Source organism: Heptranchias perlo, chromosome 24 (genome assembly GCF_035084215.1).
Source record: "Heptranchias perlo isolate sHepPer1 chromosome 24, sHepPer1.hap1, whole genome shotgun sequence".
NCBI classification, from domain to species: domain Eukaryota; kingdom Metazoa; phylum Chordata; class Chondrichthyes; order Hexanchiformes; family Hexanchidae; genus Heptranchias; species Heptranchias perlo.
In genome coordinates, this window is record NC_090348.1 from 40,797,910 (window position 1) to 41,244,829 (window position 446,920).

Sequence of the window (446,920 nt, forward strand, 5' to 3'; positions counted from 1 at the left end):
TCAACAATATGCCTCTTGAGAAGTTTAGAAATAAAAATGCTGGACTTTCCCAACATCTGGCGTGCATATGAATCCAAAACATCTGATGACTAATATTTGTTCCGAATAAAATTTTTGATTACTTTCATTCAGATCTTTCCATACAAAGTTTTATCATCTCAGCACTATGCATTATTGAGACCTCAAATAGAGGGTTCAGTAACATAGTGGTTATGTTACTGAACTAGTAATCCAGAGGCCTGGACTAATAATTTGAGAGTCATGAGTTCAAATCCCGCCACGGCAGCTGGGGAATTTAAATTCAATTAATTAAATAAAATCTGGAATTAAAATACTAGTATCAATAATGGTGGCCGTGAAACTACCGGATTGTTGTAAAAACCCATCTGGTTCACTAATGCCCTTTAGGGAAGGAAACCTGCTGTCCTTACCTGGTCTGGCCTATATGTGACTCCAGACCCACAGCAATGTGGTTGATTCTGAAATGGCCTAGCAAGCCACTCAGTTGTAAAATCTCACTAAAAAAAGTCACAATAAGAATAAAACCGGTCAGACCACTAGGCACCGGACATGACAAAGGCAAACCAAGCCCAGTCGACCCTGCAAAGTCCTCCTCACTAACATCTGGGGACTTGTGCCAAAATTGGGAGAGCTGTCCCACAGACTGGTAAAGCAACAGCCTGACATAGCCATACTCACAGAATCATACCTTTCAGCCAACGTCCCAGACTCTTCCATCACCATCCCTGGGTATGTCCTGTCCCACCGGCAGGACAGACCCACCAGAGGTGGCAGTACAGTGATATACAGTCAGGAGGGAGTGGCCCTGGGAGTCCTCAACATTGACTCTGGACCCCATGAAATCTCATGGCATCAGGTCAAACATGGGCAAGGAAACCTCCTGCTGATTACCACCTACCGCCCTCCCTCAGCTGATGAATCAATCCTCCTCCATGTTGAACACCACTTGGAGGAAGCACTGAGGGTAGCAAGGGCACAGAATGTACTCTGGGTGGGGGACTTCAATATCCATCACCAAGAGTGGCTCGGCAGCATCACTGCTGACCGAGCTGGCCGAGTCCTGAAGAACATGGCTGCCAGACTGGGCCTGCGGCAGGTGGTAAGCGAACCAACACGAGGGAAAAACTTACTTGACCTCGTCCTCACCAATCAACCTGTCGCAAATGCATCTGTCCATGACAGTATTGGTAGGAGTGACCACCGCACAGTCCTCGTGGAGACGAAGTCCCGTCTTCACACTGAGGACACCATCCAACGTGTCGTGTGGCACTACCACCGTGCTAAATGGGATAGATTCAGAACAGATCTAGCAGCTCAAAATTGGGCATCCATGAGGTGCTGTGGGCCATCAGCAGCAGCAGAATTGTATTCCAGCACAATCTGTAACCTCATGGCCCAGCATATTCCTCACTCTACCATTACCAACAAGCCAGGGGATCAACCTTGGTTCATATGAGGAGTGGAGAAGAGCATGCCAGGAGCACCACCAGGCGTACCTAAAAATGAGGTGCCAACCTGGTGAAGCTACAACTCAGGACTACATGCATGTTAAACAGCGGAAGCAACATGCTATAGACAGAGCTAAGCGATTCCACAACCAATGGATCAGATCAAAGCTCTGCAGTCCTGCCACATCCAGTCGTGAATGGTGGTGGACAATTAAACAACTAATAGGAGCAGGAGGCTCTGTAAACATCCCCATCCTCAACAATGGCAGAGTCCAGCATGTGAGTGCAAAAGACAAGGCTGAAGCGTTTGCAACCATCTTCAGCCAGAAGTGCTGAGTGGATGATCCAGCTCGGCCTCCTCCCGATATCCCCACCATTACAGAAGCCAGTCTTCAGCCAATTCGATTCACTCCACGTGATATCAAGAAATGGCTGAGTGCAGTGGATACAGCAAAGGCTATGGGCCCCAACAATATCCCGGCTGTAGTGCTGAAGACTTGTGCTCCAGAATTAGCTGCGCCTCTAGCCAAGCTGTTCCAGTACAGCTACAACACTAGCATCTACCCGACAATGTGGAAAATTGCCCAGGTATGTCCTGTCCACAAAAAGCGGGACAAATCCAATCCTGCCAATTCCCGCCCCATCAGTCTACTCTCAATCATTAGCAAAGTGATGGAAGGTGTCGTCGACAGTGCTATCAAGCGGCACTTACTCACCAATAACCTGCTCACCTATGCTCAGTTTGGGTTCCGCCAGGACCACTCGGCTCCAGACCTCATTACAGCCTTGGTCCAAACATGGACAAAAAAGCTGAATTCCAGAGGTGAGGTGAGAGTGACTGCCCTTGACATCAAGGCAGCATTTGACCGAATGTGGCACCAAGGAGCCCTAGTAAAATTGAAGTCAATGGGAATCAGGGGGAAAACTCTCCAGTGGCTGGAGTCATTCCTAGCACAAAGGAAGATGGTCGTGGTTGTTGGAGGCCAATCATCTCAGCCCCAGGGCATTGCTGCAGGAGTTCCTCAGGACAGTGTCCTAGGCCCAACCATCTTCAGCTGCTTCATCAATGACCTTCCCTCCATCATAAGGTCAGAAATGGGGATATTCGCAGATGATTGCACAGTGTTCAGTTCCATTCACAACCCCTCAGATAACGAAGCAGTCCGAGCCCGCATGCAGCAAAACCTGGACAACATCCAGGCTTGGGCTGATAAATGGCAAGTAACATTCACGCCAGACAAGTGCCAGGCAATGACCATCTCCAACAAGACAGAGTCTAACCACCTCCCCTTGACATTCAACGGCATTACCATCGCCGAATCCCCCACCATCAACATCCTGGAGGTCACCATTGACCAGAAACTTAACTGGACCAGCCATATAAATACTGTGACTACAAGAGCAGGTCAGAGGCTGGGTATTCTGCGGCGAGTGACTCACCTCCTGACTCCCCAAAGCCTTTCCACCATCTACAAGGCACAAGTCAGGAGTGTGATGGAATACTCTCCACTTGCCTGGATGAGTGCAGCTCCAACAACACTCAAGAAGCTCGACACCATCCAGGACAAAGCAGCCTGCTTGATTGGCACCCCATCCACCACCCTAAACATTCACTCCCTTCACCACTGGCGCACAGTGGCTGCAGTGTGTACCATCCACAGGATGCACTGCAGCAACTCACCAAGGCTTCTTCGACAGCACCTCCCAAACCCGTGCCCTCTACCACCTAGAAGGACAAGAGCAGCAGGTACATGGGAACAACACCACCTGCACGTTCCCCTCCAAGTCACACACCATCCCGACTTGGAAATATATCGCCGTTCCTTCATCGTTGCTGGGTCAAAATCCTGCACTGTGGGAGAACCTTCACCACACGGACTGCAGCGGTTCAAGAAGGCGGCTCACCACCACCTTCTCAAGGGCAATTAGGGATGGGCAATAAATGCTGGCCTTGCCAGCGACGCCCACATCCAATGAACGAATAAAAAAAAACTTCTGGAATTCATGCAAATCTTCTAATCAATTTTCTTTCAATTTTTTCATCTCCTCTCTTGAAGATGCTGACTTGTGTTGGGGTGCAGTACCCTAACCCTAATGCTGGCAACCTTCTGGTACTTTGCTCCAGTTTCTAACTCTTCATGTATGAGCCTAGTTTGTGCATGCTAGCTATTGCACTATGGATGGCATCACAGTCAAGACCATTCCTGCCCTCATCCAATGAATATGCACTTTCCAGCAGGGCTTACTTTATACTAGGGGCGCTGAAGCCATTTGTCCCACCTTCCTCCATCCTAGCTAAGATCTGGTGACTCAGCACAGAGCAGGGATCAAATTAAAAACCTTCCTGGCCTGTATGGCTCAGTTCAACTTAAGATAATGCAGCAGCCTGTGCCAGCCTACAGCAGAACTTGGGTTTGGCCTGACATGTGGCAAGTAACCTGTGCCAGGCAATGACCACCTCGAAGAAAAGAAAGCTCTGCCATCATCCCCTGACCTTTAGTGGCACCACCATTGCCAAGACACCCACCATCAACATTCTGGAAGTCACCATTGACCAGAAGCTTAACTGGACCGGCCATATCTACACCTTGGGTACAAGGGCCGAGGCTGGGTACTTTGCAATGACTGGATCACCTCTCAAAGCCTCGCCAGCATTTACAAAGCTCAAGTCAGGCATGTGATGGAATACTCACCACTTGCCCAGATGGGTGCAGCTGCGACAAGACTCAAGAAGTTCGACACCATCCAGGGCAGAGCAGTTTGCTTGATCGGTGCCGCTGCCACTGGACTCAATATCCACCCCTGCTCCACCACTGGTGCACTGTGGCAGGCAGTATGTACAATCTACAGAATGCACTGCAGCAAATCACCAAGCTTGCTTCAACAGCACCTCCCTCGCTGTGACCCCTATTACCGAGAAGGACAAGGGTGGGAACGCCATAATTTCCAAGTTCCCCTCCAAGTTGCACACCATCCTGACATGGACACATATTGCTGTTCCTTCATTGTTACTGGACCAAAAGCCTGGAGTTCTCTACATGACACCGTTATGGGAGCACCATCACCACAAGGACTGCAGCGGTTCAAGGAGAAGGCCCACCACAACTTCTGCAGGGCAACCAGGGATGGACAATAAATGTGGCCTTGCCAGTGACGCCCATATCCAGAGAACAAATTTTAAAAAAATTTACCAACCAACCCAGTGGGGGAGTTGGACATCTGTTGTTTCTTATAGTTTACTAGAGGATCTCCTGTGGTGTTGCTCATGTTGAGTTGGATGTAACATTCTGGTAGTGGAGGAGGTGGCTGGGTGTATCTGAGTGGCAGAATGTGGGATAGATAAAGTTTTGAAATGTTTTAATTCATTTATTGTTATACAGCATGACAGAACAGTGTGACACACATAAAAGCCAATTCCCTAACATGTAGAGTGTTCCTAGCTAAACAAGGAACGGAAAGCTTACTAGCGCTGCCTGGTTTTAGCTTGTTTAAATTCCAGCAGTAACACTACACACATTTGGAAGCCCCGAAGCCATGGCTCTTGTCAACCTGTGTCTAAGCACTTCACATTTAGCTAATCTCCTATGAGAAATGAAAGAGAGTGCACTCACATATACATCAAATGGAACCAATTGAGATAGACTTCTCAAGCATTTGTTTTGGGGACTCTTAAGCGTGGTAGCTTCAGCACAGCTTCAACAGCAACTGCTTGGCCTCTTGCCACCTAATCAAGAGACGGGCTGTCTCTCACCCTTACGTGGTGAGTGACAGGTCTATCTAAGGCCCAGCCGACCCTCCCTCTCTCCAATATTTGCCCTGAATCCAGCTCATAGCTTGGTCCTGGACCTCTATTAATTCTGGAAATTTTCATCAGCTGAACGAAGCCCTTCCATTTCAGAGCCCAGTAGCTCTGAACCATAAAGGAGAATTATTTGAAAGTACATATTATATGTCACAAATTTAACTTACATTGGCACCAAGCTCTCATTGATGATGAGAAAGAGCAGAATGCACTTTGCCTCTCCTCTGCATGGTCCTGAAGAACCTTTAAATGAATATTTAATCACCATTAAAATACAACTGGACACAAAGTAGTCTGAATTGGGCCGAATTTAAGTGCACATAAATAAACATGAAACCCAGTTTGAGAATTATCTCGAATGACACATCTCTTAATTTTTGATTAACACCTATTCCTTATTTTGTATTTCCAATGTGAACATGCTCGATCACTTAGAATACTATTATGGAACTTGAAAGCAGTTAAGAACAACTAATATCTTTCCAACTATAGCAGCAGGTTTCCTAGAAATGGGGAACTTACTATGTCTCCTTCAGGTTATTTTTGGATCATGTGCTGATTATGTCACTTACAGGCAGGAAATGTAACTTTTCTTTCTGGTAAATGTACAACTGCAAATTTTTTGAATTATCACACTTCATTAAATGAAGAAAATAAACTTTCTCTCTTTCACTTTCTTTGCATCTCCCTGATCCGAACCTCACTCCCTCCTATCCTGATGTCCCAATCGCTCTCCCTTCCCTGCTCGCCCCCCACCCGATCGCTCTTCCTTCCCTGCTCGCACCCCCACCCGATCGCTCACCCTTCCCTGCTCGCCCCCCACCCGATCGCTCGCCCTTCCCTGCTCGCACCCCCACCCGATCGCTCACCCTTCCCTGCTCGCCCCTCCACCCGATCGCTCTCCCCCGCTTGCCCCCCTCCCAATTGCTCTTCCTTCGCCGCTCACCTCCCTCCTGATCGCCCTCCCTTTGTGAATTGCCCCCTCCCGATCTCTCGCCCTTTCCTGCTCGCCCCCTCCCGATCGCCCTCCCTTTGTGAATTGCCCTCCTCCCGATCTCTCGACCTTCCCTGCTCGCCCCCCCTCCTAATCCCCCTCCCTTTCCTGCTCACCCCCCTCCTGATCACCCTCCCTTTCCTGCTCGCTCCCTCTCCTGATCGCCCTCCCTTTCCTGCTCGCTCCCCCTCCTGATCGCCCTCCCTTTCCTGCTTGCCCCCCCCTCCTGATCGCCCTCCCTTTCCTGCTCACCCCCCTCCTAATCCCCCTCCCTTTCACAATCACCCCCCTCCTAATCCCCCTCCCTTTCCTGATCGCCCTCCCCTCCTGATCGCTCTCCCTTTCACAATCACCCCCCTCCTGATCGCCCTCCCTTTCACAATCACCCCCCTCCTGATCGCCCTCCCTTTCCTGCTCGCCCTGTCGAAAACTTAATTACCTATTATACACAATGCATTAACTCCAAACACTTATTTTCAGACAAGTAAGAATTTTAATTCAAAGAAACTTGAGCTCAAGGGAAGAACTGCTCTGACAATGGTCAGAACTACCATTTCTCTGGACAAAGGACACAGTTCACATTTATGCAGTTCAATCAGCAATATCTGTCTATCATAGAATATGGGCGTACATGTACATTCCCCATTAGTTCAAGTGGTTAGTCAATCAAACAGGGAGCCTGCCTCCTCTGGACATCCATAGCTCATTCCTGTTTTGGCACGTAGGCCTCACAGGCCCGAGACCACCACCTCCCTAAATTCCAAAGCTGGTTAATCAGTAGGGCTGAAGTCAGAATCAAGGCCACATGGCCTCTCAAGAAACTGTATTCTCATTATATTATAAGCCAGCAATACCCTTATCTGCACGGGGGGAGGGGCGGGAGGCCAGACAGTACCAAGCACCTGGACAGCCAAAACTTAATCATCAACGTACCAAGGACAATTGTGTCTTTCTGTGTGAGTGTGTGAAATTGTAACTACCCTATGTATGGGAGTCAAGGAGTTAACATTGGTCAAATACCCATCATGCTTTTCTCTTTTCATGGTCAAGTAACTGTTCTCGTATTTCTACATTAATGTGGTCTTTATGGTTTTCCACAGCCCCCCCTCCTGATCGCCCTCACTTTCCCAATCACTCCCCTCCTGATCGCCCTCCCTTTCCTGCTCGCCCCCCCTCCTGATCGCCCTCACTTTCCCAATCACCCCCCTCCTGATCGCCCTCACTTTCCCAATTCCCCCCCTCCTGATCGTCCTCCCTTTCCTGCTCGCCCCCCCTCCTGATCGCCCTCCCTTTCCCATTCGCCCCCTCCTGATCACCCTCCCTTTCCCAATTCCCCCCTCCTGATCGTCCTCCCTTTCCTGCTCGCCCCACCTCCTGATCGCCCTCCCTTTCCCATTCGCCCCCTCCTGATCGCCCTCCTTTTCCCAATTCCCCCCTCCTGATCGCCCTCCCTTTCCTGCTCACACCCCCCTCCTGATCGCCCTCACTTTCCTGCTCGCCCCCCCTCCTGATCGCCCTCACTTTCCCAATCACCCCCCTCCTGATCGCCCTCACTTTCCCAATCACTCCCCTCCTGATCGCCCTCCCTTTCCTGCTCGCCCCCCCTCCTGATCGCCCTCACTTTCCCAATCACCCCCCTCCTGATCGCCCTCACTTTCCCAATTCCCCCCCTCCTGATCGTCCTCCCTTTCCTGCTCGCCCCCCCTCCTGATCGCCCTCCCTTTCCCATTCGCCCCCTCCTGATCACCCTCCCTTTCCCAATTCCCCCCTCCTGATCGTCCTCCCTTTCCTGCTCGCCCCACCTCCTGATCGCCCTCCCTTTCCCATTCGCCCCCTCCTGATCGCCCTCCCTTTCCCAATTCCCCCCTCCTGATCGCCCTCCCTTTCCTGCTCACACCCCCCTCCTGATCGCCCTCACTTTCCTGCTCGCCCCCCCTCCTGATCGCCCTCATTTTCCCAATCACCCCCCTCCTGATCGCCCTCACTTTCCCAATCACCCTCCTCCTGATCGCCCTCCCTTTCCCATTCGGCCCTCCTGATCGTCCTCCCTTTCCCAATTCCCCCCCTCCTGATCGCCCTCCCTTTCCCATTCGCCCCCTCCTGATCGTCCTCCCTTTCCCAATTCCCCCCCTCCTGATCGCCCTCCCTTTCCCAATTCCCTCCCTCCTGATCGCCCTCCCTTTCCTGCTCGCCCCCCCTCCTGATTGCCCTCCCTTTCCCAATTCCCCCACTCCTGATCGCCCTCCCTTTCCTGCTCGCCCCTCCTCCTGATCGCCCTCCCTTTCCCATTCGCCCCCTCCTGATCGCCCTCCCTTTCCCAATTCCCCCCCTCCTGATCACTCTCCCTTTCCTGCTCGCCCCCCCTCCTGATCGCCCTCACTTTCACAATCACCCCCCTCCCAATCGCCCTCCCTTTCCTGCTCGCCCCCCCTCCTGATCGCCCTCACTTTCACAATCACCCCCCTCCCGATCGCCCTCCCTTTCCCATTCACCCCCTCCCGTTCGCCCCCCCCTCCCAATCATTTTCTATTTAATAACGAACCTGAGGGTCACTGATGGCGAAGCAACAGCGGAAATTCAAAGCCTCTTCACCGACGAGCTGCCTCGGGAAGCCCAGCATGTGTCCGCATTTAAACGAGGCCCGAGGCCCAATATTGGGTGCATCTCAGGCCTACCCGTTCACACACAGGGATCAATCTCTGCGCCCAGTTCATGCTGGCAGGCCCTTAAGATGTTTCTTTTTCAAATATTTATCCATTTCCCTTTTAAAAGCTATTATAGATTCTGCTTCCACCACTGTTTCTGGTATGACGTTCTGTGCCTTAACAACCCTTCGGATCAAAAAAAAATTGCTCCTAATTTCCTTTTCTGACGATCTTAAATTTATGCCCTCTAGTTCTTGACTCGCTAACCAGTGGGAATAGTTTTTCCCTATTTGCCTTACCTAAACCATTCATAATTTTGAACACCTCCAGCAGGTCTCTTCAAAACCTTCTGTGTTCTAATGAAAAAAATGCACATATTCACTGGTCTCTTCTCAAAACTAAAGCCTCCCATCCCTGATTTATGTTAGTGAATCGTTTCTGCTCCCACTCCGTGGCGCGACATCCTTCTTATACTACGGTGTCCAAAATTGGACACAATATTCTAACTGCTATCTTTGTATAGGTTTAGTATTACCCCTTTGCTTTTGACTCAGTGCCCACATTTATAAAACCTGGGATCCTATATTCTCTTTTTACAGATTTAACATGTTGTTCTTACTTTTTTTGCAGATATGTAAACACAGAGTTATTCATTTGCCAAATTAAGATTGCTGGAACACGTTAGACGATGGGAACTGTGCTCACTTCCTCAGTACAGATTCTCCAAGGGTCTAACCTTCTCGACAGCAACAACAACTTGCATTTATATAGCGCCTTTAACGTAGTAAAACGTCCCAAGGCGCTTCACAGGAGCAATTATCAGACAAAATTTGACACCGAGCCACATAAGGAGATATCAGGACAGATGACCAAAAGCTTGGTCAAAGAGGTAGGTTTGAAGTGCGTTGGTAGTCCATTAAATGAGAGTTAATTTATTCTCCTTTTTCTTAGCATGCCAACAGGAACACATAATTACTCATTGTGCATTTTTAGAGCTTAGATCATTGAAAATGAATGCACAATTGAGCAGGTAATCAGAAAAAAATCTGCAATATTCATGTTGAACTATCAGTTAACCCCCTTAGCAGACACTTAACTTCTCGAATAAAGTTAAGTGCATAAATCCAGCTCTGGAGTGTGCAAATTGGGAGTGTTGATGGAATGAATAAGGCGTCAACTGATGAAGCCCTACAATTTATTGTGGAAAAGGTTAAATGTCCTCCCAACGAACTCCCAACTCTAAGGTCCAGTAGGCATTGAAGGCAATAATGTAGCGTCTCAACAGCTCCCTTCAAAGCATATGCAGAAGAAGCTGTCTGATCTGATTTGAAGTACCCGGGTAAGTACATTGTCAGTGATGTTATACTTCTATATATGGATTTGACTGTCAATTTTTGACATTGCTATATGTGGGTATGAGTGTCAGTTATCTTACAATGGTAAAAAGGCTAATCTAAAGAGGTTGCAGGCGGCAACCATGTTCACCTGAATTCAGTAGAGAAAAAGTACTTGAGAAACTGTTGGGACTAAAAGCCAATAATTCCCCTGGGCCTGATGGCCTACATCCTAAAATTCAAAAAGAGGTGGCTGCAGAGATAGTGGATGCATTGGTTGTGATCTTCCAAAATTCCCTAGATTCTAGAACGGTCCCAGCAGATTGGAAGGAAGCAAATGTAACACCGCTATTCAAGGAAGGGAGAGAGAAAACAAGCAAGTTAGCCTGACATCAGTCGTCAGGAAAATGCTGGAATCCATTATTAAGGAAGTGGTAACAGGGCACTTAGAAAATCATAATATGATTAGGCAGCGTCAAATTGGTTTTATGAAAGGGAAATCGTGTTTGACAAATTTATTGGAGTTTTTTGAGGCTGTAACTAGCAGGGTAGATAAAGGGAAACCAGTTGATGTAGTATATTTGGATTTTCAAAAGGCATTCGATAAGCTGCCACATAAAAGGTTGTTACACAAGGGCTCATGGTGTTGGGGATAACATATTAGCATGGATAGAGGATTGTTAACGGACAGAAAACTGAGAGTAGGAATAAATGGGTCATCTTCAGGCTGGCAGGCTGTAACTATTGGGGTACCGCAAGGATCGGTGCTTGGGCCTCAGCTATTTACAATCTATATTAATGACTTGGATGAAGGGGCTGAGTGTAATGTATCCAAGTTTGCTGACGATACAAAGCTAGGTGGGAAAGTAAGCTGTGAGGAGGACACAAAGAGTCTGCAAAGGGGTATAGACAGGTTAAGTGAGTGGGCAAGAAGGTGGCAGATGGAGTATGATGTGGGGAAATGAGGTCAATCTCTTCGGTAGGAAAAACAGAAAAACAGAATATTTTTTAAATGGTGAGAAACTATTAAATGTTGGTGTCCCGAGAGATTTGGGCGTCCAGATTTTCCCAGCTGTCAGCATTGATATTGCAGACCTTGAGGCTACGCTTGAGTATGTGCTGTGTTCCTTCCACTTCCCAGGATGTTTCCACCTGCCCTGTTCCAGATCTGCTCCGGCTCCAGGCGTTTGGCGCTCTGCTTGGAGCCTTTCATATGGCTGATGTGTCCTTACCAACACAGCTGATGTGTCCTTACCTCAATGACAGCAGTCCTGGCACACTCCAGAATCTCACAGATGGTAATTTTTTCCTGAAACTTGACGTACATGACTGACCATCAGATGCTGGAGGAGAAACTAGTCAAGCTGCCGAATATAATACAAAAACAGAAAATGCTGGAAACGCTCAGCAGGTCAGGCAGCATCAGTAGAGAGAGAAACAGAGTTAACATTTCAGGTCAATGACCTTTCATCAGGTCTAGAAGAAGTTAGAGATTTAACAGTTTATAAGCAGGTACAGAGCGAGGGAAAGGCGGGGGGGTGGGGGGAGAAGGGAAGGAAAGAACAAAAGGGGAGGTCTGTGATCGGATGGAGGGCAGGAGTGATTAAATGACAAAGGGTATGATGGTGCAAGGCAAAAAGGCAAGGGGTGGTAATGGAACATGTAAAGAAACAAAAGATGGGTCCAGAGGAGGGGTAAATGGTAACAGCAGAACCATAACCAGCCGAATATGATGATAGTAACACATTCAGGACACACCTTCTGATAGAAAGGTTGTGTTGACAACACTGTTGTACACTTTCAGCTTTGCTGTGAGCTTAATCTCATGCTGATTCTACACACTCTTTTGCAGTATTAGCAATGTAAAGCTAACTTTTCCAATATGACACAAAGCTTGGAAGGGTAGTGAACAGTGAGGAGGATAGTGATAGACTTCAAGAGGATATAGACAGGCTGGTTAAATGGGTGGACACGTGGCAGATGAAATTTAACACAGAAAAATACGAGGTGATACATTTCGGTAGGAAGAATGAGGAGAGACAATATGAACTAGAGGGCACAATTCTAAAAGGGATACAGGAACAGAGAGATCTGCGGGTATATGTGCACAAATCGTTGAAGATGGCAGGGCAGGTTGAGAAAGCGGTTAAGAAAGCATATGGAATCCTGGGCTTTATAAATAGAGGCATAGAGTTCAAAAGTAAGGAAATCATGATGAACCTTTATAAAACACTGGTTCGACCACAGCTGATGTATTGTGTTCAGTTCTGGGCACTGCGCTTTAGGAAAGATGTGAAGGCCTTAGAGAGGGTGCTAAAGAGATTTAGTAGAATGATTCCAAGGATGAGGGACTTTAGTTACATGAATAGACTGGAGAAGCTGGGGTTGTTCTCCTTGGAACAGAGAAGATTGAGAGGAGATTTGATAGAGGTATTTAAAATCATGAAGGGTCTAGACAGAATAGATAGAGAGAAACTGTTCCCATTGGTGGAATGGTTAAGAACCGGAGGAGATAGATTTAAGGTGATTGACAAAAGAACCAAAGGTGACATGAGGAAAAACTTTCTTACACAGCGAGTGGTTAGGATCTGGAATGCGCTGCCTGAGGGGGTGGTGGAGGCAGATTCAACTGTGGCTTTCAAAAGGGAACTGGATAAGTACTTGAAAGGAAAACATTTGTAGGGCTACAGGGATAGGGCAGGGGATTGGGACTAGCTGGATTGCTCTTGCATAGAGCCGGCACGGACTCGATGGGCCGAATAGCCTCCTTCCGTGCTGTAACCTTTCTATGATTCTATAGAGACTTCATCTTTTATCAATGCATCTTTTGACCACAGGTTACTTAGATATGTGAATTGATTTCCAAAATTAAGTTCAGAATCGACAATGGTGATGGTTGGTTTGGTGCCGTGCTTTCGTGACACATGATTTCTGTTTTCTTCAAGCTTATGATAAATTTATAATTGTTTTATGACAAACTGATCGGTAATGAGCCAGATCCTCCTGAATGGGCACGTTGAGAGTGCAGTTATCTTCAAACAAAAGCTCATGTGCGACCTCCTCCAAGATATTAGTCAAGTGTCATACTAAGGTTGAAGAGCTCCTCAAGGGAACTCCCATCTTATTACGTAATCGAGCATAGTTGTGAAGAAGAGTTCAAAAGGATAGGTGCAAACACACATCCATACCTAAGTCCATGTAAAAGGCTCAGACAGCACTCTTTCAGCACTCTCTCTACCAAGCATTCCATTGTGGAGCTGATTTATAATCTGGGCAACCTGATTTGGGCAGAAATTTCTACAAACCCAGTAAGCTGACTAATGGAAGAGCCTTGGTCAAGTCAACAAAAGGCCCTTACACTGCTCCGCACAGTGCTCCTGAATCTGCCAGGTGATGTGATTTACTCTGATGGCCAAATTGTGCCCTCAGAGGGCTGGGTCAATGACGTTTTCCATCAGACCATTGAGAAGCCCTCTCATTAGTGTTTTGCCGGCTATTGAAAGAAACAAAATTCCACAATGGTTGCCACTGGGTCTTTTGTGGGAGGGTGCCATCTCCCTGGGTGGTTTTGAAGATTCCGTGTAGCTGCACCTGTAAATCTCTCCTGGGATCCCATCTGGTCCTGGAACTTTACTGGCCTCCGTTGCCTGATACCTTCACTCACCTCAGCAATCTCATCGAAGTTGTTTTGTTGTGGCCACTCCGTCGAGTGCTTTGTTTTGTCCGTATTGAGTAATTGATCAAAGTACTTGTACCATCCCTGAACGATCTGTCTTAGCAGCGATAAAGGTGGCACTAGTCGCAGCTTTCAGAGGTCCAATCTTGGTATGCTCAGGGCCGTACACCTCCTTTAGTGCTTCATTGAGTAATGCTAATTATTCAAATGAGCTGACTCTGCAAAAGAACACAGTCAACTCTGCAAACTATGGGCTGGCTTGGGTCATGCTTGGCAGCCAGCCATTCCTGCCACAGAATTTGATGTCTTGTGAAATCAAGGGCTCACATAATGTTAACAGCTGTTTGATTTGCACATTCGATTGATCCCATTGCTGCCATCAATTGTTATATTTCAAGCTTTATTCAATACATGTTTCTGTGCAAACAGCCTGACAACTGGTCCATGAGCAAATCATTATCTTTGTGTCTTTCACTCCCAATTGTTCCAAACTACCAGAGCCCAGGTCTAACAAGTAACTCTGATCATAGTAGATTGCTTACCCAAATTCACTTGGAATTCCCTTTCTGTCTCCATTCAATCCAGAAAGTAGAAAATGTCATATACCATACCCACTTTCTTCAGGCTAACATTACTAATTGGATTTATTTTACAATTAAATGATGTACTGAAGGAAACGTATGCACAATACTCCACAGCACCAATGATAATTTAGAATACATACAACTGGGATGACTGTTTAGAAGATTTTATTATTTTCCCAGCTTCTAGCACATCTTGAAATGATACTCCCTATAAACAAATTGTTGGCTGTGACAGGATGCAAAATCTCACGCTGTTTATCATGACAGTTCTCTAATTATACTAATTTAGCCAGTTTGTTCAGTGCTGCTGGTGGGACAAGCACATATCTGTGACAGCAGGTTATTTAACTTGGACTGAAAGTGCAGAACCAGGGAATGCAATAAAAGCAGAGATTTATTTGCACAAAGCAATGGACATATAGAATAGCAGGAGGGATGATTATCAGGCCCACAGGTTCTTTCCGCAGCTGCATAAAGACATTTATGTGATCACATGTCTTTTGTGTGCAGTTCACATGTTGAAGGGACTATAGATGGAATGATATTTTTCAGATGCTCTTCATCATGCCTCATCAATTAAACTTGGGTGAGTTTTACCTGCAGGACATTCCTGACTTCCTCATGCTTTCATCTTCATCATTCCTGCCTCCATCCTCTGAGCCGGAATTTTGTCTCACGGATTGTGAGCTGAACAAACAGAAGTGAAATAATTTGGCATCCAAACATCTAGACTTGTCTTGTGGTTTTTGAATGTACAACACATGATGTATCCCACTGGTACACTTCAGTGTGTTCCTGCCCAGTTCCCTATTATGTATAGTCCTCAGCTGCACTACTGACCTGTGCCTTTGGGATTCACTTCAAACCCTACTGGCTCTTAGATTTTTCTTGACCTCAGACTCTGGACAGAGTGCGTTTAAAAGCACAAGCAGATGGAAACGTTTTATGGTAGGGTTTGTGAAACTGGTTCTCTGCCCCTGGTGTATCCTAATCTTGCATATATATTTATATTGCGATTATTTGTCTGGATTAAAACTTAAATCTAAAAGGACAATTTTGTAAGAGACTGTAGTGTTTTGTTTTGTTGTTGCATGCTGTAGGATGCTGGATATACATAGTGATTTTTTTTTGTCTTGTTATATTATTTGTATAGACATGAACCATTATTGAAGATTGCAGCTACAATTAAATAACTAAATTGGACCTGCTTATTCATGAAGGAGCCAGCATGCAATTTTCACTATTTCTGCAACATGTTGATGCCTATTGAGTATATTAGATTCCAGCTTTAGAGCAGACAAGGAATCTGAGGAAGACCAATGAATTGGTTAGTTGGAAGTTTTATTTAGAAAGGAGAGAATTTTTTTAAAAAGTTACTCTCATCTGGTGACCGACTTACCTAGCCAGGAATGTCCCATGTTTGATCTCCAGTCTGCAGTGGGTTTCTAATCTTAACTAAAACAGCGCTGGGTGGGAGTACTACATTGGAATTAATAGGGGAGATTTTGGTCTAGGTCCGTTTTCGTGACCAGCGTGCGCCTGAACTAAGAAGCCCGAAGATTGATGGAAATTGATCCTCAGGCACAGTCGGCACTGGTCATGCCTCCACAGGCAGTGCGCCAAGCGAACACATCAATGTCAGGATGTTAAACCAAGGTCTATCAAGTAACTGATATCAGAGGCTGAAGTACGACAATGTATCTCTCCAGCTCGATTTAACATCCAACCTCCGACAGTGCACAAATCCCTTAGTACTAGACTGAAGTGTCAGCCTAGATTATGCGCTCAAAACACCATCCAGGACAAAGCAGCCCGCTTGATTGGCACCCCATCCACCACTCGAAACATTCACTCCCTTCACCACCGGCGCACTGTGACTGCAGTGTGTACCATCCACAGGATGCACTGCAGCAACTCACCAAGGCTTCTTCGACAGCACCTCCCAAACCCGTGACCTCTACCACAAGAGCAGCAGGCACATGGGAACAACACCATCTGCACGTTCCCCTCCAAGTCACACACCATCCCGACTTGGAAATATATCGCCATTCCTTCATCATCACTGGGTCAAAATCCTGGAACTCCCTACCTAACAGCACTGTGGAGAACCTTCACCAGACGGACTGCAGTGGTTCAAGAAGGCGGCTCACCACCACCTTCTCAAGGGCAATTAGGGATGGGCAATAAATGCTAGCCTTGCCAGCAACGCCCACAACCCATGAACGAATTTTAAAAAAGACTCTGGAGTGAGACTTGAACCCACAACCGTCGGACTCCGAGGCGAGAGTGCTACCACTGAGCCAAGGCTTACAACCTAATTGGACTAAAGTAAACCACAATTCTTTGTTTTGAATACTCCAAAAATGAAAATGGATTAGTCATTTGGGGCCTGGGGTGTCTACAACGTGACAGTTAAGAGTGAAACAATGAAAGGGAAATACAAAGGAGGTGGACTGTGGTGGAGAGCTGTTCTGGGAGGATGTAATGGACAGAGGAGGTTGTGGAGGATGAGGCACAGCAACCTGAGTTCGCAATCACACAGGATCTCGTTGACTTTGACTAGCAGAGCTTTGATGCTGTGGAATGGACAGAAGCATGATTGAAGAGCTTTGAATAGGGAGTTGTGGAAGCATATTCGCAAGACAGCAATATCTTCCAGGACTTTAGAAAGAAAGGGGAAGTTTGCAGAAGGGGAGAGAATGCATGAGTTTAAGAATAGGTTTTTTGAGGAGAGGTCGATGAGAGCAGTTTTATACATTCCATACCAGAGGAGGTACAGGTTGATGATGTTAGCAAGCAGGCTCAGAAAGGGAAGTTGCATGGTCAGGAGCTGGGACAGTAGGGATTCAAGGGAGCAGATGGTGGGTTTCATGGACAAGATATGTTTAATGATGGTAGTGAGAGGAGATGGAAGAGAAACAAGAGAAGAAGTAGGGGTGGGGGTTCAAATAGGAGAGTGGAAATAGTCAGATAAAGTGGAGCCAGTGGGAACGATGTCCTCAATTCTGGACAAGAAGTCCATAAATTCCTTACATTTGTCTCAGGTGAGACTAAGGCACGTTTTGAGGGTCAAAGGATATGGGGAAAGGGCAGGAAAGTGGAGTTGAGGTAAAAATCAGATCAGCCATGATCTCATTAAATGGCGGAGCAGGCTCGAGGGGCTGAATGGCCCACTCCTGCTCCTATCTCTTATGGTCTTATGAGGGGTGGTCAGAGGAGATGGTTAGTAGTGGACAAGGGGACTTTGGAATTGTTGCTGCTCTCCAGGATGATTTTAGAGAGGTATAAGGGCTTGATCATGGAATGGAAGTGATTGTAGAACTTAGGGTGGGAGAGCTATATTTGATGCTGGGTAGTGAGGCTGGCTGTTTGTCAAATATGTTAAAGGTTATCGTCAGCAGATTTAAGGCCACTCAGGCAGCCATTGTACCAGGGAGTGGTGGAATTGTACATTGCCCAGGATGTAATGGGAATGAAGGCATCAAAAGAGGAGGAGAGGCAGCTGTGAAAGAGATCACCAGAGGTGTCAAAGCCATTCTGGGTACTGGATCAGAGTTGGTGGACGATGGACTGTAACAGGGCATGTGTGAGAAAGCTGAAGGGTAGTTTTCTTCAGGGGCAGATAGTGGAGGAGTTTGGAGCAGAAATGGAGTTACATAGAAAGGATATAAATAAAAGTAACCAGAGAGAGTCTCGTTGGTGATGGACTCCTAGAAGTCAAGAGGTCACATGTGATGACAAGGTCTTGGCCATGTATGAGGGTAGAGGAATCATTGCGGAGGGCAAAGTTGAGGAAGACAAGAAAGGCAAGAAAGTTAGCTGCGATAGAAAGGCTAAGTTAAGATGCAAGTTGAAATCACGAACGATAAGGACTCTCTCAATGTAGAGACAGGAGGAAGGAAGGCAATTAGGGACCTGGTAGGGTTTTACATGGGGGAGGATCTTGAAGGAGTAGTGAAAGAGGGCGAGATGTTCAAATGTGGGGGAATAGCTGAAGAGACCAAATGAGATTTGGAGTTGAGTGTTACGCTTACACCATGGCGGTTGTGGATGGGGAACTGGTGGATCATGAACCTGGGGTGGGGACTCAATGAGGGGAAAGGAGTTGCCAGATATCAGTCAAACCCAAGACATCAACAGACTCCCCAGGAATGTGTGGACATTTTTCAGTATAGTGTGGAAAGAAAGTTATCAAAGGACAATTGAGATCCCAAAAGGATACAAGTGGATTGAAATTAAGGATGAATTAAAATAGTTAACATAATAAATAATTATTTTTAAAAAGGTAACATTTTCTGACCTTGTCCAGGATCCATTAATTGGCAGGAGTCTGGGTTCTCAAAAACAAATCTAAAAGCAACAACGAAACAGAAAGTACTAAAGTCATTTATTTGTCTTAAACACATCAGATCTGAAGTGGCCATCAACACGTTTCCTGATTATTGACGCATTCCTCTGAATTTTCTAAGATGGGAATTTCCTCTCCTTTTTCTAGGCATTAGTGCTGTGTGCTGCCAAACTTCTGTTTTGCAAAATTTTTTCTTAATTTTTAATGTTGAGAAAAATACAGAAGAATTAATGGGCCCTGAAATTACACTGTGGGACATCAGCAGAGGCACTGAGCAGTTTATTTGAAATGAACTAAGGCCTCTGTTACAATAATGGAGAGAGGAATTTCAGATCAATGTGCTAATTGTTTGATTCCTCGGATCCCACGGCATAATTTCTGGGCCATTGTGTTTCATTGCCTTTCTTTAAATACAACGTACTGTATACATTTTCCAGTCACTGTGGTAGAGGGCACAGGAGTGAGATATAGTAGGGGTGAAAGTCAGGCCAGATTGACATCACTTTTGTGTTCCGTCTGTTTAGAGCAGGACCTCTGTGCTCCATTCACTTATTTGGACAGGGCTTTTAAGGAAAGTTCCATTTGTGATAGAGCTCTTAAAGCGGAAGAGGTTTTTTTTAGCCATCTATTTTTATTTTCCAGTTTTACAGTATTGAGCTACATTTGGTATTTTTTTGCCATAACGGCATGTAACGTTTATATGGAACTCAAATAGCTGAATATTGCTTGCTAATTTACTGGAAAGCAAACCATAATTGAAGAATTTACAAGATTTCAGCAGTACAGGAATTGGTGGAAAGGGCAAGTAGCCTGTTCAGATTAGCAGAAGAGGCAAGTAGCCTATTCAAATTAGTGGGAGGGGCAAGTAGCCTATTCAAATTAGTGGGCGGGGCAAGTAGCCTATTCAAATTAGCGGGAGGGACTCCTGCCACAAACTTCAGTGCCGCTCACCTCTTGAGCATCCAGCACAGGCGAGCCTGCACCAGGAGAAAGTCAACCCCATTCCTGCAAAATCAGGACTATACTGTAAAGAGCCGATTTTAGAAGATGATAGAGGTGATTCCGCAATCTGCTTCTGCCGGTGGGGTACAGTGCTCACAGGAAGTGTCATTCCTCTAGAAGCTCTAGATCATGAATCCACTCTGCTGTATACAGAATGTTTACATCCCAAGAGTGAACTCAAAGATGCATTTTTAAAATTTTAAAACACTGATTTTCCCCTTTGTGTTCTTTGATCTTTCTTTACCATTTTCACATCTTTATTCATTATTCTTCACATTTATTTCATTTTTTAACCTTTGCTCGTTCAATCATTTCCTTTATTTATCTGACCTTAAAAATGCTGAGGTAACAATTCCTTTTTCTTTTTGAAAGTCCTATGATTTTCCTGGAAATCCTGGCAGGGGAATTTTCACAAACAAATTACAATAGTGACTATACTTAGTGACCAGAGGGGGTTTTTTTTACTCATAGTGATAATGTAGGTTTTTCATTTCCAACGCGTGATTTACATGATCTTAATTGTTTACATAGAAAATGTTGGGAAATTTTGCCGGGAAACCCACAACTGCTGTTTCAACATCCTGGGAAGATAGGAGGAAGGTAGTTTCTTTTACTCTGAGGAATTTACTCTCTATGCTGGCTGCTCAGCTTTACAGTAAATTAGGATTCAGAATGACCCAGTTACAGATTTTATTTTCACATTCACTTTTAGGCCAATTTACCCCACTGGCAATTCATGAGTTTTCTCTCCTGTTGAGCAGAAAACTCATGAATATAAAAACAGAAACGCACACTAGGTTAATATTTTGGGTGTGGGCCCTTTGACAGAATCTTTAACCCATATTTCTCTTTCAGATTTTGAAATTGGTATATATCCAGGAATATTTTTCTTTTAAAAACTCATAAACATTGCCTGTTTATTGCAGTGTGCTTGAAACATATTTATCCTTTTTGTCCTGTGAACTCCAACATTGACGACCAAAGAAGGGACTGGATAAACATGGGTTATATTCCCCTGGGGAAGTTAAGGGGCCAATCTGATTGAGCTGCTTAAAATAATGAAAGGGACTCACAGGAAGTACGGGGAACAATTCTTCCCTCTATTAGAATTTGAACCAAAGTGGTTAAATGTAAAACCAGAAAAAAAAAAGCGTTTTCTCAAAACGGAAAGGGTTGGAACATAATACCAAGAGTGGGCCATTCAGGCCATTCAGCCCCTCGAGCCTGTTCCGCCATTCAATTCGATCATGGCTGATCTGTATCTTAACTCCATCTGCCCGCCTTGGTTCCATAACACTGCGGAAAAAGTAGAATGCACTGCTCAGAAGGCATTAGACGGAGAGTCAATTGAGGTGTTTAAAAGGGAGGCAGATACTTACTTAGATAATAAGGGTATTACGGGATATGGAGAAAGGGTGGGGATTTGAAATTAAAAAGATAAAGAGCTGCTAACAAAATGACAGAACAGGCATAGTGGCCTACTCTGGTTAAAATATTTTGTTAAATTCCAGGGGTGCTGAGGTCATAGAATCATAGGGCTCGATTTTAGGGTCGGGTTACCTGCGGGTTTCCAGCGGGGTGGCCCCGAAAATCCCGATCTCCGGTCACGTGACCGGATCGCGACGAAATCCCGGCCACTTCCGGGTACCGCGCTGACGTGCGGGGCTGCGCGCGCAAGCCCCGCTGGTGGGAATCCCGCAGGCAATTAAAGCCAGCGGGGTTCCACTTGAGAGCACTTAACTTGCTCGTTGTGGTCAGTTAATGAGCTGAAGCAGCTGTCAAAAGAGGAAGTGTGGGATTTTAGGTTCAAGGCAGTCAGTTTCCCACACTGGGGGAAACAGTACCTTTTAAACCAGGCGTGTTGCAGCCAGCAGCCTGTGGCAGGTGCCAAGGTGAGCTCCACGGGGTAGAGCCCTCACCCACGCAGGAGGCCACCGCGTCACATAGGGCAACCCCTGCCCCCCACCACCCCCCGGCCAAGCCAGAGGACAGACCGACACGAAACCGCAGCCCCAGTCCGAGGACCCACACACCTACCCTGCACAACCCCTCAGACCAACACCTGCCAGTGGGTGGTGTGTGGACACCCTCGGAGGACGAAGAGCATGACCAGCACCAGCAGCCTCGCAGTCCACGCCGTCCGCCGCAGAGACATGGATCCCCCCAACACGGTGTGGTTGCACGCCCACCTGCACAGCAGGAGGGAGGGCTACCGCAGAGAGAGACGCATCGCAGAGGGCACTACCCTCGCCACAGGGTCCACAGACCGAGGCGCAGCTCCCCGGACCTCTCCGAGCAGCAGTGCACAGGGAGGCGCAGATTCGCTCGACATGTAGTCGTGGAGATCTGCAGCCTCTTTCATGCCGAGCTGCTCCTGGCTGGCCCCAGCACCAACTGCTTACCTGTCGCTGGCAAAGTCACCACTGTCCTCCACACCTTCTCCTCCGCATCCTTCCAGGGTGCAGCCGGCTACACCGCCGATGTCTCTCAGTCGTCTGCGCGGACGAGCCCTGCAAATACACCTGCACCTACTCTGCAGTAACACGATGGGTGGCATCAGTGGTGGGTCCTCATAGTGATACCCAGGAGCGGGCATTATTGGACACAACGGACAGGATTCGCGGAGACATGGCAGTGGTGGTGTCAATATAATGTGTGCTGTTTGTGGCTCTGAAATTCAATATGGGTAACACCCATGACAAACCCTCAGACACCCTTGTGCACCCCCTTCATGCTGACGAGACGTTTGCCTTACCCTGCCTACTGCACATATGTGATGCATGCCCTGTGGCTGCAGCACAGGTGGTGGCAGGTTGAGTGAGGCTGGCCGTGAGGGAGATGCACGAGAGGGTGAGTATGGGATGGAGCCATGAGATTGTATGAGGATTGGGTCGCGTGTTAGTGGCAGGATGAGTACTGGCGAGGTGAGTAGGTGGAGGTAAGATGAGGATGGGGTGTGAGTGGGCATGAAGGGTGATGTGACAGAATAGTGTTGGCGGTGCCGAAGGAGATTTGGGGTGGGGGCAGTGTTGTGGCAGACGGAGTGTAGGGGAAAGACTTCGTGTTCTCACTGTGGCGGACCTACTGCGGTCATTGCAGCGCCTCCTGCACTGTATGCAGGTGGGCCATATGTTGGTGGCGCAGGTGACCCCCTCTGCCACCTCGAGCCAGGCCTTCTTGGTGGCAGAGGCAGGCCGCTTCCTCCCGCCCGCCGGGGGGAAGATCTGTGTCCTCCCCGTCCTCCTCACCCCATCTGATGATACCTGGGGTGAGGCATCATTAAACTGGGAGCAGCCTTCCCCCTGGGCTGCTCCATGCTGCAATTTGTCCCATTGGTTGCAGCATCTGTCAGTGGAGGACTGCCCCTTTAACTAGAGAGCCTCCAGCTGACAGATCGTACTGCGCATGCGCAGCCCGACCGACGCGCAGGCCAGCGCCGTGGACCCCGGAGGAGCAGGTAATTGATTCCTATTAGTGGGTTGCCTGCTACGATCGCGTGGGCAACCCACTAATTTCGCCGTTCGCGTTTTCGACGCTCCCGGAGGACCACCCGCTGGGAACCCGCAGGCCTGCTAAATTCGAGCCCATAGAATCTTACAGCACAGAAGGAGGCCATTCAGCCCATCATGCCTGTGCCGGCTCTTTGAAAGAGCTATCCAATTTAGTCCCACACCCCAGCTTTTTCCCCATAACCCTGCAAATTAGTCGTAAGAAACATAAGAAATAGGAGCAAGAGTAGGCCATTCGGCCCCTCGAACCTGCTCCGCCATTCAATAAGATCATGGCTGATCTTTGGCCTCAACTCCACTTTCCCGCCCGATCCCCATATTCCTTGCTTCACCTAGAGTCCAAAAATCTATCTATCTCAGCCTTGAATATACTCAATGACTCAGCACCCACACACCTCTGGGGTAGATAATTCCAAAGATTCACAACCCTCTGAGTGAAGAAATTCCTCATCTCAGTCTTAAATGGCCGACCCCTTATCCTGAATCTATACCTCCTGGTTCTAGACTCTCCAGCCAGGGGAAACAACCTCTCAGCATCTACCCTGTCAAGCCCCCTCAGAATCTCATATGTTTCAATAAGATCACTTCTCATTCTTCTAGACTCCAGAGATTATAGGCCATTCTACTTAATCTCTCCTCATAGGGCAACCCTCTCATCCCAGGAATCAATCTAATGAACCTTTGTTGCACCACCTCCAAGGCAAGTATATCCTTCCTTGGATAAGGGGACCAAAACTATACGCAGTACTCCAGGTTAAATTAAAAAGATAAAGAGCTGCTAACAAAATGACAGAACAGGCACAAAGGCCTACTCTGGTTAAAATGTTTCGTTAAAATCCAGGGGTGTTGAGGTCATAGAATCATAGAATCTTACAGCACAGAAGGAAGCCATTCAGCCCGTTATGCCTGTGCCGGCTCTTTGAAAGAGCTGTCCAATTTAGTCACACGCCCTAGCTTTGGTCTCATCAAAGCCCTGTACAATTGTAGCAAGACTCCCTTCACTCTTGTACTCCAACCCCCTTGCAATAAAGGCCGACATGCCGTTTGCCTTCCTAATTGCCTGCTGTACCTATATGCTAACTTTCTGTGTTTCTTGTATGAGGACACCCAGATCTCTCTCAATACCAACATTTAATAGTTTCACACTATTTAAAAAATATTCGGTTTCTCTATTCTTCCTACCAAAGCGAATAACCTCATTTCCCCTCATTATACTCCATCTGCCACCCTCTTGACCACTCACTTAACCTGTCGATATCCCTTTGCAGACTCTTTGTGTCCTCCTCACAGCTTACTTTCCCGCCTAGCTTTGCATCATCAGAAAACTTGGATACATCACACTTGGTCCCCTCATCTAAGTCATTAATATAGATTGTAAATAGCTGAGGCCCAAGCACTGATCCTTGCAGCACCCCACCAGCTACAGCCTGCCAACCTGAGAATGACCCGTTTATCCCTACTCTCTGTTTTCTGTCCGCTAACCGAACCTCTATCCATGCTAATATATTACCCCCAACCCCATGATCCCTTATCTTGTGTGGCAACCTTTTATGTGGCATCTTATCGAATGCCTTTTGGAAATCCAAATATACTACATCCACCAGTTCCCCTTTATTTATCCTGCTAGTTACATCCTCAAAGAACACTAATAAATTTGTTAAACACAATTTCCCTTTCATAAAACTGTATTGACTCTGCCTAATCATATTATGATTTTCTAAGTGCCTTGTTACCACTTCCTTAATAACGGATTCCAGCATTTTCCCGACAACCGATGTCAGGCTAACTGGTCTGTAGTTTCCTGTTGTCTCTCTCCTTCCTTTCTTGAATAGCGCTGTTACATTTGCTACCTTCCAATCTGCTGGGACTGTTCGAGAACGTAGGAAATTTTGGAAGATCACAACCAATGCATCCACTATCTCTGCAGCCACCTCTTTTAGAACCCTAGAATGTAGGCCATCAGGTCCAGGAGATTTGTCAGCTTTTAGTCCCATTAATTTGTCCAGTACTTCTTCTCTACTGATTTTGTTTTAAGTTCCTCACTCTCATTTGCCCCTTGTTTCCCCACTACTTCTGGTATGCTTTTTGTGTCTTCTGCAGTGAAGACAGGTACAAAATATTTGTTTAACAACTTCGCCATTTCCTTTTCCCCCATTATAATTTCTCCTGTCTCAGCCTCTAAGGGACCAACGTTTACTTTTTCTACTCTCTTTCTTTTTATATACTTGTAGAAGCTCTTACAATTTGTTTTTATATTTCTTGCTAGTTTATTCTCATATTCTATTTTCCCCCTCTTTATCAATTTTTTGGTCATCCTTTGCTGGTTTCTAAAACTCTTCCAATCGTCAGGTTTACTGCTATTCTTCGCAACATTATAAGCCTCTTCTTTTAATTTAATACTATCCTTAACTTCTTTAGTTAGCCGGATGGATCACTTTTCCCAGGGAGTTTCTATTTCTCAATGAAATGCATATTCATTGAGAATTCTTAAGTATTTCTTTAAGTGTCTGACACTAATTATCTACTGACATACCTTTTAATCTAATTTCCCAATCAACTTTAGCCAACTCGCCCCTCATACCTATGTAATTCGCTTTATTTAAGTTTAAGTCTCTAGTTTCCGACTTAAGTACGTCACTCTCAAACTCAATGTGAAATTCTATCATGTTAGGATCCTTTAGAATCATAGAAATTTACGGCACAGAAGGAGGCCATTCAGCCCATCGTGTCTATCCAGCCAAATCCCACTTTCCAGCTCTTGGTCTGTAGCCTTGTAGGTTACAGCACCTCAAGTGCGCATCCAAGTACTCTTTAAATGAGGGTTTCTGTCTCTGCCACCCTTTCAGGCAGTGAGTTCCAGACCCCCACGACCCTCTGGGTGAAAAAATTTCTCCTCAACTCCCCTCTAATCCTTCTACCAATCACTTTAAATCTATGCCCCTGCTTGTTGACCTCTCTGCTAAGGGAAATAGGTCCTTCCTATCCACTCTATCTAGGCCCTTCATAATTTTATACCCCTCAATTAAATCTCCCCTCAGCCTCCTCTGTTCCAAAGAAAACAACCCCAGCCTATCCAATCTTTCCTCATAGCTAAAATTCTCCAGTCCTGGCAACATCCTTGTAAACCTTTAATATGAGATTACTAATTAACCCTGTCTCATTTCACAATACAAGATCTAAAATATCCTGTTCCCTGGTTGGTTCCATGACATATTGTTCTTGGAAACTTTCTCGAATGCATTCCAGGAACTCATCCTCCAGACTACCTTTGCCAATTTGATTTGTCCATTCTATATGAAGATTAAAGTCCCCACGATTATTGCATTATCTTTGTTACAAGCTCCTATTATTTCTTGATTCTTACCCTGTCCAATGGTATAGCTACTGTTAGGGGGTCTATAAACTACTCCCACCAGTGTTTTCTGTCCCTTGTTATTTCTTATCTCTACCCATACTGATTCTACTTCCTGATCTTCCAAGCCAAGATCCTTTCTCACTACTGTCTTTATGTCATCCTTTATTATCAGGGCTAGCCCACCTCCTTTTCTATTCTGCCTCTCTTACCGAAAGGTCAAATACACTGGAATATTTAGTTCCCAACCTTGGTCACCTTGCAACCACATCTCTTTAATGGCTGTTAGATCAAACCTATTTATCTCTATTTGTGGCACTATTTCATTTATCTTGTTACGAATGCTTCGTGCATTCAGATAAAGAGCCTTTAATTTTAACTTTTTACCAAGTCCTCTTCAAGTACACGTCCAATTGCCTTTTGAAAGTTCCTATGGAATCTGCTTCCACCACCCTTTCATGTAATGCTTTCCAGATCTCAACCCTCTGTGTGAAAAAATTTCTCCTCATTTCCCTCTAGTTCTTTTGCCAATTATTTTAAATCTGTGACCTCTGGTTACCGTCTCATTTGCCAGAGGAAGCAGTTTCTCCCTACTTGCTCTATCAAAACCCCTCATAATTTTGAATATCTCTATTAGGAACCCCCCTTAACCTTCTCTGCTCTAAGAAGAACAATCCCAGCTTCTCCAATCTCTCCATGTAACTGAAGTCCCTCATCCCTGGTATCTTCCTGATAAACCTCCGCTGTATCCTCTCCAAGGCTTTGACATCCTTCCTAAATTGTGGTGCCCAGAATTGTGCACAATACTCCAGCTGAAGCCTAATCAGTGATTTGAAAAGGTTCAACTTGACTTAGTTGGCAGCGCACTTATTTCTAGGTCACAAGGTTATGAGCCCAAGCCCCATTACAGACTTGAGCATATAATCTGGGATGGCAGTACCAAGGGAGTGCTGGGCTGTCAGAAGTGCTGCCTTCTGGAAGAGACATTAAATCAAGGCCCCTTCTGCCTGTTTGAGTGGATGAAATAGATCCCATGGTACTATTCAAACTGGAGCATGGAGTTGTCCCCAGAGTCCTGGTTAAAATTTCTCCTGCAAAAACAAGTTATCTGGTTGTATTTTCATTTGTTGTTTGTGGAATATTGCTGTATGCAATTTTGGCTATCGTATTTGCTTCAGTAACAATAGTGACTGCAATTCAAACATAATTAACTGGTTGTAAATCATTTTGGAGGCTCAAAGTATATGAAAAGGTGCTATATCAATGCTTCCTTCCTTTACACAAGAGGTATTTTCTATACTTTTGTGGACAGCATAAACTACCTTAAGGGGGGAGTGATTTCCTCTCTACTGCATGAACACTGAATTCTTTATTGCTTATGGGTTTACGATTTGTGCACTATAGAAATGCAATTTTTTTTTTCTTTCCTTATGCACCAAGGGCACAGAGGAAATTCCCCCTCACCCACAGTTAAAAAATTAAAACAAACAGGGAGGGATTTGTAGGTGTCTCAAATGCTGGTTTTTGATACCTTGAAGTCACCAAATGCAGTTAAACAAGTAGAACTGGAACTCATGCTAATGTGATGATGCTCTATCCTAGCATTTCTGTGTTCATGTGGTGAATCACATCACTGGCTGCAGCGCAGATACTATGTTTCCAATCTTACACCAACAGTTTGGTTTTCCCTCATTGACCTAGTGGGTAAATGCACTGCATAAGGAGGTACAGAGCCATACAAAGCACACACCTGGTTCAAATCCATGTCCATATTGAGGTAGCGGATCAGAGTAGGGACAGCAGTTAAAGAAAGACTTGCATTTATATAACACCTTTTCAATACCTCAGGACACCCCAAAGCACTTTACAGCCAATTAAGTACTTTTGAAGCACAGTCACTGTTGTAATGTAGGGAAATGCAGCAGCCAATTTGTGCACAGCAAGATCCCACAAGCAGCAACGTGATAATGACCAGATGTTGGTTGAGGGATGAATATTGACCAGGACACCAGGGAGAACTCCCCAGCTCTCCTTTGACATAGTGCTATGGGATCTTTTACATCCACCCGAGAAGGCAGACAGGGCCTCAGTTTAACATCTCATCTGAAGGATGGCACCATCCGACCCGACAGTGCAGCACTCCCTCAATACTGCGCTGGTGTCAGTCTCTGGAGTGGGGCTTTAACCCACGACCTTCTGACTCGGAGGCAAGCGTGCTACCACTAAGCCACAGCTGACATTTAGATAGATGCTACAATTAGCCACAGTGCCCTAGAGGTAGGGAGGAGAAACGATTAGCGACTGTTCTGACTCTGATCACCATCCAGTGACCACCGCCCCCCCCCGCCCCCCCCACCCTCCTGCTGGAAAGTGGGCATGTGTAGACACTGGATCAGCACAGGATTAAACCAATCTGTGTTTCCCTCCATAGTTGAACAGCCTACCGACACTCACAACCTGCGCTCCTCAGACTTGAAGAATGGGTGCTCGGGTGAGGTACTGGAGAGCTGCTGGTATTTGGGAACTTGACCCCCAGCAGCAGTCAATACTTTCAGGACAAGAGAAAAGTGGCAATAAATATAATATTTAAAATCTGCTTTATTTACCCGGATTCTCAGGCTGGCTTTAATTTCTTCAATTTAAAAGTTTGTCCGTCTGGACTACATGTGGTTGACCTTCAGGCTCAGAGATGTGACCCACTTCCATTGGTAAACCTTTCGTTTGTAGACTAATTTTGACCTTTCCTTCAAATCATAATATTGCACCAGACATTGATGTTCTTGGATCAGATGCTTGCACATTTGGGGATTGACTGGGGTTATGATGAGGATCACCACTTTGACTTTACCTGGACTTCCTTCCCCCAATGGTCTTCTCCACTTGCTTTTTCAAAGTTGAGCTCAAAAGAATGTTTGCGATGCTGTTGGGGCCCTCCAACCTCTCGGGTTTCCGCATGTCCTGCAGCAACCGATTGCTTCAGCTGTCTTCAGACTGGGTCAATGCATCGGAGCTAAGCATTAAAAAAAAATGAGATTTTCAAGCAGCCCAGCTGCCTTTGCTAAGTTTGACAACTTCTCGATGAACCAGACAGAAACAACCGAAAAGGCTGCAAACGGTCCCTTTATTTCCTCCTTGACAAAGTGTACATTACAACCTATGCAGTGATGATCCACGGCACGCATCCAAACCGTCACTGATGGAAATCACGACGGTATCTGCTAGATTGCATTCCTTGGATTTCCCTGTAATCAAATAACGAAAGAGGCACAATTGAGAATTTTGTACAGATAGTAACAGTTTATCAGATTAACTGAAAAGAATTAGTTTTCACTTTTTTTTTCCATCAACTGATTCAAATAACAATTGAGTGCAGATAGAAGTGGAGAACTAGAACATTGGTCTTACACACATTTCACCCTGATGATTCTTGGCAGTACAGGAAGGTGTGGAGAAACTGTACAGGGTGCGAAAGGGCAAGTTAGAGACTTTCCTTAGAACCTAATGCACATTAGAGGAGCTCCGGTTTGCCTAAGTGATTTCAAATAAAGTTCAAAGCATTTTGAGACATTTTAATGTGAAAGGCACTAGAAAAATTCATGCGTTATATTTTGGTTTTTAGTTGATCAAGTTACGGTTGTGAGGTATTTTTAATTTGTGCACAGAGAGGACAGAATTGCAGATAATGGCACTTTCTGCAGAGAGTTCTTGCCAAATTTGCTACCCCCTCCTCCATCCTACAGGAAGAAATGTGGCAGATATGGTCCAGAGATCATTCAAAATATCTCTGCACGGCATTTTAAAAAAATAGATTATGATCAGAGTGGCACTCTGAACTGAAAATCTGTATTGGTGAATTCATTGCTACAATTAGTAAATGCTACTTTTTGCAAATACTCTCTCCCAGCTTACCATGTGTACTTATGTCACACCTTGCACCCTGAGTAAGAGGGACAGTAGAGCTTTTGAAAATGCCACCCTTCATTTGGCCACTAGGAGGTGCACAAGAGTGGGATGGTCACACTTATAAATCTAGAACCAAAGAAAAGCACAGCAGACAGAGCAGATTTCACCATCCATCTTTATTCCCTGTATTTTCTTTCTCTGAATAATATTCTTTGTCTTTGAAAGGATATGGTATACGAACATTTAGTGCATTCATATGGAATTCCTTCATCTGCTACTTTAGCATACTTGCTTTAAACAGGTTCATTTCAGGATCTTTATATGTTTCTGATTTTCTTTACTTCTCTTCTTTTTCTGTTCATACAGCAATGTTTCTGATTTTTCTTTTTGCCCACCTTAGCTGAAGGCACTGGCTCACCCAGGAGTACTGTACCACACAGGCTGGCAGTCATCCCTATCCATTTGGGAGGGAAGGTAGATTGGTTCAATTTAGTAATGCACTCAATTTAATTTGTAATTACTGTCATAAATAGGTGTTAGGAATGTCAGAGGTTTACATTATAAGGTATGAGGAGGTGGTTCAGGGAATCTTGGGCTTCTCTTGCATTGACTAAAGTCATTGTGAAAATGGGACATCAGAGACACAGAAATTCTTCTCCATTAGACAGATGATTTTTTTTTTCCCCCTTTCACAACAACTTCAGAAAGCTCTAGTGCGCACACTTCAGAACAGTAGAGATGTAAAGAAAAAACTGAATACTGGAAATCTGAAATCAAAATGGAAAATACTGGAAATACACTGTAACTCAGCCAATACCTGCAAACGGAGGTGACCGGTTAATGTTTTGGATCCAAACTGATACAGGAAGGTTGATCAAAATGTATGTATATCCATGTATTAAGGGTAAAGCATGGACATGGATTAGTAACTGGCTTTGCTGAAACTCTGTTGCCCGTTTCCTAATTCACACCAAGTCCTGTTCACCCATCACCCCTGTGCTCGTTGACCTACATTGGCTCCTGGTCCGTCCCTCTCTCTGTAATCTTCTCCAGCCCTACAACCCTCCGTGATCTCTGCGCTCCTCCAATTCTGGCCTCTTGCGCATTCCCTGATTTTCATCGCACCACTATTGGCGGCCGTGCATTCAGCTGCCTAGGCCCTAAGCTCTGGAATTCCCCCCCCCCCCCACCTCTCTGCCTCTGCCTCTCCACCTCTCTCTCCTCCTTAAGACGCTCCTTACAACCTACCTCTTTGACCAAGCTTTTGGTCACCTGTCCTAATATCACCTTATGTGGCTCGGTGTCAAATTTTGTTTGATAATCGCTCCTGTGAAGCGCCTTGGGACGTTTTACTATGCTAAAGGCGCTATATAAATGCAAGTTGTTGTTGTTGTAAAGGAAAGGATGCAGAGGGTTGTCAAAGGGAGCAGAATGATAGTAGGAAGGAATCATTGAGTGGGCTGCCCCAGAGATCTGTGCTGGACCCTTTCAGCATACTTTATACATTAATGACCTGGAATTGCAGTTTCAGACCAAACTAGTTAAATGAATAGAACGCACCCAGCTAGAGGGGACCATGAATTCAAAACGGGCAGCCAAGATCTTGTGAAAGGTTGGCAGGATTTTTCCCCTGGGCTGTTTAGTGGCAAATGAAGATACAGGCAAAAGCAAGGTACTGCATATTGAAAGTAAAAATACCAAGCATGTGTACTCCATAGGTGAGACAGGACACGTCAAGGGGGAAATTGAAAGAAACCAAGGGGTTTGAGTTGACTTGTCACATACTATGTGAGGTTAGAAATAAGCAGCGCCAATATGGCGATGGGTTACACTGCCAGATAAATGAATTCCAATTTGTCGTGGTGAAACTGTACAGTGGCCCTTCCCTGGAGCACCGTGTACAGCTCTGGTTGCTGAGGGGTGAAGGAGCCCATCCAGACCATTGAGTCTGTTCAGCGGAGAGCAACAAGGCCGATCCCTGGTGTCCGAGGGGAAAGTTATGATAGACAACTTGAACAAGAGGTCTTGAGCCTTGAAAGGAAATGCCTCAGAGAGGGGGGCTTTATAAAATACTTAACAGGATAAAAGGAAGTAAACTGACACTAGTATTTCCAGATAAGCCAGGGAAGCAGGACAAGAGGGTACAGGTTCATGGTTGTTGCGGAGGTCAAATTTAGGCGCAGTGTCAGGAAGTATGTCTTTACACAGAGGACCAACAGCTGGAACTGGTTGATAAGAGGAGCGGATGAGACCACAAGACGGGACTAATTTAAGAAGCAACAAAATAATATGATAGAGTTGGTGTTTTAGATGAGATCAAATGGACTGAAGAGCCACCTTCATTCAAACCTATACTGTGTGCAAGTATAAGAATGCTAACTGCTTCTACAAAGAGGCAGCCAATGCTTTTACTCACTTTGTAAACAGTTGTTCTAACAGTTAATGGGTTGTTGAACCCATCAGCTATCGCTTTGTAACAGGGTTTATTACTGTATATTTGCCCTTTACTTGTTCTCATCCTAGTTTTCAAATCCCTTCATGATCTTATCCCTCCCTATCTCTGTGACCTCCTCCAGCTCTACCACCCTCCGAGATCTCTGCGCTCCTTCAATTCTTGCCTCTTGCGCATCCCCGATTTTAATCACTCCACTAATGGTGGCCGTGCCTTCAGCTGCCTAGGCCCTAAACTCTGAAATTCCCTACCTAAACCTCTCCGCCTCTATATCCCTCTCTCCTCCTTTAAGACACTTCTTAAAACCTACCTCTTTGACCAAGTTTTTGGTCACCTGTCTTAGTATCTTCTTATGTTGCTCAGTGTCAAATTTTGTTTGAAAATCGCTCCTGTGAAGGACCTTGGGATGTTTTACTACATTAAAGGCGCTATATAAATGCAAATTATTGTTGTTGTTGTTCTCCCCTGCCTTCTTTGTTTCGGTCAGTCCTATATAAGGACGCTCCTGCCGTCCTTTTTTCAGCTTTCATTAAGGGCCACCATACAAGATACCATCCTATTGTTTTTTTTTTATCTTTACAAGGTCTACAATGTGTTTCCAGAATTTTCTACTTTTATTTCAGGACTCCCCAAGATAATGTATGTACAATCACTGGGAACAATTACCCAAACAATACTATAAGCTAGCTGTTGATAAAATTACTCATTACTATAGAGTACATGTTAATATTTGGCCTCAAAGCATAACTAGTTCAGTTTAATAGGCAACAAAATTCCACAGTCAGACAATAGAAATATTTAGATAATTAACATTCATTTCTTTGGTACTTTAAAAAAAAATACTATTCCATACAAAAGTTACAAACACTCCAATGTACATGAGAAATATGGTACATAAACATAAATTGGCACATATACATATAATTGCACATATACATATAATTGCACATATACATAAAATGATTGTGTTAGTGTGTGTTACATGAGAAGAACACATCAATCTTTAGACGTGGTTTTGATTGAACCATGAACGGTTCATCATAATCATATAAATCACATGTTTACTACCTTGAAACACACTCCTATCCTGTGTAATTCTTTACAATATACACTTGTTAAGTCAATGTAATAATTTCTTTCCTTTTTGTGAAATTTGTGCTCGCCAAAGTGATGGACGCTAGTGTTGGGGAATTGAATGTTTTGCTATTTCAAGCACCCACTGTCGGCATCCAACACTCCCAGGTCAGGTGTAAGTAGCACTATTAGTTGGAGAGCGAAGCTCCCTCTGCTTCACCTCAAACACGTGCCTTTTACACCACCCTCAGAAGAGCAGCACCCAGTGCCCCAATGGGATATTTCCATTTCTCACAATGGTCATCCTTGTTGCACTTTTTGAGTGAAATTGCCCGATTTGGTGCCAATTGGTATTAATTAGGGGCGGCTTTGTGATGTGGACCAACCAGGAACTGGGTTGAGACTGCCAAAACTTCTTTCACGTGGGACTCTTACACCCAGCAGAGGTGAAGGGGCATTCCATCAATCTAGACCGGAGTCAGATCGTAGAGGTGACAGACAGTATGTTAACTGATCAAAGCCACCCAGGCCTCAATTTCTTACCATTTCAAATGCGATATGCCTGCAGCAGAAGTTAGTCCATAAATGTCCAGATCAAAATAATGTTTCAAATGGACAGAATAGACTCGTGATTGAATCACACTGACAGCATGTCATGGGGAAGTATATTAATCAACATTTCTATCCCTCCTCTGATTTACAGGTTAATATCAGACTGATCACAGCTGACACGTCACTGAGAGGTCTGACCGTGTTTAAAATTCCTCTTGCCTGAAGCGGTGTATTCACATTTTTTGAAATCGCACCCTAGCAGAGGCTCCCACAACATGGCTTGGAAATCTGTGTCTCTCTCTGATAATTCAGAAGACCAGGGTTTCAAAGCTGAAATAGAATGAAATAAGAATCAGGATGAGAGATATACACACACACCGATATATTTTATAAACATGCACACATGTGAGCACACACACCACAATCATTGATCAGTCATCCGTAATACAGCAACATGTAAATTATTCAAACTAATAGGACATTAACCTTTCTAGTGCTGCTGGCTCCAGGAAAGCCTGGGCTCTGAATCGACCATTTTTTAAAAAAAAACTTCAGCTCACAAATACCATGATGCTGAAGAATCTCCAAATATTACAGAATACTACTGCAATCTCGGAAGTAACTTCACTACTCCAATCTTAATAAAATTACTCTTAAAAACAATCCTAAAATAAGTTTTAAAAAATTTCTTCTGCTCTGTCTGTCTTCTCTATTTGTTTCCAATTCTCCCTTCCTCCATGTTGCCTGTTTTAACTTCAATTTTACTTTTTTATCTACACTTTTCATTTTTCAGACTTATTTTGTGTTAAAAGATTCAACTTACCTATTCTCCTGTCTTCCTGTGACTCACTAGCCGCTTGGGAGCTGGGACCCAAGTCAGTAAAACTCTGGTCCAGAAGGAAAGTTTTCCAGCCAATTCAGGGAACACTGGGTTGCGACCTGGCTGATTGGTAGAGTGACTTCTCACATTTTATTCGGAATGACGCCTTGGAGCTCTAAACTCCTGGTTCAACAACTTGCCAACTGCCCGGGCAGCTAGACTGATCATTGTCAGAGGTCATTCAAAGGTTAAAGGTAAGTACCGGAATTTAAAAGTCTTAAATTGTTTCAAAGAGGTTATTTTCCAGATCACGGGCAGGTTTGGCTTTGAAAAAAATTCTGCCTGCAATTCTCTGCTGAACTGTTGTAGGAAACATTGAAGACTGGTGAAGGAGATGGGCCATCCAATCAGAGTTCAGCTGTAGCCATTGCCAATTACTGCCTTAACTATTGCTTTAACTTAACTTCGGTACAACCAGGAAATGGATGAAATGGCATCCACCTTAAAACCAAATTTCTCCGCTCTGGCTTTACATGTGCTGGGAAAACTATTTGCAAAATTACCAAGTCTATCCCGAAATGACTACTATTGAGAATCATCGGTGCAGTTGGGGTCATTACTGTCATAAAAATCCAAAATGTTTCCAAAATAGATTGAACACTAGATGTACATGACAAATAATCGCTTAACAATAAAATAAGTCACAAGGCAAAAGTCTGATATAGTGAAAGACGAAATACTAATAGGCAGCAATATTCCACCTCATGGAACATGGAACTCAGCACCTCCTCTGATCAGTGAATTCCAATGAATGTTGATTTGGTTCATCCAAAATGTGTTCTGTAATCTCATCTGATATATTCTGATAACATTTGTATGCAAGATATTCAAAACATATGTTAATGTGATTAGTCCATCAATAGTAGCTTTTGGATAACTTCAACACCATCATCTACCCGAAGCTCAAAGTTCTTCCAAAGTCTTATTTGAGGCTGAGTCTTTCATTTTACGCTTTGTCCAGTTTCGGCAGAGTAAACTTCTTGTCCTCAGATCTCTACAGGAAATTCTTTCACATCCACATTCTTAGAGCACAACAAAGGAGGCGGAGAAGGAGTCAGCTGAACACACAGAATATGATGTGGCCGAGGAAGACATGAAGATCAAAGAGATGCAACAAAGCCCACCATGTCTAGGGAAGATTGTGGCATATACAAAAGATGGAGTACACGAGGGAGTATATTGAGGGATCCTAGGGATCAATCATAGGACCAATAGATGGAAAGAGGAACAGCGTGCATGTGCTCTGTTGCTTCATTGCACCCCCTAACTGTAGTCCCAGAACACACAGGAAGTAAACCTTAGTCCCATGTGTAGGAAGCTAAAGAGTTGGGGAGATTGTGCAAAGTGGATCCAACCATTTTCGTAAGGACATACAGACTATAATGTTTTGAAATACAGTGGGACCCATTAGTTGCAGAATTTTGTCTCACAGCCAATGTAATGTGCACGCCCACGAGACTTCGCCTCAGTTCCTCCTTAATAAGCCAGCATACTGCTCTTCAAACTTCCATAGAGTCTGCGAAGGTCACATCGATTGCCGTGCCAGGGCATCATTCAGGAGCATTAAGGTGGATGGGCCATTCCATCCCGAGTGACCTTCCCTGTGAATTCCTTGCAAAGCTCCTCACACAGGTGATGTGTGACATCTGTGAACATAAAATGTTATTGCAGTCCAATTTTCACAATTTATTTACCTCACAATTAATAATTAAAGTGACACATTTGCAACTTTTTTGTTGCACAGATTCACGTACCAGTAGTAATTTAAGAAAATGTGACAGTATTCGAGTATTTCTAGAGGGCATGCATACATGTTATAAGTTTAAAAACTATCTCCCTGATGATTCAAACAAGTTTATCCTGTTGGTAACTGAGCCATTCATACCAGGAAGCTGCCACGTTCAATTCCCAGCCTGTGTTGAGTTAGCTGATTGAGCCGGGAGGGTGTTCGGGATGGTGTTACGTACACTATAGTTGGCCTCAATAACCTGGGCTGGGAGGGGAAAATCAGACAGGTTCCTAATAACCATCCAGCGACCCTTGATGCAAACGCAAGTATGTTGACGTCAGATGAGAACAGGATTGAACTTAGCTCTGTTCCTCCTCCTTCCATGGAGGAACAGCTTGCCAACATTCACTGTTACGGCTCACACATGAATTATAGCTGCTTCAGTGAGATATTGGTAGGCACCTGATGCTTGTGGAAACATACCTTAGCCTGTGGGGGATGGAGACATTTTATGAGTGATAAAAAAAAGCTATATATTGAATACATTAACTTGAGCAATAATTTTTTTTTTACACTTACCATAAACATTTTCTATAGTTGTTTCAAGTAAGAGTTTTGTATCGATCACATCTATGTCTGGCTTTCTTGGCCATGGCAGTTTTTCTTCAGTTTTCTAAGCCGTTTGATTAAAGTGAGTGTAACTGGGCAGAAAAACAGGCAGAGATCCGTTACACCAGATTTCCGCCCGTTTAGCAACCATTTTGTACTGGCCCTGGGAGTGCCTGCCAGTTTACAGTTAATTCATTAATGGTGCATTTGAACATCTGCACAATTTCATGGCATTTACACGGCATAGTGTTCCGTTATCTGCCTGCCCGTGTAAAACAGGTTTCCAGGGCTGATAAGGTACGCGGTTTCTGTTAAGTACATTGAAAGATCCCGATAATAAGATTTGTAGCAGCATTTTCAAACTATTTCTGAACTTATTGCCTGGGGTTTTTTTTTGTTTCTTTCTTTGTTGGTAATGCAGCCAAGTGTTCTGGCACTGCCATTTGTTTCTTGTGTGCCCACAAAATTAGGACAGTGAGTTTCCCCAGTAAGAATCCCCTTTTGGCTTATGTTTTTTGGAAGAGGAGGAGGAGGAATGCCAGGCAGCTCAGGCTGCAACCAGCCTGCTGGTATCTTCCCACCCACATTTATGGGCGGAGGTATAACTACCTAGCAACAACTGTGCAGAACCGCAGACAGCCAGATGCAGGGCTGTAGCATCCACTGCAGGATTACCTGCAGCTTACATACACCAATGGCAGTAACCACCTCAAATCCCCTACTTCTATCCTCTTCTAGGCATGCTGCATGCTGTCCTATGGGGAGTGTGTCCGAGAGTAGCAATCAGGGTCGCACTGTTTACTACCACATCATTCTGCACCACCTCCACTTTGCCAGCTATCAAACAGGGGTTTGGCATTGTGCTGTCCCGTCACTTGTTCACACATTCAGTATCCCACCTCTGTATTTATCGTACCAGCCTGCCTTGTACAGTAAGGTCTTCTGCGAATGTTGAAATATGCATTAAAAATACCATCAGATTTTGGAAAACCCACCAACATTTTCATCCCCATGTGCAGTGGCAACTCTTTAAATTTACTCTTTTAGCCAGTAATGGGCTGCTTACACACAATTCCCTGCCCCCAGACCCTCTGGTGAACTCCCAACGTGAGGCCCAGTATGGACAGGAAACTCACCCACACTATGTAAATGAAACTGGGCTTGCAAAATCAGGCTGGGTCAGTACACCAATGATTAGGTGGGGTCAGTACACTAGTGATTAGGTGGGGTCAGTACATGAGTGAACAGGTGGGGTCAGTACATGAGTGAACAGGTGGGGTCAGTACACTATTGATCATGTGGCATCAGCACACTAATGATCAGGTGGGGTCAGTACACTAGTGATCAGGCGGGGTCAGTACACTAGTGATCAGGCGGGGTCAGTACACTAATGATCGGGTGGGGTCAATACACTAATGATCATGTGGCATCAGCACACTGGTGATCAGGTGGGGTTAGTACACTAGTGATCAGGTGGAGTCAGTACACTAGTGATCAGGTGGGGTCAGTACATGAGTGAACAGGTGAGGTCAGTACACTAATGATCAGGTGAGGTCAATACACTAGTAATCAGGAAGGGTCAGCACACTAGTGATCAGTTGGGGTTAGTACACTAGTGATCAGGAGGGGTCAGCACACTAGTGATCAGTTGGGGGTTAGTACACTACTGATCAGTAAGGGTCTGTACACTAGTGATCAGGAGGGGTCAGTACACTAGTGATCAGGTGGGGTCGGTACACTAGTGATCAGGAGGGGTCGGTACACTAGTGATCAGGAGGGGTCAGTACACTAGTGATCAGGTGGGGTCGGTACCCTAGTGATCAGGAGGGGTCAGTACACTAGTGATCAGGTGGAAGCTAATGAAGTACTGATCAAAAAACGTTCAATTGGAAAATCTAACTCATTTTGTCAAAAAAGCAATCTTGTACCCAGTTCAGTTCTGATTCTGTTACCTCACTTTTGTTAAACCACCCCAGTCTATATTGGTCTGAATAATCCCCCATTAATACAATACTGTCTTCACATACCCTTTGTATTTTAGCATTTTATCCTCAAGATGCTCGGGGGTCGATACCATGTCCCTGTTGTTAATCCTATCCCATGCCAGCTTGTTAAATTGAGCCAAACAATTTCATCTGAGGGCTAATTCAGCACGTCTGCACTGTAAGGGAGCGTGGGTTGGAGGATTGGTACTACAGAGTTGTAGCCCTATCTCCGACTCATGACCCCTTCGAGCACATCTCCCCACAGGCAGCGCAGAATTGATGAATTCACCCTCCTCTGGGATGGCAATTCATTTTCTTTGTGGATTGGGTTTTATCATTTCACATATCTGTGCAGAGAGGGTTAGAGCTTGAGAACATGACACCACATGTATGTGCAGTGAATGATATTATTCTCATTTGGAATTAGTTTTCAATACAACTGAAATAATTTGTTCTTGTGATTTGTTACAGCACTGTCAACACTCATTAACGATATAATGATTTTTCACTATGGTGTTAGCGTTCAGAGTTCACGGGAATGAAAAGGGAGAAAATCTCAAAACACATGAATCTCAAATATTATCGCAATCAAAATCATTGATGAAATCCTGAGTGTTGGCAGCACTGAAATTAGGCAATGAATATACTCATTCCCGTTTAATGTTATAAATTAGCATTACTTTCTATACGAATACTTTAAAATAGTTTTTGGCTGTTCTGCCATTACTTGATTTAATCGGTGCTTTGGGGCTCTGTGAATAAGTTGGCTTTGGAATTTTCTTCCACTCCTTCTTTTTAGCCAATTTGGTAGTTGATTCTTTCCTCACAGCCTTATTCGTCGAGACTCTGAAATTTAATAAGAAATTGTATGATCCATCTATCTCAATAGGCTGGCAAAAATACAGCAGCTTTCTAGTTAAAGGAAGATTGCTGTTATGAACAATTTCAGTTACAGATACCTTGAACGGTCTCTAACTGTGCTACAGCCACAACTCTGAAGTACCAGCAGGTATGAAAAATAATTTAAAAACAACCTTATATGCTTTTGCATACAGTAAATATGTTAAAAAATCAAAATACAATGTGACCTCAACTATCTGCTCTCCCATTGTAGATTTACCCCATTACCTACTCTCCCATTATAGATTTACCCCATTACCTACTCTCCCATTATAGGTTTACCCCATTATGTCTCTCCCAGTATAGGTTTACCCCATTACCTGTTCTTCTATTATAGGTTTACCCCATTATCCATAGAACTATAGAAAAGATACAGCACAGAAGGGGGCCATTCAGCCCATTGTGTCCGCGCCGGCCCGAAGAACAACCAGGTGCCCATTCTAATCCCACCTCCCAGCACCCGGTCCGTAGCCCTGCAGCTTACAGCACTTTAGCTGCAGGTCCAGGTACTTTTTAAAAGAGTTGAGGGTCCCTGCCTCTACCACCAATTCAGGCAGCGAATCCCATACAGCCACCACCCTCTGGATAAAAAAAACTTTTCTTCATGTCCCCTCTAATCCTTCCGTCAATCAGCTTAAATCTACGTCCTCTAGTTCTTGAACTCTCCACTAGGGGAAACAGGTACTTCCTGTCTACTCTATCTGGGCCCCTCATAATTTTGTACACCTCAATCAAGTCTCCCCTCAGCCTCCTCTGCTCCAAGGAAAATAACCCCAGCCTATCCAATCTCTCCTCGTAGCTGCAATTTTCAAGCCCTGGCAACATTCTTGTAAATCTTCTCTGCACTCTCTCCAGAGCAATTACGTCCTTCCTGTAATGTGGTGACCAGAACTGCGCACAATACTCCAGCTGTGGCCTTACCAGCGTTTTGTACAGTTCCATCATTACATCCCTGCTTTTGTATTCTATACCTCGGCTAATAACGGAGAGCATTCCGTATGCCTTCTTCACAACCTTATCTACCTGTACTGCCACCTTCAGGGACCTGTGCACATGCACTCCAAGGTCTCTCACTTCCTCTACCCCTCTCAATATATTCCCGTTTACTGCGTATTCCCTTTTACTGTTTGCCCTCCCTAAGTGCAGTACCTCACACTTCTCTGGGTTGAACTCCATTTGCCACTTTTCCGCCCACTCCACCAACCCGTTGATATCTTCTTGGAGTCTATAGCTATCCTCTTCACTATCAACTGCACGGCCAATTTTTGTGTCGTCTGCAAATTTGCCAATCATGCCCCCTACATTCAAGTCCAAATCATTAATATATACCACAAACAGCAAGGGACCTAACACTGAGCCCTGGAAACGGATTTCCATTTGCAAAGACATCCATCGACTTTTACCCTTTGTTTCCTGTTACTGAGCCAATTTTGGATCCAATTCACCACATTTCCCCGTATCCCATGGGCTTTAACCTTTCTGACCAGTCTGCTATGTGGGACCTTGTCAAATGCCTTACTAAAATCCATGTAGACAACATCCACTGCACTACTCTCATCAATCCTCCTTGTCACTTCCTCAAAGAATTCAATCAGATTTGTAAGGCATGACCTTCCCTGAACAATTCCATGCTGACTATCCCTGATTAAACCATGCCTTTCCAAGTGACAGTTTATCCTATCTCTCAGTATTGATTCTTATAGTTTGCCCACCACCGAGGTAAGACTGACCGGCCTATAATTGTTCGGCCTTTCCCTTGTACCCTTTTTAAACAATGGTACTACGTTTGCAGTTTTCCAGTCCTCCGGTACCTGCGCTGTATCTAGTGAGGATTGGAAAATGATCCTCAGAGCATCCGCTATTTCCTCCCTGGCTTCCTTCAATAGCCTAGGAAACAATCCATCCGGCCCTGGTGACTTATCAACTTTCAAGGATTCCAGTCCCTCTAGTACTTCCTCTCTCGTTATGTTTACCTTATCCAATATTTCACACCTCTCCTCTTTACAACGTCCGGATCATCCCTTTCCTTTGTGGATACAGAGACAAAATATTCATTTAAAACCCCAACCACATCCCCTGCTTCTACACACAAGTTACCCTTATCATCTCTGATAGGTCCCACCTTTTCCTTAGCTATCCTTTTGTTCTTAATGTATTGACAAAACATCTTTGGGTTTTCTTTAATCTTACTAGCTAATATTTTTTCATGCCCTCTCTTTGCTTTCCTTATTTCCTTTTTTACGTCATCCCTGTACTTTCTATACTCCTCTAGGCTTTCTGCAGTATTTAGTTTTCTGTGATAGTCATAAGCTTTCTTTTTCTGCTTTATCTTGCCCCGTAGACTTCCAGACAACCAGAGGGATCTAAATTTGGCAGTGCCACCCTTTTTCTTTGAGGTGACGTGTCTGCATTGTACCCATAGAATTTCACTTTTTAGTGCCTCCCATTGGCTTGACACTGATTTCTCCTCAAATAGTTATGTCCAGTCCACTTCTGCCAAATCACCTCTTAGTTCTGTAAAATTTGCCTTCCCCAATTTAAAATGTTTACTCCTGATTTAACTCTGTCCTTTTCCATAATAATGCTAAAACTAACTGAATTGTGGTCATTATCCCCAATATGGTCACCCACTGTCACTTCACCCACTTGCCCATCTTCACTTCCCAGGACTAAATCTAGAATTGCATCCCCTCTTGTTGGGCTTGTCACGCTCATCTGCTCTCCCATTTTAGGTTTACCCCATTATCTACTCTCCCATTATAGATTTACCCCATTTCCACTCTTCCATTATAGGTTTACCCCATTATCTACTCTCCCATTATAGATTTACCCCATTTCCACTCTTCCATTATAGGTTTACTCCATTATCCACTCTTCCATTATAGGTTTACCCCATTATCTGCTCTCCCATTATAGGTTTACCCCATTATCCACTCTCCCATTATAGGTTTACCCCATTATCCACTCTTCCATTATAGGTTTACTCCATTATCCACTCTTCCATTATAGGTTTACCCCATTGTCCGCTCTCCCATTATAGGTTTACCCCATTGTCCGCTCTCCCATTATAGGTTTACCCCATTATCTGCTCTCCCATTATAGGTTTACCCCATTATCCGCTCTCCCATTATAGGTTTACCCGATTATCCACTCTCCCATTATAGGTTTACCCCATTATCCACTCTCCCATTACCGGTTTACCCCATTGTCCGCTCTCCCATTATTGGTTTACCCCATTATCCGCTCTACCATTATTGGTTTACCCCATCATATACTCTCCTATTATAGATTTACCCCATTATCTACTCTTCCATTATAGATTTACCCCATTGTCCGCTCTCCCATTATAGGTTTACCCCATTATCCGCTCTCCCATTATAGGTTTACCCCATCATATACTCTCCCTTTATAGATTTACCCCATTATCCACTCTCCCATTATAGATTTACCCCATCATCCACTCTTCCATCATAGGTTTACCCCATTATCCACTCTCCCATTATAGATTTACCCCATTATCCACTCCTCCATTATAGGTTTACCCCATTATCCGCTCTCCCATTATTGGTTTACCCCATCATATACTCTCCCTTTATAGATTTACCCCATTATCCACTCTCCCATTATAGATTTACCCCATTATCCACTCCTCCATTATAGGTTTACCCCATTATCCACTCTCCCATTATAGGTTTACCCCATTATCCACTCCTCCATTATAGGTTTACCCCATTATCCGCTCTCCCATTATTGGTTTACCCCATCATATACTCTCCCTTTATAGATTTACCCCATTATCTACTCTCCCATTATAGGTTTACCCCATTATCCACTCTTCCATCATAGGTTTACCCCATTATCCGCTCTCCCATTATAGGTTTACTCCATTATCCACTCTCCCATTATAGGTTTACCCCATTATCCACTCTCCCATTATAGGTTTACCCCATTATCCACTCTCCCATTATAGGTTTACCCCATTATCCACTCTCCCATTATAGGTTTACCCCATTATCCACTCTCCCATTATAGGTTTACCCCATTATCCACTCCTCCATTATAGGTTTACCCCATTATCCGCTCTCCCATTATTGGTTTACCCCATCATATACTCTCCCTTTATAGATTTACCCCATTTTCTACTCTCCCATTATAGGTTTACCCCATTATCCACTCTTCCATCATAGGTTTACCCCATTATCCGCTCTCCCATTATAGGTTTACCCCATTATCCACTCTCCCATTATAGGTTTACTCCATTATCCACTCTCCCATTATAGGTTTACCCCATTATCCACTCTTCCATTATAGGTTTACCCCATTATCCACTCTCCCATTATAGGTTTACCCCATTATCCACTCTCCCATGATAGGTTTACTCCATTATCCACTTTTCCATTATAGGTTTACCCCATTAACCGCTCTCCCATTATAGCTTTACCACATTATCCGCTCTCCCATTATTGGTTTACCCCATTATCCACTCTCCCATTATTGGTTTACCCCATTATCCGCTCTCCCATTACAGGTTTACGCCATCATATACTCTCCTATTATAGGTTTACCCCATTATCCACTCTCCCATTATAGGTTTACTCCATTATCCACTTTTCCATTATAGGTTTACCCCATTAACCACTCTCCCATTATAGCTTTACCCCATTATCCGCTCTCCCATTATTGGTTTACCCCATTATCCACTCTCCCATTATTGGTTTACCCCATTATCCGCTCTCCCATTATAGGTTTACCCCATCATATACTCTCCTATTATAGGTTTACCCCATTATCCACTCTCCCATTATAGGTTTACCCCATTATCCGCTTTCCCATTATTGGTTTACCCCATTATCCGCTTTCCAATTATTGGTTTACCCCATTATCCGCTCTCCCATTATTGGTTTACCCCATTATCTGCTCTTCCATTATTGCTTTACCCCATTATCCGCTCTCCCATTATTGCTTTACCCCATTATCTGCTCTTCCAATATTGCTTTACCCCATCATATACTCTCCCATTATAGGTTTACCCCATTATCTGCTCTTCCATTATTGCTTTACCCCATTATCTGCTCTTCCATTATTGCTTTATCCCATTATCTGCTCTGTATATTGGGAAACCATTTTTTAGGAAGATCTGAAGGCAGTTCCAGGTGACTTCATTTCATCTCCCCTCGCCTCACCGCTCTTTTATCTATGAACAGCTGCTTTTAGTTATTCCAACTGGTGATTCGTCAAATGACACATTCACGTTGCTGAGAGCTGGGTACACATTTCTGTGTTGCTCAGCTGCCTTTATGTTGCGGTCCCCATAATGGGAAAGGCGAATGTGACAATGAGTCTAATGTTAACGGTTGGTGTAACCTTTATAGTGTGATTTCTAATAAATGGTTTTAACATCAGTGGCTAGCTCGCTCTACTATCCTTAACCTTATAGTATTATCCACTGATTTCATTAAATTAGCAAGCAAAGTGAATGCAGACTAGTGGGTTACTGCTTCCTCAAACAACTACCTCAGAAACGTTGGATATTTCATTCAATCCAGGCAACTTGGGTGGAGGTGGAATTTTCAAAATAGAAGCACGTAATTAATTCTGCATCTAAAACTTTCCAGATTTTAACAGTTTGGCTTCCACCTTATGAGTTCCAACCACCTCAATTTGCCTTAAGTTAACGACAGGAAAAAGCCATCAGGTACAAAAAAATAATTAAAAAGGCCAATGGAATGTTGGCCTTCATCTCAAGAGGGCTGGAATACAAAGGGCTGGATGTAATGTTGCCCCATGAGACCCCATCTGGAGTTCTACATTCAGTTCTGGGCACAGCACCTGAGGAAGGATATATTGGCCTTGGAGGGGGTGCAGTGCAGATTCACCAGAATGATACTGGGGCTAAAAGGGTTAAATTATGAGGCCAGGTTACATTGATTAGGCTTGTATTCCCTTGAATATAGAAGATTAAGGGTGATCTAATTGAGGTGTTTTAGATGATTAAAGGATTTCATAGGGTGGTTAGAGAGAAACTATTTCCTCTGGTGGGGGGAGTCCAGAACAAGGGGGCATAACCTTAAAATCAGAGCTAGGCCGTTCAGGGGTGATGTCAGAAAGAACTTCTTTACATAGAGGGTAGTGGAAATCTGGAACACTCTCCCCCAAAAAGCTGCTGAGGCTGGGGGGCAATTGAAAATTTCAAAACTGAGATTGATAGATTTTTGTTGGGTAAGGATATTAAGGGTTATGGAACCAAGGTGGGATAGATGGAGTTAAGGTACAGATCAGCCATGTTCTAATTGAATGGCAGAACAGGCTTGAGGAGCTAAATGGCTTACTCCTGTTCTTATGTTCCTAACAAACCATTTCACCTTCCTGTCTTCGTTTCATGCCTTTCAATCCTCTCTCTCCAGAAACACATTGGCTGTTAAACCCCAGTCATGCAGTCTACGTTGCTGGCCATCTGAGGCAACTTTTCCCCAAAGTCATTATCCTTTGGGTGAAAACGATTTGCCCAATTTCCTATCTTACTCCCAACTTCTTAATTTTTAACAAAAGCAAAATACTGCAGATGCTGGAAAACTGAAATAAAAATCAGAAAATGCTGGAAACAGGCAGCCTCTGTGGCGAGAGAAACAAAGTTGATCTTTCAAGCCAATGACCTTTCACCAGAGCTGGAAGATGTTGGAGATGAAAAACTTTTAAGCACGAATGGAGCCAGGGAAAATGGGTCCAAGAAAAGTACTAAATGGAGAGATCTGTGATCGGATGGAGGCCAGGAGTGATTAAAAGACAAAACCTGACCTGGTATACACTGGGTGCTTCAGATGGAAAGGTTCCTTTAAACATCTTTCAGCTTGACTAGCACAACATTTTTTAAAAAGTCATACTTAGATAAAGAGTGAAAAAAGAGAGGAACAATAATATATACTTTCTGATGGATTGGTTCCAATGCTGCTTCATTCAAGGCCAGTGTGTAATGGATTATGCTACATGGGTTTAGAAAGCTTATGATTTTAACATGAATTATCCGGAGAAACCGTTCCAGTAATCAAAAAATATGATCTTATCTCTGCAAAGTATGAAAATGAATTACTTCATCCGATATGGTATAAATATTCTCCTGACATACCAGATGTTATGCAGTGATTTATAAAAGGAAACTCATACCACAAAAGACAAAATATGTGAGAGATCACAAGTACCATATTCGCCTTCTGCATGCTTTGGTTGTGTTGTCAAGTGAATACCTTCCCAAAGGACAGCATCTGTTAACTGCACTGACAGCCTCTGGATCAAGTCTTTAAATGTCGGATCTTGTAATGGTTTCTCGAGGTTATTGTCTGCAAAGGTCTTTTTTGTTGACTTTGGCAATTTCTCTAATTACCGGCAAATTTCAAAGAAATTTTGGCACAGGAGGTGGCCAAATGGGTCTCCCACTGAACCTATCTAATCCCATTTCCCTGCTCTTTCCCCATACCTTTGGATATTTTTCTTCATATAAGTGTTTATCCAATTCTATCTTAAATGCCGTGATTGATTTGGTTGCAATTGGCCCTTTCATTGCTCTTCACTGAGAATCAATAATCTCAGTGCATCTTATGCACATTTGGGCCAGTGCACAATATGGTAAGGGGCCATTGATTCTCAGTGGACACAGTTTGTTCCCATCTGTTTTATCATGAAATAAGGATAGAAATGGATCAGGAATCCTATTCAGCCCATCTTCAGGAAAGAAGATCAGGAGGGGAGAAGTAATCGAAAAAAAGCGATGTAATGCTTTATTTTAAAGTAGGTTTTATGATGAAAAACTGGATTTTTCTTCCTTTTCTCAGGATCCGAAAGTGGTTGCTAATCTACAGAGGAACAGTCACTCTTGGAAACCACTCTTGTTTTAAATATCACTTCATGGCTGTACAAGAATGCGTGTACCTCAACTTTTCACGGGAGGTTCCCTGCTCCTCCTGCAGGGAGCTCGAAGATTCAGTTGATTGCCGTCTGTGATGTTTCAGGGGAGGTAAGATTTGTCGATTCTTCAGAGGACATTTTTGCTGTGGAGAAAAAGGACGTCCTGCTTCAATAATTGGTGCTAACGTACAACCTCACCTTTACACCGCGTAAACACTTTGGCGGGAATTTTAACCCCCCAGGATGGGCGGGAGAGGGCCAGGGGGAGGAGGGGGGTTAAATTGTTAAAAATGGGAAAACTGACCCCAACCCACTGCGAACGCACCTACTTCCGGTTTAACAGGGGCGGGTTGGGGGTCGGGTGAGTAACCCGCTCTCGACATAAAGAGATAGGGAATGAGTTTTGGGTTTCCTTCCCTTCTTTCTATTGCAAGTTCCTATATACAAGATGGGAAGATCCTTGTTACAGGTTGGAATCCATTTGTTAAGACTTCTGTAGCCGTTGACAGTCAAGTAAGTGAAAACGTGTTAACGACTGATTGCTAGTGCTGGCACTTGACAATACCTGCGTCACTCATCAAATCACACAACAGCAGTGTGATGTGGACTTTGCCAATATAAGCAAAGAAAATTAGTCTCAACGAACTCGATATGCCCAAGATCCTGGATTTTGTGAGATTGGCAAAACTGGGGGGTTGCGCTCACTGACGGAACATGCATGGCCATGCCTGCACTAGGAAGAGCTGGCAGAATCGAAGGAGGTGAGGCCTTTTAATATGTTCCATGTGAATGTAAAGTGCGCGCAGGGAGGCAGGCCTGGGAAGTCCGATGGGCTGGCAGCTCTTAAAAGGCTGCTGCTTCCCATTAGCACCTTGCATGAGCGTTTGTGAGGGGGCTGATAATATAATACATAGAAAATTATCTTCAGGGGCCCAAGCTGCTTCCCTGGGCTGAACCCTCAACCCCACCCTCCCCAGTGAGGCTAACTTGCAACCTTCAGGAGGCACTAAGCTTCATCTCACTTGGTGCACCAGCCTCCAAACATACATCAGGTACCTTCGAGGCCGAGGAAGTGGGAACTCCTAGCTTAGGCAGTCCACACCCTCAGCCCCAACCCCCCTTCATGTGAGTGGCCTTGTTTAGGACAGGCAGAGGCTTCCCCCCGTAAAAGGCCACTGGAAACTCCATCATTAGTCTGGGACCCGTCTTTTCCAGGTCTTGGAGGAGTTTGCAGCTGTCCCGCTGGAGTTACAGCAGGAGTCTGCCAGATGGCCACGCAATTTCTGGGCCCACATGGGACCCGTGCACCATGTTTGAAATTTTCCAAACACCACTTGCTCATTGGGACTAATATTTGGAGAGATTACAAGGCGTAGACCTGAGGTGCGCTCTGCCTGCGAGGAAACAAGTGTCTGCATTTCTCCTCCCTTAGCCCATTTGCAAGTCCCAGGGGAACTCCAGACACAGGCCTGCCTCCCCGTGGCTGGGCCTCGCACCCTGGAGTGCAGCTGCGGAGTTGAGAGGCCTGCGGTTGTGCTCCTGGCCACCGACATAGATTGACCGTGTGCAGCGGGACACCTTAGTGAAGAACTAAACTTGCCTCCTACATTTTTAGCTGTCCCCCAGGCCTCCCACATGGCTTCCGGTCCCCGGGGCCCAGGTGACTGGTGACTTCACCAAATTAAAATAACTCCTGGAAATTGTGCGTTACCAACTCATTATAAAATCAACTACTGTGGGTGGAGTGGAAATTGATAAAAATGCATTTTAAAGGTGCCCGTAGATGCGACATGGTGACTCCTCGCCCCTCAAAAAGGGGGAAAGGGCAGAAAATATTTTGAAAGATGAAGATGAGAAAAATATGCGAACTTAAATCATTTGAAATTAGCCTTAAAATTAGTATGAAATAAGCAGAAACAAGATAATCCGTAACATTTTCAGTAGCTTTCTGATGAAATATAGCAATTTAAAAAAAAAAATACTGCTTCTGACTTTGCATAAAGTTGCTCAAAAATTCAGAGCGTACCTTGGATAGGGTCTTGCTCAGGAAGCGCATTGGGGTGTCCTTTCCATCCTGGTCATTGAGGTCAGGAATAGGGTTGTTGGCAATAATAACGGAGGCTCTGTCCTGGTTGGTCTCGGAGGCCCGGTTCATTAGGCCCAAGCTGTTTCTCATGTGATTGACGCATTTCTGAAACTGGGTTCTATGAAGGTTCTGAAAATCTTGCTCCTGTTGAAATGAAGAGAAGGACATTCATTCAGCATCAATCTGTTGGGATCTTTGCTCCCAGGAGTTGGCACCAGGTGTAAGTCAGTAGGAACATAGGAGTAGGCCATTCAGCCCCTCAAGCCTGTTCCGCCATTCAATTAGATCATGGCTGTGTTAAGGTTAGGGTTCGGGTTGTACCTCAACTCCATTTACCCACCTTGGTTCCATATCCTTATCTAACATAGATCTATCAATCTTAATTTTGACATTTTCAATTGACCCCCAGCCTCAACAGCTTTTTGGGGGAGAGAGTTCCAGATTTCCACTACCCTTTGTACGAAGAAGTGCTTCCTGACATCACCCCTGAACGGCCTAGCTCTAATTTTAAGGTTATGCCCCCTTGTTCTGGAGGAAATAGTTTCTATCTATGCTATCAAATCCTTTAATCATCTTAAACACCTCAAGTAGATCACTGCTTAATCTTCTGTACTTGTGGGAATACAAGCCTAGTCTATGCAACCAGTCCTCATAATTTAACACTTTTAGCCCCAGTATAATTCTGGTGAATCGACGGTGCACGCCCTCCAAGGCCAACAGTATGCACAGTCAGCTGCCCTCAGTCAGTGAAGCACTACAACAAGCAGGAAGCAGTATCCTCAGACTAAGATCTAAGGGCTCCTGCCCACCTCCATTCGTTGATCTCCTCAGTGGATTGCTGGGTGACTCAGTGCAGTGATGATGACCTTAGCGGCTGAATAGTTTCTTGACGCTCACTGTGCAGCCTCATGTGAAGAGTGACCGCTTGGCTGAGGCATCTGAGGCCTGTTGCTGGCTCACCCACCGCTCGTGGGCAAAGCCCACACAACGAGCGCAACCATATCCCATTCAGGAGAAAAGAGGAGAAAAAAAATCACTCCAAGAATTGGGCATTTTATCTGAGGTGCTTATTTTTTATTTTTGCTGCCAGTTGTTTCAAAACCTGTACCAGATTGACACTGTTTTTATTTTGTACGACTTTCATCGGTCCGTCGAGAAAAGGGCCCTGCAGTGCCGCAAGTGCCACCATCACCTCATTCCATCAGTACTTCGGATCAATAACGTATTGAGGTGGCTGAGGTGCCATGATGTTATATCCTTCACCCTTGTGATGGGTTTAATAGAGCTTCTTTTGGAAGCCTGGGCCTGCACTGTGTCTGACTCATCTGCAGTCACTTGAGAGGAGCAGCTGGGTGATACACAAGCCTTTGCCCTGAGAGATGTCCGCATCGTCCGTGCCAGCTCCTGACACTGCCCTGCTGCTCGGCACTCGCTCAGCATGGCCAGAGATCTGAGTAGGAGCAGACCAGCGAGCAGCACTCAGGCCCTGTGTTATGGCTGTCCCAATTTGATTCCCCAAACATGGTGCAGCCTAAAGCCTAATGAGCTCCAGATAGGGCATTTGTTATAGAAGGAAAGAAAGACTTGCATTTATGTAGCGCCTTTCACAGCCTCAGGACGTCCCAAAGCGCTTTACAGCAAGTGAAGTACTTTTGAAGTGTAGTCACTGTTCTAATGTGCGAAACCCAACAGCCAATTTGCATGCAGCAAGGTCCCACAAATAGCAATGTGATAATGACCAGATAATTTGTTTTAGTGATTAGCTAGAGGGATAATTATTGGCCAGGATACTGGGGAAAACTCCCTTGCTCTTCTTCAAAATAGTGCCATGTGATCTTTTATGTCCACCTGAGAAGGCAGACGGGGCCTTGGTTTAACGTCACAGCTGAAAGACAGCACCTCCAACAATGCAGATCTCCCTCAGTACTGCACTGGAGTCCCAGCTTAGATTTTATGCTCGAGTCTCTGGAGTGGGACTTGAACCCACGACCTAGAAGCTATGCTTGAGCCTAGACCCTGATCAAGGGAGAGGGGGAGTCCGTTGCAGAGTGCCTACGCTCCCCATGGTGGGCTACAGCTCGCAGAGACAGTCATCAGCATTGCACAGATGTTGGCTGTGGGCTCCTCCATAGACATGCCCAAACTGTATCGGCTGTTTGGCATACTGTCAAATGATTGCACAAACTGTTCGTTAATGCTGAGCTGTGAAACTACTTGTAAGCAAGCACTGAGAGATCTGAATCCCTGAGGCTCAGCAACTGACGGAGCACCTCGAGCTCGCTCTAAGGCTAATAACTTGTGGCTCCTCCAATTCCACCTCCACTTACTCTTCCTCACTCCTGAGGTGTATTCTTGCTTTCTGTGATCACCAAGGGCTCGCTCCTGCAACTTATTAACTGACTGTCCTGGAGTGGATGTATCTGGGCTGGTGCTTGCCACCACAGTAGTGGATAATACTTTGTGCTATGACGTGCTTGGTCGAGTCCGCGCTCTGGGTTTGCCACCTCCTGCTCTTGGGCATTTTACAGGAGCACGTGAACATACTTTAGAACGCTGGTAGTAAGACATCCCTTGAAATACAGCTTACAAGGCATTGTTGTGAGTGCATACATTTGCGTAAGAGAGAGGGGGGATGAATAAGTAAGGAGATAAAGAATGAAATACAAAGAATGATAAAAGCCAAAAGATAGCATTGACGCTTTCAGCCACTTTCATCCACACAGCTCTGGCACTGGACTTCTGTGGAGTGTTTCCCTCGGCTGATCCTTTTCAGCATCATCTCCCGCAGGAGAACGTACAAAACTGTTGCTGCAGCTATTTTTCACCATAAATAGCATTAACCTTTAAGGGCAACCAACAGCCATATTAATACCATGGTATTTCCATAGTTTTACCATTTTATTGTGACATGCCCTGCACAGGGTATTATGTGCTGTGCGCTGGGAGCACCAAAAAAATAGGGTAATGAGTTGACCTCGCAATATAGGGCGAGGTGAACTCTCTGTGCTGTAGGTACCATAGTTTCTAAAAGTCCCACACATAGCAGTTGGTACACCTATAGTATTCTAAACATATTGGGTCGGGTTTGTATTGTTAGAGGAGTCACGGTGCTGGTATAAGTGCCCCAACAATCCGGGAAGGAGCAGAGGCAGTCGTGACTTGGGCTCAATTCCCTCCTCCCCATGAGTTAAACTGCAGGCATTAGTTTAACCAGCATGACAATGATGCTGCACAGAGCTAAACTTTTAAAAGTGGGCTCTGTGTTATAAAGCAGGTCTACCAACTCTCCCACCTCTATCGGGAGTCTCCCGCGGGAGATTGTCATCTCCTGGCGCTCCTGCCGCAGGATCACGTACGCACCGAGAGAAAGCAGAAGCGTGCTTAGGAAGGGAGGCTGTGCCAGCGTCCAAAGCAATAGCGAATATTTCTGGGATGAGCGAATGCAGTCAACTCACGAATGAAAATCTCAGGCCAGAGATGCAATTACAATAAAGGGGTACAGCTGAAAAGGTGTATGGCTCTCTTGCTGTCAACTGCATTTCCAATGGTATCGTAGACACATAAGATTATAACTCGGTCATCAGATTCTGCTGCCTGTTCCAGCAAGTACGGGGACTCACTTCCATGAATATAAATGTTGAGCGCTGTAAGGGAGCAGGTGACTTCCTCCGTAACTCAAACCAGCCTGCAGCAAATAACTCCAATACCTGTGACAGGCTCTATCCAGGAAACCAACTATTTCTGTGCAGTTTCTGGCACAAAGTTCACTTGGTTGCTGACACATCTCAACTGCACAACAAGCTCCAGCGGTCAGAATAAAACCTAGGGTAACAGCGCTATGATAATGTCTGCTACATCCATGAGGCAGCTACAATGTGCAGTTTACTCTCCTATCAGATTTATTGGTAATAAACTTTTAATTGAACGCTAGAGCTCCAAGTAGTCGTGCAACAACCTTGATAGTCTAGATGCTGACATTGATAAAAGAAAGAACTTGCATTTCTCTGGCGCCTTTCACAACCTCAGGATGTTCCACAGCACTTTACAGCCCATTAAGTACTTTTGAAGTGTAGTCACTGTTGTAATGTAGGGAAACGCGGCAGCCAATTTGCGCACAGCAAGATCCCACAAACAGCAATGTGATAATGACCAGATAATCTGTTTTTTTTTTTTAAAGTGATGTTAGTTGAGGGATAAATGTTGGCCAGGACACCGGGGAGAACTCCCCTGTTCTACTTTGAAATAGTGGCGTGGGATTTTTTATGACCACCTGAGAGAGCAGACGGGGCCTCGGTTTAACATCTCATCTGAAAGAGCGCACCTCTGATAATGCAGCTCTCCCTCAGTACTGCATTGTAGTATTAGTGCAGTTATTGCAAAGTATTTCGGAACCCTAGTCTCTACAGACGTATTTATGATTGAAAAAGCAATCTAATCCGATGTCCAATAAAAAAACAATGCATTTCTCCTTAGAGACCTTTCTCCCCTCTTATTTTTTAAAAATGTTTTGCTATGCATCTCTTTCGGTTCCACATAGTGTGCTCTATTTCAGACAAAGATTAGAAAGCTGATCTCACCAAGAATTTTGTCAATATTGGCCTGTATTCATCGTGAAAGTAAAATAGGTCAAGTCACTCTTTGATTTGCCATTCCTGGAAGGTAACTTTGCCTATGAGCTTCCAAAAAAATGATCAGATATTAAATTGCTGGCCTTACGGAATGTTTCGTGCATCCTTATTCTATAGAATGAGCAAATCTGTAGACACTTCATGGTCCTTGTGCCTAGCCACACTTATTCCAGCACAGCCAAATATATTTAATGCAATAGTAAGATAAAAATCTGCTGTGGTATTCTCTATCACCTTCTGTCGGGCCCACTAGGTAAATATTTTTTCAGACGAGGGTATAATTATGCTTGTGTTCACTGGAGCTGTACAAGGTCCAAACTTGTAAACTCTGAAACCCATATCTTAAAATGTAAAATTATGTGTGAGTCAGTGAACTTTTATAATCAATGATTCAGCCTGAAGATTAATTGTCCTAATCACAGAAGCCTGTTGTATAAGCAGCTTGTTTGCTAGGCAGTGAGATTGCCAAGAAATTGAATAAAATACCATAGTTGTGGAATCAGCAGTGAATGTGTCAGTTTGGCAGTTTGGTTAAGTTGGTGGCACTCTCACTGATACTGTCCAAAGCACTCTACATTCAAGGCATGTTTGTGCTCACCTGCAGAGTGCATTCTATGGTTGATGTGAATCCTGAACTCAAGATTTGTCTTCCACATTTACATTTGCCACCATTGTTGTCTTCAAGCAGGGACAGAATTTAACCGGTCTGACTGAGATGCAGTGAAATAGAGAGATGTGTTAGATGGAGAGCCGTAGCTCAGTGGGTAGCACTCTCACCTCTGAGTCAAAATGTTGTGGGTTCAAGTCCCATTCCAGAGATTTGAGCACACAATCTAGGCTTACACTCCCAGTGCTGGGGGAGTGCTGCACTGTCGGAGGTGCCGTCTTTAGGATGCGACGTTAAACCGAGGCCCCGTCTGCCCTCTCAGGTGGATGGAAAATATTATTCAAAGACGAGCAGGGGAGTTCTCTCTGGTGTCCTGGCCAATATTTATCCCGCAACCCATATCACTAAAACATCTGGTCATTGTCTCATTGCTGTTTGTGGGAGCTTGCTGCATGCAAATTGGCTGCCGTGTTTCCTACATTACAACAGTGACTACACTTCATTGGCTGTAAAGCGCTTTGGGATGTCCTGAAGTCGTGAAAGGCGCTATATAAATGCAAGTCTTTCCTTCTTTTAGATAGTCCTTGATATTCAGGAATAATGACACCCTCTGAGATTCTTTTATTCTCTTGGCTGACAAGTGATTTACAAGTGGAGGAAATGGGATCGATTAAAACAAAATAGCTGGAAAGAGAACAAAAAATGTTGGCACCTATTGAGTTCTAATTTAAGGAGACTGGCTGCAAGGGTGAAAACTTAATGGAAGAAAAATACAGAAGGGATTTAACTGATAAGGTGGGCCTCTGAGTTAAATGCAATGCATCACACAAATACTTAGATTTAATTCCCTTCCGTTACCTGGATTTTCAATTTCCAGCGGAGCTGAGAATCTGGGAGAAGAATAAGGGCTGCCAGTGGGGCAAGTAAGTTCCTATTTTTGACCTTAAATCTCAGTTATACCCAATCACACTGTTTATTACCGAACGCCTTGGTGACGGCTCTCTGTTGCAATCAATGAATTGTAACTGTACTGAATCAAAAGCAAAATACTGAGGATGCTAGAAATCTGAAATATAAACAGAAGATGCCGGAGAAGCTCAGCAAGTCAGGCAGCATCTGTGGAGAAAGAAACAGAGTTAACAGTTTCAGGCCAATGACCCTTCGTCAGAACTGGACGAAGTTCTGACAAAAAGTCATCGATCTGAAACGTTAACTCTCTTTCTTTCTCCACAGATGCTGCCAGGCTTGCTGAGTATTTCCAGCATAATATCTGTTTTTATTTGTAACGGTACTGAAATTCATTTGGTGTAATAAGTTCCCAGGGCAACCTGGCAGTGGCTGCTGGGTGACACCAGGCAACCAACAGTAACAAATAATAATAAGTGACATCAGTCGCTCAGTGTCGCACAAAGACTGGAGCTTGGTGCCTGGAGTGGATGGGTTGGGTTGGTGACAACAGACACTGGCTATAACCTCCTAGCAGCACAGAATTAGCCACTAAGGAAAACTAAGTAAAATTAAAATCAGCTAGAAGCACAATTTAAAAAAAATGTTTAAATGGATTTTAAATATAATCAAACTTCGACTGGGGGGGTGGGGGGGGGAAGATTGGTGGTAGGACTGCTGCCACATTTACTAATCTCTGTATACTTCAAAATGCTGGACGATTACACCAAAAAAATTGCAAAAATCAAAATTTCCTGGGAGGGGCCGTGCCCCCAGCCCTCTTAGAAAATAAATTTTGCACCACTGAGCTAATTTTCCCCTTCAGAAATTTCTAAATGTACCACTGGTAAACTTACAAGCTTGTGTACTATAGACCCCACCTCCCACACCCCACCGCTATATAATACAATTGATGGAACATTGGGTGTGGCTGGAGCTTAAGCCAAGTTCATGTCCCACTGCAACTGCTTCTTTTCACATATCATAAGTGAGGCCATTGTTTTTTTTTTAAAAACAGAAGAAGAAAAGGGAACTGCACAATGCGGTCCCAAAACACTAACAAAAACAAAAAGTTATTCCATTGCTTTGAAGCAGTGGCCTAGGTCGTAGGCCTTTATTCAGCTGCACTTATATTTTTCCAGTTGTCAGCTTTTTTGTTCATTAGCTTTTCCAACTTTTGTAGGTTGGCATGGACGTTGTTCGCCTGAGGCAGGAATAAACAAACGGCAATGTAGAAGCACCTTGGGACTTGCACACCATTGGCAGCTCTGTAAAAACATGCCGCTCAAGGCGAACTCAAGAAAAACCCTGCCTTTCTTAATTATGATTCTTCTTCAGAACTTCCATAGAATACATGTTGCCCATGTGTGTATGGTTTCTGGGCTGTCTGCCAGAACAACTGATTAACTTCCCAGTCTTTAGACACTATGGGATGTTACTGTTTACACACAGCTTTGTCCCATTTATATTTCTGCTTGCCCTAAATGAGTGAACCGTTCCTCCAATTCACAAGTCTGTACACACTCATGAAGCAGACAGCCTTGTTCTATGGGCATTTATGAGGCTGGCAATGTCATCTTCCTTTCTATTAAAAATGATTGCCTGTTTAATTATTCTCTTGTGGGATGCTTTCTACTTTGGGCATGCTTTATATGACAAGGTTTTAGAGGCTGTCAGTTAATAGGGTGATCAAAGGACCTCTTTCTGTACTTGTCAAGCTGCAGGCCATTATATTAGGAAAGCAAGAGATCTGTATTCTTCCTTTTCCTCAATACATCCCGAGAGTGGTAGCTGCATGAGGAATTTTGCCTTTTTTTCTTTCATATCTTCAATGTAAGACTATTTTTCAACTATCAGCTTCACTGGACTCCTACAGGCTTCCTTTTTCAAAAAAAAGAAAAACAAAATTTTCTTCCCTTCTGTTCACTCCTGTACGTGGTGAGGTACCCTGGATACGGTTCAACTGGCTGGAACAATCCTCCTGGACCTTGCCCAAATGGCCATCCTTTGTGAGTGGGAGCAGACAACAACAACAACTTGCATTTATACACCACCTTTAACGTAGTAAGACATCCTAAGACGCTTCACAGGAGCGTTTATCAAACAAAATTTGACACCGAGCCACATAAGGAGACATTAGGCCAGGTGAATAAAAGCTTGGTCAAACAGGTAGGTTTTAAGGAGCATCTTAAAAGGAGGAGAGAAAGAGGTGGAGAGGCAGAGAGGTTTAGGGAGGGAATTCCAGAGCTTAGGTCTTAGGCAGCTGAAGGCACGGCCGCCAATGATGGAACAGTGAAAAATGGGGATGCGCAAGAGGCCAGAATTGGAGGAGCACCGAGATCTTTGAAGATTGCAGGGTTGGAGGAGGTTACAGATGACCTGACCTGGAAGTAACTGAGGGCATTGTAGATCCATAAAACTATGCATCCACAGAACGCCACTCAGCATGCAATCTAATTGCAGCGAAATGGTCCCAAGTAACTGCACTCATGTGTCATTGTGACTCTTTATAACATCACAAAGCTCAGCCAGCCTATGGAGGCTGGCACTCAATGACAAACCTATATTAGGAAAGGTGGTGCAAGGAGGCCATTCTCCCAAGAGTGGAACAAAATGAAACAATTTTTGTCTACTGTGCAAGAGGATACAAAGAGTCTGCAAAGGGATATAGACAGGTTAAGTGAGTGGGCAAGAAGGTGGCAGGTGGTGTAAAATGTAGGGAAATGTGAGGTTATTCACTTTGGTGACAGAACAGAAAAACAGAATATTTTTTAAATGAGAAGAAACTATTAAATGTTGGTGTTCAGAGAGATTTGGGTGTCCTCGTACAAGAAACACAAAAAGTTAGCATGCAGGTACAGCAAGCAATTAGGAAGGCAAATGGCATGTTGGCCTTTATTGCAAGGGGGTTGGAGTACAAAAGTAAGGAAGTCTTACAACAGGACTTTGGTGAGACCTCACCTGGAGTACTGTGTACAGTTTTGGTCTCCTTATCTATGGAAGGATATACTTGCCTTGGAGACGGAGGAACAAAGGTTCAATAGATTGATTCCTGGGATGAGAGGGTTGTCCTATGAGGAGAGTTTGAGTAGAATGGGCCTATACTCTTTGGAGTTTAGAAGAATGAGAGGTGATCTCATTGAAACATATAAGATTCTGAGAAGGCTTGACAGGGTAGCAGCTGAGAGGTTGTTTCCCCCGGCAGGAGAGTCTAGAACTAGGGGGCATAGTCTCAGGATAAGGGGTCGGCCATTTTAAGACTAAGATGAGGAGGAATTTCTTCACTCAGAGGGTTGTGAATCTTTGGAATTCTCCATCCCTGAGGCTGTGGATGCTGAGTTGATGAGTAAATTCAGGGCTGAGATCGATAGATTTTTGGACTCTAGGGAAATCAAAGGATATGGGGATCGGGCGGGAAAGTGGAGTTGAGGTTGAAGATCAGCCATGATCTTATTGAATGGTGGAGCAGGCTCGAGGGATCGTATGGCCTACTCCTGCTCCTATTTCCTATGTTCTTAAGTTACTGACAGATCTTATGAAAATTGAGCGTTTTCTATGGCCAAACTTACTGACAGATGTATGATTAATTATTACTGCTTATTTGTAAGAACAAAGCTTTATATACTTCTAATTCTCAGGAAAAATGTCTGATTCAATGGGATGCAATTTGGTTTATATCATGTGTGGCCCAAGGTGCAGTGGGCTATTGCCGTCCATATGTAACCTGGAAGTAATGTTGGTTGTCAAGTCACACCAGATCATAAACCATCGTTAGCAATACCATTGCCAAGGCATGAGCCTTCACCTAGGTTTTTTCAATTTGTAAAAATGAGCACTTTTACCCCAATGGCTTTCGCTGACTGAATTATAGTTTTGAGCTTGTCTTAAGGAAATCTAGTAGGTCTGAGCCGCCATCTGTTTTACAATGCCTAACTCTGTCAAAACAATATGAAGTTTCCATGAAGAGTCACCTGGTTTGTTGTTCCTTTCTTAGTACCATTTTCAGATAGGGTTGCACATTTTTGCATGAAACCATTTTCTATTCAGAGCAGCTGATGGAATATCAGTGTCCAATTTTCCAAGGTGGTCAACAGTGCTTCTGCCTCTATAGAGGTTGCCATATGCAGCAAGAATCCCAACCTTCGTTTGGATGCAGGAAGCAATCTGCCTGGTTGTTGTTTCCATGAGCTTTCCAAGAAATCACAAAAAAAACCCAAAATGGCCACCAAAGTTCTCAGAAAAATAAAATTAATCACCCATGGCCCAATTCCTTAACCGAACTTCAATGAGCATATCTACTGCCCACGCATTATTTTTTCCCACATTTCCCACAACAACTCTCGTTGCACAAACCAATTTAGTGCCAATTTGTGTTGCACTCTGAGAAGTTTTGTGTCAAGGATTCATACTCACCAGGAACTAGTTAAGAATGAACATTTGTGTTCACAAAGGACTCCTAGAGCTGACAGAATAGAGACTCCATCCCTTTTGGCCTGGATTTGATCCCAGCTGCCAAAAGAGAAAAAAAAAGTCCCCTAGCCCATGTTGTCACTCAGACCTATCATTTCCTAAACTATAGAATTGTATATATAAGCTATTAATGTACCAGACAGATAGTATATATACTATATAGAAATACTGACCACACTATGTTCCTAGATCATGGATTTTTTATTTTCGGAATTAATTTGATTTTCTCCTCTCTTCTCTTTCATGAAATCTTTCTGCACTAACGACCTTCCCTGATCCAGAGAGTCGGCTAGACACGTGCTCTTAGGCTACTACCAATGTTACTCTAGACCACCAACAGATAGTGCAGGAGAACAGCACTCTCATGAGTAACTGGCCTCTCTGATATCCTCTCTCACCCTGTAAAGAAATACCTGGCCTCTATAGATGCCTCCACTTCTGCCTCGCCAATAAAGGGTAGGTACAAAACCCCGTGGGCTACCAATCCATGGTGCAACACATCACACCTCCTCTGTGCCACACTCTTAATCTGTTGGGTCATCCAAGATTTGGTGAAGCAACAACATCACAACTGTATACAATACTGAGGTTCATGTAATGAGAAGGCTATAACCTCCTAGCGAGTCAAATACAAGGAGGCTGTTGGTCATTTGTTCTATGCTTTCAAGTTTTTTTCCTGGTCTTTTTCTGTCCATTGACTCATGCCGAGATAGGGCTTCATAGGTGCTGGCATCCCTATACATGAGTCTTTAGAATGACTGTTGGAAGGCTATTGGAGGAGCAGATTAGCTGAGCCTGAATCTGTCTTCACCCACAGATGTGCACTTTCTGACATAAATTACTGGATTGTGGTCAGAAGTAGAAAGACTATCTAGCCCATGGGCACTGTGGCCAATTGTAGCACCCGTACTGTCACCCATTGAAAAGAGCTCATTCAATGCAGAAGATCAATTAACCCTCGGACCTTACTGGTTTGTATGGTTCAGTATCACTGAATGCGTATTTATCCAGTGAGTCATGAAGGGAGCTCATGTCTGAGAGAGGGGGAAAAGGGATGTGAAGGCCTATCTGAATTTCCACAATCTTACCATTAGGAAATTGTGAGGGAGACATCCTGAAGCTTCCTCATGGCAACCAGGTCATCTGCACAGAGCAATGATTCATGAGAGAGACAATGCAAATTAATGAAGGATTTTAATTACTAACCCAATCATCACTTAAGCAGTTGAGATGTGGATGTAGGTTCTGTTTCCTCCGAAGGTCTCTTGTGTAGATACTGAAAACAGACTAGTAAATAAATAAGTGTGTTAATAACATCAATACAAATATATTGCTGAGAATCTTCTGTAAACTACTGGTTGACTATATTACCATATCACTGTTATACTTTATTATACAATTGAGTTGTTTATCTTTTCCTTTTTCAAAAAAAATCTTTCCTTTTTTCCTCAACAAGATGAGAGATGTTAGTGCAGAGAAATGAAACACTTGGCCAATTTTGTCACCAATCCCAGCTCAGGTACCGTGAGGGTCAGATGCAAAGTAAAGCTCCTTCTACATGGCCCCAAAATGATGCCTCAAATCCAATATCAAAATAGAAGGCCTTCCTGTACCAGTGTGACATTTCCATTTTTCCTACCATCCATTCTTATGACTATTGGGACTGGTAAGCTTCCATAGCGAAAGAACTGCATTTTGTCTACTAAACCTATTCCAACAGAAAGAGTAGATGTTTATCCCCATTGCCTGTGCAGGATTTGAACTGAAATCTCTCAGGTGAAATGACAATTCACTTTATCACCCAGTCCCCACAGTCTATAGCTTTATATCCAATTGGTTAGGTGATGCATTCATAAAACATAAGTGTGCCAACAACTCCATTCCTGCTTATTTTAATCGGACACTTCAGTCTTCCCACGTGTACGTGCTCATGTTTTCAGGACTGCAGTTTTAGGCTACAGTGGATTCTGGAAAATATAGCCTCTGTTTATTCCAACCCCTTTTGTAATAAATGGGAAATAAATTCTTGGAAGATGCAGTGCGCTGAAGGCACTCTGGTAATACTTTGCCTCAGTCACATACAAGCAGCCACATGAACTGTTGGGACAAGCTGGTTCCTACCAGTTAAGTTATGAGCTACTTTCCGATAAGTGGACCTTATACTTAAGTGTTTTTGCAATCCAATAACAGCAACATATAAACTGTTTCACAATGTCGTACACTAAACAAACCGGCACAAAGTATCCCTGAATCCTTGTGCCTTAGGTCAAATAATTTCATACAGTGTTGCACATTTCTGTTTTAAATATCCTTGCAGGGAGGTTTTGCTAGTGCTGTTGGGGAGGGTTTAAACTAGCTTGGCAGGGGGATGGGAACCTGAGTGTCAATTCAGATGGGACAGAATCAGAACTGGAAATGGAAGGCAGAAAATTAGTAAGTGAGTTTGGAAGGCAGAGGAAACAAAAGTTAGATAATGAACAACAAAGGAGTTTGGCAGTGCTTAATGGTATATACCTCGATGCAAGGAATATAGTGAATAAGGCAAATGAGCTGAGGGCACAGATAGACATGTGGCAGTATGATATCTTAGCAATTACAGAAACATGGCTTAAAGAGGGGCAGGAATGGCAGCTCAACATTCCTGGTTACAGGGTTTTCAGGCAAGATAAAGAGGGGGATAAAAAAGGAGGGGAGGTGTTAAAGAAACAAGCTGTGAGGAGGGATGATATGTTAGAAGGATCATCAAATGAGGCCATATGGGTTGAGCTAAGGATCAAAAAAGGGGCAGTCACACTACTGAGAGTGTACTATAGACCCCCAGTCAGAGGGAGATTGCAGAGCAAATATGTTAGGCAAATTTCTGAGAAGTGCAAAAACAATGGATTTGTTAAAGGAAGGTCGTGTCTGACTAACTTGATTGAATTTTTTGAGGAGGTAACAAGGAGGTTCGATGAGGGCAGTGCATTTGATGTAGTTTTGCTTGTGACAAAGTCCCACATGGCAGACTGGTCAAAAAAGTACAAGCCCTTGGGATCCAAGGGAAAGTGGCAAGTTGGATCCAAAATTGACTCAATGGCAGGAAGCAAAGGGTAATGGTCGATGGGTGTTTTTGTGACTGGATGGCTGTTTCCAGTGGGGTTCTACAGGGCTCGGTACTAGGTCCCTTGCTTTTTGTGGTATATATTAATGATTTGGACTTAAATGTAGAGGGCATGATTAAGAAGTTTGCAGATGATACAAATATTGGCTGTGTGGGTGATAGTGAGGAGGAAAGTTGTAGACTGCAGGAAGATATCAATGGACTGGTCAGGTGGGCAGAAAAGTGGCAAATGGAATTCAATCCGGAGAAGTGTGAGGTTGAATTTGGGGAGGGCAAACAAGGCAAGGGAATACACAATAAATGGGAGGATACTGAGAGGTGTAGAGGAAGCAAGGGACCCTGGAGTGCATGTCCACAGATCCCTGAAGGTAGCAGGACAGGTAGATAAGGTGGTTAAGAAGGCATATGGAATTATTTCCTTTATTAGCTGAAGCATAGAATATAAGAGCAGGGAGGTTATGCGAGAACTGTATAAAATACTAGTTAGGCCACAGCTTGAGTAATGCGTACAGTTCTGGTCACCACATTACAGGAGGGACATAATTGCACTAGAGAGGGTACAGAGGAGATTTACGAGGATGTTGCCAGGACTGGAGAATTTTAGCTATGAGGAAAGAATGGACTGGCTGGGGTTGTTTTCTTTGGAACAAAGGAGGCTGAGGGGTGATTTAATTGAATTGTACAAAATTATGAGGGGCCTAGATAGAGTGGATAGGAAGGGCCTATTTCCCTTAGCAGAGAGGTCAATAACCAAGTGGCATAGATTTAAAGTAATTGGTAGAAGGATTAGAGTGGAGCTGAGAAAAAATGTTTTTCACCCCGAGGGTGGTAGGGGTCTGGAACTCACTGCCTGAATAGGTGGTAGAGGCAGAAACCCTCAACTCATTTAAAAAGTACCTGGATATGCATATGAACTGCCATAACCTACAAGGCTACAGATCAAATGCTGGAAAGTGGGATTAGGCTGGTTGGCTCATTTTCAGCCAGCATGGACACGATGGGCTGAATGGCCTCCTTCTGTGCCGTAAATTTTCTATAATTCTAAACAATTTCCTACTCATAATAAAAGAAAGAAAGACTTGGATTTATATAGTGCCTTTCACGATTTCAGGATGTCCCAACGCGCTTTACAGCTAATGAAGTAACTTTCTGAAGTGTAGTCATTGTTGTAATGTAGGAAACGTGGCAGCCAATTTGTATGCAGCAAGGTCCCATGAACAGCAATATGATAATGACCATGTAATCTGTTTTAGTGATGTTGGTTGAGGGATAAATATTGGCCAGGACACTGGGGAGAACTTCCCTGCACTTCTTCAAAATAGTGCCATGGCGGTCTTTTACGTCCACCTGAGAGGCCAGACGGGGCCTCAGTTTAACGTCTCAAAGAATATCAGCGTCCGATTCTCCAAGTTAGTCATCGATGCTTCCACCTCTGGGAATACGATAGAAAACCTGATCTTTGCATGGGTACATCAGTGATAATTTTAGCAACTTTTCAGGGATCAATAAAATGGCCCTTGAGATTCTCGAAGAAAATATGATTAAACTATGTACTGTTTTTCTTGTGTTTGCTTAGAGAAAAAAATATGGAAGTACAAGAAAAAAGCTGTGATGTACAGGAAAAATCTAATCATGTTATGGGAGCACTGGATCATAGCTGGAGTTCGAGCAGTCTCAAGATAATTTCTCCTCAGATTCTTCACCGCCATTAACATGATTGCAGCTTTACATTGATATTACGTGTGGACTTGTCACTGGTTGTAGAACGTAGGAGGCCTTGCCAGGTTGCAACTCAAGATTTCCCCACAAAGTGAGCTCCCAATCTCAGCTCTGTCATCTCTGGGAGACACATGAGGTAAATCTCAAGGGAACAGATCGAAAATTAGAGGTAAGATCATCCTAGGCCACTCTTACACAACTCCTAGTGATCAATTACACAGTATTATTGACAAAAAAATAGTTTGGTTAGGAATGGTGTGTGATTCAAGCGACTTTAGGCATGGTGGAAAAAAGTTTAAATAGTTGGCTATTTGCCTCCCATTGACCCAGATCTATGCATTATTGGAGGGCAGTCAGTGGGTCAACAGTATTCTCTTATATGTTGTAAATTAAGTATTTATGCTTGACATTCAACTTGAATTCCTTTCTGATTGATTCAATGAACCACAGAAGTAAACCAGAGAGGATACGGTACAGCCCTACAATTTGTTGTACCTTCACTTCCAAAAAGCATCTGACAAGGTCCCGCATGAAAGGCTAAATTCAAATCAACGGAGATTCAGGATAAATATTGGGGATGGACAAGAAATGTTCTTGAATGATAGAAACCAGTGGGTATTAGTTAGAGGAGTTATGTCAGGGGGGATTGCTGAGTGGGATACCCAGATATCAGTGTTGGGATTCTTACTGTTTGTAATTCACATCAACAACTTGGATTCAGAAGCTCAGTGCAAATGGTTTGCAGATGATACTAAACTTGGATGGTTAATTGAATCTTAGATGGTAGCTCGGGAACTACAAAATTAGTTGGACAAAGCAAGTAAGTGGGCAGAAAATGTAATATGGACAAGTGCAAAGTACTGCAAATAGGAAGGGAAAAAGTGGGTCCCGTGAGTACTTTGTGGATGGTCTAATTAGCAAAGGATGAAGTTGAAAGAGATCTAGGGGTCTCAATAAACTTGGTGTTTGACACATCTGATCATTGAGGAACAGCAATTCAATGAATAGAATACTGAATAATATAGCTGAAACAGTACAAGTCAGAGGAATGATGCTTAAACTCTGCTCTCTATGTGTCCAGTTCTGGCCACTGGGATAATCAGGCCCTGGAGGGAGTTCAGAGAACAGCCAAGTAGCTGATCTCCAGCATCAGAGGACCGAGATATAAGGAAAGACTGGGCAAACTCAGTCATTCTTGAAAGGAGTCAACTGAGAGATGATCTCACAACAGTACATTAGACAGTAAATGGTAGGGAAAAGGAGATCTGGAAAATTCAAAACTAAACCCCGAGGACAAGGGTACACAGGTTCAAACTAGTGAAAGAGCTGATGTCACGAGGTTCTTGTTACTATACCGAGTGATCAATACATGGCATGTGTAAGGTTTTCAGGTTTCAGTAATCTACACAGAGAAACTTGTTGCATATGGCATTAACATCTAAAACTTTACTTACAAGGAAAACTAATTGATCAATAGACAAGTAGCACTAATAGATTACAGCTTCATTTGGAAGAAAAGATCCACTGCAGAATGGACTTCCATGTGTAGTAGTGGTGAAAAAAAAAGCTGCAAATTAGGACCCTGGAAAACAACTGGACATCACAATAAAAGGACTGTTGGGTCTTTCTGGTTAGAGAAGCTAAGATGGGCCAAATGGCCTTTCGGATTCATATTCATCTTGTGATTCTGCTGACTTGCTTACGACTTTCACAATGGATGGTACTATAACCACAAGTGCAGGTAATTATTTAACTTGTACATGAGATGGCTCTGTTCTAGGGATCCATATCTAAGCTCATTCCTAACTGCCTCAGCTTAGCAATTCCTCTTGCTATTGTTTCATTAACACTTGCCGGGATTACCATATTTGAGAGAGTTTTGAGACCATAACTTTCCAGTACATTTTAAGCATGTTTCAGCCTTTTAGGAACATAAGAAGAACATAGAAACAGGAGTAGGCCATTCAGCCCCTTGAGCCTGTTCCGACATTCAATTAGATCATGGCTGATCTGTATCTTAACTCTACCTACTCGCCTTGGTTCTGTAACCCTTAATACCCTTGCCAAACAAAAATTTATCGATCTCAATTTTGAAATTTTAAATTGACCCGCCAGCCTCCACAGCTTTTTGGGGGAGAGAGTTCCAGATTTCCACTGCCCTTTGTGTGAAGAAGTGCATCCTGACATCACCCCTGAACGGCCTAGCTCTGATTTTAAGGTTACGAGGTAATGTTGATGCTGCACAATCTCATACTTTCTTTGATCTGACCCATTAAAGCAATGAACTGTGAATCTGTTGATTTTTGGCACTGTGGCCAAACGTAGGCGGCTTCCGAGGCCTCAGCGCTGGGTCAGCACTCTGTGAATCGCTGCTGACCACTTCAAACAGTTCTTGGCCTATTTGGTTCCCACATTGGCCAAGCTGCAACACCACGACCGACAAGATCTTTTAATTCATATATTTTTAAATCCTGAGTCCCACTAGTGATACATTTGCGCCCCTGCAAATATCAAATCAACAGCATTCAACATGCAAAGATACCCTACGTTAGGAACAAATCTCCTCAAGAAATGGACTAAAGATGCAACTTGAAATGACTACTGTGAATATACATACTTTGAACGTCTTGGACATTTGTGTATCCATCAGTGCGAGCTTGGCTTCAGAATTTTCCCTGAGAAGACTCCACAATTCTGCTGACCCAGGGTGACCTGGTGGGGAACAACCCAATGGATTAAATGGTGAATAAAAAGAGGCAGATGTCTGGGATCACATACAATTATGGCAATAAATCAGTTAATGATTTGTGAATGTAGCAGAAGCTCAATAAACCCACCCTCGGACATTGGTTTATCAGCACCATTTTGCGTTACACGTACTGCCCATTCTGTAAATGTGATCCTAGTGTGATGGGGCTTCCGCGTTGCATTCTTGGCCTCAGTTTGAACAAACATGTCAACCGAAAAAATCAGCAGAACCAGACCAGCAGCTTCAAAATATCTGACAACTCAGAATTAGCCCTAATTATAATCCTGTGACACGTAGTAAGGGCAGGGTACAAATTTGTAAAGTGGAAGGATGTGGCAAAATTGGGGACATTAGGAACAGGAGTAGGCCATTCAGCCCCTCAGACCTGCACCGCCATTCAATTAGATCATGGGTGATCTACACCTCAACTCTATCTTCTCACTTTTGTTCCATATTATAGAATCATACAGCACAGAAGGAAGCCATTCGGCCCATCATGTCTGTGCTGGCTCTTTGAAAGAGCTATCCAATTAGTCCCACTCCCCTGATCTCTCCCCATAGCCCTGCAAATTTCTCCTTTGAAAGTTACTATTGAATCTGCTTCCACCACCCTTTCAGGTAGTGTATTCCCTGAATACCCTTTACCTAACAAAAATCTATCTCAGTCTTGAAAGCTCCAATTTTCCCAGTATCCACAGCCTTTTAAGGAAGAGGCTTTCAAATTTCTACTATCCTTTGTATGAAAAATTGCTTCCTGATTTCGCCCCTAAATGACCTAGCTTTAATTTTAAGATTATGTCCCCTTGTTCTTGACTCCCCCACCAGAGGAAATAGTTTCTCCGTATATACCCTATCAAATCCTTTTAACATTTTAAACACCTCGACCAGGTCACCCATCAATCTCCTATACTCAAGCCAAGTTTATACAACCTGCCCGCATAATTTAACCCTCTAAACCCTGGTATAACTCTGGTGAATCTGCACTGCATCCCCTCCAAGGTCAATATATCCTTCCTGAGGTGCGGTGCCCAAACTGAATGCAGTACTCCAGATGGGGGCTGACCAAGGATCGATATAACTGCAGCCACACTTCCTCCCCTTTGTATTCCAGCCCCCTTGTGCTGAAGACCAACATTCCATTAGCCTTTCTGATTGCTTTTTGTACCTGTCCACTCGCTTTTAATGATTTGTGTACTTGGAATCCCAAATCTCTTTGCTCCTCTACAGTCCCTAGTTTCTCACCATTTAGAAAATACTCCAATTTATCTTTCGTGGGTCCAAAGAGGATGACCTCACACTTGCCCACATTGAACCCCAGGACATTGCTGCAGGTGTTCCTCAGGGCAGTGTCCTAGGCCCAACCATCTTCAGCTGCTTCATCAATGACCTTCCCTCCATCATAAGATCAGAAATGGGGATGTTCGCTGATGATTGCACAGTGTTCAGTTCCATTCGCAACCCCTCAGATAATGAAGCAGTCCGAGCCCGCATGCAGCAAGACCTGGACAACATCCAGGCTTGGGTTGATAAGTGGCAAGTAACATTCGCGCCAGATAAGTGCCAGGCAATGACCATCTCCAACAAGAGAGAGTCTAACCACCTCCCCTTGACATTCAACGGCATTACCATTGCCGAATCCCCCCCCATCAACATCCTGGGGGTCACCATTGACCAGAAACTTAACTGAACCAGCCATATAAATACTGTGGCTACAAGAGCAGGTCAGAGGCTGGGTATTCTGCGGCGAGTGACTGACTCTCACCTCCTGACTCCCCAAAATCTTTCCACCATCGACAAGGCACAAGTCAGGAGTGTGATGGAATACTCTCCACTTGCCTGGATGAGTGCAGTTCCAACAACACTCAAGAAGCTCGACACCATCCAGGACAAAGTTGCCCACTTGATTGGCACCCCATCCACCACCCTAAACATTCACTCCCTTCACCACTGGTGCACAGTGGCTGCAGTGTGTACCATCCACAGGATGCACTGCAGCAACTCGCCAAGGCTTCTTCGACACCACCTCCCAAACCCGTGAACTCTACCACCTAGAAGGACAAGAGCAGCAGGCACATGGGAACAACAACACCTGCACGTTCCCCTCCAAGTCACACACCATCCCGACTTGGAAATATATCGCCGTTCCTTCATTTTCACTGGGTCAGAATCCTGGAACTCCCTTCCTAAAAACACTGTGAGAGAACCTTCACCACACGGACTGCAGCGGTTCAAGAAGGCGGCTCACCACCACCTTCTCAAGGGCAATTAGGGATGGGCAATAAATGCCGGCCTCGCCAGCCACGCTCACAAACGACGAACGAAAAAAAAAATTTCCAAAGTTTTGCCCAGTCACTTAATCTGTCTATGTCCTTTTGCATCTTCCTGCTCCCAACTGTACCACGTCCTGTTCCTCCTAACTTAGTGTCATTTGCAAACTTGGATATACAACTCTCTATTCCTTCGTCCAAGTCGTTAATAAATATAGTGAAAAGTTGAGGCCCCAAAACAGATCCCTGGGGAAGACCACTTGCACATTCCGCCAATCAGAGTACGTACCCTTTATCCCCACTCTGCCTTCCAATCAATTTCCAAACCAAGTCAAAAGGCTACCTCCAATTCTGTGCGGAATTATGAATGTAGTACTCACTGTTGCTAAAGCTGGTTGTTCATGGTTTTAAAATTGTTCGAACAGTTGTCATGGAGACAGGGCAGTGATCTCCTCACCCAGTTCACAGAGGCTCTTGTTTCCCCAGTTCATGATGGCATTCTTCATGCCTCACCCACAGTTTGTGTTTGTACTCCTCCTGCCCCCTGCCAGTTCGCATTGGCATCTTCTCCCTCTTTCCTTTCAATTCAAGCTGGCAGATGAGCACATCCCACCCCCCACTTCACAATGCCACATTGTTCCCCCTTCCCAGTTCATGCTACTGCCCTTCTCCCTTCAAGCTATGCTGGCTCAGTCCTTCTCCCTCTCCACCCCCGCCCCCCCAGTTCCTGCCCCAACACTCCTCACCTTCTCTTCTCAGTTCATACTGGCACTCTCCCCACCTCCCCCTCCCCCCCCCCCTCCATCACTCCCCTTCCTCACTAGCATCGCTCTCATAGTCACAGAAGAATGGTGCAGATTGACTAGCTTGCTTATTTTTATCCACCTCCATTCATACACCCTTATCTCTGCACTGCGAAGAACTCAACTTCTCCCAGCTTCTACTGGATACTGTTACTCCTCCGAGGGAGGAAATTCTGCAGTGGGCAAAACTATTGCAAGAAATCTTGTCCATCCCCTGGAATAGTAACAGTTTCAGGTGGAAGCTGGGAGCAGCGCTGAGGGGAGGATCCAGGAGTAGTGCTGAGGGGCGGATCCAGGAGTGGTGCTGAGGGGAAGATCCAGGAGTGGCGCTGAGGGGCGGATCCAGGAGTGGCGCTGAGGGGCGGATCCAGGAGTGGTGCCGAGGGGAGGATCCAGGAGTGGTGCCGAGGGGAGGATCCAGGAGTGGTGCCGAGGGGAGGATCCAGGAGTGGTGCCGAGGGGAGGATCCAGGAGTGGTACCGAGGGACGGATCCAGGAGTGGTGCCGAGGGACGGATCCAGGAGTGGTGCCGAGGGGAGGATCCAGGAGTGGTGCTGAGGGACAGATCCTGGAGTGGTGCTAAATTTCATCTACCAACATAGACAGAATGTCATTGACATCAAAATGAAGACTGTGTGTATGATACCTGGATGACTAGCACCAACCATATGGTCTCTGACCCAATTTAGTGTCAATTTGTACTGACTTGTGCTGCATTGTGTGCCGGGGCTCGCACTCACTGGAAAGTACATTTAAAAATGCTTAAACAAACTTCACATGGGCGTTTAGAACTGGCATAGTTCAGCTTCTTTAAATCTTCTGTTTATATGATGAGTTAAAGCATTTCTCACTAGTCTGGTAAGATTTTCATGTTTAAGGCTCCATAAGGGGATTAACATACTCAGTGGCTCAGTTTGGTTTCAGTAAAAAGGACGCAAATCGATCAAACTCAATGCCAGAAGGTGCCTGTCCCTCTCCCTATTCCAGCTTTCTTCTAACATTCCAGTATAATTATAATACACCCGGTACAATTAGAACATCTTCACATCATTGTGTATTCCAGTTCACGTCATTGTGTATTCTAGTCAGTTTAACGCACTGGTATCAAGTTCCTCTCTCTACCCTTTTGATGTAGGTTTTAGATTGTATAGACAGGAGCTTGATACGAACAGGAAGGCTACAGACCTTATGATCCTATAGTGTTTCTTCTATTCTCTCGCACTTGTTCTTTGAATACAACACATGACGCTTATACCGCGCAGAATACAAATTGCAGTGTTCATAGCGCAGATAATAAGTGTGCCTTACAAAACTGGCTTGTGGGTGGACTTGGAACCAGAATCTGGGCTCTGGTAGCAGTGTTGGGGTGCACTGCTACGCTCGACTGCTGGGTCAATGTCTGGAACACTCCCTGCATTAGCACTAGCACAATATGAGGGGGAAATAGTTAATTAACCCCACCACAACATTCCTTAACACGACCCCCTTTCTTACCGTTGTAGCTTATAGATCAGTAATGTCCCCTCATCAATGTTCCATGGTCAGTTTGCTCAGCTTCTATGAAAGTCCAGGCCTTGGACAGATGCTCCTGGTGACTCGAGGCTCTCTGGGCACAGTGATTCAGAATTCCCTTGACTCTTGCTCTGGGCTTTTACAATCTGACACTTCAGGATCCTCCTATGATTGCTCTACGCCTCCTGTGACTGGTGACCTCCCACGTTGACACTCCGAGCTCCCCGTGACCATTGCTCCAGAGCTCCCTGGTGGACAGGAGTTTGAAACAGAATCTGCACTCTGCAAGTGACCAACAGCTCTGCTGCTGACTTTTTTGTTTTTGCTAATTAGCTTAAGTTCTGTAAACAGCAGCTGTGTTACATAGCCAAATTACCTCATTATGTATGCGACATTATGATTTAAGTGTGGTTGTCATCTGATGCATCATTATTGTATAAACCCTGGATGCTTGCATGGGATACAAGTTACAAGTGTGTTAGTTGCATGACGCACCTCTGCTGTTTGGGAGTCGGATCCTCTTGTGCAACGCGCATGAAACCAAGGCCATCAATTTGTTTTGACCAACACCTTTCAGAACAAGCCTAGTTTCTGTCATGTCTATAAAGCCAACTTGTGTGTTACGGTCACGAGCACAGGCCAACGTACAAGAACCAATTCATAGGCCAGCTGATCTTTGAATTTTCGGTTTTCCTTGAGTAGTTGCATAAAGGCTCATTTTGAGTCCCTTCCCATATTTTACTGTGCCACTGACCTCTGTTTTGAATGGTGTCTTCCCAGGAGCCAGAGAGAACATCCCACACCTTTAGACATGATTTAAGGCTGCCCGGGTACCTCTTACTGCTGGCACTATAGCACCTCATTTGGCAGCCACTCAACAGCCATCCTAATATATCCTATCCATCTGAGCAGTGCTTTCCTGACCGTGGCTTCTATGAAAGACTTGAAAAAGAAAGAATTGCATTTATATAGCGCCTTTCACGACTTCAGGACATCCCAAAGAGCTTCTCAGTCAATGAAGTACTTTTGAAGTGTAGTCACTGTTGTAATGTAGGAAACGCAGCAGCCAATTTGCACACAGCAAGGTCCCACAAACAGTAATGAAGTAAATGACCAGATAATCTGTTTTTTAGTGATGTTGGTTGAAGGATAAACATTGGCCAGGACACCAAGGAGAACTCCTCTGCTCTTCTTCGAAATAGTTCCATGGGATCTTTCACGTCCACCTGAGGGGGCAGACGGGGCATCAGCTGAACATCTCATCCAAATGATGGGACATCCGACAGTGCAGCACTCCCTGCACTGAAGTGTCAGCCTAGATTTTGTGCTCAAGTCTCTGGAATGGGACTTGAACCCACAACTTTCTGACTCAGAGATAAGACTGCTACCACTGAGCCCAGGCCGACAGGTGTGACACACTTTTTAAGTCTGATTGTTGCATTATGCATCTCTGCTGTGTAAGGTAAGGGTCCATCTCAGATGACATACATTATGATGCAACTGTGATTACCAGGTGATGTGCCTGTATTGTGTATAGTACAAGTCCTCCCATGTGACATCTACTGTGATACAAGAGTGTGCACGATGCACCTCTGGCACTAAAGATTTATACCATGGCAATTCCAGTTTAAAGATTACATATGTTACAACCACTGGCACACTTTGGAATGTTATGGTTTGTGTTACTTTTCTCAATCTGTTTCTCTGCCATTTTTCTCAATCTGTTTCTCTGCCATTTTTTCTCCTCTTCCCCTTCTCCTGAGGACTTTGATTCCTGGGCTATGGTTCCATCCACACCAGTCACCCTCTAATAACTTCCCAAAGCAGCCATTCTTCATGTGCAAGCCGAGGCGGTGAGTGTCAATGGGTGATTTGAGTACTGAAGGCACCACAGTTGAGCCTGACCCTGTCCTCACCTTAATCCTAGAGTTGGGTGGGGGGATCTCTAGGTAGCAATCAGGAGTAGGAACTTTGGCCAATCTTTCTATCCCTAGTCCAGGGATGTTTAGGCCAATTGTAGCTCCCTGGCTGAGATCAGCACAGACATGCGATTGTACCCAGTATCATCATGTTCTGTATGGCACAGTCACTCACAGTCGTAGCCAGCTGAACTATCGGGGGAAGTTGGAATGGGTTTTAAAACCCTTTTTACCACTTTCCGTTCACCTCGCCATTGGCAGCCGTGACTTCAGCAGCCTGTGACCCCACGCTCTGGAATTCCCTCCCTAAACCCCTTCCACCTCCCTCTCGTCCTTCGACCCTCCTTAAAACCCACCGCTTTGACCAAGATTCCGGTCACCCCACCTAATATCTCCTGGCTCGCCATCCATTTCTGTCTGATTATGCCTAAGTGAAGTGCCTTGGGACATTTCTCTCTGTTAAAAGCTCTATGTAAATGCAAGTTGTTATCGTAGTAGTCATAATGCTGCTGCTAAAATGATTCCCATAATGGTTAATATATTGTTGAATTTGAAGACTGCGTTATTCATACCTCACTGAAATAAACTAGCTTTAAATAACTCAGCTTAATGACTGCTTTGGAAACCTGATTTCCATTGAATTTAACTATTTTTTTTCCTCCTTTTAGTCTGAATTATTGTGGCTCATCACGTATCCGTAGTGCAGAGAGGAATGCTTCTGGTTCTGGGCCTTAGCGACCAACACAGACGGTGTCAAGGATAGCTACACTCAATCCCACCGCTTCTAGGATTTCAGTGGAGTGTAATGGCGGTCGGATAAAATTTGCACACAGTAACACTGCAGCTACTCCCCCCTCACCTACCCCCCCGCCCAACTAGGATTTTAGTAACTGGTCATACTATGAACTCTGAAATACAATGATAGATATTAGCCTGGAATTTCCATTCGGTAGCCGCACTACTGGAAGTGTGGCCCCAGGGTGGGACTTCCAGCGGTCAGTCTGCTCCAGTGCTATTCCTGTCTCAAATCCTACGGGCGGGGTCGTTTGCATGAGGTGGCAGGCATTGCCCTGCGTGGGCACTGGAATTTCAGGGCGTCTCCTTGCCAGTCCAGCCAAAGTGGCTGTGGGTTCAAATTTCACTTCAGAGTATCCCCTTCGTCAATTTGCTGCTTTCCTAACGGCAATTGATTGGTGTTAGGAAATGTTACTGTGGGCCCCACTTACAGCACTTGTACGGCATCTTGCAGGTGTACTTTGTGTTGGTCATGTGTTGGGCGGAATTGATGGGAGTCTGTCATCCTGGCAGTCCTCCGGTGGCCTCCCTCCCCTTTATAAATTTGGACAATGGCCAGAAAAGGAGGGAAACCGGTTCCGCATCAAATTCCGCAGAATTTCTAGGCTTTAGTTTTCCCAAACTTGGGTTGTGCCTGGAGAAGGCATTTTGACCTGCTTAGCACTAGAGCAAAATCGTGCTGGTTTCAGGTCTTGGTTGGAGGAGCTGTTGACTGACTAAGCATATCACACAAGTTGTGAAGTGGGCGATATGAAAGCCCACTGGCTTAAGTGGGATTTACCCTATAGCATATCAGGGTAAATGTGCTGGCTGACGTGTGCCGTTAATCCACGGCACACGTCAGCTGTAAAGGCTTCCAGTCAATCAATAGAGGGGTGATGGTTTGTGATGTACAATGAACCACTGCTCTGTTTTCCATGCGTTACTTGGCAGCTGAGAAAAAAAACAGATGGAAGCTTTTCATCCTTGTCACTGAAGAGTGTATTTCTCTGGCCTGAGGAATGCTGTGATTGCAGGACTGAGGCTGTGGGCAGTGTTTTAAAAAACTACTTTTGAAATAATGGGGCGGAGATAAAAGAATCTGTCTACTCCAGCCCATGTTCTGCCCAACACTGGCAGGGCCAGCTGGAGGGCACACACTCCCATGTAGAGATTTCAGCCCATTGTCGCAAAGGGAAAATTATAGTTTTGAGCAGTGAGTGTTTCTAGAACCAAAACCATTGATAATTCAATTACTTCTCAAACAAGGGAGAATCCCACCAAGTATAACTTAATATGTATATACAGTCACAATGAATTGTGGCCGCGGGAAAAATATAAAAGGATTTCTCATTTACCTCATCGAGGTCTTCTATTTTGAAGACAACGGGGTGAGGGCTTGTAAGATGATTTATTATTTATGAATTTGAGGTGTGCTACACTGAATATATTCTTAAGTTTTATTTAAAACTAAAGATGTTTCCCCGATGAATCTGTCTAGGTGCATAGGTAAAAGCATTGCAGTGAAGGAGGGCGGCGTTACGGAATATGTATCTTTCTCCTCCCTCTTCAATTCTCCTGGTATGCCCTCTATTTACATGTGGTTGCGTCTTTGCCTGTGGGCGCTGTGTATCATATCTTCTCTTACTTTTTTGATTCCTATTTCATTCTGCTGGGATGATGTCAACGGTGTGTTGCCGTGACTGTTGTACTCTCAGTAGAAATGAGAAATGTTTAGGGGAGTTCCTTATTTATACAGGAAGACAGTAACATCTTACAAAATGTGATCAGTGTTTTCAAGGAAACCCATCACCTAACAGAATAAAACCAACACCGGAGGCCAAACAAGGTGCCACTGGCAGGGTCATCGGATAAGTTGCACCCATCACTCAGGGTTTGGATTGATAATATTAATCCCTGGTTACAATGACAGCAGCAAAGCTCTGATAGCTTTCAGAGTAAAGAGGACATCAGTGACACAGATATACTTCATTTATCAAGGCTGTCACTGAGTGAATCCCAGTGGCTTTTTATTGACCTCCTTCTTGGGTACATGACAATGATGGATAATTCAATGTCTTTCTTTTAACTTGAACACAAAGTTCTTGCACATTCAAAATGCAGTTGGATACTAGTTGGTGGGTCAACCGTTGTGCGGTCAGCACAATTAATCCTGATCCGTGGACAGGCTTCCTCAAAATACTGAATCAAACTTCTATGTCCTTCCACGTGATGCAATTCCATAAGAAGCCTTAGCTCGCAAAGCAAGGTGAAACCTTGACATCCTGGATCCACAGCAACAAACAAACCCTGCCTTCCAGCCTGTTATATACCAAGCACTATCAATACCATATACTTCACCAACTTCCTCTCATTGGCCTCCTCAGTCCGACTCCCAAAGGGCATGTCAGCTCAACAGTATTCATTGCTTACTCACCAGGAGCCATATTACCAAATCCAGAGGTAGAACTCCCAATCGGTGAAGTTCACATATCACCACTTAATGCACTAATTGCTGTGCATGATATTTTTACGCAGGTATTAATCCGTTTATTAGAAATGTGCTGTTCGCAGTTTCTACCCCTGGTTGCTGATTAGTCAGTATCGTTTCCACCAGGAGGGTCGGCTGATCGCCGAGATCAGATCCGGCAACGCCTCGATTTTGAAATTCTCATTCTTGTTTTCAAATCTCTCCACGGCCTCACCCCTGTAACCTCCTCCAGCCCTACAACCCTCCGAGATCTCTGCGCTCCTCCAATTCTGGTCTCTTGCACATCCCTGCTTTTCATCGCTCCACTGTTGGCGGCTGTGCCTTCAGCTGCTTCAGCCCGAAGCTCTGCAATTCCCTCCCTAAACCTCTCTGCCTCTCCCTCCTCCTTTAAGATGCTCCTTAAAACTGTCACCTGTCTTAATCTCTCCTTAGTGATAACACTCCTGTGAAACGCCTGTTTTACTATGTTAAAGGCGCTATATAAATGCAAGTTGTTGTTGTTGCTGTTATTGTTTTTTAAAAAATTTGAACAGTTGGTGGGTTCCTTTTAGAAACTTATTGTTCCAAATCCTGAGAGATCATTTCATTTCCATTTCAAAAATAATGTTGCTCCCTTTTTTTGAACAGGATGTATCTTTTTTTTTATTCGTTCATGCGATGTGGGCGTCGCTGGTGAGGCCGGCATTTATTGCCCATCCCTAATTGCCCTCGAGAAGGTGGTGGTGCCCTCCAGTGTACAGGTGTACAGATGATACAGGAAAGTGGGAGGTGTAATTGAATACCAGTCACCCAGCATTCTGCCCGGGATTTGATCCAGTCAGTGGCAGTCAGGCTGGAGGTTGGCAGCACAGCCTTCAAGCTCTGCTTAATAATGCTGAGCTAGTTACCAATGTATAGTGGCGCTGCAGGCATAGCCCCTCGGAGTTCAAACAACGCACTGCGCAAACACTCCCTACAGTTCAAACAACCCACAGTGCTAATACTCCCTACAGATCGGACAACCCACAGTGCGAACACTCCCTACAGATCGGACAACGCACAGTGCTAATACTCCCTACAGATCGGACAACGCACAGTGCGAACACTCCCTACAGATCGGACAACGCACAGTGCGAACACTCCCTACAGATCGGACAACCCACAGTGCGAACACTCCCTACAGATCGGACAACCCACAGTGCGAACACTCCCCACAGATCGGACAACACACAGTGCAAACACTCCCTACAGATCGGCAAAACACCAAGCCCAGTCGACCCTGCAAGGTCCTCCTTACTAACATCTGGGGACTTGTGCCAAAATTGGGAGAGCTGTCCCACAGACTAGTCAAGCAACAGCCTGACATAGCCATACTTACAGAATCATATCTTTCAGCCAACGTCCCAGACTCTTCCATCACCATCCCTGGGTATGTCCTGTCCCACCGGCAGGACAGACCCACCAGAGGTGGCGGTACAGTGATATACAGTCAGGAGGGAGTGGCCCTGGGAGTCCTCAACATTGACTCTGGACCCCATGAAATCTCATGGCATCAGGTCAAACATGGGCAAGGAAACCTCCTGCTGATTACCACCTACCGTCCTCCCTCAGCTGATGAATCAGTCCTCCTCCATGTTGAGCACCACTTGGAGGAAGCACTGAGGGTAGCAAGGGCACAAAATGTACTCTGGGTGGGGGACTTCAATGTCCATCACCAAGAGTGGCTCGGTAGCACCACGACTGACCGAGCTGGCCGAGTCCTGAAGGACATAGCTGCGAAACTGGGCCTGCGGCAGGTGGTGAGCGAACCAACACGAGGGAAAAACTTACTTGACCTTGTCCTCACCAATCTCCCTGTCGCAAATGCATCTGTCCATGACAGTATTGGTAGGAGTGACCACCGCACAGTCCTCGTGGAGATGAAGTCCCGTCTTCGCACTGAGGACACCATCCAACGTGTTGTGTGGCACTACCACCGTGCTAAATGGGATAGATTCAGAACGGATCGAGCAGCTCAAAATTGGGCATCCATGAGGCGCTGTGGGCCATCAGCAGCAGCAGAATTGTATTCCACCACAATCTGTAACCTCATGGCCCGGCATATTCCTCACTCTACCATTACCAACAAGCCAGGGGATCAACCCTGGTTCAATGAGGAGTGTAGAAGAGCATGCCAGGAGCAGCACCAGGCGTACCTAAAAATGAGGTACCAACCTGGTGAAGCTACAACTCAGGACTACATGCATGCTAAACAGCGGAAGCAACATGCTATAGACAGAGCTAAGCGATTCCACAACCAACGGATCAGATCAAAGCTCTGCAGTCCTGCCACATCCGGTCGTGAATGGTGGTGGACAATGAAACAACTAACGGGAGGAGGAGGCTCTGCAAACATCCCCATTCTCAATGATGGCGGAGTCCAGCACGTGAGTGCAAAAGACAAGTCTGAAGTGTTTGCAACCATCTTCAGCCAGAAGTGCCGAGTGGATGATCCATCTCAGTCTCCTCCCGATATCCCCACCATCACGGAAGCCAGTCTTCGGCCAATTCGATTCACTCCACGTGATATCAAGAAACGGCTGAGTGCACTGGATACAGCAAAGGCTATGGGCCCCGACAACATCCCAGCTGTAGTGCTGAAGACTTGTGCTCCAGAACTAGCTGCGCCTCCAGCCAAGCTGTTCCAGTACAGCTACAACACTGGCATCTACCCGACAATGTGGAAAATTGCCCAGGTATGTCCTGTCCACAAAAAGCAGGACAAATCCAATCCGGCCAATTACCGCCCCATCAGTCTACTCTCAATCATCAGCAAAGTGATGGAAGGTGTCGTCGACAGTGCTATCAAGCGGCACTTACTCACCAATAACCTGCTCACCGATGCTCAGTTTGGGTTCCGCCAGGACCACTCGGCTCCAGACATCATTACAGCCTTGGTCCAAACATGGACAAAAGAGCTGAATTCCAGAGGTGAGGTGAGAGTGACTGCCCTTGACATCAAGGCAGCATTTGACCGAGTGTGGCACCAAGGAGCCCTAGTAAAATTGAAGTCCATGGGAATCAGGGGGAAAACTCTCCAGTGGCTGGAGTCATACCTAGCACAAAGGAAGATGGTAGTGGTTGTTGGAGGCCAATCATCTCAGCCCCAGGGCATTGCTGCAGGAGTTCCTCAGGACAGTGTCCTAGGCCCAACCATCTTCAGCTGCTTCATCAATGACCTTCCCTCCATCATAAGGTCAGAAATGGGGATGTTCGCTGATGACTGCACAGTGTTCAGTTCCATTCGCAACCCCTCAGATAATGAAGCAGTCCGAGCCCGCATGCAGCAAGACCTGGACAACATCCAGGCTTGGGCTCATAAGTGGCAAGTAACATTCGCGCCAGATAAGTGCCAGGCAATGACCATCTCCAACAAGAGAAAGTCGAACCACCTCCCCTTGACATTCAACGGCATTACCATCGCCGAATCCCCCACCATCAACATCCTGGGGGTCACCATTGACCAGAAACTGAACTGGACCAGCCATATAAATACTGTGGCTACGAGAGCAGGTCAGAGGCTGGGTGTTCTGCGGCGAGTGACTCACCTCCTGACTCCCCAAAGCCTTTCCACCATCTACAAGGCACAAGTCAGGAGTGTGATGGAATACTCTCCACTTGCCTGGATGAGTGCAGCTCCAACAACACTCAAGAAGCTCGACACCATCCAAGATAAAGCAGCCCGCTTGATTGGCACCCCATCCATCATCCTAAACATTCACTCCCTTCAGCACCGGCGCACTGTGGCTGCAGTGTGTACCATCCACAGGATGCACTGCAGCAACTCGCCAAGGCTTCTTCGACAGCACCTCCCAAACCAGCAACCTCTACCACCTAGAAGGACAAGAGCAGCAGGCACGTGGAACAACACCACCTGCACGTTCCCCTCCAAGTCACACACCATCCCGACTTGGAAATATATCGCCGTTCCTTCATCGTGGCTGGGTCAAAATCCTGGAACTCCCTTCCTAACAGCACTGTGGGAGAACCGTCACCACACGGACTGCAGCGGTTCAAGAAGGCGGCTCACCACCATCTTCTCGAGGGCAATTAGGGATGGGCAATAAATGCTGGCCTCGCCAGCGACGCCCACATCCCGTGAACGAATAAAAAAAAAAGGACAACGCACAGTGCAAAAACTCCCTACAGATCGGACAACCCACAGTGCTAATACTCCCTACAGATCGGACAACGCACAGTGCTAATACTCCCTACAGATCGGACAACCCACAGTGCTAATACTCCCTACAGATCGGACAACGCACAGTGCTAATACTCCCTACAGATCGGACAACGCACAGCGCTAATACTCCCTACAGATCGGACAACGCACAGTGCAAACACTCCCTACAGGTCGGACAACGCACAGTGCAAACACTCCCTACAGATCGGACAACGCACAGTGCAAACACTCCCTACTGATTGGACAACCCACAGTGCTAATACTCCCTACAGATCGGAAAACGCACAGTGCTAATACTCCCTACAGATCGGACAACCCACAGTGCGAACACTCCCTACAGATCGGACAACCCACAGTGCGAACACTCCCTACAGATCGGACAACACACAGTGCAAACACTCCCTACAGATCGGACAACCCACAGTGCGAACACTCCCTACAGATCGGACAATACACAGTGCAAACACTCCCTACAGATCGGACAACACACAGTGCGAACACTCCCTACAGATCGGACAACGCACAGTGCGAACACTCCCTACAGATCGGACAACGCACAGTGCGAACACTCCCTACAGATCGGACAACGCACAGTGCGAACACTCCCTACAGATCGGACAACGCACAGTGCAAACACTCCCTACAGGTCGGACAACGCACAGTGCAAACACTCCCTACAGATCGGACAACCCACAGTGCGAACACTCCCTACAGATCGGACAACACACAGTGCAAACACTCCCTACAGATCGGCAAAACACCAAGCCCAGTCGACCCTGCAAGGTCCTCCTTACTAACATCTGGGGACTTGTGCCAAAATTGGGAGAGCTGTCCCACAGACAAGTCAAGCAACAGCCTGACATAGCCATACTTACAGAATCATATCTTTCAGCCAACGTCCCAGACTCTTCCATCACCATCCCTGGGTATGTCCTGTCCCACCGGCAGGACAGACCCACCAGAGGTGGCGGTACAGTGATATACAGTCAGGAGGGAGTGGCCCTGGGAGTCCTCAACATTGACTCTGGACCCCATGAAATCTCATGGCATCAGGTCAAACATGGGCAAGGAAACCTCCTGCTGATTACCACCTACCGTCCTCCCTCAGCTGATGAATCAGTCCTCCTCCATGTTGAGCACCACTTGGAGGAAGCACTGAGGGTAGCAAGGGCACAAAATGTACTCTGGGTGGGGGACTTCAATGTCCATCACCAAGAGTGGCTCGGTAGCACCACGACTGACCGAGCTGGCCGAGTCCTGAAGGACATAGCTGCGAAACTGGGCCTGCGGCAGGTGGTGAGCGAACCAACACGAGGGAAAAACTTACTTGACCTTGTCCTCACCAATCTCCCTGTCGCAAATGCATCTGTCCATGACAGTATTGGTAGGAGTGACCACCGCACAGTCCTCGTGGAGATGAAGTCCCGTCTTCGCACTGAGGACACCATCCAACGTGTTGTGTGGCACTACCACCGTGCTAAATGGGATAGATTCAGAACGGATCTAGCAGCTCAAAATTGGGCATCCATGAGGCGCTGTGGGCCATCAGCAGCAGCAGAATTGTATTCCACCACAATCTGTAACCTCATGGCCCGGCATATTCCTCACTCTACCATTACCAACAAGCCAGGGGATCAACCCTGGTTCAATGAGGAGTGTAGAAGAGCATGCCAGGAGCAGCACCAGGCGTACCTAAAAATGAGGTACCAACCTGGTGAAGCTACAACTCAGGACTACATGCATGCTAAACAGTGGAAGCAACATGCTATGGACAGAGCTAAGCGATTCCACAACCAATGGATCAGATCAAAGCTCTGCAGTCCTGCCACATCCGGTCGTGAATGGTGGTGGACAATTAAACAACTAACGGGAGGAGGAGGCTCTGCAAACATCCCCATTCTCAATGATGGCGGAGTCCAGCACGTGAGTGCAAAAGACAAGGCTGAAGTGTTTGCAACCATCTTCAGCCAGAAGTGCCGAGTGGATGATCCATCTCCGCCTCTTCCCGATATCCCCACCATCACAGAAGCCAGTCTTCGGCCAATTCGATTCACTCCACGTGATATCAAGAAACGGCTGAGTGCACTGGATACAGCAAAGGCTATGGGCCCCGACAACATCCCAGCTGTAGTGCTGAAGAATTGTGCTCCAGAACTAGCTGCGCCTCTAGCCAAGCTGTTCCAGTACAGCTACAACACTGGCATCTACCCGACAATGTGGAAAATTGCCCAGGTATGTCCTGTCCACAAAAAGCAGGACAAATCCAATCCGGCCAATTACCGCCCCATCAGTCTACTCTCAATCATCAGCAAAGTGATGGAAGGTGTCGTCGACAGTGCTATCAAGCGGCACTTACTCACCAATAACCTGCTCACCGATGCTCAGTTTGGGTTCCGCCAGGACCACTCGGCTCCAGACATCATTACAGCCTTGGTCCAAACATGGACAAAAGAGCTGAATTCCAGAGGTGAGGTGAGAGTGACTGCCCTTGACATCAAGGCAGCATTTGACCGAGTGTGGCACCAAGGAGCCCTAGTAAAATTGAAGTCCATGGGAATCAGGGGGAAAACTCTCCAGTGGCTGGAGTCATACCTAGCACAAAGGAAGATGGTAGTGGTTGTTGGAGGCCAATCATCTCAGCCCCAGGGCATTGCTGCAGGAGTTCCTCAGGGCAGTGTCCTAGGCCCAACCATCTTCAGCTGCTTCATCAATGACCTTCCCTCCATCATAAGGTCAGAAATGGGGATGTTCGATGATGACTGCTCAGTGTTCAGTTCCATTCGCAACCCCTCAGATAATGAAGCAGTCCGAGCCCGCATGCAGCAAGACCTGGACAACATCCAGGCTTGGGCTCATAAGTGGCAAGTAACATTCGCGCCAGATAAGTGCCAGGCAATGACCATCTCCAACAAGAGAAAGTCGAACCACCTCCCCTTGACATTCAACGGCATTACCATCGCCGAATCCCCCACCATCAACATCCTGGGGGTCACCATTGACCAGAAACTGAACTGGACCAGCCATATAAATACTGTGGCTACGAGAGCAGGTCAGAGGCTGGGTGTTCTGCGGCGAGTGACTCACCTCCTGACTCCCCAAAGCCTTTCCACCATCTACAAGGCACAAGTCAGGAGTGTGATGGAATACTCTCCACTTGCCTGGATGAGTGCAGCTCCAACAACACTCAAGAAGCTCGACACCATCCAAGATAAAGCAGCCCGCTTGATTGGCACCCCATCCATCATCCTAAACATTCACTCCCTTCAGCACCGGCGCACTGTGGCTGCAGTGTGTACCATCCACAGGATGCACTGCAGCAACTCGCCAAGGCTTCTTCGACAGCACCTCCCAAACCAGCGACCTCTACCACCTAGAAGGACAAGAGCAGCAGGCACATGGGAACAACACCACCTGCACGTTCCCCTCCAAGTCACATTCCATCCCGACTTGGAAATATATCGCCGTTCCTTCATCGTCGCTGGGTCAAAATCCTGGAACTCCCTTCCTAACAGCACTGTGGGAGAACGGTCACCACACGGACTGCAGCGGTTCAAGAAGGCGGCTCACCACCACCTTCTCGAGGGCAATTTGGGATGGGCAATAAATGCTGGCCTCGCCAGCGACGCCCACATCCCGTGAACGAATAAAAAAAAAAGGACAACGCACAGTGCAAAAACTCCCTACAGATCGGACAACGCACAGTGCAAAAACTCCCTACAGATCGGACAACGCACAGTGCAAAAACTCCCTACAGATCGGACAACGCACAGTGCTAATACTCCCTACAGATCGGACAACCCACAGTGCTAATACTCCCTACAGATCGGACAACGCACAGTGCTAATACTCTCTACAGATCGGACAACGCACAGTGCGAACACTCCCTACAGATCGTACAACGCACAGTGCAAACACTCCCTACAGGTCGGACAACGCACAGTGCAAACACTCCCTACAGATCGGACAACGCACAGTGCTAATACTCCCTACAGATCGGACAACGCACAGTGCAAACACTCCCTACAGATCGGACAACGCACAGTGCTAATACTCCTTACAGATCGGACAACACACAGTGCGAACACTCCCTACACATCAGACAAAACACAGTGCGAACACTCCCTACAGATCGGACAACCCACAGTGCGAACACTCCCTACAGTTCAGACAACCCACAGTGCGAAAGACAACCCACAGTGCGAACACTCCCTACAGTTCAGACAACCCACAGTGCGAAAGACAACCCATAGTGCGAACACTCCCTACAGATCGGACAACACACAGTGCTAATACTCTCTACAGATTGGACAACACACAGTGCGAACACTCCCTACACATCGGACAACCCACAGTGCGAACACTCCCTACAGATCGGACAACGTACAGTGCGAACACTCCCTACAGATCGGACAACCCACAGTGCGAACACTCCTTACAGATCGGACAACCCACAGTGCGAACACTCCCTACAGATCGGACAACGTACAGTGCTAATACTCCCAACAGATCGGACAGCGCACAGTGCGAACACTCCCTACAGATCGGACAACGCACAGTGCGAACACTCCCTTCAGATCGGACAACCCACAGTGCGAACACTCCCTACAGATCGGACAACCCACAGTGCGAAAGACAACCCACAGTGCAAACACTCCCTGCAGATCGGACAACCCACAGTGCGAAAGACAACCCACAGTGCAAACTCTCCCTACAGTTCAGACAACCCACAGTGCAAACACTCCCTACAGATCGGGCAACCCACAGTGCGAACACTCCCTACAGTTCAGACAACCCACAGTGCAAACTCTCCCTACAGTTCAGACAACCCACAGTGCAAACTCTCCCTACAGTTCAGACAACCCACAGTGCAAACTCTCCCTACAGTTCAGACAACCCACAGTGCAAACTCTCCCTACAGTTCAGACAACCCACAGTGCGAACACTCCCTACAGATTGGACAACACATAGTACGAACACTCCCTACAGATCGGACAACGCACAGTGCTAATACTCCCCACAGATCGGACAACGCACAGTGCGAACACTCCCTACAGATCGGACAACGCACAGTGCTAATACTCCCCACAGATCGGACAACGCACAGTGCGAACACTCCCTACAGATCGGACAGCGCACAGTGCTAATACTCCCCACAGATCGGACAACGCACAGTGCGAACACTCCCTACAGATCGGACAACGCACAGTGCTAATACTCCCTACAGATCGGACAACGCACAGTGCAAAAACTCCCTACAGATTGGACAACCCACAGTGCTAATACTCCCTACAGATCGGACAACCCACAGTGCAAAAACTCCCTACAGATCGGACAACGCACAGTGCAAAAACTCCCTACAGATTGGACAACACACAGTGCGAACACTCCCTACAGATCGGACAACCCACAGTGCGAACACTCCCTACAGATCGGACAACACACAGGGCGAACACTCCCTACAGATCGGACAACCCACAGTGCGAACACTCCCTACAGATCGGACAACACACAGTGCGAACACTCCCTACAGATCGGACAACAGACAGTGCAAACACTCCCTACAGATCGGACAACACACAGTGCGAACACTCCCTACAGATCGGACAACACACAGTGCGAACACTCCCTACAGATCGGACAACGCACAGTGCGAACACTCCCTACAGATCGGACAACGCACAGTGCAAATACTCCCTACAGATTGGACAACGCACAGTGCAAACACTCCCTACAGGTCGGACAACGCACAGTGCAAACACTCCCTACAGATCGGACAACCCACAGTGCTAATACTCCCTGCAGATCGGACAACGCACAGTGCAAACACTCCCTACAGATCGGACAACGCACAGTGCTAATACTCCTTACAGATCGGACAACACACAGTGCGAACACTCCCTACACATCAGACAAAACACAGTGCGAACACTCCCTACAGATCGGACAACCCACAGTGCTAATACTCCCTACAGATCGGACAACCCACAGTGCGAACACTCCCTACAGATCGGACAACCCACAGTGCGAACACTCCCTACAGTTCAGACAACCCACAGTGCGAAAGACAACCCACAGTGCGAACACTCCCTACAGTTCAGACAACCCACAGTGCGAAAGACAACCCATAGTGCGAACACTCCCTACAGATCGGACAACACACAGTGCTAATACTCTCTACAGATTGGACAACACACAGTGCGAACACTCCCTACACATCGGACAACCCACAGTGCGAACACTCCCTACAGATCGGACAACGTACAGTGCGAACACTCCCTACAGATCGGACAACCCACAGTGCGAACACTCCTTACAGATCGGACAACCCACAGTGCGAACACTCCCTACAGATCGGACAACGTACAGTGCTAATACTCCCAACAGATCGGACAGCGCACAGTGCGAACACTCCCTACAGATCGGACAACGCACAGTGCGAACACTCCCTTCAGATCGGACAACCCACAGTGCGAACACTCCCTACAGATCGGACAACCCACAGTGCGAAAGACAACCCACAGTGCAAACACTCCCTGCAGATCGGACAACCCACAGTGCGAAAGACAACCCACAGTGCAAACTCTCCCTACAGTTCAGACAACCCACAGTGCAAACACTCCCTACAGATTGGGCAACCCACAGTGCGAACACTCCCTACAGTTCAGACAACCCACAGTGCAAACTCTCCCTACAGTTCAGACAACCCACAGTGCAAACTCTCCCTACAGTTCAGACAACCCACAGTGCAAACTCTCCCTACAGTTCAGACAACCCACAGTGCAAACTCTCCCTACAGTTCAGACAACCCACAGTGCGAACACTCCCTACAGATTGGACAACACATAGTACGAACACTCCCTACAGATCGGACAACGCACAGTGCTAATACTCCCCACAGATCGGACAACGCACAGTGCGAACACTCCCTACAGATCGGACAACGCACAGTGCTAATACTCCCCACAGATCGGACAACGCACAGTGCGAACACTCCCTACAGATCGGACAGCGCACAGTGCTAATACTCCCCACAGATCGGACAACGCACAGTGCGAACACTCCCTACAGATCGGACAACGCACAGTGCTAATACTCCCTACAGATCGGACAACACACAGTGCAAACACTCCCCACAGATCGGACAACACACAGTGCCAACACTCCCTACAGATCGGACAACGCACAGTGCGAACACTCCCTACAGATCGGACAACGCACAGTGCGAACACTCCCTACAGATCGGACAACGCACAGTGCGAACACTCCCTACAGATCGGACAACGCACAGTGCAAACACTCCCAACAGATCGGACAACGCACAGTGCAAACACTCCCTACAGGTCGGACAATGCACAGTGCAAACACTCCCTACAGATCGGACAATGCACAGTGCAAACACTCCCTACAGATCGGACAACGCACAGTGCTAATACTCCCTACAGGTCGGACAACGTACAGTGCAAACACTCCCTGCAGGTCGGACAACGCACAGTGCGAACACTCCCTACAGATCGGACAACGCACAGTGCAAACACTCCCTACAGGTCGGACAACGCACAGTGCAAACACTCCCTCCAGATCGGACAACGCACAGTGCTAATACTCCCTACAGATCGGACAACGTACAGTGCAAACACTCCCTACAGATCGGACCACGCACAGTGCAAACACTCCCTACAGGTCGGACAACCCACAGTGCGAACACTCCCTACAGATCGGACAATGCACAGTGCTAATACTCCCTACAGTTCAGACAACACACAGTGCGAAAGACAACACACAGTGCGAACACTCCCTACAGTTCAGACAACCCACAGTGCCAACACTCCCTACAGATCGGACAACGCACAGTGTAAATACTCCCTACAGATCGGACAACGCACAGTGCAAACACTCCCTACAGATCGGACAACGCACAGTGCTAATACTCCCTACAGTTCAGACACCGCACAGTGCAAATACTCCCTACAGATAGGACAACGCACAGTGCGAACACTCCCTACAGATCAAACAACCCACAGTGCTAATACTCCCTACAGTTCAGACAACACACAGTGCGAACACTCCGTACAGTTCACACAACACACAGTGCGAACACTCCCTACAGTTCACACAACACACAGTGCGAACTCTCCTTCATGGCCTTCACTCTTGGATCACCATTATACCAGGGAACTAAGCTTGGTGCAATGCACAGTGTGGAAGCGAGGCACCATGGGAGCAGCAGCAGCCGTACCTTTGAATGGGTTATGAACTTGGTGAAGCTACCATACAGGGCTGCCTGCACGCTAAACGCCAAAAGGCAGCAGTCTCTTAGCAAAGCCAAGCTGTCCCACAACCAACGAATCAGAGAAAACCTCTATGGCCCTGCCCCATCCTTGTTGAGAAAAACCGTAGACAACCTGGCAACTGACAAGAGTAGGAGGTTCCATGAAGACTACGGTTAAAGTGCGTGCAAGCGTCTTCAGCCAGCGGTGTTGAGTGCATGATGCTGCTCCCAAGGGTCCCCATCATCACAGGTACCTGTGTGCAGCCAATTCAGTTCATTCCACATGACATTGGGAAGCGGCTCGATGACAATATCCCAGCTGCGGTTGAAAAGGACCCACCCATGCTTTGGAGCTCGCTGCTCCCCTAGCCAAGCTGCTCCAGTGCATCCATGACAATGACAGGGAAACAGGATAAGTAACCCGGCCACGTACTGCCCCTGTCAGCCTCCTCCCAATCATCAGTAGAGTGATGGTAGGAATCAGTATGGTAGCTCCTTGGTCCTTAGGACTTAGTGCCACACCACATGATGCATTCAGCCACTGAGCCATCAGGGCATCTTTATCCTTTATTCCTTAAATGTTTTTGCTTCTTCCTATCACAGCTACGGCAATAGATGGTCATCAACTCCTTACCATCACACTTCTTCAGGACAAATCTGGCACATTTAGCAGCTGGGTTGCTTACGTCATCCTTGGAGATTATCGCTGACCCCTGACCTCTGCAGAAAAACACATTTTAATTCATTGAAAGCCATTTCTGAACGATGCAAGAGGTTTTCTTCTTAAATTACAACTGCTGCCAAGGAATTTCACGTATAACTGAAAGAAGATATCACTCTTGCCTGTTTAACAGGCTCGAGGGGCTGAATGGCCTCCTCCTTTTCCTATGTTTCTAATACGGGCATTACTGCCAATCACGGCACAGTTAAGCCGACTACAAACGCAACAATTTAAATAATCCATTGTACTGGTTTTGGAGACCGTGAACATTAATGGCTTTCACTGGGTTTTAATGGAAGAGTTGCCTCTGCAAGGAGTGCAAAGTTCAAGGTAGGTTCAGATGAAGAAAGCCCTTTGGGCAATTTGATCTCCTTCTCCCAAAATACAGACTCTGCCATCCTCCTGTTACAGCATCTAGCTGCTTCATAAACAAGTCCAGTGTCCTGTTGTTAACCACCCTCCTGGTAAGCGGTTCCATCTGTTGATCACTCTCTGTACATCAAAGATGAGCGTGGGACCTTGCTGACCTGTATGGTTCAGCTATGCCCTGACTTAAACATGATGTGGAGATGCCGGTGATGGACTGGGGTGGACAAATGTAAGGAATCTTACAACACCAGGTTATAGTCCAACAAATTTATTTTAAAATCACAAGCTTTCGGAGATTATCCCCTTCGTCAGATGAATGAGTGAAAAGGTTCTCAAATCGCATATCTTATACTATGCTGGGACAGCATCACACCAATCAAAAGGTGTCGTTGTTATTCAAACAGGCCAGTCACGGAGAACAGCACGTCCCAGTACACTGGATATACATTGTGTCAATTACACAGACAGGCAGAAAGAAACCCAAAATGGCAGAGAGAGAGAGAGAGAGAGAATATTAAAAAACATAATTTTTTCCCCCCTTTTTGCTGGTGGGGTAACGTGTAGCGTGACATGAACCCAAGATCCCGGTTGAGGCCGTCCTCATGGGTGCGGAACTTGGCTATCAACTTCTGCTCGATGATTTTGCGTTGTCGTGTGTCTCGAAGGCCGCCTTGGAGAACACTTACCCGAAGATCGGTGGCTGAATGTCCTTGACTGCTAAAGTGTTCCCCGACTGGGAGGGAACCCTCCTGTCTGGCGATTGTTGCGCGGTGTCCGTTCATCCGTTGTCGCAGTGTCTGCATGGTCTCGCCAATGTACCATGCTCCGGGGCATTCTTTCCTGCAACGTATGAGGTAGACAACGTTGGCCGAGTCACAGGAGTATGAACCATGTACCTGGTGGGTGGTGTCCTCTCGTGTGATGGTGGTATCCGTGTCGATGATCTGGCATGTCTTGCAGAGGTTGCCGTGGCAGGGTTGTGTGGTGTCGTGGACGCTGTTCTCCTGAAAACTGGGTAACTTGCTGCGAACGATGGTCTGTTTGAGGTTGGGTGGCTGTTTAAAGGCGAGTAGTGGAGGCATGGGGATGGCCTTAGCGAGGTGTTCGTCGTCATCGATGACATGTTGAAGGCTGCGGAGAACATGGTGTAGTTTCTCCGCTCCAGGGAAGTACTGGACGACGAAGGGTACTCTGTTGGTTGCGTCCCGTGTTTGTCTTCTGAGGAGGTCTATGCGATTCTTCGCATAGTCCATGTTCTCCGCAGCCTTCAACATGTCATCGATGACGACGAACACCTCGCTAAGGCCATCCCCACACCTCCACTACTCGCCTTTAAACAGCCACCCAACCTCAAACAGACCATCGTTCGCAACAAGTTACCCAGTTTTCAGGAGAACAGCGTCCACGACACCACGCAACCCTGCCACGGCAACCTCTGCAAGACATGCCAGATCATCGACACGGATACCACCATCACACGAGAGGACACCACCCACCAGGTACATGGTTCATACTCCTGTGACTCGGCCAACGTTGTCTACCTCATACGTTGCAGGAAAGGATGCCCCGGAGCATGGTACATTGGTGAGACCATGCAGACACTGCGACAACGGATGAACGGACACCGCGCAACAATCGCCAGACAGGAGGGTTCCCTCCCAGTCGGGGAACACTTTAGCAGTCAAGGACATTCAGCCACCGATCTTCGGGTAAGCGTTCTCCAAGGCGGCCTTCGAGACACACGACAACGCAAAATCGTCGAGCAGAAGTTGATAGCCAAGTTCCGCACCCATGAGGACGGCCTCAACCGGGATCTTGGGTTCATGTCACGCTACACGTTACCCCACCAGCAAAAAGGGGGAAAAAAATTATGTTTTTTAATATTCTCTCTCTCTCTCTCTCTCTCTCTGCCATTTTGGGTTTCTTTCTGCCTGTCTGTGTAATTGACACAATGTATATCCAGTGTACTGGGACGTGCTGTTCTCCGTGACTGGCCTGTTTGAATAACAACGACACCTTTTGATTGGTGTGATGCTGTCCCAGCATAGTATAAGATATGCGATTTGAGAACCTTTTCACTCATTCATCTGACGAAGGGGATAATCTCCGAAAGCTTGTGATTTTAAAATAAATTTGTTGGACTATAACCTGGTGTTGTAAGATTCCTTACATCTGACTTAAACAGGTAAGCCATCAAGGACGCCCTACTTTAAAAACGTTTAATGTTACTTTTGAGTACATCCATTCCATAAAAAATCTTCAAAATAAAACTTATGGAAAAGTTCTTGCAGCCACACAACTTCTTAGCACGGTCAAAATTCTCAAACTTACTTTGAATTAATGCAGTAGTTCCACAGGTCTCTGAAATAGACGTTCGGTCCCAACATTCTGTCTGCCAATTCTTTCGCCCACCAGCTATCTGTAAAAGTACACAGTAGCAACTGGAATGGGTACTTCCTCTCGTTGATTATTGCCTCCAGGTATTTTACTGACACACAGCGCTTTGTCAGGTGTGTTGCGGAGAGTACTCGATGGTCCAATGAACAGCCTCTGTCACCATAACAGAGCGTTCTGGAACAATGATACATAATGATGGAACTCAGTGTGCATTCTGAAATATACCAACATTCCATTGCTAGGAGGAGATTTCACCTCCCCGTGCTTTTTCATAGAATCATAGAATGATAGAATCATACAGCACTGATGGAGGCCATTCGGCCCATTGTATCTGTGCCGGCTCCTTGAAAGATCTATCCAATTAGACCCACACATCCTGCCCTTTGCCCAAAGCCCTTTTCATATGAGCATCTTTTTCAGTCAGACTGAGACGACCTTTGTGCACCGTCCAGCGTTTTGTACGAGCTATTCAACCCACGATCTTTCTTCGGTATATCTGCAGACTTGTCCTTCACCTGTAGTTTTCCCCTCCCTCTTTGATTTGACCAGTGCTATAAAGGTGCTCTCCTACCTGACCAATACTGTTAACGGGCCCTGTCCTAAACTTTAGCTCCGGCCTTTAGCTCCGATTTTAACCCCCCCCCTCCCCCAACCTCTGCCCGTTTTCTGCCCAGTGATAAAAGGGAAAACTCGCCCCAATGACGTAAATCCTGCCACTTCTTACGCACTCCACTGATTATTCCTGCAAAAAAAAAATGGTTTTCCAAATAGGGTTTCATGAAATTTCTATTAATTTGCAGGGCTACGGGGAAAGGGCGTGGGAGTGGGACTAGCTGGACTGCTCTTGCAGAGAGCCGGCACGGACTCGATGGGTGGAATGGCCTCCTCCCGTGCTGTAACCTTTCTACGATTCTATGAAATGTAGCATGCTTTAAAGGGACTCTGTGCTAAGTAGTGGTTTTTTTTTTATATATCACCAAGGAGAGGCCAAAGGCTGTGGCCTAGGCTTTCCAATTGAGGGGTTATCTATAGTAGGGCGGGACTTCTGCCCACCCCAAAGATGCTGCCCCCCCTGCCCCTGCCCCAATTCAGCTGTATTTCCTGCCTCGGGTAATTGGCACTTTGAAGGCGGCCTCCAGCAGGAATCACATCAGTCTGGGGCTAGAGGTCTGATTTGACGGGCGACGGAGGTGGGGGCCTTGCCGCAGCGGGAGGAAGGGGGTTAAAGAAAAACGGCCAATTTTTGCATTGCAATTTTTGAGGCTGCTCCTTGGGGCCGAATGCGAGGCGTCACTCCGAGAGTCCCAGCACAGGCCCCTTTTCCATTTCCCACACTCGTTTTTTTTTTCTAACCTCTAACACTGCTCGAGGTTTGTGAACTTTGTACTCGTGCCCTCCAGGCGTGTGCTCATTGTCCGAGTTAAAACAGCTTCTTTTCTTCAACTTTATCCGCGCCTTTCTTTATTTTAAAGAGCTGGTTGTGTCTAGTTAAGAAAGGGCCTGAAAGTTATGAAGACATACAAAGCTGACCAATGATATTGATTAACTCTCATGGTCGAAGAATCTCTGTGTTTGCCATCTGCGGAATGCAACTAGCCAGGGTTGAACAGGGTGGGAGTTTGGCTCAAGGTAGTTGGGGAAAAACATAAACACTATGGAAAAAATCAGAAAATGAGCTAGGGAGGAGAATGAAAAAGGGATTAATATAGCTGTTGTAGAATGAATGAAACATGTAGTGAATATACAGAAAATTGGATTGGAGATGGGCAGATATAGAAGGAGGGCCCGTACAGAGTTAGATCACAGATCAGCCATGATCTTATCAAACGGTGGAGCAGGCACGAGGGGCTGAATGGCCTACTCCTGTTCCTATGTTCCTATAATCTATGATGTGGAGATGCCGGTGATGGACTGGGGTTGACAATTGTAAACAATTTTACAACACCAAGTTATAGTCCAGCAATTTTATTTTAAATTCACAAGCTTTCGGAGATTTTCTCCTTCCTCAACATTTGCCTGAGGAAGGAGAAAATCTCCGAAAGCTTGTGAATTTAAAATAAAATTGCTGGACTATAACTTGGTGTTGTAAAATTGCCTATAATCTATATTATCACAAAATAATTTGTGGTGGTCATTTGTGCGTGTATTGAGTTTCATTGCTCAACGGATGAAACTAAGGTTTGGGGGGGAACTGGGTGTGAGGCTCTCCTATAAAAAAAATGAATGTCGTTCAACTTCACTTCAATCCAAGAATTGTTTCAACGGCTGAGGACTGGAACTACAAGCTTTCTTCCAGCCCAGTTACCAGCTTGTGGAATCGACTGCCACCTACTGGATTAAATCCTGACTGCGATGGAAGAAGTATAATAGATACTGTGCACCCACATCTCCCTGAGCAGCCCCTTTCCTTCCCCTCTCCCACGTCTGTCCCTCTGCTGAAATCTGCTAAACTACTGTGCAAACATATGCAGCCATGTCATCAGTCTGCCCTCCTGTAAACAGTGAAGCTCGGGTCAATTCACCGAACCCACGCTCCTTTCAATTGTAGCTCCCCCGCTGGGAGATCAGGACGAGTGAATTTATCCTGGCGACCGTGCCTTCAGCCATCCAAGCTCCAAGCTCCGGAATTCCCTCCCTTAACCTACTTGCAAACGGGCCCCTCACCAATAATTTGTGAAAGGTTGGAATGACTTACTTTACAGTCCAAATGCCCTGGAGATGCATCTCAGTAAATGATTAGCCTCATTGATAACAGCTTCACATTGGCTGAACTGAACAGTCAATAACTGCACCCCTTGTGGTTCAATTTTCTTCCTCAGCTTTAAAGAACTATGAATTATTAATCTTTGTCTTTGAACAGCCCAAGGAGCATGGAAGAGATTTCTTTCCACCCAAATACTGGATATATTCACAACACAAAATATTCTCACCAATGAACATTGGTGTGTGTGAGTGGGGTGGGGGGGAGGGGGGGCGAAGGGTGAAGAATAGTAAATTAATGTCCCTTTCTGAGTCTCACAGCCAAGATTTACTTGAAAGAAAGAAAGAACTTGCTTTTGCCTTTTACGTCAGGATGTCCCAAAGTGCTTCACAGCCAATGAACTGTTCTTTAAAATGTATGCCGGCATAAAATATGTAGTCTTTAAAATGTAGTCTTTAAAATGTAGTCACTGTAGCTATGTAGGCAAACGCAGCAGTCAATTTGCACACAGCAAGGCCCCACAAACAGCAATGAGACAAATGACCAGTTAATTTGTTTTTAGTGATGCTAGTTGAGGGATCAATGTTGGCCAGGTCACCAGGAGAACTCTCCTGCTCTTCTTCAAATAGTGCCATGGCATATTTTACGTCCACCTGAGAGAGTAGATGAGACCTCGGTTTGACGTCTCATCTGAAAAGACAGCACTTCTCGCAATGCAGCCGCCCCCCACCCCCTCAGCACTGCAATGAAGTGTCAATCTAGATTATGTTCTCAAATCCTGCAGAGAGGCTTGAACCCATGACCTCCTGACTCAGGCAAGTAAATGTAAATATTAAGTTAATCATAAACAAATAAATAAATAGACTATTTTTATTTCTGCTTAAAAATGTGGATCTTTTTGTCAGCAGGTAGCATGAGAGCCACTGAGGTCTCCTTCTTGGTTTAAGAAAATAAGGAAGTCTGGATTCAGAAAAGATCATGGAGAAATGTAAAAGCTAACAGCATCGAAGGAGGCTCTTTGCTAGAGCAATCCAAAAAATACTCTCACTATCCTGCTCGCTCTCTCCATAGCCCCTAGATATTCCTCTGCTTCAAATATTTATCCAATTTTCTCTTAAAAGATGCAATGTGTAAAGAAATTATGGGCCATCAAGAGCAAACCATAAAATCATGGAATGATAAAGCACAGAAGGACTCCATTCGGCCCATCATGCCTGTGCCGGCTTTTTGAAAGAGCCAATCATCTGCTCTTTCCCCACAGTCCCTGCAGATCTTTCCTTTTCGAGTATATATCCGAGTATATATAATATACTACAACATCAAGTATAATCTACCCTATCATGGACTCCACTTAATCCATTTAATTTGCTGAGGGCAGATTCTGCATAAATACACCCTAGAACCTCAAAACATTATAAAATAAAATTCCATAAGATTCATCCAGCTTCACATTTCCACTATTTAAAACTGATCTACTAAGAAATACTTTACAAAAAATTTACTGGGGAAAAGGAAATTTAAATATATCCCTCTCAAACTCAGAAAGAGCTGCCATTCAAACACATATAAAAACAAAAACCCACAAGGTGTTTGTATTTGAATTGAATGGCTTGGCCTCTTCCTCGGATACCTGATGCAGGGGGCTGTATCAAAACAAGCTGGGACATTTTCTACATGTAATCCTGGCTATTAACTCCATGTGTACCTTGACAGGAAGAGAGAAACCAATACAACGATACATCAGACTGATTCCTGGGATGGCAGGACTGTCGTATGAGGAGAGATTGGGTCGACTCGGCCTGTATTCACTCGAGTTTAGAAGAATGAGAGGGGATCTCATTGAAACATATAAAATTCTGACAGGGCTAGACAGGCTGGATGCAGGGAGGATGTTTTTTCCTGGATGGGGTGTCCAGAACGAGGGGTCACAGTCTCAGGATATGGGGTAGGATATTTAGAACTGAGATGAGGAGAAATTTCTTCACTCAGAGGGTGGTGAACCTGTGGAATTCTCTACCACAGGAGGCTGTGGAGGCCAAGTCACTGAATATATTTAAGAAGGAGCTAGATAGATTTCTAGATACAAAAGGCATTAAGGGGTATGGGGACAGAGCGGGAATATGGTACTGAGATAGAGGATCGGCCATGATCATATTGAATGGCGGAGCAGGCTCGAAGGGCCGAATGGCCTACACCTGCTCCTATTTTCTAGGTTTCTATCAAATTCAAAAAGACCTCATCAACACATCTTTCTCCTTCATTATTTGAAAGGAAAGAGTGTGAAAGGAGAACAAATTGAGGGAAACAACAGGAGAAGGTGCTGCCTACCTTTGCAATTCTCGAATATAGAGTGGTAATTCCTGCTCCGTGTCCTTCTCCTCTTGTCTCAGTTGATCAAGGCTCTTCGCAGGAGTGTTATCAGACAGAATTTGACACCGAGCCATATAAAGAGATATTGGGACAGGTGACCAGAAGCTTGATCGAAGAGGTAGGTTTTAAGGAGCGTCTTAAAGGAGGAGAGAGAGAGAGAGAGAGAAAGGCAGAGAGGTTTAGGGAGGGAATTCCAGAGCTTAGGACCTGGATGGCTGAAGGCATGGCCGCCAATGGTGGAGCGATGAAAAAACACCACGACAACCGGAAATACTGTAGCAGTTCTGACAGAATCTGTAAGAATGAAACCGGATCAATGATAAATTTGTTACAGAGAAAGAACAAGCACACAACCATATACCGAATACGATCTTCAGCAGTTGATACACTGAAATCCAGTTACACAAAAAAAAAGTTCTCAACTGGCACAATTCCTGATAAGTCGGGTTACATGTATTTTTTTATACAGAGGGGCATGTGACAAATACAGATACTGCTAATATTTCTCCAAGATTAAAATACGATATTACAAAAATCCTAATGAGTAAATAACAGACTAAGATTCCAGACACAATGTCTGGAATCTTAGTCTGTTTTTAAAATGGCCTTAGGGTGTTAGCATCACAGGTCTCACACACCCGGTGGTTACAGGCAATTGAACTGACTGACTGCTTTTTACATGCTATACTGGTGGTCAGATATACTCTTTAAAATAATCTGTTCCATTTTTTAAATAAAAAATTACGCCTGGAGTTTCCGCTTTGGGCGCAATTGACATTTGGGCGCAAATTGGACATCCATGAGGCGCTGTGGGCCATCAGCAGCAGCAGAATTGTATTCCACCACAATCTGTAACCTCACGGCCCGGCATATTCCTCACTCTACCATTACCAACAAGCCAGGGGATTAATCCTGGTTCAATGAGGAGTGTAGAAGAGCATGCCAGGAGCAGCACCAGGTGTACCTAAAAATGAGGTGCCAACCTGGTGAAGCTACAACACAGGACTACATGCATGCTAAACAGCGGAAGCAACATGCTACAGACAGAGCTAAGCGATTCCACAACCAACGGATCAGATCAAAGCTCTGCAGTCCTGCCACATCCAGTCGTGAATGGTGGTGGACAATTAAACAACTAACAGGAGGAGGAAGCTCCGTGAACATCCGCATCCTCAATGATGGCACTTTTCAGCCCAAAGGACAAGGCTGAAGCATTTGCAACCATCTTCAGCCAGAAGTGCCGAGTGGATGATCCATCTCGGCCTCCTCTTGAGATTCCCACCATCACAGAAGCCAGTCTTCAGCCAATTCAATTCACTCCATGTGATATCAAGAAACGGCTGAGTGCACTGGATACAGCAAAGGCTATGGGCCCCGACAATATCCCGGCAGTAAAGCTGAAAACTTGTGCTCCAGAACTTGCCGCGCCTCTAACCAAACTGTTCCAGTACAGCTACAACGCTGGCATCTACCCGACAATGTGGAAAATTGCCCAGGTATGTCCTGTCCACAAAAAGGACAAATCCAATCCGGCCAATTATCGCCCCATTAATCTACTCTCAATCATCAGCAAAGTGATGGAAGGTGTCGTCGACAGTGCTATCAAGTGGCACTTACTCACCAATAACCTGCTCACCGATGCTCAGTGTGATCAATGTTCATAATACCAGGAAAACGGCCAGGCCGGAAAGCAAAGTCTACCGTTGTATTTTAGTACATATCCACTCCCTCCATCACCGGCACACCATGGCTGCAGTGTGTACTATCCACAGGATGCACTGCAGCAACTCACCAAGGCTTCACTGATAGCATCTCCCAAACCCGCGACCTGCACCACCTAGAAGGACAAGGGCAGCAGGTGGATGGGAACACCATCACTTCCAAGATCCCCTCCAAGTCACACACCATCCCAACTTGGAAATATATCGCCGTTCCTTCATCGTCACTGGGTCAAAATCCTGGAACTCCCTTCCTATCAGCAATGTGGGAGAACCTTCACCACACGGACTGCAGCGGTTCAAGAACAGAGTTCACCACCATTTTCTCAAGGGCAATTAGGGATGAGCAATAAATGCTGGCCTCGCCAGCGACGCCCACATCCCATGAATGAATAAAAAAAATTGCACCCAAAAATTGCACTGGCGGAAATTAGGTCGAGAATCACTGAGTTTCCATTAAAACCCATTAACATAACCACAAAAGTAAAATCTGTCCTGAAGCAGTGCAATTCGGCAGCTTAACAGAGCGGAATCATTTATTTTTTTCAATAAAAAATATTAATTGATGAATTTAAGATAGGCAACCTGGTGTAGCTGAAAATGGGTTTATCACTAAAAATAAACATTTTTAACAAAGGTGTTCAGTTCTCTGTCTCTGAATAACCTGAATTAAAATCACTGAAAATGACTCAAAAAAACAATACTGAAGTACTTACTGTTATCATTGGTGTAGACTAGTCAGTTTCTTAGTAAACTACTATTTTTTAAGTGTTTAAAACTGTTAAAACTGTGCCTACCAGTGCCTTTGCGCCTCAGAAAGCTAGCTTAATTTTAAAAGCCGCCTCGAACGGCCACAGGCAGGTGCGATTGGCAGAAATTCGCCATCCTCGTTGTTTCGAGTGGGGTGGGGGGGTGTGGCCAGTTTTGTGGGCGGGGCTGACTTCAGCATGATTTTTTTTAGCCAGCGGTAAAAGATCGCAGAAACTCGAATTACGCTGGGGCGTAAATTGTGTCCGATGTAAATCGAAATTCCTCTATGTTTTGCGCTGATCCATACGAACATACGAATTAAGAGCAGGAGTAGACCATTCGGCCCCTCGAGCCTGCTCTGCCGTTTGATAAGATCATGGCTGATCTGATTGCGACCTCAACCCTACTTTGCCGTCTACCTACTACAACCTTTGACTCCCTTGTTAATCAGGAATCTATCTATCTCAGCCTTAAAAATATTCAGTGACCCTGCCTCCACCGCTCTCTGGGGAAGGGAGTTCCACAGACTCACGACCCTCTGAGAGAAAAAATTTCTCCTCATCTCCGTCTTAAATGGGAGACCCCTTATTTTTAAACTGTGGCCCCTAGTTCTCGTCTCTCCCACAAGGGGAAACATCCTCTCAGCATCTACCCCTTCTAGTCCCCTCAGGATCTTATATGTTTCAATAAGATCACCTCTCATTCTTCTAAACTCCAGTGTATACAGCCCCAACTTGTCCAACCTTTCCTCATAAGATAACCCCTCATCCCAGGAATCAGTCGAGTGAACCTTCTCTGAACCGCCTCTAAAGCAATTATGTCCTTTCTTAAATAAGGAGACCAAAGCTGCACACGGTATTCCAGGTGTGGTCTCACCAATGCCCTGTACAACTGTAGCAAAACATCTCTACTTTTATATTCCATTCCCCTTGCAATAAATGACAACATTCCATTTGCCTTCCTAATCACTTGCTGTACCTGCATACTAACTTTTTGTGATTCATGTACTAGGACACCCAGATCCCTCTGTACCTCAGAGTTCTACAATCTCTCTCCATTTAAATAATATACTGTTTTTCTATTCCTCCTGCCAAAGTGGACAAGTTCACATTTTCCCACATTATACTCCATCTGCCAAATTTTTGCCCACTCACTTAACCTATCTATATCCCTTTGCGGACTCTCTTCACAACTTACTTTCGGCTCGAACTGCCTCGACTGCGCTGAAAAAGTCAGTGCAATTGAGTAGAAACTCAGGGCCTATGTTCCTCATTCCACCGCCAGTAGAAGTGGGCTTGGTCTCTGTGTCCTCATTAGTGAAAATGTCATGGTCTAGTCACTGGGGATAGAGTGCTGAAAAGGCCCACTATCAACCTCCCGCACCAAAATACTTTCTGCTCTGTGGGTTTAATTATGAGCAGCCATTTCCAGGAAGGCTCACTATCACTGCAGTCCCGAGTTCACTAGAACAGTTGCAACTCCCACAAAGAGTAATCTCCATGATAATGGCAAGCGAAGCTCTTTAATCCTAGCGCACAAAACGCCTGTTCGGCTCAGTTTAATGAATCGTGACGCAGAGAAGAGGAAGGGCAGTGGCCAAGGCTGTTCTCTGATATGGTTTGTTTCTGGAAGCTGAAATGGGCTGGATAACGATAACACAATACATCAGTGTTACAAAACCTGCCAGCGGACTTGCGCATTTCTTTTGAATGCCAACAGTATAGATAGCAGTCAGCAGAGATGCGCCAACTCCAGCTTAAGTGGGATTTACTGTGTGTCATAGCAACCGCCGGTCTCTGATTGATAATCCAAACAAGTGGCACTGAAAGGGGGGGGGGGTTCATCAGAGGTCATGACTGAACATTGGCAGCAACCCATAACCACCAAGACTCTTGTTTCTTATTCTGCGGCAGTGGCAGTGAAGATCGTCCAGATACAATACCCTCGCAGATAATGTATCCATCAGGGACGTAGAGAGTCATAGAGTCATAGAGTTATACAGCACGGATAGAGGCCCTTCGGCCCATCGTGTCCGCGCCGGCCATCAAGCCCAGTCTAATCTACTCCCATATTCCAGCATTTGGTCCGTAGCCTTGTATGCTATGGCATTTCAAGTGCTCATCCAAATGCTTCTTGAATGTTGTGAGGGTTCCTACCTCCACAACCCTCTCAGGCAGTGAGTTCCAGACTCCAACCACCCTCTGGGTGAAAAAGTTATTTCTCAAATCCCCTCTAAACCTCCCGCCTTTTACCTTGAATCCATGACCCCTTGTTATAGAACCCTCAACGAAGGGAAAAAGCTCCTTAGTATCCATCCTATCTATGCCCCTCATAATTTTGTACACCTCAATCATGTCCCCCCTCAGCCTCCTCTGCTCCAAGGAAAACAAACCCAATCTTCCCAGTCTCTCCTCATAGCTGAAGCGCTCCAGCCCTGGGCAGTGAATGGAACCAAGGCGGGTAGAGTTAAGATACAGATCAGTCATGATCTAATTGAATGGCAGAACAGGCTCGAGGGGCTGAATGGCCTACTCTTGTTCCTGCGCTCCTACGTTCCTATGGTGGCACTGAGAAGCAGCAACTCAGTGAAATTTCATTTTTTAAATTTGTTCTCAGGATTTGGGCAATGCTGCATTTACTGCCCAGTAGCAGGACACTGAGCTTTTATTAAAATTCGGCATCTTTTACATCCAGTTTTTATCCCCCTGGTTCTAGCCCACACAAATGACCAGGTTTTCTTGAATTGCTTCTCACAACTTGCCCCTGGTGGGATTTGAACTCAAGACCTCCGGGTTGCTAGTTCAACACCAGAACCACTACACCGCAGCAGCCACCTTGATGAGCACAAAATTCAGCTCCCCAAAAATGAACAAATGACATGTTTTGTACTCAGCGGTTTTCATTCCTTCAGAAGGTCCGTCTTCTCTGACCAAGGCTTTTGTTTTACAGAATAATGTGGGCGGATGACTGGCAGCCTTCTCTTTGCACAATGACAGCTTTCTTTCAGAGGAATATAGGAGGAGATGTATTATTAATTCTCTCTACAATAGCAACTACACTTCTATAAATATTTCAGCTGTGGTGATCTCTCTCCGTGATAGTTAACATTATGGCCCGAAAATTGCTCCAAGCAGTGAACGAACGGCACTCGCCATTCCGTAAGACTTATACTAACCCACTAACTTACCGCGGGCTTTACTGCGGGCACTTCCTCTCGTGGGAAGCGGAGAAGAGCCCAGCGTGAGCTCCAGCGAAGCTAGGACCCATGGGAGAAGCGAGAGGATCGATCTCGGCCAATCAGATTGCAGCATCCTTGAAAAGCCGCGAAGAGGCAAAACCTGCAACGCAAAAACCAGGAAGTGAAAGTTACAACATTAAAATCATTTGTCAAAACAGTTATAGACAGCGAAAAAAAGAGAGGGTAAGAAATAATCGAATTAAATAAAAGAGACTGAAGGAAAAGATTTTTTAAAAATGTAAATTAAAAAAAAAATTTTAATGATTAGAAACTACTACAATCAGGAGTAATGAGACTCCACATTTTTAAAAGTTAATTTTTAGTCGTTTGGCAGTCATTAAGACTAACCCCGTTGTTAAAACTTAGCTTAGACCTGGTTTATGTAAGCGTACCTGTTTTGTGGTGATATTCGTTAGTTTTCAGCTGGGCAGAAGAGCAAGTTGGTGCTGGTCCGTTGATTGCAGCCGGCGATATCCCTTTAAGGCGAACCTGTCAGATTGCCAGGGAGCCAGGAAGAGCAAGTTCCGGATTTCCGCGTTTGACTGCGCAAGTGCGAACGCTGGAACTTGCTCTTTCATTTGGCCACTAATAACGGTGAGCGCTGTGGAGCTCACTGTTCTTTTTAAAGCAATTTTCGGCTCTATATAAATGCAATGCGTTTTTTCCAACAGCGGAACTGGAAGTATCCTTTAATCTCCGCCACTCTTCACCTGTGGCTGCTGCCACTCTCCCCACTCCCTTATTAACAGCAGGGTCTCCGTGTGAACAGTGGCAATGTTTGAGTGACATAAGCAATTCGACGTGGAAACCTGCAATAAAAAGCAACGGTTTACAACAGAGCAGTATCAGAGTGAATGGCTGTTCTGCTTATTGAGCAGGAAAGCAAATTTGGAAGGATCTGGTGGAAAGAACAGATAGCGGTCACTAGACTTTACAGCTGGGAGGAAACCTATTAAGGCTGCTCCACCTGGAACACAGGACCAGGAATCGGCCATTCAGTCCCTCGAGCCTGTCCTGTCATTCAATTAGATCATGGTTGATCTGTATCTTAACTCCATTTACCTGCCTTGGTTCCATATCCCTAAATACACTTACCTAACATGATAAAATGCTTTTTGTGGAGGAAGAGGTTGTTAGTCTGACAACATGATTGCTGAACATTTCAAACATCTGGATGAGGGAGACAGAACCTCATCATTTGGACTTGTCAGCTGACTGTGAAATTCATTAATACAACGTTAATTTGAAAACCATGTATCTATCCAAGATTATACAAAGCTATTTGCCATTTATTCCATGATGGGGCGGGGCCGGCGAGGACCCAGATAACACTAGTCTTGATCATGAGTAAATGTGTACACTTTTATGCAACTTGCTTTTAATGTACTAAAATACCCCAGGGTGCTTCACAGTTGGGGTCAGGTCCAAGCATCAGTACGAGAAGGACTAGGAGAGGTACTGAAGGCATGAAGAGATAGGCTTGCTTTAGAACATTTTGAAGGTGGGGAGAGATGTAGTAAGATGGATGGGATTAGGGAGGGACTTTCAAAGTGCAGGGGTTAGGTAGCTAAAGACTCTACTATCTATGATAGAACAGAGGAAGAAACACACCTAAGAGCGGAGTTGGAAGAATGGAGGGTGCCAGCAGTGACAAAGGGCCGAAAGAGACTGCAGATGTAGGGAGGGATGAAGTTGTGGAGAAATTTGAAGGCTTGAACAAGGATTTTGAAGTCAATGGGCAGGGGACAAGGAGCCAATGGGGGCCGGTAAGCATCAATATGCATGGGACCCTGCGCAGGATTGGTTTGGGCAGTGGAGTTTGTGTAGGGTGGAGCATGTGAAACTAGCAAAGAGGAAAAATCTGGAGATTACAAGGATGTGGATAAAGGTTTCAGCATTAGTGGGAAAGAGATCAGATGGGGCAATTAGGGATGGGCAATAAATGCCGGCCTTGCCAGCGACGCCCACATCCCGTGAACGAATAAAAAAAAAGAAATGGAAATGGGTGATTTTTCAGAGGTGGGAGGAGACAGTGTTAATGATGGCCTGGCTGTGCGGTCTGAAACTCAACACAGAGTCAAATCGTAGAAGTTGCACGCAGTTGGGATGAGTTTGAGCAGGTATCCAGCAAGAGGCATGCGATCAGTGGCGGGAGTGCAATCTTTCTGGTGAGGGCTGAATAGGATGGTTTTGGTCTTGCTACTACTGGGCTGCAGAAAACTGTGACTTACCCTCACCATGGTCTCAGTGAGGCAGTTCTGATTTGTGCTGTACAGTATGGAAGCTCATTTATCTCCATTAGTCTTTTCTTTGTTGCCGGGTGCGGTACAGAGTATTTTGTAGTTACATCCCAGAATACTTGGGGTGGGGAAATTGTTACCATGGTGCTTATGACGTTGTCAGCTGCCACTTGATCATCCATTTAACTCAAGATGACAACAATCAACCGGTTAATTATTCTAACCAGGAGCTAATCTGGCATTTGAGTTCTGACTAGTTAAGTGTTGGCAAATTAATATAGGACAGTTTCCCAGGCATGTACAAGACTGACCAGTAGGTCCTGTCAGCAAGGACTGACACGCAATATGTGCCAGGATGATGGAATGTTTTAAGTGGTTTAGTTTGCTCTATTTTTCCCTGTTGTGAGGAGGCGGTGACTTTTGGTAGCAGTTTGGAATAGACTACACTGTTACCAGTGGCAACCATGTTCCTCAGCACATTGAAGACATTATTAGTCAGACAGTCTGTTACAGTGAAACTCCCATTATTTCACTCCCTTATGTTTCGTCCTGATTATCTGCCAGGTAATTTGAGCAGAATAAACCCTTGCTCAAGGTGTCAAAGTGCATGGTGTAATGGTCGTTAACCCCATGGTTTGGCTATTGCTCTACTTTACGTTTATAACCAAAAATTGGGGACCCTCGATTCCCCAGCGATTTCAATGATTGACTGGGAACCCTTTCAGGATTACAGCTGTGTAGTGACTGACATCATACTTGAAATTCACTGTATGTGAAGCGCTGAGAAATGCGACAAGGCGCTATGTAAAGTGAAGTCTTTTTAAAGGTGCTGGATTTGATGAGTTTAATCAGTGAGATCACCTTCACTCGGCTCTGCTGTTTAAACTGTTTCAAATCCAGCACCATTGAAACGATCCCACTGAATTTGCTGCCTTGGATTTTTAAGTTTAAGCCTATTTTATTTGCAATCACTATTTTCCGTTCTCCCTTGACCAAGTATCTCCACACACGTGAGATTACTATCCTTTACCAAGTGCAAACCAGCAGGGGGCAGGGTGAGTATGGAGCGGGCTTTGGAAACATGCAAGGTTTTTCTCTTCTTTCTGACATTTCTTTCTCTGTCCTTTTTATTTCTTTAACTTTTGATTTTACTTTCTTTCTTCTTTTCTACGTCTTATTCCTCTAAAGCACTAACAACATTGCCAACGTTCACAATTGACTCAAGCCCCAAAATTTGTGCAAGTCTTTTTAATGTTTGAGATTCATTGGAAAATTGAAGCTTCGTTTTCCTCATGTTTAAATTTCCAACGTTAATTGCAAGCATTAAAAAAAAACTTCCGGAAATCACTGGACTCGAACGTGAATCGCAAATACTGGCCATCTCGCCAATACTAAAAGCCTTTTCTTACACCTCGCTGATCTCACCAATCGTTTTTGGTCTTTTTTCAGCTCCAAAGACGTTTGCTGATGAACCAGGTCACTTGATTGATGTGACCAGGTATATCCCTGACACATTTTTAAACATCGATGCAGGAAGAGGCCGCTGATGGACCGATGAACTCATCAGTCACCCACAGATGAGGAGAGTACGTGGGATAATAAAACTCCGCAATACCACACTCAGGGCTAGTTCCTGTTTTCTTTTTTTTAAAAAAAAATGTGGGCAAAGTTAATGATTTCGATATTCTTTTCTTTTTAAAGTTGTAAAGCCGATGTTACATAGTCCTTTCAAAGCTGCGTTCCACACAATGACACTCGCAGAGTTACTGAAACCCAGGTCCACACCTCTGCCACTTCACAGCTCGACTTCTCCAATGCTCTCCCCACCAGCCTCCTATATAAACCACCGTACAAAAACCACGCTACATAAACTCCAACCTGGGCTTGGATGCAATGCTCCCCGTGGTAAGTTAAGACATGCATCACCTCGGCTTATACATCTAGAATGGGCACTTGAACTTGATAGGCTAGTCATCAAATATGCCGTGTACTGTTTTTTGAAGTAATACTTCCTGAAAGGTCTAAGTTTTATTGATGTGTTTATATCTGATGGCACGTAGGCTGTCTACAATTAATAGGAAGATAATAATCCACGTCAAACATACAAGCTAATATGAATTTGGTCCTTTTAATTAGACTGGACTACGGATTTCTTGTCCTGAAAGGCAATCACACAGCTTACAAGGATTCTGAATCCAAATCCTCGGATCTGATCCATATTCTTATTTGTACTGTAGCAATTCTAGGGGTTGGGGCTGGCTCTGAGGTCAGTGCAGTTGGGAATATTCTCAATGAAAGAAATGACCTGGGATTCTGAATCGAGGCCAATTCTCACATCCTTATATATTTGTAAAAAAAAATCACAAGTATATCCAAAGGGGAAAAAAAAAATCTGAAATGAAAGTAGACCAAAAGAGTCATTGAGCCAACAGGAACTGTCTGGGTCAACTTCCTGAAAGACGTCTTTATTGTGTCTCATTTAAATGAAATGTGTTTTTACCCTTGTTTGCACAGCATGAACAATTTATGAGCTCAGTTACACTCTGATCCCGCTTTCCGACAAGAGCCAGAGCACCAGACAGCAAAGCACTGTGGGTCTTTCATCGATAGCCAAATGATTGAGAAACATTGCCCTGACAAGGGCATGCAAGTTGGACACATCATAGCATCTGTACAGGGGTGAGGGGTCATTGTGATCCAAGGCTGGGTTTGCTGGTCTGACAACTGCAGCTGCAGAAACAACTGTTGAAAAAATAAACCTCCCCAAGTGCTGGTGTGATGTGTGAAGTGAAATGACATGTTAGCAGGTATAGGGTCATCACACCAGTAGGAGGAAGCACAGAGGATATTACCACTAAGGCATTTTCATACTCAATAGGAGTGCAGCCAAATGCAGGCACAGTGAGGTTCTCTCTGAGTCAACTGGATACCTCAGTAAACAAGCAGAGGTTCAAGTGGTTCCATGAAAAAGTGGGTGTTGACGAGTTTAAAGTTGCCAGTTTCAATGAAGCAAACACAGGGAGTTGGTCCTATGTTTGCACACTGGGTTCTCTGTATTACACAGTGTGCCCACAGAGATCAGCCCCCAAATCACAGCCTAAAGACAACTCTCGGTGGTCACTCTCCTGAAACAGGATCCCGGAACCTGGTGTTAGAGTGGAAACGTGAACGTGCCTTTCGGTACTGATTCTTCGTTAGATCAGATTCTGGGAGATCGGCATCCGTTAGTCAGCTCCTGTCGTTCACGATATCGGTCATCTCAGCGGCAACATTGTAGATTCAGTTTTCTGTGGATCTACGATTCTGCCGTTTGGATAAGGGAGCTGGCTCACAGATGGGCTCCCAAATTGCGAAATAAAACAGCAGGAATTTCAAAGTGGCTTCAGAAATATCCTTGTGCTGCAGTGTGAACATCAGCTCAGTACCTGAGCGAGCGCTGCATTTGGTGGCGTGCCTTCTTTCAGATGAGATTACTGGACCAAGGCCCCCGTCTGCCCCCTCAGATGGATGTAATAGAAGCCATGGCACTATTCGAAGAGCAGCAGGGGAGTTTCCCCCGGTGCTCTGGCCAATATCTATCCCTTAAGCGACGCGGCCAAAAACAGATGAATTTAACTGGTCATTTACCTCACTGCTGTTTGTGGGACTGTGCTGGGCGCAAGTTGGCTGCTGCGTTTGTCTACAAAACAACAGCGAGTGGACTTCAAAAGTAATTCATTTCTTGTGACGCGCTTCGGGACATCCTGAGAAACATAGGAACGTTAAGAACAGGAGTAGGCCATTCAGCCCCTCGGGCCTGCTCCGCCATTTGATTAGATCATGGCTGATCTGCACCTCAACTCCTTCCTGAGGACATGAAAGGAGTTATTGAAATGTAAACTATTAATTCTTTATCAGTCTCAGTCTTATCTATATGCCAGGATGGGCAGAATGACTAAATTCAACGGGAAGCTAACTGCAGCCAATGAAGCCCCTTCCTGAACACTGGTAGAAAAGAACATTAAAGTCGTAGCAGGTGCAACAAAAAGTGAAGACTTTTACTATCTGCTTAAAAATGAACAATTCATCAAAGAGCAGGAAGTGAATAATTATATTAAACATACCTTTTTTTTTGAGTGCTTTAATTCCATTGGATCGGCTCTGTGGGTGAAGTTCTCAATTTTAACAACAGCCGCCAACGGTACGCTAGGATTATCAACAGGTTCTGGACTCTTCTCAACCAATTACAGGGTCCAGAAGATGTCAAACTGATTTGAGTAATTTGCATTCGTTTTAGGGACAATGAATTCAAGATGAAGAGACAAACAGAAAAGGTTAGAAGCTAAAACTGCTTGTGTGCTTGCAGGTCAGATAATAGCACGGTTAGACACAGTGCACAGCTACCTCTGCTTTGCCCCCAATGATGTGCCTCAGCCCCAACCTCAGAAGAGCACCCCTGGATGCCCCCGCATCTCCCACATCAGCAATTCTATGATTGTCTCATCAGTCTGGGGCTGGGTTTGGGTCCAGAGGTGAACATTTAACTCACTTCACCACCTGCATTGTTAGAAGTAGGGAACAGCAAACGCCACCAACCTCTGGAAGGATTCTCCTCTTGCAAGTATTTAAGTCCGTGCGCTGTACACTGCGTGCTCACCTCTGCGAATCCCTGAATCGGAACTAAACGGAAAAGAGCAAGGGTTGGCACCGTGAGTACATAAGAAATATGGAAGCCACTTCTATCTTGATACATAGCTGACTAGGTTGGATTGAAATTGGTCAGTAGACTGGGATGAATCTTTTTTCTAGCTTATTTACATGGAGCTGTTTCATAAACCCTTCTTATTAACAATAAAGATTCACCCTAATGGTCTCCCAATGGGTAATTTCACCATCGGTTGTGGTACTGAGCCATACAATTCTAAAAGGACCCAGAATTGATCACTGGTTTTTGCAGAGTTAGCTGAGCTATGCAGGGGCAGTGATAGAGCTGCTACAGTTCGCCCTAGTGTCCTGGACCTCAGGGAAGAGGGGGGAATGAAAGAGGAGAATCACCCTTGGCTCTTGCTCTTGATCACTGTGCTGAAAAGTATGCCTGTTTATGCTGGATGACGGCTGGATAATCCTTGGTGTTAGCCATGGCTTAGTGGTAGCATTCTTGCCTCTGAGTCAGAAGGTCAAGCCCCACTCCAGAGACTTGAGCACAAAATCTAGGCTGACACACCCGCTGCAGTACTGAGGGAGTACTGCATTGTTGGAGGTGCTGTCTTTTGGATGACACATCAAACCAAGCCCCCGTCTGCCCTCTCAGGTGGATGTAAAAGATCCCATGGCACTGTTTTGAGGAAGAGTAGGGGAGTTCTCCATGGTGTCCTGGCCAATATTTATCCTTCAACCAACATCACTAAAAACAGATTATCTAGTCATTATCACATTGCTGTTTATGGGAGCTTGCTGTACGCAAATTGGCTGCTGCGTTTCGTACATTACAACAGTAACATTCACGCCAGAATGACCACCTCCAACAAGAGAGAGCCTAACCACCTCTAACCACATCAATATCCTGGGGGTCACCACTGACCAGAAACTTAACTGGACCAGCCACATAAATACTGTGGCTAGAAGAGCAGGTCAGAGGCTGGGTATTCTGTGGCAAATGACTCACCTCCTGACGCCCCAAAGCCTCTCTACCATCAATAAGACGCAAGTCAGGAGTGTGATGGAATACTCTCCTCTTGCCTGGATAAGTGCAGCTCCAACAACACTCAAGAAGCTCGACACCATCCAAGACAAAGCAGCCCGCTTGATTGGCACCCCATCCACCACACTAAACATTCACTCCCTTCACTACTGGCGCATTGTGGCTGCAGTGTGTACCATCCACAGGATGCACTGCAGCAACTCCCCAAGACTCCTTCGACAGCACCTCACAAACCCGTGACCTCTACCACCTAGAAGGACAAGGGCAGCAGGCGCATGGGAACAACACCACCTGCACGTTCCCCTCCAAGTCACACACCATCCCGACTTGGAAATATATCGCCGTTCCTTCACTGTCGTTGGGTCAAAATCCTAGAACTCCCTTCCTAGCAGCACTGTGGGAGAACCGTCACCACACGGACTGCAGCGGTTCAAGGAGGCGGCTCACCACCGCCTTCTCAAGGGCAATTAGGGATGGGCAATAAATGCCGGCCTCGCCAGCGACGCCCACAGCCCATGAATGAATAAAAAAAAAACTATGCTTCAATAGTACTTAATTGGCTCTGAAGAGCTTTATGATGGCCTGAAGTCATGAAAGGCACTATATAAATGCAAATTCTTTCTTTGGCTGTAATTCCCCCACTTGCTGGCATCTACTGTATGTACTCACAGAAACAGAATGACTAGTTGGGGAGTGTTGCTAGTTCCTATGGAAATGTACACTAACAGCCCCATCCAGAGAGGAGTAGAAAACAAAATTACTTCCTTTTGGGTGTGTAGCTGAAGACAGGAAGCCCAGTGATTAACGTCTACCACACACAAAATTCTGACCATCAGCTCAATGACTCACGGCTATGGCTCGCCAAACGGCTAGTTTTTAAGACTCTTTCAACAAATTCCCAGATGTAGCTCAGCGGATGCACACTCTATCTGCTACTGCATCAGTGAGTGAGACATCAAACCACAACTAATCAGATAGGAAGCTTGTTACTCCTCAGGCATTTCAAGGCTATTGTAACCACTTAAACAAAACTAAAAATGTGCAAGATTGTTTATCCACCAGAGGGCAGCGGTGAACCCCACACCGCACCAACAAGGAAGCTCTGGTCTGTTTCTTAACTGCGTCACAGGCTCGAACACTCGGGGGCATGTCTCAGGGTGGGTCATTTAAAGGTGCTCAGTGACGGGGGGGGCTTTGAAATGGTAATGAAAATCAAGATAAACACTGCCCTAAACTTCAATGGAGGAAAGGAGAAGGAACTATCAGGACCAATCCTGTATCAAGCCAGCAAGCCCCTCCAAAGTCTGAGCATCAAGATTACAGGCCAGAATGAGGCCACAGAGACAGCTGCAGTCATGCGTCCATCACTTGCCCTCTGTGATCAATGTTCGTAGAACCAGGAAAACGGCCAGGCCGGAAAGCAAAGTCTACCGTTGCATTTTAGTACACATCCACTCCCTTCACCACCGGCGCACCGTGGCTGCAGTCTGCACTATCCACAGTATGCACTGCAGCAACTCGCCAAGGCTTCATCGATTGCACCTCCCAAACTCGCGACCTGCACCACCTGGAAGGACGAGGGCAGCAGGTGGATGGGAACACCATCACCTCCAAGTCACACACTATCCTGACTTGGTCATATATCACCATTTCTTCATCGTCGCTGGGTCAAAATCCTGGAACATCCTTCCTAACAGCACTGTGGGAGAACCTTCATCACACTGACTGCAGCGGTTCAAGAGGCAGCTCACCACCACCTTCTCAGGGGCAACTAGGAATGGGCAACAAATGCTGGCCTCGCCAGAGACACCCACATCCCAAAAATGAGTGCTAAAAATTCAAATATGAATGTATTTATACTTTTGTTAAAGAGCAGAATTGTTTTATTTGCACCATTTGACTAGTGTTATTGCTAACAATTCGATCTCTGCAGGATGGCTATTTTAACAGGTGGTATACAGTACTTCTGTGCTTCTTATTTCACAAGCGTTTTGGTTAGAGGGCTTGACAGGGTAGATGTTGAGAGGCTGTTTCCCCTGGCTGGAGAGTCTAGAACTAGGGGGGGGGTCATAGTCTCATGATAAGGGGTCAGCCATTTAGGACTGAGATGAAGAAAAATTTCTTCAGTCAGAGGGTTGTGAATATTTGAAATTCTCTACCCCAGAGGGCTGTGGATGCTCAGTCGTTGAGTATATTCAAGACTGAGATCGATAAGATTTTTGGACTCTAAGGGAATCAAGGGACATAGGAATAGGGTGAGAAAGTGGAGTTGAGGTAGAAGATCAGCCATGATCTTATTGAATGGTGGAGCAGGCTCAAGGGGCCGTACGGCCTACTCCTGCTCCTATTTCTTATGTCCTGTTTGGGGAGAGCACAGTGGTGGCTGGCCATCTTTTTTGACAGGTGTGGCACAGCTGTACATACCTAACGGAGCCAGCATGTTACCAACGGGAGTGGGCATGCGCAATGCTTTTTATTTCCTTGTCCATAGCTGTCTTTCATTATTAGAAGAAAGCACGGTCAAAGAACAGAGTGAGAGGGGAGCCAGTAAACACAGGGGAGGAGAGGAACCCCTCAATAATTACTTTGGCAAAGGGCAGCTGCTTTTCTTCAACTCGTTCTTCCCGGTATGCACGTCATGAACCCCCATCCCTCCCTCTAATCACAGCCCAGCCCAGGCCTCTCTCTCTCTCCTTCTGCCACCCCCGGCAGACCTTCTTGTGGAATCCCACCACCATGATGTGGAGCAGAGACCCCACCGCTCAGCTCCATCCCACTCGCCCGGGGTCCGAGCTGCGGTCGACAGCGACACCGACGCCCCATTTGCCTCACCCGACGACCCACCTCTGGGGGAGCGACCTTCGTCCCTCACTCTCCCCCTTCCAAACTCCAAGCCTCCCCCTGCCCCTTGCACACAGTGCGTCTCACTACCCCTCCCCCCCCCCACCTCATGCTCCATGAGTTACTTTTCCCTTTTCACGCTTTGACCATCGCTCAGATGGTCTCTATCTTGGTGACAAGGAAATCCCTACCGTTTCCCCGCCCGAGACCAGCTAACTCAGTACTGACTAGGAATCAAATCTCAGATGTTCTTGGTCCATCCGGTTCAGTTCCACACTGCGTAGGAAAAACTACCACCTGAGCCATTGGGGAGTGGCTCTAGATACTTTCAACAACAACTTGCATTTATATAGCACCTTTATTGTAAAACGTCCCAAGGTGCTTCACGGGAACGTAATCAGACAAAAAACTGACATCGAGCCAAAGGAGACATTAGGACAGATGAGCAAAAGCTTGATCAAAGAGGTAGGTTTTAATGAGCGACTTAAAGGAGGAGGGAGGTGGGGAGGTTTAGGGAGTGAATTCCAGAGCTTGGGGCCCAGCCAGCTGAAGGCACAGCCGCCAATGGTAGGACGCAGGAAGTCGGGAATGCACAAGAGGCCAGAATTGGAGGAAAGCAGAGATCTCAGAGGGTTGTAGGGCTGGAGGAAGTTACAAGAGATAAGGAGGGGGCAAGGCCATGGAAGGATTTGAAACACAGGGATGAAAATTTTAAATTCGAGGTGTTGGGGGACCGGGAGCCAATGTAGGTCAGTGAGCACAGGGGTAGAAACACAAGAGGTCGGATTTTTGTGAAAATGCCACTGGATCTGATATTTAAACAGTACACCGTCAGAATAGGACGATCCCAGGTGATGCATTCTGAGGCAAATCTGCAAATATTTCTGTTGATAAATGATTCAGTCAACAGGATCAATACTACCTGCCAATTTATCAAACCTTGAACAGATTAATCGACAATTTATCTCATTATTCACAAAGGAGGGAGGAACAAATATTGTGCCTAACAATAAATGGAAAGTTCTACAGAATTAGTCTCCTCCCTGCTGTGTTTTGTTTGATCTGAAGGTCATTTCCAGTAAGTGTGAGTAAAATGCAGTTCCTAGATGTGCTGAGTCACAAGCTAAAAATCCCAGTGATATCACATGCAGAAAGGACAACAACCACTTCAAACAACCACTTTCCTTACTTCACAGTTACCAGAAAACAGTCTCAGATTAACCATTTTCCCTCCCCTCCACTCTGCTGTCTGAGTGGGTAGGAAAAGAAGTTGGGCAGTCAGCAGTTTACCGGGAATGGGAATGTGGATGTGCAAGTCCAAGGACGCTGGCTGCCCACTTGTATCTCACTCAACCGTTTGTTCTTCATGGGTGAATCTAGATAGGGAGTGTCGGGAGGCCATTGAACTGAACATCACAGCCAAGCTTGGGCACATTCGTGCACTTTTCAGAAGAGGTCCCTGAATAATGATGGAATGAAAAGCCTGGCTGACGTTCCCCCCCCCCCCCCCAAACCAAGCCTAACCCCCTGCCCCATCTAGTGAAAAGGCATTGAGGCCAACTGCAGCACTGATATCACCCAGCTAATATCAGCCAGCTAAAACCTGGCACCTTCCTGGTGTGTACACCTGTGTCGGGGGAAGCACAGAGTATCCTTTCACAACTTGAGTAGCTTTTGCATTCCCCCACCAAAAAAAAACGTTTTATAAACCACACCACCAGTGGGGAGCCGCACTCGAATGGAATGCAGGTCAGAGAATCAATGCTACAATGTTGTAGCCCTATCTCCAATCCACATTCTCTTTCGGGTTTTGCATTTCCCTACATTACAACAGTGACTACACTACAAAAGTACTTAATTGGCTATAAAGCACGTTGGGACGTCCTGAGGTCCTGATTTTCAGTGTCCCTGATTTTCTTCATCTAGGAAGATTATGTCGTTATCACTGACAAATCAATAATCACACTCCAGCTACGGATACACGCACGTACACGCACACAGCTGAACCATGGCCGATGGGTCAAATGACCTCGGACCGTGCTAGAAACTTCAGTGGTCCTTTAATGTTGAATCGCCACACCCGCCAACTCCCTAACACTAAAAATTAACAAACCGGGAAGCAGAGCTCTACGCATTCGTTCAAGCGCTGCATTGTCGCTGAGCTCAACGAAAGGTGTAGTTGGCAGAATAACTCAGATCTTCCAGCTGAGCCACAAATATTGATCAGATACTGCTGGTCGCCTTGATACGTCCGCCTAACCCTGGCTTCATTGATCTACTGAGAAACCCTGAATATTGAGAGAGGGAGGGGACGAAAAGGGTAAAATATATTTGTCTCGCCCTCAGTTGCTGTTGATCGCAGGGAAATGAGCTGCCTCATGAAGGGAAGAGTGACCTGCGAAATACGATTTCAGACTGATAACTAACCCATTTGCCTATGCTGGCTCTCAGAATTGAAGCAATGGTATATAATGGGACGAATGCTGCAAATTTCAATGACACTGATGTTGCAAAGTTCCTGACGCCCTCAACTCCTTTCATGGGGTATCTGACTTTTATTTAGTGAAGTAACTGTTGGGGATCATTTTCAACCAGTGTAAAACTGGCATTGCAAGTCAGGTGCCCATTACAGAAACTGCTTGATTTTCCTTTCCAAATGGAAAATCGGGCGGTTTCCAGAACAAGTGCCCAGCTCCTAATGCTAGTTTTGCGCTCCGCAGTAAATTGATAATACCCCCCGTTGTCTCTTAAATGCTTGAGAATACGTCTTAAATGTGCTGACCTAGAAAACTAGCAAAAGCTAACAAAGCAGATAGCCAAACAGCCCTGAATGCAGTCTGTGACACATAAAAACAAGTAATTACAAAGAAACCGCAGTGGGACATAAGCCTGTTGTAACTGAAGCTGCAGGTATACGCAACAGTCCATCACTTCAATTGCAGGACAAAAAAAACTAAAGTACATGAAAACAAGACTTGCAGTGGTGGAGAATTTAGAAATTGGGAGTGCTGAATGAAGGCGATACATTTTTTTAAGGGAGATTGGGGTAGGGGGGAGAAAATGTTGAATCTTGATATTTTGTTTTGTGCCTTCTCCATTTTGGAGTCTCTTGTAGTTAGTTCTTCCTTTCAAGCCAAAGATATTTTTTTTTCTCGTGGAAGGTCAGAGATTTAAATATGAATATAAAGCAACTTGAATACAATCTGACCGGGTGCCATTCCTTCCATTGAGGATTTATCCTACATAGAGTTTCAGACCCAGTGTCACTTCTGTAATTACTGGTATAAGCGAGCATGAATGTCGTCTTCTCTTGCTCCCTTAAGATAACCCATGAGCTACTGCAGCTCAGTTTTCCTACCCATTTGATTCTCTAAGCAGGATGGATCACTGGATGTTAGAGGGAGAGGAAGATAGTTGGCCAAGAGATTCAAATGGACACTGGATACCAAGCACAAGCGTGAAACACTGAAAGGAGGAGAAGACCAGGCCACAAGAGGATCTACGACACCCTCTCCTCACATAAGGTAAATTAGAAATAAAGTCTTGCATTTATATAATGTCTTTCATGACCTCAGGACGTCCCAAAGTGCTTTACAGCCAATGAAGTACTTTTGAAGTGTAGTCACTGTTGTAATGTAGGAAATGCAGCAGCCAATTTGCACACAGCAAGGTCCCACAAACAGCAATGTGATAATGACCAGATCATCTGTTTTAGTGATGTTGGTTGAGGGATAAATATTGTCCAGGACACCGGGGAGAACTGCCCAACTCAAATTAGTGCGATGGGATCTTTCACGTCCACCTGAGAGGGCAGATGGGGCCTCGGTTTAATGACTCATCCGAAAGACAGCACCTCTGACAGTGCAGCACTCCCTCAGTGCTGCCCATAACATAATGGAATTACAGCCATAGCGACATTCAGCCTCTCGTTGGGTGATCGTCACTTCCCAACAGAGACCAAAAAAAAGTGTTGTGAGCATAGTGAACTACCCTCTGGTTAATATAATTAATGAATTTGACATTTTAGAAATGGCCATAAACAAAGTTTTATTCGATTAATACTCTGGTTGCACGACATTTTAGTTTGAATTCCAAAAAATATGCAAACAATGCAGATCACATTCAGCTATGAACTAAAAGGCTGTTTGTAGAATCTGCATAAAGTACTGGAGTGCATAACTGACATGGAGCTCCAAAGTCTGCGAGCTATGTGACAGTGCCCTCAAGCATTTTAAAAAGGAAAAGCTTATTGAAAAGTGACTGGAACTTTTGGACTGTAGGAATTTACCATTGAAGGCTATCGTTTCCCCTTGATTTATAGCTGCTGGATACACGCTAGGCCTTTTGGCAAAGGCGGGAAAGGGACAATGGGATTCAGATTTTCCCCAGAGAGCTGTTGAAACTTCTAGGCCTCCCTCCTCCTTATCTGAAATCATCTTCAGGTGCTCTGTTGCTTTGATTTTGTCTTTAACCCATCTTTAATTATTATGCAAAAATTAAAAGACATTTTTGCCACCCCCCCCCCCCTCACTTGCTTCACGACCTTTATTTTTCTTTAGGAGATTGCTCCGTGGGTAGCACTCTCACTTCTGAGACAGGAGGTTATAGGGGTCAAGTCCCACCCCAGAGACTTGAGCATTAAATCTAGGCTGACACTCCCAGTGCAGTACTGGGGGAGTGCGGCACTGTCGGAGGTGCCGTCCTTCGGATGAGACGTTAAACCGAGGCCCTGTCTGCCCTCGGCCGGACGTAGGTCCCATGGCACTATTTCAAAGAAGAGCAGGAGAGTTCTCCCAGGTGTGTTAGCCAATATTTTTCCCACAACCAACACCTGAAACCGATTATCTGGTCATTTATCTCATATTGCTGTTTGTGGGACCTTGCTATGCCCGAGCTGGCTGCCGCGTTTCCTACAACAGAGGCTACACTTCAAACTTACTTGATGGGCTGTAAGGCACTTTGAAAGGCGCTATATAAACGCAAATCTTTCTTTACCTGTTTAAAGTCGCTTGTGTAGCACCTGGCCCCACACAAATCAGTGCCACAGCAACTTATAACCTGGTGTCTGAGCAGCTTACAAGGGTCCCTTTAAGGACCAATAGTTCGGCCGCTCAGTTCCATGGGCTCCAGTGAAACGCCAAGATTGCACTGGGGTCCTATAGACTGCGCCTAAAGCCCGGTTTGCAGATTCAGATGGGATTCCTGCAGTTTCGGGTGGGGAGCGTTGCTTGTCTGCGTCCTGGGCCGTTTCGGAGTTCTGGGGGGCCAGCCAGAGCTGCGCCGTCAGTTTTGACCCCAGTTCCCACCCGAAAACGGGGACAAGAATCGGCCCCGTTGTTCCACTGGGCACATTCCCTCGCCTACAAATTGTGAGGATTCATTGTCTGATCAAACCTTATTTGCAGGAAGAAAATGACAACAGACTCAAAATGTTTTCACTGACAACGTATGATTTTCCACGTAAATCGATCTCTGCAGTTGGGGAAACAGAAAGAAAATTCAATACACAGCAAACCAGATAACTCTCAGGAGAGGGCGAAAAGTAGTTCACAACCCAATTCACTGACTTGAAACTAAACAGAAATTGGATAGGCGGATAGCGATCAATCAAAATATATAAACGCATGCTGCAGATCACAAAAATATACACTGGACATCAACAATCCAGGTTGTATATAAACATCTGTGGATTGCAGTAGCAAAAATGTAATAAGTTTGCGTAATTTACTTCAATAAATCGGCCTCGTTTTTCCACTGGGCACATTCCCTCGCCTACAAATTGTGAGAATTCATTGTCTGATCAAACCTTATTTGCGGGAAGAAAATGACCAACAAAATCAAAATGTTTTCACTGACAAGGTATGATTTTCTCGGGCGCTGTAATTTCACACCCCTCTTCAAAAGTTTGTATTTTAAAATGTATCTCAGTATTCAAACTGACACACCTTCCCACTTTTGATCAGCAGTGTTTGTGGATTATAATGTCCCATGTTTAATCCGGGATGAGTCTGGTTGCCTTTTGGATCAACCTGAAATATAATCAACATGATTCTGAACAGACTTACCGCCCTGATTGATAACACGGGTTAGAATGGCATTGTGCACAACACTGTTAAGATTACAGCGCCCTTAAAAATGTGATGGGAGCCCGTGTGTCTTATACAAACTCTGAGTCACAGAGTTAAAATCAATGTGCAGGAGGCAGCCAGCTGCTGTCTCCACAATACAACAGGTCACCTCAAGTCTCAAACTCCTTCCACTTCAGTAGAAAGCAAGCGCGTAAAATTAACACGGTACAAATGGAAACCAGACTGCACGGGCAATTTGGGCTGGGCTGTTTTCAAATCGGCAGGAGGGGAATTTCGTTTCAAAAGAAAAGTCTGCCAATTCTCAATCAGACCACTGGGTGGAGCATCCCACCTTGTAGATCACCAAATTTCTGTTCTGGTCTCCCCTCATCCAGCGGTTAGTGCATCTCCTACCCCTGGAACCAGAAAGTAATAATTGTAACTCTGAACGGGGGGGCGAGAAACCAAGTCACCCACAGGCGTGCTCTGACAAAGAATTCGCCCAGCCCCTTCAAAGAAAGCAGCCTCAAATGCGTCTACTTTCAAGTCAGGTGCTGGTCTTCACTGTGTCACTGGCAGCATGACTGCTTTAATCAGTGCAAGTGCGGGGGGGACCAGCTCAGCCTATTCCACTCTGCCAAACCGGCACATGTGCAGACTCGCGCCCTTGTGGAATGTGAGTAATAACCACGGGAGGGACAAAAAAAATGAAAACATCTTGGGAAAGAGTGGAGGGGAAAGTAACAAGTAACGTCTCCAACGTTTTAATAAGTCACCCTGGCATCTCTTCAACTGTATTCGTGACAAAGAACAGATACACACCGCAAAATGAATTGTGAATGAGTTTTTATTTATAAAGTACATAACCCTTAAAATTGATCAGTATGTCAGTAACGGTGGGCCAAGTTATGCATCAGAGCGAGTGTCAACCACATATGTGCCTTGTCAGATTGTACAGCGTTGCTCATCGTCTGAAGGAATCTGCAATGCCCGGTTTATGTTTCAGTAGAACTCAAGCCCGCATTATAGCCGCAATCCTCCTCCTGACGAGAGGAGCTGATCTCAAACCTAGGTAGGGAATTATAGGGCAGCTGCAAAGGTCCAACTGGGGCTGGCCAGAAAAACGGTAACCGTCTCTTCCAGTCCTGTATATTCCTATGTTGCTAGGTGGCGGATTCAACTGCGCCAACTCCAGTGATTACACTGGAGCCGAAACAGCATTACTTCAACAACAATTTGCATTTATGTAGCACTTTTAATGTAATAAAACGTCCCAAGGCGCTTCATAGGAGCGATTATCAAACAAAATTTGACACCGAGCCACTCAAGGAGACATTTGGACAGGTGACCAAAACCTTGGTCAAAGAGGTAGGTTTTAAGGAGCATCTTAAAGGAGGAGAGGTAGAGAGTGAGAGACTGTAACCGTAGGTTATAACCATTAGGCTGCTTTATACCAAAATTAAGTGCCAGAATTGTAAGGACATGATAGTTGCAGCCAATTTGATGCTACAACTCATTCTTTATCTCTGATTTGGGTGGATGGTAAGAAAACACTCTCAGTTCCTGCTCTTGATCACCGTATAGTGACCTCTGCTGAAAAGTGCATGTACGGATACTGGGTGAGGACAAGATCGGAATGAGCTGTGATGCCCTTACACAATCCAACAGGTTGCTGAGACTCTGTTCCACACGTAAAGAACAGTTAACTGCCAGAGGTACCAGACGGCTGAACAGGCACCTGGAGAACTCGATGCCAGCACAATCCGACCACTTCAGAAAAGGAGGAAAGAAATTTGGAAAAAGGAAGAAATTGGTTAAGTGTCAGTTCAACGGTATTTACGTTGTTAGGCAGGGCAAATGGACGCAGGCAATCACGTTGAGATGGAGCACTAACAAATCTAACAGCTCGGCTTGCAAGGATGCATTTTCTCCTCAGAGTAAGAAGGTTGTGGGTTCAGGTCTTGCTCCAGGACTTGGCTACATAGCCCAGGCTGACACCGCGCTACCGTAGGCAGGGAATGCTTCACTGCGGTGCCATACTGCAGTTGAGGCATTAAACCGAGGCTACATCACTTTGCTGTGGTGAGCGTTAATGCCACTGCATTATTTGCGGGAGAGCAGGGGGGCTCGTCCCATGTCCTGGTCAACATTCCTCCCTCAACCAACACCACCAAAAACAGGTCAACAGTTTTTATTCATTTCATTATTGTTCGTGGGATCGTGCGGTGTACAGTTTAGCCGCTACGTAATACTCAAAGTAAATTATATGTGAAGCACTTTATATAGTGTCATATCACATCTCAAAGGCTTTATTAAATATTACTGTACAGATATCGCCATTTTAGTGGATTATAAATCATCAGATAACTGTTTGGTTAATTTAACACTAATGCACATCTGCATGTACTTTTTGCTAAGCATTTCTTGTTTGGCTTAATAAACACAGTTATTGTTAGAGCATCAGTGCATCCAGAGGAATGCAGATCAAGACATTTTTAAACCGATCACACCAGTGTCCTTGAAGACAAGAGCATTATATTGATATAATGCACTGCTCCCTCGTTGATGTCCCCCACACAGGTCAATTGCCATGGTTACTGCAGGGTATTGGTTAAGGTCGGAATGTTGACCAGGACATCTCTTCGCTACATAAAACTAAATCAGTTCAGGAGCTGTGAGGTGCTTCAAACATTGCTTCAAGACACTTAACACCCGATCTCACCACATTAAAAGCTTTGCTGGGTAACGCCCACGACAGCTGAGTGGGTAAAACACCACCTGGTACAACACGACAGAGCAGAAGTTCAAAGATTCGATACAAGCAGCAGGACTCAGCTAGTGCAGCAGTTGGACCACTACAAACAGATTCTGTGCCTAAAGGCGAGGGAGAAGTTATAATAAAAAAAAACACCAGCCAGATGCCCACCCCTGATCACTATCCACTGTCACCTGCTGGAAAATGTGCGTTTGTGGGCAGGTTTGAACTCGGCTGTGACGTCCCACAGCAGGTTGAGCCGATTGGCCTGCTGCCACACGCGGTCAAATAGCAGCCACCTGATGTATTGAAGGGTTACTGATTCTCCTGGAACAATGTCTGCACCTTCAGAGGCGAGGGAAGAACACCAGACATTAGTTAGGAGGGTGGAACGGGGTTTAAAAATTTTCAAGCGTGATTTTGAAAAGTTAATTTTTCACCCAGCTGTTAAATAAATATCCTGGCCTAGGGTGAAGGATACATCTTTATAGACGAGGAGGGGGCCTGGATGAGGGGAATCTGGGATTGAAAAAAAATTGCTAGAAAAGGTCACTCAGACAATTCAACATTTATTAAGTTACATCTCGGTTTATGATATGCTCAACCACTGATTGGTTCATATAATGTAGTTTTGGTAACTATTATCCATGTCGATATACGACTTCTGCATGTAATAGTGAAATCTCCCGTGGCATTGCTCAGAAGTAGTCCAGGGTCTGCAGCATGGCGGTGATGTTGAGTCACTAACCTAGCCTCTCCCTTTATGCTCCATTCAAGTACTTCCTGTAGGAATCCCAAGTAATCGTAACTGTTTGTAATTGTTGCCGAGATCAATTAGAGTTCAGTCCATTGTTTGTAAATTTCACATGAATGACTGGATTTGTAATTGTAACAAGGTGCAACATTTTGAGGAGTGACGTCTGTCGTTTATGCACATTCAATTGGAAATATTTTTTTTCCAAATCCACACCATTTCCCAGTTCAATGGGAACTGCTGTGGACTTTACTGAAATATATTTATTATGTTTGCTTGTAGTTGACCACCAATTCCTCCACGAGACATGCAGGACGATCGTTCAATGTGACCAGTTTCCAATCTTTCCTTCCCCATGGGGTAGCACGTGGCTGCGATTGGGAACTCATTGTCGGACATCATGCCAGTAACAAACTTCTCTTGCCAAGGGAAAGTGAGAATAGCCTGCTTGCTACACTCTGGTGCAAAACTGAACACCTTAACACAGTGAAGACCGTTTGCAGTGTTACCTACTGCAACATTCACAACATTTTATCTTCAGAGTAGTTCACCTTTCAATGGTCCTCAAGGGCAATTAGGGATGGGCAATAAATGCTGGCCTTGCCAGCGACACCCACATCCCATGAACGAATTTTTTAAAAAGTCCACTTAATCGCACCTGATACATTGTGCCCGGCCAGTACGCTACTCAAGTCCACCCTTTGTGCCACAGCGTGATAGCAATCAGGTTTGTTCCTGCAGTTCCCCCAGTCCTGGTCACAGCTGCCACTTTTCCAGAGGGAGTGAGTAAATCAGGACTAGCCAATAAAGATCACTCTAATAATACCTCCCAGTAGCATCACCACAGAAGCTGGGAGGTTAACCTTCCCCGTGCAAAGTACATACAGACCTAAAAGAAGGAAATGATGCTTCTGCAAACTGAGCTGCATTGCCCTAGACTATTGTGTGGAGACATTGTACGACATGCCCCATTAAACAGTCTGTCACAATCTCATGAGGATGATGGTTGAGTTGATCCATTTCTTGCAGGAACTCAGCTGAGTTTCATCCTAGATACTGCCTACTTAAAAGGAACAGGTGATGCGGTCCAGTTAGATCGACCGGTTCTGATCTTGTTTTTGTCCCTTTCACCTCCTCAGCCTTGTGTTGGTGTAGCAGGGCGCAGGATAGGTATAGGGCAAGGACTGGTATTATGGTGCACGTGCTAAGGTTTGTTTTGATGTTAACGGAAAGTCACTGAAAACCTTCAAAGAAATGAAGTTGCATTTATATAGTGCCATTCCTGTCCTTAGGATGTTCCAAAGTGCTTTACAGCCAACTAAATACTTTTGTAGTGCAATCACTGTGATGTCGTAGGCAAATGCAGTAGCCAATTTGTACATAGCATAGTTGCACAAAAGCGATGAGATAAATGACCATTGATCCTTTTTTTGAAATGGTGTTGGTTGACGAATAAATGTTTTCCAGGACACCAGAATTCCCCTGCTCTTCTTCAAATAGTGCCCTTTCATATCCACCTGAGGGCAGCTCCAACAATGCAGCATTCCCTCAGTACTGCAGTGAATTGTCAGCATAGATTATGTGCTCAAGGACTGGAGTGGGGCTTGAATCCATGACCTTCCGACTCAGAGGCAAGAGTGTTACCCACTGAGCCAAGAACTGCAGAGTACAACGACATGCACACTCAAACCCGGTTGTTTAATACAAGTAGAACAGTCTTATGCATCTTAGATCATCATCGACAAGAACAGCATAAACAGAGATAATAATCGTTCTAATTTTCAGTGGTCAGACAGGTGAAAGACAGAACTGGAACAATTACTGTAGTCTTCAGTATGGTACACATCATTGTTATTGCATCGTTATCACTGCTGACAGACTGAAGACGGCTGTTGTTCCCCAATCATTATAACCGATTTCAAATGGTGCTAGATAAATGTATAGACTCTGAACACCAAGAGAAATCAGTCATCCTCTAAGGGGGAAAAAATGGAGGTAGGGGTGGGGGTGGCACATCCAGCTGGAAGAAGGGGCGAGGGAGTCAGTCAACTTCTAGTCCTTCATGAACAAACTTATTTCAAGCAGCAGTAATGATACAAGTAAAAATCCATGAACATTGGCAACATTTAACCTCACCGAATTCACTGACCATATGTCATCCAAGTCACATTATTAAGTGGAGCAATTAGAATTCAATAATCAAAACACCAAGAGGCCCTTCAAACATACCAATATCTGTCACAATAACCAGATTTATTAGAGTACATTTAGAAAGTTTTTTCTTCCCTTTACCCACCTGAATTTGCTCACATTTGTTGGTCAACAAAATGAGTTAAAGCCTCACCCCTAGGTCTCAGTGAACACAGCTGCGAGGATGTGTGCACAAGTGACTGGGCCTCTCCCTCCCTCCTTGTAAAGAGGTCGCTTGGCCAATGCCCAGCAACTATCTACGATTATAGAGGCGAGATGGGGGCATTTGCCCATGGTAAATCACAGGGGTCAATCAATGAACGCGACTCTGGGGTGCGGGATATTGACTCCACCATAACACGGTAAGGTCGCCTCTTGCTACTAACTGGTTGAAGTGGGCAGCCGTATGAAAAACAACTTCCTAACTGCGTGTGTGCTGAGAAAAGGGATCTCCCTTAAACGTCCAACAGCATATGTGGGAATTTGTTAAAACACTCTAGGCAGAAATGACAAGAGTAGATGAAAGACTATATGTGGGTGTTTTATGAGCAAATAAAAAGAGCAAAAAGATCCCCTGAAGGGCTGTTCAGTCCACGAGCCAAAAAAAAAAAATGTAGGTCAAATTCTTTTCTGCACAAGAAAACATGTTTTGCCATGATGAAGTAAAAATTTATAAAAACCAGGGCTGAAAAACCAAGGTTTCAAATGTTCAAGTAAGATTGGTTGTTCAAATGCGCACTGAATAAAATCCATGTGAATAATAATTACAAGTCCATATTTAGTGAGGAAGAAAATAGCAAAAAAAAATGCAGACCCGTACAGCAGCACACCACAAACCATTGCATTCCAGGGCACGCAGATGGCTCAATAGGCAGCCGAAAACAATCAGTTCAATCTGTCAACACTGGTTCTGCACCACAGCCTTCAGTCTTGCACCACAGCGGGGGACCCATTCAAACATCACATTAATGCACTGGGTGTAACACTCTGGGGACTTGTGTCTCAGCCTATAAATCAATCAGGGACACAGGCCACAAACATTCAGGGACGTGTGACCAAAATCAGAGGCACTGGTTTTTGATGAGTCTGCCACCTCCATACTGTCTCGCGTCTGAACTTTTACATCTCGTGTGTTGCATACTCTTCTATTTGAGCACTTCAGCTGTACAGTGAATGCTGGGATAGCCCTGCCTTCAAACAGTATTCACTTGTTTCTCTCTCTCAAGAGCAAGCGAGAGAAAGAGAGAGCGAGAAACGGTGAGAGCGAGCAAGTGACAGAGAGCGCATGCGAGTGAGAGCAAGCGGAAGAGAGCGCCAGCAAGAAGAGCAAGCAAGTGAAGTTTGAGCTTGAAAGCCAGGAATTACTGGTACTGTTCATACATGCAGAATAAACAGCTTTGTCCACCAGTAAGTTCAGGTTATCCCAGGCATACCAGGACATTCGACACAGAACCTCTTTTTCGACAGCTACAGCACCTGTTTCACTGTGAAGTCAATACTGTGCAGCAGAGGGGAGTTCTCTGAATCAGGGATGAATACAGACTTAATAGCTTTTGTAGCAAGTTCGCCAGAGCTCCCCCCATTTGACATTTTTGCAAATTTCAGCACAGACTTGACCTTGAACACAAAAAATCACCAAAAACATACCGTTAAAAATAAAATGTGTAAACCTGCGTAACAACTATTTCTGTGAACTTTTGCGAGTTTGGTCTTCAGTCTGAACAGGTACGAGGGTGATGAAAGTCTTTCTCCAAGAACACTGATTTCAAATGGTGCTAGACACAGCTCTGTTAAATCTAAACCACCATATGGAACCAGCTTCCTGGAGAAGTTTTACTGTCTTCTTCAAGCACCATCCAAGCTAAAATGTGTACATTCCATCACGTGAAGTCCATGTCCAACACTTGAAGAATATCAAGGAGCGTTGTGCAGTATTTGGGAAGGAGGTTACAACAATGGTAAGAGACAAATTTGTCTTTGTAATTGAAAGTAGAAGTAAACTAGCTTCAATATAAAGCACACAAGCGCCAGTTTGGAACAAGCATCCCAGCAGACTGAACAAATTATTAATTCTGCCCCCTCCTCCATATATGTACTGGAAGAGCAAAGGAGATTGCATTTTTTAGGGGAGGGTATAAGGCTCAACCTGCTTCTGTCCTAAACTCAAATTCACAGGGTGCACTTAAAGCAGGGGTTGCTGGATCAGATCTGAAACTTCTCTGGGTCAGTGACATACCACACACAAAGCATTTACCAGAGACATCGAGGGAGCCCATGGAGCATTTTAAAAAAAAAAGACAAAACAGGGTTAGAAAGTAGAAAAAATGAGTCAACTCTGCTCTCTTCTGTAGATCTCTTTCTCTGTATGCCTCGTACACAGTTCCCATTCTTCTTTCTCTACATCTCTTTCTGGTACATGTTGCATCTTACTCTCTGTACGCTGGTCCCTTTTTCACCCTGCATGTCTTGTACTCTTTTTTTTTTGTGTAACAGAGACCTAGGGCTCCAAAATTCAGATAACTGCACAAAGGATCTCGTCTCACAGGAAGGTGTGGGAGGAGTGGGCTGCAGCAGGCGTCGTCTCGTTGCCTTCACGTAAGGGAGTGGAGGGAGGAAAGGTATAATCCGAGAGGGAGGGTCAGGCCGAATTGGGAGGAAGAGGGGGCACTGGGGTTTGGAGGGAGCGGGAAGACGAGGGCTTGGCTACAATGTCATAGTCTGGCCGGTTCATGTGGCTGCTTACGTGGTTAGCGTGGACCAAGTCAAGTTTGTGGGGCACAAGACAAAAGTATATTCAAAATCTATCACGTACACCAAATGGATGAATTATATTGCTTTATAAATCATTACAAAACACTATCAATAATTTTAATGTTTAAGCTCGATTAGCAGTCTAAGCAAACTCAATCATTCAAAACAAATGTGATTATATGACGGAAAGAGTCAAAACTGGCTTCCATTTCAACAGCATTCATCAAATGTACATCCAATATTTACTCTTCACCTACTTGGAGTCAACAGGACCGGGAAGGCTGGCTGAACCTGGGGCTGTTCAGGTATTGTTGTGCTCTGGTCTGTCAGGTCTGGTTGGGGAGGCAGTCCCTGGCTGCTGCTCTCGGGGATGAGCTGGGTCAGGACGGAACCGGCCACTGTCTCCAGGGCACAGCTGGTGGGAAGCTGCCTGCTGCGCAAGCCAACAGCAGGCACATGAACAGAAGGTGCAAGAGGATACAGGACCAAGTGGCAAAATACCCAGCGTGGCTGCTCAACAAGGGAGAGAATGGGGGAACTATCATGTTGGACAAAAATGGGTAGATTCCTCCCTGGCTTTCAAGTGATTAGTGAGATTTGATTCGTACCTGCTGTTTTACGGTCAGCATCATAATATAATCAATATTAGATGCTCACTACAATAGTGTAGTATTACAGCATTAGATACACAGACTTTTAGTAAGATAGACAGATTGTTAAAACTAGAAGGCAAACACCCTCTGTTAGTTCTGCTTGTACTAAACGTCAACAATGGCTGCGCAATTGGGACTGTCTGGCCTGAACCAGCCAGTTGGGGAACTAATCTATCTTTTCTCTTCCCGATACTGTCTGGCTTGCCGTGTCTTTCCAGAATTTTGTCATACAACAACTTGCATTTATATAGTGCCTTTAACATAGTAAAACGTCCCAAGGCGCTTCACAGGAGCGTTATTAAACATAACATAACATACAGTGGAACCTCCATTATCTCTTTCAACAGTGGGAAACCAGGCCCCGCTGAGTAATGGGACATTTCTGGACAATTAAAATCCCCAAAGTTTGATCTTATATGAAATGAAGGCAAGCACAAAGAAACAAAAGAAAAATGTTCGACTTTGAAAGTATTTATAGTGAGTATTAGCATACGGATGCCTGACGTGTATTTAGATGATTCCTTTGTCCATGATTTTAATGGAGGCGTTAACCCATTTAATACAAACATGTTAATACCTGTTAAGACAGCAGACAGAGGAATCGCACACAAATGCATTCATACACTAATAGTCACACAGTATAATTTCAAGGAGTACATAAATTTTATTCGCTAACAACAGATGAAAGAAATAATGAAACAACGGATTGTGTAATAAGGCAACTTTCTCACTGAGGGTTTTATCCGGCAAAAAACGTTTGTGAATAATGGAAGCTCCACTTTTTCTCCCCCCAGACGTCCACCAATGTGGGGTTTGAATAACATTTTATTCGTCCATGAACTGTATTGGTAAATTTCAAGAACAAAGATTTTCTTTTTGGTGGTTTGGGGGGGGGGGGGGGGGGGGGAGAAAAAGAAAGGAAAAGCAAAAATTTGCATTTAATGGGAAGCTAGAAGTACATGAGGGAGAAAGGAATAGAAGGATAAGTTGATAGAGTGAGATGAAGTAAATAGAGTAGGAGGAAGTTCGTGTGGGGCCTAAACACACCGGCATAGGGCCGAATGACCTGTTTCTGTGCTGTTAATTCCATGTAACAAGAGAAAAGCGAGCAATGAAAATGAAGGAACTCCCTCTGGTATTTCCTGTGTTTTCGCTGCAAGGTTCGGTTAATTCCTGGATATTATTGAAGTCACAGTAGTATAGCTGGTTTCTCCTCCTTCATTTTGATCTTGGAATTTGGGACAAGCTGCAACAATCCTTTGCCTCACACACCCAATCCTGTGGTGTCAAAATAAAATCATTCTGTTAAAAATATGTGTGAACAGTAACAGATGTTGGCGATGTTATCAGAACCCTCCGCAATTTACACTGTTAAATGCGTACAGACCAAACACTTGCACTCACAGCACCCAATTTGGGAACATCCCATGGGCAAAATATTTTAGCTCAAGGCAAACACACAATGAGAGAATGCACGGCATTGAGCGAGATTGTCATTATAAAGTGCCTTTTATGAGGTCTTTGTTGTCCCAAGGTGGGAATTTTATGCGGAACAATGTTGCAACCTGACTCTGAAATATGCCTTTACATACTCTCCTCCACATATCTCACTGACAAATTTATAATCAGACATGCTTCTTACAAATGCTTTTTGAGAAAATGGTCCTTGGACAGAGTTTGGGTGCGGAATAATCGTCCATTTAAATATTTTTTTAAATATAAAAAAAGTCATTTTATGTTAAGTGTTGCCTCTGATTAAAGGGGGTACCTGAAGAAGGAAACAACTGGTGCACCATCTCTTCTTTGACAAGATTCCTCAAGCCCTCCTCCTCGCAGATACCTAATATACATAAATGATAAAAAAAAACGTAACTCAGTATTCCAGAGTAGTTTGAACAGTAAATTTGTTACCATAAAGTACCTGAAGACCTCCAGATATTTGCATTTAATCCTAAACCAAAAAACGTTTAGGAAAAAAAACAAACTGAAGGAGTCGGTTGCTTTATGCTGTGCCATCCATTTTTTGTTCCCAGAGAACTATTTTATGAATCAGGTGTGCGCTTAACTGGGGTGAATACGTGTGTAAAGATATGCAGGAAAAACACCGTTCCATGCCCACGCATTGCTGAGAGAGGCACCGACAGAAGCTCTGGCAACATAAACTTAAAATGCCATTCTGTCAACAGGAAGTGAGCTCCTGATAATATAATTGTTATTTTTCATAATAGTTCTGCATTGAAAATCAAAGCTGGAGCAGCCTTCGACACTGACCTCCGTAAATTAAGTTTACAGTATTTGGAACACAGGTAATTAGACTATTTTATGAATCAGGTGTGCGCTTAACTGGGGTGAATACGTGTGTAAAGATATGCAGGAAAAACACCGTTCCAGCTCTGCCTCAGGAGGTAAACGCATCTTCAGAAGCAGTGCTGTAATATGTGTGAAACAGTGTGGTACTATGATACTTGCATTTATACTGAACTTTTATCACTGCAAAACGCCTTCACACAATCAATTACTTTGGGAGTACAGTGAATGCTATTTAAGAAAACACGGCAGCCAGTCGGCCTGTGCCAACAATAGCAACGCCCGATTAATCGGTTTATTTATTTTTTTGGCAATGTTGGTTGAGGAAAGAACACTGGGCACGATACCAGCAGAATACCATGCTCCTTCTCAATAGTGCCACGGAATCATTAGCACCCATCTGAACCACAGCTCCAGGGGATAGCACAAAGACAATGCAGCACTCTTTCAATACTGCACTGGAATGTCAGCCTACAGTACAAGCTCAAAGGCCAATATGCAGCTTGAAAGTGCAACTTCTCACCCAGAAGTCAGAATGGTATCAATCAAACCAAGCTGACGCATAGTGTACTTGCCTCTGGACGCTGGGACTACCATGACAATGTGCAGTTTTATTGCACCTTTAACATGATGAAGGCAACGAGGCAAAGAGGGGGAGGAATTTTTGAAGAGTGGTTAGGAGAACGTTCTTGACCAGTATGTTTCCGGCCCAACGAGGAAGAAGGCATTGCTGGATCTGGTTCTAGGAAATGAGGTGGGCCAAGTGGAGGAAATGTCAGTGGGAGAACATAAGAACATAGAAAATAGGAGCAAGAGTAGGCCAATCGGCCTTTCGGGCCTGCTCCGCCATTCAAAATGATCATGGCTGATAGGCTAACTCAGTACCCTGTTCCCGCTTTTTCCCCAAATCCCTTGATCCCTTTAGCATTAAGAAATATATCTATCTCCTTCTTGAATACATCCAATGCCTTCTGTGGTAGAGAATTTCATAGGTTCACCACCCACTGAGTGAAGAAATTTCTCCTCATCTCTGTTCTAAATGGCATACCCCGTATCCTGAGACTGTGACCCCTGGTTATGGAGTCCCCAGCCATCAGGAACATCCTCCCTGCATCTAGTCTGTCTAGTCCTGTTAGAATTTTATATGTTTCGATGAGATCACCCCTCATTCTTCTAAACTCCAGTGAATATAGGCTTAGTATGTCAGTCCTGCCATCCCAGGAATCAGTCTGGTAAACCTTCGTTGCACTCCCTCCATGGCAAGGACATCCTTCCTCAGATAAGGAGACCAAAACTGCACACAATACTCCAGATGTGGTCTCACCAAGGCCCTGTATAACTGCAGTAAGACATCCCTGCTCCTGTACTCAAATCCTCTTGCAATGAAGGCCAACATACCATTCGCCTTCCTAACTGTTTGCTGCACCTGAATGCTCGCTTTCAGCGACTGGTGTACAAGGACACCCAGGTCTCATTGCACCTCCCTTTTTCCCAATCTATCGCCATTCAGATAATAATCTGCCTTTCTGTTTTTACAACCAAAGTGGATAAACTCACATTTATCCACATTATATTGCATCTGCCATATTCTTACCCACTCACCCAACTTGTCTAAATCACATTGGAGCCTCTTTGCATCCTCCTCACAGCTCACATTCCACCCCAGCTTTGTGTTGTCTGCAAACTTGGAAATGTTACATTTAGTTCCCTCATCCAAATCATTGATATATATTGTGAATAGCTGGGGTCCAAGCACTGATCCCTGCGGTACCCCACTAGTCACTGCCTGCCACCCGGAAAAAGACCAGTTTATTCTTACTCTCTGTTTCCTGTCTGTCAACCAATTCTCAATCCATGCCAGTATATTCCCCCCAATCCCATGTGCTTTAATTTTGCACACTAACCTCTTGCGTGGGACCTTATCAAAAGCCTTCTGAAAATCCAAATACACCACATCCACTGGTTCTCCCCTATCTACTAGTTACATCCTCAAAAAAATTCCAGTAGATTTGTTAAGCATGATTTCCCTTTTATAAACCCATGCTGACTTTGTCCAATCCCATTAATGCCCTCCAAGTGTTCTGTTATCACATCTTTTATAATAGACTCTAGCATTTTCCCCACTACTGATGTTAGGCTAACTGGTCTGTAATTCCCTGTTTTTTCTCTCCCTCCTTTTTTAAATAGTGGGGTTACATTTGCCACCCTCCAATCTGTTGGAACTGTTCCAGAGTCTACAGAATTTTGGAAGATGATCACCAATGCATCCATCATTTCCAGGGCCACTTCCTTCAGTACTCTGGGATGTAGATTATCAGGCCCTGGAGATTTGTCAGCCTTTAGCCCCATTAATTTCCCTAGCACTATTTTTTTAACTAATACTGGTGTCCTTCAGTTCCTCCATCGCACCAGACCCTTGGTTCCCTAACATTTCTGGCAGGTTATTTGTGTCCTCCTTTGTGAAGACAGAACCAAAGTATGTGTTTAATTGTTCTGCCATTTCTTTGTTCCCAATTATAATTTCCCCCATTTCTGACTGTAAGGGACCTACATTTGTCTTCACTAATCTTTTTCTCTTGACATATTTATAGAAGCTTTTACGTTCCCTGCTAGTTTACTCTCATACTCTATTTTTCCCCTCTTAATCAATCTCTTTGTCCTCCTTTGCTGAATTCTGAACTGCTCCCAATCCTCAGGCTTGCCGCTTTTTCTGGCAATTTTATATGTCTCCTCTTTGGATCTAATACTATCCCTAATTTCTTTTGTAAACCACGGTTGAGCCACCTTTCCTGTTTTATTTTTGCGCCAGACAGGAATGAATAATTGTTGTAATTCCTGCACACGTTCTTTAAATATTAGCCATTGCCTATCCACTGCCATCCCTTTTGGTAAAGTTCCCCAATCTATCATAGCCAACTCGTACCTCATACTTTCGTAATTTCCTTTATTTAGATTCAGGACCCTAGTTTCGGATTCAACTTTTTAAAAATTCGTTCATGGGATGTGGGCGTCGCTGGCGAGGCCGGCATTTATTGCCCATCCCTAATTGCCCTTGAGAAGGTGGTGGTGAGCCACCTTCTGGAACTGCTGCAGTCCGTGTGGTGAAGGTTCTCCCACAGTGCTGTTAGGAAGGGAGTTCCAGGATTTTGACCCAGCGACGATGAAGGAACGGTGATATATTTCTAAGTCAGGATGGTGTGTGACTTGGACGGGAACGTGCAGGTGGTGTTGTTCCCACGTATGTGCTGCTCTTGTCCTTCTAGGTGGTAGAGGTCGTGGGTTTGGGAGGTGCTGTCGAAGAAGCCTTGGCGAGTTGTTGCAGTGCATCCTGTGGATGGTACACACTGCAGCCACTGTGCGCCGGTGGTGAAGGGAGTGAATGTTTAGGGTGGTGGATAGGGTGCCAATCAAGCAGGCTGCTTTGTCCTGGATGGTGTCAAGCTTCTTGAGTGTTGTTGGAGCTGCACTCATCCAGGCAAGTGGAGAGTATTCCATCACACTCCTGACTTGTGCCTTGTAGATGATGGAAAGGCTTTCGGGAGTCAGGAGGTGAGTCACTCGCCGCAGAATACCCAGCCTCTGACCTGCTCTTGTAGCCACAGTATTTATATGGCTGGTCCAGTTAAGTTTCTGGTCAATAGTGACCCCCAGGATGTTGATGTGGGGGATTCGGCGATGGTAATGCCGTTGAATGTCATGGGGAGGTGGTTAGACTCTCTCTTGTTGGAGATGGTCATTGCTCACTCTCCATCTTAATGAGGAATTCTATCATGTTATGGTCACTGTTCCCTAAGGGACCCCGCACAACAAGATTGTTAATTAATCCTTTCTCATTGCACAATACCCAGTCTAGGATCGCCTGTTCTCTAGTTGGTTCCTCAACGTATTGGTTTAGAAAACAATCACGTACACACTCCAGAAACTCCTCCCCCACAGTATTATTGCTAATTTGGTTTAACCAATCTATATGTAAATTAAAGTCACCCATGATTATAGTTGTACCCTTCTTGCATGCGTCTCTAATTTCCTGTTTAATGCTCTCCCCGACATCTCCACTACTGTTTGGGGGCCTATAGACAACCCCCACCAACATTTTCTGCCCCTTGGTGTTTCTTAGCTCCACCCATACAGATTCCACATTGTGATTTTCCGAGCCAATATCCTTCCTCACTATTGCATTGATTTCCTCTTTTACCAACAACGCTACCCCACCTCCTTTCCCTTTTTGCCTGTCCTTCCTAAATATTGAATACCCCTGGATGTTCAGTTCCCATCCTTGGTCACCCTGCAGCCATGTCTCCATAATCGCAACTATATCATAACCGTTAATATCTATCTGCACTGTTAATTCATCTACCTTATTGCGAATGCTCCGCACATTTAGACACAATGCCTTTAGACTTGTCTTTTTAAGATTGCTGGTCATCTTAGTTTTATTTTGCACTATGGCCCTATTTGTTTTTCGCCCTCGTATTCTCTGCCTTCCACTGTTGCTTCTTCCCTTTCTGTCTTTTGTTTCTATCCTTGTTTCCCCCTCCTCTGTCTCCCTGCTCAGGTTCCCATCCCCCTGCCAGCCATTCTAGTTTAAACCTTCCCCAACAGCACTAGCAAACACCCCCGCATGGAAATCGGTCCCAGTCCTGCTTGGGTGTAACCCGTGCCGCTTGTACGGGTCCCACCTTCCCCAGAACCGTCCCAATGTACCAGGAATCTAAATCCCTCCCCCCTACACCATCCCTGCAGCCACGCATTCATCCAGTCAATTCTCCTGTTACTAAACTCACTAGCACGAGGTCCTAATTTTTAATTTATCTCCTAACTCCTTAAATTCACCTTGCAGGACCTCATCCCTTTTTTTAAAAACCTATGACGTTGGTACCGATATGGACCACGACTACTGGCTTTTCACCCTCCCCCTCCAGAATGCCCTGCAGCCGCTCCGTGACATCCTTGACCCTAGCACCAGGAAGGCAACATACCATCCTGGAGTCACGTTTGCGGCCGCAGAAACACCTATCTGTTCCCCTTACAATTGAATCCCCTACCAATATAGCCCTGCCACTCTTATTCCTCCCCTCCTGTGCAGCAGAGCCACCAGTGGTGCCACGAACTTGGCTCTTGCTGCTTTCCCCTGATAAGCCATCTCCCCCAACAGTATCCAAAGCGGTATGTCTGTTTGAGAGGGAGATGGCCCCAGGGGACTCCTGCTCTAACTGCCTAGTCCTTTTACTCTGCCTGGCGGTCACCCATTTCCTTTCTGCCTGCGTAATCTTTACCTGCGGTGTGACCACCTCACTTAACGTGCTATCCACGATAATCTCAGCATCACGGATACTCCACAGTGAATCCACCCACAGCTCCAGCTCCGAAATGCGGTTAGCCAGTAGCTGCAGCTGGACACACGTCCTGCACAATGGTCGCCAAGAACACCTGTAGTGTTTCTACGTTTCTAAAACTAATTGAGCAATGGGCAGCCTTTAAAGAGGATATGGTTCGGATACAGTTTAGATACATTCCCACGAGGGAGAAAGGTAGGGCAACTAAAACCAGAGCTCCCTGGAATGACAAAAGAGGTAGAGAGTAAGATGAAGCAGAAAAAAAGGGCGTATGACTGATGCCAAGTTGATAATACAAGAACCCGGCTGAATATAGAAAGTTCAGAGGGGAGGCGAAAAAGGAAATAAGAGGGTCAAAGAGAGAGTATGAGAATAGACGGGCAGCTAACATAAAAGGGAATCCAGAAGTCTTCTATGGGCATGTAAACAGTAAACGGGTAATAACAGGAGGCGTGGAACCGATAAGGGACCAAAAAGGAGATCTATGCATGGAGACAGAGGGTATGGCAGAGGAACTAAATTAATAATTTGCATCTGTCTTTACCAAGGAAGACGCTGCCAAAGTCACACTAAGTGAAGAGGTAGCTGAGATACTGGATGGGCTAAAAATTGATAAAGAGGAGGTACTAGAAAGACTGGCAGTACTTAAAGTAGATAAATCACCCGGTCTGGATGGGATGCAATCTAGTTTGCCGAGGGAAATAAGGGTGGAAATCATCTTAGATACGGGAGTGGTGCCAGAAGACTGGAGAATTGCAAATGTTACACCCTTTTTTGAACAAGGGTGTAAGGATAAACCCAGCAACTATAGGCCAGTCAGTCAGTTTAACCTCGGTAGTGGGGAAACTTTTAGAAACGATAATCCGGGACAAAATTAACAGTCACTTGGACAAGTGTGGACTAATTAAGGAAAGCCAGCACAGATTTGTTAAAGGCAAATCGTGTTTAATCAACTTAATTGAGTTTTTGATGAGGTAACAGAGAGGGTCGATGAGGGCAATGCGGTTGATGTGGTGTATATGGTCTTCCAGAAGGCGTTTGATAAAGTGCCACATAATAGGCTTGTCATCAAAGTTGAAGCCCATGGAATAAAGGGGGCAGCGGGAGCATGGATACAGTATTGGCTAAGTAATAGGAAACAGAGTGTAGTGGTGAACGGTTGTTTTTCGGACTGGAGGGAGGTGTACAATGGTGTTCCCCAGGGGTCGGTACTCAGTTCGTTGGTTTTTTTTATATATATATTAATGACTTGGACTTGGGTGTACAGGGCACAATTTCAAAAGTTGCAGATGACACAAAACTTGGAAGTGTAGTGAACTGTGAGGAGGATAGTGATAGACTTCAAGAGGATACAGACAGGTTGGTAGAATGGGCGGACACATGGCAGATGAAATTCAACGCAGAAAAGCGTGAAGTGATACATTCTGGTAGGAAGAACGAGGAGAGGCAATATAAACTAAAGGGTACAACTCTAAAAGGGGTACAGGAACAGAGAGATCTGGGGATATATGTGCACAAATCGTTGAAGGTGGCAGGGCAGGTTAAGAAAGCATACGGGATCCTGGGCTTTATAAATAGAGGCATAGAGTACAAAAGCAAGGAGGTTATGATGAACCTTTATAAAACACTGTTTCAGCCACAACTGGATTGTGTCCAGTTCTGGGCACCTCACTTTAGGAAGGATGTAACAGCCTTAGAGAGGGTGCAGAAGAGATTTACTAGAACGATTCCAACGATGAGAGACTTCAGTTATGTGCATAGACTGGAGAAGCTGGGGTTGTTCTCCTTAGAGCAGAGAAGGTTGAGAGGAGATTTGATAGAGGTACTCAAAATCATGATAGGTCTAGACAGAGTAGATAGAGAGAAATTGTTCCCATTGGCGGAGGGGTCAAGAAACAGTGAACATAGACTTAAGGTGATTGGCAGAAGAACCAGAGGCGACATGAGGACATTTTTTTTTAAAAACACAGTGAGTGGTTATGATCTGGAACGTACTGCCGAAGGGTGTGGTGGTGGCAGATTCAATCGTGGCTTTCAAAAGGGAATTGGATAAGTACATAAAGGGAAAAAAATTGCAGAGCTACGGGGATAGGGCAGGGGAGTGGGACTAGCTGGATTGCTCTTGCAGAGAGCCGGTATGGACTCGAAGGGCCGAATGGTCCCCTTCCGTGCTGTAACCTTTCTATGATAAAACTTTCCAAATCGCTATGGAGGCAACAATCAGATATTGATGGGAGAAAGGTTATGGAATGTGACTGAGAGCATTGTCAAAGAGGTGGGCTTTGAAGAGACTTTAAGAGGGGGTAGCAAAGAGGAGTAATGTAGGGGGGTGTTCCAGAGTTGAAGTCTCAGTGGCCAAATCTGGTGCAGAGGAGGGTTGAAAGGAGGTCAGAGTCAGAAGAGTGGACGGCACATGTTGGCATGTAGGAGGTTTCAGAAATGTGGAGGGTTGTAGATGAGGACAAGGATTTTGAATTTGATGCCCCTGGGAGATGGGAAGCCAATGGAGATTGGAGCGCTCAGAATTGGTGTGGGATAAGACGTGGAAGGTAGAGATCTAGACGCGTTCATGAGAGGTGGAACTGGGGAGGTTAAGGTGGAGAGCGTTAGGGTAAGTTCAGCTGAGAGGTGGGGAAGGCATCACTAAGGGTTTCAGCAGGGCTTGACCCAAGAGTGGAGGGGGGGGTGATGCTGCGGAGGTGGAAATAGGCCATCTTGGTGTTGGGTAGGGTGTGGGATTTGAAGCTCAGCTCAGTGTCAAAGTAGGATGCTGAGAATGCTCACCGTTGAGTTCAGCCTGAGTGAGCAGTCAGGGAGGGAGATGGAATTAAGGCCTAGGGTGCAGAGTTTTTGATGGGAGCTGAAAAAGGTTGGCTTCAGTGTCGCCAGTGTTTTGTTTGAGAAAATTCTTGTTCCCGCATGACTTGACGTCAGATAAGCAGCCAGACTGCACAGTGTGGTCAAAATGACTGGTCAATGTACAGGGTGCCAGAAATGCCATTTTGAGCTCTCTGCCAGCAAGCTGGCAATGTAACGTTTACACTGCTGCCATCGGACATCGAAAGCCCTGCAGAAGTTGTGAACATGACTTTGGGAGTAGCTGTCCTGGTGTTTCTGCCAGTTCTCAAATCACCTGGCAGTATAAACGGGTCAACATTTGGAATACACAGTCAGTAGCTGACTGAATGCATAAGCAAGAAACATTCTGTACCCTTTATTCAAGTCAGTGAGAACCCTGTAATCTTTCAAGTACTTTTATTGCATTAAAATGGTTTGCTCCATTTTAAAGTAATTTTTTTTTCATTAATGGTAGATTTCAGCGTGGGCTCTTGTTTTCACAGACACTGTGCATACCCAACCCTCCACTCTGACACAAGACTGCATTGTCGCCAGTCGCCTTGTGAAATAACATATCACAACACCATCAGCAGATTATATAAAACTTCCTTCTTTAGAGCTAAAATTTCTCTTCAATGTTCAAAGCCGTCTTGAAAAAAAAAAGGATGAGCCAACAAACCATTAAAAACATATTTCTAAACACCTACTCCCCACCTCCAGGCAATCACAGCTAACACAAACTGCCAGGTTCATTCTCATGCCAACCGTTGTCTCCACTATATGCTAGAACGTACTGTGTGTAACACATCAACAGTGTGATGTACTGTAAATACAGTATTTGCCTTGACATACAGCTTTTGTAAAACAGTTGCAAAACAAAAAAAAAATTAACATACTTTTCTTCATCTGTGTACAACATAAATACAAAGCCAACATTATGCATTAACATTTTTCTGTGCTGTGTAAGAGGATATTTTGACAGCATTGGAATTTCATCAGATAATTCATAGGATAAATCTGGAATTCAAAGCAAGGTCTTAGCTCATGACTCTGTCCTTTGCAACCAAAATGGAAGATAAGAGGGGGGATTGCAAACTGCTGATATAAAGCATTTTATGATACACTCTAAACATATCGGGACCACATCTGTTAGTGTCGCAAGGCACTTAGGGGACAAAAGAAACGTAATTACATCATCTCTGTTTAAATCACAGTTCGATCATGTGCCAGTGATGTGATCTTATCATATTTTATCTGAGTCTGTAAATCAAACCACGTGGTTCCCATGCTGTCACATTAGTATAATGAGACAGAGACAGAGAGAGAAACACACAAGGTGAGAACAAGAGGGGGAGAAGAGAACAAAAGGGAGGGGAGGGAGGAAAGGGGGGAGGGAGAAGAGAAAGGAAGGGAGGGAGAAGAGAAAGAAAGGGAGGGAGAAGAGAAAGAAAGGAAGGGAGAAAAAGGGCTAAAGAAAGACAGGAACAGTCACAACTATTATCATGAAGCACAGTTGCTTGGAGGAGGAAGTCAAAGCTGGTTACAAGATGCTTCATTAGATGACTTTGTGGGTAGTTTTAAAACTCAGCTTATGTAATCTCTCTTAAAATGTACCACACTATTGAGGGGAGGGGCAGTATGTTAAACATTGCTTCTTTAACCCTTTCTGGTCCTAAAATGTTGGTACGATAATAGCAGTGACATTATGTGGTCTTTGGGCAATAAGTGAAGTACTGGAAGCCTTACTGTGACCCAATTAAATGTTTCCCATATCCCTTTTCCAGTAGGTGGCCAGAGTGCAAGTTAAACCTGCACTGCCACTTTCAACTGGATTTCAATGCAAAAAAATATAAAATTACAGAAATAAGGGCCGTCAATCCCTTACAACTCAGTCATCCATATTATCAATCTGATGAGCGCACTGTGCTGCATTATTCACACTGTAGTCAAGCCCAATCCTGTTCTCAGCCAATTTCCAGACACTTGCGCATTTCACTACTGTCCCCACCACTTAAAACGTTCATGTTTAAATTGGGCAGTTGCTTGTATCAGCCAAAAAACAACAACTTTAAGCCAACTGCATTAACGTCGATTTCAAAGATGCCGGTCATAGGGTCTTAAGTGCTGCGTTTACTTTGGGCAAAAACAGCCAGAGAGTTCCAGGAATTTTGTTTGATTGCTCTGCAGAATGAATGGTCGTGTTTAGCATCATTCCTATAGCAGCAACAAATATTACAAAGACCCTTTAAGGGGAAGTTTTTCCAGGGGACAGGCAGAGAATTTACTGAAATCTTTTAAGAGAAACTAGTCGAACACGCATCTTACGCTAGTCATGGCGATGAAAACTAAGATCCCCTGGTTAAGCGCACCTCTTAGTCAGCTGACAAGAGTACAGTAAATCCTAACTTTTCCTGGCACTCCCTTGTCCCCGGATGCATTATACCAGCCATCACGTATAACGGGTAAATCGCGTACACACCAACGTGCCCACTATAAGCAGTGGGGACTGTAGTGCTCACTGGATAGCGATCAGGAGTGGGAAACCCTGACTGACTTTTCACTCCCTAACCCAGTGGAGCCGAGGCCAACTGCAGCTCCTCCATTGGTGCTCTGGTTGAGATCAGCTAACCCAGTACAGGCCTAGCATTAAGTCAGGGACCTTCCTGGTTTGTACAACTCAGTATTGCACTGAATGATACATTTGTTTTATTCTATTTTCACTTCGCTTGATGTCAGACCAGAAATGAAGCATCGCTAGGCTCTGTCTACCGCAGCCATGATTAGTAATGAATTTCTGATTGACAGGCCATAAGAGGACTTGCAACTGGATAAGCCATTTAATTCCTGTTGTCACTAGTCTGAAATTGAAGCAACAACAAAGCCAAAAAACTAAAATTAATCAGCTGACATTGGCCATCTTGAGACTGAAAAGCAATCTGCTCCTTCTACACAAAAAAAAACATATTCTCCACTTGGCTTTCCTATTTTTATCTGGACCGGGAAGGGCTCCAAGTTATGACTGGAATGGTTAATGGATGACCCCAACCAGCTTGGAACAACGGATTACTAGAATTTGGTCTTTTTTGTTCCTCTTTCCACTTGTATTACAAACACAATCCTGTTTTGTATTCAGCACATGTTTATCTGATGGTGATATCACGTTTAGTCATTTCCCCAAGGAGCTAGGACATGTTGCCGAGGATGTTGCTCATCTTCCACTGCTTCACAAATATGTCTTAATTTATCCAACCTGTCACTTATTTGTTTTAACTCAAAGGCAAAAAATGTTAACTATGTGATATGTTAATAAAATAGAATAAAGGAGGGGGGCTTTAATCACACGCTGCTGCAGGGACTCATTGCAACACCACAACTTGTCTATAATCAATTATTTTGGTTTTGAATGGTACTTTAATTCCTTGTTCTGTGAGTTACACCAGTCAGCCCTATTACATATTGGTTTTTCAATTAAAATGCAAGTTTCTGCTGAAGAGTCTCACCCAAAATATTAAATTATCTTTTCTCTTTTAGATGCCGATTGGGGATTGGTGTTGAGACCACTACTTTTTCAAATTTATATCAGTGACTTGGATTCAGAAACTCAATGAAAAGTGGTCAGATCTGCAATGATACCAAATTAGAAGGGGCTGTGGAATTGGAGGAGGCAGCTCAGAAATTACTAAAGTTAATAAGACAAAATATGTAAGTGGGCAGAATAACGGCAGATGAAATTTAATGTGGAGAAGTGTAAAATGTTACACACAGGAAGGAAAAACAGGCAACTCGCGCACTCCAAGAAAGGCACTGAAATAACTACAGATGAAGCTGAAAGAGACCAAGGAGCCTTAGTAAACTCAATGCTCAACATGTCCAACCAATGCAGATCGGCAATTAACAAAGCCAACAAAATGTTAAACTACGAGTCAACAGTAGAATACAAGTTAGAGGAGGTTCTGATCACCTTTTGGTTCTTTAACAAAGGTTTTGGTCACCTGTCCTAGTATCTCCTTAAGTAGCGCAGTGTCAAGTTTTGTTTGATCACACTCCTATGAAACGTCTTGGGACATTTTACTACGTTAAAGGTGCTATATAAATGCAAGTTGTTGTTAGATCAAACCATCAGCACGGTGTCCAGTTCTGGTCACAAAGACACAAGGGAGTCATTCTAGTGCTGGAGGCAGCGCAGAGAAGAGCCACAAGACTGATGCAGAGCGTCAAAAGTCTGAGATAAGAGGAAAGACACAAGAAACTTGAGCTTTCATCTGCAAAGGAGGCATCCAGAAGATGATAATGTAAACAGTATGGAAAAGGTAAATTTGGGAAATTATTTCAAACTAAGTTGTAAGTATGACTGGAGACATAGGTTCAAACTAGAAAAAAAAAGCAAATTTAGCTCCATCAGGGAAATCCTTCTTCACACAGAGTGATCGGGAACTCTCTGAGGTGGGTTGGATTGGGAATCACATACTTGAACCTGCAATCCATTAGTTCATGGCACGTATTGGAGCCGCAATGAACTCCTCACTGGTGCCCTCCCTTTCATAGAATCATAGAAGTTTACAACATGGAAACAGGCCCTTCGGCCCAACATGTCCATGTCGCCCAGTTTATACCACTGAGCTAGTCCCAATTGCCTGCACTTGGCCCATATCCCTCTATACCCATCTTACCCATGTAACTGTCCAAATGCTTTTTAAAAGACAAAATTGTACCCGCCTCTACTACTGCCTCTGGCAGCTCGTTCCAGACACTCACCACCCTTTGAGTGAAATAATTGCCCCTCTGGACCCTTTTGTATCTCTCCCCTCTCACCTTAAATCTATGCCCCCTCGTTATAGACTCCCCTACCTTTGGGAAAAGATTTTGACTATCTACCTTATCTATGCCCCTCATTATTTTATAGACTTCTATAAGATCACCCCTAAACCTCCTACTCTCCAGGGAAAAAAGTCTCAGTCTGTCTAATCTCTCCCTGTAAGTCAAACCATCAAGTCCCGGTAGCATCCTAGTAAATCTTTTCTGCACTCTTTCTAGTTTAATAATATCCTTTCTATAATAGGGTGACCAGAACTGTACACAGTATTCCAAGTGTGGCCGTACTAATGTCTTGTACAACTTCAACAAGACATCCCAACTCCTGTATTCAATGTTCTGATCAATGAAACCAAGCATGCTGAATGCCTTCTTCACCACCCTATCCACCTGTGACTCCACTTTCAAGGAGCTATGGACCTGTACTCCTAGATCTCTTTGTTCTATAACTCTCCCCAACGCCCTACCATTAACGGAGTAGGTCCTGGCCCGATTCGATCTACCAAAATGCATCACCTCACATTTATCTAAATTAAACTCCATCTGCCATTCATCGGCCCACTGGCCCAATTTATCAAGATCCCGTTGCAATCCTAGATAACCTTCTTCACTGTCCACAATGCCACCAATCTTGGTGTCATCTGCAAACTTACTAACCATGCCTCCTAAATTCTCATCCAAATCATTAATATAAATAACAAATAACAGCGGACCCAGCACCGATCCCTGAGGCACATCGCTGGTCACAGGCCTCCAGTTTGAAACACAACCCTCTACAACCACCCTCTGTCTTCTGTCGTCAATCCAATTTGAACTCCTAACTAAATGTTGCACCATTGGCAAACACCCTTCTTTGGAGAAACAACTTCAGCATATGACAGTATAACTTCTCTGATATTTTCTCAAAACTTTTAAGTAACTAAGATACCCTTTGCTTTGCTACCTCCTCACTCATCATAGAGAAGGATTCTTATGCCTTAAAACAAGGTTGGATACTTCAGACTTACTTCAGCTATGGATCTCCGTTAAGCTAGGGTTAATGCTATTAAGAAGCAGAGCTTTGCAGCGTTAAAAGGTCAAGGGCCCGATTAAAATAGAACTATTTCATGGAATTATTCTTCCAATAACACCCCCCCCCCCCCCCCACCTCATTTTGTGGGGGAAATATGTTGTCTCCATTTGTGAACTTAGTGAGCTAGGTTGCACTGCAACCTGTCTGACTACCAGACCATGACGACAGTTGGAGATTGGCTAAACAAATGTCTCACACATCCATTGCACAATGGACATGTGATACGGAGTTACTGAAATGACTCTAATCCAAGTTACGTGTATTAGTAATCCCTTCCTGTGGAAGACTGAGTACAACCGCACCAATGAAAAACATCCAAGTCACTGAATATTTTACTGTTTCAATCCCTTCCTAAAGGCGTCATTTTTCAGGAAACAAACTTCCATCCCTTCAAGTCCCTTTATGCATTACTCGAAAAATCCAAACAGATTCAATCACACTCAATACAGACCTAGGTCAGCAAGGATTGTAAAGTTTTTCCTGGAACAATAATGACAGTAAGCAGTGTCATCGCCGGGTGCAAGTCTTATTCCCGACGAGTGACCTCACCAACGTGCACTAATTAAAAATAGCCCTGGCGGCTCCGTAGATGACGCAGATCTTCCAAAAAACCTTCTTAACAGTATAAACTCTGGTGGGCTGGGCTTTCCACTGCATCTCATTTGATATGGTCTGAAATCAAAGTGCCCATCTAGTGCTAACAGAAGCTGTTCACTCACTTTCCTAGGAGAGTTACTGTGGAAATAGTTGGTGAATAGGAAACCTATAGGAAGTCTATAATTTGGAGGTCACAGTGTGCGATTTGCTCATTTTCAGGGCTCTCAGAAGCAACTGGTTGCCTTGCTGAACAAATAGAAGGCCAACCCAAGGTTTTCAAAAAGCTGTTCCTGAGAGTCTGGAACTTCTAGATTAGCACACTTTGTTCCATTACATATTTGCGCACGTGTGTTATATGCAGCAATATGAAGCAAGAAAAAGCACCCACAACCATGGTTAAAACTTAGCTAAACTAGTGCAGGGAAGAGGAACACCAGAATCCACTCAGGTTCTCGGCAGAGGAAATGAATATCAAATCTAGTGTCTGGGGGCCGGCACTTATCCAATTGAACTCAGGGTTGGGAAAAGGCAGCATTTCAGAATCAGATTGCTACAACTTACATACACCACACTGTATGTTTCCATGAAACTGAAGCTATGCAAGCCCTCTGGTCAGGCTACTGCTGTGAGCACAGCATGGACCTGCTCAGACTAGTTCCAATGTAGATACATTTCTGAAAAGAGGCCAGCTGATGAATGCCACTGAAATGCACACATGTGGGACAACTGGGCGACACAATGAGCTAAGCACCAGAAGTGCAGCAAAATAGTTGGGGGAGGGGGGGGGGGAAACACAGGAGGTAAATTAGATGCATTTCAGGGGAAGCTGGATCAGCACATGAGGGAGAAAGGAATAGAAGGTTACGCTGATAGGGTTAGATGAAGAGGGATGGAAGGAGGCGCGTGTGGAACATAAACAGTGGCATGGACCTGTTGGGCTGAATGGCCTGTTTCAGTTCTGTTCGTTTTATGTCTATGTAAAGATATCAGGCTAGTGGAACTCTCTCTCTCTACTCTCTTGCCACCCCCCTCCCATCCCACCCCAAAAAAGCTGTTGAGGCTGGGGGTTAGTTGAAAATTTAAAAACAGAGATTGATAAGATTTTTTGTTAGGCAAGGGTATTAAAAGGTTACGGAACCAAGGCGGGTAGACAGAGTTAAGATACAGATCAGCCACGATCTAATTGAATGATGGAACAGGCTCGAGGGGCTGAATGGCCTACTCCTGTTCCTTCCTAGGGGCAGTTCCATGATCCAGAGTGGGGACATCCTCATGTAAAAAGAATGAAGGTGGGGCGAAGGGGGGGGCGACCATGTCCCCTTCTTCGTCACCAGCATCTGTGTCGATGTTATGCACAGTTTTTCACCTCTGGGATTTGGCTTTGAACACAAGCCAGACTGTTAGGGCTAATGTCTTTTTGTTATGCCAGCCTATGTGGATGAGTCTGGGCAGTCTTAACCCAACTTCCACTGAGCAGGGGCTTAGAGCACAATTCAACCCAAATCAGCAATCTCATTCCGTCAGTGAGACCATTAGGTTGGTTGGTTTGGGAAGTGAAAAAAAGGTCACTAGTACAACAACAACTCGCATTTATATAGTGCCTTTACCGTAGTAAAATGTTCCAACACGCTTCACAGGAGCGTTATCAAACAAAATTTGACACTGAGCCACATAAGGAGGTATTAGGGCAGGTAACCAAAAGCTTGGTCAAAGAGGTAGGTTTTAAGGAGCATCTTAAAGGAGGAGAGGTAGAGAGTCAGAGGGGTTTAGGGAGGGAATTCCAGAGCGTAGGGCCTAGGCAGCTGAAGGAACGGCCGCCAACGGTGGAGCGATTAAAATTAGGGATGCGCAAGAGGCAAAAACTGGAAGAACGCAGAGATCTCGGAGGGTTGTAGGGCTGGAGGAGGTTACAGAGATTAGGGAAGGGCAGGCCATGGAAAGATTTGAAAACAAGGATGAGAATTTTAAAATCGAGGCGTTCCCGGAGCAGGAGCCAATATAGGTCAGCGAACATAGGGGTGATCGCAGAATGGGCCTTGGTGTAAGTTAGGATACGGGCAGCAGAGTTTTGGATGAGCTCAAGTTTATGGAGAGTGGAAGGTGGGAGGCCGGCCAGGGGAGCATTGGAATAGTGCAGTCTAAAGGTAACGACGACATGGATGAACGTTTCAGCAGCAGATGAGGCAGGGGCGGAGACGGGTGATGTTACGAAGGTGGAAGTAGGTGGTCTTGGTGATGGAGCAGATATATGGTTGGAAGCTCATCTCAGGGTCAAATAGGACTCCAAAGTTGTGAACGGTCTGGTTCAGTCTCAGACGGTGGCCAGGGAGAGGGATGGAGTCGGTGACTAGGGAATGGAGTTTCCAGCGAGGACCAAAAAACCAATGGGTTCAGCACCTCAATATTTAGTTGGAGGAAATTTTTGCTGATCTAGTGTTGGATGTTGGACAAGCAGTGTGACAAATGACACAGCATACATGTGGAATCTGACGTCGTGTTTTCAGATGATGTCGCCAAGGGGCAGCATGTAGATGAGAAATAGGAGGGGGCCAAGGATAGATCTTTGGGGGGACTCCAGAGGTAACGGTGCAGGAGCAGGAAGAGAAGCCAATGCAGGTGATTCCCTGGCCACGACTAGATAGATAAGAATGGAACCGGGCGAGCGCAGTCCCACCTGGCTGGACGACGGAGGAGAGGCATTGGAGGGGGACGGTGTGGTCAACCATGTCAAAGGCTGCTGACAGGTCGGGAAAGATGAGGAGGAATAGTTTACCATCGTCATAGAGGGATGTTGCGAGGGAAGACAATAGTAAGGGTCACACAGCATTATGGCCATTTTATGGCCAATGTAGGAATTGTTGATACAGAGAGTGGGTGACAAAAGTGGAAACTGGTGCTCCATGTCCCGCATGATAACATTCAAACTGCAGTATCACAGTTGTGATGTGATAACTACAAACTTATGGAAAAATAATTTGCAGTTTCTAACTAGAAAATTAAAAGAACAAATAATACAATAATGTGCTGTATGAATTTGAAAGCTGAATTACATAAATTGCCCGTTGAGCTCCTCCAATGGCTTATGAGCCACACAGACCAGGATGATCCCAGGTCTGATGCTTAGTCTGTGCCTGAAGTAGCAGTTTTCAGGGAGGGGAGGGGAGGAGTGGGGTGGGGGGAGTAAGTATTTTGGGTCCCTGCTACTGATCGCTATCCAGCGACTCCAGTTGGACCGTTCACATATGTAAAGTAGGACAAGGAGCGATTCAGGATTGGTGATGATGCCCTCCCTGGTTGAATGGCTTCTGACACTCACCGTCAAGACTGACACATGGAGAAAGGCCACTTTGATGAGTTACTGTGGAACCATACAAGTCAACACCTCCAGCAAAGGCAGGAAGAACATTGTAAAACAACACAGATTGCTCTCAGTTTTGCAAGTGTTAAATATTATGCATAAATTAGACTTCTAATTTCTATGCATAAAATGATCTATTGAAGAAGTCTAATCTTACAGCCACCCACTCTATGGGTTTAGTCAAACACATAAGTCTCGAGGTCTTTGCTTGAACAAACACAGATGACAGGCATTGTTTAAAGCTACAGGGAGAGAGTAACAACTGAAGTACCCAAGTCAAACAGGCAAAGCCTTTGTCCAGATAGATTTATAGACACCTTTCACAACAGCAGCAGCTGTAAAATACTGCGCCTGTAGGAAATTAGTTATAATTCAAAATTACCACTCTGAACGGGTAAATATACTTGTACACATTTGAACATCAATAACAAACCCTGCCTGCTTTCGCTGACTTCCCCCAAGTCCACAGAGGCATTCCTCTACTTAAAGGCCACAAGAGAATACACTCGTCACTTCACAAGATAGATTTGGACAGAGAAGGCATTAGACCCTATCCAATTTCATCCTTTCAGAATACCAAACCTACTGTTTTCATATTACAGCATCCAGTTCAATAATAAAAATACATTTTGACATGTATGCATTTAAAAAATATACATAATATTCTATCAATTTCTTCAACCTCTTCAAGAAATATCCTGAGCACCAATAATTTTACTAAAAACATTATTTAAATTGAGGCATTCACAAAAATATACGCTGTGAAACACGATATTTATTGGCCTCTCCCTGCCATACCTCCTAATCCTGCTTCATGTGACGATAGCACATTCCAGCATCCTAGATAATTAAGGACAGTCCACAATTTGGATCCAGACTGAGCCATGACAATTGCCAAGTTCCAGTTGTGTCAGCTTGTAGCATTGGCACCAGCGATCTATTGAGAGACTCTGGAGAGGGTTTTTATTTTCCTTTAAGCACAGTATCCTCCTGTACTCCACTTCATTGCTTATTCTGAAGCATAGAACAGAGGGAGCGTCATATTCATGAAGAAGGAAGCACACACCCAAGTGGAAAAAAAACATCTGATCATGCATGGGTAGCAATGGGGTTTCTTCATTTAAAGCAACATCATCCATTTTTTAAAAGCAAGAAATCACTTTTTTTTCCTCCATCAATTTCTTTTCTCCTTTCCTCCCCGTAGGCTCTGATTCGTGCTTGGATACAGCTTCACAGTGCTGGGAATTCTTCATTACTGTACCATTTTTCATATGCGAATCTCTGAACGCTGACCACCTATTTGTTCATGGGGGGGGGGGGGGGGGGGGAGATGCTGAAGGAAAATTACAGCTGACCCAAATTCTGTCGTCTTCTGCCATCCACATGCACCTTTTTCATTGTCATTAGACAGGGTGCTAAAGCTGGAACTGTGGCTTATAGGGACATAGGAACAGGAATAGGCCATTCAGCCCCTCGAGCCTGTTCCGCCATTCAATGGCTGATCTGAATCCTACCTTGGCTCCATATCCCTTATTGCCTGTGGCTAGAAAAATACCAATCTCAGATTTAAAACTATTAATTGAGATAGCATCTACTGCTTTTTGTGGAAGAGTTTTCAACACTTCTACCACTCTTTGTGTGAAGAAGTGTTGCACAACTTCTCTCCTGAATGGCCTGGCTCTGATTTTAAAGTTACGTCCCCATGTCCTACACTCCCCCACCAGCAGAAAAAAGTTTCTCTCCTTCTACCCGATCAATTTCTTTCAAAATCCTAAACCTCAATCAAATCATCCCTCAACTTTCTATATTCCAGGGAATACATGCCTAGTTTATGTAATCTCTTCTCATAATCCAGCCCTTGGATCATTAAGCTGCTTTATTTCACGGTATGGTCAACATATAGAAAAGCCGTTATGAGGTAATTCAATCTGTACACCTTACCATGGCATAATACAACAAAATGACGAAGCAGGTCGTGCTAGCCCATACCAGTAGGTTGTCTTATTCGATTTTTACAAAATAGCCTCCAACTATCCTCCAGCATTTCAACCTCTTAGAGAAAGTCCTCTCATCTTTCTCCTCAACAAATCCGCCTGCCCTCGGTGCCTTCCTGCTGCGTAAAGCCCGTCTCTCTCTGCCTGTGTCCCAGCCTCTATGTCCCTCTGTTCATAGTTGAAGGACTTTCCAAAAAGAATGAGAGTGTGGTGTTTTTCAATTACCGAGACAAGCTAACAAAATGCTTATCGTGTAGTTTCTGGGGAAAACAAGTTGCATTTAGCACATTGACCAATATTCATCTACAACTTGGAAGAATATAAATGGCTTAAAAAAAAAACAAATTGCGTTAAAAAAAAACATTAATTTTTTTTGGGAAAATGGCCAAAAATCCCAAAACATGATAATCCCGTTTAAACAAACATCCGGTTTAATCAATAATAGTGAGTGCTTTGCACAGGATTCACCCAAAATAAATGGAACCTTTTACTGGAATATTTCCTGCCCCCCACCACCTTTTTTGACAGTTTCTTTCCTTCCCCATTTTCCCTCCCGAAGGAGCCAACTCCTCATTGGAATATGGCACCACAGACACCACATTATCCAAATGGATACGCACACAAGCGTAGGCAGTGAGTGTCATCCCAAAGCATTATAGCCGAGCCCAATTCTGTCCTTCCCCAACATTCACTTTAAAAGTAGGAGTGAATGGATAACAATTAGGATTAACAATCCTACCCAATTATCCCCTCCTTAACCCAGGGGGTGCTGAAGCTGATTATTGCACCCGCTACTGCTGCCCTGGCTGCATGATTCGTTTATAGACTTGGATTTCAATTTACAGACATTTGTGTTTGCCATTATTTTTGATTCATCAGCACCAAATGCACATTCCTCCCACTTTCATGTAACTAACATTCAAATCTTGCACTTTTGAGCATCATTCAGATGCTGCAGCCTAATGTTGGGATTCACCCGAAACTGCTGGATAAAAACAGATGAAAATTCCCCTCAGCTCTTTTTTTACTGGTAATGGTGAAGTGGTTTCACCTGGCAAGGCTATCCAATCCTAACTCTGCTCGGCTGTAAACTCCCCAACCTTGCAACAATTTTCAAAACTTCAATATAGAACTTACAGAATACCCCATCAACAAAACTTGCCAGATGATGCCATAAACTGAAGAAGCAATCACAAAAACACTTAAAAACCCTTGTGAATTCATTTTTTCCAATAAACTACATCCCTGATTTTTTTCCCCCCCCTTATGCGCTCCTATCCAGTGCTCCCTCTCTTGTCGAGGCTGGTTGAAGACATGTCTAAAGACCTTCACCAATGCCACTTCTCTGCATTACCTCTACCCAAATATTCAAGATTTCTGCAGAACAACTGTGAATATAGATGACAATGGATGGCTCTCCATTGTTGCAAGACAGTGTTTTAAATGAGGAGGTTCAGATGACGTGTGACATGACAGCAAAGATCAAACAGCTCACCTTCTTTACCTGAGCCCCAAGATTAAAATGCTGTCCCTAACTGTGTGCAATATATAAACAGTGTCAATTTTTCTTCTGAAATCTTTGCCCATGGGCTGCATTTCTATTTTCAGAGAAGTAGTCCCACGTAACAAAGGTCAAAAGGATATTACTGATTTTATTGTGCATGATCCAATGGTGCAATGCATTTATGATGCAAGAGTTTTTTTTAAGGCAACTGCTTTGTACAAAACAGCTTCATTTTTCAGTGATGTGCATGAGAAGGTACAAAGGAGGCCACATCACTCTCAGTTGCATTGTCAAGTAGAAAATATTAATTTTTGCTGCAGCTCTGTTATTTCGGACGACTAGGCCTATATTCTCTGGAGTTTAGAAGAATGAGGGGTGATCTCATCGAAACATATAAAATGCTAACAGGACTAGACAGACCAGATGCAGGGAGGATGTTCCCAATGGCTGGGGAGTCCAGAACCAGGGGTCACAGTCTCAGGATACGGGGTATGCCATTTAGAACCGAGATGAGGAGAAATTTCTGCACTTAGTGGGTGGTGAACCTGTGGAATTCTCTACCACAGAAGGCAGTGGAGGCCAAGTCATTAAATATATTCAAGAAGGAGATAGATATATTTCTTAATGCTAAAGGGACCAAGGGATATGGGGAAAAAGCAGGAACAAGGTACTGAGTTAGACGATCAGCCAGGATCATTTTGAATGGCGGAGCAGGCCCAAAGGGCCGAATGGCCTAATCTTGCTCCTATTTTCTATGTTTCTATGATTGTTGAGAGTGCGCACGGAGGCATGTGAGTAGGGAAGAGGGCAGGAAAGAGCCAGGAGGAGAGAAGACGGCTTAGGAGGGAAGGAGGAGGAAGGTGTGTGCGAGTGGGCAAGGAGAGGGAGCAAACAAAGAGTGAGAGAGGATGGCAAGAGGGGAAGCAATAAACCCGAACTACTGAGCAGTAGATTGTACGTAGTCGAAGAAATGCTTACGAATTGCTTTATATATGTGTCCTCAAAAAAGAGTCGGGAGTCAGAATGAATGCTAGGAAAAGGGAACGGCTGATGCTAAATAAACCACTGAGGCTTGTACAAACAAAACATTCCTTACCAGGGATAGGAAACAAGCCATCAAGCCAAAAGCCAGCTCTTAAGGGTGACAGAGATGTCCTGCCTTATCTGGACTGTTCTAGAACCCCTTTGTTAGCAAAGGCCCGAGAAGTTGGTAAGTAAATGAGTGACCGGGCATGTCTAGGTGTCAGTGCTTCATTGTTGGTACCACCAATGACCTCCAAATCAGGGCTGTGAGGGGTGACTGTGGTTTTCGTCTGGTGCCCTTGATAAATTTCTCGTCAACAGTATCGATCCCAGTGTTCTTATAACATCACAAATGCATTTATTCATAAACGATATGGAGAACAGTACTTCTCATTTTAAAATTTCACATGATCTTAATCTATTATTATCTGACCACATAGTTTGAGAATATTCAAAGAGATATGGTCCAGTTAGGAGGAAAGAATAAGGAAAAGAGGGAAGCAATATAATACATGTAAATGTGGACCATTAAACAATGTGGAAGAAGGAACACAAAATATATCCATAATTAATATATTTGATTTAGCTAACATTAAAAAGGTAAAAAAGTTTTGCTACAATTATTGACAATTCACTGAATGCATCCAGTCAATTCTGAAGGCTAAACAAATGGTGGGATGCATCATGAAGGCATCAATTGCAAGTTATTCGAATCTTTAATAGATCAATGGTGAGGCCACATTTGTAATACGGTATGTACAAGATTTAAGAAGAAATTTGATCCGGTTTTTAAAAAGCAGAGAGGAAGTTGCAACAAATATAAGTAGTTTATTTAACTTAGACAGTAAGCATACAGGACAGGTGCATAATATTAAGTGCAAAAACTAGAAATCAGAAAGACTTAAAAGAACAGGCTTGATGGGCTGAATGTCCTTTTCTCAAACTATTGTTTTTGAATGTTCTTTCATTTTAAATCAAAAGGAGGAGTAAATTCTATTTACACTGCAGGAAACTTGCTCCCATCACCTTAAATGGCTGCATGTCAATATACTTTTAGATGGTTAATTATGCTGTCTTTAAGGCGCTAGTACAGATATTCCAGAGCTAAAAATATTAGCCTCACAATTTTTATCTTTATTAGTTATTCTGGTTAAAATTGAAGGATGCCAAAGGCAAGGTTGACAATTTAATATGTTGAATACATAATATTTGCAGAAGTATGATTCAACACACAAAACCTTCCCAGCTCAATTATTAAAAAAAAGGAGAGCATTGAGAGTAGAGGACTTGTAATGTTCAGTGAAAATTCAAGATGATCCTGAAGGTAACGGTGTGGTGCTGCAGCATGCTGAGCAGAAAGATGCAGTGCCAAGTGAAGGGATGTAAATTTGAATTTGCCACTCTGCAGCCGAGATCAGCAATCTCTGCCTCAAGTTTAGCAATTCCCTTATTGGGATGAGTGGGGAGCAAATCGGAGGATGTCACTGCCTGACTGCTGTTGGCCCCTACTAGCAGCTACCTAAAAAGAGTATCATTGGTTAAGACCCGGGAGTAGGATCCCTGCCCATAATCTTAGCTCCAGAAGATTTGCGACATATTGAGATGATAAGAATACTGGAATTTTTTTAAGTAACAGGAAAAGACAATTGGCCCAATAAGCCTATTTATCACATTGGTTAGATCCCAACCCAACCTACCTTCTCAGCATATCTATCAATCTTTTTTCGCTCCACAAACAAATCTAGCTGCCTCTTGAACCTACTTAAGCATTCCACTTCAGTTGCCTTCACTAGTAATTTATTCCACAATTCTAACGTGGGAGTAAAAAAAAAATCTTACTGTTAACTTTCTAATTTTTTTTAAAACTTGTCTTCTGGCATTTCAACCATTAATCCTGGGGAGCAAAATGATTCGATTGATTTGCTCAATCCTTTTCATAACCCTGAAAACCTCAATTAGGTTGATTAAGTCCAGGAAGATGGAAGAGGAAACACTGGTGTCCATCTCCTCTCAGAGGATTTTTCAAGCTATTGAGGCAACATCGCACCATACAAACTGAACATGTATGAAAAGCTATGAACATGCTGACATCCCCTGGGCAAATGTTACTGAAATGACAAAACACTATAGCACAATACTCCCTTTCCTGCATTGCTAGCAGTGTGCGGGGTGGGCTAAATTGATATGTTCTTTTTGTATATTATTTATTAGAAGGTGCGTATGGGTCTACAACATTGTTAGCACTTAACATAATCCACTCGCTGTACAAAAGAAAACACAGCAAAAAGAAGACATGGCAAGCATGGTTTAACCATTATTCTGATCAAACACGTAGGTACCGGCACTCTATATGGTTAGAAGAACTTATAGTGAGAGAGACAGGGACCTTTTATATTAAGGATGGATCACATATAAAAGTTTTATTTATAACTGTCCTCAACTTGACTCCAACAAAAAAAGTTATTTAACTTTTTTTTGTTATGTGGTCTTTTTGTTGTGTATCTGTAATAACGATTTACAAGGTGTCTCTATTCTACTTAGTTAATTGCTCAAATATGCCATCCGGTGCCCAAGGCTATCTCCTACCCGCATCTAACATTTGCATATTCATTTATGCTGCCAAACTAAAATTCCATACAAGTATTATCCAGGTAAGTTTTTTTTTGGAGGCATTCAACATCATTGGCACGCAATTTCAAAAAGGTGATTCTGCAGCAGCTGAGATTACCCAGTGCTCCTTTAGAGTTCCAGCAGAGTTTCAAACCCAAAGTCGATCAGTAATCCAACCTGCTTTCCATCTACCAAGTCAGGTGATATGCTCACCTGCCCGTTTACCCAGGGCAACCAATGTTTACGATTGCAATAATCTTACGTGTCCACTGATATGAATTTCTGATATGCACTATCAGAAATTCAGGCATGGCCACTCATTGTAGGTAAACTTCATTCTCAGACCCATGTGCATAATTCAGTGGGACTTTTAATGTCTGTTCATTCTTGCATCCAATGATTCTGAAATTCTTGAATTATTCATCAGTTTAAGGAATAGACATAAACGTGATGGACAATATTTTTTAAAGTGTTCTTGACCACTAATTTAGAGGATACGAATAGTTGTTTGGGCCATAAAATGAATATATTCAGTGGCACAGAGCCCATGGGAAATGGGTTACAGGCTAGGGCAAGGCAGGATTTAATGGACACAGCAACACTGAGATCGGAAGAGATGGATGCATAACCGAACACACAACAGGCTAGAGTGAAAGAATCTAACAAAAAGGGTGACTCTGAGGCTAATATACATGTTCTCGTGTACAGCACTGCCCATGTAAAGACTGGCCCTGTTTTTCTGTGCTGTAACATTATGATCTCTCATGAGAGGCCACAAGAGAAAGGAATGAAAAATGATCAAAGCAGCAGCTCAAGAATGGATTTTTGACATGTAGGGTGAGGTTAGTTTATAATCCCACAAATTACTCCTACATTTCTTAATAACGACACCTATTTTGCTGATTGATGGCTGATTGAACATGCTGGAGACACCCAACACCTGTCAGACTGTGTAATTCTTCAGGATGAGAGCTGTACACCAAACCTAAGGACAAAGCAATGCCACACAAGCAGGTGTTCATGAGTCATGAATCCAAAAACAATCGGTTACAAAAGGTAAATGGCCCAAAAGGACTCAAATTCTTGCCAGCACCCACTAAGGAACATGACAAAAGAATTATTAAAATCCCCAGTCCAATTGGATTAAATTTGTCTCTGGCCCAAGCTCTGACACAATACCACATCCTACACGATACCACATCCTCAGTATTCCCCGATCTAATTTCTAGGAACATTAGTTAAAACCCGCAGATTTGAGGCTGCAGCATACTGTTAACAATTAACCTCCATCAAGACTTGATCAATGGTACTAAGATTTTCAGGGCAGATTGAAGAGCATGTCATTTAAAAGATATGGATATCATGGAGCAAGTTTCATTTTTTTTAGAAAAATTACTTACAAACAGTTATAAATCTTAGGACAGTAAACTGGCTGACAGCTGCAATAAAACATCAAGCCAATGCAATGGTGAGGAGTTAACAACTAATAAGTTAATGAATGTGGTTAGGAATTCAATAGCCCTGCTCAAACATCTTAAATGCTGATCATTGGTGGAAGATGTTCCCTTGGCTGGAAACAGACTGCAACTCATAAGTCAACATCTTTGAATGAAAGCAAACTCCATTCTCCCAAACTCTGAGCAACAGATGTTCAATGGGAAGTGATGCCCTCAGCTAAATGCTTCTGTATGTGAGCATGTTCACTACCTGGAAAGGAGATCAACAAAGTTGTCATCAATGGGTGCTCAAAGAGCTGCAATCTATCCCCTGAACCAGTATAGGTCGAGTCTTGCTGTGAACAGAATAAATCAACACCTGACCTTGGTCGATACTGGTTCAGGAGATTAATTGCTATGACCGATCAGCTGTAGCCCAGCTTTATCCTGTGTAACAGCACAGTTTGTTTCAATTGCAGCACAGCCCAGATCCGTAACAATCTGAGGTACAGTATCACTATCGAGCAGTTCTACTTCTGTTACACTAGCGCCCTACTGGAACCCGCTGAGCTCTCACTAATAACTACACTTCAGCTGTGTGAAATATTGCTGTTTGCTGGGACATGGAGCTGTATGTGTCTGTGTCAGTGATGGCCCAGAGAGAATGGAATAAACGTTAGTATAGCCATGTTTCTGTGCATTCAGTTGGTGTGCAAACAGCAGTTGTCAGTCTACTGTGTCCTTGACGCACAATTGCATTAGCTATTTTTAATGCCATTGCTGCATGGTTTACTGACAAACAATCTGCAGCTGAATCCTAAGAAACTCCAGCATCAGTGTGTTTATATACTGTATCAAATTAACAGATGGTGGTACATACCACTGTAAGCAACTGCTCAGAAGTCAAAGAGAACTCTGCCCAATCAATGCCTTCGGATTACTTGTTTATCTATCTCTCTTTTATGATGTTTGTTACTCTAAACTGAAGAATCAGGAATCAAAAGGAGGAGAAGCTCTTGGAGTAACCTTCATCCTAATTCAATCCACGTGTTGACAGTTGACTGGAGTTAATCCCACAAAGAAACAGTGAACCACAAAATGACTAGTTTTGAGGCCATTCCTAACAAGTGAGCCAACAAGCATATGGATGCGCCACTCTGAAATTGAGGTTTGGTTCAGACTTACCTACTTTCTACAAGGTAATTGCGAATTGTGCCTTTGCAAATGACCCATTTACTTTCATCTACACCACTGCAATATTGAGTTAAAAAATACCTGCTGGCAAACACCATCAGCTGCTACCCTCAGTACATTATAGGTGGACTTTTGGCAATTTCTTGGGAATCTACTCTTTATGTTTATGGCAACTTAGTGTGCAATCTGCTCTTTCATTATACATTTTAAAATCATTCTTTTTCTCCCATCTGAAAGGACTGAGTTGGGTTGGAAAACATTAGCATCTTAATAGATGCTGAATAGTTAAGAGGAGATTCTCAAAAAAAAATGTGCACAAAACTGGGAAATGGGAGTTTTAAAAGAAAAATTGGAGTGAAATGTCAAAAGGTCTTAAATTGGTTATTGAGGTTATGCGAAATCTGTATTCTAGAATGTTTACCTAGTGCATGATGGTTGCCTTAAGTTTCCTCAAAAATAGTCATGGGAGCAAGGACAGCACTAACAGTTTAAAAAACAAAGTATCCTGCAGGTCAGTGGAAGGATCAAACTCTATCCATCAAGATGCACTAGAACACTATAACTATCAGGAAAGGCTGAACAGGCCGAGGCTCTTTTCTCAAGAAAAGAGACTGAGGGGTAACCTGATAGAGGTCTTTAAAATTATGAAATGTTTCGATAGGGTAGACGTAAAGATGATGTTTCCACTTGTGGGGGAGTCCAAAACTAGGGATCATAAATATAAGAGAGTCACCAATAAATCCAATAAAGAATTCAGGAGAAACTTCTTTACCCAGAAAGTGGTGAGAATGTGGAACTTGCTATCACAAGGAGTAGTTGAGGCAAATTGCACAGATGTATTTAAGGGAAAGCTAGGTAAGTACTTGAGGGAGAAAGGAATAGAAGGCAATGTTGATAGGGTGAGGGCGAGATGAAGAGGAGTGGGAGGAGGCTCGAATGGAGCATAAAAACTGGCATAGACCAGTTGGGCCGAATGGCCTGTTTCTATGCTGTAAATTCTGTGTAACACTGCAAAACTGTGAATATCATATGTAGAAGTACCCGTTTAAAACAGGGTATTCATGAACCAGTTGTGTTTTTATGACAATCCAACAGCTTCATGGCTACTGTTACCAGCTTTTTATTTCCAACTAAATTCAAATCCTCAAAATGGCACGGTGGGATTTAAACACACATTCTCTGGATCATTAGGCCACACCTTTGTGTTACTAGTCCAGCAACATAACCATACAAATCACGTTGTTATTTTACTGCTAATTAGCTGTAGTGAAACCATTACCATATATAGACATTCCAATAATTTGCAATAAGTTAACCTAGCAGCTGATCTGTGTAAATCTCATGCTAAGGTATATGCTCAAGCTGTCCATCCTTTGAAGGTCACAAATTGCCACTACAAACTGTATCATAGAAGCATGAAGCAATAAACAAGCCTTCTCTGCTGACCTTCCGTTGCTGCACAAACCCATTACTTCTACTGTTGAAGCTGTAAACAAAGGTGCTACCTGTTTTCCAAGGATCATGTGCAATAATATAAACACCCACGGAAGATACTTTTCCTCAAACCATGCTGTTTTGCTTGAGACCCTATTAACCTCTCGCTATTTGACATGCGTTATATATTGTTTCTGCGCCAATGGTTTATCATTCACGAGCGTGGCACCTCTGATTGTGGCACATGCACACTAGCAAATCTGTAACCACACAACACTGCTAATTCATGGTGTTGGTCAAAGTTAGCAGAGGAGTGTGGAGAAAGTAGATCAGCAGAGCTGAGTGTGGGAGATTGAGAACCATACACAGTGGAAAACATAATCACAGGGATCGTTCAGCTCATTAAAACAAAAAATGCATCATCCAGAAAAATAAAAATCAGATTTGACGCATCCACGGTGCCAATTATTGCATTTGAATGATCTTTAATTACAAATTAGTGACTCATGTCGCAAACCCATGTCCTACCACTCTGTGGTGCTATGCCACCAGGAGTGCACTTAGTGGATTTTTAACATTTTTTGCATGTTATTATTTTGTCACTGATGCCTTCACTAAAGCCTAGCCTTTCTAGCATGCATTTGTATCAGATGGTACTCTGCTGGTCATCAAAAAGCAACTGGATTTGCCAATTAGGATCCTGAGGGAACCCTCTTTAAAGGCAATACTAATTATTTTACAGAAATCACATTTGAGAGATACAGGCTCAGCACGTTCGAGCACCATTCTGCAAACCACCCATTTTCTTGTGTTCACTCCTTTTGGCTGTGTATTCCTAACTTGCTGTTGCCAGTGATCAATGCAACCACTTCAGCACTCTTGATACTCCGTTTTAGTGATGGTGTGAGCCCATTGCACTAACAGCATTAGCCCAAATCCCTCTGAACATATAAACTGGGTTACTTGCTTATGAGTTTGTTTCAGATTCACGACCAGGCTGCTACATAAAACTTTCCTTGCGATCAACGATAGAGGAATGCTCCATCTGGGCAGAGAAGAAAAAGTGACAGGGATCCTTGTCCTGTCCCCCTGTGATCAAATAATCTGCAGACTCTTTAGCGAGACTCTCAAGGAAAGACTGGTCACCTGAAGCTGTCAATCATACTCCAGCACAAATTACCACTTTCAGGAGAGGGAGGAAAAGGAGAAAAAAAACCTGGTAAAGAAAAGGCAGAGACAGTGGGTATTGTCGGGGAAGTGGGGCAGTTACTCGCTTCATGGCTCTTCTGGCCAACAATGACGCGTACTTAAACTCACTTTCATGTGTGGGAACAGTTTTTGTTTTCACCTCGTAACAAGGCTTGCTTGGCAGCTTTCAGCTCATCAGGAAACACAAACCGTTCTGTCTGCCAGACAGCAATGGTGTGAGAATGTTGCAAGCAGCCTATGGCTTCTTTCCCTGCACTACATTGCACCTATCCTTCGCACCGCTGCAGCGCAAGGTCTGGCTGACATGTAACAGAGCATCCCAGCCTGCCTGAACAATAGATTTTCTGCAAGCACATGGCAGAATTGTGAGCTCTGTCACCCCCCCACCCCCCCCGCCTCGCCCCCAACAAACTGGTTTCAATACAAGTAAACATTGTCGGATTGTTGTAAAAGCCCAACTGCTTCACTAATATCCTTTGGGGAAGGAACCCTGCCGTCCTTACCCTGTCCAGCCTCTATGTGACTCCAGTCCCACACCAACATGGTCGACATCTTAAATGCCCTCTAAAGTGGCCTAGCAAGCCTTGGTTGCATCACCACATTCTCAGGGTATCTAGCGATGGTAAATAAATGCCAGCAACACCCGAGAACAAGTAATAAAAAAAGCGAGGTGAGGAAAGAATTGGGGTAAACCATCATGTCCTCCATCGTAGAATAACCGACTAATACAACCTAGGCTTTCACATAAAAATGGCCAATAGGACACAGTGCGGCACAGATGGGGAGAAAATTGGGCGGGGGTGGGGGGAAAAGAGAGAGAGAGAGAGAGAGAGAGAAGGGATGATGATTTACAAACTTCACAATGAAATAGCATTGAGCACCTTCACACACCAGTAATGAAATACAGTAAGCAACAAAAGGACAAAATGCTAGTTCTGTTTCTACTATATCCACTTTCACTTATTCATTACGGGTCTGCTCTCAAATCGAGTCAGTTCCTCAGAGCATTCATGTGGGATTAATCATGCATCCTATAAATTGATCCATTTCATTTCAGTTTCTATTCCAGCAACCAAAGCTATTAAAATCTGGAAATGATTCACTACACTGAAATCCATGACTACTTTGATCACTATAAGGCAATTTAGATAGCTGCTTGTGAATGTATTCAACAAATTACAAGTCATGGCCACAAAGCCACGTGCCTCACAAACACCAATATCAGACCCTTGAATCATCAGCCCACAAGATGACTCGAGGTCAAAGATTTCTTTTCATCTATTCATTAGAGCTCTAAGTGGCCGACTTATTTCCTGTTGGAGCCTTTCAAAACTTCTTTCTCCAAATTGAGTCACGACATTCACACCTTTGACCTAAATCTCTGCTTATTCTTCATAATGGAATCTAGTTCTCCTTCCAGGTCAGAGTCACACCTGTCAGACAAATTCATTCAATCCATTGACTCAGATTGGATTTTTTTTTTTGAAGTTGCTTATAAGTAACGTAGAATCGTGCATGGTTCTTGTATGTTGCTACTTGGAAAAAAGCGGGTTTAGACCCATCAATCAGGGTTGGGATAGTACAACTCACTGATGTTCAGATAACATACTGTCACAATTGACTGTTAATCACGATTGCACGTAAGAAAAGTAACTGATTATTGATTAGGAATGTAGGCCCTCTCTGTTCAAGTGAAAAAAAACCTGTCAGGATTCAGAAGGAAGACGAGAAGATTATTAGCACAATCTCAGCCAAGGCAAGGGAAACACACAAGCTAGCTGCCATGGGTTTTACACAGTCTAAAAAAAATGTAAAAGGAAAGTGTTGAAAGTAGAGTAAAATAATCGTCTCACTGGAATTTTGTTCCGATTTTGTAAAAAAATCGGAATTTTCTTACCTGTGGGAAGATGTTTAGGTGAGTCCTCCATCTGTTTGGCCACATTACAGATGTCATCACCATGCATCCTGGAGTGGCTCCGTAGAAAACCAGAGAGGGGATGACTTCAGACTGTCCTGGGTAATCTGCATCTGTAACCCACAGTGCGGTTTCCCAGGGTCTCCCCAACTTCAGAGCAGCTTAGAGGCCATCCAAAGTCAAGGCCCCCTGCTAATTCCCTAACAAGCTGCTTCAAGATACTTGGACCTCAAAATGGGTCTCCCTTCCTGGCAGACTGCTACAGTGGAGTTACTGACAGGGAGCACGCCCAAAAGCCTCCACAGGAAATTATGGGTTTCTGTGACTCCTGGCCATTCAGACCAGGTTGGGGGAACACCAGTTCTCAATCAGTAGCATGATTTCCTGAGGTCAGGCAGCTCAGAATAGTCCAAAGTGATGGCTCCCACTGTTTTCAATGGACCACTTTGGGGTGCAACAAGACTGCTGTCAGCAACGCCACTGACTGGACTAGCAGGGAGGGAAAAGCCCAACTTAAGGATGTGGACGGAGGCAAGAAAATTGGTGACTTTACAAAATGGACAAACAAAATTCTGGCAATGACACGTACTTTGTAAAAGGAAGGAGTATTTTGAATTTTAGAAATAGCCCTTAGACTTCCCTAGCCCTTAAATCAATCAGTCATCAGATTAAAGAATGAAGTCACTAGGAGTTGCCTTGCTGTTATTTTTTTAATAAACTTGTGAGGAGCCTGATTGAAGGCTCAGTTTCTTCAAAATTATGCCTTCCAACTCTGCCTCCTGAAAGGTGTTTAATCAACCATCAGATCCTTGTGGTGCAAGGAAGCTGGCCTCAGCTTCCTGCAGCCAAGACCTTGTGGCATTTTGATCCAGTTACTGTGTTCAACCACAAATCCCAGTTGGAGGGCTGCAGGATGTTGATTTGAATGGCTTTGCTCCAAAGCAAAGAACTGCTTACACACCCTGCAAACTGAAGTGAGTAAATCAAGCAGAGTAATGTTGGTGCAGAAAGTAGGGCCGTCGATAGAGTGAAAAAGCTGTGAAGTTTTGCTACTTGTCCCAATTCCTGTACCCCCCTCTCGTCCCTGATCAGGTCACTTCCCCAATCTGGTTCTCAATCCCTCTCATTCCATATATTCAAGCGTCCAAAGCTTGAGAGGAGGACAAGTCAAAATGCTTTGAAACCTCTGAAGCTGGCTTGTTGCATCTCAAATTCAAAGGCTGAAAGGATTTTCAGTGCAGTCCATTCACCCACCCTCACCCCTGACAGATGAGAGCAGGAAAATGGGGTAAATTAACCATTTTTCATCTCAAAAACTTTTTCAACATGGGATCAAAAGTGGTAGGAACTCCACGAGCTAAACTTTCACTTACAAAATACTCAACTAAATTTGACTTAAGTCAACACAAACTATTACATATCCTTATTGGATGATTAAGTGATCGGTCTGAGGCAACTTTCCTTTTACCTTACAGGGAAGTGACAGTCCTTGGCTCAGGACTTCTACCTGACAGTGGGACAGAGAATGATGTTGTGTGGACGGTCACAAACAATAACTTGTACTGCCCATATGCAGCCCAGTAGAGCTCTGAAAGCGAGGTTCGCTGTCCTACCACTCAAAGTACAGCCTCTGCTAGGATTCAAACAGCGCTACTCCCATGTACACCCTGCTGTGACTCTATCATACCAAGCCATCAGTCTGTTGGGACTTTAAAAGGATTTCCCTCAGTTCTGCCACTTGGAAGCTAAATATAAACTTAATTCAGAGTCGCTGCAGTAAAAGCAGCAATTTCTCCCTCACTTTGGTACAAGAAGTTAATTTAGATTGGATAAAGTTTAATGGTTTTTCACAAAGTGAGCATGAAAGTGCGATTTCAAATCAGGACTGCAGTACATTAGAACATGGCAGCTTTTAGAACATCACCTATCTGGTTTTCTGCACTGATCTACCACAGTACGGTGAACAAAATCAGAGTCACTCACCCGCTATTCAATCGTTAGCCAAAAAGATTGTGGCCCACCGCTCGAGCGCATCTGCACTCCCGCTTCTGATTTTCTGGCACAAGTTCCACTCGGGAGTTCTCTCCAATTACAGGACAGCCTAGAGCCAGAAAGGGATCATACAGTGTTCAATGAGACAGAGTGAAAAAGTCCCTTCAAGATAATTACATTTTAGTTCTTGTAGATAGTCGTCAGTTCTGGGACAGACAACAATCTATGAAAACCCCACAAGCCTGATTTAGCATATCTTTTTTGTCAAAACTGTTTCCAACAGGAGAATTATTCTTAAGTTTGTGTCAGAAAGCATGAGCTGCAAATGCTCAGTACGGACGGGTTTTACAGCACACAGACGGATCAGTCCAAGGATTGAACAGAATCATCACAATACCCTAAATAACTGAGTGCACTGGTGAGAATCCAGTAGGGCTTCTATTAACAAAACTGCACTTTAATTTTGAAATACTAAAATACCTGGTGCTGACTTGTCTCTTGTTTGCCACACATCTCTAAAAATACTGAGCATTGCTGTTGTATAACCCTTGCCCCATAACGCCCAGAAATTCAGAGCAGTGGCTTTTAAACTTAACTGTGTAAAGGGGTGGGGGGGCTGCACTTTGCAAATACCGATTATCACCCAGGCACCCCCTGAAAATCTTGATACACTCCTAGGGATTCCTTGTGCTAACTTCTGAGTAACCCAAAAGAAAACAGTGCTATCATTGCAGAAAATGCGTTTTATTAATATACAACAGGGAGCAACATAGAAAAACACAGCAATTAGATGACATCTGGGTCCCCTTGGGTTTTCAAATCCCCAGACACTAAGATTTAGAGTGCATGAAAACGTGTAAATGTGAGAGTTATGCACATCCGTAAAGTGTAAGGGGAATTTTTGTTCGAGGCACTCCTACAGCCTATTCAAACAAATATACACTGATGAAATATGGCTTGATGCAGCACGCCAAGTAAGCGACATACTTTGCTCCGATTGGGTAGGTGGGGATCAGCTCCCAAGCCAATCCAAGGTCACAGCTGCCGTAGCAGCCAATAGAGATGCACTGGGCACCTCCCAGTCATGTCAATGGAACAGCCTGGAGGAACAGAGACTGCACATGACAAGCCTCCGTTGAAATAAACATTTTCACATTAGGCTTCTTTCCTCTTTCAGTACCTCCAAGCTTTCGTTCGCCTTTGCGTACATTCATGTAGTACTAATACATTGGATTCCTAAAATTTAAACGGTATGCACAATGTTGCATCATTTTTGCATGAACAAAACACTATCCAAAATGTCTGGCAGATTATCTGTAGCTTGTATTTTCATCCAGTGAATTTGAGACTACTGGAACAAAAATTCAATTTTCTAGTAAGTCACAAACACAATTCAACTCCCAGATTGAACTCTCTTTAAGCAGCATTGGCATCTAGCTCCAAGTCTGTGAGGTACACCAACATATGTTACTCCATTAAATCACATCAAAGATACATACATAGTGTGCGAACTTTTATTGTTAAGAAATTCAGTAATTGGCTTTGGAAAGTTCAAATCACTGGCCTCTGTTGCGGACACCATCGAGAGCTGATGTGGAACTGTTCTCTGGGAGGTTATTGGTCACAGTCAACGCACAGCATAGACTACAGTTACCAACTCAACTCCCTCCTACCACTCAACAGTTGACTGTTAACCCTGCTTAGTAAGAGGATTGGCAATGGCTGTGATATTATTTAACCAATGGTCAAATTCTCTTTGGAACTCTTCTTTCTTATTCTTGCTAAGCTACAAATACAGGATCCTGCATTCTCTTCCTCCTCGCTGAGTTAAAACTAAGACCGCTTGCACTGCTTCTTATGCCAACTCATTCTTTCCCAGGAGCTCAAAAATACCTTGAGCCGATGCAGTCCAAATGGCGATCGTTGCAGCACCATCACCACAAGGACTGCAGCGTCTCAAGGCACTGCGTCACTATCACTTTCGCGGAGAAACTAGGGATGGGCAATCAATTGCGGCCTTGCCACGGTCACTCACATCCCATGATCAATTTTTTTTTTTTTTAACAAGTCCTTAGCTCCCTCAGTCTCCCCTTCCTTCTACAATCTTTCGGTTTTTAAAACCTAAGCTTGGTGTTATCAAATCATTACGCCCTTATTTATCTAGTCTTCTCTTCAGCCTGGAGCCGTAGGCCTTAACCAGTCATAGGAACATATGAACAGGAGTAGGCCATTCACCTCGGTTTCTCGATTTTAAGTAAGCTACAAACTCTAGTGAATTTGCTCTTTTCACTAAAGGAAAGAAGTTGAAGGACCAGAGTTTCTGATGCGCTGCCCTCTTTGACTTCATTGAAGCATTGCGATAGATGGGAAATGTAATGTTACATTTGTCTCATGCAAGTTGGAGGATTGGCACATGCCTTTGTCACCATTATAATGCTAGTCAAGAGCTGGACCCACACATCCTGTACTGAAAAGTTCTTGAATCTCGGGTACGAGGTTCTAGGAAATCTGCATTAAAATACTGATTCATTTTTACAATAAATGATGTCAAATTGGAATACACAGATTAATCATAATCTGTAAGACAATGATCTCTTTTAGAGTAACACGACCCTTGTGATGTGCTAGGGATTTTCCCTGCTTATTCATGTTCAGTTTTAGTGCATAAAATGTTGAGCACTCAAGGTTACATCCCTGCTGATACTAATTATAGTGCACACGTCACCTTCTGACAAATTAAAATCATACAATAACGAGCTGCAGGTTTTACTCGATTCCAACTCCCATACCCATCTTCTTTTAAACAATGACATTTCATCCCAACCAATAAAAAAAATCTGCAAATCCTTGGGATCAGATGATCTTGAAAGTGCAAGTGTAAGAGCTAAGAAAGGACAGCTGTCCCTCACCAATCCAGACTGCAAAATCATTCTCTGAAATGTAACCTCTCAGACGCCTCAACTCTTTCCCACAAACAATGTAAAGTTAGAGAGGAGTGGAAAAGTCCCTTAGAATACTATTAAAGAAGAAGGAAAGTCTAGTGGGAGTATTTTCTGATCAAATTACTCCCCCAGTTCTAACTAAAAAAAAGTATCATACTTACTACCAGTTTTGAACTGCGTTGATTTGCTGCTATTTTGGTCCTCCTCAGCCATTCCCTGATGTTACCCATGTCACCCATTCCACTCAATGCAATGGAGCTCAAATTCAAAATAACCTGCATTTGCCCACTCCCAGGAAAACACATTACTGGAAGGGATCTGTTGCATATTTCAGTGTGCAACTCCAGATCAGCACTCAGGCTAGTACAAAGTTACGGCCAGGTTTAAAAATGGAGCTGCTCCGGCGTGCAGGCAGTTTATCCCTCCAACATGTCGCAGAACAGGAGGGAGAAGACAACCCAAAATGCCAGATCTCCAGGAGATCAGAAATAAAACATTTTCTTAACAGGCAATTTTCATCAGGGCATATGTGGGTAGAATACTTCGATCAAAGAGATCTCCCCAGGGCCATGCTTGCCTTTTAGCATCAGGACTGATGAGGGGCCCAGAATGGCATTCATGCAATTAAGTGTCTGTTGACTATAAATAATGCATTGGGAATGGAGGATACGGAACAAGATGACCATTTAGGAGTGGTCTGGATTCCTCTCGTCATTTCAGCGTAATGGTGCCAGTGCACGTATTCTACGGTTTATACTGACCCTTTATCCTTATTCTCAAATATAGGCTGTTTAAATATACGGATTTACGTAAATAGAACTAACAGAACACACAACCTAACAGAGGTAGCCCAGCACTGATCCTAACACAATGCATCGAAAGGATGCAGGATTTGATGACTATACTTGATCTCCAGCAATGCAAGTCCCAGGTTTCAGCCCTGCTGTCACATGAAAGTATAGAGTGGACGTTAACTGTATCCCCCAAGGAATGGTATGAAAAATAAGTGGGAGAGTGAATCTCCAGCATGTTCACAAAATTCATAACTGCTGGGTACAAATTAGTTTTCTTGGCCAGGTAGTGAGATGTGATGTGGGGGTAGGAAAGAGGAAGTAAAGGAAAATATTCTATAATTATGTGAATATATTGCAAATACAACTATACCAATCATAGTTACCAACACATCGGTTAAGCTCATTTCTACCGTTCATGCCATAATGCAGGAAGCCAAACACTAAAACTCCCATCAGCACAAGTGACAAGTTTACTCTGTATTTACCAAAAAAAAAGCATTGGATGTCAAGACTATTGAACTCAAAAACATGAACACAACTTCAGCCTGTTTGTAACTGTGGGAGAGAGAATACTGGACAGTCATATTTTAGGTAGAATTTACCCCATATGTAACCAGTCACATCCCAGAACAACCCATCTGCTGGATTGGATCTCAATACAGGAAATGAAAGGACAATGTGCTAACTCGCAGTACCACTCAGTTCACATTCTTAAGTGAAAACAGTCATATTGCTATAGTATTGCCAATATGTTAATATATCACACACCCTGCTAATTAAAATGGACTAGGTTTTCTGCAAAAAAGATCTTGCGAAGTTTCAAAGTTTTTCATTCATACATTGCTCATCATCCATCATGAAAAAATTAATTCAGGAGTCACTGAGTAAATAAATCCCACATGAAAGTGGCAAAGTTTAATTATTTTATTTAGCCCAATAAGCTAAGGTACATTGCTGTGGATAATTTGTAAGGAAGGTATCAGTGTTGAATTCTTGTGATAAACTGGAGTAGAGTATTGCCACACCTTATATTCAGCAAACAGCAATATAACCTTTGGTCTATTGACAAATAGTTGTTTATCAACACATGCCAACCCTCCAGGTGTCGCTGCTGTACTTCTGCGTTATGACTGTACCAGTTCTGTATTTCGAACAGTTGTCACTGTCTAGGGTCTACAAGCACAACCTTTTACTGTCACACAGGCTTTACCAAAACTACATTTAATTAAGACTGCCAAAGCTTACTGATGGAACTTATAATAGGAACCTGCACAGAACAAGCATCAACCAAGACCAGCTACGGGTGATTGCTGAGTTCTGGTCATCCTCTAGCTCTTAAGACGACAGAGTATTTTGAAACCATGGAATGAAAAGGTAAAATTGTAATTAGACTCGAGGCCAGAATCAGAAAAATGGCCACTACCATCACCCTAGGACCAAAACAGTCAACCTATGGAATCTGGCAAGCCACCAAGAAGATTGAGGATTCAAATCACTTGCAAAACTATGCCCAGAGATATTTTGAACCAAACATCCAGGGGAGAACTATCTTGTAAAGGGAGCAATTGGGATTCTTGTGCTCACAGTATCAGACATTTTATTTAAATGGTGGCCTAGGAATTCAAAATATTCCAGAGATGCCAAAACTGCAAAGAGAATCATAATTTCCAAAACATTTGCCAGCAAATGCTTTGCATTTAATTGAATGAAATAAGCCAAATGAAGGCAGCTGAGCACAAAGGAGCTCATGAACACAGCTATAAATAATAAAACAGTGACTTCACTACTTGCATCACTATTTTAATAAATAAATAAATAGTCGTCAGATCTTCCACACATTTTAATTGCCGAAGTGAACTGCCAGGTCACACAAACAGCTCGTTCCTTATCATTTATTGTGGTATTAAGATTAGAATTATTTTGCTGAGCCACCTCCACCCTCAACACAAGTCAGTACACAACCGGATGGAATGTCCTTCTAAGATCTGAAGGCGGCTTTTTGAAGGCAGAGACCCGTGTGCAAGACCAATTTGACAATCCTACATCCTGTTTGGCACCTTGCTTGCCCAAAGTTCAAAGGGAAAAGGAGGGGCGCCTACTACATGGCGCAGCATGCAGTCGCCAATGAAAGCAGCTTGATGTAATTGGACACTGCCAAAACACTGCCGCAGTGTGAAGTATTTCCTTGACATTCAATTACAGTCCGCTCTCAATTCAAAGTCAGTTAATTTGAATAATGTTATTTCAAATGTTTTATTTTGTTTTGCACATTTTATTTAGGTTCCTGTTTTATTTACATTGCATAAATTGAATTACTGTATAATTCATGTCTTTTGTGCAGAAAATCGACTTTGAATTAACAACTACTTGCCTTTATATAGCGCCTTTAATGTAGTGAAAACATTGCAAGGTGCTTCACAGGACCATTACCAAACATAATTTGACACCGAGCCACATAAGGAGCTATTAGGACAGGTGACCAAAAGCTTGGTCGAAGAGGTCAGCTTTAAGGTGCATCTTAAAAGGAGAGAGGTGGAGAACAGTAGACTTCTTCCAGCAATACTGACTAAACATAACAGTCCAAACTAATATAACAGGTTTGCGAATTGCCTGGAGGAACAAAAGAATTTTATTTATAGATCGTGAAAAACGTATCGCCTCCCAGTCTAGTTAAAACAGAAAAAAACTCCAAGGTGTGCAAGGTTTACATAGGGCCTATTACATAAACAGTAAAGAAATGGACTTTACAAAACTGATCAGAATGAGCTTGCCACTGGCTAGAAATTTACAAGGTGCAGCATCAGCATGTGAACACTTAATGTGCATGTCTGAAATTACTTTGTCCACTATTTTAACACCGGCATTAACCCATTAAAATAGGGAACATGGTAACTTCACAAGGGTGTTTGAATGCTAAAACTGCACTGTAATTTCTAGGCTCACATATTCAAGCTAACATGATGTAATATTATATTCATCTCTACCAAAAGCTTAAAGACAAAGTGCAGTGTGCTGTATGATTCTGAACTTAAATTTAAAAAAACAATTCTGTTACATTCATTACCCTGGGGATGGCAGCACAGGAGCAAATACTCCTGCAACCAACTCACATACAATGTTAATTTATGAGCTGACCATGTCAAAGCAACTCTGTTTTAATGAGATCTTGCAATATGAGTAAGCCGAAACTACTAATGTTCTGTCTCCTGTCTTTTTTTGATCACCACTTCATTTTCCTGAGCCCTGCGGTCTCGAGTCTCAAGTTTCATTGAGTCAGTTTGCAAACTCCAGCTGTTCCCGCCAGTAGCGAGTGCGCCACCTCCAACTACCCACAAAATGATCTGCACTTCACAAATGAGGGGCAGCTGAGCCTGTGACTTCCCCAGCATGGCACGCAATAACCACCAGCACGTCGGACAGCTTCCCTTTTTTCCGTGTTCTGCAGGTTCAAAAGCAATTTTTCCAACTACACAAATGAATGCATTCACATAAACTTCACTATGGGACATTACCTCAGTGTTCAAGAAACCTGCCAAAACACCTGCATTTAGCCACATGAATTGCAGATGTTGAGATGACTGTACAGGGTTCAAAACTGCAGCATTCTTATTTTCCATGAGTCTTTTGTACGGGCCAATATGTATTTTATACACACACGCACATATATGTACCTTACAGCAAAAGGAAATACACTTAATTCACAAGAATAGCTTTCATCCATTTGCCTGCACAAAAATCTTAGGTTTTTATTCCTGCATGTAATCCGCTTATTAAAAATTAAACTGGATCCATTTTGTTAGTAGAACCTACACTGCTAACTCAAACATTATGGACACTTAGCACCATGGCTGCCCATTCCACTTACACTTGCAAATTAATTCTAGCTTTCCATAGATCTAGATACCGTCAATAGTGTTACAAAAGATCAATCTGTTAATTGTAGGCAAATCAGAAGGGAAGCCTGGTGACCAAAGCCTTTCCTTATACGGTGTTGCATGTAGCCTATCTAGATTGTTAAAAATACCAGCCCTCAGATGTTCGAACAACCCCACAGGTGGTTCCAGGCACAGGCTCAATTACAGCACTATCAACACCTGCTGGAAAAGTATTTTAAAAAGCACTTCACTTTATGTCACCATTGTTACAAATCTCTTCTCAGATTTTTTGGAGATGAGCTGTTGAGAGAAGAGACAGGCAGCTATTTAAATAGTCATCCCATTAGCACCAACAGATTTGTTCATGGGTTTTGATAAAGTTTACACCAAGATTTCAGCGTGCTGGTGCCAAGGAGCACACCAAGAAAGAAATAAAATTTATCCCGCTTAATTTAAAGTAATTTAATTCAACTTATCTGATAATTCAAACTTTTTCAAGCAGTAAACTTTCACTTTACACTGTTTAATTCAAATTATTGGATAATTGATTTTTTTTTAAAAGCACAATGAGTTCAAATCATCATTAGGCTGTACTTTTGGTAAACAGACCTAGAGTACAATGTTAAAGAATGTTTCTTCCTGCTCCAAAATTGGACAAATCTGGAGGAGGTAGAGCAGCTAACCTGGAATTTTCTTGCCAATCTTCCCTATGCTGCTCCAACACGGCAGTGCACAAGCTACAAAAGGAAAACATCTGCTACATTCGCACCCAAATGACACAAAATTGCATTTCATCCAGAGGAGTAATGATTAACGCTAGGTCAAAAATCATAGCCAGATTCCCAACCTCTGGTTATTTTATTATATCCTTTTTATTCCCCTTATTACGATAAAGTCCGCATTTTATTTACCGATAGGAAAATCTCACAACCTAGATTCGGTAGGGGTTATTATTTTCTGCTCGTGCATTTTTACCTATCTGGCTACGTATCCTGGACGCCAACTTGATTTATGCGAGGAAGAAACCACCTACTTGTCCACAGCCTTCCGTCAATGGCACTTTTTGGCCAACCACCCTGGTGTGCTAGAGTGAAACCTGGAGGTGGAACTTCTGCCAATCGCCCAGCTCATTGTACCCTCCTCTCCTACACCCTTCCCCGCCCAACACTTGACTGAGGTGCTTTGCCAGATGTTTCCGAATCCAAACTGAAGTTGAAGTACAAACATTGGGTACAGACTTGGGCTATAAGCCCAGGTCTCCATCTCCTCAATGCAGCTATGTAACTACGCTGCAATTCAAATTTTATCACGAGAACGTAGCAGCTGGGGTTTCTGCTCACATCAGCAAGAGGTATTAGATGAACAGCACTGCATGCTGCACCCGGGCATATTGAAACACTTACCGCAGCGATCTCCTGCACCACGTACCAGAATCGAAGGAGTGTCTGTGCAGCCTCTACATTGTAGCTCAATTACTTCCGAGAACGTTTATGGGAGCGGCCAAGGTCTGGCTCTCTCTTCTACTTTGCCTGGCTCTGGTGAATAAGTGGCTGACTTCCACTTGGTGCTTCCCATCATAAAGCAGCTACGATCGCAAACGCAGCACGTGAGGGACCCTCGGATCTGCGTCCTATCACGTCACGACATGGCTCTTCGATCCTCCAATTTCCTTCTAATGGGGAAGTGGTCCTCTTTATTGCTTTATTTTTAAAAAATGCAAACAATTTCGAAGTTTTAAATTAAATTCTGATCAGATCATGAGTGGACTCAATTCCATCAGAGTGCTTATTTTTAAAAAGACCATCTGTTGTTCCCTGAGCCACTTTAACATGGAAATTCATTTGTTTATTTCAGTGCAGCCAAAAATCTATACAAATACATTGTTGGCTGCAGTAAAAATAGCACAGATTGGAGAAATGAACCATAGTTGTCTAAATGAGAATTACAGAAACATCCGGACTTATCTGGTTGTTTAATCTCTTCACTTGATATAACTCGCTCCATAATACACAGCATGTCTGAAAATTTCACATGCGCATTTCTTCAAAGATGAAATCAACACTTTTCAATTGCAACAATTTATTTTTTTTTAAAAATGGTAAGACAACATCTTAGAAGGCAGACCTATAAAGGATATGAAGACATTGTAATTTCTATAAATGCACAGCTTAAGACGTCACAAGCAGCTATTGAGAGATTTCTAGGAAACCCTTGACTGAAAACCCCTCCACTGCAGTGATTTTTATTTTTAACCGAGAACAAATGCTAGTCCTACGCATGGTCAGTGCGCAGTAATTGTGCACTTCAGACCATTACTCAAGGGCAGTCAATGGTAGTAAATGATGCCAGATCAAAGAGAGTCAACTGCTTCGTCAGTTCCACTTTCACATTTCCCCCCACCAAGCTGCAAACTTACAAAAAAAAAGTTACCGCAAGTAAACTACAGCAAACTCCTTGCCAATTTGCGGCTATTTCAAGTTTTCAGACGTTTGTTTTGGGCTGAAGTGAGCCTTCAGGTTTAGAGCTACTGATACGGTTAGTCGAGCATTTAATCACATGCACAAGTGTCGACTGAGGTTTGTGTGCAATTCAAAAATAAACACACGAATACACAAGCACCATTCATTGTTTTTATTCAGTTTTGGATTCTGGTAGCCTGCAAAATCAATCACTTTTGTAGAACAATCTTAAAAAGTACGAGGAACCTTTGCTACTCCTCTTGCCCTCCTATCACCAAAATATTTTTTTTATTAATGGGAATGAAACCTTTTAATTTGTTCCCCTCTGAAAAGCCTACATTCAACATTCTGAAAGACAAGGCTACACATTTAAAAAGGTAAAAAGATAAAAAATCTGATTTCCTAAATTTGCATGAAACACTCCCTGTGACACCATGACTTGTGCAATATTTCAGCTACAGAATTAAACTCACAGTTCAAAAAAACTTGCAACAATTTACAGTAAACTAATCAACACTGCCGGCAACGCTACAGCACAGTGTATCCAATTCAGACAGACACGTAGAGCTGGCACCCATTTGGAGAGTTGCACTCTGCCTGCAAGAGAAGCTTAATTAGAACGAACCACACTGTGATGCAATCGTGCAGAACTTTCCATAGACCATTTGCTCAACGTTTTAAAAATAAAACCTTTTAAAAAAAACTGTGCTATAATGTAGCATGACAAAACAGAACGAGGAAAAGAAACACTTCTAGCGTATTGGCGTGCTTACCTCACTGATCCCAGTGTTCAACTCTTGAGCAGTTTAATTCACAAGGAACGCTCGAGTGTCAGAGAGTTTGGCTGTTCTGATGTTTCTGAGGTCCTGCTCTTCTTATGAATGAAACAGGACTATGACTCATCCTTTTCCTCCCTCTAAGTAGCTGCATGACAAACCCTACAGCATTCACGTTTCCCCCAAGCTGTCTGTTCACCAAATGTGTAGAAAAACTCAAAAGTTTGATCATATAATCATATTTTATATATATATATATGACACACACGCACATACATTCATACACACACACAAAACTATATTACAGCCGATGATTCGTCACCACATTGTAGATTGCACAACGTCAATGCCTCGTGGTTGCAATGAATCTTGCCAAGGTGCTAGAAAGAGAAACAACCAGTTTGCTCAACTTATCAAAAGGTTAAATGTGCAGCCACTGACATAAGGGATTCCCCTTAAAAGAGAGGGGGGAAAAAAGCCATGGCTCGCAATCACACACTCTACAGGGAAACAAACATTAATGTCCTGTGATCTACTGCCAGGTGATATAATCCATGCAGAAATCAACAAGGCAGTAAAGCAAAAAAAAAGGGTAGTAAAACATTTCCACCTTAAATACAACAGGGCTGATAACTCAGTCAAAGATTGCTAGCCAATTACCTCTCCTAAATTATGACCCTGTTATCACCCATACATGGCAAACCACCATTTTCTTTAAACCTCTATACCTCATGGCCTGAATTTTGCTTGTTCTCCAAAGCCTGCGACAATGACACACAGTTTGTCAACTCTGCTGGTTAACTCTGGCATCTCACTCCAACGCTTCCTCTTGCTAATGCACGAGATATTAAAAGATAGTTTTTTTTCCCCCTCAATAGCTGGTCACATTTTTTAAGCCCATTCTTGCACCTTCAGTTTTCTCCCCATCTCTCCTGAAGATGCTAACTCACACTTGGGCACTGGACCATAGGTTCCTGTAATACTCTGCTCCGCTGCAGGGGCGGGGGTCATTCTTCAATTCAATTGGGGGTTGGCTTGCAATTCAACCATAATCACCATCATAGAGGCTGATCTTGCACTCATCCATGATCTATACTTTCTAGCTGGAGTCGCTGGATCGCAATCGAAAGCAACGACAACAGCTGATTTTCTCCACTTTAGCCCAGGTGGTGGATTGCACCATTAACGTTCCTGCTGTCAACATCTAATTCAGCAAACGCCGGGAACTAAACCTCGGACATTCCTGGTTTACATGCCTCATTTCCACAATGAACATAGCATTTATCAACGAAGCCACTGTGGGAGCATTTTCAGCTTTCAACAGATCGGCAAGGCCGATATGACTGAAATATATGCTCTCATATCAATGTGTTAATTCTACAGAAATACTCGAACATATTGACATTGTTGTTTCTCTAAATAAGAGCACATGGAATTTAATTTTCCTTTTCAAGCTCCAGACTTAATACACATGCCACGTATGCCTTAAAACATATTTAGCCAGCCTATTTTCTACATTAAAAATGCACTGTAATTACCACTATTCACTTTCAATGGATTGAATGTTTTATTTGAACGAATTAATAAGCTTTTCGGGACTGGACAGCACAGTGGGTTAGCAGACTCTCCTTTCACCCTGAGACCTAGGTCCAAATCCAGCCTAGATGGAAGGACTGAAAGGCTCCTTTCTCTGTTTGCTGTAAGGGTTCTTTGTGAAATGGCATTGAACAATCACAAACCAACTACTCGTGAGAAAAGAGCCACAACAGAAAATAGTCAACATTTGGCACTAACTGGTACTCGGGCCACAGCAATGTTTGGTGTGGGAAGTGAAATTTCACACTGGCACAATGATGGGTGGTATCCGAAAATTGGGATTAAAGCCCACTGATGTGCCACAGAAATGGGAGTTTTACTCTCCAGCTGGCCAACGTCTGACTTGGAAATGTTTTCGTGCCAAAAAGGGTGACAAAAGTGGGTAAAGTGTTAGATTCCCCAGCAATGAACACTCCCTTCAACTTAATAAGCACATAAGTACAACAAATAGAAACGAGCAAACTTGTGCCACTTGGTTTGGGGTCTGAAATGCAGCATTTTAATCTGGTCAAAATAATAAAAATTGGAAAAGGATGCTTAAGGCAGAATAAAGCAAACCCTAGGGTAGAAATGGGTTTGCATTTCGCCTGTTTGTCGGGCGTAAAACGGGTGCAGTGTGTACCAATTTCTGGGTGCAAGGTTCTGTGCCTGAAAGCATCTCTGGCTCAATTTAAATGTGCAAAGAAGGGTCTTGTACCTAGACCTTTCTGCCATAATGAGCAAAAGCTCGTCGGAGCTTGCACTGCGCAAACTCTCTCATTTCTACAGCGGCTCAACCAGTGGTTCTTACTGCTGGACAAACACAAAGGGGGTGATTTTAAACCCCAAGAACGGGTGGGTTGGGGACGGGTGGGACTTGAAAATTGTTGGGTTTTTTTGGGCTCGCAACCGCAAAATTTTCAGACTTTGCATTCCCAGTGGGAAGCCTGTACTTTTCCGCGCCAATGTTAAACCCGGAAATAAAGCCGGGTTACGGTCACGACCCAAAAAAACAACTATTTTCAACTCCCACACGCCCTCAACCCACCCGTTCTTGCGGTTTAAAATCACCCCCAAAGTCAGTTTTTATAACCTACCTGAAATGTGCAGCCCAGAGGAGCAAGTAATCCCATCTGTTCATAGGAACATAGGAACAGGAGTAGGCCATTCAGCCCCTCGTCTCTGCTCCGCCATTTGATAAGATCATGGCTGATCTGTGATCTCGCTCCATATACCTGCCTTTGGCCCATATCCCTTAATACCTTTGGTTGCCAAAAAGCTATCTATCTCACATTTAAATTTAGCAATTGAGCTGGTATCAATTGCCGTTTGCGGAAGAGAGTTCCAAACTTCTACCACCCTTTGTGTGTCAAAATGTTTTCTAATCTCGCTCCTGAAAGGTCTGGCTCTAATTTTTAGACTGTGCCCCCTACTCCTAGAATCCCCAACCAGCGGAAATAGTTTCTCTCTATCCACCCTATCCGTTCCCCTTAGCATCTTATAAACTTCGATCAGATCACCCCTTAACCTTCTAAACTCTAGAGAATACAACCCCAGTTTGTGTAATCTCTCCTCGTAACTTAACCCTTGAAGTCCGGGTATCATTCCAGTAAACCTACGTTGCACTCCCTCCAAGGCCAATATGTCCTTCCGAAGGTGCAGTGCCCAGAACTGCTCACAGTACTCCAGGTGTGGTCTAACCAGGGTTTTGTATAGTTGCAGCATAACTTCTGCCCCCTTGTACTCTAGTCCTCTAGATATAAAGGCCAGCAATTCCTCGATTATCCATTTATTTGTTTTCTTATGAAAGCCCTGGCTATGTCACTCTGTGTTGACCAGTTTTTCACATTCCCTCTTAGCATTTTTATTTTCCCTTTTTGGTTTCCTTTTTTAATAAAAAATATACAGCTCACTTGTTCTGTACAATCCCCTCCATAATTTATCTTATTTTTAAAACTCATTTTTGCACTGCGTGATTTATCCATACAACTCCTGCCTTTGACATAATCTTTACTCCTAGTCAGAACATATTTAACCTGTAACTTATTGCAATTGAATAACTCTCACAGCTGGCCTGCCGTTTTTACCAACCAGTTGATCAGAATTCGGTTCCTTTTCATTCCATGGAAATTAGCTACTTTCTTGTACAAAACCAGGATTTTATGCATCTCTTGCTTTACCTTTCTCCTATTTTCAATGTGAACCTAATTAGGTTACGGTCACTATTTCCCCAAGTATTGTCCTATCTCAGGTCCCGTGTCCTGCTTCTCATTACCCAGAAACACATCAAGCCATATAGCCTTCCTTGTTGGACATACAACATACGGATTAGGAAACCATCCTAGATGCATTTGAAGAACCCCTCCTCATTTTGATAACACACGTGTCATATCTCAGTCAATCTTAGAATAATGTTCCCCAAAATTACAACTAGGTTACTACCACAAACCTCTCTAACTTGCTTACAAATCTCATCTCCATTTCTTCCTCATTATTCGGTCATCTATAATGTACTGAGATAGCAGATCCCTTATTATTCCTTATTTTAAAATGTTCTTTTCTATGTCTACAGTTGTGCCCTTAATTAATGCCAACCTTCCGCTCCTTTTTCCCCATCTCTATCGAACATTTTATAGCCAAGAATATTTAATTGTCAGTCATATCCCAGCTGCAGTCAAGTTTCAATCACGCCCATAAGAACGAACAAACTTACATTTATATAGCGCCTTTCACGACCTCAGGACATCCCAAAACTCTTCACAGCTAATGAAGTACTTTTAAACTATAGTCACTGTTGCAATGCAGGGAGACGATGTGCGCAAAGTTGCAGTCCACAAGGTCCCACAATCAGCAATAAGATAAAGATAAGCCGATGTAAAAGCTACTGAAATCTGTATTTCAAAAGGTATAAAAAAGCATGACAACCATTTTAAAGTTGAGAAGGTATATGCGTACATTGCGGAATGTCCAGCCTTCTCCCAGAGTACTTTGTCCAATAAACTGCATGTTGAATCTTTAAGTCTGACTCCGAGTGGTGATTTTTTCCCACAACAATTGGCGTAGTCGGCAGGATCTCACTACTGGTGAGCTGATCGGTTGGCCTCGATCAGCGAACTGGAGTAGAGATCATTGAACTGTGGGAGTCAGACTAAGCCAACAGTGCAGTTAACACAGGGGGGTAAGTTAAGAGAATTTATGGGACTGTTGGGTATAACTAAGAGCTGGTTGCTTGTGCTGATCGACTAAGGACAAGGAAGTGTCTCTTTTGTATCCTGCCTTAGACTGGCTGTTAAGAGGGGAGATCCCCCACGCGAAGGTCAGGATCTTGAAGTGGAATGAAGACGATGTGTCAATTAATGGGAATAAAACAAAAATTCCACATCCCGTACCACCCGCAGAGTTCTGGAATGGTAGAACGTATGAACCGAACTCTTAAAAATACGTTGGCTAAAGCTATTCAAGCATCAGGACAAGCATGGACAGAAGTACTGCCCATTATATTAATGAGGCTAAGAGCCACAACAAACCGGACAACCGGGTTAACCCCTTACGAGCTAATGACAGGCAGAGCCATGCAACTACCCGAAAATATTATAACTGGGGGAGCCGATGTAGGCCCTTTAAAGGACCGAATTAAGCGTTACGTTTTGGAATTGAGTGCCCAACTAAAAGAAATGCGCGCAGCCGTACGCGACAATCAGGAAATGAGAGACGCACAGAGAGAGCTTGGAACGCTCCCCGACGTCCCAAAGGCAGGATCCCGCGTCATGTTAAAGGTTTTACCCGAGAAACCGGGGTTCGCCCCTAAATGGACTGGCCCTTACGAGATTATAATTAGTGGAGACACTTGTGCCTGCCTAGATATAAGGGGAAAGGGAATATGGAAACACTGGACACAGTTAAAGCTATAAAAAAAGCATGACAACCATTTTAAAGTTGAGAAGGTATATGCGTACATTGCGGAATGTCCAGCCTTCTCCCAGAGTACTTTGTCCAATAAACTGCATGTTGAATCTTTAAGTCTGACTCCGAGTGGTGATTTTTTCCCACAACACCAGGATACCAGGAGATCTCTTCAAATAGTGCCACGGGATCTTTTACATCCACCCGAGGCGGCAGGCGGGGCCTCGGTTTAATGTCCCATCCGAAAGACAGCACCTCCGACAGTGTAGCACTCCCTCAGTACTACACTGAAGCATCAGCCTAGATTATGCGCTCAAGTCTCTGGAGTGGGGCTAGAACTACGACCTTCTGACTCAGAGGCGAGAGTGCTGCCCAGAGCCAAAGCTGAGGCCTACATAACATGATGGGGTCTACTTTACGAGTTAATTCTCCAGGTGCAGAGCGTTGTGCGATGGGAGTCCAAATCAGGAATTTAGGAGGAGGGGAGGTCGGCGCTCCCCATTCATTTATTAAATGGGTGAAAGCAAATTGGGTGCGTTAAACTTCGCACCTGACTTCCCAATAAGCACTCGTCATGCAAAGCTCTACACTAGGAATTCTAAGTTTCCCTTTATTCTAATGAGTGCCTTTACTTCCTTGACATTATATCTAATGCTTTGCACATTAGATTGGGGGTGGGGGAGCGAAAGAGAAGAAACGATAAATGTTCAATGGAAGTTGGTGAGTTGCTTTATTTTTCAGTCTCACCAGAAAGTTAGTCTCTCAGACAGTAACCAGCAAGTGGAATTTTTCCATCCTTCAATCCTACAGCGAATTGCAAAAGTAGTTTCAAGTATACGTAAATGTTTCACAATCACTGACATACAGTACTAACCAGTATTAGCAAATATCACCAATGCAAATCCAAACATGAACCTCACACTGTGACTCAGTGCATCAGTATTTATTATAAGCTTTTTACAATTCAAGGAATTCTTGGCCTGCCCGATACGCCTCTGAAAACATCACCTTTCAATCTGAAAATCCATTCAAGCACCAGTTTTTGTAACAGTTCCCAGGCAGAGACAGCAAGAGCGGTTCAAACAGCGATAACAATGCTTTTCAGATATTACCACGACTGGATCAACTTCACCGTTCCCGTCAAAACATTTACTGTATGCAGCAGGCGAGGAATGACAGGAGGGGAAATAAACTTAAAGTGGAAAGTAAACACTGGTATGATTACACACTTATTTGGAAAATAAAACCATGCAAAGTCAGGCGAATAGTTTTAAATTGCAAACGTATATTTTGGAGCTGAATGAGGGAAGGAGGAATGAGAGGGAAGTAGGGAAATTGCAAAAAATTATACAGAGAACAATAGGTATGTCGGAGTGGTTACAGTGCAAAAATCTAACCAAGAAATTCAGTAAAGAATTTTTTTCTCCTACATCACGTTCACAGCTGGTATGCATCTTATTTTTTTTTAAGTCCAATCCCTGGTGGTCCAATGGGGAGGGAAGCAAGGTAGACGACTGTGTCTAGTTAGTTTGGTAGATATGATACGTGTCCTTCTGGTGGTGTCCTCATGGGTTTGTGCCATGTTGGGGAGAGGAAGAGGAAAGGCAGGGGGCTGGAGACATGAAGCTACGTATCTAAAGGTTACACTAGATCTTTTCTTTATTGGCTTAATTGGAATTGTGCACAGATAACATACAAGACTGTAAAGAAAGAACTTGGATTTACATAGCGCCTTTCATGACCTCAGGACGTCCCAAAGCGCTCTGCAGCTGATGAAGTACTTTTGAAGTGTAGGAAACTCTGTGATTATAAAGGCTATGCAGCATGTCTACCGAACACAATGGATTCAGAAAAATAACCCTGGAAAGCAGCTATGATACAAACAAATTTACACCGTCACAACCCAAACTACTTGTGAGTTTCAGCTCATTTCAAAAAGTTAAAAAAATATCTTTCCTCCTCGGCAGGAAATTGGATCTCAAAAGGTGAAATTCCCCTGCAATCCCTACGGTTAACTTTCTTAATGAATAGAAAATGCTGCTGGTACTGAAGAACTGAACAGAATGTGCTTCATTTTCACAATAGGATGTCACAAATTGGGAAAAAGGCTTCCTAATGCATTAGTCATATCCACATTAACAGAACATCCGAGCTTTACAGGACTCCATTTTGAGACAGAGCAAGTCAGAAGTTAGGAAAATGGCTTCCTATAGTATTAGTCACACAAAAACCGGCATGCCATGTAACTATCGTACAAGCAACTTATGATGTGTCAGTGGTTACTCGAGATTCTAGCCGATACAAGAATAGAGCCTGTTGATTAATCAGAATATCTAATATCTGGAGTCGAGCGGTCAGGCTAACTAATACTTTACATCATTTCAACTTGTGAAACAACTGGTGTGGTTAAAAGGGATCGTGCTGTAGGTCTCACTTTTTAAAATCAGACAGGGACTTAAAAGACAGGAAAAGAAAAAACAGGAATGGGAGGAAGAGGAAAGCGAGAAAAACCGGAAAGGTGGGGGGAGGGGAGGGAGAAGAAAGGGGGAGAAAATGGAGAGAAAAATCAGCAAGAGGAGAAGAAAGAGAAAAATCTGGAAGGGAGAAGGGGAAGGAGAGAAAAACCAGGAAGGGAGGGGGAGCGGTGGAAGAGACAAAGGAGAGACTGGAACGGGAGGGAGAGAGAGATAACAAACACGAGAGAGTGAGTGTGCAAAGTGCAGCAATCTCGAGACTACTGCACTGTTTGCCTAGATTATTCTGGGAGTGGGGCTTGAATCCACAAGTTTCTGACAAACGTGTTAAGCGTGTTATCAACTGAGCTAAGCTGATACTTCCGTCGACCGTGTTTAGCGTAAAATCCAAATTATAAACAGCACCGTTCACAAATTACTTCCCTTTTTATGGCAGCTGATTAGGCCAAGGCAGGTCTTGATTTTCAAATCACAAGTGCATAAATCAATCCACCATATATGGAGATAAACAATGTGGGCCATAATTTGCTGTGGCAGGGCATCCAATGGCGTTTGCCGTTAATTAGACTTGCCCTTGCACGTTTAGGGTTTTAAAATTTTTTTGCGCAACAAGTTGCCGAGAGTGCGTGCTGATAACGTTGCAGCGAAGGAAATAGGGCATCTGGGACCTGAGTGAGCAGGGCAAGCAACTGGGTATCTCCTTAGACAATCAGATTGAAGGATTGTGAAGTTAACAGCCCAAAGACAGAAAAGGAAACTTAAGTTAGCGTGGGTGAATTCAATGTCAAATCAGTTCCAGAAAGAGCAATAAAGAGAGGGAAAGAAAGATTGGACTACAAAAGAGAGAGAAAAAGAGACAGAAAGGAAAAGTAAAACTTTTTTTTTACATTTTTAAACTCTCCAACAACAATTAAAACCTGAAGGAATGAGACTCCACACTTGTAATAGTTAATTTTCAGTGCTAGAGATTGATGGGCAGTAATTAACACCTATCATGTCGTAAAGAGTACTTAGACTGAAATGGACAAGACTTAACTTTCTGTGGAGAGTTTAGTTTGTATCTACCGCGTAAATACAGCAACTTCATGTCGTTCAATGTATTTTAACGGTGAGCCAGACAGCGAGATGCCGTTTTCGTGCAGCAAACGGCGGAGCGGCGCAACTCGGACAGCAACTTTTGGATTTCCGTGTTTAAACACGCATCTGTCCCACGCCTGAAGTAGCTGTAGCATTTGCGCATAAAATAGCGTTTTACACATTAGCCTCACCCTTATTTTGACAGCAAATTATAGCTCTATGAAGATGCAAATTATACATAAGAGTTTTACCCTTTTAAATAAAACGTTATTGAGAATATGGTTGACGAGTGATTCTTGTGCGGTTCTGAAGACGACCTTATCTTAATGGGGAAATCTAAAAACGAACAGGAAACTATTTTTGCACAAGCTGTAGGATGTGCATGCCAATATCCAAAGCTACTAACACAATGAAGCCGTCGCTGGCCAACATGGGCAGAACATTACATGGCACACCCTCTGAAAATTATGCTGGTTAGCATCCTAACGCTGATCACAAAGGTGGCCCCACAAGCAGCCACACTGCATGAATTCCTCATTTCTGCTGAGCCCTCAAGAAGCTGCAGACCCCAAGGCATCCTGCAGGAGTGCTGTTTCATCAGCTCCACCTGCTCTCGACTCTTGCTGCAACTCTCACAGCACACACAAAATCAGCCATCAGTCCCCTTTTTCTTTCTCTCTCTCTCTCACATCACAACTAACCGTGTTTACTCTAGTCACAAGTGAATGGACTATTGGCGAGGTGATGCTTATACCACCAGCACAGCCAGAGAAATATGTGGTAAGACTGAGAACATTCTTTCCCACCATCTGCTCCCACTTTTGATTTGTCGCAGATTTAAATTCGTTTGAAAAAAAAAACTGCTTTCAAAAAATCATTTCAATGGAACCACCGTTGACTTAAATCACTCTTTGGGGTAACTGGAAGGGCAGATAGTCATAGGAATATTTTTCCCCTTACTGAACCAAGGGGCACAAGTCTGTTGACGTGCCTTCAGGCACTATTTTGTGGATTCCATTTGGGAATCCTAAAAAAAGTTTCTTTCGTTGTTGTTAATTTCTCCACAGCACAGAATGTTGCTCACCATCAATCTTAAGACTTTTTTTTTTATGCGCACAACTGAAGAGTGAAAAGTCTGGAAATAAAACACTGAATACCATCAAATTTAAAAATGTACTTTTCAAAAATACAACAAAGGGCCCCATGTTTTTTTTTGTCCCCCTCCCTTTATTAAGGACTCACTGACGAAGGTCATGGGAGCGCATGTCTTTGAAACATATGATTTGCTGAAAATGTGATCTAGTCCATAGGTTGCCATGGAAAAAAAGAATGGGTATGCTCGAGGGGTGCAGTACTTTTTGGCACAGCGCCTTCAAGTTCAGTAAGATTTTAGTTGTTGGCCTCTGACCCCTTCTTCATTGGGAAGTGAGTTCACACTTGGTTGCAGGAAAAGGAATTTGTGGCCCAAACAGGATGCAAATGAAATGGAGCTGCATCCGCGAAACAGTCCCACTGCTATGCCTATTTTTACGTATCTTAGAAAATAAGATAGCTCCATTAAAGACAGCGTAAAAGAAACATATTCCCTTCTGCACTTCAGAAGTCATTTTCTAACCTGCACCAATACCACATGGTTTTAGCTGATTACTTGTAGGCAGGTGACTTGTACCCAAGTACATTGGAATTTACTTTGCTCTGTTTATGTAAGGTAATACATAATCAAAATGCTTGACCCATCTTGGAACTTCAATATGCAGCCATGCTGACATTGGAAGAGAGTTACCAAGTAGAAGGGACAAATCAGTTCATACTTTTCATCACTGGATAAATCTGGACAAATATTAAATTATCGCTCAAAAAGAAACCCATCGGACTATAAAACGGAAACATCTTATCCACCCTGACTAAAACCTGATTAATGACAACCGCGATGGAGAAGAAATCTGATACTTTAAGAATGAACTTCCATATATATCGCATCTTCTACAACCTCAGGACATCACAAAGAGCTTCACAGCCAACTAAGTAGGCTTGAAATGTAGTCATTGTTGTAATGTAGGGAAACACCACAGCTAATTTGGGAACAGCAAGGTTCCACAAACAGCAAAAAGATAAATGACCAAATAACCTGCTGGTTGAGTGGTGTTGCTCGAGGGATAAATGTTGGCCAGGACACTGGGAGAACTCCCTACTCTTCTCGGAATAGTGCTGCGCAATTTTTTACATGCACCGGGAGAAGGGAGTTTGGGGCCTTGGTTTAACGCTGAAATAATAGTCCCTCCAACAGTGCAGCACTACCTCAGCACTGCACTGTAATGTCTGCTTAGTGTGACATTGAGTCAGCAGGGTTTCTGGCTCCTCCACCTCAAGCCTGACTGCCTTCATCTCTGCCCCAGTGACTTTGGGATGCAGTGCCCCACTTCATTTCCAAGTACTTTCCAAAAGCTGATCAACTTGGGACGACTGATTGATTGATGAGGGGTAATTGGAGAACAAGAACTGAAGGATGAAAAGTCCTAACACATTTGCATTTACATTTGTTTGCATTTAGCATTTTTTTTTAAATAAAAAAAAAGCAAAGTTGAATAAACTTATGAAAAATAAGGCAAGTTGTTTCATAACTCTCCTGGAGGTCGGAGTGAAAGACTAATGTCTGCTGATGGTTTCTAAATGAACAATTAGCTGAACTGTGACTCGCTGTTTCAATCAGACATTTCTAACGTATGCTATTTTGTACTCTGGAAATGACACGAACGAAGACTTATTTTATCAGTTCACGTCAATAGAATCAAGTAAACTGTCGAAAGCTGTAAGGCTGTGGAAAGATTTTTTTTAAATGGTGAATATTTAGTGATCCAAGAGCTTCCATTAAACCAGGATTCAGAGAATATCAGGCTAACTTTTTTTTATAATATAAGAGAGCACACTTGGGCTCTCCTGGTGGCTTATTGAGCAGCCGTGCCATGCAGACCAGGAAGGTTTTCAGCACAACCTTGGATCTGTCCTGGGTTTCCTAATCTCAGAAAGAGTGGTGTAAACAGTGCATGAACTTGCTTCAGTGCCACAGAGTTAGAAAGGTAAAAACCACCCAGGGTTCCAGCTCCCACCCGGAGGTGCATAGATTTTTTGTTCGGCAAGGATATTAAGGGTTACGGAACCAAAGCACGTAAATGGAGTTAAGCTACAGATCAGCCATGATCTAAGTGAATGGCAGAACAAGCTTGAGGGGCTGAATGGCCTACTCCTCTTCCTATGTTCCCTGCTGGAAGTGTGAGTACCTATGGATGTTGGGCCAGAGCAGGATCAGCTCAGCTGCAATACCCCACTCCCATAGCCTGCCAACGCCAGTGCATGAATATGTTGAGCGATATACTGGAAGGTGTCTGTGGAACTGTACTTCATGAATAGTGAACAACTTCAGTAAAGAATGGGGGAAAAAAAACAGAAAAGAGACTTTGGGAAACCTTGTGTTTCCTTTGATCCAATTCTGCATTTATTTATTTTTTAATAAAATCTTTACTTTTGACAATATTGTATTCTTTTTCTGGTACAACTCTAGTTACTAGAATCTCTACCATTTTTGCTTAATGAAAGTTCTGATGTAAGTTGGCATTCACACAACCTTGGATGGGGTAATTTGTCATACTGCTAGATTGAGGCAAAACGTTAAGCTGGTGGGCAGGGGGAGGGGGGAAGGAGTTAAAATGAGATTAGTGCGTTCCACCTTTAATTGCATTTCAACATCTCCAACCAAGTGACTCTTGATATCTTAGAAATCTATTGGCAGAAGCCCCAAAAATGCCTGTGGTTGCTTAGAATCAAAAAATATGTAGCCCCAGGAGATCAGAAAGATAACGAAACTTCCCGAAGTGCATAGAAAAATCTTAAAAGAATTATTCTAGATCACTGTGCACTAAAGACAGGCAGCTCTTAAAGAGCATGAAGAGAAAGAATTCAGGTATCCTTCAAAATAAACAGCCGATAAAGCAAGTCGATCTGGAAACTGGATCATCTGGGTACATTCCGAACAGCAGAAATGTGCAAACTGAACAAGTACAGTCACCGGTACAGGGTTACAAACTCACGGAATCAACTGCCACCTGATGCGGCAAGTGATGAACGCACTAGATCTTTTCCAAAAGGCAGGGATAGATTTATACAGCAGGGCGTTCAGCTTTATCAGGAGTGTACCTATTCTTCACACCCTCTCTTGCTGTGCAGGAGGTTAACCTATAGTCCCTTCAGATCCTGACCAACTGGTTTTGCATCATTGAGGCCCAAGCCAATCCCAAGACAAGACTTCTGTGGTCTCATTCCTGCGTCCCGCCATGTATGCACGGTCTTCAACTCCACGCTCTGTATCCAACCTCCATGCCGAGTGTGACTTCAAATCCAGATTCCCAGGTCAGCCTGTCTAGACCTCTTCTCAACAACTCTCTCCCATCCCACTCCTCTACCCACCCACCCCCCACACAGCCCCCACACAGCGGCAAGAGAATTTCATACTACTTACAAGCCACAAGATAGCAACAGACTTGTAATATTTCACCCAGCCAGTGGATACACAGGCTCAGCCTGACACAAGCTCCTGTGCAGGCTCAGCCTCACTCAGCCCTGCACACCACGAAGGTACACAAATCCAAGATAATCCATTGCCTGCAAGGATGGAGCACAGGACCCTGTCCGAATGTTTCTAATTAATCATGCATACGCCTGGCTGGATGAAGATGCTTTTCTATCCTGTGATCAATATTTTATATCGAGATCTATTTCTAAATATCCTCCGCAACTGCTGCCTGGTGATTTTGCTAACAATTAACATCTAGACACCGACGCTCCCCAATCACACGGTAACGGGCTTTACAACAACAACAAAAATACTTCTTCCACCTCTGAAGATAAATTATGTTCCGAAAGAGGCTCCTTCTCAGAGGATTGGTCAGTTGGTCTTTAAAATCTTCCCGTGTATAAGAAAAACTGCTGGCATCGCAACAGGGTAAGGCAAACGTTTCAACGGTCAACTGCACCCTCGCTACACAAGAACACGCAGATTGAAGCAAAAGTGCTGGAAAAAGTGCTGTCAGCCTCCAAAATGAGACAAGGAAGATTACTATTTCTGGTGGTGACCCTGCACAACCCCAAAACATTAAGCTGTCTTTTTTCTTCCTTTGGACAGTGGACCTTTGGTGCATTTCTTTTTTAAAATTTCAGATTTTCCAGCATTCTTTTTGAAGATAAGGCAATTCAGGGTGAATCGGCCCACCAAGTCTGCTCTATCCAGGTTCCATTTATGATGATCCCCTATTTTAAGCAACATGAAAGTTCCTTGCCTGCCTCCCCCGACAGAGGAAAAAAAAAATCAAGCAACATTAATATCATCTTTATACGTTTCAATCCTGTGTCTCACAGATAGCGACCTGACTTCTTTTTAAAAGGTGTCTTCTCTTACGGAGGAAAAAAGTTTTTTCTAATTGCAAACACTGGTCAAGGCATGTGGGATATGTGTCTTCTAGTCCTCTGCTCACTTTCCAAGTTAAATAGCTTGTTAACTATAACCTCCGCTATATTTAAGCGCCAAAAGTTCAATAATAGGAATAAATATCCAAACAAATCATTACAAATTATATCTATATATCAATAAAATCTCGACTCCACAGGCTTTCCTAAAGTTATCCGAGGCGGTTTGATTTGCAATTCTAGAATTATCAACTCTACGGCTATTTGTGATTGCTAACTAGATAGCACATGAAGGGAGCCTGAGATGTGAACTTTGTCAAGTAATGAAGGAAGGAACAGAAGATTATAGTTATAGGGATGTCTTAAACTTCATGAACATACGAATTGAAAAAGCTGCAAGTCTTTTTCAATAAATCATGGTTAATAAGATTCATTTAATGGTTAAGTGATTACAAATGAGTGGTGCTGATTGAACAGCTCCTTCTCTGATTTACCAGAATCAGCTCTCTTGAAAGCCCCGTTCTTTTTCCCCCAATATTAATAAGTGAGTGAGTTGCAAGCACTTTTGGGAAATAAGCTGCATTGTTTTGAGTTTTATCTGTACAGAACTGCAAGACCAAGTTTCACTTTTATGAGGGAGTTTTTCAGGATAATGAAAAATATTCTTTAAAAATGGTACATCCAGCAAAATTGCAACATGGTTTTAAAAAATGGGTTCAATTGTAACTTTCTGTAAACAATTGAATTCCAAATCCAAACAAGCCCACATCATTCACTGGCTGTGATGGCATTTTGTATAGTACATATATTGAAATATCAATCAAAAATACATCTAAAAATATTTCTTAAATCATCAGTTGTACTTCAGTTCCTGTATGGTTGATCCATAAATAACTGATCCACATTATACAGAAGACTGCAAAACACTGCATTGGGCTTGAATAACTTGGGCAATTTAAAAGGCTAAAGAGTTTGTGCACAGAAATTGTCTCTCTTTCTCCTCCCCCATCCAAAAAAAAATTCCAGCTCAACATCGGACACATCACCAGCAAATGTTCTGGGTACGTTGAGCAAGGCGTTACTTATTCACACCAATTCATACCGCATAACACACACCAAGGGAGGCTTAACCAAGGGAGGTGCAAGGATTCAAACTGTAGTGAAGGAAACACTTTCAGATGGGGTGACATTCTGCATGAAATCAGTACAAGGTCACAGATAAAATTCTCAACATGGTTCTAATTTCAATCTCACTCAGATACATGCCTGAAATGCAGCAAATTGGTCATCCAGTTACAGTGCTTAGGAGAGGATTTATAATTCATAGTGGTTACATCTTTCCAAATGTGGTTACAAGGCAGTTAAAAAGGCAAGTCTAAAATGACTGGCCTCTCTGAACCAAGTTGATGGAAAAGATAGAAAGTGCTCACTGGTTTCTATACTTTTCTCATTTAACCCAACATAACATTTCTTATTTTAAAAATGCACTTTGAAGACTTGAATAATAGATCTCCAAGAGAGAATTTCAGACACAGGTCAATATTAACAAGCATTCTGTGGCCACATGGAGAGTGTTAGAAATTTGCCCCATGAGAGGAGATCCTTTAATATATCTAAATTTCCTGCCAATCTCCCAAATCTCTATTCCTAACCACTTCAAACAGCACGATTATCTCTTATAGGAACATAACAGGAGCAGGCCATTTAGCCCCTCAAGCCTGTTCCGCCATTCAATGAGATCATGGGTGATTTATGACCTAACTCCATATACCCGCCCTAGCCCCATATCCCTTAATACTTTTCGTTAACAAAAATTTATCAATCTCAGATTTAAAACTAACAATTGAGCTAGCATCAACTGCTGTTTGCGGAAGAGAGTTCCAAACTTCTACCACCCTTTGCGTGTAGAAGCAGTTTCTAACTTCACTCCTGAAAGTCCTGGCTCTAATTTTTAGGCTACGTCCCCTGGTCCTAGACTCCCCAACCAGTGGAAATGGTTTCTATCTATCTACCCTATCAGTTCCCCTGAACAGCTGGAAAACTTCGATCAAATCATCCAGTAATCTTCTAAATTCCAGGGAATACGACCCTAGTTCATGTAATCGCTCCTCGTAATTTAACCCTTGGAGTCCAGGTATCATTCTAGTAAATCTACACTGCACTCCCTACAAGGCCAATATACCCTTCCCACTTACTTCTGCAGCAAGCGGATAAATAAACTCGTCACAAAATCTCAGGGCATAGCACGCTGAAAAATACTGACGTTATTTCTGTTTTTTTTTTATTTGATCCTCACCCTTTTTAATTGCCAGTCCTCCTCTCCCCTTCCAAACCCTCTCTCATCAATCCCACAATATTCCTTGGCTGTAGAGTAGGCAAGTGATCCACTCTTCAGCCTCTACTCATCCAACTCTGAGACCAGCTGCTAAGAGCTGCTCAAACACAGCCTAGTGAAACTCACTCCATCTCACTGTTTGCTCTGCGATCCCCATCCATGAGTTCGTTCTTAACAGTAACCATTAGCACCTGGATGTAGGAGAAGCAGAACAGATCATGACAGAGCCGACACTTACATAGAATGTGCAGCACACGAACAGGCCATTTAGCCCAACGGTCAATGCTGGTGTTTACGCTCCACATGAGACTCCTCCCACCCCATCTTCATCTAAACCTACCAGCACACCATTCCTTTCTCCCTCGTGTTTACCGAGCTTCCTCTTAAATGCATGATCTTTTCCCACAGTGACCGATTGCGTTTGGTTCTATGGTACTTCACTGATTCTTAAATATTCCATGCACCATTTGGAACTTTCTGCAGAGATGTTAACTAGCAAAATAAAAATTGGGTACACTGGTAAAAGTGGAGCTGATAATCCTGTTAAGGAGTGTATGGTTTGAACATTAGAACATATGGCTTCATAAATATCCTTTCAGGGAATAAAGGAAAATGCATATAATTCAAAGCGATTCCTGATGCTACAGTCTACAACAAAATTGATGACTGAAAATACCTTTAAGGAAACACACCCTTTCACCAATACCAAATAAGGCTCGCAGTCAAAAGGTGCACAGGTTCCTCCATCTCCTTAACTGACAGAATTTATCAAATAACATTAAGTTTAAGTAATATGGCATTGTTCAGAAAGAAAAAAAATAGCACTGGAAATGCACTGCAAGTTGGTCAGTATTTGAAAGAGAAAGATAAGTTAATGTTTCATCTGGGACCCTTTAATGGAAAAGTGAATGTCAGTTCTTCGGCAATTAGCCAGGGCTTAGTGGTAGCACTCTCGCCTCAGTCAGGAGATTGTGGGTTCAAGCAACTTGAGCACATAACCTAGACTGACACCTCAGAGCAGTGCTGAGTGCTGCACTGTCGGAGGTGCTGAGCCAAGCCCCTGTCCGCCCTCTCAGGTGGATGCAAAAGATTCCACAGCACTATTCGAAGAAGAGTAGGAAAGTTCTCCCTGGAGTCCTGGCCAATATTTATCCCTCAACATCATTAAAAGCAGATAATCCGGTCATTATCTCATTGCTGTTTGTGGGATCTTGCTGTGCGTAAATTGGATGCCACATTTTCCCTACAACAGTGACGACACATCAAAAGTACTTCATTGGCTGTAAAGCGCTTTGGGACGTCCTGAGGTTATGAAAGGTGCTGTATAAATGTAATTATGTTTTTTCTTGTTTCTTTTCTTTGAAGGGCCCCACCCAAAATATTAATCTACTTGTCTCTTTCAGATGCTGACCAACCTGAGATGCAATTTAAGCACCTTTTCCCCCCAATTTGCCCTTCCTCCTCCCTTTTTTATCCATAATTGTACGACTCTGTCTTTATAGGATTCCTTAGTAGTGGTGTGAAATTAAACAGATTTTCAAGTCACGTTTGTGAAGAAGAAAATAAGTTGCAGCTTGGCACATTCTGGTGAGTTTTCACACCTACAATTTTTTTTCAAAATTGAATCCTGAAAAATTCCCAACTACTGCACAAGAATTTTAAATGAGTCATGTACCGGAGTCATAACTTGGAACACTACCCTCAGTGGTTTTGATCCTTTCCAAGTCTACCCTCTGCACTTCTGATCAAGTGGAAACGACAGCCTTATCAGCCCACAAAGCACCATCATGCTTGGCTTCAAATGGGATTGATAGGCTAGAACACAACTGCACCTGAAAATGACCCCAGATGTTCTGGAACTTGGGAATCATTCACAAAATCATTGTAAAATGGTAAGGGGGCTCTAAATTCATGGATGAGGCTCAGTGGCAGCCTCTCGATCATTAAATACCTGTACAATCGAATAATGTATGCAACTCAAAAGTCAATCACAACCCAGCAACAAAGATTCTAAAGCCAGGAAGATTATCGATGCTGCTAATTAAACAAGGTCTTACCGAGTTGTAGCTGTGCATCTGCTTCTGAGCCACTGTGTCATCTCACTTCATTGTTGCATTAAAGAGAATTGTCTTGTTTAAACCAGTTCTTTGCATTGTGAGCCTCTCCTGCAATAAAATTAACAAGTACATGTAATTGGAATAATGACATCTACAGAACAGGTTTAGAAGCATTCTTTCACCTTTCAACACAGGCAGGTGTTTACTTGGTCCACGTAACCTCCTGGATTGGTTTTGATCGCCCGAGGGGTTCGGAGTTTTTTGACACTCCCAGGAGATTATATGGTTGCCGGGGGGGGGGGGGGGGGGGGGGGGGGGAGGGAAAGGGTTGAAGTATTTAGTCATGATGCTCCTGCCATCCCATGGTGTGGGGCAGGCTTGATGGACCAGCTGGTCTTTTTCTTTTTTTGGTCAATTTTGTATGTTGGTATGTGATGTGATTATGTTGCCACACTCCCAGCAACATTATTCTTCGATCAGGACTGGCATAACTCTTAGCAATTTTCCCTCTTGAGGCTGAGGCATTACTCTGCATGTCAAACATCACCATAGGAGTCATGGAATGAAAATAGGCCACTCTGCCCATCAAGCCACCTCCCACCACATGCTGGGGTGGATTTTCTGTGGGGGAAGTTACACCCATTTTGCAGATATCAACTAACACCTAAATTTCTTGCCAATCTCAATAACATACACCAGAACGTAAAATTTGGCGTAAACATGCTGAAATCAGTGCAGACAATCGAGGCTCGAGGAAAGCGCAAAACTCACACCATATATTCATTTATGTAAGAAAATTGAAGTTTCAAACTATCTAACTCAAACATTAGGCACAGATGTTTAAGAACATACAATTGTGGAAGCTTTTCAATTTTTAATGTGACTTACACTGCAGCAATAAAAATGCATTCAAAGAAACAGAAAACACAGTGCAGGTCTCAGTGAGGATAATATTATTTTAAAAAATGCTTAAAAAAAAATCACAATGAAACCTGCTATGCCTAAAATTTTACACCCATTTTGAACCAGTGTAATTGCAAGAAATTTGCATGTAAAGCTCTTCAGCCTGGGGGCGGAGCCATTATCATGAGCCAAGGTGCATTTGGGCGCAAGAATCGATAGACGTGTGTAAAAGATCAAAGAAATTCGGACGTGCCGTAGTTACGTGTGTAACCCCAATTTGCCCAGTGACAGCAACTCATGTCCAAATATAATTCAAGGTTATGGACATAAGCTTGTATCTCTCTGAATGGGGATACAATCCTGTGCTCAGAGTTCCTGGATAGCCTCAACAATTCTGAGCGGATTCTACTCCTTCAGTTGCACGCATGCTTGGACCATCAAAATATACAATACTTGTGCAGTTTGATAAAAACCACACACATTTCAATGTTTAAACATTTCACAAACCCTAGATGATGAAATAAGCAAAACTTCAAAGTTAGCCTAACTCAGTAATTTGTCACAATCTTCCCTGTAGCATTGCTATTTTGTTTTCATATTCCGTTGGGCGTGATGATGGCAAAAGCAAGAGAAAAATGTTCAATACGAATACTTCAGGGCCCAATACAATCTAGGAATTTGATGCTGATGTCATTTGTGTGCTGAAGGGAACCAGGATGTGCTCAGATAAAAATCCTACAGCTTAAACTGAGTTAACTGGAAATCTATTGGACTAGAACGCTGCATTCATCACTGGGAAAACATAGATCGTAATGTTCAAATTTGGCTTAGTGTTCAAATGCATCATCTGTTTCCCCTTTAGTATATACTGACTTGATATACGCACATTTTAATAGACAAACAATGCAGTGGTACCGTGTTAAGCTGATTTGAAGCATCTACTTAAACAAAGTTCAATGCCTTCAAATAAATTCATCTCAACATTGATGGGTTCACTTCCTTCAACACGTTCACAATGAAAATGACCAACCCTAGAGGAGGAGGAATACGTTTGTAAAGGCAGACAGTTGGTTGCACAATCATAATTCCATTGCCAATAGGTCAAATTAATCATCTTTCACTGCAGAAGTGTGCAGACTCATATTTTTATTGGTTTGCAATTTACAAAAGTGTACTAAAATTGAGAAGTGCATTAATGAATCAAGTGATCACTGCCGGTCTTTACCAGCCATTATCCCCTCTCCTTCCCCACTGGCCCGTCCCAGCAAGCAAGCAATTTTCAACAGAAAACAAGTACAAATTAAGCAGACATCGTTAGCGCCTGATTGATGCAAGTTTCCCTGCATATCTCAAATACTTACAGGATATTCCATGATGGACCTTGCTCAAGTTTTGAATGGCCTATTTTGAGTGGACATTATCAATATGCTCAAAGACAATCAGGGTATGAGAACGACTCAAACTCAGAAACACAGCCATTTAAGCTCATTTCAAGAAGGAGCCTTGAAAACAAAGCATGCATGTGCCACCTTACCAGCCCGCGACCTCCACCACCTAGAAGGACAAGGGCAACAGGTGCATAGGAACACCATCCTGACTCAGACATGCGTTGCCACTCTGTCATTGTCACTGGGCCAAAACCCTGGATCTCCCTACCTAAAAACATTGTGGGACCGCCCTCACCACATGGACTGCAGCGAAGGAGGTCCACCACCACCTTCTCAGGGCAACTAGGGATGGGCAATAAATGCCAGCCTTGCCTGCAAAGCCCGCATCCTCCAGAGAATGAATATTAAAAAAAATTACCGTCCACCTACTACAATTAGCACCTGGCACTTCAGAGTGATTGAGAAAGTCTATGATTTTACATATCTAGTCTTACATCATCTAAAAATGCCTTTGGGGGTGAGGGAGGCAAACTTCTTGCAGTGGTGGGGGAAGTCCAGAAAAGATCTGGAGCACAGGTTCTGTTCTACTTGATAGGAAGTGAAAGCCTCCGTCTCTATGGCAGCGAAGGCCTGGGTCATCGCAGAGCCTCCAAGTTTAATCGGACATGTGCCTCAGTAGCTTTGCGGGATTAGGCATCCCAGATCACTTGACACTAATGTTTATACTGCATGCTATACCATCTCTGTTCAAACAACAGTCACTGCTTCACTGGAATGAGTCAATCATCGCCTACGGCCCTACGTGAAGTCAAGCAGGGATCGCTCAATGACAATCCAGACTGACGCTCAAAGTGTCACCCAAGGCGGGCAGATGAAACATTTCATGATTGCCTGCACTTATCTAATGAGGATGCATTAACGTTCTTATTAAACAAGCAGGTTAGTCTGGAAGCCAATTTGTGAAAAGTGGCTAAATAAAGGCCTTTTAAAAGTCTGATTGGTGCTGCGAGAGGCAATATTCAGCCAGTTATATTACCACAAATGTGTGGTCAGTTCAGATGTTAAGCTCAATACAATGTTCATTTTTGAACGGAGGATAAAGGGGGAGTGTTTAAATTTCACTTAGCCACTTTTCATAAGTTGTCTGCTGGGCCAGTGAAGTGGCAGAATTCACCACCGATGCAACTGTCTTGTATTTGTTCAGTTGTCGATGAGAAAATTTGGGTGGGTGGGTGGGTGGGGGGGCGGCAGCGGTGCTGGGGTGGGGTAAGAGAGAGAGTAACTGGTTGCTGCGGTGGGTTAGCTCATTATCCTTTCACCGGGGGGGGGTTGCAGAAAGAAACTCAGTTCTGCTGTTTGTGACGATCTGAAGTCAAATGAGTTTGGACAGTCTCAAATCCAGCTCCAATTGGTTTAGGGTCCAAAATGTTAATCTGCAATCTCAAATCAGACAGGCCTCAAGGGCGGCTGGTGTGGGAGGTGAAAATGTTACACTACTGCAAGAGAGGTTTCTCTTGAGGTTGGGGCTAAGGCACCTACCTGGATGTTCCTGATCCTGCCCCTACAAGGTTGGATAGGATTTATGCTCGTCGCTCCAACCCCACCATGACCCAGTCTCAGTTTCCTGGGTTGGGGGGTGGTGGGGGGGGGATCATTACGTACTGATGTTGGTATTCCCACCAACAAGCAGCAGCATGTCAGAGGCCTGCGGGGAGGTACAGGAGGATGCTGCAGTGGGACTGCCATTGCAGCAGAAGAGGGATGCAGATAAATGAAAGGTGCCACAGGGGTCCAAAGACCAGACTGTCATGCACGAATGGCCTCAGCGGAGAGGATGGCAAGGTGGAGGAGGAGGAGGTATCTACTTGGTCCCCTCCCTCCATTTGGAGCATCTGGAGCCATTTCACCGTTATTTCGGGCCAGCTGTTATGCACCCCCCTGTGCTTGCTGATCTACATTGGCTCCCGGTCTGGCAACACCCCGATTTTAAAATTCTCATCCTTTTTTCAAATCCCTCCATGGCCGCCCCCTCCCAGCCCGACAACCCTCTGAGATCTCTGCGCTCCTCCAATTCTGGTCTCTTGCACATCCCCGATTTTAATCGCTTCACCATTGGCAGCTGTGCCTTCAGCTGCCTGGGCCCCTAGCTCTGGAATTCCCTCCCTAAACCTTTCCACCTCTCCATCTCTCTCTCCTCCTTTAATATACTCCTTAAAACCTAACTCCTTGACCAAGCTTTTGGTCACCTATCCTAATTATCTCCTTATGTGGCTCGGTGTCAAATTTTGTCCGGTAACACGCCTGTGAAGAGCCTTGGGACGGTTTACTACGTTAAAAGGCCCTATATTAATGCAAGTCGTTGATGTCTTCAGGGATCATGGCTGATGAGAGGTCAATGGGCTGGCAACTTGGGCCCTGCCCCTCCCCACCAGCATTTGCACACGTGAGGTGAGGAAGGAATGGCTGGCAGTGGCCCCATCACTCTGATGATATTTTTCACCCAACAATCATCAACCGCCCACGATCACAAAAAACTAAAACAAAAAGATTTTATTACAAGAACCTCAACCGCTCTTTGGCGGAGGAGAATCTAAACCTAATTGTTGGATCCAACACAAGAACACACCATACAACACTCATGCTGGCTGAACTGGAGTTGGAATTGATGAAACCAAAGGGTACTGAAAGAACAAGAGAGTTCCCTGCTTTCCAGGACAAAATAATCTCCCAGAGTGTTTCCGGACGAGAATTCAAACACTTCTAGTTCTGACGCCAGCTGATCCACCTTAAAGTTGTTACTGTTCTGGTGATTAGAGCAATGGTCACACAGATATCGCATGTCACAGCTTCAAAGTCGTTTGAAACGCCTCCCACATCATCAATAGATTCAATATCAAAAGTTCACGGAGCTGCTGATTTTTTTTTTCCATAGCTCAGAATAGAAGTGGCAATTATTTTATTTTACTTTTATTTTTTGAGTAGCACGGTACAAAATATTCTTGTTCAAAACGGTCAGCAGCTTTTTCTAATGAATCCCACAAATAACTTGTCGGATGTGCCCATCAGGGGAGGAATGGGACAAATTATTCTTGCACATTTAGCACTCAATGTCATCCTCAAGGTTAGAAAGGTACAGCATGGCTAGAAGCAGATTAAATCCCACCCTTGAGCCCAACTCCAGACATATCAAGCACTACTGGACTGATGTGATCTTTTTCTATTTCCCACACCTCAGCCTTCTCATTGCTTTTCTGAGCAAGGCTGCCATAGGCGCGCTCTGCTGAAATGATGGACCTTCATCTATTGGAAAGAGATTACTCAAACCCCACTCAAACCGGGGCTCTGCAGCTGTCAGAGAAAGGAATCTTAAATCCCATCATTTCAGACGGTTTGCAACTCAGTCCCAAGAGTTCAAAGGGCAATTTTTTTTTGGGAGTCCCCTATCTGCTCATCTCCAACAATCCTGCAAGAATACAACAGTTAGTACAAACTTGCTTATTACCTATGGAGAAACTGCACAATGCCAGGAGACACATGGCGGAAGTGTCTCTAATAAATCTTAAATCAGGAGTAATACATCACTCGAATGCTATGCCATGCCCTCGATACTGTGCACGGAGAGTACACAATGTTTTCTGTGGAAAAGAGGTATTTTGCAGAGGCCATAGAATAAAGAATTGGAGGGGAGAATATTTAAAAATAAGACAAACGGCGTCCAATATTAAAGGAAAGTAATAAAAAAAATGGAAAAAGAGGTGTGAAATGGGAGAAACTAACAGGAAAATCTGTTAAAGAAGGCTGCAGAAATGTTGCTAAATGAGACCAAAGGGATTAAAAAATGTAATGAGAAGGATCAGGTGGGGCTCAATAAAATGCTATAGTTATATGTACTTTGGCTATGAACAACGTTTGGGTGCGGCTTTCAGTTTAACCTTATCCTGACAAACAGGAACTCCGCATTAACACAACAGTGGTTAACACTTTACCCAAGCACGCAGGATAACCACCCTTAAGGGTTAACGTCAGGTTAACAGGGACATCATGGCACTGAACAGGTTTGATTAGGGCATAAATCAGCACAGATTATGGAGAAATGGACAGGAATGGTTTGGTATGATTAATTTCATTATTAAACAGCTAACTAAAAGAAAGTGAAATCATGGTTAAACTTCTTTTTCACAAAGATATTGAAAAACAGTTAACATTTTGTTTAGAAATTGATACAATAAAGGACATATTAAAGGCAGCCTGTCTCTGCCCTGTTTATCCCTCTATCATTGTAAGTAGCCTTGTTAATGTTGGACTGGCCAGCCTAGATCATTAATGGGGCCTAGAGGGGTAGACCCGTCACTTGAAGCTGGGATTCCTCCCACTCAGTTCTCGGTAACTCTGAGCACCAATGGGTAGGCTGGGTAGTAGCTAGAGAAGCCACAGGAAGCCCAAATGACTCCCCTTCAGTGAGTCTCTCTCACTGGAACCTCAATAAACACCTCAAGTCCAGCAGTTCTGTATCCCACACAGCAATGCACATTCAGGTCGCTCCCAACCCCCACCAGTATGATCAACTAAGGAGAAACCTCTTTTGATGGTGGTGGAAAAGTATGTAGGAAGATTTGTGTCCTGCATATCTGGACCAGGATCTGGTCTTGTATGGGTAGCTGGAATTTTTTTGTTTTAAAAAAAAGCACTAGTTTACACATAGCCACTGCAAGCAGACATTTGTACTGTGGCAGTTTTCCCATTCCATCAAATCATAGGAATGCACGGGCACCAATGATGCAACACAGTAACCTGCAGGGTGTTAACTGTATCCGTATGATTTATATCAATTAATGTTAATTGTATTCAGGTGGTGCATATCAATTGGGGACTCTCTTGTATCCATTCATATGGGAGCTTATCGGGGAGGGGATTGTGATTTTGTGTGAATAAAGGCTTAGAAGCAACTGAAGACCAGGCTCTAGTATTCTATCCTTCAACACCTGGCCAACCAATTTATTGCACAGTGGAGATCCCCCGTTGATGACCTGCTCAACCGGAACCAGACTTGAAGATAAAGTTTCTCTCCCAAAACGGATGCCAGATTCACAAAACAGATTCAAGCACTTGTAGCTCTTTTTTTTTTCTCCGCCAAGCCCAAAGAATTACCAAAGACAGGGCGACCTCTGTGCAGCACTGTAGCACGGCGTGCGGTTCTGATACCCTCAAGAATCAAAGCTCAAGGCGGAGATACTGCAATTTTAAAATCAATCCAAAAAAAAGAGAAAAAGTGAGATATTGCTCAGTCTCTTTGCTTGCTGATTAAAATGTAAAGGAGGACTGATTTCTCAGGAATGTATTCGGCTCGTTTGAAGCATAAAATGTTCGTGTGGAGCATAAACCGGCATAGACCTAAAGGGCCGAATGGCCTGCTTCTGTGCTGTACATTTTATGTAATATTCTGTCTCGCTCATGTTTCTATTACAGGAGAGGAAGCTGCAATATAAATTCTGACACTATCTAATTGCAAGCGGAAGTCAATTCTAGAACTTGTGAAAAGAAAAAAAGGCCATTTTGCCCATCAAACCCACTCCTTCCACATGCCGTGTACAGCCCACGCCATCATATACTCCCTCAGGAGATCAAACAGGAGAGGTTTTGTACAAATACTCTCTTATCCCCAAAGGTAATCAAGCAAATCTCATTGTCCACCCCCACACTTCCACTGTTCAAGCTTGGTGTGCTGCCCTCCACAGATATTACCATGCCTTCAATGGCAGAGGGACCATCATGTTTCATAAAAGAAGCAATGTTTCATAATTTCAGTCCATATACCTCTAAAATCTCCAGTACCATTCACAAACTTGAACATTTTCAACCAGTGTTGTGAAATGCAACACCCACAGTGTAAGTCAAATAGCCTGCTCAAATCTATGTCATCTGTTCCTCTCAGCACTTGCACATCTCTCTCCAAAAACACCTGTCTCAAACAGCACATTTACACTGAGATGCTTTGCCATAATCCAAAGTCAGCATCCAAATACACTGCTATCAGTGTCAGGGGAGGTGGCTCATTTATACTGCTCATTTATTCACCAATGTTAATGGTTAAAAAAAAATCAAATCATCACAGGTCAGCCCGTGCAGGAGTGAAGGGGGAAAGCGATGAGTGATGGTATGGGAGGAAGAGAGAAAGGAAGAAGAGAATGTCCACGCACAAGAGAGTGATCAGAAAGTGACAGTGGTAAGAATTTGATGTGGTGGCTCTTAATTGGTTTGCAAAATGCAACAGGCACACAACTCCCAAGCATCAGACGGCATGTAAAAGTGAAATTATCCCGCAATTATCCAAATATGCTCCCGATCTCATGAAGCACATTCTAGGTTTCAGCGCAAGAGGGAGGGCAAAACCCGAGGGAGTCACACTGGGCCATGTTTGTGTACTTCCCAGCTGTTAGCTACCCAGCACCACCAGCAAAAGCCTGGAAAACAGGTTGCCTGACAACCTGTCATGATCAGAGACAGGTGCACAGCAAGGATGTGAACTTAAAGATCATGTGACAAATAAACACCGGAAGGAAAAAATATTGACCGTGCAAAAAAAAAAACAGCATTTAAATACGGGGAACTCGGTGGCTCCTGCCATTAATACGTAGCACGACAGACTGGCAGGAAGTGGACTCGTGATCCTCACATCGTTCCCTTCCACTGCAGTCGTCGCCATGAAGAAGCACCAAGTGGAGGCCAAACACTTCCATGCAGGAAAAAAGGGAAAAACTCGAGAGTCACCTCCTACCAGCAGGTTCATAAAGGGGGCAGGCAGAACAGCGGAGAACATTTTAGCCACATGTCCACTGAGGTGAGAAGCCCAGGAAATGTCAAGAAGAAAAAAAATTATGCTTCCAGTTCTCCACCTCTCATTCCTCCTCCCTGCTTCCTTCTCCATGCTATGGCCGCAGGCACAAAGTCAGCTGCTAATAATTCCAGTTGAGACACAGTGGGTTTCTATGGTAATGGCCTCAGGCAACATATGTAGCTGCATTTCCAATTGATACTTCAAAGCGAGGTACGGTTTCTTTCCAGGTTAGCCATTATTTAATGTGCGAAAAGCAGCAGCCCACTTCTTTCCCTTTGGTTTTTGCAAAGTCACTTGAATTAGTGTCAGGATGGTTCCAAGCGAGACAATTAAACATTTCTGTTACAAAATAAGTCCGTTTGTTGGTAACTTGCATGCCCTCATTGACTGATAGTTTACAGCCACTCCCCCGTTTCAATTGGGACTATTGCTGCGCTTACCGTAGCAGAAACGCAGAACCAGCGACAGAAATTCAACTGCAGATATCGTGAAGTCAAAAGTTGCAAGTATTCAAGGCCCACTCGAACACACCGGTCCACTTTGTGAGCAACAGTTGGGATAAATACTGTCTCGATAATGACTTTCACCAGCCACCTGCCTCGGCCTGCCTCTTGTGTGTGCTTTTTTTTTTGGCCCTTGTCACCAAGCTTTAGTTTTCTAGATTTTGCAGCGATAGAAATAACTGCAAACAGTGTTTTGGATTTGTCCCGACATTAGCCCATGATCCAATAAAACGACAGAAAGTGAAGCTCTTTTCTCCCCTCCCCCATGCTCGGATTGGTATACATAACGGGTTTGTGCTCTTTTCCCCTGGAAAACAGGATTCTGTGGCAACCAATTGTCCCTGCATTGAAATAGTATACACCAAAATGCCCAGTATAACAACTGAAGTAACCACAAGGACATTTCTGAAGGAAGGTGTACCTTTTACAAACTACAAGCCTGTTCATTATTTACCAAGGATTGAAGATATAATTGAATATTATAGAAATTATTCAATCTATAAACTGGTTTTCGGGGGAACGGGACTATTTTTGTTTGGTTTAATCTGAAAAGTGTGAACTCCATTATTTATACTGATAAAACAGTAAATAGATTTACACAGTGCTGTGTTCAAACATCTGCACTTATCCTCACCATGAAAATTCAGAACAAATCATTTCAGAGACTGATTAAGATTCTTTTTTTTATTTTTACAATATTTTCTCTCAAATTTATCCCAAGGATGGATGGGAGCAAATTCCTAATTCTTAAACGCCGAAACGCCGTCAAGCTTTGTGCACAAGTTGAGCTGCCTTGGCCGAACATTTTCTCTTCTGAAAAGCAAGAGAAATTTTTGCAACAGGAAATGGCCACTAAGCATAGTAAGTCCACCCATTCTTAAATGCGCTCAACTGCTCCTCTCACAATAAACTGATTATTGCCTCCATTCCAGAATACATACATCGAATGGCGTATTAAATCCATCTACACTGTTCACTTCAATTAGCTTTCCAGGCAACATTTCCATAAACGCTTGTGTAAAAAAAAAGTCTGATTTTCCTTACTTCTAACTTACCAGGAACATACAAATTAAGAGCAGGAGTGGGCCATTCGGCCCCTCGAACCTGCTCTGCCATTTGATAAGGTCATGGCTGATCTGACTGCGACCTCAACCCTACTTTCCCGTCTACCTACTATAATCTTTGACTCCCTTGTTAATCAGGAATCTATCTAACTCAGCCTTAAAAATATTCAATGACCCTGCCTCCACCGCTCTCTGGGGAAGTGAGTTCCACAGACTCACGACCCGCTGAAAGGAAAAAATTCTCCTCATCTCAGTCTTATATGGGAGACCCCTTATTTTTAAACTGCGGCCCCTCGTTCTAGTCTCTCCCACAAGGGGAAACATCCTCTCAAGCATCTACCCCTTCAAGTCCCCCCGGGATCTTAAATGTTTCAATAAGATCACCTCTCGTTCTTCTAACCTCCAGTGTGTACAGGACCAACTTGTCCAACCTTTCCTCATAAGGGGACCCCCTCATTCCACACTAATTCTTACATGTGTGCGTCCTGGTGTCTAAATCCTTTGGGATACTGAACAATTTGCCCAGATCTCATCAGTGTTCTTTATAACTATGAACACATCAATTAGGTCATCTCAAAGTCTCATCTTTTCCAAAGGGTGCAAATACAACTTTCCTGACAACAACCACAGTGAGTGGCAACTAACACCTGTCAGAAGAACAATCATCTGTTTACACTCCTGGTTAAGCCCCCAAAAAAAAGGCCAATACTCAGGTTCAGTTTTACGAAGTCAAAACTTCACTTGCAAACAGGGTGGCATGGGGAGGGGCTGGTGGTGGAACACGATGCCAAAGTACATTTAATTCCTACTGTTTCCTCCCTTTGTACAGTTTCACAATGGATTGCTGTCAGGTTTCTCTCTTTTTCTACATGTATTCTTTACCAATTCATCCAAAAACATTTCAAATAATTTACCTTACCGTTTTCAAACACCCCTTTTTAATTCAAGTGTTACTTACACCATCGGTAAATTTAAGTTTTTGTTGATATCATCTTTTCAGTTTTCCTTTATTTTTCTCTTCATCAGGTTTCAATGAGGGAGGGAGACAGTCCTAGATTTCTGCTGACACCAATGAGCCCTGTTGATGACTATCCCCCTCTGATTGTCCCTTCCCATAGGAATGTGCCTGACCTTAACCTCCCCACAGATACAGACTCATTTCAATTTGGGTGCAACCATTTAGACAGGTTACTTTAAATAACAATGTTTCAAAGCCTCCAGACTGCACGAGTTAGTAGTAACTTCCTTGCTTTTGTACTCTATGTCTCTATTAATAAATTGTAAACAATTTTACAACACCAAGTTATAGTCCAGCAATTTTATTTTAAATTCACAAGCTTTCGGAGGCTTCCTCCTTCGTCAGGTAAATGTTCAGGAGCTCCTGAACATTTACCTGACGAAGGAGGAAGCCTCCGAAAGCTTGTGAATTTAAAATAAAATTGCTGGACTATAACTTGGTGTTGTAAAATTGTTTACAATTGTCAACCCCAGTCCATCACCGGCATCTCCACATCATGTCTATTAATAAAGCCCAGGATCCCATATGCTTTTTTAAAAAAAACAGCCTACTCAACTTGACCTGCCACCATCAAAAATTTGTGTACATACACCCCCAGGTCTCTCTGTTCCTGCACTCCCCTTAAAATTGTATAATTTAGTTTATATTGCCTCTCCTCATTCTGCCTACCAAAATGTATCACTTCTCTGCGTTAAATTTCATCCGCCACGTGTCTGCTCATTTCACCAGTTTGTCTATGTCCTCCTGAAGTCTGTTACTATCCTCCACATTGTTTACTACATTTCTGAGTTTCATATCATCTGCAAACTTTGAAACTGTACCCTCGATACCCAAGTCCAGGTCATTAATATATTATCAAAAAGAGCAGTGGTCATAATACTAACCCCTGGGTACCACCACTGTATACTTCCCTCCAGTATGAAAAACAGTTCACCACTACTCTCTGCTTTCTGTCCCTTAGCCAATTTTGTACCCACACTGCTAATGTACCTTTAATCCCATAGGCTTTAATTTTGCTAACAAATCTATTATGTGGTACTTTATCAAATGCCTTTTGAAAGTCCATATATACATCAACCGCGCTACCCTCATCAACCCTCTCCATTACTTCATCAAAGAACTCAATCAAGTTTGACATCAAGGCAGCATTTGACCGAATGTGGCACTAAGGAGCCCTAGTAAAATTGAAGTCAATGGGAATCAGGGGAAAAACTCTAGTGGCTGGAGTCATACCTAGCACAAAAGAAGATGGTAGTGGTTGTTGATGGCCAATCATCTCAGCCCCAGGACATTGCTGCAGGAGTTCCTCAGGGCAATGTCCTTGGCCCAACCATCTTCAGCAGCTTCATCAATGACCTTCCCTCCCCATCATAAGGTCAAAAATGGGGATGTTCGCTGATGATTGCACAATGTTCAGTTCCATTCGCAACCCCTCAAATAATGAAGCAGTCCGTGCCCGCATGCAGCAAGACCTGGACAACATCCAGGCTTGGACTGATAAGTGACAAGTAACATTCGCGCCAGACAAGTGCCAGGCAATGACCATCTCCAACAAGAGAGTGTCTAACCACCTCCCCATGACATTCAACGGCATTACCGTCGCCGAATCCCCCACCATCAACATCATGGGGGTCACCATTGACCAGAAGCTTAACTGGTGCAGCCACATAAATACTGTGGCTACGAGAGCAGGTCAGATGCCGAGTATTCTGGGGCGAGTGACTCACCTCCTGACTCCCCAAAGCCTTTCCACCTTCTACACGGCACAAGTCAGGAGTGTGATGGAATACTCTCCACTTGCCTGGATGTGTGCAGCTCCAACAACACTCAAGAAGCTCGACACCATCCAGGACAAAGCAGCCCGCTTGATTGGCACCCCATCCACCACACTAAACATTCACTCCCTTCACCACCGGCGCACCATGGCTGCAGTGTGTACCATCCACAGGATGCACTGCAGCAACTCGCCAAGGCTTCTTCCACAGCACCTCCCAAACCCGCGACCTCTACCACCTAGAAGGACAAGAGCAGTAGGTACATGGGAACAACCTGCACGTTCCCCTCCAAGTCACACACCATCCTGACTTGGAAATATATCGCCGTTCCTTCATCGTCGCTGGGTCAAAATCCTGGAACTCCCTTCCTAACAGCACTGTGGGAGAACCTTCACCACACGGACTGCAGTGGTTCAAGACGGCAGCAATTAGGTATGGGCATTAAATGCTGGTCTTGCCATGGTCGCTCACATCCCATGAACGAATAAAAAAAAAGTTAAACACAATTTGCCGTTAACAAATTCGTGCTGACTTTCATTTATTGGCCTATGATTTTCCAAGTGCCAATTAATTTTATCCCGGATTACTGTCTCAAAGTTTCCCCACCACCGATGTTAGGCTGACTTGCCTGTAATTGCCAGGTTTATATCTCTCCCATTTTTTGAACAAGGGTGTAACATTCGGAATCCTCCAGATTTCTGGCACTGGCCCCCTACCTAAGGAGAATTGGAAAATTGTGGCTAGATCGTCCGCAATTTCCACCCTTTCATCAATAACCTAGGATGCATCCCATGTGGATCGGGTGTCTTTTCTACTTTGAGTACTGCCAATCTTTTAAGTACCTCCTCTTCATCTATTTTTATCCTATCCAATAATCACGACGACCTACTCCTCTACTGCTACATTGGCAGCAACCTCTTCGCTAGTGCAGACCGATGCAAAGTATTCATTTAGTTCCTCAGCCATACCCTCTGCCTCCACAAGATGATCTTTTTTGTCCCTAATCGTCCCCATCTGAGTAGCATTATTACTGTATTAGGGGATTTCTCAGCGTCAAGAGCGCATGAGCTGAAACCTCAAAGAAAACAGTCAGCCCAGGGTCACAATCCAGGGTCAGACATGAGTTGCAAAGATGATACTGAATCTATTGTGCCCATCATTTCTCAACCAACTGCCCTGCACAATGTCCAGTGGCAGTTCGTCGAGAATGCGTAGCTGCAAAGTCCTGCAGCTGAGCAACATCTGAAGTGGTGACACTGGCAAATTATCAGGAATGCTTGGTCTTTTTGCAGCAAGGCATGGCACTGGATTCAGTTTACCCATTACTGGCAGCAGAATCACCATCAGAAACTCAGGCACGACAATAAAATGTGATAAGACAGCAAGGGCTAGAAATCGAGGGGGTTGGGGGGGGGGGGGGGGGGAGAAAACAGCTGGAAATTCACAACAGGTCATTTCGGCATCAGAAAGAGGTTGACATTTTTGGCTGTGCCCCATTAGAACTCAAGGTATGGTGCTCCAATTAAAGATTATTTCTTTGCCTTCAACAAGAACCAAAGAAAAGTCATGCTTTATATAATACACACAATACTGTGTTTAATGGGATTTTCCCCAATGATCTCCTTGTACATTCACCACAGGGTAGGTAGAGGCTTCTTTTAAATCGAGCGCCCCAAAGGCTACTTTTTCCAAAGAACAATTAAAAAATAAATCCTGGAACGTTTAAGAACTCAATCTGCATATTCTCAGCTAAAACATTAGCATGAGACTGCAGTGCACTAAACAAAGTGCACAAAGTTCAACTCATAACTTCTGAACTCAGCAAGGAACACAAGTGAGCTCGCCAGGAAACACACAGCCCAGCTAGACAAACAGATCATTCAGCAAGGAAAAAGCCCCAAGTTAATGACCGCATGTCGCTGATCAACGAACTGGAAATTTACTGAAACTCAAGATCAACATAGTAAAAGGAAAAATTATAATGTTATATAAATTAGAATTTATAATATTTTCTGTGCTAAGTGCTTCCCTCCTTCCCCAGTTCAGGTCTGATGAGCTGTCAGTCTGCGTAAAATAAGAAATCTTTTGTTTTTATGAAAAAAAAATGATTTTATGGAGATTTAAAAACTGACTAGATATGCATCATGAAAAGGCTCATTTTGACTCAAAGGAGCGGCGAATACACAAAACTAAACCAACTCACTGGCATTTTTGCAGAGAGCTGATAGGCATTCTTGGTTGGTGCCAATGCCTGTACTCAAACTAACCCGGTCTCATTTGCTTGGTGGGTGGGGAGTCTCTCTTTGAAACAGCAATGTACGAGAATCTGCAGATCGATGGAAACTGACAAATTCCTGCTCTCTAGTGTAAGTACACCATAGGGGATATTCTGGAGATTAACATAATTAATGTTTCAACATGAACAACTGCCCTGTACGTCTTTTTTTGGCACAAAGTCATGACCATAGCTGCTCAACTTTAGTTTTAGTTCAGCCTAATACACAGAACTCCATGGGCAGCAATTCTGCTCTGTTCACGTACAATCATCACATCTAGAAGCACTCAAAAGACTTTCATCCAAAAACCTTGCAGATCACTGGCCTGTGTAAGACAAGCAAACTAAAAAAAAGGCTTATGCTGATCTCTTGCAGACTAATTTTAACTTGATTTTTTTTTGTTATTTTTCTAATTGTGTGTAAATTATCTTGCTTGTAAATAAATCTATCAGTTTTAGCCTGAACATGATGGTCTGCCTTTCAGAACACACAGGAGAACATAGTGGTCAACTCTAAGATCTCTGGTACAACATACTGCAGATAAGGGGAATTATTATGGCTCATCGTACCACTCAAGGCATGAATAAGGGCATGGGTTTTGATTAACAGGACAGCTAGTCTGTTTATGCTAAAATTATTTTACTGCCACAAGCATAGGTTAAAATTGTGAAAAAGCTTGAACCATTAGTACGATTATTGAAGGTGGTGTCGGGGTATACTGTAGCAAGTAGAATATAGGGTATTAAAGCAGTTTCACAGGATAAGTTTAACCATGAGACACATCCTTGTTAAAGCACTGAAGGCATAAAGTGACTAATTTTAGTGACTACATGCAAATAAAAAGAAATATGAAAAAGGTCTTGAACACTGAAAAGAAGCAAAAAGGAGAAAGTTGCAGGAAGACAGCACAAACTTTTTTCACATTAGCTGTTTCCTCTCTTCTATGCATCAACTCCCTTGCTGGTGTACTGTTCCTTGGGGAGCAGTCACCCTCCAGTACCTCACTCAAATGGTCATTATTCATGATGAGCTCTGACAGTGAGCGCTAGCGAACTATAGGTGGCAAAAGACATCGCAGCCATGCTCAGTCCCATCTCCACTCCACTTCCACAGGGCCACTTTCAAACCATCAGAATCTAGTCATCAGAACTTCAATGACCACCTGCCAGAGGGATATGTTATGTCGCCTTGAAGGCAAAAAAAAAACTAAACATTTAGCACAGGGCTAAGCTGGGAAACGGGATGACAGCAAAAGCTCAAATCTGAACACAAGAACTGAGGGAAAAGGTTGAAGCAGGGAAATATAATTGTTGGCATTACAATGGTAATAAACTAAATGGGTGTCGCTGTAACTGGGAAGTACAGGTGGCACAATTACTGTAATTTGCTCCCGCAAGCAACACTTGCTGCTGCAAGGACATTCAGCTGCAACGGGAATTTACAAACACTTGATCTCTATCATCACCATAGCAACCATCCTTCTATGAAGTGCATGACACAAACGATCTCAAAACTGCCTCCTCCTCCTCTTTGCAGTACAGGACAAAATCTGTTGAGAAGCTTATGACCAACCTAGATTTTGCACATTATTCATCAAAATTTTATGGCGTTAAATATTAAGAACTAACACAATGAATGTGTGTATGCAAGTGTAGATCGATAATTAAAAGTACCATAAATTGGCACCCAATTTCCTTTGGTTTTCCCACCATAAATGCATTTGATGAATGAGTTTTAACAATGAGCTTTAAAACTGATGAGTAATAGGAGAGGACTATTGAATAGTGTTGATATTCTGGTTCTGCTTATCCAAGTTACAACACCCCCACTTCCTTTCCACAGGTCTACCCTCCAACGAATTGCTCTACAGTCTTCCCCCTTCCCCCCAACCCCCCATCATCACCTTTCGTAAGCTTTTGTTAGAAGAAACTATATCACTTGACAAGAACTATTGTACAAACAAGCAAAGCAACAGCTGCCTATTGGATATGAGTTTTTGTACAATTTATAAACTCAGAAGTCCCCAATCCTTACCCAACTCCTTCTACCACTGCCATTTTTAAATAAATATGGGCAGTAATGGTTATGATTTACCGTGAGGTCTGGTTTATAAATTGCACTTTCATGTATACATCTTTTTGTGTGGGAGACCATATTGACGTAATGCCAATATGACATAATTCTGGGCAGCCTTAGGTTAGAATTCAGACCATCTCCTAACCCTCATGCTCAGTGCAAACGACAGCTTCCAAATGCAGCCTCTGCCAATGAACCAAAGCTTAACCTTCCACAGTAGCGGATGGCATGTCGTGTGCTTCATGGCTAAACTACCCCTTTATCCTTGGGTCATACTAGAAATAGGACGAGATGACCACCATATACTTCCTATCTCTTGAATAGGTGTATAAACATCAGTGTTGGGAGGCCATATAGCTAAGGCTAAAACTATTAGTTCAAGTTTGTTGTCAGATGTAAATCTTTACAGAAGCAACGATGAGACAGCAGGTAAAATAGCAATATAGTACTTAACTCTCACTGGTACTTAAAATGGTTTTGAGATCAAAATAACAGTTTTGAGATTAGAATTCTTTTCCAGAATCCATATTAGAAATTCATAAGACCTTTCAAACTCCACTATGTTGTGTCTCACCATATTGGCTTAGATGTGCAGTAAAAACAAGTCAACATAAATAACGTAAATGACTGTCCTAATAGGATACCCTCTGACGGCACAATGATCACAAATAATGGCCACCTCTTCCTTGCTGTGGCAAACTTACAATTGATGAAACCGATTTTGTTCCAAATGCAAGTAATTATGAAAGTATGAAATTGACGGGGCAGGAAAAGACCAGGTGGTCCATCAAGCCTGTCCCACACCATGATGGTTGGACCACAGCCATGTAATCTCCTGGAAGAGGCAAAAAACTAAAAAAAAAAACCCAGGGCCAATAAGGGAAGAAAATACTCTGGAAAATTCCTCTCCGGCCCCCTCAGGCGATCGAAACCAGCCCAGGAGATCACAAGGACCAAGTACTATTTATAAAGAAATTAAACAGAAGCGGACCATCTTTTGATGCCAGCAGTTATATTCCAGACAAGATCTTTGCTTTTGCCACACTGAGAAATCAATTCAGGTTCATCATCAATATGCAATGCCTCAACAGAGTTACATATTTGTACTACCTACAGGCTCACAAGCTATAAAGGAAACATAGAACAGAAGCCACAGCTTCTATTTTTAAAAATTCAAGAGCCCTTTGCTTTGCTACAGTTTAGCTGTAAAGATACAACATCGAAACTTTATAACTTGAAATAGGATGAACCCCCTTATCCATCAAGCCTGGTCCTGCCTGGCTTCTGCAAAAACAGTGCCATTGTTGCAGAAGATAGTGTCCATTAAAAGCAGCAGCATCTTGGTAAACCAACACAGAACTCTGAAGGTCTCTTGGACTATGCTGCCCCCTACTGCAGGCTATCTCCCATCTATTTCTTCTTCATTCTCGAGACTTGTGCATTTTTCCAATTATTTAAGTTTTTTACTTGAGGAACTGGGTGCGTCAGTTGGTTCTCTGGAATCTGGGTTCAAGTTCTATAAAATTGCAGGGCTATGGGGAAGAGCAGGGGAGTGAACAGCTCTTTCAAAGAGCCGAACAATGGGCCAAATGGTCTCCTTCTGTGCTATAAGATTCTATGATTCTAAGTTCAGCTCAGCCTGATGGAATGAACATCTCTTTCCGATGGCTGCAAGAGCCCCGCACAAAACAAGTTTGGGTAGATTCAACCCAGTTCCTAATGCTGATGGGTCCACAGTGCAAAAACCCGCCATTAAGTTGACAGTCATGCAGGAAAGCCACATGATGGGTCATGTTGGAAAAGGCAACATCACAGTGCAGGGTGCTCTTCGAAGGCTGGGATCAAAGTGCAATGCTAAGCAGAATGGAAGGAGCTTTACTCTGCAACTGGCTATACTGCGCCTTGCAAATGCTTGATGCTTACAGTGGGTGCCTGAAATGAAGAAGCATTCATTAACATTGCTTGCCTTGGTGAGCAAAAATCCCTTCAAAATTGAAACAAAATAGGTGGGGGGGACATGGGGATAAACATTTAAGTTACTCTACTTCCAATTAAACACCCAAGACCACATGGTGTGAGCAGGTCATCAGTTGTAAACCATCCTACGCACATGACGCAGGAGCAGAGGTTCTAGGAAAAACCACTCAACTTCAAACGGCTGCCTGAGTGAGAGCCAAAGCAAGCTTTACTGATTTCACAGCAATGCGATATACAGAAAACAGGAAGCTCACAAACACACAATCATTCCAGCAGCTCTTGGACATTGCCATGGGAACCTCCAGTTCTACGCTTGGACAGCCTACAAAAGGAGCACTGTTTGGCAGTGTGACGTTCACATAATTGCTTCCTATGCTACCATAAAAAATTAAAACGACAGCCAACTCTGCCAAAAAGAAAAAAATAATTTTTCACTCAATTCATAATAATGGTTTACAGAACTAAAAAAGTCTTTTGTCCAAATATATAAACCTAAACAGATGCATTTACATGGTATTTACTTTTCCACATAGCATGCCTGCCTCCTGATTACGTACAAATAGAATTTGAGTTAATCCAGTCCAAAATATAGCTGACAAATTGTGCCAAGAAATCAGCTGCTACAGTACCCACTGAACGTTCAGAATTTAAATTCATTCCACAGCTCTCAACAATCTAGGTGGGCTCACCATTGGTACGAAGCACTTACTAGAATACTGAAGTGATTCAATTAAATATTTTCCAATGTGCTTAAGTAATGATAGCAACGGAGAGCCTCCTTGCTAATCATGGAGTTGATGTCTTACACTCGAGTTAGTGAATGAAAACACATTTGGATGGTCAATTAAAATTAAATCAATTAAAATAAGACAACAAAAGATATACTGTACTGATTTTTTTTTTTGGTTACATCAAGTGCAAGTGTTCTGCTGTGAAAGGCCTGAGCCGCTGGCTCCAATTAATCAGAATACTGAGGAGGTAAAAGTGCATGCTGGAAATATAAAATAAAAGCAGAAAATGCTAGAAACACTCACCAGATTGACAGATATATGAAGGAGACACGTTTTTAAGGAGTCACAAAACCTTCATCAGAATTCAGTAACTTGCTATGTATTTCCAGCATTTGCTTTTTTCTTTTTGCCCTCTCTATTCTCTTTCCTCATAGTAGGAATACAGCAAGAAAATCAACATGAAAAGGTTGCAAGATGCTTAGCGCAGGTAGATTTTTGTATAACCTAACAACATTTCCCTATAAAAGCCATAGCAAGGGGAAAAAAAATAAAATATTCTCACCAATTGAGGCTTCTCAGCAAAACCTCATCAATTCATGTAGGACGTCACCCTACTGAAAATGGGACCAGGACCCATTAGGTGGAACCAAACATTCAGCTGACGTTTCTACATGTTTTAGTTTAATTTTTTTTTAAACTGTTCTTTGTTTCATTAACACTTTTTTTTATAAAAAGTGTCAGGTAACATTTTAAGGCTAAACTACTTTACAAAATTTACAGTAATTTAGTTGACAAGAATAAATACAAAGCTTCTAAGTAATGATGCCTTGTTCCATGCTACCATTTCTTGTTGAGCATGACATCCATTGGTGTAGTTGGAAACTTCTTATGAGTTTTCAATGAATGTATGTCAACAAAGCAAGCATCAAAACTCAAGCCATGATTCCAAAACTCTTGCATTGCCCATATTCAACCCATCTTGGTTTGAACGTGGCAAAATGAAGCAACCATACCTCCTTTCATTTTAGAGAAGATGGGATGGAGTGGCAAACGGTAGACAGGATTCCCTATTAGCACACGTACTGGACTCTTTAACATGGATTCCAATAGAATCTGTAGACTTGCAAGCCTTTTGTCCCTTTCACTTGTCCCAAATACACCAGGTTAGTTGGTATCCTTGCCTCACTTTCAAATCTCTCAGCTACGCCCCACTCCTACTTACTTGTCCTTCAGCCAAACGCCCCCATGTAACCCTTTGTCACTGGGTTACTCCTCAGTTCTTGCTCCATCAGCAGCCACTCTTTCAGTCACTGCACCCCTGGAATTGCCTCCAATTTCACCAACTCCCCTTCCTGCTTTCAAAAGCTTCCTTTAAATCTCTAAGCCTTTAGTATTCTCCCACCCCTCCATCCCAAAAATTTTCTATTTCCCCTTCAGTCAGCACCAATTTCTCCTTGTTTTGTAAATGGAACAGGCTTGATGGGCTGGCTGATCTTTTCCTGTCCATCGTTTTTGTATGTTTGTAAAGCTCTTTGAACCATGTTTCTGTACAAGTGGAGCCCAGCAGAAATGAAAATAGTTTTAAAAAAAATAACGGCAAATTTAACGAGGACTGTTTGGTTGTTTCCCTTCCCTTATAACCAAACAGTTGTCCCATCTGTGAATGCGGGTACAATTGGAGCTTTCAAAATTGAGATCGATAGATTTTTGTTGGGTAAGGGTATCAAGAGATATGGAGCTAAGGTAGGTAAATGGAGTTGAGGTACAGATCAACCATGATCTAATTGAATGGCGGAGCAGGGTCCAGGGTCTGAATGGCCTGTTCCTGTTCCCAATGTTCCTACCTTATTTACGTGCTGCAGAAGTATACCTACACTCACATGAATTGGAGCAATAGTCAGCCACAGGACTCAACCTTTACTGCACGGGCAAGTACAGGATGCGAGTAAAATTCTAATTTGTACGTTAATTCCCTTTATTCTAATGCTTTTCAAATTCTCATCCTTGTTCTCAAATCCCTCCATGACCTCACCCCGCCAGCCCTACAACTCTGAGATCTCTGTGCTCCTGCAATTCTGACCTCTTGCACAGCCCCCATTTTCATCGCTCCATTGGAGGCCCTGCCTTCAGCTGCTTAGGCCCCAAGCTCTGGAATTCTCTCCCACTACCCTACCTCTCTCTTCTCCTTTACGATGCTCCTTAAAACCTACCTCTTTGACCAAGCTTTTGGTCACCTGCCCTAAAATCTCCTTATGTGGCTCGGTGTCAAATTTTGTTTGATAACGCTCCTGTGAAGCGCCTTGGGACACTTTACCATGTTAAAGGCGCTATACAAATGCAAGTTGTTGTTGTTGCTGCTCAGGTTTGTTTCTGCTTGCTTTAATCACAATTTATATTGCCACTGGATGTTAATATTACCGTACAGGCTAAAAAGTGTAGCTATTATTTATTTTGCATATTTACTTGTCTTTAGTCTCCTGGAAAACCTGAAAAGGAACACAAATACAGATTGGTTCAATGAACAGAATGCTCGATCGTCTAATGGCTGACTAATCTACTCTTGTGGAGGGCTGGAGACGTGTCCCAAACCTTTGGTGACCAAAAGTCCAACACGCAGAGAAGAGAATTTTTAGTTGGGGGAGAAACATGACTGATGCTAGGTGCAGGTCCTGGGGGTTTATACAATGTAGGAGTTGGGAGACTACGAGTAAAACTGCCTATCTGCAACTATTTCGTACATGCTCAACACATGGTTTTCCCATAACCCATCAAGCTAGATTACACTGAGGAAGATGTAAAGTGAAGAACTACCAAGCTCTCAACTGCTTGACCTTTGGACTACCCTTCTTTTAAAAAAATAATTGAAATGGCATTGTAGCAACCCTAAAGTTGAAGTCGGGTGAAGTTTCCGAAACAGAGAGTGGCTGAAACTCCATTCAGAATTCACCATGCCAGCTGCTAGTTTGACTTGTGCTACATTAGGTGCTGAATCTGCAGCAATGGAAACTCTTGCCATGTGTTTTTGATGAGCCTGCACTCAAGGCAAGGCATGTTGGCACTAAGGAACGTAACACCATGTTTTGCACATCAAACACTGCTAGGTTCAGAGTGAAGCTCATCTATATGGCCCCAACCTCAGAAAAATCACCCCTTTCTGCACTCGTGATCATTTCAACTTTCCACACCCGCCATTTTTGTGGCCTCTTTAAATGAAATTCCCATTTTAGTGTCAATCAGCAAACAAATTAGGGAGAATTCTGCACTGTGTGACCCGTGCCACGAGAAACTGGATAAAGACTGCCCAAATTTATTTAACTTAATGCCTTCAGAGAGACATCATCTTCCCATCATCATATTGTCAAGCCCGACATAATCAACGATGTGATGGATTCCTCTCGTCACAACAATGTGCATCTTTTATTTCATCAAAGGACAATGTTTCTTTAAATATATATTTGCGATTGTTCCATTTGGGTTTAAGAGTTACTGATTTAATAATGAATAGCTTATCTTAGTGCCCCCCTCACTTACCCACCTCAGGTGACCACTTGAAAGTTTTCACTATTCCTACACACCACTGAAACCACAAATCACTGCTATTATTATTCAAAAACCACACTGCTGTGCTGCTTACCCCACCTAGTTCTCCAGTTGCATCAACTGACATTTACCCACTAATTGAAAAAAAATTACATTAAAAAGTACATAAAAAGGTTAACAATAGCTATATGACAATAAATATAGCATATGAGAGAGCTGGGTGAGCCAATAATCCAATCATGGGGTTATGAAAGCATAAGCCATGAGAGTGGTGCTTGAGTGGTTCACAAACATGTGCAGAACAGAGAGTTCCAGCTTTCAATTCACTGCCAGCTTGATAGCCCAGTTGCACTATAGATTTATCAATGACAGTTTTTTGACTGCATCAACGCTACGTTGCGGAGTCAAGTCACCGAGGGGCAGTGCATTGACAAGTCATTGAAGATGAGCACAAGGAGGAGGGTTCACACTGTTTTGGACTTCAGACCAACTGTGGTATTTCTGCAACATGTGCACAGCCAACTCCAAAGAGTTCCCAGGTAGTCATGCTAGCTTTCACGAGAAAAAAAAAGTGTTTCCTAGCAGCAGGACACAAGTAAGCAAACATACACAAGAGCTCAGCATATCCAGAGCATAACTCAGCACCATCGGATTCACAGTAGTCTCCAGGCAGGTACCAGCACCTGCACTATGACCAAACATACTGATGTACTTTTAAGAGCTCAGCGAAAAGTTATACAGAAGACCTGTTGAATTTGATTGCGAGGAGGAGGGATGGAACATAGGTGAACAACCTGACTGCAATGTTCAACCTGAAGGCAGATACCATTATGATACTGCTGTATGGTGAGTTTTATTTTGGCAACCGTTACCCAGTTGTTATAGTAACAGTACACACTCTTACAACAGAAAATGAGACGCTCAATTTCCTTGTGATCCACAGCGGCTTATTTCTTGATAAAATCTAGATGACACCACAAGGCATCAACATCACATCAGAGGTGAAGCATATTGGTAGTTACTGTTGGCATAATAATGGATCGAAAATAAATAACCCATCCCTCTCCCAACACAATGAAAAGTTTATTTGTGTACTCAAAAAAAAACCTCTTGCAGTTCAGATGACCCATTCCAACCTGCTCACAATTCATTTTCAACACATACATTATCTGAGCCCCTTGACTGGATTAATCAAGATATCCAATATTCTGTAAACAAACATTATGAACCCTTCACTTAGATTACAACCCTGTAATCACTCTCAGGTATCTTATTTTATACATAAATCACTGAGTTTCTGCAAGTTACTCCCAGTTATTCATTACACATTAAGGCGGTACAAAAAAACAGCTGCCACTAGTATCAGCTCTCATAGGAAACCATACAACCAGCCACTGACTGAATTCTGTTATTCACTGCACAATAACTTGCAACAGAGCCACAGTACAGGAGTGAAGCCTTCAGCTATTAAGCTTTTGCTGTCTACAGTACAGCAGTACATTCCCATTAACTCCCATATAAAAACAATATGAGCAAATGCGTAATGATCTATATTGCAAAACGAAAACAGATCAGAATACTCTGGAGTGAAGTACAGGGATATTTTATCTGCATTCAGCCTGGTCTGAGGGCGCCTGAAATGGGAAACTTCGCCATACTGCGTTTAAAAAAAAAAATTAAACGCCAGCACCATTGATAGCACGAGGCTAAACGATCGCTAGTGAGTAAACAGAAACGACAGGTGAGGGCTGAAGTCTAGCAGGGTTTCCAAGTACATAAAATCACTGGCTGTATTTAAATCTGTACTCATAGTAATTTAAAATAGCTTACCTGATTGAATTATTTAATCCTTTCCTTTTTGTAAAAAAACCCAGCATTTTCATAAAATAACTGAACAGAAGCTGCCAACTTTGCTCAACTAGAGTAGCTCAGCTGTTTTGTTTCAGTCAGTAGAATGACTACTTGTGAGTGAAGCGTATCAGAGAGGCCTACGGCTAAATAGGCTTCTGCCTCCACACAGTGGGTGGCTGTCAGATTTGCATATGAATCGCCTTTCCCACCCACTCAGATTAAAGCGCACATTCCGACCTTTCCTTCATAATGAAAGTTGAATTACAGTAACAGATAATGGGCAGTCTTCAATCCAAGTTATTGTAATCCTAATAAAAATAGAGATGCACCTTTAATGCTGAAAGGTCTTCTCCTCCACAGCACTTTGATGCAATGCATGTTTCATAAAAGCAAGGCTGTAACTCTCTCCTAAAAAGGTTACTCTTGTTTCATGTGATCCTATAATACAGTATAGTTTCTGCCACTCTATAATCCTGTAAAAAATAATTCTAGCCATGTGAACTCTTAACAGTAAACTAAAAACAAAAATATACACAAGTAAGTTAGGTGAAATTAAACACTAATTGGGTGGGGGAGGGCGAAGGGGAGAAGACCATGCAGTGCGTCTTACAAAACCTCACCCCTTCAGGAACCAAATTCAAGTCCACAAAATACTGAAAGAATCCTTTGGCTGCATGGCTCCCGATTTGAAATGAGTTTGGGCCCACAGTACATCAATATGGCACTGATAAGCAATTTCACCGAGACTACAAGATAGCTGGTGGGAGGAAATGGAAACAGGTCACACTAGAACATTGTTGGAGCGCAGTAAATGGAACTGAGGATACGTGAAATTGAGCAAAGTTCCCCAGCAATAGTATCCCTTATCTTGAGGAAGTGTCAAATGATTTTTCCTGTTGTAATGCCTTTAATGGTACACTTACAACTTAACTATGAATTATCAATTTTGCACTCCGATTGCTGTGTGGCTCATTAGTACCCTTATTCATTTCTACCAGGTGAAAATGCCAAACAACTTTAATACATTTAATCTAGAACAGCACCCCCCCCCCAAAGTACTGGAGAGATGTGAAGAAAATGAATGCTGAGCGACAGTGTGTGTTGGTACAAGGTTGCTCCTCCATTGTCATCCTTCCTACTTCTGATCTGTTAATATAATGGCTACCTTTTGTCCAGTCCAAAGGCAAAGAATGAAAGCAAAGGGCGGGATCATTCATGGCTTGCATATTCGTGTACACTTTACTGCGGAATCCATTCAATAACCAATAGCTTTACATCATACGACCCAGAATCAAGGGGAGGAAAGTGACAAGTTCTGAAAATGTGAAATGCAAAGTTTTGAACTCAGAAAATTAATCAGACAATTTCAGATATTTTACAACCGCCACTCTTATGGGTTATTTATAGAAAACTAAAGTGAGAAAAGTGTCCATCCACCTACTTTCCCCCCCCCCAGTTCAGTTGCCCCTTTCTGCCTGCATTTTCTGTACATCTCTTTAGTCCACACTACTGTTCTACTGAGGTTACCCTACACCCTCCCCGAGGAAAGTGAAAGTCAGACACTGAATGCACAAGAAATGAAACTCAAAAATATAGTTTCCGTTCAGATGAGGTATTTTTTTTTTACAAATGGATGTACCAACACAGAAAGTTGCCTGATCCAGTGTCTTGAAACTAAAGCGATCACTCATTTGGAATTAGACTGGCTTATTTTGGCTTAAAAATGTCACCAATTTTGATACACATTTCAAATAAAAAAACACAACTCCACATCTTTAAAATGGCCTTGTGCCCTGCTTCACCCTTCCTAATCATAAATCTGACTGGCTTGTTGAATGTCTAATGACCAACTAGTGACTATCCCACTTGAAACAAAGGAAGACATGAATAAAAGGAAAAGGATACATAGAAACATAGAAAATAGGAGCAAGAGTAGGCCATGCGGCCCTTTCGGGCCTGCTCCGCCATTCAAAATGATCATGGCTGATCGTCTAACTCAGTACCCTGTTCCCCATATCCCTTGATCCCTTTAGCATTAAGAAATATATCTATCTCCTTCTTGAATATATTTAATGACTTGGCCTCCACTACCTTCTGTGGTAGAGAATTCCACAGGTTCACCACCCTCTGAGTGAAGAAATTTCTCCTCATCTCGGTTCTAAATGATGTTGGCCAGGGGCTGCAGTAACCGGAGATTCCCAGCTGCTGACACACTGGCAAAAGCAACTTTTGAACTGAAGTAACCCGAGTTCAGTCACTGGCCTGAGCTGGCTGGAACCGGTTTGAATTAGCTAAGTTTTGTGAAAGACAAAGGAGATGTGATAAGACACAAGTCCTTATATAGGAAAGGAGTAATGAGGTAATGCTACCTAAGTCCTTGGGACAGAGCCAATGAGGAGAAGACACAGACTAGGCAAGCAAGCCTAAACCAATGAGAGAGAGAGAGAGAGAGAGAGAGAGAACACAGCTTGAAAAGATAAGATTCGGAATAAGAATGAAGAATCTGGGGCGTGGAGCCAGAGCGAAGACTCCAGAGACCAACCATCGCGGAAGTGGAAGAACCTACATCAGGGATGTAGAGACGACGTCGAGAGAGGGAGCGAGAACGGAACGCCTGGCCAGGGTCAGCTCTCCTTTTCGGGTATTATCCTTTATATTCTGTGACCACTCAGGGAGTGTCAGAGAAACCTAGTGGGTGTGCGTTTAGATCCCAGTTTGGGTATAAAACTGTATAACCTGGTGTAAACTGCATGTCTATATCTAACCAGACGTATAAGCTATATGTATATGATCTAACGGCGTGAATAAAGCGAATTGAGAGTTAAGAAAGAATTGACTCTTCTCCCCTTTGTACTAAGCCAATAACCGTAACCGGTAACCTCCGGTCAACAATGGCATACCCCGTATCCTGAGACTGTGACCCCTGGTTCTGGACTCCCCAGCCATCGGAAACATCCTCCCTGCATCTAGTCTGTCTAGTCCTGTTAGAATTTTATATGTTTCGATGAGGTCACCTCTCATTCTTCTAAACTCTAGTGAATATAGGCCTAGTCGACCTAATCTCTCCTCATAGGATGTGGCTTAGTAAGTGGGGGTCTTTGAGGGTTAAAGTAGCTTCGAGGCAGCACTTATGGCGATGGAAAATCAGAACCAAATCAACCAGGAAGAGGAGACCCACCGTTAGGAACCAGGAATTATACCATTCGGCTGCAGATAACCCTGTAAGCCAATGCCATAAAAGATTGGATGGTCATGGCTAGACAAGTGCTGTGTGCTGGTAGGCTGCATGATTTTGACTGGTTAACTCCAACAGTACCCATGTGCACACTTCAGGGTCTCTAAGCCTGGGGTGTGCCAACCTGTGCTTAAGGTCTGAACTTGGTTAAACTAGCATGTATTCCTACGGGGAGAACGTGCGCACTCTTATCAGGCAAACAAACTCTACATGGATTTCTAAGCAATTTGATTTGAAGACTCCAACATGATAGGATTTTACATGCATGTCAGACACCCCGCCTACCTAAAGTAAATAAATCTCACTCTTATTCCTGATGTTAACAGCTCTGTGAAAGATTTTTAAATCAGTAACACAGGAGTGCGGAAAGACAATGTGTCTCATCAAATCACAATGTTCATGTAAGCACTGTGGGCAGTATTGATGCAGCACCCAAGATACCACCATCAGTACACTGTACTCATTTCTTAGCTGCCTAACCAGACATCTCACGATGCTGGATAAAATTTCAGAGTGATAACAAACATTTATCTGGCATGCAAAACATTTGTCTGGCATGCAAAAGATACCTTAAATAACATTCCAAAATTTCAGGCCGTTATCGTTTCATCCCAGTGAGGAAATGGCTTCTGCATTTGTAATTTCTTGTGCACCGCCATTTCCTCCTGACACCACCACAAAATTCTGATGCATCAGTAGATCAAGTTGAGCAGCCTGATGATTGGTGGACCTCCTCATGACCCACTACAATACAAGTGGATGAGATGGTGCCCAAGGCAGTGTTTGGGTGTCACAGCATTAAGAATACAATGCAGCCTATAGCATACTGAAATCGGCTTACAACAGGCTGGTCTTGGTTGCTCCAGAAATTCAAGCCTTTTCTAAACTCCCGAGTGCAGAGAACCCTTCCCCCCTTTGGAATAAAAATGCACTATCGGGAATCTGAACATATTTGAGATGAACAGCTCTCAAAGGACGGAAGGTAGATCACACTGAGCTCGAGGAACATTTACTGCTAATGTAATATGTAGTGAAAATGATGGTTTCCAAATAAATAGCTAGACTGCCATTTGATAAACTTGAAGTGATGGTGACAATGTTGTGGTCATTGCAATCAGAACATGCTGTCAATTGATGCCCACAAAACATTCCACATCAAAACGCAATACTGTGCAGCATAAATCACTAAAGGATGTATCAAGTACCAGTAAACTGCAAAAGTCTCCATGGCGTGCCCATGAGCCACAATGTCTGTTAGGCTGCTCGAAATACTGAGAACCACTAAAATCAAAGTCAAAGCAACAGACTAGGACAGATGGGCACGGAAAGAGAAATGGTCATTCAGCTCATCAGGCCTTTCCACAGTTTATGCACTTTGCATCATGGATTCATTTAGCCTTCTGAGGAAAGATCCTTCCTATTGCCCAAAGGAAAATTGATCAAAATTGCAGAGTGTCTATCCATCTCCACATTCCCACCTCAGTTCAATACAACCTTGGTTGCTTACTTTTATTGATGTCATCCTATCTAACCTTATAATTCTACATTATTCATCCCTGACCAGATATGCCTCTGGTCCCAGAAGTTCAGGAACTGTCATGTTCTGCACAGCATCACATCATTGATATGGTTGCTTATTAACCAAACAGGGGGAGAGAAAATGGTAATTATCCTTACAAACCCATTTTTCTACAGATTAGATACAATCCACCCATTAACAAACTTCATTTTATTTAATACCCTGAAGGAACATTTACAAAATTTCTCCCCAATTCCTAAAATCAAGAGGAACTCGAGAGCAGAGGTTTCCAAAGCGTACCGGTGATCACGTATATCTCACGCTAAAGGTCCCCAGTTCGATCCTGGGCGTTAACATTCGCGACCCGTGGGGGGCGGTCGCTCTGGCTGCCTGCCTCTCTTCCATGGCCTTTTCGGTACCCGGGTAGCCCTGGTGAGGGATCATGCAGTGTCTGCCGCTACACTTGAGGCGTTCCGCGGCCGGTGGACACCGCAAGGACTGGAGCGTATAGTGGATAGGGACAATAATGTTATTTAATTTGATAAATATCCTCTCTCTTTTGTATGGTTTGGGTGTTTGTGCCACCTCAAAAAAGGGGACACTTGTGTTAGTTTTCTTTAATTTAGGTTGGACACTGGGGCAACCCATTGTCTCCTTACAAAAAAGAGAAACTCTAGAACATCTACCTACCCCCTCATCTCCACTGCTGAACCCTGGCTGACTTTTCGACAGAGCTTAACTTTATAAACCCCAATCCTATTCCTAAATCAAAGCCAGGCAGCTCTCTTTTTTAAAAAAGGTAGTAATCAACACACAGCTAACTGTTTTAACTTGTAGACAATATAACATACTCATTATTGTGTAGCGGAAAGAAAATTCCTTCCAATCTCAAGAACTTGGTAATTTTGTACTATGTCATTCCAAAACTTAGCTCAGTAACCTTAAAAAAAGAGAATATATGATTAGTGCTTAAGCAGTGGTCATCCCCATCTGGAGTACTTTATACAGTTCTGGTCATCTGATCATACGAACAGTATTATTGCCCTGGAGAGTTTAGAAAGGTAAACGCCTAGATGATTCCAAAGTATCAGGAATGTAAGTTATGAGGAAAGGGAAGTTAAGCTTGTCTTTGTTTCAAAGACAAAAGACTTCGAGGTGACCTTATTGAAGTTTTCAAAATTGCACAGGGGACTAACAAGACAAATGGTTCACTGTGGCAAAGAATCCAAAAACTAAAAGACCAACTACATTTATGCAGCGCCTTTAATGTAAAGTGCTTTATGGGAAGTGGGGGGGGAAGAAAGGAAAGAGAGGGAAGAAAATGAATTGATGAAAAGAGATAAAAGGACATTGTTCTAAGGTGGGAGAGTTAGGAGAGGGAGACAAAGCTTGGTGGAAGAGATATGTTTTGAGAAAGTGGGGGAGTTTTCAAACATGGATGAGCAGCTAGTCAGTTGAGGATTGTGAGGTATGATGGGGTGGTGGCAAGAGTTGTACAAGGGTGATCGGAACCTGGTGGAGCATGTCAAGTTAATTGCAAAGAAAGCTGTTGGAGCCAAGTTTATGAATTGTTTTGCGCATTTTGGTGATCATTTTTGTTTAAGGGTTTATTGTGGGCCGAGCAAGAGGCTGTCATGGCAGTTGGACTTCAGAGAATTTTTTTGGCAGATTGTTCGAGGAGAAATTTGAAATGGGGAGAAAGGTTTTGCAATTAGTAAAAAGTGAATTGACAGATATAACATGGATAACAGACATGCAGGTGAGAAATTTTACTGGAAAGATTAACGGTACCTAGACTGCCAGTATGAGCAAGGTTCACTTTCTATACTTCACTTTCCATTTATAAACGAGACAAATCTGCAGGTTTCAGATGAGAAACATCAGACAAAACAAGTGTATAAAATGCACCAATCAATATTAAGTTAACATTACATTGCAACAACATGCACAAATGTTACGAGCTGATAAGATTGTGAGCTTCAGTGACATGCCTCTGGCTGTTTTCTGTTAAAGTAATAACCTCGTCCAAGTAGTATTTTTGTTCTGCAACAAAGAGTTTTTATATTTTAATGTTGTTGCACTGAAGACACCACCTAGTAACGAGCAAGAAGGATGAGACAAATTAAAGTGCACAGATTAATTGGCACTCTAACCTCACCGCTTCGAATACACATCAAGAATGAAGGCAATGATGGTGACAGAAACGCTCATTAAGTCTGCCTGGCCTACATATTAAGTAGGTTAATAGAAGCCACTGTTTGTGTGGCCTATTTAGACTGTGGATAATATTTCTTCTGAATCTCACCTGTGTCTCACTTTAAGCACCAGTTATTTTAAATTATACAGGCCATGGCACTACACTCAATGCCTCACATGTAGCAAACAAGGACTCGCAACACTACATTGCTCCAGTAATTATGGTCAATCTGACAACTTAAAGTCAAAACAACAATCAACATGAACAGCTGACATAATTCTCGCCAACTTCATGTATAAGCCACAATTCCCGGAATGCGTTCAGCAAACCCTCAATTGCTGGCTACTCACTAACATATATCTGATAGCAGGTGAGAAATCAAACCTCTGATTACTACCTTCAGGAGAGATAAACTGAGGAATGTTATTCACCAGTACATAAAGGCACTTTAAAAAGTATATACATTTATATTTTCCACATTTCAGCCTGGAGTTTCCGCATGATTTGCGCCCAGATACAGCAGAATCAAATCAAATAGCGGAAAAGAATTTTAAGTGCAAGTGAGTTTCACTCATCACTACTCTACGCTCGAGTATCCGTGATATTTTATGCTAGTTCCTTCGCCCGAAGCAGCGCCTGCCCACAAAACTGGCCATGCCCCCATGTCAGAAAGGCAAGTTTCCGCCAATTGTGCTCGTTCGGTGGGGGGGGGGTGTTAATCACATTGCGCCCAGATTCTCAGGCGCAAACACATCATGGTCACATTAATCCAGCATTAATCACCTGCCCAGTAGCCAATCGAAGCCACTGTCCTGCTGCTGCAGCAATTAGTTTACAAAGTAAGACCAAGAGCATTAAAATCTGTCAATTGATCTGTCCTTCTGCTACATAAATATCAATTCGTTAATTGAAGACCTGTGGCAAGCAGTCAATTGAAGTCACTGGTCTGCTACAGAAATATCAATTAGTTAATTGAAGACAGCAGCGATGAAGAAGGGCTCGTTTCTGAGCAATCCCACTCCTCATTACTCTACTACTCCCTACGCTGCTCGATTGTGCGGATTCATGGGAGATTTTACGCTTGGGTTTATGATAATGAGCTAGCGCAGAAACTCGAGTAGAACTTCAGCTCGGCAAAACCAGTGCATTCTGCAGCCCCATTGGAAACTCAAGGCCCTCATTCTTGTTTACTTGAACAGACTTGACCCCCGCTGACGTACAAAATCATTTTCCATTAGAGGCAGCAAGTTTTTTTCTTTTAAATCTACAAGCAGGTCAGTACTGATACTGCAGGACGTATGTTTCTGCGAGCAGTCCACCCGGGGTTTGAGAACGAGTCTTTCACTACCTGATCTCATGGGGAATCATCTGATGTCGCAATGGTTGGGAAGTTTTGTTGAGGGTAGAAAAAATAAATAATTAAACAAAAAGTGAGCAAGCCCTCAGAATCTGTCGCACAAGGTCGCAAAAAGCAAGTCCATTAACAAATCTTAACATGAGCAAAGCTAACAAAGACATCCTCCTCCCGGACGTAGCCAAAGGTATTTCTGCACAGAAGACTAAAGCGTCGGTAGATTCTTCCATCCCTTCCTCCCTCCCCAAGTCTCCTAAAGGTACCAAGCTCTTGTTGGATTCTGCTATATTGGCACTGGCCATCTCCCACGACCTCATCCAAGTGTTGGCAGAGCTTTTCAGCCATGGACAGAATCACAGCGGAGCTCGATTCTGTCCTCACCCACCATCCATACACTCGCTTCCCAGCAGGGATCATTGGATAATGATCAATATCACAGTACCGGATAAGTTGCTTTTTAAAGCCATTAATAGTTTTTTTTTTTAAAAAGTAACAAGTGGATGGATAAAGGGGTATTTGGATTTTTGGAAGGCATTTGATAAGCTGAATCAAAACAGCCTCATTTGAAGAATTGAGGCCTGTATAGCAGGAAATGTAGCAACACAGATAGAAAGCTGGTTCATGGAAAGGAAAAGAGAGTGAGAGCAAATGGTTGTTGTGCAGACTCGACCTGGATCAGAAGTGGTGTGTCCCAGGGGTGAGTACTGGGTCCATTTTGTATACACAGAATTTTCACTTGGGCATATGGAGCACAATCTTGAAATTTTTCAATGAGAAAAAAGTAGGAGGGTTGGCAAACTGTAAAAGACTTCAGGAAGACTGAAACAAGCTAACAGAATGGGCAAACACACTGTGGAGAAAAGTCAGGAAAAAAATCATAGAAAGGTTACAGCGTGGAAGGAGGCCATTCGGCCCATCGAGTCCATGCTGGCTCTATGCAAGAGCAATCCAGCTAGTCCCATTCCCCCGCCCTGTCCCCGTAGCCCTGCAATTTTTTTCCTTTCAAGTACTTATCCAGTTCCCCTTTGAAGGCTATAATTAAATCTGCCTCCACCATCCCCTCAAGAAGTGCATTCCAGATACTAACCACTCGCTGTGTAAAAAAGTTTTTCCTCATGTCACCTTGAGGTGATTGGCAAAAAAACCATGTCCTCTGGTTCTTAACCCTTCCACAAAGGGAACCGTTTCTCTCTATCTACCCTGTCTAGACCCTTCATGATTTTGAATACCTCTATCAAATCTCCTCACAACAGTCTCTGTTCCAAAGAGAACCATCCCAGCTTCTCCAGACTATCCACGTAACTAATGTCCCTCATGCCTGGAATCATTCTAGTAAATCTCTTCTGCACCATCTCTAAGGCCTTCACACCTTTCCTAAAGTGCGGTGCCCAGAACTGGACGCAATACTCCAGTTGTGGTTGAACCAGTGTTTTATAAAGATTCATCATAACTTCCTTGCTTTTGTACTCTATGCCTCTATTTATAAAACCGAGGATCCTGTATGCTTTCTTAACCGCTTTCACAACCTGCCCAGCCACCTTCAAAGATTTGTGTACATATACCCCCAGATTTCTCTGTGTCCTGTACCCTTTTTAGAATTGTGCCCTTTAGTTTATATTGCCTCTCCTCATTCATCCTACCGAAATGTATCACCTCGCATTTTTCTGCGTTAAATTTCATCTGCCACGTGTGCGCCCATGCTAACAGCCTGTCTAAATCCGCTTGAAGTCTATCATTATCCTTCTCACTGTTCACTACACTTGCAAGTTTTGTGCCATCCGCAAATTTGGAAATTGTGTCCTGAGCACCCAAGTCCAAGGTCATTAATATATATCAAGAAAAGCAGTGGTCCTCGTACCGACCCCTGGGGAACACTGTTGTACACCTCCCTCCAGTCCGAAAAACAACCGTTCAGGTGAGTGACGAAGGAGAAAGCCTCCAAAAGCTTGTGATTTTCAAATAAAACATTTGGACTATAACCTGGTGTTGTAAGATTCCTTACATTTGCCAACCCCAGTCCATCACCGGCATCTCCACATCATGCCCTTTATTCCACGGGCTTCAACCTTGATGACAAGCCTATTATGCCGTACTTTATCAAACGTCTTTTGAAAGTCCATATACACCACATCAACCGCCGATGGGGCTGATGAGGGACCAACAAGGAGATCTACTCATGAAGGCAGAGGGCATGGCTGAGGTACTAAATGAATACTTTGTATCTGTCTATACCAAAAAAGATGATGCTGCCAGAGTCTCAGTAATGGAGACCTTTATTGCCTTCATAAACCATCTCTGTTACCGCATTGAAAAACTCCATCAGGTTAGTTAAACACGATTTGCCTTTAACAAATCCGTGCTGGCTTTCCTTAATTAATCCACAGTTGTCCAAGTGACTGCTAATTCTGTCCCGGATTATCGTTTCTAAAAGTTTCCCCCACCATCGAGGTTAAACTGACTGGCCTGCAGTTGCTGGGTTTATCCTTATACCCTTTTTTAAAAAAGGGTGTAACATTTGCAATTCTCCAGTCCTCTGGCACCACCCCTGTATCTAAGGATGTTTGGAAGATTATGGCCAGTACCTCCGCAATTTCCCCCTTACTTCCCTCAGCAACCTAGGATGCATCCCATCTGGACTAGGTGACTTATCTACTTTAAGTACAGCCAGCCGTTCTAGTACCTCCTCTATCAATTTTTAGCCCATCCAGTATATCAACTACATCTTCCTTTACTGAGACTCTGGCAGCATCATCTTCCTTGGAAAAGACAGATACAAAGTATTCATTTAGTAGCTCAGCCATGTCCTCTGCCTCCATGAGTAGATCTCCTTTTTGGTCCCTAATCAGCCCCACCTCTCCTCGTTACCCGTTTACTGTTTACATGCCAAAAGACGACTTTTGGATTCACTTTTATGTTGGCCTCAAGTCTATTCTCATACTCTCTCTTCACCCCTCTTCTTTCCTTTTTCACGTCCCCTCTGAACTTTCTATGTTCAGCCTGGATCTCACGTGTTATCAACCTGGCATCTGTCATACGCCCCTTTTTTCTTCTTCATCTTACTCTCTATCTCTCTCTTCTCATTCAGGGAGCTCTGGCTTTAGTTGCCCTACCTTTCTCCTTCGTGGGAATATACCTGGACTGTACCCAAACCATCTCCTCCTTAAAGGCCGCCCATTGTTCAATTACAGTTTTGCCTGCCAATCTTTGATTCCAATTTACCTGTGCCAGATCTGTTCTCATCCCACTGAAATTGGCCCTCCTCCAATCGAGTATTTTTACTTTAGAGTGGTCCGTGTCCTTTTCCACAGCTAATCTAAACCTTATGATACTATGATGGCTGTTCTCTAAATGTTCCCCCACTGACACTTGCTCCACTTGGCCCACCTCCAGAACCAAATCCAGCAATGCCTCCTTCTTCATTGGGCTGGAAACGTACTGGTCAAGAAAGTACAAATAAGGAACACTAAATGGAAAAAAACTGAAGGGGATGGATGAACTCTGACCTATGGTTTCAAATGGGTAATTTCCTGAACTGATTCTACAGGTAGAGAAATCCATAAAAAGGCCAACACCATTTTCAATTTTATAAAGAGAGCCAGAGTAAGAGAGTAAAGAGATAATTTTGTACAAAACACTGGTTAGGCCATAGTGAAAGTACAGTGTACAGTTCTGGGTGCCCCATTAGACAGGAAATTAAAACCATAGGGCACATGCAATGTGGATTCACCGGCATAATGTCAGGGATGGGAAACTATAGTTATGAGGAGAACTTAAATGTTGGGAATGTTTGAGGAGATTTAGTGGAGGTTTTTAAAATTATCAAGTGTTTTGATAGATTGAATAAAGACCTTTGGTTGTGGAGTCAGTGTCGAAGAGGTCATCAGTTTAAAATCATCATAGAGTAAGGAGAGGTTAGGGTCCATTTCTTTATGCAGAGACTTGAAGCATGGAATGCGTTGCCACAGGGAGTGATTGAAACAGATTATTGGATAGTTTAAGGGAAAATTGGATGAATATTTGAAGCTGAGAAAGATACAATGGTCAAAGAGCAGGGCAGTGGGATTAGTTTTAGATTGCACTAGCAAAGAGTTAGCATTGACATGATGGGCTGAATGGCCTCATTCTGCACTGCAAACTTCTGGGGTTCTATGGAAAACATTTGCAATTTAGCTGTTAATTCCTTCTTGATTTACTATTTGTGACAGTGAACAACAGTATGTGTTTTTCTTATTAAAATTGGAATGCAGTAAGTTTCCCCAATTGCATTGTGAAATTTCAAAACATTTATTGTTCTTGTTCTTGTTCTTTTCCGAGGTGAGGTATTGGCACAGAGATAAAGAGAGTCATTTTTCATGGCTTAACCATCATTTTCTTTTTCAGGAAAGTAACTTGGTTTGCAACCGGGTAGTGCAGCGTAACATTCATAGTAATTAGATTGGTAAAAGGAAAAACACACTGAGTATAAATAACATCCATGTCCCTGGACATGTGCTGCACTGCATCTCATTAGAAGGAACCGGGCGACAAAGTGGCCTGATAAAGCAGAGTGTCCGTGTGCACGCTGATGTCACAAGAACAAGGTACACCAATAAAAGCTTCATTACCATGGGAATCACAATCATTTTGTACTATGAATAGTTTAAGAAATATTTCATTTAAATCATTCTCCACCACACTATTCTCCTGCCTATTTTTTTCCCCCATTTGCCGGAAAATACCGAGGGCACTGTACTCGAGTTCCTAGAGTAACAAACGTAATGCACTTCAAAAAAATAAATGTCTTCGCTGTCTGGACACTGCAACCGTTCCAATTGCCATCATCACCCAAATCAGGCTTAAGGCCACCACCATCGAAGCCTTCGGTGTTGACTTCTGCTCCTACAACATCTCAGCTTCTCCCTCTACTGTTACCTATATAGTGTGCAGCCTGGACTGCTCTCCACTATGATGCAGATGTTTTCAGACAAAACTTCTTCCACACAAGAGTCCTAGATTTGTTTGGCCACTTTTTTGTACCCCTTCTATGAATGACTATGGTACAACCCATCTTCATGACCTCTTTCACTCACTTCCTCAGGCAAGATATGGAATATTTTGGTTTACAGGTGAGAGCCCGGGAGGTGGAATGACAGGAGAACTGAGCAAGTAATCCCAACCAACCTCAGAAATTCTCCAACCACCATGAATTCTTTACACCATGTCCGCCAACAAAAATCAGCCTACGCAGAGGTTCTTTCAATACACCTCTCCCTTGCACCAACAGTCTGCAAAAAGTATCTTTGAAATTTGACATTTTCACCACAAACGCTCTTCACTTATTTAGAAGACCTCAGGCTCCCTGATCGGCCAGCGCTTCCTTGAGATCTGTATTTAGAAGGTTCTATAATGCTCGTAAAAACCTGCTGGCTCTTTTCCTTCTTCGGTCCTTAAGGGAAATTAAATAGCCTGAGATTATTTCTTCGACCTTAATTGTAAAGATTGTTTCCTTTGGTAAAGGACAAGCTGACCACCTTCTAACTTTTCCTGTGTTTGGGTGAAGTTTGTTCTCTCCTTTGTGTTGTTTGTTCTCGAGCCCTCCTGAATTTTCTCTTTGAAGTATCTTCTAGAGCACTACTAAATAGTTGTCTGAATTTTCAATTCCTTCATCTATTCTCAATTAGTTTCCCTCGTTTAGAGGTTCTCGAGGCTTTCTTCTTCTAGTGGGGGTGCATGTAGTAGATCTTATCCTGAATAATCCATGATCAATTTTTTTTTACAATTATATTGTGACTTGTTCATTTGAGTTTTACATAGAAAACATAGAAAATAGGAGCTGGAGTAGGCCATTCGTCCCTTCGAGCCTGCTCCGCCATTCAATATGATCACGGCTGATCCTCTATCTCAATACCATGTTCCCGCTCTCTCCCCATACCCCTTGTTGTCTTTTGTGTCCAGAAATCTATCTCTATCTATCTATCTCCTTCTTAAATATATTCAGTGACATGGCCGCCTCAGCTTTGTTGGCTTTTTTTCCCCCCAATTCAAAGGATTTTTCCCCTTCCTCCAATTCCCCTCTTACCCATCTTTTCCTGAAAGCAACACCATTGACAGGAGGGTGCAATCATAGTGTGACCACATTCACAGACAGTTTGTGTTATAAAAGTGGACTTAGGAATTTGTAATGGAAATATAAAAATAAGGACTTAGAAACGGGGACTGAATTATGTTTGCATGTCTCCTGCCCTCTAACACCACTTCCTGTTTGCAATGCCATGGATGATCAACTATCATGTACTTAGTAAAATAGATAAAATTCCATATCTCGATTTATCATATGAAAATTTCCTAAGGAGAAGTGATGCAATTGAAACATATCTTTTGTGTTCACTAACCACAATATGGATTTATCTTAGCATTTCCCCCACAGTATCAACCTTTGTCCTGTCCTATACCATCAGGTAAATTTAATGTTCCCTCACATAACATGGGCAAAATTTTTGAATCAGATTGCCTACAGAAAATCAAGTTTGGAAAAAACTATTACCAGAATCTGCTCGGAATTTGAATCACAAACAAGTCTTCAGCGTTATTCAGTTACAGCTGCAAGATTGGTCTGCACCAGCTGACTCCCGTTTTCTAGGTTGCTGCAGAAACATCAAGTTTGAAGAACTGTTTTCTGTATTGCGCTCCTTCCTTTGTGTTCTTAGTGGACTGAACTGATTGTTCCATGGGCTCTTGATCATTTTTACCACTTCTCCACCCTTCTGCCCTTTGCTCCCCATCATGAGGCTCGAGGTACGTGCCAAGCTTTTTTATCTCAACAACTGGCAAATGCGCTCACCCTCCACTGCTTTCAGTGAAAGTGCTGATTTGCACACTGGCTGGCACAGGACTCCTGAGGTTCCACAAGGTCATTTGGACAGAACACTTACTTATTCCCCTCTTACAAGATCCTCGGGTGATGATCCTCTCACAGTTGGCAGGCATTAGCTGGTTAGCAAACTGGAGGACACGCGCACTATATTTTTATGAAACTAGCCTTAATTTTCCAATCATATTTAACAGAGTTCTGTAACCATTAATTGCAAAAGACATTGCAGGAATCTGGAGTATTTCTTGCCTGTCGATTTCTACACATGCCAAATTTCAAGGCCAATTACCTTGTGATAAATGTCCTATTACCAGCAGGACATGTTGCAGTTCCTGGATTTTGAAATTACCTGACTTATGCTTCCAACTCCAGGACTTTACCTTCACTGTGCAACTTCTAAACCTTAACATTGCTGAATCAGCCCCTGTTCATTGACGGCTGATCTTCACCAGTAAGGAGATAAAACGGCATTGGATTCTACATAATTCAATGTTTCATATTTAATTTTGGGAAGCCAGCAAAGGACGAATCAGATCTACACATTCGCTAGCAACAGAAACCTCACTATGCAAGTGCCAAATCAAACCTTTCATAGCTTTCCAGAAACTCTTCCTCCTAATTTTCATAGCTCCTTCCTGGAGATTGCAATCAAATATTTATGGGGTTGGGACTTTTCAATAAGGTAGAAGCAAAAAAACTCAAATTTAATTGCTCTTCCCCACCAACCCCCCCGACTAATTAAATTTTAACAAGGAAACCCTTAATCTTTTATCTGGAAATGCAAAACACTACGTTGCAATTCACTAGAATATTCTGCAACTAAAAAACAACCTGACTAGTTTCTAAGTCACAATGTCAAGATTTCTCCACTACTAACTCCAGCCCAGCAGCCAGAAACCATTCCAATGAAAGGTCATCGACCTGAAATGACGCTGCCTGACCTGCTGAGTGTTCCAGCGTTTTCAGCTTTTATTTCAGATTTCCAGCACCCACAGAATTTTGCTTTCGCGACAGGAACGGGGATTGTGAACAGCAACTTTTAGCTCATGCCTAAACTTTAACCACTGGAGCACCATTAGAGAAACATTCTTGTTGGCACATCATTGAACGGCCAGGGACACAGGTGGTCAAACAGTGGCATTCCTTTACGTCTATGATGTAACAATGGCAATTTTTAGACTTGAGCCTCAATGACCTCAAAATTCGGTTTTGAAATGTGATATTCTCATCTATTCTCCCCCAAGAGTTTACTTCTGCAGTAAAGGATGATAAAGTTTCTCTTGGCATCTCCTAATCTTTACTTCATTCAAGTGTGTTGCAACGTTTCTGTGTACAAGGTAAAAATTTAAAAGACAAATGGCTGGCCCAGGTAAACTGGAATTTTCCGGAGCTGCCAAGAGTCTAAAGGTTAATCCTTTGTTTAAAACTCTTTGTTCCCTCCCCCAACCCAAGTGTTTGCTTTATTCTGATACTTGTATTTTGATTTCTAGAATGTTGCTAGAAGTTGACACCCTCAAAGCTGTTATTTTGACTTTAGAAAGTGGTGCAACACTTGTTTTGTTCATTTGTAATTTATTGGCGTTTCTTACTTATTTGGCAAGTAGCTGGGGGATCTTCAAATGAGGGGAAAAAAAGTTGGCACGACGGAAAGTTGGGACGATAAAACCCAAGAGAAGAAATATGTGATCGACATATTGAGCACAATCTTACAAAGGGTTCACGCTCAGTATGGAAAAAAAGTACTTCAACCTTCATAATGATGCAGGAAACCTACCGAACAAGGAGTTGATTGGGTCCAGTCTTACAACTCTAACTGTGTAACATGGACAGTTGCTTCACTCTAGGTCGTCCAGGTTATTTAATTTGCCCACATTGCGGCACTTTACAGATCCTCGGCACTAATTCAGCAATCATAGGTTAAGCACTGTAAAAGTCAGTGAAGTGTTGCATAATATTTTGGTTTTAAGTATTTCTAAAATGTTCAATCAGTCTTCAAAAAAAAAGCTGAAACACCTAGGAAAGACCTTAAAGAACTATCACCTACCAGAATCTGCGGCTACTCTAATGCAGTACAAATCACCTCACTGAAGGTGGTTCGTGTCCACATGACAAAATGATACTGAAGTTAGTTTTGCAAGGTTTGAGATTTTCGAGATTTTTGGACTCGAGGAGAATCAAGGGATATGGGGATCTGGCAGGAAAGTGGACTCGAGGTCGAAGATCAGCTATGATCTGACTGAATGGCGGAGCAGACTCGAGGGGCTGCATGGCCTACTCCTGCTCCTATTTCTTATGTTCTTATTGAGGTTCAGTTATTTAGCCTCCAATCAGCTGAAGTGACCAACACAATGGTCACAGTGTCATGGCCAGCTGTCAAATGGTAGGCTTCAGGCTGCTCGTGGAAGGGAACATGCAGACGGAACTGAGTCAGCCCACCTTGCTCTTCCTACCACGGCATTGGCAGGGTCTCCCAAGTGCATATCATCCTTCAATTTGGTTCTTAAATTGGACAGATTTACAAATCACTAGCTTCATCATTTTCTTCCTTTTAAAAAAAAATCTAATATATTAGAGAATAAATGGCTTTTTAAATCTTAAAACAGCACCAAATATCTGATTTTAGTAAAAAGTAAGCTTCAAACTCCATACTGAACAATTTCCACCCTATACATTATAGTCAGCAATTTTTAAAAAAACTTTATATGGTCAATTGTTTAAAACGGGGATTTATTCAAAGCAAGCAAATATAATTCATTCCACACCAACAACCTACAGCAAGACTCCCTTGATGGCTCAGAAGATCTTTATGGTGAGGAAATGAGCCACATAAGAACATAAGAAATAGGAGCAGGAGTAGGTCATACGACCCCTCGAGCCTGCTCCGCCATTCAATCAGATCATGACTGATCTTCGACCTCAACTCCACTTTCCCACCCAATCCCCATATCCCTTAATTTCCACTAGAGTCCAAAAATCTATCCATCTCAGCCTTGAATATATTCAATTATTCAGCATCCACAGCCCTCTGGGGTAGAGAATTCCAAAGATTCATAACCCTCTGAATGAAGAAATGTCTCCTCATCTCAGTCTTGAATGGCCGACCCCTTATCCTGTAACTATGCCCTCTAGTTCTAGACTCTCTAGCCAGGGGAAACAATCTCTCAGCATCCACCCTGTCAAGCTCCTAATAATCTTATATAGTTTAATGAGATCACCTCTCATTCTTCCAAACTCCAGAGAGTATAGGCCCATTCTATTCAACCTCTCCTCATAGGACAACCCTCTCATTAATCTAGTGAGCCTTTGTTGTGCCGCCTCCAAGGCAAGTATATCGTTCCTTAGATAAGGAGGCCAAAACTGTACACAGTACTACAGGTGAGGTCTCACTAAAGCCCTGTACAACAGTAGTAAGACTTCCTTACTCTTATACTCCAACCCCCTTGCAATAAAGGCCAACATGCCATTTGCTTTCCCAATTGCCTGCTGTACCTGCATACTAACTTTTTGTGTTTCTTGTACGGGGACACCCAAATCTCTCTGAACACCAACATTTAGTAGTTTCTCACCATTTTACAAAATATTCTGTTTTTCTATTCTTCCTACCAAACATTTCCCCACATTATACTCCATCTGACACCTTCTTGCCCACTCACTTAACCTGTCTATACCCCTTTGCAGACTCTTTGCGTTCTCCTCACAGCTTACTTTCCCACCCAGCTTTGTATCGTCAGCAAACTTGGATACATTACACTCAGTTCCTTCATCTAAGTCATTAATATAGATTGTAAATAGCTGAGGCCCAAGCACCGATCTTTGTGGCACCCCACTAGTTACAGCCTGCCAGCCTGAGACCACAGACCAGGTTCAACTTCCAGATCATGCTGAGTTGGCAGATCTTAGCTGAGGTGGTGATAGAGGGCATTACAACCGGCTTCACTGCCCTGGAGTTGGGGGAAGGGGAGGGAATCACGAGCGTTCCTTCCCATGATCGATCAATCAACCCCCGTTCCAAATGTGCGTGTGCAGACATCAGATGAGGATAGCACTGAGGTTGTAGGATGCTCCATAGGCTGGAACAGCCCACCCACACTCACTGTTAAGGTTCGCCGATAAATAATAACCACTTATTATAAATAACAAAGGACAATGGTTGCCTGTAGAAGTGAACGCACAATGAGTCAACACTTCTGAAAGGGAGGGGTCAAAATTGATTGGGAGTGAGCGGAGAGGGGAACCTGCGGTAAACTTACAAGAGATGCAACATACTGAACCAGTAGCATAAAATGTTGCAGTTTAGTGCCAGACTGTCGAAAGATCAGGTACATCCTTCCTGAAGGTTAACTCAACTATGTTTAATTGGTACAGTTTTAAATTGAGAGGAGTGGATGTATACATACACAGGTAACAGGTGGCAATTTAAGCAGATACAGCTATAAAAATACAAATGCAATTTTTTTTTTCCCCAATCTAAAAGGCAGAGTATAAAAGCAAGCAGGTAATCACGAACTTGTGAAAGACTTTAATTATACTGTAGTTGGAGTATGGTCTAGTTTTTGGCACTTTGTTACAAGAGAAGAGCAGTGAAGGTGGTACAGAGTAGTTTCACTAGGATGTTACCAGGGTTGAAGAGTTCCAGTTATGAGCAGAAATGAGAGGTTTGGGCTTTTTTCCCCTGCACTAGAGCTGAGATGATTAAGAGATGACCCAATGGAGGTTTTCACGACTATTAAAATGTTATGATAAGGTAACGATAGCATCTCACTGACAAGTGAAAATGATCTAACAGATTTAAGATCATCATAAAGAAAGGAAGGCGGGGTTAGAAAGAAATTTCAGGGGGTGTTTAGAACATGGAATTCTTGCCACGAACCGTCGTGGAACCAGAGTCCATAAATTCTTTCAAAAAGGGAATTAGATAGTCGTTTGAAAAAGAAGAATATTAAAAGGCATGGGGAGTGAGAAGAGTGGGATTAGAATAGGTGGCTCATGTGCAGATAAACAGTGGCGCAGACTTGATGGGAGACATGATCTGTTTCTGTGCTGTAACATTCTGCGATTCTATGAATTGACAGCACACAAGACCGACCATGTGATATACCCGACCTGCAGACAGTAGTGTTGAGTTTTCTGAGGGAGGATAAGGTCAAGTCCTTTTACTGACCACTTCACCTTTTCCTGACTCGAAACTGCTCAATATTTCCGTAACAAAGTGGTGATGCTGTAACTTGAAATCTATCCATTTCCAAGCATTTCTAATAGTTCAAACTTGTAGATATACTGTATGTTAGAACTGTTCTAAATTTTATTTGAATCTATCACTGCAGCTACAATTAACATTAGATCAGTAGTTCTGAAGTTGCTGTTGTTGCAGCTTCAAAATAAAGAATGCCAAGATTAAAAAATAATTTGCATTTACCTCACAACTTAAAATAACTACAGCAGAAATGGCTAATGATTTCTGCAACTGCAAGATATATAAAAAAGCACCGTTTTCAAACCACATTCACCTGAGCTCAATTAAAATGGTAATGTATTCGACTGAGGTCCCACAATGGAGACGTCATGAATACAAAGTGCTGCCAACCATCTCCACCCCAATTATTATGTCACACCAAGGGTAAAATGGCTGCTGCCATAACTACCAGTTTTACAGCATGACACATGATACAGGGAGCGACAGCTGGTACTAAGTGCACGGATATCTCACTTTATAATCACCAAATTTAGAAGAATAAACATTCTCTTCAAGAGAATTGTTTTTTTGGTTCCACTATGCATCAGTTGTTTTGGGTTTTTTTTTAAGTATCAAATTTTGATCTCGGTGTGGCTATAGCATTATCCTGCAAAGCAACTTCTAGTGAATTTGGTTTTCTGAAGTAACACAATAAACCACTGAGAATTCAAAGAAAAACCTAAGCAGTATTACGCAGTACAGGTCATGCAAGAATTGCCCATATTTTCCTAACACCATCAAGAACCTCAGAACATCAGCTGCTGTTGTGGCTAGATTCGCACGTAATTACTGATTAACTGTCTTAATTTATCCTAGCAAGGTAATTGCTCAGAATAGTTACGTGCAACATTATACTTCCTTCGCTTTCTATTCTGCGCACAAAAGGTCAGGTTCTGACAAACTTTCAGCCTGTAATTAATCTGCTGCCTCAAGTATTAACGGTGCTATTTAGTCAATGTAGCTTGGAGTCCATTTTCAACCTATACCATGCCGGTGATGAAGAACGACATGTTCCCCGAATGAAGCTGGGGCAGGGGGAATGGGATGCTTCCACACAGTGCAATGCTACAACTAGATCTTTGCAAGGTCGAAGAAATGCAGAGCCTGTAAACTTCAATCAATCCAGAGCTCCCAACAATGTTACTTGGAGTGATATACATGTAACTCAGTGAAATCCACATTCCTAGAGTTCAACATAGATCAGACAAAGTACCTTGGAGGGAGAGGAGGGGGGAAAAGTTGACTGCATTCCCATGTTGCTCAACGGGCACTGTTAAAATAAACATGGAGCAAAATAAAAACCCTTCGCAATATCGATTGCCCAACTATAGATAGAGCTTCGAAGAAACGCAGGATTTGCTAAATTTCTCCCAAACTGCAAAGGCACTTGATCAAAACAAAAGGATATTATTCTAATCCAATGACTCAACATTTTGGCTAGTTACATTCCACAGGTGACTCATCCAAGCCGCAGCAACCCATAAACCATTGGGTTCTGGAGTACTTTACAATCTATATCTATCCTTAACCTTACAATCTTCAATCCTGGCAAGATAAAATTAATTGCTTTGCTAGAAGTCTCCTACATATCCACGATTGTGTGCTTACATGTACACGTGTGCAATTTTTCTCATCTTGTACTCGCATCGTATGAGCTCTGCATTCACAAATTAAATTCAGAATATGCAAGACCCGAGTCATTTGCCTTTTTAAGCATCCTTTCGCCAAAGAAAAAGTTCAGTTTTGGAGTCTCCCTTCACTACATAGATCTTCAAATCTTAAGGCTCTTAACAACCTTTCGATTGTAGCCTGCAGATGCTGAATAAAATTTTCAGTAAACCAATCATATTTCATCCATATATACTTCTAATAAATATTCACAATCCTATTATGGATATACAGGACGCCCCAATCTCAGACAGATATAGGGAAGTGTGGGAGTGTCTTCTGTACAGTCACAATACGCTCCATAATTTGAACACAATGAATTTTAAGTGACGAGCAAGGTATAATAGCCCTTCCCTGATGTGTGACTTATGAATTCATAGTAGAAAAAAAGTTCGGTCTCTAACCCACCCTCAACTCATTCTTTTTAAATGGATCTACCCTAATTCTTACTAAAAATTCCTATCAGTTAGGAGGAGAAAGTATTTAATCAAATCTATAAATGATTATACACATTAATCCTATTTCCAATCAGATACTTATTCAGTTCTTTTTTAAGCCATTTATTTGACAAACTGTTAACTGCTTTTGTTGGAAATGCTGTAGAAAAAACAACTCTAATCTCTGTATTTTGCTTGAGGCTTATTACTTGTACTTGGTGCTCATGTTCTCCAGTTTTACACTAGAAGTCTAAGTTAAACAGACGGCTTACACCTACATTATCAATGCCTGTCAGTATTTGAAAGACCCAGATTATTTGCTCAATTTTCCTTTCGCTGGTGAAGGGAAGCTCAGTTCTGAGAATCTTTCTTAATAACCCAGAGCCCCAAGTCCTGGAAACACAAAAGCTACTCTTTCCCAATACAATAAATGCCCCTTGAAGTTGGGTGCCCTAACTGTGGCCTCATCAATAATCCAAAACAAGGATATATAAACTTGTCTTGAGTCAATCATGTGTTCTCGTGATACTTTCCAGTATTGATTAGACTTGCACTAATAGCTTTATACTGATTGGTCAGTACCCTCCCCAAATCATTTGCCTTTACTACCTTATCTAATGGGCATTTCTTATTGTATCCACATGGTTCACACTTCATATTCCAAAATACACTACCTCCTCATTTATGAATGAGCAATTTGTGGATCCAATCAGAACTCGAGTTGTCATTGCTCCCAGTCAAAAATGTTTGCATTTTGAAGTGAAAAAGTCTGCAACCTGAAAAGACTTAAAGAAATATATATATATAGTCTTCCAAAAGGGTCCCAGGCAACATTTGTGAAATTTAATAGGTTCTGGCAATTTCATTTTTTCCCTTTAAATCCTTGACCTAGCCAATGAATAAATTCAGAGGAACAAATGCACAAGCTGCCAATGTACCAACAGCTGATCTCCAAAACCACAGACTTGTTTTCAATCTTCCAGATGCCATGGTGATATTTTGTCTAATTGACTTCAAGATTTTCTGAAGCCATGTCAAGAGAGATATACTGGTCAAAAACAATTGAAGTCTTTCTTTACCAAAATGACCGAATTGGGACAATGATTATTGAAGAAGAGAAATGCATTGGCTGAAAGTAAAATCCTTGAAATCAAACCATGTTTGCACCATTGTTATTAAGGTGCAGCTACCAACACCTAGAGGGTAAACTGTCTTGTCTGAGTTTCTCCCTCCTAGTAGCTTTCTCATGCCATTCGTATTATTTCATGGCGAACTATACCTATCTAACTTCTATTGGAAATATCTAAAATTTATAGAAGTGTGCCAAGTTGGAAGTGCATTCTGTTAAAAGCACAAGTGATAAAACATTTCTAGCTGTGAAACAGAAATAAAATCCCCATGAAGGGTCAGTGCTGAGCTGATTAGTCCAGTTTGTAGTGTAGCTATAGAGTTTGGCCAAGAGAAAGATTTTCTACACCAGACACCATTTTTATTGGCAAGTTGTTTTGTTGGATTTCCCCCTCTGTTCCATGATTAATTCTCCTTCCACACAGAGGGCAGGCTGGATACATAATCCTTAACTCACGCCAATGAGGTCAGGATGTACAAAATGAATTCATTTTTAAAATTGCCCTCAGGATTCGCCCTCTCCGTGGGGAGTTAATTGCCACACCACCAACTTAGTGCTGCCACACAACAGTGAAACTAAAAAAACGGAGAAATAATGAATTGAGAAGTTTAAAATTAACATCCAATAAATATTTTAAAATTAATACAAATTATAAATATATTTACATGTATCTATCCCAAAAGGTGAGCAGACATACTAAACAACATTCCCTGATGATAAAAACTATATTAAATATTAAAAATCTTACATCTGCAGGCACTTCCTGCCAACTTTCGCACTATAAATTCTGTCCATATTTACAATGGAAACAACCTCATTTACCACACTGCTATCCCTCAAGATCACTTCCAACATTTCTGCTATGCTGACAACTCTATCTCTTTCCCTCTCTCAAGACCATCCACAACTGCTGAACACATACTCATATCTGGCAGTTTGCAGTAGGAGTGAAGAGTTCATCTCAAAAGGAAAGAGGCTGGCTTCTGACCCTTCGTTCCTGCTACATTTTAGAAGGCTTGCATTTATATAGCACCTTTCACGACCTCAGCATGTCCCAAAGTGCTCGACAGACAATGATGTACTTTTGAAGTGTAGTCACTGTCATAATGTTGGAAATGTGGCAGCCAATTTGTGCACAGCAAGGTTCCACAGACAGCAATGTGATAATGACCATAGTATCGGTTTTAGTGATGCTGGTTGAGAGATAAATATTGGCCAGGACACCAGGGAAAACTCCCCTGCTCTTCATCGAAACAATGTCGTGGGATCTTTAACGTCCACCTGAGAGGGCAGGTGGGGCCTCAGTTTAATGTCTCATCCAAAAGACGGCACCTCTGACTGTGCAACACTCCCTCAGTACTGTACTGGAGGGTCAGCCTAGATCATGCGCTCAAGTCTCTGGGATGGTACTTGAATCCACATTCCGACTCAGAGGAGACAGTGCTACCCACTGAGCCACGGCTGTGGGCCCCGACAACCTCCCGGCTGTAGTGCTGAAGACTTGTGCTCCAGAACTAGCCACACCTCTAGCCAAACCGTTCCAGTACAGCTACAACACTGGCATCTACCCGACAATGTGGAAAATTGCCCAGGTATGTCCTGTTCACAAAAAGCAGGACAAATCCAATCCGGCCAATTACCGCCCCATCAGTCTACTCTCAATCATCAGCAAAGTGATGGAAGGTATTGTCGACAGTGCTATCAAGCGGCACTTACTCACCAATAACCTGCTCACCGATGCTCAGTTTGGGTTCCGCCAGGACCACTCGGCTCCCAGACCTCATTACAGCCTTGGTCCAAACATGGACAAAAGAGCTGAATTCCAGTAGTGAGGTGAGAGCGATTGCCCTTGACATCAAGCCAGCATTTGACCGAGTGTGGCACCAAGGAGCCCGAGAAAAATTGAAATCAATGGGAATCAGGGGGAAAACTCTCCAGTGGCTGGAGTCATACCTCGCACAAAGGAAGATGGTAGTGGTTGTTGGAGGCCAATCATCTCAGCCCCAGGACATTGCTGCAGGAGTTCCACAGGGCAGTGTCCAAGGCCCAACCATCTTCAGCTGCTTCATCAATGACCTTCCCTCCATCATAAGGTCAGAAAAGGGGATGATTGCACAGTGTTCAGTTCCATTCACAACCCCTCAGATAATGAAGCAGTCCATGCCCGCATACAGCAAGACCTGGACAACATCCAGGCTTGGGCTCATAAGTGGCAAGTACAAGGACTGCTTCATTATTTGAGGGGTTGCAAATGGAACTGAACACTGTGCAATCATCAGCGAACATCCCCATTTCTGACCTTATGATGGAGGGACGGTCATTGATGAAGCAGCTGAAGATGGTTGGGCCTAGGACACTGCCCTGAGGAACTCCTGCAACAATGCCCTGGGGCTGAGATGATTGGCCTCCAACAACCACTACCATCTTTCTTTGCGCTGGGTATGACTCCAGCCACTGGAGGGTTTTCCCCCTGATTCCCATTGACTTCAATTTTACTAGGGCTCCTTGGAGCCACACTCTGTCAAATGCTGCCTTGATGTCAAGGGCAGTCACTCTCACCTCACCTTTGGAATTCAGCTCTTTTGTCCATGTTTGGACCAAGGCTGTAATGAGGTCTAGAGCCGAGTGGTCCTGGCGGAACCCAAACTGAGCATCGGTGAGCAGGTTATTGGTGAGTAAGTGCCGCTTGATAGCACTGTCGACAATACCTTCCATCACTTTGCTGATGATTGAGAGCAGACTGATGGGGCAGTAATTGGGCGGATTGGATTTGTCCTGCTTTTTGTGGACAGGACATACCTGGGCAATTTTCCACATTGTCGGGTAGATGCCAGTGTTGTAGCTGTACTGGAACAGCTTGGCTAGAGGTGCAGCTAGTTCTGGAGCACAAGACTTCAGCACTACAACTTGTACAATTAGCTTTATTCAAACAAAAAAAAAAGTCTTAAGGTGGAACATTTCTGTTATATCACAAACAGTTATTAGGGAAACTGTTAAGCAGAATCCAAATAAAATTTCACAGTGAATCACAGTATCGGTCAAACAGGAACAGATTCCCCAAACGTGAGAGTTTATCTCTTAACTGAGGGGGAACTGTTGAACATAGATTAGGTACCTGCCAAGAGTGAGTTTTAAAAAATTATATTTGAACATTAAAAAGGTCATGAGTTGGCTATGATAGATCGAGAAGCTTCATTAAAAGACATCATGGTGGATAGGCAGTGGCTAACATTCAAGGAACGAATGCATGAATTGCAACAATTATACATTCCTTTCTGGCGCAATAACACAAAAGGAAAAGCGGTCCAACCACGGCTAATAAAATAAAAAGTATTAGATCCAAAGAGGAGTCATATAAAGTTGCCAGAAAAAGCAGCAATCCTCAGGATTGGGAGCTGTTTAGAATTCAGCAAAAAAGGACCATGAGATTGATTAAGAGGGGAAAAATAGAGTATGAGAGTAAACTTGCAAGGAACATAAAAGTGGACTGTAAAAGCTTCTGTGAGTATGTAAAAAGAAAAAGATTAGTGAAGACAAATGTTGGTCCCTTACAGTCAGAAATGGGAGAATTTATAATGGGAAACAGGGAAATGGCAGAGCAATTAAACAAATACTTTGGTTCTGTCTTCACAGAAGAGGACACAAATAACTTCCCAGAAATGCTAAGGAACCAAGGGACTACTGAGAAGGAGGAATTAAAGGAAATTAGTATTAGTAAAAAAAAGTGCTGGAGAAATTAATGGGACTGAAAGCCGATAAATCCCCAGGGCCTGATAATCTGCATCCCAGAGTACTAAAAGAGATAGCCATGGAAAAAGTGGATGCATTAGTTGTTATCATCCAAAATTCTATAGATTATTGAACAGTTCCTGCAGATTGGAGGGTGGCAAATGTAACCTCACTATTTAAAAAAGGAGGGAGAGAAAACAGGGAACTACAAGCCTAACATCGGTAGTAGGGAAAATGCTAGAGTCTATTATAAAGGATGTGATAACAGGACATTTAGAAAATATCAACATGGATTTATGAAAGGGGAATCATGTTTGACAAACCTACTGGAATTTGAGGATGTAACTGGTAGAATAGATAAGGGAGAACCAGTGGATGTGGTTTATTTGGATTTTCAGAAGGCCTTTGATAAAGTCCAACATAAGAGGTTAGTGTGCAAAATTAAAGCACATGGGATTGGTGGCAATATACTGGCATGGACTAAAAATTTGTTAACAGACAGGAAGCAGAGAGTAGGAATAAATGGGTCTTTCTCGGGGTGGCAGGCAGTGACTAGTGGGGTACCGCAGGGATCAGTGCTTGGGCCCCAGCTGGTCACAATATACATCAATGATTTGGATGAGGGAACCAAATGTAATATTTCCAAGTTTGCTGACGACACAAATCTAGGTGGGATCGTGAGTTGTGAGGAGGATGCAAAGAGGCTTCAAGGCGATTTAGACAAGTTGTGAGTGGGCAAATACGTGGCAGATGCAGTATAATGTGGATAAATGTGAAGTTATCCACTTCGGAAGGAAAAACAGAAAGGCAGAGTATTATTTAAATGGTGACAGATTGGGAAATGTTGATGTACAAAGGGACCTGGGTGTCCTTGTACACCAGTCACTGAAAGCAAACATGCAGGTGCAACAAGCAGTTCGGAAGGCAAAATGTTGGCCTTCATTGCAAGAGGATGAGAGGACATGAGCAGGGATGACGTACTGCAGTTATACAGAGCCTTGGTGAGACCACACCTGGAGTATTGTGCAGTTTTGGTCTCCTTACCCAAGGAAGGATATACTTGCCATAGAGGGAGTACAGCGAAGGTTCACCAGACTGATTCCTGGGATGGCAGGACTGTCGTACGAGGAGAGATTGGGTCGACTCGGCCTGTATTCACTCGAATTTAGAAGAATGAGAGGGGATCTCATTGAAACATATAAAATTCTGACAGGGCTAGACAGACTGGATGCAGGGAGGATGTTTCCCCTGGCTGGGGGTCCAGAACGAGGGGTCACAATCTCAGGATACGGGGTCAGACATTTAGGACTGAGATGAGGAAAAATTTCTTCACTCAGAGGTGGTGAACCTGTGGAATTCTCTACCATAGAAGGGTGTGGAGGCCAAGTCACTGAATATATTTAAGAAGGAGCTAGATAGATATCTAGACACAAAAGGCATCAAGGGGTATGGGGAGAGAATATGGTATTGAGATAGAGGATCAGCCATGATCATATTGAATGGCGGAGCAGGCTCGAAGGGACGAATGGCCTACTCCTGCTCCTATTTTCTGTGTTTCTGTGTCGTCACCCTGGGTCTACGTTGGGTTGATCTATGCACCCGCTAAAATGGTAGGTTAAAATGGCAATGGGAAAAGGCAAAAGAATGAACTTGCATTTATATAAACACCTTTCACCGTCTTAGGAAGGACCAAAGCGCTTCGTCGCCACAAATAACTTGTGAAGTATAGTCATTGTTGTCCTGTTGGTAAACACAGCAGCCAATTTGCACATAGTCCCACAAATTAGATTAATGTCTTTTTGCTGGTCTTGGTTGAGAGATGAATCTTGATCATGGCATCAGGAGAACACCTTACCCTTAGAAGTGCAATTGAATGGGTAAACAAAGCGGCAGTTTAGTGTCTCAATCGAAAGGCAGCACCCAGTACTGCACTGAAGTGTCAAGCTAGATTCCATGTTGGACAGGGGTTTGAACCCACAACGTGCTGATTTGGAGATCAGAATGATACCACTGAGCCAAACTGACACTTAGAAACCTAGTCACGGGTTTTATGTGCCCACTCGCTTTTGCCAGGGAACGATTTGTGAAATGTAAAAACTTAAAAGACAAGGAGATACAAATAAAACAGGAATTTTTTTCAACACCTTGTTTTTCATACTTGGTTTGTAACATTAGACTCAGTTAAACAACTAAAAACCACCTGGTTGGTGTAGAAAATCTTTCGACAAGTGTGATGACACTGAATATAGACAGACTCGCTTGGGCAACGTGACAAATTCTCAGTAATTTCTGAACAGTTGCTGATAATTTCACAGAACAACATAACTGAAGCTAGTTAAACAAGTTCAAGCAAGTTAACACCTGAAACAAACATTTCCCTTCACCGCTATAAAGTCCAATCTTCCTTCCGTGGAGAATTCTGGTGACCACCGAGAACAGGTCAAGGTACGACCGACTTCACCAAAGTGCCTCATTTTAAAATCTACCACTTGGAGTCTTCAGTTTCAGCAATTTGCAAGGTTTATAATTAAAATAAAAAATTAAATTTAAGGAAAAACCTGATAACAACTTGCATTTATATAGCGCCTTTAACATAGTAAAACATCCCAAGGCGCTTCACAGGAACGTTATCAAACAAAATTTGACACTGAGCCGCATAAGGAGATATTAGAACAGATGATCAAAAGCTCGGTCAAAGAGATAGGTTTTAAGGAGCATCTTAAAAGGAGGAGAGAGAGGCGCAGAGCGGTTTAGGGAGGGAATTCCACAGCTTAGGCAGCTGAAGGCACGGCCGCCAACGGTCGAGCGATTAAAATCGGGGATTCAGCAAGAAAAGATAAGTTTGAAAGGTAATAGGCTCTGATCCTAAAGTATTTCTTGAACAATGAACTTCTATTACAGTTAGTCTGGCTTAAACAGAAATTGCTTGATCAAACTTGTGTGGCCAAACCAACTGTGAATTCCCACCGAAAATAACATTTTGAGTCGGAAAGTATTAAACGCTGCATTGAAACTAGAGGTGATTTTCACCGTATTAAAAGTTTCCACTGTGCCAATGCACTGCATTTAATTTGAAAAATATGCAAAAGTTCTAATGGATCGGTGTTCCATTTGTCACTGCTGGTGACAAGGTGGCCTGACAGGGTTCAACTGCATCTCACCAAGTTATTTTTTTGAAGTATTTATCAACTTTTCTGCATCAATTTAATTATTCCCCAGAAACTAAGAAAGGGTGATTTTACGGTCTGAAAATATTTGATATTACTAACGGCTTGCACTAAAAGTAAACTCGTGCAACTTGTAATGGTCAATGTTTCACTACTACTAAGATCGCTTGTCACCAACAAGCTGAACTGGAGTTGAAAAAGATTCTCCAGTTGGCACACTGGCATAAACATATATCCAATAATATATTTTTAAAAATAAAAACAGCTTGGTTTTCCGCAAAAATAATGATGTAACAAGTTTATATACGACTGTGGCGATCAGGGAGCTATAATGCTATAGACATAATGCCTCACCAACCTTGACCAAATACCTCCCAAGGTGGCAAACTGAATGTGATTCTGAGTGGTGACTGTGATCAACACTTGGAGTTACTTTTCAAAGTGCCGTGACCTGCAAGGCTACGGACCGAGTGCTGGAAAGTGGAATTGGGCTGGGTGGCTCATTTTCGGACGGCGCGGAGACGATGGGCCGAATGGCCTCCTTCTGTGCCGTAAATTTTCTATGATTCTATGAAATGGAAGGTGGAAAAAAAAAATCATACAAAGCTTTGTCATTCTAAAGCTGCACTGCTCAAACAAAGCATTGTTTTCATTTCCATGAGCGTTGCTCCACACAAGTGTTATCATTAACATTTGCCAAGTCCCATTAGATCTGGTCAGTCTTTCTGTTCATCGGTAGATAACTACATCATCCTGGGATGTATCAGCAGTTAACAGTTAAGTAAGGGTTGCAAAGAAAGTGTCTGCTTTCACTTTGAAGTGTGGGTTGATCTTTAAATTGAAGCTTCAGGCTACGATTAATTTTGACATTGAAAGAAGGTCTAAGTCAGTAATTGTGACATTGGACCCATGCCTATCTTCTCAAATGGAAGGAAATGCAGCATGGAAGCTTTGTAACCTCACTGAACTTCCAAATTCAAAGCTGCATAGTCCCAAAACTTGTACAAATTATTTCAGGAATATATTCATTGAAATTTTCAGTTTCCTGAAGGGAAAATAAATCACTATTTCACAAGGTAAGAAATTTAAAATAATAAAAATGGATTCAAAAGGGGGAACAAAATAAGGCACCAAAATACACTCAGCAACTTTCCTTTCTGCATGTCTCATACGCTACTGTGTGTTAGTTGAACCTTTAATTTTGAACCAAATTAATCCGTAACTTCGAATAGTTCTTCACTTTCGTTCCTTTCCCCATCCCTCCAATTTGGTGATCACCAGACAACGTGCTGCGGCAAATTCAATGCCTCCAACATTGAAAATATAAAGTCAGTGAAAAATAGCAATGCTTAATTTACATTGTCTGCTAAAATGTGGAATTTACAGACTTCAGAGCGATACTGAGCTAAATAACTTCCTCCGTAATCGTCACAAATCAAGTTCAGATGCAGAGTATAAAAGTTCACAGTAAACAGCGGCTACATTCTTGAGGCACACAGTGAAACAGTGCCAAGCGGCATGTCAGGGTCAATTTCCTGAACAGAGCTGAGTGAAGAGGTGGTGTATTAATGGATCAATGAATCATTCCACTTGTAATTCTCTTACCCTTATAAAGCTGGATGTTTACACAAGTAGAAAAAACAGGATGGTGGGACCACAGTCCAGCAAGTTGCAACACATTCACTTACTTATTACATCCATTTGTGTTCTTGTGCCATGGTTACTCATCTGAAGTCAGATGCTAACTATAGCTACAGTCACATAAAGTAAGCACAAAACAAAATTGATTTTTGATACTTGGCACATACCAAACTGATGCGATAAATTCTAGTCACTTTTGTCATTTAGTCACTTGTGCCCTCCACCCTATCACAGACCTTCCCTTTTGTTCTTTCCTCCCCTCCCTTTCCCTGGCTCTGTACTTGCTCAAAAACTATAACTCTTAACATCGTCCAATTCGGACGAAAGGTCTTCGACCTGAAACATTAACTCTGTTTCTTTCTCCACAGATGCTGCCTGACTTGCTGAGCTTCTCCAGCATTTTCTGTTTTTATTTCAGATTTCCAGCATCTGCACTATTTTGCTTTCGATAAATTCTGGTGCGCCGTCACAAAAATATTTTTAACTGAAAATTAGTCAGAGGGACCTCATGCATGTCTGAACGCTTATAATCCTCACGTGGTGACACAGTGATTTTCCACTGCACGATGCAAAGCACATGTATCATTCCAGAACAAAATACGACCAATATAAAAACTCCTGCACTCTCCTCTAGAGGGAATGAATAATGATTATTGATAGTTGACAGGAAAACTAAGGTTTGAGAAGACAGGTGCTGCTAGGCCAGATATTGAACGCACCCGAGAACATCCAGGACTTTGATGCCTTCTTCGATTACATTGCAGAGAAACAAGCCATTACTTCCAAAGTGTCACAATTTCAGTCAGTGGAAACACCACTGGATAGGGCATGGTGCATGTCCATACAATGATAAGGAAGATGGTGGAAATGCACACACACACCCTTGAGTCCTCAGTACCTAATGTCCACTTAGCAAGAGCTCAAACCTAAGGTTACCAGTTGTGTAGTCAATGACTAACGACTACACTCCGTGGAGTAAATTAAGAGGGACCCCTGGCAATAGGAGACTGGAACTGAACCAATCCTTGGGAGCAAACTTGGCGACCAAATGCCTAAAGCAGGAAAATCTCCAGTGCTTCAGGATACTGCCGATGATTCACCAACCTGCCTTGCTCAATGATAGGAACTGGAGGAGTGGAGCTGTCACTGAGGCCTGGGATTCTTACCACTTGGCTCCAGATGATCATGTCGTAAAGGATAGGGTAGTCCTGTCAGGACAAACAGTCGGAATCTTCACGAGTGCCTATGCTGAGGAATGGCATAGTTTAAGCTGGTTTAACACCAGCTGTACTTCTACGTATATTGTGCATCCCTAAGCCTTGCTCTTGCCAGCCTCTGCTTAAGTTCTTCGTGCTTGGCAAAGTAAGGTTTCTTCCTAAGGGGAGAGCATGCACTCCATACTGGACAAACAAAATACCTGTGTGGGCATCTCAAAAAAATTACCTGTGTCGCTTGGAGATTCTTGAGCCTCTCCTATATTGTTCCACAGTTGGCAGCTCCTGTAGCCCAGTCGCCCAGAGCTAGTGACTGGATGAAGTTAAAACTGCTGGATTTTGTTAGACAGATCGCTAAGATGATCAGTTATTCTCTAAGTCTTTGCACCTGCCAATGGTCTAACTGTGCCGAGAGAAAGCATTAAAAGCGTCAGCAGGATCTGGGCACCCCCGCTTAATGACTACACAAAGGCTGTGTAACATATGTGATGTTAAGAAAAACTTCCCGAAATCAATCAGGTGAACTCTGTAATGGGTGGCACTCTTGTCAGATTACCGCCCATGTGGTGAAGACGAATACTTACCCCAATGTCTCTACTGCCCAAATTGCTGTTTAACTTTATAAATAAAAGCAAATTAAAGCCATCTATTTAAAATTAAGGACAGAATTTTTTTATTATTCAATGATGGGATGTGGGCATCGCTGGCAAGGCCGGCATTTATTGCCCATCCCTAATTGCCCTTGAGAAGGTGGCGGTGAGCCGCCTTCTTGAACCGCTGCAGTCCGTGTGGTGAAGGTTCTCCCACAGTGCTGTTAGGAAGGGAGTTCCAGGATTTTGACCCAGCGACGATGAAGGAACGGCGATATATTTCCAAGTTGGGATGTTGTGTGACTTGGAGGGGAACGTGCAGGTGGTGTTGTTCCCATGTGCCTGCTGCTCTTGTCCTTCTAGGTGGTAGAGGTCGTGGGTTTGGGAGGTGCTGTCGAAGAAGCCTTGGGGAGTTGTTGCAGTACATCCTGTAGATTGTACACATTGCAGCCACTGTGCGCCGGTGGTGAAGAGAGTGAATGTTATGATTCTGTGAGTATGGCCACGTCAGGCTGTTGCTTGACTAGTCTGTGGGACAGCTCTCCCAATTTTGGCACAAGTCCCCAGATGTTAGTGGGGAGGTCTTTGCAGGGTTGACTGGGCTTGGTTTGCCTTTGACGTTTCCATTGCCTAGTGGTCCGATGCTGGGTGGTCCCTCCAGTTTTATTCTTATGACTTTTTGTAGCGAGATTGTACAACTGAGTGGCTTGCTGGGCCATTTCAGAGGGCGATTAAGAATCATTGTTGTGGGTCTGGAGTCACATATAGGCCAGACCGGGTAAGGACAGCAGGTTTCTTTCGCTAAATGACATTAGTGAACCAGATGGGTTTTTACGACAATCCGGTAGATTCATGGCCACCATTACTGATACTAGTTTTTTTTTAATTCCAGATGTTAATTAATTAATGTACAACATTAAAATGGGGAATGAATTACATCTGCTTCCTCTGGCCCAATTATCTCCTGCCCTTTAACCCTGCCTCACCTGAAAACTACACTTGGCTTTGACCCCATGTGCCACAGGAGATCAACCAGTAATACACTGAAAATCTTATGTACGCATTAATCTTACTTGCGGTGTAATGATTTTCAGTCAACTGTCAACATTTATAAGATGTCAACATTTGTGTCACGCTGTCAATGTTAATCTATATGTCAGCATTTGGCTGTCACACATCTTCTATTATATTAAACCTTAAAATTAAACAGCACATTGTGATGTCAGTGGCTGATGATCTCGTGACATAATTACACTGACCATGCAAAGTTGCCAACGTGTCACAGCCGCTCTGAGCAAGCATATTCCTGTTTGCCACCAGATCACAGGGATTAAAAAGTAAACTTGGGAAAGCAGCGCTCCTGGGTCAGTCTCCCAAGTCCTGTCCTAAAGTATGGACTGTGAATCAAGTAAGCAGGAGTCTGTCACTGGGTGAGATTAGCCTCCCCAATCATTCCACTGAGCAAGGATTTTTTCCCCACATTAGCTCCCTAACCATAGCAGTTCATTGTCTAGCTTTCTATCTCCCACCGAATCCATTTAATTTACCTCCCAAGTGTTCCAGGTGTATAGGGCTACACCTCCACCTTGTCAGTTCACACCTTTTTTTCTTGTAAATTTCACAACAGGCTGTCTTTAATTGATTTTTTTTTTAATATAACTGTGCTATTGCATTTAAAAATATTTTCAAAAAAGGTTACAGGTAAAAAAGGATTTTCCACTCATGTCTGAAGGGGACCTCCCCATTTTACCACAACATCATAAATATATCCTTGAGCTTTCAAAAATTGCAGGATTGTGGTCTTGTATTTTGTTTCGGGGATTATGGTTAGCTGTCCTGTTGAAGATCTGAGTTGTCCAATACGTTAGTCACTAGCCACATTGGGCGAATTGGGAAGCCATAGGAGGCAAATTGCATTTCCGATTAGCAAATAAAAATGAGTAACAGACATTGTCATTGGGCATGTGATCTCAATACTCATATTTGCATGGCGTATGCATTTATACGTCAACCTTTTTATGCACTTGTTGGTAAAATGGCAAGATGAAAAGCAGAGTGTGCGCGTGTTTATTCATTGTTGCAAACGCTTTACTTCTTTGGCTACTGATTGGTGGTAATCCAACGTGTTGTGTGGCACTACCACCGTGCTAAATGGGATAGTTTCAGAACAGATCTAGCAGCTCAAAACTGGGCATCCATGAGGCGCTGTGGGCCATCAGCAGCAGCAGATTTGTATTCCAGCACAATCTGTAACCTCATGGCCCGGCATATTCCTCACTCTACCATTACCAACAAGCCTGGTTTAATAACGAGTGTAGAAGAGCATGCCAGGAGCTGCACCAGGCGTACCTAAAAATGAGGTGCCAACCTGGTGAAGCTACAACACAGGACTACATGCATGCTAAACAGCGGAAGCAACATGCTATAGACAGAGCTAAGCGATTCCACAACCAACGGATCAGATCAAAGCTCTGCAGTCCTGCCACATCCAGTCGTGAATGGTGGTGAACAATTAAACAACTAACGGGAGGTGGAGGCTCTGTAAACATCCCCATCCTCAATGATGGCGGAGTCCAGCACATGAGTGCAAAAGACAAGGCTGAAGCGTTTGCAACCACCTTCATCTAGTGTGCGAGAATGAGTGTGCGAGAGAGCCCAAGAGAGCACCAGAGTGCATACATGAAGCATTTTCTTCTAAAATTAGTGCATGTGGCTCAAACTGCTTCACCATAGACATGCTGCAGCGCCTTCTACTGGACAACACCCTACAAGATGATCAAGCACATATAGGTATCAAGGAGGAGTAAAAATAAAACCCCACCGGGAGCTAAAATTAGGCAAAATTAATACTGGTCTCCAGCTTCCCAGCAAGGGGATTTAATAAAACCAAACCAGTGAGGGAACACCAGATAAATGCATCGTATCACAGAATTCTACAGCAAAGACCGAACAAACAAACTTGCATTTATATAGCAGCTTTCATGTCCTCGGGGCATCTCGAAGTGCCTTGCAGCCAATGGAGTGGTGGAGCAGGGCAGTCACTCATATAGGCAAAAGCAGCAGCCAATTTGTGCTCAACAAGGTCCCACAAACAGCAACGAGATAAACGGACTAGTTGAACTGGTTTTGCTGGTATTGGTGAAGGGATAAATGTTAGCCAGAACACCGGGAAAACTCCACTACTCTTCTTCAAATAGTGCCATGGTATCATCTTATGTCCACCAAGGCAGTCAGGGCCTCAGCTCAACGTCTCATCCAAAAAAACAGCAACTCCAGTAATGCAGCACTCCATTATTGCAGTGAAGCGTCAGCCCGGAAATCCTACAGTGAAGTCACAATCTCAACAATGAAAGTTTCCCAATGTCTACGTTTAAAAGAAGTTCCCAATTTCTTAACGTCAACAATGATCTCTCCCCTTATCCTAAAACAAACTTTGCAAATTTCATCTACAATGCACAACAATTTAAAGGGGCTTGCAGAAGTAATAAGGCTGCAAAAATAGATGAATTAACCAGAAGCAGCCCTGGGATATTAGTAATAGTGGTCAAAATAGGGAGGGGTTCATTCAGGACTATTTCCTAAGTCATTATGCTACAATGGCACCAAGGAAAGATGCAATATTAGACCCGGCCCCGGGCAAGGAGCCACAAACAAGTAAGCAATCGAAAAAGGTAAGAGAACTTGGGGCCAGCGATCATAATTAGGTTTATAGTCAAAGTTAAGAAAGAGTTAAGAACAGAGACATGGACTGGAGAGATCACTTAATCCAAATTGATTAGATGGAAAAGTTGACAAATAAAACAGACGAGCAGTGAGAAATATTTAATTGCAATTTGGACCAGTTACCGACTAAATGTTCCAGCTATTTGTAAAGAGATGATGAGGACCAGAGTTCCAAGGATGGATAAGATGAGATTAAAAAAACTTAAATCAAAGGCGGAAGCATACAATAAAAGTAAGGCTAGTAAAAGTCATGATGAACCTGTCGGATAGTCTTAAAAACCCAACTGGTTCACTAATGTTCGTTAGGGAAGGAAGCCAATTGTCATTACCCGGACTGGCCTACGGCTCCAGTCACACATCAACGTGGTTAACTCTTAACTGCCTTCTGAGGTGGTGTAGCAAGCCACACTGTTGTATCAAATCGCTATGGTGGTCCACGAAGGCCACCCACCACAACCTTCTCAGGGTAACTACGGATGAGCAATAAACGTCAGTCTTGCCAGCGATGCCCACATCCCAAGAATGTATAAAACTATTACGCTCACACTTCTTTCTTGATCAGTTACTTTAATGAGTATCCCCTGCATGGTTTAAACATGCCTGGAATTTTCCAAATCCAAGTTATTACACTGCACTGGTCCACACTGAAGTACATCTGCCATATGTGGGCCCATTCCTCCAACTTGACTCAAGTGCCCTGCAATCAATTAATTTTGTCTGAATTTCTAAGCATTGTGCACATTTTCGTGTTATCTCTGAATTTACAAATGTATCCATTAATGCACTCATCCAAATCTTTAACAGCAAACAGCAGTGTGTATAACACAGAGCTTTGTGGAACTCCACTCATGACCAGGCCCATTCAGAGGCACTCCCAATTCAAAAAGGATAGGCTAATCAGTGTAATGTGGTCCAAGCACAGTCATAAGCATGATAAGCTAACTGGTCTCCTTTTGTGCTAAAACATCTATGATTCTACGAGCAGTGATAAAGGAAACAGTACTGCTTTTTTGATTGCCCGATGAAAAAGAAAGGTAGTGCAGGTGAGCGAATAAGTGCATCCAGAGTGGGGCAATGTGCACTATTCTACCATCTGCAATCTCATTCTCTGACAAAGGGAGTGAGCACTACCCATTGTAATTGTACAAAGTACATGTGTCATCTAACTTAGTACAGCGTGCCAAACCTCAGATCAGTGGTAATAATGTTAAATGTAAAATACAGAAACAAACTTTTGTGCATCTAATTTCTGTGATATCAAAAATGTATCCATTAATGCACTCAGTTTAGGTGCAACCTTATGCTTTTTTTTAAAAAATGCGAGTAAGAGGTGACGGGAAATGAGTAAAACATGGTCCTGATAAGATCAAGATTTTGCAGCCACCATTGGAGGAAATTCGAGAAGCAAATTAATGGCAGCATTTTAAACTGAGCATCTCAAGTTGATTGAACAGGGGAAGGGAACTTAACAGAAAGATCATGAAATTTTCTATTAACTACTGTGAAAGATCAAAATCAAAAGCATCCACCAGATGCTTCCAGGATTTGGTCTGCTCCTACTGGCTGAAAGTTATACTTCAATATTAATTTCAAAGCATAAATGTGTGTTTGTTTGGCTAAGGGTTAATTCCTCCAGGTACAAGAACATTGTTAAATCAGGACTGAAGAGAGTTTTCATAATGGAGAGTGTAATTTTGATTTTCAATTAATAAGTCATTGTATTTCAAATAGGACACAGAACAAGAGCAGTGTTGAAAACTGTGAAGTGCACTTCACGATTTCCACACAGTGGAGACTCTATGAGAAGTTTATTAAATACAGTATTTATTTGTAAAGTGGAGCTACATCTGCAATATTAGAATTGTTCAAATCATTTCAGCAGCAACTCCGATCGCTGATGCCAAAACACACGAATGAACTCTCTTCTGTGTTTGTTAACCAGTGTCTATGGTATGCTCCGATTATGGTAACAATTAGTTGGCCCCCTTTTTATTGGGCAGGTAAATAGCACAGTTGCTAATGCAGTTGCAAGCTGTTTTTGTGTAGGGGAATTCTTATGCAATGAATTGCACCACATAGCGGAAAGCCAACCAAGTCATGCCAAACCTGAATAACAAGCATTGAATAGGCAATGGTAATAAAGGCCATGAATCTAGCTGTCACTGCACTGATAATCTCCATTCAGTGCTACAAGTGGCAGGAGAGCAGGGCCAGCATCATCTCATCTCAAAAATCTGGTATTAAATATTTCAAGAACTGTGTACGTCATTGTTAATGCTGCGAAACCTCATTAAAACAAGCATCCTAATAACACAACCATATTTATAGCCCTGAGCATTCATAGCTCCACCATAGGTCAATCATTCAGCCACAACACTCTCACCACCTCCCTCTCTACTTTTCAACGGCTCCTAAAAACCTCTCTCTTCCGCAGTGCCTCGCATCTTCCCTTCCACCAAATATCTTCTGTTTTCTTGCTTGGTATTAACCTTCTCTCTGATTTATTAAGTGCTAAGGTATTTTCTATTATGCAAGAGGCATTATACAGATGCAAGTTATTGTTGCACTCGCCATTCAGCAAGCAGCCCAGTGTCACTTTCTTCCCACCTGACCCAGGAGGAGAGAGTACTCGGAACTGAACCAAGCCGATACAATGATGAAACAAGCAACAGTTACATACAACATCTTCACTCTTTGTAACGAACCACGTGCAATTTACAGCGTCATGGACTCTTGCCAGTTATTTAAATCTCCTTATTTAAATAATCTCCTGAGTAGCGATTGTGACGGGAAATATAAAATGTCACTTCTTCACCCTGAAAATCTAGTGAAAGCACAAATCAAATCTTTTGCTGCAGCCAGTACTACCGAATTATGATAGTGGGGATTCCATAGATTACCCTGCTATACTCTCAAGAGGGCTGGAGTCGAAGGTTCATTGTCTTCTGCTCCCTAATTTCACCAATACATTAAAAAAAGCCGGCATGAGAATAAAGTGAGTTTCCCTGGTTTATACTCGTTGACTCTTCATTACCGTCAGCAAATTTAGGAAAATATACCTTGCAGCGAAATAGTTTGGTGACAAGTTTAAGGATTTAAACCATCGCCAGTAACAGTTTGGCTTACATGTAGCCAATTTTAGTTAAAATTACAGTACTGCTGCAACACCCACTATATTAACCCTTGCCCTGCTAAAATCAGCAGAAACTCCAGAGACCGTAGCAGAAAATGTGCATGGAGAACTGAAAAGATTCAAAAGCATTACTTCTTCTGAAAAAAATATAATTTAGTGCAATACTGAAATGCCACTCATTTATAACAAAAAAAATTGTGGGCTTCTTGAAGTGGTTTATAAATGAGACTCACCGTCAAGCAGGGAGAGACCACGCAACAGCTGCAGTACCATCCAGCAGCACCCCCTCCCACCTACCCTTCTCCAGCTATCAAAAAGCTTCCGAACAATCCAACCATCAAACACTCAGACTAAATGGGTTTGTAGCAGAATGAATAAAGTCTGTGCAAATGCTGTCTATTTAAATAGCATTTTTAATATCTTGGGACTCGTGGCTTTAATAATACTACACGATATGTAACAGCTGTGACAGTTTCACAGTTCATCAATTAACCATATCTGAGAAACCAGCACTGGCAGATGGACAGAGGCAATCTTACAAACACACCTCACTTTGCAAATAATTCTGCATTAAGCGGATCTTTTTTGTTTGAGTCGGAGACAATTCTGTGACATTAACGAGGTGGGATTGTGCCTTCAGAACCAAGAATGTGCCATTTTTGATTCAAACTGGTGACTTTTAATTGTAGAGGTAAAAGGAACACTACGAATGATAGAAATTGTTGGAAATGCAGACGTCAGTCAGCATCTGAATGAGATGGATAGTGTTTTGGGTGTGACCCATCATCTGATGAACAGCTACCAGCTGTGCATTTCCAGCATTGTGTTTTTTTTTGGTGTCATTTGACTGCTTCAAGTGCATGCTTCAGGAAGGGTGGGGAGAGAAGAAAATAATTTCAGTAATAATTTGGGAAACACAAATTACATTGGAAATCTCCTTATGAATGGCACAATGGAAACAGCACAAGTAATGTCCCAGACTGGTAGGGAAGAGCTGCATGAACATAATCCTCCACATTTAAGTTACTGATCTCACAGTGAGACGAAGTCTGCCCCCAGAGTTCAGTTGTGTCAATAAGAGGCATTTGTATCAATGAAGACGCACTTCTGTTTTTACACAAAGGGTAGTGGAAATCATCAATCATCAATAGGATGTGGATGCTGGGTCAATTGAAATTTTGAAGATTGAGAGATAGATTTTTGTTGGATGAGGGTATCAAGGGCTATGGAATAATGATGGGTAAATGGAGTTGAGGTGCACATCAGCCATGATCTAATTGAATGGTGGAACAGGCTCGAGGAGCGAAATGGCCTATTCCTGATCCTATTCCCCCTCCTACACCCCCTTCCTGGTATTGCATAACTAACTTTCTATTTACTTGTTAATCTTGGCCTGAACTCAAATTTTATAAATTTAGAAGATCAATTTTGCTGGCCTGAATCTCCCCAAATCCCCCTGTAGGAACCAAAACTCTGCAGACCAAGTGAATTTCAGACCTTTATAACTTAACTGGAAAGGCGGTAAGTTCTCCTGCATGTGTTCAGACCTCACTGTCACAGGTGAAATACGCTCTGTTTAAATTATAACCCCAAAACTTAGCTGGTCTTCCAAAAAAATAAGTTTTTCCACAAAACATCTCCCCCCACAGAAAACAGAAACAAAACCATTAATACGTATTATGTGAGTTTCTAATCGACTACTATGTACATAAAGTATAGAAACAGGAACCCCCCACACTCTTATTCAAAAAGAAAGCTAAATATTTTCCACACTTTCTTTAAGAGATTCTGTCTATATCTACGTCGCAATGCACTTCAGTACAATTTCACAGAAAATGAAGTCCACTCTTTTTATCTGGGAACGTTTGACTCTGCAAACTAAGCTGTAGCAGCAACAACAACAACTTTCATTTATATGGCGCCTTTGATGGAGTAAAACCTCCCAAGGCGCTTCACAGGAGCGTTATCAATCAAAATCTGACACCGAGCCACATAAGGAGGTATTAGGACAGATGACTAAAAGCTTGGTCAAAGAGGTAGGTTTTAAGGGGAGTCTTAAAGGAGGAGAGGCGGAGGGGTTTAGGAAAGGAATTCCAGAGCTTAGGGCCTAGGTAGTGCAATTAAAATTGGGGATGTGCAAGAAGCAAGAATTGGAGGAGCGCAGAGATCTGAGGGTTGTAGGGCTGGAGGAGGTTACAGAGATAGGGAAGGGCGAGGCGAGGGATTTGAAAACAAGGATGAGAATTTTAAAAATCGAGGCATTCCCGGACCAGGAGCCAATGTAAGTCAGCGAGCACAGGAGTGATGGGAGAACGGGACTTGGTGTGAGTTAGGATACAGGCAACAGAGTTTTGGATAAGCTCAAATTTATGGAGAGTGGAAGATGGGAGGCCGGCCAGGGGAGCATTGGAGTAGTCCAGTCTGAAGGTAACAATGGCATGGATGAGGGTTTCAGCAGCAGATGAGCTGAGGCAGGGGTGGAAATGGCCAATGTTACGGAGATGGAAGTAGGCGGTCTTGGTGATGGAGTGGATATGCGGTCGGAAGCTCATCTCAGGGTCAAGTAGGATGCCAAGGCTGCGAACGGTCTGGTTCAGCCTCAGACAATGACCAGGGAGAGGGATGGAGTCGGTGGCTAGGGGACGGAGTTTGCAGCGAGGACCAAAGACAATGGCTTCGGTCTTCCCAATATTTAGTTGGAGGAAATTTTTGCTCATCCAGTACTGGATATCTGACAAGCGACGTGACAAACGAGAGACAGTGGAGGAGTCGAGGGAGGTGGTTGTGAGGTAGAGCTGGGTGTCGTCAGCGTACATGTGGAATCAGACGTTTTTTTTGGATGATGTCGCTGACGGGCAGCATGTAGATGAGAAATAGGAGGGGGCCAAGGATAGATCCTTGGGGGACCTCCAGAGGTAACGGTGTGGGAGTGGGAAGAGAAGCCCTTGCAGGTGATTCACTGGCTACGACTGGATAGCTAAGAATGGAACCAGATGAGCGCAGAGCCGCCCAGCTGAACGACATAGGAGAGAAGTTGGATGAGGATGGTGTGGTCAACTGTGTCAAAGGCTGCAGACAGGTCGAGAAGGACGAGGAGGGATAGTTTACCATCGTCACAGTCACATAGGACGTCATTTGTGACTTTGATAAGGGTCGTTTCGGTACTGTGGCAGGGGTGCAAATCTGATTGGAGGGATTCAAACATGGAGTTTCAAGAAAGATGGGCATGGATTTGGGAGGTGGGGTTCAATGGGAGCAAGCCCTCAATATCCAAGAGGGAGTCAGAGGTTCCGAGGATTCAAAGAACCAAATGGCAGCTAGCTGTGGGTTTTAAAAAAAATCTGTGCATAAATTTTAAATGGTGTACACTTTAATTTGGGACTGCTGATTGGTAAGAAAAAGACCTGACGTATTATACTCAGTAAACAACAGTGCCTTTTAATCTACGTGATAATTCCAAAACATGGGTTGGGGAATGAAATGATGTTTCGGCCCCATTAGCCAGTTAATTGTTGCCAGCCACCATTATTAATTAATACAATTAGTTGCAGCTGTCGCCAATTCTTTATACCAATTTTACTGGCACAAGTGGGTGAGTTTGTTAATTGAGGTCAAAAAGAAGTTTTACGATAAATTAATTCTGTATATTTTAATTTCTTTATTTTTATCTTTTCAGTAAATGCTTTAACCACTGTGGCGATTTCTCCCCCCACTCCATTCCCCAGTTTTACTGAATCACTAGAAAAGTCCACACTGCTTACTTCTGAGGCAGGCTGGAAACTTTCCCCACCTACAATCTACAGTAACGAACGTACAGATCAGTAAACAGACCGAAGTATATCAATAGAGTCTGCACCATCTCAACTCATTGCTCTACAAGCATGGTGTGTATAAGATTTGTGGTTTTTGTTAATACTTTTTTAAAAATATAACAGCGAGTCAAATATACACACAGGAAGACATATACACATAACATTAGATGCAAATTCCTATCAATGCCCTGACACAAGCCAATCGTTGCCAAATGTTATGATCTGGAATGCACTGCCTAAGGGTGGTGGAAGCGGATTCAATAGTTATTTTCAAAAAAAAGGAATTGCATAAATACTGGAAAAGGGAACATTTTGCAGGGCTATGGAGGAAGATCAGGGGAGTGGGACTAATTGGATAGCTCTTTCACAGGCATGATGGACTGAATGGCCTCCTTCTGTGCTGTATGATTCTAAATCTTTATGATACACAATTATATGGCACTGAAGAGTGACAAATCCCCAGGACCAGATGGTTTCCATCCCAGGGTTTTAAAGGAAGTAGGAGAGAACATCGCAGATGCCCTGACTATAACCTTGCAAAGTTCTCGCGATTCAGGAACCGTTCCTTTAGATTGGAAAATTGCACATCACTCCAATATTCAAAAAAGGTGAGGGGGGGAAACCAGGTAATTACAGATCAGTTAACCTAACATCTGTTGTCAGGAAATTACTAGAGTCCATAATTAAAGATAGAATGACAGAACACCTTGAAAATTTTCAGTTGATCAGAGAAAGCCAGCATGGGTTTGTAAAGGGTAGATCATACCTGACGAACCTGATTGAATTTTTTGAAGAGGTGACTAAAGTAAAGTAGTGGATAGGGGAATGTCTATGGATGTTATTTATATGGACTTTCAAAAGGCATTCGATTAAGTCCCTCATAAGAGACTGTTAGCTAAAGTTGAAGCTCATGGAATTGAAGGCAAATTATTGACCTGGTTAAGAAACTGGCTAAGTGACAGGAGACAGAGAGTAGGGATAATGGGCAGGTATTCAAATTGACAGGATGTGACTAGTGGTGTCCCACAGGGATCTGTGTTGGGGCCTTAACTATTCACTGTATTTATTAAGACTTAGATGATTGGTTAGAGAGCCACATATCCAAGTTAGCCAATGATACAAAGATAAGCAGCATTGTAAGCAGTGTAGATGGAAGCATAAAATTACAGAGAGCTATTAATAGATTAAGTGAATGGGCAAAACTGTGGCAAATGGATTTCAATGTAGGCAAGTATGAGATCATCCACTTTGGACCTAAAAAGAATAGATCAGGGTAATTTCTAAATGGTGAAAAGCTTGAAACTGTGGAGGTCAAAAGAGACAGGGGTCCATGTACATAGATCATTAAAATGTCATGGACAAGTACAGAAAATAATCACAAAGACTAATGGAATGTTGGCCTTTATATCTAGAGGACTAGATAGACCGCAACTGGAGTATTGTGTTCAGTTCTAGGCACTGCACCTTAGGAAGGACATACTGGCCTTGGGGAGTGCAGCATAGACTTACTAGAATGATACCTGGACTCCAAGGGTTAAATTACGAGGAGCGATTATACAAACTAGGGTTTATTCCCTGGAATTTAGAAGATTAAGTGGTGATTTGATCAAAGTTTAAGATATTAAGGGGAACTGATAAGTAGATAGATACTATTTCCGCTGGTTGGAGAGTCTAAGACTAAGGGACATAGCATATAAATCAGAGCCAGAACTTTCAGGAGTGAAGTTAGGAAACACTTCTACATGGAAAGGGTGGTAGAAGTTTGGAACTCTCTTCCACAAATGGCAGTTGATGCTAGCTCAATTGTTAATTTTAAATCAGAGATTGATAGATATTTGTTCCCCAAAGGTCAGCTCCGACTGTCTTGTGGCAACATTTGTGAAAGGTAGGTCGTGCCTGACAAACCTGATTGAATTTTTTGAAGAGGTGACTAAAGTAGTGGACAGGGGAATGTCAATGGATGTTATTTATATGGACTTCCAGAAGGCATTTGATAAGGTCCCACATAAGAGACTGTTAGCTAAGATAGAAGCCCATGGAATCGAGGGAAAAGTACAGACTTGGTTAGGAAGTTGGTTGAGCGAAAGGCGACAGAGAGTAGGGATAATGGGAAGGTGCTCACATTGGCAGGATGTGACTAGTGGAGTCCCGCAGGGATCTGTCTTGGGGCCTCAATTATTCACAATATTTATTAACGACTTAGATGAAGGCATAGAAAGTCTCATATCTAAGTTTGCCGATGACACAAAGATTGGTGGCATTGTAAGCAGTGTCGATGGAAACATAAAATTACAAAGGGATATTGACAGATTTGGTGAATGGGCAAAACTGTGGCAAATGGAATTCAATATAGACAAATGTGAGGTCATCCATTTTGGATCAAAAAGGGATAGAACAGGGTACTTTCTAAATGGTAAAAAGTTAAAGTTAAAAACAGTGGATGTCCAAAGGGACTTAGGGGTTCAGATACATAGATCATTGAAGTGTCATGAACAGGTGCAGAAAATAATCAAGAAGGCAAATGGAATGTTGGCCTTAATATTTAGAGGACTGGAGTACAAGGGGGCAGAAGTTATGCTGCAGCTATACAAAACCCTGGTTAGGCCGCACCTGGAGTACTGTGAGCAGTTCTGGGCACCGCACCTTCGGAAGGACATATTGGCCTTGGAGGGAGTGCAGCGTAGGTTTACTAGAATGATACCCGGACTTCAAGGGTTAAATTACGAGGCGAGATTACACAAATTGGGGTTGTATTCTCTGGAGTTTAGAAGGGTGATCTGATCAAAGTTTATAAGATATTAAGGGGAACAGATAGGGTGGAGAGAGAGAAACTATTTCCGCTGGTTGGTGATTTTAGGAGTAGGGGGGCAGTGTCTAAAAATTAGAGCCAGACCTTTCAGGAGCAAGATTAGAAAACATTTCTACACACAAAGGGTGGTAGAAGTTTGAAACTCTCTTCCACAAACGGCAATTGACACTAGCTCAATTGCTAAATTTAAATCGAAGATAGCTAGCTTTTTGGCAACCAAAGGTATTAAGGGATATGGGCCAAAGGCAGGTATATGGAGTTAGATCACAGATCAGCCATGATCTTATCAAATGGCAGAGCAGGCACGAGGGGCTGAATGGCCTACTCCTGTTCTTATAACATTTAGCTAAATGTCCCTATTCCATACAATTATGGCAAATAACCTCCTTAAAACGACGTTTGACCGGACAGTGATTTCATTCACCACATCCTCCAAAATGGTTGAGCAACTGTTCACTCTGAAGCTCTTGAGCCCTGTGGCATGTAACTCGCTAGCATCCGAAGAACAGAAGCAAGGAACAATACAAGGCTATTAGGTCCACACCATGATAAATCGACCTCATTGTGGACTCTACATCACTTTTTAAATCCTCTAAATGAAAGATCTGTATGGGTTTAGCTTTACAATTCAGTTGTTACTTGGTTTTCTATGAAGATCCTCACAAGGTCACCAAAACAAGTCTGCACGAGTGTGCTCACATTGGTGTTTGACACTGGCAAGGGAATACCAGACCACAAAGTGGAACATTTTCCACTTAGCTGTACTTTCTCAATGTAAATGTACTCAATACCCATGACTGAATGCAAAAGGTCAGATCAAGACTGGAAAAGGTTTGGCAACGAACCAAGAACACCTTACTTTTTTAAACTCTGGCGAGCTCGACAGATCATCTCGCTTTCACAAACAGAGAAAGAGGAAATGCCATGTGGTCCACTAATTCCAACACGGACGTACTTTCCCGACTTAGTCTCCCGGGGGAGGTAAATAACCCAACATAAAACTTCCAAGAAAACGCAAATTCATCTCAAATTTCAAAAGGGAATCAAGTAAAATACCCTGCCCATTAACCTATTGTATGTTACTCAACTGACTTGCTACAGATGTCTCATTGCAGACCCTGTTCTGAAGGGAATTTGATAATGATCCCATTCATAACCAGGTCTCAATCGAGTTAAATCAATAGAGTTTGGTGGCAGTCGGATAAACATTTATAGTGCCTCGCTTAAAGCTTGCTCGTTTTACTTTTAAATTTGTGTTTTGCAGTTCCTGAGGCTGCGCTCTGCCTTAATTGATTTGCACACATTGTAACTTTTGCGTGCTTTCAATGGACCTCGATTGTTTCTTCTTTTCTCCAACAAGGGGAGGAAAGAGTTAAGATGCAACATGTAACTCCTGCTGCATTACACTGCACTTTAGCAAATTGCCTGTCGGTGCAACAACTTTTACCGCAGTGATTGCCGCATAAGTCCACTCAACCCCTCATTTACTTTTACCACCACTACAGGACATGAGACGACTCGTGCAGCAAACTCACAATTATACTTAAACAATAGCGAGAGACTACACTGAAAGTTGCCAGGCAATATGAAGCTGTTTTCAACAATATGTCCTTTCATAGCATCTCACTGCAAGTCAGAACCAGTTATTACGAGCATCTATAAATTGCTGGTGAGGCCACATTGGCTCTTTACCTTGAAAAAGGACATCAATGCATCGAAGTTGGCAGGGGTAGTGGGGGGGGGGGGTGCTTAGGAATGCGACAAACATGATTCTTGGGCCAGAGTTCTGTGGTGTTGGAACATGCAAAATGTTAAGCCAAGGAAATCCTAGATATCATTTTAAATTTTAGTTGTAGTCCTACCGCTGGGACAGCAAGTTTTGGATTGATTTTATTTATAGCCTTCAGAAGCTATTTAGACCAAATGTTAACCCAGTTTTTGTCTTCAAATTTTAGTCATAGCTTAGTTTTAGTCTTGGCTTCAATCTGGAGAAAAAGTCAAAAATGTAATTCTGTATTTGCATATAGTCATTCTAGTGTTCTCAGGAAGTTTTCCAAAATTCAGATGTCAAATAATAAAATCCTACCATACATTCACATTCGACATGTTCATCATTGTAGCAAAACCGAAACCATTTTGAAGACACTGTTGAAAGACAATAAATTGATTCTTGAATGTCCTACGATGAACTCCACCCTGCCCACTAATCTCAGAGAAAATTCTGTATGCCTTCTCCCTCAAAAGGTAAATCAAGCACAAATGCAGAATCTTGATCAAACATTACCCCCTACAATACTGTATTGTTTTCTTAGACTGGAATGATTGTATTTTTGTCAGCTTAAAATTAGGACTAAACTTCATCTGAAAATATAACGAAATTTCAAGATAAAGAGATGAGACCAAAACTAAAATTACCTCTAGGACTAAAACACCAATTCAAAAATTGAAGCAAACAAATAAAATCCAACCATATATTCCCATTCTACAGGTTTCTCATCTTTGCAAAGCCAAAACCATTGCACAGACTCTAAATATGGTGCAAATCTGATGATGACCCAAACCAACCCCGAAGTGAAGTGAAGCGAGATTCCCTCCTCCAGAGAGTCTCACTCAGCTCCGTTCCAGTGTCAGGCTGAGTCTGGTCAATGGATTCAGGCTGCATTTAAGAAAGGTACTTGCATTCCATTGAAAAGTTTTCATCCTTGGGACATCCCAAAGTGTTTCAATCAATGAATTACTTTTCAAGTACAGTCACTGTTATAGGCAAATGCAGCAGCCAATTTGTGCACAAGGTCACACAAACAGCACTGCAACTGTAGCGTGAATGCACCATTAGACGTCACTCAACAACCAGTTTATTACTTCTCAACATTAATGCTGCTCAGTGAGAAGTAGAATTGACATTTTTTGAAACAGAAATTTTGAAGAAATTGCTGAGGCAATCAGAACTAAACGCATAAGGAGAACCTAAACCGATATGATTTTCCAGGGCTAAATCTGAAATTAGTTGATTTGTACAAAATTGCTTCCCAAGACTGTTCAATAACGCTAAAATCCAGGGACAGGACTACAACTAAAACTTATAAAGTTGAGGATTATAAGGACAATGGCTCTAAGACGAAAATTAGCTCTCGAACTAAAACAATGGTCAGTAAAGCACAACTTCTAGAAACATGTCGAATACTCTCCACTTGCCTGGATGAGTGCAGCTCCAACAACACTCAAGAAGCTCGACACCCATCCAGGACAAAGCAGCCCGCTTAATTGGCACCCCTTCCACCACACTAAACATTCACTCCCTTCACCACAGGTGCACAGTGGCTGCAGTGTGTACCATCCATAGGATGCACTGCAGCAACTCCCCAAGGCTTCTTCGACAGCACCTCCCAAACCCGCGACCTGTAGCACCTAGAAGGACAAGAGCAGCAGGCACATGGGAACACCACCACCTGCACGTTCCCCTCCAAGACACATACCATCCCGACTTGGAAATATACTGCCGTTCCTTCGTCGTCGCTGGGTCAAAATCCTGGAACTCCCTTCCTAACAGCACTGTGGGAGAACCTTCACCACACGGACTGCAGCGGTTCAAGAAGGCAGCTCACCACCACCTTCTCAAGGGCAATTAGGGATGGGCAATAAATGCCAGCCTCACCAGCGATGCCCACATCCCATGAACAAATTAAAAAAAAATTGAACTAGAGCAAGTCTTACCTGATCTGGCCCCAAAATTCCAGGGTCCCTGTTCCACCACTAGAATCCAGACACAACCCAAAGCTTTGTACTGAAGTGAGGAAGGGAGTGCAGGCGGGAAGATTTACGTCCATCTCCCATTGGGATTTCCATCCATCATTAAAGAGAGCAGAAATATGGTGGATCCGGATTCTGCCCCAGATTGCAGCCTCCCCTCCGCAGAATATCCGCTTGACTTCCACCGTTGTATCCCATTGGAATTTCGGGGGCTACATTCTTAGCATCAGTTCACTCGTGCTAAACTTGGTGTAAATCAGGTGGAAGGCTCGAACTAACTCTGGAGTTAAGTTAACTGGGAGTCTCACTCTGCTTCTTTATGGGACAGGTTAAAAGATAATATAATGAGTGCACAGAGTTCATACCAGCTCACGCTCTAAAATATAGTCTTATCCACGGGAGTCCCAACTTGTGCTTTATACCAGTAAAGCTGGAGCGTTCCACCCTATTCCATTGCACAAAACAGGATCCTAGTGCAAAACAATCATTGGAGAATTTTTTTTCACAGGCTGGGGGTGGTTAGCACTCAAGAATGAAACACTTTCCCATTCTGGGCATCGAAGTGTCCACATCAAGCACTCCCAGGACATGTAGAGAAACTCCTTTCAACCCGCATTTTAGCCCCAACTTCGGACAAGTACCCCTACTGCACGAATATGGCAGTTTTCATTTCTTTCACTTGCCACCCCATACTGCAAGATTGGCAGTTTGACAATAGTTGGACTGATGCACAATAGGAACTGGATTGCGGTTACCCACGTATTTCACAAAGGTCCCAACAGTCAGCTGAGAGAAGAGACATCCATCCATCCATCCATCAGTCTGGGCAGGATACAAACTAGGTGAAAGGGGAATGTTAAATGACTGCTTAACTTAATTCCACAGAAAACTGCTTTAATGACTTTATAGCAAGGAAAATATTATTAGCTGCAATTGAACGATACCCATTGAAATCGGATACCCAGATGGTCTACGCAGAAAATTATTGCAGCACACTGATGATTCCGAATTATTCAGAATCATTGAAATTATTGTAATTACAACATAAACAAATCAAGCACTAATTAATACAGCTTGTTATGTAGTTGGAAGTAAAAAGGCAAAGATAGTTTAGTCCATTCACTGACTTGAGTTAATGTTCGGGTCATTCATACAGCGGAGAATTCACATCAACAGCTTTATGCCATTCAGACCTATATCTTTTTTTAAAAATTCATTCATTCATGGGATGTGGGCGTCGCTGGCGAGGCCAGCATTTACTGCCCATCCCTAATTGCCCTTGAGAAGATGGTGGTGAGCCACACACTTTGTGGACTCATGAGAATACTGATTCTTATGTGTACATCATACTCAATTGAACAGTCATCATGTAGATTACGTGCATTAGTATTAAACACTCATTAAACTACCATTACTCAAAATTGGTATGATAAAAACAGTTTGAAAGAATTCAACGCCACAGTGCTCCATGTAGTTACAATTCTCTGCCTCCCACCCATACATAGGTAATGAAAAAGTACCATCTATGGGGGGTAAACATCACCCGAATACCATCCATTTTCAGGCCAAAAGATCACTTTCAGAACCTCTTGTTTTAGTACTTAAGCAGTATTTAAGTATTGAGTTAATATTGAAGACTGCAGGTTCCTCCTGGGTCAGCTGCACTCCCTGATATAAACCTGCAGCCCTGAACTAAACCATCAGCACCACAAACCCAGGAAAATGTGCATCGACAAATATGCTGTTCGGTTTAGGGAGCCAGTTTTATTGAAGTATCCATACAGCCTATCTGACCAGTCACAAACACTTAATTTGATCATTTATTTATTAGACCACCTTCCTTTCTTTTCACGTTAGATGTCTACAACTCGCAGCAATCAATTGCGTAAACTGTCCATTAAATGTGTGTCTGGATAACACATGGGGTCATGCTTTAAATCCATACCTCCATATTCTGCTGAGCATGAAATGTATTAAATTAGGACTTGGGTATTTTTTTAAAACAAAACGAAGTCAAAGCAATTAGCAAATTGGATTTTGCTGTAAAGAAAGTCTTCATCATAAGCCCAGCCTGAAACTCTAAGAAAAAAAGCAAATATTCCACCAATTCTCACACAGATGAGATGGAATTCGTAGTTTGAAGTGGGAAAATATCACAAAAAGCTTATTGATTACGATGTTGAGCTTTTCCACACAACGCATGCGATCTGGTTGAAAGATGACACTGAACACGCGGTATCTTACATATACTACTCCCAGCTGAAGAGAGTTAAAACAAGGATGATCACTAAGTACCTCAACAACTGTTCAGAACAATAATCGTGACTTGAAGACATGGGCTGCAACAGCCCCTGAAGTTGCCACTATTGCAGTCAAAAAAGCCTCATAGCGATGCAAGTTGGATATGTAGAAAGATACAACACGAGTGAGCCGGAGAGGGTATTTTTTGCTGTATATTAATTTAAGATGTGATTCTCTGACTAGATGACAACCCTGCAGCAACAGCAAAATTGCATAACTTGCAAAAGCTGTGACCAGCAGTGCTATTAATACTTGGGGGGGGGGGGGGAGAAACAAATGCAAAGATTTCCAAATCTGTCAACAATTGCCATCGTCTCTATGCTCCTGTGAACAGTGTTGATGCTGAACAAAGCTCTTCAAAATATAGAACTGTGCTGACCGACAAGCTGTGCGACATTCCCGCCTAGAATCCAAGTATGTGTGACCAGCTGACAGAGTGAGGCACGCTACACCAATGGGGCTTAAAAATGTTACTTCAAACTGTGTTCTCATTGTTTGAAAAACAGAAAAAAAACAGAATTTGAATTCATTTTCTGGTTGCATCTTTCTTTAAAATTATTTTGATAAGAGCCAAGACAGAGTATAATTAAGAAAGTTATCACAATATATAAAAAAATAATTTTCCACTGGCAGAAGGGTTGGTAAACAGAGAACGCAGATTTACAGTAACTGGCAAAAGAGCCAGGGGTGAGATGAGGAGACTTTTTTTTTTAAACACAGCGAGTTACGATGATCGGGAATGCTCTGCCTGAAAGGGTGGTGGAAGCAGATCCAATAGTAACATTCAAAAGGGAATTGGATAAATACTTGATGGGGAGAAATTTGCACGGCTATGGGAAAAGAGGACTGTGGGACTAATTGAATAGCTCTTTAAGAGAGACGGCACAGGCACGATGGGCCGAATGGCCTCCTGCTGCGCTGTATGATTCTATGATTTTGTTGGAGCTGTTCACTTTCAAATCACAATGCGGAGCAAACTAGAACTTCTAATGTTTCAGGGTCTGGTCTTGAAGTTAGTGAATTTAATACAGTTTCAACGGGATGGGGGCGATAATGTCCACAGCAACATCATTCATATCAGGCATTTTCCAGAAAATGAATTAAAGAACTGAATCAAGATGAGAGTTTGACATATTCCAAACTTTAGCACTAATTTCTGTGGACAGGGAATGCCCCCTCTATCAACCAATGAGTGTTTCTGGATTCCCCCACTTAAAATGCACCATTTTTGTCGAGGCAAAATTGCTTGCACCGAGCACTATTCATACATAAGAACATAAGAAATAGAAGCAGGAGCAGACCATCCGGCCTCTCGATCCTGCTCCATCATTCAACAAGATCATGGCTGATCTTCTACCTCAATGCCATTTTCCTGCACCATCCCCATATCCCTTGATGCCTTTAATATCTAGAAATCTATTGATCTCTCTTTTGAATGTACTCAGTGACTGAGCCTCCACAGCCCTCTGGGGTAGAAAATTCCAAAGATTCACCATCCTCTGAATGAAGAAATTTCTCCTCATCTCAGTCCTAAATGGCCTACCCCTTATTCTGAGACTGTGACCCCTGGTTCTAGACTCCCCAGCCAGGAGAAACATCCTCCTTGCATCTACCCGGTCGAGCCATGTAAGAATTTTGTATGTTTCAAAGAGATCACCACTCATTCTTGTAAACTCGAGAGAACACAGGCCTAGCCTACTCAATCTCTCCTCATACGACAATCCCATCCCAGGAATCAGTCGGGTGAACCTTCATTGCACTCCCTCCATGGCAGGTATATACTTTCTTAGGTAAGGAGACCAAAATTGTACACAATACTCCAGGTGCGGTCTCACCAAGGCCCTATATAATTGCACTAAGACATCTTTACTCCTGTACTCAAATCCTCTTGTAATAAAGGCCAACATACCATTTGCCTTCCTAATTGCTTGCTGCACCTGCATGTTAGCTTTCAGTGACTCATGTCTCCTTATTTAAGAAAGGACATAATTGCTTTAGGAGGTGGTTCAGAGAAGGTTCACACGACTGATTCCTGGGATGAGGGGGTTATCGTATGAGGAAAGGTTGGACAAGTTGGGCCTATTTACCCTGGAGTTTAGAAGAATGAGAGGTGATCTTGTTAAGATCCTGAGGGGACTAGAAGGGGTAGATGCTGAGAGGATGTTTCCCTTGTGGGGGAAACTAGATCTAGGGGCCAATGTTTAAAAATAAGGGGTCTCCCATTTAAGATGGAGGTGAGGAGAATTTTTTTCTCTCAGAGGGTCGTGAGTCTGTGGAACTCCCTTCCCCAGAGAGCGGTGGAGGCAGGGTCATTGAATATTTTTAAGACTGAGTTAGATAGATTCCTGATTAACAAGGGAGTCAAAGGTTATAGTAGGTGGATGGGAAAGGGTTGAGGTCACAATCAGATCAGCCATGACCTTATCAAATGGCAGAGCAGGCTTGAGGGGCCGAATGGCCTACTCCTGCTCTTAATTCGGATGTTCGTATGAACAAAGACACCCAGGTCCCTTTAAACAGCAACATTTCCCAATCTTTCACCATTTAAAAAAACTCTGCATTTCTGTTTTTCCTACCAAAGTGGAAAAGTTCACATTTTTCCACATTATATTCCATCTGCCATATTCTTGCCCACTCACATAGCCCTGTCTATATCCCCTTGAAGCCTCTTTGCATCTTCCTCACAACTCACATTCCCACCTAGTTTTGTGTCGTCAGCAAACTTGGAAATATTACATTTGGTCCCCTCATCCAAATCATTGATATAGATTGTGAATAGCTGGGGCCCAAGCATTGATCCCTACAGTACCCCACTAGTCACAGTCTGCCAAACTGAAAAAGACCCGTTTATTCCTACTCTGATTTCTGTCTGTTAACCAATTCTCAATCCATGCCAGTATATTACCCCCAATTCCATGTGCTCTAACTTTGTTCACCAACCTCTTCTGTGGGACCTGATTGAAAGCCTTCTGAGAATCCAAATACATCACATCCACTGGCTCCCCCTTATCTATTCTACCAGTTACATCCTCAAAAAACTATTAGGTTGATCAAACATGATTTCCCTTTCATAAATCCATGTTGACTCTGCCAAATCCTATTATTATTTTCTAAGTGTCCTGTTATCAAATCCTTTATAATAGATTCTAGCATATCAAAACACCTCCAATTGTTAACAGATCCATTTTTGATTTAGCAAAGCTTTAAAGGGACACAAGTCTTGGGTAGAAAAATGTTTTTTAAAAAATGTACCGAACTGGTCAGGTCCTGACAATAAGCTGGAAGGATTATAGAAGCTGGATGGATGAAATGGCCTTTTCTTGCTCCCCAATTCCAATGTTTTCCTGGAACACATTCGCAGGGCAGATTTAGTGAACTATTGTCCTTTCACTTCCCCACCCTTCTACTTTTTACGCTAATTGACAACTGCCACAAGTTTGTCCAAGAAATTTGTAACATGAACAGATCACTGCTCACAGGTGCACTAGTTTGAGTCAACCACACGAGACAAAAGGTCCCCTCCGAAGGAAAATAATTAAGTTGAATAACTGCTCTTCGGAAAAGAACAGAAGGTCTTTATTAAAAAAGAAACAGAGGAGAGGGCTGAGTCAATGCATTCAATACATTCAGAAAGAAGAGTCATTGTCTCGGAGAATGCAGTCCCCACCCTCGTTTACTGGTAACACACACCAAGTCATGGCTGGTCTTATTTTAGTTTTTTTTTTAAAAAAGAAAAAATTCTACCTTGACCAAACCATAACCATGCCATTATTACAACTGCTTAAATAAAGCCCCACAGGGGCAGGAAAATAAATTCTGTTTCTCCTGATTCGTGGGAGTAAAACAAACAATTTAGGTCTTCAATGACAATAGGTGGTTTCCTAAAATAAGACTCGAGGTAAAAACACATTTTTGAAATTTCTGTTTCACTACTTGGTTTCAATCCACCCCACTTTCACAAGGTCTGCAGAAGAATGCCTGTAAACATTTTAGTTCTTGTACCTACTACCTTCATTGCAAATTAGCTACTTGAGCCCAGTGAAAACAGGAAGAATAACCCGTGTGGAAGATGAATTCAAATAGCTTGGCAATTCAAACCACAGCATTACTCAATCACAGTACAGTTAACTGAATGACGTGACAATTTAGTTTTTATTCCTCCTCCCCCCCCCCCCCAGGGTACTTACCCTCCGAAAAAGGGCATGCACCAGAGTTTTATCTCCATTTTTCTCCTCTTACCTCAAGAATGGTAACAATCGAACAGGCTGGGGCTCTTTTCCCTACAAAAGAGAAGGCTGAGGGGTGACCTAATAGAGGTCTTTAAAATTATGAAAGGGTTTGATAGGGTAGATGTAGAGAAGAGGTTCCACTGGTGGGGAGACCAAAACTAGGGGCCATAAATAGAAGGTAGTGGCCAATAAAGCCAGTAGGGAATTCAGGAGAAATGTCTTTCCCCAGAGAGTGTGGATCTATAGAAAACCTTACTACGACAACATAGTATTGTGGGCAGTTTTAAGCTCTACACTATTGGAAGGATGTTGAGGCAATGGAAATTCATTAGGATGCTGCCTGATATGAGGAAATATAAGTACGAAGACAGATTTGAAAAATTAAGGCAGTTTTCATTACAACAGAGGAAATTAAGGAGTGATTTAATAGAGGTGTTTAAAATCATAACGAGATGGGACAGTTTCAATGTTTCCAGTGACTGAGGGCTGTAGAATACAGGGACTTAGATACAAGATTAAATACAAGCAATTTAGGACAGAGAGTAGGAGAAACTTATTATACAGGAGGATTGTGAGCCACTCCCAGGGTTAGTAATTGGAGCAGAGTTCATATCAACACTTAATAGGCTAGATAAGCGATTGAAGGAACTGGGAAGAGAGATTTGGGAGCAGTTTAGACAAGTGGGATTAGGACTCCTATTCATGTGCTGACTGAGGTTAAATGCCAAGGCAGATGGTTTAGGTCAAACGATACTTTTCAGTTCCTATGCAATTATTTAAACAGCCCCTGAAGTTATGCTGCGGGATACCAGCATATTAATGCTGAATGGATCTGCTGAGATTCCTCTTCCATTCATAAACAGGTTAACATCTCTGCTAAAATAGCAAGGAGAAATGTCACACCTTAAGCATTTCTACACAATACTGCAGAGAGTAATTTCAGGGCCTTATTGTCCAGACACTGCCCATCATTCAGACTGGACCCATGCCTGAAATCTACCATTTATTTGGCATGGATAGGCATTTGGGAGGGTCCAGATATCCGAACCATCCATTTTAAGAGTGCAAATTTAGAATTTGCAGCTAAAACCATCAGAGTTTACAAAGTAGCAGATTGAAAAAATGTTGGATTTTTCTACCTTAACATGCGAAGGGGAAACAAAAATTAAAATCGTTAATTAGTTGCTTAGCTTTGTTACATCAGGACCATGGAAAAGTTGCCGTTTCCAATTGGCACATTTGTTGGCTGCAGTAGCAAGCTGCCCATGAATATTTTCAGGTGACAATCTCAATCCAGATAGCTCCTAAAGCAGTATAGCACCGTACCAACCTCAAGACCCTCTAAATTCCACTAATCTACACCTTTAGTTTTGGCTGCAACAAACCATCTGCACAGTTTTCACCGTTGAACTCAGTTGAACTGCACAGTTGAAGTGGACGTGTGAACAAACACTGAACCTAATAGTTAAAGGAAAGAACAGCAGGTACCAGTACACGTTATTTCCATGGGTGGAGAAGAATTTTACAAGCTCCATGTTGGATCGTACAGTAGGTTCCCGTTTGTCACTTTCAGACTCTAGCAGTTTTACTTCAGTGGAAAAAATGTGGAACAGATGGCGAGCAGCGCAACAATTCAACTGAGCGGCTCTGACACCAAAGCACGAGAGGGAAGATCAAGCAGCTCAACAAATGGTAGAAACTCAAAAGCAAATTGCTGCTATAAGAACACACTGTTATCTATTTGTAATAATTAGTCAGTGGCCTAGTTGCTCTCACATTAATGAATAAGGACGAAAGGAAGAAAAGCAGGCAGAATTTCCCAAAAAACTACAGTCCTCGGACGAGCACAGGAACGAGAAGGAAGACTGAAGAAAATGGACGTTGATGGTGAAGAGTTTACCTATCCAGCAAGCTGCCCATCAGGAAAGCAGGGTGCGAGAAAGATGACTCAATACATTGGTCCGAGCAGAAGTGTTTTTTGACAAACTCTGAAAACTGCTCTGGAGGGGAGACGCATCATGCGATTTGAAAAAGAGAAAGTTCTTTTAAATTTGAAGAGAAATTTAAAAAGAGTTGGGGAATGGGACGAAGTGGATAGATTTTTCACAAAGCTGGCACAGGTGCGACGGGACAATGGCCTTCTATGTTGTAAAAATTCAATGATTCTGCGAGTATAGAAAATGTAGCCAAGTCGATGCATCAGAAACACAACCTCGTCACCAAAGTACCCACAGCCCAATAGGAATGCAGAGAAAGCCGTTCAACTCGTAAAAAGCATGAAAATTTCAAGACACATACCTATCCACCCAGAGACTTGAGCACAAAATCTAGGCTGAGAGTCCAGTTAAGTACTGAGGGAGTGCTGCACCATCGGAGATCGATCGATCTCAGTCTCTCTCTCAACCTCTCGCACATGCAAAGGTTCCCAAAAATTTCTTGCTGAGCCCCCCGGCCGAGATTCATACCCCATGTGCACCCCCCTTCTTTCTAAATAACTATTTTTGCATAATTAATACTGCTGCGGATACAGCTGATAACAGAGAATACGTCAACGGTTTTGTCACTTCACCAGTTTTAATTCCATTCCCTTATATTTTGGGGTTTTACTGGGATGTCCATTCATAGCATTAGAACTCACTGGCCAGCAAATTCCTCAAATCTGCTCCTACATCACCGGCATTACTGGGTTTCCACCACACTCCCGGGTAAAGCAGGAGTGGATCTGAGGAATTTCCCAACCACTATATCCAGCATCCTCCTCGCACCCCTCAACAAACTCATCGCGACCCCTAGTTTGGGAACCGCTGGTGTAGAGCTTTTGAATTTGGAGTCCAGCTTAAAAAGAGTTTCCTAAAAGGGGGATGTATTGCTCCAGTGAAGTTGTTTAGAGCCATCTAGCGGTGAGTGAAGGGATTGATATAAAACATCATGGGCTCAGAGGAGAAAGTAGAGTTTGAATAAATCCTGACAGGAGTTCAAATAGGCTACAAATCTCCACTGCAGCATCACAATATTTTTTTTTGTAGAAAATGGGAACGTCTACAGTATTCAGAAAATTTTACACACAAAGCATATTGTGATCACAACTAAATTCCCCTCACAAAAGGGAGCATTCCCTCCGTACACTTGCTCCAAGCAGGGAAAAGGTTCAGACTGCATACAGATTCTGCGGTTTGCACATTGAACTGGGGCTACTTGAAAGTCACTGGTATTCCATGCGCTCTAGTACGACAGAACAACAAAAGTTAAAAAGAAAACATTTCTGACAAAAGATTCCATCCGCGACATTAACCTCTTTCTCATTCAGATACTGACTGACTGACTTGACGAGCACCTCTATCTTTTGCTGTTTACATTAAATGGTTTTGTTCCTTCAATATATGAGAGATCTAAAAGGCAACACATTGACAAAATCACATTACATTAAAGCTAGGGCAGATGTGCTGGGGGTTATTAGAACGTGTTCCTTATTACACTAAGTTTAAGACATTGAAACTAATGTTACTGCATCTACCATACAATTGAATCCTAACAAATGCATAACTAGCTAGCTGAGGCCTCCCCAATTTTCCAAATGAGTTGCATTAATCCCATTTGAAACCATTCCAAATCAAAATAATTGAATTCTGGGTGGGCCAGCAACATTGTGCTGCGCTGCCATTGAAAGAGCATGATTCACTTTGAATTCTTGCCCAATTAACATTTGATGTTCGCTCTTCTGGATACAAGGTTCCTGGCTCTTGGCTGCCTCACCAGATGGAATTACAGAAGGTCCAGGGATGATGGACAACAAGAGAGAATCACAACAGACAAGAGATTCATCCCAAGCTGCATAATATGCCACCAGTTGCTTCAGAACAATATTGAGAGCATTCCTGATGTCCGTGACTCAGATCACCCTGCATCCTAGCAATCAACTAAAACTAACCTCTGCACCAGTCATGTACAGACAGTCAGAGACATTCTCCATTTGACGCCATCTTGGCCAACACCTTGAATGTTAAATTTGATCCGAGTTGTTACTGATCAGCCTTGCAATGTAATTAGATAGAGAATCTTGGTTGAGCCTCAACTTGGCTCTCCACGGGCTGGCTGCTGACATGCTTGTGTATTGATGGGTCTCCGGCCATAGCAACAGTCAGGTCTCCTCTCATGCCTCAGGACACTTAAGCAGTTGCTCCATAAATAAGTTCAAGTTACTCATTTTTATTTCGTTCAGTTTTTACATTATGGTTTCTTTCCTAACCCCTTTTGGCATTTTGAAATACCAGACTGGGGGTTCATTCCTCACCCAATGTCACATTCACGTATTTGCTCCTCCTGGCAGAGAAGCTACCATTTTATCAGGCACAGCAACACATCACTTTCACACCCACCGTGCAAATATTCTGATCGTGATCTGCATTCACCATCAGAACGTATATCACCTCAGACAGCAGGAAGCAGCTACAACCAACCCTGCACATTCGGCCATTGGGCACCTCCTGAGCGGTATCATGTCGAGGTTTTTGTGTAAATAGAGAGCACGGCAGTACTTTTCAGTGACATAAAATGCTATGGGAACCTCGTTTGAACTTCTCCAAACTACACTGAAATTCTTCTGGGTTCCTCAGTTCCTTTCCGATGATGTACTGAAAACAGAGAACCTTGCTGTTGGAGGTGGGAGGAATAAATTACACAAGGGTAGAATCCTGTTGCTATTACACTACCCCCTAACCCTACCATCTGCGGAGCTCTGAACCTAGCTTTTAATTTGGAAATAGATCAGGCAGGACATTCGAAAAAAAAAACGTGTGGAGGTATACTAGTCCAGAACATGGCTGCGTCATTAAATGGGGAATACACAGACCTGAAATACCGGACAACATTGGGAAGAAAATGATGGAAATGCCCAGCAGGTCGATGAGCATCTGAACAATGACAGCTTAATGAGACCCTGGACCCTGCCCGTCAGATCTCTTTCTGATGCAGAATCCCCCTTGAAATGCTAGCTGGTCTTCATCTTTCAGAAGCTGACATGTATTGTCTATCAGCATTGTTTTCTCTTTTCTAAAAAAAAAGATTTGATTTCTAACATTCGTACACATTGTCTTTTCTTCTTTTCAGGTAGGATCCTGTATCAGAGCGAGATCTGCTGGTCGGGGTCATTGTTCAGATGCCGATTAACCCGATGGGCGTTTCCGCCTACTCTACAGAATGCTGTATTTAAGGGGGGGGGGGGGTTAATCCTGTTTTACACAAGAATTTCCTTTAATGGAAGGAATACGTAATACATCAAAATATCAATAATACCTTTCCACAGCTCTGTCAGACCTCAATTGCTATTTTCTTCAAACCAAGGCCTTGAAATTACATCATGCAAATGCTTTAACAAGTCTGTCTTCAATTTTTTTTGCATATTATTTTAATGGGTTGAAGTGCTAACCCATTTATTTTGAACAGATGAACGCTTCTATTAACATAGCGGATAAAAGAACTGCACACAAATGCATTAAGCATTCGTATGATAATGTTCACACAATATTTCAACACCCAATATCGTGAGGGGGGTAAAGACAGTGGGGGAGGATGAATTCGAGAATCAGACCAAGACAGCGAATCTGTGGATAAAGACAGTAAACGTTGGAAGTACTCAGCAAGTCAGGCTGCATCTGTGGAGTCTGGATACGTCACAACTGTTCACTGATGACAAAAAAAAAAGTTCTGGAAAGGGCACGAAATGGTAAATGCACAACAGACATCTCTGACACTTCAAAACTTAAGTGCATCATTTCACCTCCTGCATTCACACCTTGGTGATGTCCCACACCATGGGCTTCCCACCACCCAAAATTCCTCAAGAGAAAAAAAACCGTCCTCCAAAAGAATAAGCACCACTCCCCACTCTAGTAGAAACGTCTCCCATAAATAAAATTTTCCCCACCCCATATTTTTCATTCTGTGCCCCTTATCTCCAGTCCACTTCTAAACAACATAATTCCTTGAGGCATTCACCATCTAACCCTTCTCTCATGTTCCATCCTGACCATCCACCTGACCTCCTTGATCTCCGGTTACTGGCATCCTGCTGCTAGCTGCACAGTGCGTACTGCTTCCAACACCACCGTCTCATGCTTCTCAGCGGGTGGTTGTCATGTATACCTAAAGCTCATACCACGAAGAAGTGCCAACGCAAAAAAAAAATAGACCGTAGAAACTATTCAAATGGCCCTAAATACAACACCCCAAAAAGGTACACACACAGAGTTGGTGGTTATCAAAAAATAAACTAGTGTCCATAGCAACACCACACAGTGCTCTCTCTATTTTCCTTAATGGCCATCAACTCTGTCAATTCAGAATTTTCAAACTCTGAATGCACCATATCACCACAATTTGAACTACCAGAAATAAGAGGATTGGCCTGTGTGTTGTTTTTTTTAAATTGTACAGATAGCTCTACATGTTCAACACAAGTTGAATTTTTATTTTCAGTTTTTTCAGGAGGCTTAGGAAAGGAGAAAGTGATCTTTCTTTTCAAAACCACATACGCCTCAACTGATGAAAGAGTAATAGTTGTAATATCAAATAGCAAGTCTCTGGGCGTTCATTTTAAAATGGCAACAGTTAATATAAGATACAATTTAAAAAGCAAAGAAATTGTTTTGTCAATAGTAAAAAGGTCGTCATTTCCAAACACGTCAGTACGTGTGTATAATTTTACCACCTTCCAATTTTCTCCTCCTCTCAGAGACTGATGCTAGGGTGTGGTTTCCACTGGTGGCAGCAGCCCTCCACTATCTTACCCAAATACCTATCCTTTACTCAACCAAGGGAGGCATACAAAGCCCAATCCTGCCCTCAGCCGTGCACTTTTCAGCTGGGGTCACTGGATAGTGATCAGCAGCAGGAAAAGTGGGCAAATTTTACCCCACTCTGGACCAGAAGTAAAGTGAACACGAACTTCATGCACTCACCAGGTTGTAAAGTACCAACAGGGTTGAAAAGTGAGTGACGCCTTCTCCCTTGCTTCCTTCCCCAACTAGTGTCAAAGGTCAACAGCTTCTGAAAATTCTAACAGAATTATTCTGGAACTGAAGTGCTAGCAGTGTACTCAAGAGTTGAACTGGAATAACTCATCTGTTATTTGCAGGGGTCTCTTGCAAACAATTTAAAACAGACACACACAAGTAGAAACCTGTCCAGTTTATGCATCCTTGACCCACATGCAATATTGATTACTACTCCCATTATCTGGGAAGATTCTTCAAGCATCATCCTTTCATTTCCAAGTACGATACAAGAAAGGCCTATGGTTCTATTTGTAATCTTTTCTCATCCCTTGCCTCCAACTACACAAGCAGCCTTTATTTCCTCAATTTCACTGATATTATAATCATTGTTACTCTGAACATTTGTCCCAGTTCTTCCAGGCTTCAAATACACCAACCTCCACTTTCCTGCATTGTCCAGAATTAAAATCAAGATCCATCATACAGTTTCCAATTACAATCCCTTCTTTCCCAGGACTTCAAGTCTGTCGAACTCTTCCTTCCCTTAGTCGATCCTTCCTCCTCCCTGGTTAAAATCCAAGCTTGGCATTGGAAATCCAATTTTAGGGTACAAAGGGAGCTTTATACTTGTAGTTTGCATGTTGTGGTCGAAACACAAAGATTGGACTGCTGGCATGTAATTTATTGAGAAGCATTCAATCTCTCAATCCTTTAATATCCACAGAGTTGTGAAATGTCACAGTGTTCACTGTTTATTCTGGGAACCTGGGATGATGTGTTCAAAATTGCCACTGTACATGGGAATGGGCTAGCCCTATGAAGCCGGGTTACCACCTTTTGCCCAGTACAAAATCAGACGAAAAGGTCGAATCAGGGCGGATACGGGGTAGAATCACGACATAATTTCTGGTGTTTATTTGATTGCTGAGAATTCACCGAAACTATGGTATGCAATGATCTACATCATAAAACATAGGACTAAGTAGCAACAAAATAAAGGCTTCCATTAACGGAACAACAGAGAAAATCCTGGAAACACCCAGTAGGTCAGATAGTATCTGTAGAAAGATGAGGGTCTACAGATGCAACGTTAATTTATCCATTCTTGCCACAGATACTGACTGACCTGCTGTTTACAACATTTCCTGTTTCAGATTTCCAACATTTGCATTTTTTTTTTGTGTTGCTTTTTGCTTCCAAATAAGGAGTCAGACTTTTGGTGTCTGGTATATATTTTCCAAAGTTCCAGTACCCCAGTCAAAAACCGGATTGGGAAGGAGTGCACAACCCAAATTTGAAGTGAGGAGACGTAGAGTGTGCCACTGAAAATAAACCAGTACTCTGGGCAGTTCCGGCTGAGGTAAGGAAGAGCAGCAAAATAAAACAGAGGTGGTGAACACAAAACAAGACCCTTGTACTGCTGCGCACAAGAGCAGACAGGACAAACCGTTCATGATAACCGAAATGAGACTCATTGTGATCCATGAAGAGTTTGGACTTAAATTCATTTAAAAACAGCAGATGCCAGATGAATTAATATTTCCCATCACCTCCATGACTTGCGACACCACTGCATCAACAGCAATGAGGTTGCACTAAAGAAAAGTTTAACTAGAGAACAAATCTCAAATTATAAAATGTATGCAATATTTATATTTTACACAATACACACAGATAGCAGGGCCATTGAAATTTCATTTTTATAGTCTAAGAAAAAGGTTTCTGCTTCCGGATTTGAAATCACTTCCCGTTTTGTGACGTGTTCCTTTTCCTCAGAGGGTTTGCCAATCTCCACAGGAAATCAAAAAAAAACTTATTCGGTCTCAAGTTTTTTTTAAAAAAAATAACCCCCATTAATAATTTTAGTGTCACAACCTTGAGCGCAGTGATTGCAGATAGTTTCTCCGTTCTTTGCATTTGCGAGCACCAGATTTTCCATCTTGAAAGGCAAAAACTAAAATCCCCGACTTTTAGCACACAACGCTTTGATCCCATCACTCCACAGGTGGTTTCCAGGGAAACCGTGGAACAATTGTTGGCTCACGTGGCTGGACCTGTTTTAGTAGTGTGCAACGAGTCAGTCGCACAGAGTGAGTCACTGAACCCCCAGCAGTGTATCACAACTCAATATAAATTATACAGTCAACTATATATTATACTTGTAGAGTACAGTTTTTATTAAATTCCCTTTCTTTTACATCTCCTCTCACTGCTCCCCAGCCAAGTGCAGACCACCTGCTCCCTAGCACGTTAGGGCTGTGCAGCCACGATGAGACGAAATGGAAGGGCCTGGAGTCAGCTAAGCTCACAACTATAATTATTGCAGACTTGTTCCATCGGGTCAATCTGCCCAGTCACTGGTACAATACAGGTGACTGACTACGTTTGTTTAACAAATTATATGCCTACCACAGTGGTGTTGGTACCTCCTCACCTCCACCAGATGTTTTCAATCCTTACTTTACCAACCAGCGTATTGGGAACTCATCACATGGAGGGTCATGAAGTAAACCTACACCTCACAACCTAACATGGCCAGAACGTGAGCAGATTATTTTCATTTTTGACGGGAAGGGAGGGGGTTCCATTTGCTCAGAACCAGACATAGAAGTGTGCAAGAGTGCCCCTGTGTGACTCACCCTTCCACTGTGGCACAGCCACCTGGTCTCCCCTTGCAAATTAAGGATCAACCTTTGCATATTCAGTTTAACTTATGAACTTAGTTAATTATTCAAAAGACAACCACATCAATTCTTGAGCTAGCATGGAATAGAGGAACGAGAGGGAGAAAATGATCACAAACCCGATTTCTGTCAAACCCATTAAAGAACGATAATTGCAACATGGAAAAGATGTCCAAACTATAGCCTTGGTAATTAGACCCACGAAGCCCAGGCAAGTCCATTCCATTTGCACTTACATTTATTTGCTGCTTTGTCCTGTTTTAAGTTTTGTGAGGCTGGAGATGTACGGTGCTGCCTCATTGGCAAATAAATCTTACAATTGTAAATCCCAATAATTAAATAGATTCTTGATTCAAGATTTTCAGTACCCCGAGCTTGAGATATATGCAACTTAATGGGAACATTGATTTAAATTTGATGTATGTGACTCATAAGGCTTCCTGGTACACACTTAGATTATTAGTATCCTCTTGAGGCCCTCAAGACTGCACAGTATGCATCCAAGTCTGCACAAGGAGTAGTTGAGGCAAATAGCAAGAATGCATTTAAGGGGAAGCTAGGTAAACACGAGGGAGAAAGGAATAGAAGGATATGTTGATGGGGTCAGATGAAGAGGGGTGGGAGGAGGCTCGTGTGGAGCATACCCACCGGCATGGACCAGTTGGGCCGAATGGCCTGATTCTGTGCTGTACATTCTACGTAAAAGTGATCCATAAGACAAAAAGCTTGGACACTGCTGCACTAGGGGGATTGCAGGACTGAAGATGTAGTTACGATGGGACTTGAAATGCTAGAGCTATATTCACTGGAGCAGAGAAGGTAGTATCATAGTGTGTTACAGCACAGGAGGCAGCCATTTGGCCCATCGTGCCTGTGCCAGCTCTTTCAAAGAGCTATGCAATTAGTCCCACTCCCCTGCTCTTTCCCCATAGCCCTGTAAATGTTTTCTCTTCAAGTATTTATACCAGTTCCCTTTTGAAAGATACTATTGAATCTACTTCCACCGCCCTTTCAGGCAGTGCATTCCAGATCATAACAACTCTACATTAAAAAAAGGTTTTCTCTGGTTCTTTTGCCAATCACCTTAAATCCGTGTCCTCTGGTTGCCGACCATTCTGCCACTGGAAACAGTTTCTCATTTATTCTATCAAAACCATTCGAGTAAATCTCTTCCGCACCCTTCCGAAGGCCTTAACTTCCTTCCTAAAGTGTGGTACCCAGAATTGAACACAATACTCCAGCTGAGGCCTAACCAGTGTTTAATAAAAGGTTTAGTATAACTTCCTTGCTTTTGTACTCTATGCCTCTATTAATAAAGCCCAGGATCCCATATGCTTTTTTAACAACCTACTCAACTTGTCCTGCCACCTTTGAAGATTTGTGTATGTGCACCCCCAGGTCTCTCTGTTCCTGTACCCCCTTTAAAATTGTACCATTTAGTTTCTATTGCCTCTCCTCATTCTTTCCTACCAAAATATATCACGTCACACTTCTCCACGTTAAATTTCATCTGCCAGTGTCTGCCCATTTCACCAGTCTGTCTATGTCCTTCAGAAGTCTGTTACTATCCTCCACATTAATTACTACATTCCCGTGTTTTGTGTCATCTGCAAACTGTGAAATTATTCCCTGTTTACCCAAATCCAGGTCGTTAATATATATCAAAAAGAGCAATGGTCCTAATACCGACCCCTGGGGACCACCACTGTATACTTTCCTCCAGTCTGAAAAACAACCATTCAACACAACTCCCTGCTTTCTGTCCCTTAGCCAATTATGTATCCACACTGCCACTTTAATCCCATGGGCTTTAATTTTGCTTACAAGTGTTGAAGGGAAATTGAATTCAAGTGTTTACATATAATTTCTTAATACAAACACACAAGGTTTCAGATGAAATACTCAATTTGCTTGCAACTGTAAAGATTTAGGAGTTCAGCTCAAACCTGGGCTCAGATTTGGGCCCCGCATCCTGTCCATCACCAAGACTCCGTATTTCTGCCTCTCCGAAACCGCCCACCTTCGCCCCTCTGCCACTGTCACCTCCAGACTCGACGACCGCTACACTCTTCTTGCTGACCTGCCATCCTCCACTGACTCCAACTTGTCTTCTACCCTGCCACACATATCCTGTCCTGCGCTGGGTCCTGCTCGCCCCATCAATCCTGTCCTCGTTAGCCTGCCTTGGCACCTTGTTCCCCAGTGCATTTCATTTGAAATGCATGCTCTTGTCTAAAGGTTCCTGCACTCAGTCTCTGCAATTTCCTCCAATCCCATAGCCCATTTCAAATGCTCCGTTCCTCAGGCATTCTGCACATGAAATAATAATAAATTACAAAATATAACCTGAAGTCCAAGGCTCCAGTGCGTTTTCCAGTTTCTGTGACTACAGTTATATAAAAAAAAAGTAATAAACTGACCATCATTAGTCATGAATCACAATGACCTATTGGAAGCTCTTTTTAGTACCAATTTAGTGCAGCATCTCAATGTGGATTCGGCTGGAATGCACCAATTTGATAAAAGTGAAAAAATACAATAAATCCATTATTCACAGAACAAATTAAAATTGAATTTAGAAAAATACAGAAAACCTGAACATTTCCAAATATATTTATGGATTATGAACTAGCAATTGGGAAAGCTAGTTCAAGTTACAGTAATTTTTCAGCAGCACATCTATAAATAGTATTTTTTTTTACACACACACACACACATTAGACATACTACACCAAATCAGAGACAGGACTAGAACAAGCCTTTCAAGTATACTGACTCCATCCTCGGCCCATCTGCTGTCAACCCCAGCACGAGTCACAACCTTCAGGAGAGGTGAGGAGAAAATGGCCGAGGGGAGGGGGGGGATTGCAGAATGGGACGAGGGAAGAGAGGGGAAATCAAGAAGCAGAAAAATGCAAGGCCTCAGTGCAGTAGCTTCAGGCTGTCGGAACACAAAAGGGTGGTCTAAAAATAAGAATCCCAGAGAGAGCACAAGGCCTTCAGAATCATGACTGCCACATAACACTGGGGCGCAGGACGACTCAAAAAACGCCTGTCGAACCACTGCAACATACACACTTAATACATGAATTTGCATTAGATATGGGCTGCCGATGACTAAGAAAGGAGGGCAGAGCTGCCATGTGATGATTAAGAATTAAAAAGACGTAAAGCTACAGCCACAACATTTACAAAGATTTTACCGCACAAAGTACAGACGAGAGGGATCACTCAACCCATCGTTCCACAGAAACCCACAGGTTTCTCCCAATCTCAGCATCTAACTGCTCCTTGAATGAATCCAGAGTTTTTGCCTCCACTATTCTATCCAGTAGACCATTCCAGGCACTGATCACTCCTGAGTGCTTCCTTCTGCGATATCAGCCGTGGCTCAGTGGCAGCAATCTCGCCTGAGTCAAAAGGTTTCAGGTTCAAGTCCCACACCAGACACTTGAACACAAAATCTAGGCTGGCACTTCAGTGCAGTAATTTGGGAGTGCTGCACTGTCAATGGTGCTCTCTTTCAGATGAGACTATAACCGAGGCCCCGTCTGCCATCTCAGGTGGACGTAAAAGATCCCATGGCACTATTTCGAAGAAAACAGGGCAGTTATCCCCTGTTCTGATCAATATTTATCCCTGAAGCATCATGACAACATTATCTATGTTGTTGTCTATGGTTTTTTTCTATCAATTAAGTCATTATTTACTTGCTGTTTCTGGGACCGGGGAACAAATTAGCTGCCATGTTTCCCTATATTACAACAGTAACTACACTTCAAAAGTGCTGCATTGGCTGTAAAGTGCTTTGGGATGTTGTGATAGGCAAGTCTTTCTTTTTGGTATTAGTCCTGAACTTGCCTTTTGCTACTTGGTACCATGTTTCCTTAACAGTGATTTAATTTGAGTTGCTCAGAATTAACCTTTTGTAAGGTTATCTCAGGTCCCCCCTCATGCACACCCTTTCAAGGCTGACGATTCTAAGTTTTCTTAACCTTTCTGCATAACACAGTCCTCCAAAGCTAGGGATGAGCTTCATGGCCTCTCTCTGCATCATTTCCAGGGCATGGAGGCTTTCTTTAGGCATCAGTGGCCAGAACGGAGTACAGTATTCAAGGTACTGCCGGAGCAGAGCACCATACAGCTTTAGCACAATGGCTCGAGGCTTATAGCAATACAGCTCAGCAAACAGCTCGCTTTATTGATTGCTACTTTGCAATAATTGGACAGGATTAGTTTTAAATCTCTAACTCCCACATCTCTTTCAGCCTCTCCCCTAACTAAGTCTTAGTGAACAGTATCAAACTAATTAAACTTGTGCATTTAAGTCACCAGAGAAGGCCAGTGAAACAGACAGTATCAACAGATTGAAAATTGGAGAGAGGAAGGATAAAAGTATATAGTGAGAAAGATGACCAGGGTGATTTATGAAAAGTTTCACTTGACTTCCTTTTTACACCCAATTTACCCTCTACCCTGGTACATGAACACCCCCAAATAAATCATTTGCGCAATTTCCTTCGTAACTTTAAAAGCTTCTATTCGATCACCTGAAAGAGTCTTCTTTTCCCAAAGAAAGTAAGTTCAACTTTGGTAACCATTCCCCAAGTTAAATTCCAAGTACCCAAAATCATCTCCATTATTTGTCTCTCAATCCTCTCAAGTGCAATATCCTTCCCATCATTAGTTGACCAGACTGCACACAGCACTCTAGAAGGAATTTGAACAATAACTTATACAGCAACAATACCGCATCTTTAGACTTAAACTCCATCCCTGTGCTACTGTATATTTGTACTTTATTTGCTTTTTTACTACAGCTAAGCGTTATGTGAATTTATCCATTGCACATCTTGATCTCTTCCTTGATCACCTGCTCGTTCCATTTAATGCTCATTTCCTCTTTTGGTTCTTTGCTCCCATGGTAATTACTTACTGAAATCTATCTGGCACTTAATGGCCCAGTTACTTAAAATATCTAGATCCTTACTAAACTTACAAAGATTACAGTTTCAGAACAGTTCGAACCAGTGTAAAATGTTGAATTTTCCTTCCTGTCCCTTTCTGTATGGCTGCACAATATGGAACAAAATCTTTTAAACTGCATAAATAGACATAAAAGCAAAGTAGGAAAGAGGACAGTGACAGGCTTGTGCCAGCTAAAATACTGCAGAAAAGGAGGCAAAATCTAAAGGCAAGAACAATTCCTCCAGCAGAAGGAGGAGTAATTTAGGGAGGGGGGAAAAAAAGTTAGGACGGGGAATGATTAAAATTTAAAGATCAAAAAAGTCAAATGTTTAGAATCTTAAATACGGAAAAAAAAATGCTGGAAATGTACAACAGTTCCATCAATGTCTGTAAAGATTGATTAACATTTTAGTTTGACACATTTTGCCCATGCAAAACGTTCTCTCAGTACGCTAACTCGCACAAGTCCTGTTCACCCATCACCCCCGTGCGCGCTGACCTACATTGGCTCCCGGTCCAGCAACTCCTCGATTTTAAAATTCTCATCCTTCTTTTCAAATCCCTCCATGGCCTCGCCCCTCCCTATCTCTGTAACCTCCTACAGCCCTACAACCCTCCAAGATCTCTACGTGCCTCCAATTCTGGCCTCTTGTGCATCCCCAATTTTAATCGCTCCACCATTGGCGGCCGTGCCTTCAGCTGCCTAGGCCCTAAGTTCTGGAATTCCCTCCCGAAACCTATCCATTTCTCCACCTCTCTCTCCTCCTTTAAGACGCTCCTTAAAACCTACCTCTTTGACCAAGCCTGTCCTAATATCTCCTTATATGGCTCAATGTCAAATTTTGTTTGATAACGCTCCAATGAAGCACCTTGGGATGTTTTACTACGTTAAAAGGTGCTATATAAATGCAAGTTGTTGTTGAAAACTTAACCTTTCTTTTTGTGTGTTGACAGACGTGCTGTATATTACAGCATTTTCTGATCTAATTCTACATCTTAATACTAGTTACAATGCCTTTTTTTCCCCTCTAGCTCAGTGGATGTGCTTCTGAAGGGTAAATTCGGAGAAAACTACTTCTAGTCATCCCTGAGTCAGTAACTAGACAGCTTTAATGCGAGACAATTGCAAAATGAACAAAGGAAGAGCTTAGGAGAAATTAGTATATGCAAAGCTTTGTCAAGACAGGCAGAAACAGAATATATAATGTACAGTTGCCCAGCAAAGATGTTCAGTTCAGCCCCACTGTACTTACGTCAACAACTCCACCATACTGACCCCAACAATTATCCCTTGCTGCCCTGCAGCAGGCGGAAAAAACAGTCACTGTACCGCGCCCCCCACCACCCCCCCCAAGCACTGAACAAGTAACAGCCCCCTACCCCGCAGTGAGTATCTAAATAAGTCGTGCTTAACTCCCACCGCTGTAGGAAAACCTGCCTAACTGCAGCAGAACCCTCCACTTAGCAAAACATGCCCAACCACACCAGTCGACCCCTTCTCTCCCCCTCCCCTTTACTGAACAGAGAAACAATCCCCAGTACAGCATTCCCCAACCCCCACTGAGCAACATAACTGACCATTTGGGCAGTGAACTCCCTCTTCTCTCTTCCCCCACCCCTGAGGAGAACTGGCCTCTTGACAGAGATCCTCCTCCTCCGGTCCCAACCCCTCCCACCTGCCTCCAATTATTTTCTGTTATATACTTGTTCTCGGGATGTGGGCACTGCTGGCATGGCAGTATTTATTGAGGGCACTAAGAGTCAACTACAGTGTGGGACTGGAGCCGCATGTAGGCCAGACTGGAGTGGGCTGGCAGGTACCCTTCCCTGAAGGACATCAGTGAACCAGTTGAGTTTTTAACGACAATCCAGAAGTTTGTATAGTCGGTTTGTCTGGTGCCAGCCCACAAATTACCAGGTTTGTTGAATTCAATTTCACACCTTGCCATGCTGGGAACTAAACTCACAACCTCTGGATTGCTAGTCCACTACTATAAGTACTAGGCTGTCATATCCCCGCCCTCTAACGCGACTTGACCTAAACACCACACTTGGTCTTGACTCCCATATGCAATACCGCAGCAGATTGACAAGTAGCTTTTAAAAATAAAAAAAGCGTACAATTTTTTTTTAATTAATTGAGAGTTTAGGGAAAAGGGACTTAAGTGAATAGTTTTCTCAGGGAACCAGCAAAGGTGTGATGGGCTGAATGATCGCCTTCTGTGCTATCAAATATACAGTTTCTTAATTAATTCACTATACATGACATAAGCAGTGGTCAGACTATCAGTTCTTGCACAACTCCCTCCCTCTCCCAGACATTTAATGCAGAGACAAAAAAGGGTTTAATCTTGTATAATCTCATTGTTCAGATGGGCCATCATTGTTTCAAGGATCTGGTGCAATTTCTGGGAAAGGGGAGAGGTGCAGCCGTAACCAAAGCTCCTCACCACTCCTTCAGAAACTTCAAGCATTAAAAGAATGTTCTTGCTTACGTAACTGACTTCCACTGGAGGTAGATTAAAATGTTGCTTGGATACAAACTGATCTTTGAACTCAGTATCATCTCTACTTCTACACAAAAATGTAGCCTTTTCACTCTGCCATAGTTAAAATAGCTTGAGTAAGTGAAGAGTCAAGCCTTTGAACAAGGCTATCAAATTGTATTGGCTTAAAAAAAAGTAACATTTGTATTGGTTCAGTTCTGCATACTTATTCCTCAGCAAGGAATGCAACTGGTATACAAAAGGATTTCATGATATGGAGATGTCCTTTGTTGAGGATCAGTAGCCTAACATTCACCTTCGCCTCTCATTTCTAAGCTCCGCAGCCCGCTTGATTGATACCCAATCCACCACCTTAAACATTCACTCCCTTCACCACCGGTGCACCGTGGCCGCAGTGTGTACCATCCACAGGATGCACTGCAGCAATTCGCCAGGGCTTCTTCAACAGCACCTCCCATACCCGCGACCTCTACCACCTAGCAGGACAAGGGCAGCGGGAACATGGCAACAACACCACCTGCACATTCTCCTCCAAGTCACACACCATCCCGACTTGGAAATATATCGCCGTTCCTTCATCGTCACTGGGTCAAAATCCTGGCACTCCCTTCCTAACAGCACTGTGGGAGAAACTTCACCACACGGATGGCAGTGATTCAAGAAGGCGGCTCGCCACCACCTTCTCAAGGGCAATTAGGGAGGGGCAATAAATGCTGGCCTCGCCAGTGATGCCCACATCCCATGAACGAATATATATTAAAGAAAATTAGTACTGTATGTTGACCCGATGCTGAATGGCTGAAAATTTCCAAGAAGTGGACAAAGTGGACAGTGAAGATTATAAAAGGATGGTTCCACTGATGCCATACAATTCCTTTGGAGAAAGGACCCGAGTGTCAATGTGTTTTGCAGTCACAAAAACAGCATTTAATAACAAGAGAGAGACATGAAATAGTATTGTTGAAGAATGCTAGATTGAAGAGGCTACTGAGAGAAATCAAAACTCAAGGCAACACAACTGCAGCTCACAGCACTCCACAATCAAAATCGAAAACAAAAGGATTTTGGTCTGTGATTCACCCCAAGGTGTCAGAGATCTGGCACAACAATTCTAATAAATGGCCACGTGAAGTCCCACACTACTTCAAGCTGATGGGAACGTGGCTGCAAATGCCAGAGTGGTTACGTCTCCTTGTGTTGAGCACAGCACACTTCAACCCGATGGAATAGGATGGGCTGGTCGCTGCAGCCTTCACGTTGTTAAATGGCTTTACGTTTTTTTTTTAAAGTGGACTTTAAAGAGGAACGTGGACTTTTTTCTTTTACATTCTACACCGCCCGCCCCCCCCAACCTTCCATCTCCCAGCTTCCTTTCAAATGTGGTACAGATCCACATGGACCAGGAAAGTCCTCAGCCCCTCTAACACATTGGGGTACAGTTTCCTCTCTTTTACGCCAGTAATATCAGCGCAATCCGAGCAAAAATCGGCCGAACCGGCGCAAAAGATCGGGGAATTTTAAACGTAGGTGAGTTACGCCCAAAACCACTTGAGTTCTTATTTTCCACGATCTTTTACACTGGTTCAAGATTCAGTTCACCTGGATCAGGCCCCGCCCACAAAACTGGCCACGCCCCCCCCCCCCCCCCAGGTCGACAGTGCGAGATTCCACCAATAGCGCTGGTTCGGGAAGGGTCTTCAAATTGAGCTCATCTTCTTAGGCGCACGGGCACCAGTAGGTACATTTCTACATATCAAAAAATATTTAATTTAAGAAGAAACTGACTGGTGCACATCAATGAAACTAGTAAATGGCTCAGTATAGATTTTTTTTTTAAAGTCATGCTCAGATTTTAAAACCGGGTCACTCACAGGTGCAGGACTTGTTAAAAGTGCTTGATTTTTGTGACAAACCCATTTTCAGCTGCACCAGGTAACCACTCTTAAATACATCAAGGAATACTTTTGGTAAGAAAAAAAAATCTAAACGATTACATTCTGTTACGTTGCTCGATTGCACTGGTTCATGGAAGATATTAAGTTTGTGATTATGCAAATTAACTTTATCGGAAACTTGAACTGTAATGCACCAAAACACAATTTTGAGGCCAATTTCCCGATTGCCGCCAAAGCAGAAACTCTACCCCCGTAAAGTGGAGTTTGTTGATCCCATCGGAGGCAGCAGTAGAGCAAGTCATTTGGTCTCGGTGCCCCTGGGGTACAGTGAGGGTGAAAGAGGTGGGGGGGGGGGGGGTGGGGAAACAAGTCAGGTTTCTTGCTCCTAATTATCCCTGCAGTGAACCCCTCTGCCCACCTCCCCCACCCCAGCCACTTAAAAATGTATTTGCACAGATCTCAGGCAAGGACAAAGCACTCAATGTCCAGGCTCACGCATGAAGAATTGCCACCAGGGGTAAAGTATGGGAGGACTGCTGAGACCTATGGAACCTGAACGAGGCAGCGTCTTGAGTAGAGGAGAGAAAAGGAGGAAATAGGAAGACGGGAAAAGAATCCCCCTTGCTCCACATAACAATCTCATCAAAATAAATCAGGAGGGTAACCAGCTCATGGTCCTCTGACAGACATTCAAGGAAGGCATGCAACAAGTCTAGTAAAACGTAGTAAAATGTCCCAAAGCGCTTAAGTTAGAGGATAATTTCCCACTTGGTGGGTTGAAGGGCAAAGCCTTGGTTGGGTTTCTGGCTCGGCTGTTACGTGCTGGGTGATGTTTATTTAAATACTTGGAATCTGGTAGTTAAAGTTAGGGACATCAGAGTTTAAATAATGCTGTTGAGTGTCATCATTTCTACCAGTGTGTTACTATCTTGCACTACACTTTAGACTGGCAAAAGAACATGTTAAACGTTAAAGACAAATACTATTTAGCGATAGAAGAGGGTTACTTTTACTACATGTAGCAATTCAGAAATAACAGGCACATTTCAGGGGTTACACAGGCTACGAGAAGTGACAGAGTGCATCATGGCAAAGCCTTTGCATGGTGGGGATTTCTTCACTTGGGAGGGGAACTCCCCTTCCCCTGCATGTTACCAACAACGGGACAGGTAGGGCAGAGAAGAGAATAAACGGAACTCAACCAAAAATGTTTTGTCCTTCTTTCTTCTTCCGAAGCTTCCCTTTTCTCAATGTAGGTCAGACTTGAAATCAGCTCGCAAGCCTTTGAATGTGTGACTGGATATCTGTAACCCCCTTGGGAGTTGCAGTGGAGCCCACCCAGGGGTGACCGGTGTCCAATTTTCCTTGCTGTTTCATGGACTTCCTGTTCCGAACCTCCTACAGTTGCAAAGTTGACATACACAAGATTGGACAGACACATGAGGAATTGCTAGGTTCACTAAGAGTATAGGAATACGATTTTAAAAAGTGTTCAGAGGACCAGAGACCTAGAAAAAAAAAGCACAAGTGAAGAGGAAAAACCCAACAAAATTTCTTTCAGTATTTCAACAGTAAGAGGGGTAGCCAGAGGTGGTGAGCTGAATGGTCTTTTCTTTACTCTGGACATTAGATTATATTTCAGGCAGCTGCTGACACTTCAACAAAGCATAAATCAGTTAGTAGGTAGGTCAGGAGCAGATCAAACAACCCACAGGAATAAGAAAGACCAGCATTTACGTAATGCTATTCATGTCCTCCGGACATGACAAAGTGCTTCAGAGCCAATGAATAACCTTTGAAATGCAGTCGCTGTTACTTTGCAGGGAAACATGGCAGCTACTCAGCACACAGCAAATTCCCACCAACAATGGGGTAAATGACTGGCCAACAAGTGTTTTGCTCTTTCAAAACATTGTGGAGATTTACTTGGAGCTGGTGTACTTGGTCGCCTTTGTCCCTTCCGAAACGGTGTGCCTGACCAGGTCCACGGGCAGCAGGAGCAGAAGCACGGGGACCTGATTCTCCCATGAGCTGACGGTTTGAGCGTTCGCTGTGACGGGCCAGGTGGGAGGCCTCGCCCGCGATACGCTCGAAAACATCTTCATTTTAGGGGCACTGGGAGAACTCCTTGCTCTTCAAAGTGCCAGCTGACCAGGCAGACCTGGTTTAAGGTCTCATCAGAAAGACAGGACTTCAGACAAGGCAACATTCCCTCAGTACTGTCCAAGCAGCCTGAAGTCCTGGTGCAAGGTTTGAACACACAACCTTCTGACTTAGAAGCAAGACTGCACTCACTGAGCCAAGCTAAGACAGTAGACCGAAGGAACCAAAAAAAGCTGCGAGCTGGATATACTCAAAAGGAAAAATGGTTGGTGAGGAGACCGTATACAAACAAAATGAAGTATAACAGTGAAAATCAAGGAATTAAAATAGAAATTTGTACATGTTCAATTTTGTATTACATATATTTTTAAAAACTAAAAAAAATGCCCCATTGAACTGTCTGATCTGTTGAATCTAATTTTTTTTTATGCTATTGGCAACTGTGTGTTTTATTGTTCATTTATCACACAAAAAAAATCTTCTAGGAGTTTGCTTGTAGGGAGTACAAACATCCAGCACAAGCCAACAATCAAAACCAATCATGTGCTCCAGAACTAGCTGCGCCTCTAGCCAAGCTGTTCCAGTACAGCAACAACACTGGCATCTACCCGACAATGTGGAAAATTGCCCACGTATGTCCTGTCCACAAAAAGCAGGACAAATCCAATCCGGCCAATTACCACCCCATCAGTCTACTCTCAATCATCAGCAAAGTGATGGAAGGTGTCGTCAACAACAGTGCTATCAAGCGGCACTTACTCACCAATAACCTGCTCACCGATGCTCAGTTTGGGTTCCGCCAGGACCACTCGGCCCCAGACCTCATTACAGCCTTGGTCCAAACATGGACAAAAGAGCTGAATTCCAGAGGTGAGGAGAGAGTGACTGCCCTTGACATCAAGGCAGCATTTGACCGAGTGTGGCACCAAGGAGCCCTAGTAAAACTGATATCAATGGGAATCAGGGGGAATACTCTCCAGTGGCTGGAGTCATACCTAGCACAAAGGAAGTTGGTAGTGGTTGTTTGAGGCCAATCATCTCAGCCCCAGGACATTGCTGCAGGGCAGTGTCCGAGGCCCAACCATCTTCAACTGCTTCATCGATGACCTTCCCTCCATCATAAGGTCAGAAATGGGGATGTTCGCTGATGATTGCACAGTGTTCAGTTTCATTTGCAACCCCTCAAATAATGAAGCAGTCCGAGCCCGCATGCAGCAAGACCTGGGCTCATAAGTGGCAGACAAGTGCGAGGCAATGACCATCTCCAACAAGAGAGAGTCTAACCACCTCCCCTTGACATTCAACGGCATTACCATCGCCGAATCCCCCATCAACAACATCCTGGGGGTCACCATTGACCAGAAACTTAACTGGACCAGCCATATAAATACTGTGGCTACAAGAGCAGGTCAGAGGCTGGGTATTCTGTGGCGAGTGACTCACCTCCTGACTCCCCAAAGCCTTTCCACCATCTACAAGGCACAAGTCAGGAGTGTGATGGAATACTCACCACTTGCTTGGATGAGTGCAGCTCCAACAACACTCAAGAAGCTCAACACCATCCAGGACAAAGCAGCCCGCTTGATTGGCACCCCATCCACCACACTAAACATTCACTCCCTTTACCACCGGCGCACAGTGGCTGCAGTGTGTACCATCCACAGGATGCACTGCAGCAACTCGCCAAGGCTTCTTCGGCAGCACCTCCCAAACCCGCGACCTCTACCACCTAGAAGGACAAGAGCAGCAGGCACATGGGAACAACACCACCTGCACATTCCCCTCCAAGTCACACACTTGGAAATGTATCGCCGTTCCTTCATCGTCGCTGGGTCAAAATCCTGGAACTCCCTTCCTAACAGCACTGTGGGAGAACCGTCACCACACGGACTGTAGCGGTTCAAGGCGGCTCACCAGCACCTTCTCAAGGACAATTAGGGATGGGCAATAAATGCCGGCCTCGCCAGCGACGCCCACATCCCATGAACGAATAAAAAAAAATGTAAATAAACGCAAGAAAGACTTATATTTATATAGTGCTTTTCACAACCTCAGGACGCCTTTATAGCCAATGAAGCATTTTTGAAGCATAGTCACTACTGCAGTGTAGGAAACACGGCAGCCAATTTGCACACAGAAAGCTCTCATGAACAGCAATGTGATAATGATCAGATAATCCGTTTTAGTGATGTTGGTTGAGGGATAAATATTGGCCAAGACACCGGGGAGAACTCCCCTGCTCTTCACGCAAGCCTAAACTGGGAGATTCTCAAGCACTGCTCAACTCTAGATTCCACTGTATAATCGGCTACAAGTTAGGCCATCACTGCATCAAACCCTGAAAGTTTTCAAGAGAGACTGCCAAGTTAAAAACACAAATTTGAAGAAAAATAGGAACACATGAATGCACAAGACGTGCAATGATCATACAGTTGATCTGGTCAGTCCCAGAACAGAAGCCTAACTTTTTGATGAATGCCTCATCAAATCTCCTCCACAAACACCTCCAGACTAATTAATGCTTTACCTGGAGAACAACACACCAATTTTTCAACGAGTACCTGTTATTTCTGATTTATGGCCTATGATCGGATCTGTGACAGTACACAGATCTGAAGTCCGTTTAACAGCAAAAGGTGTTTAACTTAAAATTGTTCCCTGTGCCTTCCACAATTAACAAGGAAGAAAAATGCCATAAAGCAGAACCAGAATGCATCATAATGGAGCCCTCTATCCCACCTGAGGATAATGGTAATTTAGATCATTGTGTGGGCTGCGCAATGAGGGCATGTCCCACATTAGCCTTGGGCTGCAAATATTCAGATGGGCAATCGGAGATTGGATCAGGAAGTTCAACTGCACGAGTTTCAATGCCACGGCAGCAAGATCAGATCATGAATGAGAAAACTGTGTGAACATTCCCGAAAACAAGTGAAGGAAATCACGGCATCCTCTAAAAGAACAATTTCAAAAATAAGATCAATTTTCAGTGATTCAAAAACATTTAAATTCCACTAGATACAATGAATAGGGATGCAATATAGAGATGATCACTAGCATCAGGGGACCGAGTTACGGCAGGAAAAACTGCACAGACTTCAAAGTAGTTGATAGAGGGAACCACACGGAGGTATACTAGACAGTAAATGGTATAGAAAGATATAAATGTTTACTACTTCAAAAAAAACCATGACCCTAAGACATTTTTTGGGGGGGCGGGGGGGGATGGGAGTGGCAGCACTGGTTCAAACGAGCAAAAGTCAAATTTGGACTAGTATTTGAAGTTCTTCCGACGTTCCCAGAAATTGGGATTTTAAGCTAATCTGCTTGGATGCAACCTCACCGACCGCTCCTGTAAGCGGACCTTGCCCAATATCCAGGTAAATGATAGCAAGACCCAAGTATCAAAAAGAGAACCCTTTGCAAAGAGCGATCAACACATAGAATGGACTGTGTGAGGAAGTATAGGTTAAGGTATTTAGGGGAACTAGGCTCAAAAAGGGTTAATTAGTCAAAGCTTCAGCTGAAAGAAGTGTACTATAACACAGACTGCTTTTAAATTAACTTGCTACAGGCACTAAAGCCACAAGAATCCTGTTATTACAAACTAAGGGAGGAACATAACGGTAACCCCCACTCCTTCAGGCATACTGGAATGCTGAAGCTAGCCATCTCCTGTCACTTTCGAAGTCTATAAAGGTGACTTATCAACTGCAGGGACTGAGGAACATTATGCTAGGGATAAGGAGAGATAAGAGAAGGCCATAAAAACTGGTCTCTTCTGGACCAGTACATGTTGTCTATATGATTGGGTAAAGTAAAGGGAGTATTTTGGAAAATACTTGATTGGATGTATTTTGCTGCGGTGAGAAGGGAGGCCAGGGGTTAACTCAGTGTACAAGTAGCCAGCCCCGACTCAGACTCAGTATAGAGAAGTGGAAGCAGACACACACTCGACCCAGAACGGAACAGGTAATAAAATTCTTGTCCTGTACTGTTAACTACAGCTTAGACACTTGCATGTGTTGATCCTTGTGTGAAGTTAATAAAGTATCACCAAAACCAACTGGAATCAGATCGAATCTTTTTCAAGAACTTCTGGATAGGGTAGTGGAGGCAAAAATCCAGGAATCATTTGTGGCATACCATCATTGGGGAAGAAGAATTGTAAGTTCTTTTCAAACGAATGGGGTACGATGAGTCAAATGAGCTTCCTCAACCCTACCTATCTTGGTTTTGAATACATCTCAGTTTCAGTTCAGTCGGGATTCACTCTATACAGAAGAGGTTCCGAGGGCTGAAATACCTTGAAAAGCAAGGCATCACTGATTCTCTTCCACCACAGGAAGCCTGCACCAGATGCTCACTGTACGGTATGTTAAGACGTATTGACGCATACATCCTGCAAAACACAGAGACTGCTCACTGGGTATAGAGGCACACATGTTTGCACCTTGGAGACTGTCCACATGATGTATCTGGGGTCCTGGCTGGGCCATTGAAGAAAGCACCAAGAGGTACAAAGTGCTTTCCAAGAGGAGCAAAGAAGTAATAAGTGGAAAATACAAGACGACTTTTAAAATGCTAAAAAAAAAGCATAAAATGCTGAAAACACACAGCAGGTCCTTCATCGTCTATAAAAGGGAAACGACAGGTTAATGTTTCTTTACAGATGTGGATCATCCTGCTGTGTATTTAGAACATTTGCTTTTTTTCTTTCCCTGCATCCCTCAAAATGCTACAAAGCAGACTGACTTTATCCAGTGCTCCAGTTACTGAAGCAGTTTTGAATCAGTGCAGCATTATTCTTGACCTTGACACAATTCAAAACAGCCAGTGTAAGAAAAAAAAGATTTCTATCACTTGTTCATGTAAGAACACTCGGAGTGATTGTTAACTAGTCATGTGTTGCCTCCAGCGAAATAAATTAGGGATTAACAACTTCTTCGCTCAAAGGGTGACACTTCCGGAATAATCTATCAGGACAGTAGAGCAAAAACATGAGGAACATTCCAACTGGAGGTGGATATTATGACGGGAAAGTTAGGATATTGGAGCTTTAATGCTTTTCTCACCTTGACTTTGCTGATGTGTGAACCCAGACCTTGGACTTCTCTTGTGAGGACCAAACGGGGACAAAGATTTGCATCACTGGACAATACCAGATCAAAACTGTTCACATTCAGCAGCTGCTCAGATATTTCAAGCCTTATACCGCAATTCTCAAGTTGGCGTGTTGAAATGTGACATTATTTGGTTTAGCAGCAGCTCTGGGTATCCAGCAAGGCAGTAGAGAGGCTGAGTGACAAGAGTCAACAATCAATTTGCAGCCGCCAACTTGGAAACGTGGTGAAGATGTCAGTCCAGATAAGAGGCCACCGCTCTAAAATTCCTCCAAACGCAGGGAGGGGGACAAGGTTATTTTTTTTTTAAATCCAAAAATATTTAGACTTATCAGGGTTAAATCCTTTAATTTGAACTCTAGATTAAAATTCATTGAAGTATTAGCGTATGGTTCAGATCTACGTTCAATAATTGTATTGGAAGGAGAAGACAGGCTTTGAAAATAAAAAAACCACGGTGAAAGACCAAGACCTTGAGTATTGGACACAGAGCCTGATGAACGGTACAAGACAACTGGATAAATTAATTAGTCGGGATTAGGTGATGTCAGGTGCTGTTTTTAAAAAGTTTGCACATTGCAGGAGATAAAAATTGATCAGGATACGGAGTTGGGAGGCCCTGGGAAGGAATGGCGCACAGGCAAATAGCTGGCCCGGAAGGAATTACAAAAGTTCCACCAAACCCACAAGAGGAACTTGAACAGTGTACGAACACTGGCAGAACTAAAAGACTGAATCTCAACCTTTGCTCCGTCACCGCACATGTAAAATTACTATCTGTGGAACTCAAGAAAAATATGATCTTCAAGCCTTTCCATGTATTTAATATGCTCATCTGACCTCAGCAAATGTACAACTAACTAAATACAATAAAGATCTTGTTCAGTTTCCAGATTTAATTAGAATTCCCCAAGCATGCCAGCTTCACCATACACAAGCCAGGCACTAATTACACGTGTCCATAGCAACCCTTAGCAACAAACATGGAAAACCTTACATAAAATAGTCATTAAAATGTTGGCTCCACACACTGTACATAGCGTGCTGGATTATAAAAAGCAACAAGCTTTTAAAAAAAAAATCCACCACACAAACAAGCAAAGTCGATATTCACAATCCTTGCACCAAATTAAAACTGCTTGCATTAAAACTTATTTTATGAGCTGGTTTTGGAATGGTGAGGCAGGTCCTCACAGGTTTTTCTCCTCGCTCTTCCTGTCCCTTCCCCATCCCCTTCCCCTCAAAAAAAAAAGGCTCAGTTCCAAATCTCTGCTTTTCCCAGCAGGAAAATGTATTACGTCAAGGACAGGAATTTTTCCACTCGGGAGAGGATTAACAAGCATATCATCTCTCTGCACCGCTTACCTCCCTCCTTCCCCGCCCTCACACTCTCAGCAGAATGTTTAAGAGGTTTGGCAGAGGTCTGGGAACTGGTCACCTGTCGGTGTGGAATTGGGTCCTCAACTGGGGAACAGCACACGACAGAGGAGTCAGACACAGACAACTGTTCCATAAACCTAAACTATCATGTCCAATGCATTGCTGAAAAAATTAATTGATTTTAACTGATTAAACTGGCTGAGCGCAAACCCATATTGACCATGAGGAGTTAAGAATTTAGATTAGAGATTCAAAGAGGGAACCCAGCAAAAGGCTCTACATCACCACTATCTGGAGGGTGATTTTTTTTTTTTTTTAAGGACAACTCCCCCATCCGACCTACACTTAGTTAAAAATCAGAGTGTTTGGTTTTTAATGCATAATTTTTTTTTTTTAAAAAGTGTGCTACAACAAACTGGGCCACTTTCTCCAGGCTTCTGAAGTTGCGTGCTAAAGCAGATGTTCCTTTAGTTTTGTCTCCCAGATCTGCTGCAGTTTCACTCGAAACGTAAGCAGGAAGGAATGTTGGCTGGTTGGAAGCACCATGCTTTAAGACCATAGCATCACTTGCTCAATAGCCAAGTTAACAGCCAGGCACCATACGACAAGGAAGAAATAAACCTCGTCACCTTTGGGTCTGTGATCCCCAATTCCCCCGATACACCGAAAATCACCGACAATGCAACTTTAGTTCATTCTAACTACACCGTTCATATTTACATCATTGCTTGGATTGGTCCTGTGAAATCCAAAGTTCTGAATTTTTTTTCTAAAAGTACAAAGAAGCTTTGTAGAACGTTTGTAGAGAAAGATGCTACCTAAAAATTACTTAATGGACAATTTTGCCTCGACCTAATCAAGCAAATAAAGGAATGCTGCACTGCTGGAAGCTTCCAGTAGATTGGAGATCTTAATATCTCAACAATAAAATGAACCATCGCTCTTAACAATTAACTTAAGATATGCATTATTGGATTTTACATTTATTAAACTTTCCATTTATAAAGATACAGCTTTAAATCAGATTTGATGTTAATTCCCCTTTTATTATGAAAACTGCTTAAATACATGGTCTTTCATTTAATAATTTTATCCAATTAGGAACTGAATTGGAAGTTGAAGGATGCAGGGGAGCTTTCGTTCTCAGAGGCGGGTCTGATTTTGAAGTTGCTCCATTGGGGAAACAATTCACCCTAGATAAGGACTTAAGGAGCCTCGACACCCAGCGTGCTGTTCGTTGACAATCAGAAACAGGCTTTACCTGTAAATTTCGACAGCTCTCGCTCCAGGCCTGTATCCACATAGTGAACAGAAGTCACCCCAAAATTGAACTTGTGAGACACCAGTACTCACCTCCAACCACCCTGAAAAACTGCCCTTAACTCCTATTCTCTGTTTTCTCCATTCTGACCAATTTTTAATCCAGTTTTCCATCCTCTCCCTAACTCCATATGGTACCTTGTCAAAGGCTTTCCTAAAGCCCATGTACACTACATTTTCCCTCCCCCCGTGTGCCGTATATGTTACCTCATCAAAAAAGTGGTTTGTCCAACACAATCATCCCTTTTGAAATCTGTGGCTACTTATTATTATTTTATCTATCCAGATACTTGGTCATTTTATCCTAATTAAGACTTCACAATGTTCCCTAACTGGCTTGTAATTACCAAGACTACTTCTATCTTCCTTGTTAAAAATGGATAGTACATAGCCCACTCTCCAGTTTTCCGACACACATCCACACTCAATAGAGCCCAGAAATCATCTCCTGCAGGATTCTAGGATGCATCCTGTCAGATCCTGGTGCTTTGTCTTTCTCCAGCGTAACTTATCTAAAATGTTCCTTTAACTACCATAATACCACTCCACTTGCTCTCAACCACTTCAGGATTCAACTCCTCTTTGATATCTTTCCCTTCAGTAATGACTATCCTTCTCTTTAACATGTTCGATGGAGTGCTTCAGTGATTTTCCACCATCTCTGCGTGGGGACGGATCACCTACAATTATTGGTGATCGCATTTTCCCCCAACTTCCAACATATTCTCAGCTACCTGAAGAAAAAACAGCGCCATCGTTTTACACAACTTCTTGCATTTAAATACAAATTAATACATCACACACGTCTGTGCAGAAACCACACACAAATCACATTACAGAAAGTCTGCTATTTTGTCCTAAACAGTAACTAACTTATTTCCTACTTCTAAATTATGGTATTTATATAGAGTTGCACCCACCTCAATGACACCTGTGAAGCTTCTCTGGTCTGCATCCTGTGAACTTGCATTTAAACCTACAAGAAAAAGAAATGCATTTTAAAAAAAGGAAAAACAAAGGGGCACTGACTGCTCAAGAATGAGTAACTGCACTTGCTACAAGCTCCCCAGGATCGAAGAGGAGATGCCCTGCGCCTGCCTTGGGGATGTAAAGTGTTCATATAAACTTGCAAATGTGAACTCGTGAAAATGCGCAACTTTCACAAGCTGCAATTCATGTTGCAACTTAAAGTTTTTTTTTAAGAATTTCATTTTTCCACGCGACAGCTCAACATTTCTTCACAATTTAGGCACAGTGGAACTACAACAGGGTGAGCACCTAGAGCACAGGTTTGCAAAGTGGGGCTCCCCAAACCCTTGGGGATCTGCAAGTTCATGAGATTCCTGTATTTTGATGATTTACTAGGATGTTATTTCCGTTGCTGTATACACCGATAAACGTTTCCTACAACAACGAGCACTGTTTTCCTTTCGATAGTTGACACCACCTTTCAGAAGTTAAGACATGTGTTAGAATTCAAATTTCAAATTGGATAACTGATCTTGGATCCAACACAAAAAAAAAGTCAGCTCCCATTGGCAAACCCTCAGCTCTTATAAACTGAAATGAGCCCTTGGGCCCAACATTATCTAGGATAGTGTAAAATGAGTGAACAGACCCATTTATTGTCTCTAGATTATATGTAGAATTTTCACTACATGCACACTTCAGAAGACGATTAATATCAATCAACCCTGACACATGTAACTGACTAAATGACATTTGTTCAGAGATGGTCATTCACAGAAGCAAGCAGTAACCTTGTCCGTGAGACCCACCTCCTGCTCCTTCGACCCTGTTTCCACAAAACTGCTGACCATCCAACTTCCCTTCCTGGTTCCTATGTTGGCTGATATTGTTAACGGTTCCCTCTCCTCGGGTATTGTCCCCCTCCCCTTCAAATCTGCAGTCATCATCGCCTTCCTCCAAAAACCCATCCTTGACCCCTCCGTCCTTGCAAACTACCGCCCCATTTCCAACCTCCCTTTCCTCTCCGAAGTCCTTGAATGTGTTGTCGCCTCCCAAATCTGCGCCCATCTTTCCCAGCAACTCCACGTTTGAACCCTTCCAATCAGGTTTCCGTCCCTGCCACAGCAACAGCCCTTATCACAGTCAATCAATGACATCCTATGTGACTGACTGTGGTAAACCATCTCTCCTCATCCTACTCAACCAGTCTGCAGACTTTGACACGTTTGACTACACCATCCTCCCCCAACGCCTCTCCTCCGTCGTCCAGCTGAGTGGGACTGCCCTCACCTGGTTCTATTCCTAATCTATCCAGTCAAAGCCAGAGAATCACCTGCAACGGTTTCTCTTCCCACTCCCGCACCGTTACCCCGCTCCTATTTTTCGCCTACATGCTGCCCCTCGGCGACATCTTCCAAAAACACAATGTCAGGTTTCACACGTACGCTGAAGACATCCAGCTCTACCTCACCATCATATCTCTCGATCCCTCTACGGCCTCTGATTTGTCACGCTGTTTGTCAGACATCCAGTACTGGATGAATAGAAATGTCCTCCAAACAAATATTGGGAAGACCGAAGCCAGTGTCTTCGGGCCCCACCACAAACTCCATTCCCTAGCCACTGACTCCATCCCTCTCCCTGGCTACTGTCTTAGGCCAAACCAGACCGTTGGCAGCCTTGGCATCCCATGTGACCCCGAGATGAGCTTCCGACCCCATTTCCGCTCCATCACCAAGACCGCCTACTTCCATCTCCGTAACATCGCGCATCTCTGCCCCTGAAACCCTCATCCATGCCATTGTTATCTCCAGACTGGACTATTCCAATACTCTCCTCGCTGACCTCCCAACTTCCACCCTCCATAAACTTGAGCTCATCCAAAACTCTGCTGCCTGTATCCTAACTTGCACCAAGTCCCATTCTCCCATCACCCCTGCGCTCACTGACCTACATTGACTCCTGGTCCGGCAACACCTAGATTTTAAAATTCTCATCCTTCTTTTCAAATCCCTCCACTGCCTCGCCCCTCCCAATCTCTGTAACCTTCACCAGCCCTACAACCCTCCGAGATCTCTGCGCTCCTCCAATTCTGACCTCTTGCACATCCCTGATTTTAATCGCTCCACCATTGGCGGCCGTGCCTTCAGCTGCCTAGCCCCAAGCTCCTGAATTCCCTCACTAAACCTAGCCGTCTCTCCACCTCTCGCTCCTTCTTTAAAGACGCTGCTTAAAACCTACCTCTTTGACCAAGCTTTTGGTCACCTATCCTAATATCTCCTTATGTGGCTCGGTGTCAAATTTGGTTCGATCACACTCCTGCGAAGCGCCTTGGGATGTTTAACTATGTTAAAGGTGCTATATAAATGCAGGCTGTTGTTTAAGTTAGTTAAAATAACACAACAGCTTCGAACCAGTGCGTGACTGATCTCTCAGTTTACATCCTATCAATATAACTGCATGTGGCTTTGAGCTCCCAAACTAACTGGTGCATGCAAAATGACTAATTTTTATGCCCATAAAACCTTTAAAAACAAGCAAGTCTTGTCTTTGAGAAGTCAGTCTGCAAGACAAAGTACTTCACTCAAACAATGGACAGTAAACTCTTCAATAGACAATATCATGCTGATGGCCACCTGTGGTGTGTGACAAATGCTATCTATGCTAGGGCTACTGGGATAGGATCATTTTATAGTCTGGTAGTACACAATAATTGTTTCTAGCACTTGCGTGACTCATTTCCTCAGACGAATACGTCTATTAGTAATGAACTATTTACTTCATGAGGAACTAAAAGAATAAATCCATTCTCCCATCTTGCAATTGGAGAAGCCATTTTGAGGGTAATATTTTTCTTAAACAATCCCATTTTTAAGTCAAGAAACAAAGCACAAAGAACCTATAATAAACTATGGATAGAATTATGTAATTTCAGCAGTCACCCAAAGTTTGTCTAATTACAGAAAATCAGTTCAAAGACCAAAGCCACGGAAGAGCTGACGAAAAAGAACATGGCAGTGAAGGCGGCAAATGTTTCTAAATTTTCATGATATTCGGACTGAATTGGACATTGTGCATTCAAGAAAAGTGCCTGATGTCTGGTAGATACTTCTGCAGGACAGGGCTTGATAATCACTGTGTGGTGGAAGTAACCCTCTTTCTACCATTTGGTAATGAAGCATCCAGGAGCAACGACTCACCGTCCACCTTTCCTTCCTTGGCCAAACCTAATTTACAGAGAATTTAACCTCAGCCAAAAAACTAAGACTGACAGAGATAATGTCACAATTTACTTTGTCATTGTTTAGAATGGGGGGGGGGGGGGGGAGGAAGTGAGTTATTAACTGTAGAAAGGTGGAAATTTACATAAAATACCAAAAAAAAAACAGGCTGAACCCAAAAAAAAATCTTCTAAAAAATGCAAATCATTTCTTTAGAATGACGTCCAATCCCAAAGCAACGAAATGCAAATCATTTCTCCTCTTATAGAGCATTTTGATAACTGATATAACACAAAAGAGTGACACTGATTAATCTCTTGTGTATAGCATTGGATAAGCTCTCGTGCTCCATCTACTGCGCATTTTTGGGATACCTTTCCACCCAGGAATCAGTAAGGTGATACAATGTTGTGTGCAAGCGCAGCCCTGGGTTTATGAGGACCCCTACTGGATCAGAGAAACTGCATGGATTGGAGAACAGCCCAGTTTTATTACGTGCAATGTGCCACAGATCCATTTCATTCGTACATGGACAATTTGACGGAGGGCACCCTACAGTCTATATTACAACTAAAAATATAGTACTAATGCAAAAGATGCTCAATTTGTGAAATAAAAACTTTTTGGAAGTTAGTAACCAGTGGCACAAAGTCTCCTTGGTTCAAATCCAATACAAACATACAACAAAAAGTGACAATAGTAAAATACCAATTGTTTTAAAGCACTGGGACTCAATTCTAAATGAAAAGTTAAAATACTTGGAAGAGCAGTGCAATACCAATAGTACAGAACTGCATTCCTATTTAGAGGGTCTGGAATCAATCCCAGGTCTGACTGATGGTGCAAGTTCACTCCCCTCAATGTGAGCATTACATCCCCTGAACTGCAGTGCTGGATGATGTACTTGGCAGGTACAGTGCACCATTAGCCTTGAAGCTACCACCTCCATTTAAATTCATATTTTTTACTTGTGCGTGCACTAGCTTGCACTTGACACCAGGAGTTTAATGGCAAGATAGGTGCTGCATTTAACAAAGGTAACTGCAGACCTCAAACTGGACATACAACACAGCACAGCGCAAAAATAATTCACAAAATAAGTATTAGGATGCTTCAGCCCATTCAATTTTACACTTTAATAATAACTCGAGTCAACAGGAGCTCACTCATGGACATCAATCCCAATTAGCAAATCCAATGGTTAAAATAGGCAGGATCGATTAACTATACATTGGACGAAGACTGAAATGAATTGCCTTGACCAAATCTGAACAAGTTTGCCCAACACCCACATAGTCACATTGCAATCAACTTATACAATGAGCTCATAAAATGTGTATAAAAGTAAACTTGATAAAAATAATACAATATAAATGAAGGCTGAACCAAAGTGCTCTTTATCTTTGCCACGTAATCCAAGAAATAGCAATGATCCGTTACTCCATGTTTACAGGAAGTACTGAGTTTTCACTAAGCCTATCAAATGTGAGCCCACACCTGTCTCCAAGGTCACCCTGGCACACAGTTCAAGACAGCGACAGCCAAATAAAAAAAAATTCCCTTTATTCTTGAGCGAACATTCTTACATTTTCTTTGAAGTAGTATTTAGCGTAGAATGGTGGAACCTGGTTTGCTGTCCCATATGACTGAATTCTAGAACACAGCTGCCTCCCTTCTCGGGGGGGGGGTTGAGGACAGACCAGGCATTTTTCTGACAAGGAACCAACCAAGCAACAATCCCGATGTTTGCAGGTGCCACTCGGGAAGTAAGAATGGCACTGGCAAGTCTTCATAGTGGGGAAACTATCCTCTGCCTGCAGTTTATGAATAGCACAAAAGCTGCAGAATGGGTATAGAGGGAGTAATGGAAGGAATCTAAAAATACAAAATGCATCACTACAATTCAGCAACACTTAAGAGGTGGTCTCTACATTTTTTTCAGTGGGGAATTCTAATTGGTTGCAGTACCCTAAGGGGAAAAGGCGGAGAAAGGAGGCAGGCTGTGTGTTCCTAATTACTATCCAGTAACTTTGTTGGTTAAGTGCAGGTGTGCGACCTCAGGTGAGGATAAGAACAAAATTGGAGTGAAGAGTAATGCCCTCCATGGTTAATTAGCCCAATACAACGTCTCAGTTCGCACACAGAAAACTGAACCATATACCAGCATGAGTCAGCACTTTCAGGAGAGGAGAAAAACTGCTGAGAAAAATTACATTTACAGAAGAACATTCAGGTCAAGTTCTGAAAACAACCGTTGTACGTGCAAGTATTCCTTGTGAAAGTGACCAATTACGGACAGCCCCTCACATAACCCTTTGAAAGATAGAATGCAGGATCCATATGGCCAGTCAGGCCAGGCTGATTCACTACTAGAACTAGATAGGATAGGCAATAGTTTGGGGATTTGTTAATAAAAATTAATTCCTTGTGCTGTTTGCTTTACCCACTGGCAAATTGAGGTTTCAAAAAAAAATTAACACCATCCTTCCATAACATCACGAGAAAATTAAATGGAACACGTGTTATGCAGCAGTTAAAAGAATGAGGTAAGATCAACTTGATCAATAGAAAAACCATTAATGAAACCACTGATTCTGGAATTAACTTGCATTGAACTATCCTACCCTCTAACTGGCACAATCATTCCTATAGGTTTAAACAATAGCATTAAAAGTGTGCTTCATTTTGGACGAACTTTGTAGAGTTTTTTTTTAAGAACATGATCAGCCCTGCACCATCAGGCTGCAGAGAGAAATTGAGCTTTATATGCCAGATGATGAAATTTTAGTAAGTACATTTAACAGGTCTAACACACATTAAGACTTAGCCAAGTAATTAATAAGCATATCTCTGGTATACAAGCTTACTCATGCGTTGTAACTACAAGAGTTCTTTTTGCTTTGGTTTTTCTCCTTGGACTTCCTCCCATAGTTCCTGACGCTCAGGACAGGTGATCAGTGCTGCTCTTAGCCCGTTACCAAAAACATGTGGCCATTGCTGCCTTTAGCCAGTTGCCAGGAAGCATGCTACATGAGCCAGATGGACGCTCTCCTGCCCAACATCACTCGCCTACCCACCACACAGAGACAGCCGCCTAGCAGCTAAGACATGACAGAATGGAGGGATGCAGGCTCACAGTGCACTGAAGCCCTATGTCAACACATCAGGTTTTCAACAGAGCTGTCTGCATTTTAATGTATTGCTCAAAACAAACCAGAAAAGATGCAGGAGGCAATTCAGTGACACCGCTGACTGGAGTATTTATAAGCACTTGCGTTCTCTTCCCAAGGCACCACTGCCTTGATCAAAGTACAAATGGTCAGTCAACAACAAAAGTAGCTGGAACACCACCAGGAGAAACTGAAGTTGGTGAAAGGCGGTTGGGCTCAAAATGATGGAAAGTCTCTGCATTGGCTCCTGTAACGCCACGATGAGAAAAAACAAAGTTTACCCTCCGCCGGTGCAAGTATTGCATTACTCTGAAGTTATTTTTCTTGTATATGTAACGGCACCATGTTGCTATTCCTTCACCCAACAAGCATGTCAATCACACCATCCATCACTTGCTTGCACTTAATGAAGCTGAGCTGCTTTCATTGGTCCCAGGCTAAGCAATATACTTTAAATCATGCATTTTTTTTTAAAACAAGAGTTTACCACCACAAAATGTTGATCTAGTGATGCTGCTCACGATTAATACAAATCTATTTCTCTTTTTCAAGTGATCACCTTGATATATCTTTGATATTACACGTGTCAGCTTCTGGCAGCTGCGCTCTCCTGCTTTTCTAATGACGCAGGTACAAATTTATTTTAAAAATCATCTTGATTTAATGCCAGGCTCATGCTTCAGATCTGCTATTTTGCATTAGGTTTTCTGGCTGCTGGCATTTCCAACCCAGGCTATTTATCTTACTTACTACTTCAATACACTCCCACCTTTATCCTTGAGATTATGATGTAAATGAAAACCTGTTAGCAGCTGTTGGATTATCCTGTTCTCAGCTTTTTGACAGCCATTTTGCCATAGTCCCAACTGCAAAATTATACAACTGCTCCCTTGTATTTAAGCTTGTTGACATGTGCACCTGAAGACAGACTCCCTAAGCTGGCAACACAACATTTATGGTGTAATGGCCAAAAAGAAAGTTTTGAAGTAGGTCAGTCAGAAAAACATACGTGCTCTGCCTTTAAGCAGAATTTGAACGTCAACCCCTTGATATGCTCGGCCTTTGTTGAAACTTTGCCACTCCTACCAACACCATACATGCTAGGCATTTAATGAAATGTTGCCATCCCAGTTTGTACGGAATAATTGGTGTTAAAAAAACTCAAATGACGTCATAGTAAAACATTAAAGAAAAAAAAATCCATACAATGCAGAACAACTCTCAACACCTGAAGTAAAAAAAAAGGTTTACATCCAGATGGCAAACCTGAATTAAAAATATTCTCACAAAAAGGGACATATGGCAATTTTCAAACTTTTAGGGGGTGGGGGTGGGAGTAATGACCCTCTGCAAGTATTAGCACATTCCAGAGGACCCCCACCTTAACTTCTAGAAGACCGTCAATTTGGAAACCAACAGGATACATGCAACGCATGGACCTGTCCTCTCAGGTGCTGACGAACCTGCTACATGTGCTCCTTTTGCTTCACATTTCAACATTTGCAGTTTTTTTTCTTATTATCTCGCGTTGATGCAAAATGCATTTTGATTAACGAAGTTTCGTTCATGCAACGAGCATCTTATTATTACTTCTCGACATTCATCCAAGTTACAGATGGTGCTGTGGTGGGCAAGGGGCCAAAGCACCGTGAAACCAATAGAGCTTTGAGTCACCACAGAAAAACCAACCATCAACAGTTGGTCAATAGACAATGGCTGCGCGATCCACGCGGCCACCAATATAGTTTGTGCATTGGTCTATGGAGGCACTCCCATCAACACTGCCGACTCAGACTCTGTCCTATGTTTGTGTCATGGATGAATATAGTTGTTGCATGAATTAAATGCAAGGTACAGCCCACAGGGAGGGGGGGAATAAAAACACAAAACCAAAACATATGGATGGCGATCCAGCGCAAGAATGGATCGCCATCCATATGTTTTGGTTTTGTGTTTTTATTCCCCCCCTCCCTGTGGGCTGTACCTTGCATTTAACAGACCTCCTAAATGGGAAGTTCATGTGTATCGTTGGTTTAGACTTGATAACAGCCTGCCTGGGTTCTTAGCTGAGGAAAGGGCCAGGCAGGTTTTCAGGGCTTCCAAGACTAAATTAGAGGAACAGAGTTTTCTGGAGCTTCAGGGTTTCTCAGCTGCGAGCACTCTCCACTATGGACAGGTCAGGTTGGCATTTGGAAACAGGGAAATTTGCTGGGAGCCAAACCTCAGTAACAAAACCACATTAGCACAGATCAGCCTCCAAAAACAAGATGAACAAATCACAAAACTAACTTTCCTGGCATTAGTTAAGAACTTAATAAAAAAACAATAATCACAGTCATTTTAAAAAAGCAGCTCATTCTTCAAACAAACTGACTACTCCTCTTAATTAGAAGTTACTTAATTCAAATTACGGGATAATCCGTTTGTGTTTTTAGCATAATAATAATTTTGAATTAACTTGAGTTGACTATACTGAGTTACAAAGGGTTTTGTCAGTCAGGTGAAAAGCAATTGCTTGAGTCAATTACACCACATAAATGCAGCCGCGTTGAACACTGCACTTATAAAAATTTATCTGTTCCAACGCTCCCACAGACAGTGAAGAGAAAATCCTCGAGTACTGAAAGTCTGAAATAAATAAAAGAAAATAAGCTGGAAATGAACAGTCGGTCTGCCGGCATCTCAAAAGGGTAAGAGACTGGTTAATGCTTCAACAAAAAAGGTTTTCACCCAAAACATCAACCAGCCTTTTCTCCTTCAGGTGCTATTTAATCTGCTGTGCATTTTCCAGCATGTTCTGTTCTTATTTGGAAGACATAAAATCCTTTAATATATGCAATTGAAACGCAGAGAATTTAAAATGATCATGTCGATGCTACAACACAACCCATGATTGCTAAGTCCTAATTTTACCAGCTCCTATTCTTCAAAATACCCATCCACAATTCTTCTAACTTCTACACAACTTCATAGTATCATAGTATGGTACAGCACGGGGGGTGGCCATTCGGCCCATCGTGCCTGTGCCGGCTCTTTGAAAGAGCTATCCAATTAGTCCCATTCCCCTGTTCTTTCCCCATAGCCCTGTAAATCTTTCCCCTTCAAGTATTTATCCAATTCCCTTTTGAAAGTTACTCCTGAATCTGCCTCCACTACCCTTACTTCACAGAAGTTAATACCTGAGGAATCTCCGGTCTTACCCACCCTTGTACTACTACAGCCAACTGAAGCCAGGATGGTGGCTTCATCTTATCCTAGAATCCATTTTGACCAGATGGATTTCTGGAATACTGTAAGCACTGCAGAGCTCTGCACGTTTCTTGGAGCATGTTTATTAGTGTTCCTGGTGCATGGAAGAACAGAGCACAAATTGAAAACACAACTGCAACTGGGCTTCCCATATCTGGGAGGATTCAGAGTACGCCTCGCACAAAGCTCGTGTCTGATGGGTGACCCTTCTCTCATCTCTAGCCTCTGATCTCTTTTACCCACCACCCAAAACATCAACTATTTTATCTTCCTCTATTTTAAACACTATTATGGCCCTTGCACCTCTCAACTTTCATCTCCAAGCTCCAAACAGGCCATCTTGCGCACTATTCCTCTTCCCTGCATAATAACTGTGTTGAAACCAAGAATCATTACAATTCTAGTTCACTCTATTGCTGGGCCCATGAACTGTGGATCTCCTTACCTTCCTCCCTTCTGCAGTCAGCAGGCGTCTAAAATCCAAGCTCGTCACTACCTATTAGCTACTAACCGATTCGCATTTAGTTGTCTCCTCCCCTACTCCTTCCAACTCCAGTGGTGTCCCTGTACTGTGGAATTTGGTCATTCCAAAGTACCTCAATTTGAATAAAAGGCAAGCAAACTAGAACTGCCTAAAGATTTGGTTTTAAAGGCTTGACAGAGTTTGCTCAGTACAGAATCAAGAAGAAGCCGAACACGCAAAGATAGAATTACACCATGACACTGCAGCACAGCCCAACGTAAACTGTACATCTCGAATCATTCACCACAATAGTATATTCAATAACGTTAAACAGTACACAAAAGAAAATGATAGGAAGGGGTGTTATGAAAATTACTCTGCAATACTAAATATAGTATACTACTCAGGGCAAAGAGGTTATTTTTGTAGTGCAGTCTATGTGGAAAATAGGACAACATATTACGGTTAAGTTAACTGCTTCAGCTTATAAGAAGGTAAAAGGAGGAAGAGAAGGAGAGAGAAATTACACGGTCAGCATGAACATTTCCACATTAGGTACGGAAGATAACTTGTCTTTACGAAACTTACAGCGTCTATTCTTTATGCTAATATGGATAATGAAGTGTATGACAATCAGACCAAATTTGCATGCGCTTGTTAAGTGGTTTATAAAATAGACTGCCCCCTTGCTACTTAAGCTCCACAAATGGCTGTTATACAAGTACAAGAACATGGTATTTTATGTTTGACGATCGATTTTCTAAATCCCCTTTTTCTGCTCACTAAGGTGAAGGATGTCAGTAACAGGGATTGATCCCCTCTTCCCACATTGGGCACCAAATGTCAGCATTGTACACCTCCAGGTTAGGCATCACAAGGGTTAACTGCACCAAAATTCCCTTAGCTCTACCCCAACCTCACCGTGTCCCCACTTCAACTATACCAATGTAGCTTTTTTTTTTCCATTTCTGAAATTAGCAAGACCAAAGCCAACTTGTTCATCTCCTGCCAGAAACTGGACTTCCTTGCTTCAGATTCCATCAATCTCCCCAAATGCTTGCTCAGGCTGAACCAGATGGTGGGCAACCTGTGTCCTGTTTGACCCTGAGCTGAGCTTCAAACTCCATGTCTTATCCATTATCGAAACCATCTGCTTCCATCCCTACATCACCCCCAGTGAAACTAATTCACACCTCCATCACCACCAATCTCCATTGATGTAATGCCCTCACCAGCCATAAGTGCTGCTCACCCATCAAGCCCTCTTCACTGATCTCCAACGGCTCCCTGTCATCCAACACGATTCAGAATCCTCATCTGCATTTACAAATCCCTCCATGACCTTGCCTTGCTCCAATCTACCTCTGCAAACTAAGTCTCAACTTGTACGCTCTGCTCCTCCAATTTTGTACTTCTATTTCTTCCTCCTCCTCCTCCTCTCCCCGCACACCTCACTCTGCTTCACTGTTCGAGGCAGAACCGTCAAGACAGGCTCCGCTCTCTGGGATTCTCCTCCTAAACCTTACGACCTTGCTGCATCTCTCTCCACCTTCTAAAGTTTCTTCTATAGCCTTCTGCGACCACACCTTTCCATAACTATCTGTGCTCATTACTCCGACGCCTAGTAAATATACAATCTACAAAAGATTCAGCCTAAACTTCAAATGTTTGAAGCATCTCAAGGACATGTTTCACCAACGATGTTAGAGAAACAAACAAAAAAAAAACAGCAATTTAGAACCATATCAATGCTAAGCTTCTCAAGCCATTAAATCCATGTTATTTTCCAAATGTAAAAATACACCTATTCTCGCCTTAAGTACTCTGTCAGGACTTGTACATCTTATAAATAAAGCAAGACAGATAGCACAGTGTGGCACGATTTTGTAAAGATGCTTTCTTTATTATACATTGGAAGAACTGTACCGCAGCTTATAATCAGACTGGTTTGACTTCAGATTTCTTCGTATGTTCAAACGCCTTTCTCTGGCTTCACGTTATGTTTCCCTTAAGCTTGTTATGAAAGATCTTTTTTTCAAAAAAAAATTACGCCAGAAAAAGGTCGAATAAGTGTATTTGGCACATTTCAGCATTCCTGTACTTACATCACCTCGGTTATGCTCAGTATAAACATTCACCAAGTGCAGCAATGTCACAATACCAAAAAAAGAAATCAGGGCTTCTAGTCCCCAATTTTAATTTGATAAAAAAATTGTATTTATAAGTGCGCCTTCACATGTTGAAGTCTGAAGTGAATTATTCTGAAATGACGACTTATGCAGGCAAATTCAGGAACCATTTTTCAGGCAGTAAGAGCCCACAAAAAGAGCAATGGGATGAACGAGCAGTTAATGAGCATATAGTGCCACTCGTTGATCACTCCAGTTCTTGATGATTTCTATTGGTGACCATCTCTCACCTCACTGGCTTCAAAATCATCGTGCCCATTTCTAAGCAACACCGCGGTTTCACTCCTCCCTAGATCTGCAAACTCCTCCGGCCTTACGTCCCTGCTCACACTATCCATATTTTCCAACTCTGTTCTACTGCACATTTCTCTCGCCGCTACTGGCACAGCCTTCAACCATTTCACCCCAACTCTGGAAATATCTCCTAAACCCTCACCACCTTGTTACATGTCTCCTCTCAAGTGCTTTCAGATATGTCCTAATTTCCCTCCTACTCTCATTCAAAGGTTATCCTAAGTTGTGAAGTATCTTGCTCCATTAAAAGGGGTTATATAAATCTATGCTGTTACTCTGTTCCTGATGTGTTTTGGCTAATGTTCATTCCAACACCACCGAGAACTCCCTACTCTACAAATAGTTCTGTGGGATCTGGAACATCTTTCTGACCCAGTGAAAAAACAGGTAGGGCTTTGCTTTAACATCGCATCCCTGGGATTTCAGCAATCTCATAATACAGTACTGGAAAGGTACTCTATATTGTGTGCACAAATGCTGCAGTAAGCCTTGAACCTGCTACCTTTCGACTCAAGACACAGAAATAGGGAGGTATGAAGCCATGTGAACATAGCAACAGGAGTTGGCCATTCAGCCTCTCGAGCCTGCTCTGCCATTCAATCAGATCTTTGCTGATCTGTACCTCAACTCATTTACCCGCCTTAGCTCCAATTGTCTCAACATCCACAGCCTTCAGGAGGCTGCGGGGGGGCGGGGGGGGGGGGGGGGGGAAGAATTCCAGATTTCCACTACTCACTTGTGGAAAATGTGCTTTATGATTTGCCTCCTAAAGGGCCTAGCTCTAATTTTAAGATTATGTCCCCTTGTTCTTGATTCCCCCCCACCAGAGGAGATAATTTCTACGTATCTACCCTATCAAATCCTTTTAACCTTTTGAACACCTCGATCAGATTAACCCTCAACCTTCTACAATCAAGGGAATACAAGCCAAGTTTGTGCAACCTGTCCTCATAATTTAACCCTCTAATCCCTGGTATCATTCTGGTGAATCTGCATTGCACCTTCTCCAAGGCCAATATATCTTTCCTGAGGTGTGGTGCCTAGAAACAAACAAAGTACTTCAGATGGAGGGGTTTGGCTATGCATGGATCTAAACACAAGAAATAGAAATTTTAAAGTGGAGGAATTGGGAGACCGGTCAACATAGGTCAGCGAGGACAGGTGTGATGCCCAAGCAAGGTTTGGTGCAGGAAAGGATATGGGCAGAGTAGCAGTTGAGGTGACAAATGAGGATTTCAATGGTGGATGGGCTGAAGTTGGGGTGGAGGCAGACAATGTCATAGAAGTGGAAGTAGGTGGTCTTTGTGAAAGGAGGTTGGCAGTTCAGGGTCAATCAGGACACGGGGGTTATGAACAGTATGGTTCAGCCGAAGGCAGTGGCTAGGGAGAGGGATGGAGTCGGTGGTGAGGGTACGGAGTTTGTAGCCGGGGCTAAAGGCAATGACTTCAGTGTTCCCACTGTTGAGCTCAAGGAAGTTACAGCTCATCCAAGTCAGGATATCAGACAAGCAATCTGACAGCACAGTGGTAGTGCAATTTGTGCAAAAGCAACCGTCAAAACATCTCATGACCAGGCTGTACAGTAAAATAACCACAAGGAAGTGGAATAAAAAGTGCAGTGGAGACAGCCTCAACAGCTGGCAATATTACCCAGACTGTGGCCAATGTACAAATTGCATAAGGGAGGGGCTGACAAAGTACATAACAAGCATTAAAATATCTTGAACATATAAATGCAAAGCTTGGCACAGTTTGCAGACAGGGCATTGCTGACAATACTTTTAAATTTGAGCATTTTACAAGGGTTATTATTCGGAGAGTGCTATGAATCAGGAACGGTTCTGTACCTACTAACATCTCCTCCTCCTCCTCCCATGGTGTCACGTCTTACTGGGATACAGTTCACCGGTACCAGGAGCCCTTTGGTACCTCATCCAACGTCTATTCTTCACATGTGGGCGCAAATGTTGACCAGCTATTCAATCATTGCAGACACTAAAATTAACCCAGTTGCCCACATACATGCACTTACAGCAAGAATGATGAGTTACTAATCAGGAGCGGGCGATTTCCCAGGCCAGGTGTAGCACAGCCACTGCTACCCCAGCCGAGGTCCATTAACTCGACACAAAGATCAGACCCGAGATCTGCTGGTCCATTTGGTGCACTGTTGCCACACACATTTACCCTCTCAACTAGAGATTTTTTTTAAAATATTTCATTTAGTGTAACATGTTACAAGGCAAAAAAAGGCCAGTTTTGAGAAACAAAACACTTCAACAGCATAAAAATTGTGGTAATAAATTTCAGTCACTGAACAAAAAGAATCTTCAGCAATTCCGCACAGCATGATTTCTCATTTTAAAAACAGGTCATTTACTACGCTCAGATAATGTCCAGCCTCTGTGCCCTTGGTGGTTTTTTTAAATACATGGGTGGGGGGGGGGGGGGTGGAAGAGATAGAAGATTCCCTGAGGAAGAAAATGAAAAGTCACTTGTTTGGATCTCTGACATCGCCTGGTTTTTGGTTTCCTGGTGACAGTCAGAGGAATGGCAATGGTGCCCCCTATCACAGGATGAATAGTGGCACACAGCACTGGCTATGAAGAAGTAAAAACCAATGTATTGTGCAGCCACAAGGTCTCAACACAGAGGATAAGAGTCGGCATTTCACTGGGGTACTTGTACCCAATAAGTCGTCCCTGCACATATGCTGTCCACAGCTGTTCTATCCTTCAATTACTGCAACTCAGCACTGTACTAATGGGTTCCCTCTGCTGTGGATAGTCCCACATTGTTGACCACTTACATCTGGCCTGTATGCATGTCTCCTCCTCTACAGGGTAACCACTTGCTACAGACATAACAAGGGTAAAACAAAAATGTCAAAATGTCACCCTGCAGAGTTGGAAATTCCATCCATTGAATCTTACTGCAGGTACACCTTGTACCATTCGCCCACAGGTTTCATCACTGATTAACTGAGCAAATACTTTTGTTCTTCAATCGGTCATTTTCAAACCTCATGGATCACACGAGGGCATTCCCAAAAAAGCTAACATTTTCACAAGATTGTAGGGACGTTCACTTCAATAGACTGACGACACCTATTTTTGTTTTTGTAAAACAATATTGATACAGACCTTCCATACTGATCCCAATCCCATTGAGCAGGAATTGCACAAGGGTCTAATTCAGTCCTTTCATCTCTGAGACGTGGGTTTAAAATCCAACCCAAACTGGTGGAATCAAAGCCTCTACTCACCATTGGCTGTAAAGATTCGCAGTTTGGACAACCTAAACACTAAACTACCTCAATTTAGCACTAATTTGCACTGAATTGGTTGTGTCACCCAGATAAAAGACATAAGGGTCACTTGTGTGCAAAATTGAAGTGTTAGACTGAGGCTGAAGGTGAGGTACACGGTTGGGTTAGAGTAGGAGTGTTACCGTGCTGCCAACCCATCATGAAACCTGTCCTGGGAGTGCTGGATGTGAACACTGGGTACCTGAAGTGCAAAAGTATTATTTTCCCCAGCTTCACGAGGAACACAAAAACTACCCTCCTCCCCCACCCCCAAAACAAGCCTTTCAAATCCATCTTTTATAGACAGCTCCTACCAACAGCCGAAAGTACAAATAAAATAGGCAAAATTTAAGTCAGAAAAAGGGTCGCAAAACGAGGAGGAAACCCAAAAATAAAATCAGGAAATTCCCTAACAGTCAGGTTATGGAACATGTAATTACAATTTTTTTTTAATGAAATTTAAAACTGAGAATTCTAGTCAAACTGTTGTTCCATTCAAAAAATCTACAGTTGACCAAATTGGAATTATGTATTTAGTCATCTGTATTTAATTACTTAATTTAACAGGAAATGTTCTGAAATTCAAAAGGATTCTACTTTCTTGACAAATGTATTTCCAGATTTAAAAATTAATTAAACTACAATGTTAATAACCAAAACCACGAACAAATTTCTATCATGGATTTTTTTCCCCCCCATTCTTGATTTATTACTTGCAACAGGCTCCAAACATCAGGATCTATCCTTGGTGAACACCATGGTAAAGCAGTCTTACGGTTACAATATAGAAATGGAGACACAAAACTGAACTTTTCTACCTCATGTAAAATGACCATCACCAAGAGTTAATCTCCACCCCAATATCTTTTTCACACTTCTTCAATTCTCCAAAGTTAATCCCAAGAGGTTTCTCTTTGTAATAACTGCGGTTGGGGATAAACGGAAATAGGAAAGAGCAAACTCACCGAAACTTCACCAAGGCATGAAATATGGTTGATTTACTTCAAAAAAAAGGGATTCCCCCTTACTCTTTTCAACCCACACCTGTGAAATTTAAAATAGAGAGGGAAGTGAGCACCAACTGGGAAGTCACTGGGGGATTTTTGTGTAGGTGGGGGATATCATTAATTTAACATACAAAATATAATTTTTTTTTAAAAAAGAGACAAAATTCTTAAAGAAAAAGTAGCAACGTGTTGCAGGAATATTGGCGATTAAGATATGAAGATTCTGGAATATTTAGAATCTGTTGGGGGGGGGGGGCGGGGAACGAGGGGGGGGAAAGACATTCTAACATGTCTCCCCTTTTCCCCACCCCACCCCTGCTTACTTGTACTGAGTCCTTGCTGCCCCAGGGGCATTAGTTTAAAAACAAAAAGGGGAAATCAGGAGAGTGGAGTATCAAGCTTATCGAGAAATGTCAGATAGCCTTTCTTCAGCCAACGCAGAAGCAGAATACCAAATACTGTGTAGACAGTAGGCTGGATAAGTTGGCATTGCTTCTTGTGTCTCCAAGAATGCTGAAGCAGCCACACCAGCTGTCATCCCAAGTCAAGATTTTCCTTCATCCATTGCATGCCAAACATCTGCCTTCAGTGTGGTGGAAGGACCCAAACAAGGGGGCTCCTGTGCCAGCCACTTGGATGTTATAGACATCCAAGGCAGGTTCTCTGTTCCAGGTCTTCATGATGAGTTTAGCAAAGAGACATGCCTGCTAGGAGGTTGATTCCCCTACTAGGGTGGTTTATGACAGTTGGTGTGGACCAGAACCCTCCCACCCTGCAACAGTTTCTCCCCTTTTGCCACAAATCCACTTGAGTTTGGTTCTGCATGTCAGACGTGGGCTTGAGGAAGCCCTTTCGTTGCTTGCCTAGCAGTTAATAGCCATTAAGGAGAACCGTTGGGAGATGTCTTCTACATCACGAACTCAACAGGCATTGGGGCTTCGCTGCCGTTGAAGCTGGAACTCTTCACCTCCAACCGGTGGAACTAGCATTGGATGGGGCATGGTACGTGTTCAGGACTGTGGTCAGGAGGATGGCAACAATTCACGGTTCTTCTCATCATGGCATCCCCCCCCCTCAAGTCTAGATTGAAGCTTTCTGTGCTGTCTTTAAGAGTTCCACGTTCAGCACTGAGGGAGTGCTATGTGGTTGGAGGTGCCATCTTTTTGATAAAACATTAAATCAACTGCCTGCTCAGCTACATGTAAAAGATGTCATGACCTGTTGAGAGGAGCAGAAAGTTCTGATGGCTGACCCCTCCCCACCCATCGTGCATTTCTCATTCATCATTTGCGCGATATTACTCATTACCTGGGAGCGAGGGCCAGAGGAAAATCAGAGCCTCCTTTTTTAAAAAAAAAATCATTGAAGGAGACAAATGTAGCTGTGAAATTAAAATTCAGTCTCCAAGTTCAAAAAAAAATGGTTCCCAAGATTGAGAACTTATATGAACTGCAAAGGGAGAGGCTGCAGCAGAACAGAGGAGTATCAGAGGTGTTGCTACTGAAACCCAAGCTGTGAGACGAGGAGCTGCCACAGCAACACCTCCTGGATGGAGGCATGAATGGTGACAAAAATTGGGAGGGAATTCCCATTATAAAATGCTGGCTTGCAATGTGTGACAACAGGAAGTACATGCATACGGAAGGTTTTTAATTTCCAGTTACAACCTTGAACTAAGATGAGATGCACCATTTTAACTAGGGGTTGCCTTCAAAACAGTTTGTACGATGAGAAGTCAGTGAAAATTGTCCATGAAAACCAAAACAAATTTCAGAACAATGCCTTTTTTATTTTATAATTGTACTTGTTAAAAAAGAAAAAAAGCTTATTTGAATATTGAAATAAAGACAGAAAACGCTTTGGAACTTTCATTTCAAGTTTGTGGTTATTTTCCAGCATTTTCTGTTTTTATTTCAGATTTCCAGCATCTGCAGTATTTTGCTTTTGATGTAAATATTGAATGCTGGTGGACATCTGCAGAAATCGGCATGAACAGGCTTCTGAATTGAAGCATGTCAAGAGCAAACTATTTTCTGCGACAGTTTAAATGACACGGTCAATGAAGCATCACTGCTTCATGGCCATCTCTGCTAATACCCATTCAGCTCCCTCACATGTTCAAACTCTAATTCTTCTGAACCAGTTTTAGGTCATCAGCACTCACAAACCAGCAGTTCAGAAACACAAACAGGAATTTAAAGCCGTTGGCTCTTCCTGGGAGCCCTTCTGAAAATACAGAGCATTACAGTACTCACCACTTATACCACCATCGTTTCTACCAGCCATTTGCCATTCCCATAGATGTCAGTTACAAAAGGCACCACTTAAACCAATTTAAACGCTTATTTCGGGCAAAGTCATGTTTTCAAGCAGCTGTTCAATCAGCTCTTTAATCAGCTCTTTGCACTTCATTAAGGTGCGATTATCTTGGCTACTTACGTTTGAGTCTGTTAATCAGCCCCCAGAGCAAGAGTGCCTTTGACGACAACTGAGGTTGTCAGTGCAGCGTAAAAATACTTAATGCAGAGTAAACTACAGTATAAAGCAACCTATTATGGTTTTATTGTCCACCTCATACAGCAAGAAAACTACGTTCGCACCAACAGGCTCGATGCAACAGGTAGGAAAAGTACCAAGAAATAAACATCTTTTTTATTGTCAAAATTGTCCGTTTTCTTTTGTTCTGACACTAAGTGGTCCAAAAACAGCAATGCTGGCGGCTTGGTAGGGTTGATGAGCTGGACAGCATTATAGTAGAACTAATAGACAGCTAATGCTACAACGGCCTTGGGTTTTTCCTGACTTTCCATGAAACTTGTTGATTGGAGGGTAGCAAATGTTGTGCCTTTGTTTAAGAAGGGCGGCAGGGAAAAGCCTGGGAACTACAGACCAGTGAGCCTGACATCTGTAGTGGGTAAGTTGTTAGAGGGTATTCTGAGGGACAGGATCTACAGGCATTTGGAGAGGCAGGGACTAATTAGGAACAGTCAGCATGGTTTTGTGAGAGGAAAATCATGTCTCACGAATTTGATTGAGTTTTTTGAAGGGGTAACCAAGAAGATAGATGAGGGCTGTGCAGTAGACGTGGTCTACATGGACTTCAGCAAAGCATTTGACAAGGTACCGCATGGTAGGTTGTTACATAAGGTTAAATCTCATGGGATCCAAGGTGAGGTAGCCAATTGGATACAAAATTGGCTTGACGACAGAAGACAGAGGGTGGTTGTCGAGGGTTGTTTTTCAAACTGGATGCCTGTGTCCAGCGGTGTGCCTCAGGGATCGGTGCTGGGTCCGCTGTTATTTGTTATTTATATTAATGATTTGGATGAGAATTTAGGAGGCATGGTTAGTAAGTTTGCAGATGACACCAAGATTGGTGGCATTGTGGACAGTGAAGAAGGTTATCTAGGATTGCAACGGGATCTTGATAAATTGGGCCAGTGGGCCGATGAATGGCAGATGGAGTTTAATTTAGATAAATGTGAGGTGATGCATTTTGGTAGATCGAATCGGGCCAGGACCTACTCCGTTAATGGTAGGGCGTTGGGGAGAGTTATAGAACAAAGAGATCTAGGAGTACAGATTCATAGCTCCTTGAAAGTGGAGTCACAGGTGGATAGGGTGGTGAAGAAGGCATTCAGCATGCTTGGTTTCATTGGTCAGAACATTGAATGCAGGAGTTGGGATGTCTTGTTGAAGTTGTACAGGGCATTGGTGAGGCCACACTTGGAGTACTGTGTACAGTTCTGGTCACCCTATTATAGAAAGGATATTATTAAACTAGAAAGAGTGCAGAAAAGATTTACTAGGATGCTACCGGGACTTGATGGTTTGACTTACAGGGAGAGGTTAGACAGACTGGGACTTTATTCCCTGGAGAGTAGGAGGTTAAGGGGTGATCTTATAGAAGTCTATAAAATAATGAGGGGCATAGATAAGGTCGATAGTCAAAATCTTTTCCCAAAGGTAGGGGAGTCTATAACGAGGGGGCACAGATTTAAGGTGAGAGGGGAGAGATACAAAAGGATCCAGAGGGGCAATTTTTTCACTCAAAGGGTGGTGAGTGTCTGGAACGAGCTGCCAGAGGCAGTAGTAGAGGCGGGTACAATTTTGTCTTTTAAAAAGCATTTGGACAGTTACATGGGGAAGATGGGTATCGAGGGATATGGGCCAAGTGCAGGCAATTGGGACTAGCTTAGTGGTATAAACTGGGCGACATGGACATGTTGGGCCGAAGGGCCTGTTTCCATGTTGTAACTTCTATGATTCTATGATTCTATGATTCTATGAAGTGAGGCTAATGGTATAATGTTGCCTCAATTGCCTTTGTGCCACTGGTGTGACCCAGCCACTATTGGGTGCACTAGTTTTCTCCGAATTGTACACCACTGTAACTGTGCAAGTTCCATACCGTCTTCATGTGTCGTGTATATATCTATACATCGTCCTGTGACCTCCAGAGAACCCACACAGACACACACCCCCACACCATCCCTAACCAATCCAAAGGGTCAGACGCACGTCAGTAAGTACAAGACAAGCCCAATGCAGCTCAAAACATTGTACTGGCCGCCAGCTATTTTTGATGGAGCTGCCCTGCTTTATTTCACTAACTGACCCCCACCCTGGGCACATCTCAATATAGAGGAGTCAGACGGACTCTCGGCAATTCTACATTCAGATTTCTGGATCACTGCAACGCCACTATAACCACAAACTTGAAATGAAAGCTCCAAGCGTAAACTGTGGCATCAGACTGTACATTGGCTGATGCAAACCCCACTCCCCCTACAGTTGGGCTCAGCAATTCCTTTAAGCCAAACTCCCGAGAGAGATCACTAGCACTCATCTTCTAAAGCAAATGAATTTTGAAATGTAACATAAGTACATGGGGCGGGGCCAGAAACAATGAGGACATTAATGTTCTTATACATCTTCAGATTGAGATTTGCAAAGGGTCTCAACAACGAGGCTACGTTTAAATTATAGCTCCTTACAGGAAATGTTTGTATTTTAGAATTAGCTAAGCTCTTCGGGAAATTGCACTCCAATCAGTCCTTTAGGCATTAACCAGGCCCCACTGAGTAAGAGTAAGTGCACAAGTCAAAATCTGTTTGTTACATCGGATTCAGAGACTTCTTTTTTAAAAAAAAAACTGGACTTTGAATTCCACAATCGCATCCATATTCTGGGCCTTGATGATGACTCCAGTGATCTGGTTTGTACTGCATATCTTTCCATTCTCCATCTCTACTGATTTTAAAAAAAAAGGGAGAAAGTTCCATAATGTTGCTATTTTGGGCTGCAGTGTTACTGGGCTATCTGTATAATTGATTTACTTCCACATTCACAGCCACGTCAAACCACTCAAAACTTCCTATTCTTCACATTATCAGTGCTTTTGTTTCTTGTTTTCGCTATGAAATTTTGGTTAAGACTGGTCAATTATGCACCATTTCCAACGGCAACTTGTGAGTACCAAAACATTTCAAAGTAATGAATCCGACAGGAGTAGCACATTAGGCTTCAACACCCCGGCTTGGGTGAGGGTAGAAGGATTGCACAGAATCCATTACCACAAGGCAGCGTCTGAAACATAGTCAATCGTGGCATTTCGAGGCACTCGAGGGGAAAAATATTTACGATACAGGAAAAAGAGCAGGGAATTGGGATTGTTGACAATATCTCAGGAGGCGGAGCTAGCAACGGCATATGGGCACCACCAGCCAAATGGGCCTCCTTCCATGCTGAAATTTTTTGCAAAGAGACATCAGCAGAGGTTGGGATTGGGCTCGGACGCGATGCCTCTCACAAACAGCCCGTCATACAGGTGCACACACATTTAGGACTGCCACTTCAGGAACTAGACAGGCCGCTGGTACTTGTACAATATCACCAGTCCAACCTGTCTGGAGAGAAGGGGAGAAATTTGGAACAGTGGAGGAAGCGGAGAGGGAAAAAAAAAAATCGAAGTTTGGAGGAGAGAAAAAAAAAGGACAAGAAGCTACAGGCAGTTGGTTCACCACATCAAACAAACAATCTCATTGAAACTTAACAACTCTGCATTTGAAGAAATATATAATAGAAGTGTTGAGAAAAAAAAGTCACCATGCTCATCACAAAAGACCAAATCCACAGTGTTGAGCTGTCTTTATTAACCTGTATAAATCGGTTACTATTTGCACAAACAACATTTTGCCATTAAGCAATCACTCTTTAAAAACAATCAGTACCAGCACAATTTTTAAATTCAGGGGACGCCCTGAAAATACTTTTCTTTATAAAACAACCTCAGTGATTTAACAAAAAGTGCACCCAAGGTTGACAATTTTTAATATATGCAAATTAACAGCCACTGGGTAAAATCCAGAATCCAACAATGATGCTTCTCTCAGTAGTACCTAGAGTAAAAAAAAAACTCACACCTGGGGATTATTTTTTTTTTAAAATTCATTCTCGGGATTTGGGCGTCATTAGCAAGGCCAGCATTTATTGCCCATCCCTAGTTGGCCTTGAGAAGGTGACGAGCTGCCTTCTTGAACCGCTGCAGTCTGGGAGATGAAGGTTCTCCCACAGAAGTGCTCAGTCGGGGGTTCCAGGATTTTGACCCAGCAACCGATACGTGTCCGAGTCAGGATGATGTGTCACTTGGAGGGGAACTCGAAGGTGACGGTGTTCCCATGCTGCCCTTGTCCTTCTAGATAGTAGAGGTTGTGGGTTGGGAGATGCCGTCAAAGAAAGCACCTGGTGAGATGTACTAATTTAATGTGCTCTGAAACTTTTGTTCAGATTTTCTCTCCCCTCCCCTCCAGCTGGAGTGTGGTTCCACAGCACCAGCAGTCCAATGGTACCTCAGCCAAGTGGCTATTGTTCCAATATGAGCCAAAACAATGAGTGTCAGAAGACTACTGGTTCACCTGGGGACTTGGGGGGACAGGAGTTGAAGGAAGAAAGGAAACCCAATGATGTTCTCGCCCATTGTCCAAACATTCGCAGTTTGTATCAGGATACAGTGGAAAAAAATCTGAAGCAGAAACCTGGTTGATTTTTCTCCCTTTCCCCAAGGCCACCAAAGCCCACTGTAGTGCCCCTGGCTCACGGTGACCTGGGACTTTTGTCCTTTAGGGCTCAGAACCACAACACACAGTGTGCTTATCCACCAAGCTGTCAGGGGAGCACTGGTCCAGGATCTCGAAGCCAGTCATATATTTGGATCATTAACGGAAATTTAAGTCAACGCTGAAAAAAGTTACATCAGATAGGCGTTACTGAAACCAGCTGTGTGGGGAAGATTTCTAGTGATCTCACTGCAAAGATATGGGGTCAATATTTGGACTTTTCTAAGTCCTGCTGTCCCTTCAGCCACGGTCACATTTATCTTGGCTGCAGGGCAAATAAAACCAGGGAGTTCATTTAAATCGCAGAACAGCGACAACATGCAAGGGGGAGGAAAAGAACCCCAGCAAAACCAGAGGAAAACTAAAAATTAAAGAAAAGCAACATGACAGAATAGCAACCTATGCAACAATGATACGTTTTTTTAAAACAGACACCTGAGACAACATCAAGCAAATCAACAGCAACATCAAAAGATCACATAAACCAGACAAGAGGTACGACGGCAAGAGTCCTGAAATGGACTACGCCACTGTTGTTAACTAGCCACGGGTGTGGTTGTGGCGATGCCATTTTAGCCACATGCACTAATTTCAGTAGAAAATGCCTTGCACACAATAAGGTAAATGTACTTCAAGTATATATTTACTTAAAAAACATCTACCACCATTCAATGCAAAACTTTTCACCTTTCTCTCTTCCAGCATGAAATTTATCAGACAAAGCACATCTCTTAAGTACAGCTTTTAGGTTTTTGTGCAACAGTTGCAAGTGGTACTCGAACTTCACCAGAGTGATTGCCTCTGCTCTCCATCCAGAACGCAGTTGGATGCTGCTTGTCCTGTTGGAGTTGCTGATTATTGGCTGGGTTTGTTTTCTTCTGCTGGCCTGGAGCCATTATTCCGATTGATGACAGCTCCCCTCTCCATACAATGTTTCTGGTGATTCCATGGTGTGAAGTCCAGCATTTTCACTGCATATTGTGCACAATTTTAAAAAGATAACCAATAAGCAGTAAGAAAGGAAGAAAAGCACACGCAATGATCAAAAAACACACACTCTGCTTCCGTTCTCCGGCTCGAAGAGGACTGAGCTAACGTGATTAGAACTCTTACCTATCCAACTGTAGCCAGAGAATCTCCAGCAATGACTTCTCTTCCCACCCCTGCACTGTCACCATGAATTCTTCATTCAATTCTCCTAGCTCGAAGCTCAAATAAACCTCTCTTATACGGCATGGTGCTTTCTTCTAAGCTGCCCTAAAATAGATCTTAAACAGTGTTCCAACAAACAAAGAGTGAATGTTTGCTCCACTCCACTGTTGATTGGCATCAGACGTACTCAGGCTGCGACCAAAATGGCATCAATTTAACAGGAACGGAATGTGCCCTAACAATAGTGACAACACCCTTTAAAAAAGGTAACAGTAAGTGCAGACAGGCAAAACTGTTGAACAAACATGCAAATCTTTTTTTAAAATGATTTGATCAAAAATCCCAACATACAGCAAGTGTAAGGATCACAGGTTAAGTTTTCATGCCAGAATTCAATTTTTTTTTAAAAACCAACATTAGATGACTTAAAAAAAAGGAAAATTCTAAAGCTATGGTAAACTTGAAAAGAGTTTGTTTTTGTTTTTCCAAATTGTCTGGATGGGTGCACTATGCAACAACAAAAAATCGAAACTTTAATGATGGACCTGAGCAGAAACATTTCACCCCTTCCTCCAATGGCTCTGGAGGAGGGGGTGGAGTTCAGACTCTTGCTTTGCATTGTTCACAGAAGGATATTTTACAGCTTTTTAAGTTGAGTGAAAGAATGTGTTACAATCAGCTTCAGAAGGTGCATTGAATTTTTTTTTCTTATTGAAGGCAAAGCTTCATTTTGTACATTTTCTGCCAATTCAGCATTCTTTTAGAATCTAAGAAAACTCACTTTTGCCTCCTCCAGGTATTTTCCAATCATTCCCTTTTCTTATTGGGCTTGCTTACGTCATTATAAGTCAAACAATGTCGCTGCACAAGATTTTCTGTTCAATTATTACACCCATGTTGCATTTACTAACTGAAAGCAGCTTTTTGGGGAATTTAAGTACTTTGGTTGAAATTCCCGTCTGGGACTAAACATAACTACTATACAGGTATAAGCGTCCCCTGCAATCATAACCAGTCTACTGGAGCCTCACTCTATGCCACTAAGAAACCCTGAAGGACCAAGGCCCATTTTGCACAACGCAAGGTTGAAAAGAATCTAGAGATAAAATTTTAAAAATCAAGCAGCGGCAATCAGGCAACAGCAAGCTTGGTATTTAAAAGGCTGTCCATTATCAGAGGAAGGGAGACTGAAGGAGGTAAGTTCCAGCCTTGGGAAAGAACAAGTTGAGTAGGAGACTTGATTTCAACACAGCAAGAGGACAAGGAGAAGGAGAATGTGTAGGACGCTGTGTTTAGAAGCTGCAGTGCATACTAGACAAGTTTAATTGCTTCCTTCTACCTGCTGTGTTTACTAACCAAGTCCGCTGTATACACTGCAGGAAGAGGGAAGGGACCAAGAGTCTGTCCAGGTGCATGGCCACAAGCTGAATTTCTTCTGAAGACAAGGTTCAAACCACTAAAACCTATAGGTTTCCCCTTTTTAAATGTGCAGATATTGCATATTGATTTAAAAACTGAAACCAAAGCAAGTTTAAAAAAAGCCTGCAGATCTTCCTATTAAAGTCTTAAGTTCCCAAACACTCAGACTGCAAGTTACCAGTTTGTAGGTGGTGCCTTCAACAGTTGCACATCAGGCAACGGCAAACATGTGTGTGTATTGGTTTAACATGAAGGTCAAAAACAATAAGAAAAAACACAAGATGGCCCATTTACAAAAGGGATTTTTTGGAAAACATATAAATATTTTTTTTAAAAACTTCTGAACTCCTCACAGTATCACAGAAACAGGATCATGATGCCAACAGGTAGAGGTACACCTGTGATGTGGCTGCTGTACCAATCCAAAGTGTTCCTGCTGTAGTATGGATGCCGACCCAGACTAAGTTCCATATTTCAACAAAACTGCTTTGGTAAAGCATTCCATCACAGCACGTATGCTTATTGGGGTGGGGGGGGGGGGGAAATAACTACTCCCTCACCTACACCTTTTAGCTGACATTTACAAAAACAACGTTCGAGGTTCGTACTAGGTCACCATTTCATTTCCGCTACTGTCTCGGCAGGAGCATAACATAGATAAGCTTCATCCTATGGACAGAGATTCTGTGCCTCTGTCCAACAATTTTTTGAAGTCTTATCTTGATCCATGATTGTCATTTCTTTCCCAATGAAACTTGGCTCCACCAGGTTGGGAGAGAGGGAGGCCAAAAACTAGCTTACACCCATTCAACAGTGCCCATCATAAAGTTTACTAAATGGCTTTGCACCAAAACGGTCTCAGTCCCAGCAGAGTAAGAACAGAAGTTACTCTTTTTTTTCGAATGATAAAGCATGTCGCATCGCATCATATTGTGGGAGCAGAGAGACTCTCATAAGATTCCCTGCTCTATTGAGCTCCAAACCTCACCTATATCACTGTGGGCTAGGCATTTTTCTACAGGAGTGGGGGCGGTGAAATAGGGATTGAAGAAAACGGCAGGAGACACACAGCTCCTGGCCACTAGCAGGTCACAGCACGAGGTATCAAAGTACAGATACCTGCCTATAGTCCTGAAGGAGATGAAAGTGAATTTTGTGGGACATCAGGTGACAAGAGTTTGAAAGTGTCATTATGGGGACTTGGCCAGATTGTATGCTGAGGTTACTTTAAATCAGCATCATTGACTGGAGGATAGTTGATCTAAGGAAGAGCTAAGCAAGTTCCAAAATAAAAAAAAATGCAAATTTCATTCAAATCAAAATAGAAATTCTATCACAGAAGGAGGCCATTCAACAATGGTTCAACGTAAGGTGTTACCTTAGTGATCATTATGTCAATCTATTATTCCACCCAACATCAGAAAGAATTTGTAATCTTAAGGGCTAAACTTCCATAATAGAACAGGTTTGCAACCTGGGAACTCTAGGGATTCTACCATTCCCTTAGGTAATCAGATTTCTGAATTTTTCTGTACTTGTTCGCCTTCCTGGTATGTTGTTTCCGTTACTATACAGCCATAGAAAACATTTCCATTGCATGAGGTATTACATTTTGGTCGTAAGAATAAGGGGGCCACATACTGCTTGGATAATAGGAGTCTAATGGGGTACAGGAGCAGAAGCATCTGGGGGCTACAGATACACAAATCACAAAGTAGCGATGCAGGTTAATAAGGCCATTAAAAAAAAGCAAACCAAGCACTGGGGTTCATTTCTGGAGGGATAGAATTGAAAAGCAGAGAAGTTCTGTTAAACTTGTATAGAAACTTGGTTAGACCACACTTGGAGTACTGTGAACAGTTCTGGTATCCATAATATAGAAAGGATATAGATGCACTGGAGAAGGTGCAAAAAAGATTTACTAGGATGATACCAGAACTGAGAGGTTATACTCATCAAGAAAGATTGAATAGGCTGGGGCTCTTTTCTCTAGAAAAGAGAAGACTAAGGGGGTGACCTGATAGAAGTCTTTAAGATTATGAAAGGATAGATGTAGAGAAGATGCTTCCACTTGCAGGGGAGGCCATAAATAGAAGATAGTCATTAATAAATCCAATAGGGAATTCAGGAGAAACGTTTATACCCAGAGAGTGGTTAGAATGTGGAACTTGCTACCACATGGAGTAGTTGAGGCAAATAGCATAGATGCATTTAAGGGGAAACTAGATAAACACATGAGGGAGAAAGGAATAGAAGGACATGCTGATAGGGTGAGATGAAGGAGGGTGGGAGGAGGCTTGTGTGGAGCATAAACACCAGCATGGACCTTTTGGGATGAATAGCCTGTTTCTGTGCTGCGCATTCTATATAATTCTATGTAATTTCCTGCCACGTGAGCATGGGTTTTTTTGGGGTAGCTGAAACCATCTTCTAGAAGTGGGGGCAGGGGGGTTTTGGAGACAGTCAGTTGTTTGCAGGGAGGGCCTCTGCACAGTCAAGTCTGAAAACACAAAAAAAAATACATGCAAGGTCCATTACTTCAGTAGCAAAATCCAAAAATGATAAGAATGCTTTAATGAATCTTGTAAAAAAAAAAGGGTTCAAAAATGTTAAACAAAAAAAGTGGCCTGGTCCAAGACTTTTAACAGATCTCGGGATTTTGCAGGTTCTAAATCAATAAAGCACAAAAATCAAACTTACATATAAGCAGGTGGCCCTTCCAGTAAAGTAAATAATTCAACTGAATTATTAAAAAAGGAGTCTGTCACACCAGCGTGAGTAAAACTTCATGAACGCAACAGAACAAAATTCTTCACAACTGGTTAAATTACACAGGGAAAAATGAGTAAAAACTGGGAGTTCACCAAAACCATAATACAAACTTCCAAGTGCAAAATGAGCAGTGAATAGCAACATTTACTCAGTTACCATGACTAGACTATAAAGAGAGTTCATTTTGTCTAGGGATTTCTTTATATCTAACCTTTAAAGTTACTTCCTCTGGTTTACTTTTGATGTTTTCAATGAAGAAACAAAACAATACAGTCGAGCGTCACGTGGTGGCTTTTCATGGGCACCAGTAAAATGTCATCTTCCGCACTTCTTAAAATGACACCAGAAGAGGCAGTAGAAAAATCAAGCACAGCTGCAACAATCTGAATATTTCATAGTCATTGCGGAGGAAATCTGCAACGTTTGATCACTTAAATCTGGCTGCAAAGCGTCAAAGAAAAATGGTGCAAAGCAAGAGAAAGAAGAGAACTCTATCCTACACCACAGTTTATCTTTTAAACGCTCCGCTGAGAACTCTACTCCTCACCACACCTCAATACAGGTGTTTGACTTCAATGCACTTCATGCAGACAGTACACACTAAACATTAACATTCAATACGCGAGTCGAGAACAAAACAGATAGCCAGATATCTAACTCTAGGATCCTGAACAATAAACTAACGCATGTTCAAACAGCAAGGCTTCCTGTTCATGATTTGAGAGGGTATTTTGCATACACAGCAGTCACTATACTTCATTGTAATTCAGCACATGTGAAGTCCTTCTCAGACATTTGAGAGGTAGGATATAGCTCCATATAAATGCAAATGTTTATGTTTTAAGATGTACAATAAATATACCATGGCAGAAGCTCTTTAGTCCTTTGCAGATCTTATACAAAATATTTACATTTTCCAACTTTTTCCTCAAAATGGTTAAGTGATGTTGAGCCTATCAACTACTCAATACAACAGAACCTTCAGCATTAATAAATACAATATATCTGTGATGGAGAGCTATTAAACAAACATCTCTGCATCCGATTACAAGACCCACTTTGAAACTAAACTTGCCCAACATTAGAAATGTATACTTATTTCTAAATGATGTGCCTAGTATGGTTTTTTGGGTACAATGCCCAAAGTTTCTTCCCTCTATGAGAAAGTGCCATCATTGGGGATTTAACAATCAGCCAGACAAGCACCAAAGTCTGGACAGTGTATTCCTACCCAGATGCATTCAAGGTTGTTCGGCGGTTGGCCAAGAGACATATTTCTCTACAGGATGGCCCCCACAAGCAATTTATCTTTATCCAAATGCTCAATCTAACTTCTCTGGCAATATGACCAAAGTTGCAAATTGAAGACTAGGAGGGGGAAAAAAAGGCACAAACCCACATCTTATCACTGTGACCCAAAGCACCATCTACTGTATAATTTCTCGAATCCCTTTTGAGAGAATCTACGCACATGCGGAAAACCACCATCAAAAGAGTTTAGTCTCTTCCTCATTTTTATTTTTCCTCCAGGTTCCCTCCCAAAGGATACAGCATTCTTCAAATGAAAGGGTGGGCAACCGAGCTGCTCCAACGTCAGCCTGTAGTTGCCACCAGGACACAGATGAACATGCACACCATTAGACTCATCCTTCAACCTCCTGCTCATACACGGACATTCCACACAAGGTTGTGAACTCTAGTGGGGAAAATCAGGGGCCCAAATTTGTATCATGACCTTCAAATGCATTAAGGACTAGAACATTAGTTCATTGTGTTCAACAATAAGGCTTTGATTTTTTTAAAATAGTATTCAACTCATGTGATATTAAAAAAAATGTTCGAACTGTTGGAAATTAGTGAGAACAATTGCAATTAAGAATTTTAAGTGGACTTGACCACAAAGATTGAAAACAACCATCCATGGGTCGGGGAGAAAAATGGAAACAAAATCAATCATGAAAATCGGTCTTTAAAATATCTCATCTATAAGAATTCTCTCAAAATTTGCCTAAAATTAAAATGGGTAGCAACAAAAGCCAATTGTAATCAACAAAGAAATGGAGAAAAGAAAAAGGGGAGTATGTTTAACTTGTTGCTGTCCTTCACTAAAACAGGTACATGTTCTGATCTGTTTGTTTGTTTAGCAAGATTCAGTTATATGGGGTACAAAACAAATCAGAAGAATCTAAGTGATCATCAGAGAGAACCCAGATTTCATCCCTGGTCCATGCTGAATTAGCAGATCTCAGCTAGGGTAACAACTAGGCAGGGGGGGTGGAAAGAAGACAAGTGGCATTCTCACTCTGGCTTGCTTTCTAATGCAGACCAAGTAAGTTCAGGATTGGACTCATATTTGTCATTCCCTCCCTCCTAGTTGAATAACCCGCCACATTTACTGCGAAGGCTTATATGTGAAGAATGGCGACCTGGTTAAGTAATGGAAGTCTGCTAGTACCTGGTTAATCACATCACAGCAAATCAAACTAAAAAGGGAGGAGGATCAGTTGTGTGTACCTGAACACTGATTTATCATAGATCAAAGGTGCCAGTATTTCCATTCCCACTATATGGCGTCAACTACCATTATCCTAAGGGATACAAGTTAACTCTCATGACTCCTCTTAAGTCTCATGCATTGCAGTTGCTAGTTCAGATTCATGACCACTTCAACATTCAAGGTTTATACAAGGTTAGTTGATGTCCCCGCACTGGTAATAGCCTTCCCATCTCTTCATACCATGGCTTGTCCTTATGGTTTTGACCAGTAACCTATAGCAAACTCCTACATTTTATCCTTGTTCCCTTTTCCTTGCGTACTTCCAAGTCGACTAGCTCATTTGGGAACCTTATCCTGCTCCAAAAGGCCTATTTCTTTTACTTTCCAAGTGTCCATGGCATATGGAGATTCAACATCAGTTCTGTCCTCCACGAACAGTAAATCAGTGTACAGTGTATTTCTCTCCAACGTTGAGGGTTAATCATGTTTAAAGGATGGGGTTAAAAAATACAATAGCCAATGTCGAAAGCATCCGACCAACCTCAGATTGCAGCCAATGCCCATGTACTGTATGATGTCTACTGCTAAGTCATGTGAAAAACATATTGCCCAAAATCTCAAATTTCTTATAAGCACACACCCAGCTACCCACACTCTTGTATGCCCACACAACAGTTCTTATACTCAAGTTAAATATAAAATTTTACATTAAAATTCTTGAAATCAGCAAGCTTCTTCATTTATGATTTTTTTAAATGATGCTAAGAACCTCCAAAAAGACCATAGTGCATATTAACATTTATAAGAGTTCACCTATTTTTGAATCTGTGGATGACTGCACGTTAAGTATTGAAAACTAACTTCCTTCCCTACCCAGCCCCCATTCAAAGAGCTGATAAGGAGCCCAGAAGCTCAGTGCATGTGAAAAGAGCATAGAGAGAGAACCATAATTAAAGTATAATGATGTCTCTTGTTCACAATATACTCAAGGGGTTCTTTGTTTCTGCTTCACAAAAAATCTCAACCTCAACACATCTTGACAACTGGCTCAATCTAGTTATGCACAGGATACAATAGTTACCTCAATCTCCAACACAAACAGTATAGTGAGGCCAGGTGCTTTACCACTTGAATCTGGTATTACACATATATTTTTACCAGGAGAAGTGGCTCTTGGAGTCTTCACCACTCATGGACCCAGTTACTAACTTATCTACAAATTGGGACAGGTCCACCTTAACCAAAAAGGAAAATAGTCTAAGTACAGAGAACTTAATTTATCTCTGGCAGAAAATAGTAGTAATAGAGGAACTTGATAACCAAAAGGAAGCACATATATATAATTATTCACGGTTACAATGTGTTTTGCCTTTTATAGCTTTGCCAAGGCCAATTCTTGGTCATTCACACACTGAATTATTGAGCTCGGCAGGACTTCGAAAAACATTTCTTCCAGGAACTGATCAATTTTTAAGTAACCTTGTTGAGATACTATGCTCATGGAGGTACCATTTTATTCAGCAGGGTAAGCTACGTTTCTTCTTCTCCTCCTCCTCCTCCACCCCGTTTTCAGACAGATTTTTTGCTCTTCCCCTTTTGTATGCAAGTGTTGATAAGTCATGTTACTGTGTTGATAGGCCATGTGATCTACAGGAATTGGTTGCAGGTGGAAAGATATCTGAAGTTTACTGTTCGAGGTTTTCAAGTACCACAACAAATATTTAGTGACATCAATACTAACTGATAAGGATGACGCACAAGTCACAATTTCTCTGGTCATCATCTTCACGTGACAACTTGCTTTTGGTTATAATGTTCTCCTGGGGTTTATACAAACTGCCTCAGTACTTAAGTTCAGTACCAATGAAAGCTTTTCATTTTTGGGTATAGCACATCAGGCACATATGTCCACACACAACATATCTATTATATACATACACTTATGTGGAATCTAATGTGTGGCTATATAATTGAAATAAGGAACTAGTATTTGTGCATTAACTTCAACTTAATCTCAGATTTGCAATTGAACAAAAAACATTTAACAAATGTTTCAACCTCTGTATACAACAAGATGAGAGATGCTGGCACTGGGTAATGAAACATCTGCCAGTATCAGTATTGGGCATCCTTATGCAAATTATAGCATGGATCAAATATACTCCATCTATGCCTCCAAATGTGCTTCAATCCCATACTCAGAAAAATCATCTCATTCCCATACCCATCATAGTTACTTCCAAGAGATGGCCAATTTCGTGCTGAAATGGGGCAGTTGCACACTTTGGGGTGACTTGCCCACAGCAACAGGGTGCAGAGTACTCAAAATCACTTCACCATCACAGCTGGAACAAGGAAGCTTTCATCTCAACTTGAATAGATTCAAACTGAAGTTAGATCTCAGGGGCAAGAACAATGTTGTGCACCCACTGCATCACCAAATGCCTCTTGCAGAAAGAAAGCTTGGAGGTCACTTTCTGCATCAACAGTCTACACCGCAGACTTTGACTCGATAGCCAGGATGCAGTACATTGAAAAATCTGATTTCTTCATATATAAAGATTTATCCCACTGAGACATCTATGAAAGTATCATTTATAAGTCTTTTTGTCTTCCGTACTGGAGTAATGGGTCCGTAATCCTGTACTAGGGTTCTTGTGTGTTTGGTTTGCCAATGCCCACGCAAACCATGGCTATCGGAAATCAGGAGTCTGTCGAGTTTAAAATGACATTGGCAAATGGCCTCTAGTTCTTGATTTAATTCTAGGCTGCAGAGAAGGGAGCTGGAATTCTGGGACGCCTCTGCTGAGGATACCTCCTCCACGTCTAAAAATGGAGTCTTTACTGGTTTCCAGGTATTCCTAGAGATAGGGTCTAATTTAAGTTGCCATGCTGGTATTTTAATTACCAAGAAGAAAAAATAATAATTTTTCCCAGAAATTGCAACAAATAGTAGGAAATTGATTCTGAAAAACAGATCATGTGAAGAAAGCTTATTTGCATTTCTGGTAAATAATGCAAAGGGTTAACTGGACTGCGACAGAGCCTCGAACAGAAGAGTAAATCCTGTGACAATCAATCATCACACGTTAAAAAAAAACCACAAAAAAAAAGCCCATTTTCAAGAGATAATTTTTTAATCAAAACCAAATGGGAGCAAGGTTAAATAGATCCATGTATTCAGGTCCTTTTACAATGAATTGTTCATCATTTGAAAATAAGAACCATCCAAAGTCAAAAATCTCAGGGTTGTTTACATTAAACAAAGACCAAAGAACAGAGTCAAACTGCAATTGGCTCCCTTTGGTTTGACCACAGTGCACTGCGTCGACCAACAACCCAAGACGACTTGAGGTGCCACCTCCTCTTATTCCATCGGCATCTAACCAATCATGAAAATACCACCACCAATTGAAGAGTGGAAGAGCTGGGCTGGTTAGTACCACAGATAAGCACTGAAGCACACTTGGACCATCTCAGTTGGGCATCACATCCTTCATTCCTTTTGACTATAAAATTGGAGATTCACAACAAAGGATTTTTTTTCTAAATAAAATGAACACATACTAAGTTAGCAGAACAACAATGCCAATAGATCATGCGGAATTCCCAATTATACATGATCCAGGTGTCTTCACATCGCTTAGAGTGGATAATGTAGACATGCACAGATCATTTAATTTGGACTATGATGGAACTCCAAGACGAGATTAGGAAGAACAAGCACAAACAATGGCTCTCTCTCAAGTGTGCTTGCGTGCCACCATGTCACAGTGAGTTCTTCTGAACAATGGGAGCGGAGACTTTTTTTAAAAAATAAATGAAGAGGACAAGAATGTCATTACCCTTGCATTTCTGCACTGAGTCTTCAGAAACCACTAAGTATCAAAACAATACAGCTCAGTTAAACCTTTGAAAATTGATCACTTGCTGTCTGGTCAGTGGGCTTCAATCAATGCTGGTTGATGAACATGGAAATGACTACGCAGGAATCAACCTGAAATCTAATTGTTTCTGCACATAAATATACTGAGTAATAGCCGCGGCCCATAAAATACAGAAGGGGAAAAACAAAGGGAGATTAGACTCTTGGATAATTGCATTTTTGTAGTTAAGTGGAAAGTAATATTTAATATATTAACTTGAACAAAATGGCTGGTGCACAGGTAGAACATACTAACCATGCAAAGAAAGCAAAGCCTTACCTCCCTTTACTGGAGTATAGGTGAGTTCAAGGTTAAGAGAGGGAAGGTGGACAGATAGTTTGGATCTAACTACTTTTTGGGGAGGGAGGAGAGAGAGAATGTAGAATGGACTGTCCAAGGAGGTAAATGGTGTGAAATTTTTTTTTTTAATTGGGTAGATATTTGAGGGAGTGGAGGATTTGAACATTAGTTTTTGGGACCGGCCCGATGGACAACAGGACCTTGTGCAGTCCTGTACTTTCCCAGGTTACTATTTTCTGACTAGGAATGAAGAAAACTGGCAACGCTTTACAATTACAGCACCGACGCTACTTTACTTGTACATCTCACAAATACACACAGAAACAAAATCAACTTTTACTACCAACAGCAGAAACCATTGCTAATATTTTACAGCACCACCACACACTTAGCCAGTTTCTACTCGCGTAAATTCCATTTCCTCGACTCAGAGAGCGTCAGAAATGCTCAACTGTACCTTGGCTGTTACCCAAACCATTTGAGTCGATCGTTCATCCTTCAAGAATTGTAGGAGGTGATCTGCATCAGAACTAAAATCAAAGATCACAATATATATTTTACTCCGAAGACTAATTTTTTTTTTAAAAAACAGCTCGGATGATCCAAGTTATAAGCAGCAATTAACCGCTATTCGGAGCTGTCTTAGTCCCAGTGGGTTTATGTCAGTAAAAGCATGTTACATGGATTGATACACAAGCAAATACCGATGACGGCTACAGGTTAGATGATTAATGGGTACACAACTGATGCAGGAGAAGCAGTGACAAGGGCAAAAATCTAGTGGCGTTCATAAAACAGCCTGTAGGTCATTCGTGGTTCCAAACCCTCTCGACTGTAAACCTCAGCAGATTGGCTGCTCCATTCACCTCCACATGCAGCCTCCCTGGCTTTGGAATGTTGATCAAAATTAACAATTATAATTGAAAGCAGAGGGACTTAGACAGTATGAAACTGCAAGTGAAATTCACACAAACACCTTTTCATCAGATACTTGCGTTATTCAATAATCTTGGTGCTGAGTTCCCCAACATGTTGCGTTCCCAGAACAACATCCCTCACACTTCAAAAAATGAACTCATGAACGTTATCAACCCAGTCAGTCCCATATAAATCCGTACCACGCAACCTCTTGAGTTAGGTACAGGGACAATCTGGTCTGTCCATCATCCCCTGAACTTCCCATGAAACACAGCATGACGAGGTAGGCAAGAACAGAAAGCAACACCTGTTACAACCCTCACTTGACGATAAGAGGAACACTGCTTTTAACCCCTCCTTTCTAGATAAGTAACGATGGAACCTTCCACATGTCAACTTTATGACTAGAATTGGATATTATTGCCAATTGTACCACTGAAAAAATTCTGTTGGAGGTACACAACTCCTGACAGACGGACTTGCACCTGCTGACTGTTTTGTACTCCCAAAGTCCAGGATCAGGAGCTTGTTTTTGTGAAAGCTTTTTAACATCTGCATTCAAGCAAGCTGCCGCACATGAAAAAGATACATTATGTGTTTATTATTTGATTAGATGGGATTTTTTTTCTTAAATTGTGACCCAGTGACTTCCATCAGCTGTTGGTCTCGCCACCCCAGCAGTTCTCAAAGCTTCAAGTTTAATCATTGATACATAAGGTTGATGAAGACCTGGAAATAAACAAGACTTCTCCTCCTCTTGAATCCCCCCCCCCCCCAATCCCCATCTCATCCAAGTAAGACTCTGGTTTCAGAAATAAAGTACCTGGAAATTATGGTATAAAATTATTGACACTTTTTTTTGGTATGATCCTAGGGTAGGGAATTTTATTTAAAAATCAATACTTTAAAGATTCTATAAAGCCAAGTGAGCAAAACAAAAAGATATGCTCTTGCTTCAACATCAGTGTGGAATGACAGCGCTAAGAAACTAAGCAATTTTCTGACTTTCAGAGTTGATACATTGATGGGCAAGCAGACAGGTTCGAACCAGAGCGTCAGAAGCTCTCGTGTGGACTTTGCCAGCCCAGACAGCAGTAGCAGCTTCGTGCCACTGGAGGTCTTCAGTGAGCTTTGCAACGAGGACCCCCTCTTGTGACAAAAAATAGACATGGCAGCTTTTTAGTTTACTCCACAGGTCCAGTCCCCGATTTCAATCCTTCTCTTCAGTAAAAAGAAATGCTACCCCTTGGAATTTTCCACCAATTAAATTGGCAATCTGGTGAAGTTTTCCCCACCAACTAATCCAAAGCCACTGACACCATGTGTTATTTCTGAACACAAGTTAAAACAAGCTATTTAGCCCTGACAATGTAGTTCAATTTTAACACGAGGGAAGCATCACTAAGAGTGGCTCTGTAGTACCACATGACCAAGCCCCTAAGGACATAGGTGCCAGACTAGGCTTGCGGCAGGTGGTGAGAGAAGCAACACGAGGGAATAACCGACTTGTCCTTGTCCTCACCAACCTACCTGTCGCAGATGCCACTGTCCACGACAGTATGCGTAAGAGTGACCACCGCACAGTCCTCGTGGAGACCAACTCCCGTCTTCGCATTGAGGACTATCGCCGTGCTAAGTGGGATAGATCAATAACAGATCCAGAAGTTCAAAATTGGGCATCCATGAGGCGCTGTGGGCCATCAGCGGCAGCAGAATTCTGTTCCACCACAATCTGTAACCTCATGGCCCGGCACATCCCTCCATCGCCAACAAGCCAGATGTCCAACCTGGTTCAATGTGCAGAAGAGCATGCCAGGAGCAGCACCAGGCGTATCTGAAAATGAGGTGCCAACCTGGTGAAGCTACAACACAGGACTACATGCATGCTAAACAGTAGAAGCAGCATACTATAGACAGAACTAAGCGATCCCACAACCAACGGATCAGATCAAAGCTCCAGTCCTGCCACGAGTAGTGGTGAACAATTAAGCAATTAACAAGAGGAGGCGGCTCCGTGAACATCGTCATCTTCAAATGATGGCAGATGCCATTAAAGCAGCATTCAACTGAGTGTGTCACCAAGGAGCCCTAGAAAAAACTGAAGTCAATGGGGATCAGGGGGGAACTCTCCAATGACTGCAGACATACCCAACACAAGATGGCTGTGGTCATTGGAGGCCAATCAACTCAGTCCCAGGACATCGCTGGAGTTCCTCAGTTTCAGCGGAGTTTTAATCTATTTATTCGCACATCCCTTTTACTTTGATGCACCCCTTTCTTGTCGTATAGTAATTTATTTTGTACTCTATCCATCTCATATTTGAAGATTTCCCACTGCTGATCTGTCCAGCCATTTAATTTAGGCCAGACCCCCTTTCATCTTGCTGAACTCGGCCTTTTCTCCCCCCAGTCCAGCACCTTCATCTTTGACTCATTATCCTTTTTCATTCTTACTTTGAGCCAAATTAATGTGCTTGCTATTGCCCAGTTGTTCTCCCATTGCATTTCCGGGAACTAAATCAAGCATGATGCAAGCAATGCTGATCTAGGAAACAGTCCTGAATGCTTTCTGAAAAGGATTCCTCACTTAGACTGGAACAAATAAATGTATCGGGATAATTAAAAATCACCCAATATTGTTGCTCCTGTTGTTCTTGCATCTCCCTCTTGACTATCTGCACAACATCGAAACATGGAATTTGACCTAAACCAGTCCATGTTGGTGATTACCCTCCACACAAACACGTCCATCTACATCTCCACCTCAAGGTCATCTTCTCATTGTCATTGTTGGGTGACCTGCAATGCATAGTGAGCAAGGCCCCATTTCCCTTCCTATTCCTTAACTCTATATGGATTCTGTCACAACATAGCCCCCCTTGGACGTCCTTGCATTCTATGGCTGTGATAGACTCCTTTAGTCATCCTGCCACCCACCCCTCTCTCCTGAAAATGCTATAACCAGGAAAATTAAGCTTCTGGTCCTGTCTAAGCTCAAATCAAATCACTGTTGTAGCTACTATATGTTATCCCTCCATAGTTATTAATGCTTCCAATGCTCCAATTTTGTTTTGACTGCTTTGGACATTCACATGCATACCACTCAAAGCTGACTCCAATTTTTGGAACATGGACCCTTTGTCTTTTTCCTGGTTTTCTCATTTAATTTTTTTTTTTAAATATCCCTTGCCCCTTCCACAGTATTTATATCTCACTATCTCGTAGCCTGTTTCTTTCCCTTTCTCCCTACAGTATTTGCTCATTTATTTCAGCTAAGCCTCTGTTTTTATTACACTAGAATTATTAATCTCGCTCAAACCTAGCACAAGCAGCACTAGAGACTGCCACCCTTGAGATTTCGTTTTCCCATCTAGCGTCCAATTGCTTTAACTCCCTCTGCAAGATCTCAAACATTCTTGCATCAGTGGTTCCTACACAGACCGCAATATTCGACTGCTCTCCCACAGTGCCCTTCAGCCTGGCACCAGAGAGGCAACAGAGTATTCAGGAATAAAAACAGCAAATGCTGGAAAATGCAGCCTGACCTGCTGATTGTTTCTAGCATTTTCTGTTTTGGGGTTCAGATTTACAGCATCTGCAGGATTATGCTTCTTCAAAAATAAAAATATACAGCATTCAGAACTCCTGGTCACAAATGCAAAAAATAGCCCTTACTCTAGAATCTCTCAGTACAACCAATCTCTTCTTATAGTCCATCTGCCTCATCCCCCACTTGAGTAGTTCCTTGCTCCATGGTGCCGCAATGTTGCTCAGAAACATGTTTCTCCGAGGCACCAACTGTCCACCCCCCACCTCATACTTGTCGAGCACCATGAGCCTCTTGGATAGTTCCAGTAACTCAGCTTCCTGCACCCGTGAATTCTGAATCCCTCTGCTGTCCGTGCAGACGGTCACCTATTGCTCTCCTTCTACACTATCCCCATCTCCTGAACTGCCCAGCAATGGCTCTCGGTTGACTTACGTGCTGGAAAGTACGATTCTGATGCTGCAGGGTGTGCCCAACTGCTGTTTGAGCACAATGATCCTCTGCTCCTGGGGGATCAGTTTTCTGACTCAATGCTCCTGGATACACTGGGGATCAACAATGGCCCACGTACTGCATTCCACCCACAGGCGTTGGGGAGAGTTATAGAACAAAGAGATCTAGGAGTACAGGTTCATAGCTCCTTGAAAGTGGAGTCACAGGTGGATAGGGTGGTGAAGAGGGCATTCGGCATGCTTGGTTTCATTGGTCAGAACACTGAATGCAGGAGTTGGGATGTCTTGTTGAAGTTGTACAGGGCATTAGTAAGGCCACACTTGGAATACTGTGTACAGTTCTGGTCACCCTATTATAGAAAGGATATTATTAAACTAGAAAGAGTGCAGAAAAGATTTACTAGGATGCTACCGGGACTTGATGGTTTGACTTATAGGGAGAGGTTAGACAGACTGGGACTTTTTTCCCTGGAGAGTAGAAGGTTAAGGGGTGATCTTATAGAAGTCTATAAAATAATGAGGGGCATAGATAAGGTCGATAGTCAAAATCTTTTCCCAAAGGTAGGGGAGTCTATAACGAGGGGGCATGGATTTAAGGTGAGAGGGGAGAGATACAAAAGGGTCCAGAGGGGCAATTTTTTCACTCAAAGGGTGGTGAGTGTCTGGAACGAGCTGCCAGAGGCAGTAGTAGAGGCGGGTACAATTTTGTCTTTTAAAAAGCATTTGGACAGTTACATGGGTAAGATGGGTATAGAGGGATATGGGCCAAGTGCAGGCAATTGGGACTAGCTTAGTGGTATAAACTGGGCGACATGGACATGTTGGGCTGAAGGGCCTGTTTCCATGTTGTAAACTTCTATGATTCTATGATCACAAGGGGCTCCCGGCACTCTGCGTCTAACTTAGAAAGCGTAGGCAGTGTTAGCCTGAACTCCCACAAGCACCAAACTCTTGCAATAATCAAACTCATCAATCACTTCACACAAGTGTCAATTTTAAAGGAAAAAGAAAAAAAAATGCTCCTGACCAACTGCACCTTAGGACAGAACCCCCTCTGACCGCCCCCCCCCCCCCATCCCCATCCCCGCTGAGGCTGAACATCGCACCCCTCTAATCTTTCACTCAACCCACCAATTTCTCTCAGCTCAAGGTTGAGCTCTCGCCATTCAGCTCAAATACATCCCATCTTAGACGATAGTCCAACTAGCGCAGGAAGAAACCATGGGACACTTAGCCGCACCTCTTCAGCAACCATTTGATTACCCATTACCGTCTTAAAGCAGCTCAAAATTACAGCACCGAACTTTAAACAGCTCCTCGTATTGAACAGATAAAATTTGAGGCAGTGGATAAGGCACTGTCTGGTGGAAGAAGAAGAAGAAGAAAAATAAATCAACTCGACTTCCTGCTACCAGTCCAGCCACCCTGCTGGAAAGTCCACCTGTGCTGCTTTTATATGATGGCACCTTCAGGCGTGGCTGTGATGCTCCCAACCGTTTAAGAGCCTGCCGTTGTCCAGGATCACGTCAATAGTAAGAGGGCAGGTGGTGCCTGGGGAGGAAAAAAAAAACCCATGGCAAATCAGTCGCTTCAGGACAGGAGGAAGAGGAGAGAAAAAGTGGATGAGAGGGAGAGAAAAGAGGAGACCGCACAATCCTGCACGTCAACTTCCAATCTCTCCTTCACTATAGATCTGAGCGTTAGATGCAGTAAAACAAGGAACCTACATGAAATATCAAAAGAATTTTCCTAATATCTGGAGCTATTAACCAGGCAGAACACCAAAATAAAACTGTATTTTCACACTATGACATTAGCATGTTATGTTATCAGATATCCGAACACCATTTCAAAATCATTCAAAAAAAGATTTTTTTCTCAAAAGCGCACGAACCTTGGACTCCCAAGGTTTTTCTACTCAGCAAAACCTGGCAGATCTAGAAATAGTTTCTGGAAGTCGATACTTATTATACTGTTTGAGGCCTTATCTCAGCAGGAGCTAAATTTAGCTCCTCCAAAAAAATCTGCAGGAGCTGCTGCAGTTATTGCTTCCGAACCAAAGAGAAGCTTGCTCCCAGGTTTCTCTGAAACATTATGCCCTGCATCATTAGTTCCTTCTCGTGTGACGTTGTTTTATTTCAATATATTGCAAAACATCCAGGTGAGAAACAAACCAAAATCAAACACCTTCCAACTTGCATGGTTCAAAAATCCAACAGAGAAAGAAAAATGAAGTGACGTTAAAACAGCCAGGGGCTGGTACTATTGGACATACCGGGTTCCAACACCCTTATCTGCTCTCCCCTCCAAGACGCAGGGGACCACTGGCTGGCAGGTCTCTACTGCTGCAGCTCTGAAACTGATTACTCGGAGCAAGATGCAACTCCTCCCTACGATTTCCACCCCTCCACCACAGCAACCCCCTCCTCCTCACAGCCCCCCAACCCCCGCAAACATCCCAACCCTCCCCTCCCCTCCCCTCCTCTCCTCTATGAAGGAGCACTGGACCTCTGCTCAGTAGAAGAGATCAGGAATCTGGTGCGGAAGTGAGCACGTATAGACCTCGGCTGAGGACAGGGCTGCACTTGGGATCCCCTTCCCCCGCCCCGGTAATCAAATGACCTGCCATGTGATCGCCACGAGGTGACTATGACAGTAACTCGCTCAAGATACCAAAGGGGAACCACATCCCTGAAAGCAGTCAACATCTTAAGACAGGACGGCAGAAATTGACGAGAGAGAAAAAAAAGAGAACTCAGTGTCTGGAGAATTGTGGGATCAAACCAGTTTCCCACCGCTCCAAACAATGACAGTGATCCAAAATGCTGCACTGCAGACAACCAAGTTGCCATAAAACATGAAGCAGCATATTTTCTAATGGGAATTCCAGTCTCTTGTCTATCCCACCATCTCCTTTGCTCTGGAAAGGGTTAAAAAAATTCAATTCAAAAGCAGGATGCATCCGAATACAGATTTGACAAGTCGTCTTCAATAACTGAAGGTCAATTGCTAAACTGTAATTGTAAAATACATCATTGCAAAAAAAAAAGGAAACCCTTTCACTTTGCACATAGGAATGTAAATAGAGCAATCATCACATGTCCCACAAGCTCATAAGGAGGAAGTAGATAGAGTGATTTACAGATAGCAGACCTGTTTCTAAGAATATGCACAAGTACAGCAAACTGAAGCAAGGTTCATGATGTGAAAATAATTAACTCCATTGGCCTCTTTTCTTCCTCTTTTTCCCCCCAGATCTCAAGGATGAGGATGTTGAAGCAGAACAAGATTCAAAAAGTTAACTTCAATTCATATCCCCACCTACACAAAGAAAATTAACTCTTGCAGGCTGGACAACAGTAATGAAGTTGGGAAAAACTGGATGCTGCAGACTGAGCTTTCACTTCTCAGACGGGTTCAACTCCACACAGGCTAATGAGATGATAACCTCAACTGTTAGCTGCAAGGGTCAGAAATGGAAGTGAGCTTGAACTAGCCTGCATTGAGTTCCTGGTGGACACGGGTATTGGTGCAGTAACGTATGCTCTTCTGGGATTGGGGCCAAGTGGAAGGAGCTCCATTTTGTGTCCAGCCCAGGCTGTACCTAGCCTTAATACTGAAACAGGACACCTAAAAATGAAAATGTTCTGTGCCTCAGCAGTAATGTCCCTCACTACAATAAGCACAAGATTCACCAAAAAAGAAAATTAACATTAAAATTGAGGTTGGAGCCAAATAAGTATTTTTTTTAACAATACTCTAACAGAGAGAAACAAAATATGATGAACTGCTCATAAAAAGGTAGATAAACTATAGGTCACTATTATTTTCCGTAACATGGCTTATCAAATACAACCTTACTCCGGATCGGGCATTTTCAGGCAAGTCTCCTTAATGGACGCATATTCCTTGTTCACTCAAGGTTGAACAGATTTCAGAAGCAAAACTGGAATAGCTATAACAAATATTCAGCACTAAAGTGCTGATTTACAAGTACAAAAATGCCAGTTAGGTTCACTGTCCACATGTATGTCAAATAAAAACACCAGCTGCCACAGATTTGTTTTCTTGCATTTTGATGTGAACAGTATTTTTGGCATCAGCTCTGTTCTACCTCATCTACTGGTAATCAGAAATCCAGTCTATAGAGTGCAATTCCAAATGACATGAGTGACGAGCTCACTGCTGTACACAAATCTGCTCTACAAGAATTCTATGCTCACAAGTTGTACGCAATTACAACAAACCCAAGCAAAAAACAAGTTGACTGGTGCAGCAGTGCGCTCCAAGGTTCATTCACTGCCACCAGGATGCCAAAACCACCTATGCTCTTCAACACTTGAGAGTCTACCAATACATAGCTGTTCTGGAATTGTTACCTTCCATCCTTCATTTTTCTCTTTCCCCCCCCCCCCTCTCCAAAAAGGTGTTGACTCAAGCTGGCTAACAGATCCACAAGTGTTGGATACTTCCAAGTACCTCAACAAGCCAAGCTAAGGGGCAGACTATTCACCCATGGGAAGGGACAGAAGAAAACAGACAAGCCTAGTCTTGTTCTGACTCAAAATCAACACACTCAAACTTTCCAATAGGAGTCATTGAGTAGTGATCTGCAGCAAGAACTGCTGCTGATATTTTAACACTCCCTAGGCCGATTCATAGCACCTTGGCTGAAATCAATTAATTTAGCATAGACCAGGGATCAAACCTGGAATGTTCTTGGACTCAGCTGCATACGGTGCAAAACATTCACCAGCTGAGCCACTAAGTGAGCCGCACTGCCAAAATTAAAAGTAATTAAGGAATTAAAGACCTACAGACAGTATGATAACCCAATGCACCTTCCAGTTTCCTAGGAATTACTCACCAAAAGTGTGCAAGAAAGCAAAGCATAAGAAAGAGGAACACAGATTAGATAGATGCTGGGAAGGGATATGTACAACATAAAGAGTAATTATACACAAGTAAAATTTACCAAAATTTGATGCACAGTCTGAATGTAAAGAAATTAACCCAAGATAAAAGGTCAGATGGGCGGGATTTTCCCCTCAAAGTGCCACACGGTATTATAGATCTATCACCCAGGTCCCCTCGATCCCCTAACTGATGATACATACTGATTTCATAGAAAGCAAATGTTACTCGCTGCTGCTCATAAACTAATTATCCTACACTACAAAAAAAAACTCTTCCCAACCATTGTCTCATTCTCTTCCTCCTTCAGGCAAAGCAGCTCCAATTTATACCCAGCCACAACTATTGTGGTCACAGTGTAGGTAATGCAGTTTGGGAAGAGCAGGACTGGTGGCAACTCATGACTAGACGCCAAGAGGAAGGAAGCATTGGAAAGCCGAGAGCAAAAACTGTGTCAACTAACCTCAGTATGTTGGTTTCTAAAGGGTAAGGAAACAAAAACGATCAACCAGAATTCAAAGTTCAGGGAAAGCAGACTTAGGGCGTTGGATTTTCTTTTTAAGCTGAGGTGGGCTGCACTGTCGGAGGGAAGAGGGGGGAAAGGGGGAAGAAAGAAGACAGCCTGGCTGAATTGTTTTGCTTATGAGGACAAGCAACGCTGAGGCTAGAGAATGGAATAATTTTCCAATTTGGAACCCACCATCAACACCGAGAAAACCCTGATGATATAGAGCACAAGCTATTGCAGAGTAATGCTCCCCGACTCTGCCCAGCAATGTACCTCAACCTGGTCTCAGAAAAGGAGCCCTGTTGCATTTCACATACCACCATTTTATTGGCCTCTGAATAAAAGCTACCAAACTGTGGGCATTTCTCTATTGTGTGTCTACAAAGGGGGGGGGGGGGGGTCTCACTCAGAACTGTGCTAAGCCTTCCCTCAGTCATTCATACTTAAAACCTTATAACAAAGATATTGCTTTCACCCCATCAATTTGAATTGCATTGGAGTTCAGGTCCCAAATGCAAACAGACAGTATGATAACCCAATGTACCTTCCAGTTTCGTAGGAATTACCCTGATTTTAATCAGCAGAGACTGCATTATCTGTCATCAACCCACAAGCATAACCATGCAAAGGATTGTATTCTGATCAAACAGTTGCTTTAAAATTGACAATCCTAAACTGAAATGTTTAGATAAATAGCTAACTAGAGCTGCTGGAGCATGCATTAAGCTATGGGAAAATTGGACTTCCTTGCAGGTAGTCCACATTTTTTTCTGTCCTCCCACAACTACCAGGATTAAAATCAGAAAATATTTATCTTTTTAAAATTTGGCTGCACCCTATTATGCCACCTGATATAATTAATGGTTCCCTCTCCTCAGACTCTGTTCTCTCCGCACGAAGACTGTCGTCAACAGCCCTCCATTATATATATATATAATATATATATCTCGGTGTGTGTCCCATCCAACTACCATCCCAAGTCCAGAGTCCCTTTCATCAAGGCCTACAACATGTCGTCACCACCCAGCTCTATGTCTACCTCTCTCATCATTCCCTCCAATCTGGTTTTTGTCCTACTGACAGCATCAAGACTGACCTGGTCAAAATCAGTGAAATCCTTTTTGACTGGGACTACAGCACATTGTCCTTCCTCCTCCTTGACCCCCCGCAGCTTTCGATAGTCAATCACTCCACCCTCATCCAACCTCCCCTCTATGGTCACTGGTGCTGTATTTTGCTTCCATTCCAAACCCAGCACATCCCTGTTAATGGTTTCTTCTTCTACCCCATAAAGTCAACTCAAGTGTGTCTCAAAGCCCCAGCCTATGCTGCCTCCTCTACATGGTGCCCCTCAGTGACATCACTGGTAGCCATGGGGTCAGCTTTCACACATGTGCCGATGGAACTCGGTTCCAGCTCACCATCACCACCCCAGAGTCCTCAATCACCAACGTGCTGTCTGACTGTTTATCCAACATCCAAGTCCTAGATGAACAAAACTTCCTTCAACTGAACACTGGCAGGATCAAACCTCTTCTGTTCAGCTCCCATCAAAGCCACTGCACCTTAGCCTCAGATTCCAGCTCCTCAGGATAAGTCAGACAACGTGCAACTTTGTTGTTCTGCTTAACCCTGGGCAGAGCTTCAAACCCAACATCCTCGCCACCACCTATTACCACTTCTGCAGGATGACCCACCTCCATCCCTACCCTTAATTGCAGCACAGCACATTATTTCCAAACTCAATTGTTCTAATATTTTACCTGCTGGCCTCCTGAGGTTTCCTCTTCACAAATTGCAACTCTAGCATTATCCTACACTAAGTCCCACTCCCCCATCATCTCTGTCCTCACCTTCAGTGGTTCTCTATATATCAATTTCTATCATCTACAGGTCCATCTATGGGCTCACCCCTCCCTATCTCTGGAATCATCTTCAGCGCACATTCGCACACACCCTCCACTCTCGTGACTCTGTCCTGGTTATGAACTCCATCTCCTCACACCACCTTCAGTCCCACACACTAGGACACTTTCTGCACAGCCCTCCACTTTGCTACTTCTGTCCCCTACTTCAAAAAGCCTCAAAACCTCTGTTTCATCTCGTCTCCGGTCATCACTCCGAACTCTTCTTCCACCTCTGCTTTCATTTTCAGACCTTTTATTACATTCAAAGCACTATTAGCTCACAAAGATACCTAGCGTTCTTGATGTTGCAATCACGTACAGCAAAAAATTAAAAAGACAAGGTTAGAAATATCCGGCAGCTCAAGCAACATCTGAAAGAAAGGAAGAGGACGGGTTAGCATTTTGGGTGTGACCTTTCATTAGAATCAAGTTGTGACGCAGGATGCCAACAGGAAGGTTATCCTTTCTTTCAGGTGCTGACAGATCTGATACTCCCAGCATGTCCTGTTCAATTTCAGATTTCCAGTCCCATAGTTTTTTTTCCCCCCATTTCGACGTTCAACAAAAATGTTGGTCAACGATGTGACGCAGCACAAGACAAAGCACAATGTTGGAAGCAGCACCAAGTCAACTGGGACAGAAACCAGTGATCAACAAGATAAAGAAATGATCCAATTATGGACAGTCGTCCTTTTCTAGTTTTAATACGTTGCAAGATAACATTTTCAGTCCTTGCTTCTTGCCAAAAAAACTGCATATGAAGAAATTATATCCTTTACAAATAATTTCCATTTTTTTCTAAAAATATAAATGTGATTCACAATTTTTTTTAAAAAAAACTTACATCAATTCTGCTGTTGCTATTAGGGCTGTCTGTATAGGCAGCTTTACAGTACTGGAATTTAGATTGCTGGCAGGGTAATAAGGCATCCAGAGAGACTCAGCTAGTTAATGAACCATAAAAATTAAAACACTGAACAGTTATAATTTGTTGTCTTTTTATAATATACACACACACATCAAAATCATGCCATCATTCACACTCTGTCTCTTGGCCTCCCCTCCCAACACCTAGCTACGCAGTTGAGAATTTGGATGTTTTCTGCGGAACACAGATCCCTGTGTAGCACAGCTCCAAGCCTGTTAAGTCTCGTTTGCTGTGCACTCGGCTCTATATTAGATCATTCGTGATATATAATGTATATATACACACACACATAGACACAATATATCACACACATCTATATCTGTGAATATATATCCATACACATACATATACATTATATACATACACACTATATGTATACACACACACACACACGTTTTAAAGGCAGTTTTAAAAATTGTTAGGAAGATATAAGACCCATAAAATCCTCAATTTCATTTGCCCTTTTCCGACAGGTTATGAAGCGCCACCAGACTCAAGACCAATGTAAATAAATGCAGGAATTGACGCTTTATAAAGAATGAATTAAAAAGGAAAAAAGACACTACAGTCAAAAGTCCCATCCAGCCCACAACAATAGTTAACCTCACTGAAAAATTACTCATTTTTGTCGGGGGGGGGGGGGGGGAAATAAATCCCCCCCCTCGTTCCCTCAACTATTCTACTGTTATCGACATGAAATGTGACGGTGTATTTGCGACAGTAGCGAGTATTAATCCCTCGCTGCGAGGAGGATTATTAACTTAACCCCCACCCCCGGGCTCTTTCCTGTGCTAGATAAATATATATAATCTTTTTTAAAACCGGGAAAGTTGACTTCACTGGAAATTCCCAGGTGCCGCCCAGTCACTTGTGTCATTCCCTGTAATGTGATGCAGTCACAGAAAGTGACGAGAATACATCAGGATCATTACGGGAAAGAGTGAGGATGAGTCAAAAAAAAAATTGCCCCGACCCACCTCTCCCATCACCAAATTCCCCAGAAAGGGGCAACTAACGGGAACGCGCTTTCCCCCCCCGGGGGGCTACCAAGCAATAAACTCTTATTTTTTTTGCGCGTTAACGCCGTCTCATAAATGCAAGTGCACTGCCTGCAGTAACTTGTTGCAATAAGATAGATACTGAGCCTCGACACTTGTCCTGAAGTGTTTTTTTTTAAATCATCTTTTTCTTAAAAAGTAGCGTGCACGCGCTTCCGCCGCGCGTGTCCGCCTCCCCTTCCTCGGGAACGGGGCTGGTTGTAAACAAATCCCATGAGCAATTTTTTTTTTGAGCAACGGGAATTTTTAAAGAAAAATCACAAAAACTAATTGAGGATAGGGAGGGGAATCGAACATTTTTTAAAGAAAACAACCAGAAGCAATCAAATTGGACTTAACCAACAAAAAACTTGCATTTACATATTTAAAGTCGACAACAGCTTTAAAATTTAAATATAATACTTATTCTAAAAAAGGCAAATTCAGAATGATCTGGGGTTTAACAGCTGCTACATTTTAGTTACAACGCAAAAAGTTAGATAGGATTAATGCAACATTGTACACCAATGTTACCCTATAAATAACTTATTAATTAGCCTGTTTTATTTTTTTAAAGTTACCTGCTCTGAGTGTTTTACCTGTATTCCCTCGGGGTTGCCTTTTACTGTAATGCACTTCCAAGAAAACGCCATAGGATGTTATGAAGAAATAAGTAATACGTTGCTGCGTCACAGGGAGATGGAAACACAAGTCACATCCGACAGGAGCAGAGAGAGGAAAAAGCGCTCTCCAGAAGTTGGTTACTTTACAGAGACATTACCTTCAATGCAATATTATAAAGAGGTGACAAGCAAAATGCTACATTGATAGGTTTTAAAAAGGCATTTTTCTTGCAGCTCTTGAAGGGGAAAAAGAAATCCTCCTTAAAATCTCTCGCAAACGCAGCAGCATCATCCTCCTATCTGAGCGCGTGCACGAGAGAGAGAGGCGGGGGCGCGCGTCTGCAGTTGCGCATCATTCGAGAGCGCGCTCCCGCCACTGTTTATTCCCCCTCCTCCTCCTCCTTCCCGCTGCTTCTACTGTTGCATATTAAAACAAAAATTCATCTTGCATTTAGGGTTGTAATTGCAAAAAAAAATAAAATTGGTTGTGCAGGATTGAACGTGCACGAAAAAAAAACTAAACATCGTCACAAGCGCGTGCCCGTGCGCGCTCCCGCAAGCCTCCAACGCGCGTCAGGTGCTGCTCAATGTACCTTGTCTGACCATCGTGACGTCTTTATTATTTCTGTTTACATCCTGTTCTATGGATGTCAGGAAGGGTGGGGAAGGTAAATATACATTTAATGCAAGTTAGTTAATACAAAAAAAGAGAGAGAGAGAGAGACACTAAAGAGAAGTTACTAACTTAATGAATATCAGAAGGAATTAATAACAAACAAAACAAAAAAATTTGGAAGGGGGGGGGGGGAAAGAGGCAGGGGAGGGGAATTGGGCTAATTCTTGTATTTGGTATCTGGACCATGTCAACACAGCGTCAGCAGCATGTTTACCTCAACTCTGAATTTTATCTGCGCAACATTAGCTGGAATGCGGACATGAAGTTAAACACACACACTAACAGCAGCCATGTGGCAATGAACCAGCTTTTAGGAACAAAACATGACACAATATAGATTTAAATATATATTTTCTCTATCATTCCAAGAAGAAAAACAGAAGAGAGAGAGAGTTGTAATTAATTAACATCACTCTGTCCTTCATTTGTTTCTATCTATCCAGAAGAGGATGACCCGGCGTTTTTAAAATTACAACACTGACCTAGACTCAGAACCGATAAGGATACATTTTATTTTCTATTAAAAGTAAGGCTGAATTTTAAAACCGGTTGTTTCATTGCTATTAAAAACAAAATCACTTACGTTTCGAGGTGTTCAGTTCTGCGACCTTTCGACCTTTTTTTTCCCTTCCCCTCAAATGCAGATTTAAATTTTAAAAAAATTCTCCCTGACAAGCCACGTCCTTCATTATGTGCAGATTGGGTAATTTTTTTTTGGAAAAAAAAATTAATATTGACATCGGGTTAAGCATTGCTGCGGAGGAGCATGGTGAACCATCCAGCCCACACAGACTTTGTAGATGTGAAAATAAACAAAACAGGAGGAGGACTTTTAGTGCACACTGTGAAAGTAACTGAGCCTCCAAGCTCTTGGTGTGGGCAGTTTGCAGTGAATTGCGTCGCTTCAACGTGTTTCTACCCCACGGGGAGGAGGGGGGGGGGTGTTTTTTTTTTGTTGCTTGTGTTGTTTCGTAACTCGATTATATCATGTCCATCATCATGTGACATACTGAGGCCTCGATGGAAACTTAGGGGGGAAGGAGCCACGTGATAGAGCTGCAATCCCATCATCACAACACTCTGCTCGGCTATAAAAGCAAGATTGTTTCTTCGCTGGATCATAGCGTTTTATTTTTTTTTGTGTGTGTGTGATCAGCGCCAAAGCAATTAACCTATTCTCGTCCGACAGAATAACAGTTGCACTGGAAGCCGAGCATGTCTGCCCCGTGCACCGCGGAGGAAGTTTATGTGTTTTATTTGTTTTTCAATGTAAAGTGTCTCGCTAGCGTTTTTAAGTGGTGCTGTTTTTTTTAAGCGAGGGAGCATTTACCTTAAAGGGGGACTGACACGCACTGTATTATACACACACGCGTGCATATATATTCAGCGCCTGTTGAGAAGTTGCCCTCCAAGTGTCCTGCGGTGATCGCTTGTTAACTTAGTCCTGAGTGCCAAGTTATTTAAAACAAAATGAAATCGGACCTCACGCAGCGTTAAAAAAAAATCAAATAACAATTATCCCATCGCAACAGCATCAACAAACAACAGGTTTGTTTACTGCCAGTGATACATAAATTGGAAAACAATATAATTTTCTTAAAAGTCTCTCCAGAGATAAGACAAATATAGCACCGGATGTTATTTAAATAACACATGGTGTTAGATGTAACAATACCAAACAGATCAAAACAACAGACGTTAAATACCACTGAGTCATAAAAGAAAAATACGCCAATAAAGCGTCAACTGACTTGTTGCCCAGAGGAAGAATATCACGTGTGATTCAATGTGCCTGTCAGTTAAACACTGTTCTGATAAAGCTGAATAACAACAACAAAAGTCAGGACCTTCCAGTAATTTCCGAGACATGCTGTATAACACCTCAAGTGAAAGAGAAAGGTTGTGCAGGGCACGGGGTTCGTTTAAATAGGAGACGGGGAGGTAAAGGAGATGAGACCTTTCAGAGATATATTTGTCCATCTATAATACTGGTTAAATTGCCATGTTGTTGCACAAAGGGTGAAGTGGGGGATAATTGGTCTGGAGCATACAGTGCTTATTTTTATATAATGCTTTGATTTTATATTATCATTATCCATAATTAAATAGCAGCACTTACAGCAAATTTGGGAAGCAGAGTGGAATTGGCTGGAGCAGAAGCGTTTCTCTGCAGCTCAGGCTATGGAACTGGGAGATGCAAAAACCGAGGTGCTACAGGGCCACCACTGGCAGGAGGGTGTAATTACAGCATGACAAATTACATAGGCAATTCCCATCATAAATGTGGACACTGGAACTTATAATGCAGAAATTGACACAGAAGTGTGACAAAGATGTATCAATAGGAAGCAAGGTTTTGTAGACAGAAAGTACATGCAGACATAAGATCTTAAATATGTTATAGATTTTACAAGCTTTTTGTACAGCATGCACTTTCTATGTGTCACACTTGTAACACTTTCCCTGTTACACTTGCCCGCCTCACACTTTGATTGCATTCTTATTATAAAACATTGCGTCTTCGGACTCACCATGAGCAACACCAGAGGAGATCTGCTAGTAAGATAATAAATAGTATGAAAAATATAAATCTAGAAAATTACATCAAATTAACCCAAGACTGTAGAACATAGGGGGTAAGACCACTAAAGGGCAAATTTAGAACTGATATCGGGGAGTTCTTCATGCAAAGTGTGCTCAACACATGGCCTTTCGGATAAAGATAGTGGAAGCAAAAATCCTGGAATCATTTAAGAAACAGAGGCTATGATGGGAGAACTATGCAGTCTTTCCAGATAGGTGAACTGAGATGGACCCAATGGCTTTCCTCATCTGAGCCTATCTTGTGAACAGTAAAGATAAAGTTACAGTAGCAGTGTGCTGAGAGACTGTTTTCCCAGTGCTGTAAACTAAGCCATTATTTAAAATGTTAATCACACGTTTAAATCTTAAAATTAGAGCTAGGCCATTCAGGAGTGAAATCAGGAAGCCGTTTCTCACACAAAGGGCAATGGAAATCTGGAACTCTCTCCTCCAAAAGGCCATGGGTGCTGAATCAATTGAAATTTTCAAGATTGAGATCGATAGATTTACAAGGGATAAGGAGAAATGGAGTTGAGGTGCAGATCACCCATGATCTAATTGAATGGTGGAACAGGTTTGAGGGGCTGAATGGTCTACTCCTGTTCCTGTGTTCCTATAAAGCTACTGCTGTGTGATTCAAAATTTCAAAAATATTTTTTGAAGATTAGTAAAGCAAAATACAGCATCAATTGAAACAACGATTTATATAGGATGAGTTTTCTCCACCATTGTGTTTTATTTTGACTGTTTATATAAAAAATAAAGTGTCTGTAAAATAAACTTTTTCTTGTTTTCTTTTGAACAAGCATTCCAGAGATGTCTATTCATGTAGTTGAAAAGCTACTGTTGTTATGAGTGACAGCTGCACACATTGTTACTGTAGTTTGTTACTCTTTGAGTTTACAACTAAAGTCTATATATTCATTTTTAGCCCAGCATTACTCAAAAATATCCTCCACAAAATAACAAATATTCAAATATATTAATCAGTATATATTAAGCTAATACATTCATTAAATATCACATTAAATATCAGAAGCCTTTAAAATCAATTCTAGTAGCCTTTTATAATTAAAATAACTAATTAATATGTAATCAGTTAAAATATATAAGATCTGTCTTTTGGACCCTTTTTCTGAGGTTTTCACCCGTAGCTCTCAACATATTAAGTGTGGGCATGGGGGAGAATATACAGATGAATGTAGTTTGGAGGTGCAGCTGGGTTCCATTGTCTTAAAAAAAATTCTGCCATTTTAACTCGTCTTCAATTTTCTTTGTCACGTTCAAGTCAGAAGGTTTGTGGGTTCAAACTTCAGGGTTTGAGCATATAACCTAGGCAGACATTCTGGTGCAGTACTGAGGGATTGTTAGAGAAGCCACCTTTTGGATGAGATGTAAACCAAGGCCCCATTAGTCTGTTTAGATGGGCAAAGAAGCTTCCATGGTACTATAGGGAGTTCTTGTGGTGCACTGGCCAACATTCTATTCTCAATCAATACCAACAAAAACAGATTAAATGGTTATTTCTTTGCTGTTTGTGGGACCTAGCAGTGCACAGGTTGGCTATCGTGTTTGGTTGCATTACAAGTGACAGCACTTCCAAAGTAAATTACTTGGCTATGAAAGATGTGGGAAGTCCTGAGGACATAAAAGGTGCTTTATAAACGTATGGGTTTTTTTGTCTTTCTTCTTTAAAACTCCATGGAACTGGAACTATTTTTACTTCATCAACATTAGAATGTGTAGTGTAGAATATGACTTTGAAAAACATACAATTTTATTTCCTAAAATCAAATCAAACCCAATACTAGTACATCCATTCAATAACTGTCAGCAAAAACAGACACTGTGAAATGTTGACAAATTCCTTTAAAAGAGGAGCTGATAAACGTTTGGGGTTGAAGGTAACAAGGAAGAAGGCAGAGATAGATAATCAAATATGCGATGGTTCCAGTTCTACTGGGAATATGGACATGTCAGTTGTGGTATGAGCTACAAACATAGAAGAGCACATCCATCGCACCAGTATGACATTTTCCATTTCACACACAAGCTATCCTGTGGCTTCTTGGAGTGAGATTGACAATTTAATGCCAATTAGAGCAGTTTGGTGTTTTTTCCCCCACAGCCACCGCGAAATGGATTCAGACTGCCCAAAGTCATTTCATATTGTGTCATCGGATAAAGGAGATTTTCATCCCGCCAGGGATGAGAAAATTGGTACAAATCTAAAATAAGCACAGTAAATACAGGAAATACAGAGCATCTGAATAGGGAAAAGATAGGTTAATGCATTGGGCGCACATTTTTCATCAGAGCTTCATCCAATTCTTATGAATGACCTCCATCTGAAATATTATTTTTTCTTTTTTGATGTTGCCAGATCTGCTATGTTTTGCTAGCATTTTCTGTTACTTTATTTTATTAATTAAGGCTGGAGTTCAACCCAAGTCTTGAAGTTGAAAGACCAGTGGCTAACTCAATGCACCACTTGTTCCTCCAACCATAATTATAAATATTGTGCACCTGGTTATACATAACAATTAATGAATTAGGAGCTCACTACAGATTTGGCCCCTAAAGAGATGCCATCACGGAATACCCAGAATTCACTCTGAAGTTTAAAATTCTTCATCACACCCTCTGCTCCAATCTTTGCTTCTTCTCACTTCCGTCTTTCTATTTCCCCAATTTCAATTCCAGACAAGTCTTTTACAGCACGCTTGGCTATAAAATCGGATATAGCTAACAAGCTGCCTAGATTTGGATCATTTTTCAATGGGTTGTTTGGGAGTGTTAGAAACTCATAAATTGCAGCCAAAAGTCTGTCTTTTAAACTGAAGTCTTGTTTTTCCCACTTCAATTCTGCATCTTAATGAACTGGAGCTATGGTTTTTCATTTAGTTATAGTTCGTAATGATTTTCTTTCATCATCAACAAAGCAAACAGAACTCAAGCTTTGATTCCAATCCCTGTTCTGCTCCCTGTCCAGTTCTGGAATTGGCCAAAGAATAACACGTGGTGACTCCTTTGGATGTGATGACAGTATCAGGAGAAACTTCTTTACCCAAAGAGTGGTAAGAATGTAGAACTCGCTACCACAAGGAATAGTTGAGGCAAATAGCATAGATGCATCTAAGGGGAAACTAGATAAACACATGAGGGAGAAAGGAAAAGAAGGATATGCTGATAGGGTTCGATGAAAAGCGGTGGGAGGAGGCTCGTGTGGAGCATAGACCAGTTGGGCTGAATGGCCTCTTTCTGTGCTGTCGACTTGATGTAACTATGTAACTCTATGTATCATCATGTCAAAGATCATTTGAGTGGTACAAATCATATGTTTAATAAAATGAAGATCGTAATGTAAAAATACTGAAAAGATTTTATCATTGAGGAGTGGTTTCGCTCAGTGTCGACTTTCCCCAGTGGCCAACATGCCACCGTTCCAGTGGAGATTTTCAAGGCTTCGTTGCTATTTCAGGAACTTCCTAGGGGCCAAATCTGTAGTGAGCTCCTAATGAACAGCAACAGAGCTTTCAGGTTATCATCATGCTCCTTCCCTGCCTCCAACACTAGCAGTTCCTTTTGCATATCTACTTGACAACCTGCCCCCCTCTTCAACCTGCAATGTGATTTCCCAAACTCCTGTCCTTAAGTTCAAACTTTAGTAACAATCTACCTTACGCTGTCAGTTCAGAAATAGGCCACAATGAGTCCAGCTCCAATAGATTCCCACGAGTCCCATTTGCTGCCATCCAAGAGATGATAAAAGTAAATGGAAGTCAGGCACTGCGACTTAAATTCCCCACTGGAACTGCACACATTGTACATGACTACTTTACAAAACCCCACAGTAGTATCAATCAACCGCATGCAAGGCAATGCTTGCAGTCCAGAACAAGGGGTCATAATCTTAAAATTAGAGCTAGGCCATTCAGGGGTGAAGTTAGAAAGCATTTCTTCACACAAAGGGGAGTGGAAATCTGGAACTCTCACTCCCAAAAAGCTGTTGAGGCTGGGGGTCAATTGAAAATGTCAAAACTGAGACTAATAGGTTTTTATTAGACAAGGGTATTAAGGGATACGGAACCAAGGCGGATAGATGGAGTTAAGATACAGATCAGCCATAATCTAATTGAATGGCGAAACAGGCTCGAGCGGCTGAATGGCCTACTCCTGTTCCTATGTTCCTTGGTTCCTATGTTCTTATATTTATACAAGGCATTGCCCCTTTAAAATACATAGGAACATAGGAACGTAGGTACAGGAGCAGGCCACTCGAGCCTGTTCTGCCCTTCATTGAGATCATGGTTGATCTGTATCCTAACTCCATCCACCCGCCTTGGCTCCATACCCCTTAATACACTTGGCTAGCAAAAATCTAGCGATCTTATATTTGAAATTATTAATTGAACCAGCATCTATTGCTTTTTGTGGGTGAGAGTTCCATGCTTCTACCACCCTTTGCGTGAAGAAATGTTGACTAACTTCCCTCCCAAATGGTCTGGCTCTGATTTTAAGATTATGTCCCCTTGTCCTAGACTCCCCCACCAGCGGAAAAAGTTTCTCTCTATCCACAATATCTATTCCTTTCAAAATCCTAAAAACCTCAATCAAATCACCCCTTAACCGTCCATGGGAATACAAACCTAGTTTATGTAACCACTGCTCATAAATTAACCCTTGGAGCCCTGGTACATTCTGGTGATTCTGTGCTGCACTCCTTCCAAGGCCAATATATCCTTTCTAAGGTGCAGTGCCTAGAACTGTACACAGTACTCCAGATGTGGTTTAACCATACATATAAAACCATGTATAGTTGTAGCAAAACTTTTTCCCTTTTATATTCTAGCCCTCTACTTATAAAGGCTAACAATCCATTAGCCTTTCTGATTATTTTTTGTACCTGACTACGACATTTTAGTGATCTGTGTACATGAACCCCTAAATCTCTTTGGACCTCCACAGTTCCTAGCTTTTCACCATTTAAAAAACACTTGAATCTATCCTTTTTTGGTCCAAAATAGATGACCTCACACTTACTTGCGTTGAAATCCATCTGCCACAGTTTTGCACTTTCACTTAGAATCATAGAAAGGTTACAGCACGGAAGGAGGCCATTCGGCCCATCGAGTTCGTGCCAACTCCGTGCGAGAGCAATCCAGCTAGTCCTACTCCCCCGCCCTATCCCCGTAGCCCTGCAAATTTTTTCCTTTCAAGTACTTATCCAGTTCCCTTTTGAAAGCCATGATTGCATCTGCCTCCATCACCCCTCTGGCAGTGCATTCCAGATCCTAACCACTCACTGTGTAAAAAAAGTTTTTCCTCATCTCACCTTTGGTTCTTTTGCCAATCACCTTAAATCTATGTCCTCTGGTTTTTGACCCTTCCGCCAATGAGAACAGTTTCTCTCTATCTATTCTGTCTAGACCCTTCATGATTTTAAATACCTCTATCAAATCTCCTCTCAACCTTCTCTGTTCCAAGGAGAACAACTCCAGCCTCTCCAGTCTATCCACGTAACTAAAGTCCCTCATCCCTGGAATCATTCTAGTAAATCTCCTCTGGACCATCTCTAAGGCCTTCAAATCTTTCCTAAAGTGCAGTGCCCAGAACTGGACACAATACTCCAGTTGTGGTCGAACCAGTGTTTTATAAAGGTTCATCATGACTTCCTTGCTTTTGTACTCTATGCCTCTATTTATAAAGCCCAGGATCCCGTATGCTTTTTTAACCACTTTCTCAACCTGCCCCGCCACTTTCAAAGATTTGTACATATATACCCCCAGATCTCTTTGTTCCTGTACCCCTTTTGAAATTGTGCCCTCTAGTTTATATTGCCTCTCCTCGTTCTTCCTACCGAAATGTATCACCTCACAATTTTCTGCGTTAAATTTCATCTGCCACGTGTCTGCCCATGCCACCAGCCTGTTTATGTCTTCTTGAAGTCTTTCACTATTCTCCTCGCTGTTCACTACACTTCCAAGTTTTGTGCCATCTGCAAATTTGGAAATTGTGCCCTGTACACCCAAGTCTAAGTCATTAATATATATCAAGAAAAGCAGTGGTCCTAGTACCGACCCCTGGTGAACTGTACACCTCCCTCCAATCTGAAAAACAACCATTCACCACTACTCTCTGCTTCCTGTTACTTAGCCAATTTTGTATCCATGCTGCTACTGCACCCTTTATTCCACGGGCTTCAATCTTGATGACAAGCCTATTATGTGGCACTTTATCAAACGCCTTTTGAAAGTCCATATACACCACATCAACCGCATTACTCTCATCAACCCCTCTGTTATCTCATCAAAAAGCTCTATCTAGTTAAACATGATTTGCCTTTAACAAATCCGTGCTGGCTTTCCCTAATCAATCCACACTTGTCCAAATGACTGCTAATTCTGTCCCGGATTATCGTTTCTAAAAGTTTACCCACCACTGAGATTAAACTGACTGGCCTGTAGTTGCTGGGTTTATCCTTACACCCTTTTTTGAACAAGGGTGTAACATTTGCAATTCTCCAGTCCTCTGGCACCACCCCCCCACCCCGTATCTAAGGATGTTTGGAAGATTATGGTCAGCACCTCCACAATTTCCACCCTTACTTCCATCAGCAACCTAGGATGCATCCCATCCGGACCAGATGACATATCTATCATTGTCTCTTTGTAATTTTATGCTCCCATCTACACTACTTACTATGCCACCAATCTTTGTGTCACATGCAAGCTTGGATATATGGCTCTTTTTTTGTGTTATCAAAGTGATTAATAAATATAGTGAATAGTTGAGGCCCCAGCACAGATCCTTGTGGAACACCACTAGTCACTTTCTTCCAAATTGAGTACATACCCATTATCCCTTCTCTTTATCTTCTACCGCCTCATCAATCTCCTAACCAGGTCAACAATTTGCCTTCAATTCCTTGAGCTTTAATTTTAGCTAACATTAGCTGAATATAGTATTGAGATAGAGGATCAGCCATGATCATATTGAATGGCGGAGCAGGCTCGACGGGCCGAAAGGCCTATTCCTATTTTCTATGTTTCTATTCTCTTATGTCGAACCTCATCGAATGCCTTTGGAAAGTCCATATAAACTACATCTATTGACTTTCCACCATTTACTACTTTAGTTACTTCCTCAAAAAATTCAATTAGGTTTGTTAGACATGACCTACCCTTTACAAATGCATGTTGGCTTTCTCTAATCAGCTCGAATTTCTCTAAGTGCTCAGTCACGCTGTCCTTAATTATAGATTCCAATAATATTATCATTTGTAAACACACTTTAACAGGTAAATTAAGTTGCAGAAACCAAAACAGGGGTTGTTTGATAGGAACTGTTTCGGACATTGTTCTTTTGCTACTGGCGACTTATTTCAAATTTAGTACAGACTGATAGGATTAATATCTCCATTCTCTGTTGGATTCACTGGACAGGCGAAGGAAACTGTGTGGCATTAAATCTAATTGAGCAACTCGTAGTCAACTTAATAGGCTTTACAATCGACATATGGAGAGTATTTCGGTACAAATGCCAAATGCAAAAAGACAGGAGATTCATTGCCTCATTTTGTGGATTCCTAAAGTTGCAACCAGTAGCAGTATAGCCTGGAATTAGTGTACTGCAAAGAAAAATGGTTAGATATTGTGTAGCCAGAAAAGAAAAGTATTTCTGTGTGTGTGGAACATAGGTTTGATTAAGGGAATCCAATCCTTTTACAAGATTACTGGGGGCGATTTTAACCCTAACTGCAACAATGTTAAATTTTATTGTTAAAAATGGTGCTTCCCTGTAACCTGGTGAAACTGTTGATAAGCTGAGCGAGGCCTAATGTGCTTTGGCGGGCACAACAAAGCAATGTGTTGTGTTGTGTTACCTGTTGCTTTGCTGTAATGAATTCTTTTTCTGTCTCAAAAAAAAATAACTGTTAATCTAGCATGTTAATTCGGTGAAGCATGCAACATTTAGTAGTTAATAAGTGTTGAATGGATTATTCTGTCCTGTGCAGTCCATTGGCAAAGGCACTTTAATTAACATCTGATGCCTGGTGTAGTTCATTGTTAGCTTGCCAGAAAAGTATTGCTGGTTTCAATGCTCCTTCAAAGTCCTTGTAAGAACGTCAACACAGCATGACAGAGAATTAGCAGCTTGAGAGTTCACAATTTTGTTTCCTAATTATCTCTGTTTCCCCCCGCCCACCACCACCACCCCCCATCCAATACTCACCTTCCCTGAAGGTGCTGACACTTGTGGGATACAGTTGCACAAGCCAAGTGGTAATTTTTCACATGTGAAGCAAGACAGAGAGAGTTGCCAGGCTATCCACCGTGAAATGGAGCATCACACCCAACTCCAATCCTGTCCCCGGGATCAATAACAACAACTTGCACTTTTATATAGAGCTTGGAATGTGATAAAGTATCCCAAAGTGCATCACAGAGGTGAAGATAACTGGACACTGAGCAACGTTGCAATGAAGGGTTCGTGGTGGTGACTGCAGGCAAGATCAAAAATGAAGGATTCGAGAAGCCTTCAGAAGGAGGGGAGAGAGGTGCAATGCAGAAGAGTTTAGGGAGTAGTCAGCTGAGATGCTCTGTTGCTGAAGGTGAAAGGGAGGATGCAAAGCAGGCCAGAGCTGGAAGAGTGGAGGTCATGTTCAACAACATGTTAGGACTGAAGAAGTTGCAAAGAGATGGATGAGACCATGAGGGAGTTGTAGATAAGTACAAGGATTTTGAAATCAATGGATAGCGGGCCAGTGAAGATTGATGAGGACAGGGTTGATAGAGCGGTAGGACTTAGTTGCAAATAAGATGCATGCAGCAGAGTTTTAAATGAGTTGCAGTCTGTGTAGGGACGAGCTCAGGAGGTCAGCAAGGAGAGGATTGGAGTAATTAAATCTGGAGGTGGCAAAGACATGGATAAAGGCAGCAGCAGTAGTGAGATGAGGCAGAGGTTTGCAGAGGTGGAAATAGGTGGTCATGGTGGTGACTTGAAGCTCAGCTCAGGGTCAAAAGGGACACAGAGACTGTGCACTGTCAGGCTGAGCCTGAACGAGCAGCCAGGAGTCAATGTGTGGGATTTATGGGCGGGAGTCTCGACCAATATCCACACTTCTGCACTTTCCAACAGAAGTCACCAGGTACCATTCAGGAGGTTGGGCTCATTTTCATCTATCTATCCCAGTGGTGTGTTGAACATGTTGGAGAGTTAAGAGTTAACTGAACTGTATAACTACAAGTGGCCATGGGGCAACAGGTTTTATAGGGATAACAGGAAAACAGTGGGGGGCTTTGAGAGTGAGGGAAGATGAGTTCTGTTCTGCTCTAGAAGCCTGATTATCATCTACAAGAAATGCCTATGCAAGGGAAAACTGACCCAAGTGACATCGACCATGAGTGATCAATGTATAACTTTAGTGATTCGTGTCATAAACATAGGCAGAGGTGTTCTAAACTGGATGGCCAGGTGGTGAAGGATGGAATACTAAAGCCTGGTCTTCAGTTGCTTCCAAGCCTTTATTCACAGAGCTCCACATTACACACCCCACACCCTAGATAAGCTCTCATATATATGGATACAAGAGAGCCCCAATTAATACACACCACTTGAATGCAAATTAACATTAATTGATATAAATCATATGAATACAAATAACAAGAGGGATCAATTAACCATGGTATAGAGTGGAGTCTTGTTTGTGGAAAGTACCTTTGAAAGAGGCAAACTGGGATGTATAAGAAAGGAAGGTTTTCCAGGTTTAGTTGGAGAGCTAGAGAGAGAGAACCAAAGCTACCCTTTATACTGTGAAGATTGATCACCTACACCGTATGAATAAAATCTGCACCGCACACAACTGTGTCTTGTGCTTACTCGTGTTGCTGTGAACCATAGAAGGAAGGGGGCTAACAGGGTGCTGAGGTCAATTGTTGCTGTCCTATTGCTGCCCAGCTGTGATTAGCATAGACCATGGATTGAATTTGCAGCCATCTGATTTATGTGGTTTAATACCACACAAGGCAGTGCCTTTACATGTTGGGCTATTAGGGATGTTACAATTTTTTTAGTGCGACCGATATATTATTATCTTTACAAAAAGTATACATTTCAGTCACAAAAACTTTGAACCAATTTCATTTAACAGGCGAGCTCAACCTTGATGATCAAAAGATAGCTGAAAAGCCGCTTACTGTCAGTCAGGAAGACATGCACAGGCTGCATTGACGTAATCCTGACATCAACATAGTTCTTTAGCTGTAGTAAACACATCACAGAAAACGTTTTGCGAAACCCCAGAACACCATGGGGTAAAATGTTTGCAGCAACATCTGCAGCATGTGCAACCACATTCAGATGTTGCAGATGTTACGTGTCCACGCATGGGTCAATCAGCACAGAATGATGGCTATTGTTAGCTGGCTTAATCTTACCATCAAATGGCCTATTGTAAGTAGCTTGTTGTGCAGTATGGCTTTGTCAGCTTCAAGAGTACATCAATGCCGATACAATCTCTTTCATTTTTGTCATAGTGGTTAAAAAAAAAGCAAGCAAAATGTGGTAATGCAGTTACTTGGTATTTATTCCCTGAAAAGGAATGAAACACTGCCAACCCAACAACCCTAGTGGCTTAAATCATAAACGCACCACCTGTTGTGATCCTTGGCTACACAGAAAGATCCCAGGTACGATACCCCGTTTGTACCGAATTGGCCGAACTCAGCTGACTCAACATTAAGAGTGTTGAATTTGGCCTTTGTGCCCTGGGCTAAGGTCGGCAGGGGAGGGGAGGGATAAAATTACCCAGGATTTCCATTCCTGATGCTCTGCAACCTCTGGAGGAAAGTGCAGGTGTGAGGACAGGATCAGCTCGAAAGTAATGGTGTCAGCTGTGGCTCAGTTGATAGCACTCCAGGAACGTAAGCCCAAAATCTAGGCTGACACTCCAGTGCAGTACTGAGGGAGCGCTGCATTGTCAGAGATGCCGCCTTATGGATGAAACATTAAGCCGAGGCCCCGTCTGCCCTCTCAGGTGGATGTAAAAGATCGAGTGGCACTATTTCAATGAAGAGCAGGGGAGTTCTCCCTGGTGTCCTGACCAATACTTATCCCTCGACCAACACCACTAAAAAAATAGATTATCTGGTCATTATCACATTGCTGTTTGTGGGACCTTGCTGTGCTCAAATTGGTTGCTGCGTTTCCTACATTACAACAGAGAAAACACTTCAAAAAAGTACTTAATTGACTGTAAAGTGGGTTGGGTCGTCCTGAGATCGTGAAAGGTGTTATATAAATGCAAATCTTTCTTTCTTCATGTACCCACAGCCAAACAGCCTACCAACATTTACTGTCAAGGCCAATGTATCAAGAATGAACACTTGAGCTCGGTACTAAGAGGCAGCTGATGCCCTGAAGCACTGCACTAGCAGGAGTCAGCATCTTCAAAAGAGATGGGGTGAAGGTCAACGGAAAAAAATATATCTTTCTTTACGCCATCAGAAACACAGCTGTTATGCATTCAATAACTGTGAAGGGATGGAAAAAATATATTCAGTGAGTTTATGTTAGGCTAATCCTATTTCAATCAAAAATTACTTCTACACACATTTTGGGTCACTCTCCCAGGTGGGATTTATTGGCTCTTGATGATGTAGCAACCTGACATCACTGGTTTTAAAAGTGGGGGGGAAATAAAACAAGCATGATGCAGGCTTCCCAGCATCTGTAATTGTAATGTAGGAAACGCGGCAACCAATTTGAGCACAGCAAGATCCCACAAACAGCAATGTGATAATGACCAGATAATCTCTTGTTTTTAGTGGTGTTGGTCGAGGGATAAGTATTGGTCAGGACACCAGGGAGAACTCCCCTGCTCTTCATTGAAATAGTGCCACTCGATCTTTTACATCCACCTGAGAGGGCAGACGGGGCCTCGGCTTAATGTTTCATCCATAAGGCGGCATCTCTGACAATGCAGCGCTCCCTCAGTACTGCACTGGAGTGTCAGCCTAGATTTTGTGCTTAAGTTCCTGGAGTGCTATCAACTGAGCCACAGCTGACACCATTCTCAACCTGGTCACTAATGACAGGATCAGCCCGTGTATAGAGACGTACAATTGAATAAGATACATGGGCTTTCGCTCAGATGCAAGCGAACGCTATTAATGCCACAACAAAGCAAAGCAAAATACTGCGGATGCTGGAAATCTGAAATAGAAACAGAAAATGCTGGAAAACACTCAGCAGGTCAGGAAGCAACTGTGGAGAGAGAATGGTTCGGATGAAAGGTCATCGACCTGAAACATTAACTCTGTTTCTCACTCCACTATTAGTGCCACTCTAGTCCCAGCGCTAATTGTAATTATAAAATTGTAGTTTGAAAAAAAATCCCACACTTAAATCCTATTGTTTATGTCCAACAGGATTTCTTCCAAATTCTCCATCCAATTCTGTATCGAAGGTACGAACTCATACTGAGCTATGACTCCTCAGGTGTTAGCTTCCAACCAGTGGTGGGATCTCGGCTGATTTTACTCCAGAAGTGTCGAAGCCAATTGTTGCTCTTTAGTGCCATGCCATCTGAGATCGGTCAATTGACTACAGAGCTTATGATTCCTACAGGATGTTTGACTAGGACCCCTTATACATAATCTAACGTTTCAAGGGCTGTATTTAACTTCTTTAAAGAGTGATTACTGTGCTTACAATCACTTATTTGAGGGTACAGTATCCCTTCCCACTTTTTTCTACTGTTGTGGAGAGCACGAGGCAGGTGACCTTCTCTCAAGTGCAACAGAGAGCACAGGCTTCTGCCTGTTTGGCTTGCCAAAGGAGGTATGTAACAACAACCCCCCTGATGATTGTTGCTGGAGCTTCCCTCCCCCGGTTGTGCCTCCCTGAGGCAGCATGGTTGAGATTGGAAACTCGGAGGTTAAGGGGATCGGCCTAACCTAGCTCCACAGTGTATTGGTACTCCAATGCATGGCATTGTATCACCATCTCTTTTGAAGTCCCCAGAAGATGGACATTTATTCAGCCGATTGGAAGAAAATGGGGGACTTACTGACGTCCTGTTCCTCCATAAATTTCTTACATACTGTGTTTTATCAAAGAATTATTCCCTTATTCTACCACCAGCTACAGAATCATCTTTTTTGGAGGCATAACAAGGATATGACAAGGGACTGGGAGCATGATCTGCGATCAAAATGATAGAAAGTGCAGATTCGTTGACATACTCATCCAAAACAAGTCAACTTTAGTTCATATTCTACCCTTTATTTGCATTTCGAACAGCACAATTTAAATCAAATCTATATCTGTCCCATACAGTACAATGCAGTTCGTGTCATTTGTTTGCCTCACAGTCCAGTGACTACACTGCTCAGCAGCACTCTGTGCAATTGTAATGAGGGGGAAAGCAAGGAGGAAATAAAAGCTTGTTGTACCAGTGTGTCGAGGGACAGTGGGCAGTGAGGGTGAGGGTGGCACCATAACAAGAGCAGTAAAATAGGAAGAAGTCTGTTCACCTTTTTTTCCTTAATTTTCTCCCTTCTCCTGAAGGCCTGATTCTTAATGGGGTGTGTGTGTGTGTGTTAAGTGAGTGACTTAATGTGAGTGAATGTACGAGTGTGTGTCTGAGAGTGACAGGTTGTGTGCGAGCAAGTGAATGTGAGAATGAATTTGTGTAAGAGTGAGTGAATGACTGTGAGGTTGTGTGGGCGAATGAGTGAGTGTGAGCGCATGTGTAGAAGTTCAAGAGTGAGTGTGAGAATGAGCGTGAGTGCGAGTGCTGGTGAGAGTGAGTGTGCGACCGAGGGTGAGTGTGTGAGAACAATGTATTTGTGTGAGAGACAGCAGCGCTATGAATTTGAATCTTTTCCCACCTTGAACTGAGTGATCGGAGCAAGATAACCATTCTAATGGTCACTGTGGCTGGAATTGCCAAATTAGTGATTATCTTATGATATCGAAGGGCAGTTTTGTGCAATGGACACACATCCATCAGAAACTTGAGTGACACTGCTCAGAAAAGTAAATGTACTCACCGCAGTGTATGTTGCTTGACCTCGGGAAATGCATCTCCCAATAGCCTCATGTGCACATTGCCAATTTTTGTGTTGTGGTCACATGCCCACTAGAGAATGGATTGAAACTGTCAATCAAAAATATCCTTAAGTTTACTGAAGTTTAAACAATAAGAGGAGTGGATTTGGGTTCAGTCGCGATTGAATATATCTGAGGAGGATGTGGTATTTTGTGTACATGCATGTTCTGGATGTCCGTATGTGGGGGTAGGATTGTGTGATGCCTTGTGAGCTCACTGGCTAACAGCAGTGCATTTCCTGAATAGAAAACACTTAGCAGAGGTTAACCAGCATCACGATTGTAACTTGAGGCAAAGGTGGGTATTTCAAAATAACAGGCATCAAATATTATAGAACAAACAATACCTGTAACAGTAACTAGTTCCAAAAGTAAACATTAAAAAGTAATAAGTCAGCATCATGGGGCAACACATATCTGATAACTTTACCTTTCATACCTGGCCAAGTTACTATGGGTAGATGCAGAATAATGCTCCCCTGTACTATGTCCCAACAATGTGACCCAGTCCCAGCCTCAGAACAACACTGCCCTCCACTGCATCAGTATAACATGTTAAAATTTCTTCACCAGTTGTTCCTGGGGCCCCTCAGAGTGACGCTTCCAATTTAGTGCCAATTAGCGTAGATTTAGAAGCAGTTTTTTGTTCTCTGGGTGACCACGTCCACTAGGAACTGATTGACACGACCAAAAACATATTTGCTCATGTACCGACCTTTGAGAGCCACCTGCAATTTTTAATACTCATGCATCTCTTTAGTTTATTGGTAAATTTCAAACAGAATAGAAGAGAGCCTGGAAACTGCGCAGTACGATAAGACAGTACAAACGCTTGAGATATTTGTATCAAATTATTCCCCTGTTTAATTGATGCATTTAAGGGGAAGCTAGATAAGTACACGAGGGAGAAAGGAATGGAAGGATAAGCTGATGGGGTTAGATGAAGCAGGTAGGGAGGAGGCTCATGTGGAGCATAAGCACTGGCACAGACCAGTTGGGCCGAATGGCCTGTTTCTGTGCTGTAAATTCTATGTAATTAATGGAGGCATAAACCCATTTATTTTATATGAGTTAAAGCCTTCATTAAAGTAGGAGACAAAGGAATTCAATACACACGTGTGTTTTTCTCATAATATTGCACAGCACCATTTCCATGCTGTAAGTGTTTGTTGCAACTTTGAGTTGCTGCATTGCCAGTACAGCCAGTACAAACCACTGGTGCAACAATACAGAGGTAGGTCATAGAGAGTCAATTCCCCAGGCTGCACGTGAGAAAGGCTAAGTAGCCTGGGACTAGTTTAGACGGCGACTGTGGGGGCTGTTGTGCAAAATCTTTGTGCTGGAAGAGAAAAAGGAGGAATGTTTCTCAGGTAAATCTCAGGTCACAAGTAAAACCAAACACTTCTGGGATCCCAAGGCAATCCATGAAATCCAGCTGATTTGGTTTCACTTGTGCTAACAGCAACTTGATGAATATTCACTCTTGTAACGTAAAGGAAACTATCAAACATAAAGCCATTGTAAAGGAATCTAGCACATGTGGATCTAATACCCTGATATAATTGGATAGCTCTTTCAATAAGCTGGCACAGCCACGATGGGCCAAAAGGCCTCCTTCTGTGCGGTATCATTCTATGATTCTATGATAATATAAAGGGAGCCGGCAAACATCAAGGCAACTAGAAAATATAAAGCCAACATAAAGGGAACTAGCAAACATAATGCCAATTTAAAGGGAATAAGCAAATGTAAAGGGAACGAGCAAAGATTTTTATAAAAACAATGGAAAAATAAGAACTATGAGGTGAAGGTGTGCCCTCTAAAAATGAGCTTCGTGAGATTATTATTGGTTGATAAGGGAATGGCAGATTTGCTTATTCACGACTTTGCTTCACTATTTACAGAGGATAATGAAGGAAGCCTTCAAAGACTTGTGGATAAGATAGTAGAAGTGTAACCAACTGATCTTAGCACTTTGAGGAAGTGGCTTGTAAAGGGCTGAGGGAATGAAAGTTGCTGGAGGTGAAATTGGTCCACGGTGATAGCGCGAAACAGGTGATGGCGAATCGACAGCCCGTTTTACACCCTGCCCGATATATTTCTCCATGCTGGAGCAACCAGAACTACCTTCTCCCAAACTGAGAAGGTTTGAGAGAAATGTTAGATTAATAGGGAACAGATTAAATAAGCATAGCTAGATTATTTCCATTGGTAAGTAAATCAAAGACACAAGACCATGATCTCAAGATAAGCAGTAGATAAATAAAGATTATTTGTTACATTTTCATAATTATGGAAAGCTTTGCCACGAGTAGTGATTGATGCTAAATCAATTATAGCATTCAAGAAGGTACTGAATAAATATTTAAAGAAACAAGAATATAAAAAGACCACAGAGAGAATGCAGAAAAATGGATATGTGTAAAATCAGCTCCGAAGAGGGGCCAAAATTCAGAAGAGGCCCAAATGGCCTCCATCTGCGATAAAATGCCAATGTATCAATGTAATAACATTTTCCTTAGGTTGAATGATTTAGGAAAGGCAATTCACGTGCCAAGGCAGTGATGGGTACAGGTTTGATTCCCCACACTACAGAGGTGCAAGAGAGGAATCACAGAGTGGAAGTGCCTTCTTATGGTGGGGTGGGGAACCTCAGAAATAAAGTTACCCCAAAGTATTGCTGTTTTCCTCACAGCACCTAATTCAAGGTCATTTTGTCCATGAGACCCAACTCCTGCTCCCTTGACCTATTCCTACTAAACTGCTGACCACCCAGCTTCCCTTCCTGGTCCCCCATGTGAGCTGATGTTGTAAATAGTTCCCTGTCCTCAGGTACTGTTCTCTTCCTTTTAAAAACCACCCCCCACCCCTTTCAGAAAACCCACCTTCGATCCCTCTGTTTTTGCAAACTACTGCCCCATCTGCAACCTCCCTTTCCTCTCCAAAGACCTTGAACAGGTAGACGCTTCCCAAATCCTCTCCTCAGGTACTCTCCCCCTCACTTTCAAAACCACTATCATCACCCCCTCACAAAAAAAAACACCCTTGACCCTTCTGTCTTTGCAAACTACAACCCCTTCGTCAACCTTCCTTTCCTCTCCAAATTTCTTTTCCATATTGTTGCCTTCTAAATCTGGGCCCAACTTTACTGCAACTCCATGTTTGAATCTCTTCAATCTGTTTTGCATCCTTGCCACAGCACTAAAAAGGCCCTAACCAAAGTCATACATGACACCTTCTATGACTGTGACCATGATGCACTATCCCTCCTCACCCTCCTCGCCCTCCTCACCCTCCTCGCCCTCCTCGCCCTCCTCACCCTCCTCGCCCTCCTCACCCTCCTTGACCTCCCTGCAGCCTTTGATATGGTATAACACACCATTCTCCTCCAATGGCTTGCTTCCGTTGTCCAGCTCGGTGGAATTGCTCACTATTGCCTATCTAATCATATCCAGGGCATCTCCAGCAATCACTTCTCTACGCTCCCGCACTGCTCCCTCCGGAGGCTCCCAAGGATCTATCCTTCGCTCCCTCCTCTTCCTCATCTACATGCTGCCCTTGGTGACATCATCCACAGACATGGGGTCAGCTTCAACACCCAGCCCTACCTCTCCACCACCGCTCTCAATCCCTCTCACCACTGCTCTGTGTTGCCCTATTCAATCCCGAGCTGTGATACTCTCCATCACAAAGTCCGCCTGCTGCCACCTCTATAACATCACGTGCCTCTGCGTCTGCCTAATCCCATCTGCGGCTGAAACCCTCACCCATGCCTTTGCAACCTCCAGACTCGACTATTCCAATCCTGTCCTGGCTGCCTTCCCATCCTCCGCCCTCTGTAAACTTCAGCGACTCCAAAACTTTGCTGCCCGTTTCATCTTCTGCACTGAATCCTGGTCACCCATTTTCCTGATGACCTACGTTGGATCCTGATCCTCCAAAACCTCAAATTTAAAATTCTCATCCCATTGTTTAAATCCCTTCATGGTCTTGTCCCTCCTTATCTCTGTAACTTCCTCCAGCGCTACGACCCTCTCGAACTTTCTATTCGTCTGACTTTGGCCTTTTCCGCACCCCCTTCCCCTCACCCCAATACTGGCAGCCACGCCTCGGCCTTCTAGGCCCCTCGGAGTGAAATTCCCTCCCTAAATTTCTACACATTTCCACCTCCCTCTCTCACTTTATGATCTTCCTTAAAACCTACCTCTTTGACCAAGCACCCCTCCTAATATTTCCTTCTTTGTCGTGGCATCCATTTTTGTCTGATTATACCTCTGTGAAGCACTCTGGGATGTTTTCCTTTATTAAAGATGCTACATAAATGCAACTTGTTGTTGTTGTAATGATGGGTTGGGAGCTTTTTATATATCTACTTCCTGATACAGATGGTACATTGACCAGGAAGGGGAAAGTTGGGGAAAATTACTATATGTTGTATCCCTATTATATAATGTATTTTGCAGCTATGCAATGTTTTACACATGAATGATATATCCCTGTATGCCTGGCGCCTGTAAACCAAAACCCAGCAAAGACCCAGCATCCTCAGAAAAGCAGATAAAAAATGTGGGGGAGAAAACAAATTGCAGGTCTAATTACTCATTGGGAACCAAAGATCTAAACAAGATGTACTGCTTGTAAAAGTGTCTGTTTCAAATGCAATGCAGTTCAATATAGCAACCCACATGCTTAATTAATTTGTAATTGATATGCAATTAGGGACTAATGAATAATTCCTTTAGACAGTACCAAACAGATACAAATATTGCAATGGTGTTACTACAACCTACACCTATTCTAATTAACATTAATTATAGCCCTGCTTGTTTTATTTTACACCTATCCGGTTATCTGTCATTGCTTTACATTTTAAAGCAATTACCAAATAACACTTGGTTGGAATAACCTTTCATTTTTAAAGTATAATGTTTCCTTTTCTTTCATTCTGATTATCTCCATGAAGACCTGCTGCCCTCCAGGATCTCACCCAAGTAGCCATTCTTCATGTGTAAGCCGAAGAAAGTGTCGGCAGGATATTCAACTGTGGTGGGCATCACAACCAAGCATTATTCCATCCTCATTTGACATCCAAGTTCAGGCACTTTCCAGCAGGTGTCACTGGATGAAGTGAGGAGGGGGTAGGAGTGGAAAGGAGGGAGCAGACAATTATAGTACCATTAAAACCACTTCAGTTGAGATTCTGACTCCCCAAAGCCTTTCCACCATCTACAAGGTACAGGTCAGGAGTGTGATGAAATACTCTCCACTTGCCTGGATAAGTGCAGCTCCAACAACACTCAAGAAGCTCGTCACCATCCTGGACAAAGCAGCCCGCTTGATGGGCACCCCATCCACCACCCTAAACATTCACTCCCTTCACCACTGGCGCACAGTGGCTGCAGTGTGTACCATCCATAGGATGCACTGCAGCAACTCGCCAAGGCTTCTTCCACAGCAAACCCAAACCCACGACCTCTACCACCTAGAAGAACAAGGGCAGCAGGTACATGGGAACAACACCACCTGCACGTTCCCCTCCAAGTCACACACCATCCTGACTTGGAAATATATCGCCGTTCCTTCATCGTCGCTGGGTCAAAATCCTGGAATTCCCTTCCTAACAGCACTGTGGGAGAACCTTCACCACACGGACTGCAGCGGTTCAAGAAGGCGGCTCACCACCACCTTCTCAAGGGCAATTAGGGATAAGCAATAAATGCCGGCCTCGCCAGCGACGCCCACATCCCATGAACGAATAAAAAAAAAGTTAGCTCAATATCGGCCGATGATCAAATTTGGGATCTTTCTCGGCGGTATGGCTCAGTACCTACTATTCCCTCAAAGGAGTTAGATCTTGTTTTACGAAAAGAAAACCTCCATTTGTGAAATAGTACACCTCCTTGCAAGTACAAGGATAGAGTGTCTAAGTCTCAGAGCGGACGTGAGCGGCCAATAAAAGAGACGGCAAGAGCGGACCTGAGCGGTGAAATCAAAAATAAAATCAAGACAAAGATAAAAAGTGACGACACAGAGAAGCACTGAGGGTAAGCCAGTTTAGTTTATCGGTTAGTGTTTTTAGTGGTTATTGTGTTTAGTGGTTAGTGGTTTTAGTCGTTGGTAGGATTTTTGTGGCTATTGTGTTAGTGTTGGTTAATTAGCCTTAAAGCTAAACAAACAGTTAAAAAGAGCTGGAAACCAGATCAGTTAAACAAACCCAGGGAAAAATCTCAAAAGGTGACGTGATAGTCAACACAGAGTGGGGAGTGGCGGATCCCGAGGCAATTAAACTAAGTCTTCAATTTACTACACACAGTCTGTCTTTAACTATGAACTATAAATAAATAGTTAAATAAATCAATATTCAGAATAATTAATTACTAATTAATTCAAAATCAAGCTAAAATCCATCTACTAAACATAACCTGGACCTTAAGTGTTTCTATTGGTTCTAAAATTAAATTAATACTAACAAATAAATAAATAAGTAAAAACTGGAAATGGCCGTGCAAGCTGTGAGTTGGGACTGTGGTATGTGGGAGTCTGTGGACAGCGAGGCTGTCCTGGATTGCCACGTCTGCAGCAAATGTCTCTGCCTTGAATCACTCCAGCTCAGAGTCCTTGAACAGGCTGCGGGGTGGACAGCCAGAATGTTAACCATGGCACCGTGGAGCAGGAGGCAGTCCAAGCGGGGGAGGAGCACAATAGAAAGGTTGTAGTCACAGGGAATTCCACAATTAAGGGGATAGATAGCGTCTTCTGCAGTCGCGACCGTGAGTCCAGGAGGGTGTGTTACCTACCTGTTGCAAGGGTAAAGGATATCTCGGAGCAGCTGAAGAGGAGCTTGGAAAGGGAGGGGGTAGATCCAGTTGTCGTGGTCCACGTTGGGACCAATGACATAGGGAAGAAAAGGGAGGAGGTCCTGATAAGGGAATGTCAGAAGCTAGGAACTAAATTAAAAAGCAGGACCTCACGGGTGGTAATCTCAGGATTACTATCCGAGCAATGGGCTAATTGGCATAGGGATAGACCCATCAGAAAGATGAATGCATGACTGAAAGACGGGTGTGGGAAGGGGGGGTTCCATTTCATAGGACACTGGCACCAGCACTGGGACAGGAAGAAGCTGTACCGCTGGGATGGGCTCCACCTGAACCGGAATGGGACCAGTGTCTGAGTGGAAAGGATAAATAGGGCTGTCAATAAGACTTTAAACTAGTAAGTGGGGGGGGGATCTGGGGAATAGAACAGAAGTCTGAAGGAAAACAAAATAAGAAATGAGAGTGAAGGTAAGACCAAGGTAAGGAATAAGGGAAACATAAACGGTCAGGGAACAAATACAGTAATAGAACATAAGTACAAAATGACTGTTAAAAACAAAGGAAGGGGAACAATCACTAAAAACAATTTAAATTGCCTGTACAGCAATGTGTACAGCATCCAAAACAAAACAGGGGAACTCGAAGCAATAATTCATAGCGTGGAGCCAGATGTGATAGGGATAACCGGATACATGGCTACATAAGGAACAGGACTGGCAGTTAAATATTGCAGGATATAATGTATTTAGAAAGGAGAGGGAAGGAAGAAGGCGGAGGGTGGGGTAGCTGTACTAATTAGAGACAACATAGTGGCAATAGAAAAAAGGGACATAAGTAACATTACGATAGAAACAGAATCCATATGGATTGAGACAAAGGATAAGAAGTGATCGATCATGTTAATAGGGATATTCTACAAACCATCTAATAGTGGACGGGAAGTGGAGGATGAAATATGTGGACAAATCTATGAAATGAGTGAAAAACATTGAATAATAATCAAGGGAGATTTCATCTATCCCCAAATAAACTGGCAAGAAAAGGTGGGGAAACAAGTAAAGGGAATGGAGTTTTTACAGTGTGTACAGGACTCCTTTGTTACCCAGTATGTGAGAAACCCAACAAGAGAGGAATCACTGCTGGATCTAGTAATGGGAAATGAACCAGAACAGATAAGAGAAGTAAGCATAGGGGAACATCTAGGCAACAGTGATCATAACATAATAAGGTTTAAAATAATGATTGAGAAAGATATAAGCAAGACAAAGACCAACGTAATGGATTCTGAAAAAGCTAATTTTGAGGGGAAAACAATGGAACTAGGCCAGAAAACGGGAAAAAAATTTTGAAAGAACAAGAAATAGAAAAACAGTGGATAATATTCAAAATGGTGATCAATAGAGTTCAGGAGAAATATACCCCTCTAAAAAGCAAGAACAGACTAGCCAATAATGAAACACCATGGATGAATAAAGAGATAAGGGTGAAATTGAAACTAAAGAAAAAAGCATACACTAAGTACACAGATAATAAAGGAGAGGATGACAAAGGGGGCTATGAAGAGGTTAGGAAAGAAGTAAAAAAAACAATTAGGAAAGCAAAAAGGAACGACGAGATTAAATTATCAAGGAATATAAAAAAAAGTAAAATATTCTACAGACACATAAATAACAAAAGAAAAATCAGACTAGGGATAGGGCCACTAAGGGATGCACAATATAAACTCACAGGTAACGACAGCGAAATGGCAGAAGTATTGAATAGTTACTTTGCCTCTGCATTTACCAGGGAGACTAACAAGGTGGGCTGGACATTAGAGGAAGAGATCGAAAAAGATATTAAAACATTTAAGATAGAAAGGCGGGAGATAATCAAACTAAGGGAGGATAAGACCCCTGGTCCAGATGGTTTGCATCCACGAATATTAAAAGAAGTTAGGGAGGATGTAGCAGAGGCAATATTACGTATATATAATAATTCACTGGAAAAGGGAATCGTGCCAGAGGACTGGCGGATGCTAATGTTATTCCTATATTTAAAAAGGGAGATAGAACAAGTTCAGGGAACTATAGACCAGTTAGCTTAATGTCAGTAGTATGAAAGATAATGGAATCTTTACTCAAAGATGTAATAGAAAGACATCAAGAGAACGAAAATATAATAAAGAATAGTCAGCATGGATTTCAGAAGGGAAAGTCATGCTTGACCAACCTTGCTGAATTCTTTGAAGAAGTAACAGAAAGAGTAGACACAGGTACTGTAATAGATGTAATATATTTGGATTTTCAAAAGGCCTTCGATAAGGTATCACATTGTAGACTTATGGCTATGGTCAGAGCATGTGGAGTCAGGGGACAGGTAGCAGAATGGATAGCAAGCTGGCTACAAAACAGAAAACGGAGAGTAGGAGTTAAGGGTAGCTACTCAGACTGGCAAAAGATGGGAAGTGGTGTTCCACAGGGATCGGTGCTGGGACCATTGATGTTCACAATTTACATTAATGATTTGGATTCGGCAATCGGAAGTATGATTTCAAAATTTGAGGACGACACTAAATTGGTGAAATGGTTAATACAAAGGAAGAATGCGTCAAAATGCAAGAGGATATTAATAAACATGCAGAATGGACTTGAAATTTGAAAATGAATTTCAATATAGATAAGTGTGAGGTGGTGCATTTTGGTAGGAAGAAAAAGGAGACCACGTACTGCTTGGATAATAAGAGTCTAAATGGGATAGAGGATCAAAGGGATCTGGGGGCACAGATACACAAATCACTAAAAGTAGCGACGCAGATTAATAAGGCCATAAAAAAGGCAAATCAAACACTAGGGTTCATTTCTAGAGGCATAGAATTGAAAAGCAAAGAAGTTATGTTAAACTTGTATAGAACCTTGATTAGACCACACTCGGAGTATTGTGCGCAGTTCTAGTCTCCATATTATAGGAAGGATGTAAAGGCATTGGAGAGGGTGCAAAAAAGATTCACGAGGATGATACTAGAACTGAGAGGATATCCTTATCAGGAAAGGCTGAAAAGACTGGGACTCTTTTCTCTAGAAAAGAGAAGGCTGAGGGGTGACCTGATAGAGGTCTTTGAGATAATGAAAAGGTCTGATAGGATCGATGTGGAGAAAATGTTTCCACTTTTGGGGGCGTCCAAAACTAGAGGTCATAAATATAAAATAGTTGTGAATAGATCCAATAGGGAATTCAGGAGAAACTTCTTTACCCAAAGAGTGGTAAGAATGTGGAACGCACACCACAAGGAGTAGTTGAGACAAATAGCCTAGAAGCATTTAAGGGAAAGATAGATAGACACATGAGGGAGAAAGGAATAGAAGGGTGTCCTGATGGGTTAGATAAAGTAGGGAAGGAGGAGGGTCACGTGGAGCATAAACGTCAGCATAGACCAGTTGGGCCGAAAGGCCTGTTTGTGTGCTGTAGTTTCGATGTAACTCGATATATAATGTAGGACAACAACTTGCATTTATAAAGCACCTCTTAATTACATTGAAATTCAGTGAATGTTGTTATGTAGGCAAACACTGCAACTATTTGCAAAGAGAAAGATCTCACAAACAGCAATGAGATTTTTGATGGTATTGGTCGAGAGAGAATTGGTGCCCAGGACAATTCACTGGCCTTCATGGAATCTTTAACATCGACCACAACAGATCTTTAGCCTTAATGCCTCATCTGGAGGACACTACAATATGGCACTCCCTCAGATTATGCACTCAAATCCTGGAGTGGAGCTTGAACCCACTTCTGACTCGATGTTCAGGGACTATAAACTCGGCCAAGTCAACACCCTGACACAATGTTACTTTCAAAAGGGAATTGGATAAATACTTGAAGGGGAGAAAATTTTCAGAGCCATGGGGAAAGGGTAGGGGGAGTGGGACTAATTAGAAAGCTCTTTCAAAGAGCCGGCACAGGCACGATGGGCCGAATGGCCTCCTTCTGTGCTGCAAAATTCCATGATTCTTAATGAATTGGTTATGATACTGGACTTGAAACTTAAAGGTTGAGTTCAAATCTGCCCATGACGAATTGTGAAGTTGAATTCAAAAATCTGGTGATCAGAAGGCTAGCACCAGATAAATAACCACAAAAACTGTTAGTAAAAACTCACTAATGTTCCTCAGAGAAGGGAACCTTTGCCGTCCTGCCCGGTCTGGTCTACAAGTGACTTGAGTCCCATGCTATGTTGCTGACTCTTAATGCCCTCTGAAGTGGTCTAGGAAGCCATTTATTTGTAAAAACACTGGAAATGGGCAATAAATGTGGACTTGCCGGCATTGCCCACATCCTGAGAACAAATATAGATGAAAACATTATAGGGTAAATACTCTGAGGCTCCGTGGCATCAGCATGGCCTTGCACCCGGCCAGCACCTACAGGAAAATCACGGGTGTGCTGCCCATGATTTTCTGTCGATTGAAATCAAAAGATGGAAAGTGGTTCAGACAGCTGGCCTGCAATCTTCCGATGTTCAGTGGCTGTGAGGAGGCCCCATCGATGGCGAGGGGGAGCTCACAAAATTGAACCCAATAGGAAAAGTTGCACTTCAGCCAATACGTCTGAGTGTCGTGGCCGTACACTTGCTTCCGTCACCAGGGACAGACCAGTTACCACCAGTACTTCACCTTGCTGCTGTGTAGCTGAAGTGTGGAAATGTGAAATCTACCGTGTACTGCTGGCGTTTTTCTCAGTTCACGGTATGAAAATTTCACATGCGAGTGACAAAACTGCAGCTGGACAAAATTAAGTTTCGTGCATTTCACGAAAGAAAAGAAAGACTCGCATTAATAAAGCACCTTGTATGGCCTCAGGATGTCCCAAAGCGCTTTACAACCAATTAAGTACTTTTGAAGTGTAGTCACTGTTGTAAGGCATGAACTTGAAAAGGGTTTTGATTTCACATCACCTCCCACTTCCCCATTAAAGTGCCATTGACTAGTGACAGTTTATTGTTTCCTGCCAATTTCTGTGTACTTTACTATATGCTGTACCAGGAATTCTTTCTCGTACAGTGAAAATTGTTTTCTTTTCTCTGCAGTTTCCCTCTCCAAAGTTCTGCCCACTCCTCCACTCCCTCACCTGAAAGCATTGACTCCTTCACTGGAGTACGGTTCCATAGGCCCTGGACAACCTTTGACACCTCACACAATTTGGCTTTATTCACGTGGTTCGTTCTTCGCAGTGAGTGCTGGCTGGCAATCTGACCATGGGGTGCATCACAGCCGAGCCTGGTCATGTCCTCACCGAGTATCTTCCCACATGCACTTGCAGCAGGGATGGATGTCGTAGGAGTGAGAGCCTTGGCCAATTTTTCCTTCCTTACCCCAGGGGCACCAGTTAATTCTTACCAGTAATGGGAAGTGGTCAACTAACTCAACACAGACCAGGGATCAAAATTGGGACTTTCCTGATCTGTACGGCTCAGAGGCACAGATTACTATCTGAGTGATGCCTACCAGTATTGAAATGCACAAAACTCTTTCTGAAATTTAGGAGCACGGAATTAGGATGAAGACTTTCTTTCTTCCATTGCCCCCACTCCCGCCGTACCCGCCTTCTTAAGTTGAGCATCATCCAAAGATAGGAGGAAAGGCAGGCACAATCCAGAACCGAGAGGAAAGGCAGGCACAATCCAGAACCGAGAGGAAAGGCAGGCACAATCCAGAATTGAGAGGAAAGGCAGGAACCATCCAGAACTGAGAAGAAAGGCAGGCACCATCCAGAACCGAGAGGAAAGGCAGGCACCATCCAGAACCGAGAGGAAAGGCAGGAACCATCCAGAATTGAGAGGAAAGGCAGGAACCATCCAGAACTGAGAGGAAAGGCAGGCACCATCCAGAACCGAGAGGAAAGGCAGGCACAATCCAGAACCGAGAGGAAAGGCAGGCACCATCCAGAACCGAGAGGAAAGGCAGGAACCATCCAGAACTGAGAAGAAAGACAGGAACCATCCAGAACTGAGAGGAAAGGCAGGCACAATCCAGAACCGAGAGGAAAGGCAGGAACCATCCAGAACTGAGAGGAAAGTCAGGAACCATCCAGAACTGAGAGGAAAGGCAGGAACCATCCAGAACTGAGAGGAAAGTCAGGAACCATCCAGAACTGAGAGGAAAGTCAGGAACCATCCAGAACTGAGAGGAAAGGCAGGCACCATCCAAAACCAAGAGGAAAGTCAGGAACCATCCAGAACTGAGAGGAAAGTCAGGAACCATCCAGAACTGAGAAGAAAGACAGGAACCATCCAAAACCAAGAGGAAAGTCAGGAACCATCCAGAACTGAGAGGAAAGTCAGGAACCATCCAGAACTGAGAGGAAAGTCAGGAACCATCCAGAACTGAGAGGAAAGTCAGGAACCATCCAGAACTGAGAGGAAAGTCAGGAGCCATCCAGAACTGAGAGGAAAGTCAGGAGCCATCCAGAACCAAGAGGAAAGTCAGGCACCATCCATGGAGTATATAAATGCAGGTGGGAGTATTTGGAAGTGGGTGGGAGTTCTTGGATGTGGGCACGTTTTTATGAAATGGTTTTGAATCTGCAAGGAATAGGGCTATTGCTGCAATTATGAACTAATGAAGATGTCAACTGCAACAAAAACAAATTAAGTTCCACAGCCAGTTGGCACTCGCCTCTGTTATTTCAGTGTCAGGAATGCTCATTTCTCATTCCTTGAGCTTCTGGAGAGTTTTGCGGCAGGGATTTTGAAACCTTACAATTGCACATACTGACTGGTTCACACCCACTAACGGCTTCAGTGCACCGCCTTACCACTTGCAGATATATTAAACTTACATTCTCTGACTTTTTTTAACACATGCTACTATTTACTGGGTTTGCTAGCTTGTAGAGTAAGGCACTTGGGCTGGTTCTTGGAACGTTGTGGTCTTGTTGACAGGTACTTTCTAGTGTTGGTTGTACTGTGATTTTGTAACGTTCTTATTACACAAAGGAGCCATGCCACAAAGTAACAGCATATTTTTAGGGGAGATTGCTGGTTATTTTGTAATTTTTGTTCCACTTTACCCACCCACAAGACCCTCTCTGCCGTACAACCTCCCAGCTGAAGGGTAAGCAAGAGTCAAGGCCCCAGCTCTCTCTCTCTCTCTCTCTCGTTTTCATTCTCTAACAGTTCACTGTACATTTCACAGGAACAGCTTGCGATAATAGGTTTCCAATCATCCCTCTCTCTCTCTCTCTCTCTTCAGGGAAACACCCAGTGTGGAATCAGTAACACCTCCCCCCACCCACCCCCCCGCCTTGATGACAAGGTAGAAATGTATGTACTTTGAGTGAGGGGAGTGGAAATGATGGATGTAGGTCCATGTCATAAGACCAAGGAAAAAGTCATGGATGAGAAAAGGCCATTAAGTCAGGGGTCAGCCAGGCATGACTATTCTCTTTGATTTTTCCCTCTGTCTGCTGGGAGATCCCACAGCCCGTCCTTGAGTCTCAGATTGGGAGCTGAGTGGAGCTGAATGTGGAACTGTATCTGTTCCCAATATATATCACAACACAAGCATCTTACAAAGGTTGGATCCATATTGTTTGGACTTGTCCGGTACAACCAATGTCCATTATAAACAGATGTAAGGAATCTTACAACACCAGGTTATAGTCCAACTGTTTTATTTGAAAATCACAAGCTTTCGGAGGCTTTCTCCTTCGTCAGGTGAGTGTGGGGTTCCTTGAAGGTTGTTCCCAGGCATTGTTCTCTGACTATATATGCGGTAACCTTCAAGGAATCCCACACTCACCTGACGAAGGAGAAAGCCTCCGAAAGCTTGTGATTTTCAAATATAACCTGGTGTTGTAAGATTCCTTACATTTGTCAACCCCAGTCCATCACCGGCATCTCCACATCATTATAAACAGAGAAGACACTGTCAGTGATTGCTATTCTGAATTGTCAAAAATGCACCAACGTAGATGCTCATCTAATTTTTTATGAACACATAGCTGATTAACTTCTGATGTAGAATATTTCATTATAAACTGGAATGCACTGCCTGAAAGGGTGGTGGAAGCAGATTCAATAGTAACTTTCAAAAGGGAATCGGATAAATACATGAAAGGAGCAATTTGCAGGACTATGGGGAAAGGGCAGGGGACTGGGACTAATTAGATAGCACTTCCAAAGAGTCAGCACAGGCACGATGGGCCGAATGGCCTCCTTCCGTGCTGTAAGATTCTATGATTCGAAGAGAATCTTGAAAACCAGGCTCGACTGTCCTCTACCGTGCTGTAACTTGTGTATAGTCTGGTGGTTACGGCAGATCAGTGGCTACAGACAGATTTCGAGCAATGTGTGCATTATTTCCTAGGCATGTAGAGGAAAATAATTCCAGGTATTGTCAAAGTGTGGCTAGTTTGCTTACATTTCCTGCAACTGCTCTCATTTCTGGACAAACCAATATTCCCGTTCACCGTAACACGCGCAATATAAAAAATGCAAATTAGCTGCCGGCATTTACCTACAAAGCAACAGTGACGACATTTCAAAAATAATTAATTTGCTCTGAAGCGCTTTGGGATGTCCTGAGGTCATGAACGATGCTATGAAATTGCAACTTTGTTTTCTTTTTGCTCTTCATAAATTTGATTTGGGAAAACTATTTTTGCCAGTTTACCCAACTGTTCAAACAAACCACATCGACTATAAATGGCGAATGCTGCATTTTTAAAATATTTGAAGCCATGTTTAATTGAAAAAGAAAGATTTGTGTTTACAAGTCACTTTATGATATCTCTCGAATCTCTCAAAGCATTTAACGTACAATTAATTACTTTGAAGTGCAGTGATTGTTGTCATATCACGGTATCATAGTGGGTACAGCACAGGAGGAGGCCATTCGGCCCATCGTGCCTGTGCCGGCTCTTTGAAAGAGCTATCCAATTTGTCCCATTCCCCTGCTGTTTCCCCATAGCCCTGTGAAAAAATTTTCTTCAAGTATTTATCTAATTCCCTTTTGAAAGTTACTATTGAATCTGCTTCCACCGCCCTTTCAGGCTGCGCATTCCAGATCATTACAACTCGCTACGTAAAAAAGTATTTCCTCATGTTGCCTCTGACTCTTTTGCCGATCACCTTAAATCTGTGTCCTCTGGTTACCGACCCTTCTGCCACTGGAAACAGTTTCTCCTTGTTTACTCTGTCAAAATTCAATGATTTTGAACACCTCTATTAAATCTCCCCTCAACCTTCTCTGTTCTAAGGAGAACAACCCCAGCTTCTCCAGTCTCTCCACATAACTGAAGTCCCTCATCCCTGATACCATTCTCATAAATCGCTTCTGACATCCTCCCTAAAGTGTGGTGTCCAGAATTGAACACAATACTCCAGCTGAGGCCTAACCAGATGTTTATAAAGGTCTAACATAACTTCCTTGCTTTTGTACTCTATGCCTCTATTAATAAAGCCCAGGAACCCATATGCTTTTTTAACAGCCTTCTCAACTTGTCCTGCCACCTTCAAAGATTTGTGTATGTGCACCCCCAGGTCTTTCTGTTCCTGCACCCCCTTTAAAATTGTATCATTTAGTTTATCAAAAGCAAAATAGTGCAGATGCTGGAAATCTGAAATAAAAACAGAAAATGCTGGAAAAGCTCAGCGAGTCAGGCAGCATCTGTGGAGAAAGAAACAGAATTAACTTTTCAGGTCAAAGACGAAAGGTCTTCGACCTGAAATTATAACTCTATTTCTTTCTCCACAGTTGCTACCTCACTTGCTGAGCTTTTCCACTATTTAGTTTATATTACCTCTCCTCATTCTTCCGACCAAAATGCATCACTTCACACTTCTCTGCGTTAAATTTAATCTGCCATGTGTCTGTCCATTTCACCAGTCTGTCTATGTCCTCCTGAAGTCTGTTACTATCCTCCACATTGTTTACTACATTTCTGATTTCATGTCATCTTTGAAATGATACCCTCTATACCCAGTCCAGGTCATTAATATATATCAAAAAGAGCAGTGGTCATAATACTGACCCTGGGGAACACCACTGTGTACTTCCCTCCAGTCTGAAAAACCGTTCGCCACTACTCTCTGCTTTCTGTCCCCGAGCTAATTTTGTATCCACACTACCACTGTCCCTTTAATCCCATGGGTTTGAATTTTGCTAACAAGCCTGTTATGTGATACTTTATCAAATGCCTTTTGAAAGTCCATATACACAACATCAACTGCATTACCCTCATCAACCCTCTCCGTTACTTCATCAAAGAACTTATATGTAGACAAATAAGAATAAAATAAAATATCAGCCAAGATATAAAAGGTACAGAAAATGATGGCATGGAAGAAGAAACAAAACATCACAAAATTAACAGGCGTATGTCGAAAGAGGAGGGGCAAATGGAAACCCTGAAAGTTTGCTCGTCTAAGACCTAGAGCTAGATGGTAAAGTCTGGTTTTATTGTTTTAATGACTTCTGTAATCACTGCACAAAGTGGCTTCATTCATTGTTTCTTTACTTCCAATAAATCCAAGGAAATATGGCCTCACACGCTCTAACTGGAAGGGGTTTGTTCAGTGCATAAGACACAGACATATATTCGTAGGAAAACAGGGAGATATTTGGAGGAAAGGGCTCACTGACCTCGTGTCAAAATGTACATCCTGTAACATTCCATGACGCGATGTCAAATGGGTCTAAATTAGCACTATTACTAATATTACAGTCAATGAAGTTAGGGACAAGTGTTTTTTTTAAAAAATATATTGAGCATTGGAACATTGGCATGTAATAACAAGAAGAGGCCATTACAGTCCATCTGGCTCGACCCAAAGTTGAAGAACACCCATACATTACTCTATTTCTCTTGCCCCTCAGTCACTTTCCTTGTCAGATATCAATGCCGTTCCCTCAGAATCTGTTGACACTGTCTGCTTCCACTGCTGCCCCTCGTTTCCCCCCCACTAAATGTTTTCTACCATTTTCTCTCTTGGTAATCTATCCCCCAATTTTCAATCCAGCTAACTTAGTCTTCTCTCCTCTTGAAAGAGCAGGCTGACATTCTGTTTCTAAAACGCCATCAGTGGCCCTGCAAACTACCTCCAGGAGATGCTGTGGACCTCAGAAATGTCGTCCCTCCAGTTTTCCTCCTCATGCCCATCTGCTTGGAAGGAGATGCCTGGCCTTTTCTCAGCACCTCTCCACTTGGTTGGGCTGAGATTGTCCATTCTTCATTCCAGGGCTCTGAGAGTTGCCAGCTATCACCAACACCCAAGTTCATGAATAGATCAGCCTTGAATCAAAAAGACAGCAACATCACATGTAAATCACAGTTGATATTATGGGTTACAGACCACCAAGAATAACATATTCTAAAGAACTGACAATATTGGAAGCAACAATTTATTCAACAGATTGTGCGATTATGGCCAGGGATTTCCTCAGAGCTGCTCCTGCTCCTGCTCCACCGCCATAACTTTGCCAGAAATGCAGGTGAAACCCCGCTAACCCACGTAAAGGTGGCTTCAGCCAGAATCCCAGCAAATTCACAGTGGTGGAGCTGGAGAAGCTCCGAGGATGTATCCCTCAGAGTGAATGATGTTACTTTCCATAAATTCCTGTGCAATAAGTTAGCGCTTGCAAATTTATTGCAATCTAAAAATACTCATTCCTCTGAAAATTAATCCTAATTTGGTCAGAAAATTTCCATTTAAATGTAAAAAGGTTGAAAATCAATGCAAGGAATTTTCCCACTGACTATAAATGTGGGTTGAGGAGGAGCTGACTCAAGCCAGTAGCCCAGATTTTATGACTGTAAATACCAGAGCGAAGACCATGTTTCAGCCAAGAATGGATGAGTATGTTGGGCCCAATGCCCTTTTCCTGTCCTTAAAGTTTCCTTCCTATGTTCCACTGCCAAAATGCTCATGTCGTATTTTCTGTTTTCATTATAGTGGAGAAATAGTGAGTTCAGATATCGAATCAGATATTTGTTGCAATATTGATAATGATAATGAACCAGAAATTAGCCACTTATACTCCCAAAGCAACTTGATGCCAGTGATGAGAAAATGGCCTACCTATTTTACACAGGCCGTAGACAGGGTAGAAAATGTTTATATTTTTATTTGTTCTCTGGATATCCTTGGAAAGATCCATTTATTGTCCATCCCTAGTTGCCCCAAGAAGGTAGTGGTGGGTCTTCTCATTGAACACAGCCCCCCTTGTGGTGATGGTGCTCCCATAGTGGTATTAGGTTGGGAATTCCAGGATATTGGCCCAGTGATGATGAGGGAATGGCAATATATGTCCAAGTCAGGATGGTGTGTGGCCTAGAAGGGAACTTAGAGGTGACGGTGTTCCATAACATTGCTGCTCTTGTCTTTCCTGGTGGTAGAGGTCGCAGTGGGGGAAAGTGAGTTGATGCAGTGCATCCTATAGATCATATGTTCTGCAGACATAGTGCGCTGGTGGTGGCTGGAGTGGGTATTAATTCCAGTGGCAGGGGCACTGATCAAGCGAACTGCTTTGTCCTGGAAGGTGTTGAACTTCTTGAATGTTATTGCAGCTGCACCTGTCCAGGCAAGTGCCGAGTATTCCATCGCACTCGTGACTTGAGGCTTGTCAATGGTGAGGGGCTTTGAAGGGTCAGGAAGCGAGTTCACAGCACCTTCCCTGCTCTTGTACTCGCAGGGCTAAGCGTGTTAGGAGTGACTTCAACCACAGGAGAGTTTTTCCTTCGATCTCCATTGACCTCCGTTTGGTTATGATTTCTTGGTGCCATGCTCAGCTGAATGCTGCTTTGATTTCAAGGGCACCTATCCTCACCTTTCCCCTGTATTCAGCTCTTGCATCCATGTATAGCTAAGGGTTATCCTCTCCACTGATTCTTTTGAGTCTTGCCACGGGCAAGACCACCAACACTTCTTATAGACATTGCATAATCTTGCACGTATGCTCCATGTCCTGAGGTGCTTGCCAAACTATTTTATTTTACTCAATCTACTTCCCCTCTTTGCTCCCTCTGTCTCACGCTTAACTCCTTGCCTTCCTCAGGCAATCGACCAGTGTTTAAAATCCAAGCTTGCCATTACCAATCCATTTCTTCCTGATTTATCCCATCGTCTCTCCTGTTCTTTTCATTCTTGTGGGCGCTCTGCAGTATGAAGCTTGGTCTTTACTTAGGTTTCAAAACCAAAGTGTACCCAACCTGTCCACCTTCTGTGAAGCGCCTTGGGAAGTTTTTCTACGTTAAAGGTGTTATATAAATGCAAGCCGTTGTTGTTGTTGTTGATGTTTCGTATCTGGATAACTGTATCCCTTTGTTCATTTATCCTCTCCCATCTCCCAGCCAGAATTCAGCAAACTATGTAGATTCATATGACTGAAATTTGAGATGCTAGCCATACTGGCCTCACCCAGATGGAGCGTAACCAACAACAGTTGAACAAAACTATGTGAGAGAGGGTTTGGAATTAAATAACCAAGGTTGGCCCATCGGTCAGCCTTCACACTGTGCTTATTTCAAACCTATTCTAGTCTGTTCAGGACTGCCAGGAAATCTCCTGAGACAGCAGACTGCCAAACTGAAGGGGATTGTGAACCTGCAATAAGTGCCTGGGTTACCAGAAGCTTCAGCTCAAATCTTGTGGAGGTTACTGCCTCCTATCCCTCTACGTGCTGAGCTGTTACCAGCTATGCAGAGTTGTTTCTGACAGTACACAATCAGCAGCATAGGAAAAGTACCCGACTCACACCTGACAAAAAAGGCAAATTGATCAAACACCTTTTCAAGTGTCAGCCTTGGCTCAGTGGTAGAACACTCGACTCTGAGTCAGAAGGTTGTGAGTTTAAGACCCACTCCAGAATCTTGAGCACATGATCTGGCCTGACACTTCAGTGCAGTGCTGAGGGAGTGTTAAACTGAGGCCCAGTCTGCTTTTTTATTCTCATAACAGATCCCACGGCACGGTTTAAAAAAGGTCAGAGGAGTTCTCCCATTGTTCTGGCCAACATTTATCTCTTAATCAACACCACTAAAAACAGATTATCTGGTCATCTATCTCATTGCTGTTTGTGGGATCTTGCTGTGTACTGTTTGGCTAAATTATAACAATGACTACACTTCAAAAGTAATTAATTGCCTGTGAAGCACTCTGGAATGCCCTGAGGACATGAATGGCACTATGCAGGTTCTTTCTTCTGCACAAAATATTCAACATTTATCTATGATAAATGTAAAAATTTGCATATAGTGCACATTTCCTGTAGCTGTCACACTTACTTCCTGTCACACTTTCCAGTATATCCCCTGACTTACCCTGAACAACACCATGGAAGGTCTGTTACTAATATTAAAAAAATGATTTAAAGCCATTATTCACTTGGAATTCTTGGTGATATACATTAGTTACATGCATCACCTTGAGGTGTACTGTGATGCATAAGTCCTTTACAAATCTATGATGAGCTTGTGCTGGAGTTGTGTTTGTGTTATGTACACGTCTGGTTTGGCAAAAAGTATTTTTTTTTAAAGAAAAGCCTTTGTGCTAAGTATACACCTAGAATTTGTGTCTTAAGCATTTAATTTTTATTGGAAATTAATGGCTGGAAAGAGCCTGTACCACAGGAGTTAATAGCTGTTATGATCTTCCTGGCTACTGGCAATGCCATCTCATTACAGATTGGGTTTGAAACTCATTGTGCAATTCCTCAGACAGGCCGATCAGAATTGTATGCTGATACGAATCTCCTCAGGTTTTGCCTTCCAAAATCAATCAGTCGCCTGTAAATTTCTTTGTGTGAATTATGTCTTCTCCTCCTGTTAGGTTCGAGTTCATATATGTCTCCTGAAGCCATTTGTGCAAATAAATTAAATTGTTGCTTGTGTGAGAAAAAATTTATTGCCCTCTGCCACCACCAGGGCTAATTTCAAGTTTGTTATTCTGCTTTGATAAATGCTTGTTATTACTTTGTCAGTAGTCCACATGACTGGTCTCTATGTGATTTAGCTGAGAGACTAAGCCAAGTTGATTTCGGTATTATTGAACTCATGTCAGATGAATTACTTGGATGAATTTGATTTTGACTTGATTAAATATTACCAATGTTTGCAGGCTCAACTTGTATTGGAAAATCATAACTGGATTTTCCCCCATTATCCTGCTTATTAATTATTTCATTCATTAGCTCTTTATGTTAATACGGTACCACCAGTTATTAACATTAACTGCAAAATGCAAACTAGGAGCAACTACATCACTAGTAGATTTACCACTGTAGTAAAGTTTGTGTTGCTGGTTTTGTTCACTTGAAATATCAAAGTCACTCGTTAAATTCATTCAGATAACAGCATTGCTCCTTTGTGTGAAAGGTTATTTGTTCCATTGTATAGTTTTATATGATCAATGCAGACAGGCAAACTGATCCATATCGTCTGAGGTATGCATCATTGAATTTGTGACATCTCTTTTCTCTATTTCTGAATATTGATAAATTTGTCTCAAATTCTCTACATCAAATTAATAGAAGTGTTGGTTTTGACATCTAAAGGGTTAAAAGCAGGATGAGAGCAACAATTCTCCTAAAATCTATTACTGAATCAGATTAAAAGTCTCAGGGTTAGACCTGTTTGAAGGATATGCTAGGACAAGCTGCTATTAAAGATTTGCAAGAAGATGAAACAAAGTAAGACTGAAATTTATGTAGTGCTTTATCACATTTCTCAGATATGCCCCAGGCACTTCACACAGAACCATAGAAGTTTACAGTACAGAAGGAGGCCATTTGGCCCATCGAGTCTGTACTGGCTTTTCCAGAGCAGCCTGAAACAAATTCAACTGGCCCTACTCTCTCCTCGTAACCTTGTATTTTCCTCTGCTTCAAATATTTATCAGTTTTTCCCTTAAAAGATGCAAAGGTCTCTGACTCAACTATTCTCTGTGACAAAACATCCCATGTTCGAACAACTCCCTGTGTGAAGGAATTTCGTCCGACATCAATGTCTTAGTGATTCCTTGTCAATGAGGTAACATCTGTTGTTATGCACACCATGGGAGATAGACTCGTGCAAGTGGCATATTAAAAATCCTGAGCGGTTTGCAACATTCCATTTCCCCTGTAAGGCTTTGTCAATGGGAAAACCCATTTTAAAAATATCATCATTTATCTGCAGTACCTATAATGCCAGTAGGTGGTGCTGTAATGGGGACTTTCACTGTTATCAGTGTTGTTTATGAGCTAACATTACATGACAGGCTAACTCTGATATATGAGTATCTCTAATCTGCCTACAGTTGTAGGCTCAGCCCACTGGCTGGCATTGTGACATGAACTCTGACTTGTCCCCCTGTGCCGTTGAAGTTTTGTTTTGCTGGTTAGAAGGTACGTAAATCCACGCACATAGGGTCACCAACCCTCCCAGATCACCTGGAATTGAGGACTGATCTCCCGGGCAACTTTTGCGAGCAACCCTTTTATTACATATTCATTTTGATCTTTTATTCAGTTTAATTTAAAGGCGGTGGTTGCTTTTAGTTTATGGTAACACAAAGACGGCAGGGGAATGAAAATAAAAGTTTTGGACAGCGAATGGACGAAGGAGAAATTATTTGGGGGCAGGTTTAGGTCAAATGAATTACCAAACAACCCTTTATAGTTCAGCAAAAGTCTCCCCACAAAACCTGGCTGTATAAGCCTTGTTATTAAATTGAAACTTAAAAGAACAATTCAGGTTGTTTGTATAATTTTTTTTTGAAAGACAGGTATGTAATTAAATTGAATCAATATTATTTCTTCCAAGAGCGTTTCTCACACTTAAATTTTTCAACATTTCTTTTTATAAGAGCTTTTTATTTAATGGTTTTCAAAACATGTTTTAGAGTGCGGAGGCAAAGAAAGCCATTCTTTTGTTTCCAAAAATGCTTAAAATCCAAGAGCAGCCATGGGGCATTTTCAATTTGGGCATTTAACCTAATTTCAGAATGAATGTTTCAGTTCTCAGAGCTTGTTTATTTGTTCAGCTAAAATCACAGCGATGCAAATGGGAAAGTTAAATATTTTTTTTAAAATCCAGAGTTGTGCTTCTTTGGTTATTTTTTATTGCAAGATTTGCCAGGATTGCTTGAGAGAGAGAGAGAGAGATCAGGCACAAATACCAACCTTTGCTGAAGAGTGACTGACTGTGTTTGGTGGATGTCAGTGGAATAGAAAAAAAACAATGAATGGTGAAGGAGATGAATAATTTAAATCTCATCTTATGCTCTGCGTTTACCGAAATGATTAATATTTTCTGAAGTAACTGCGAAATGTCATAAATGTTCACTTCATCAAGTAATTAATAAACATCAATCTGCAGCAAATACACAATGGACTTGGGTTCAGTGCACAGTTATTTGGTGCTTAAAGGTGAAGAAATCGAGGGGGTCATTTTAACCTAACCCACCCGTCCTGATACTGACGGGATTGGAACTCCAGTTTTACACCCTATCCGTTGACTTCAATGGAGAGTAAAACCGGGCAAGGAGTAAAACCAACGTTGCACCCAATCCTGTCAGTTTCCTGATGAACCGGTTAGATTAAAATTGCCCTCCTAATGCCCACAGAATGCTGTGGGGATTTCAGGTTTACAATGTAAATATAGAACAATCTTGCCAGAATGTAGCAATTTATGTATAGTTACCATTTTTGCACCAAAAGAAAGAAAGACTTGCATTTATATAGCACCTTTCATGACCTCAGGACATTCCACAGTGCTTTACAGCCAATTAAGTACTTTTGAAGTGTGGTCACTTTTATAATGTAGGAAATGTGACAGCCAATTTGCTCACAGCAAGGTCCCACAAACAGCAATGTGATAATGATCAGATGTTTGTTGAGGGATAAATATTGGCTGGGACACCAGAAGGAACTCCCCTGCTCTTCTTAGAATTATTGCCATGGGATCTCTTAAGCCCATCTGAGAGGGCAGATGGGGCCTCAGTTTAACATCTCATCCGAAAGATGGCATCTCTGACAGTGCAACATTCCCTCCAGTGCAGCACTGTTCCCGGCATCACCTCAATAGCTGGAAACAGGGAACACTACACTCATGGGAATGATGGTCACGGTGCATTGAATCTGGCCCTTCAATATGTCTGCCACAGAGGAGTAAGGATGGAAAGCTTGGTGGACACTGATAAAAACAATCAGCTCTTCAACTCCTTCTACTAACAGTGCATTGGTCCAGTTCTACTACCCTCAAAGTCCCAATTCAGTTCATATTTATCCCATGCAGAGGTTTGCTTTTAATCATTTCAATGGCCAATGCTGCCCAAAGTTGTGTAATGAGGACCTAATTTGACCTGTAGTCTGGCTAGAAGTCCCACCTGGTGGTGAGTTTTCTTGTGCTTTTTCTTTTGGTTGGAAGGTTCTGCTCACTATTATCAATTGCCTTGAAGAACGGAGTCGATGGGAAGCGGCTGGTTGGCCTTTTAGCCTCTGCCATGTGACAGCATTAATGACAGATGCCATGAGGAGCTATTACTGTAACATGACCTTGACTTTAAGATTTGCTTTATTTGCTACTTGTGGCAAAATAGTGAATGCACACGTAAAGAATGTGTTTATTATGTTGCTGTAAACAGTGAAGAGATGAAATTTCTACCCCCCCCCCCACCCCGCCTTTTACTCCCATCAAACTTAAACCAATCACAACATTCTATCAGCGAATGGAGGGTCTGATTGGGAACATTGTTTAACAAACTAATCAGTGATGCAGCCTTTTTTGGCCACTTGCCTTCAGTCAGTTTGCATCATTTTATCCATCTGGGCAAAGCCCAATCTGGATAACAGTCCATAATGTTCCTGCTGACACATTAAGCTGGGGAGTTCCCAGCTTCCTGCAGCTTCAGGAAGTCTGTTGGTTGTGCTGCAACGTACCCTGACCACAAAGACTGAAAGGGCCTTTCTTCTTCTTGAAGTTATTCCATGGTGCGACGTCCACAGTCGTGTGCTGGCACCTCCGTGGAAGTGCTGATCCCTCCTCGTGGTCACCACATCTAGCTCTTCATGTACAGATGTCTTGCTGTGGGTGATGACAGTCTCTTGGCCTCAATCTTGTGCAAGCATACAATAGTGGGTTCTTTGCTGGTGTCTACAGTTCCAGCGGTTAAGCCACTTCAGGAAGTCTAGCATTATCCTTCTGTATTATAACAGTCAAATGTCAGTGAATTACTATGACCTCTGTGGATGTTTTCTACACTCTGGACTTAAATTATTGGCATCTCTATAATTTTAAGATTATAAAAGAGCAATGTGTGTATGTAAGGAATTAATTATACATAAATTAATATTTTAATTCTGAACTCATGACAACTTATTCATACGCAATCATTATTTTAGTCTATGCTTGACTTTCATTTCAAATGCTATGTATTCAAGGCTTTGTATTCTAACTGGGTTCATCCCTCACCCGCTAAGTTTTTCAAAATTCATTCTCAGGATGTGGGCATTCACTGCCCATCTCTAATTTCCCTTGAGAAGGTGGTGGTGAGCTGCCTTCTATTTGAACCTCTGCAGTCCGTGTGGTGAAGGTTCTCCCACAGTGCTGTTAGGTAGGGTGTTCCAGGATTTTGACCCAGTGACGGTGAAGGAACGGCCAATATATTTCCAAGTCAGAATGGTGCGTGACTTGAAGGGGAACGTGCAGATGGTGCTGTTTCCATGCATCAGTTGTCCTGGTCCTTCTAGGTGGTGGAGGTCGAGGATTTGGGAGATGCTGTAAGGAAAGTGCGCCAACCTGAAGCACTGCCTCGCCTCCTCCTCAACAGGAGCCAACGGTTGTAGGACGGTGAGCCTCCTCCGTGTTGAGAGATTGCAAGTTGGAGTCAAATTCTCCTTTTAAAACCTCAGTCATCCCCGTCTTGTATAATTTTGTAATCACAATGAATAATTCTGACCATTTGTCTCCCATTCATTACAACAGTCACTGGTTGTACTTCCTGAGCCCAAATACGACTTCATGGCATTTTACTACTTCATCCTCCAAGATCTATCTCTGATACATACAATCCCGACTTCTTTATTACTTCCAATTGCCAGAGCTTACAGGCAAGAGGAAAGATGAGAGACTCATTTGCAAAGGTCAAATGGCTCAATTCTAAGTTGTCAAGTTCTTTAATTTACATGATTGAAATTTGTATTTAATTGGACAACTAAACCTACGACACTGGGTTCTACCAATGGGCCAAAGCAGTTTTCAAAAATGTCATGAACTCGGAAATTGCCTTTCGAAAGTTTTGGGTGGGTTGGGATTCTACCATCAGTTTACCCCGTCTAGTTCTACTTCTGAAGCACCTTGAGACTTTTTTTTTATTGACGTTAAAGGCTCTATATAGATGCAAGTTGTTGTTAGAATGAGGTAAATGCTTCAAGTGGAGAGTCGAGAGAGAGCGGCCCCCAGTGGGGCCTCTGCTGTAGGCCGGGGCGGACTGCCCCCCGACTGCCCCCCGTGAATGGTTCCATGCAGCTGTATTATCGGCAACCCCTCCCGCCCCTTTTTCTCCGTGAGAATCCGTTGCCCTTTTGGGAGTGCCAGTCCGCCCCTGGCTGTAGGTGAATTTTGGAAGAGTGTCCCAGAGCTCGGATTTGTGATACTAATGGGAGCAGGCTCACGATCAAGATGAATTCTCTTTGGGGAAGTGTGGAGCATAATATTTATCTGAGGGTTTTTTTTTGGGTGAAGGGACAGCTCGCCCAGTGGCGTAGTGTATACCTCCACCCTGTGGTGCAGTATGGAGCCATGGACAGCAGAAGGTCCCAAGTTCAGTGTCTGTGCTGAGTTAACGGATCTCATACAGGCAGCAGTCGGGGCGTTATAATTAGCCTCAGAGACTCTAGGAAAGATGAAGAGGAAAATCAGGCATGGTTTCAGCTCCTGACCGTTTTCAGCTTCTTGGTGAGAAGTGTATCTATGTGGACATTGAGCGTGGACAGGGTCAAGCTTGATTGTGATCCTCCGATCGTTAAACAGCCTGCTGACACTCAGGGCTGAACTGTACTCCAGGGTTAAGAACAGAAGAAAAGAAGAAATAGGAGCAGGAGTAGGCCACACGGCCCCTCGAGCCTGCTCCGCCATTCAACAAGATCATGGCTGATCTTCGGCCTCAACTCCACTTTCCCGCCCGATCCCCATATCCCTTGATTCCCCTAGAGTCCAAAAATCTCAGCCTTGAATATATTCAACGACTCAGCATCCACAGCACTCTGGAGCAGAGAATTCCAAAGATTCACAACCCTCTGAGTGAAGAAATTCCTCCTCATCTCAGAATTAAATGGCTGTCCCGTTATCCTGCGACTATGACCCCTAGTTCTAGACTCTCCAGCTAGGGGAAACAACCTCTCAGCATCTACCCTGTCAAGCCCCTTCTGAATCTTGTAAGTTTCAATGAGATCACCTCATTCTTCTAAACCCCAGAGAGTATAGGTCAATTCTCTCCTCATACGACAACCCTCTCATCCCAGGAATCAATCTAGTGAACCTTCGTTACACTGCCTCTAAGGCAAGTATATCCTTCCTTAGATAAGGAGACCAAAACTGTACACTGTACTCCAAGTGAGGTCTCACCAAAGCCCTGTACAATTGTAATGAGACTTCCTTATCTTGTCTTCCAACCCCCTTGCAATAAAGGCCAACATGCCATTTGCTTTCCCAATTGCCTGCTGTCCCTGCATGTTAACTTTTTGTGTTTCTTGTACGAGGACACCCAAATCTCTCTGAACACCAACATTTAATAGTTTCTCACCATTTAAAAATATTCTGTTTTTCTATTCTTTGTGTCCTCCTCACAGCTTACTTTCCCACCTAGCTTTGTATCGTCAGCAAACTTGGATACATTACACTCAGTCCCTTCCTCTAAGTCATTAATATAGATTGTAAATAGCTGAGGCCCAAGCACCGATCCTTGCGGCACCCCACTGGTTACAGCCTGCCAACCTGAAAATCACCCTTTTATCCCTACTCTGTTTTCTGTCCGTTAACCAATCCTCTATCCATACTAATATATTACCCCCAACCGCATGAGCCATTATCTTGCGAAACAACCTTTTGTGTGGCACCTTATTGAATGTCTTTTGAAAATCCAAATATACTACATCCACTGGTTCCCCTTTATCTATCCTGCTAGTTACATCCTCAAAAACTCTAATAAATTTGTCAAACACAATTTCCCTTTCATAAAATCATGTTGACTCTGCCTAATCATGTTATGATTTTCTAAGTGCCCTGTTACCATAAGAATCATAAGAACATAAGAAATAGGAGCAGGAGTAGGCCAATCGGCCCCCCGAGCCTGCTCCGCCATTCAATAAGATCGTGGCTGATCTGATCCTAACCTCAAATCTAAATTCATGTCCAATTTCCTGCCCCCTCCCCGTAACCCTTAATTCCCTTTACTTCTAGGAAACTGTCTATTTCTGTTTTAAATTTATTCAATGATGTAGCTTCCACAGCTTCCTGGGGCAGAAAATCCCACAGACCTACTACCCTCTGAGTGAAGAAGTTTCTCCTCATCTCAGTTTTGAAAGAGCAGCCCCTTATTCTAAGATTATGCCCCCTAGTTCTGGTTTCACCCATCCTTGGGAACATCCTTACCGCATCCACCCGATCAAGCCCCTTCACAATCTTATATGTTTCAATAAGATCGCCTCTCATTCTTCTGAGCTCCAATGAGTAGAGTCCCAATCTACTCAACCTCTCCTCATATGTCCGCCCCCTCATCCCCGGGATTAACCGAGTGAACCTTCTTTGTACTGCCTCCAGAGCAAGTATGTCTTTTCTTAAGTATGGACACCAAAACTGTATGCAGTATTCCAGGTGCGGTCTCACCAATACCTTATATAACTGCAGCAATACCTCCTTGTTTTTATATTCTATCCCCCTAGCAATAAACGCCAACATTCCGTTGGCCTTCTTGATCACCTGTTGCACCTGCATACTAACTTTTTGATTTTCTTGCACTAGGACCCCCAGATCCCTTTGTACTGCAGTACTTTCCAGTTTCTCGCCTTTAAGATAATAACTTGCTCTCTGATTTTTCCTGCCAAAGTGCATAACCTCACATTTTCCAATATTGTATTGCATCTGCCAAATCTCCGCCCACTCACCCAGCCTGTCTATATCCCCTTGTAGGTTTTTTATGTCCTCCTCACTCTCTACTTTCCCTCCCATCTTTGTATCATCTGCAAACTTTGATATGTTACACTCGGTCCCCTCCTCCAAATCGTTAATATAGATTGTAAAGAGTTGGGGACCCAGCACCGACCCCTGCGGAACACCACTGGCAACTGGTTGCCAGTCCGAGAATGAACCATTTATCCCAACTCTCTGCTTCCTGTTCGATAACCAATCCTCCACCCATGCCAGAATATTACCCCCAATCCAGTGATTCTGTATCTTGAGCAATAATCTTTTATGTGGCACCTTGTCGAATGCCTTCTGGAAGTCTAAATACACTACGTCCACTGGTTCCCCTTTATCCACCCTGCACGTTATGTCCTCAAAGAACCCAAGCAAATTTGTCAGACATGACTTCCCCTTCGTAAAGCCATGCTGACTTTGTCCTATTAAATTATGTTTATCCAAATGTTCCGCTACTGTCTCCTTAATAATAGACTCCAAAATTTTACCCCCCACAGATGTTAAGCTAACTACCACTTCCTTATTAATGGACTCCTGCATTTTCCTGACAACTGATGTCAGGCTAACTGGCATGTAGTTCCCTGTTTTCTCTCTCCCTCCTTTCTTGAATAGCGGGGTTACATTTGCTACCTTCCAATCCACGGGGACCATTCTAGAATCTAGGGAGTTTTGGAAGATCATAACCAATGCATCCACTATCTCTGCAGCCACCTCTTTTAGAACCCTAGGATGTCGGCCATCAGGTCCAGGGGATTTGTCGGCTTTTAGTTTTGTGTTACCGTTCAAGTCAAATTTCTACCCCAAGGGGTTTTAAGGAAGGGAAAGGAGCCCTGTACAACCTCTCTCCCTGCAGCATTCTGCTGTGGGGTTACTGCTGCTGCCCGAAAGCCTACCGGCAACACTCTCCTGGGGATCCATGAGGGGTCAGTGGTGGCAGGGGCTGTAAAGAGAGAATTTGGGTGAGTGCCCGAGATTCGCCTCTCCTCCGTCATTTACTTGAGGCGGGGCAGTCCGTGTTTGGCCGGGGTACTGCCCTATGGCGTGGGGAGGGCGGGAAATCCAGGTCAGCGGTGTTAAGGGTGGGGACGTGGATTTAGGCCACCCTGCCCGTTTATTTTTCCCCCTTCATTCTCCCGCTGCTACTCTGCTCGATTTGAGGCAGTTTGGCGGATGAAAATCCAGCCCTCAGTGTCCAGGTTCACATGTGAGGCAGTGACTAGGGTGAGCTACAGGACAGTTGCTGGTGCTTGTGGAACAGAGGTCAGCAGAAGAGGGGAGAAAATGGGAACACAAAATGCTGAGCTTATGGCATACAAGGCTCAAGGTTAAATTGCGATGGTTTTTGTAGGAAATGGGAGGTGGTTGTGGTTAGTCGTGTCAGGCTGGTTGCAGCCTACGTTCCTGTTACTAGGTTTGTGTCTGTTGTTCCATGTTGACATTAAAAAAAATGTTTTGCTGCCATTGGATTCACTACAAAGAGAAATATATAATCTTGGCACTTTATTAATGCATCTACAGGTTTACTGTTGTAAAGAAAATAGCTCACACTTCTCCAGAGGAAGATCATGGTGTCGTGTTGCCAGTTTCAGCCATTTCACAGTTAGCTTTTTGGTTAAACCACAGAAATTAATGCAAGGAAAAAAATAGAAAAAATGGCTTTTAATCAATACCCCGGCAGATATTAATAGAAAATGATCCTCGTGCCATTTTCCAGATTTGCATTTAAAAAGCACAATGAAAAGGAAGTCTGCAGCAAATCACAGTGAAAACGGGTAAAGGAATCAAGGGATATGGGGATCGGGCGGGAAAGTGGAGTTGAGGTCAAAAATCAGCCATGATCTTGTTGAATGGCGGAGCAGGCTCGAGGGGCCGTATGGACTACTCCTGCTCCTATTTCTTATGTTCTTATGTTCTTAAAACTGTCAACAGATAGTTGTAAATCATTTTTCTAATATTTTTCACCTTTTTGTCCTATTTATTTTTCCCTTTAAATTTTGGATTGTTTGATGCAAGTCAGCTTCAATTCTATAAGAATTTGTTGGTTTCAACCCCACTGGTTGGAGATACATTTCCTTGCAAGGTTATTGGCCCCTTGGAGTTCAGAACATCAGGAAGTATGGAATGAGAAAAGCCCCTTTGGCCCATCAAACTCACTCCTTCCACACATTATGTTCAATTGACCCCATCAGAACTCTATCCAAACAACTTAATCAATTTAGGCCATGTCAATAATCCCTCAATGAATCATAGAATCAATCACAGAATCATAGAATCAATTATAGAATCATCGAATCATAGAATCAATCATACAATCATCGAATCATAGAATCACACAATCATAGAATCGTAGAATCAATCTTAGAATCATAGAATCATAGAATCAATCATAGAATCATACAATCATAGAATCATAGAATTAATCATAGAATAATACAATCATACAATCACAAAATCATAGAATCACACAATCATAGAATCATAGAATCAATCGTAGAATCAATCTTAGAATCGTAGAATCATAGAATCAATCATAGAATCAATCATAGAATCATACAATCATACAATCACAAAATCATAGAATCATACAATCATAGAATCAATCTTAGAATCATAGAATCATACAATCACAAATTCATAGAATCAATCATAGAATCATAGAATCATAGAATCAATCATAGAATCAATCTTAGAATCATAGAATCATACAATCACAGAATCATAGAATCAATCATACAATCATAGAATGATACAATCATAGAATGATATAGCACAGCAGGAGACCATTCGGCCTATTGTGCCAGTGCCAGCTCTTTGAAAGAGCTGTCCAATTAGTCCCACTCCCCCGCTCTTTCCCTAATAACCCTGCAAATGTTTCCTTTTCAAGTATTTATCCAATTCCCTTTTGAAAGTTATTATTGAATCTGCTTCAACCATCCTTTCAGGCAGCGCATTCCAGATCATAACAACTCACTGTGCAAAAAAAATCTCCTCTCCCCACAGGTAATCAATCAAAACTGCAGAAATGGAAACTGATACGGGGTGATTTTGATGTGGGGCATACCCAAGGGGGAAGGTGAGCAGAAGGAGTCCAATAGCTGCCTGATGTAGCTCGCCGTAGACCCAAACCATTTCCGTGGTCAGGCCTCAATTATGCTCATCCTGGTTCCACAAAATGTTCCAAAAACCATCCAGCACTCATTTGGTGAACAACCTCTAGCGCTCCCTTTAAGGAACGTTGGCTTGGCCATGCCCCACACTGTGTCAGTGGACAGGGCTTACGTAGCACGGGTACAGTGTGTTTACTGATGAAAATGGAATCAGGTCCTATCTACATCATAGGACCCCAATTTTCAATAAGGCTCTTGCCTGTCTCTAGCTGCAGCCCTGGCCACCTATTTCAAAGTCGGGACCAATGTGCCAGTGGGCGAGAAGATGGCAGCAAGTTTTTTTTTGCGATTTTGGTCTCATTGCTGCTCCGTTCACATCAAAAAATGTGGCAATTGAGAGACCAAAAATGCTCCCATAGTCTCTTATCTGCCTGATCTTTTGAAGTGAATAATAGAAACGGTTAAATTCATTACTTAGTTGCCTTCTTTCAGATCCCCTCAGACACTTTCTTTCTTGTGAGGATGGTCAGACTAGTGTCCTCCCTTTGCCAGTCTGTAAACAGCCACTGAGAGGTAAATGAGCCATGTACAGAGACACACTCCCTCTCTCAAAGACTCCCTGCCCTCCCCTGCAGGCTCACCCTCTGCTTTTGAACTGCAGACTTGCTCTTTGATACTGTTTCCCACACAGATTCATACAGCGACGCTCCTCCCCCACAGAATCATTCTCTGCTACGCCCTCTTACATTGATTCCCTGCCCCTTTGTTATTTCCTGCCCCATAGGTTCAGCCTCATATACCCTCTGCTCTGCTCTACACCGTTTTGCGCTCTCTTACCCATTCCCTGCAGACTTCCCCTCTGATCCTCCCTCCTGTACAGACTCTAGGGTTGCCAACCCTCCAGGATTGTCCTGGGGTCGCCAGGAATTAAAGATTACTCTCCAGGACACTGCTGTGAGCAACTCAGGAGAAAAATCTTAGGGGCATTAAAAAAAATTGTGTTTTTAAAAAAAATTCTTTGAACTATTTATTTGTTATAAAGATATTGGAGGTGGGGAAAGAAAAGACTGTTTGACTGACAGTCAAGAATTATCCAATCGAGTAACAAAGAAACTCAAATGCAACTTTATGGTGTAAACATAAAATAAAAGGGTTAACACCCTCGTTAAAATTGTGGACTGCCTGTCACCTTGCTGTTATCACCAATTTCTAAAAAAAAGAAAAACTTGCATTTATAAAGCACCTTTCATAGAATCATAGAATCATAGAAGTTTACAACATGGAAACAGGCCTTTCGGCCCAACATGTCCATGTCGTCCAGTTTATACCACTAAGCTAGTCCCAATTGCCTGCACTTGGCCCATATCCCTCTATACCCATCTTACCCATGTAACTGTCCAAATGCTTTTTAAAAGACAAAATTGTACCCGCCTCTACTACTGCCTCTGGCAGCTCGTTCCAGACACTCACCACCCTTTGAGTGAAAAAATTGCCCCTCTGGACCCTTTTGTATCTCTCCCCTCTCACCTTAAATCTATGCCCCCTCGTTATAGACTCCCCTACCTTTGGGAAAAGATTTTGACTATCTACCTTATCTATGCCCCTCATTATTTTATAGACTTCTATAAGATCACCCCTAATCCTACTCTCCAGGGAAAAACGTCTCAGTCTATCCAACCTCTCCCTATAAGTCAAACCATCAAGTCCCGGTAAATCTTTTCTGCACTCTTTCTAGTTTAATAATATCCTTTCTATAATAGGGTGACCAGATCTCAATAGCTAGCTTTTTGGCAACCAGAGGTATTAAGGGATATGGGCCAAAGGCAGATATATGGAGTTAGATCACAGATCAGCCATGATCTTATCAAATGGCGGAGCAGGCACGAGGGGCTGAATGGCTTACTCCTGTTCCTATGTTCCTATGTACCTCAGGCCATCCCAAAGCGCTTTACAACCAATTAAGAACTTTTGAAATTCAGTCACTGTTGTAATGTAGGAAACGCGGCAGCCAATTTGCTTTCAGCAAGGTCCCACAAACAGCAATGTGATAACGACCAGATCACCTGTTTTAGTGATGTTGGTTGAGGGATAAATACTGGCCACGACATGGGGAGAATTCCCCTGCTCTTCTTCAAAATAGTGGCATGGGATCTTTTATGTCAACCTGAGAGGGTGTTTAATGTCTCATTTGAAAGGCAGCACCTTCGACGATGCAGCACTCCCTCAGTCTCTGGAGTGAAACTTGAACCCGCAAACCTTCTGACCCTCAGAGGTAGGGGTGCTACCAATTGAGGCACGGCTGACACTACCTGGCCTGTGTTGCTATTTTGAATCTTCTAAAAGTTGTTTTCTCTCCTAGGGGGAATAAAAATGATTATACAATCCAAATAAAACTAAGAGCATGAGGACGTGGTTTAAAAGAACAGACTGAATTTTATGCTCTGAGTTCCATCTGACTGGCTGCTTACAATCTGGGGTTTGCAACCTTCATTTACTTTTAATAATTATTAATGCAATTCGTCACATTTGCTTGTGAATGTTGACCACTCTGGTACAGATGGTGCGAAAACTCTCCACAGTTACTACACGGTTACAAAGGGACTTCACTCCGCATGTGTAAACAAACTGGAAACAACTTTCAACATTACAGAACTTAGCCAGATGCAACGCTCACACAAACAAGCTAACAGCCCACGTCACACATCACGGTAGTATGTTCCTAAATATGAGACTCTCAGCATAGCTCTTTTTTTAAATTAACTAAAGCACATCATCAGTCCAAATCCATCCCCAGTTTTATTTCCAAATCTTGGTAATTCCATAAGTGCAATGACAGGAATGCTCAGTTAATGCATTCACATTAGGAACCATCCTCCTTATCTCAAATAAATGGCTGCAACTAATCTTGAAGAAAATAAAGCTTTGTATAAAATAACAGTTGGACATGCCCCAGAAAGTTCCGTTGAGGTAAATATAACATTTTCAGAAGTTGCATTTTATCAGCTTCTTGGTTATACATAACTTCTATGGGGAAAAATGCTGAATGAGCTTGTAACTGAGCTGCTCAGAAACCATCAGCTCATCTTCAAACTTTCCCACCTTATGTTTGTGTGTAACCAATAGTGGCAGAAAGTAACATCTGATTAATTGATTCTGACAAGCTTACGTCCTGCCCTCCAACCAGTCTGATCGATTCGAACAGGCTTCAGTCCCAACCTTCAACTGATCCTATGGGTTCTGACATCCTCCAGGCCCACTATCTGACTAATCAGATTGGTTAAAACTGACAACCTTCAGCCCCATTGAAAAACGTTGATCTTTTTTCTGAAAGGTAGTGTGGTTGATGTTGTGTAGATGGACTTTCAAAAGGCATTTGATAAAGTACCACATAATAGACCTGTTAGCAAAATTAAAGCCCATGGGATTAAAGGGACAGTGGCAGCATGGATACAAAATTGGCAAAGGGACAGAAAGCAGAGAGTAGTGGTGAACGGTTGTTTTTCAGACTGGAGGGAAATATATAACGGTGTTCCCCAGGGGTTGGCACTAGGACCTCTGCTCTTTTTGATATATATTGGAGTATTGTGTTTAATTCTGGGCACCACACTTTAGGAAGGATGTCAAGACCTTAGAGAGGGTGCAGAAAGAGATTTACCAGAATGGTACCAGAGATGAGGGACTTCAGTTTTGTGGAGAGACTGGAGAAGCTGGGGTTGTTCTCCTTAGAACAGAGAAGATTACGGGGAGATTTGATAGAGGTGTTCAAAATCATGAACGGTTTTGATAAAGTAAGTGAGAAGAAACTGTTTCCAGTGGCAGAAGGGTCGGTAACCGGAGGACACAGATTTAAGGTGATCGGCAAAAGAGCCAGAGGCAACATAAGGAAACATTATTTTACGCAGCAAGTTGTAATGATCTGGAATGCACTGCCTGAAAGGGTGGTGGAAGTAGATTCAATAGAAATTTTCAAAAGGGAATTGGATAAATACTTGAAGGGAAAAAAATTTACAGGGCTATGGGGAAAGAACAGGGGAATGGGACTAATTGGATAGCTCTTTCAAAGAGCCGACACAGGCATGATGGGCTGAATGGCCTCCTCCTGTGCTGCACCTACTATGATACTATGCAATGTGAACAAGCTGGCATGTGGTTAAAATACTGACTGTCGTCTTAAGACACTGATGAGTTGTATGCATGGGTGCAACACCTTCTGTACAGATCACGCCTCTGCCTAACGCCTCTGGTACAATTTAGATCTCTGTTCAGCACCTCCTATACACAACAAGCCTCTGTTTAGAAGGCTTCTGACCGGCACCTCTTGTACATATCAAGCCTCTGCCCAGCAGGACTTTGCCCAGAAACTCCTATACCTATCACACCTCTGCTCAGCACCTCCTATTAACAACTTAAACAATATCAGGAGCTTGTCACATGGAGATCTGTAGATGCAAGTTTACTTCCAATCAGTCTTCAGTGTTGATGTGATGTGTCGAGTCACGTCACGGTGCCAATCCAAAAATAGTACTTTTTTCAAGATACCAATTTAAAATGCAAACGGGTTCATCCTTTCAGCTGTAAATACTGTGTGGGTTTGCAAGCATTGTAAGAAATGATTTTTTGATAGTGGCACAAGTAGATAGATGTGGTTAAAACATCATAGACATCCTGAGGTCCTTTTGAAATGCAGACTTTTGCACAACTGCTCTAAATGCCGATGATTGGCTCGTTGGGAGGGATGTAACACATGCGATGTGAATAGGGGCAGTCAATTTTAACTTCTAGATGCTGCTCCCTCTTGTGGTCATACCAAAGACAGGGGGTAAAAGAGTTTGAACGGTAGATAACCAATAAACCCTGTATCTAAACACCCATCTTTTTAAAAAAACACACTTCCATAAATCTTCCAGCTAAGAACAACATGTTTCCTGGTTGTTACTCTCCCCCTCCCAGAAGGACACAGGCTTCACAAAGATTTGTGAACCCTGGATTGGTAATGATCAGGAAACATATATTTAGCTGGAAGCCTTGTAGGAAGTGACAGGTCTATTTAAACTACATATAGCAAAATAGCCCCTGCAATATACTACAGCACTCAGATGAAGGGTGGGCTATAATTTGGTTTTTATTGCAGCATGTGAAAAAATGCAAACAGGAATTCCCCATTGATGCATTAATTAAAAACAGTGCTTAGGCTTTTCACCCATTGGAAGATTAATTGTACTTGATTGTTTGCTACAAGACTAATAATGAGAACAAATATTGAGCTATGGAAACATTTTGTTCAATTGCAATCAATCCAATCCTACTTGTGGGAAAACTGTGAAAAGGATTTCTTTGCCTTCATTTTCATCTCCCATAATGGTCTCCCTTTTCCTTTTGCAATTGCATTCATTATATTGTTAAATATTAGTTCTCTGTTCAACGATCCTTGTACAGACCTGAACCTGTGCACAGTGTATGTAAGAAACATAAGAAACATGAGAAATAGGAGCAGGAGTAGGCCATTTGGCCCCTCGGGCCTTCTCCAACATTCAATAAGATCATGGCTTATCTTCGACCTCAACTGCACTTTCCCGCCCGATCCCCATATCCCCTGATTCCCCTGGAGCCCAAAAATCTATCGATCTCAGCCTTGAACATATTCAACAACTCAGCATCCACAGCCCTCTGGGGTAGAGAATTCCAAAGAGTCGCAACCCTCTGAGTGAAAAAATTCCTCCTCATCTCAGTCTTAAATGGCTGACCCCTTATCCTGCGACTATGCCCCCTAGTTCTAGACTCTCCAGCCAGGGGAAACAACCTCTCAGCATCTACCCTGTCAAGTACCCTCAGAATCTTACATGTTTCAATGAGATTACCTCTCATTCTTCTAAACTCCAGAGAGTATTGGTCCATTCTACTCAATCTTTCCTCATAGGACAACCCTGTTATCCCAGGAATCAATCTCGTGTGGTAGGTTTCAGGTGAGGATAGTATCAAGCTGAGCTTTGATATCTGTCTATGGCCCAATAGACTGCTGAAGCTCACTGTCCAGGCTCACACATGAAGAATGACTAAATGAGCAAGGGACCAGAGGTTGTCCAGTGCCGGTGGAACGGTATCCAAGCAAAGAGTCAGTGACTTCAAGAGAATATGTGGAGATGCCGGTGATGGACTGGGGTTGACAATTGTAAACAATTTTACAACACCAAGTTATAGTCCAGCAATTTTATTTTAAATTCACAAGCTTTCGGAGGCTTCCTCCTTCCTCAGGTGAACGTTGTTGGAACAAGGAAGGAGGAAGCCTCCGAAAGCTTGTGAATTTAAAATAAAATTGCTGGACTATAACTTGGTGTTGTAAAATTGTTTTCAAGAGAAGAAGAGAAGGGAACCTTGGAGAGGAAAAAAAACTGCAAGTTTTCTGTGAAACTGACCATCTTGTGGACATGACTTTTGGTACAACTGTGGTGTTAAGGCTGCTCTCGATTTTCCATCCATTAAAGGTAACCTTGATGGATGGCAAATCTTGGGATGCTTGCCTGCCATTCCCTGAATGGGGCACGGATGAGGCTCCTTGCCAGTAGCACAAATTCACAAAACTGGCCTTGGCATTAAATCAGAAGCCGTGCCTGTCCCTCCTGGTTGATCTGCTTTTGTTCACACTCTCCTCATAGCCATTTTCTTCAGCCTGAAAATAATCTAAAACCCTTAAACTTCCTACGTCATCTGTTCAGAACGACACTACATCCATCAACGTGAAGCAGTATTCAAATAGTCATACTCCCGTACAAAGTGGGTGGATATGGTTTCTGCATTGTTAGTCCTCCCTCAGTGAGGAATGTCTATGGATGCGTTAAATGGGGGTTGGATGCTTACTGTGAAAGATAGAAGGGGCTTGTTGTTTTCATCTCATCATATTTTCCTTCTATAAAGGAAGGTGAAGTTTATCTACAAAGTAGATAATTGCATTCAATGTATTCATTATATTCACACACAAAGTATTATTTGATTTGATGCAAGAATGAAAACAGCTAATGTTGGTTTTGACACCTTCAGAGCTACAAGCAGAAACTTAAAGACAACAGAAGAATTCTACTGATGGCTTGAACAGAGTATGAATTTCTTTTCCACAGCAAGGGTAGAGACACATTGAGCGTGTAGTGCAACATTAAAAATTTTGTTTGTCTAATTGACAGAGACATTTTGAGGATCGATTTTACTAATGCCGACTACTGTCAGGAAGAGTCGCCCACTGGCTGTGCGTATTGGGAAATTACAGGCAGGCTGCCCACAATTTTCTGTCCATTAAAAAGAAAATTAATGGATGAAAAATCATGGGCAGCATGCCTGCGATTTGCCAATACCTGCGGCCGGCCTGCAAAGCTCCCGGCCCAGCCATTCATTAAATCGGTCCTTTGAACTAAATCAGGTACCATGCTTACTAAAGGTAATTAACCCATTGTGGGCATTCTCTTTGTATTTATTGTACGTTTAATATGCGTTGTTGGTCATACTTCATTTTCTATTTGTCATGAGTAACAATGAAAATTTGGTTCTGTAGCACAAGGCTAATCAAGTAGATACCTCCAATGGGGTCATTGTTAATCCCTCAGTTACATATTTCTGTAAGGGGAGGTTAGTAAAAAAAAAGAAAGACTTCAATTCATATAGCGCCTTTCATGACCTCAGGATGTCCCAAAGCACTTTACAGCCAATGAAGTACTTTTTGAAGTGTAGTCACTGTTGTAATGTAAGGATATGCGGCAGCCAATTTGCACACAGCAAGATCCCACAAACAGCAATGTGATAATGATCAGATAATCAGTTTTAGTAGTGTTGGTTGAGGGATAAATATTGGTCAGGACTGGGGAGAACTCCTCTGCTCTTCTTCGAATAGTGCCTTGGGATCTTTAATGTCCATCTGAGTGGGCAGAAGGGGCCTTGGTTTTACGTCTCATTTGAAAGACGGCATTCCTTCAGTACTGCACTGAAGTGCATATATATATGCTCTTAAGTGTGGTTAAGGTATGGCTTCTAGATCGTGGGGGACGAAGGTCTACCTATGGAAAATACTGTTTGACAGTTGAGCGAGAAGATGATATTAAAACCCCAACACCCTAATGTGCAGCAATACCAATATCTTTAATACTTCTGACATTGACTGTTGAAGGGTTCTTCGGTACTGGTAGTAAAGTCATTATTCCACAAGCTTGAAGCAGTAAATATCGCAGCTAAACCCTGGAAGGTGCTCAGGGCTTGGACACATCGAGTTACATTGAAACTACAGCACAGAAACAGGCCATTCAGCCCAACTGGTTTATGCCGGAGGTTGTGCTCTATATGAGCCTCCTCCTACCATCTAACCCTATCAGGATACCCTTCTATTCCTTTCTCCCTCATGTGCTTATCTAGCTTCCCCTTAAATGTGTCTATGCTGTTCACCTCAACTACTCCATGTGGTAGTGTGTTCCACATTCTTACTACTCTTTGGGTAAAGAAGTTTCTCCTGAATTCCCTATTAGATTTATAAGCGACTATTTTACATTTATGACCTCTGGTTTTAGACTCCCCCACAAGTGGAAACATTTTCTCTATGTCTACCCTATCAAACCATATCATTATCTTAAATACCTCGATCAGGTCACCCCTCAGCCTTCTCTTTTCTAGAGAAAAGAGCCCCAGCCTGTTCAGCCTTTCCTGATAAGGATATCCTCTCAGTTCTGGTATCACCCTTGTGAAACTTTTTTGCACCCTCTCCAATGCCTTTACATCCTTTCTATAATATGGAGACCAGAACTGCACACAATACTCCAAGTGTGGTCTAACCAAGGTTCTACACAAGTTTAACATAACTTCTTTGCTTTTCAATTCTATCCCTCTAGAAATGAACCCTAGTGTTTGATTTGCCTTTTTTATGGCCTTATTAATCTGCGTCGCTACTTTTAGTGATTTGTGTATCCCTTTGTAGATCCCTTTGCTCTTATATCCCGTTTATCTTATTATTCAAGTAGTATGTGGCCTCCTTATTCTTCCTACCAGAATGCACCACCTTACATGTGGCTACATTGAAATTCATTTGCCAATTACACGACCATTCTGAAAGTTTATTCATGTCCTCTTGCATTTTGATGCATTCCTCCTTTGCATTAACTACAGCCTCCAATTTGGTGTCGTCTGCAAATTTTGAAATTGTATTTTCAATTCCTGAATCCAAATCGTTAATGTAAATTGTGAACAACAGTGGTCCCAGCACCGATCCCTGTGGAACACCACTTCCCACCTTTCGCCAGTCTGTTTAGCTACCTTTAACCCCTACTCTCTGTTTTCTGTTTTGTAGCCGACTTGCTATCCATTCTGCTACCTGTCCCCTGACTCCACATGCTCTGACCTTAGTCTTGAGTCTACAATCCGGTACCTTATCGAAGGCCTTTTGAAAATCCAAATATATTACATCTACTACATTACCCTTGTCTACTCTTTCTGTTACTTCTTCAAAGAATTCAACAAGGTTGGTCAAGCATGACTTTCTCTTCTGAAATCCGTGCTGACTATTCTTTATTATATTTTCGTTCTCTGGATGTCTTTCTATTACATCTTTGAGTAAAGATTCAATTACCTTTCCTACCACCAACGTTAAGCTAACTGGTCTATAGTTTCCTGGATTTGTTCCATCTCCCTTTTTAAAAATAGGAAAACATTAGCGTCTGCCAGTCCTCTGGCACTGTTCCCTTTTCTGGTGAGTTACTACATATATATAATAATGCCTCTGCTATCTCCTCCGTAACTTCTTTTAATATTTGCGGATGCAATCCACCCGGACCAGGGGTTTTATCCTCCCTAAGTTTGATTAGTTTATCAATTATCTCCCCCCTTTCTAGCTTAAATGTTTCAATATCTTTTTCGATCTCTTCTTCTAACGTCCTGCCCACCTTGTTAGTCTCCCTGGTAAATACGGAGACAAAGTAACTATTCAATGAGTGAGAGGAAGTAGTGGGTACTAGGTAGGGAAGTAATACTGGCCTGGGAAGGGAGGAAGCATGGAGTACCCCAATAATCAGTGCTAGGTCCCCAACTATTTCTAATCTACATATGTGGTCCGCATTCAGAAATGGAATGCAATTGGGTCAGATGATATTTAATTGTGGTGGGCTCCAGAGGCAGGTAATTCTGATGAATCAGCCAAGGAGCTATAGAAGGAACAATATAAAATTTGCAAGTGGATAAAACTATGACAGGTGAAATTCAACATATTAGCTGTTAGAAAAAAGGATGAGAGATACACGTAATGAATGGTGTTGCACAAGTTACAGGACAGAGGAAAAAAAGTCCGAGAATGATCCACGTCCGAGAATGACCATAGACTCAATAACTAGCCAGTCAAGTCATTGTGGAGCAGCAATCAATAAAATGTCCAAGCCCTGGAGACCACCAGCGTGATTCTTAATGTCGGAGGACTGAGTTATGAGGTAAAGTCTGGAAAATTTAGGTGCTTTCAGCTTTGAAAGGAGGTAAATGAGAAGGATCCTTATGGAGGTAAATAAGATGGAATAGAAAAGGTAAACATGGCACATTATTTGAAGTTAATCAACATCTACTGGACATGGGAACATAGAAATAAAGTGATAGAAAGGCAAGTTGAGGACTGATGTCAGGAAGTCCTTCCTCAGATAACGCGTGATCAATACCTGGAATGGTCTGATGAATGAGGTATGGGAGACAAAAAAAATCTCAAATCATTCAAGAGGCAGTTAGACGCTATGACGGGGGAACCATAGGTTTCCATTGGAAGGATCAGCTGAATGGCCTCCTCACCTGGAATGTGGATGTTACAATGCAATAAAATACAGTAAAATTGTATTAATAACAAAACCATTTATTGTTGAGATTTCAATGCCGGTAGAATTCAGAGCCATGCAGTGTGAGGTGAAGAATCAGCCAGCCTCAAGTACTTTTACACAGTATTTGTTGTTAGTTACATATATGCCAGGTCATGTTTTGTGCTAGACATTTCCATTCATTAGCTTTAATATGTTCCATTCTATGTTTTGTCATGGATGCAGTCAGCTGGGTGATTGACACAGGAGGTGCTCACAGTGTGTGAAGTAGGAACAAAGTGGCTGAGGCAAATGGTGCCATAAACAGCAGGCATAATATATGGTCATTACTTTGAACAGAAGCGCGGTTGTATAATAGAAAGGTCAAAATTAATCCCTCAATGCGTATTGCATGCTCCCGTTCAAAACAGCTCACATATATTATATCTTCTGTTCATTGCACCATCCTCATTTTGTCTATTGCAATTGCAATTTCTTTTCAGGCACTCCTCCACAAAATGTCCATCAGGTAGACCAATTTGGTCCTTAGGAAACTGAGGAGGGGAGGGCGTATGAGATATCTACTTTAAATTGGGTGATGCGGTACATTGTAATTCCAGTGCACTATGTCGTGGAATTGGAGGATATGGATTTTGAACACTGATTGCCCAGAAGGCAAGCTCCCATCTCAGCTATTCTGCTGTAAGGATGTAAGGAGTAGAGGCTAAGAACTTCCTCACACTGACAGAAGGTAAGTCTGAGACAGAGTCAGTCCAGACGACAATCACAACCCTCTCAAATACGCTGGTAGGTGATGCAGGGAAGATGGCTTAGGGGATGAGGGAGAAAAAAAATAATTGTTTTCAACCACATAAGGTGATCACAGATAAATGTAATATCATTTATGGAAGCTGTAACATACATCTAACGAAGGTGAACTTTAGCTGCAGAAGATTAGCAGGAGAGAATTGTGAGCTTTCCTGAGATACTAGGTGGCTGACTCGACCCAATAGATCAGCAGTGCAAAGCTGCTAGTTTTCCTTGTACTTTGCACTTACTGCCTTCTCTTGGTTAAGAGAGCATGGGGAACAGGTGACACTGTAGTTCAGTTGCCACCACACATACAGTTCATTGATTAAGCCATTGTCGGTCTACCAGCACTAGATTTCTTGCATGAAAGGCTTTCATTTCCAATAAACCATTAGACGTAGGTGTCTGATTTTCATCTTTGTTTTTTGCCGGACCTGCTCTGCTCAGATTTTGCTGCCGTGGATGTGGCCTCGCCAAAAAAGGGTCAGTAAAAATAAATCTTTTAAATTTTCTGCGGAGCCAGGAGGAGCAGCAGCACTCACCTGAGGGCCGCTGCCAGCAAGGCAGGCAGCCCTGAAGTGTGATTCTGCAGAAGGGCGAGCTGCATGTGGAGGAGCAACAGGGGCCAGCAGCTCCCCCAGATTATTCAGATGAGGCCCAAGGCCCAATTTTGGGCTGGCATCGGGCCTCCCAGTTCAGGCCTGCGTTGCCAGGAGCCGACGAACTTCTACCCCACTAATCAGTAGGACCTCAATGGAATTTTCAGCTACTATTGGGTGGTGTTTGTGCCGTGCATGCTCCACCCATTGGTACCTTGGCGGCCTAACTAGTGATTTTTAAAGGGACTGCTGCAAGCCACTCAAAAAAAAAGGTAAGTTTAAGTTTTGAAACAACATTAACGCTCCTGCTGGCCCCGCAGAAATCGATCCCCATGAAGCCCAACCCTCCACGGCCCTCATCCGGGATCACCTTTACCCCTCCCTCCCCACAACCTACCTGGACCAACTGGACTCCGTGCTGGAGCCGCGCTGTGCCCACGCCGTGCCCACCGCCTGCCCAATGCCCACCGAAACCAGAAATTGTCCCATCGAGTGCAAATTGCATGTCTTCATTGTCGAGTGAAATTTAGCTTACTGTGCGGAGAACTCTAAGAAAACAGAAGCTTTCATTCCCTATGCCACAGCTAGATTACTTGTGGATATACTCACTAGGTTTTTCTTCTTAAGGAACCTGTGACTAGCCAAGGCTTGTAACACAGGACAAATGTTGGGGAACATACCAGGTAAATCAGGAGGTTAAGTGACAGCAAGGTTGAGTTTCAAACACCAGTAGAATGTACGAAGAGGGAAGATTGAGGCAAGTAAGGAGTGCTGCCGTTTTGAGGTCCTGGGAAAAATATTGGTTTCGACTAGGAGATGGGTTGGTAATGTTTATAGATACATACCCTTGTGGTAATTCATATGTTTAATATAAATTCCCAATATAAGGTAATATTGTGCCACAAAACACGGTAAATACTAATTACAGTCGGAACGTAAATTAAATACAACTGAACAAAATCTTTGCATCACTTTAGGATTTGTGTAATCAGTTTGTTTGGCTTGTAGCTTACTCCCATTAATTCAGTAAAATCTGTATTCAGCAAACATTGGATTACAGTGTTATAAATTAATGTTTTTTTATTGTCTAGAGAAAATAAGAAATGAATAAGTATGACAGAAAGGGATTAACAATGTATCAGAGAGTGACTGGAAATCTGAAATGATAGCATCCGCAGTATTTTGCTTTTGAGAGTGACTGGAGTTTGATGGAGATCAGATCTATTGCTTATAATATCCATCCAAAGCAATGTATCCATGGATACTGCATGCACGTGTCTCTATAACTATAATTAGGCAAAAAGCAGATTGAGAAATGTGAGGTTCAAACAACACCATCAGCTGCTGCAGTTTCCCCTTTAGGGTCTGTTCTTACTATTTCTTTCTTTCTCTAATCGTCTTCCTTATTCTCCCCTCCTTTCCTGTAGGTGATGGCCGCAGTTTGTTCCCTGAGTACCTCGTCGAAGTGGCCATTCTTTATGCTTGAGCCTGGATGGTGAGCACTGGAGGGTATTTGGCACTGGCCTGTGTCACAGTTGAGCCCAATCCCGTCTTCGCCCGATGCCCAGTCTACCACACGTGTGGACTTTCAGCAGTGGTCATCAGATGACGATCAGAAGCGGGAACCCTGACTAGTCTTTTTTCTTCTCTAGCCCAGGGGTGCTGAGGCCAAATGCAGAACTCCTGTTTGCCACCTTGGCTGAGAGCGCTAGCTCAGCACAGGTGGGAAATTGAACCTGGGCCCTTCCTGGTCCCTATCACTCAACTTCACACCAAGCCATTGGGAGAGCTCAGCTTTACATATTGTTTATCACAATATTGTTGACTATAGCATTCAAAATTGCATTAATCTTTTTCAATGTGGTTTTTATATACTAATCCAGGTACCTCCCCACAGAGAATCAGAGAATCATAGAAAGATACAGCACAGAAGGAGGCCATTCAGCCCATTGTGCCTGTGCCGGCTCTTTGAAAGACCTATCCAATTAGTCCCACTCCCCTGCTCTTTCCCCATAGCCCTGCAAATTTCCCCCCTTCAAGTATTTATCTAATTCCCTTTTGAAAGTTATTATTGAATCTGCATCCACCACCCCTTCAGGCAATGCATTCTAGATCAGAACAACTCGCTGTGTAAATTCTTTTCCTTCATGCCGGCTCTGTTTTTTTTGCCAATTACCTTAAATCTTTGTCCTCTGCTTACCTACCCTTCTGCCACTGGTAATGGTTTCTCCTTATTCACCCTATTAAAACCCTTCATGATTTTGAATGCCTCTATCAAATCTCCCCTTAATTTCCCCTGCTCTGAGAAGAACAACCCCAGCTTCTCAAGTTTCTCCATGAAATTGAAGTCTTTCATCCCTGGTACCATTCTAGTAAATCCCTTCTGCACCCTCTCTAGGCCTTCACGTCCTTCCTAAAAAGTGGCGCCCAGAATTGGCCATAATACTCCAGCTGGGGCCTAACCAGTGTTTTATAAAGGTTTACTATTACTTCCTTGCTTTTGTACTCAATGCCTCTATTTAAAATAGAGGCATTGTTCTCCGTGACTGGCCTGTTTGAATAACAGCGACACCTTTTGATTGGTGTGATGCTGTCCCAGCCTAGTATAAGATATGCGATTTGAGAACCTTTTCACTCATTCATCTGACGAAGGGGATAATCTCCGAAAGCTTGTGATTTTAAAATAAATTTGTTGGACTATAACCTGGTGTTGTAAGATTCCTTACATTTGTCCACCCCAGTCCATCACCGGCATCTCCACATCTATTTAAAAGCCAAGGATCCCGTATGCCTTTTTAACAGCCTTGTCAACTTGTCTTGGCAAAGATTTGTGTATGTGCACCCCCAGGTCTCTCTTTTCCTGCACCCCCTTTAAAATTGTACCATTTAGTTTATATTGCCTCTCCTCATTCTTCCCACCAAAATGAATCACTTCACACTTCTCTGTGTTAAATTTCATCTGCCATGTGTCTGCCCATTTCACCAGTCTATCTATATCCTCCTGAAGTCTGTTACTATACTCCTCACTGTTTACTACATTTCCGAGTTTCGTGTCATCTGCAAACTTTGAAATTATGCCCTGTATACCCAAGTCCAGGTCATTAATATATATCTAAAAGAGCAGTGGTCCTAATACTGACCCCTGAGGGACACCACTGTACAGTTCCCTTCCATCTGAAAAACAACCATTCACCTCTACTCTGCTTTCTGTCCCTTTGCCAATTTTGTATCCATGCAGCCACTGCCCCTTTAATCCCATGGGCTTTAATTTTGCGAACAAGTCTATTATGTGGTACTTCATCAAACGCCTATTCATAAAAGTCTATTACGAGGTACTTCATCAGGGAGTTCTCCAGGTGTCCTGGCCAACATTTATCCCTCAACCAACATCACTAAAAAAACAGATTATCTGGCCATTACTACATTTCTGTTTGTGGGACCTTGCTGTGCGCAAACTGGCTGCCACATTTCCTACATCTCAGCAGTGACTTCAAAAAGTACTTCATTAGCTGTAAAGCATTTTTGGATGTCCTCAGGTCGTGAAGGGCGCTATATAAATGCAAGTCTTTCTTTCTTTTTAATGTCCTTGAGGGAAGGGAACCTGCCATCCCTAATTGGTCTGGCCTATGTGATATGCCAGTTCACACTAAATGTTTGGATCTTAATGCCTTAAGGGCACCAAGAGAAAGGCAACACATGTAGCCTTGCTGGTATTTCCCACCTTCTGAGATTTTTTTTAAAAAACCTTATATCATACTCCAAATAATTGTTTCTTAGGAACTCTGAACTGGGAGCTCCTTACCTCCCTGAGTCATTCCTTTATTCTATAATCAAGTCATTACTTTGTGTCTTATCTCATTCCTCTTCTCTTTTAATCTTGGTGATATCCTAAAGTTTGGGCCTTGGCTCTTCACCTTGAGGTTCTAAGTTTTGAAATAAAGTCATTGGATTAATCAGAATCTTGTATTTTCAGAAAGTGGTGGGATCAGAAATACCATTCACTGATCCAAACTTCCTAACACTTGTTAAGCGTTATCTCCCTGGACCAGTCATATGTCAAATGGTATTAAATTACAGTCCAGACATGTGTGCTTATTTATATCCAATTCAAATTGACTTGCTTCCCAGTCGTTTCACAAGCTGCATCATTTCATTTGTTCCCTTCTTTTTTTTTATTCGTTCATGGGATGTGGGCGTCGCTGGCGAGGCCGGCATTTATTGCCCATCCCTAATTGCCCTTGAGAAGGTGGTGGTGAGCCGCCTTCTTGAACCGCTGCAGTCCGTGTGGTGAAGGTTCTCCCACAGTGCTGTTAGGTAGGGAGTTCCAGGATTTTAACCCAGCGACAATGAAGGAACAGTGATATATTTCCAAGTCAGAATGGTGTGTGACTTGGAGGGGAACGTGCAGGTGGTGTTGTTCCCATGTGCCTGCTGGCCTTGTCCTTATCCTTCTCCTCTACCATGCCCCTTCTCTCTTTGTGAGGCGAGGCTGGAGATCCATTTCTAGGCTTCTACTAATGGTTCAGGACAGCCAGTCACAAAGAAACGTGGGAAGTGGTCCTGGGTGACTGACTGCTGGATATTTCTCCCCTCCTTGTAGTGGCCTCGACTCAGCCACTTTCTCAGGCAGCATGATTGAAGTCACATGGACACAATATAGAGATCTGCAGGCATAGATATGTGCATCACCATTCATCGGCAGAGTGTATTGGAGCATCCCTGGGATGTGTGGGGATGAGGGACAGGAGGCTACCACCGAGAGGGATTGCCTTCAAAATTAAAACTTCTGCTCCACTTCTGCATGAGATGAAAGTCTCTTCTCTATGTTAACTATGGGGTTCCTATGCATTATAACCCAGTGTCTAGTGGACTTGAGCCCATAGCACAAAGTGTCCATAATTTGCCACTTAACTGGAACTCCCCCTGGATGGCTAATGTGGGAAATGGAAAAGAAAATCACACTGCACAAGAAAGGAGTGGCCTTCTAACATTAGGGCTAAAGCACATGTTGGGATGGAATACTGACTCTGAATGATAAAAATAGAAAATGTTTCACTCCAACAATCCTGGCATCACGTGCATTACAAGCACGTTGATACATAGATAAACAGGATCAGCTTAAAGGAGTGCTTTATTCATGAAAATTGGGGTGCTAAGTTGGGCCGTTGTTTCGGCACTACACGGCCTCTCCAACATCCAAGATGGCGTCTTGGCTGCGCACACATGTTTCCAGCGTGATGTGCACCGGACGCCATCTTGGTATAGGAGTTAGTGGATGCGCAAATACCGAACACTGGAAGTGTGTAAAGTAAGGAGAAAATGGATACAATCAGTGTGCAACGCTGATTTAAAGTGATAGACACCATTTTGGAACTTAACGCTCGACTCAACACACAGTCTTAACCCTGACCATCTGAACATGTCTTACAGTGCCTGGAGGACGCCCACCAATGTTATTTAAAGAGTCCGTGCAGGATTTACAGGTTAGTGGCTGGATTATTGCTTCTGGCTGCCAAGACATTTGTAACTGTTTTTGGAGGTCTCCTATACTTGAATACTAGGACTAGGGGTCATAGCCTAACATTTAGAGCCAGGGCGTGCAGGAGTGAAGTTAGGAAATGCTTCTACATGCAAAGGGTGGAAGACATTTGGAATGCTCTTCTGCAGATGGCAGTTGATGCTAGCTCAATTGTGAATGCTAAATCTGAGATTGATAGATTTCTGTGAACCAAGGGTATTAAGGGATATGGGGCGAAGGTGGGTATATGGTGTTAGGTCACAGGTCCACCATGATCTCACTGAATGGCGGAACAGGCTCGAGTGGCTAAATGTCAATGCTGCTTGCTACCTCCTGATGTGAACCACTTTCTCCTGCAAGAAAGCGGGACATGTGTCTGGGTGATGTGCCTGTCATGGTTGAATAGCTGCCAGTGTGTGTGTGGCCTGTGCTTTGTGGGTGGGCGGCTTGCAACAGTGGTAATGTGTAAGGGTGAGAGGAAGCATCTGATTGGAAGAGTTGAGTACTGATGGAAAGAGTTTGTTAGTAGGTGGGTGATGGGGGGTGTGAAGCAGTGGATGTGACTAGTGATGTAGTTGGTGGGAGACACCACTTAACCGTTGACCTCACTCAGCTTGACCACTCGTGTCAAAGCATTGAACTTCTTCCTGCACTGCATCCATGTTCATGATGCTGTGCGCCTGGCATTGACTTTGTCCCCTGCTGCCTCCCACTGCCTTTTGAGTATATGTCTGGAGGGCCTCTTGCCCCCCCTACTCCCCCTGCAGACATAGGATGTCCCTCCTTCTGTCCATCTCTTGCACACAAGGCCTCTGGTGCATCAGCAGAGAACTTTGGTGCACGCACCCTCGCAGGCCTGTTACAAACTCAGGTCGGCAGATTGGTGAGGTCTGGCATGAAGATTGGAGGATGTGGGATTTAGTAGTGCGCAACCTTTATTCAATGTTTTAACATAACTCATCAGTGTGTAAACATAGGGATGGGAGCTGCATCTATGTTTTGCATGTGCGATGTCTGATCTCCATTCAGACTCCGTGCAGACAGCAGACTGTTATTTTCAGCAAATAACAGGTATCAGCTACCTTTAAGAGATTTTTAAGCGACAGCCTGCCTTTAAGGGGTTGGGGCTCCCCCTGCTGGTGGAAAGTGCAAATTGCACCGAATCCTTGCGTCAACGTTGAATTGGAACGCTGCTTGTAGGTAAGTCCTCAGGCCTCACAAAAGTCTCGTCCTGCCTGCGCAGGGCCCATTGGGCACGGGGTAATAGCGGATCGCGCTACCTACGCCCAATAATAGGCCCTATCCAAATTTGGAGATGGAGACAAACCAAAACCACAAAGCAGACTCATCACGATGATATCAGATGCAATTCAAGTGTTTTGATACAATTTATCTCAAAATGCGTGCAGCAAACTCTTTTTAGTAAACAGAATGAGCCATTAAAAAAAACAGGAATAAATTCTTCAATTGGTTCATTGGTAAATACTCCACCCAGTGTCATTCTGAGCCATGCAGGCCTGGAAGATCCCAGTTCCATCACTGATCTATATGGAAATAGGTCATCTCTGCCGGGCCAACAGGTGAAGCACCGTAGTTGACCTCAGTGCACAGGGATGAGTGGAGGGAAATCAGCCAGGGTTCCCTCTTCCGAATTGCTACCCAATTTAACTTTATGTTTCTAACTTTAACAATATACAGCTCTTGGGCCTTTACTTTTTTAAACTCCTTGTGATGATCCTACCTCAACTGATGGAAATGCCAGCTGGTGTAATACAATAGGGTCTTCACACATCCCAGCTTTCATATCCCTTAATAACAGGCAGCAACGTCCAGGCAGAACCCACCAAAAACATCACAGAAAGGAAGAGGTGATCCTTCAGTTTCTCATTACAGTACTTTGACAGTTAAATAAACACACAGAACTTTTATTTGGAGATGTTTTGGCTGAGGTGCAACAGTCGTAAACAAAAAACTTTTAACACGCCACATCCATTGACTCTGAGTAGCTTCATTCATGGATCGACTTACACCTGTAAATGCCAAAAATATTTTTCATAAACACTTACAAACACGAAACCTGAACTGGAAGGTTGTGGATGAGAGACGGTTTTGTCTCTTGTCCTTCAGCGTTATCCTACTGGGGATAACACTAGTGACAGAATGGTGAAACTATTGTGCAGACTATAACGCAGTCTAGTGAATTCAGAGTTTAATTGTGTGACTGTACATTTTGAGTACGCCACTGGCACTATTTACGCCTGTGCACAACAGCACTATTGTATTCACGGCCTCTGTTGTTGGTACAGGTGATTGGATTATGCATCGATCGTGGCTAAGATTTCACACTCTCCTCCCCATCTCCCCCGCCAGCACCCCCCCCAGCTCTGCCCCGCTCCAATGCCAGGGAACTCGTGCTACCAATAAAGGTACATAAAAATACAGTGTTAGGTAAGATTGTGACTTTTGCAGCCTTTTTTCGCTGGAACTGAACACAAAATGTTTCTGTGTATGAGAGTCGGTCTTAGCTAGCCATCAGGTGAACTGTCTAGGAGATTATTGGGGAAAACACTTCGGCTGGGATTTTCCACTTGTACATTCTCCAGCCTATAATTTTCTCCCCATTCATTTTAATGGACGGGAAATTGCAGGTTGTCGAACACAGGACAGAAAATACTGGCCATCCTGTCGAGGAAAGACAAAAGTCCCAAAATACTTGATTGATGTAAAAAAAAGTCTCACTTTTTTGAGGTATGTTACTGTGAAAAAAATCATGGATTTTTGCCTAAAATGGGTAATTTACTGGATTGTTCCTGCTGGTCACAGCACACACGGGGTTAAAATTTAGGTGTCAGCCTTGGCTCTCCGGTTGTACTCTTGCCCCTGAGTCAGAAGGTCATGGATTTAAGCCCCACTCCAGAGACATAGGCCGGGAATTTCCTTGGAGCTGCTTTTGCTCTGCTTCTGTTACTGCGGCAAGTGTCATTTAAGCACAAAATCAAGCCCATTAAGAATAAAACCATAAATAAAAGCTTTCACTGTTCTTCCAAGATGGCTCAATGAAAAGATGCACCAATCAGTTCGGTACTGAGCCATCCTGATAAGGAAGGTTCCTGGTTCAGCCCCTGGTCTGTGCTGAATTAGTTGATCAAAGCTGTCAAGGTGGAGCTCGCTAAAATAGGCTCAGTATCGGTGCGCTAAGCAGGGCAATAAACGTGCTCCTGGTGTGACATGGTAACAGGGATTGGACAGGATCAGGCTTGGGCTGTGATACCCCCCATCTTAAAATAGCATGCCAACACTTACTGCCTCGGCTCACACATGAAGAATGGCCATTTGGGTGAGGTGTTGGATGGCAGCCAACACCTGTGTCAAGCCACGTCCCAATGTGAGTCAGTGCCTTCATGAGAGGTGGGGACGAAAAGGGAGACAAAGAAAAAGTAACTTTCAAGTACATAGAATTTACAGCATAGAAACAGGTCATTCGGCCCAACTGGTCTATGCTGGCTCCACATGAGCCTCCTCCCACTCTATTTCTTCTAACCTTATCAGCATAACCTGTTATTCCTTTCTCCCTCATGTACTTATATAGCTTCCCTTTAAATGCATCTATGCTATTCGCCTCAATTATTCCATGTTGTAGCGAGTTCCACATCCTAACCACTCTCTGGGTACAGAAGTACTAAACTAAATGAATGGCTACATGCAACCTACATTACAACAGTGACTACACTTCAAAAAGTACTTCATTGGCAGTAAAGTGCTTTGGGACGCCCTGAGGTCATGAAAGGCGCTATATAAATGCAAGCTCTTTTTTCTTTCTATACGTGCATTTGGATAGCGCTAACTTTTCCCAGTGTTTTGCTATTAATGGTATCAAAATCTTTACAGAGCTGTACTCAACAAACATGTCACTATGCCAGAGCCAGATACTGAGTGTCTCCTTTTGAAAGGTCCCCATGACCTTCTAGAAGAGGTGTGAGGACAGTCTCCATTACATTGGTTTCCATGTAGCTTTATATCTACAACCCAGTCCGGCGTTGTTTTGCTGGTTTGCCAGGCTAGACACCTTGTCCCATTTCTCATGCTGACGTGTCTCGTTTGCAGAGGCTAATGACTAAAGCATTGACTGTCTTCATAAATAGGTTTGGACTTTAATCAAGGCACTCTTGGAAATGTTAGTTGGTACACTTGACAACGGTGGGCCATATTCCAAGTGTCAAGCTCCTGAGTTACAGTGAATATGTACTACTCTTGCTTGCAGTTTTTTGTGGCTAACAATACGTGTCCTGTCTTCCATTTTCTTCATTTTGTTACCCTCGCAGAATGTCTTTCAAGAAGTAAGGAGAAAAGATGACAAAATGAAGCGCAAAAATTTCACTTTTTTTAAGAGTCCTGTTGTATAAAATATCTCAAAGTGATTTTGCTCCAATTTAAGCTGTTGAGATAATCACTGAACCCGTCTGAATTCAGCCCCTTCCTCCATTGCCTCCTTTCCCAGTGAGATTGCAAAGAAAGAAAGACTTGCATACATATAGCACTTTATCACGTCTCTCAGAAATGTGTCAAAAGTGCTTCGTGTGCAATTCATTATTTTGAAGTGTGTCTTCAAGCTTTGGGTCAAAAGAAATGTTGAGGGACTTTGAGCTGCAAGGTGCTTTAGGCAGTGGTCGGTCAGTTATGCCATCCAATGAAATGTTACATGAGAGTGGGCAAATTAAAGAGCTTAAAATAAGCAAATTAATCCCTTGACCTTCAATAATGAGTCAGGCTTTACTTCCACTGGGGCAAAATCCTCATACTTTCTAGAGCATGGCTCAATATTTTAGTTGAAGAATTCATGAGAATGGATAAAGCAACCAGAAAGCTAACGCTGAACACAAGTGGACATACAAGGAGGTAAGAAATTACCTCACGCCCCCAACAAAGTAAATAGAATCTTTTCACTAAAAGGACGACCGGAAGTGATCCAATGGCATGGAAAGGGTGGCAAAGGAGAAGGTGACTCCCGTATAAGATTTGTAAAGCAAACACCATCTGAGAAATTGGTTTTGTGTACAGTGAGAAAAGTGGCTGTACTACGCCACCTGATGAGCGGAGAGGAGAGCACATCCACCCAGTGCCTGGCTTCTACTCTTTCACATTTTCATTTGTTTTCTTTTGAATTTTCAGGAGTTTCTATTCAGGTACATATTACATGAAGACCTTGTACCTTTCGATTGCACGGTGCCTGGAGTTAAAGTATATCATTTCAAGGGAGATAAAAAGAAAAAAATGTATTGTCTGCTGGAAATCTAAGCAGAAAATGCTGGAAATACATAGCAGGTCTATCAGAGACTCGGGGTGTTACAGCACACAAGCAGGCCATTCGGCCCACCAAGCCTGTGCTGGTGTTTTCTCCACATGAGCAACCTAGTCCACTCTGTGACTTGTTCCCCCATCCCTGTTAATATTCCTGTTTTTCAAGCAATTAACTAATTCCCTTTTCAAAGAATTTATGGACCTGCTTCAACAATGGTTTGTGGCAGAGCATTCCACATTATAACCCCCGACTGTGCAAAGAGTTTTTTTCTAACCTGCTTTTGTGATTTTCTTAAATTTATGCTCAGCTGTGGCTCAGTTGGTAGCAATCTCGCCTCAGAGGTTATGGGTTTAAATCTCACTCCAGAGACTTGAGCACAAAATCCAGGCTGACGCTTTAGTGCAGTACGAAGGGAATGCTGCACTGTTGGAGGTGCCGTCTTTTGGATGAGACATTAAATTGAAGCCCTGTCTGCTCTCTCAGGTTGATGTAAAAGATCCCATTGCACTATTTCAAAGAAGACTAGGGGTGTTTTCCCTGGTGTCCTAGTAAACATTCATCCTTCTAAAACATCACTGAAACAGATTATCTGGTCATTTTCACATTGCTGTTTGTGGGACTTTGCTACGCGCAAGTTGACTGACTGTAAAGTGCTTTGGTAAATCCTGAGGTTATGAAAGGCGCTATATAAATACAAGTCTTTCTTTCTCTCTTGTTACCATCTCTGCAGCTGTGATCATAGTGCATTTTGCCTCCTCGACCTTTCTGCACCCTTTGATACGGTCAACCACAGCATCCTCCTCCTTCGCCTCTCCTCTGTTGTGCAACTGAGAGACTATCTCATTTGGTTCCAATCTTGGTTTCCAGTTTTGCAGTGGGAATGTGAAAGGGTCTTCTCCCTCTGTGACACATGTTGGGTTTAGGACATTCTATTCTTACCTTATGATACAGGCAAGTAGACTCATGAGATAGAGAAACATCTGATAAATAATCTTTATTAATAAATGCACGATACAACCCATTGCATCCAGTGTTCATGAGATCGGTACCAATAATACTCACGAACAGAGAGCTCATCGGGGGTTCGTAAGCTGTGTCCTCCAGATGGTAGCCCTATGCAAGACTACGTAGAGTTCTTAGAGTGCAGTACCTTGATATGGTTACTCACATAAGGCAAGCATGAGGTTAGTGCCTAAGAATGCAGGGCTAATATGTAATTGTGTCAGTAGGCACATGGACCTTTTCCCCCTAAACATGCATTCTCATTAGTGTTACTACCTGTTTATTGTTCTCCATTCATTCTCCATCCATGAGTGACTACACCTGTCCTTGACAGCCTTGACAGCCTTCACTTCCTTATCTCTCTTAGGGGAGCCCATTCTCCTTTCACACTCACTTCTGGTGCTCAGATGTGCTGGTGCTAGTCCAGCAATTAAAATTCCATATTTGCATCACCTAACTGCTGGTCCCTGCCTCTCCCTGTGTCCAGAGACTGTTTTAATCACATTCAACCCTTACTACTACAGCTTAATCCTCCACATAATGCTAGATATTCTCCCTGGTTTACCGACTCTTACAACACATACTCTGGGAGAACCACAGGCTTAAGGACTGAGGGATTTTCATGGGTCTTGGTCCTGGTGGGGTCTAATCAACAAAGCCAATAGAATGTTGAACTCTCCATCCAAAACAGCTGAGTGCAAGTCGGAGGAAGTTATGATCAAACTGTATAGTCCTCTGTCAAACTGCACCTTGACTCCTGTTCCAGTTCTGGCCACCAAGGCACCAGGGAGAAATTAAATCATTAGAGGCAGTGCAGAAAGGAGTCACAAGACTGATCCTTAACCTGAGAGGTCTAAGTTATGAGGACTCGAGAGACTTGGGGGATAATTTCACCCCGAAACTGTGAGGCGGGAAACGGGCGGGTTTGGGTCAAATGCCCGTCTTACACCCTGCCCGATTTTAATCTCCATTTACTTCACTCCCTTCACCTACTTTTGCATTTTAATTCAAACTTGAACCGTTATATATCTGGACCAGCGGAAGTGCGTCCAAACAACAATCTTTCACGTTTCTTTGAAAAAAGCTCAACCATTCAACTTGGCCTGAATGCACCTTGGCTCGGGAATGCCTCAATAACTGTGTGCGCCTGCAACTCTACTCTTTAATCCTGTCTGTCTACTTACTGACTGGCTTACTCAGCATTGATTGAAAGAATATTTATGTTGAACCAGTCGGCGATTATTTTTTGCCAATTTGAAAAGAATGATGCATATGTTTTCCAGTGTTGTTGCCAAGTTTGAACCTCCTTGCCTTTTCCATCTATAAATGTAAGGAATCTTACAACACCAGGTTATAGTCCAACAGTTTTATTTGAAAATCACAAGCTTTCGGAGGCTTTCTCCTTCGTCAGGTGAGTGTGGGATTCCTTGAAGGTTTCCGCATATATAGTCAGAGAACAATGCCTGGGAACAACCTTCAAGGAACCCCACACTCACCCGACGAAGGAGAAAGCCTCCGAAAGCTTGTGATTTTCAAATAAAACTGTTGGATTATAACCTGGTGTTGTAAGATTCCTTACATTTGTCCACCCCAGTCCATCACCGGCATCTCCACATCATGGCTACTTTTCCATCTATAGTTACACTCTTACCAATAGGCAATGCTTCTCTAAATAAGAGCAATGCCCACTTCTGAGACATCATTAAACATTTGTGTGGAAAACAAAAATGGCATTTCTTCAATAAAACCAATGACCCTGTTGAAATCATAAAATCACTGTATTTTACAGCACAGGAGGCCATTTGGCACATCATGTCTGTGCTGGCTCTCTGAAAGAGCTATGCATTTAGTCCCATTCCCCCTACAATTTCCCCAGACACTTTTAATTTCTTCTCTTTCAAATATTTATCCACTTACCTTTTAAAAAGTTATTAAAGATTATACATCAACCACTGTTTCTGGTAGGGCATTCCACGTCCTAATACTCCTCTGAGTGAATAAAAATCTGCAAACCTTTCTCTTTGTTGTTTTAGTGATGATCTTAAATTTACTCTACTTACTGACTCACGATGCAAATAGCTTTTTCTCCATTTATTTCATCAATATCATCAACAAAATTTGCAACAAGAAAAATCTATTTTATACTGTAGCGTCCTAGATGAAAAATATAACTTGAAGAGAGCTCACTTTTTGTAATATTTTTCCTTATCATTGCACAAATATTCCCTGATCTCCAAATGTTAGTATATCCAGATATCCGCCCCCAAGTCTCCAAAGTTCAGCTCCTAACAGGCAATAATCTCCCCCCAACCCCAGCAACACAAGAACCATTTTGTACCATGGAGTATTTGATAATCTCGGTCAGTACCTATCCTTTTGGCATATGTTCCCATTCCTAGCCAAATACTTCCCAGCTCTCACCACACAGGAATTAATTGGAACAGAATTAATGTAACTGCCATTTACTGGGTGCCTGTTCCCATGTCCAGTGATCAGAGGGAAAACACATTCCTAACTCTAATTTTGCTTAAGACCTTTGAATCCATTGTGATGAACCTTTGACTTTATTTTATAAAATAAATCCAAATAGAAAAATTGTCTTCAGCTGGCTGTGCCATTGTGTGAGTTTCTCTTTGTTCTGTGGAAAAGTTGATATATAGATAGTCAATACACATGGCTGGCTGCAAAGTAATTATGTTCCTCATTTATTCAATGGGAACATCTGTACTAAATGGATTTTCATTGTTGTTCTAATTTATGCTGGGCCACCCAAAGTCCAGTCCATTGTGCGTGTCCCTGGGGTCACTTACAGGGCTACATTATGTGACTACGACTTAGAGATTGCTTTCTCCAAACGTAATTTTGTCTGTTATCAAATTAAAACGTTGTGAACACTATAGAGAAGGGACAGAAATGCTGGTAATACACAGTACGTCTGATAGTATCTGGAAAGAGAAAGGACGGGTTAACATTTCCACAGACATGATATGGTTCTGAAGCCATTATCTCATTACTTGCTGTGATGTGTGTCTGCTCAGATACTGCTTGTTAGAGGCAATCTTCAAAGGAAAAGGTACCCTTTTTTAATTTAAGGATCCTCTCAGATCTCCAGTTTTCTATTTGCCTAACTACTTTTCATGTAGGTAGAATAGGAACTCCGTCAAAAATAAATCTTGTGTACGTACCATGAGAACCCATGTTCCAAGAATTTGCTGAGAGAAGTTATATGAACTAAGGACACTGTATTTTTCACTAACAGTCAACCCAGTTTGGATAAATGTGGGTCTGATTACTGCACTGTTAGTATCTTGTCTATCTCTCTGCTTCTGTATATTATTCATAGCCTGTACCTGAGCTGTAGTTCATCCCGTTCATAGTGGTCTAGCAGTGTGGTATTTTTCTACCTTCTAAGATGATGAATGTGGTGGGCATCCCACAATTCGCAATCTACCAATTCAGGGTAATTATTAGTCCTGGTTTACGTTATCCCACACAGGTTTCGATCCATAAGATACTCAGTCTGCTTGTGGAAAGTGAAGCCTAACCATGAGCACGAGAAAGGGGTTGAGGAAAATACCAAAATGCAACACTCACGCCTTCTCATTTTGTGCTAAAGGTCAATGTGAAAGAGACTGTTTACATCCACCTATGCCTCTTAACAATTTAATGATCTGGGCCATTGTTCCCATCAATCTTCTTTTCTCCAGTGAAAAGAAATTCAGCTGAGCAGTTACACAGTAGCGTGAGTAATTGCTTGGGTCGGGTGGTGGGGAGGGGGTAGTCTCCTGTGATTTTTGCCTTCTCAGACATAGTGAAAGGAAGGAAGGAGAGAAAATAAGGAAGTACCTTATGAAAGGAGCAGCATGAGGATAGAGCCATTGGGCTTCCAATGGGCTGTGACAAGGTGTGGTGGTCATGGGTTTGTGCCTCTGAATCCCCCACTCAGAGGGTGTTCAGTTGTCAGCCGAATCTTAATGGGAAGAAGTCAAGTGGAGAGGTGATGCTTCTCCCCAGGATGCAAAGGGAAATGAGAGTGCCAGGCATCTGGAGCCAACTTTCATCCATTTCCAGGCAGCAGGCCAGTTACCCAGAACTTTGTCGCTGAGATGTTATTTCTATGCCAGACACAGTAACATTTGTGGTGATGTGAGAAGCAATGGCAACTTGGTTCATGCAGAAAGTGGAAAATCACAGAGGGAACAAGCATGGGGACCATCACTTTGGTAGTAACTCCTTAAACACTGGGGAAGGGGGTTGTAGCAGCCCACCAGAATTTACAATGCATCCTTGAAACCCGAAACCTCTCATATATTCTACATGCCTGAACTAACCAAACAACTTAAGAAATGCTGAGCTTCCAGGCGGTCAATTCCTATTCAGTGATTAAAAAGAAAAATGACTGTGGACATTTGAAACAAAAATGGAAAATGCTGGAGACATTCTGCAGATCTGTCAGCATTTGAAAGAGAAAGGACAGGCTAACATTTTGGGTGTAGCTCAAGAGGGTGAGACCTGAAATGTTAACCAATCTTTTCTCTTTGCAGATGCTGACAGACCTGCTGCGTGTTTCCAACATTTTGTGTTTTTGTTCCTGTTAAGTAAATGTAAACTTTAGCGAGTGACCTGTTGTCAAATTTAATTCACTGAATCATTGATGATAATTACTTTAGTTATTGATATTTTGATAATTTAAAGTGTTATTTATAATAAAAGATAGTCTGAAATTATACTATTGATTTTAATTTGCTTTAATTGGTAGATTGTTCAAATGCAGGGGGCAGTTGTATAATTTGACTTGTATTACTTGCATTTATATAGCATCTTGCCTCGTCCCTCAGAAATGTTCCAAAGTGCTTCACATACAATGAATCATTTGAAGTTCCAAAAAACAGACCAGTCAATGTGTTTTTGCTGGTGTTGGGCGAGGGAAGAATGGTGGCTGGGACACCAGAAGTACTCTCTGCTCTTCTTTGCACGGTGTTGTGGGATTGTTAGTGTCCACCTGAAGCAGCAGACGAAATCTCGGTTTGATGGCTCATCGGAAGGATGACACCTCCAACAATAAGGAACACCCTCAGTCCTGCACTGAAGTGTCAAGACCATGAGTGCGGCTTGAAACGTCAACCTCCTGATAACCTAAAAACCGAAGAAAGAAAGAAAGGAAGAAAGAAAAACCTTGCATTTATATAATTCCTTGTTATTGCCTCAGGACATCCCAAAGGATTTCATGTTCAAAGAATTATTTTTTGAAGTATATGTGGGCACATATTTATCATTTATGTACCTTATAACTTTTAAAAGGAAGCAATGGGGAGCTAAGCTTTTGATTTCAGGGAGATTTGCCAGTCCATCAGGGCGATTTTGTTACCTCATTCTTGTATGCATTTCCTCTGTCCCACTTGTCCAAAATAAACACAATATTGCATATTTTGTACATTTAAATGGGGATAATAACTACTCAACAATATTTTTAATCTACCCTTTTATAATGTATTATTTAAATACACACACAAGCACATGCGTGTAGATATGGATGAATGCTAATTAATTTTCACACCAAAAGCATCTGGTGTTATTAGGAGAAAGCATTCTTATTATTTTTGGAGGGATTATGTAGGATTATCTATTAATGCATTGTATGCTCTGCTAGAGCTGCTGCCTCTCACTCAGTGCAACATCAGAGTGGGCAGATCATTTTTTTATGAAGGCTGTGCACCATGAATCCAATTGCACATGCCCTTGGCCTCTTTATTTTACATGCAGCATTTGAAAAATGGACTTTTCGTATCTCGTTCATTCCTTAAAATGACCATGGGGCCTTTCCTCGAAAATGGGCTCTTTGGTTCAAAACCAGATGGTTGGTTCCTGCACGCTTGAGAAAGTGAGTGAGGAAATAGTGAGGTTCTAGTTAACAGTTTTAAAAGCTCCACAAGTATAAGGCTAAACCTGGGTACTGAGACAGCAAATATAATCACAATATTAAAAAATAGGAGTGTGACACAAACTGGGGAGACTATAGACCAGTTAGCCTTACATCTGCACTTGGAAAGTACATTACATTTCATGGGGTGTTCATCTGGGCTCTGTTTGTGTTTACATTGAGAGATTGAGTATATATGTATCTATGCGCACTGTGAGGTTGGGTGAATGTATCTGGGCTCCGTTTGTGCTCAGTGCGATATTGTGTATCAGTATCTGAGCTCTGTGTGTTTTTACATTGTGAGATTGGGTATATGTACCTGGTCGGTGCACTTTAAGTTGGGTATACGCATCTGCACTCAGAGTGTGTGCTATAAAGTTGGTTATATGACAGAAAGAACTTGCATTTGCAAGAACCTTTCACATCCTCCAGACATCCCAAAGCGCTTCACTGTCAATTAATGACTTTTTAAAAAACGTATTCACACGTGCTTTGTAGGAAAATGTGAGAGCTAATTTGCACACAGCACAGTCCCACGAACAGCAAATGAAATAAATGACCAGTTAATCTGTTTTTTTGGTGGTGTTGGTTAAAAGTTGGCTCTTGCTCTTCTTCAAATTGCGCTGTGGGATCTTTTACATCCACCGTAACAGGCAGACATCTCATTCAAAAGATAGCCCTCTGACAGTATGCCATCAATATTAAAGTGTCAGCCTACATTATGTGCTCAGGACTTGGAGTGGGACCGACCCACAATCTTCTGCTTCAGAGACAAGAATACTACTGTATCACTGAGCGAAACTGATATTTAAGTACTTAATCTTGGTACATGCAGTGTGAGGTTGAGTACATGTATCTGGGCTCAGAATATGTACACTATAATGTTCAGTATAAGTACTTGGGTTCAGTGCATGTGCAGTGTTAGGTTGGGTATAATTATCTGTGTGGGGTTAGGTACCTGTATTTGTGTTCAGTGTCAGGTTGGGTATATGTATCCATGTCCAGTCAGGTTGGATATATGTACCTGTGTGAATTGTGAGGTTGGGTACATATATCTGTCTACCATATGGATGGGTATATGTGTGCAGTGTGATTTGGGTATATATATATTTGCGCAGTGTGGGGTTGGGTACATGTGTCTGTATGCTGTGAGAGGTTAGGTACATGTATTGGTTGGGTATATGTATTTGTGTGAGGTTGAGTGTATGTATCTGTGTGATGTGGAGTTGGGTATATGTATCTGCACGAGGTTGGGTGTATGTATCTGTCAGCAATGTGGAGTTGGATCTATGTATCTGCGTGAGGTTGGGTGTATGCATCTGTCAGCAGTGTGGGGTTGGGTATATGTTGCTGTGTATAGTGTGGGGTTGGGTATACGTATCTGTGTGCAGTGTGGTGTTGGGTATATGTATCTGCGTGCTGTCTTCTGCTCGGATCAGCTGTCGGTCCAAAGATTGATGAGCATCTGTGACCAGTTCGAACTGGCCTCGAGGACCAGAGTAAATTGCAGCAAAAGCGAGGCCGTATTCTTTGGGAACTGGATTGACTGATCCTTTGTTCCCTTCATCATCAGGTCAGATTACATCAAGGTGCTGGGCATCTGGTTTGGAGGGGACAGGGTGTGCACCAAGAATTGGGAGGAGCGTATTGCTAAAGTGAAACAAAAACAGGGACTGTGGGATCGACGATCCCTCACAATCATGGGTAAGAACCTAGTCATTAGGTGGGTGGTGCTCTCGGTGTTGCTGTACGTGGCGCAGGTCTGGCCCACACCACGCTCCTGCTCCGCAACAGTCACCCGAGCCGTCTTCCACATTGTCTGGAGATCAAAAATGGACCGTGTCCGCAGGGACACGATGTACAAATCTCCATTGAAAGAGGGGAGAAATATACCAAACGTTACCCTCATCCTGATGGCCACCTTTCTGTGCAGCTGCATCAAGCTGTGCATAGACCCTCGGTACGCTAACACCAAGTGTCACTATGTGCTGAGGTTCTATCTGTTGTGAAAGATGGGTCTGGCCATGATGCTGTGGAACACAGGACTCTGTGCTTTACGGACTGTTCCCAGGGACACATACCGAGACAAACATCAACTGCTGCTGGAAGACCATCAACTTGGTGAAAGACGCCCTTTGGTCTGCCCAAACATTACAGATCTTCCAGTGCAAAGAACTGTCCACGACTGAGTGTTGCAGACTGGCACATTCCAAGGCCCAGGACTAAGTGCTGAGGGACTCACTGTAGCTTTGTGCGGCAGCCACAGAGGGTCAATGGGGAAAGGCCACAGATTAGGGCCCTCCCGCCATTGTACTCCGAGGGGCTAGAACCCGAGTAAACCCCCCTCGGAATGAATGTGAAATGACAGCAATGAAAATAATGCAACTGTAATCTGTATTGATTGTAAGTGTAATGAGCACCCTGGCGTGTCATGGACTGTATTTACCATGCATGATCTGTAACTGTATTGTTTGAACTGTAATATTTGGATTGTACTGTATGTACCTTTGCAAATTTTATGAATAAAATACATTTTTGAAATTTAAAAAAATGTATCTGTGTGCAGAGTGAGATTGGGTATATGTGAAGTTGGATTTATGTATTTGTGTGCAGAGAGGTTGGGCATATGTATGTGTGAAGTTTGATGTATGTATCTTTGTGCAGGGTGAGGTTTGGTGTATGTATCTGTGTGCAGGGTGGGGTTGGATGTATGTATCTGTGTGCAGGGTGAGGTTTGATGTATGTATCCATGTGCAGGGTGAGGTTTGATGTATGTATCTGTGTGCAGGGTGGGGTTGGATGTATGTATCTGTGTGCAGGGTGGGGTTGGATGTTTGTATCTGTGTGCAGGGTGAGGTTTGATGTATGTATCTGTGTGCAGGGTGGGGTTGGATGTATGTATCTGTGTGCAGGGTGAGGTTGGATGTTTGTATCTGTGTGCAGGGTGGGGTTGGGGATGTATCTGTGTGCAGGGTGGGGTTGGATGTTTGTATCTGTGTGCAGGGTGGGGTTGGATGTTTGTATCTGTGTGCAGGGTGGGGTTGGATGTATGTATCTGTGTGCAGGGTGGGGTTGGATGTTTGTATCTGTGTGCAGGGTGAAGTTTGATGTATGTATCTGTGTGCAGGGTGAAGTTTGATGTATGTATCTGTGTGCAGGGTGAGGTTGGATGTATGTATCTGTGTGCAGGGTGAAGTTTGATGTATGTATCTGTGTGCAGGGTGAAGTTTGATGTTTGTATCTGTGTGCAGGGTGAGGTTGGATGTATGTATCTGTGTGCAGGGTGAGGTTGGAAGTATCTTTGTGCAGGGTGAAGTTTGATGTATGTATCTGTGTGCAGGGTGAGGTTGGATGTATGTATCTGTGTGCAGGGTGAAGTTTGATGTATGTATCTGTGTGCAGGGTGAAGTTTGATGTATGTATCTGTGTGCAGGGTGAAGTTTGATGTATGTATCTGTGTGCAGGGTGAAGTTTGATGTTTGTATCTGTGTGCAGGGTGAGGTTGGATGTATGTATCTGTGTGCAGGGTGAGGTTGGAAGTATCTTTGTGCAGGGTGAAGTTTGATGTATGTATCTGTGTGCAGGGTGAGGTTGGATGTATGTATCTGTGTGCAGGGTGAAGTTTGATGTATGTATCTGTGTGCAGGGTGAAGTTTGATGTATGTATCTGTGTGCAGGGTGAAGTTTGATGTATGTATCTGTGTGCAGGGTGAAGTTGGATGTTTGTATCTGTGTGCAGGGTGAAGTTGGATGTTTGTATCTGTGTGCAGGGTGGGGTTGGGGATGTATGTATCTGTGTGCAGGGTGGGGTTGGATGTCTGTATCTGTGTGCAGGGTGGGGTTGGATGTTTGTATCTGTGTGCAGGGTGGGGTTGGATGTATGTATCTGTGTGCAGGGTGGGGTTGGGGATGTATCTGTGTGCAGGGTGGGGTTGGATGTTTGTATCTGTGTGCAGGGTGGGGTTGGATGTTTCTATCCATGTGCAGGGTGGGGTTGGATGTTTCTATCCATGTGCAGGGTGGGGTTGGATGTATGTATCTGTGTGCAGGGTGGGGTTGGATGTTTGTATCTGTGTGCAGGGTGGGGTTGGGGATGTATCTGTGTGCAGGGTGGGGTTGGATGTATGTATCTGTGTGCAGGGTGGGGTTGGATGTTTGTATCTGTGTGCAGGGTGGGGTTGGATGTTTGTATCTGTGTGCAGGGTGGGGTTGGATGTATGT

At 43.1% G+C, this 446,920-nt stretch overlaps 1 protein-coding gene and 1 long non-coding RNA gene across 9 annotated transcripts; both read right to left on the reverse strand.

Moving 5' to 3' along the window:
- Positions 1 to 29,313: 29,313 nt before the first annotated feature.
- LOC137341881 (uncharacterized) lies at positions 29,314 to 106,307 on the reverse strand. Of its 2 annotated transcripts, XM_068005385.1 has the most exons (11): positions 105,895 to 106,307; positions 105,452 to 105,602; positions 99,755 to 100,090; positions 94,660 to 94,747; positions 91,873 to 91,958; positions 68,871 to 68,965; positions 62,641 to 62,721; positions 50,725 to 50,928; positions 48,723 to 48,841; positions 40,627 to 40,745; positions 29,314 to 29,957 (listed from the first exon to the last, which is right to left on the reverse strand). In XM_068005385.1, the coding sequence occupies exons 4-11, from the start codon at positions 94,713 to 94,715 to the stop codon at positions 29,863 to 29,865; spliced, it is 855 nt and encodes a 284-aa protein (XP_067861486.1). In that variant the 5' UTR covers positions 94,716 to 94,747; positions 99,755 to 100,090; positions 105,452 to 105,602; positions 105,895 to 106,307; the 3' UTR covers positions 29,314 to 29,862. The 2 variants fall into 2 exon arrangements, with proteins under 2 accessions (XP_067861486.1, XP_067861487.1); XM_068005386.1 differs by lacking the exons at positions 99,755 to 100,090; positions 105,452 to 105,602; positions 105,895 to 106,307 and having other exon boundaries at positions 94,660 to 94,893.
- Positions 106,308 to 132,075: 25,768 nt separating this feature from the next.
- On the reverse strand, positions 132,076 to 363,915 carry LOC137341724 (uncharacterized). 7 transcript variants are annotated; one of them, XR_010967103.1, is made up of 7 exons: positions 363,565 to 363,915; positions 353,855 to 353,939; positions 311,339 to 311,394; positions 197,790 to 197,897; positions 168,057 to 168,174; positions 133,203 to 133,274; positions 132,076 to 132,712 (listed from the first exon to the last, which is right to left on the reverse strand). It is a non-coding gene; the product is annotated as an uncharacterized lncRNA (long non-coding RNA). The 7 variants fall into 7 exon arrangements; XR_010967104.1 differs by lacking the exon at positions 363,565 to 363,915 and adding an exon at positions 362,282 to 362,704 and having other exon boundaries at positions 353,830 to 353,939; XR_010967102.1 differs by lacking the exon at positions 363,565 to 363,915 and adding an exon at positions 362,282 to 362,703.
- Positions 363,916 to 446,920: the final 83,005 nt, after the last annotated feature.

What these genes read in the sequence shown, in the direction of transcription:
- LOC137341881 (XM_068005385.1), bottom strand. Translation starts at nt 94,715, where the DNA reads ATGTTGGGACCGAACGTCTATTTCAGAGACCTGTGGAACTACTGCATT. An exon ending in TGTCCTGAAGAAGTGTGATG is followed by an intron (nt 68,966 to 91,872) that starts GTAAGGAGTTGA and finishes GTTCCCCACCAG; the next exon opens with GTCACCCTGGGTCAGCAGAA. An exon ending in ACCTCCCGTGAAAAGTTGAG is followed by an intron (nt 40,746 to 48,722) that starts GTACACGCATTC and finishes ATTAAATTTCAG; the next exon opens with AGTCTCGACGAATAAGGCTG.